The sequence below is a fragment of the Scyliorhinus torazame genome, chromosome 18, assembly GCF_047496885.1.
Source record: "Scyliorhinus torazame isolate Kashiwa2021f chromosome 18, sScyTor2.1, whole genome shotgun sequence".
Lineage (NCBI taxonomy): Eukaryota > Metazoa > Chordata > Chondrichthyes > Carcharhiniformes > Scyliorhinidae > Scyliorhinus > Scyliorhinus torazame.
Genome location: NC_092724.1, coordinates 169,730,420 through 170,142,515, shown reverse-complemented (window position 1 = coordinate 170,142,515; position 412,096 = coordinate 169,730,420). Strand labels below are relative to the sequence as shown.

Genomic DNA, 412,096 nt, shown 5'->3' with positions numbered 1-412,096 from the left:
GAACGTGGCGAAAGGTGGTTACCGAGTATTCTCAGCAAATTCCAACACAGCCTGCACTGAATTAGCCAAACGCATCACTGAGTAAGTGGCAACTTCATTTTGTGGCTCTTTTTGTAAATAAAACTGCGAGGAATAAGCCTTCATTTAATCAGAAGCTGGGGTCTTTCTGACGCTGTGTTCCACTTGCCTGTGCGGCACATGTTGTGTGTCTGGCTATTTACGCTGTCCACTGGCTATTTGACCTGTCATAAAGCTGTCAATCCTCAAACAGGCACCCACTTTCCGTAATAGGTTCCCAGCCACTCGGTATAAATGTTCTCTCCTAACTCCTACCTCTGATCTTTGAGATGTTGGATGTCGCTGACTAGGCCAGCATTTATTGATCATCCCTAAATGCCCTTGGAAGATGTGGCGATGAGCTATCTTTTTGAACCACTGCAGCCCACGTGCTGTAGGTACACCCACCGTGCTGTCAGGGAGGTAGTCCATGATGTTACCCCAGCAACAGTGATGGAACGGCCGATGTATTTCCAAGTCAGGATGGTGAGTGGCTTGGAGGGGAACTTGCAGGTGCTGGTGTTCCCATGTGTCTGCTGCCCTTGTCCTTCTGGGCCTAGCTCGATGCTGCGTGTTCCATCCGGTTTCCATCTTGATCGGCCTTTTAGTGGTTTGACACAACTGAGTGGCTGGCGAGGACATTTCAGCGGGGGGCAGTTACAAATCAACCAAATTGCTCTGAATCTGCAGCCAGGTGTCCATAAGACATAGGAGCAGAATTAGGCCACTCGGCCCATCAAGTCTGCTCCGCCATTCAATCATGGCTGATATGTTTCTCATCCCCTTTTCCCCATAACCCCATGACCCCTGATCGCCTAATTAATCAAGAGCCTATCTATCTCTGTCTTAAACATCGTGGGCCGAAGGGCCTGTTCTGTGCTGTATTTTCTATGTTCTAAAGACACTCAGGGGTTTTTCCTCCACAGCCTTCCGCAGCAAAGAGTTCCACAGATTCACCACCCTCTGGCTGAAGAAATTCCTCCTCATCTCTGTTTTAAAGGATTGTCCCTTCAGTCTGAGATGGTGTCCTCTGGTTCTAGTTTTTCCTACAAGTGGAAACATCTCCACGTCCACTCTATCCAGGCCTCGCGGTATCCTGTAAGTTTCAATAAGATCCCCCCCTCATCCTTCTAAACTCCAATGAGTACAGACCCAGGGTCCTCAAACGTTCCTCATATGACAAACTCTTCATTTCAGGGATCATTCTTGTGAACCTCCTCTGGACCCTTTCCAAGACCAGTACATCCTTCCTTAGATACGGGGCCCAAAACTGCTCACAATGCTCCAAATGGGGTCTGACCAGAGCCTTATACAGCCTCAGAAGTACATCCCTGGTCTTGTATTCTAGCCCTCTCGACATGAATGCTCACATTGCATTTGCATTCTTAACTACCGACTGAACCTGCACATTAACCTTGAGAATCGTGAACAAGGACTCCCAAATCCCTTTGTGCTCCTGGTTTCCGAAGCATTTCCCCATTTAGAAAATAGTCTCTGCCTCCATTCCTCCTTCCAAAGTGCAGAACCTCACGCTTTTCACATTGTGGATAGAAAACTGGTTGGCAGAGAGGAAACAAAGAGTAGGAATTAATGGGTCCTTTACAAATTGGCAGACAGTAACCAATGGGGTACCACCGGGATCGGTGCTGGGACCTGGGTGTCCTTGTGCACCAGTCGCTGAAGGTAAGCATGCAGGTGCAGCAGGCGGTAAAGAAGGCTAATGGTATGTTGGCCTTCATTGCGAGAGGGTTCGAGTACAGGAGCAGGGATGTGTTGCTGCAATTGTACAGGGCTTTTGTGAGGCCACACCTGGAGTATTGTGTGCAGTTTTGATCTCCTTCGCTGAGGAAGGATGTTCTTGCTCTCGAGGGAGCGCAGCGAAGGTTTACCAGACTGATTCCAGGGATGGTGGGACTGTCATATGAGGAGAGATTGACTAGGTTGGGATTGTTCTCGCTGGAGTTCAGCAGAATGAGGGGGGACCTGATAGAGACTTATAAAATTCTAACAGGACTAGACAGGGTCGATGCAGGGACGATGTTACCAATGATGGGTGTGTCCAGAACCAGGGGTCACAGCCTGAGGATTCAGGGTAAACCATTTTGGACAGAGATAAGGAGACATTTCTTCACCCAAAGAGTGGTGAGCCTGTGGAATTCATTACCACAGGAAGTAGTTGATGCTAAAACTTTGAATATATTCAAGAGGCGGCTGGATATAGCACTTGGGGAGAATGGGATCAAAGGCTATGGGGAGACAGCAGGATTAGCCCATTGAGTTGGGTGATCAGCCATGATGGTGATGAATGGCGGAGCAGGCTCGAAGGGCCAAAAGGCCGCCTCCTGCTCCTACATAGAAATGTATCTATGTATTCCATCTGCCACTTCATTGCCCACTCTCCTAGCCTGTCCAAGTCCTTCTGCAGCCCCCCTGCTTCCTCAATGCTACCTGTCCCTCTACAGATCTTTGTATCATCTGCAAACTTAGCAACAGTACCTTCAGTTCCTTCTTCCAGATGATTAATGTATATTGTGAAAAGTTGTGGTCCCAGCACAGACCCCTGAGGCACACCACTAGTCACCGGCTGCCATCCTGAAAAAGACCCCTTTATCCCCACTCTCTGCCTTCTGCCAGTCAGCCAATCCTCTATCCATGCCAGGATCTTACCCTTAACACCACGGGCTCTGAACCTATTTAACTGTCTCCTCTGCGGCACCTTGTCAAAGGCCTTCTGGAAATCTAAATAAATCACATCCACTGGTTCTCCTTTGTCCAACTTCCTTCTTACTTCCTCGGCCAAACAGGATAAGGACGGCAGATTTCATTCCCCAAAGGACATTGATGAGATGGGTTTTTACAATGGTCTCATTCAAAGTTCGCCACCTGCTGTCTAAAGTCTGACCATCAAAAGCCTGATAACTGGTAAAGTCTCTATCAGATCTCCTAACCTCCTTTTGGAATGAGGCAATCCTCGCTTCCCTTCTTGCTCCTCATCAATAGGTGTTAATTCCTGGTACCAACTGAATTAGTCCCAATAGCCTGTTCCAGCCTTCATTGAGGTCATAATGAGGTCATTGAGTTAGTTCCAGTTACGTTGATCAATTGGAGAGGTTGGGGCTATTTTCTTTGGCGAGGATATGGTTGAGAAGAGGTTTGACAGAGGTATTCGAAATTATGAGGGGTCTGGATAGAGAACATGGGCAGAAACTGTTCCCATTGGTGTCAGTGTCGAGAACGAGACAGCACCCATTTGAAGAAACTGGTAAGAGGAGCAGAAGCGGCTTGAGAGGTTTTCACACAGCGAGGACTGAAGGTCTGGAATGTGCTGCCTGAGAGCGAGCGTGGTGGAGGCCGGTTCAATGCTGCCTGAGAGCGAGCATGGTGGAGGCCGGTTCAATGCTGCCTGAGAGCGAGCATGGTGGAGGCCGGTTCAATGCTACCTGAGAGCGAGCGTGGTGGAGGCCTGTTCAATGCTGCCTGAGAGCGAGCGTGGTGGAGGCCGGTTCAATGCTGAGAGCGAGCGTGGTGGAGGCAGGTTCAATGCTGCCTGAGAGCGAGCGTGGTGGAGGCCGGTTCAATGCTGAGAGCGAGCGTGGTGGAGGCCGGTTCAATGCTGAGAGCGAGCGTGGTGGAGGCCGGTTCAATGCTGAGAGCGAGCGTGGTGGAGGCCGGTTCAATGCTGAGAGCGAGCGTGGTGGAGGCAGGTTCAATGCTGCCTGAGAGCGAGCGTGGTGGAGGCCGGTTCAATGCTGAGAGCGAGCGTGGTGGAGGCCGGTTCAATGCTGAGAGCGAGCGTGGTGGAGGCAGGTTCAATGCTGCCTGAGAGCGAGCGTGGTGGAGGCCGGTTCAATGCTGAGAGCGAGCGTGGTGGAGGCCGGTTCAATGCTACCTGAGAGCGAGCGAGGTGGAGGCCGGTTCAATGCTACCTGAGAGCGAGCGAGGTGGAGGCCGGTTCAATGCTGCCTGAGAGCGAGCGTGGTGGAGGCCGGTTCAATGCTGAGAGCGAGCGTGGTGGAGGCCGGTTCAATGCTACCTGAGAGCGAGCGTGGTGGAGGCCGGTTCAATGCTACCTGAGAGCGAGCGTGGTGGAGGCCGGTTCAATGTTCTGCCTGAGAGCGAGCGTGGTGGAGGCCGGTTCAATGTTCTGCCTGAGAGCGAGCGTGGTGGAGGCCGGTTCAATGCTACCTGAGAGCGAGCGTGGTGGAGGCCGGTTCAATGTTCTGCCTGAGAGCGAGCGTGGTGGAGGCCGGTTCAATGTTCTGCCTGAGAGCGAGCGTGGTGGAGGCCGGTTCAATGCTACCTGAGAGCGAGCGTGGTGGAGGCCGGTTCAATGCTACCTGAGAGCGAGCGTGATGGAGGCCGGTTCAATGTGCTACCTGAGAGCGAGCGTGGTGGAGGCCGGTTCAATGCTACCTGAGAGCGAGCGTGGTGGAGGCCGGTTCAATGTTCTGCCTGAGAGCGAGCGTGGTGGAGGCCGGTTCAATGCTACCTGAGAGCGAGCGTGGTGGAGGCCGGTTCAATGTTCTGCCTGAGAGCGAGCGTGGTGGAGGCCGGTTCAATGCTGCCTGAGAGCGAGCGTGGTGGAGGCCGGTTCAATGCTGAGAGCGAGCGTGGTGGAGGCCGGTTCAATGCTGAGAGCGAGCGTGGTGGAGGCCGGTTCAATGCTACCTGAGAGCGAGCGTGGTGGAGGCCGGTTCAATGCTACCTGAGAGCGAGCGTGGTGGAGGCCGGTTCAATGTTCTGCCTGAGAGCGAGCGTGGTGGAGGCCGGTTCAATGCTACCTGAGAGCGAGCGTGGTGGAGGCCGGTTCAATGCTGCCTGAGAGCGAGCGTGGTGGAGGCCGGTTCAATGCTGCCTGAGAGCGAGCGTGGTGGAGGCCGGTTCAATGCTGAGAGCGAGCGTGGTGGAGGCCGGTTCAATGCTGCCTGAGAGCGAGCGTGGTGGAGGCCGGTTCAATGCTGCCTGAGAGCGAGCGTGGTGGAGGCCGGTTCAATGCTGCCTGAGAGCGAGCGTGGTGGAGGCCGGTTCAATGCTACCTGAGAGCGAGCGTGGTGGAGGCCGGTTCAATGTGCTGCCTGAGAGCGAGCGTGGTGGAGGCCGGTTCAATGCTGAGAGCGAGCGTGGTGGAGGCCGGTTCAATGCTGCCTGAGAGCGAGCGTGGTGGAGGCCGGTTCAATGCTGCCTGAGAGCGAGCGTGGTGGAGGCCGGTTCAATGCTGAGAGCGAGCGTGGTGGAGGCCGGTTCAATGCTACCTGAGAGCGAGCGTGGTGGAGGCCGGTTCAACGTTCTGCCTGAGAGCGAGCGTGGTGGAGGCCGGTTCAATGCTACCTGAGAGCGAGCGTGGTGGAGGCCGGTTCAATGCTACCTGAGAGCGAGCGTGGTGGAGGCCGGTTCAATGCTACCTGAGAGCGAGCGTGGTGGAGGCCGGTTCAATGCTACCTGAGAGCGAGCGTGGTGGAGGCCGGTTCAATGTTCTGCCTGAGAGCGAGCGTGGTGGAGGCCGGTTCAATGCTACCTGAGAGCGAGCGTGGTGGAGGCCGGTTCAATGTTCTGCCTGAGAGCGAGCGTGGTGGAGGCCGGTTCAATGCTACCTGAGAGCGAGCGTGGTGGAGGCCGGTTCAATGCTACCTGAGAGCGAGCGTGGTGGAGGCCGGTTCAATGCTACCTGAGAGCGAGCGTGGTGGAGGCAGGTTCAATGTTCTGCCTGAGAGCGAGCGTGGTGGAGGCCGGTTCAATGCTACCTGAGAGCGAGCGAGGTGGAGGCCGGTTCAATGCTACCTGAGAGCGAGCGTGGTGGAGGCCGGTTCAATGCTACCTGAGAGCGAGCGTGGTGGAGGCCGGTTCAATGCTACCTGAGAGCGAGCGTGGTGGAGGCCGGTTCAATGCTACCTGAGAGCGAGCGTGGTGGAGGCCGGTTCAATGCTGCCTGAGAGCGAGCGTGGTGGAGGCCGGTTCAATGCTGCCTGAGAGCGAGCGTGGTGGAGGCCGGTTCAATGCTACCTGAGAGCGAGCGTGGTGGAGGCCGGTTCAATGCTGCCGGAGAGCGAGCGTGGTGGAGGCCGGTTCAATGCTACCTGAGAGCGAGCGTGGTGGAGGCCGGTTCAATGCTACCTGAGAGCGAGCGTGGTGGAGGCCGGTTCAATGCTACCTGAGAGCGAGCGTGGTGGAGGCCGGTTCAATGCTACCTGAGAGCGAGCGTGGTGGAGGCCGGTTCAATGCTACCTGAGAGCGAGCGTGGTGGAGGCCGGTTCAATGCTACCTGAGAGCGAGCGTGGTGGAATCTACCTATCATACAAACTAGGATCAGGATGAGGCCACTCGGCCCCTCGAGCCTGCTCCAACATTCACTCAGATCATGGCTGAATGGATGTAACCTCAATCCCACAGTCCTGCCTGACCCTGATTACACTTTCTCACCCTTGCTTCTCAAGTATCTAACTGGTTCTGTTTTAAAGATGATCAATGATTCTGTTTCCACTGTCTTGTGAGGAAGAGAGTTCGAGAGACTCTCAACCCTGCGAGAAAACAATTCTCATCTCCATCTTAAATGAGTGACCCTTTATTTTTAAACAGTGAACCCCTTGTCCTAGTTCCTATTTTAGATTCTCGCACAAGAGGAAACGGGACAAATCCAGACTGATCTCAAAGGTTTGGCTTCATTCTTTTCTGGATGTCTGCATGAGAAGACATGCATTTATTGTCTCAAGAAGCCGCTACCTTGAACTGCTGCAGTCCTTGTGATGTAGGTACACCTTCTATGCTGTTAGAGAGGGAGTTCAGGATTTTGACCCAGAGATAATCGAAAAACAGCAAGATGATTTTCGACTTGGAGGTGATAATGTGCTACTGCCTTTGTCTCAAAAGATGGCAGAAGTTACAAATTTCACAGGCCGGTTTAGCTCAGTGGGCTAGGCAGCTGGCTTGTAATGCAGAACAAGGCCAGCAGCGTGGGTTCAATTCCCGTACCGGCCTCCCCGAACAGGCGCCGGAATGTGGCGACTAGGGGCTTTTCACAGTAACTTCATTTGAAACCTACTTGTGACGAGCGATTTTCATTTTTCAAATTTGGAAAGTTCTGTTGAAGAAATATTGGTGAGTTGCTAAAATGATGTGAATACTCCACGCCAACAACAGGGTACCAATGGTGGAGGGAGTGAAAACATTTACTCCAGCACTGGACATTGTCCATAAATGCTGAGCTTGCATCACCTATCTGATACACCTGAAACTTCAATATTTGCTGCAGAGGTGCCTTTCTGACATTGTGATGAGTAAAAATGACTTTGTTAAATAATAATATAATCTTTATTAGTGTCACAAGTAGGCTTACATTACCACTGCAATGAGGTTACTGTGAAAATCCCCTAGTCGCCACATTCCGGCGCCTGTTCGGGTACACAGAGGGAGAATTCAGAATGTCCAATTCACCTAACAAGCTCGTCTTTCGGGACTTGTGGGAGGAAACCGGAGCACCCGGAGGAAACTCATGAAGACATGGGGAGAAGATGCAGACTCCACACAGACAGCGACCCAAGCCTGGAATCTAACCTGGGACCCTGGCGCTGTGAAGCAACAGTGCTAACCACTGCTACCCATTTTAGTTGGATTGAAGCCCTTATCTTTGAACCTCTATACCATTGCCTTTGCTCCTTCTCCATTGTCCCCATCAAACACTCCCAGGACAGGTACAGCACGGGGTTAGATACAGAGTAAAGCTCCCTCTACACTGTCCCCATCAAACACTCCCAGGACAGGCACAGCACGGGGTTAGATACAGAGTAAAGCTCCCTCTACACTGTCCCCATCAAACACTCCCAGGACAGGCACAGCACGGGGTTAGATACAGAGTAAAGCTCCCTCTACACTGTCCCCATCAAACACTCCCAGGACAGGTACAGCACGGGGTTAGATACAGAGCAAAGCTCCCTCTACACTGTCCCCATCAAACACTCCCAGGTCAGGTACAGCACAGGGTTAGATACAGAGCAAAGCTCCCTCTACACTGTCCCCATCAAACACTCCCAGGACAGGTACAGCACGGGGTTAGATACAGAGCAAAGCTCCCTCTACACTGTCCCCATCAAACACTCCCAGGACAGGTACAGCACGGGGTTAGATACAGAGCAAAGCTCCCTCTACACTGTCCCCATCAAACACTCCCAGGACAGGTACAGCACGGGGTTAGATACAGAGTAAAGCTCCCTCTACACTGTCCCCATCAAACACTCCCAGGACAGGTACAGCACGGGGTTAGACACAGAGTAAAGCTCCCTCTACACTGTCCCCATCAAACACTCCCAGGACAGGTACAGCACGGGGTTAGATACAGAGTAAAGCTCCCTCTACACTGTCCCCATCAAACACACCCAGGACAGGTACAGCACGGGGTGAGATACAGAGTAAAGCTCCCTCTACACTGTCCCCATCAAACACTCCCAGGACAGGTACAGCACGGGGTTAGATACAGAGTAAAGCTCCCTCTACACTGTCCCCATCAAACACTCCCAGGACAGGTACAGCACGGGGTTAGATACAGAGTAAAGCTCCCTCTACACTGTCCCCATCAAACACTCCCAGGACAGGTACAGCACGGGGTTAGATACAGAGTAAAGCCCCCTCTACACTGTCCCCATCAAACACTCCCAGGACAGGTACAGCACGGGGTTAGATACAGAGTAAAGCTCCCTCTACACTGTCCCCATCAAACACTCCCGGGACAGGCACAGCACGGGGTTAGATACAGAGTAAAGCTCCCTCTACACTGTCCCCATCAAACACTCCCGGGACAGGCACAGCACGGGGTTAGATACAGAGTAAAGCTCCCTCTACACTGTCCCCATCAAACACTCCCGGGACAGGCACAGCACGGGGTTAGATACAGAGTAAAGCCCCCTCTACACTGTCCCCATCAAACACTCCCAGGACAGGTACAGCACGGGGTTAGATACAGAGTAAAGCTCCCTCTACACTGTCCCCATCAAACACTCCCAGGACAGGCACAGCACGGGGCTAGATACAGAGTAAAGCTCCCTCTACACTGTCCCCATCAAACACTCCCAGGACAGGCACAGCACGGGGTTAGATACAGAGTAAAGCTCCCTCTACACTGTCCCCATCAAACACTCCCAGGACAGGTACAGCACGGGGTTAGACACAGAGTAAAGCTCCCTCTACACTGTCCCCATCAAACAGTCCCAGGACAGGTACAGCACGGGGTTAGATACAGAGTAAAGCTCCCTCTACACTGTCCCCATCAAACACTCCCAGGACAGGTACAGCACGGGGTTAGACACAGAGTAAAGCTCCCTCTACACTGTCCCCATCAAACACTCCCAGGACAGGTACAGCACGGGGTTAGATACAGAGAAAAGCTCCCTCTACACTGTCCCCATCAAACACTCCCAGGACAGGTACAGCACGGGGTTAGACACAGAGTAAAGCTCCCTCTACACTGTCCCCACCAAACACTCCCAGGACAGGTACAGCACGGGGTTAGATACAGAGTAAAGCTCCCTCTACACTGTCCCCATCAAACACTCCCAGGACAGGTACAGCACGGGGTTAGATACAGAGTAAAGCTCCCTCTACACTGTCCCCATCAAACACTCCCAGGACAGGTACAGCACGGGGTTAGATACAGAGTAAAGCTCCCTCTACACTGTCCCCATCAAACACTCCCAGGACAGGTACAGCACTGGGTTAGATACAGAGTAAAGCTCCCTCTGCAGTGTCCCCATCAAACACTCCCAGGACAGGTACAGCACGAGGTTAGATACAGAGTAAAGCTCCCTCTACACTGTCCCCATCAAACACTCCCAGGACAGGTACAGCACGGGGTTAGATACAGAGTAAAGCTCCCTCTACACTGTCCCCATCAAACACTCCCAGCACAGGTACAGCACGGGGTTAGATACAGAGTAAAGCTCCCTCTGCAGTGTCCCCATCAAACACTCCCAGGACAGGTACATCACGGGGTTAGATACAGAGTAAAGCTCCCTCTGCAGTGTCCCCATCAAACACTCCCAGGACAGGTACAGCACGGGGTTAGATACAGAGTAAAGCTCCCTCTGCAGTGTCCCCATCAAACACTCCCAGGACAGGTACAGCACGGGGTTAGATACAGAGTAAAGCTCCCTCTACACTGTCCCCATCAAACACTCCCAGGACAGGTACAGCACGGGGTTAGATACAGAGTAAAGCTCCCTCTGCAGTGTCCCCATCAAACACTCCCAGGACAGGTACAGCACGGGGTTAGATACAGAGTAAAGCTCCCTCTACACTGTCCCCATCAAACACTCCCAGGACAGGTACAGCACGGGGTTAGATACAGAGTAAAGCTCCCTCTACACTGTCCCCATCAAACACTCCCAGGACAGGTACAGCATGGGGTTAGATACAGAGTAAAGCTCCCTCTACACTGTCCCCATCAAACACTCCCAGGACAGGTACAGCACGGGGTTAGATACAGAGTAAAGCTCCCTCTACACTGTCCCCATCAAACACTCCCAGGACAGGTACAGCACGGGGTTAGATACACAGTAAAGCTCCCTCTACACTGTCCCCATCAAACACTCCCAGGACAGGTACAGCATGGGGTTAGATACAGAATAAAGCTCCCTCCACACTGTCCCCATCAAACACTCCCAGGACAGGTACAGCACGGGGTTAGATACAGAGTAAAGCTCCCTCTACACTGTCCCCATCAAACACTCCCAGGACAGGTACAGCATGGGGTTAGATACAGAATAAAGCTCCCTCCACACTGTCCCCATCAAACACTCCCAGGACAGGTACAGCACGGGGTTAGATACAGAGTAAAGCTCCCTCTACACTGTCCCCATCAAACACTCCCAGGACAGGTACAGCACGGGGTTAGATACACAGTAAAGCTCCCTCTACACTGTCCCCATCAAACACTCCCAGGACAGGTACAGCATGGGGTTAGATACAGAATAAAGCTCCCTCCACACTGTCCCCATCAAACACTCCCAGGACAGGTACAGCACGGGGTTACAGAGTAAAGCTCCCTCCATCTGAGAAATCCTCAAATAGGTTGCGGAATGAGTGGGTTAACACCCTGAGTTAATAAATGTTTCCGAGATTGCTATCAACAAAGAATAAGGCCATGAAGCAATTCTAACCCTGGTTGTACTGTGATCCCCATACGTCATGTATTAATCACTCCTCTGTTTCATAAAAATGGTAACCTTGCAGCAACTCACAGCTCTTTCACTTTTCCACTCCTGATTTTATTCCTTTGTATACAGTTCATTTGAGAAATCTATCCTGTGTGGTGGTTATGGTACTGGGTTAGAGATAGTTGACACACCAGTGGAATAATTTCTGATTTCCACACTTGTTAGTGTCGGACTTGAGTATTACTGAAAAAAAGAGAGGTGCTGTCAAAGCTTTTCATCTTGCACTCATCACGGCAGCTACCAGAATATCTAATTTTAAAGGAAAAAACAATATATACTGCACGACAAAAAGGTGCTGGTTGTTTAAGGCATTGCCATGGAGAATGCACCTGGGAGTTATTGTCCCCCTTTGTTAAATTCAAAAAATGGGCAGTGTCTGCACATATTCCTTTTCCCTGCAGAGGATCAGTCCCTGCAGGAAGTATGTGTAACTTCTAGCAAGTTGCGAATCTGACCGATTATCTTAAATTGAATGTTAGTGTAATGCTTAGTACACTGAGGATTGTTCAGCAAATGCTGTCCAATCACAGAATTGCATCTAATGTTAGACTTTGTATTCTGTGTTTTGGGCTGGTTGAGTGCAGTCTGTACTCTGCTTGTTGCGAACAATCGAAGGGATAAGTGGTTTGATGCGATCTGCCAGGCACTGGGACATATGGCCTATGCATCTGGCATCACACGACACTAAAATTGATTTATTAGTTTACTCATTTGTGTGGGGGGAAGATCATTTTTGGTTGGACAGCAGCATCCTGTTACAGTAAAACACCAATTTGTGTTACAGCTATATAGTAGTAGCGCGGAGCTTCACTTGTTGCTCAAATTTGTGCGATACGTTTGAGGTAGACTGACACCATTCATGTCCAAACATGGCAGCCTTTGACCCATTGGTGAGTGTGCACAAGACACGATGCGCCAGTGCAGCTAAAGGAATCATAAGAACATAAGAACATAAGAACTAGGAGCAGGAGTAGGCCATCTGGCCCCTCGAGCCTGCTCCGCCATTCAATGATATCATGGCTGATCTTTTGTGGACTCAGCTCCACTTTCCGGCCCGAACACCATAACCCTTAATCCCTTTATTCTTCAAAAAACTATCTATCTTTATCTTAAAAACATTTAATGAAGGAGCCTCTACTGCTTCACTGGGCAAGGAATTCCATAGATTCACAACCCTTTGGGTGAAGAAGTTCCTCCTAAACTCAGTCCTAAATCTACTTCCCCTTATTTTGAGGCTATGCCCCCTAGTTCTGCTTTCACCCGCCAGTGGAAACAACCTGCCCGCATCTATCCTATCTATTCCCTTCATAATCTTATATGTTTCTATAAGACCCCCCCTCATCCTTCTAAATTCCAACGAGTACAGTCCCAGTCTACTCAACCTCTCTTCGTAATCCAACCCCTTCAGATCTGGGATTAACCTAGTGAATCTCCTCTGCACACCCTCCAGTGCCAGTACGTCCTTTCTCAAGTAAGGAGACCAAAACTGAACACACTACTCCAGGTGTGGCCTCACTAACACCTTATACAATTGCAGCAGAACCTCCCTAGTCTTAAACTCCATCCCTCTAGCAATGAAGGACAAAATTCCATTTGCCTTCTTAATCACCTGTTGCACCTGAAAACCAACTTTTTGCGACTCATGCACTAGCACACCCAGGTCTCTCTGCACAGCAGCATGTTTTAATATTTTATCATTTAAATAATAATCCCTTTTGCTGTTATTCCTACCAAAATGGATAACCTCACATTTGTCAACATTGTATTCCATCTGCCAGACCCTAGCCCATTCACTTAGCCTATCCAAATCCCTCTGCAGACTTCCAGTATCCTCTGCACTTTTTCCTTTACCACTTACCTTAGTGTCGTCTGCAAACGTGGACACATTGCCCTTGGTCCCCAACTCCAAATCATCTATGTAAATTGTGAACAGTTGTGGGCCCAACACTGATCCCAATGTGTATATTGATCAGTGAAGGTAGACAGTCAGAGAACGCATAGTGGATTTCTCAACGTCAAGGACAGGGAGCTCAATCGACTGCCCCATTAGAAAGGTGAATTTTAACATTGGGCTGGAGCCCATTCTGGTGTGTTACATTGCAACTGCACGTTCAAATATAGCAAACTTATTATGTACGTATAAAAGATTTGGAAGGGGTAGAAAGGGCAGCAGGGTAGCACAGTGGTTAGCACAGTTGCTTCACAGCTCCAGGGTCCCAGGTTCGATTCCCGGCTTGGGTCACTGTCTGTGGAGTCTGCACGTTTTCCCCGTGTGTGCGTGGGTTTCCTCCGGGTGCTCCGGTTTCCTCCCACAGTCCAAAGATGTGCAGGTAGTGGATTGGCGACGCTAAATTGCCTCAATGTCCAAAATGGTTAGGTTAGGTTGGGTTACGGGGATAGGGTGGAGGTGTGGGCTTGGGTGGAGTGCCCTTTCTAAGGGCTGGTGCAGACTCAATGGGCCGATTGGCTTCCTTCTGAACTGTAAATTTTATTTTTACAAAACGTTAGGTGTCATCCTATCAAAAACATGTTTCTCATGGAAACCAATAAAAAAGTTGGAGAGCTGTGCCTAACGTTGATCCTGTAGCAAAACCATTTCTCTGGGCATGCTTGGTGTCATTAAAGCTGAATTCAACCGTGTGAGTTTCCAAATTCATAAGTTCAATGAATACAGATTCAGAAAATAGTTGGGCTCGCAATGTGGCTCTCTTACGTTTGCTCGAAGCTACATGTATTCATTCAGGGACCTGTCCTCAGCAGGCAAAAGGAATATGTCCAGCTTTTGCATCTCTTTTGAATTAAACTAAAGCTTGGGAAACAATAATCCCCTAGATTCTCCATGGCAACTCTGGTTCTTTCTCCACAGATGCTGCTGGTTTAGATAGATCTGGATCGGAGCAGGCTGGGAGGGCCAAAGGGCCTGTTCCTGTGCTGTAATTTTCTTTGTTCTTTTGTTCTTTGTCTTGCTGAGTTCATCCAGCGTTTTGTTTTTTATGTAAAGGAAATTTTAGATTTTTATGTAATTAAGTTCATCATCTGATACTTAAATGCAATTGAACCTGAGTAAACTAATTCTGCATATTTTCAAATGGAAATTGTACAATTTGTCTGATCTTCCATAAACCAGTGAATACTTAAAAGGTTAAACCATTACCCAAAAGTTAATTGGAACGAAATCAACAGTAATTGTCCTTGTGCTCGTCACGCTTCTCCTTGCCTTTGGGCTCCAACTGCTGTTGGTTACTTTGAATTAGTACCCGGTCTGTAATTATAATATTGCTCACATTGAGAAGACTGAGACTGCAGTTATAAACTTTTAATCACTTTTTGTTTTTCTTTAGACGTCTTGGAGTTGAACTTGGCAAAGCTGTGGTTTACCAGGAACCCAACCGGGGTAAGTGGCTACATTCCCTTGTGTGGAGTGACGATAACAGTGTATCATAGAATCCCTACAGAAGGAGGCTATTAGGCCCATTGAGTCTACACCGACCCTCTGAGAGAGCACCGTACCAAGGCCCACTACCCCATCCTATCCCTGTAACACCATAACCCCACCTAACCTTTGGACACTAAGGGCAATTTAGCTTGACCAATCCACCTAACCTGCACATCTTTGCACTGTGGGAGGAAACGGGAGCACCCGGAGGAAACCCACGCAGACACTGGGAGAACGTGCAGACTCCGCACAGTGACCCAGCGGGGATTGGACCCGGATCCCTGGCACCATGAGGCAGCAGTGCTAACCACTGTGTCACCGTGTCGCCCTGTACTGCTGTAATGTTCAGTTCTCGGTCCAGGAAACATGTGACATTTGTGCATAAACTCTAATTATCCTGATTCCTCGGTTCTTCCCCTGCCCTCCCATCACAAACATGTGAAAAGTGGTTACATTTCTGAAGATTGCTGGCTGGATATGCAACCGCATTCTGCCACTGAAGGTTTAGCTGCCTGTGTGGGGGGGTGGGGCCTTGTTGGCAGTACGCAGTAATCATTGACCTTGAATTCCATTTTATATTTGCTGTGGCATCTGGGAGTGTGGCTGCAGATTCAACAATTTCCTTTCAGTAAACGTGGCGTTTGTGCATCTCTTGATATTTGTGTACACCGCTCTCTATGAAAGGAGTTTCTTTGCTGGAACGCTGATACAAAGCAAATACTGTAGATGCTGGACATCTGAAATACTAACAGAAAATGCTGAATGTTCAGTAGGTGAAGCAGCATCTGTGGAGAGGAACAGTTAAGATTCAGTTTGATGGCTTTGCAGCAGAACGGAGGATTTCTGACGACAGATCTGATACATGAACTCTTTCTTTTTCTTTCCAATTAAGGGGCAATTTAGCGCAGCCAATCCACCTACCCTGCACATCTTTGTGTTGTGGGGGCGAAACCCACGCAAACACGGGGAGAATGTGCAAACTCCACACGGACAGTGACCCAGAGCCGGGATCGAACCCGTCACAGGTCCGGCAGCGGGACCGCCGTGAGTCCGGCCGCGTGTCCGCCGAGGGTCCGGCCGCCTGCCCCCCCGCCGGTCCGGCCGCCTGCCCCCCCGCCGGTCCGGCCGCCTGCCCCCCCGCCGGTCCGGCCGCCTGCCCCCCGCCGGTCCGGCCGCCTGCCCCCCCGCCGGTCCGGCCGCCTGCCCCCCGGGGATGGGGGTTCTGTGTTTCTGGAGTCTGTTGTTGGTATCAGATTACCAACATAGCTGTCAGGTGTCCGTGTTGTCCCGTCTGGTCCCTACTCCACTTGTCCTTTATGGACCACAGTGGAGAACAGGACTGTATCACCCCCACGTAGTTGCACCCACAAATTACTGACTAGCGGTTTGGGACAGAGCTGCTGGCTGATGTTCTCCTTTGTTGAGTTATCGTTACAAATTTCCCAAATTGGGATGTAATCTCTGAAACCTGTTTATTGGCTAAAACAGAGTCTAACTTCAGTTACAAAGCATAACTCATGGTGTCTTATTTCTCAGCATGTTGCATTCTGTCTTAACAGAAACCCGGGTGGAGATAAAAGAATCCGTTCGTGGCCAGGATATTTTCATCATCCAAACCATCTCGAGGTAAATGTCACCAAGCTGCTGCCTCAGTAATCACTGTCCTTCTCTGCAGCATGCAGTGTCGCTGGAGCAAGTATAGGTGGAAAGGGGTCCGGAGGGGCGGGGGGGAGGGTGGAGGCTAGTTTTCATCCTCGTGCCTTTTTGCAGAATATTAACTTTCTGGATGCACAGTGCAAAATTAGGAAGAGGGCTGGATGTCGTTGCTCAGGAAACCAAGTCCAGTGTCCAGTTGAATGCACAAATTCAGGTAATTATGATTTCATTGCCATTACAAAGACGTGGCTACAGGGTGACCAAAATTGGGAACTATATATTCATGGATATTCAGCACTTGGAGGGGCAACACAGTGGTTAGTACTGTTGCTCCACAGCGCCAGGGACCCGGGTTCGATTCCCGACTTGGGTCACTGTCTGTGCGGAGTCTGCACGTTCTGCCTGTGTCTGCGTGGGTTTCCTCCGGGTGCTCCGGTTTCCTCCCACAGTCCCGAAAGACGTGCTGTTAGGTGAATTGGACATTCTGAATTCTCCCTCTGTGTACCCGAACAGGCGACGGAATGTGGCGATGAGGGGATTTTCACAGTAACGTCATTGCAGTGTTAATGTAAGCCTACTTGTGACAATAAAGATTATTATTAATATATGGGGGTTGTCAACGAGCATCCAGCACCAGCAGGTGCAGTTGGAGGAGTCCACCGCGTGCGGGAGCAGGGTGTGGTGCCCACCATGCGTGCCACGCAGGTCAACATCACACGGGTGGCGTCTGCGATGGAGGCCTTGGGGGCGAAGGTTTCAACCATGGATCTCCATGTCCGAGGCCAGGAATACTCGGGAATCGAACCCGGGTCCCTGGTGCTGTGAAGCTACAGTGCTAACCACTGTGCTACCATGCTGCCTGTAGTCCCTGGCTCTGCGACTGCATCTCCACAATTGATGGGACCGTACGTTCCTGAAGCCGAAACCCACCTGGATGGCAGCTAATCCCTGGGGCCGGCCCGTCCTCCAACCGCCAGCCCGCTCGGGACTACCTACCTCCACCTTCTGTACAGGAGCATGTGTGTGGTGCGCACCAGATAGCGCCCCAGGAACCTCTTCAGTAAAGTGCCCAACCGAGGTGAGTGTCTGTGGGATGGTGGAGAATGTTGGAGACAACTGTGACGGCAAGTCCCCAGACTAGAGGGGTGTGTTGGAGGGGGGAGGGTGGTGTGGGGTGAGGTGGCACAATGCCACGGGGAACCACAATGTAGTGGGGCTCTCACTTCCTCGCCCGATGCCCACTGATGACGCCCAGTGCCGCCTTCTGCTGCGGTGAGGGGCCCCAGGTCCGTGGGGGTTCCTCCAGCCTTCCCCGCACCCGGCGGTTCCGATTGGGCGGGTGCTGGGTTATGGGTGTGTGGGAGGGGGGTTAGTGCCAGTATTCACCCTGAGGAGGTTGTGCAGTTTTTTCCTGCACTGCTGGTCGGTTCGTACAGTTGCCCACGGCGCTGACCACCTCTGCCACCTTTGTCCAGCCCCAGCGAATGGCGGCAACTGGCAGCAATCTTCCCACCCTGGGGCACAGGATTTGTCTGTCTCTCCAAAGCATCCAGTGAGGTCTCCAGATCCACGTTGGTGAACCTCGGGGCCACGGGTCTTGCTGCCATCTCGCTGGCTGGGATGGTGTGTGTGGGGAGTGTAATGTGTCTCTGCGGCTGCAGCTTGTCAGCCTCCCGAGTGCCAATCACGGACCCGGCAAATCCGGCCCCGTTTCTCACTGGAATCGGTTGTGTTCCACGTGGAGCCGGTCGGTGCGAGACCCTCCGCACTCGCTGAATCGATCCCGGTGCGGCGCCAGTTTTGCTGTGGTGGAAACTCCACTAATCCTGTCCCGGCGTCAACACTTAGTCTCAGGAACGGAGAATCCGGCTTCAGCACTTTAAATTTCCCGGCCGTTGCACACTGGGAAACTTGAACCTGCATCTCCGAATCCACCCAGCAATCGGGGATTGGCCCACTGCTCCCGGGTTATACTCCGTGTTGTTCTGAAAGAAAGCAGCGGGTTCAGAGGCTGCATCACAGCAGCTTCCTCGCCGTGGCCGAGTTGTTTATAATTCACCAAACTGATGTGGGCAGCGTATAAACTCGGAAAAGAGAGATATATTCTATGTGAGTAATATAGTAATTTACGATTGTATGATGGGGTTTGTAAGCTCCCGTAGGGGCTTGGGCTCAATAACCTCATTCATCTCCGTGTACCTTAGCCTTCGGAGATAAGATAAGCAAAATGTTAATGGCTGAGCTGGTAAGTACATGTGTTCGAGATGAGTGAAGTTGCGTTATTGCTGAGATGTTGTGACCAGGCTAAACGTTTGCTCTTTTGCAGGGATGTTAACACCGCTGTAATGGAATTACTGGTCATGGCCTATGCCTGCAAAACCTCGTGTGCCCGGAACATCATTGGTGTCATTCCCTACTTCCCCTACAGCAAGCAATGTAAGATGAGAAAGAGGGGCTCCATTGTGTGTAAGCTACTTGCGTGCATGCTGGCCAAAGCAGGTGAGTTTACGGTCCAGCTGGGGTTCTCTGAGATTTGTCTGTTTTCTCCAAGGCAGCTCGTTGAGACGAGTTTGTTGAAACCGTTACTGTTTATTTCCAGCTGGATATACATCGCAGGAGCTCTGCCTGAGGGAACACTTCCCCATCCTCTGCATCTCTGCTATTGTGTGACCCCCCCCCCCCCCCCCCCCACCGAGCACCGAGCCCGCTCCACCGTTCAATATGATCATGGCTGAGTCTCTATCGCACGGCCATATTCCCGCCCCATCCCCATACCCCTTGATGCCATTAAAATCTAAAAATTATTTAACTCTTTAACACATTCAGTGACTTGCCCTCCACAGCCTTCTGTGGTAGAGAATGGAGTTAAGAAATGTTTCTTCATCTCAGTCCTAAATGGTCTCCCCTGTATCCTGAGAGTGTGACCCTGGTTCTAGATTCCCCAACCAAGGAAACATGCTCCCTGCATCTAGTCTGTCAGCCCTGTTAGAATTTTCTACGTTTCAATCCAATCTCCTCTCATTCTTCTCAACTCCAGTGAACACAGGCCCAGTCAATCCAATCTCTCTTCATAGGACAGTCACGCCAAGCCCAGTATCAGCCTAATGAACCTCCATTGCACTCCCTCTGTGGAAAATCCATCCTTTCTTAGATAAGGAGCCAATATTGTGCACACTACTCCAGGTGTGGCCTCACCAAGGTCTTGTATAACTGCAGTAAGATATCTCAACTTCTGAACTCAAATCCTCTTGCAATGAAGGCTCACATAGTATTGGCCTTCAGAATTGCTCATTGCACCTGCCTCTCCACTTTCATTGGCTGGCGTACAAGATCCCTTTGTACATCCGCACTTATAATAATAATATTTTATTGTCATAAGTAGGTTTACATTAACACTGCAACAAAGTTACTGTGAAAAGCCCCGGGTCGCCACATTCCGGCGCCTGTTCGGGTACACTGAGGGAGAATTCAGAATGTCCAGTTCACCTAACAGCGCGTCTTTCGGGACTTGTGGGGGGGAACCGGAGCACACGGAGGAAACCCACGCAGACACGGGGAGAACGTGCAGACTCCGCACAGACAGCGACCCAAGCCGGGAATCGAACCTGGGATACTGGCGCTGTGAAGCAATAGTACTAACCACTGTGCTACCGTGTTTGTCCAGTCGCTCAACTTGTCTCAATCACCTTGAAGGCTCCTTGCATCCGCCTCACAACCCTCAATGCTGTTCAGTTTTGTGTTATCAGCAAACATGGAAATGTCACATTTGGTTCCCTCATCCAGGTCATTTATTTATATTGTGAACAGCTGGGGCCCAAGAACTGATCCCTGGGGTGCCTCACTCATCACTGCCCGTCACTCAGAAAAAGACTCCTTTATTCCCACTCTCTGTTTCCTGGCTGTTAACTAATTCTCGATCTGTGCCCCCTATCCCATGAGCTTTAATTTTGCCCACTAACCTCTGATGAGGGATCTTATTAAAAGCCTTCTGAAAGCCCAAATACACCACATCTACTGACTCGCCCTTATCTATTCGACCAGTTCCAACCTCAAAAAACGCAAGCCCATGCTGCCTTCGTCCAATCCCGTTAATGCTTTCCAAATGTTCTGTTATGACATCTTTTACAACAGAATCTAGCATCTTCCCCAATCCTGTCAGGGTAACTGGTCTGTAATTCTCCCTTTTCCCCCTCTCCCTAAGGGGTGTTACGTTTGCCACCCTCTAATCTGTGGGAACTGCTCCAGAGTCCACAGAATTTGAGAAGGCGACCACCGGAGCACCCAATATTTCCAGGGCCACTTCCTTTACTGCTCGGTGATGGAGATTATCGGGCCCGGGAGATTTGTCAGCCTTTAACTCCATTAATTTCCCCAGTGTGATTTTCTTAATAATACTGTACAGGTATTGGGGAAGAGCAGAGTTTGTGTGATACATGTTATTTCTGAGAGTGCATGTTGGCTCTGTTTACTCTGCACAATCAGAAATTCCTAGAAGTAATAATTAAACTAGAGATGGCAATTGGTAGCAACTGCAGGAAATGTTTCCTCTCTTTCCTCGGTTGTGTTGACATCCTTACTGAGCACTGCAGGACAGCAGCCTGGAATTGATGATATAGGAGTGGTGTTACGCTGAAGAAGATTCATTGTTAGAGACTTCTGGCCTCCGTCTAACAGCTGTTTGTTGAATGCTTGGTGAAATCAGTGTGTTTGTGTGCTGTGTCCTCAGGTTTAACCCACATTATCACAATGGACTTGCACCAGAAAGAGATCCAGGGCTTCTTCAACATTCCAGTTGACAATCTTCGAGCATCGCCATTTCTCCTGCAGTATATCCAGGATGAGGTGAGACTGTGAGACACTGTGCCAGCTGGTGGGAGTGAGTGAGATTCGAAATGAGTTTCCGCATCTATAATCAGAACCTGCTCATGAACTGTTTTCAGTTCAAATTAAACATGGAAGGTTTTGAAATTTACAACTCCGCCTTTTTCCCAATTGTCTCTGCCTTTTTCTGGTGAGAGGAATTCCAAACTAATCCCACCGTCCTCATAACCCTGTACAATCTTTTGATTCAAATGTTGTTCTTGTTTTCCTTTTAAAAGATGCAGTAGTTTTTATCTAAAACCCTGTTTCTAATCCGTATCGTCAGATGTTTGGAAAAGCAGTAAAATAAATTTCTTCCAACCTTTTCTTTTTTGTTGTTTTTAATTAATGGGTGCTCATCATTAATTTTCCCAACCAGGAAAAGCAAATTCTTCCTATTTCACACAAAACAAGTCCATTTTAAAACCGAGATTAAATGTCCTCTTGGCTTCTGTGTTACAAGGAAGCAATCTTATTTTGCCGAATAGCCATCGTTCCCATTCTTTGATCGGTGCACACTATTACTTCAATGTTGTGTCCAAAGTGAGCCATCTATAATTACACACAGTATGCTTTAGTCTAGTCGCAACCTTGTGCAAATTAATCATTACTTCATTACCGCTGCATTCTAGCTTCTCTAAACACTAAACTACACAAGACCATAAGAGATAGGAGCAGAATTAGGCCACTCGGCCCATCGAGTCTGCTCCGCCATTCAACCATGGCTGATATTTCCTCATCCCCATTCTCCTGCCTTTCCCCCCCCCCCCCCCCCATAACCCCTGATCTCCTTATTAATCAAGAACCTATCTATCTCTGTCTTAAAGACACTCAGTGAATTGGCCTCCACAGCCTTCTGCGGCAAAGAGTTCCACAGATTCACCACCCTCTGGCTGGAGAAATTCCTCCTCATCTCTGTTTTAAAGGATCGTCCCTTTAGTCTGAGATGGTGTCCTCTGGTTCTAGTTTTCCTAGTTTTTCCTACAAGTGGAAACATCTTCACGTCCACTCTATCCAGGCCTCGCAGTATCCTGTAAGTTTCAATAAGATCCCCCCTCATCCTTCTAAACTCCAAAGAGTACAGACCCAGAGTCCTCAAACATTCCCCATACGACAAGTTCTTCGTTCCAGGGATCATTCTTGTGAACCTCTGGACCCTTTACAAGGCCAGCACATCCTTCCTTAGATCCGGGGCCCAAAACTGCTCACAATACTCCAAATGGGGTCTGACCAGAGCCTTATACAGCCTCAGAAGTACATCCCTGCTCTTGTATTCTAGCCCGCTCGACATGAATGCTAACATTGCATTTGCCTTCCTAACTGCCGACTGAACCTGCACGTTAACCTTAAGAGAATCGTGAACTAGGACTCCCAAGTCCCTTTGTGCTTCTGATTTCCGAAGCCTTTCCCCATTGAGAAGATAGTCTGTGCCTAAATTCCTCCTTCCAAAGTGCACAACCTCACACTTTTCCACATTGTATTCCATCTGCCACTTCTTTATCCACTCTCTCAGCTTGTCCAGGTCATTCTGCAGCCTCTCTGCTTCTTCAATACTATCTAATAATAATAATCACTTATTGTCACAAGTCGGCTTCAATGAAGTTACTGTGAAAAGCCCCTAGTCGCCACATTCCGGCGCCTGTTCGGGGAGGCTGGTACGAGAATTGAACCCGCGATGGTGGCCTTGTTCTGCATTACAAGCCAACTGTTTAGCCCACTGTGCTAAACGAGCCCCTATCATAGAATCATAGAATTTACAGTGCAGAAGGAGGCCATTCGGCCCATCGAGTCTGCACCTTGCAAAGAGCACCTCACTTAAGCTCACACCTCTACCCTATCTGTAACCCAGTAACCCCACCTAACCTTATTGGACACTAAGGGCAATTTAGCATGCCCAATTCACCTAACCTGCACATCTTTGGACTGTGGGAGGAAACCGGAGCACCCGGAGGAAACCCACGCAGACACGGGAAGAACGTGCAGACTCCGCACAGTGACCCAAGACGGGAATCGAACCTGAGACCCTGTAGCTGTGAAGCAACTGTGATAACCACTGTGCTACCGTGCTGTCCAATATCTTTGTGTCATCTGCAAATTTAGCAACAGTGCCTTCAGTTCCTTCTTCCAGATCATTTATGTATATTGTGAAAAGTTGTGGTCCCAGCACAGACCCCTGAGGCAGACCACTAGTCACCGGCTGCCATCCTGAAAAAGACCCCTTTATCCCCACACTCTGCCTTCCACCAGTCAGCCAATCCTCTATCCTGGGCAGCACGGTAGCACAAGTGGCTAGCACTGTGGCTTCACAGCGCCAGGGTCCCGGGTTCGATTCCCCACTGGGTCACTGTCTGTGCGGAGTCTGCACGTTCTCTCCGTGTGTGCGTGGGTTTCCTCCGGGTGCTCCGGTTTTCTCCCACAGTCCAAAGACGTGCAGGTTAGGTGGATTGGTCGTGATAAGTTGCCCTTCGTGACCAAAAAGGTCAGGAGGGGTTATTGGGTTACAGGGATAGGGGGGAAGTGAGGGCTTAAATGGTTCGGTGCAGACTCGATGGGCCGAATGGCCTCCTTCTGCACTGTATGTTCTATGTACTATGTACACACCAGGATCTTGCCCTTAACACCATGGGCTCATAACTTATTTAATTAACTTATTTAACAGTCTCCTATGCGGCACCTTGTCAAAGGCCTTCTGGAAATCTAAATAAATCGCGTCCACTGGTTCTCCTTTGTTTAACTTCCTTGTTACCTCCTCAAAGAACTCTAACAGATTTGTCAGACATGAATCCGTGCTGTCAGTCCTATTGCTGTAGATTCTGGCATATAAATCAAACCAGAATATAAGACTATCCCATTTTTCTTGGCATACAAATCAATCCCCCGTTTTTAAAAATGCTGTGCTTTCACTCGGAGTTGGCCTTAATTTTTCACCTTAGAAATGCATGTTTTAGTTAGGTTGTGTGGGGGTTTAAGACTAGCCCTGAGAGAGCAGACTGCGTGTGGCCAGAAATCTGTCTACTGACAAAGAAATGAAGTATGAAACTGGTTTCCAGCTAAAAGTCCGAACATTTGTTAACTCATCAAAGAACTGTGATCAAGGGCATCGAGGGAATTCAGTATGAGTGAAAAACTGTTGTGAGAATGGAAACAGAAGTAACTCCTGAAGAAGATGCCTAGACCAAATGTGCCATGGGGACAGGGACCATATAACTGGATGGATCTTTGACGTTCTTCAGAATGGTCACTATGTATATATGCATTTAATTGTCCAAATCAAATCCTGAGTCCAGCAAAGATTTCAGATGTCCAGTGGTGCTGCAAGCCCAAAATCGCTCCGAGACCACCAAAGATCTCAATGGCAAAATTATTAGTTTCCGTTGATTTGGTTCAAAATGGTTCTCGTGACAACCCCAGGCCACGAGGAGACGCAGTGGTCCTAACCTGCCTGGCCGATGGAACAAATTTAAAGTCGTTTTCAAATGTCAAACCATCCCAAAGTCGAGTTCACTGCAGGAGCTTTTGTTTCGTGACAGCAGTTGGATTGAGGAAGGTGGAGCGACGTTGCAGATCGATAATGTGTGGAATATGCATTCCGATGGCCTACTCAAAGAACGAGGCTTATTAGTGTGGGACATGTTCAGGTGCCATATAACCAATGAGATAAAGGAATATGTGAAGAAATGCCACCCAAGCTGCAGTTACAGAAGAGAGTCTAACATTCGCAGTTTCACCTTTGCACCTGAACATCAACAGCCATTCGCACTGAATGGAAAGGTGGATGATTGATGGAGGGGGAACCTTCACCAAGAGTGGAAATATGTCTGCTGTCCAGCTTGATGTTTCCTGTGGGGATGCTAATTATGCACAAACTTTCATCAGATGGTTCAGAAAACGTGGACTATCTAATTTGTCGAGGAAGATGATTTGTTGTGGAGGGAGAAACCGGAAGCACCGTGTCTGATCCGGAGTGAGCTCCTTACGGGGGTGCTGCAGCTAAAACCACTCACTATTAACTTGATCAACTCTGTCAGATAAATGTGATGGTTTTAGAATATTTTGATTATGGTTAACAGTATCCTTGCAGACTTAATCCATTCTATAAAACATGTCACGTTGATTTAATTTGAATCACAATTTGTTTCTTTTTATATTTCAAAATGTTGACCACCAACCCCGGCGCATCACAGTTTATACTCGTATAGATCGGCTGCTAATTTTGGGAGGACTTTTCAAGGTTTCAAAGGTTGACTAATATTCTCTGATGTAGAAAATGCAACAGTGGTTCCATCGCTGACCTTCACGTTAAACCACCTTCAAACCTTCTCCAACGCTAACTGTTAAGCTAACCCTTTATATCAAGCAACATCCTATCCATTCTGTCCCACTTCTATTGCAATTTTAAAAAATCAGTCTGATAAGACTATTTCTGACAATCCACATACACCCCCCATCTCCTGTGTTCCCTCGATTGATATGCTCCCATCTACTGCATCACCTTTAAGAAATTGTTTCTTCATAAAAATATTTAATATGAATAATTCGTCCTTCTCTTTCCCTCTGAAAATAAAAGACTAAGAATTGGGGTAAGTGCAAAGTGTTACTGAGGCAGAGAAGCGTAATTTTGAACATATGCTAACTTATATTTTTTTGTGTGGGCTCAGGCGATTGTAAGAATGTAACATTTGTTTTTATGCCCTCTTGGAAATGGATGTCAAGAATTTTTGAAACACAGAATCTTTGACAAAATGGCACAGTGGGTAGTGCTGCTGCCTCACAGCTCCAGGGTCTCAGGTTTAATTCCGACCTCGGGTCACTGTCAGTGTGGAGTTTGCACTTTCTCCCCGTGTCTGCGTGGGTTTCCTCCGGGTGCCCCCACAGTCCAAAGATGTGCAGGTTAGGTGGATTGGCCATGCTAAATTACCCAAAGATTAGGTGGGGTTACAGGGATGGGCCTGGGTTTGGGCCTGGGTAGGGGGCTCTTTCAGAAGGTCAGTGAAGACTCGATGGGCTGAATGGCCTCCTTCTGCACTGTAGGGACTCTGTGCTTCATTTTGAATGTCTTCTGCAACCTTTCCCAAACGGATTCAACCTGTGACCTAATTAGTTGTTTCTGTAGTGGAGCATTATCTATTCAATGATCCTACTGCTCAACCATGTAATTTCTCTGCAGTAAACTCACTGCTACTGCTGTCTGTAATGGCAAATGTCTGGGTCGGCCCTTTAACCAGAAATGCTTTGAGAGTTGCAATCCAGTGTAAAGATCAGGTCTGATCTGTGAGCACTCCATGCATTTCTGTCACAACCTTTGCACCTGGCCCAGATTGTGTGGATTAAAGAACAGATACTGGAGCAAGTTCAATTTCCAGAAGTTTTTTTAACACTGTATATTCTTCCTTACAGATTCATGATTACAGAAATGCTATAATTGTGGCAAAGTCACCGGCTGCAGCCAAGAGGTAAGGGTGTTGCTGATGGATTGGATTGTAAACTCATGGGAGAATAGGGAGTACACTAAAGCCTCTTTAGAACATACAGTGCAGAGCAAGGCCATTCGGCCAATCGAGTCTGCACCGATCCACTTAAACCCTCACCTCCACCCTATCCCTGTAACCCAGTAACCCCTCCCAACCTTTTTGGAGACGAAGGGCAATCCACCTAACCTGCACGTCTTTGGACTGTGGGAGGAAACCGGAGCCCCCGGAGGAAACCCACGCAGACACTGGGAGAACGTACAGACTCCGCACGCACTGACCCAGCGGGGAATCGAACCTGGGACCCTGGCGCTGTGAAGCCACAGTGCTAACCACTTGTGCTTTAAATGCCTCTGGACTCATGACTCTCCCAAAATATATGCAATCCTCTAATTCTGACCTCCTGAACATCTTTGGTTTTAATTAATCCACTGTTATGGCTGTGTCTTCAATTATCTACGTTTTAAACTCTGGAATTCGCTCCCTAAACCTCTCTGCCTCACGGAAGACTGGTACAGAAGCTGAAGTCACATGGGACAGCGGTGAGGTGGTAAGATGGATACAGAACTGGCTCGGTCACAGAAGGCAAAGGGTAGCAGTAGAAGGGTGTTTTTCTGAATGGAAGGTTGTGACTCGTGTTCCACGGGGATCGGTGCTGGGGCCTCTGTTGTTTGTGGTGTACACAAACGATTTGGAGGAAAATGTAGCCGGTCTGATTAGTAAGTTTGCGGATGACACCAAGGGTGGTGGAGAGGCCGATAGTGTTGAGGATTGTCAGAGGATACAGCAGGACATCGATAGGTTGGAGACTTGGGCAGAGAAATGGCAAATGGAGTTTAATCCGGTCAAATGTCAGGCAATGCATTTTGGTAGGTCTAACATAGAGGGGAAATTTACCGTAAATGGTGAAACTCTTCGGAATATAGAATGTCACAGAGATCTGGGCGTGCAGGTCCACAGATCTTAGAAGGTGGCAACACAAGTGGACAAGGTAGTCAAGAAGGGATATGGAATGCTTGCCCTCATTGGACGGGGCATCGAGTATAAAAACTGGCAAGTCAGGCTGCAGTTGTATAGAACCTTGGTAAGGCCGCACTTGGAATATTGCACACAATTCTGGTCGCCGCACTGCCAGAAGGATGTGGAGGCTTTGGAGAGGGTGCAGAGGAGGTTTACCAGGATGTTGCCTGGTCTGGAGGGTGTTAGCTATGTGGAGAGGCTGAATAGACTCTGACTGTTTTCATTAGAAAGACGGAGGTTTAGGGGTGACCTGGTCAAGGCCTACAAGATTGAGGGGCATGGATAGAGTGGATGGGCAGGCACTCTTTCCCAGGGTGGAGGGGTCAGTCACCAGGGGGCATAGGTTTAAGGTCCAGGGGGCAATGTTTAGAGGAGATGTGCGAGGCAGGTTTTTTACACAGAGGATGGCTGGAACGCGTTGCCAGGGGAGGTTGTGGAAGCAGATACATTAACGGCGTTCAAAAGGCATCTTGACAAACACATGGTATAGGATGGGTATAGAGGGAGATGGCACAAGGATTAACCCTAACTTATTTATTTAAAAATGAAGAGTGCCCTGTGGAACACTCCGCCTCGCCCGACCCCCGCCTCGCCCGACCCCCGCCTCGCCCGACCCATCTGAATAACTTTCTTTAAGTCTTACTCTCTTTTTAATTTTGTTACTAATTGGTATCCATCTGCTACTTGTCCTTTGACTCCACATTGTCCCTTTTCACAGAATCACAGAATACTACAGCGCAGAAGAGGCCCTTCGGCCCATCGAGTCTGCACCGACGCATGAAGGGCCCTGAGCCCACCTAATCCCATTTTCCAGCATTGGGCCCATAGCCTGGAATGTTATGAGGTGCCGAGCGCTCATCCAGGTACTTATTAAAGGATGTGAGGCAACCCGCCTCTACCCCCCTCCCAGGCCGTGCGTTCCAGACCCTCACCACCCTCTGGGTAAAAAACTTTTTCCTCAAATCCCCCCAAAACCTCCAACCCCTCACCTTGAACATGTGTCCCCCTTGTAACCGACCCTCCAACTAAGGGGAACAGCTGCTCCCTCTCCACCCTGTCCGTGCCCCTCAGAATCTTGTCCACCTCGATCAGGTCGCCCCTCAGTCTTCTCTGCTCCAGAGAAAACAATCCAAGCTCATCCAACCTCTCTTCATAACTGACATGTTCCATCCCAGGCACCACCCTGGTGAATCTCCTCTGCACCCCCTCCAGTGCAATCACATCCTTCCTGTAATGTGGTGACCAGAATTGCACACAGTACTCCAGCTGTGGCCTCACCAAAGTTCTCCAACTCCAACATGACCTCCCTGCTTTTGTAATCGATGCCCTGATTGATAAAGGTGAGTGCCCCATTTGCCTTTTTCACCTCCCTATTAACCTGCCCTTCTGCCTTCAGAGATCTATGAACAAACACGCCAAGGCCCCTTTTGTTCTTTGAAATTTTCCAGTGTCAGACCTTTCATTGAATACTTCCTTGTTAAATTACACCTTCCAAAGTGTAACACCTCACACTTTTCAGGGTTAAATTCCGTCTGCCACTTTTCTGCCCATTTTACCATCGCGCCTATAATCTTCCTGTAACCCGGGACACTCACTCTCACTGTTAACCACCCGGCCAATCTTTGTGTCATCCACAAACTTACTGATCCTATCCTCCGCAAGGCATCTATGTCAATTATATAAATAATGAATAATAGGAGACCCAGCACAGATCCCTGCGGTACGCCACTGGGCAGCGACTTCCAGTCACTAAAGCAGCCGTCTGTCATCACCCTCTGTCTCCTACAGCTCAGCCAATTATGAATCCACCTTATCAAATCCCCCTGTATCCCGTGTGCATTTATCATCTTAATAAATCTCCCATGTGGGACCTTGTCAAAGGCTTTGCTGAAATCCAGCTACATCAACCGCACTACCCTCATCTACACACCTGGTCACATGCTCAAAATTCAATCAAATTTGTTAGGCATGACCTCCCTCTGACAAAGCTATGCTGACTATTCCTGATCAAACCTTCCCTCTCCAAGTGGAGATAGATTCTCTCCTTCAGAATCTTCTTTAATAGTTCCCCCACCACTGACGTGAGGCTCACTGGTCTGTAATTCCCTGGCTTATCCCTACAGCCTTTCTCAAATATCGGAACCAGATCAGCTGTTCTCCAGTCCTACTGGCACCTCCCCTGTGGCCAGAGAGGAATTAAAGATTTGGGTCCGAGCCCCTGCAATCTCCTCCCTCACCTCCCACTGCAGCCTGGGACACAATTCATCCGGACCTGGAGATTTCTCCACTTTTAAGCCTCCAATACCCCTTGTCCCTCCCTATGACAATTTTGACCAGTTGGTTTTGCAAACACAAATTCAGAAATGATTTCCAGCAAAAACTAAGCATATGGGTTTGCATCCAAACGGAGTGGCTGTGACCTCTGAAAGCAACACTCGTTCTGAAAGTAACTGGCCTGATTACCCTCAGAGCCAGATTCAAATAACAGAGAACCACACCTGGATCTGTTTTGGAGAAAACAAATAAGGTTCTCTGTTAAATCCGTCGCTGATTATGTAAGATGCACGTTGCATTTGAAGACTGGTGCCTTAAAATTGCCCAGGGGTTAGAGGCATTAGCTTGGCTGCATCTTGCATGCTGCTGATTTTCACACACCACTCTCTTTGTGATCTGTTGGTGAGTGGTCAGGAGTTCATTATGCACAAGATACCACTTTGATTTTAACATAATTGCTTCCTTACTTCTCAACATAGGTCGCTGTGCCAGTTCAGAATGATTTCCATTTTCAGAATCAGCAAGCATGCACTTCAAGCCAGATACATGTTATAACAGAAAAGCTTAACTTTGACATGCTTCTGTCTGTTTGACACCCTGTGTTTCAGAGCGCAGTCTTATGCAGAGAGGTTACGGCTGGGACTGGCAGTGATACACGGAGAGGCCCAGTATGCAGAATACGATATGGTGGATGGTCGTCACTCACCACCAGCTGTGAAGAACACATCAATACATTCTGGTCTGGAATTACCATGTAAGAAATATACTCGGCTGCAGTTTCTCAGGATTGTGCCTGTTTCAGATGCTCATGAAGCTTCAGACATCAAGGACCGCACGGTGGAGCAGTGGGTTAGCACTGCTGCCTCACGGCGCCGAGGCCCCAGGTTCGATCCCGGCTCTGGGTCACTGTCCGTGTGGAGTTTGCACATTCTCCCCGTGTCTGTGTGGGTTTCACCCCCACAACCCAAAAATGTGCCGGCTGGGTGGATTGGCCACGCTAAATTGCCCTTAATTGGAAAAAATGAATTGGGTACTCTAAATTTATAAAACAACAAATAATAATAAAATAAAGCTTCAGACATCAAAAGTAGAAAGACTGAATCTGACATCTTTCCTGGTGGCTGTGTCTAAGCTGTGGGAGGGATCGATAAACTCACCATATCAGCAGCTGGCACTTGCATTAGAGTTGCAGTCGTTTCAATTTTGTTCATTAACTTTGATAACAAATACTTGGAAACTGGGCACAGTCAGAATGTTTTTCTTTTGAAAACTAAACTTAACAATAGCTGCTGCTTAGAGATGTTTTGTGCTAGGAGGTGCTGCACCAACACCTATTGCTTATGATTTGTTTTACTGCCACTAAAACTAGTTCCAGTTTCTTTATGGTCCATCAGCTGCTCCCAAATACGGTCCTGTTCACAGTTTCTTTTGTTATGGGCGAGGCGTTTTCACAACCCCAAAATGTATCATGGAGTTCAACCAACCTCTCCCTTTAATGTATTTGTTGCTTTTCCGAGCACACGGCTTGTTCCCTAGGTGTGGGATTACAATTATGGACACGTGGGTTTTTAAACACAAAACACTGTTTATTTCATGAACTCAACTTAACATTTTAAATAAACATGGATCTCTTAACACCCCTCACTTCAAAGATAACTCAGAAAATATTGCAACAGTAAATACTTCCTTAAAATGTTCCTTCAAACTTCCAAGAGACTTAACACCTTTAAACAAAATCACATCAGGTTAAAGGCTTCACTATCATAAGTTTAAATCACCCAAATGATCCAGAGATAGTCTTTTATGGCAGACATCACAGCAAATCCAGCTCACTGCAAAACACAGACACTCACAAGCTCTTTTCAAACTGCAAAACTAAACTGCAAAATGGCTGACCTGAGCTGAGCACCACCCACTCTATGACATCACTGTTTTCATAAAGGTACATTGCTTAAACATTCGGTTCTTAAAGGCACTCTCGCACGACACTTTCCTTCTCAAACTTTCTTCCCAGAAAGGTTTCAAACCTTCCCTTCCCTGAATGCACTAACGCTTGTGCCATTGTTTTGTACTGTTGTTTGTGCAAGAGAGCAAGTAGAAAATCACACCTTTTATAGTTACACACCGTCTCTCTCTCTCGCACACTTCATCATTCATTCAAACATACCCGCTCTCTGCACCCCCCCCAGCCCCGCTCTCTGCACCCCCCCCAGCCCCGCTCTCTGCACCCCCCCAGCCCTGCTCTCTGCACATCGCCCGCCCCCAGCCCCGCTCTCGCCCGCCCCCAGCCCCGCTCTCGCCCGCCCCCAGCCCCGCTCTCGCCCGCCCCCAGCCCCGCTCTCGCCCGCCCCCAGCCCCGCTCTCGCCCGCCCCCAGCCCCGCTCTCGCCCGCCCCCAGCCCCGCTCTCGCCCGCCCCCAGCCCCGCTCTCGCCCGCCCCCAGCCCCGCTCTCGCCCGCCCCCAGCCCCGCTCTCGCCCGCCCCCAGCCCCGCTCTCGCCCGCCCCCAGCCCCGCTCTCGCCAGCCCCGCTCTCGCCCGCCCCCAGCCCCGCTCTCGCCAGCCCCACTCTCGCCCGCTTTCGCCCAGCCCCGCTCTCGCCCGCCCCCGCTCTAGCCCGCCCCCGGCCCCGCTCTCGCCCGCCCCCGGCCCCGCTCTCGCCCGCCCCGCTCTCGCCCGCCCCCGGCTCTGCTCTCATAGAACATAGAACATAGAACATAGAAAATACAGCACAGAACAGGCCCTTCAGCCCACGATGTTGTGCCGAACCTTTGTCCTAGATTAATCATAGATTATCATTGAATTTACAGTGCAGAAGGAGGCCATTCGGCCCTTTGAGTCTGCACCGGCTCTTGGAAAGAGCACCATACCCAAACTCAACACCTCCACCCAACACCAAGGGCAATTTGGACATTAAGGGCAATTTATCATTGGCCAATTCACCTAACCCGCACATCTTTGGACTGTGGGAGGAAACCGGAGCACCCGGAGGAAACCCACGCAGACACGGGGAGGACGTGCAGACTCCGCACAGACAATGACCCAAGCCGGAATCGAACCTGGGACCATGGAGCTGTGAAGCAATTGTGCTATCCACAATGCTACCGTACTGCCCTTAAGAACAAATAAATCTACATTATATCATTTTACCGTCATCCATGTACCTATCCAATAGCTGCTTGAAGGTCCCTAATGTTTCCGACTCAACTACTTCCACAGGCAGTGCATTCCATGCCCCCACTACTCTCTGGGTAAAGAACCTACCTCTGATATCCCTCCTATATCTTCCACCTTTCACCTTAAATTTATGTCCCCTTGTAATGGTTTGTTCCACCCGGGGAAAAAGTCTCTGACTGTCTATCTATTCCCCTGATCATCTTATAAACCTCTATCAAGTCGCCCCTCATCCTTCTCCGCTCTAATGAGAAAAGGCCTAGCACCCTCAACCTTTCCTCGTAAGACCTACTCTCCATTCCAGGTAACATCCTGGTAAATCTTCTTTGCACCTTTTCCAGAGCTTCCACATCCTTCCTAAAATGAGGCGACCAGAACTGTACACAGTACTCCAAATGTGGCCGTACCAAAGTTTTGTACAGCTGCATCATCACCTCACGGCTCTTAAATTCAATCCCTCTGTTAATGAACGCGAGCACACCATAGGCCTTCTTCACAGCTCTGTCCACTTGAGTGGCAACTTTCAAAGATGTATGAACATAGACCCCAAGATCTCTCTGCTCCTCCACATTGCCAAGAACTCTACCGTTAACCCTATATTCCGCATTCATATTTGTCCTTCCAAAATGGACAACCTCACACTTTTCAGGGTTAAACTCCATCTGCCACTTCTCAGCCCAGCTCTGCATCCTATCTATGTCTCTTTGCAGCCGACAACAGCCCTCCTTACTATCCACAACTCCACCAATCTTTGTATCGTCTGCAAATTTACTGACCCACCCTTCAACTCCCTCATCCAAGTCATTAATGAAAATCACAAACAGCAGAGGACCCAGAACTGATCCCTGCGGTACGCCACTGGTAACTGGGATCCAGGCTGAATATTTGCCATCCACCACCACTCTCTGACTTCTATCGGTTAGCCAGTTCGTTATCCAACTGGCCAAATTTCCCACTATCCCATGCCTCCTTACTTTCTGCATAAGCCTACCATGGGGAACTTTATCAAATGCCTTACTAAAATCCATGTACACTACATCCACTGCTTTACCTTCATCCACATGCTTGGTCACCTCCTCAAAGAATTCAATAAGATTTGTAAGGCAAGACCTACCCCTCACAAATCCGTGCTGACTATCCCGAATCAAGCAGTGTCTTTCCAGATGCTCAGAAATCCTATCCTTCAGTACCCTTTCCATTACTTTGCCTACCACCGAAGGCAATTACTTTGCCTACCACTCTCGCCCGCCCCCGGCCCTGCTCTCGCCCGCCCCCGGCCTCGCTCTCGCCCGCCCCCGCTCTCGCCCGCCCCCGGCCCCGCTCTCGCCCGCCCCCGGCCCCGCTCTTGCCCGCCCCCGGCCCCGCTCTTGCCCGCCCCTGGCCCCGCTCTCGCCCGGCTCCGCTCTCGCCCGCCCCTGGCCCCGCTCTCGCCCGGCCCCGCTCTCGCCCGCCCCAGCCCCGCTCTCGCCCGCCCCCCCCAGCCCCGCTCTCGCCCGCCCCCCCCCCCCCCCAGCCCCGCTCTCGCCCCCCCCCCAGCCCCGCTCTCGCCCCCCCCCAGCCCCGCTCTCGCCCCCCCCCAGCCCCGCTCTTGCCCGCCCCCCCCAGCCCCGCTCTTGCCCGCCCCCCCCAGCCCCGCTCTTGCCCCCCCCAGCCCCGCTCTTGCCCCCCCCCAGCCCCGCTCTCGCCCCCCCCCCAGCCCCGCTCTCGCCCCCCCCCCAGCCCCGCTCTCGCCCCCCCCCAGCCCCGCTCTCGCCCCCCCCAGCCCCGCTCTCGCCCCCCCCCAGCCCCGCTCTCGCCCCCCCCCAGCCCCGCTCTCGCCCCCCCCCAGCCCCGCTCTCGCCCCCCCCCAGCCCCGCTCTCGCCCCCCCCCAGCCCCGCTCTCACCCCCCCCAGCCCCGCTCTCGCCCGCCCCCTGCTCTCGCCCGCCCCCTGCTCTCGCCCGCCCCCGGCCCCGCTCTCGCCCGCCCCCGGCCCCGCTCTCGCCCGCCCCCGGCCCCGCTCTCGCCCGCCCCCGGCCCCGCTCTCGCCCGCCCCCGGCCCCACTCTCGCCCGCCCCCGGCCCCGCTCTCGCCCGCCCCCGGCCCCGCTCTCGCCCGGCCCCGCTCTCGCCCGGCCCCGCTCTCGCCCGCCCCCGGCCCCGCTCTCGCCCGCCCCCGGCCCCGCTCTCGCCCGCCCCCGCCCGGCCCCCGCTCTCGCCCGCCCCCGCCCGGCCCCCGCTCTCGCCTGCCCCCGGCCCCGCTCTCGCCTGCCCCCGGCCCCGCTCTCGCCTGCCCCCGGCCCCGCTCTCGCCTGCCCCCGGCCCCGCTCTCGCCTGCCCCCGGCCCCGCTCTCGCCTGCCCCCGGCCCCGCTCTCGCCTGCCCCCGGCCCCGCTCTCGCCTGCCCCCGGCCCCGCTCTCGCCTGCCCCCGGCCCCGCTCTCGCCTGCCCCCGGCCCCGCTCTCGCCTGCCCCCGGCCCCGCTCTCGCCTGCCCCCGGCCCCGCTCTCGCCTGCCCCCGGCCCCGCTCTCGCCTGCCCCCGGCCCCGCTCTCGCCTGCCCCCGGCCCCGCTCTCGCCTGCCCCCGGCCCCGCTCTCGCCCGCCCCTGGCCCCACTCTCGCCCGGCCCCGCTCTCGCCCGCCCCCGGCCCCGCTCTCGCCTGCCCCCCCCCAGCCCCGCTCTCGCCCGCCCAGCCCCGCTCTCGCCCCCCCCCCGCTCTCGCCCGCCCCCCCCAGCCCCGCTCTCGCCCGCCCGCCCCCCCCCAGCCCCGCTCTCGCCCGCCCCCCCCCAGCCCCGCTCTCGCCCGCCCCCCCCCCCCCAGCCCCGCTCTCGCCCGCCCCCCCCCCCCCCAGCTCCGCCCTCGCCCGGCCCTGCTCTCGCCCGCTCCCGGCCCCGCTCTCGCCCGCCACCCCCCCCAAACCCCGCTCTCGCCCGCCCCCCCCCAGCCCAGCTCTCGCCCGCCCGCCCCCCCCCAGCCCCGCTCTCGCCCGCCCCCCCCAGCCCCGCTCTCGCCCGCCCCCCCCCACAGCTCCGCTCTCGCCCCCCCCCAGCCCCGCTCTCGCCCCCCGCTCTCGCCCCCCCCGCCCCCAGCCCCGCTCTCGCCCGCCCCCGGCCCCGCTCTCTCTCTCACCCGCCCCCGCTCTCGCTCTCGCCCGCCCCCTGCCCCGCTCTCGCCCGCCCCCGGCCCCGCTCTCGCCCGCCCCCGCTCTCGCTCGCCCCCGGCCCCCATGCCACCAGCCCCGTTCTCGCCCGCCCCCGGCCCCGCTCTCGCCCGCCCCGGCCCCGCTCTCGCCCGCCCCCGGCCCCGCTCTCGCCCGCCCCCGGCCCCGCTCTCGCCCGCCCCCGGCCCCGCTCTCGCCCGCCCCCGGCCCCGCTCTCGCCCGCCCCCGGCCCCGCTCTCGCCCGCCCCCGGCCCCGCTCTCGCCCGCCCCCGGCCCCGCTCTCGCCCGCCCCCGGCCCCGCTCTCGCCCGCCCCCGGCCCCGCTCTCGCCCGCCCCCGGCCCCGCTCTCGCCCGCCCCCGGCCCCGCTCTCGCCCGCCCCCGGCCCCGCTCTCGCCCGCCCCCGGCCCCGCTCTCGCCCGCCCCCGGCCCCGCTCTCGCCCGCCCCCGGCCCCGCTCTCGCCCGCCCCCGGCCCCGCTCTCGCCCGCCCCCGGCCCCGCTCTCGCCCGCCCCCGGCCCCGCTCTCGCCCGCCCCCGGCCCCGCTCTCGCCCGCCCCCGGCCCCGCTCTCGCCCGCCCCCGGCCCCGCTCTCGCCCGCTCCCGGCCCCGCTCTCGCCCGCCCCCGGCCCCGCTCTCGCCCGCCCCCGGCCCCGCTCTCGCCCGCCCCCGGCCCCGCTCTCGCCCGCCCCCGGCCCCGCTCTCGCCCGCCCCCGGCCCCGCTCTCGCCCGCCCCCGCCCCCCCCCCAGCCCCGCCCTCGCCCGCCCCCCAGCCCCGCCCTCGCCCGCCCCCCCCCCCCAGCCCCACTCTCGCCCGCCCCCCCCCCCCCCCAGCCCCACTCTCGCCCGCCCCCCCCCCCCCCAGCCCCACTCTCGCCCGCCCCCCCCCCCCCCCAGCCCCGCTCTCGCCCGCCCCCCCCCCCAGCCCCGCTCTCGCCCGCCCCCCCGCTCTCGGCCGCCCCCGGCCCCGTTCTCTCTCTCGCCCGCTCCCGCTCTCGCCCGCCCCCGGCCCCGCTCTCGCCCGCCCCCTGCCCCGCTCTCGCCCGCCCTCGCCCGCCCCCGCCCCCGCTCTCGCCCGCCCCCGCTCTCGCCCGCCCCCGCTCTCGCCCGCCCCCGGCCCCGCTCTCGCCCGCCCCCGCTCTCGCCCGCCCCCGGCCCCGCTCTCCCCCGCCCCCGCTCTCGCCCGCCCCCGCTCTCGCCCGCCCCCGCTCTCGCCCGCCCCCGCTCTCGCCCGCCCCCGCTCTCGCCCGCCCCCGCTCTCGCCCGCCCCCGCTCTCGCCCGCCCCCGCTCTCGCCCGCCCCCGCTCTCGCCCGCCCCCGCTCTCGCCCGCCCCCGCTCTCGCCCGCCCCCGCTCTCGCCCGCCCCCGCTCTCGCCCGCCCCCGCTCTCGCCCGCCCCCGCTCTCGCCCGCCCCCGCTCTCGCCCGCCCCCGCTCTCGCCCGCCCCCGCTCTCGCCCGCCCCCGCTCTCGCCCGCCCCCGCTCTCGCCCGCCCCCGCTCTCGCCCGCCCCCGCTCTCGCCCGCCCCCGCTCTCGCCCGCCCCCGCTCTCGCCCGCCCCCGCTCTCGCCCGCCCCCGCTCTCGCCCGCCCCCGCTCTCGCCCGCCCCCGCTCTCGCCCGCCCCCGCTCTCGCCCGCCCCCGCTCTCGCCCGCCCCCGCTCTCGCCCGCCCCCGCTCTCGCCCGCCCCCGCTCTCGCCCGCCCCCGCTCTCGCCCGCCCCCGCTCTCGCCCGCCCCCGCTCTCGCCCGCCCCCGCTCTCGCCCGCCCCCGCTCTCGCCCGCCCCCGCTCTCGCCCGCCCCCGCTCTCGCCCGCCCCCGCTCTCGCCCGCCCCCGCTCTCGCCCGCCCCCGCTCTCGCCCGGCCCCGCTCTCGCCCGCCCCCGGCCCCGCTCTCGCCCGCCCCCGGCCCCGCTCTCGCCCGCCCCCGGCCCCGCTCTCGCCCGCCCCCGGCCCCGCTCTCGCCCGCTCACGCCCGCCGCCCCCCCCCCCCCCCGGCCCCGCTCTCGCCCGCCGCGCCCCCAGCCCCGCTCTCGCCCGCCCCCCCCCCTCAGCCCCGCTCTCGCCCGCCCCCCCTCCCTCAGCCCCGCTCTCGCCCGCCCCCCCCCAGCCCCGCTCTCGCCTGGCCCCTCTCTCGCCCGCCCCCGGCCCTGCTCTCGCCTGGCCCCGCTCTCGCCCGCCGCCCCCCCCCCCCCCAGCCCCGCTCTCGCCCGGCCCCGCTCTCGCCCGCCCCCCCCCCCCAGCCCCGCTCTCGCACGGCCCCGCTCTCGCCCCCCCCCCCAGCCCCGCTCTCGCCCGGCCCCGCTCTCGCCCGCCCCCCCCCCCCCAGCCCCGCTCTCGCACGGCCCCGCTCTCGCCCGCCGCCCCCCCAGCCCCGCTCTCGCCCGCCCCCCCAGCCCCGTTCTCGCCCGCCCCCCCCAGCCCCGTTCTCGCCCGCCCCCCCCCCCAGCCCTGCTCTCGCCCGCCCCAGCCCCGCTCTCGCCAGCCCCAGCCCCGCTCTCACCCCCCCCCCCCCCCCAGCCCCGCTCTCGCCCGCCCCCCCGCTCTTGCCCGCCCCCGCTCTCTCTCGCCCGGCCCCGCTCTCGCCCGGCCCCCCCCAGCCCCGCTCTCGCCCGCCCCCCCCCCAGCCCCGCTCTCGCCTGGCCCCGCTCTCGCCCGCCCCCGGCCCCGCTCTCGCCCGCCCCCGCTCTCGCCCGCCCCCGGCCCCGCTCTCGCCCGCCCCCGGCCCCGCTCTCGCCCGCCCCCGCTCTCGCCCGCCCCCGGCCCCGCTCTCGCCCGCCCCCGCTCTCGCCCGCCCCCGGCCCCGCTCTCCCCCGCCCCCGCTCTCGCCCGCCCCCGCTCTCGCCCGCCCCCGGCCCCGCTCTCGCCCGCCGCCCCCCCCCCCCCCCAGCCCTGCTCTCGCCCGCCGCGCCCCCAGCCCCGCTCTCGCCCGCCCCCCCCCCCTCAGCCCCGCTCTCGCCCGCCCCCCCCCCCTCAGCCCCGCTCTCGCCCGCCCCCCCCCAGCCCCGCTCTCGCCTGGCCCCTCTCTCGCCCGCCCCCGGCCCTGCTCTCGCCTGGCCCCGCTCTCGCCCGCCGCCCCCCCAGCCCCGCTCTCGCCCGGCCCCGCTCTCGCCCGCCCCCCCCCCCCCCAGCCCCGCTCTCGCACGGCCCCGCTCTCGCCCCCCCCCCCCCCAGCCCCGCTCTCGCCCGGCCCCGCTCTCGCTCGCCCCCCCCCCCCAGCCCCGCTCTCGCACGGCCCCGCTCTCGCCCGCCGCCCCCCCAGCCCCGCTCTCGCCCGCCCCCCCAGCCCCGTTCTCGCCCGCCCCCCCCAGCCCCGTTCTCGCCCCGCCCCCCCCCCCCAGCCCTGCTCTCGCCCGCCCCCGCTCTCGCCCGCCCCAGCCCCGCTCTCGCCAGCCCCAGCCCCGCTCTCACCCCCCCCCCCCCCCAGCCCCGCTCTCGCCCGCCCCCCCGCTCTTGCCCGCCCCCGGCCCCGCTCTCTCTCGCCCGGCCCCGCTCTCGCCCGGCCCCCCCCCAGCCCCGCTCTCGCCCGCCCCCCCCCCCAGCCCCGCTCTCGCCTGGCCCCGCTCTCGCCCGCCCCCGGCCCCGCTCTCGCCCGCCCCCGGCCCCGCTCTCGCCCGCCCCCGCTCTCGCCCGCCCCCGGCCCCGCTCTCGCCCGCCCCCCGAGGCAGTGAATCCAGTTACAATGCTGTAATTGCTGTGCCGTGAAATGAAATTACATCCAAGGAATGAAAGCTGGAACCGTGACTCTCAACCAGCGAAGCCATTGGAGATGCTCATACATCTGGTCACTCAGTTGATGATCTAATTTCACCTGAAATTGCTTTGTGGTCTGGGATGGTTGGCAGCTGACAGCCTCTGCTGCCGACTTCACTTTCACCATAGCTATGGTTTACATTCCAGGAAATTGATTGCATCTCCTTCAGATGATGCTTGCGAACCTGCCAGGTTCTAATGTCAGTTTGGTTGCTTGAAATTACAAAGTGTGTTAGATGGGAGTGGAATTTAATAGCCCTCTCACCAGCTGATATACAGAAGGTCTGTGTGTGTTTGACTCCATTGCTTTTACTCCTTCACATTATGTTGTATTGTAACTTTGTTTTGTTTTATTAATTTATGTTCTGCCTTTGTGCGTTTGTGCTTTTAGCTGTACATAGGCTGCAAGTTCCGTTTCCTGGCATTGAGCTTCCAAGTACGAGAGTATAATTCTTCCATTTAAATTTGTGCGAGGTCTGGTTCTGGGTTAAGCAGGGCTGTTTGTGATTTGCAGCTTTTTATCTGCATGTTTGAATGGACAGTTGACCATGGAGGGGCCTTGAGTGTCAGACTGAATAACCAGTGAAGCAGAATTTCTCACATTTTTCCTAAATGTATGGAAGGACCATAGTGTCAGTGTCCTGTTAATCAAATAGAAATTCTCTTTTTTTAAAACGAGCATATCCTTCAGCAGTATTGGCATGTTTGTAGAGATTTTAAAAATGCAAATACAGAAGGAATAAAACTTGGGGGTGCTGTTCTGAGAACGTCAGTAAAGGTGAAAAAAAGCAAGCTCCTGCTTTGTGTCATTAGTATCAGCTGATAAACTGCCCAAGACAAACAATCCGATTTGTCTGAAAGGAACTGGGTATGAGATTTATGTTTCACATGTCGATGAGGAACCAGTAATAAACCTCTTGTCCTTCAAACCCTTCAAGTTTTCAGTCTGGACTTGGGCTGATTTGTTATCAATGAACCCCAAGTGCATTGACAGTATTCTGATGTTATCTGAGACCGTTGTAATTTGTATATTGATTTAATTCTCATGTTGTTGTCGCAGTGACTGGAGAAAGGTTTTCATCCCCACCTCCATGTCCTCCTGCAGGCACCAAGCCTGAGGGAGGTGCTGGTGACCCTGGACTCCTATGGGATTGGTCCATGATTGTGCTTGGTGAAGTAGGGCAGTGGTTTGCAGTTGCCTTCTGCAGTTTGGCTGAAAAGGAAGCTCTCCTCCTGACATCAGGCCCTTTGGAGGATTTGCAGGCTGGATATTAAACCTGTTTGGCCATGTTCCAAACACACCTTCCACAGCCATCAAACCCTGAAGTGGTATTTGAATGCGGAGCTTCTGGTCCAGAGGGAGGGACACCCGTGGGCTTAAACTTACTTCTCAAGGGTATTGTTTCCCTGGGAAGCAGGATCCAGTGCAGCCAAGGCTTTTGGTGGTAAATTTTCAAAACTGGTTGGAATTTGTACCTTTTGCATTGTGCAAAGTTAAAATCCCTGACAATACTGACCCCTTAACTACAACAGTTTGCTCTTACATTTTCCGTTCTGTACGTGGTAGTACATCTATTAGACTTGTAATAGTGTGCTTGATATTGCAGTATGGGGACTCTGTAATACTTGATTTGCAAACACTGGGTGGGGTGGGTGGGGGAGAGAGGGGGTGTCAGGTTTTGTATTTGTTTTTTGATTCAATGGGTTGATGTTTCTGGTGGGGTTAGGGTTAGGGTCTGTTTTGTTTGGTCAGCTGTTGCCAGTTAGGATGGGGGTGCCCAGCAGTGTGCTAATGGTCGTGGTCTCCCTGAAATGGGAGCATTTGAAAACCTCTGCAGTAAAGGCTGAGAGTTTACTCTGAGCTGTGGTCTTTTACACACATTTTGTTCTGCTTTCCTGATGCTGTGATTAGCCATGTATTGCATGTTTCAAATACTGTGCCGGACTGGACCATTCATTCTTCCTCCACAGCTGTTATCTGTGGGTAATACCCAAGTAATCACCAGTAATACCCAAGGAGAAGGAAAATTTATGTTAAGTGTCTTGAGAAGCGCAGGACACCAGGTTTGAGCTTTGGAAAAGGATGGGGAATAGCACAGGGAGCCCATGTCCATCAAACTTTCCAGTTCCGCACAGTTTCAAAACTCATTCATACAAACCTGCCATGTTCTGGTGAAGCATTGATGAGCTTTGATCTACCGGTTGTGCTTGGGTTTGTAGTAATGACGTTTGACTATTGCGTACACCACACACAGCAACCACTGGAGCATTCCTTCAGACTGATTGCTGGGTGTTGTATGTTTGGCTTTTGTTAGGTGGTGAGAGCTTTTGGGATATTGGAACTGGTTTCTTTGCACTTGTGCCATATAAACAATGAATGAGGCGGCTGAAGAGTAACCAGGCTCAACCCAAACCTTCAGTTATCAGTGTTTGAAAAGCTTGGGTGGTGTTGGAATAAAGGAACCTTCATTCTGCCATTTGTGAATGCATGCTATGAATTAGTTCTCTCATGATACAGGAGATGAATAAAATGCACATTCTGCAACAGGAAGCTCATTGTGAAGCACTCTGGGTCGCACACTACTGCTGTCAGACCTTGCACCTTTTCTGATCGTGTTTAGATTTTGTTTCCAGACTGGGTATATCACTTCAACATTTATTGAGAGTATGAATCAATTGGGAATTATTGGAGCCCTCACCACTGTTGACCCTGGTTTGCCCTGCTCATCAGCAGCAACAAAGTTCTGAAGTTTGGACCTGGCGACACATTAGATGTCCCTTCTGTATCTGCTGCTCAATTTATAGCTTTGTCTCTGTGTTTTTCCTTGTGAAATTGAACATTTTACTACAATGATGGTGTGTGCAGACCATACACTAATGTGTAACACCAGAAAGAAAAGACACACAAATCTTAGAAAGTGATGATTCAGTGCAAAGTCTTGCTGTGCCCAGCCCTACAGTTCTGCTGATCGCAGTGCAGCAAAGATGTGGAGGTATTAGAGGCAGCGCACAAGCCCAGCTCGTAACTACAAGGAGAGGTTGGAGAGCTTGGAATTGTTTCCAGTGGGGAAAGGAGATCTGGGGTATTCAAGATTCTTAAGGCAATGGAAAAATGGACCCCTAACATGTTTTGGGTTAAAGTACAACTGCAAAGCAACCAATCCCTTTAATTGACAAACTATAACCTAAACCCTCTTCCCTCTCCAGCTCCACTGTCGGCACAGCCTCTTCTCTAAGCTGCATTGTGCATGATCTTCTAAGAGAATTGATAAAATGGTGTCTATAACATGCTGCCTGTGTGGAATGTGCCTTTTGTTTTACTCCCAGAGAGGCGGTTAGAAGGAACTTTTTTGGCCACAGCGTGCTTGATACAAGTAACCTGTCTCTTTTCATTGTGCAGTGATGATGCCGAAAGAGAAGCCACCCATCACTGTAGTTGGAGATGTTGGTGGAAGAATAGCCATCATTGTGGTAAGAATTAAATTGTATACGGTCATTGTTTATCACTGGCATTTTGAGGCAGGCTATTATTGATTGATGGTGGTATCATTGCCTGATTAGTGAGTGAAACAGGGTGATGTGATTTCCCTATTAGGCTGTATTTGCGCAAGAACAAAGAAAAAGGAGCGGGAGTCGGCCGGGCGGTCTGATCTGCCAGTCAATACGATCCTGCCTGATCTTGGGCCTCATTCCATTCCCCATATTCCCCGTTTCCCTGAGAAACCAAAAATCTACCAATCTCGGCCTTCAATGTATTAAGCGGTGGAGCACCCACAATCCTCTGGGGTGGAGAATTCCAAAGATTCACAGTCCTCTGATTGAAGTCATTTCTCCTCATCTCGGTCCTCAATGCCCAGCCCCCTTATCCTGAGATTGTGCCCAGTGTTCTAGGTTCTCTAACCAGCAGGAACAATCTGAGTGTTTATCCTATCAAACCCCTTCACAATCTTGTAGGTTTCTATGAGATCACCTCTTGTTCTTACCAACTCCAGAGAAAATCGATCTAATTTACTCAGCCTTCCATCATAGGACACGCCCCTCACCCCAGGACCAATTTAGTGAACCTTTGCTGCACCACCTCCAATACTAGTATATTTTTTCTATTCATGAAAGGCCCACCTTCTCAATCTTTCCTCACGCCTGAGGTGTGGTGACCCTCAGGTTAATCAGCACCAGTCAGCTCTCCCCCCTCAAAGGGGGAAGCAGCCTCTGGTCATCTGGGACTATGGCGACTTTCCCTTATCTTTACCTTATTTTTTCATAAATGTAGAGAGCAAAGTGTTAAGCACCCCGCTGATGTTAAAAGTGAGAGTATCCCAAAACCCAGAAGGGTAACTTGGGACACTGGTTCTTAATGGTGTATATTTTCAATTTGGTGTACTGTGAGACAAGATATGCAAACCGGGGAGGAATAGTCCAGTCATTTTGTGGTCAATTAAGAAAGAATCCCTTTACAATAAAGGCAAAACATTCATTTGACTTTTTAATTGCTTGCTGCGTCCGTGTGTTAACATTTCGTCCTCTCCGAAGGAGCACACCCAAATCTCAGTGAGTATCAATTCTTAGTAGTTTCTCACCTTGGAAAGATATTCAGCTATTCTATTTTTTTTAACCAAAGTAAATAACCTCCCTCCATCAGCCATCTTGTTTCCCATTCGCTAAACCTCGGTCGATATCTTTTTGTAGTTCCTTTGTGTCCTCCCCACAGCTTACCTTTACACCTAGCTTTGTACCATCAGCAAACTTTGGTACTTACCTCTTTGTCTCCTCATCTAAGTCATTAATATAGAGGCTCCAGCACTGTCTCTTACCGTACTCCACTATTCACAGATTGCCAACTTGAAAAAGTCCCATTTATGCCCACCCTCTGCTTCCTAACCGTTAACCAATCCTCTCCATGCCAATATATTACCTCCAACTCCATGTGCAATTATTAGCCTGTGTGGCACCTTATCGAAAGCCTTTTGGAAATCCCGGCCCAGTACACTGGTTTCTACCTTACCAGTTACATCTTCAGAAAAGTCCAGTAAGCAGGACTTCCCTTTAGTAAAACTATGTTGACTCTAATCATACTATTCTTTTCTAGCTTCATTGATAACACTTCCTTAGTGATGGATTCCAACATTTTCTCAACAACTGATTTGGGTTTAAGTGGTCCATAGTTTCCTGCTTTCTCCCTCCCACCTTTCTTGAAAATCAGAGTAACATTTTCCGATTTCCACACTGTTGGCACAGTTCCCAAATCCAATGCATTCTGGAAAATCACAGCCAGCGCACCCACTATTTCTGTAGCTATCTCCTTTACAACCCTGGGTGTAGGCCATCAGTCACTGAGATTTGTCACATTTGTTGGAGGTCAATCATCTCAGCTCCAGACATCACTGCAGGGGTTCCTCGGAGTACCCTTGGCCTAACCATCTTCAGCTGCTTCATCAATGACCTTCACTCCATCGTAGGTTCAAAGTGGGGATATTCGCTGCCAGTCGCACAATGTTTACCATTTGTGGCTCCTCAGATAATGAAGCAGTCCCTGTCCAAACGCAGCGAGACCTGGACAATATCCAGGCCTGGACTGACAAGTGGCAAGTTACATTCTTGCTACACAAGTGCCAGACAATGACTTTCTCCTCCAAGAAACGATCTAACCACCGCTCCTTGACATTCAATGGCATTTCCATCACTGAATCCCCCACAATCAACATCGTGAGACTACCATTGTTCAGAAACTGAACTGGACCCAGCCACATTAATACTGTGGCTACCAGGGCAGGTCAAAGGCTGGGAATCCTGCGGAGAGTAACTCACCTCCTGACCCCCCAAAGCCTGTCCACCATCTACAAGGCACATGTCAGGAGTGTGATGGAATACTGTCCACTTGCCTGGATGAGCGCGGCTCCAACAACACTCAAGAAGCTCAACACCATCCAGGACAAAGCAGCCCCGCTTGATTGCACCTCACCCAGAAACATCGATACCCTCAACCACTGACACACAGATGTAGCCGTGTGTACAATCTGCAAGATGCACAGTAGGAACTCACCAAAGCAGGCAGCATGATGTCGCAATGGTTAGCACTGCTGCCTACGGCGCTGAGGACCCGGGTTCGATCCCGGCCCCGGGTCACTGTCTGTGCGGAGTTTGCACATTCTCCCCGTGTCTGCGTGGGTTTCACCCCCACAGCCCAAAGATGTGCAGGGTGGGTGGATTGAACACGCTAAAATGCCCCTTAATTGGAAAGAAATAATTGGGTACTCTAAAATTTATTTTAGAAAAGGCTTCTGAGCACCTTCCAAACCCACAACCACGACCGTCATGAAGGACAAGGCAGCAGACACCTGGGGAAGTCACCACCTGGAGGTTCCCCTCCAACTCACTCACCACTTGGAAATATATCACCGTTCCTTCACTGTCGCTGGGACAACATCCTAGAACTCCCTCCCTAACAGCACTGTGGGTGTACCTACACCTCAGGGACTGCAGCGGTTTGAGAAGGCAGCTCACCACCACCTTCTAAAGGGCAACTAGGGATGGGAAATAAATTCTGGCCTAACCAGTGACGCCCACATCCTGTAAAAAAAAATTTGTTTTAATTGACTTTTAATTCCAGATATTTAAAAAAAAAAAAACATTTTATTGAGGCATTTATAGTTTTATAACAATAAACGATACAAATACAAATGTCAACATAATTAAGTGCGTAACACATCCCTCCATCCATTGCTGTTCCCTCCAGCCTAACGCCCCCCCCACCCTTATTGAATCTGCTGACAGTTTAGTTTTCTCCCAAGAAGTCGATAAACGGCTGCCACCTCCGGACGAACCCTAACGTTGATCCTCTCAGGGCCAACTTCGTTTTTTCCAGTCTGAGAAACCCGGCCATGTCGCTAACCCACACCCCTGATTTTGTCCGAGTCCCTCCCTGCGAGCAATATCCGTCTCTGGGCTACCAAAGGTCAAAATGTCACCCGCAAATCCCTGCCAGAATCCCCTAAGCTTCGGACATGCCCAAAATATGTGGACATGATTCGCTGGCCCTCCTGCACACCTCACACGCCTGTCTTCCACCCCAAAAGACCTGCTTATCCGGGCCACCATCATGTGTGCCCGGTGAACCACCTTGAATTGTATCAGGCTGAGCCTGGCACATGATGGGGACGTGTTGACTCTGCTCAGAGCCTCCTCCCAAAGACCCGCCTCTACCTCCCCTCCCAGCTCATCTTCCCATTTACGCTTTAGCTCACCTTTCTGGGTTTCCTCCCACTCTATAAGTTCTTTATAGATGTACAATACCTTCCCTTTCCCCACCCCATTCTAAAAACTACCCTGTCCTGTCTCCCCTGTGGCGGTAGAAGCGGAAAGGTCGCAACCTGCCTTCGCACAAAGTCCCTCACCTGCAGATATCGAAACCCATTCCCTCCCGGCAATTCAAACTCCTCCTCCAAACAGGGAAAGCTCCCATCAATAAACATCCCCCAGCCTCTCAATCCCTGCTCTCTGCTACCTCCGAAACTCCCCATCCATCCTCCCCGGGACAAACCGGTGATTACCACAAATTGGAGTCCACACTGACACTCCCTCCACTCCCATATGCTTCCGCCACTGTCCCCAAACTCTTAGGTCAGCCACTACCACTGGGCTTGTGGAGTATCGGGCCGGTGAGAATGGCAGAGGAGCTGTTACCAATGCTCCCAAACCTGTGCCCTTACATGATGCCGTCTCTCACACCGACCCATCCCCCACTACCCACTTTCTACTCATGGCTATATTTGCCACCCAGTAACAGTTGCTAAAGTCCGGCGCACCAGCCGCCCCCCCCCCCCCCCCCCCCCCCCCCAAGCTCCGCTCCAGCAGTACTTTCTTCACTCACGGGGTTTTACCCCCCACACAAACCCAGAGATCACTGCATTCACCCGCTTAAAAAAGGCCTCTGGGATAAAAATAGGGAGGCACTGGAAAACAAACAGAAATCTTGGGAGGACCGTCATTTTTACGATCTGTACCTTCCCCGCCAGTGACAACGGGAGCTGTTCCACCCTCCCCGCCAGTGACAACGGGAGCTGTCCCACCCTCCCCGCCAGTGACAGCGGGAGCTGTCCCACCCTCCCTGCCAGTGACAATGGGAGCGTATCCCACCCTCCCAGCCAGTGACAATGGGAGCTGTCCCACCCTCCCCGCCAGTGACAACGGGAGCGTGTCCCACCCTCCCCGCCAGTGACAACGGGAGCTGTCCCACCCTCCCAGCCAGTGACAATGGGAGCTGTCCCACCCTCCCAGCCAGTGACAACGGGAGCTGTCCCACCCTCCCCGCCAGTGACAACGGGAGCGTGTCCCACCTCGAAAGCCCTCCTTCATTTGTTCAACTAACCGGGCCAGATTTAATTTATGTAACTGCTCCCATCCCCGTGCCACCTGTATTCCCAAATAACGGACACTCCCTCCCACCACTGTAAATGGCAACCCCCCCCCCCCAGTCTCCTCTCCTGTCCCCTCGCCTGGATCACAAAAACCTCACTTTTACTGAGGTTTCAATTTAGACCATTCAATCTCCCCCATCCCCCCAAACGGGTCAGAAATATATAGGAGTAGGTCGTCTGCATATAACGAGACCCTGTGTAATTCCAGATTTTTATTAATTGATGCAACTGACGTGGGGAGATTCAAAGCCTGGTCCCCAGAGCATTATCCTGGTCTGCAGATTACTGATCCAATGAAAATACCATCTCCCTTCTGTTTGCTTTTTCCCACATTGCTACACTAGAAGCCTTGACCTTTCTCTTTGGACTTTTAGCCAAACCCTCACCACTACACCCACCTTTATTTAAAGTCCTGTCCACAGCCTTAGTTATGCAATTGGCCAGGACACTGGTCCCAGCCTGTATCAAGTATAGCCCATTCCAACGAATAGCTCACTCTTTCCTGAGCACTGATGCCAGGGAATTAAGATTTTGTTTCTGCTCAGCAATGAAACACAGCAGAATAACTGCTCATTGTTTTGAGATATGAGATTGTCTGCAGCACCTGGACACATCGTCCTTTATGTGTTCTTGTGATGTGGGTGGTGCTGGCAACACCACCACCGAGTGTTCTTTTCTGATGAGGAATGTGGGGTGAGCTGCCTTCTGCAATGTGCCACACCTTGAGCATTGTGGCAGTTTTGGTCTCCTAGTTTGAGGAAGGACATTCCTGCTATTGAGGGTGTCCAGCGAAGGTTCACCAGACTAATTCCCGGGGTGGCAGGACTGACAGATGAAGAAAGACTGGATCGACTGGGCTTGTACTCACTGGAGTTCAGAAGAATGAGAGGGGATCTCATAGAAACATATAAAATCCGGATGGGACTGGACAGGCTGGATGCGGGAAGAATGTTCCCGATGTTGGGAACGTCCAGAACTCGGGGTCACAGCCGAAGAATAAGGGGTCAGCCATTCAGGACTGAGATGAGGAAGAACTTCTTCAGTTGCCTTCAGGGTCCTCAGTTGTGAACTTTTGGCGATCTCTCCCACAGAAAGCCGTTGGGTCCAGTTTGTTGGATATATTCCAGAGGGAGCTGGACGTGACCCTTGCGGCTAAAGGGATCGAGGGGTATGGAGAGAAAGCGGGAGTGGGATACTGAATTTGCAGATCAGCCATGATCACATTGAATGGTGGTGCAGGCTCGAAGGGCCGAATGGCCTCCTGCACCTATTTTCTATGTTTCTACTTAAACTCTCCCTCAAGGCTACCCAGGCCAATTTGATTAATCCAATCTATAACTATGACTGAACCTGTCAATATCTCTAAACTATTTCTTATTTTTTTAATAAAAATTTTATTGAGGTATTTTTGGTATAGTTACAACAACAAAATAAACAATATACATGAAACTATAAACATAGTGCAAAAGCTATTTACCTCCCTTACAGGTCCCACCTTTATTACCCCCCTAGTCTAATCTAAACTACCCCCCGTCTGCTGACGATTAATTTTCCGCAAAGACGTCGACGAACGGTTGCCACCTCCGGGTGAACCCTAACAGTGACCCTCTCAAGGCGAACTTGATTTTCTCCAGACAGAGATAGCTGGCCATGTCCAATAGCCAGGTCTCCGACTTCGGGGGCTTTGAGTCCCTCCAAGCTAATAGTATTCGTCTCCGGGCTACCAGGGAGGCAAAGGCCAGAACATCTGCCTCTTTCTCCTCCTGGATTCCCGGGTCTTCCGACACCACGAAAATCGCCACCTCGGGACTCAGCGCCATCCTTGTTTTTAACACCGTGGACATGACATCCGCAAACCCCTGCCAAAATCCCCTAAGCTTCGGACATGTCCAGAACATGTGGACATGGTTCGCCGGCCCTCCCGCACACTTTGCACACCTGTCTTCCACCCCAAAGAACCTGCTCATCCGGGCCACTGTCATGTGAGCCCGGTGAATGACCTTGAATTATATCAGGCTGAGCCTGGCACAGGTTGTGGACGCGTTGACTCTACTCAACGCGTCTGCCCATAGACCATCCTCGATCTCTCCTCCCAGCTCCTCCTCCCACTTGCGCTTCAGCTCCTCGGTCTGCGTCTCCTCTGACCCCATAAGCTCCTTATAAATGTCCGAGGCGCTCCCTTCTCCCACCCACCCTCTGGAAACTACCCTGTCCTGAATCCCCCTTGGTGGTAGGAGCGGGAAGGTTGACACCTGTTTACGTAGGAAGTCCCGCGCCTGCAGATACCTGAATTTGTTTCCCCTCGCCAACCGAAACTTCTCCTCCAGCGCCCTCATACTCGGAAAGCTCCCCTCTATAAACATATCCCCCATCCTCTCAATCCCTGCTCTCCGCCATATCCGGAACCCCCCGTCCATACTCCCCGGGGCAAACCGGTGATTATCACAGATTGGGGACCAGACCGATGCTCCCACATGCCGCCTCCACTGGCCCTAAACTCTCAGGGCCACCACCACCACGGGGCTGGTGGAGTACCGTGCCGGCGGGAACAGCAGAGGCGCAGTTACCATCGCCCCCAGACTGGTGCCCTTACATGAAGCCGCCTCCATACCCACCCATGCCGACCCCTCCCTCACCACCCACTTCCTGATCATGGCTACATTAGCCGCCCAGTAATAGTTGCTAAAATTTGGCAGCGCCAGCCCTCCCCGACTCGGCTCGAGCATTTCTTGCCCACACAGATGAAGCCCGTGATCACTCTATTTACCCGCTTAAAAAAGGACCACGTAATAAAGATGGGGAGACACTGAAATATAAATAGGAATCTCGGGAGGACCGTCATCTTCACCGTTTGAACCCTCCCAGCCAGAGACAACGGAAGCGCGTCCCATCTCCGAAAATCATCCTTCATTTGGTCCACCAGCTGGGCCAGATTCAATTTATGCAGCCGGTCCCATTCCCGCGCCACGTGGGATGCCCAGGTACTAACGTAAATGGCAGCTCTCCCAGTCGCCTCTCCTGTCCCTTCGCCTGGACCACAAACATCTCACTCTTTCCCCATGTTTAGCTTGTACCCCGAAAACTGGCCAAATTCCCCTCGAGCCCTCATGATTTCTTCCATCCCCTCTATTGGGTCCGAAACGTACAGAAACAGGTCAACCGCATAGAGCGAAACCCTGTACTCCACCCCCCCCCCCTCCCACCACCACACCCCCACCTGACCAGTCCTCTCCAGCCCCTCGAGGCTCTCCGAGCAATTGGCAATGGCTCTATAGCTAGCGCAAACAAAAGTGGGGAGAGGGGGCATCCCTGTCTCGTCCCCCGGTGCAGTCTAAAATAGTCCGATGTTGTCCTATTCGTCCTCACACTTGCCACAGGAGCCTGATACAGCCACCTGACCCAGTCAATAAAGCCCCGCCCGAATCCGAACCGTCCCAGTACCTCCCACAGATATTCCCATTCTACCCGATCAAAAGCCTTCTCTGCATCCATTGCGATCACTACCTCCACCTCCCTACCTTCCGAGGGCATCATGATCACATTTAACAGCCTTCTTACATTGACCACCAACTGCCTGCCCTTAACAAATCCCGTCTGGTCCTCCCCAATAACTTCCGGAACACAATCCTCAATCCTGGATGACAAGATTTTGGCCAGCAACTTGGCATCTACATTCAACAGGGAGATCGGCCTGTAGGACCCACACAGCTCCGGGTTCTTGTCCCGCTTAAGAATCAGCAAAATCGTTGCCTGTGACATCGTCGGGGGCAGCACCCCTCTTTCCCTTGCCTCATTGAACATCCTCAACAACACCGGCCCCAATATCCCAGAGAACGTTTTATAAAACTCCACTGGGTACCCGTCCAGACCCGGGGCCTTACCCGCCTGCATGGCCTTCAAGCCCTCCACCGTCTCCTCCAGCCCGTTTGGGGCCCCCAAACCTTCTACCAGCTCCCCGTCCACCTTTGGGAAATTCAGCCCCTCCAAGAAGTGCCTCATCCCCTCCGGCCCCGTAGGGGGTTCCGACCTGTACAGCCTGCTGTAGAAATCCCTAAACGCCTTATTCACCCCTGCTGAATCACCAACCAGGTTCCCATCTCCGTCCTTTACTATCTCTAAACTATTTCTAACCTCCTAACAACCTGCTGTCCCTCCCACCTTCGTATCATCAGCAAATTTGGCCACTCTGTTTCTTCCTCCACATCATTAATATATATTGTGAAGAGCTGTGCCCAGCACTGATCCCTGTGGCCCTCCACTGGTTACTGCCCTCCAACCTGAGGGAGACCCCCTTATCACGACTCGCTGCTTCCTGTTAGTTAGCCAATCCACTGTGCAAGCCAGAATATCACCTCCAACACCATGAGCTCCTATCTTCTCCAGTAGCCTTTTGTGTGGCACCTTATCAAATGCCTTTTGAAAATCCAAATATACAACATCTGACACCCCTCAAAGTATTTTAGTAAATTGGTCAGACATAGGGTGGCAGAGTGGTTAGCACTGCTGTCTCATGGTGCTGAGGACCCTGGTTTGATCCCGGCTCCGGGTCCCTGTCCGTGTGGAGTTTGCACAGAGTAGGTGGATTGGCCACGCTAAATTGCCCCTTAATTGGGGAAAAAAGAATTGGGTACTCTAAATTAATTTATTAAAAATTGGTCAGACAGGATTTCCCCTTCGTGAAACCTGCTGACTCTGCTTGATCAGATTATAACTTCCCAAATGCACTGCTATTCTCGCCTTAATAATTAATTCCAATATTTTCCCAATAACTGAAGTTGGACTAACTGATCTGTAGATTCCTGCTTCATCCTTCCCGGCTTGAACAAGGTAATAATAATAATCACTTATTGTCACAATGCGGCTTCAATGAAGTTACTGTGAAAAGCCCCTAGTCGCCACATTCCGGCGCCTGTTCGGGGAGGCCGGTACAGGAATTGAACCTGCGCTGCTGGCCTTGTTCTACATTACAAGCAAGCTGTTTAGCCCACTGTGCTAAACCACATTGGCAGTTTTCCAACCCTTTGGCACAGCACAAGAATCCAAGGATTTGGGGACAATGACTACCAATGCATGCACAATCTCTGTCCCTACCTCCTCCAAGGTCCAGGGATATAAACCATCAGGTCCAGGGGACTTGTCAGCCTTTAACCCATTAGTTTGCCTAAAACTGATTACCTGATGATGGTGACTGTGTTTAACTCCTCCCCCTCTACTTTGTATTATTTTTGGAGTGCTTGCAGTATTCGCTCCAGGAAAGACTGATGCAAAATATCGATTAACTTCTCTGCCATTTCCTTGTTCTCCATAGTTATTTTTCCACTTTTATTCTCTGAGCCCTGGGGAATTAGTGAATACAGATGAAAACAAATTAATCCTCGAGACAAGATTAATTTCAGGGGGAAAAAGAAACCCCCTGAATTTATATTATGCTTGTTTTACAGTGGTTACAACATGCCAGAACAGATTTTTCATTCATGTGAGGGTCAGCATTTATTATCCATCACTTATTGCCCTGGAACAGTGCTTTCCTCGGCCATTGCAGAGGACATTTACAAGTCAACCACATTGTTGTGGTCTGGAGTCATATGTAGGCCAGACCGGGTAAGGACGGCAGACTTCCTTCCCGAAAGGACATTAGTGAACCAGATGACTTTTTACGACAATTGGCAATGGTTTCATGGTCTTCATTAGACTTTTCATTCCAGATTTTTATTGAATTCAAATTTTACTATCTGCCCTGGTGGGGATTGAACTCAGGTCCACAGAGCATCACCTTGGTCTTTGAATTACCAGCCGGTGAAAACACCGCCATACCACCACCTCCCCAGCCAATTGTTTCAGAGCAAGATTCCATTGATAGTAATGGAATAAATGGGTATTTAAAGTGATCTGTGTGATGTTGGCTGTAAATACTGTTCTAGAAAGTGAGGCTGTGGGAATGTATATCTGGCACAAAGTAGCTAAACTTTACTGAAGCTGTGCTGATTCAAGTTGTTTCTCCTCTTCTTCCTTCTACACCCTCCCTTTCCCCAACAGGACGACATTATTGATGATGTTGATGGTTTTGTCGCAGCTGCTGAGATTCTAAAGGAGCGAGGAGCATATAAAATATATGTCATGGCTACCCATGGTCTTCTTTCTGCTGATGCCCCCTGTTTGATCGAGGAGTCAGCTATTAATGAGGTATTAACTTAGTTGTCTCTGTTTAGTCTGACTGAAGAAAAAGTTTATTTTAGGTAGCGAGTGAGTAATTAGAAAGCTTTGACAAAGAGTCAACCAGACTCGAAACGTGAGCTCCCTTCTCTCCAGATCCTGTCAGACCTGCTCAGATGGTCCAGTATTTTTCTGTTTTTGTTCAAGTTAGAACGTTTCTCCGTTTTAATTGGTGTTGGTTTTCAGATGTGAGCTGGTTGGGGTGGTTTGTGTTTGGCTGGTTTCAAGGAGCGTGAAGTTTGCTGGGAGCTTCAGCAATGGGATTCCTTTTTAATGTCAAAATGTTCAAGACACTTCCCTGAAATATAACCTGAAAGAAACGGACAGTGAACAAGGCCAAACAATGTGACCATTGTGAATGCCCCCGAGCGGAGTGAAACGCCCTTTCACAGAACCAGGCTGGCATTCCCGGCACATTGATGCTGGCTTTGTTTTTACCCCATACCCCCACTCTCCTCACCCCCCCCCCCCGCCCCCCGCCCGCTCCCCCCCCGCCCGCCTGCTCCCCCATACCCCCACTCTCCTCACCCCCCCCCCCCCCCGCCCCCCGCCTGCTCCCCCCCCCGCCCGCCTGCTCCCCCATACCCCCACTCTCCTCACCCCCCCCCCCCCCGCCCGCCTGCTCCCCCATACCCCCACTCTCCTCACCCCATCTAACCCGCCCGCCCGCTCTCCCCCCCCCCGCCCGCTCCCCCCGCCCGCCTCCTCCCCCCCGCCCGCCTGCCCGCTCCCCCCCCCGCCCGCTCTCCTCACCCCATCTAACCCGCCCGCTCCCCCCGCCCGCCTGCTCCCCCCCCCCCCCGCTCCCCCGCCCCCCGCCCCCCCGCCCCCCGCCTGCTCCCCGCCCGCCTGCTCCCCCATACCCCCACTCTCCTCACCCCCCCCCCCCCCCCGCCCGCCTGCTCCCCCCCGCCCGCCTGCTCCCCCATACCCCCACTCTCCTCACCCCCCCCCCCCCGCCCGCCTGCTCCCCCCCGCCCGCCTGCTCCCCCATACCCCCACTCTCCTCACCCCATCTAACCCGCCCACCCGCTCCCCCGCCCCCCGCCTGCTCCCCCCCCCGCCCCCCGCCCGCTCCCCCCCCGCCCCCCGCCTGCTCCCCCCCCCCCGCCCGCCTGCTCCCCCATACCCCCACTCTCCTCACCCCATCTAACCCGCCCGCCCGCTCCCCCCGCCCACCCGCTCCCCCCCGCCCGCCCGCCTGCTCCCCCCCGCCCGCCCGCCTGCTCCCCCCCCCCCGCCCGCTCCCCCATACCCCCACTCTCCTCACCCCATCTAACCCGCCCGCTCCCCCCCGCCCACCCGCTCTCCCCCCCCCGCCCGCCCGCCTGCTCCCCCCCGCCCGCCCGCTCTCCCCCCCCCCCCCCCGCCCGCCTGCTCCCCCCGCTCCCCCCCCCCCGCCCGCCCGCTCCCCCCACACCAACCCCCCTACCCTGACCATATCTGTTTGTCAGATTTTATGCATTGATTTCTTCCTTTCAGTTTCCTCCGAAGTCGCGAATATAAATATAATTTAACTCTTCTTTCGCTTGAAGGTGGTTGTAACAAACACCATTCCTCATGAGGTGCAAAAACTACAATGCCCCAAGATCAAAACTGTGGATGTCAGCATGATCCTGTCCGAAGCCATCCGCCGCATCCACAATGGTGAATCCATGTCCTATCTGTTCCGCAACATCACAGTCGATGACTAACCGCTTCGGAGATTCCCCTCTGAAGCTGTGAAGTGTGTTATGCAAGTGCATTATAGTAATGCCTGGCACCGCTGTAATTACTGAGAGCACTGTGCCTCGAATGACTGGGTGCTGACTGTCTCTCTCTGTTTAAAAAAAAATCATTGTGTGACAAGAAATGCCCTGCTTTCCAATCAACATTTTAAATAGTTGCTACATTGTCATTTCATTCTGTAAATAAAGACTGTCCAGTCTGTTGAAAATCGCTGCTCACGGCTGTTGTATATTAATAAACTTCATGCAGTTTGTTAACTCACACTTCCTGTACAGACTGAACAAGCCACAACAGAGATGTGGAATTAAATGTTGGTGGAAAATATGCTGACTTCCTGCTCAAAGATTTTTATTTATTATTCTGGTGTAAATTTTGTGTTGGCATCATCTAGGATTCAGGATGGTGATGGGTTGGGTATCATGTTATTAACTAAAGGTCGGCACAGTGGTTAGCACCGCTGCCTCACAGCGTCAGGGACCCGGGTTCCATTCCAGGCTCGGGTGACTGTCTGTGTGGAGTCTGCACACAATATAATAATATACTAATCTTTATTGTCACAGGTAGGCTTACATTAACACTGCAATAAGACATAGGAGCAGAATTAGGCCACTCGGCCCATCGAGTCTGCTCCGCCATTCAATCATGGCTGATATTTTCTCATCCCCATTCTCCTGCCTTCTCCCCATAACCCCTGATCCCCTTATTAATCAAATACCTATCTATCTCGGTCTTAAAGACACTCATTGATTTGGCCTCCACAGCCTTCTGCGGCAAAGAGTTCCACAGATTCACCACCCTCTGGCTGAAGAAATTCCTCCTCATAAAGGATTGTCCCTTTAGTCTGAGATGGTGCCTCTGGTTCTAGTTTTTCCTACAAGTGGAAACATCCTCTCCACGTCCACTCTATCCAGGCGTCGCAGTATCCTGTAAGTTTCAATAAGATCCCCCCTCATCCTTCTAAACTCCAACGAGTACAGACCCAGAGTCCTCAACCGCTTCCTCATACGACAAGTTCTTCATTCCAGGGATCATTCTTGTGAACCTCCCCTGGACCCTTTCCAAGACCAGCACATCCTTCCTTAGATACGGGGCCCAAAACTGCTCTCAATACTCCAAATGGGGTCTGACCAGAGCCTTATACAGCCTCAGAAGTACATCCCTGGTCTTGTATTCTAGCCCTCTCGACATGAACGCTAACATTGCATTTGCCTTCCTAACTGCCGACTGAACCTGCACGTTAACCTTAAGAGAATCGTGAACAAGGACTCCCAAGTCCCTTTGTGCTTCTGATTTCCGAAGCATTTCCCCATTTAGAAAATAGTCTATGCCTCCATTCCTCCTTCCAAAGTGCACAACCTCACACTTTTCCACATTGTATACCATCTGCCACTTCATTGCCCACTCTCCTAGCCTGTCCAAGTCCTTAAGCAGCCCCCTTGCTTCCTCGATACGACCTGTCCCTCTACAGATCTTTGATTCATCTGCAAACTTAGCAACAGTGCCTTCAGTTCCTTCTTCCAGATCATTATGTATATTGTGAACAGTTGTGGTCCCAGCACAGACCCCTGAGGGTCACTCTCCCCTCACTCTCTCCCCTCGCTCTCTCCCCCCCCACACACGCTTCCCCCACACTCTCTCTCCCCTCACTCTCTTCCCCCCCCAACACTCTCTCCCACCCCACACACACTCTTCCCCCCACACTCTCTCCCCCCACACACTCTTCCCCCACACTCTCTCTCCCCTCACTCTCTCCCCCCCCCCCCCACACTCTCGCCCCACACTCTCTCCCCCCACACTCTCTCCCCCCACACTCTCTCCCCCCACACACTCTCTCCCCTCACACACTCTTCCCCCACACTCTCCCCTCACTTTCTCCCCCCCACACACTCTCTCCCCCCCCACACACTCTCTCCCCCCCCACACACACTCTCCCCCCACACTCTCTCTCCCCTCACACTGTCTCCCCTCACACTCTCTCCCCCCACACTCCCCCCACACACTCTCTCCCCCCACACACTCTCTCCCCTCACACTCTCTCCCCCACACACTCACTCTCCCCACACACTCCCCTCACACTCTCTCCCCCCACACACTCTCTCCCCCCACACACTCCCCCCACACTCTCTCCCCCACACACTCTCCCCCACACACTCTCCCCTCACACTCCCCCCACACACTCTCCCCCCCACACACTCTCCCCCCACACACTCTCCCCCCACACACTCTCTCCCCTCACACTCTCTCCCCTCACACTCTCTCCCCTCACACTCTCTCCCCCCCATACTCTCTACCCCCACACACTCTCTCCCCCCACACGCTCTCCCCTCACACTCTCTCCCCCACACACTCCCCCACACACACTCCCCCCACACTCTCTCTCCCCTCACACTCTCTCCCCCTACACTCTCCCCCACATTCTCTCTCCCCCACACTCTCTCCCCCCACACACTCCCCCACACACTCCCCCACACACTCTCCCCCACACACTCTCCCCCACACACTCTCCCCCACACACTCTCCCCCACACACTCTCCCCCCACACTCTCTTCCCCCCCACACTCTCTTCCCCCCCACACTCTCTTCCCCCCCACACTCTCTTCCCCCCCCACACTCTCTTCCCCCCCACACTCTCTTCCCCCCCACACTCTCTTCCCCCCCACACTCTCTTCCCCCCCACACTCTCTTCCCCCCCACACTCTCTTCCCCCCCACACTCTCTTCCCCCCCACACTCTCTTCCCCCCCACACTCTCTTCCCCCCCACACTCTCTTCCCCCCCACACTCTCTTCCCCCCCACACTCTCTTCCCCCCCACACTCTCTTCCCCCCCACACTCTCTTCCCCCCCACACTCTCTTCCCCCCCACACTCTCTTCCCCCCCCCACACTCTCTTCCCCCCCCACACTCTCTTCCCCCCCCCACACTCTCTTCCCCCCCCACACTCTCTTCCCCCCCACACTCTCTTCCCCCCCACACTCTCTTCCCCCCCACACTCTCTTCCCCCCCACACTCTCTTCCCCCCCACACTCTCTTCCCCCCCACACTCTCTTCCCCCCCACACTCTCTTCCCCCCCACACTCTCTTCCCCCCCACACTCTCTTCCCCCCCACACTCTCTTCCCCCCCACACTCTCTTCCCCCCCACACTCTCTTCCCCCCCACACTCTCTTCCCCCCCACACTCTCTTCCCCCCCACACTCTCTTCCCCCCCACACTCTCTTCCCCCCCACACTCTCTTCCCCCCCACACTCTCTTCCCCCCCACACTCTCTTCCCCCCCACACTCTCTTCCCCCCCACACTCTCTTCCCCCCCACACTCTCTTCCCCCCCACACTCTCTTCCCCCCCACACTCTCTTCCCCCCCACACTCTCTTCCCCCCCACACTCTCTTCCCCCCCACACTCTCTTCCCCCCCACACTCTCTTCCCCCCCACACTCTCTTCCCCCCACACTCTCTTCCCCCCCACACTCTCTTCCCCCCCACACTCTCTTCCCCCCACACTCTCTTCCCCCCCACACTCTCTTCCCCCCCCACACTCTCTCTCCCCTCACACTCTCTTTCCCCTCACACACTCTCTCCCCTCACACACTCTCTCCCCTCACACACTCTCTCCCCTCACACACTCTCTCCCCTCACACACTCTCTCCCCTCACACACACTCTCCCCTCACACACTCTCTCCCCTCACACACTCTCTCCCCTCACACACTCTCTCCCCTCACACACTCTCTCCCCTCACACACTCTCTCCCCTCACACACTCTCTCCCCTCACACACTCTCTCCTCCCCCCCCCACTCTCTCCTCCCCCCCCCACTCTCTCCTCCCCCCCACTCTCTCCTCCCCCCCACTCTCTCTCCCCCCCCACTCTCTCTCCCCCCCCACTCTCTCTCCCCCCCCACTCTCTCTCCCCCCCACTCTCTCTCCCCCCCACTCTCTCTCCCCCCCACTCTCTCTCCCCCCCACTCTCTCTCCCCCCCACTCTCTCTCCCCCCCACTCTCTCTCCCCCCCACTCTCTCTCCCCCCCACTCTCTCTCCCCCCACACTCTCTCTCCCTCCACACTCTCTCTCCCTCCACACTCTCTCTCCCTCCACACTCTCTCTCCCTCCACACTCTCTCTCCCTCCACACTCTCTCTCCCTCCACACTCTCTCTCCCTCACACACTCTCTCTCCCTCACACACTCTCTCCCCTCACACACTCTCTCCCCTCACACACTCTCTCTCCCCTCACACACTCTCTCCTCCCCTCACACACTCTCTCCTCCCCCCCACTCTCTCTCCCCCCACTCTCTATCCCCCCCCACTCTCTCTCCCCCCCCCACTCTCTCTCCCCCCCCACTCTCTCTCCCCCCCCCACTCTCTCTCCCCCCCCACTCTCTCTCCCCCCCCACTCTCTCTCCCCCCCCACTCTCTCTCCCCCCCCACTCTCTCTCCCCCCCCACTCTCTCTCCCCCCCCACTCTCTCTCCCCCCCCACTCTCTCTCCCCCCCCACTCTCTCTCCCCCCCCACTCTCTCTCCCCCCCCACTCTCTCTCCCCCCCCCACTCTCTCTCCCCCCCCCACTCTCTCTCCCCCCCCCACTCTCTCTCCCCCCCCACTCTCTCTCCCCCCCCACTCTCTCTCCCCCCCCACTCTCTCTCCCCCCCCACTCTCTCTCCCCCCCCACTCTCTCTCCCCCCCCACTCTCTCCCCCTCACACACTCTCTCCCCCCACACTCTCTCCCCTCACACACTCTCTCTCTCCCCCCCCCCACTCTCTCTCTCCCCCCCCCCACTCTCTCTCTCCCCCCACTCTCTCTCTCCCCCCCCACTCTCTCTCCCCCCCCACTCTCTCTCCCCCCCCACTCTCTCTCCCCCCCCACTCTCTCTCCCCCCCCACTCTCTCTCCCCCCCCACTCTCTCTCCCCCCCCACTCTCTCTCCCCCCCCACTCTCTTCCCCCCCCCACTCTCTCTCCCCCCCCACTCTCTCTCCCCCCCCTCTCTCCCCCTCGCACACTCTCTCCCCCTCGCACACTCTCTCCCCCTCGCACACTCTCTCCCCCTCGCACACTCTCTCCCCCTCGCACACTCTCTCCCCCTCGCACACTCTCTCCCCTCACACACTCTCTCTCCCCCTCGCACACTCTCTCCCCCTCGCACACTCTCTCCCCTCACACACTCTCCCCTCACACACTCTCCCCTCACACACTCTCTCTCCCCCTCGCACACTCTCTCCCCCCACACTCTCCCCTCACACACTCTCTCTCCCTCACACACTCTCTCCCCCCACACACTCTCTCCCCTCACACACTCTCTCCCCTCACACACTCTCTCCCTCACACACTCTCCCTCACACACTCTCCCTCACACACTCTCTCCCCCCACACTCTCTCTCCCTCACACACTCTCTCCCCCTCACACACACTCTCCCCCTCACACACTCTCTCCCTCACACACTCTCTCCCTCACACACTCTCTCCCTCACACACTCTCTCCCCCTCACACACTCTTTCCCCCCACACTCTCTCTCCCTCACACACTCTCCCCTCACACTCTCTCTCCCTCACACACTCTCTCTCCCCCTCGCACACTCTCTCCCCCCACACTCTCCCCTCACACACTCTCTCTCCCTCACACACTCTCTCTCCCTCACACACTCTCTCCCCCACACACTCTCTCCCCCACACACTCTCTCCCCCACACACTCTCTCCCCTCACACACTCTCTCCCCTCACACACTCTCTCCCTCACACACTCTCCCTCACACACTCTCCCTCACACACTCTCTCCCCCCACACTCTCTCTCCCTCACACACTCTCTCCCTCACACACTCTCTCCCCCTCACACACTCTCTCCCTCACACACACTCTCTCCCTCACACACACTCTCTCCCTCACACACACTCTCCCCCTCACACACTCTTTCCCCCCACACTCTCTCTTCCTCACACACTCTCTCCCCCCACACACTCTCCCCCTCACACACTCTCTCCCCCCACACTCTCTCTCCCTCACACACTCTCCCCTCACACTCTCTCTCCCTCACACACTCTCTCTCCCCCTCGCACACTCTCTCCCCCCACACTCTCCCCTCACACACTCTCTCTCCCTCACACACTCTCTCTCCCTCACACACTCTCTCTCCCTCACACACTCTCTCCCCCACACACTCTCTCCCCTCACACACTCTCTCTCCCTCACACACTCTCTCCCTCACACACTCTCCCTCACACACTCTCCCTCACACACTCTCTCCCCCCCACACTCTCTCTCCCTCACACACTCTCTCCCTCACACACTCTCTCCCCCTCACACACTCTCTCCCCCTCACACACTCTCTCCCTCACACACACTCTCTCCCTCACACACACTCTCTCCCTCACACACACTCTCCCCCTCACACACTCTTTCCCCCCACACTCTCTCTTCCTCACACACTCTCTCCCCCCACACACTCTCCCCCTCACACACTCTCTCCCCCCACACTCTCTCTCCCTCACACACTCTCTCTTCCTCACACACTCTCTCCCCCCACACACTCTCTCCCTCACACACACTCTCTCCCTCACACACTCTTTCCCCCCACACTCTCTCTCCCTCACACACTCTCCCTCACACACTCTCTCCCCCTCACACACTCTTTCCCCCCACACTCTCTCTCCCTCACACACTCTCCCCTCACACTCTCTCTCCCTCACACACTCTCTCTTCCTCACACACTCTCTCCCCCCACACACTCTCTCCCTCACACACTCTCTCCCCCTCACACACTCTCTCCCCCCACACTCTCTCTCCCTCACACACTCTCTCTTCCTCACACACTCTCTCCCCCCACACACTCTCTCCCCCTCACACACTCTTTCCCCCCACATTCTCTCTCCCCTCACATACTCTCTCTCCCTCACACACTCTCTCTCCCTCACACACTCTCTCTCCCTCACACACTCTCTCTCCCTCACACACTCTCTCTCCCTCACACACTCTCTCTCCCTCACACACTCGCTCCCCCCACACACTCTCTCTCCCTCACACACTCTCTCTCCCCCTCACACTCTCTCCCCCTCACACTCTCTCCCCCTCACACTCTCTCTCCCTCACACACTCTCTCTCCCTCACACACTCTCTCCCCCCACACACTCTCTCCCTCACACACTCTCTCTCCCTCACACACTCTCTCTCCCTCACACACTCTCTCTCCCTCACACACTCTCTCTCCCTCACACACTCTCTCTCCCTCACACACTCTCTCTCCCTCACACACTCTCTCTCCCTCACACACTCTCTCTCCCTCACACACTCTCTCTCCCTCACACACTCTCTCCCCCTCACACACTCTCTCTCCCCCCACACACTCTCTCTCCCTCCCACACTCTCTCTCCCTCCCACACACTCTCTCCCCCCACACACTCTCTCCCTCACACACTCTCTCTCCCTCACACACTCTCTCTCCCTCACACACTCTTTCCCCCCACACACTCTCTCCCTCCACACTCTCTCTCCCCCCCTCACACTCTCTCTCCCTCACACACTCTCTCTCCCTCACACTCTCTCCCTCACACACTCTCTCTCCCTCACACACTCTCTCCCCCCACACACTCTCTCTCCCTCACACTCTCTCTCCCTCACACACTCTCTCCCTCCACACTCTCTCTCCCCCCCTCACACTCTCTCTCCCTCACACACTCTCTCTCCCTCACACACTCTCTCTCCCTCACACTCTCTCCCTCACACACTCTCTCTCCCTCACACACTCTCTCCCCCCACACACTCTCTCTCCCTCACACACTCTCTCTCCCTCACACACTCTTTCCCCCCACACACTCTCTCCCTCCACACTCTCTCTCCCCCCCCCCCACACACTCTCTCTCCCTCACACACTCTCTCTCCCTCACACACTCTCTCTCCCTCACACTCTCTCCCTCACACTCTCTCCCTCACACACTCTCTCCCCCCACACTCTCTCTCCCTCACACTCTCTCCCTCACACACTCTCTCTCCCTCACACACTCTCTCTCCCTCACACACTCTCTCTCCCTCACACACTCTTTCCCCCCACACACTCTCTCCCTCACACACTCTCTCCCCCTCACACACTCTCTCCCTCCACACTCTTTCCCCCCACACACTCTCTCCCTCCACACTCTCTCTCCCCCCCCCCACACACTCTCTCTCCCTCACACACTCTCTCTCCCTCACACACTCTCTCTCCCTCACACACTCTCTCTCCCTCACACACTCTCTCTCCCTCACACACTCTCTCCCCCCACACACTCTCTCCCCCCACACTCTCTCTCCCTCACACTCTCTCCCTCACACACTCTCTCTCCCTCACACTCTCTCCCTCACACACTCTCTCTCCCTCACACACTCTCTCTCCCTCACACACTCTTTCCCCCCACACACTCTCTCCCTCCACACTCTCTCTCCCCCCCCACACACTCTCTCCCCCCCCACACACTCTCTCCCCCCCACACACTCTCTCCCCCTCACACACTCTCTCCCCCTCCCACACACTCTCTCCCCCCACACACTCTCTCCCTCCACACTCTCTCTCCCCCCTCACACTCTCTCTCCCTCCCACACACTCTCTCCCCCCACACACTCTTTCCCCCCACACACTCTCTCCCTCCACACACTCTCTCCCCCCCACACACTCTCTCCCCCCCCACACACTCTCTCCCCCTCCCACACTCTCTCTCCCTCCCACACACTCTTTCCCCCCACACACTCTCTCCCTCCACACACTCTCTCCCCCCCACACACTCTCTCCCCCCCACACACTCTCTCCCCCCCACACACTCTCTCCCCCCCCACACACTCTCTCCCCCTCCCACACTCTCTCTCCCTCCCACACACTCTTTCCCCCCACACACTCTCTCCCTCCACACACTCTCTCCCCCCCACACACTTTCTCTCCCCCTCACACACTCTCTCCCCCTCACACACTCTCTCTCCCTTACACACTCCTGTTTTTTCGCTTGTTGCTAGGTTACAGACGGCGCTTCGCTGCCATTGGGTAGCGAGTTGTGACTGCTGTCAGTCTCGACCAATGGCTTTTGGCTGTGGGTGTGGGCTGTGTGCTGATTGGCTGGCTGTAACAATGGGCCGTGGTGACGGTTGCTATGGGGGGCGGGGCTTGGGGGCAGTGGGAACTTCTGCGGATCAGCGGCGCTCAGTCTGAGATCGGAGCGGACACCGAGAGGCGCCCGGACCCTCCACTGGACCCCGGCCACTGACCCGGCCACTGGACCCCGGCCCCTGACCCCGGACACTGGACCCCGGACTCCAGCCCCTGACCCCGGACACTGGACCCCGGACTCCGGCCCCTGACCCCGGACACTGGACCCCGGACTCCGCCCCTGACCCCGGACACTGGACCCCGGACTCCGGCCCTGGACCCCGGCCCCTGGACTCCGGCCCCTGGACCCCGGGCTCCGGCCCCTGGACCCCGGCCACTGGACCCCGGACTCCGGTCCCTGACCCCGGACACTGGACCCCGGACTCCGGCCCCTGACCCCGGACTCTGGACCCCGGACTCCGGCCCCTGGACTCCGGCCCCTGGATCCCGGCCCCTGGACTCCGGCCCCTGGACCCCGGGCTCCGGCCCCTGGATCCCGGCCACTGGACCCCGGACTCCGGCCCCTGACCCCCGGCCACTGGACCCCGACCCCTGACCCCGGCCACTGACCCGGCCACTGGACCCCGGACTCCGGCCCCTGACCCCGGACACTGGACCCCGGACTCCGACCCCTGACCCCGGACACTGGACCCAGGACTCCGGCCCCTGACCCCGGACACTGGACCCCGGACGCCGGCCCCTGACCCCGGACACTGGACCCTGGACTCCGGCCCCTGACCCCGGACACTGGACTCCGGCCCCTGACCCCGGCCCCTGGACTCCGGCCCTTGGACCCCGGGCTCCGGCCCCTGGACCCCGGCTACTGGGCCCCGGACTCCGGCCCCTGACCCCCGGCCACTGGACCCCGGACTCCGACCCCTGACCCTCAACTGGACCCCGGACTCCGGCCCCTGACCCCGGCCACTGGACCCCGGACTCCGACCCCTGACCCCGGACCCTCAACTGGACCCCGGACCCCGGCCCCTGACTCCGGACTCCGGCCTCTGGACCCCGGCCAACTCCGGCCCCTGGACCCCGGCCACTGGACCCCGGACTCCGGCCCCTCAACTGGACTCCGGCCACTGGACTCCGGACTCCGACCCCTGACCCCGGACCCTCAACTGTACCCCGGACTCCGGCCCCTGACTCCGGCCCCTGGACCCCGGACTCCGGCCCCTGACACTGGACCCCGGACTCCGGCCACTGGCCCACGGACTCCGGACCCTGACTCCGGCCCCTCAACTGGACTCCGGCCCCTGACTCCGGACCCTGACTCCGGCCCCTGGACCCCAGACTCCGGCCCCTGACCCCGCCCCCTGGACTCCGGCCCCTGACCCCTGGACTCCGGCCCATGACCCCTGGGCCCCGGCCCCTGACCCGGCGCCATGTCGGTCACTATCAGTCTCTTCGATCTGGTCAATGTGTCGATCAGCCACCCGGAGCCCGGGATGGTCAACTTCCCGGCGCTGCAGAGTTTGCTCCACGCCATCCTGCGGACACTGGGCATCCAGGATGTGCGGACAGAGGAGCGGCCGGAGCTGCTGCAGCGGCTGGACAGCGAGGCGGGGCCGGACAGGCGGGGCTGGATCCCGGGAGCCCGGTCCGGAGAGGCCGCCGGCCGCCCTCCCGCAGCCCTGGCTCAGCTGGAGCAGAAAGTGCGGGAGGTGGAGGTCCGGCTGCAGCAACTCAGCCGCCTGCCCACCGGCACCGAGCTGCTGAGCCGCAGCAAAGTGGACAAGGGCTGTGTGCACGACATGTGGAACCTGCTGCAACTGCGCAAAAACACCGAGACCAACCGGGAAGGAGTGGACAAGGTAAAAAAACACAGGACAACACGGGACAGGAAAACACAGCACAGGAAAACACAGGGCAGGAAAACACAGCACAGGAAAACACAGGGCAGGAAAACACAGGGCAGGAAAACACAGCACGGGACAGGACAACACAGCACAGGAAAACACACCACAGGAAAACGCACCACAGGAACACACACCACAGGAAAACACAGGGTAGGAAAACACACCACAGGAAAACACAGCACGGGACAGGACAACACAGCACAGGACAGGACAACACAGCACAGGAAAACACAGCACGGGACAGGACAACACAGCACAGGACAGGACAACACAGCACAGGAAAACACAGAACAGGAAGGAAAACACAGCACAGGACAGGACAACACAGGACAGGACAACACAGCACAGGATAACACACCACAGGACGGAAAACACAGCACAGGAAAACACACCACAGGACAGGAAAACACACCACAGGAAAACACAAGGACAGGAAAACACAGTACAGGAAAACACAGCACAGGAAAGGACAACACAGAACAGCAGAGAAGAACACAGGACAGCAAGGGAAAACACAGCACAGGACAACACAGCACAGGACAGGACAACACAGAACAGGAAAACACAGGACAACACAGCACAGGACAACACAGCACAGGAAAACAGCACTGGAAAACACAGGGCAGGAAAACACAGCACAGGAAAACACAGCACGGGACAGGACAACACAGGACAGGACAACACAGCACAGGAAGGAAAACACAGCACAGGACAGGAAAACACAGGACAACACAGTACAGGACAGGAAAACACAGCACAGGACAACACACCACAGGACAGGAAAACACAGCACAGGACAGGAAAACACAGCACAGGACAACACACCACAGGACAAGAAAACACAGCACAGGAAGGAAAACACAGCACAGCACGGCAGGAAAACACAGCACAGGAAAACACAGCACAGGACAGGAAAACACAGGACAACACAGCACAACACAGCACAGGAAAACACAGCACAGGAAGGAAAACACAGGACAACACAGCACAGGAAAACACAGGACAGGACAACACAGCACAGGAAAACACACCACAGGACAGGAAAACACAGCACAGGAAAACACAGCACAACACAGGACAGGAAAACACAGCACAGGAAAACACAGCACAGGACAGGACAACACAGAACAGCACAGGAGAACACAGGACAGCACAGGACAGGAAAACACAGCACAGGACAACACCACACAGGAAAACACAGCACAGGAAAACACAGCACAGGAAAACATAGGACAGGACAACATAGAACAGGAAAACACAGGACAACACAGCACAGGACAGGACAACACAGGACAGGACAACACAGCACAGGACAGGACAACACAGAACAGGACAGGACAACACAGCACAGGAAAACACAGCACAGGAAAACACAGCACAGGAAGGAAAACACAGTACAGGGCAGGAAAACACAGGAAAACACAGGACAACACAGCACAGGAAAACACAGGACAGGACAACACAGCACAGGAAAACACAGCACAGCACAGGACAGGAAAACGCAGCACAGGAAAACACAGCACAGGACAGGACAATGCAGCACAGGAAAACACAGCACAACACAGCACAGGAAAACACGGGACAGGAAACACAGCACAGGACAACACAGCACAGGACAACACAGCACAGGAAGGGAAACACAGCACAGGACAGGACAACGCAGCATAGGAAAACACAGCACAACACAGCACAGGAAAACACGGGACAGGAAACACAGCACAGGACAACACAGCACAGGAAAACACAGGACAGGGCAACACAGGACAGGACAACACAGAACAGGACAGGAAAACACAGCACAGGACAAGAAAACACAGCACAGGACAACACAGCACAGGAAAACACAGGGCAACACAGCACAGCACAGGAAAACACAGCACAGGAAGGAAAACACAGCACAGGACAGGAAAACACAGGACAACACAGCACAGGAAAACACCACAGGACAGGGCAACACAGCACAGGAAAACACAGCACAGGACAGGACAACACTGCACAGGAAAACAGCACAGGAAAACACAGCACAGGAAGGAAATCACAGCACAGGACAGGACAACAGAGCACAGGACAGGAAAACACAGCACAGGAAAACAGCACAGGACAGGAAAACACAGCACAGGACAGGAAAACACAGCACAGGACAGGAAAACACAGCACAGGACAACACACCACAGGACAAGAAAACACAGCACAGGACAACACACCACAGGACAGGACAGGACAGAACAGCACAGGAGAACACAGGACAGCAAGGGAAAACAGGACAAGAAAACACAGGAGAGGAAAACACGGGACAGGAAAACACAGCACAGGAAAACACAGCACAGCACAGGAAAACAGAGGACAGGAAAACATAGCACAGCACAGGAAAACACAGGACAGGCAAACACAGGACAGGACAATACAGGACAGGACAACACAGACAGCACTGCCAGGCTGCACAACACAGGACACGACAGCCAGGCTGCACAACACAATACAGAACAGGAAAACACAGGACAGGCCGACACAGGATAGCCAGGCTGCACAACACAGCACAATACAGGACAATACAGGACAGGAAAACACATGACAGGACAACACAGCCAGGTTGCACGCTACCTCTTCCTCTGTCCTTGGTGCTGAATCTAGGTTTGGGGATGTCGTTTAGATAAGACCATAAGACATAGAAGCAGAATTAGGCCACTCGGCCCATCGAGTCTGCTCCGCCATTCAATCATGGCTGATATTTTCCATCCCCATTCTCCTGCCTTCTCCCCATAACCCCTGATCCCCTTATTAATCAAGAACCTATCTCTGTCTTAAAGACACTCAGTGATTTGGCCTCCACAGCCTTCTGCGGCAAAGAGTTCCACAGATTCACCACCCTCTGGCTGAAGAAATTCCTCCTCATCTCTGTTTTAAAGGATCGTCCCTTTAGTCTGAGATGGTGTCCTCTGCTTCTAGTTGTTCCTACAAGTGGAAACATCCTCTCCACGTCCACTCTATCCAGGCCTCGCAGTATCCTGTAAGTTTCAATAAGATCCCCCCTCATCCTTCTAAACTCCAAAGAGTACAGACCCAGAATCCTCAACCGTTCCTCATACAACAAGTTCTTCATTCCAGGGATCATTCTTGTGAAGCTCCTCTGGACCCTTTCCAAGGCCAGCACATCCTTCCTTAGATACGGGGCCCAAAACTGCTCTCAATACTCCAAATGGGGTCTGACCAGAGCCTTATACAGCCTCAGAAGTACATCCCTGGTCTTGTATTCTAGCCCTCTCGACATGAACGCTAACATTGCATTTGCCTCCTTAACTGCCGACTGAACCTGCACGTTAACCTTAAGAGAATCATGAACAAGGACTCCCAAGTCCTTTTGTGCTTCTGATTTCCAAACCATTCCCCCATTTAGAAAATAATCTATGCCTAAATTCCTCCTTCCAAAGTGCATAACCTCACACTTTCCCACATTGTATTTCATCTGTCACTTCATTGCCCACTCTCCTAGCCTGTCCAAGTCCTTCTGCAGCCCCCTTGCTTCCTCAATACTACCTGTCCCTCTACAGATCTTTGTGTCATCTGTAAACTTAGCAACAGTGCCTTCAGTTCCTTCCTCCAGATCTCCCCACTACCTTATTATTGAGTAAAGAAGGAAGTGCAATTGAGCAGGAAAAAAACAAAGTAGGGTCTGAGTAAACAAATTATCAGACAGTGGGTACGGAATCTTGGCCACAAAGGTTTCATGAAGTTGGTACAGAGAAATGATTTGATTAAAGCACATTTCAGAAGCACAGCTAATCTCCGACATCTTCACTCTCAATCCGTGAATTCTTCCTCTGCTGTGTAGACAGAGTGCTTCTAGGACCAGTTCATTGGTTTTGCTAAGTTTGTTGAGGGGGAAATATTGACCAGTCCTCACCAACCAGGAGATTCCAGTATTTATTTGAACAGCACCATGGGGTAATCAGTAAGGTCCAGCTCCAGGGTCAGGCAGAGACTTGGTTTAATCTTAAGTGATTGCTGGGAGAGGCAGTGGCATTGTCGCTGGACTAGTAAATAGCGACTCAGAGTCATGGTGTGGGTAGCAGGGTTCAAATCCCGTCATGGCAGATTGTGACATATGAAGTCTAAAGATGACCATGAAACCATTGGTGATTGTCGTAAAAAGCCATCTGGGGCAGCACGGTGCCGCAGTGGGTTAGCACTGCTGCCTCACGGCGACGAGGTCCCAGGTTCGATCCCGGCTCTGGGTCACTGTTTGCACATTCTCCCCATGTTTGCGTGGGTTTCGCCCCCACAACCCAAAGATGTGCAGGGTAGGTGGATTGGCCACGCTAAATTGCCCCTTAATTGGAAAAAATGAATTGGGTACTCTAAATTTATTTTAAAAACATCTGGTTCACTAATGTCCTTCAGAGAAGGAAATCTGCCATCCTCACCTGGTCTGGCCTACACATGACTCCAGATCCACAGCAATGTGGTTGACTCTGAAACACCCTTGGGGATGGCCCAGCCAGCCACGCCCACATCCCATAATGAATAAAGAAAAAACCCTCCAGACTGCAGCATTTTCTTGGCTCCACTGGATGCTCACTCTACATTATATGCGCAACTTGGGGGGCTTAACCCACAAAATCTCGACATAGAGTAAGTGTGTTCCCAGAAAGCTAGCTTAAGAGGTAGTTTTGAAGTCCTCAAACAATAAATTGGAGACTGCATAAGGTTTGACTTTAACTCGTAATGTAGCATGAAGAAAGGTAAAGAAGGCTCCCACCGAAAGTTGATGGTTGATGAGGATGTGCTTTTTGTTTTATTCTGTGAGAAGTTTGTGAGGAATTTGAAAAGTCTTTTCAGACTTGGAGGCTGTATTCCAGTCTTAGACCATAAGACAAAGGAGTAGAACAAAGCCATTTGGCCCATTGAGTCTGCTTCACCGTTCAATGAGATCGTGGCTGATCTGATATAATCCTCACTCCACTTTACCACTTTATCCCCATAACCCCCGATTTCCTCCCTGATTAAAAATCTGTCTGTCTCAGCCTTGAACATGCTTAACGACCCAGCCTCTACAGCTCTCTGATTCACTCCCCTCTGAGAGAAGAAATTCCTCCTCTTCTCTGTCTCAAATGTCGACCCTTTACTCTGGTCCTAGACTCTCCCACGAGGGGAAACAACCTCTCAGCATCGACCCCGTTAAACCCTCTGAGAATCCGAGATGTCTCAATAAGGACACCTCTCATTCTTCTAAACTCCAATGAGCACTCGCCCAACCTCGCCCTCTCCTCATAAGAAAATCCCTCCCTACCCGGATCAACCGAGTCAACCTTCTCTGGACAGCCTCCAATGCCGGTATATCTTTCCTTGGATAAGGGGATCAAAACTGTTCACAGTATTCCAGGTGTGGCCATACTAGTATCTTGTATAGTTTTAGCACGACTCCCCTATTTTAAACTCCATTCCATTTGGAATAAAGGCCAACATTCAATTTGCCTTCCCTATACCTATACCCTATACCTATACCCTATACCTATACCCTATACCTATACCCTATACCCTATACATATACCCTATACCCTATACCCTATACCTATACCCTATACCTATACCCTATACCTATACCCTATACCTATACCGTATACCTATACCCTATACCCTATACCTATACCCTATACCTATACCCTATACCTATACCCTATACCTATACCCTATACCTATACCCTATAACCTATACCCTATACCTACACCCTATACCTATACCCTATACCTATACCCTATACCTATACCCTATACCTAGACCCTATACCCTATACCTATACCTATACCCTATACCTATACCCTATACCTATACCCTATACCTATACCTATACCCTATACCTATACCTATACCCTATACCTATACCTATACCCTATTCCCTATACCTATACCCTATAACCTATACCTATACCCTATACCTATACCCTATACCTGCTGAACCAGCAGGCTAGCTTTTTGTGATTTATGCACAAGGACCCCCATATTGCAGCTTTCTGCCGTCTCTCTCCATTTAAATAACATTCAGCTCCTTTATTCTTCCTACCAAAGTGCAGAACTTCACATTTTCCTACATTATATTCCAGCTGCCAAGTTTTTGCCCACTCACCTAACCTGTCTCTATCCTTCTGTAGCCTTTCATCTTCACCACTTACCTTTCCACTTATTTTGTGTCATTCACAAACTTGGCAATAGTGCATTCACTTCCCTTGTCCAATTCATTACATAGATTGGGTGGAATTTTCCCCAAATTGCACCGTGCTGGATGAGAAAAGCTGTGTGTCACTCACTGGTGAGCTGCCATTGCCAAATCAAACGACATTGTACAATTTCAAAGCCAGCTGGGGGCAGGGTGATGATGGGGGTGGGATTGGGGGGGGAGGGGGGAGTTAAATTTGCCAGCAAAGCTGGGATTTGGAGAGTGGGGCATTGTTTTAAAGGGCACCCCGACCTGAAGCCACCCCGGAATTTCATGGTAACCAGGGGTCACGCCAGGAAAGGACGCGATCCTGATTACGTTGCTGGCGGGGGTCAGGGAAGATCTCAAACTCTCTCGAGAGTTGTGGGCAGCACGGTAGCACAGTGGGTAACACTGTTGCTTCACAGCTCCAGGGTTCCAGGTTCAATTACACAGAGGGTAGTGGGTGCCTGGAACTCGCTGCCGGAGGAGGTGGTGGAAGCAGGGACGATAGTGACATTTAAGGGGCATCTTGACAAATACATGAATAGGATGGGAATAGAGGGATACGGACCCCGGAAGTGTAGAAGATTTTAGTTAGACGGGCAGCATGGTCGGCACGGGCTTGGAGGGCCGAAGGGCCTGTTCCTGTGCTGTACTTTTCTTTGTTCTTTGTTCTCTTTGTTCTTTGTATACCCGCTTGGGTCACTGTCTGTGCGGAGTCTGCACGTTCTCCTTGTGTCTGCGTGGGTTTCCTCCGGGTGCTCCGGTTTCTTCCCACAAGTTCCAAAAGACATGCTGTTAGGTGAATTGGACATTCTGAATTCTCCCTCTGTGTACCCGAACAGGCGCTGGAATGTGGCGACGATGGGCTTTTCACAGTAACTTCATTGCAGTGTTAATGTAAGCCCACTTGTGACACTAATAAAGATTATTATTATTAGTAGTAGTAAACAGCCATAAGGGGATTTGTGCCCGCGGTGAATGGGACCTGGGAATCTCGTCCAATGTAAATAATCGTGGCCCCAACACTGACCCCTTTTGCACTGCACAGTTACAGGTTTCCAACCTGGAAATGTCTCTCTTATCCCAACTCTCTGCCTTCTATCAGTTAGCCAATCCTCTATCTGTGCTAATACACTATCCCCCAACACCATGGGCTCTTATCTTATTAAGTAGCCTTTTGTACTGTACCTTTTTGAACGTATAGTACATCTACTGGTTCTCCTTTGTCCTGCTCCATACCACCTCAAATAATTCTAATCAATTTGTTAGGCATAATTTCCGTTCATGAAGCCATGCTGATTCTGTGTGGTGATATTATACATCTCTAAATACTCTGCTAGTACCTCCTTCATAAACGACTATAATGTTTTCTTAATGACAGAGGTTAAGCTAACTGGCCTATAGTTACCTGTTGTTTTGCCTCTCCCCCTTTCTGAATAGAAGAAGAAGTCTTACAACACTAGGTAAGACTTCTTACTGTGCTCACCCCAGTCCAATGCAGGCATCTCCACATCATTTCTGAATAAAGGCATTACATTGGCAGTTTTTCAACCCTCTTGCACTTTTCCAGAATTTAAGGATTCTTGGAAGATTACTACCAGTGCATCCATTATCCCTGGAACTACTTCCTTTAATATTTTGGGATGCAGCTCAACGGGCCAAGGGGACAGATTGGCCTTTTGCCCAACTAGTGTCTCTATTGAGAGTTACTGTGTTAATTGACAGTTACTGTGTTAATTGAGTTACTGTGTTAATTGACAGTTACTGTGTTAATTGAGTTACTGTGTTAATTGACAGTTACTGTGTTAATTGACAGTTACTGTGTTAATTGAGAGTTACTGTGTTAATTGAGTCACTGTGTTAATTGAGAGTTACTGTGTCAATTGAGAGTTACTGTGTTAATTGACAGTTACTGTGTTAATTGAGAGTTACTGTGTTAATTGAGAGTTACTGTGTTAATTGAGTTACTGTGTTAATTGACAGTTACTGTGTTAATTGAGTTACTGTGTTAATTGACAGTTACTGTGTTAATTGACAGTTACTGTGTTAATTGAGAGTTACTGTGTTAATTGAGTCACTGTGTTAATTGAGAGTTACTGCGTTAATTGACAGTTACTGTGTTAATTGAGTCACTGTGTTAATTGAGAGTTACTGCGTTAATTGAGAGTTACTGTGTTAATTGAGTCACTGTGTTAATTGAGAGTTACTGCGTTAATTGAGAGTTACTGTGTTAATTGAGAGTTACTGTGTTAATTGAGTCACTGTGTTAATTGAGAGTTACTGCGTTAATTGAGAGTTACTGTGTTAATTGAGAGTTAGTGTTAATTGACAGGTGCTGTGTTAATTGAGAGTTACTGTGATAATTGAGTTACTGTGTTAATTGACAGTTACTGTATTAATTGACAGTTACTGTGTTAATTGACAGTTACTGCGTTAATTGAGTTACTGTGTTAATTGACAGTTACTGTATTAATTGACAGTTACTGTATTAATTGAGAGTTACTGTGTTAATTGAGTTACTGTATTAATTGACAGTTACTGTGTTAATTGACAGTTACTGTGTTAATTGACAGTTACTGCGTTAATTGAGAGTTACTGTATTAATTGACAGTTACTGCGTTAATTGAGTTACTGTGTTAATTGACAGTTACTGTATTAATTGACAGTTACTGTGTTAATTGAGAGTTACTGTGTTAATTGACAGTTACTGTATTAATTGACAGTTACTGTGTTAATTGACAGTTACTGCGTTAATTGAGAGTTACTGTATTAATTGACAGTTACTGCGTTAATTGAGTTACTGTGTTAATTGAGAGTTACTGCGTTAATTGAGAGTTACTGTGTTAATTGAGAGTTACTGTGTTAATTGAGTCACTGTGTTAATTGAGAGTTACTGCGTTAATTGAGAGTTACTGTGTTAATTGAGAGTTAGTGTTAATTGACAGGTGCTGTGTTAATTGAGAGTTACTGTGATAATTGAGTTACTGTGTTAATTGACAGTTACTGTATTAATTGACAGTTACTGTGTTAATTGACAGTTACTGCGTTAATTGAGTTACTGTGTTAATTGACAGTTACTGTATTAATTGACAGTTACTGTATTAATTGAGAGTTACTGTGTTAATTGAGTTACTGTATTAATTGACAGTTACTGTGTTAATTGACAGTTACTGTGTTAATTGACAGTTACTGCGTTAATTGAGAGTTACTGTATTAATTGACAGTTACTGCGTTAATTGAGTTACTGTGTTAATTGACAGTTACTGTATTAATTGACAGTTACTGTGTTAATTGAGAGTTACTGTGTTAATTGACAGTTACTGTATTAATTGACAGTTACTGTGTTAATTGACAGTTACTGCGTTAATTGAGAGTTACTGTATTAATTGACAGTTACTGCGTTAATTGAGTTACTGTGTTAATTGACAGTTACTGTGTTAATTGAGTTACTGTGTTAATTGACAGTTACTGTATTAATTGACAGTTACTGTATTAATTGAGAGTTACTGTGTTAATTGAGTTACTGTATTAATTGACAGTTACTGTGTTAATTGACAGTTACTGTGTTAATTGACAGTTACTGCGTTAATTGAGAGTTACTGTATTAATTGACAGTTACTGCGTTAATTGAGTTACTGTGTTAATTGACAGTTACTGTATTAATTGACAGTTACTGTGTTAATTGAGAGTTACTGTGTTAATTGACAGTTACTGTATTAATTGACAGTTACTGTGTTAATTGAGAGTTACTGTGTTAATTGACAGTTACTGTGTTAATTGACAGTTACTGTGTTAATTGACAGTTACTGTGTTAATTGAGAGTTACTGTGTTAATTGAGAGTTACTGTGTTAATTGACAGTTACTGTGTTAATTGAGAGTTACTGTGTTAATTGAGAGTTACTGTGTTAATTGACAGTTACTGTGTTAATTGACAGTTACTGTGTTAATTGAGAGTTACTGTGTTAATTGAGAGTTACTGTGTTAATTGACAGTTACTGTGTTAATTGACAGTTACTGTGTTAATTGAGAGTTACTGTGTTGAGAGTTACTGTGTTAATTGACAGTTACTGTATTAATTGACAGTTCCTGTGTTAATTGAGTTACTGTGTTAATCGACAGTTACTGTGTTAATTGACAGGTGCTGTGTTAATTGAGAGTTACTGTGTTAATTGACAGTTACTGCGTTAATTGACAGTTACTGTGTTAATTGACAGTTACTGTGTTAATTGAGAGTTACTGTGTTAATTGAGTTACTGTGTTAATTGACAGTTACTCTGTTAATTGACAGTTACTGTGTTGAGAGTTACTGTGTTAATTGAGAGTTACTGTGTTAATTGACAGTTACTGTGTTAATTGAGTTACTGTGTTAATCGACAGTTACTGTGTTAATTGACAGGTGCTGTGTTAATTGAGAGTTACTGTGTTAATTGACAGTTACTGCGTTAATTGACAGTTACTGTGTTAATTGACAGTTACTGTGTTAATTGAGAGTTACTGTGTTAATTGAGAGTTACTGTGTTAATTGACAGTTACTCTGTTAATTGACAGTTACTGTGTTGAGAGTTACTGTGTTAATTGAGAGTTACTGTGTTAATTGACAGTTACTGTGTTAATTGAGTTACTGTGTTAATCGACAGTTACTGTGTTAATTGACAGGTGCTGTGTTAATTGAGAGTTACTGTGTTAATTGACAGTTACTGCGTTAATTGACAGTTACTGTGTTAATTGACAGTTACTGTGTTAATTGAGAGTTACTGTGTTAATTGAGTTACTGTGTTAATTGAGAGTTACTGTGTTAATTGAGTTACTGTGTTAATTGACAGGTGCTGTGTTAATTGACAGTTACTGTGTTAATTGACAGTTACTGTGTTAATTGACAGTTACTGTGTTAATTGAGAGTTACTGTGTTAATTGACAGTTACTGCGTTAATTGACAGTTACTGTGTTAATTGAGTTACTGTGTTAATTGACAGTTACTGTGTTAATTGACAGTTACTGTATTAATTGACAGTTACTGTATTAATTGAGTTACTGTGTTAATTGACAGTTACTGTGTTAATTGAGAGTTACTGTGTTAATTGAGAGTTACTGTGTTAATTGAGTTACTGTGTTAATTGACAGTTACTGTATTAATTGACAGTTACTGTGTTAATTGAGAGTTGCTGCGTTAATTGACAGTTACTGTGTTAATTGACAGTTACTGTGTTAATTGAGTTACTGTGTTAATTGAGAGTTACTGTGTTAATTGAGTTACTGTGTTAATTGACAGTTACTGTATTAATTGACAGTTACTGTGTTAATTGACAGGTGCTGTGTTAATTGACAGTTACTGTGTTAATTGAGAGTTACTGTGTTAATTGACAGTTACTGTATTAATTGACAGTTACTGTGTTAATTGACAGTTACTGTGTTAATTGACAGTTACTGTGTTAATTGAGTTACTGTGTTAATCGACAGTTACTGCGTTAATTGACAGTTACTGTGTTAATTGAGAGTTACTGTGTTAATTGACAGTTATTGTGTTAATTGAGTTACTGTGTTAATTGACAGTTACTGTGTTAATTGACAGGTGCTGTGTTAATTGAGAGTTACTGTGTTAATTGACAGTTACTGTGTTAATTGACAGTTACTGTATTAATTGACAGTTACTGTGTTAATTGAGTTACTGTGTTAATTGACAGTTACTGTGTTAATTGAGTTACTGTGTTAATTGACAGTTACTGTGTTAATTGAGAGTTACTGTATTAATTGACAGTTACTGTGTTAATTGACAGTTACTGTATTAATTGACAGTTACTGTGTTAATTGAGTTACTGTGTTAATCGACAGTTACTGCGTTAATTGACAGTTACTGTGTTAATTGAGAGTTACTGTGTTAATTGACAGTTACGGTATTAATTGAGAGTTACTGCGTTAATTGACAGTTACTGTGTTAATTGAGTTACTGTGTTAATCGACAGTTACTGCGTTAATTGACAGTTACTGTGTTAATTGAGTTACTCTGTTAATTGACAGTTACTGTGTTAATTGAGAGTTACTGTGTTAATTGAGAGTTACTGCGTTAATTGACAGTTACTGTGTTAATTGAGTTACTCTGTTAATTGAGAGTTAGTGTTAATTGACAGTTACGGTATTAATTGACAGTTACTGTGTTAATTGACAGTTACTGTGTTAATTGAGAGTTACTGCGTTTATTGACAGTTACTGCGTTAATTGACACTGTCAATTGAGAGTTACTGCGTTAATTGAGTTACTGTGTTAATTGAGAGTTACTGTGTTAATTGAGAGTTGCTGTGTCAATTGAGAGTTACTGCGTTAATTGACAGTTATTGTGTTAATTGAGAGTTACTGTGTTGACAGTTACTGTGTTAATTGAGAGTTACTGTGTTAATTGAGTTACTGTGTTAATTGAATGTTACTGTGTTAATTGAGAGTTACTGTATTACTTGAGAGTTACTGTGTTAATTGAGAGTTACTGTGTTAATTGAGTTACTGTGTTAATTGAGAGTTACTGTGTTAATTGAGTTACTGTGTTAATTGAGAGTTACCGTGTTAATTGAGAGTTACTGTGTTAATTGAGTTACTCTGTTAATTGACAGTTACTGTATTAATTGACAGTTACTGCGTTAATTGAGAGTTACTGTGTTAATTGAGTTACTCTGTTAATTGACAGTTACTGTATTAATTGACAGTTACTGCGTTAATTGAGAGTTACTGTGTTAATTGACAGTTACTGTGTTAATTGCGTTACTGTGTTAATTGAGAGTTACTGTGTTAATTGAGTTACTGTGTTAATTGAGAGTTACTGTGTTAATTGAGTTACTGTGTTAATCGACAGTTACTGTGTTAATTGACAGTTACTGTGTTAATTGACAGTTACTGTGTTAATTGACAGTTACTGTGTCAATTGAGAGTTACTGTGTTAATTGAGTTACTGTGTTAATCGACAGTTACTGTGTTAATTGACAGTTACTGTGTTAATTGAGAGTTACTGTGTTAATTGAGTTACTGTGTTAATCGACAGTTACTGTGTTAATTGACAGTTACTGTGTTAATTGACAGTTACTGTGTTAATTGACAGTTACTGTGTCAATTGAGAGTTGCTGCGTTAATTGACAGTTACTGTGTTAATTGAGAGTTACTGCGTTAATTGACAGTTACTGTGTTAATTGAGAGTTACTGCGTTAATTGAGTTACTGTGTTAATTGACAGTTACTGTGTCAATTGAGAGTTGCTGCGTTAATTGACAGTTACTGTGTTAATTGAGAGTTACTGCGTTAATTGAGAGTTACTGTGTTAATTGACAGTTACTGTGTTAATTGACAGTTACTGCGTTAATTGAGTTACTCTGTTAATTGACAGTTACTGCGTTAATTGACAGTTACTGCGTTAATTGAGAGTTACTGTGTTAATTAACAGTTACTGTATTAATTGAGAGTTACTGTGTTAATTGAGAGTTACTGTGTTAATTGAGTTACTGTGTTAATTGACATGTGCTGTGTTAATTGACAGTTACTGCGTTAATTGACAGTTACTGCGTTAATTGAGTTACTGTGTTGAGAGTTACTGTGTTAATTGAGAGTTGCTGTGTTAATTGACAGTTACTGCGTTAATTGACAGTTACTGCGTTAATTGAGTTACTGTGTTAATTGACAGTTACTGTGTTAATTGAGAGTTACTGTGTCAATTGAGAGTTACTGTGTTAATTGACAGTTACTGCGTTAATTGACAGTTACTGTGTTAATTGACAGTTACTGCGTTAATTGAGTTACTCTGTTAATTGACAGTTACTGCGTTAATTGACAGTTACTGCGTTAATTGAGAGTTACTGTGTTAATTAACAGTTACTGTATTAATTGAGAGTTACTGTGTTAATTGAGAGTTACTGTGTTAATTGAGTTACTGTGTTAATTGACATGTGCTGTGTTAATTGACAGTTACTGCGTTAATTGACAGTTACTGCGTTAATTGAGTTACTGTGTTGAGAGTTACTGTGTTAATTGAGAGTTGCTGTGTTAATTGACAGTTACTGCGTTAATTGACAGTTACTGCGTTAATTGAGTTACTGTGTTAATTGACAGTTACTGTGTTAATTGAGAGTTACTGTGTCAATTGAGAGTTACTGTGTTAATTGACAGTTACTGCGTTAATTGACAGTTACTGTGTTAATTGACAGTTACTGTGTTAATTTCCTTCTCACCTTCATTTTGTCCCTTGATTTTTAAAATATTTTGAGAATGTTATTTGTGTCTGCCACTGTGAAGACACATCCAAAGTATTTATTTAACTCCTCTGCCCTTTCCTGTTTCCCCATTATTATTTCCCCAATCTCATTTTCGAAGGGGGCTTCCCTTTTTATATATTTACAGAAGCTCTTATTGTCCATTTTTATATTACTTGCTAGTTTACCCTTATAGTTTATCTTGTCCCTCTTTTTCTGGTCATCTTTTGTTGGCTTTTAAAACTTTCCCAATCCTCTGGCTTACCTCTCATCTTTGCCACATGCTATATTTTTTTTCTTTCAGTTTAATGCTATCCTTGACTTCCATGTTTAACCATGGTTGATTTACCCCCTTTCTAGAATCCTTTTCCCCACTGGGATATGAAGAATCCATGGAATACCTACAATGCAGAAGGAGGCCATTTGGTCCATTGAGTCTGCACCAACCCTCCAGAAGAGCACCTCACCCAGGCCCATTCCCCACCCTATCCCCGTAATCCTAGTTAATCTGCACATCTTTGGACACTAAGGGGAAATTTATCATGGCCAATCCACCTAACTTGCACCTCTTTGGACTGTGGGAGGAAACCGGAGCACCCGGAGGAAACCCACACAGACACGGGGAGAACGTGCAGACTCCGCATAGGCAGTCACCCGAGGTCAGAATGAAACCCGGTCCCTGGTGGTGTGAGGCAGCGGTGCTAACCACTGTGCCACCCTTAGTTGTGAGTCATAAACTATTTTAAGAAGTGCCTGCCATTGCTGATCAAATGTCTATTTTGTTAAACTCCTTTCCCATTCCACTCCAACTAACTCTGCCCTCATGAAAAAATGAAATGAAAATCGCTTATTGTCACAAGTAGGTTTCAAATGAAGTTACTGTGAAAAGCCCCTAGTCACCACATTCTGGCACCTGTTCGGGGAGGCTGGTACGGGAATCGACTATGCTGCTGACCTGCCCTGGTCTGCTTTAAAAGCCAGCGATTTAGCCCTGTGCTAAACCAGCCCCCTCATTCCTTTATAATTACCTTTATTTAGGTTTAGCAGAGTTGTTCCTGACCCACGTTTATCACTCTCAGTCTCAGGCAAAGTTGAATTTCATGAGAAGAGTCATCAAACAAATGGGGTTGGTAGCTGCTGACTAGACTTGCAGGAGACATGAAGGAATTGTATGGTAAATTCACCAATTTTCCCAGGAAGGTTGTGCCCAAAGGGAGCAGGGGGAATAGATGTGCTGACAATATTAATCTTGTTTTTTTTTTCCATTTATTTATTAAATAGAATGTGGGCATGGCTGGCAAGGCTAGCATCTGTTGCCCATCCCGAATTTCTGGGCCATTTCAGAGGCAGTTATGAGTCACCACATTACTGTGGGCCACGGGTCAGATACAGATCAGACCAGGGAAGGATGCCAGCTTCTTCCCTTACAAAACCCGTGGTTTCTGGGATCCATTTTTCCACTGTGTGAATGTGAGGATTATCCATGCCAAGGTTAGGCCAGCATTTATTGCCCATCCCTAGTTGCCCTTCAGAAGGTGGTGGTGAGCTGCCGTCTTGAACCGCTGCAGGTGTAGGTGTACCCACAGTGCTGTTAGAGAGGGAGTTCCAGGGTTTTGACCCAACTGAAGGAAACCAGATTTCATTGGTTAATATTGTCTCAGATATTGTGAAGAAAATGTTGACATAATTTAAAATCCTATCTATAGAAGTTTTAGCAGCAGCACACTGGTATTATATTAGAATGAGCTGGTATCCTACAACACTCTGTATAACCTGTGGTACAGACTGAATAAAGGCACCAACAAAGCTCTCGTTACAGAGAGCTGGCAATGCTGGTGGAGCCGATATACTTTAGCGGTTTATAACAATGGCCTTTGTTACTTTCTCAGCATCAACAAGAGCTGATTCAGACAGAAAACAGCAACGGTGCAATGTATTTATAAACATAACATAACATTAATCTCCATTGTGCTTTGTCCTCTGAGACACGCAAACAAGTCTTTGGTCACAAACCCCAGAACTTGACCTAGAATTAGACTTGTGCATTGTTCAGAGTGCTGTCATCGGGATGAGCGTTGAATTGAGACTGTCTGCTCACCCGAATGGTCACAAAACAGCCGGTACTTTTTAAAGAACTGCAATGGCTCTGTGTTATGTCCAAAATTTATCCTCCAACATCAAAATAAATTAATTGGCCCTTCATCTCTCAGCTGTTTAGTGACCTTACCACACAATAACTGACGGATACGTTTACTGATAAAACCATGACTCTGTACTTCTTTAGCTGCACTTTTACTCTATCCTTCACTCCCTCACATTCCCCTCTCTCACAGTAATTAATCATGTGGTATCTTAGCCATGTCCTCTGCCCCCACCAGAAGATTTCCTTCTTGGCCCCTTTGATTTCCTCACTGCCCTGACCCTTTGTTTAACAGCACGTTTACTGTTTATACACTTTAAAAATACTTCAATGTCTCCTTTTATATTACAGTAAGAAGTCTTACACCAGGTTAAAGTCCAACAGGTTTGTTTCGATGTCACTAGCTTTCAGAGCGCAGCTCCTTCCTCAGGTGAATGAAGAGGTATGTTCCAGAAACACATATATAGACAAATTCAAAGATGCCAGACAATGCTTGGAATGCGAGCATTAGCAGGTGATTAAATCTTTACAGATCCAGAGATGGGTTAGCCCCAGGTTAAAGAGGTGTGAATTGTGTCAAGCCAGGACAGTTGGTAGGATTTCGCAGGCCAGATGGTGGGGGATGAATGTAATGCGACATTCCCGGTTGAGGCCTTACTCATGTGTGCGGAACTTGGCTATAAGCTTCTGCTCAGCGATTCTGCGTTGTCGCGCGTCCTGAAGGCCGCCTTGGAGAACGCTTACCCGGAGATCAGAGGCTGAATGCCCTTGACTGCTGAAGTGTTCCCCGACTGGAAGGGAACATTCCTGCCTGGTGATTGTCGCACGATGTCCGTTCATTCGTTGTTGCAGCGTCTGCATGGTCTCGCCAATGTACCACGCTTTGGGACATCCTTTCCTGCAGCGTATGAGGTAGACAACGTTGGCCGAGTCGCACGAGTATGTACCGCGTACCTGGTGGGTGGTGTTCTCACGTGTAATGGTGGTATCCATGTCGATGATCTGGCACGTCTTGCAGAGATTGCCATGGCAGGGTTGTGTGGTGTCGTGGTCACTGTTCTGAAGGCTGGGTAGTTTTCTGCAAACAGTAGTTTGTTTGAGGTTGCGGGGTTGTTTGAAGGCAAGTAGTGGGGATGACCTTGGCAAGATGTTCATCTTCATCGATGACGTGTTGAAGGCTGTGAAGAAGATGTCGTAGTTTCTCCGCTCCGGGAAGTACTGGACGACGAAGGGTATTCTGTCGGTTGTGTCCCATGTTTGTCTTCTGAGGAGGTCGGTGCGGTTTTTTGCTGTGGCGCGTTGGAACTGTCGATCGATGAGTCGAGCGCCATATCCCGTTCGTACGAGGGCATCTTTCAACGTCTGTAGGTGTCTGTTACGCTCCTCTTCGTCTGAGCAGATCCTGTGTATACGGAGCGCTTGTCCATATGGGATGGCTTCTTTAATGTGTTTAGGGTGGAAGCTGGAGAAGTGGAGCATCATGAGGTTATCCGTGGGTTTGCGGTAAAGCGAAGTGCTGAGGTGACCGTCCTTGATGGAGACGAGTGTGTCCAAGAATGCAACTGATTTGGGAGAGAAGTCCATGGTGAGTCTGGTGGTTGGATGGAACTTATTGATGTCATCGTGTAGTCGTTTCAGTGATTCTTCGCCGTGGGTCCAAAGGAAAAAAATGTCATCGATGTATCTGGTGTATAACATCGGACGCGCGACAACGCAGAATCGCCGAGCAGAAGCTTATAGCCAAGTTCTGCACACATGAGTGCGGCCTCAACTGGGACCTGGGATTCATGTCGCATTACATTCATCCCCCACCATCTGGCCTGTGAAATCCTACCAACTGTCCTGGCTTGACACGATTCACACCTCTTTAACCTGGGGTTACCCCATCTCTGGATCTGTAAAGATTTAATCACCTGCTAATGCTCGCATTCCAAGCATTGTTTGGCATCTTTGAATCTGTCTATATATATGTTTCTGGAACATACCTCTTCATTCACCTGAGGAAGGAGCAGCGCTCTGAAAGCTAGTGACATCGAAACAAACCTGTTGGACTTTAACCTGGTGTTGTAAGACTTCGTACTGTGCTCACCCCAGTCCAACGCCGGCATCTCCACATCCTTTTATATTAATCACGAATGTCTTCACCCAGTCTCTGTGTTTCTTATTCCTCTTTCTCAGTTCTGTATTCAGCCTTGTGTTAAGCTTAGTTCTGTCCTGTTTTATCTCTACCCTTAAACATCCAGGGAATTCTAAACGTGGGTGCTGTTCTTTTCTCTCTCTAGTCTATCTCCCTGAAATTAGTTCTCCGACAGTTGAGAATTTTCATATTAAACCTTTAGTATTTTCATTTTTGCAAAGATCGATGTAAGGCAGAGTACAAGAAATGCTTCGTTGATGTGGTCAGAGGGTCAGGACTGAGGGATTGCCACGCTGTCAGAGGGTCAGTACTGAGGGAGTGCCGCACTGTCAGAGGGTCAGTACTGAGGGAGTGCCGCAGTGTCAGAGGGTCAGTACTGAGGGAGTGCTCTTTGTAGTATATATAAATGATTTGGAGGAAAATGTAACTGGTCTGATTAGTAAGTTTGCAGACGACACAAAGGTTGGTGGAATTGCGGATAGCGATGAGGACTGTCTGAGGATACAGCAGGATTTAGATTGTCTGGAGACTTGGGCGGAGAGATGGCAGATGGAGTTTAATCCGGACAAATGTGAGGTAATGCATTTTGGAAGGTCTAATGCAGGTAGGGAATATACAGTGAATGGTAGAACCCTCAAGAGTATTGAAAGTCAAAGAGATCTAGGAGTACAGGTCCACAGGTCATTGAAAGGGGCAACACAGGTGGAGAAGGTAGTCAAGAAGGCATACGGCATGCTTGCCTTCATTGGCCGGGGCATTGAGTATAAGAATTGGCAAGTCATGTTGCAGCTGTATAGAACCTTAGTTAGGCCACACTTGGGAGTATAGTGTTCAATTCTGGTCGCCACACTACCAGAAGGATGTGGAGGCTTTAGAGAGGGTGCAGAAGAGATTTACCAGAATGTTGCCTGGTATGGAGGGCATAAGCTATGAGGAGCGGTTGAATAAACTCGGTTTGTTCTCACTGGAACGAAGGAGGTTGAGGGGCGACCTGATAGAGGTATACAAAATTATGAGGGGCATAGACAGAGTGGATAGTCAGAGGCTTTTCCCCAGGGTAGAGGGGTCAATTACTAGGGGGCATAGGTTTAAGGTGAGAGGGGCAAGGTTTAGAGTAGATGTACGAGGCAAGTTTTTTACGCAGAGGGTAGTGGGTACCTGGAACTCGCTACCGGAGGAGGTAGTGGAAGCAGGGACGATAGGGACATTTAAGGGGCATCTTGACAAATATATGAATAGGATGGGAATAGAAGGATACGGACCCAGGAAGTGTAGAAGATTGTAGTTTAGGCGGGCAGTATGGTCGGCACGGGCTTGGAGGGCCGAAGGGCCTGTTCCTGTGCTGTACATTTCTTTGATATTTGTTCTTTGTTTGCAGAGGGTCAGTACTGAGGGAGTGCCGCACTGTCAGAGGGTCAGTACTGAGGGAGCGCCGCACTGTCAGAGGGTCAGTACTGACGGAGTGCTGCACTGTCAGAGGGTCATAGAACATAGAACAATACAGCGCAGTACAGGCCCTTCGGCCCACGATGTTGCACCGAAACAAAAGCCATCTAACCTACACTATGCCATTATCATCCATATGTTTATCCAATAAACTTTTAAATGCCCTCAATGTTGGCGAGTTCGCTACTGTAGCAGGTAGGGCATTCCACGGCCTCACTACTCTTTGCGTAAAGAACCTACCTCTGACCTCTGTCCTATATCTATTACCCCTCAGTTTAAAGTTATGTCCCCTCGTGCCAGCCATATCCATCCGCGGGAGAAGGCTCTCACTGTCCACCCTATCCAACCCCCTGATCATTTTGTATGCCTCTATTAAGTCTCCTCTTAACCTTCTTCTCTCCAACGAAAACAACCTCAAGTCCATCAGCCTTTCCTCATAAGATTTTCCCTCCATACCAGGCAACATCCTGGTAAATCTCCTCTGCACCCGCTCCAAAGCCTCCACGTCCTTCCTATAATGCGGTGACCAGAATTGTACGCAATACTCCAAATGCGGCCGTACCAGAGTTCTGTACAGCTGCAACATGACCTCCCGACTCCGGAACTCAATCCCTCTACCAATAAAGGCCAACACTCCATAGGCCTTCTTCACAACCTTATCAACCTGGGTGGCAACTTTCAGGGATCTATGTACATGGACACCTAGATCCCTCTGCTCATCCACACTTTCAAGAACTTTACCATTAGCCAAATATTCCGCATTCCTGTTATTCCTTCCAAAGTGAATCACCTCACACTTCTCTACATTAAACTCCATTTGCCACCTCTCAGCCCAGCTCTGCAGCTTATGTATGTCCCTCTGTAACCTGCAACATCCTTCCACACTATCGACAACACCACCGACTTTAGTATCGTCTGCAAATTTACTCACCCACCCTTCTGCGCCTTCCTCTAGGTCATTGATAAAAATGACAAACAGCAACGGCCCCAGAACAGATCCTTGTGGTACTCCACTTGTGACTGTACTCCATTCTGAACATTTCCCATCAACCACCACCCTCTGTCTTCTTTCAGCTAGCCAATTTCTGATCCACATCTCTAAATCACCCTCAATCCCCAGCCTCCGTATTTTTTGCAATAGCCTACCGTGGGGAACCTTATCAAACGCTTTGCTGAAATCCATATACACCACATCAACTGCTCTACCCTTGTCTACCTGTTCAGTCACCTTCTCAAAGAACTCAATAAGGTTTGTGAGGCATGACCTACCCTTCACAAAGCCATGCTGACTATCCCTGATCATATTATTCCTGTCTAGATGATTATAAATCTTGTCTCTTATAATCCCCTCCAAGACTTTACCCACTACAGACGTGAGGCTCACCGGTCTATAGTTGCCGGGGTTGTCTCTGCTCCCCTTTTTGAACAAAGGGACCACATTTGCTGTCCTCCAGTCCTCTGGCACTATTCCTGTAGCCAATGATGACATAAAAATCAAAGCCAAAGGTCCAGCAATCTCTTCCCTGGCCTCCCATAGAATCCTAGGATAAATCCCATCAGGTCCCGGGGACTTATCTATTTTTAGCCTGTCCAGAATTGCCAACACCTCTTCCCTACGTACCTCAATGCCATCTATTCTATTAGCCTGGGGCTCAGCATTCTCCTCCACAACATTATCTTTTTCCTGAGTGAATACTGACGAAAAATATTCATTTAGTATCTCGCCTATCTCTTCAGACTCCACACACAATTTCCCATCCCTGTCCTTGACTGGTCCTACTCTTTCCCTAGTCATTCGCTTATTCCTGACATATCTATAGAAAGCTTTGGGGTTTTCCTTGATCCTTCCTGCCAAATACTTCTCATGTCCCCTCCTTGCTCGTCTTAGCTCTCTCTTTAGATCCTTCCTCGCTACCTTGTAACTATCCATCGCCCCAACCGAAACTTCACACCTCATCTTCACATAGGCCTCCTTCTTCCTCTTAACAAGAGATTCCACTTCCTTGGTAAACCACGGTTCCCTCGCTCGACGCCTTCCTCCCTGTCTGACCGGTACATACTTATCAAGAACACGCAGTAGCTGATCCTTGAACAAGCCCCACTTATCCAGTGTGCCCAACACTTGCAGCCTACTTCTCCACCTTATCCCCCCCAAGTCACGTCTAATGGCATCATAATTTCCCTTCCCCCAGCTATAACTCTTGCCCTGCGGTGTATACTTATCCCTTTCCATCATTAACGTAAACGTCACCGAATTGTGGTCACTGTCCCCAAAGTGCTCTCCTACCTCCAAATCCAACACCTGGCCTGGTTCATTACCCAAAACCAAATCCAACGTGGCCTCGCCTCTTGTTGGCCTGTCAACATATTGTTTCAGGAAACCCTCCTGCACACACTGTACAAAAAACGACCCATCTATTGTACTCGAACTATATCTTTTCCAGTCAATATTTGGAAAGTTAAAGTCTCCCATAATAACTACCCTGTTACTTTCGCTCATATCCAGAATCATCTTCGCCATCCTTTCCTCTACATCCCTAGAACTATTAGGAGGCCTATAAAAAACTCCCAACAGGGTGACCTCTCCTTTCCTGTTTCTAACTTCAGCCCATACTACCTCGGAAGAAGAGTCCCCATCTAGCATCCTCTCCGCCACCGTAATACTGCTCTTGACTAGCAGCGCCACACCTCCCTCTCTTTTGCCTCCTTCTCTGAGCTTACTAAAACACCTAAACCCCGGAACCTGCAACATCCATTCCTGTCCCTGCTCTATCCATGTCTCCGAAATGGTCACAACATCGAAGTCCCAGGTACCAACCCACGCTGCCAGTTCCGGTCAGTATTGAGGGAGTGCCGCGCTGTCAGAGGGTCAGTACTGAGGGAGCGCCGCACTGTCAGAGGGTCAGTACTGAGGGAGTGCTGCACAGTCAGAGAGTCAGTGCTGAGGGAGCGCCGCACTGTCAGAGGGTCAGTACTGAGGGAGTGCCGCACAGTCAGAGGGTCAGTACTGAGGGAGTGCTGCACTGTCAGAGGGTCAGTACTGAGGGAGTACTGCACTGTCAGAAGGTCAGTACTGAGGGAGTGCCGCACTGTCAGAGGGTCAGTACTGAGGGAGTGCCGCACTGTCAGAGGGTCAGTACTGAGGGAGTGCTGCACTGTCAGAGGGTCAGTACTGAGGGAGTGCTGCGCTGTCAGAGGGTCAGTACTGAGGGAGTGCCGCACTGTCAGAGCGTCAGTACTGAGTGAGTGCCGCACTGTCAGAGGGTCAGTACTGAGGGAGTGCCGCACTGTCAGAGGGTCAGTACTGAGGGAGTGCCGCACTGTCAGAGGCTCAGTACTGAGGGAGTGTTGCACTGTCAGAGGATCTGCACTGAGGGAGTGCCGCACTGTCAGAGGGTCAGTACTGAGGGAGTGTCGCACTGTCAGAGGCTCAGTACTGAGGGAGTGCCGCCCTGTCAGAGGTTCAGTACTGAGGGAGTGCCGCACTGTCAGAGGGTCAGTACTGAGGGAGTGCCGCACTGTCAGAGGGTCAGTACTGAGGGAGTGCCGCATTATCAGAGGGTCAGTACTGAGGGAGCGCCGCACTGTCAGAGGGTCAGTACTGAGGGAGTGCCGCACTGTCAGAGAGTCAGTACTGAGGGAGTGCTGCACTGTCAGAGGGTCAGTACTGAGGGAGTGCAGCACTGTCAGAGGGTCAGTACTGAGCGAGTGCCGCACTGTCAGAGGGTCAGTACTGAGGGAGTGCTGCATTGTCAGTGGGTCAGTACTGAGGGAGTGCCGCACTGTCAGTGGGTCAGTACTGAGGGAGTGCTGCTCTGTCAGAGGGTCAGTACTGAGGGAGTGCCGCACTGTCAGAGGGTCACTGCTGAGGGAGTGTTGCACTGTCAGAGGGTCAGTACTGAGGGAGTGCTGCACTGTCAGAGGGTCAGTACTGAGGGAGTGCTGCCCTGTCAGAGGGTCAGTACTGAGGGAGTGCCGCACTGTCAGAGGGTCAGTACTGAGGGAGTGCTGCCCTGTCAGAGGGTCAGTACTGAGGGAGTGCTGCTCTGTCAGAGGGTCAGTACTGAGGGAGTGCCGCACTGTCAGAGGGTCAGTACTGAGGGAGTGCTGCACTGTCGCAGGGTCAGTACTGAGGGAGTGCCGCACTGCTGGAGGTGCTATCTTTTTAATGAGTGTTTAAACAGAGGACTTGTCCTTGTGATGGACGTAAAACCTCTTTTTTGGAAAAGGGCAGAATTCTCACTGACCAATACTTATCCCTCAAGCAAACCTAAAAATGATATGGTCACTCTCTCGTTGCTGTTTGTATCGCACGGTTTTCTGTGAGCACGGTAGCACAGTGGTTAGCACAATTGCTTCACAGCTCCAGGGTCCCAGGTTCGATCCCCCGCTGGGTCACTGTCTGTGCGGAGTCTGCACGTTCTCCCCGTGTCTGCGTGGGTTTCCTCCGGGTGCTCCGGTTTCCTCCCACAAGTCCCGAAAGATGTGCTGTTAGGTTATTTGGACATTCTGAATTCTCCTTCGGTGTACCTGAACAGGTGCCGGAATGTGGCGACTAGGGGATTTTCACAGTAGCCACATTGCAGTGTTAATGTAAACCTACTTGTGACAATAAAGGTTATTATTAAAATGAGATGCTGCAGTTTTCTACTTATCAACAGTGATTATGTTTCAAAGACAGACAGCTAGACCTGAATTGGTCCATCATCTTACATTACCCCATCATCAGAAAGTGCTTTCTAGTCAATGAAGCACTTTTGAAGGATAGTCGCTGATCGAAGGCAAATACTCCTTCAGTATGCTGGACTGAACATTGGGTCACCCTCAGGTGGTGAAAGGCACCATAAATACATCACTTAGTCATCCCTTGATGCAAAAGAACCTTGTTGTTATTCTTTCGCCCCATTTGGCTGAAACAAATCATCTAACATTGTGTGCAGAGAACGGATAGTGTTTCCTGTCAGTTTTGCATTAAAAGCCCTTCAGCTAATTCTGGTGACTGGTGCACAGGAACGTTCTCCTTGCGCATGAAGATTCAGCTTGAAATTAGATGTAGCTTCGGACAGAGATAAGGAGACATTTCTTCACAAAGAGTGGTGAGCCTGTGGAATTCATTGCCACAGGAAGTAGTTGATGGTAAAACATTGAATATATTCAAGAGGCGGCTGGATATAGCACTTGGGGAGAATGGGATCAAAGGCTATGGGGAGAAAGCAGGATTAGGCTATTGAGTTGGGTGATCAGCCATGATCGTGATGAATGGCGGAGCAGGCTTGAAGGGCCAAAAGGCCGCCTCCTGCTCCCATCTTCTATGTATCTATGTATCTATGTTCAATCTTCACCTGCCTCTTCCCAGTGATAAAGTCCAAAGTCTACACCCTGCATTATCTTCCACTCAATCATTCTTCAACACCTCGACACGATGGAATTCTTCACTTCAATCCTTTTCTCTCGTAGTTAAAACCAAATCTTATTGGATCTACTCCAGCTTCTCTTCTCTATTGGTTGTCTGTTGTTAATACCCTTGATATACAAAACAAACAGTGGGTGATGATGGTGGGATTGCTCTGTGCCCCCTCCTCTCCGCCATCCTGCCTTCCTGCGATTTGTAACAGTGCAAGGTGATGAACTTTAAGATTCTCTCACTGAATAATTTCCCCTTTAACATGTCTCATTTCATCCAAAACAAAGGTGTTGCTATGGGGACCCGCATGGGTCCCAGTTTCCCCTGTCTCTTTATGGGGTATGTCCATCCCACAACTCTTTTATCGGGACATTGACTGTTTCTGTGTCGCTTCATGTCTGCAGCTGGAAAAATGTATTAATTTTGCTTTCGATTTCCACGCCTCTGTCACCTTCATATGGTCCATCTGCAACACTTCCCTTCCTTGACCTTTCTATTTCAATTTCAGGGGATAGACTGTTTACTAATGTTCATTACAAACCCACCAACTCCCACAGCTACCTTGACTCCAGCTCTTCATGCCCCACATCCTGTACGGACTCCATCCCATTCTCCCAGTTCCCTCACCTCCGTCACATCAGTTCCGATGATGCACTTTCCAAAACGGTGCTGCTGACAGTCTTCATTCTTCCTTAATCATGGTTTCCCACCCACCGAGGTTGACAGGGCTTTCAACCATGTCTGATCCATCTCCCGCACCTCTGCTCTCACCCCCTCTCCTCCCTCCCAGAACCAGGAAAGGACCCCCCTGGTCCTCACGTTTCACCCCACTAGCCTCCGCATTCAGAGGATCATCCTCCACCAGTTCCACCAACTCCAGCGTGGTGACACCACTAAACACCTCTTCCCCTCATTCCTCCGTCTGTATTTCGCAATGACCGTTCCCTCCAGGGGATCCTGATCCACTCCTCCATCACCCCCAATACCTCACCCTTGTTCCACAGCACCTTCCCACGCAATTGCAGACGGTGTAACACCTGCCCTTTGCCTCCTCCCTGCTCACCGTCCCAGGGTATAAACACTCTTTCCAAGTGAGGCAGCTTCACGTGCACCTCCTTCGATCTGCTCTATTGCATTCACTGCTCCCGGTGCGGTCTACTCTACATTGGAGAGACTAAACGCAGACTGGGTGACCGCTTTGCAGAACACCTCCAGTCCGTCCACAAGCAGGACCTAGACCTTCCTGTCCCTTGCTATGTCCCCGTCCTGCCCTCACACCCACATGCCTGTCCTTGGCCTGCTGCAATGTTCCAGTCAAGCCCAGCGCAATCTGGAGGAACAACATCTCATCTTCAGATTGGGGGCGTTACAGCCTTCCGGACTTAACATTGAGTTCAAAAACTTCAGACTCTCTCCTCCACCTTAACCCCATTTTTATGTCTATCAATTTATTTTTATTTCTTCCATTGGTCTGTTTTCCCCTCACCGTTGTCCTCCCTCCCCCACTTGGGCCATCTGTTCCAAGTTGCCCTTTTCACACTGCTCAAATTTGTACTCACACATTCTAATCTCTTTATGTGCCGCTATCAGCCCCCTCTTAGTCTTAATCACCCCATTTACATTCCGTGTGTCTTTCTGTCCTCGACATCTTTGTCAAGCTCCCCCTCTCACTGGCCCCTATCCAGACCCCCCCCCCCCCCCCCGTTTCCAGTTCCCTCTAGCTTTCACAAAGCAGAACTTTCTTACACTTAAATATTGAGACGAGTGAAGCAATTGTCTTTGGACCACACGGGCAGCACGGTAGCACAGTGGTTAGCACTGGTTCTTCACAGCTCCAGGGTCCCAGGTTCGATCCCGGCTCTGGGTCACTGTCCGTGTGGAGTTTGCACATTCTCCCCGTGTTTGTGTGGGTTTCACCCCCACAACCCAAAGACGTGCAGGGTAGGTGGATTGGCCACACTAAATTGCCCCTTAATTGGAAAAAATGAATTGGGTACTCTAAATTTTTTTTTTTTAAAGCAATACCCTCTTCCCCATTGTCCAACCTTCTCCCCTATTTTCCCTGCCCCCTTCCCCATTGCCCTCACCCTCTTCCCCATTCCCGCCCCCTTCCCAATTGCCCACACCCTCTTCCCCATTCCCACCCTTTCCCCATTCCCTGCCCTCTTCCCCATTTCCCCCCACTCTCTCTCCGGCTCTGCCCCACTCTCTCTCTCTCCGGCCCTGTCCCACTCTCTCTCTCTCTCTGGCTCTGCCCCACTCTCTCTCTCTCTCCCCGGCTCTGTACCACTCTCTCTCTCTCTGGCTCTGCCCCACTCTCTCTCTCTCCGGCCCTGCCCCACTCTCTCTCTCCGGCCCTGTCCCACTCTCTCTCTCTCTCTGCCTCTGCCCCACTCTCTCTCTCTCTCTCCGGCTCTGCCCCACTCTCTCTCTCACCAACTCTGTCCCACTCTCTCTCTCTCCGGCTCTGCCCCACTCTCTCTCTCTCCGGCTCCGTCCCACTCTCTCTCTCTCTCTCCGGCTCTGTCCCACTCTCTCTCTCTCTCCGGCTCTGCCCCACTCTCTCTCTCTGGCTCCCCCCACTCTCTCTCTCTCTCCGGCTCTGCCACACTCTCTCTCTCTGGCTCCCCCCACTCTCTCTCTCTCTCCGGCTCTGCCCCACTCTCTCTCTCTCTCCGGCACTGCCCCACTCTCTCTCGCTCCGGCACTGCCCCACTCTCTCTCTCTCCGGCTCTGTCCCACTCTCTCTCTCTCTCTGGTTCTGTCCCACTCTCTCTCTCTCTATCCGGCTCTGCCCCACTCTCTCTCTCTCCGGCTCCCACCACTCTCTCTCTCTCCGGCTCTGCCCCACTCTCTCTCTCTCCGGCTCCCCCACTCTCTCTCTCTCTCTCCGGCTCTGCCCCACTCTCTCTCTCTGTCTCCCCCCACTCTCTCTCTCTCTCCGGCTCTGCCCCACTCTCTCTCTCTCTCCGGCACTGCCCCACTCTCTCTCTCTCCGGCACTGCCCCACTCTCTCTCTCTCTCCGGCTCTGCCCCACTCTCTCTCTCTCCGGCTCTGTCCCACTCTCTCTCTCTCTCCGGCTCTGCCCCACTCTCTCTCTCCGGTTCTGCCCCACTCTCTCTCTCTCTCCGGCTCTGTCCCACTCTCTCTCTCTCTCTCTGTCCGGCTCTGCCCCATTCTCTCTCTCTAGCTCCCCCCACTCTCTCTCTCCGGCTCTATCCCACTCTCTCTCTCTCCGGCTCTGCCCCACTCTCTCTCTCTCCGGCTCGGTCCCACTCTCTCTCTCTCTCTCTCCGGCTCTGCCCCATTCTCTCTCTCAAGCTCCCCCCACTCTCTCTCTCTCCGGGTCTACCCCACTCTCTCTCTCCGGCTCTGCCCCACTCTCTCTCCGGCTCTGTCCCACTCTCTCTCTCTCCGGCTCTGCCCCACTCTCTCTCTCTCTCCGGCTCTGCCCCACTCTCTCTCTCTCTCCGGCCCTGTCCCACTCTCTCTCTCTCCGGCTCTGCCCCACTCTCTCTCTCTCTCCGGCTCTGCCCCACTCTCTCTCTCTCTCCGGCTCTGTCCCACTCTCTCTCTCTCCGGCTCTGCCCCACTCTCTCTCTCTCTGGCTCTGCCCCACTCTCTCTCTCTCTCCGGCTCTGTCCCACTCTCTCTCTCTCCGGCTCTGTCCCACTCTCTCTCTCTCCGGCTCTGCCCCACTCTCTCTCTCTCTCCGGCTCTGTCCCACTCTCTCTCTCTCTGGCTCTGCCCCACTCTCTCTCTCTCTCCGGCTCTGTCCCACTCTCTCTCTCTCCGGCTCTGCCCCACTCTCTCTCTCTCTCCGGCCCTGTCCCACTCTCTCTCTCTCTCTCCGGCTCTGCCCCACTCTCTCTCTCCGGCCCTGTCCCACTCTCTCTCTCTCTCTCCGGCTCTGCCCCACTCTCTCTCTCCGGCTCTGCCCCACTCTCGCTCTCTCTCTCCGGCTCTGTCCCACTCTCTCTCTCTCCGGCTCTGTCCCACTCTCTCTCTCTCTCTCCGGCTCTGCCCCACTCTCTCTCTCTCCGGCTCTGTACCACTCTCTCTCTCTCCGGCTCTGCCCCACTCTCTCTCTCTCCGGCTCTGCCCCACTCTCTCTCTCTCCGGCTCTGTCCCACTCTCTCTCTCTCCGGCTCTGTCCCACTCTCTCTTTCTCTCCGGCTCTGTACCACTCTCTCTCTCTCCGGCTCTGTCCCACTCTCTCTCTCTCTGGCTCTGCCCCACTCTCTCTCTCTCTCCGGCTCTGTCCCACTCTCTCTCTCTCCGGCTCTGCCCCACTCTCTCTCTCTCTCCGGCCCTGTCCCACTCTCTCTCTCTCTCCGGCTCTGCCCCACTCTCTCTCTCCGGCTCTGTCCCACTCTCGCTCTCTCTCTCCGGCTCTGTCCCATTCTCTCTCTCTCCGGCTCTGCCCCACTCTCTCTCTCTCCGGCTCTGCCCCACTCTCTCTCTCTCCGGCTCTGCCCCACTCTCTCTCTCTCCGGCCCTGTCCCACTCTCTCTCTCTCTCTCCGGCTCTGCCCCACTCTCTCTCTCTCCGGCCCTGTCCCACTCTCTCTCTCTCTCTCCGGCTCTGCCCCACTCTCTCTCTCTCTCTCTCCGGCTCTCTCCCACTGTCTCTCTCTCTCCGGCTCTGCCCCACTCTCTCTCTCTCTCCGGCTCTGCCCCACTCTCTCTCTCTCCGGCCCTGTCCCACTCTCTCTCTCTCCGGCCATGTCCCACTCTCTCTCTCTCTCTCTCCGGCTCTGCCCCACTCTCTCTCTCCGGCTCTGCCCCACTCTCTCTCTCTCTCCGGCTCTGTCCCACTCTCTCTCTCTCCGGCTCTGCCCCACTCTCTCTCTCTCCGGCTCTGTCCCACTCTCTCTCCGACTCTGTCCCACTCTCTCTCTCTCTCCGGCTCTGCCCCACTCTCTCTCTCTCTCCGGCCCTGTCCCACTCTCTCTCTCTCTCTCCGGCTCTGTGCCACTCTCTCTCTCTCTCTACAGCTCTGCCCCACTTTCTCTCTCTCCGGCTCTGTCCCACTCTCTCTCTCTCTCTCTCTCCGGCACTGCCCCACTCTCTCTCTCTCTCCCCGGCTCTGTCCCACTCTCTCTCTCTCTGGCTCTGTACCACTCTCTCTCCGGCTCTGCCCCACTCTCTCTCTCTCCGGCTCTGCCCCACTCTCTCTCTCTCCGTCTCTGTACCACTCTCTCTCTCTCCGGCTCTGCCCCACTCTCTCTCTCTCTGGCTCTGCCCCACTCTCTCTCTCCAGCTCTGTACCACTCTCTCTCTCTCCGGCTCTGCCCCACTCTCTCTCTCTCTCCGACTCTGTCCCACTCTCTCTCTCTCCGGCTCTGCCCCACTCTCTCTCTCTCCGGCTCTGTCCCACTCTCTCTCTCTCCGGCTCTGTCCCACTCTCTCTTTCTCTCCGGCTCTGTCCCACTCTCTCTCTCTCCAGCTCTGTACCACTCTCTCTCTCTCCGGCTCTGCCCCACTCTCTCTCTTTCCGGCTCTGTACCACTCTCTCTTTCTCTCCGGCCCTCTCCCACTCTCTCTCTCTCTCTCCGGCTCTGTCCCACTCTCTCTCTCTCTCTACAGCTCTGTGCCACTCTCTCTCTCTCTCCGGCTCTGTCCCACTCTCTCTCTCTCTCTCCGGCACTGCCCCACTCTCTCTCTCTCTCCCCGGCTCTGTCCCACTCTCTCTCTCTCTGGCTCTGTACCACTCTCTCTCCGGCTCTGCCCCACTCTCTCTCTCTCCGGCTCTGCCCCACTCTCTCTCTCTCCGGCTCTGTACCACTCTCTCTCTCTCCGGCTCTGCCCCACTCTCTCTCTCTCCGGCTCTGCCCCACTCTCTCTCTCTCCGGCTCTGTCCCACTCTCTCTCTCTCCGGCTCTGTCCCACTCTCTCTTTCTCTCCGGCTCTGTACCACTCTCTCTCTCTCCGGCTCTGTCCCACTCTCTCTCTCTCCGGCTCTGCCCCACTCTCTCTCTCTCTCCGGCCCTGTCCCACTCTCTCTCTCTCTCCGGCTCTGCCCCACTCTCTCTCTCCGGCTCTGTCCCACTCTCGCTCTCTCTCTCCGGCTCTGTCCCATTCTCTCTCTCTCCGGCTCTGCCCCACTCTCTCTCTCTCCGGCTCTGTACCACTCTCTCTCTCTCCGGCTCTGTCCCACTCTCTCTCTCTCCGGCTCTGTCCCACTCTCTCTCTCTCCGGCTCTGCCCCACTCTCTCTCTCTCCGGCCCTGTCCCACTCTCTCTCTCTCTCTCCGGCTCTGCCCCACTCTCTCTCTCCGGCTCTGCCCCACTCTCTCTCTCTCTCTCTCCGGCTCTCTCCCACTGTCTCTCTCTCTCCGGCTCTGCCCCACTCTCTCTCTCTCTCCGGCTCTGCCCCACTCTCTCTCTCTCCGGCCCTGTCCCACTCTCTCTCTCTCCGGCCATGTCCCACTCTCTCTCTCTCTCTCTCCGGCTCTGCCCCACTCTATCTCTCCGGCTCTGCCCCACTCTCTCTCTCTCTCCGGCTCTGTCCCACTCTCTCTCTCTCCGGCTCTGCCCCACTCTCTCTCTCTCCGGCTCTGTCCCACTCTCTCTCCGACTCTGTCCCACTCTCTCTCTCTCCGGCTCTGTCCCACTCTCTCTCCGGCTCTGCCCCACTCTCTCTCTCTCTCTCTCCGGCTCTCTCCCACTGTCTCTCTCTCTCCGGCTCTGCCCCACTCTCTCTCTCTCTCCGGCTCTGTCCCACTCTCTCTCTCTCCGGCTCTGCCCCACTCTCTCTCTCTCTCCGGCCCTGTCCCACTCTCTCTCTCTCTCTCCGGCTCTGTGCCACTCTCTCTCTCTCTCTACAGCTCTGCCCCACTTTCTCTCTCTCCGGCTCTGTCCCACTCTCTCTCTCTCTCTCTCTCCGGCACTGCCCCACTCTCTCTCTCTCTCCCCGGCTCTGTCCCACTCTCTCTCTCTCTGGCTCTGTACCACTCTCTCTCCGGCTCTGCCCCACTCTCTCTCTCTCCGGCTCTGCCCCACTCTCTCTCTCTCCGTCTCTGTACCACTCTCTCTCTCTCCGGCTCTGCCCCACTCTCTCTCTCTCTGGCTCTGCCCCACTCTCTCTCTCCAGCTCTGTACCACTCTCTCTCTCTCCGGCTCTGCCCCACTCTCTCTCTCTCTCCGGCTCTGTACCACTCTCTCTCTCTCCGGCTCTGCCCCACTCTCTCTCTCTCCGGCTCTGTCCCACTCTCTCTCTCTCCGGCTCTGTCCCACTCTCTCTTTCTCTCCGGCTCTGTCCCACTCTCTCTCTCTCCAGCTCTGTCCCACTCTCTCTCTCTCCGGCTCTGCCCCACTCTCTCTCTTTCCGGCTCTGTACCACTCTCTCTTTCTCTCCGGCTCTGCCCCACTCTCTCTCTCTCCCCGGCTCTGCCCCACTCTCTCTCTCTCTCCGGCCCTGTCCCACTCTCTCTCTCTCTCTCCGGCTCTGTCCCACTCTCTCTCTCTCTCTACAGCTCTGCCCCACTTTCTGTCTCTCCGGCTCTGTCCCACTCTCTCTCTCTCTCTCTCTCCGGCACTGCCCCACTCTCTCTCTCTCTCCCCGGCTCTGTCCCACTCTCTCTCTCTCTGGCTCTGTACCACTCTCTCTCCGGCTCTGTCCCACTCTCTCTCTCCCCGGCTCTGTCCCACTCTCTCTCTCTCCGGCTCTGCCCCACTCTCTCTCTCTCCGGCTCTGTACCACTCTCTCTCTCTCCGGCTCTGCCCCACTCTCTCTCTCTCCGGCTCTGCCCCACTCTCTCTCTCTCCGGCTCTGTACCACTCTCTCTCTCTCCGGCTCTGCCCCACTCTCTCTCTCTCTGGCTCTGCCCCACTCTCTCTCTCCAGCTCTGTACCACTCTCTCTCTCTCCGGCTCTGCCCCACTCTCTCTCTCTCTCCGGCTCTGTACCACTCTCTCTTTCTCTCCGGCTCTGTCCCACTCTCTCTCTCTCCAGCTCTGCCCCACTCTCTCTCTCTCCGGCTCTGTCCCACTCTCTCTCTCTCCGGCTCTGTCCCACTCTCTCTCTCTCTCTCTCCGGCTCTGCCCCACTCTCTCTCTCTCCGGCTCTGTACCACTCTCTCTCTCTCCGGCTCTGCCCCACTCTCTCTCTCTCCCCGGCTCTGCCCCACTCTCTCTCTCTCCGGCTCTGTCCCACACTCTCTCTCTCTCCGGCTCTGTCCCACTCTCTCTCTCGCCGGCTCTGTCCCACTCTCTCTCTCTCCGGCTCTGTCCCACTCTCTCTCTCTCCGGCTCTGCCCCACTCTCTCTCTCTCCGGCTCTGTCCCACACTCTCTCTCTCTCCGGCTCTGTCCCACTCTCTCTCTCGCCGGCTCTGTCCCACTCTCTCTCTCTCCGGCTCTGTCCCACTCTCTCTCTCTCCGGCTCTGCCCCACTCTCTCTCTCTCTCTCTCCGGCTCTGCCCCACTCTCTCTCTCTCCGGCTCTGTACCACTCTCTCTCTCTCCGGCTCTGCCCCACTCTCTCTCTCTCCCCGGCTCTGCCCCACTCTCTCTCTCTCCGGCACTGCCCCACTCTCTCTCTCTCTCTCCGGCTCTGCCCCACTCTCTCTCTCTCCCCGGCTCTGTCCCACTCTCTCTCTCGCCGGCTCTGTCCCACTCTCTCTCTCTCCAGCTCTGCCCCACTCTCTCTCTCTCCGGCTCTGCTTCACACACTCTCTCTCTCCGGCTCTGCCCCACTCTCTCTCTCTCCGGCTCTGTCCCACTCTCTCTCTCTCCAGCTCTGTACCACTCTCTCTCTCTCCAGCTCTGCCCCACTCTCTCTCTCTCTCTCCGGCTCTGTCCCACTCTCTCTCTCTCCGGCTCTGCCCCACTCTCTCTCTCTCTCTCCGGCTCTGCCCCACTCTCTCTCTCTCTCCGGCTCTGCCCCACTCTCTCTCTCTCCGGCTCTGCCCCACTCTCTCTCTCCGGCTCTGCCCCACTCTCTCTCTCTCTCCGGCTCTGCCCCACTCTCTCTCTCTCTCCGGCTCTGTCCCACTCTCTCTCTCTCCGGCTCTGCCCCACTCTCTCTCTCTCTCCGGCCCTGTCCCACTCTCTCTCTCTCTCTCCGGCTCTGCCCCACTCTCTCTCTCTCCGGCTCTGCCCCACTCTCTCTCTCCGGCTCTGCCCCACTCTCTCTCTCTCTCCGGCTCTGCCCCACTCTCTCTCTCTCTCCGGCTCTGTCCCACTCTCTCTCTCTCTCCGGCCCTGTCCCACTCTCTCTCTCTCTCTCCGGCTCTGCCCCACTCTCTCTCTCTCTCCGGCTCTGTCCCACTCTCTCTCTCTCCGGCTCTGTCCCACTCTCTCTCTCTCCGGCTCTGCCCCACTCTCTCTCTCTCTCCGGCTCTGTCCCACTCTCTCTCTCTCCGGCTCTGTCCCACTCTCTCTCTCTCCGGCTCTGCCCCACTCTCTCTCTCCGGCTCTGCCCCACTCTCTCTCTCTCTCCGGCTCTGCCCCACTCTCTCTCTCTCTCCGGCTCTGTCCCACTCTCTCTCTCTCTCCGGCCCTGTCCCACTCTCTCTCTCTCTCTCCGGCTCTGCCCCACTCTCTCTCTCTCTCCGGCTCTGTCCCACTCCCTCTCTCTCCGGCTCTGTCCCACTCTCTCTCTCTCCGGCTCTGCCCCACTCTCTCTCCAGCTCTGTACCACTCTCTCTTTCTCCGGCTCTGTCCCACTCTCTCTCTCTCCGGCTCTGTCCCACTCTCTCTCTCTCCGGCTCTGTCCCACTCTCTCTCTCTCTCCGGCTCTGCCCCACTCTCTCTCTCTCTCCGGCTCTGCCCCACTCTCTCTCTCTCTCCGGCCCTGTCCCACTCTCTCTCTCTCTCTCCGGCTCTGTCCCACTCTCTCTCTCTCCGGCTCTGTCCCACTCTCTCTCTCTCTCCGGCTCTGTCCCACTCTCTCTCTCTCTCCGGCTCTGCCCCACTTTCTCTCTCTCCGGCTCTGTCCCACTCTCTCTCTCTCTCTCTCTCCGGCGCTGCCCCACTCTCTCTCTCTCTCTCCGGCTCTGTCCCACTCTCTCTCTCTCCGGCTCTGCCCCACTCTCTCTCTCCGGCTCTGCCCCACTCTCTCTCTCTCTCCGGCTCTGCCCCACTCTCTCTCTCTCTCCGGCTCTGTCCCACTCTCTCTCTCTCCGGCTCTGCCCCACTCTCTCTCTCTCTCCGGCCCTGTCCCACTCTCTCTCTCTCTCTCCGGCTCTGTCCCACTCTCTCTCTCTCCGGCTCTGCCCCACTCTCTCTCTCTCTCCGGCTCTGTCCCACTCTCTCTCTCTCCGGCTCTGTCCCACTCTCTCTCTCTCCGGCTCTGCCCCACTCTCTCTCTCTCTCTCCGGCTCTGTCCCACTCCCTCTCTCTCCGGCTCTGTCCCACTCTCTCTCTCTCCGGCTCTGCCCCACTCTCTCTCTCTCTCCGGCTCTGCCCCACTCTCTCTCTCTCTCCGGCCCTGTCCCACTCTCTCTCTCTCTCCGGCCCTGCCCCACTCTCTCTCTCTCTCCGGCTCTGTCCCACTCTCTCTCTCTCCGGCTCTGTCCCACTCTCTCTCTCTCTCCGGCTCTGCCCCACTCTCTCTCTCTCTCCGGCCCTGCCCCACTCTCTCTCTCTCTCCGGCCCTGTCCCACTCTCTCTCTCTCTCCGGCCCTGCCCCACTCTCTCTCTCTCTCCGGCTCTGTCCCACTCTCTCTCTCTCCGGCTCTGTCCCACTCTCTCTCTCTCTCCGGCTCTGCCCCACTCTCTCTCTCTCTCCGGCCCTGCCCCACTCTCTCTCTCTCTCCGGCCCTGTCCCACTCTCTCTCTCTCTCCGGCCCTGCCCCACTCTCTCTCTCTCTCCGGCTCTGTCCCACTCTCTCTCTCTCCGGCTCTGTCCCACTCTCTCTCTCTCTCCGGCTCTGCCCCACTCTCTCTCTCTCTCCGGCTCTGCCCCACTCTCTCTCTCTCTCCGGCCCTGCCCCACTCTCTCTCTCTCTCCGGCTCTGTCCCACTCTCTCTCTCTCCGGCTCTGTCCCACTCTCTCTCTCTCTCCGGCTCTGTCCCACTCTCTCTCTCTCTCTACAGCTCTGCCCCACTTTCTCTCTCTCCGGCTCTGTCCCACTCTCTCTCTCTCTCTCTCTCCGGCGCTGCCCCACTCTCTCTCTCTCTCCCCGGCTCTGTCCCACTCTCTCTCTCTCTGGCTCTGTACCACTCTCTCTCCGGCTCTGCCCCACTCTCTCTCTCTCCGGCTCTGCCCCACTCTCTCTCTCTCCGGCTCTGCCCCACTCTCTCTCTCTCCGGCTCTGTCCCACTCTCTCTCCGACTCTGTCCCACTCTCTCTCTCTCCGGCTCTGTCCCACTCTCTCTCTCTCCGGCTCTGTCCCACTCTCTCTCTCTCCGGCTCTGTCCCACTCTCTCTCTCTCTCCGGCTCTGTCCCACTCTCTCTCCAGCTCTGTACCACTCTCTCTCTCTCCGGCTCTGCCCCACTCTCTCTCCAGCTCTGTCCCACTCTCTCTCTCTCCAGCTCTGTACCACTCTCTCTCTCTCCGGCTCTGCCCCACTCTCTCTCTCTCTCCGGCTCTGCCCCACTCTCTCTCTCTCTCCGGCTCTGTCCCACTCTCTCTCTCTCCGGCTCTGTCCCACTCTCTCTCTCTCCGGCTCTGCCCCACTCTCTCTCTCTCCGGCTCTGCCCCACTCTCTCTCTCTCTCCGGCTCTGCCCCACTCTCTCTCTCTCTCCGGCCCTGTCCCACTCTCTCTCTCTCTCTCCGGCTCTGTCCCACTCTCTTTCTCTTCGGCTCTGTCCCACTCTCTCTCTCTCCGGCTCTGTCCCACTCTCTCTCTCTCTCTACAGCTCTGCCCCACTTTCTCTCTCTCCGGCACTGCCCCACTCTCTCTCTCTCTCCCCGGCTCTGTCCCACTCTCTCTCTCCGGCTCTGTCCCACTCTCTCTCTCCGGCTCTGTACCACTCTCTCTCCGGCTCTGCCCCACTCTCTCTCTGGCTCTGCCCCACTCTCTCTCTCCAGCTCTGTACCACTCTCTCTCTCTCCGGCTCTGCCCCACTCTCTCTCTCTCCGGCTCTGCCCCACTCTCTCTCCGGCTCTGCCCCACTCTCTCTCCGGCTCTGTCCCACTCTCTCTCTCTCCGGCTCTGTCCCACTCTCTCTCTCTCTCCGACTCTGTCCCACTCTCTCTCTCTCTCTACAGCTCTGCCCCACTTTCTCTCTCTCCGGCTCTGTCCCGCTCTCTCTCTCTCTCTCTCTCCGGCACTGCCCCACTCTCTCTCTCTCTCCCCGGCTCTGCCCCACTCTCTCTCTCTCTGGCTCTGCCCCACTCTCTCTCTCCAGCTCTGTCCCACTCTCTCTCTCACCGACTCTGTCCCACTCTCTCTCTCTCCGGCTCTGCCCCACTCTCTCTCTCTCTCCGGCTCTGCCCCACTCTCTCTCTCCAGCTCTGTCCCACTCTCTCTCTCACCGACTCTGTCCCACTCTCTCTCTCTCCGGCTCTGCCCCACTCTCTCTCTCTCTCTGGCTCTGCCCCACTCTCTCTCTCTCTCCCCGGCTCTGTACCACTCTCTCTCTCTCTCTGGCTCTGCCCCACTCTCTCTCTCTCTCTCCGGCTCTGCCCCACTCTCTCTCTCACCAACTCTGTCCCACTCTCTCTCTCTCCGGCTCTGTCCCACTCTCTCTCTCTCTCTGGCTCTGCCCCACTCTCTCTCTCTCTCCCCGGCTCTGTACCACTCTCTCTCTCTCTCTGGCTCTGCCCCACTCTCTCGCTCTCTCTCCGGCTCTGTCCCACTCTCTCTCTCTCCGGCTCTGCCCCACTCTCTCTCTCTCTGGCTCCCCCCACTCTCTCTCTCTCTCCGGCTCTGCCCCACTCTCTCTCTCTGGCTCTGCCCCACTCTCTCGCTCTCTCTCCGGCTCTGTCCCACTCTCTCTCTCTCTCCGGCTCTGTCCCACTCTCTCTCTCTCTCCGGCACTGCCGCACTCGCTCTCTCTCCGGCATTGCCCCACTCTCTCTCTCTCTCCGGCTCTGCCCCACTCTCTCTCTCTCTCCGGCACTGCCCCACTCTCTCTCTCTCTCCGGCTCTGACCCACTCTCTCTCTCTCCGGCACTGCCCCACTCCCTCTCTCTCCGGCACTGCCCCACTCTCTCTCTCTCCCCGGCTCTGCCCCACTCTCTCTCTCTCCGGCTCTGTCCCACTCTCTCTCTCTCTGGCCCTGCCCCACTCTCTCTCTCTACGGATCTGCTTCACACTCTCTCTCTCTCCGGCTCTGTCCCACTCTCTCTCTCTCGCCGGCTCTGCCCCACTCTCTCTCTCTCCGGCTCTGCCCCACTCTCTCTCTCTCCGGCTCTGTCCCACTCTCTCTCTCGCCGGCTCTGTCCCACTCTCTCTCTCTCCGGCTCTGCCCCACTCTCTCTCCGGCTCTGCCCCACTCTCTCTCTCTCTCCGGCTCTGCCCCACTCTCTCTCTCTCTCCGGCCCTGTCCCACTCTCTCTCTCTCTCTCCGGCTCTGTCCCACTCTCTTTCTCTCCGGCTCTGTCCCACTCTCTCTCTCTCTCTACAGCTCTGCCCCACTTTCTCTCTCTCCGGCACTGCCCCACTCTCTCTCTCCGGCTCTGTACCACTCTCTCTCTCTGCGGCTCTGCCCCACTCTCTCTCTCCCCGGCTCTGTCCCACTCTCTCTCTCCCCGGCTCTGCCCCACTCTCTCTCTACGGATCTGCTTCACACTCTCTCTCTCTCCGGCTCTGCCCCACTCTCTCTCCGGCTCTGTCCCACTCTCTCTCTCTCCGGCTCTGCCCCACTCTCTCTCTACGGATCTGCTTCACACTCTCTCTCTCTCCGGCTCTGCCCCACTCTCTCTCCGGCTCTGTCCCACTCTCTCTCTCGCCGGCTCTGTCCCACTCTCTCTCCGGCTCTGTCCCACTCTCTCTCTCTCCGGCTCTGCCCCACTCTCTCTCTACGGATCTGCTTCACACTCTCTCTCTCTCCGGCTCTGCCCCACTCTCTCTCCGGCTCTGTCCCACTCTCTCTCTCGCCGGCTCTGTCCCACTCTCTCTCCGGCTCTGTCCCACTCTCTCTCTCCGGCTCTGCCCCACTCTCTCTCTCTCCGGCACTGCCCCACTCTCTCTCTCTCCGGCTCTGCCCCACTCTCTCTCTCTCTCTCCGGCTCTGCCCCACTCTCTCTCCGGCTCTGTCCCACTCTCTCTCTCTCTCCGGCTCTGCCCCACTCTCTCTCTCTCCGGCACTGCCCCACTCTCTCTCTCTCGCCGGCTCTGTCCCACTCTCTCTCTCTCCGGCTCTGCCCCACTCTCTCTCTCTCGCCGACTCTGTCCCACTCTCTCTCTCTCCGGCTCTGCCCCACTCTCTCTCTCTCCGGCACTGCCCCACTCTCTCTCTCTCCGGCTCTGCCCCACTCTCTCTCTCTCCGGCTCTGTCCCACTCTCTCTCTCTCCGGCTCTGTCCCACTCTCTCACTCTCCGGCTCTGCCCCACTCTCTCTCTCTCCAGCTCTGCCCCACTCTCTCTCTCTCCGGCTCTGCCCCACTCTCTCTCTCTCTCCGGCTCTGTCCCACTCCCTCTCTCTCCGGTTCTGCCCCACTCTCTCTCTCTCCGGGTCTACCCCACTCTCTCTCTCCGGCTCTGCCCCACTCTCTCTCTCTCTGGCTCTGTCCCACTCTCTCTCTCTCGCCGGCTCTGTCCCACTCTCTCTCTCTCCGGCTCTGCCCCACTCTCTCTCTCTCTCCGGCTCTGCCCCACTCTCTCTCTCTCTCCGGCCCTGTCCCACTCTCTCTCTCTCCGGCTTTGCCCCACTCTCTCTCTCTCCGGCTCTCTCCCACTGTCTCTCTCTCCGGCTCTGCCCCACTCTCTCTCTCTCTCCGGCTCTGTCTTACTCTCTCTCTCTCTCTGGCTATGCCCCACTCTCTCTCCGACTCTGTCCCACTCTCTCTCTCTCTCCGACTCTGTCCCACTCTCTCTCTCTCTCTCCGACTCTGTCCCACTCTCTCTCTCTCCGGCTCTGCCCCATTCTCTCTCTCCGGCTCTGTCCCACTCTCTCTCTCTCCGGCTCTGCCCCACTCTCTCTCTCTCTCCGGCTCTCTCCCACTGTCTCTCTCTCTCCGGCTCTGTCCCACTCTCTCTCTCTCCGGTTCTGCCCCACTCTCTCTCTCTCTCTCTCTCTCTCTCTCTCCGGTTCTGTCCCACTCTCTCTCTCTCTCTCTCTCTCTCTCTCTCTCCGGCTCTGCCCCACTCTCTCTCCGACTCTGTCCCACTCTCTCTCTCTCTCCGACTCTGTCCCACTCTCTCTCTCTCTCCGACTCTGTCCCACTCTCTCTCTCTCTCCGGTTCTGCCCCACTCTCTCTGTCTCTCTCCTACTAATTCCTTTCTCATTAATTATCTCTCATCTTCCACCATATCATAGACCTTCTCATTTGTTATTTTTACCCCCACCCCCTCACCTGTTTAAATTTAATCTTTCCCCAGTTCTGTGAGAGATTTGACCTGAAACATTGCACAGAGTCCTGTCTCAGGCAGGGTGAAGCACAGCCGGCTTTGCTCACCATATTTTCTAATACTTCAATTGAAAGGCTGCTGGAAGAATGGTCATGTATTAAAATGAGGTTCTCCATCTTCCTGGGCATGAACCGCGTTCCGTCCCCGGGGGGGGGGGGGGGGGGGGGGGGGGTTGCGTCACGAGAGCTCATCGGCGACATTCTCGGTCTTTGGCCTCTTGTGACATTTTGCTCCCATGTCTGCCCATGGGCATAATCTGCCGGCCGTTTCCTCTGTTCCTGTGTCCACACACACTGCCACACTGCCCTCACACTGCCCTCACACACTGCCACACTGCCCTCACACTGTCCACACACACTGCCACACTGCCCTCACACTGCCCTCACACTGCCACACTGCCCTCACACTGCCCTCACACTGCCCTCACACACTGCCACACTGCCCTCACACTGCCCTCACACACTGCCACACTGCCCTCACACTGCCCTCACACACTGCCACACTGCCCTCACACTGCCCACACACACTGCCACACTGCCCTCATTTCCTGTTTTTATTTCAGATTTCCAGTATCTGCAATATTTTGCTTTTGCTTTACTTGAAGAGTCTTGTTAGGAAATTATGTGAATCACAATTACTGTAACTATTTGAATTCCAAGAGTTTTAAACAGTGACTACATTCTGGGATGGCGAAGTTTGTGAATAAAAATGCAATGCAGCAGGTGACGATTGGGTCTGTGAGTATTCAAGGATTGGGTGGAGGTGGAGCTAGTCTCTCAGTGACATCAATGGGACGGTGAAAGGGTCAGGACGATGCATGAATTAAAAAGATAGACACATTTAGGGTGTGTGTCTGCTGATTGGATGCCATCTCCTTGAACCACTGCAGTCCACATGGTGGGAGGAGTGAATGTTTAAGGTATTAGATGGACCATTGGTCAACTGGAGCGATTGGTGTGGCACTTGTGTGTTGTCAGAATGTCGCTCATTCAGGTATATGGAGCCTATTGCATTACATTTCTGCCATGGGCCTTCTAGGCAGTGGACAGGCTTTGGAGAGTAAAGAGCTGAGTTATGTACTACAGAATTCCCAGCCTCTGATTTGCTTGAATAACCATGTAATTCATCCAACACCAGGTTAAAGTCCAACAGGTTTGTTTCAAATCACTAGCTTTCGGAGCCCTGCTCCTGAGGACTCACCTGAGGAAGGAGCTACGCTCCGAAAGCTAGTGATTCGAAACAAACCTGTTGGACTTTAACCTGGTGTTGGATGAATTACATGGTTATTCAAGCAAATCAGAGGCTGGGAATTCTGTAGTACATAACCTGGCGATGTAAGACTTCTGACTGTGCTCACCCCAGTCCAACGCCGGCATCTCCACATCATGTAATTCATGTGGTTGGTCCAGTTAGGTTTCTGGTGATGCCCAACATGTTGATGGCATTGAATGTAGTTGAGAGATAGTTAGACACCCTCTAGCTGGAGCTGCTCACTGTCTGGTGCTTTTGTGTGGTTTGAATAGATTTAATTCACCTCCACCGAATAATTATTTACCCTAATTTATGACTGGACTTTGAAGGACTACAGAACTTTGACCTATCATAGAACATAGAACATAGAACAATACAGCGCAGTACAGGCCCTTCGGCCCACGATGTTGCACCGAAACAAAAGCCATCCAACCTACACTATGCCATTATCATCCATATGTTTATCCAATAAACTTTTAAATGCCCTCAATGTTGGCGAGTTCACTACTGTAGCAGGTAGGGCATTCCACGGCCTCACTACTCTTTGCGTAAAGAACCTACCTCTGACCTCTGTCCTATATCTATTACCCCTCAGTTTAAGGCTATGTCCCCTCGTGCTAGCCATTTCCATCCGCGGGAGAAGGCTCTCACTGTCCACCCTATCTAACCCTCTGATCATTTTGTATGCCTCTATTAAGTCTCCTCTTAACCTTCTCTCTAACGAAAACAACCTCAAGTCCATCAGCCTTTCCTCATAAGATTTTCCCTCCATACCAGGCAACATCCTGGTAAATCTCCTCTGCACCCGTTCCAAAGCCTCCACGTCCTTCCTATAATGCGGTGACCAGAACTGTACGCAATACTCCAAATGCGGCCATACCAGAGTTCTGTTCAGCTGCAACATGACCTCCTGACTCCGGAACTCAATCCCTCTACCAATAAAGGCCTTCTTCACCACCCTATCAACTTGGGTGGCAACTTTCAGGGATCTATGTACATGGACACCCAGATCCCTCTGCTCATCCACACTTTCAAGAACTTTTCCATTAGCCAAATATTCCACATTCCTGTTATTCCTTCCAAAGTGAATCACCTCACACTTCTCTACATTAAACTCCATTTGCCACCTCTCAGCCCAGCTCTGCAGCTTATCTATATCCCTCTGTAACCTGCTACTTCCTTCCACACTATCGACAACACCACCGACTTTAGTATCGTCTGCAAATTTACTCACCCACCCTTCTGCGCCTTCCTCTAGGTCATTGATAAAAATGACAAACAGCAACGGCCCCAGAACAGATCCTTGTGGTACTCCACTTGTGACTGAACTCCATTCTGAACATTTCCCATCAACCACCACCCTCTGTCTTCTTTCAGCTAGCCAATTTCTGATCCACATCTCTAAATCACCCTCAATCCCCAGCCTCCGTATTTTTTGCAATAGCCTACCGTGGGGAACCTTATCAAACGCTTTGCTGAAATCCATATACACCACATCAACTGCTCTACCCTCGTCTACCTGTTCAGTCACCTTCTCAAAGAACTCAATAAGGTTTGTGATGCATGACCTACCCTTCACAAAGCCATGCTGACTATCCCTGATCATATTATTCCTATCTAGATGATTATAAATCTTGTCTCTTATAATCCCCTCCAAGACTTTACCCACTACAGACGTGAGGCTCACCGGTCTATAGTTGCCGGGGTTGTCTCTGCTCCCCTTTTTGAACAAAGGGACCACATTTGCTATCCTCCAGTCCTCTGGCACTATTCCTGTAGCCAATGATGACATAAAAATCAAAGCCAATGGTACAGCAATCTCTTCCCTGGCCTCCCAGAGAATCCAAGGATAAATCCCATCAGGTCCCGGGGACTTATCTATTTTCAGCCTGTCCAGAATTGCCAACACCTCTTCCCTACGTACCTCAATGCCATCTAATCTATTTACCTGGAGCTCAGCATTCTCCTCCACAACATTATCTTTTTCCTGAGTGAATACTGACGAAAAATATTAATTTAGTATCTCGCCTATCTCTTCAGACTCTACACACAACTTCCCATCCCTGTCCTTGACTGGTCCTACTCTTTCCCTAGTCATTCGCTTATTCCTGACATACCTATAGAAAGCTTTTGGGTTTTCCTTGATCCTTCCTGCCAAATACTTCTCATGTCCCCTCCTTGCTCGCCTTAGCTCTCTCTTTAGATCCTTCCTCGCTACCTTGTAACTATCCATCGCCCCAACTGAAACTTCGCACCTCATCTTCACATAGGCCTCCTTCTTCCTCTTAACAAGAGATTCCACTTCTTTGGTAAACCACGGTTCCCTCGCTCGGCACCTTCCTCCCTGCCTGACCGGTACATACTTATCAAGAACACGCAGTAGCTGATCCTTGAACAAGCTCCACTTATCCAGTGTGTCCAACACTTGCAGCCTACTTCTCCACCTTATCCCCCCCAAGTCACGTCTAATGGCATCATAATTTCCCTTCCCCCAGCTATAACTCTTGCCCTGCGGTGTATACTTATCCCTTTCCATCCTTAACGTAAACGTCACCGAATTGTGGTCACTGTCCCCAAAGTGCTCTCCTACCTCCAAATCCAACACCTGGCCTGGTTCATTACCCAAAACCAAATCCAATGTGGCCTCGCCTCTTGTTGGCCTGTCAACAAACTGTGTCAGGAAACCCTCCTGCACACACTGTACAAAAAACGACCCATCTAATGTACTCAAACTATATCTTTTCCAGTCAATATTTGGAAAGTTAAAGTCTCCCATAATAACTACCCTGTTACTTTCGCTCTTAACCAGGATCATCCTCGCCATCCTTTCCTCTACATCCCTAGAACTATTTGGAGGCCTATAGAAGACTCCCAACAGTGTGACCTCTCTTTTCATGTTTCTAACCTCAGCCCATACTACCTCGGAAGATGAGTCCCCATCTAGCATCCTCTCCGCCACCGTAATACTGCTCTTGACTAGCAGCGCCACACCTCCCCCTCTTTTGCCTCCTTCTCTGAGCTTACTAAAACACCTAAACCCCGGAACCTGCAACATCCATTCCTGTCCCTGCTCTATCCATGTCTCCGAAATGGCCACAACATCGAAGTCCCAGGTACCAACCCATGCTGCCAGTTCCCCTACCTTATTTCGTATACTCCTGGCATTGAAGTAGACACACTTCAAACCACCTACCTGAACACTGGCCCCCTCCTGCGACGTCAAATCTGAGCTCCTGACCTCTATACTCTCATTCTCCCTTACCCTAAAACTACAATCCAGGTTCCCATGCCCCTGCTGCATTAGTTTAAACCCCTCCAAAGAGCACTAACAAATCTCCCCCCCAGGATATTTGTGCCCCGCAGGTTCAGATGTAGACCATCCTGTCTGTAGAGGTCCCACCTTCCCCAGAAAGAGCCCCAGTTATCCAGAAATCTGAATCCCTCCCGCCTGCACCATCCCTGTAGCCACGTGTTTAATTGCTCTCTCTCCCTATTCCTCATCTCACTATCACGTGGCACGGGCAACAACCCAGAGATAACAACTCTGTTTGTTCTAGTTCTGAGCTTCCATCCTAGCTCCCTGAAAGCCTGCCTGACATCCTTATCCCCTTTCCTACCTATGTCGTTAGTGCCAATGTGGACCACGACTTGGGGCTGCTCCCCCTCCCCCTTAAGGACCCGGAAAACACGATCCGAGACATCACGTACCCTTGCACCTGGGAGGCAACATACCAAACGTGAGTCTCTTACGCTCCCACAAAATCTCCTATCTGTGCCCCTGACTATCGAGTCCCCAATTACTAATGCTCTGCTCCTCTCCCCCCTTCCCTTCTGAGCAACAGGGACAGACTCCGTGCCAGAGGCCCGTACCCCATGGCTTACCCCTGGTAAGTCCCCCCCCCACAAGTATCCAAAGCGGTATACTTGTTTCTCAGGGGAACGACCGCAGGGGATCCCTGCACTGACTGTTTTTTCCCAGTCCCTCTTACAGTTACCCATCTATCTCCAATCTTTGGTGTAACTAATTCCCTGAAGCTGCTATCTATGACCCCCTCTGCCTCCCGAATGATCCGAAGTTCTTCCAACTCCAGCTCCAGTTCCCTAACTCAGTCTTGGAGGAGCTGGAGATGGCAGCACTTCCTGCAGGTAAAATCAGCAGGGACACTAACTGCATCCCTCACCTCAAACATCCTGCAGGAGGAACATTGCACTCCCTTCCCTGCCATTCCTCTAACTTTCTACCAAGATCTGGCTAACAACTAAATTAAATTTTTTTATATAAAATAATAATAATAATATGATAAAATATGGTACTTACCTCAGACCAATGGGTTTTATTATTAGGTTAGAGGAGGAGGGCGGGTGGGAGACACTACACGTGTAGTGTCTCGGGTTTCCTCGCCACCAGAATTTATTGGTGAGGGTCTTCCCAGGAGTCCGCGGGTCGACTTCCTGTTCCCGCCTAAAACACTAGAATTTTTAAAAAAAAATTTAAAGGAGAAACTTACCTCCCAGAAATCACTTCCGCACTGCCCCCGCTGAAATGGACTAGCCTGCTCCGCTCCTGCTGAAATCGACTTGGCCTGCAAGGTAAGTAAGTTAATCAGTTGGTTGTAGGATTGTTTAGCTATGTCTCGACCATATCACTTCTGCAATTCAGCAAGGTATGATCCTGTAGATGGGCTGGATGTAGTCCTGTATTGTCGGGTTACCAATTTGATGCTCTTGGCACGATCTCCTAGACAGCTCATTGAACCAGGCTTGACCTCGGCTTTTGATGGTATTTGTGGCATGAAGAATGGGCCAAGCCTCAATATTACAGTTTGACATTGTAGACAATACTGTTGCTGCCATTGGTCGACAGTGCCTCATGGATACCAAGTTTTGCGTTGCTAGATTGTTTTTTATTTTATTTGTACCATTTAGATGGTACAAATACCATACAACACGATGGAGGATGCACCCAGCGTGAAGGTGGGACTTTATCTCCACAAGAACTGTGTCGTGGTCACTCCTATCACTGTTAAGTAATGGGTTAAGAGACATTGCAATTAGTTGTCTCATTTATGTTAAGTATCCAATGATTGACACTGATATGTAAAGGGGCCTCAGGTGGCCCTTGTGTCAGGTGGTGTGTTGTTAGAGTTTTGTGCAGAGGCAGTGGAAGTGAAATAACTGGTGTTTGGGGAAAAGGAACAGGACTTTTGATTCTTCATACATGGGTAACTAAAACGTCTAACAATGGTGGCCGAGGATGGTTGCTGTGCAAATGTGAAGGTTTGAAAGATACAATTTTTCCTGATCAAACCAAGGAGTGAGTGAGAAGGGGAGAAAAGATACATGGCTGAACCCAGGATAAAGATGGCTGGATATGACTATCCTCCCTTATTTTCTGAAAGGGAATCGTACGACCAATGGAGAAGTGCAGTAGTTATGTGGACTAAGGTAACTGCTTTGGGAAAGAGAAAACAAGGTATGGCATTGGCTCTCTCTCTACCATATGGCAGTAAAATCCGAAACAAAGTGCTTTCTGAGCTGGAATTGGAAGAGTTAGACTCAGAAGAAGGTCTGGAGACTTTATTACATTATATGGATAAGATTTACAAGAAAGATGACTTGTTAAGTGCGTATGAAGCATGGTCGGAATTTGATAAGTTCCGGAAAATAGAGGAATTCTCCACGAAAGACTATATAATGGAATTTGGCAGACTATATAAAAGGCTGCAGAAACACAACCTGGAATTTCCACAGTCTGTGTTAGCCTCTAAATTACTTGACTGCTAGAGTGAGCAACATGGATAGGCTCCTGGTTTTGACAGGAGTTCAGTTTACGGATGAGGATACCTTATTTGATCAGATGACAAAAGCTTTACAAATGTTTCTGGGGAAACATTCGATTCCGATGGCTCTGATGACCCAAATAGGTCAGCCTGCAATAAGGCAGAATATGGAAGATACACTACTAACAGGATGGCGAAATTGTACGGCTACGAACAGGGCCCAAGACTATAGAAAGTGATCGAGACAAGGAAATTATGAAGGGGGCGAGGTTGAGCAGATTCTTTGGGGTAGAGGACAGATGTGGAAGGTGCTCAGGGAGCCCGGCGAACCATGTCCATATGTTTTGGTCATGACCGGCACTGGAGGGGTTCTGGAGAGGAGTGGTGGGACCTCAGGTGGTGAAAGTCCGGGTCAAGCCAAGCTGGGTTCATAAAGTTGGAGAGGATTAAGTTCGCCTTGAGAGGGTCTGCACAGGGGTTCTACAGGCGGTGGCAACCGTTCCTAGACTATCTCGCGGAGCGTTAGAGGAAGATCGGTCAGCAGCAGCAGCAACCTAGGGGGGGGACGTCCTGGGAGGGGGGAGGGAAGGGGGGACTGCCTGGGAGGGTGGATGAGCAAGAGGTAACATGAAGGGTTGGGGAAACTGGCACGTGCGGGTGAGGGCCGGTGTACAAAGCTATGTATACATATCATTTTGCGATGTATATATCTTGCTCTGCGCGATTTCTCGTTATTTTGTTACGGGGGGCGGGGGGGGGGGGGGCGGTTATTGTTTGTAAGGGAGAAAAATTGTGTTAAAAAACTTTAATAAATATATATTTTTTAAAACAAGCAGTTTTACGCCGGTAATGAGGGTGTTGGTTGCAGAATCCTTCAATTGTGCTGTATTGGACAGTGGCTGCACATCTACTGTGTGTGGAATTGACTGGTTAAAATGTTACCTGGACTCCTTGAATGCTAAAAGTCGTAACAAGGTTAAGGAATTTGAAAGTTCCACAAGTTTCAGGTTTGGGGATGATAATACTCTGAAGTCGCTGAAAAGAGTAGTGATCCCTTGCAATATTGCCGGAGTGAATCATTTCATTTGCACGGATGTTGTATCAAGTGAGATACCTTTGCTTCGTCGATGAAGAAAGCACACATGAAACTGGATATGGAACAGGATAAGGCAACAGATTTTGGAAAGACGGTGGACTTACAATTTACAGTCGGGACACTATTGCATTCCATTACTGAAAAATAATATTTCAAGTAGAGTGGTTAAGGATGTGTTAATGACAGTTGAAAATGGGACTTTCGTTGATAAAAAGTTTGTTGTATTAAAACTGCATAGGCAATTTGCACACCCGTCTCCTCGGAGGCTGAAAAATGTATTAAAGGATGCATGGGTAAGGGATGAAGACTATACTAAACTGATAGAACAGGTTAGTGATTGCTGTGAAGTTTGTAGGAAGTACAGAAGGACACTAGTACGACCGATAGTAACCCTACCTTTGGCCAGGGATTTTAACAACATTGTGGCCATGGACCTTAAGATCTGGGATAAGGCCATTTTTCCGAAAGGACAACAACCAAAAGTTGGTACAAAGGTGCCATACTTACCTGAAGGGTCTAGTCAATGGAAGGGTGCAACTGTTATTAGAGCAGGGAAGGCCACTGGAAAGTATAAACATTGGTTGAATGTACAGCATTCAGGGGAGGGAGTTAAGACAATGGATTGGGAACACAAAGTTCAAAAATGGAGGTCACAGAAACGCAGTGCCAGTTCAGATAGTACATTGGATAGTGAACAGATTTGCAGGAAAAAGTCGAGAAGTTTGAGAGGACATTCCACAGCAGATAGGAAAGATCAAGCAGTAGCAGTACAGAACGAGATACCAGGCAGGAGAAAGGACGTAGTTTATCAAAGTCTCGGAACATTTTTAAAGATCTTCTTTTAGCCACAAAGGCATGGGAATGCAAATCTATAGATATGAAATCTGCCTTCTTGCAGGGACATCAGCTCCAGAGAGACATTTTTCTCCGCCCTCCTAAAGAAGCAGCTAACACAGAAGGGGTACTCTGGAAGTTGAACAAATGTGTATGTGGTTTAAATGTTGCAGCTGGAGTCTGGTATTTTTCGGTAAGGTCAGTTTTGTTAAAGTTAGGCTGTTGCCAGTTGAAAGTAGATCCGGTAATGTTTTACTGGCACTATAAAGGAAATCTTTCTGGCATTTTTATGATGCATGTCAAATAATTTTTGTGGGGTGGGACTACTGATTTCGAAGCTATTGTAATCTCTGGTTTGAGGAAAGAATTCAGGGTTGGAAGTCAGGCTTCCGGTGCATTTAAATATATTGGACTGGAAATGGGACAGACTAAGTTAGGGGCAACTTTACGTCAGCAAACTTATTTGGGAAAGCATCAGCCCAATAGCAATTAGTCGTGGCCGGGTTTTCACAAAAAGATGCAAGGTTTCAAAGATGGAAAAGAGTAACTGCAAAGTTTAATTGGGCAACTGACCTGGTTAGGTAGACAGACTAGACCGGACGTGAGTTTTGATGTCTTAGAGTTGAGTACAAAAATGAATGATGCCAAAGAGCAAATAAAGCGTTTGGCCAAACTAAAAATGCAGGAGTGTGTTTTGAGGTTCCCGGTTTTAGGTGACCTTAGGCACTTGAAATTCATATTTATAGTGATGCGTCCGATGCAAATCAAGCACAGGTTTTATAATTTTCCTCTTGGGGAACAATGGTAAATGTCCTCTTGTGTGGGAAACAAAAAAAATAAGGAAAGTGGTCGAAAGCACTTTGGCTGCTGAGTCGTTAAGCTTTGTCGAGGCGCTGGATATGGCCTTTTATATATCTCAGATATTGACAGAAATTTAACTTTTGGATATTGTTAATGAAGGGCGCCTGTTTCTGTGACTTTTTTTTCCCCAACAAAAAAATTGAAAAAAAAAAGAAGGGGGGAAATTGCGTGTGTGTTTTTGAGTTTCTTTAAATTTTGTTTTCACCTAATTATTTTTTTCTCCAAGGAAGTGGAGACTTAAGTAATGGGTTAAGAGTTAAGTAATGCATTAAGAGACATTGCAATTAGTTGTCTCATTTATGTTAAGTATCCAATGATTGACACTGATATGTAAAGGGGCCTCAGGTGGCCCTTGTGTCAGGTTGTTGGAGTTTTGTGCAGAGGCTGTGGAAGTGAAATAAATGGTGTTTGGTGAAAAGGAACAGAACTTTTGATTCTTCATACAACGGTAACTAAAACGTATAACAATCACTACTGTTATGGACAGATGCATCTTCCATAGGTAGATTTTTCCCTTGTGTTGGTTCCCTCATCACCTAATAAAGGCCGGGCCTGGCAGATACTCTCTTCAGAACACTGCCAGCTTCGGTCTGTGGTGGTGCTCCCGAGACACTCCTGGTGATGGGCATTGATGTCTCCTACCCAGAGTACATTCTGAGTGCTTGCACACAGTGGAGGATTGGTTCATCAGCTAAGGAGGGGTGGGTGGTACGCGGTAATCAGCAGGAGATTTCCCTGCCCATGTTTGACCTGAAGCCATGAGACTTGATTGGATCTGAAGTCAATGCTGAAGACTTCCAGGGCAACTCCCTCCTGACTGGGACAGGACATGGTGATGTCTGGGACATTATAAGGTATGACTATGTTAAAACTGTTACTTGACTAATCTGTGGGAAGCTCTCCCAATTTTGGCACAAGCCCCCAAATTGACAAAGAGGACTTTACTGGATCCATTGGGCTGGTGTGCTTGAGTCATGTCCGAATCTAAAGCCTGGAATACTCCAGACTTTAGGGGAGCTGGAACTCTGAATACCTTGTGGTGGTGTGCTGTGGTTATTTCCCAGCTGTGCGGCGGCCCAGCCCATTGTATTAATTATTGTTGATGGATCCGTGTTATTGAAGCGAGGAGTCTAATGTTGGTACAAAATGAGGAGGGACTGAGGAATTTAGTAGCACAGGAAACCGTTTCTCTCCTTTTACAAGTTTGTGCTTGTTGAGTTTCTGAGCCAGAGATAACAATGAATGCTGGAGGCTTACCGTGGGCTCTGATGTGAACATAATGCACTCGTTTAATTGTTTGTCAGTCAATCTGTTTTGGTGACTGGCTCTTGCACAAACCAATTTGAGGAGTTGAGACTTGTTTTATTGTTCTGACTAACTGGAACTTTGGGTCAATGGGAGCTGAGTAATTGATGTTTGATGTAATTCCACAACCTGGCCCATTGCTTTCCCATATCTCCCACCCATAGAGGAGATATTAAATCAGCAGGAGTGAGTGAAGCAAGTACTAACACGAACAGAGTTCCTGCTCCAGCTCACTGACGTTAACATTCCACACATGGTCATTAACCTTTCAGCCCTAATGTTGTTCCTGAGCTGGTGTGATGATCACGGAGACATGAGACGGAAAGTTAACATAGTTTATTTATAACATCAAAGTGAAGCTGCTCTCGAAGTGTGCAGCAATATACCCCTGACCCGGGACAACCAGCCCGGTCAGGGCCAGCAAAGTCCTCCGTTAGCCAATCCCAGGTGGTGGGCCCCCGCCTGTTACCAGGGAAACGTGTAGCCCACGAGCCCCATGGGAGATCTGTTACCAATTGCCCATGGTCCTCGTGTTATCACACATGCAATCACTCTTTCTCTTTTCATTATTTACGGGATGTGCGCGTCCCTGGTTAGGCCAGCATTTATTGTCCCTCCCTAATTGCCGTTGAGAAGGTGGTACTGAGCTGCCTTCCTGAACCGCTGCAGTTTGTGTGGTGTAGGTATCTCCGTTTGGGATACTAAATGTTCCCACTAGAACGGAATAGTGTGTGATTTGAGTTTCTATTGGGGGCGCTATTTGTTCAGAGATTCAGGACATGCAAATGCTCCAGCCTCTGCCCAAGGACAACTTTCAAAATCAGCTTCTTTCCCGCAGACTCCTGAATTACCCTCTTATGGACTGAACTGATCTATCCGCACATCTTCGCTACTGAGTAGTGCTACACTCCGTCTGCTTCACCCGATGCCGGTGTCTATGTATTTACATTGTGTATTTCTGTGTGTTTTTCATGTATGGAACGATCTGTCTGGACTGGACGCAGAACAATAATTTTCACTGTACCTTGGTACACGTGACAATAAACAAATCCCAATCCATCCCACCTGGCTGCATCTCCCTTACATCCCACCCTCCATCCAAACACCGGTATTGTCCTCTTTGACCAGGAGCCTTGCACACACAAGCCCCCAGCTCCAATACTCACCTCTCAGCCTCACACTATGTCCTTTCTGTGTCCCCTAGGATAAGGCAGCCCATAATAGGCGCAAGCACCAAAAGACTGGAGGGGCCATTCTTGAAATGCGGGTCCACACCCTAGCCAAGGAGAGGGACATACAGCTCGCGGGCGAGGCCGAGGAATGGGCTGGCATGGAGGTCAGCATGCCAAATGCCACACTGATGTTTCTTTGGAAAGTGAATCACTCCTCTCCCACAGACCAGTCCTTCCCAAGGTCTCGTGGCTCTCGTCTTTCAGGACCACCTTGAGCTGAGGCTACCCCCCCCCCACCACATCCCCAGCACACTCCGGAGCACCAGTCCGGGGAAGACACTGACGTCTCGTCACAGCTGTCACCTGCACCATCCACCATCAGAGAGATTATCACCTCGGGGGGGGGCATTTGAGTGAAGAGGCCCCTGGGTCATACACATGCTGCAGCACATCAGGTGGAGGCAGAGACCCCTAAAGGAGTGGGTGGTCGGAGGGCAGCCTAATCCCAGGGAATAGCTGAAATCTGAGCAGGTGTAACGCTTCTCAAAACAATGATCCCATCACTGGTGGAGATGCAGGATTTACAGCCGGGGGCCTCAGCAACATTCTAGCGCCTGCAGGTACAGCTGGGGGCGCCCAACTGCCTTCAGAGGCTGGAGATGGTGCTGACAATGTGCGGTACCCACGGCAACTCTGAACGGGTGGCGTCTGCAGTGTAAGGCCTGGGGCAAGAAGTCAGAGCCATGGGTCAGGATGTCCAAGGCTAGAGACACACTGTATGGTTGATGGCCGAGGCTCAGTCCAGTCAAAAACAGCCATGTCTCAGCCCCACATGGACATTGCTGCGGCACTCGAGAGCTTGGAGTCACTAAGGTTCATGGCTGAGGGCATCGAGACCCTGGTTGAGATGAGGCCGAGCCTCCAGGATTGGTGGAGCCTCCAGAGCTCACTCCGCCCTCGCCTCCATCCCATGGTGTAGCCTCGGGGTCATCGAGCACCCCGAGGGAGGAGGAAGTGAAGGGGCCATGCCAATGCCCCCCGCAGGGGAGGTGCAAGGAGGCCTCAGCCCTTCTGAATCCCCCCCCGCCCCCAACCTGGCACTGGTGCATCTGATGGGCAGCGGGCAGAATGGGGTAGCACATCATCACCTGTAACACCCAAAGGTCAGCTTGACCCATCCGGGTCCAGGTGTTCGAGAGGACGGCCACCAAAGGCCACAGGGAAAGAGACGCAGCAGGCCTCCTCCACGTCTGATGTGCCGTCTGGGGTCACATCGAGAAAGAGCGGCCGGCCACATAAGAAAAAGTTAGATACCAGTTAAGTTGGCACGGGTGTAGCACAGAGGTAGGTGAGAGTTAGGGGTCAGGGCACAATAATGTATATAGTCACTATTAAACACCTTGTCACCAACATTCTGACCTGCCTCACTCCTCAGTCTGAAGGGTGCAGAGGATGTGCCGGGCGGGGATAGGGTTGAGGATGGTTAGGGCCCCCACATGAACATTTCACATAGTGTCACCCTCGACGAGAAATGGCAGGGCACAGTGCCAGAGGTGAGTCTGCCTCGTATGACAGCTTACCCAGTGAGTTCGCACTAACTGCTCACCATCTCACAGAACCCCCCCCCCCCCCCCCCCCCCCACTCCCAAATGGGCCAGTGTGATGGATTAGCCAGCAGACATGCAGGGATCAGCCAGGCGGAAAGTGGACGGTGATCCTAAAGGCAGGAATCCGACTTTGCCAAACTATGTGGAGCACCAGATCTCATCACTCAGTGAGACTCACTGATACGGCCAAACCCTGTGGTGATGCTGGTGAGGCCCTCGGAGGGGGAGGGGAGCTCTGGTAGTGGGAAGGAGTAGAAGGTGGAGTGAAGGACTGAGGGAGAGGGAAGGGGTGAGTGATTATTTGCAAGGGGGTTTCATTTTGGAGTAGTGGCGGCGGAGGGGCATGTTGAGGTGGGATAGCGCGGCAAAGCAGCCGGTGGCCAGGCCTCATAGCTGAATAATTGGGAGTTGATGAGGTTGCCCCATGTGTGGTGGCCCTGGATCACACTGGCGACCTGCCCTACCAGCCCTGGCTCTACACCTGGGACGTCCTGGATATGCAGGGTCCTCCCCGAGCAGGCCTCGTGCCTCCAACCTCTGTACGTCTGCAACAGCAGTTACGGCCAGGTAGTAGCGAGCATAGCAGGCAGTACTCCGAAATTCATTCTCGGGAGGGGGGAGGGGGGTGGGAGACAGAAATGTTAACAAAATGAGTTATCAATCTGGTCCTTCTTTGCTGAATTCTAAATTGCTCCCAATCCTACGATCTGTTGTTTTACTTGGGCCAATCTGTCTGCATCTTCCTTGGATCGAATACTGTCTCCAATTTCCCTTTCCCATTTTATTTTTGTGCCGGACAGGAATAAACAATTGTTGCAGTTCCCCATGTGTTCCTTGAATGTTTGCTTATTCTGATCCACTGTCATTCCTTTCAGTAATGTTCCCCAATCAATCACAGACAACTCACAGCTGATATCATCATGCTGAAATTCAGTAAGCGTCCAGGTACAACAGGAATAAAGAAGGCAAAGGGATTTTGGCCTTCATAGCGAGAGGATTTGAGTATAGGAACAGGGATGTTTTACTGCAATTGTATAGGGCATTGGTGAGGCCACACCTGGAGTATTGTGGGCAGTTTTGGTGACCTTCTCTGGGGAAGGATGTTCTTGCTGTGGAGGGAGAGCAGCGAAGGTTAACCAGGCTGATTCCTGGGATGGCGGGACTGTCATATGAGGAGAGACTAAGTCGGTTAGGATTATATTCATTGGAGTTTAGAGAATGAGCGGGTCTCATAGAAACGTACACAATTCTAACAGGATTAGACAGGGTAGATTCAGAAAGAATGTTCCCAATGGTTGGGGGGGGGGGTCCAGAACTAGGGGTCATAGTTTGAGGATAAGGGATAAACCTTTTAGGACTGAGGTGAGGAGAAATTTCTTCACCCAGAGAGCGGTGAATCTGTGGAATTCACTCCCACAGAAAGTAGTTGAGGCCAAAACATTGTGTAATTTCAAGCAGGAATTCGATACAGCTGTTGGGGCTCAAGGGATCGAGGGATATGGGGGGCGGGATCAGGGTATTCAGTTGGATAGTCAGACGATGGTGTGAGCGAGCACTCAGCAGACAGGCAGGGGTCAGACTATGGCGCTGATTGAGGAACACCAGCGCTCAGCTCTCTGCGGTTTATCATCACCCCCCCCCCCCCCCCCCCCCCCCCCCCCCCTGCCCTCGATAGTGACCCTGGAGCAGAGTTCTTCAAACTTTTTTTCCGGGGACCCATTTTTAACAACCGGCCGACCTTCGTGACCCACGCCGGCCGACCCTCGTGACCCACGCCGGCCGACCTTCGTGACCCAACCCGGCCGACCCTCGTGACCCAACCCGGCCGACCTTCGTGACCCACGCCGGCCGACCTTCGTGACCCAACCCGGCCGACCTTCGTGACCCACGCCGGCCGACCTTCGTGACCCAACCCGGCCGACCTTCGTGACCCAACCCGGCCGACCTTCGTGACCCACGCCGGCCGACCTTCGTGACCCACGCCGGCCGACCTTCGTGACCCACGCCGGCCGACCTTCGTGACCCACGCCGGCCGACCTTCGTGACCCAACCTAGCCGACCTTCGTGACCCACGCCGGCCGACCTTCGTGACCCAACCTAGCCGACCTTCGTGACCCACGCCGGCCGACCTTCGTGACCCACGCCGGCCGACCTTCGTGACCCACGCTGGCCGACCTTCGTGACCCACGCCGGCCGACCTTCGTGACCCACGCCGGCCGACCTGAGTGACCCACGCCGGCCGACCTGAGTGACCCACGCCGGCCGACCTGAGTGACCCACGCCGGCCGACCTTCGTGACCCACGCCGGCCGACCTTCGTGACCCACGCCGGCCGACCTTCGTGACCCACGCCGGCCGACCCTCGTGACCCACGCCGGCCGACCTTCGTGACCCAACCCAGCCGACCTTCGTGACCCACGCCGGCCAACCTTCGTGACCCACGCCGGCCGACCCTCGTGACCCACGCCGGCCGACCCTCGTGACCCACGCCGGCCGACCTTCGTGACCCACGCCGGCCGACCTTCGTGACCCACGCCGGCCGACCTTCGTGACCCACGCCGGCCGACCTGAGTGACCCAACCCAGCCGACCTGAGTGACCCACGCCGGCCGACCTTCGTGACCCACGCCGGCCGACCTTCGTGACCCACCATTTTCTCCTACCTTGTTTGCTGCTGACAAAAATGGAGGAAATGGTTTTGGGTCCCTTTGGCCCTCGTACTCCCTCCTCCAATGGAACCTGTTGGATGAAGGTGAAGCCTTCCGGTGTCGGAAAGTATGGAGTCTCCCTCTGTCCAAAGTTCTGCATTTTTTTCATGTCAAATTTTATCAAATAAACCCCCCCCCCCCCGAACTTGTAAACATTTTTAAAAAATAAAATGAGAAAAATAAATGAAAAAATTGAATAAAACCCCCCCGAACTTGTAAAAAAAAATGAATAAAATAAATGAAAAAAATAAAAATTAAATGAATAAAATAAATGAATAAAAACCACTACAGAACTTGTAAAACAAAAAGCTGCAACCGTTTAAAAAAAATAGCGGCCGCACTGCGCATGCGTGCCTGATCATCGTGCGTGCCTGATCATCGTGCGTGCCTGATCATCGTGCGTGCCTGATCATCGTGCGTGCCTGATCATCGTGCGTGCCTGATCATCGTGCGTGCATACGCAGTGCGGCTGAATGTTTTTTTTAACATGTTCGCGGCCGCTTGCAGCCGGCGTTATGAAAAGCCAGCTGCTGCGCGGGGATTTGTGCCATCGGGAGCGCCGCGGACACCGGCTCCGCGACCCTCCCGACACCTGCCCCCGACCCATCCGCAGGTCGTGCCCCCGACTTTGAAGAACACTGCCCTGGAGTGATGTGACACAGACCCTGGGAGGGGGGGAATGGAGGGGAAGGGGGTTGTGAGGTATTGAATTTACCAATTATTTAGGGGTCCTTTAAGAAATCGACTAAACATATATTGGAGAATAAAATGATTCTTGGAAAATACTGAGTCTGCAAAAGTAGAATCAACTTATAAAAAATGAGTGAACTATTGAATCGTCACCATATGTATAGATACTGACTATGTTTCAAAAGCTGTACTGTATAAACCTCACCTAAATAAGCAATACGAAGGAACATTCAGCAGAATTGCACCAATCTGGTAACATAGTAAGACTAGACTAGACATGGCGTAAAGACTTTGACCGTGAGAAAGAGTACATGGGAAACTGCTGTGTCAGGGAAATAATAATTAATTTGGAGAAAGTGATTAATGTCTAATTAACCAATCACCTGTTAAGTGATTGACACCTTTCTGAACGAATCGGAGGGTCTCAGCTGAGAATTAGAGCTACTGAGAGTAAATAATGGGCTAAACCATAGACAAGGATTTCTTTAAGAATATGATCGTATGATTGATTATTAGAAGAATTATTAGAAGAATTATTATTAGAAGAATTATTAGAAGAATTAGAGCTACTGAGAGTAAATAATGGGCTAAACCATAGACAAGGATTTCTTTAAGAATATGATCGTATGATTGATTATTAGAAGAATTCTAGCCTTTCCGAATTCTTGAAGTATCTGTAGAAATTATTTAAAAATATTTCCTTTACCTTTTTCTTATGTTAATGTTTCAATGATTTTTCGCTGTAGTCTGAAAAGTTTATGTATTATTTTGATCTAAGTTTTTCATCCAATTCTTATGCAAGTTTATTAAGTAAATTCTTAAAAATAAAGAGTGTTTTGGACACCTCTTCAACTGGACTGAGTACCTTATTTTTGGAAGAAAAATAAGACCTTACAGGGAGTGGGGAGGGTAGTGATGACAGATCAGGCCATGGCCTATGTGAAGTAGGCGGGTATGAGGGCCTCCCTTACTCTACCTTCGCCGCTGCCACCTGTCCTGCAGACTCTGGCTCCGGTTCCTCCCTGGGATCGTCCTCCAGCCTCTGCTTGTGCGGCGCAGCCTCCTCCCCGGAGGTGGCTACATGTTCCTCATCCCCCACCTCCTCCAGCACATCGCTCTGCTGCTGTGCCAGGTTGTGGACGGCACAGTAGACCACCACAAAGCGGGCGACCCTCCAGGGGTTGTACTGTAGGGCACCACCGGAGCGGTCAAGGCATCAGAACTGCATTGTGAGCAGTCTGATGTACCGCTCATTGATAGCCCGGGTGGTCACATCGGCCTCCGTACTGGCGTCATTAACCAGGTGCTCAGCAGGCACCCCTTATTCCCCAAGAGCCTTCCGCCCACCTGGGGTGCTCCTCAAAGAGGCAAGATATCTCTGACTGCCCGAGGATGTAGCTGTCGTGGATGCCCCGCGGGAAGAGTGCACACAGGTGCATAATCTTCATCTGGAAGGTCAGGGAGTGGAACCCCTTCCTGTTAACACAGGGCACTCCCAGATGGCCCGGTGAGTGCAGGACGCCATGCGTTCCATCCACTACCCCCTGGACCTGGGACACCCGGTGGGCAATCCTGCTGTCCGGCCATCGTGTTAGGCTTGGTCTGTGTCAAAGTTGATATAGTTTTCCGCTCGGGCAAACAGGGCATCCGTGACCTGCCAGATGCACCTGTGGGCTGTGAGATACCACGCAGGTGTCCGCTTGACCCCTGGGCTGCAGTGACCCTGACGCCCACCAGGAGCGGCTGTCCTCCTCCTCCTTCATGTGTTCGCAAGTCCGCGAGGACATGGAGCAGGTGTCGCACCGTCTCCTTGTTGAGGCGGAGCCTCCTGCGGCAGATGCTGTCCGTCATCTGCTCGGACAGCCAGCGATGCTGGTGCACTCTGGGCCGTTACTGGCCTCCCCCTCTGGGTCTCACCCTGGCCTGATGGGCAGCCAGGTCCTCAGGCTCTGCAGGTGCTGCTGCCGCCGCCGTCTCTTGTGTCTGGCCGCCCGGCCTAGCAGCAGCACCACAAGGGCCTGTTCTGCGGGGTCCAAAATACCGTCCGTATTGTTCAGTATCTGTAAGACAATGTTTTTGAAACTTTTTTTTCCCAGGACCCACTTTTACCAACCGTCCGATCGTGCTAAATTGCCCCTTAATTGGAAAAAAATAATTGGGTACTCTAAATTTATTTTAAAAAACTTACCCTGGATGTTTTAAAAAGCAAAGTTTCACTGACTTGTCTCAGAAAAACCACCACACACACAAAGTTTACTTACAGATTAAGGTAAAACAATATGGTTACAACTTATAATACAAGGTCTGTAGTTTCTTAGATGAGTTGATACATCAGTTGAATTGAATGTTTTGTAAAGCAGAGGATCCTCTGTAAGCGGCGAGGCTCCTTGTGGCTGAATTTCCAGGAGTTTTGTTCTCAATTGAAACTGAAGTTGAAACAGATTGAGAGTGTGGGGGGGGTGTGTGTGTGTGTGTGTGTGTGTGTCGGGGGGGGGGGGGGTGCTTCTCCCACTTTAAGGGTATTGATCTTTATTACCTGGGCTGTCTGGATTACTTTCAGTGAGTTTCATGGTTCTCGGCAGACCATTTCCTGTTGCAATTTTAAAATGCCATCAACAAATTGGCGTTTGGCTTTCTCATCACATGACTTTCTAGAAGTCCAAAGTCCTTTTCCAAATCATAAGAACATAAGAACCAGGAGCAGGAGTAGGCCATCTGGCCCCTCGAGCCTGCTCCACCATTCAATGAGATCATGGCTGATCTTTTGTGGACTCAGCTCCACTTTCCGGCCCGAACACCATAACCCTTAATCCCTTTATTCTTCAAAAAACTATCCATCTTTATATTAAAAACATTTAATGAAGGAGCCTCTACTGCTTCACTGGGCAAGGAATTCCATAGATTCACAACCCTTTGGGTGAAGAAGTTTCTCCTAAACTAAGTCCTAAATCTACTTCCCCTTATTTTGAGGCTATGCCCCCTAGTTCTGCTTTCACCCGCCAGTGGAAACAACCTGCCCGCATCTATCCTGTCTATTCCCTTCATAATCTTATATGTTTCTATAAGATGCCCCCTCATCCTTCTAAATTCCAACGAGTACAGTCCCAGTCTACTCAACCTCTCCTTGTAATCCAACCCCTTCAGCTCTGGGATTAACCTAGTGAATCTCCTCTGCACACCCTCCAGTGCCAGTACATCCTTTCTCAAGTAAGGCGACCAAAACTGAACACAATACTCCAGGTGTGGCCTCACTAACACCTTATACAATTGCAGCAGAACCTCCCTAGTCTTAAACTCCATCCCTCTAGCAATGAAGGTCAAAATTCCATTTGTCTTCTTAATCACCTGTTGCACCTGAAAACCAACTTTTTGCGACTCATGCACTAGCACACCCAGGTCTCTCTGCACAGCAGCATGTTTTAATATTTTATCATTTAAATAATAATCCCTTTTGCTGTTATTCCTACCAAAATGGATAACCTCACATTTGTCAACATTGCATTCCATCTGCCAGACCATAGCCCATTCACTTAGCCTATCCAAATCCCTCTGCAGACTTCCAGTATCCCCTGCACTTTTTGCTTTACCACTTATCTTAGTGTCGTCTGCAAACGTGGACACATTGCCCTTGGTCCCCAACTCCAAATCATCTATGTAAATTGTGAACAGTTGTGGGCCCGACACTGATCCCTGAGGGACACCACTAGCTACTGATTGCCAACCAGAGAAACACCCATTAATCCCCACTCTTTGCTTTCTATTAATTAACCAATCCTCTATCCATGCTACTACTTTCCCCTTAATGCCATGCATCTTTATCTTATGCAGCAACCTTTTGTGTGGCGCCTTGTCAAAGGCTTTCTGGAAATCCAGATATACCACATCCATTGGCTCCCCGTTATCTACCGCACTGTTAATGTCCTCAAAAAATTCCACTAAATTAGTTAGGCATGACCTGCCCTTTATGAACCCATGCTGAGTCTGCCCAATGGGACAATTTCTATCCAGATGCCTCGCTATTTCTTCCTTGATGATAGATTCCAGCATCTTCCCTACTACCGAAGTTAAGCTCACTGGCCTATAATTACCCGCTTTCTGCCTACCTCCTTTTTTAAACAGTGGTGTCACGTTTGCTAATTTCCAATCCGCCGGGACCACCCCAGAGTCTAGTGAATTTTGGTAAATTATCACTAGTGCATTTGCAATTTCCCTAGCCATCTCTTTTAGCACTCAGGGATGCATTCCATCAGGTCCAGGAGACTTGTCTACCTTTAGCCCCATTAGCTTGCCCATCACTACCTCCTTGGTGATAACAATCCTCTCAAGGTCCTCACCTGTCATAGCCTCATTTCCATCAGTCACTGGCATGTTATTTGTGTCTTCCACTGTGAAGACCGACCCAAAAAACCTGTTCAGTTCCTCAGTCATTTAGAACATAGAACATAGAACAATACAGCGCAGTACAGGCCCTTCGGCCCACGATGTTGCACCGAAACAAAAGCCATCTAACCTACACTATGCCATTATCATCCATATGTTTATCCAATAAACTTTTAAATGCCCTCAATGTTGGCGAGTTCACTACTGTAGCAGGTAGGGCATTCCACGGCCTCACTACTCTTTGCGTAAAGAACCTACCTCTGACCTATATCTATTATCCCTCAGTTTAAAGTTATGTCCCCTCGTGCCAGCCATTTCCATCCGCGGGAGAAGGCTCTCACTGTCCACCCTATCCAACCCCCTGATCATTTTGTATGCCTCTATTAAGTCTCCTCTTAACCTTCCTCTCTCCAACGAAAACAACCTCAAGTCCATCAGCCTTTCCTCATAAGATTTTCCCTCCATACCAGGCAACATCCTGGTAAATCTCCTCTGCACCCGCTCCAAAGCCTCCACATCCTTCTTATAATGCGGTGACCAGAACTGTACGCAATACTCCAAATGCAGCCGTACCAGAGTTCTGTACAGCTGCAACATGACATCCCGACTCCGGAACTCAATCCCTCTACCAATAAAGGCCAACACTCCATAGGCCTTCTTCACAACCCTATCAACCTGGGTGGCAACTTTCAGGGATCTATGTACATGGACACCTAGATCCCTCTGCTCATCCACACTTTCAAGAACTTTACCATTAGCCAAATATTCCGCATTCCTGTTATTCCTTCCAAAGTGAATCACCTCACACTTCTCTACATTAAACTCCATTTGCCACCTCTCAGCCCAGCTCTGCAGCTTATCTATATCCCTCTGTAACCTGCTACATCCTTCCACACTATCGACAACACCACCGACTTTAGTATCGTCTGCAAATTTACTCACCCACCCTTCTGCGCCTTCCTCTAGGTCATTGATAAAAATGACAAACAGCAACGGCCCCAGAACAGATCCTTGTGGTACTCCACTTGTGACTGTACTCCATTCTGAACATTTCCCATCAACCACCACCCTCTGTCTTTCAGCTAGCCAATTTCTGATCCACATCTCTAAATCACCCTCAATCCCCAGCCTCCGTATTTTCTGCAATAGCCTACCGTGGGGAACCTTATCAAACGCTTTGCTGAAATCCATATACACCACATCAACTGCTCTACCCTCATCTACCTGTTCAGTCACCTTCTCAAAGAACTCAATAAGGTTTGTGAGGCATGACCTACCCTTCACAAAGCCATGCTGACTATCCCTGATCATATTATTCCTATCTAGATGATTATAAATCTTGTCTCTTATAATCCCCTCCAAGACTTTACCCACTACAAACGTGAGGCTCACAGGTCTATAGTTGCCGGGGTTGTCTTTGCTCCCCTTTTTGAACAAAGGGACCACATTTGCTGTCCTCCAGTCCTCTGGCACTATTCCTGTAGCCAATGATGACATAAAAATCAAAGCCAAAGGTCCAGCAATCTCTTCCCTGGCCTCCCAGAGAATCCTAGGATAAATCCCATCAGGTCCCGGGGACTTATCTATTTTCAGCCTGTCCAGAATTGCCAACACCTCTTCCCTACGTACCTCAATGCCATCTATTCTATTAGCCTGGGGCTCAGCATTCTCCTCCACAACATTATCTTTTTCCTGAGTGAATACTGACGAAAAATATTCATTTAGTATCTCGCCTATCTCTTCAGACTCCACACACAATTTCCCATCCCTGTCCTTGACTGGTCCTACTCTTACCTTAGTCATTCGCTTATTCCTGACATACCTATAGAAAGCTTTTGGGTTTTCCTTGATCCTTCCTGCCAAATACTTCTCATGTCCCCTCCTTGCTCGTCTTAGCTCTCTCTTTAGATCCTTCCTCGCTACCTTGTAACTCTCCATCGCCCCAACCGAAACTTCACACCTCATCTTCACATAGGCCTCCTTCTTCCTCTTAACAAGAGATTCCACTTCCTTGGTAAACCACGGTTCCCTCGCTCGACGCCTTCCTCCCTGCCTGACTGGTACATACTTATCAAGAACACGCAGTAGCTGATCCTTGAACAAGCCCCACTTGTGCCCAACACTTGCAGCCTACTTCTCCACCTTATCCCCCCCAAGTCACGTCTAATGGCATCATAATTTCCCTTCCCCCAGCTATAACTCTTGCCCTGCGGTGTATACTTATCCCTTTCCATCATTAACGTAAACATCACCGAATTGTGGTCACTGTTCCCAAAGTGCTCTCCTACCTCCAAATCCAACACCTGGCCTGGTTCATTACCCAAAACCAAATCCAACGTGGCCTCGCCTCTTGTTGGCCTGTCAACATATTGTTTCAGGAAACCCTCCTGCACACACTGTACAAAAAACGACCCATCTATTGTACTCGAACTATATCTTTTCCAGTCAATATTTGGAAAGTTAAAGTCTCCCATAATAACTACCCTGTTACTTTCGCTCTTATCCAGAATCATCTTTGCCATCCTTTCCTCTACATCCCGAGAACTATTAGGAGGCCTATAAAAAACTCCCAACAGGGTGACCTCTCCTTTCCTGTTTCTAACTTCAGCCCATACTACCTCGGAAGAAGAGTCCCCATCTAGCATCCTCTCCGCCACCGTAATACTGCTCTTGACTAGCAGCGCCACACCTCCCCCTCTTTTGCCTCCTTCTCTGAGCTTACTAAAACACCTAAACCCCGGAACCTGCAACATCCATTCCTGTCCCTGCTCTATCCATGTCTCCGAAATGGCCACAACATCGAAGTCCCAGGTACCAACCCATGCTGCCAGTTCCCCTACCTTGTTTCGTATACTCCTGGCATTGAAGTAGACACACTTCAAACCACCTACCTGAACACTGGCCCCCTCCTGCGACGTCAAATCTGTGCTCCTGACCTCTATACTCTCATTCTCACTTACCCTAAAACTACAATCCAGGTTCCCATGCCCCTGCTGCATTAGTTTAAACCCCCCCAAAGAGCACTAACAAATCTCCCCCCCCCCAGGATATTTGTGCCCCTCAGGTTCAGATGTAGACCATCCTGTCTGTACCTTCCCCAGAAAGAGCCCCAGTTATCCAGAAATCTGAATCCCTCCCGCCTGCACCATCCCTGTAGCCACGTGTTTAAATGCTCTCTCTCCCTATTCCTCATCTCACTATCACGTGGCACGGGCAACAACCCAGAGATAACAACTCTGTTTGTTCTAGTTCTGAGCTTCCATCCTAGCTCCCTGAAAGCCTGCCTGACACCCTTGTCCCCTTTCCTACCTCTGTCGTTAGTGCCAATGTGGACCACGACTTGGGGCTGCTCCCCCTCCCCCCTAAGGACCCGGAAAACACGATCCGAGACATCACGTACCCTTGCACCTGGGAGGCAACATACCAAACGTGAGTCTCTCACGCTCCCACAAAATCTCCTATCTGTGCCCCTGACTATAAAGTCCCCAATTACTAATGCTCTGCTCCTCTCCCCCCTTCCCTTCTGAGCAACAGGGACAGACTCCGTGCCAGAGGCCCGTACCCCATGGCTTACCCCTGGTAAGTCGTCCCCCCCACAAGTATCCAAAGCGGTATACTTGTTTCTCAGGGGAACGACCGCAGGGGATCCCTGCACTGACTGCTTTTTCCCAGTCCCTCTTACAGTTACCCACCTATCTCCAATCTTTGGTGTAACTAATTCCCTGAAGCTGCTATCTATGACCCCTTCCGCCTCCCGAATGATCCAAAGTTCTTCCAACTCCAGCTCCAGTTCCCTAACTCGGTCTTGGAGGAGCTGGAGATGGCAGCACTTCCTGCAGGTAAAATCAGCAGGGACACTAACTGCATCCCTCACCTCAAACATCCTGCAGGAGGAACATTGCACTCCCTTCCCTGCCATTCCTCTAACTTTCTACCAAGAACTGGCTAACAACTAAATTAATTTTTTAATAAAAAATAATAATAATATAATAAAATATGGTACTTACCTCAGACCAATGGGTTTTATTATTAGGTTAGAGGAGGAGGGCGGGTGGGAGACACTACACGTGTAGTGTCTCGGGTTTCCTCTCCACCAGAATTTATTGGTGAGGGTCTTCCCAGACGTCCGCGGGTCGACTTCCTGTTCCCGCCTAAAACACTAATTTAAAAAAAAGAAAAATTCTCAGCTCCTGCTGAAATTGACTAACCAGCCAGCTCCACTCCCGCCGAACTCGACTGGCCTGCCCCTGCAAAGACAAGTGCTTTTAAAGGACAGACTTACCTCCCAGCAGCCACTTCCGCACTGCTCCCGCTGAAACTGACTCACCAGTTGTTCTCCCGCCGAAATCGACTGGCCTGCCCCTGCAAAGACAAGTGCTTTTAAAGGACAGACTTACCTCCGAGCAGCCACTTCCGCACTGCTCCCGCTGAAACTGACTCACCAGCTGTTCTCCCGCCGAAATCGACTGGCCTGCCCCTGCAAAGACAAGTGCTTTTAAAGGACAGACTTACCTCCCAGCAGCCACCTCTGCACTGCTCCCGCTGAAACTGACTCACCAGCTGTTCTCCCGCCGAAATCGACTGGCCTGCCCCTGAAAAGACAAGTGCTTTTAAAGGACAGACTTACCTCCCAGCAGCCACTTCCGCACTGCTCCCGCTGAAACTGACTCACCAGCTGTTCTCCCGCCGAAATCGACTGGCCTGCCCCTGCAAAGACAAGTGCTTTTAAAGGACAGACTTACCTCCTAGCAGCCACTTCCGCACTGCTCCCGCTGAAACTGACTCACCAGCTGTTCTCCCGCCGAACTCGACTGGCCTGCCCCTGAAAAGACAAGTGCTTCTAAAGGACAGACTTACCTCCCAGCAGCCACTTCCGCACTGCTCCCGCTGAAACTGACTCACCAGCTGTTCTCCCGCCGAAATCGACTGGCCTGCCCCTGCAAAGACAAGTGCTTTTAAAGGACAGACTTACCTCCCAGCAGCCACTTCCTCATCTCCCATTATTAAATCTCCCCTCTCATCCTCTAAAGGACCAATATTTACCTTAGCCACTCTTTTTTGTTTTATGTATTTGTAGAAACTTTTACGATCTGTTTTTATACTCTGAGCAAGTTTACTCTCATAATCTATCTTACTCTTCTTTATAGCTTTTTTAGTAGCTTTCTGTTGCCCCCTAAAGATTTCCCAGTCCTCTAGTCTCCCACTGATCTTTGCTACTTTGTATGTTTTTGCCTTCAATGTGATACTCTCCCTTATTTCCTTAGATATCCATGGTTGATTTTCCCTCTTTTTACCGTCCTTCCTGTTTGTTGGTATAAACCTTTGCTGAGAACTGTGAAAAATCACTTGGAAGGTTCTCCACTGTTCCTCAACTGTTTCACCATAAAGTCTTTGCTCCCAGTCTACCTGAGCTAGTTCTTCTCTCATCCCATTGTAATCTCCTTTGTTTAAGCACAAAACACTAGCGCTTGATTTTACCTTCTCACCCTCCATCTGTATTTTAAATTCCACCATATTGTGATCGCTCCTTCCGAGAGGATCCCTAACTATGAGATCCTGAATCAATTCTGTCTCATTACACAGGACCAGATCTAGGACCACTTGTTCCCTTGTAGGTTCCATTACATACTGTTCTCGGAAACTATCGCGGATACATTATATAAACTGCTCCTCAAGGCTGCCTTGACCAACCTGGTTAAACCAATCGACATGTAGATTAAAATCCCCCATGATAACTGCTGTACCATTTCTACATGTATCATAGAACATAGAAAATACAGCACAGAACAGGCCCTTCGGCCCATGATGTTGTGCCGAACCTTTGTCCTAGATTAATCATAGATTATCATTGAATTTACAGTGCAGAAGGAGGCCGTTCGGCCCCCTGAGTCTGCACCGGCTCTTGGAAAGAGCACCCTACCCAAACTCAACACTTCCACCCAACACCAAGGGAAATTTTGGACACTAAGGGCAATTTATCATGGCCAATCCACCTACCCTGCACATCTTTGGACTGTGGGAGGAAACCGGAGCACCCGGAGGAAACCCACGCAGACACGGGGAGGACGTGCAGACTCCGCACAGACAGTGACCCAAGCCGGAATCGAACCTGGGACCCTGGAGCTGTGAAGCAATTGTGCTATCCACAATGCTACCATGCTGCCCTTGAGAACAAATAAATCGACACTATATCATTTTACCGTAATCCATGTACCTATCCAATAGCTGCTTGAAGGTCCCTAATGTTTCCGACTCAACTACTTCCACAGGCAGTGCATTCCATGCCCCCACTACTCACTGGGTAAAGAACCTACCTCTGATATCCCTCCTATATCTTCCACCTTTCACCTTAAATTTATGTCCCCTTGTAATGGTTTGTTCCACCCGGGGACAAAGTCTCTGACTGTCTACTCTATCCATTCCCCTGATCATCTTATAAACCTCTATCAAGTCGCCCCTCATCCTTCTCCATTCTAATGAGAAAAGGCCTAGCACCCTCAACCTTTCCTCGTAAGACCTACTCTCCATTCCAGGTAACATCCTGGTAAATCTTCTTTGCACCTTTTCCAAAGCTTCCACATCCTTCCTAAAATGAGGTGACCAGAACTGTACACAGTACTCCAAATGTGACCTTACCAAAGTTTTGTACAGCTGCATCATCACCTCACGGCTCTTAAATTCAATCCCTCTGTTAATGAATGCGAGCACACCATAGGCCTTCTTCACAGCTCTATCCACTTGAGTGGCAACTTTCAAAGATGTATGAACGTAGACCCCAAGATCTCTCTACTCCTCCACATTGCCAAGAACTCTACCGTTAACCCTGTATTCCGCATTCATATTTGTCCTTCCAAAATGGACATCCTCACACTTTTCAGGGTTAAACTCCATCTGCCACTTCTCAGCCCAGCTCTGCATCCTATCTATGTCTCTTTGCAGCCGACAACAGCCCTCCTTACTATCCACAACTCCACCAATCTTCGTATCGTCTGCAAATTTACTGACCCACCCTTCAACTCCCTCATCCAAGTCATTAATGAAAATCACAAACAGCAGAGGACCCAGAACTGATCCCTGCGGTACACCACTGGTAACTGGGATCCAGGCTGAATATTTGCCATCCACCACCACTCTCTGACTTCTATCAGTTAGCCAGATCGTTATCCAACTGGCCAAATTTCCCACTATCCCATGCCTCCCGACTTTCTGCATAAGCCTACCATGGGGAACCTTATCAAATGCCTTACTAAAATCCATGTACACTACATCCACTGCTTTACCTTCATCCACATGCTTGGTCACCTCCTCAAAGAATTCAATAAGATTTGTAAGGCAAGACCTACCCCATACAAATCCGTGCTGACTATCCCTAATCAAGCAGTGTCTTTCCAGATGCTCAGAAATCCTATCCTTCAGTACCCTTTCCATTACTTTGTCTACCACCGAAGTAAGACTAACTGGCCTGTAATTCCCAGGGTTATCCCTCGTCCCTTTTTTGAACAGGGGCACGACATTCGCCACTCTCCAATCCCCTGGTACCACCCCTGTTGACAGTGAGGACGAAAAGATCATTGCCAGCGGCTCTGCAATTTCATCTCTTGCTTCCCATAGAATCCTTGGATATATCCCGTCAGGCCCGGGGGACTTGTCTATCCTCAAGTTTTTCAAAATGCCCAACACATCTTCCTTCCTAACAAGTATTTCCTCGAGCTTACCAGTCTGTTTCACACTGTCCTCTCCAACAATATCGCCCCTCTCATTTGTAAATACAGAAGAAAAGTACTCATTCAAGACCTCTCCTATCTCTTCAGACTCAATACACAATCTCCCGCTACTGTCCTTGATCGGACGTACCCTCGCTCTAGTCATTCTCATATTTCTCACATATGTGTAAAAGGCCTTGGGGTTTTCCTTGATCCTACCCGCCAAAGATTGTTCATGCCCTCTCTTAGCTCTCCTAATCCCTTTCTTCAGTTCCCTCCTGGCTATCTTGTATCCCTCCAATGCCCTGTCAGAACCTTGTTTCCTCAGCCTTACATAAGTCTCCTTTTTCCTCTTAACAAGACATTCAACCTCTCTTGTCAACCATGGTTCCCTCACTCGACCATCTCTTCCCTGCCTGACAGGGACATACATATCAAGGACACGTAGTACCTGTTCCTTGAACAAGTTCCACATTTCACTTGTGTCCTTCCCTGCCAGCCTATGTTCCCAACTTATGCACTTCAATTCTTGTCTGACAACATCGTATTTACCCTTCCCCCAATTGTAAACCTTGCCCTGTTGCACGCACCTATCCCTCTCCATTACTAAAGTGAAAGTCACAGAATTGTGGTCACTATCTCCAAAATGCTCCCCCACTAACAAATCTATCACTTTCCCTGGTTCATTACCAAGTACTAAATCCAATATTGCCCCTCCTCTGGTCGGACAATCTACATAATGTGTTAGAAAAGCTTCCTGGACACACTGCACAAACACCACCCCATCCAAACTATTTGATCTAAAGAGTTTCCACTCAATATTTGGGAAGTTAAAGTCACCCATGACTACCACCCTGTGACGTCTGCACCTTTCCAAAATCTGTTTCCCAATCTGTTCCTCCACATCTCTGCTGCTATTGGGGGGCCTATAGAAAACTCCTAACAAGGTGACTGCTCCTTTCCTATTTCTGACTTCAACCCATACTACCTCAGTAGGCTGATACTCCTCGAACTGCCTTTCTGCAGCTGTTATACTATCTCTAATTAACAATGCCACGCCCCCACCTCTTTTACCACCCTCCCTAATCTTATTGAAACATCTATAACCAGGGACCTCCAACAACCATTTCTGCCCCTCTTCTATCCAAGTTTCCGTGATGGCCACCACATCGTAGTCCCAAGTACCGATTCATGCCTTAAGTTCACCCACCTTATTCCTGATGCTTCTTGCGTTGAAGTATACACACTTCAACCCATCTCCGTGCCTGCAAGTACTCTCCTTTGTCAGTGTTCCCTTCCCCACTGCCTCACTACACGCTTTGGCGTCCTGAATATCGGCTACCTTAGTTGCTGGACTACAAATCCGGTTCCCATTCCCCTGCCAAATTAGTTTAAACCCTCCCGAAGAGTACTAGAAAACCTCCCTCCCAGGATATTGGTGCCCCTCTGGTTCGGATGCAACCCGTCCTGCTTGTACAGGTCCCACCTTCCCCAGAATGCGCTCCAATTATCCAAATACCTGAAGCCCTCCCTCCTACACCATTCCTGCAGCCACGTGTTCAACTGCACTCTCTCCCTATTCCTAGCCTCGCTATCACGTGGCACCGGCAACAAACCAGAGATGACAACTCTGTCTGTCCTGGCTTTTAACTTCCAGCCTAACTCCCTAAACTTGTTTATTACCTCCACACCCCTTTTCCTACCTATATCGTTGGTACCAATGTGCACCACGACTTCTGGCTGCTCCCCCTCCCCCTTAAGGATCCTGAAGACACGATCCGAGACATCCCTGACCCTGGCACCCGGGAGGCAACATACCTTCCGGGAGTCTCGCTCGCGACCACAGAATCTCCTATCTATTCCCCTAACCATTTAATCTCCTACAACTATTGCTTTTCTATTCTCCCCCCTTCCCTTCTGAGCCCAGAGCCAGACTCAGTGCCAGAGACCTGGCCGCTAGGGCCTTCCCCCGGTAGGTCATCCCCCCCAACAGCATCCAAAACGGTATACTTGTTTTGAAGGGGAATGGCCACGAGGGATCCCTGCACTGTCTGCCTGTTTGTTTTTTTCCCCCTGACGGTAACCCAGCTATTCTTGTCCTGTACCTTGGGTGTGGTTACCTCCCTGTAACTCTTCTCAATCACCCCCTCTGCCTCCCGGATGATCCGAAGTTCATCCATCTTCAGCTCCAGTTCCCTAACACGGTCTTTGAGGAGCTGAAGTTGGGTGCACTTCCCGCAGGTATAGTCAGCGGGGACACCGGTGGTATCCCTCACCACCCACATCCTACAGGAGGAGCATGCAACTGGCCTAGCCTCCATCCCCTCTTACCTGACAGAATATAGCTGCCCTGTGGACTAACTAGATCTCCGCCCTCCGACTCTGCTCCCAGTCAGCTACACTTTCTGTAAACTCCTGGCTCTCTTCTCACTCTTTGCGGAAATGTCGGAAACAAAATGAAAGGAGCACCTTACTCCCTCCTCACCTAACTCCCTCGGTCACCAAACTCTTACTATAGCACTCAAAATGCACCAAATTCAGCACTCCCTCGGTCACCAAACTCTTACTATAGCACTCAAAATGCACCAAATTCAGCACTCCCTCGGTCACCAAACTCTCACTATAGCACTCAAAATGCACCAAATTCAGCACTCCCTCAGTCACCAAACTCTCACTATAGCACTCAAAATGCACCAAATTCAGCACTCAGTGCAAACAAAGTCTGCACTGTAGGGAATCACTTTTATACTGTGAATCTAGCCTCTGAAAACTGGCCTAATCCAATTAACTAATTAACAAGCTCCAGCTGCAAGTGCCTACAAGTAGAAGCCTGTTTAAGGCTGATTGAAAATTCACCTTCTTCTAAACCAAACAGCAACTTTTAAGTTAATTAACTAAATAAAAGAAAGACTAAACTTTAGATAAAAATGAAGCCTTATACTCCCTCGGTCACCAAACTCTTACTATCGCACTCAAAATGCACCAAATTCAGCACTCAGTGCAAATATCAGTTATTTCTTTGTTTATTGCCTGCTCAACTATAATGTTACTATTTGGTGGCCTATAGATTACTCCTATCAGTGACTTTTTCGCCTTACTATTCCTGATTCCCACTCAAATGGATTCAACCTTATCCTCCATAGTACCGATGTCATCCCTTACTGTTGCCCGGATGTCATCCTTAAATAACAGAGCTACACCACCTCCCTTACCATCCACTCTGTCCTTCTGAAAAGTTTGATACCCTCGGATATTTAACTCCCAGTCGTGACCATCCTTTAACCATGTTTCAGTAATGGCCACTAAATCATAGTCATTCACGATGATTTGCGCCATCAACTCATTTACCTTATTCCGAATACTACGAGCATTCAGGTAAAGTACACTTATGTTGGCTTTTTTACCTCTGTTCTGAATCTTAACACCTCGATCAGTAACGTCTCCTAAGTTATATTTCCTCTTAACCTTTCTCCTAATTTTCCTTGTCGTTGAACCCATATCTTCCTGTAACAACCTGCCGCGTCGCTTACCATTAATGTTTTCACTTCCCATTTTATTTCTTTTAGTATTCCTGGTCCTATTCACTGAGCTCCCCTCAGTCACTGTACCTTGTACTGTTGCCCTTTTTGATTTTTGACTATGGCTTCTCCCCCTTACACTTTCCCCCTTACTGCCTTTTATTTCTGTCCCTGTTTTACTACCTTCTAACGTCCTGCATCGGTTCCCATCCCCCTGCCACATTAGTTTAAACTCTCCCCAACAGCTCTAACAAACCCCCCCCCCCCAAGGACATCGGTTCCAGTCCTGCCCAGGTGCAGACCGTCCGGTTTGTACTGGTCCCACCTCCCCCAGAACCGGTTCCAATGTCCCAGGAATTTGAATCCCTCCCTCTTGCACCATCTCTTGAGTCACGCAGTCATCCTCTCTATCCTGACATTCCTACTCTGACTAGCTCGTGGCACTGGTAGCAATCCTGAGATTACTACCTTTGAGGTCCTACTTTTTAGTTTAACTCCTAGCTCCCTAAATTCAGCTTAGAACATAGAACATAGAACATAGAAAATACAGCACAGAACAGGCCCTTCGGCCCACGATGTTGTGCCGAACCTTTGTCCTAGATTAATCATAGATTATCATTGAATTTACAGTGCAGAAGGAGGCCATTCGGCCCTTTGAGTCTGCACCAGCTCTTGGAAAGAGCACCCTACCCAAACTCAACACCTCCACCCAACACCAAGGGCAATTTGGACATTAAGGGCAATTTATCATTAGCCAATTCACCTAACCCGCACATCTTTGGACTGTGGGAGGAAACCGGAGCACCCGGAGGAAACCCACGCAGACACGGGGAGGACGTGCAGACTCCGCACAGACAATGGCCCAAGCCGGAATCGAACCTGGGACCATGGAGCTGTGAAGCAATTGTGCTATCCACAATGCTACCGTGCTGCCCTTCAGAACAAATAAATCTACACTATATCATTTTCCCGTAATCCATGTACCTATCCAACAGCTGCTTCAAGGTCCCTAATGTTTCCGACTCAACTACTTCCACAGGCAGTGCATTCCATGCCCCCACTACTCTCTGGGTAAAGAACCTACCTCTGATATCCCTCCTATATCTTCCACCTTTCACCTTAAATTTATGTCCCCTTGTAATGGTATGTTCCACCTGGGGAAAAAGTCTCTGACTGTCTACTCTATCTATTCCCCTGATCATCTTATAAACCTCTATCAAGTCGCCCCTCATCCTTCTCCGCTCTAATGAGAAAAGGCCTAGCACCCTCAACCTTTCCTCGTAAGACCTACTCTCCATTCCAGGCAACATCCTGGTAAATCTTCTTTGCACCTTTTCCAGAGCTTCCACATCCTTCCTAAAATGAGGCGACCAGAACTGTACACAGTACTCCAAATGTGGCCTTACCAAAGTTTTGTACAGCTGCATCATCACCTCACGGCTCTTAAATTCAATCCCTCTGTTAATGAACGCGAGCACACCATAGGCCTTCTTCACAGCTCTATCCACTTGAGTGGCAACTTTCAAAGATGTATGAACATAGACCCCAAGATCTCTCTGCTCCTCCACAATGCCAAGAACTCTACCGTTAACCCTGTATTCCGCATTCATATTTGTCCTTCCAAAATGGACAACCTCACACTTTTCAGGGTTAAACTCCATCTGCCACTTCTCAGCCCAGCTCTGCATCCTATCTATGTCTCTTTGCAGCCGACAACAGCCCTCCTTACTATCCACAACTCCACCAATCTTCGTATCGTCTGCAAATTTACTGACCCACCCTTCAACTCCCTTATCCAAGTCATTAATGAAAATCACAAACAGCAGAGGACCCAGAACTGATCCCTGCGGTACACCACTGGTAACTGGGATCCAGGCTGAATATTTGCCATCCACCACCACTCTCTGACTTCTATCGGTTAGCCAGTTCGTTATCCAACTGGCCAAATTTCCCACTATCCCATGCCTCCTTACTTTGTGCAGAAGCCTACCATGGGGAACTTTATCAAATGCCTTACTAAAATCCATGTACACTACATCCACTGTTTTACCTTCATCCACATGCTTGGTCACCTCCTCAAAGAATTCAATAAGATTTGTAAGGCAAGACCTACCCCTCACAAATCCGTGCTGACTATCCCTAATCAAGCAGTGTCTTTCCAGATGCTCAGAAATCCTATCCTTCAGTACCCTTTCCATTACTTTGCCTACCACCGAAGTAAGACTAACTGGCCTGTAATTCCCAGGGTTATCCCTAGTTCCTTTTTTGAACAGGGGCACGACATTCGCCACTCTCCAATCCCCTGGTACCACCCCTGTTGACAGTGAGGACGAAAAGATAATTGCCAACGGCTGTGCAATTTCATCTCTTGCTTCCCATAGAATCCTTGGATATATCCCGTCAGGCCCGGGGGACTTGTCTATCCTCAAGTTTTTCAAAATGCCCAACACATCTTCCTTCCTAACAAGTATTTCCTCGAGCTTACCAATCTGTTTCACACTGTCCTCTCCAACAATATCGCCCCTCTCATTTGTAAATACAGAAGAAAAGTACTCATTCAAGACCTCTCCTATCTCTTCAGACTCAATACACAATCTCCCGCGACTGTCCTTGATCGGACCTACCCTCGCTCTAGTCATTCTCATATTTCTCACATGTGTGTAAAAGGCCTTGGGGTTTTCCTTGATCCTACCCTCCAAATATTGTTCATGCCCTCTCTTAGCTCTCCTAATCCCTTTCTTCAGTTCCCTCCTGGCTATCTTGTATCCCTCCAATGCCCTGTCTGAACCTTGTTTCCTCAGCCTTACATAAGTCACCTTTTTCCTCTTAACAAGACATTCAACCTCTCTTGTCAACCATGGTTCCCTCACTCGACCATCTCTTCCCTGCCTGACAGGGACATACATATCAAGGACACGTAGCACCTGTTCCTTGAACAAGTTCCACATTTCACTTGTGTCCTTCCCTGCCAGCCTATGTTCCCAACTTATGCACTTCAATTCTTGTCTGACAACATCGTATTTACCCTTCCCCCAATTGTAAACCTTGCCCTGTTGCACGTACCTATCCCTCTCCATTACTAAAGTGAAAGTCACAGAATTGTGGTCACTATCTCCAAAATGCTCCCCCACTAACAAATCTACCACTTGCCCTGGTTCATTACCCAGTACTAATTCCAATATTGCCCCTCCTCTGGTCGGACAATCTACATACTGTGTTAGAAAAGCTTCCTGGACACACTGCACAAACACCACCCCATCCAAACTATTTGATCTAAAGAGTTTCCACTCAATATTTGGGAAGTTGAAGTCGCCCTTGACTACTACCCTATGACTTCTGCACCTTTCCAAAATCTGTTTCCCAATCTGTTCCTCCACATCTCTGCTACTATTGGGGGGCCTATAGAAAACTCCTAACAAGGTGACTGCTCCTTTCCTATTTCTGACTTCAACCCATACTACCTCAATAGGGTGATACTCCTCGAACTGCCTTTCTGCAGCTGTTATACTATCTCTAATTAATAATGCCACCCCCCCCCACCTCTTTTACCACCCTCCCTAATCTTATTGAAACATCTATAACCAGGGACCTCCAACAACCATTTCTGCCCCTCTTCTATCCACGTTTCCGTGATGGCCACCACATCGTAGTCCCAAGTACCGATCCATGCCTTAAGTTCACCCACCTTATTCCTGATGCTTCTTGCGTTGAAGTATACACACTTCAACCCATCTCCGTGCCTGCAAATACTCTCCTTTGTCAGTGTTCCCTTCCCCACTGCCTCATTACATGCTTTGGCGTCCTGAATATCGGCTACCTTAGTTGCTGGACTACAAATCCGGTTCCCATTCCCCTGCCAAATTAGTTTAAACCCTCCCGAAGAGTACTAGCAAACCTCCCTCCCAGGATATTGGTGCCCCTCTGGTTCAGATGCAACCCGTCCTGCTTGTACAGGTCCCACCTTCCCCAGAATGCGCTGAATTATCCAAATACCTGAAGCCCTCCCTCCTACAGCATTCCTGCAGCCACGTGTTCAACTGCACTCTCTCCCTATTCCTAGCCTCGCTATCACGTGGCACCGGCAACAAACCAGAGATGACAACTCTGTCTGTCCTGGCTTTCAACTTCCAGCCTAACTCCCTAAACTTGTTTATTACCTCCACACCCCTTTTCCTACCTATGTCGTTGGTACCAATGTGCACCACGACTTCTGGCTGCTCCCCCTCCCCCTTAAGGATCCTGAAGACACGATCCGAGACATCCCTGGCCCTGGCACCCGGGAGGCAACATACCTTCCGGGAGTCTCGCTCGCGACCACAGAATCTCCTATCTATTCCCCTAACCATTGAATCTCCTACAACTATTGCTTTTCTATTCACCCCCCTTCCCTTCTGAGCCCCAGAGCCAGACTCAGTGCCAGAGACCTGGCCGCTAGGGCCTTCCCCCGGTAGGTCATCCCCCCCAACAGCATCCAAAACGGTATACTTGTTTTGAAGGGGAACGGCCACGAGGGATCCCTGCACTTTCTGCCTGTTTGTTTTTTTCCCCCTTACTGTAACCCAGCTATTCTTGTCCTGTACCTTGGGTGTGGTTACCTCCTTGTAACTCTTCTCAATCACCCCCTCTGCCTCCCGGATGATCCGAAGTTCATCCAGCTTCAGCTCCAGTTCCCTAACACGGTCTTTGAGGAGCTGAAGTTGGGTGCACTTCCCGCAGGTATAGTCAGCGGGGACACCGGTGGTATCCCTCACCACCCACATCCTACAGGAGGAGCATGTAACTGGCCTAGCCTCCATCCCCTCTTACCTTACAGAATATAGCTGCTGTGTGGACTAACTAGATCTCCGCCCTCCGACTCTGCTCCCAGTCAGCTACACTTCCTGTAAACTCCTGGCTCTCTTCGCACTCTTTGCGGAAATGTCGGAAACAAAATGAAAGGAGCACCTTACTCCCTCCTCACCTAACTCCCTCGGTCACCAAACTCTCACTATCGCACTCAAATGCACCAAATTCAGCACTCCCTCGGTCACCAAACTCTCACTATCGCACTCAAATGCACCAAATTCAGCACTCCCTCGGTCACCAAACTCTCACTATCGCACTCAAATAGCACCAAATTCAGCACTCAGTGCTTGTAGGACCTCGTCCCGTTTTTGTACCTATATTGTTGGTGCCTATGTGCACCGCGACAGCTGGCTGTTCACCCTCCCCCCCCCCCCAGAGTGTCCTGCAGCCGCTCCGAGACATCCTTGACCCTTGCACCAGGGAGGCAACATACCATCCTGGAGTCTCGATTGCGTCCGCAGAACCGCCTGTCTATTCCCCTTACAGTTGAGTCCCCTATCACTATAGCCCTGCCATTCTTCTTCCTGCCCAGCTGCGCAGCAGAGCCAGCCACGGTGCCATGAACCTGGCTGCTGCTGCCTTCCCCTGGTGAGCCATCTCCCTCAACAGTATCCAAAGCGGTATATCTGTTTTGCAGGGAGATGACCGCAGAGGACACCTGCACTGCCTTCCTACTCTTGCTCTGTCTTTTGGTCACCCATTTTCTATCTTCCTCAGTACCTTTCACCTGCGGTGTGACCAACTCGCTAAACGTGCTATCCACGACGTCCTCAGCATCGCAGGATGCTCCAAAGTGAGTCCATCCGCAGCTCCAGAGCCGTCAAGCGGTCTAACAGGAGCTGCAACTGGACACAATTCTTGCACGTGAAGGAGCCAGGGACAGTGGACGTGTCCCTGAGCTCCCACATCGCATACGAGGAGCATGACACGGGTCTGAGATCTCCTGCCATGTCTTAAACCTTCGGTTAACTTCAACAACTACAATTTCAACAAAAAAAACAACAAAGAAAAAATAAATAAATATACCAATGAAAAGAAACAGAAAAGCAGAAAGACTACTTACCAGTCACTTACCAGGGATAAAAAGCACTTCGTCCCCACCCAGCTTCGAATTCCCACCTAGATTCAAATTCCCAAACTCACTCTTAGCTGTGTCTCACTCCTGGCTCTGTCTTCTCTGGCTCACTGGGAGAACTCAAATCAGGTGGTTGGTTGGATAAATTTGTTAGATCAAGTCCCAGGGCAGCACAGTAGCACAGTGGTTAGCACTGCTGCCTTACAGCGTCCGGCATCTGTGTTTGATTCCCTGCTGGGTCACTGACTGAGCGGAGGCTGCATGTTCTCCCCGTGACTGCGTGGGTCTCCTCCGGGTGCTCCGGTTTCATCCCACAGTCCAAAGATGTGCAGGTCAGTGGATTGGCCAATGATAAATTGCCCTTTAAGTGTCCAAAAGGTTAGGTGGGGTTACGGGGATAGGGTGGAGGTGTGGGCTTCTGTAAGGTGATGTTTCTAATGGCTGGTGCTGACTCGATGGGCCGAATGGCCTCCTTCTGCACTGTAAATTCCATGTTTCTATTCACACCTTGAGTGTTTATAAAGGCTAATGTTTTTGTATCTGAATGACCCATTCAATTTGAAATTACCCTTTTATATTCATTTCAGAAAACAGCATTGAGTCAACATTAATCTGGGATGTTCCCTTTTTTCCTCTGGAGACAGGACTAGTTTCAATCCAAGAACAGTCAGGTGATCCTCATCCTTCTGTCGCCTTTTATGGTCAGATTTTTTAAAATATAAAAATTACTCTGAAGTTCAGAATACACGGGGCCATGACGGCCATCAGGAGTATTGAACTGTGGATGCAGGCGCACTGAGCCTTTCCGTGCTCACTGTGCTCGTGGAGATTCCTGTAGGGGTCGGGATAGAGCTGGAAGTATACGTGACAGCATGCCGGGGATCTCAGACTCTGCCCAGGATGGAGGTCACGTCTGGAGTTTGCACTCTGATGCACGATCAATGACCACTAAAGTGAGGTTGTAGTCCAACTGAAGGCTTTAATAAGCTAGATGTTTCCCTCAGCAGCTCGGGTACAGAATGAAGGCTGCTGAGGCGGCACGGGCTCTTATACCCCGCCTAGCAGAGTGAAGCTACCATACAGCTTGACCAATAGGAAGCATACAATATCTACCAATGGTGCTCCAGCCTATTAGGTACAGTAATACCTCTAATACCACATTCACCCCCTGTTAAAAAAGAGTCTGGAGGGTGTGGTGGCCTGATACTACAAACATGGCAACGTGGTAGAATTAGTTATGGAGGTACCGCAATACCTCCGTACAACGTTTTGTAACTATTTACAATTCTGATAGCTATTTACAATTGATGATTTAAATTTACAGTTTACAATTTAAAATGAAGCAATCAGTCGATCGGGGCCCTGGTCGTCCTCTGTGATCGTCGGAGCTTCGGTGGTGACTCCGGTGGAGGCTCGGGCGTCTGTGACTCCGGGAGCGTGGCTTCAATCTCTCTGGCAGCTTCGGCACCCCGAGACGGTGCTGGTGGGGAAAACGATTGAACTGAGAAGGGAGCGCCTGCGGGGGGCGTCGGTGGGTGGGGGGGCCTAGACGGGGCCGGCGGAAGGACCGATCCTCCTGTAAGGTGCTGCGGTGGAGGGGAGGGTGGGACTGGTGGCTGGGGTGTGCGTGGGGTTCCGGCGGGCGCCAGGTCCCGTAGGGAGACCGTATCTTGTCTGCCGTCAGGGTACGCCACAGGCGTACTGGGGGTTAGCATGGAGCAGAGGGACCCTCTCGACCAACGGGTCCGACTTGTGCGCCCGCACGTGTTTTCGGAGCAGGATGGGTCCGGGAGCTGCCAGCCAGGTCGGGAGCGAAGTCCCAGAGGAGGACATCCTGGGGAAGACAAGGAGACGTTCGTGAGGTGTTTGGTTGGTCGTGGTACACAGCAGTGACCGGATGGAGTGGAGGGCATCGGGAGGACTTCCTGCCAGCGGGAGACTGGGAGGTTCCTGGACCGGAGGGCCAGTAGGACGGTCTTCCAGACCGTTCCGTTCTCCCTCTCTACCTGCCCGTTACCCCGTGGGTTGTAACTGGTTGTCCTGCTCGAGGCGATGCCTTTGCTGAGCAGGAATTGGCGCAGTTCGTCGCTCATAAAGGAGGACCCCCTATCGCTATGTATGTAAGCGGGAAACCTGAACAGTGCAAAGATACTATGGAGGGCCTTGATGACGGTGGTTGCGGCCATGTCGGGGCAGGAGATGGCGAATGGGAACCGGGAGTACTCATCAGTCAGGTTCAGGAAGTACGTGTTGCGGTCGGTGGAGGGGAGGGGGCCTTTGAAGTCCATGCTGAGGCGTTCAAAGGGACGGGAAGCCTTTATCAGGTGCGCCCTCTCTGGCCGGTAGAAGTGCAGTTTGCATTCCGCGCAGATTTGGCAGTCCCTGGTGGCTGTCCTGACGTCCTCGATGGAGTCGGGCAGGTTGCAGGTCTTGACAAAATGGAAAAAGCGAGTGACCCCCGGGTGGCAGAGGTCCTCGTGGAGGGCTCGGAGGCGGTCCACTTGTGCGGTGGCACATGTGCCACGGGACAGGGCATCAGGAGGCTCGTTTAGCTTCCCGGGACGATACAAGATCTCGTAGTTGTAGGTGGAGAGTTCGATCTTATCGTTTTTTATTTTGCCCCGCTGTGCATTATCGAACATGAAAGCAACCGACCATTGGTCAGTGAGGAGAGTGAATCTCCTGCCGGCCAGGTAATGCCTCCAATGTCGCACAGCTTCTACTATGGCCTGGGCCTCTTTTTCGACCGAGGAATGGTGAATTTCGGAAGCATGGAGGGTACGGGAGAAGAAAGCCACGGGCCTGCCCGCTTGGTTGAGGGTGGCCGCCAGAGCTACGTCGGACGCGTCGCTCTCGACCTGGAAGGGGCGGGACTCGTCGATGGCGCGCATCGTGGCCTTTGCAATGTCTGCTTTGATGCGGCTGAAGGTCTGGCGGGCCTCTATCGACAGGGGGAAAGCTGTGGATTGGATCAGGGGACGGGCCTTGTCCGCATAGTTGGGACCCACTGGGCGTAGTCGCTAAAAAACCCGAGGCAGCGCTTCTGGGCCTTGGAGCAGTGAGGGAGGGGGAACTCCATTTCGCACTACGTAGCCGAGGATGGCTAGGCGGTCGGTGCTAAACACGCATTTATCCTTGTTGTATGTAAGGTTAAGGATTTTTGCGGTCTGGAGGAATTTTCGGAGGTTGGTGTCGTGGTCCTGCTGGTTGTAAGCCGCAGACGGTGACTTTATCGAGATACGGGAATGTTGCCCGTAAACCCTACCGGTCAACCATTCGGTCCATCTCACGCTGGAAGACCGAGACCCCGTTGGTGACACCGAAGGGAACCCTTAAGAAGTGATCGAGCCGCCCATCTGCCTCGAAGGCAGTGTACTTGCGGTCACTAGTGCGGATGGGGAGCTGGTAGTAGGCGGACTTGAGATCCACCGTGGAGAAGACCATGTAATGCGCAATCCTGTTTACCAGGTTGGATGTGCGGGGGAGAGGGTACGCGTCCAGCTGCGTAAACCTGTTGATGGTCTGACTGTAGTCGATGACCATCCTATGCTTCTCCCCGGTCTTTACCACCACTACTTGAGCTCTCCAGGGGCTGTTACTGGCTTCAATGACACCTTCCCTCAGTAGCCTTTGGACCTCTGACCTAATAAAGATCCGGTCCTGGGCACTGTACCGTCTGCTCCTGGTGGCGACGGGTTTGCAATCCGGGGTGAGGTTCGCAAACAGGGAAGGCGGGTCGACCTTAATGGTTGTGAGGCTGCAGACAGTAAGGGGGGGTATAGGGCCGCCGAATTTGAAAGTTAGACTTTGGAGATTACACTGGAAGCCTAAACCTAGGAGTGTGGCCGCGTAGGGGTGGGGGAGGACGTAGAGCCGTTAATTTCTAAACTCCCTTCCCTGGACTGTGAGGTTTGCTACACAAAACCCTTTATCTCTACTGAGTGGGAACCGGAGGCCAGGGAGATTTTTTGATTAACGGGGTGGATGAGGAGAGAACAGCGCCTTACCGTGTCGGGGTGTGTGAAGCTCTCCGTGCTCCCAGAGTCGATTAGGCAGGACGTCTCGTGCCCGTTGATGAATACGGTCGTTGTAGCAGTTTAGAGTGTTCGAGGCCGGGACTGATCCAGGGTCACCGAGGCTAATTGCAGCAGTTGAGAATTCTCTTTGGGTGGTGCGTGGTCAGCCGAGCTGGGGTCCTGGGGGTTCATTCAAGATGGCGTCTCCCATTGGTCGCACATGGCTGGGGGTGCACAAAATGGCGGCGCCCATCCCTCTAGCGTGACGTCCGTGGGACAAGATGGCGGCGCCCGGTGTCCGCATGTGGCCCTGGAATAGGAAGATGGCGGCGACCGCTGGCTGCACGGGGACCATGGAGAAGTTTGTGGTGGCGGTCCGCATTCGCCGCCGGAGACCGCGGCCATCGCTCGGGCCTGGCATACCCCCACGAAATGGCCCTTTTTGCCGCATCCCTTGCAGGTGGATGCGCGGGCGGGGCAGCGCTGGCGGGGGTGCTTGGCCTGTCCGCAAAGGTAGCAGTGGGGCCCCCCGGGGTTGCCAGGCCGCCTTGCAGCGCAGGCTTGTGGGGGGATGGGGGATGTCTCGGGGTCGGCTGCGGAGGGGTTCCACGCTGCCCAGAGGGCTGCCGCGCGGTCGGGAACGTAAGCGCGGGTGTACCTGGAGGCCACGTCCAGGGAGCCTGCAAGGGCCCGTGCCTCCTTGAGACCCAGAGTGTCTTTTTCCAGCAGTTGCTGGCGGATTTGTGAGGATAGCATACCTGCCACGAAAGCGTCCCGGATCAAGAGTTCAGTGTGGTCGCTCGCCGAAACTTGCGGGCAGCTGCAGTTTCTCCCCAACACCAGGAGCGCACGGTAGAATTCTTCCAGCGATTTCCATGGGGTTTGTCGCCTTGTTGCAAGCAGGTGCCGGGTGTAGACCTTGTTTTTACCGGATAATTATTGTGTCATTTTAGCAGCTCTATTGCTGCATCAAAGTCTTCAGCTTCCTCGATGAGGGTGTAAATTTCCGGGCTCACCCTCGAGTGCAGGACTTGCATTTTCTGTTCTCCCGTGGGTGTGTTTTCGGCCGTCCCGAGATATCCTTTAAAACACGCCAGCCAGTGCTTGAAGATTGCCGCTGAGTTCGCCGCGTGGGGGCTGAGTTGCAGACACTCCGGCTTGATTCGGAGCTCCCTCCTTTTAAATCTAGCTTATTAAATTGATGCACGATCAATGACCACTAAAGCGAGGTTGAAGTCCAACTGAAGGCTTTAATAAGCTAAATGTTTCCCCCAGCAGCTCAGGTACAGAATGAAGGCTGCTGGGGCGGCACGGGCTCTTATACCCCGCCTAGCAGGGCGGAGCTACCATACATCCTAACCAATAGAAAGCATACAATTTCCACCAATGGTGCTCCAGCCTATCAGGTACCGTAATACCTATAATACCACACACTATCTGACTGGGAAATTGCTTCAGAAACCAAAATGATTTATTCCGCTGATTGACTGTGTTACAGGTTATGTCTTTGATGGAGGAGATGGTGCAAGAAATAAATAATTTGAAGAACTTCCAAAGTACAGTTGAAGATCGCATCAGTGACATTGACAAAAACATAAACATGGTAAGATGAAAGTGGGAGTAAAGGGAAGTGGCGGAGGGTAAAGGGGGAAGAGGGATGAAGCAGGAAGGGGGTGGGACAGAGGGGAGGATGGTGAAGGAGGAGGGGGAGATTTCTGTCTGAAGGCTGAATGACCCCCACACCTGAGGCGAGTGGGGAAGTGTGAAAGCGGCTGGTTGTAACCCAGCCCCTTCTCCCTCGGTTATACCAGCAACTGCACTGCCTCATTTACAGCCTGACAGCCAATGGCAGCATTGCCACATTGCTGAGCCGAGTGTGGGCACTGCCAGGTGATAGATCTCTGCTAATAAAAGTGCAGCAACTCATAATCCCTCCCAGCAGGAATCAGAGAGGGAGCACGAGAGAGATAGAGACAGAGAGAGAGAGAGCAAGAGAGAGAGAGAGAGAACACGAGAGAAAGAGCGTGAGAGAGAGAGAGCGCGAGAGAGAGAGCGCGAGAGAGAATGTGAGAGAGAGCACAGGAGAGAGCACGTGAGAGAGAGCACGCGAGAGAGATCATGCGAGAGAGGGAGCGAGAGAGAGCACGAGAAAGAGAGAGCACGAGAGAAAACGCGAGAGAGCACACGAGAGACAGAGAGATAGCGAGCACGAGAGAGAGCGCGAGAGAGAACGTGGGAGAGAGAGCGCGAGAGAGAGAGAGAGAGAGCGCGAGAGAAAAGAGTGCGAGAGGGAGAGAACACGAGAGAGAGCGTGGGAGAGAGCGCGCGAGAGAGACTGCGAGAGAGCACAGGAGAGAGCACGTGAGAGAGAGCACGTGAGAGAGAGCACGTGAGAGAGAGCACAGGAGAGAGCGAGCACGAGAAAGAGAGAGCACGAGAGAGAGCGCGAGAGAAAACGTGAGATAGAGCACGTGAGAGAGAGCACAGGAGAGAGAGAGCACGAGAGAGAGCGCGAGAGAAAACGTGAGAGAGAGCACGTGAGAGAGAGCACGTGAGAGAGAGCACAGGAGAGAGAGAGAGCACGAGAGAGAGCGCAAGAGAAAGCGTGAGTGAGAGCCCGAGAGAGTGTGAGAGAGAGAGCATGAGAGAGAAAGAGCATGAGAGAGAAAGAGTGCGAGAGAGAGAGCGCGAGAGAGAGAGAGCACGAGGGAGAGAGAGCACGAGAGAGAGAGCATGAAGGAGAGAGAGCGAGAGAGAGAGCGAAAGAGAGAGAGAGCGCGAGAGAGAGGGAGCGAGAGAGAGAGTGGGAGAGAGAGAGCACGAGAGAGAGGGAGAGAGAGAGAGCGAAAGAGAGAGAGAGCGTGAGAGAGAACGCGTGAGAGAGAGCGAGAGAGAGAGAGCGAAAGAGAGAGAGAGCGCGAGAGAGAGGGAACGAGAGAGAGAGCGTGAGAGAGAATGAGAGAGAGAGTGGGAGAGAGAGCGCGAGAGAGAGAGCGCGAGAGAGAGCGCGAGAGAGAGAGCGTGAGGGAGAGAGAGCACGAGGGAGAGAGCCCGCAAGAGGGAGAGAGCGCGAGAAGGAGAGTGCGAGAGAGAGAGCGCGAGAGAGAGAGAGCACTAGAAGGAGAGTGCGAGAGAGAGAGTGATAGCGTGAGAGAGAGAGAGCACGAGAGAGAGAGAGAGCGCGAGAGAGAGAGCGCGAGGGAGAGAGAGCACGAGGGAGAGAGAGCGCGAGAGAGAGGGAGCGAGAGAGAGAGTGGGAGAGAGAGAGCACGAGAGAGAGGGAGAGAGAGAGAGCGAAAGAGAGAGAGAGCGTGAGAGAGAACGCGTGAGAGAGAGCGAGAGAGAGAGAGCGAAAGAGAGAGAGAGCGCGAGAGAGAGGGAACGAGAGAGAGAGCGTGAGAGAGAATGAGAGAGAGAGTGGGAGAGAGAGCGCGAGAGAGAGAGCGCGAGAGAGAGCGCGAGAGAGAGAGCGTGAGGGAGAGAGAGCACGAGGGAGAGAGCCCGCAAGAGGGAGAGAGCGCGAGAAGGAGAGTGCGAGAGAGAGAGCGCGAGAGAGAGAGAGCACTAGAAGGAGAGTGCGAGAGAGAGAGTGATAGCGTGAGAGAGAGAGAGCACGAGAGAGAGAGAGAGCGCGAGAGAGAGAGCGCGAGGGAGAGAGAGCACGAGGGAGAGAGAGCACGAGAGAGAGAGCGCGAGGGACAGAGCACGAGGGAGAGAGAGCACGAGAGAGAGTGAGCGCGAGAGAGAGAGCGCGAGAGAGAGAGCACGAGGGAGAGAGAGCATGAGGGAGAGAGAGCGCGAGAGGGAGAGAGCGAGAGAGAGAGAGCGCGAGAAGGAGAGTGCGAGAGAGAGAGTGCGCGAGAGAGAGAGAGATAGCGCAAGAGAGAGAGAGCACTAGAGGGAGAGCGTGAGAGAGAGAGAGATAGCGTGAGTGAGAGAGAGCATGAGAGAGAGAGAGAGCAAGAGAGAGAGAGCACTAGAGGGAGCGCGCGAGAGAGAGATGGCGTGAGTGAGGGAGACCATGAGAGAGAGAGTGTGAGAGAGAGAATGCGAGAGAGAGAGAGCGCGAGAGAGAGAGCGCGAGAGAGAGAGCACTAGAGGGAGAGAGAGCACGAGGGAGAGAGCCCGCGAGAGGGAGAGAGCGCGAGAAGGAGAGTGCGAGAGAGAGAGAGCACTAGAGGGAGAGAGAGCACGAGGGAGAGAGCCCGCGAGAGGGAGAGAGCGCGAGAGAGAGAGCACTAGAGGGAGAGCGCGAGAGAGAGAGAGCACTAGAAGGAGAGCGCGAGAGAGAGAGAGATAGCGTGAGTGAGAGAGAGCATGAGCGAGAGAGAGCGCGAGAGAGAACGAGAGTGTTATCTCAGTCATCATCATGTTTGAAGGCCGAGCAAGGTCAAGAGCTGTAATTTCAACCCTGATCCTCTTTTGCTGACGACACTATCGGGCTGCAGATTCAGTTCCAGATTTACGCTCTTTACTGAAAGCCCCAAATGGAAATAACATCAATACTCAGAATACTGTCAATACTCAGAATACAGTCAACACTCAGAATACCTTCAATACTCAGAATACCGTCAATACTCAGAATACCGTCAATACTCAGAATAATGTCAATACTCAGAATACTGTCAATACTGAGAATACCGTCAATACTCAGAATACTGTCAATACTCAGAATACTGTCAATACTGAGAATACCGTCAATACTCAGAATACTGTCAATACTCAGAATACCGTCAATACTCAGAATACCGTCAATACTCAGAATACCGTCAATACTCAGAATACCGTCAATACTCAGAATACTGTCAATACTCAGAATACTGTCAATACTGAGAATACCGTCAATACTCAGAATACTGTCAATACTCAGAATACCGTCAATACTCAGAATACCGGCAATACTCAGAATACCGTCAATACTCAGAATACTGTCAATACTCAGAATACCTTCAATACTCAGAATACCGTCAATACTCAGAATACCGTCAATACCCAGAATACCGTCAATACCCAGAATACCGTCAATACTCAGAATACCGTCAATACTCAGAATACCGTCAATACTCAGAATACCGTCAATACTCAGAATACCGTCAATACTCAGAATACAGTCAATACTCAGAATACCGTCAATACTCAGAATACCGTCAATACTCAGAATACCGTCAATACTCAGAATGCCGTCAAGACTCAGAATACCGTCAATACTCAGAATACCGTCAATACTCAGAATACCTTCAATACTCAGAATACCGTCAATACTCAGAATACCGTCAATACTCAGAATACTGTCAATACTCAGAATACTGTCAATACTCAGAATACCATCAATACTCAGAATTCCTTCAAGACTCAGAATACCGTCAATACTCAGAATACCGTCAATACTCAGAATACTGTCAATACTCAGAATACCGTCAATACTCTGAATACCGTCAATACTCAGAATTCCTTCAAGACTCAGAATACCGTCAAGACTCAGAATACCGTCAATACTCAGAATACCGTCAATACTCAGAATTCCTTCAAGACTCAGAATACTGTCAATACTCAGAATACCGTCAATACTCAGAATACCGTCAAGTCTCAGAATACTGTCAATACTCAGAATACCGTCAATACTCAGAATACCGTCAATACTCAGAATACTGTCAATACTCAGAATACTGTCAATACTCAGAATACCGTCAAGACTCAGAATACTGTCAATACTCAGAATACCGTCAATACTCAGAATACCGTCAAGACTCAGAATACCGTCAAGACTCAGAATACTGTCAATACTCAGAATACCGTCAATACCCAGAATACTGTCAGAATACCGTCAATACTCAGAATACTGTCAATATCCAGAATACTGTCAATACTCAGAATACCGTCAATACTCAGAATACCGTCAATACTCAGAATACCGTCAATACTCAGAATACTGTCAATACTCAGAATACTGTCAATACTCAGAATACCGTCAATACTCAGAATACTGTCAATACCCAGAATACTGTCAATACTCAGAATACCGTCAATACTCAGAATACCGTCAAGACTCAGAATACCGTCAAGACTCAGAATACCGTCGATACTCAGAATACCGTCGATACTCAGAATACAGTCGATACTCAGAATACCGTCAATACTCAGAATACCGTCAATACTCAGAATACTGTCAATACTCAGAATACCGTCAATACTCAGAATACCGTCAATACTCAGAATACCGTCAATACTCAGAATACCGTCAAGACTCAGAATACTGTCAATACTCAGAATACCGTCAATACCCAGAATACTGTCAGAATACCGTCAATACTCAGAATACTGTCAATACCCAGAATACTGTCAATACTCAGAATACCGTCAATACTCAGAATACCTTCAATACTCAGAATACCGTCAATACTCAGATTACCGTCAATACTCAGAATACCGTCAATACTCAGAATACCGTCAATACTCAGAATACTGTCAATACCCAGAATACCGTCAATACTCAAGTGACATTTAAGGGGCATCTTGACAAATACATGAATAGGATGGGAATAGAGGGATACGGACCCCGGAAGTGTAGAAGATTTTAGTCTCGTCGGGCAGCATGGTCGGTGAAGGCTTGGAGGGCCGAAGGGCCATTTCCGGTGCTGTACATTTCTTTGTTCTTTGATCTATCCAAGAATATGGGAGCCATTCTAACTGCTGATGTTTTTGAGGCTGTTCCTGTGTCACTTTGACCAATGCTATTTTCTGCTCACAAGAAACCCGACTTCCCCTGGAAGTTGCTGCAGTTTTTAACACTGAATTTCTGCTCCCCCCAGCTTCAATGAGCTTATCGAGCAGTAATATTCCTCCCAATTGCCTTGCTATAAAATGAGGACAGCCAGTTGCTGCTGGTTAATGTCAGTCTCATGCAGAGCAGCAGCACAGCACCTAAACTACCCGTCTGCAGCAGGAGAATGGGCACAATCGTCACCCTTTATCAGAACAAGATTGAAAGTGTTCCCATCCCACCCAACATTACCCCCCTTGAAACGACTCTGATCCGACTGAACGCAGTGCTAAGCATTCGCAAGGCATCGCTCTCTAGGTTGTCAGGTATCATGGGCAGTGTTAGATACATCTTAAAATATATTGTAACAAGAGAATTAAATTCAAATTGAAAGTTTAAATCTTCTGAGTAAAGCTTGTCAGCGTGTTATTGCAATAGTGAATCCTGTTTCACAGACACATGTTTATTCACTCTCTCTTGTGTGTTCCAGGTGTCCACTGATATAAATTTGATAAATGATCTACTGGTGAGGACAGCATTCACACTTAAAGTTTATTTCACATTTCATGTTGTTCTTCGTTCTTTTTACAATTGGTGCTGCTTTTAGATTTACGTAGGAATGGCTGGATAAATACCAACCAATGTGCTTTTGTTTCATTCTTGCATTTCAATAGCATTGCTCATTTGAAGGTGGTGTATATAGAACATAGAAAAATACAGCACAGAACAGACCCTTCGGCGCGCGATGTTGTGCCGAACTTTTGTCCTAGATTAAGAACAAATGAATCTACACCTCATCATTCCACTGTAATCCATGTACCTATCCATAGCCGCATGAAGGTCCCTAATGTTTCCAACTCAACTACTTCCACAGGCAGTGCATTCCATGCCCCCACTACTCTCTGGGTAAAGAACCTACCTCTGATATCCCTCCTATATCTTCCACCTTTCACCTTAAATTTATGTCCCCTTGTAATGGTTTGTTCCACCCGGGGAAAAAGTCTCTGACTGTCTACTCTATTCCCCTGATCATCTTATAAACCTCTATCAAGTCACCCCTCGTCCTTCTCCATTCTAATGAGAAAAGGCCTAGCACCCTCAACCTTTCCTCGTAAGACCTACTCTCCATTCCAGGCAACATCCTGGTAAATCTCCTTTGCACCTTTTCCAAAGCTCCCACATCCTTCCTAAAATGAGGCGACCAGAACTGTACACAGTACTCCAAATGTGGCCTTACCAAGGTTTTGTACAGCTGCATCATCACCTCACGGCTCTTAAATTCAATCCCTCTGTCAATGAACGCTAGCACACCATAGGCCTTCTTCACAGCTCTGTCCACTTGAATGGCAACTTTCAAAGATCTATAAACATAGATCCCAAGATCTCTCTGCTCCTCCACATTGCCAAGAACTCTACCGTTAACCCTGTATTCCGCATTCATATTTGTCCTTCCAAAATGGACAACCTCACACTTTTCAGGGTTAAACTCAATCTGCCACTTCTCAGCCCAGCTCTGCATCCTATCTATGTCTCTTTGCAGCCGACAACAGCCCTCCTCACTATCCACAACTCCACCAATCTTGGTATCGTCTGCAAATTTACTGACCCACCCTTCACTCCCTCATCCAAGTCATTCATGAAAATCACAAACAGCAGAGATCCCAGAACCGATCCCTGCGGTACGCCACTGGTAACTGAGCTCCAGGCTGAATATTTGCCATCCACCACCACTCTCTGACTTCTATCAGTTAGCCAGTTCGTTATCCAACTGGCCAAATTTCCCACTATCCCATGCCTCCTTACTTTCTGCATAAGCCTACCGTGGGGAACCTTATCAAATGCCTTACTAAAATCCATGTACACTACATCCACTGCTTTACCTTCATCCACGTGCTTGGTCACCTCCTCAAAGAATTCAATAAGACTTGTGAGGCAAGACCTACCCCTCACAAATCCGTGCTGACTATCCCTAATCAAGCAGTGTCTTTCCAGATGCTCAGAAATCCTATCCCTCAGTACCCTTTCCATTACTTTAACTACCACCGAAGTAAGACTAACTGGCCTGTAATTCCCAGGGTTATCCCTATTCCCTTTTTTGAACAGGGGCACGACATTTGCCACTCTCCAATCCCCTGGTACCACCCCTGTTGACAGTGAGGACGAAAAGATCATTGCCAACGGCTCTGCAATTTCATCTCTTGCTTCCCATAGAATCCTTGGATATATCCCGTCAGGCCCGGGGGATTTGTCTATCCACAAGTTTTTCAAAATGCCCAACACATCTTCCTTCCTAACAAGTATCTCCTCGAGCATACCAGTCTGTTTCACACTGTCGTCTCCAACAATATGGCCCCTCTCATTCGTAATTGCACTTCAGTTCTTGTCTGACAGCATCGTATTTACCCTTCCCCCAATTGTAAACCTTGCCCTGTTGCACGCACCTATCCCTCTTCATTACTAAAGTGAAAGTCACAGAATTGTGGTCACTATCTCCAAAATGCTCCCCCACTAACAAATCTATCACTTGCCCTGGTTCATTACCAAGTACCAAATCCAATATGGCCTCCCCTCTGGTCGGACAATCTACATACTGTGTTAGAAAAGCTTCCTGGACACACTGCACAAACACCATCCCATCCAAACTATTTGATCGAAAGAGTTTCCACTCAATATTTGGGAAGTTGAAGTCACCCATTGGGAAGTTGAAGTCACCCATGCCTACTACCCTGTGACTTCTGCACCTTTCCAAAATCTGTTTCCCAATCTGTTCCTCCACATCTCTGCTGCTATTGGGGGGCCTATAGAAAACTCCCAACAAGGTGACTGCTCCTTTCCTATTTCTGACTTCAACCCATACTACCTCAGTAGGCAGATCCTCCTCGAACTGCCCTTCTGCAGTTGTTATACTATCTCTAATTAACAATGCCACCCCCCCCCCCCACCTCTTTTACGACCCTCCCTAATCTTTTTGAAACATCTATATGACAGAAATCTTTGGATCCTCACTGTCTTCAGGTGATATCCCGGAGGACTGGAGAATAGCCAATGTTGTTCCTCTGTTTAAGAAGGGTAGCAAGGATAATCCAGGCAACTACAGGCCGGTGAGCCTTATGTCAGTGGTAGGGAAATTACTGGAGAGAATTCTTCGAGACATGATCTACTCCCATTTGGAAGCAAATGGACATATTAGTGAGAGGCAGCATGGTTTTGTGAAGGGGAGGTCGTGTCTCACTAACTTGATAGAGTTTTTCGAAGAGGTCACAAAGATGATTGATGCAGGTAGGGCAGTGGATGTTGTCTATATGGACATCAGTATGGCCTTTGACAAGGTCCCTCATGGTAGACTGGTACAAAAGGTGAAGTCACATGGGATCAGGGGTGAGCTGGCAAGGTGGATACAGAACTGGCTATAGAAGGCAGAGAGTAGCAATGGAAGGGTGCTTTTCTAATTGGAGGGCTGCAACTAGTGGTGTTCCGCAGGGATCAGTGCTGGGACCTTTGCTGTTCGTGGTATATATAAATGATTTGGAGGAAACTGTAACTGGTCCGATTAGTAAGTTTGCAGACAACGCAAAGGTTGGTGGAATTGCGGATAGCGATGAGGACTGTCAGAGGATACAGCAGGATTTAGATTGTTTGGAGACTTGGGCGGAGAGATGGCAGATGGAGTTTAATCCGGACAAATGTGAGGTAATGCATTTTGGAAGATCTAATGCAGGTAGGGAATATACAGTGAATGGTAGAACCCTCAAGAGTATTGAAAGTCAGAGAGATCTAGGTGTACAGGTCCACAGGTCACTGAAAGGGGCAACACAGTTGGAGAAGGTAGTCAAGAAGGCATACGGCATGCTTGCCTTCATTGGCCGGGGCATTGAGTATAAGAATTGGCAAGTCATGTTGCAGCTGTATAGAACCTTAGTTAGGCCATACTTGGAGTATAGTGTTCAATTCTGGTCACCACACGACCAGAAGGATGTGGAGGCTTTAGAGAGGGTGCAGAAGAGATTGACCAGAATGTTGCCTGGTATGGAGGGCATTAGCTATGAGGAGCGGTTGAATAAACTCGGTTTGTTCTCACTGGAACAAAGGAGGTTGAGGGGTGACCTGATAGAGGTCTACAAAATTATGAGGGGCATAGACAGAGTGGATAGTCAGAGACTTTTTCCCAGGGTAGAGGGGTCAATTACTAGGGGGCATAGGTTTAAGGTGAGAGGGGCAAGGTTTAGAGTAGATGTACGAGGCAAGTTTTTTACGCAGAGGGTAGTGGGTGCCTGGAACTCGCTACCGGAGGAGGTGGTGGAAGCAGGGACGAGTGACATTTAAGGGGCATCTTGACAAATACATGAATAGGATGGGAATAGAGGGATACGGACCCAGGAAGTGTAGAATACTTTAGTTTAGACGGGCAGCATGGTCGGCACGGGCTTGGAGGGCCGAAGGGCCTGTTCCTGTGCTGTACTTTTCTTTGTTCTTTGTTCTTATAACCAGGAACCTCCAATAACCATTTCTGCCCCTCTTCTATCCAAGTTTCTATGTTATAGAATCATAGAATCATAGAATTTACAGTGCAGAAGGAAGCCATTCGGCCCATCGAGTCTGCACCGGCTCTTGTAAAGAGCACCCTACCCAAGCACACGCCTCCTCCACCCTATCCCCTTAACCCAGTAACCCCACCCGACACTAAGGGCAATTTAGCGTAACCAATCCACCAAACCTGCACATCTTTGGACTGTGGGAGGAAACCGGAGCACCCGGAGGAAACCCACGCAGACACGGGGAGAACGTGCAGACTCCGCACAGACAGTGACCCAAACCGGGAATCGAACTTGGGTCCCTGGAGCTGTGAAGCAACGGTGCTAACCACTGTGCTGCCGTGCTGCCCCTCGGTATTATTGCAGAGGACAATGAACAAGAGGAAACTGGAAGCTTGTGATGTTTCCAGACATTAATGATGGAATATTACAACATTCATGAAGTCAATGACAGGAAAATATAGACTCACAGATGCCGCAGCAGCACAAAGGGGGTCCATTTGGCCCATCATATGGATGGTGATTCTGTGCAATAGCTATTCAATGAATCACACTCCTCTGCTGCTTCCTCATCGTCCTGCACATTTCTCCTTCAAAAATGGTTCCAGTTCCCTTTTGGAGCTTATTATTGGTTTTGCCTACAGCTGCTGATCTTGAACCATCCCACCACCAACACCTGATCTCTCAGTTTGCATTTATATAGCACCTTTCATGTAAAACATTCCGAGGTGCTTCACAGGAATATAAACAAGACAAATAAATTCACACAACGTCACGAATGGAGATATTTGGACATGTCTTTGGTCTGCGGGGCACAATTTCAAAGTTTGCAGATGATACAAAACCTGGAAGCAACTGTGAGGAGGACAGTGCAGAACTTCAAAAGGACAGAGACAAGTTGGTTCAGTGGGCAGATTGGTTACACAAAGTTCAATGGAGTGCAGTGTGAGGTGATATTTTGGTTGGAAGAACCTGGAGAGACAATCTAAAATAAAGGTAAAATTGTGAAAGGGGGGCAGGAGCAGAGGGGCCTGGGTGTCAATGTGCACAGGTCATTGAAGGTGGCAGCTGGAGAGAGCAGTTAATAAAACAGGAGGAGCCAAACTGTGACTTGCATGTGGTCCTTTGGCATTCAGAGCGTGTGTCAAATCGCAACTTCACAGAGGGGGAGAAATGGAGAGCACTGAGCAAATCTGGGGGCAGACACGAGGAGAGTTAATATCAAGGAATCGTTCCAGCAACTTTGCAAAATTTATTTTGTAATTTCCCACCAACTGAAAAGCTACAGACGGCTGGTGAATGGGTAAGGTGGTGGGTACAGTAAGGGGGTGGGGTCAGTATGGTAAGGGTTAGGGTGACTATGGGCATAAGGTGGGTGAGTGGGTTGGTGCATTTCCGGTACTCGGGTCAGGTCAGGATGTGCTGTCAGGTTGTCAGGGCAGCACGGTAGCACAGTGGTTAGCACTGTTGCTTCACAGCTCCAGGGTCCCAGCTTGAGTCACTGTCTGTGTGGAGTCTGCACATTCTCCCCATGTCTGCGTGAGTTTCCTCCGGGTGCTCCGGTTTCCTCCCACAAGTCCCAAAAGACACGCTGTTAGGTAATTTGGACATTCTGAATTCTCCCTCTGTGTACCCGAACAGGCGTCGGAATGTGGCGACTAGGGGAATTTCACAGTAACTTCATTGCAGTATTAATGTAAGCCTACTTGTGACAATAAAGATTATTATTATTAGATTGACTCAGGACAAGTTGGTTGATGGGGTCTAGTTAGGTTGGGTACGGGGGTGGGGGGCGGCAGTTGTGGTCTTCAGACGCTGGGGGGGGGGGGGGGGGGGGGGGGGAGGTCAGTGTGATAGGGTAATTTCCTTGATAAGTGCCCAGGTAAGCAAGATGGGACTGTCCAAAGTTTCAACTCTAACTCAGACTTAGTCCCATTTGGGAGTTCAAATTTCCTCAGTCATTCCCACCAAGTCAGGTGCAATGGGACTTCCGAGGGCCGTGTAGCAACTTTGAAAGAATGTCTGATCTCCAACCATCTGGAGATCTGAGGTGAGCCAGGATTTGCTAATTGACTCTGCCCTGTACGTCATTCCTGCAAATTTCACACCTTGGACACATGTACAATTCATGGTAATTAATGAGATGCAGATGACTGGAGATCATTTAGAATGTGCTCAAATTTTTAGTTAAGATAAAATGGCAACAGTAGAAAGAATGGATATTGACTGTCACAAGTATATAACTGAACAATTACTCTGTCTTCAGAATGATACTCAAAAATCTCAGCAGTTTGTCAGCTGGAATACTCTACAGAATACACTCCTGGATTCGTCTGATGATGACGTAAAACAATATTTCAAATTGTTTTTTAAAGTTCTCTATGCTGATTAAAGGTGGCTCATTTCTGAAAGATTTTTGTTCTTTTAATTTTGAACAGTTTTCTCGAAGGATTGAACGTTCTGCCAATATTGTCCAGGCGCCAGGTTCCGAAGCTAAAGTTTCAGGAGGTCCCCAAGAGGAGGCCAGCGAAACCCTCCCCAAGAAAAAGAAGCCTGTTCCTGCTCCAGTCAAAGTTTCAGAGGAAGCACCTCCACTCCTAAAATACAAGCCTTTTGAAAAATCTGAAATTGAAATGCCGGATCTCACCTCATTTCTGGCCACTGATCCTGGAGCTCAGCTTCATCCAGAGGTTATACACATTCTTCAACACATCCGACACATGGCCAACAGCCAACCTGCTTTGGTTCAACGGGTATCTGTCCTTGAAAAAGCCTTATCAGATTTAGGTGAGTTTTAGAGCAGGTCACAATATTTTGTTAGAAAATCAGACCAGACCCCAACCCATACCCACCGTCACAGCTTCCGAAGTCAGATCGGCCTTCCTGAAAGTGAACCCTCGGAAGGCGACGGGCCCAGACGGGATCCCTGGTCGTGCACTCAGAGCCATAAGACCATAAGACATAGGAGCGGAAGTAAGGCCATTCGGCCCATCGAGTCCACTCCACCATTCAATCATGGCTGATTTCAACTCCATTTACCCGCTCTCTCTCCATAGCCCTTAATTCCTCGAGAAATCAAGAATTTATCAACTTCTGTCTTAAAGACACTCAACGTCCCGGCCTCCACCGCCCTCTGTGGCAATGAATTCCACAGGCCCACCACTCTCTGGCTGAAGAAATTTCTCCTCATCTCTGTTCTAAAGTGACTCCCTTTTATTCTAAGGCTGTGCCCCCGGATCCTAGTCTCCCCTGCTAATGGAAACAACTTCCCTACATGCACCCTATCTAAGCCATTCATTATCTTGTAAGTTTCTATTAGATCTCCCCTCAACCTCCTAAACTCCAATGAATATAATCCCAGGATCCTCAGACGTTCATCGTATGTTAGGCCTACCATTCCTGGGATCATCCGTGTGAATCTCCGCTGGACCTGTCTGCGCGGACCAGCTGGCAGATGTGTTTCGGGGACATCTTTAACCTGTCCCTACTCCACTCCGAGGTCCCCACCTGCTTCAAGAAGACCACCATCATATCGGTACCAAAGAAGAACCAGGCAACGTGCCTCAATGACTACCGTCTGGTGGCCCTGACTTCAGTCGTAATGAAGTGCTTCGAGAGGTTGATCATGAAGCGCATCACCTCCATACTCCCAGAACGTCTTGATCCACTGCAATTCGCATACTGTCGCAACCGGTCCACAGCAGACGCCATCTCCCTGGCCCTACACTCATCCCTAGAGCATCTCGAAAACAAGGACTCCTACATCAGACTCCTATTTATTGACTACAGCTCCGCCTTCAACACCATAATCCCAGCCAAGCTCATATAAAAGCTCCAAAACCTAGGACTTGGCTCCCCACTCTGCAACTGGATCCTCGACTTTCTGACCAATAGACCACAATCAGTAGGAATGAACAACAACCCCTCCTCCACAATAGTCCTCAATACGGCTGCATACTTAGCCCCCTACTCTACTCCCTGTACACACACGACTGCGTGGCAAAATTTGGTTCCAACTCCATCTGCAGGTTTGCTGACGATACGACCATAGTGGGTCGGATCTCGAATAACGAGTCAGAATACAGGAGGGAGATAGAGAACCTAGTGGAGTGGTGTAGCGACATCAATCTCTCCCTCAATGCCAGCAAAACTAAAGAGCTGGTCATTGACTTCAGGAAGCAAAGTACTGTACACACCCCTGTCAGCATCAACGGGGCCGAGGTGGAGATGGTTTGCAGTTTCAAATTCCTAGGGGTGCACATCTCCAAAAATCTGTCCTGGTCCACCCACGTCGACGCTACCACCAAGAAAGCACAACAGCTGCAGTCAGTGAATAGGAGTCTGATGTAGGCGTCCTTGTTGTTGAGATGCTCCAGGGATGAGTGTAGGGCCAGGGAGATGGCGTCTGCTGGTGTTGATGTGTCTCATGACCAACCTCTCGAAGCACTTCATAATGATCGATGTCAAGGCCACCGGACGGTAATCATTGACGCACGTTGCCCGGCTGTGATTGTGGTCTTCTTGAGGCAGATGGGAATTTTGGAATGGAGTAGGAAGAGGTTGAAGATGTTCACGAACACACCCGCCGTTTGGCCTGTGCAAGATCTGAGTGCATGACCAGGGACTCCGTCAGGACCCATTGCTTTCCGAGGGTTCACTTTCAAGAAGGCCAATCTGACTTTGGTAGTTGTGACAGTGGGTACGGGTGTGTCCAGGGCTGCTGGGGCAGTTGACAACAGGTCTACTCGGCTTTGCTTTGTAACCTGTTATGCTATCTAAGCCTTACCAGAACTGACGAGAGTCCGTGACGTTAGTCTGTGACTCTAGCTTAGTCTGGCATCCCAGATGGCTTTGCAGAGGTCGTAACTGGATTTGTTGCATAGGTCAGAGTCGCCTGACTTGAATGCCTCAGACCAGGCATTAGCTATAAGGAGCGGTTGAATAAACTCAGTTTGTTCTCACTGGAACGACGGAGGTTGAGGGGCGACCTGATAGAGGTCTACAAAATTATGAGGGGCATAGACTGAGTGGATAGTCAGAGACTTTTCCCCAGGGTAGAGGGGTCAATTACTAGGGGGCATAGGTTTAAGGTGAGAGGGGCAAGGTTTAGAGTAGATGTACGAGGCAAGTTTTTTACGCAGAGGGTAGTGGGTGCCTGGAACTCACTACCGGAGGAGGTGGTGGAAGCAGGGACGATAGTGACATTTAAGGGGCATCTTGACAAATACATGAATAGGATGGGAATAGAGGGATACGGACCCAGGAAGTGTAGAAGATTGTAGTTTAGTCGGGAAGCATGGTCGGCGCGGGCTTGGAGGGCCGAAGGGCCTGTTCCTGTGCTGTACTTTTCTTTGTTCTTTGGTCTTTGTCCTTCAGTAGGGAGTGAGTTTCCCATTTAAATCATGGTTTCCGGTTGGGGAAGATACGTACTATCGCACGCAATCTTCAACACACTTGCTGATGAAGTCTGTGACGGTGGCGGCACGCTCGTTTAGGTTGGCCACCGAGTTCTTGAATATGGGCCAGTCCACTGGCTCTAAGCAGTCATGTAAGAGCTCTTCTGTCTCCTCGGACCAGCACTGCACAACCTTCTTAACTGCATTCTCCCGCTTAAGTTTCTGCTTGTATGCCGGGAGAAGGAGCACTGTCTTATGGTCCGATTTTCCGAAGTGTGGTTGGGGGATGGATTGGGAGGCGCCCTTGATTTTTGAGTAGCAGTGGTCAAGAGTGTTGTCGCCCCTGGTGGGACAGGAGATGTGCTGGTGGAATTTTGGAAATACACTCTTGAGGTTGGCCTTGTTGAAGTCTCCGGCCACAATGACAAGACCTCCGGGTGTTCTGTTTCGTAGTTGTTTATAACTGTGTACAGTTCATCCTGCGCCTTCCTCACCTCTGCCTGGGGTGGGATGTAGGTCGCTGTGATGGACGCTGTGATAATGGCTGAAGTGAACTCACGTAGTACGAGTGGCACTTCACGGTCAGGTATTCTAGGTCCGGGGAGCAGTAGGTCGCCAGGGTCGCCACATCCAAGCACCAGGAGGGGTTGATGAGGAGGCAAACCCCTCCACCCTTCGCTTTGCCTGATGATGCCGTGCGGTCCACCCGGTGAATTGAGAACAATATGGCACAGTGCAGTGAGGCAGGGATGAGCCATGTCTCCATGAAACAGAGCACACAGCACTCCACTCTCCACACCAGGAAACTATCCAAAACATTAACAATGTTCCATTAGCCCTTTATCTATAACCAAGTAAGTGGTTGGAATGAATTATTACCTCACTCTTTTGTGACTCTAATTATATTTTTAGCGGGCATACTGTCCGTATTTATTTTACTGTGGGTGGCATGGTAGCACAGTGGTTAGCACGGTTGCTTCACAGCGCCAGGGTCCCAGGTTCGATTCCCAGCTTGGGTCACTGTCTGTGCGGAGTCTGCATGTTCTCCCCGGGTCTGCGTGGGTTTCCTCCGGGGGCTCCGGTTTCTTACCACAAGTCCCGAAAGACACGCTGTTAGGTGAAAAAAGACACGCTGTTAGGTGAATTGGACATTCTGAATTCTCCCTCCGTGTACCCAAACAGGTGCCGGAGTGTGGCGACTAGGAGCTTTTCACAGTAACTTCATTGCAGTGTTAATGTAAGCCTACTTGTGACAACGAATAAAGATTAAAGCAGAGCTTTTAATAAAATTTCTGCCATAAATATGGACAATAACATATAACAATTTCTATGTTCATCACACAACAGGCCCTCTGTCCTCTGCTCCTGGAAATAGGACACGGGATAATTATGAGTTCAGTGTATTTCTTCAAATGCTGGAATTCAACCTGTTTTTGTTCAACCTCGGCCGTTCCTCATTCCCTCTCCTACCTCGGCCGTCCCTCATTCCCTCTCCTACCTCGGCCGCCCCTCATTCCCTCTCCTACCTCGGCTGTCCCTCATTCCCTCTCCTACCTCGGCCGTCCCTCATTCCCTCTCCTACCTCGGCTGTCCCTCATTCACTCTGCAACCCCGGCCGTCCCTCATTCCCTCTCCTACCTCGGTCATCCCTCATTCCCTCTCCTACCTCAGCCGTCCCTCATTCCCTCTCCTACCTCGGCCGTCCCTCATTCCCTCTCCTACCTCGGTCATCCCTCATTCCCTCTCCTACCTCGGCCGTCCCTCATTCCCTCTCCTACCTCGGCCGTCCCTCATTCCCTCTCCTACCTCGGCCGTCCCTCATTCCCTCTCCTACCCCGGCTGTCCCTCATTCCCTCTCCTACCTCGGTCATCCCTCATTCCCTCTCCTACCTCAGCCGTCCCTCATTCCCTCTCCTACCTCGGCCGTCCCTCATTCCCTCTCCTACCTCGGTCATCCCTCATTCCCTCTCCTACCTCGGCCGTCCCTCATTCCCTCTCCTACCTCGGCCGTCCCTCATTCCCTCTCCTACCTCGGCCGTCCCTCATTCCCTCTCCTACCTTGGCCGTCCCTCATTCCCTCTCCTACCTCGGCTGTCCCTCATTCCCTCTCCTACCTCGGCCGTCCCTCATTCCCTCTCCTACCTCGGCCATCCCTCATTCACTCTCCTATCTCGGCCGTCCCTCATTCCCTCTCCTACCTCGGCCGTCCCTCATTCCCTCTCCTACCTCGGCTGTCCCTCATTCCCTCTCCTACCTCGGCCGTCCCTCATTCCCTCTCCTACCTCGGCCATCCCTCATTCACTCTCCTATCTCGGCCGTCCCCCATTCACTCTGCAACCCCAGCCATCCTTCATTCCCTCTCCTACTTCGGCTGTCCCTCATTCACTCTCCTACCTCGGCCGTCCCTCATTCAGTCTGCAACCCCGGCCATCCCTCATTCCCTCTCCTACCCCGGCCAACCCTAAATCACCCTGCAACCTCGGCCGTCCCTCATTCCCTCTCCCAGTTCGGTCGTCCCTCATTCCCTCTGCAACCCCGGCTGTCCCTCATTCCCTCTCCTACCCCGGCTGTCCCTCATTCCCTCTCCTACCTCGGCCGTCCCTCATTCACTCTGCAACCTCGGCCGTCCCTCATTCACTCTGCAACCTCGGCCGGCCCTCATTCCCTCTCCTACCTAGATAATAAACCCAATGTGACTAAGGGGAAGAGTAGACAGGGAAGAGATGATGAACACAAAGGGACACGTGGTCTGAGGTGCATTTGTTTCAATGCGAGAAGTGTAGCAGGTAAGGCAGATGAATTTAGGGCTTGGATTAGTACCTGGGAATATGATGTTATTGGTATTACTGAGACTTGGTTGAGGATAGGGCAAGATTGGCAACTAAATATCCCAGGGCATAGATGCTTCAGGAGGGATAGAGAGGGAGGTAAAAGGGGTGGAGGAGTTGGATTACTGGTCAGAGATGATATCACAGCTGTGATTAAGGAGGGCACGATGGAGGATTCGAGCACTGAGTCAATATGGGTAGAGCTAAGAAATAGGAAGGGTGCAGTAACATTGTTGGGACTTTACTACAGGCCTCCCAAAAGCGAGCGTGAAGTAGAGGTACAAATATGTAGACAGATTACAGAAAAATGTGGGAGCAATATGGTGGTTGTGATGGGAGATTTTAACTTCCCCAACATTGAATGGGACTCATGTAGTGTTGGAGGCGTAGATGGAGCGGAATTTGTAAGGAGCATCCAGGAGAGTTTTTTAGAGCAGTATGTAAATAGTCCAACTCGGGAAGGGGCCGTACTGGACCTGGTATTGGGGAATGATCCCGGCCAGGTGGTTGAAGTTTCAGTCGGTGATTACTTTGGGAATAGCGATCACAATTCCGTAAGTTTTAGAATACTCATGGACAAAGACGAGAGTGGTCCTAAATGAAGAGTGCTAAATTGGGGAAAGGCCAAGTATAACAAAATTCATCAGGAGCTAGGGAATGTGGATTGGGAGCAGTTGTTTCAGGGTAAATCCACATTTGAAATGTGGGAGTCTTTAAAGGAAAGGTTGATTAGAGAGCAGGACAGACATGTTCCTGTGAAAATGAGGGATAGAAATGGCAAGATTAGGGAACCATGGATGACGGGTGGAATTGTGAGACTAGCTAAGATGAAAAAGGAAGCATACATAAGATCTAGGCGACTTAAAACTGATGAAGCTTTGGAGGAATATCGGGAAAGTAGGACAAATCTCAAACGCGCAATAAAGAGGGCTAAAAGGGGTCATGAAATATCTTTGGCTAACAGGGTTAAGGAAAATCCCAAAGCCTTTTATTCGTATATAAGGAACAAGAGGGTAACTAGAGAAAGGATTGGCCCACTCAAAGACAAAAGAGGGAATTTATGCGTGGTGTCAGAGGAAATGGGTGAGATTCTTTTTTTTTTAAATATGTTTTATTGAAATTTTTTTCCCAAACAACAATTTTTCCCCTCTTACAAAGCAAACGCAACAATAACAATACAGAAATTTTAAACAATACACAAGTAACAAAACCCCTTTATCTTTGACCTAAACTAAACTAAACCCCCCCCCCTCCCCCCCCCCTCCCCCTGGGTTGCTGCTGCTGGTCATCTGTCTTCCCTCTAACGTTCCCCTAGGTAGTCGAGAAATGGCTGCCACCGCCTGGTGAACCCTTGAGCCGATCCTCTCAGGGCAAACTTTATCTGCTCCAGTTTAATGAACCCCGCCATATCATTTACCCAGGCCTCCAGTCCGGGGTGTTTCGCCTCCTTCCACATGAGTAGGATCCTGCGCCGGGCAACTAGGGACGCAAAGGACACAACGTTGGCCTCTTTCGCCTCCTGCACTCCCGGCTCTTCCGCAACTCCAAATAGAGCTAGCCCCCAGCCTGGTTTGACCCGGGCCTTCACCACCCGCGAAATCACTCCCGTCACTCCCTTCCAGTGCCGGGCACGCCCAAAGCATATGTGCGTGGTTTGCCGGGCTCCCGCCACACCTCCCACATTTGTCCTCCACTCCAAAGAACCTGCTCAATCTTGCTCCCGTTATGTGTGCTCTATGTAGCACCTTAAATTGAATCAGACTAAGCCTGGCGCATGAGGAAGAGGAATTTACCCTGCTTAGGGCATCAGCCCACATACCCTCCTCTATCTCCTCCCCTAGTTCTTCTTCCCACTTTCCTTTTAATTCGCCCACTGACTCCTCCCCCTCTTCCCTCATCTCTCGGTAAATCTCTGACACCTTGCCCTCTCCGACCCACACCCCTGAAAGCACCCTGTCCTGTATCCCCTGTGTCGGGAGCAACGGAAATTCCCTCACCTGTTGTCTAGTAAACGCCCTCACCTGCATATATCTCAAGAAATTTCCCCGGGGCAACTTATACTTTTCCTCCAATGCCCCCAAGCTCGCAAAAGTCCCATCTATAAATAAATCTCCCACCCTCCTAATTCCCAACTGGTACCAGCTCTGAAATCCTCCATCCATTCTTCCTGGGGCGAACCTATGGTTGTTCCTGATTGGGGACCCCACCAGGGCTCCCCGCACCCCTCTCTGTCGCCTCCACTGTCCCCAGATATTCAATGTTGCCGCCACCACCGGGTTCATGGTAAACCTTTTAGGTGAGATCGGTAGCGGCGCCGTCACCAGCGCCTCTAAACTCGTCCCTTTACAGGACTTTCTCTCCAGTCTTTTCCAGGCCGCTCCCTCACCCTCCATCATCCATTTACGTATCATTGCCACATTGGCGGCCCAATAGTAATCGCCCAAGTTCGGTAGTGCCAATCCTCCTCTGTCCCTGCTACGCTGAAGGAACTCCCTCCTTACTCTCGGAACTTTCCCTGCCCACACGAAGCTCGTGATGCTCCTGTCTATTTTATTGAAAAAGGTCTTGGTGATTAGTATAGGGAGACATTGAAATACAAATAAGAACCTCGGGAGGACCATCATCTTAATTGCCTGCACCCTGCCCGCCAGCGATAGAGGCTGCATGTCCCACCTCTTGAAGTCCTCCTCCATTTGTTCTACCAATCGTGTCAGATTAAGTCTGTGCAAGGTTCCCCAGCTCCTCGCGATCTGAATCCCCAGGTATCGGAAGTTTCTTTCCACTTTCCTTAGAGGCAAGCCTTCTATCTCTCTACTCTGGTCCCCTGGATGTATCACAAATAATTCACTCTTCCCCATGTTTAGCCTATACCCCGAGAAATCCCCGAACCCCCTCAAAATTCGCATAACCTCCATCATCCCCCCCGCTGGGTCCGACACGTATAACAATAGGTCATCCGCGTATAACGAGACTCGGTGTTCTTCTCCCCCTCTAATCACCCCTCTCCATTTCCTGGAGTCTCTCAACGCCATGGCCAGAGGTTCAATTGCCAACGCGAACAACAATGGAGACAGCGGGCATCCCTGTCTTGTTCCCCTATATAGTCGGAAATACTCCGATCTATGTCGACCTGTAACTACGCTTGCCGTTGGAGCCCCATAAAGAAGTCTAACCCAGCTAATAAACCCGTTCCCAAACCCAAACCTCCTTAACACTTCCCATAAATACTCCCACTCCACCCTATCAAATGCCTTCTCTGCGTCCATTGCCGCCACTATCTCTGCCTCCCCCTCCACTGGGGGCATCATTATCACCCCTAATAGTCGTCGCACGTTAACATTCAGTTGTCTCCCTTTTACGAACCCTGTCTGGTCTTCGTGCACTACCCCCGGGACACAGTCCTCTATCCTCGATGCCAGTACCTTTGCCAACAATTTGGTGTCCACGTTCAATAATGAAATGGGTCTATAGGACCCGCACTGCAACGGATCTTTATCCCTCTTCAAAATTAACGATATCGTCGCCTCCGACATCGTTGGGGGTAGAGTCCCCCCTTTCCTGGCCTCATTGAACGTCCTCACCATCAACGGGGCCAACAAGTCCACATATTTTCTGTAATACTCCACCGGGAACCCGTCTGGTCCTGGGGCCTTCCCTGCTTGCATGCTTCCCAGTCCCTTAATAACCTCGTCCACCCCAATCGCTGCCCCCAGGCCTACCACCCCCCGCTCCTCCACTTTCGGGAACCTCAATTGGTCCAGGAACTGCCGCATCCCCTCCTCTCCCTCTGGGGGTTGAGACCTATACAGTTCCTCATAGAAGGTCTTGAACACCTCATTTATCTTTCCTGCCCTTCGCACCGTGTCTCCCCTTTCGTCTCTAATTCCTCCTATCTCCCTCGCTGCTGCCCTCTTTCACAATTGATGAGTCAACAGGTGACTAGCCTTTTCCCCATATTCATACCTCCTCCCCTGTGCCTTCCTCCACAGTACCTCCGCCTTTCTGGTGGTCAGAAGGTCAAATTCCGTCTGGAGTCGTCTCCTCTCCCTGTACAATTCCTCCTCCGGGGTCTCTGCAAATTCCCTATCCACCCTTAATCTCCCCCAGTAATCTTTCCCTTTCCTTGGCCTCGGTTTTCCTTTTGTGGGCCCCAATGGAGATCAGCTCTCCTCTGACCACCGCTTTTAGTGCTTCCCATACCACTCCCACAGGGACCTCGCCGTCGTCATTGACCTCCAGGTATCTCTCAATACACCCCCGCACTCTTGCACACACTCCCTCATCCGCCATCAGTCCCACATCTAATCGCCAGAGTGTTCTCTGCTCCCTTTCCTCTCCTAATTCCAGGTCCACCCAATGTGGGGCATGATCCGAAACCGCTATGGCTGAGTACTCAGCTTCTTCCACCCTAGAGATCAACGACATAGAACATAGAACAATACAGCGCAGTACAGGCCCTTCGGCCCACGATGTTGCACCGAAACAAAAGCCATCTAACCTACACTATACCATTATCATCCATATGTTTATCCAATAAACTTTTAAATGCCCTTAATGTTGGCGAGTTCACTACTGTAGCAGGTAGGGCATTCCACGGCCTCACTACTCTTTGCGTAAAGAACCTACCCCTGACCTCTGTCCTATATCTATTACCCCTCAGTTTAAGGCTATGTCCCCTCGTGCTAGCCATTTCCATCCACGGGAGAAGGCTCTCACTGTCCACCCTATCTAACCCTCTGATCATTTTGTATGCCTCTATTAAGTCTCCTCTTAACCTTCTTCTCTCTAACGAAAACAACCTCAAGTCCATCAGCCTTTCCTCATAAGATTTTCCCTCCATACCAGGCAACATCCTGGTAAATCTCCTCTGCACCCGTTCCAAAGCCTCCACGTCCTTCCTATAATGCGGTGACCAGAACTGTACGCAATACTCCAAATGCGGCCGTACCAGAGTTCTGTACAGCTGCAACATGACCTCCTGACTCCGGAACTCAATCCCTCTACCAATAAAGGCCAACACTCCATAGGCCTTCTTCACCACCCTATCTACCTGGGTGGCAACTTTCAGGGATCTATGTACATGGACACCTAGATCCCTCTGCTCATCCACACTTTCAAGAACTTTTCCATTAGCCAAATATTCCACATTCCTGTTTTTCCTTCCAAAGTGAATCACCTCACACTTCTCTACATTAAACTCCATTTGCCACCTCTCAGCCCAGCACTGCAGCTTATCTATATCCCTCTGTAACCTGCTACATCCTTCCACACTATCGACAACACCACCGACTTTAGTATCGTCTGCAAATTTACTCACCCACCCTTCTGCGCCTTCCTCTAGGTCATTGATAAAAATGACAAACAGCAACGGCCCCAGAACAGATCCTTGTGGTACTCCACTTGTGACAGAACTCCATTCTGAACATTTCCCATCAACCACCACCCTCTGCCTTCTTTCAGCTAGCCAATTTCTGATCCACATCTCTAAATCACCCTCAATCCCCAGCCTCCGTATTTTCTGCAATAGCCTACCGTGGGGAACCTTATCAAACGCTTTGCTGAAATCCATATACACCACATCAACTGCTCTACCCTCGTCTACCTGTTCAGTCACCTTCTCAAAGAACTCGATAAGGTTTGTGAGGCATGACCTACCCTTCACAAAGCCATGCTGACTATCCCTGATCATATTATTCCTATCTAGATGATTATAAATCTTGTCTCTTATAATCCCCTCCAAGACTTTACCCACTACAGACGTGAGGCTCACCGGTCTATAGTTGCCGGGGTTGTCTCTGCTCCCCTTTTTGAACAAAGGGACCACATTTGCTATCCTCCAGTCCTCTGGCACTATTCCTGTATCCAATGATGACATAAAAATCAAAGCCAATGGTCCAGCAATCTCTTCCCTGGCCTCCCAGAGAATCCTAGGATAAATCCCATCAGGTCCCGGGGACTTATCTATTTTCAGCCTGTCCAGAATTGCCAACACCTCTTCCCTACGTACCTCAATGCCATCTAATCTATTTACCTGGAGCTCAGCATTCTCCTCCACAACATTATCTTTTTCCTGAGTGAATACTGACGAAAAATATTCATTTAGTATCTCGCCTATCTCTTCAGACTCTACACACAACTTCCCATCCCTGTCCTTGACTGGTCCTACTCTGTCCCTAGTCATTCGCTTATTCCTGACATACCTATAGAAAACTTTTGGGTTTTCCTTGATCCTTCCTGCCAAATACTTCTCATGTCCCCTCCTTGCTCGTCTTAGCTCTCTCTTTAGATCCTTCCTTGCTACCTTGTAACTATCCACCGCCCCAACTGAAACTTCACACCTCATCTTCACATAGGCCTCCTTCTTCCTCTTAACAAGAGATTCCACTTCTTTGGTAAACCACGGTTCCCTCGCTCGGCACCTTCCTCCCTGCCTGACCGGTACATACTTATCAAGAACACGCAGTAGCTGATCCTTGAACAAGCTCCACTTATCCAGTGTGTCCAAAACTTGCAGCCTACTTCTCCACCTTATCCCCCCCAAGTCACGTCTAATGGCATCATAATTTCCCTTCCCCCAGCTATAACTCTTGCCCTGCGGTGTATACTTATCCCTTTCCATCCTTAACGTAAACGTCACCGAATTGTGGTCACTGTCCCCAAAGTGCTCACCTACCTCCAAATCCAACACCTGGCCTGATTCATTACCCAAAACCAAATCCAATGTGGCCTCTTGTTGGCCTGTCAACAAACTGTGTCAGGAAACCCTCCTGCACACACTGAACAAAAAACGACCCATCTAATGTACTCGAACTATATCTTTTCCAGTCAATATTTGGAAAGTTAAAGTCTCCCATAATAACTACCCTATTACTTTTGCTCTTATCCAGGATCATCCTCGCCATCCTTTCCTCTACATCCCTAGAACTATTTGGAGGCCTATAGAAAACTCCCAACAGGGTGACCTCTCCTTTCCTGTTTCTAACCTCAGCCCATACTACCTCGGAAGATGAGTCCCCATCTAGCATCCTCTCCGCCACCATAATACTGCTCTTGACTAGCAGCGCCACACCTCCCCCTCTTTTGCCTCCTTCTCTGAGCTTACTAAAACACCTAAACCCCGGAACCTGCAACATCCATTCCTGTCCCTGCTCTAACCACGTCTCCGAAATGGCCACAACATCGAAGTCCCAGGTACCAACCCATGCTGCCAGTTCCCCTACCTTATTTCGTATACTCCTGGCATTGAAGTAGACACACTTCAAACCACCTACCTGAACACTGGCCCCCTCCTGCGACGTCAAATCTGAGCTCCTGACCTCTATACTCTCATTCTCCCTTACCCTAAAACTACAATCCAGGTTCCCATGCCCCTGCTGCATTAGTTTAAACCCCCCCAAAGAGCACTAACAAATCTCCCCCCCAGGATATTTGTGCCCCTCAGGTTCAGATGTAGACCATCCTGTCTGTAGAGGTCCCACCTTCCCCAGAACGACCTTCCCAAAACAAAAAAATCTATCCGGGAGTACACTTTATGGACATGGGAGAAGAAGGAAAACTCCCGAGCCCTATGTCTAAGAAATCGCCATGGATCCACTCCCCCCATTTGGTCCATAAACCCCTTAAGCACCTTGGCCGCTGCCGGCCTTCTTCCGGTCCTTGAGCTGGATCTATCTAGCCCCGGGTCCAGCACCGTATTAAAGTCCCCTCCTAAAATCAAGTTTCCTACCTCCAGGTCCGGTATACGCCCCAGCATCCGTCTCATAAATCCCGCATCGTCCCAGTTTGGGGCATACACATTAACCAACACGACCTCCATTCCCTCCAGCCTGCCACTCACCATTACATATCTACCTCCGCTATCTGCTACGATGTTCTTTGCTTCAAATGCTACCCGTTTCCCCACCAAAATGGCCACCCCTCTATTCTTTGCATCCAGCCCTGAGTGGAACACCTGTCCCACCCATCCTTTCCTTAGCCTAACTTGGTCCGCCACCTTTAGGTGCGTCTCTTGGAGCATAACCACGTCTGCCCTTAGTCCTTTCAAATGCGCGAGCACTCTGGCCCTTTTTATCGGTCCGTTCAGGCCTCTCACGTTCCACGTGATCAGCCTCACTAGGGGGCTACCTGCCCCCCTCCCGTGTCGACTAGCCATTACCTTCTCTAGGCCAGTCCCATATCCCGCCTCCGCGCTCCCGCTCGCTCCCCCAGCGTCGCACACCATCCCCGCCCACCCACTCTTTAGCCATTTCCTTTTGGATTTCCGCAGCAGCAACCCAGTTGTCCCCCCCCCTCCCCCTCCCCGCTAGATCTCTTTCTAGCATGATTGCTCCCCCCATATTACTTCCGTAAGTCAACTGACTTCAACTGACCCCGGCTACTCCTGCTCACTCCTCGACCCCCCCCGTGTGGGGAACTCCCATCCGCCTTGCGCCTGTCTTCCCGCCTTATTCTTTCTGGCGCGGGAACATCCCTTTACCTGACCCGCCTCTTATGGCGCAGCTCCCTTTCCCCTCCCCCTCCCCTTCCCCATTCTCCAACTATGTCCCGTCTTTCCCCCCTCACCGGCGCCCACATTTCCCCAATGTCTCCCCCCTTCCCAATTTACTTCTCAATTAACTTCAACCATAACATTAACAATAACATTTCCTGCAGCATCAGTCCCTCAGTTCCGATCCAATTTCTCTTCTTTGATGAAGGTCCATGCTTCCTCCGCCGTCTCGAAATAATGGTGTCTCTCCTGATACGTGACCCATAGTCTTGCCGGCTGCAGCATCCCGAACTTCACCTTCCTTTTATGCAACACCTCTTTGGCTCGGTTGAAGCTCGCCCTCCTTCTCGCCACCTCCGCACTCCAATCCTGGTATACCCGTACCACTGCATTCTCCCATCTGCTACTCCGCACCTTTTTAGCCCATCTCAGGACCTCTTCTCTCTCCTTAAGGCGGTAAAATCGCACGATTATCGCCCTGGGTGGTTCTCCCACTTTTGGTCTTCTCGCCGGAATCCGATTTGCCCACTCCACCTCCAAGGGGCCCGTAGGGGCCTCAGCACCCATCAGTGAGCTCAGCATCGTACTTGCGTACGCTCCACAGTCCACTCCTTCCACACCCTCAGGGAGACCCTGTATCCGAAGGTTCTTCCTTCGCGCTCCGTTTTCTAGGGCTTCGATCCTATCAGTACACTTTTTATGAAGTGCCTCGTGCGTCTGTGTCTTAACCGCCAGGCCCAGGATCTCGTCCTCAATATCTGTCACCTTCTGCTCCACCACGCGGAGCTCTGTCTCCTGGGTCTTTAATGTCTCCTTGAGCCCCTCAATTGGCTGTAGCAACGGGGTCAGCACCTCCCTCTTCAGCAGCTCCACGCACCTTCTCACAATTTCATCCTGCTCAGGCCCCCATGTCGCCTGCGCTTTCTCTGCCGCCATCTTGTACTTCTCTCTTTCTGACCCTTTGGTCGACGATTCCTCGCGCTGCAGCCGCCGCCGCCGGTTTTTTCCTCCTTCGTTTGGGGGGGACTCCCTTCTCACACGCCCCACACCGGGTTGCGTCGTCGAAAAATTCCCCGTTGGGGCTCTTAAAAGAGCCCGAAGGTCCGTCGGAGCTGGAGCCGCCAAAGCGTGCGGCTAGCTAGGCATCACCGCAACCGGAAGTCCCTTCAGTGGCCTTGATGAGGTCTTTTCACAGTTGTTCCCTCTGCTGCTAGAATTCACCTTTGATACAGGCCCTCAGGTCAGATTGCAGCTTTAAGCTTGCCCTTCCCCCGCCTGCATGCTGGAAGCGGCCCTGTTTATCCTGCAGTTGCAGCCAAATCTTTTACTGTTTCTGCCGTGTCTGGCAACCCAGAGACATACCCTTCCTGGGGGACACTGTCGGGGGAATATTGCAGCCTTCTTCCCACACCGGGAAATGTCAAACAAATGCCGTGGGGGCCCTGTAAAAGAGCCCAAAAGTCCGTTCCAAGCGGGAGCTGCCGAATATGCGACCTAGCTCTGCATAGCCGCACCCGGAAGTCGAAATGGGTGAGATTCTTAATGAGTACTTTGCATCGGTATTCACCAAGGAGAGGGACATGACGGATGTTGAGGCTAGGGATGGATGTTTAAATACTCTAGGTCAAGTCATCCTAAGGAAGGGGGAAGTTTTGGGTATTCGAAAAGGCATTAAGGTGGACAAGTCCCCAGGTCCGGATGGGATCTATCCCAGGTTACTGAGGGAAGCGAGGGATGAAATAGCTGGGGCCTTAACAGATATCTTTCCAGCATCCTTGAGCACGGGTGAGGTCCCGGAGGACTGGAGAATTGCTAATGTCCCTTTGTTTAAGAAGGGTAGCAGGGATAATCCAGGGAATTATAGACCTGTGAGCTTGACGTCAGTTGGAGGCAAACTGTTGGAGAAGATACTGAGGGATAGGATCTATTCACATTTGGAAGAAAATAGACTTATCAGTGATAGGCAGCATGGTTTTGTGCAGGGAAGGTCATGTCTTACAAACCTAATAGAATTCTTTGAGGAAAGACAAAGTTAATTGATGAGGGAAGGGCTGTAGATGTCATATTAATGGACTTCAGTAAGGCGTTTGATAAAGTTTCCAATGGCAGGTTGATGGAAAAAGTCAAGTCGTATGGGGTTCAGGGTGTACCAGCTAGATGGATAAAGAACTGGCTGGGCAACAGGAGACGGAGTAGTGGTGGAAGGGAGTGTCTCAAAATGGAGAAAGGTGACTAGTGGTGTTCCACAGGGATCCGTGCTCGGACCACTGTTGTTTGTGATATACATAAATGATCAGGACGAAGGTATAGGTGGTCTGATTAGCAAGTTTGCAGATGATACTAAGATTGGTGGAGTTGCAGATAGCGAGGAGGACTGTCAGAGAATACAGCAAAATATAGATAGATTAGAGAGTTGGGCAGAGAAATGGCAGATGGAGTTCAATCCAGGCAAATGCGAGGTGATGCATTTTGGAAGATCTAATTCAAGAGCGGACTATACGGTCAATGGAAGAGTCCTGGGGAAAATTGATGTACAGAGAGATCTGGGAGTTCAGGTCCATTGTACCCTGAAGGTGGCAACGCAGGTCGATAGAGTGGTCAAGAAGGCATACAGCATGCTTGCCTTCATCGGACGGGGTATTGAGTACAAGAGTCAGCAGGTCATGTTACAGTTGTGTAGGACTTTGGTTAGGCCACATTTGGAATACTGCGTGCAGTTCTGGTCGCCACATTACCAGAAGGATGTGGATGCTTTGGAGAGGGTGCAGAGGAGGTTCACCAGGATGTTGCCTGGTATGGAGGGTGCTAGCTATGAAGAAAGATTGAGTAGATTAAGATTGTTTTCGCTGGAAAGATGGAGGTTGAGGGGGGACCTGATTGAGGTCTACAAAATTATGAGAGGTATGGACAGGGTGGATAGCAACAAGCTTTTTCCAAGAGTGGGGGTGTCAATTACAAGGGGTCACGATTTTAAGGTGAGAGGAGGAAAGTTTAAGGGAGATGTGCGTGGAAAGTTTTTTACGCAGAGGGTGGTGGGTGCCTGGAATGCTTTGCCAGTGGAGGTGGTAGAGGCGGGCACGATAGCATCATTTAAGATGCATCTAGACAGATATATGAAGGGCGGGGAACAGAGGGGAGTAGATCCTTGGAAAATACGTGACAGGTTTAGATAAAGGATCTGGATTGGCACAGGCTGGGAGGGCCGAAGGGCCTGTTCCTGTGCTGAAATTTTCTTTGATGTGGAGATGCCGGCGTTGGACTGGGGTGAGCCCAGTACGAAGTCTTACAAAACCAGGTTAAAGTCCAACAGGTTTGTTTCAAACACTAGCTTTCGGAGCGCTGCTCCTTCCTCCGGTGAATGAAGAGGTATGTTCCAGAAACACATATATAGACAAATTCAAAGATGCCAAACAATGCTTGGAATGCGACCATTAGCAGGTGATTAAATCTTTACAGACCCAGGGATGGGGTAACCACAGGTTAAAGAGGTGTGAATTGTGTCAAGCCAGGACAGTTGGTAGGATTTTGCAGGCCAGATGGTGGGGGATGAATGTAATGCGACATGAATCCCAGGTCCCGGTTGAGGCCGCACTCATGTGTGTGGAACTTGGCTATAAGCTTCTGCTCGGCGATTCTGCGTTGTCGCGCGTCCTGAAGGCCGCCTTGGAGAACGCTTACCCGGAGATCAGAGGCTGAATGCCCTTGATTGCTGAAGTGTTCCCCGACTGGAAGGGAACATTCCTGTCTGGTGATTGTCGCGCGATGTCCGTTCATTCGTTGTCGCAGCGTCTGCATGGTCTCGCCAATGTACCATGCCTCGGGACATCCTTTCCTTCCAGTGTGGGAAATAAGTTCCATCCCACCATCAGACTCACCATGGACTACTCTCCAAAATCAGTTGCATTCTTTGGCGCACTCATCTCCATCAAGGACGGTCACCTCAGCACTTCGCTTTACCGCAAGCCCACGGATAACCTCACGATGCTCCACTTCTCCAGCTTCCACCCTAAACACATTAAAGAAGTCATCCCCTATGGACAAGCGCTCCGTATACACAGGATCTGCTCAGACGAGGAGGTGCGTAACAGACATCTACAGACACTGAAAGATGCCCTCGTACGAATGGGATATGACACTCGACTCATCGATCGACAGTTCCAACGCGCCACAGCAAAAGACTGCACCGACCTCCTCAGAAGACAAACATGGGACACAACCGACAGAATACCCTTCGTCGTCCAGTACTTTCCCGGAGCAGAGAAACTACGACATCTTCACAGCCTTCAACACGTCATCGATGAAGATGAACATCTTGCCAAGGTCATCCCCACACCCCCACTACTTGCCTTCAAACAACCCCGCAACCTCAAACAAACCATTGTTTGCAGCAAACTACCCAGTCTTCAGAACAGTGACCACGACACCACACAACCCTGTCATGGCAATCTCTGCAAGACGTGCCAGATCATCGACATGGATACCACCATTACACGTGAGAACACCACCCACCAGGTACGCGGTACATACTCGTGCGACTCGGCCAACGTTGTCCACCTCATACACTGCAGGAAAGGATGTCCCGGAGCGTGGTACATTGGCGAGACCATGCAGACGCTGCGACAACGAATGAAAGGACATCGCGCGACAATCACCAGGCAGGAATGCTCCCTTCCAGTCGGGGAACACTTCAGCAGTCAAGGGCATTCAGCCTCTGATCTCCGGGTAAGCGTTCTCCAAGGCGGCCTTCAGAATCGCCGAGCAGAAACCTATCGCCAAGCTCCGCACACATGAGTGCGGCCTCAACCGGGACCTGGGATTCATGTCGCATTACATTCATCCCCCACCATCTGGCCTGCGAAATCCTACCAACTGTCCTGGCTTGAGACAATTCACACCTCTTTAACCTGGGGTTACCCCATCTCTGGATCTGTAAAGACTTAATTAACTGCAAATGCTCGCATTCTAAGCATTGTCTGGCATCTTTGAATTTGTCTATATATATGTTTCTGGAACATACCTCTTCATTCACCTGAGGAAGGAGCAGCGCTCCGAAAGCTAGTGACATCGAAACAAACCTGTTGGACTTTAACCTGGTGTAAGACTTCTTACTGTAACTTTCTTTGTTCTTTGTTCTCTGCAAGCACTGTCTGCATCTACAGAGGAAACATCTTTAGCTGTACAATCACCTTTACTGATTTCCACATCACAGAATTGTTACAGCTCAGAACAAAGCCATTCAGCCCCTCCTGTCTAGTGGCTCTGCGAATGAGTAATTAACTGAAAGCTATTCTCCCACCTTCTCCCCAAACCCTGCACATTCTTCCTTTTCAGAAAACACTCCAATTCCCCTTTGAATGCTTCAATTGGACCAGTCCCAACACAATGCATTGCAGACCCAAACCACTCGTTGTGTGAAAAAGATTTTTCTCGTATCACTTTTGCTTTTTCAAATAACTTTAAATCTGTGCCCTCTGATTCCCAACCCATTCATGAGCGGAAACAATTTCTCCCATCTCGAAATAATCTCTCAGCCTTCTCTCCAAGGAGAACTATTAGACTCAAAAAATTAGACAAGGATCAAGCGTTGAATTCAGTCCATATGATTTATTAAACATTGTAAAATGGCCGGGAGAGTTCCGCCTTAGCCTCCGCCTTAGCCTCCAATTAGGGAGATAAAACTCAGCGGCTTACAGACACGAGGGCACAAGTTATATACATTTTTAGACAGTCTTTATCACTCCTCTTTGCCACTCCCACTATTCTGTAGCCTAGGTCTTCCCTAACAAGTAAAGTTTATTCAAGACCCTCAAGATCTCCATGGTGACGCTATTCTCCTTAATATCCAAGGAGTCTCCCGTGACCTTTAGAATTGGTAACAAGTCCCACTTCTGGATATTTGCTGGCTGGAGACGCCTTCACCCAGGAGGGGAGGAATTTATGGCTTCCAATTCCTTTCCTATGATAACGGCTATTGCCAACAGCTTGCATTCTTATGAAAATAAAGAGGAAGTCTCTTATCAACTATTGGCCATGAGGCCCCAAAAAACTTCTTACTGTGAACCTAAAAGCTGCCTTGAACCATTTTACTTTTAATACAAAGGATGATATGGTCACCATTCCTAATTCACTGAATATTTTATAATGCTTGTTGTATTCAATCATAATTCAAATTATACTTAAGGTTACACAAGGTATGTCCTTAACATAAGTGTGTATTCATGATCATAGTCCTCCACTAATTATTGTTTCTGCTGATTGCAAAAGTAGAACAGTCCAGTTGCCTTGATGGATTAACACTCCTGTGATAATTGTCGGTCCTTCGTTTGTCTGGCCTCCAGTCCTTGAGTCAATGGGTGCCATAAATACTTTTTGGTTTATTGAAAGCCTCATTCAGCTAGGCCATTCAGATAACACGTAGTCTGCAAACACCCGACCAGTTCTGTTATCGCAAGCCGAGGACCCTGTCTGCTGCCTCTAGGTTATCTCCACTGGACAACCGGACAGATGTAGCTGGGCAAAAGTTAAGTTTCTGCCAGAAAGCCATAAGTTATTTCTGAAGACAAATAAAACAACAGCTTACTGAGCTGGAACTAATGTCATTTGTGGCCATGAGCGACTCCTGGGAGTGAGCATAGCAGATAGGAGGGACCAGCCTCCTCAGGTTATGTCTCGTTTGCATGTTTTGTCCAAAATTATGTTCAGCGGAATTAACAGACAATTTGTTCTGACCAATACAAAATGGAGGAACAATCCAAAATAATATTAATCTTTATTATTGTCACAAGTAGGCTCACATTGACACTGCAATGAAGTTACTGTGAAAATCCCCTAGTTGCCACACACTGGCCATGATTCTCCGCTCCCGCGCCGGTTGGGAGAATTGGCTGGCGCGCCATTTTTCCCCGCGACGCCGGTCCGACGCCCTCCCGCGATTCACCCAAGCTGCGGGAATGGCCCCGTCGGGTTCTGCGCGGCGCAGGCCGGAGAATCGCTCGGGACACCCAAAATGGCGATTCTCCGCTCTCCCCGCTATTCTCCGGCCCGGATGGGCCGAGCGGCCTGCCCAAAACGACGGCTTCCCGCCGGCGCCGTCCACACCTGGCCGCTGCCGACGGGAACAGCGCGGGAACGCTGGGGGGGCGGCCTGTGGGGGGGCGAGGGGGGGTTCTTTCACCGGGGTTGCACTCAAAAGGGGTCTGGCCCGCGATCGGTGCCCACCGATCGGCGGGCCGGCCTCTCTGAAGGAGAACCTCCTTTCCTCCGCGCCCCGCAAGATCCATCCGACATCTTCTTGCGGGGCGGCCTCGGGGAGGACGGCAACCTGCGCATGCACGGGTGACGCCAGGTATGCGGCGCCGCTTTCATGCGGTGCCAATGCCCGGCACGCGCTGACAACGCTGCTTTAGCGACACGCCCCCCGAGTTTCTCGCGGCCCCGATCCTAGCCCATTTTCGGGCCCTGAATCGGTCGAGATCGGGGCCGTTTCGCGCCGTCGTGAACCTCGACGGCCTTCACTACGGCATGGGCACTTAATCGCGGGAGCGGAGAATCGCGCCCACTGTTCAAATACACTGAGGGAGAATTCAGAATGTCCAATGCACCTAAAAAGAACGAAAATGGAGAAATACCTAAATTCAGAATTCTTTAGAACAGTCCCAACCTCTCCAATGTATCCTCATTACTGAAGTTTCTCATCACTGAACCATTCTTGTAAACCTCTCCTGCTCTCTCCAGTGTGTTCACATCCTTCCTATAGTGTGATGCCCAGAACTGTGCACAATATTCCAGCTGAGGTCTAACTTGTGTCTTGTATAAATTCAGTGCAACCTCCTTGCTCTTGTACTCAATGTCCCAAATAATAAAACCCAGAATACTCTCTGCTTCAGTACCTGCTCTCTCACCGGTCCTTCACCTTCAATGATCTGTGCACGTCGACACCCAGGCCCCTAGGTTCCTGCCCCCTGATTAGAATTGTACCCTTTATTTTATATTGTCTCTCCATGTTCTTCCCATCAAAATTCATCACCTCACACTTCTCCACATTGAACTTCATCTGTCACCTGTCCACCCACTCCATCAACTTGTCTATATCTTTGAAATTCTACACTGTCCTCAATACTTCAGATTTTCACGTCATCTGCAAATTTTAAAACACGGTTCCATTGTAAGGACTGTGGAATTATTTATTACCCTTAGGGTGCCTGCCACATGTTCAGCTGGGACCAGGAATGGAGGCGAGGAAAGACAACGATTGTAAAAATATTCTTTTATATTTTCTGCATTTTGTTTGTAAATTTCAGTAGAATAGATTTTTAAACATGGCCATTATTCAGCTTAAAAAAGTAAATTAATTCATATTTTAAGGTCTTTTGTAGATTAGTGGTAATTTCCCATTCGATTGCTCCCATTCCAAGGAATGAAAGAGTCCTCCATTCATTTGTAACGCTGTCATTTATTTTAAACTGGATTTTGTTCTCCAGCTGATGCCGAGTCCAGAGGTGTTCAACGCATCAAAATATCCGGAGCCGGATTCTCCGTTTCAGGGACTATGTCCCAACGCCGTCGTAAGAACTGTGGCCTTTCACAACAGAAAAACTGGCGTGAAAAGGCCCCATATTCACAGCCCTGCAAGGGGCTGGCACTAAATCGCACACCTTTTGCTGCAGATACGGGCCCCGCACTTCTGGGTCAGAGGCTGCACATGCGCACGGCGGCGGCCTCCAACGGCCGCACCGTGCTCCATGGCGGACTCAGACCACGGAGCTGAACCTCCTAAATAGTGCTCCCGATCGGCAGCGGGCCGTCCCTGACCGCCCGGCCAAAAATAGCCCGGTCCCTTATGAGGCCCCCCTGCCCTCGGATCAGCCCGCCCTTCACCAGGGCGGCCGCGGACTGAGTCCACAGCCGCCACGCGAGTATCCCGACTGGCAGAAGCACATTAGATCCACGCCATTGGGACTTTGGCGGGTCAGGGGCGAAGAATGACGGGGCGGACCCCCAGCAATGGCCGCAGGTAGGAGATATGCGGCCTCAATATGCCGCTTTTCAGGGCCGGAGAATCGGAGAACCGCTTTCGGGCCCGATTCCATGCACGGAAGTGGACTCTCCGCCCCGGCGCCGGACGCGATTTCGACGTCGGGATGCGGAGAATCCAGCCCCCTTTCTCCTGGATGTTGCACTCTACAAGGTTGAAGTCCTCTCTCTGTCTAATCTTACCAATATTGGGATAGTCGGGAGTGGAGCTTGAGTAAAGTTTTTGCCATTGGACCCAACAATCATCAACCACATCACAAGAGACAAGTTGTAAAGTTCACAACATTTAAGAGTTTGAGCAAAAGGGCTCTTTACACAATGATGAATGAGGATTGTCCATTCTCCAAGACATAGAAAAATGTATCTTATCCCAGTGGAAACAAATCCCAGCGTCACATGGGCCACCTCGTAATGACAGAAAGATAAAAATATAAAGTACATCATTTCCACTCATTTAAACATTCCCCACGTGAGGAGTTTGAGATTGATGTTTAAGGATAGTTCAACTCATCTCTAACTTATTTTCACCATGTTCTTCCTCTTCACACCCAGTCATATATCTATGTCCATGGCTCCTCGGCCATTCTGTGTATGGTTTTTTTGTAAATTTGTCTTTTTAAAATTCATTTATGGGATGTGGGCGTCGCTGGTTAGGCCCAGCATTTATTGCCCATCCCTAATTGCCCTTCAGAAGGTGGTAGTTAGCTGCCTTCTCGAACCGCTGCAGTCCCTGAGGTGTAGGTACACCATCTGTGCTGTTAGGTTCCAGGATGTTGCCCCAACGATAGTGAAGGAACGACGATATATTTCCAAGTCGGGGTTGTGCATGAATTGGAGGGGAACCTCTAGGTGGTGGGGTTTCCCAGGTATCTGCTGCTCTTGTCCTTCTAGATGGGAGTGGTCGTGGGTTTGAAAGGTGCTGTCTAAGGAATCTTGGTGAGTTCCTGCAGTGCATCTTGTAGATGGTACACACGGCTGCCACTGTGCGTCGATGGTGGAGGGTTTGAATGTTTGTGGAAGGGGAGCAATCAAGCGGGGCTGCTTTGTCCTGGATGGTGTTGAGCTTCTTGAGTGTTGTTGGAGCTGCTCATCCAGGCAAGTGGGGAGTATTCCATCACACTCCTGACTTGTGCCTTGTAGATGGTGGACAAGCTTTGGGAGGGTCAGGAGGTGAGTTACCCACCGTAGGATTCCCAGCCTCTGACCCGTTCTTGTAGCCACAGTATTAATGTGGCTGGGTCCAGTTCAGTTCCTGATCAATGGTAACAGCCAGGATGTTGATTGTGGGGATTCAGCGATGGTAATGCCATTGAATGTCAAGGGGCGATGGTCAGATCCTCTCTTGTAGGAGATGGTCATTGCCTGGCACTTGTGTGGTGTGAATGTAACTTGCCCCTTGTCAGCCCCGAGCCTGGATATTGTCCGGGTCTTGCTGCATTTGGACAGGGACTGCTTAAGACTACCCAATATGTCACACTCATTAGACTTTGCCAGTGTCTGCTGCATCACTAACTCTGTGTAATTGTTTATTTCTCTTTAATCCCCATCAATTGCAATCTCAGAGAGTGGACAGACGGATCAGCATGGTGTTCAGGTAAGTGAAGATTATGTCTTATGTTTGAACATGATTCCAGTTCGGTTTTACAGGGCAATTGGAAAGATTATTCTACCATTATGTGGGTATCTGAAATGTTTTGTTTAAGAATGGTTTGTTTAACTATTTATAGAGAAACAGCAGCAGGAGGTGAGAAAGTGAACAATATAGAGAGACTATCCGACAGTGTAACAGTGATCTGCATCTTACGCCAAATCCTTACAATACTCACCCACCCACCTGACCATTCACGTGTGTCACTGGCATGGCCGCTGACTATTCACGTGTGTCACTGGCATGGCCGCTGACTATTCACGTGTGTCACTGGCATGGCTGCTAACCATTCACGTGTGTCATGGCTGTGGATATTGCCAATCTCGAGTTGCTTTGAGAAGATGGTGACAACTTTTCTCCAGGTGTAACTCCACCCTCCCACAGAGAAGATCACAGCCGAAACTAACCAATTAAGAAACAGCTCTCAGCAAACAGCTGCCAATAAAACAAGCAGCAAGTTTGGAAAGGGGGTCAATGACTTTACATCAATAGTGGAGGAGTAGGCCAGCGATCCCACTTTCCGGCTTGACGCACATAATCTGGACTCCCTTGTAAATTAAAAATCTGTCTCACTCAGTCTTGAATATAATCAACGAGCCGGATTCCCACCGCTCTCTGGGAACAGAATTCCGAGCCAGAGTTCCCACCGCTCTCTGGGAACAGCATTCCGAGCCACAGTTCCCACCGCCCTCTGGGAACAGAATTCCGAGCCGTATTCCCACCGCTCTCTGGGAACAGAATTCCGAGCCACAGTTCCCAACGCCCTCTGGGAACAGAATTCCGAGCCGGAGTTCCCACCGCTCTCTGGGAACCGATTTCCGAGCGGAGCTCCCACCGCTGTCTGGGAAGAGAATTCCGAGCCAGAGTTCCCACCGCCCTCTGGGAACAGAATTCCGAGCCGGAGTTCCCACTGCTCTCTGGGAACCGATTTCCGAGCGGAGCTCCCACCGCTGCCTGGGAAGAGAATTCCGAGCCGGAGTTCCCACCGCTCTCTGGGAAGAGAATTCCGAGCCGGATCTCCCACCGCTCTCTGGGATCCCATTTCTGGGCCGGAGCTCCCACCGCCCTCTGGGAAGAGAATTCCGAGCCGGAGTTCCCACCGCTCTCTGGGAACCGATTTCCGAGCCGGAGCTCCCACCACTCTCTGGGAAGAGAATTCCGAGCCGGAGCTCCCACTGCTCTCTGGGAAGAGAATTCCGAGCCGGATCTCCCACCGCTCTCTGGGATCCCATTTCCGGGCCAGAGCTCCCACCGCCCTCTGGGAAGAGAATTTCGAGCCGGAGCTCCCACCGCTCTGTGGGAACAGAATTCCACACTAACCACCCTCAGAGAAGACATTCCTCCTCATGTCCATCTTAAATTCCAAACTCTTATTCTAAAATTGGTCGCCCTATATTCCCATACAAGAGGAAACATCTTTTCTATTTGTCCATGGGGGATGTGGGCATCGCTGGGCCAGCATTTATTGCCCATCGCTGAAAGCAGTGAAGAGTGAACCACATTGCTGTGGGTCTGGAGATACGTGTAGGCCAGACCGGGTAAGGACGGCAGATTTCCTTCCCTAAAGGCCATTAGGGAGCCAGGTAGATTTTTACAACAATCGACAATGGTTTCATGGTCATCAGTAGACTTTTAATTCCAGGTTTTTATTGAATTCAAATTCACCATCTGCCCTGGTGATATTTGAACCTGGGTCCCAGAGCTTTACCTGGTCCAGTGACAATTCAGTACGGCACTGCCTCTCCTCTTCCCAGCATCTACCTTGTCAAGCCCTCTCAAAATCTTATGTTTTCTTAAGATCACGTCTCTTCTAAACTCCAGTGAGTACAGGTACTTCCTCATTAGACAAACCCCCTCACCCCAGGGACCAGCCTAATGAATCTTCTCTGAACTTCCTCCAATGCAAATATAATCACCCCTAAATTAGGGAGACCAACCTGCACCAATACCCGAGGTGTGGCCTTCTAAACTCCAATGAGTACAGACCCAGAGTCCTCAACCGTTCCTCATACGACAAGCTCTTCATTCCAGGGATCATTCTTGTGAACCTCCTCTGGACCCTTTCCAAGGCCAGCACATCCTTCCTTAGATACGGGGCCCAAAACTGCTCACAATACTCCAAATGGGGTCTGACCAGAGCCTTATACAGCCTCAGAAATACATCCCTGCTCTTGTATTCTGGCCCTCTTGACATGAATGCTAACATTGCATTTGCCTTCCTAACTGCCGACTGAACCTGCACGTTAACCTTAAGAGAATCGTGAACAAGGACTCCCAAGTCCCTTTGTGCTTCTGCTTTCCGAAGCATTCCCCATTTAGAAAATAGTCTGTGCCTAAATTCCTCCTTCCAAAGTGCACAACCTCACACTTTTCCACATTGTATTCCATCTGCCACTTCATTGCCCGCTCTCCTAGCCTGTCCACGTCCTTCTGCAGCCCCCTTGCTTCCTCAATACTACCTGTCCCTCTACAGATCTTTGTATCATCTGCAAACCAGCAACAGTGCCTTCAGTTCCTTCTTCCAGATCATTATGTATATTGTGAAAAGTTGTGGTCCCAGCACAGACCCCTGAGGCACATTAGTCACTGGCTGCCATCCTGAAAAAGACCCCTTTATCCCCACTCTCTGCCTTCTGCCAGTCAGCCAATCCCAGTCAGCCAATCCTCTATCCATGCCAGGATCTTACCCTGAACACCACGGGCTCTGAACCTATTTAACTGTCTCCTCTGCGGCACCTTGTCAAAGGCCTTCTGGAAATCTATCGGAACGCTCCCGCTCTGGGAATGCTCCCGCTCTGGGAATGCTGCCGCTCTGGGAATGCTCCCGCTCTGGGAACGCTCCCGCTCTGGGAATGCGCCAGCTCTCGGAACACTCCCGCTCTGGGAACGCTTCCGTTCTCGGAACGCTCCCGCTCTGGGAACGCACCCGCTATCGGAATGCTCCCGCTCTGGGAACGCTCCCCCTCTGGGAACGCTCACGCTCGGGGAACGCTCCCGCTATCGGAACGCTCCCGCTCTCGGAACGTTCACGCTCTGGGAGCGCTTCCGCTCTGGGAACGCTCCCGCTCACGGAACGCTCCCGCTCTGGGGATGCTCCCTCTCTGGGAACGCTCCCGCTATCAGAACGCTCCCGCTCTGGGAACGCTCCCGCTATCAGAGCGCTCTCGCTCTGGGAACGCTCCCGCTCTGGGAACGCTCCGGATTAAAAAAATAAAAGTTCAGATTTCAGGTATTTGGGATTTAAGGGGGACTCGAAAGGTTTGCACTCGTTAGAAGATAAAGTGAAAGCGGTGAAAGAGGTCCTTGCGCTGAGGAATGGCACGGAACTGTAATAGTTTCTGGGCCTGGTCAGTTACTGTGGCCGGTTCAGCCCTCATTTGGCAACTGTATTTGAGTCACTGCAATTCCTTGTCATAAAGCAGCAGCACTGGCTTTGGACAGACGCACAAGAACAAGTTTTCCATCAAGTCAAACAGGCTTTACGGTTGTCCCGTTTGTTGGTCCATTTTGACCCAGGCAAACAGATCCTTCTGACCTGCGATGCCTCACCTTGTGGGTTGTGGGCCTGGTCCACAGAATGGAGGACGGCACTGACAGGCCCACCGGCCCACCGCCTTCACCTTGCACACATCACCCACGCACAATAACAGTTTTGACAATTTGAAAAAGACGGCCTCACTGTGATGTATGGTGATAAACAATTCCAACTGTACATGTACGGCCATCGTTTCAACATCGTAACTGACCACAAGCTGTTACTGGGGTTACTCTGCAAAGATAAACCTGTTGCTTCCTCCAGGGTGCACGGTTGTTTTGCTATTGGCTATTTATAGCTGTGTCTCAGCATTGACTGGGACGCATCTCCAACACCGGAGCCCCGCTTCCCCAAAGCTCGGCAACGCACCTGTGCCACGAGATATTGTCATGATACATTTTTGAGTTGCCCTGCCGGTCGCCTCGAGCCAGATCAAGAACTAGACTCAATGTGACGCGGTCATCTCAAAGGTCAAACAAATGGTTCTAAGTGGATGGCACCACGACAAGTCAGATCGGATCAGGCGACCAACTGAGGAAAGATCAAACTCAGTGGCAAAGACAGACTGTTGCTTTGGGGTTTGCGAGTGGGGCACTTCTACGGGAGTTGCACAGTGCGCACTCTGGCCAGACTCAGATGAAAATGTTGGCCAGAAGATATGGTGGGAGGTGTTACGATATCCAGACCAGGCCCCAATTTATATTAGGAAACCAAACAATTTTTCAGTTTGTAAACTGTAAGGAAAGTATTCTTCACACCTAGCAGTGATTCCACTGCCATATAGGGATATTCTTTATTCAAACAAATGACATCATTACACAGGATTAATCCCATTAACATTCAAGGAAAAAAGAGCTTTTCAATTAACAGTTAAACCTTTCTTAGAAAAATTAGAAAAGGTCTTTGAGCTGACTTTCCCATTTATTTCTAAACTTTCAATGATGCAAAATCCACACACACCAGCCAAATGCCCCTTATTAATCCAGTTAACACTCAGCGGCTTACAGATTTATTCACAAAGTCCTTGGGAGAGAAGCTTTCAGAAGTCAGTCTGAGAAACACATCTCCTTTCCTCAGAAACCAGAGCAAAACTTTAAAAATGAAACTAAAACAACCCACAGGGCAGGGCTGAAAACAAAACTAAAAACCAGACCCAACCCCTCCCCTTGAGTGACATCACAGCCTGCCGTGCTGTTAACCCCTTCATCACAGTTTCAGCAGACAGATAATCTGGATAATTTAACCTCAGTTCTTTCAATAACATTACTGCAACAGACACATAATACAAAATATATATATAAAATATTCCGACATTCATCAAACCGACCATTGACAAAGATATTGAGAATCTGCTTCATCAGTGTGACTTCTTTCAGTTCTGATGAATGGAGAAATTGTGATGTATTATATTTCGTATTTGTGGCAGATGTTAAAATCCTTGGTTTAAAATACATACAGGCAGTGTGTCTACTAAAGCTGCAATGAAGAAGTCATAAAAGAGAAGGTAAAATCAAACACTAGTGTTTTGTGCTTAAACAAAGGAGATTACAATGGGATAGAGAAGAACTAGCTAAGGTAGACTGGGAGCAAAGACTTTATGGTGAAACAGTTGAGGAACAGTGGAGAACCTTCCAAGCGATTTTTCACAGTGCTCAGCAGAGGTTTATACCAACAAAAAGGAAGGGCGGTAAAAAGAGGGAAAATCAACCGTGGATATCTAAGGAAATAAGGGAGAGTATTAAATTGAAGGAAAAAGCATACAAAGTGGCAAAGATTAGTGGGAGACTAAAGGACTGGGAAATCTTTAGGGGGCAACAGAAAGCTACTAAAAAAGCTATAAAGAAGAGTAAGATAGAATTTGAGAGTAAACTTGCTCAGAATATAAAAACAGATAGTAAACGGTGCTACAAATATATAAAACAAAAAAGAGTGGCTAAGGTAAATATTGGACCTTTAGAGGATGAGAAGGGAGATTTAATAATGGGAGATGAGGAAATGGCTGAGGAACTGAACAGGTTTTTTGGGTCGGTCTTCACAGTGGAAGACACAAATAACATGCCAGTGACTGATGGAAATGAGGCTACGACAGGTGAGGACCTTGAGAGGATTGTTATCACCAAGGAGGTAGTGATGGGCAAGCTAATGGGGCTAAAGGTAGACAAGTCTCCTGGACCTGATGGAATGCATCCCAGAGTGCTAAAAGAGATGGCTAGGGAAATTGCAAATGCACTAGTGATAATTTACCAAAATTCACTAGACTCTGGGGTGGTCCCGGCGGATTGGAAATTAGCAAACGTGACACCACTGTTTAAAAAAGGAGGTAGGCAGAAAGCGGGTAATTATAGGCCAGTGAGCTTAACTTTGGTAGTAGGGAAGATGCTGGAATCTATCATCAAGGAAGAAATAGCAAGTGTCATGTGAGAGTACCTTTAAGACACGGATGTTTAAGCAATGTACCTTTAAGAAAACAGTGATGTCAGAGAGTGGGTGGAGCTGAGGTCAGGTCAGCCATTTTGCAGTTTAGTTTGGAGGAAAAGAGCTTGGGGAGTGTCTGTGTTTTGCAGTGAGCTGGATCTCTGCCATGAAAGACTATCCCTGGATCATTTGGGTGATTTAAACTTATAATAGTGAAGCCTTTAACCTGATGTGATTTTGTTTAAAGGTGTTAAGTCTCTTGGAAGTTTGAAGGAACATTTTAAGGAATTATTTACTGTTGCAATATTTTCGGAGTTATCTTTGAAGTAAGGGGTGTTAAGAGATCCGATGTTTATTTAAGATGTTAAGTTGAGTTCATGGAATAAACATTGTTTTGTGTTTAAAAACCCATGTGTCCATAATTGTAATCCCACACCTAGGGAACAAGCCGTGTGCTAGGAAAAGCAACAAATACATTAAAGGGAGAGGTTGGTTGAACTCCATGATCAATTTTGGGGTTCTGAAAACACCTCACCCATAACAATTGGGGGCTCGAGGGGGATAAAAGTCTATCTATTGGATTGGCTTTTGTGAACTTAAAGACAGTGGAGGATTGTTGCTTTTCCGGTGTGGTATTTTAGTTTAAGTGGGGCGAGTGTTGTGAACAATGGCTCTTTCAGAGGCACAGACGTTTTTGGGGGTGGAGAATATTACACGTAGTACCTTACGGACAGAAATGAAAAGCAGACTGTTAGATTTGGCAAGAACATTGCAGTTAACATTACCTGACAAAATGCGAAAAGATGAGGTAATTATAGCGGTGGTTAAGCATTTAAAGTTGCCTGAGATACAGTTTGACTCATTGGAAATGGCAAAAATTCAGTTGCAAATTAAACAAATGGAACATGAGAAAGAATTAAAGCGGCTGGAATATGAGAGTGAGAGAGAGGAAAGAAAGAGAGAGAGAGGAAAAAGAAAGAGAAAGAGAGAGAGAGGAAAAAGAAAAGGAGAGAGAAGAAAGGAAAAGAAAGAATAGCCCTAGCAGAACAAAAAAGAAAAGAAAGGGAGATACAGATCAGGGAAAAAGATAAAGAGAGGGAGTTTGAACTTCAGAAAATGGCCATGAAACATGACAATCAGTTAAAATTGGCAGACGTAAAGGGAAACGTACAGTTGGATGATCGTGATGAGGATAGTGAGAAAGAGCGTCATAGTCGAAGGCTTGGTGGAAATCTATTTAAATATGTCCAAGCATTGCCAAGGTTTGACGAGAAGGAAGTGGAAGCCTTTTTCATTTCATTTGAGAAGGTAGCTAAACAAATGAAATGGCCACAGGACATGTGGGTATTACTGATTCAAACAAAGCTGGTAGGTAGAGCTAGTGAAGTGTTTGCATCCCTACCGGAGGAGGTATCTGGGACGTATGAGGAGGTGAAGAAATCCATCTTAAGTGCATCTGAGCTAGTGCCTGAAGCTTACAGACAAAGGTTTAGAAATTTAAGGAAATAATTTGGTCAAACATACATGGAGTTTGAAAGGCTCAAACAGAGTAATTTTGATAGGTGGATAAGGGCTTTGAAAATAGACCAAACGTATGAAGCTCTCATAGAAATTATACTTTTGGAGGAGTTTAGAAATTCCTGATGTAGTGAGAACTCATGTGGAAGAACAGAGGGTTAAAACTGCGAGATTAGCAGCGGAAATGGCAGATGATTATGAATTAGTTCGTAAATCAAAGATTGGTTTCCGACATCAGTTTCAGCCGGTGAGGGATAGAAACTGGGGACATGAGAAATACTCAAGTGGTAAAGGTAAAGGTGATCTGATGGGAGACAATAAAGAGAGTGTACCTCAGATTAAAAAAGAAATCCAGGAAGGTGGAAAAGAAATGAAAAGTTTCAAATGTTTTTACTGTAATAAACTAGGCCATGTAAAGTCAGTGTTGGTGGTAGAAGAAAAGCACTGGGAAGGCTGATGTGGTAAAACAGGATAAGACAGTGGGGTTTGTTAGAGTGGTAAAGGAAAGCCCAAGGGAAGTGAAGGAGGTGCAAATGATTGTACAGCCTGTTCAAGAAGTAATTGTTAAGAAGGTGCCAGATGTCTTTAAAGAATTTACTTGTGTGGGTAAAGTTTACTCATGTGTATCAGGAGGTGAAGGTAAAGAAGTCACAATTTTAAGAGATACGGGAGCTAGTCAATCTTTAATGGTAAGAGATGAGGAGTTATGTAGTTTTGGAAGAATGTTGCCAGAAAAGGTGGTGATATGTGGAATTCAGGGTGAGAGGAGTAGCGTTCCATTATATAAGGTAAGGTTGGAAAGTCCAGTGAAGAGTGGTGAAGTGGTAGTAGGAGTAATAGAGAAACTATCTTGTTCAGGAATACAGTTTATCTTAGGTAATGATATAGCTGGATCGCAGGTGGGAGTGATGCCTACTGTGGATGATAAGCCAGTGGAAAATCAGTCAACTGAAGTGTTGAAGGACGAATATCCTGGGATTTTTCCAGATCGTGTAGTAACAAGGTCGCAAAGTCACAGGCTAAGACAAGAGGAGAAATCAAAGAGTGAAGATGAAGTTGAAGTGCAATTATCAGAAACGATTTTTGATCAGATGGTTGAAAAAGAACAAGAACACGTGGAGGATGAGGCGGATAATTTTAGTTCAGGAAAATTGACGGAGTTACAACAGAAAGATGAAGAAATAAAACGGATATATCAGAAAGCATATACGGAAGAGGAATCTGAGAGTATACCAGAGTGTTATTACCGTTAAAATGATGAGAAAATGGAGACCTGTACATATGCAGGCGGATGAAAAGTGGGCAGAAGTTCATCAAGTAGTATTGCCGGTAGGGTATAGAAAGGAGGTCTTGCGAGTTGCACATGAGGTACCAGTGGGAGTCATTTGGGAATAAGGAAAACTGAAGCTAAAATCCAGAAACATTTTTATTGGCCTGGACAACATAAAGATGTATTTACATTTTGTCAATCATGTCACACATGTCAAGTGATAGGGAAACCTCAAGCAGTGATAAAACCAGCGCCCTTAATACCCATTCCAGCATTTGAGGAACCTTTTACAAGGGTCCTAATCGATTGTGTAAGACCGCTTCCTAAAACAAAAAGTGGGAATCAATATCTTTTGACTATAATGGATGTGTCTACTAGGTTTCCAGAGGCCATTCCAGTATGTAATATTACAGCTAAAAGGATTGTGGAGGAGTTACTTAAATTCTTTACTAGATATGGACTACCCACAGAAATACAATCAGATGAGAGACTTCCGGTAGTCGCACGTTCGGCAGCTCCCGCTTGGAACGGACGTTTGGGCTCTTTTCAGGGCCCCCAACGGAATTTTTTCGACATTTCCCGGTGTGGGAAGAACACTGCAACATTCCCCCGACCGTGTATGGCTTGGACCAGGAGCGGGGCGACTAAAAAAGTGGTGGTGAAGCCAAAGAAAGTGCGAGGGAAGAAGAGCAAGATGGCGGCGGGTGGAGACCAGGCAGCGTGGAGGCAGTGGGCGCAGGAGCAGCAGGAGAGTATCCAGCGCTGCTTCAGGGAGATTAAAGCGGACCTGCTGGAGCCGATGAAGGCTTCTATTGATAAGCTGCTGGAGACACAGACGGCCCAGGGGGTGGCGATCCGCGAGGTCCGACAAAAGATCTCAGATAACGAGGACGAGATCTTGGGCCTGGCGGTGAAGGTGGAGGTGCACGAGGCGCTCCAGAAGAAATGGCAGGAGCGGTTCGAGGAGATGGAGAATCGGTCGAGGCAGAAGAATCTGCGGATTCTGGGCCTCCCGGAGGGGCTGAAGAGGTTGGACGTGGGGGCCTATGTGGTCATCATGTTAAAATCGCTGATGGGAGCGGGGTCCTTCCAGGGGCCCCTGGAGCTGGAAGGGGCCCATAGAGTGCTGGCGAGGAGGCCCAAGGCTAACGAGCCGCCGCGGGCGGTGCTGGTGCGGTTCCATCGGTTCGCTGATCGGGAGTGTGTGCTCAGGTGGGCCAAGAAAGAGAGGAGCAGCAGGTGGGAGAACGCGGAGGTTCGAATATACCAGGACTGGAGTGTGGAGGTGGTGAAGAGGAGGGCCGGGTACAATCGAGCGAAGGTGGTGCTGCACAGGAAGGGGGTGAAGTTTGGCATGTTGCATGTGGGTTACCTACAAGGACCGGCACCATTATTTTGAGACCCCGGAGGAGGCGTGGGCCTTTGTTCAGGCCGAGAAGCTGGACACAAACTGAGGGTCAGGAGGGGGGGTCAGGTGTGGGGATGGTTGGGGATTGTTGTTGTTTTACATTTTGAGGGAGGGTTCTTTGTTCTTGTTTATTTTTGGTTCGGTTAGGGTGGGTTGGGCACTGTTTTGGTCGGGTCTGTCGGGTGGGCTCTTGGAGGGGGGCAAGTACACGGAGTGGGGGGGGGATGGCCGGTAGGGGGGATGGGGCCCCGCGGGGGAGGATGAGGCCCGAGTCGGGGGTGAGGGGACTGGGCCTGTCAAAGGAGCTGCGTCAGAGGAGGCGGGGCCGGGGTGGGGAAGCGCGGGCTTTTCCCCGCGCTTGGGATGGAAGGGGGAGGCGGAGAACCTGTGGATGGGTAATGGAGGGGGAGGGGAAGTCCCAAAATGGGAGGAGTCGAAGGAGAGGCGGGAGCGGCCGGGGTCAGCAGGAGTCAGCTGACTTGCGGGAGTGTAATGGGGGGAGCAATGCAGCTAGGAGGGGTCCTAGCTGGGGGTGGGGGGGGGGGGGGGGGGGGGGACCGGGTTGCTGCTGGTATGGTCAAAGGGGAGCTAGAGCGAGTAGAGGGGGTTGGGACGGGGGGTCTGCCGCCGTGGGGAACGGGCCGGGCGTGGGGTGCAGGCGCGTGGCTGGCCGAGGAGGGGTCATGGCTAGTCGGCGGGGGAGGGGGGTGGGTAGCCCCCTGATCCGGCTGATAACCTGGAATGTAAGGGGACTGAACGGGCCGTTTAAGCGGGCCCGGGTGTTCGCACACCTGAAGGGGCTGAAGGCAGATGTGGTCATGCTCCAGGAGACACACCTGAAGGTGGCAGACCAGGTAAGATTGAGGAAGGGGTGGGTAGGCCAGGTGTTTCATTCAGGGCTGGATGTCAAAAATCGGGGGGTGGCGATCTTGGTGGGAAAGAGGGTGTCGTTCGAGGCGTTGAGCATTGTGACAGACAATGGCGGCAGGTACGTAATGGTAAGTGGTAAGCTGCAAGGGGAGAGGGTGGTGCTGGTCAACGTGTACGCCCCAAACTGGGACGATGCGGGTTTTATGCGGCGCATGTTGGGTCGGATCCCGGACTTGGGAGTGGGGGCCCTGATAATGGGGGGGGGGGGGCGGACTTTAACACGGTGTTGGATCCGGCACTGGATCGCTCCAGGTCTAGGATGGGTAGGAGGCCGGCGGCGGCTAAAGTGCTGAGGGGGTTTATGGACCAGATGGGAGGGGTGGACCCTTGATGATTTGCAAGGCCGGGGGCGAGGGAATTTTCATTCTTCTCGCACGTTCATAAGGCCTACTCCCGGATCGACTTTTTTGTTCTGAGCAGGGCGCTTATAGCGAGAGTAGAGGATACCGAGTACTCGGCGATAGCCATTTCGGATCACGCCCCGCATTGGGTAGACCTAGAGCTGGGGGAGGAGAGGGACCAGCGCCCGTTGTGGCGCTTGGAAGTGGGGCTGTTGGCGGACGAGGAGGTGAGCGAGCGGGTCCAAGGAAGCATAGAGAGATACCTGGAGGCCAACGACAATGGGGAGGTCCGAGTAGGGATGGTCTGGGAGGCGCTGAAGGTGGTGGTTAGAATCATAGAATCATAGAATTTACAGTGCAGAAGGAGGCCATTCGGCCCATCGAGTCTGCACCGGCTCTTGGAAAGAGCACCCTACCCAAGCCCACACCTCCACCCTATCCCCATAACCCAGTTACCCCACCCAACACTAAGTTATTTTGGACACTAAGGGCTATTTAGCACGGCCAATCCACCTAACCTGCACATCTTTGGACTGTGGGAGGAATCCGGAGCACCCGGAGGAAACCCACGCACACACGGGGAGAACGTGCAGACTCCTCACAGACAGTGACCCAAGCCGGAATCGAACCTGGGACCCTGGAGCTGTGAAGCAATTGTGCTAACCACCATGCTACCGTGCTGCCCACGGGGAGAGCTGTTCTCCATTAGGGCCCACAAGGAGAGGAGAGAGCAGAGGGAGAGGGAGAGGCTGGTGGGGAAGATGGTGAGGGTAGACAGGAGGTATGCAGAGGTGCCGGAGGAGGGACTGTTGAGGGAGAGGCGTAGCCTCCAGGCCGGATTCGACCTGTTGACCACCAGGAAGGCGGAGGTGCAGTGGAGGAAGGCCCAGGGGGCGATTTATGAATATGGGGAAAAGACAAGTCGGATGCTGGTGCATCAGCTTCGGAAGCGGGACGCAGCTAGGGAGATCGGGGGAGTTAAGGATAGGGGAGGGAGTGTGGTGCGGAGTGGGGTTGGCATCAATGGGGTCTTCAGGGACTACTATTCCTGTAGACAAACATGACTTAAAGATCAAAGCCAAAGGCTCAACAATCTCCTCCTTAGCTTCCCAGAGAATACTAGGATAAATCCCATCCGATCCAGGGGACTTATCTATTTTCACACTTTCCAGAATTGCTAACACCTCCTCCTTCTGAACCTCAAGCCCTTCTCGTCTGGTAGCCTGAATCTCAGTATTCTCCTCGACATCATTGTCTTTTTCCTGTGTGAATACTGATGAAAAATATTCATTTAGCACCTCTCCTATCTCCTCGGACTCCAAGCACAACTTCCCACTACTTTCCTTGACTGGCCCTACTCTTACCCTAGTCATTTGTTTATTCCTGACATATCTATAGAAAGCTTTTGGGTTATCCTTGATCCTACCTGCCAAAGACTTCTCATGTCCCCTCCTAGCTCTTAGCTCTCTCTTCAGGTCCTTCCTAGCTAACTTGTAACTCTCGAGCGCCCTAACTGAACCTTCATGTCTCATCTTTACATAAGCCTCCTTCTTCGTCTTGACAAGTGTTTCGACTGCTTTAGTAAACCACGGTTCCCTTGCTCGACCACTTCCTCCCTGCTTGACAGGTACATACTTATCAAGGACATGCAGTAGCTGTTCCTTGAACAAGCTCCACATTTCCATTGTGCCCATCCCCTGCAGTTTTCCTCTCCATCCAATGCATCCTAAGTCTTGCCTCATCGCATCATAATTGCCTTTCCCCCAGATATAACTCTTGCCCTGCGGTATATACCTATCCCTTTCCATCACTAAAGTAAACGTAATCGAATTGTGATCACTATCACCAAAGTACTCACCTACCTCCAAATCTAACACCTGTCCTGGTTCATTACCCAGTACCAAATCCAATATGGCCTCGCCTCTCTTTGGCCTATCTACATACTGTGTCAGGAAACCCTCCTGCACACATTGGACAAAAACGGACCCATCTAATGTACTCTAACTATAGCGTTTCCAGTCAATATTTGGAAAGTTAAAGTCCCCCATAACAACTACCCTGTTGCTTTCGCTCCTATCCAGAATCATCTTTGCAATCCTCTCCTCTACATCTCTGGAACTTTTCGGAGGCCTACAGAAAACCCCTAACAGGGTGACCTCTCCTTTCCTGTTTCTAACCTCAGCCCATACTACCTCAGTAGACGAGTCCTCATCAAACGTCCTTTCTGCCACCGTAATATTGTCCTTGACTAACAATGCCACCCCTCCCCCTCTTTTACCACCTTCCCTGAGCTTACTGAAATATCTAAACCCCGGCACCTGCAACAACCATTCCTGTCCCTGCTCTATCCATGTTTCCGAAATGGCCACAACATCGAAGCCCCAGGTACCAACCCATGCCGCAAGTTCACCCACCTTATTCTGGATGCTCCTGGCATTGAAGAAGACACACTTTAAACCACCTTCCTGCCTGCCGGTACACTCCTGCAACTTTGAATCCTTTCTCATGACCTCACTACTCTCAGCCTCCTGTATACTGGAGCTACAATTCAGGTTCCCAAGCCCCAGCTGAACTAGTTTAAACCCTCCCGAAGAGCATTAGCAAAGTTCCCCCCCAGGATATTGGTACCCCTCTGGTCCAGGTGTAGACCATCCCGTTTGTAGAGGTCCCACCGACCCCAGAATGAGCCCCAATTATCCAGAAATCTGAAACCCCCCCTCCTGCACCATCCCTTTAGCCACGTGTTCAATTCCTCTCTCTCCCTATTCCTCGTCTCGCTATCACGTGGCAGGGGTAACAACCCAGAGATAATAACTCTGTTTGTCCTAGATCTAAGTTTCCACCCTAACTCCCTGAATTCCTGCCTTACATCCCTATCCCTTTTCCTACCTATGTCGTTGGTACCTATGTGGACCACGACTTGGGGCTGCTCCCCCTCCCCCTTAAGGATCCCGAAAACACGATCCCGAAAACACGATCATGCACCCTGGCACCTGGGAGGCAACACACCAACCGTGAGTCTCTCTCGCTCCCACAGAATCTCCTATTTATCCCCCTAACTATGGAGTCTCCAATGACTAATGCTCTACTCCTCTCCCCCCTTCCCTTCTAAGCAACAGAGACAGACTCTGTGCCAGAGACCTGTACCCCATGGCTTACCCCTGGTAAGTCCCCCCCCCCCCCCAACAGTATCCAAAGCGGTATACTTGTTACTAAGGGGAACGACCACAGGGGATCCCTGTACTGACTGTTTCCTCCCAGCTCCTCTCACTGTCACCCATCTATCTTTATTCTTCGGAGTAACTACATCTCTGAAGCTTCTATCTATGATCACCTCTGCCTCCCGAATGATCCGAAGTTCATCCAGCTCCAGCTCCAGTTCCCTAACGCGGTTTCGGAGGAGCTGGAGATGGGTGCACTTCCCACAGATGAAATCAGCAGGAACACTGACACCGTCCCTCACCTCAAACATTCTGCAGGAGGAAAATTGCACTGCCTTCCCTGACAATAGGGACACTGACGGCGTCCCTCACCTCATGACACATCTTAGTGGGATACAGGTGATGTAATGAAAGGGGGGGCAGGGGAGTCAGGTCCGTCTGAGTCTTGCAGTCTGCGATAATATTTTAAGTTGAACAGTAGTTTGCCATAGGATTTGAGTCTGAGACAGAAAGATTTTCAGAGTATTCCTGATAGGACTGTACAGAAAGGCAAGTAAACCTGATTGCTAACATTATTTATAAGTGGCATTTGAAATGTATTTGATTGCTTAATTGGAATTAATGGGAGATGTAGTTAGTGAGTTCATGTTTTTAGTTTTATTTAAAAACTGTTTATCTGTTAATTGTAAAGTTATTTTGATTTTAATGTGGTTAAATCTGTGTTTAATTAACGTTGGTTTGAACATAAAAGCTAACCCACTGGGCAGAGTCAGAACTCCCCTCCTCACAGTTTTACAAATGGAAAAATGTTTGGGGATCTTGTCCAGAGTCCGAACAAATGAGATTAGAATAAGTTAGTTGGTTGTTTTTGACTGCTACAGGCACCAAGAGCCTTTTCTGTGCTGTATGACTCTTATAACCACAATACTGACCCTCTGACAGTGCGGCACTCCCTCAGTACTGACCCTCTGACAGTGCAACACTCCCTCAGTACTGACCCTCTGACAGTGCGGCGCTCCCTCAGTACTGACCCTCTGACAGTGCAGCACTCCCTCAGTACTGACCCTCTGACAGTGCGGCACTCCCTCAGTGCTGACCCTCTGACAGTGCGGCACTCCCTCAGTACTGACCCGCTGACCGTGCAGCACTCCCTCAGTACTGACCCTCTGACAGTGCAGCACTCCCTCAGCACTGACCCTCTGACAGTGCAGCACTCCCTCAGTACTGACCCTCTGACAGTGCGGCACTCCCACAGTACTGACCCTCTGACAGTGCGGCACTCCCTCAGTACTGACCCTCTGACAGTGCGGCACTCCCTCAGTGCTGACCCTCTGACAGTGCGGCACTCCCTCAGTACTGACCCTCTGACAGTGCGGCGCTCCCTCAGCACTGACCCTCTGACAGTGCAGCACTCCCTCAGTACTGACCCTCTGACAGTGCAGCACTCCCTCAGTACTGACCCTCTGACAGTGCAGCACTCCCTCAGCACTGACCCTCTGACAGTGCAGCACTCCCTCAGTACTGACCCTTTGACAGTGCGGCACTCCCACAGTACTGACCCTCTGACAGTGCGGCACTCCCTCAGTACTGACCCTCTGACCTGACAGTGCGGCACTCCCTCAGTACTGACCCTCTGACAGTGCGGCACTCCCTCAGTACTGACCCTCTGACAGTGCGGCACTCCCACAGTACTGACCCTCTGACAGTGCGGCACTCCCTCAGTACTGACCCTCTGACCTGACAGTGCGGCACTCCCTCAGTACTGACCCTCTGACAGTGTGGCACTCCCTCAGTACTGACCCTCTGACAGTGCGGCACTCCCTCAGTACTGACCCTCTGACAGTAAAGCACTCCCTCAATACTGACCCTCTGACAGTGCAGCACTCCCTCAGTACTGACCCTCTGACAGTGCGGCGCTCCCTCAGTACTGACCCTTTGACAGTGCAGCACTCCCTCAGTACTGACCCTCTGACAGTGCAGCACTCCCTCAGTACTGACCCTCTGACGGTGCGGCACTCCCTCAGTACTGACCCTCTGACAGTGCGGCACTCCCTCAGTACTGACCCTCTGACAGTGCGGGGCTCCCTCAGTACTGACCCTCTGACAGTGCAGCTCTCTCAGTACTGACCCTCTGACAGTGCGGCACTCCCTCAGCACTGACCCTCTGACAGTGCAGCACTCCCTCTGTACTGACCCTCTGACAGTGCAGCACTCCCTCAGCACTGACCCTCTGACAGTGCAGCACTCCCTCAGTACTGACCCTCTGACAGTGCGGCACTCCCTCAGTACTGACCCTCTAACAGTGCGGCACTCCCTCAGTACTGACCCTCTGACAGTGCGGCACTCCCTCAGTACTGACCCTCTGACAGTGCGGCACTCCCTCAGTACTGACCCTCTGACAGTGCAGCACTCCCTCAGTACTGACCCTCTGTCAGTGCGGCACTCCCTCAGTACTGACCCTCTGACAGTGCGGCACTCCTTCAGCACTGACCCACTGACAGTGCGGCACTCCCTCAGTACTTACCCTCTGACAGTGCAGCACTCCCTCAGTACTGACCCTCTGACAGTACGGCACTGCCTCAGTACTGACCCTCTGACAGTGCGGCACTCCCTCAGTACTGACCGTCTGACAGTGCGGCACTCCCTCAGTACTGACTCTCTGACAGTGCGGCACTCCCTCAGTACTGACCCTCTGACAGTGCAGCACTCCCTCAGTACTGACCCTCTGACAGTGCGGCACTCCCTCAGTTTTGACCCTCTGACAGTGCGGCACTCCCTCAGTACTGACCCTCTGACAGTGCGGCATTCCCTCAGTACTGACCCTCTGACAGTGCAGCACTCGCTCAGTACTGACCCTCTGACAGTACGGCACTCCCTCAGTACTGACCCTCTGACAGTGCGGCACTCCCTCAGTACTGACCCTCTGACAGTAAAGCACTCCCTCAATACTGACCCTCAGACAGTGCAGCACTCCCTCAGTACTGACCTTCTGACAGTGCAGCGCTCCCTCAGTACTGACCCTCTGACAATGCGGCACTCCCTCACTACTGACCCTCTGACAGTGCAGCACTCCCTCAGTACTGACCCTCTGACAGTGCAGCGCTCCCTCAGTGCTGACCCTCTGACAATGCGGCACTCCCTCACTACTGACCCTCTGACAGTGCAGCACTGCCTCAGTACTGACCCTCTGACAGTGCGGCACTCCCTCAGTACTGACCCTCTGACAGTGCAGCACTCCCTCAGTACTGACCCTCTGACAGTGAAGCACTCCCTCAGTACTGACCCTCTGACTGTGCGGCACTCTTTCGGTACTGACCCTCTGACAGTGCAGCACTCCCTCAGTACCAAGCCTCTGACAGTGCAGCACTCCCTCAGTACTGACCCTCTGACAGTGCAGCACTCCCTCAGTACTGACCCTCTGACAGTGCAGCACCGCCTCAGTACTGACCCTCTGACAGTGCGGCACTCCCTCAGTCCTGACCCTCTGACAGTGCAGCACTCCCTCAGTACTGACCCTCTGACAGTGCAGCACTCCCTCAGTACTGACCCTCTGACAGTGCGGCACTCCCTCAGTACTGACCCTCTGACAGTGCAGCACTCCCTCAGTACTGACCCTCTGACAGTGAAGCACTCCCTCAGTACTGACCCTCTGACTGTGCGGCACTCCTTCGGTACTGACCCTCTGACAGTGCGGCACTCCCTCAGTACTGACCCTCTGACAGTGCGGCACTCCCTCAGTACTGACCCTCTGACAGTGCGGCACTCCCTCAGGACTGACCCTCTGACAGTGCAGCACTCCCTCAGTACTGACCCTCTGACAGTGCAGCACCGCCTCAGTACTGACCCTCTGACAGTGCGGCACTCCCTCAGTCCTGACCCTCTGACAGTGCAGCACTCCCTCAGTACTGACCCTCTGACAGTGCGGCACTCCCTCAGTACTGACCCTCTGACAGTGCAGCACTCCCTCAGTACTGACCCTCTGACAGTGCGTCACTCCCTCAGTACTGACCCTCTGACAGTGCAGCACTCCCTCAGTACTGACCCTCTGACAGTGCAGCACTCCCTCAGTACTGACCCTCTGACAGTGTGGCACTCCCTCTGTTCAGTAATTGTAATTTCAGCCTTGCGTACCAGATTGAATTACTAGCGTGATGCTTGAAGCTAATACCATCGGAGTTTGAAGTGTGGAGGAAATGTTTGGGAGCATGGCGAGGTGTTGAATTATGGAGGGGAGGGTGGAGCGTGAAGGGTCATTGCCCGACAGGGAGGCAAAATAATTTTGGTGTCGTGGGGAGGGTGGTTTTCGACTGTATTGTTATTATCATCTGTATTTACAAATACTTATTTTTATTCCTGGTGATGGATGAGGACAGTGTTGCTGGTCATCGCATCCACGTGTTCTGCTCCGTCTGTGACACCTTCAACCTTTGTCTTTGTCTTTAGACCCCAGACGATGCTGATGACCTGAAGTCAGGGGATATGAAAGAACAGGTATCATCTCTCAGGTAAGGACATGGTGTGGGAGACCAAGGATATAGAGAAGATGGATCATGTGATAAGAGTATTGGCCACATGGCAGGATAATCTGTATTAATCATATAGATAAGCAGGTTAATGTTGGAGTTTTGATTAATGGGGATTTTATTGATATGGAGTGAAGATTGACAAATGGAATTAAGGTGTGGGTGTGTCGAATAGATGTGGGCATTGCAGGTTGGACCACAGTTATATATAATAGGGACAAAGAAATGGCTGAGCAACGAAACACAGACTTTGGTTCTGTCTCCACAAACAACGTACCAGAAAGTTTGGGGAATGCCGGGTTTAGTGAGAGGGAGGAACTGAAGGAGATCAATATTAGTAGAGAAATGGTGTTGGGGAAATTGATGGGATTGAAGGCTGATAAATCCCCAGAGCCTGAGAATCTACATCCCAGGGTACTTCAGGAAGTAACTCTAGAAATAGTGGATACATTGGTGGTCATCTTCCAGGATTCTATAGATTCTGGAACAGTTCCTGCAGATTGGAGGGTGGCGAATGTAACTCCACTATTTAAAAAGGGAGGTAGAGAGAAAACAGGGAATTATAGACCAGTCAGCCTGATGTTGGTAGTGGGGAAAATTCTAGAATCAATTATCAAAGGTTTTATAGCCGAGCACTGAGAAAGCAGTGGCAGGATCGGACAGAGTCAGGCTGGATTTATGATGGGAAATCATGCTCGACAAATCTACTGGAATTCTTCGAGGATGTAACTAGCAGAGTTGATGAGGGGATGTGGTATATTTGAATGCTTTTGACAAAGTCCCAAATGAGAGATTAGTGTATAAAATTAAAGCGCATGAGATTAGCAGCAGTGTATTGAGATGGATAGAAAACTGGTTGGCAGACAGGAAACAACAAGTAGGAATAAATGGGTCTAAATGTCAGCCAGTGACCAGTGGGGTACCGCAGGGATCGGTGCTGGGACCCCAGTGACAGGCAGGCAGTGACCAGTGGGGTATCGCAGGGATCGGTGCTGGGACCCCAGTGACAGGCAGGCAGTGACCAGTGGGGTATCGCAGGGATCGGTGCTGGGACCCCAGTGACAGGCAGGCAGTGACCAGTGGGGTATCGCAGGGATCGGTGCTGGGACCCCAGCTATTCACAATATATATCAATGATTTAGATGAGGGAACTAAATGTAATATCTCCAAATTTTCAGATTGCACCAGGTTGGGTGGGAGGGTGAGCTGTGAGGAGGATGCAGAGATCCTTCAGTGTGATTTGGTAAGGTACGGTAAAGTCGCCATAGTCCCAGATGACCCTAGGCTGCTTTTCTCCTTCGAGGGGGAGAGCTGACTGTTGGTGATTTAACCTGAGGGTCGCCACACCCCCGGCGAGGAGCAAGGTTGAGAAGGCGGAGCCTTCATTAATAACCTCAGTTGGTACGGGAACTGAACCCGTGCTACTGGCCTCGCTTCGCATCATAAAGTGTGATCTGGGCAAGTTGAGTGAGTGGTAAATGAATGGCGGTATAATGTGGATAAATGTGAGGTTATCCACTTTGGGAGCAAAAACGAGAAGGCAGATTATTATCTGAATGAGCATGAATTAGGAGAGGGGAATAGGCACCGAGACCTGGGTGTCCTCGTCCACCAGTCACTGAAGGTGCAGCAGGTACAGCCGGCGGTGAAGAAGGCAAACGGTATGTTGGCCTTCATTGCGAGACAGGGATTCGAGTCCAGGAGCAGGGATTCGAGTACAGGACAGGGATTCGAGTCCAGGAGCAGGGATTCGAGTACAGGACAGGGATTCGAGTCCAGGAGCAGGGATTCGAGTACAGGACAGGGATTCGAGTCCAGGAGCAGGGATTCGAGTACAGGACAGGGATTCGAGTCCAGGAGCAGGGATTCGAGTACAGGACAGGGATTCGAGTCCAGGAGCAGGGATTCGAGTACAGGACAGGGATTCGAGTCCAGGAGCAGGGATTCGAGTACAGGACAGGGATTCGAGTCCAGGAGCAGGGATTCGAGTACAGGACAGGGATTCGAGTCCAGGAGCAGGGATTCGAGTACAGGACAGGGATTCGAGTACAGGACAGGGATTCGAATACAGGACAGGGATTCGAGTCCAGGACAGGGATTCGATTCCAGGAGCAGGAATTCGATTCCAGGACAGGAATTTGAGTCCAGGAGCAGGGATTCGAGTACAGGACAGGGATTCGAGTACAGGACAGGGATTCGAGTCCAGGACAGGGATTCGAATCCAGGAGCAGGGATTCGAGTCCAGGACAAGTATTCGAGTCCAGGAGCAGGGATTCGAGTCCAGGACAGGGATTCGAATCCAGGACAGGGATTCGAGTACAGGAGCAGGGATTCGAGTCCAGGACAGAGATTTGAGTACAGGAGCAGGGATTCGAGTCCAGGACAGGGATTCGAGTACAGGACAGGGATTCGAGTACAGGACAGGGATTCGAGTCCAGGATAGGGATTCGAATACAGGACAGAGATTCGAGTACAGGACAGGGATTCGAGTCCAGGAGCATGGATTCGAGTACAGGACAGGGATTCAAGTCCAGGACAGGGATTCGAGTACAGGACAGGGATTCGACTACAGGATAGGGATTCGAGTCCAGGATAGGGATTCGAATACAGGACAGGGATTCGAGTACAGAACAGGGATTCGAGTCCAGGAGCAGGGATTCGAGTACAGGACAGGGATTCAAGTCCAGGACAGGGATTCGAGTACAGGACAGGGATTCGACTACAGGATAGGGATTCGAGTCCAGGACAGGGATTTGAGTCCAGGACAGGGACTCGAGTACAGGACAGGGATTCGAGTACAGGACAGGGATTCGAGTACAGGACAGGGATTCGACTACAGGACAGGGATTCTACTACAGGACAGGGATTCAACTACAGGAGCAGGGATTCAAGTCCAGGAGCAGGGACTCGAGTACAGGACAGGGATTCGAGTACAGGACAGGGATTTGAGTACTGGACAGGGATTCAACTACAGGAGCAGGGATTCAAGTCCAGGAGCAGGGACTCGAGTACAGGACAGGGATTCGAGTACAGGACAGGGATTTGAGTACAGGACAGGGATTCGAGTCCAGGAGCAGGGATTCGAGTCCAGGACAGGGATTTGAGTACAGGACAGGGATTCGAGTACAGGACAGGGATTCGAGTCCAGGAGCAGGGATTCGAGTACAGGACAGGGATTCGAGTACAGGACAGGGATTCGAGTACAGGACAGGGATTCAAGTACAGGACAGGGTTTCAACTACAGGAGCAGGGATTCAAGTCTAGGAGCAGGGACTCGAGTACAGGACAGGGATTCGAGTACAGGACAGGGATTCGAGTACAGGACAGGGATTCGAGTCCAGGAGCAGGGATTCGAGTCCAGGACAGGGATTCGAGTACAGGACAGGGATTCGACTACAGGACAGGGATTTTAGTACAGGACAGGGATTCGTGTACAGGACAGGGACTCGAGTACAGGACAGGGACTCGAGTACAGGACAGGGATTCGACTACAGGATAGGGATTCGAGTCCAGGACAGAGATTCGAGTACTGGAGCAGGGATTCGAGCACAGGACAGGGATTCGAGTACAGGACAGGGATTCGAGTCCAGGAGCAGGGATTCGAGTACAGGAGCAGGGATTCGAGTCCAGGACAGGGATTCGAGTACAGGACAGGGATTCGAGTCCAGGAGCAGGGATTCGACTACAGGTTAGGGATTCGAGTACAGGACAGGGATTCGAGTACAGGACAGGGATTCGAGTACAGGGCAGGGATTCGAGTACAGGACAGGGATTCGAGTCCAGGAGCAGGGATTCGAGTCCAGGAGCAGGGATTCGAGTACAGGAGCAGGGATTCGAGTCCAGGATAGGGATTCGAGTACAGGACAGGGATTCGAGTACAGGAGCAGGGATTCGAGCACAGGACAGGGATTCGAGTACAGGATAGGGATTCGAGTACAGGACAGGGATTCGAGTCCAGGACAGGGATTCGAGCACAGGACAGGGATTCGAGTACAGGACAGGGATTCGAGTCCAGGACAGGGATTCGAGTACAGGAGCAGGGATTCGAGTCCAGGAGCAGGGATTCGAGTACAGGACAGGGATTCGAGTCCAGGAGCAGGGATTCGAGTACAGGACAGGGATTCGAGTCCAGGACAGGGATTCGAGTCCAGGACAGGGATTCGAGTACAGGAGCAGGGATTCGAGTACATGATAGGGATTCGAGTCCAGGACAGGGATTCGAGTCCAGGACAGGGATTCGAGTACAGGAGCAGGGATTCGAGTCCAAGAGCAGGGATTCGAGTACAGGATAGGGATTCGACTACAGGACAGGGATTCGAGTCCAGAAGCAGGGATTCGAGTCCAGGACAGGGATTCGAGTACAGGACAGGGATTCGACTACAGGACAGGGATTTTAGTACAGGACAGGGATTCGAGTCCAGGACAGGGATTCGAGTACAGGACAGGGATTCGAGTATAGGAGCAGGGATTCGAGTCCAGGACAGAGATTCGAGTACTGGAGCAGGGATTCGAGCACAGGACAGGGATTCGAGTACAGGACAGGGATTCGAGTACAGGACAGGGATTCGAGTCCAGGAGCAGGGATTCGAGTACAGGACAGGGATTCAAGTCCAGGATAGGGATTCGAGTACAGGACAGGGATTCGAGTACAGGACAGGGATTCGAGTACAGGACAGGGATTCGAGTCCAGGACAGGGATTCGACTACAGGAGCAGGGATTCGAGTCCAGGACAGGGATTCGAGTACAGGACAGGGATTCGAGTACAGGAGCAGGGATTCGAGTACAGGAGCAGGGATTCGAGTACAGGACAGGGATTCGAGTACAGGACAGGGATTCGAGTCCAGGAGCAGGGATTCGACTACAGGAGCAGGGAGTCGAGTACTGGACAGGGATTCGAGTCCAGGACAGGGATTCGACTACAGGAGCAGGGATTCGAGTCCAGGAGCAGGGATTCGAGTCCAGGAGCAGGGATTCGAGTACAGGACAGGGATTCGAGTCCAGGAGCAGGGATTCGAGTCCAGGATCGGGATTCGAGTACAGGAGCAGGGATTCGAGTACAGGACAGGGATTCGAGTGCAGGAGCAGGGATTCGAGTCCAGGAGCAGGGATTCGAGTCCAGGACAGGGATTCGACTACAGGAGCAGGGATTCGAGTACAGGACAGGGATTCGAGTACAGGACAGGGATTCGACTACAGGAGCAGGGATTCGAGTACAGGACAGGGATTTGAGTCCAGGACAGGGACTCGAGTACAGGACAGGGGTTCGAGTACAGGACAGGGATTCGAGTACAGGACAGGGATTCGACTACAGGACAGGGATTCTACTACAGGACAGGGATTCGAGTACAGGACAGGGATTCAAGTACAGGACAGGGATTCGACTACAGGAGCAGGGATTCGAGTACAGGACAGGGATTTGAGTCCAGGACAGGGACTCGAGTACAGGACAGGGATTCGAGTACAGGACAGGGATTCGAGTACAGGACAGGGATTCGACTACAGGACAGGGATTCTACTACAGGACAGGGATTCGAGTACAGGACAGGGATTCAAGTACAGGACAGGGATTCAAGTCCAGGAGCAGGGACTCGAGTACAGGAGCAGGGACTCGAGTACAGGACAGGGATTCGAGTACAGGACAGGGATTCGAGTACAGGACAGGGATTCGAGTGCAGGAGCAGGGATTCGAGTCCAGGAGCAGGGATTCGAGTCCAGGACAGGGATTCGAGTACAGGACAGGGATTCGAGTCCAGGAGCAGGGATTCGAGTCCAGGAGCAGGGATTCGAGTACAGGACAGGGATTCAAGTACAGGACAGGGATTCAACTACAGGAGCAGGGATTCAAGTCCAGGAGCAGGGACTCGAGTACAGGACAGGGATTCGAGTACAGGACAGGGATTCGAGTACAGGACTGGGATTTGAGTCCAGGAGCAGGGATTCGAGTACAGGACAGGGATTCGAGTACAGGACAGGGATTCGAGTACAGGACAGGGATTCGAGTCCAGGAGCAGGGATTCGAGTCCAGGACAGGGATTCGAGTACAGGACAGGGATTCGACTACAGGACAGGGATTTTAGTACAGGACAGGGATTCGTGTACAGGACAGGGACTCGAGTACAGGACAGGGACTCGAGTACAGGACAGGGATTCGACTACAGGATAGGGATTCGAGTCCAGGACAGAGATTCGAGTACTGGAGCAGGGATTCGAGCACAGGACAGGGATTCGAGTACAGGACAGGGATTCGAGTCCAGGAGCAGGGATTCGAGTACAGGAGCAGGGATTCGAGTCCAGGACAGGGATTCGAGTACAGGACAGGGATTCGAGTCCAGGAGCAGGGATTCGACTACAGGTTAGGGATTCGAGTACAGGACAGGGATTCGAGTACAGGACAGGGATTCGAGTACAGGGCAGGGATTCGAGTACAGGACAGGGATTCGAGTCCAGGAGCAGGGATTCGAGTCCAGGAGCAGGGATTCGAGTACAGGAGCAGGGATTCGAGTCCAGGATAGGGATTCGAGTACAGGACAGGGATTCGAGTACAGGAGCAGGGATTCGAGCACAGGACAGGGATTCGAGTACAGGATAGGGATTCGAGTACAGGACAGGGATTCGAGTCCAGGACAGGGATTCGAGCACAGGACAGGGATTCGAGTACAGGACAGGGATTCGAGTCCAGGACAGGGATTCGAGTACAGGAGCAGGGATTCGAGTCCAGGAGCAGGGATTCGAGTACAGGACAGGGATTCGAGTCCAGGAGCAGGGATTCGAGTACAGGACAGGGATTCGAGTCCAGGACAGGGATTCGAGTCCAGGACAGGGATTCGAGTACAGGAGCAGGGATTCGAGTACATGATAGGGATTCGAGTCCAGGACAGGGATTCGAGTCCAGGACAGGGATTCGAGTACAGGAGCAGGGATTCGAGTCCAAGAGCAGGGATTCGAGTACAGGATAGGGATTCGACTACAGGACAGGGATTCGAGTCCAGAAGCAGGGATTCGAGTCCAGGACAGGGATTCGAGTCCAGGAGCAGGGATTTGAGCACAGGACAGGGATTCGAGTACAGGACAGGGATTCGAGTCCAGGACAGGGATTCGAGTACAGGACAGGGATTCGAGTATAGGAGCAGGGATTCGAGTCCAGGAGCAGGGATTCGAGTACAGGACAGGGATTCGAGTCCAGGAGCAGGGATTCGAGTACAGGACAGGGATTCGAGTACAGGACAGGGATTCGAGTACAGGACAGGGATTCGAGTCCAGGAGCAGGGATTCGAGTACAGGACAGGGATTCGAGTCCAGGATAGGGATTCGAGTACAGGACAGGGATTCGAGTACAGGACAGGGATTCGAGTACAGGACAGGGATTCGAGTCCAGGACAGGGATTCGACTACAGGAGCAGGGATTCGAGTCCAGGACAGGGATTCGAGTACAGGACAGGGATTCGAGTACAGGAGCAGGGATTCGAGTACAGGAGCAGGGATTCGAGTACAGGACAGGGATTCGAGTACAGGACAGGGATTCGAGTCCAGGAGCAGGGATTCGACTACAGGAGCAGGGAGTCGAGTACTGGACAGGGATTCGAGTCCAGGACAGGGATTCGACTACAGGAGCAGGGATTCGAGTCCAGGAGCAGGGATTCGAGTCCAGGAGCAGGGATTCGAGTACAGGACAGGGATTCGAGTCCAGGAGCAGGGATTCGAGTCCAGGATCGGGATTCGAGTACAGGAGCAGGGATTCGAGTACAGGACAGGGATTCGAGTGCAGGAGCAGGGATTCGAGTCCAGGAGCAGGGATTCGAGTCCAGGACAGGGATTCGACTACAGGAGCAGGGATTCGAGTACAGGACAGGGATTCGAGTACAGGACAGGGATTCGACTACAGGAGCAGGGATTCGAGTACAGGACAGGGATTTGAGTCCAGGACAGGGACTCGAGTACAGGACAGGGGTTCGAGTACAGGACAGGGATTCGAGTACAGGACAGGGATTCGACTACAGGACAGGGATTCTACTACAGGACAGGGATTCGAGTACAGGACAGGGATTCAAGTACAGGACAGGGATTCGACTACAGGAGCAGGGATTCGAGTACAGGACAGGGATTTGAGTCCAGGACAGGGACTCGAGTACAGGACAGGGATTCGAGTACAGGACAGGGATTCGAGTACAGGACAGGGATTCTACTACAGGACAGGGATTCGAGTACAGGACAGGGATTCAAGTACAGGACAGGGATTCAAGTCCAGGAGCAGGGACTCGAGTACAGGAGCAGGGACTCGAGTACAGGACAGGGATTCGAGTACAGGACAGGGATTCGAGTCCAGGAGCAGGGATTCGAGTCCAGGACAGGGATTCGAGTCCAGGAGCAGGGATTCGAGTCCAGGAGCAGGGATTCGAGTCCAGGACAGGGATTCGAGTACAGGACAGGGATTCGAGTCCAGGAGCAGGGATTCGAGTACAGGACAGGGATTCGAGTACAGGACAGGGATTCGAGTCCAGGAGCAGAGATTCGAGTGCAGGAGCAGGGATTCGAGTCCAGGAGCAGGGATTCGAGTCCAGGACAGGGATTCGAGTACAGGACAGGGATTCGAGTCCAGGAGCAGGGATTCGAGTCCAGGAGCAGGGATTCGAGTACAGGACAGGGATTCAAGTACAGGACAGGGATTCAACTACAGGAGCAGGGATTCAAGTCCAGGAGCAGGGACTCGAGTACAGGACAGGGATTCGAGTACAGGACAGGGATTCGAGTACAGGACTGGGATTTGAGTCCAGGAGCAGGGATTCGAGTACAGGACAGGGATTCGAGTACAGGACAGGGATTCGAGTACAGGACAGGGATTCGAGTACAGGAGCAGGGATTCGAGTCCAGGACAGGGATTCGAGTACAGGACAGGGATTCGACTACAGGACAGGGATTCGAGTACAGGACCGGGATTTCAGTACAGGAGAGGGATTTGTGTACAGGACAGGGATTCAAGTACAGGACAGGGACTCAACTACAGGAGCAGGGATTCAAGTCCAGGAGCAGGGACTCGAGTACAGGACAGGGATTCGAGTACAGGACAGGGATTTGAGTACAGGACAGGGATTCAACTACAGGAGCAGGGATTCAGGTCCAGGAGCAGGGACTCGAGTACAGGACAGGGATTCGAGTACAGGACAGGGATTTGAGTACAGGACAGGGATTCGAGTCCAGGAGCAGGGATTCGAGTCCAGGACAGGGATTTGAGTACAGGACAGGGATTTGAGTACAGGACAGGGATTCGAGTACAGGACAGGGATTTGAGTCCAGGAGCAGGGATTCGAGTCCAGGACAGGGATTCGACTACAGGACAGGGATTCGAGTCCAGGACAGGGATTCGAGTACAGGAGCAGGGATTCGACTACAGGATAGGGATTCGAGTCCAGGACAGGGATTCGAGTACAGGAGCAGGGATTCGAGCACAGGACAGGGATTCGAGTACAGGACAGGGATTCGAGTACAGGACAGGGATTCGCGTACAGGACAGGGATTCGAGTCCAGGATAGGGATTCGAGTACAGGAGCAGGGATTCGAGTCCAGGAGCAGGGATTCGAGTACAGGAGCAGGGATTCGAGTACAGGACAGGGATTCGAGTCCAGGAGCAGGGATTCGAGTCCAGGACAGGGATTCGAGTACAGGACAGGGATTCGAGTACAGGACAGGGATTCGACTACAGGACAGGGATTCTACTACAGGACAGGGATTCGAGTACAGGACAGGGATTCAAGTACAGGACAGGGATTTAAGTCTAGGAGCAGGGACTCGAGTACAGGACAGGGATTCGAGTACAGGACAGGGATTCGAGTGCAGGAGCAGGGATTCGAGTCCAGGAGCAGGGATTCGAGTCCAGGACAGGGATTCGAGTACAGGACAGGGATTCGAGTCCAGGAGCAGGGATTCGAGTCCAGGAGCAGGGATTCGAGTACAGGACAGGGATTCAAGTACAGGACAGGGATTCAACTACAGGAGCAGGGATTCAAGTCCAGGGGCAGGAACTCGAGTACAGGACAGGGATTCGAGTACAGGACAGAGATTTGAGTCCAGGAGCAGGGATTCGAGTACAGGACAGGGATTCGAGTACAGGACAGGGATTCGAGTACAGGACAGGGATTTGAGTCCAGGAGCAGGGATTCGAGTCCAGGACAGGGATTCGAGTACAGGACAGGGATTCGAGTACAGGACAGGGATTCGAGTACAGGAGCAGGGATTCGAGCCCAGGACAGGGATTCGAGTACAGGACAGGGATTCGACTACAGGACAGGGATTCGAGTACAGGACAGGGATTTCAGTACAGGACAGGGATTCGTGTACAGGACAGGGATTCAAGTACAGGACAGGGATTCAACTACAGGAGCAGGGATTCAAGTCCAGGAGCAGGGACTCGAGTACAGGACAGGGATTCGAGTACAGGACAGGGATTTGAGTACTGGACAGGGATTCAACTACAGGAGCAGGGATTCAAGTCCAGGAGCAGGGACTCGAGTACAGGACAGGGATTCGAGTACAGGACAGGGATTCGAGTACAGGACAGGGATTCGAGTCCAGGAGCAGGGATTCGAGTCCAGGACAGGGATTTGAGTACAGAACCGGGATTCGAGTACAGGACAGGGATTCGAGTCCAGGAGCAGGGATTCGAGTACAGGACAGGGATTCGAGTACAGGACAGGGATTCGAGTACAGGACAGGGATTCAAGTACAGGACAGGGTTTCAACTACAGGAGCAGGGATTCAAGTCCAGGAGCAGGGACTCGAGTACAGGACAGGGATTCGAGTACAGGACAGGGATTCGAGTACAGGACAGGGATTCGAGTCCAGGAGCAGGGATTCGAGTCCAGGACAGGGATTCGAGTACAGGACAGGGATTCGACTACAGGACAGGGATTTTAGTACAGGACAGGGATTCGTGTACAGGACAGGGACTCGAGTACAGGACAGGGACTCGAGTACAGGACAGGGATTCGACTACAGGATAGGGATTCGAGTCCAGGACAGAGATTCGAGTACAGGAGCAGGGATTCGAGCACAGGACAGGGATTCGAGTACAGGACAGGGATTCGAGTCCAGGAGCAGGGATTCGAGTACAGGAGCAGGGATTCGAGTCCAGGACAGGGATTCGAGTACAGGACAGGGATTCGAGTCCAGGAGCAGGGATTCAACGACAGGTTAGGGATTCGAGTACAGGACAGGGATTCGAGTACAGGACAGGGATTCGAGTACAGGACAGGGATTCGAGTCCAGGAGCAGGGATTCGAGTCCAGGAGCAGGGATTCGAGTACAGGAGCAGGGATTCGAGTCCAGGATAGGGATTCGAGTACAGGACAGGGATTCGAGTACAGGAGCAGGGATTCGAGCACAGGACAGGGATTCGAGTACAGGACAGGGATTCGAGTACAGGACAGGGATTCGAGTCCAGGACAGGGATTCGAGCACAGGACAGGGATTCGAGTACAGGACAGGGATTCGAGTCCAGGACAGGGATTCGAGTACAGGAGCAGGGATTCGAGTCCAGGAGCAGGGATTCGAGTACAGGACAGGGATTCGAGTCCAGGAGCAGGGATTCGAGTACAGGACAGGGATTCGAGTCCAGGACAGGGATTCGAGTCCAGGACAGGGATTCGAGTCCAGGACAGGGATTCGAGTACAGGAGCAGGGATTCGAGTACATGATAGGGATTCGAGTCCAGGACAGGGATTCGAGTCCAGGACAGGGATTCGAGTACAGGAGCAGGGATTCGAGTCCAAGAGCAGGGATTCGAGTACAGGATAGGGATTCGACTACAGGACAGGGATTCGAGTCTAGAAGCAGGGATTCGAGTCCAGGACAGGGATTCGAGTCCAGGAGCAGGGATTTGAGCACAGGACAGGGATTCGAGTACAGGACAGGGATTCGAGTCCAGGACAGGGATTCGAGTACAGGACAAGGATTCGAGTACAGGACAAGGATTCGAGGATAGGAGCAGGGATTCGAGTCCACGAGCAGGGATTCGAGTACAGGACAGGGATTCGAGTCCAGGAGCAGGGATTCGAGTACAGGACACGGATTCGAGTCCAGGATAGGGATTCGAGTACAGGACAGGGATTCGAGTACAGGACAGGGATTCGAGTACAGGACACGGATTCGAGTCCAGGATAGGGATTCGAGTACAGGACAGGGATTCGAGTACAGGACAGGGATTCGAGTACAGGACAGGGATTCGAGTCCACGACAGGGATTCGACTACAGGAGCAGGGATTCGAGTCCAGGACAGGGATTCGAGTACAGGACAGGGATTCGAGTCCAGGACAGGGATTCGAGTCCAGGAGCAGGGATTCGAGTCCAGGACAGGGATTTGAGTACAGGACAGGGATTCGAGTACAGGACAGGGATTCGAGTCCAGGAGCAGGGATTCGAGTACAGGACAGGGATTCGAGTACAGGACAGGGATTCGAGTACAGGACAGGGATTCAAGTACAGGACAGGGTTTCAACTACAGGAGCAGGGATTCAAGTCCAGGAGCAGGGACTCGAGTACAGGACAGGGATTCGAGTACAGGACAGGGATTCGAGTACAGGACAGGGATTCGAGTCCAGGAGCAGGGATTCGAGTCCAGGACAGGGATTCGAGTACAGGACAGGGATTCGACTACAGGACAGGGATTTTAGTACAGGACAGGGATTCGTGTACAGGACAGGGACTCGAGTACAGGACAGGGACTCGAGTACAGGACAGGGATTCGACTACAGGATAGGGATTCGAGTCCAGGACAGAGATTCGAGTACTGGAGCAGGGATTCGAGCACAGGACAGGGATTCGAGTACAGGACAGGGATTCGAGTCCAGGAGCAGGGATTCGAGTACAGGAGCAGGGATTCGAGTCCAGGACAGGGATTCGACTACAGGACAGGGATTCGAGTCCAGGAGCAGGGATTCGACTACAGGTTAGGGATTCGAGTACAGGACAGGGATTCGAGTACAGGACAGGGATTCGAGTACAGGGCAGGGATTCGAGTACAGGACAGGGATTCGAGTCCAGGAGCAGGGATTCGAGTCCAGGAGCAGGGATTCGAGTACAGGAGCAGGGATTCGAGTCCAGGATAGGGATTCGAGTACAGGACAGGGATTCGAGTACAGGAGCAGGGATTCGAGCACAGGACAGGGATTCGAGTACAGGACAGGGATTCGAGTCCAGGACAGGGATTCGAGCACAGGACAGGGATTCGAGTACAGGACAGGGATTCGAGTCCAGGACAGGGATTCGAGTACAGGATCAGGGATTCGAGTCCAGGACTGGGATTCGAGTCCAGGAGCAGGGATTCGAGTACAGGACAGGGATTCGAGTCCAGGACAGGGATTCGAGTCCAGGACAGGGATTCGAGTACAGGAGCAGGGATTCGAGTACAGGACAGGGATTCGAGTACAGGATAGGGATTCGACTACAGGACAGGGATTCGAGTCCAGAAGCAGGGATTCGAGTCCAGGACAGGGATTCGAGTCCAGGAGCAGGGATTTGAGCACAGGACAGGGATTCGAGTACAGGACAGGGATTCGAGTCCAGGACAGGGATTCGAGTACAGGACAGGGATTCGAGTATAGGAGCAGGGATTCGAGTCCAGGAGCAGGGATTCGAGTACAGGACAGGGATTCGAGTCCAGGAGCAGGGATTCGAGTACAGGACAGGGATTCGAGTACAGGACAGGGATTCGAGTACAGGACAGGGATTCGGGTCCAGGAGCAGGGATTCGAGTACAGGACAGGGATTCGAGTCCAGGATAGGAATTCGAGTACAGGACAGGGATTCGAGTATAGGACAGGGATTCGAGTACAGGACAGGGATTCAAGTCCAGGACAGGGATTCGACTACAGGAGCAGGGATTCGAGTCCAGGACAGGGATTCGAGTACAGGACAGGGATTCAAGTACAGGAGCAGGGATTCGAGTACAGGAGCAGGGATTCGAGTACAGGACAGGGATTCGAGTACAGGACAGGGATTTGAGTCCAGGAGCAGTGATTCGACTACAGGAGCAGGGAGTCGAGTACTGGACAGGGATTCGAGTCCAGGACAGGGATTCGACTACAGGAGCAGGGATTCGAGTCCAGGAGCAGGGATTTGAGTCCAGGAGCAGGGATTCGAGTACAGGACAGGGATTCGAGTCCAGGAGCAGGGATTCGAGTCCAGGATCGGGATTCGAGTACAGGAGCAGGGATTCGAGTCCAGGAGCAGGGATTCGAGTACAGGACAGGGATTCGAGTCCAGGAGCAGGGATTAGAGTCCAGGACAGGGATTCGAGCACAGGACAGGGATTCGAGTACAGGACAGGGATTCGAGTACAGGACAGGGATTCGAGTCCAGGATAGGGATTCGAGTACAGGAGCAGGGATTCGAGTCCAGGAGCAGGGATTCGAGTACAGGAGCAGGGATTCGAGTACAGGACAGGGGTTCGACTACAGGACAGGGATTCTACTACAGGACAGGGATTCGAGTACAGGACAGGGATTCGACTACAGGAGCAGGGATTCGAGTACAGGACAGGGATTTGAGTCCAGGACAGGGACTCGAGTACAGGACAGGGATTCGAGTACAGGACAGGGATTCGAGTACAGGACAGGGATTCGACTACAGGACAGGGATTCTACTACAGGACAGGGATTCGAGTACAGGACAGGGATTCAAGTACAGGACAGGGATTCAAGTCCAGGAGCAGGGACTCGAGTACAGGAGCAGGGACTCGAGTACAGGACAGGGATTCGAGTACAGGACAGGGATTCGAGTACAAGACAGGGATTCGAGTGCAGGAGCAGGGATTCGAGTCCAGGAGCAGGGATTCGAGTCCAGGACAGGGATTCGAGTACAGGACAGGGATTCGAGTACAGGAGCAGGGATTCGAGTCCAGGAGCAGGGATTCGAGTACAGGACAGGGATTCAAGTACAGGACAGGGATTCAACTACAGGAGCAGGGATTCAAGTCCAGGAGCAGGGACTCGAGTACAGGACAGGGATTCGAGTACAGGACAGATATTTGAGTCCAGGAGCAGGGATTCGAGTACAGGACAGGGATTCGAGTACAGGACAGGGATTCGAGTACAGGACAGGGATTCGAGTACAGGACTGGGATTTGAGTCCAGGAGCAGGGATTTGAGTACAGGACAGGGATTCGAGTACAGGACAGGGATTCGAGTACAGGACAGGGATTCGAGTACAGGAGCAGGGATTCGAGTCCAGGACAGGGATTCGAGTACAGGACAGGGATTCGACTACAGGACAGGGATTCGAGTACAGGACAGGGACTCAACTACAGGAGCAGGGATTCAAGTCCAGGAGCAGGGACTCGAGTACAGGACAGGGATTCGAGTACAGGACAGGGATTTGAGTACAGGACAGGGATTCGAGTACAGGACAGGGATTCAACTACAGGAGCAGGGATTCAACTACAGGAGCAGGGATTCAAGTCCAGGAGCAGGGACTCGAGTACAGGACAGGGATTCGAGTACAGGACAGGGATTTGAGTACAGGACAGGGATTTGAGTACAGGACAGGGATTCAACTACAGGAGCAGGGATTCAAGTCCAGGAGCAGGGACTCGAGTACAGGACAGGGATTTGAGTACAGGACAGGGATTTGAGTACAGGACAGGGATTCGAGTCCAGGAGCAGGGATTCGAGTCCAGGACAGGGATTTGAGTACAGGACAGGGATTCGAGTACAGGACAGGGATTCGAGTCCAGGAGCAGGGATTCGAGTCCAGGACAGGGATTCGACTACAGGACAGGGATTCGAGTCCAGGACAGGGATTCGAGTACAGGAGCAGGGATTCGACTACAGGATAGGGATTCGAGTCCACGACAGGGATTCGAGTACAGGAGCAGGGATTCGAGCACAGGACAGGGATTCGAGTACAGGACAGGGATTCGAGTACAGGACAGGGATTCGCGTACAGGACAGGGATTCGAGTCCAGGATAGGGATTCGAGTACAGGAGCAGGGATTCGAGTCCAGGAGCAGGGATTCGAGTACAGGAGCAGGGATTCGAGTACAGGACAGGGATTCGAGTCCAGGAGCAGGGATTCGAGTCCAGGACAGGGATTCGAGTACAGGACAGGGATTCGACTACAGGACAGGGATTCTACTACAGGACTGGGATTCGAGAACAGGACAGGGATTCAAGTACAGGACAGGGATTCAAGTCCAGGAGCAGGGACTCGAGTACAGGACAGGGATTCGAGTACAGGACAGGGATTCGAGTACAGGACAGGGATTCGAGTGCAGGAGCAGGGATTCGAGTCCAGGAGCAGGGATTCGAGTCCAGGACAGGGATTCGAGTACAGGACAGGGATTCGAGTCCAGGAGCAGGGATTCGAGTCCAGGAGCAGGGATTCGAGTACAGGACAGGGATTCAAGTACAGGACAGGGGTTCAACTACAGAAGCAGGGATTCAAGTCCAGGGGCAGGGACTCGAGTACAGGACAGGGATTCGAGTACAGGACAGAGATTTGAGTCCAGGAGCAGGGATTCGAGTACAGGACAGGGATTCGAGTACAGGACAGGGATTCGAGTACAGGACAGGGATTTGAGTCCAGGAGCAGGGATTCGAGTCCAGGACAGGGATTCGAGTACAGGACAGGGATTCGAGTACAGGACAGGGATTCGAGTACAGGAGCAGGGATTCGATCCCAGGACAGGGATTCGAGTACAGGACAGGGATTCGACTACAGGACAGGGATTCGAGTACAGGACAGGGATTTCAGTACAGGACAGGGATTCGTGTACAGGACAGGGATTCAAGTACAGGACAGGGATTCAACTACAGGAGCAGGGATTCAAGTCCAGGAGCAGGGACTCGAGTACAGGACAGGGATTCGAGTACAGGACAGGGATTTGAGTACTGGACAGGGATTCAACTACAGGAGCAGGGATTCAAGTCCAGGAGCAGGGACTCGAGTACAGGACAGGGATTCGAGTACAGGACAGGGATTTGAGTACAGGACAGGGATTCGAGTCCAGGAGCAGGGATTCGAGTCCAGGACAGGGATTTGAGTACAGAGCAGGGATTCGAGTACAGGACAGGGATTCGAGTCCAGGAGCAGGGATTCGAGTACAGGACAGGGATTCGAGTACAGGACAGGGATTCGAGTACAGGACAGGGATTCAATTACAGGACTGGGTTTCAACTACAGGAGCAGGGATTCAAGTCCAGGAGCAGGGACTCGAGTACAGGACAGGGATTCGAGTACAGGACAGGGATTCGAGTACAGGACAGGGATTCGAGTCCAGGAGCAGGGATTCGAGTCCAGGACAGGGATTCGAGTACAGGACAGGGATTCGACTACAGGACAGGGATTTTAGTACAGGACAGGGATTCGTGTACAGGACAGGGACTCGAGTACAGGACAGGGACTCGAGTACAGGACAGGGATTCGACTACAGGATAGGGATTCGAGTCCAGGACAGAGATTCGAGTACAGGAGCAGGGATTCGAGCACAGGACAGGGATTCGAGTACAGGACAGGGATTCGAGTCCAGGAGCAGGGATTCGAGTACAGGAGCAGGGACTCGAGTCCAGGACAGGGATTCGAGTACAGGACAGGGATTCGAGTCCAGGAGCAGGGATTCGACTACAGGTTAGGGATTCGAGTACAGGACAGGGATTCGAGTACAGGACAGGGATTCTACTACAGGACAGGGATTCGAGTACAGGACAGGGATTTGAGTCCAGGAGCAGGGATTCGAGTCCAGGAGCAGGGATTCGAGTACAGGAGCAGGGATTCGAGTCCAGGATAGGGATTCGAGTACAGGACAGGGATTCGAGTACAGGAGCAGGGATTCGAGCACAGGACAGGGATTCGAGTACAGGACAGGGATTCGAGTACAGGACAGGGATTCGAGTCCAGGACAGGGATTCGAGCACAGGACAGGGATTCGAGTACAGGACAGTGATTCGAGTCCAGGACAGGGATTCGAGTACAGGAGCAGGGATTCGAGTCCAGGAGCATGGATTCGAGTACAGGACAGGGATTCGAGTCCAGGAGCAGGGATTCGAGTACAGGACAGGGATTCGAGTCCAGGACAGGGATTCGAGTCCAGGACAGGGATTCGAGTACAGGAGCAGGGATTCGAGTACATGATAGGGATTCGAGTCCAGGACAGGGATTCGAGTCCAGGACAGGGATTCGAGTACAGGAGCAGGGATTCGAGTCCAAGAGCAGGGATTCGAGTACAGGATCGGGATTCGACTACAGGACAGGGATTCGAGTCCAGAAGCAGGGATTCGAGTCCAGGACAGGGATTCGAGTCCAGGAGCAGGGATTTGAGCACAGGACAGGGATTCGAGTACAGGACAGGGATTCGAGTCCAGGACAGGGATTCGAGTACAGGACAGGGATTCGAGTATAGGAGCAGGGATTCGAGTCCAGGAGCAGGGATTCGAGTACAGGACAGGGATTCGAGTCCAGGAGCAGGGATTCGAGTACAGGACAGGGATTCGAGTACAGGACAGGGATTCGAGTCCAGGAGCAGGGATTCGAGTACAGGACAGGGATTCGAGTCCAGGATAGGGATTCGAGTACAGGACAGGGATTCGAGTACAGGACAGGGATTCGAGTACAGGACAGGGATTCGAGTCCAGGACAGGGATTCGACTACAGGAGCAGGGATTCGAGTCCAGGACAGGGATTCGAGTACAGGACAGGGATTCGAGTCCAGGCCAGGGATTCGAGTACAGGAGCAGGGATTCGAGTACAGGAGCAGGGATTCGAGTACAGGACAGGGATTCGAGTACAGGACAGGGATTCGAGTCCAGGAGCAGGGATTCGACTACAGGAGCAGGGAGTCGAGTACTGGACAGGGATTCGAGTCCAGGACAGGGATTCGACTACAGGAGCAGGGATTCGAGTCCAGGAGCAGGGATTCGAGTCCAGGAGCAGGGATTCGAGTACAGGACAGGGATTCGAGTCCAGGAGCAGGGATTCGAGTCCAGGATCGGGATTCGAGTACATGAGCAGGGATTCGAGTCCAGGAGCAGGGATTCGAGTACAGGACAGGGATTCGAGTCCAGGAGCAGGGATTCGAGTCCACGACAGGGATTCCGGCACAGGACAGGGATTCGAGTACAGGACAGGGATTCAAGTACAGGACAGGGACTCGAGTACAGGACAGGGATTCGACTACAGGATAGGGATTCGAGTCCAGGACAGAGATTCGAGTACAGGAGCAGGGATTCGAGCACAGGACAGGGATTCGAGTACAGGACAGGGATTCGAGTCCAGGAGCAGGGATTCGAGTACAGCTGCAGGGACTCGAGTCCAGGACAGGGATTCGAGTACAGGACAGGGATTCGAGTCCAGGAGCAGGGATTCGACTACAGGTTAGGGATTCGAGTACAGGACAGGGATTCGAGTACAGGACAGGGATTCGAGTACAGGGCAGGGATTCGAGTACAGGACAGGGATTTGAGTCCAGGAGCAGGGATTCGAGTCCAGGAGCAGGGATTCGAGTACAGGAGCAGGGATTCGAGTCCAGGATAGGGATTCGAGTACAGGACAGGGATTCGAGTACAGGAGCAGGGATTCGAGCACAGGACAGGGATTCGAGTACAGGACAGGGATTCGAGTACAGGACAGGGATTCGAGTCCAGGACAGGGATTCGAGCACAGGACAGGGATTCGAGTACAGGACAGGGATTCGAGTCCAGGACAGGGATTCGAGTACAGGAGCAGGGATTCGAGTCCAGGAGCAGGGATTCGAGTACAGGACAGGGATTCGAGTCCAGGAGCAGGGATTCGAGTACAGGACAGGGATTCGAGTCCAGGACCGGGATTCGAGTCCAGGACAGGGATTCGAGTACAGGAGCAGGGATTCGAGTACATGATAGGGATTCGAGTCCAGGACAGGGATTCGAGTCCAGGACAGGGATTCGAGTACAGGAGCAGGGATTCGAGTCCAAGAGCAGGGATTCGAGTACAGGATCCGGATTCGACTACAGGACAGGGATTCGAGTCCAGAAGCAGGGATTCGAGTCCAGGACAGGGATTCGAGTCCAGGAGCAGGGATTTGAGCACAGGACAGGGATTCGAGTACAGGACAGGGATTCGAGTCCAGGACAGGGATTCGAGTACAGGACAGGGATTCGAGTATAGGAGCAGGGATTCGAGTCCAGGAGCAGGGATTCGAGTACAGGACAGGGATTCGAGTCCAGGAGCAGGGATTCGAGTACAGGACAGGGATTCGAGTACAGGACAGGGATTCGAGTCCAGGAGCAGGGATTCGAGTACAGGACAGGGATTCGAGTACAGGACAGGGATTCGAGTCCAGGATCGGGATTCGAGTACAGGACAGGGATTCGAGTACAGGACAGGGATTCGAGTACAGGACAGGGATTCGAGTCCAGGACAGGGATTCGACTACAGGAGCAGGGATTCGAGTCCAGGACAGGGATTCGAGTACAGGACAGGGATTCGAGTACAGGAGCAGGGATTCGAGTCCAGGAGCAGGGATTCGAGTCCAGGAGCAGGGATTCGAGTCCAGGAGCAGGGATTCGAGTCCAGGAGCAGGGATTCGAGTCCAGGATCGGGATTCGAGTACAGGAGCAGGGATTCGAGTCCAGGAGCAGGGATTCGAGTACAGGACAGGGATTCGAGTCCAGGAGCAGGGATTCGAGTCCAGGACAGGGATTCGAGCACAGGACAGGGATTCGAGTACAGGACAGGGTTTCGAGTCCAGGATAGGGATTCGAGTACAGGAGCAGGGATTCGAGTCCAGGAGCAGGGATTCGAGTACAGGAGCAGGGATTCGAGTACAGGACAGGGATTCGACTACAGGACAGGGATTCTACTACAGGACAGGGATTCGAGTACAGGACAGGGATTCAAGTACAGGAGCAGGGACTCGAGTACAGGAGCAGGGACTCGAGTACAGGACAGGGATTCGAGTACAGGACAGGGATTCGAGTACAGGACAGGGATACGAGTGCAGGAGCAGGGATTCGAGTCCAGGAGCAGGGATTCGAGTCCAGGACAGGGATTCGAGTACAGGACAGGGATTCGAGTCCAGGAGCAGGGATTCGAGTCCAGGAGCAGGGATTCGAGTACAGGAGCAGGGATTCGAGTACAGGACAGGGATTCGAGTCCAGGAGCAGGGATTCGAGTACAGGACAGGGATTCGAGTACAGGACAGGGATTCGAGTACAGGACAGGGATTCGACTACAGGACAGGGATTCTACTACAGGACAGGGATTCGAGTACAGGACAGGGATTCAAGTACAGGACAGGGATTCAAGTCCAGGAGCAGGGACTCGAGTACAGGAGCAGGGACTCGAGTACAGGACAGGGATTCGAGTACAGGACAGGGATTCGAGTACAGGACAGGGATTCGAGTGCAGGAGCAGGGATTCCAGTACAGGACAGGGATTCGAGTGCAGGAGCAGGGATTCCAGTACAGGAGCAGGGACTCGAGTACAGGACAGGGATTCGAGTACAGGACAGGGATTCCAGTACAGGACAGGGATTCGAGTGCAGGAGCAGGGATTCGAGTCCAGGAGCAGGGATTCGAGTCCAGGACAGGGATTCGAGTACAGGACAGGGATTCGAGTCCAGGAGCAGGGATTCGAGTCCAGGAGCAGGGATTCGAGTACAGGACAGGGATTCAAGTACAGGACAGGGATTCAACTACAGGAGCAGGGATTCAAGTCCAGGAGCAGGGACTCGAGTACAGGACAGGGATTCGAGTACAGGACAGAGATTTGAGTCCAGGAGCAGGGATTCGAGTACAGGACAGGGATTCGAGTACAGGACAGGGATTCGAGTACAGGACAGGGATTTGAGTCCAGGAGCAGGGATTCGAGTACAGGACAGGGATTCGAGTACAGGACAGGGATTCGAGTACAGGACAGGGATTCGAGTACAGGAGCAGGGATTCGAGTCCAGGACAGGGATTCGAGTACAGGACAGGGATTCGACTACAGGACAGGGATTTGAGTACAGGACAGGGATTCGAGTCCAGGAGCAGGGATTCGAGTCCAGGACAGGGATTTGAGTACAGGACAGGGACTCGAGTACAGGACAGGGATTCGAGTCCAGGAGCAGGGATTCGAGTACAGGACAGGGATTCGAGTACAGGACAGGGATTCGAGTACAGGACAGGGATTCAACTACAGGAGCAGGGATTCAAGTCCAGGAGCAGGGACTCGAGTACAGGACAGGGATTCGAGTCCAGGAGCAGGGATTCGAGTCCAGGACAGGGATTCGAGTACAGGACAGGGATTCGAGTACAGGACAGGGATTCGAGTACAGGACAGGGATTCGAGTACAGGACAGGGATTTTAGTACAGGACAGGGATTTTAGTACAGGACAGGGACTCGAGTACAGGATACGGATTCAAGTACAGGACAGGGATTCGAGTACAGGATAGGGATTTGAGTACAGGACAGGGATTCGAGTCCAGGAGCATGGATTCGAGTCCAGGAGCATGGATTCGAGTCCAGGACAGGGATTCGAGTACAGGAGCAGGGATTCGAGTACAGGACAGGGATTTGAGTACAGGACAGGGATTCGAGTACAGGACAGGGATTCGATTCCAGGACAGGGATTCGAGTCCAGGACAGGGATTCGACTACAGGAGCAGGGATTCGAGTACAGGACAGGGATTCGAGTACAGGACAGGGATTCGACTACAGGAACAGGGATTCGTGTACAGGACAGGGACTCGAGTACAGGACAGGGATTCGACTACAGGAGCAGGGATTCGAGTACAGGACAGGGATTCGAGTACAGGACAGGGATTCGACTACAGGACAGGGATTCGAGTACAGGACAGGGATTCCAGTACAGGACAGGGATTCGAGTCCAGGACAGGGATTCGACTACAGGAGCAGGGATTCGAGTCCAGGACAGGGATTCGAGTACAGGACAGGGATTCGAGTCCAGGACAGGGATTTGAGTACAGGAGCAGGGATTCGAGTACAGGACAGGGATTCGAGTACAGGACAGGGATTCGAGTCCAGGAGCAGGGATTCGACTACAGGAGCAGGGAGTCGAGTACAGGACAGGGATTCGAGTCCAGGACAGGGATTCGACTACAGGAGCAGGGATTCGAGTCCAGGAGCAGGGATTCGAGTCCAGGAGCAGGGATTCGAGTACAGGACAGGGATTCGAGTCCAGGAGCAGGGATTCGAGTCCAGGATCGGGATTCGAGTACAGGAGCAGGGATTCGAGTCCAGGAGCAGGGATTCGAGTACAGGACAGGGATTCGAGTCCAGGAGCAGGGATTCGAGTCCAGGACAGGGATTCGAGCACAGGACAGGGATTCGAGTACAGGACAGGGATTCGAGTACAGGACAGGGATTCGAGTCCAGGATAGGGATTCGAGTACAGGAGCAGGGATTCGAGTCCAGGAGCAGTGATTCGAGTACAGGAGCAGGGATTCGAGTACAGGAGCAGGGACTCGAGTACAGGACAGGGATTCGAGTCCAGGAGCAGGGATTCGAGTCCAGGACAGGGATTCGAGTACAGGACAGGGATTCGAGTCCAGGAGCAGGGATTCGAGTCCAGGAGCAGGGATTCGAGTACAGGACAGGGATTCAAGTACAGGACAGGGATTCAACTACAGGAGCATGGATTCAAGTCCAGGAGCAGGGACTCGAGTACAGGACAGGGATTCGAGTACAGGACAGAGATTTGAGTCCAGGAGCAGGGATTCGAGTACAGGACAGGGATTCGAGTACAGGACAGGGATTCGAGTACAGGACAGGGATTTGAGTCCAGGAGCAGGGATTCGAGTACAGGACAGGGATTCGAGTACAGGACAGGGATTCGAGTACAGGACAGGGATTCGAGTACAGGAGCAGGGATTCGAGTCCAGGACAGGGATTCGAGTACAGGACAGGGATTCGACTACAGGACAGGGATTCGAGTACAGGACCGGGATTTCAGTACAGGACAGGGATTCGTGTACAGGACAGGGATTCAAGTACAGGACAGGGATTCAACTACAGGAGCAGGGATTCAAGTCCAGGAGCAGGGACTCGAGTACAGGACAGGGATTCGAGTACAGGACAGGGATTTGAGTACAGGACAGGGATTCGAGTCCAGGAGCAGGGATTCGAGTCCAGGACAGGGATTTGAGTACAGGACAGGGATTCGAGTACAGGACAGGGATTCGAGTCCAGGAGCAGGGATTCGAGTACAGGACAGGGATTCGAGTACAGGACAGGGATTCGAGTACAGGACAGGGATTCAACTACAGGAGCAGGGATTCAAGTCCAGGAGCAGGGACTCGAGTACAGGACAGGGATTCGAGTCCAGGAGCAGGGATTCGAGTCCAGGACAGGGATTCGAGTACAGGACAGGGATTCGAGTACAGGACAGGGATTCGAGTACAGGACAGGGATTCGAGTACAGGACAGGGATTTTAGTACAGGACAGGGATTTTAGTACAGGACAGGGACTCGAGTACAGGATACGGATTCAAGTACAGGACAGGGATTCGAGTACAGGATAGGGATTTGAGTACAGGACAGGGATTCGAGTCCAGGAGCAGGGATTCGAGTCCAGGACAGGGATTCGAGTACAGGAGCAGGGATTCGAGTACAGGACAGGGATTTGAGTACAGGACAGGGATTCGAGTACAGGACAGGGATTCGATTCCAGGACAGGGATTCGAGTCCAGGACCGGGATTCGACTACAGGAGCAGGGATTCGAGTACAGGACAGGGATTCGAGTACAGGACAGGGATTCGACTACAGGAACAGGGATTCGTGTACAGGACAGGGACTCGAGTACAGGACAGGGATTCGACTACAGGAGCAGGGATTCGAGTACAGGCAGGGATTCGAGTACAGGACAGGGATTCGACTACAGGACAGGGATTCGAGTACAGGACAGGGATTCCAGTACAGGACAGGGATTCGAGTCCAGGACAGGGATTCGACTACAGGAGCAGGGATTCGAGTCCAGGACAGGGATTCGAGTACAGGACAGGGATTCGAGTCCAGGACAGGGATTTGAGTACAGGAGCAGGGATTCGAGTACAGGACAGGGATTCGAGTCCAGGAGCAGGGATTCGACTACAGGAGCAGGGAGTCGAGTACAGAACAGGGATTCGAGTCCAGGACAGGGATTCGACTACAGGAGCAGGGATTCGAGTCCAGGAGCAGGGATTCGAGTCCAGGAGCAGGGATTCGAGTACAGGACAGGGATTCGAGTCCAGGAGCAGGGATTCGAGTCCAGGATCGGGATTCGAGTACAGGAGCAGGGATTCGAGTCCAGGAGCAGGGATTCGAGTACAGGACAGGGATTCGAGTCCAGGAGCAGGGATTCGAGTCCAGGACAGGGATTCGAGCACAGGACAGGGATTCGAGTACAGGACAGGGATTCGAGTACAGGACAGGGATTCGAGTCCAGGATAGGGATTCGAGTACAGGAGCAGGGATTCGAGTCCAGGAGCAGTGATTCGAGTACAGGAGCAGGGATTCGAGTACAGGAGCAGTGATTCGAGTACAGGAGCAGGGATTCGAGTCCAGGAGCAGTGATTCGAGTACAGGAGCAGGGATTCGAGTACAGGACAGGGATTCGAGTACAGGACAGGGATTCAAGTACAGGACAGGGATTCAAGTCCAGGAGCAGGGACTCGAGTACAGGAGCAGGGACTCGAGTACAGGACAGGGATTCGAGTACAGGACAGGGATTCGAGTGCAGGAGCAGGGATTCGAGTCCAGGAGCAGGGATTCGAGTCCAGGACAGGGATTCGAGTACAGGACAGGGATTCGAGTCCAGGAGCAGGGATTCGAGTCCAGGAGCACGGATTCGAGTACAGGAGCAGGGATTCGAGTACAGGACAGGGATTCGAGTCCAGGAGCAGGGATTCGAGTACAGGACAGGGATTCGAGTACAGGACAGGGATTCGAGTACAGGACAGTGATTCTACTACAGGACAGGGATTCGAGTACAGGACAGGGATTCAAGTACAGGACAGGGATTCAAGTCCAGGAGCAGGGACTCGAGTACAGGAGCAGGGACTCGAGTACAGGACAGGGATTCGAGTACAGGACAGGGATTCGAGTACAGGACAGGGATTCGAGTGCAGGAGCAGGGATTCGAGTCCAGGAGCAGGGATTCGAGTCCAGGACAGGGATTCGAGTACAGGACAGGGATTCGAGTCCAGGAGCAGGGATTCGAGTCCAGGAGCAGGGATTCGAGTACAGGACAGGGATTCAAGTACAGGACAGGGATTCAACTACAGGAGCAGGGATTCAAGTCCAGGAGCAGGGACTCGAGTACAGGACAGGGATTCGAGTACAGGACAGAGATTTGAGTCCAGGAGCAGGGATTCGAGTACAGGACAGGGATTCGAGTACAGGACAGGGATTCGAGTACAGGACAGGGATTTGAGTCCAGGAGCAGGGATTCGAGTACAGGACAGGGATTCGAGTACAGGACAGGGATTCGAGGACAGGACAGGGATTCGAGTACAGGAGCAGGGATTCGAGTCCAGGACAGGGATTCGAGTACAGGACAGGGATTCGACTACAGGACAGGGATTCGAGTACAGGACCGGGATTTCAGTACAGGACAGGGATTCGTGTACAGGACAGGGATTCAAGTACAGGACAGGGATTCAACTACAGGAGCAGGGATTCAAGTCCAGGAGCAGGGACTCGAGTACAGGACAGGGATTCGAGTACAGGACAGAGATTTGAGTACAGGACAGGGATTCAACTACAGGAGCAGGGATTCAAGTCCAGGAGCAGGGACTCGAGTACAGGACAGGGATTCGAGTACAGGACAGGGATTTGAGTACAGGACAGGGATTCGAGTCCAGGAGCAGGGATTCGAGTCCAGGACAGGGATTTGAGTACAGGACAGGGATTCGAGTACAGGACAGGGATTTGAGTCCAGGAGCAGGGATTCGAGTACAGGAGCAGGGATTCGAGTACAGGACAGGGATTCGAGTACAGGACAGGGATTCAACTACAGGAGCAGGGATTCAAGTCCAGGAGCAGGGACTCGAGTACAGGACAGGGATTCGAGTACAGGACAGAGATTCGAGTCCAGGAGCAGTGATTCGAGTCCAGGACAGGGATTCGAGTACAGGACAGGGATTCGACTACAGGACAGGGATTTTAGTACAGGACAGGGATTCGTGTACAGGACAGGGACTCGAGTACAGGACAGGGATTCGAGTCCAGGACAGGGATTCGTGTACAGGACAGGGACTCGAGTACAGGATAGGGATTCGAGTACAGGACAGGGATTCGAGCACAGGATAGGGATTTGAGTACAGGACAGGGATTCGAGTCCAGGAGCAGGGATTCGAGTCCAGGACAGGGATTCGAGTACAGGACAGGGATTCGAGTACAGGACAGGGATTCGAGTCCAGGATAGGGATTCGAGTACAGGAGCAGGGATTCGAGTCCAGGAGCAGGGATTCGAGTACAGGAGCAGGGATTCGAGCACAGGACAGGGATTCGACTACAGGACAGGGATTCTACTACAGGACAGGGATTCGAGTACAGGACAGGGATTCAAGTACAGGACAGGGATTCAAGTCCAGGAGCAGGGACTCGAGTACAGGAGCAGGGACTCGAGTACAGGACAGGGATTCGAGTACAGGACAGGGATTCGAGTACAGGACAGGGATTCGAGTGCAGGAGCAGAGATTCGAGTCCAGGAGCAGGGATTCGAGTCCAGGACAGGGATTCGAGTACAGGACAGGGATTCGAGTCCAGGAGCAGGGATTCGAGTCCAGGAGCAGGGATTCGAGTACAGGAGCAGGGATTCGAGTACAGGACAGGGATTCGAGTCCAGGAGCAGGGATTCGAGTCCAGGACCAGGGATTCGAGTCCAGGACAGGTATTCGAGTCCAGGACAGGGATTCGAGTCCAGGAGCAGGGATTCGAGTCCAGGAGCAGGGATTCAAGTCCAGGAGCAGGGATTCGAGTACAGGACAGGGATTCGAGTCCAGGAGCAGGGATTCGAGTCCAGGATCGGGATTCGAGTACAGGAGCAGGGATTCGAGTCCAGGAGCCGGGATTCGAGTACAGGACAGGGATTCGAGTCCAGGAGCAGGGATTCGAGTCCAGGACAGGGATTCGAGCACAGGACAGGGATTCGAGTACAGGACAGGGATTCGAGTACAGGACAGGGATTCGAGTCCAGGATAGGGATTCGAGTACAGGAGCAGGGATTCGAGTCCAGGAGCAGGGATTCGAGTACAGGAGCAGGGATTCGAGTACAGGACAGGGATTCGACTACAGGACAGGGATTGTACTACAGGACAGGGATTCGAGTACAGGACAGGGATTCAAGTACAGGACAGGGATTCAAGTCCAGGAGCAGGGACTCGAATACAGGACAGGGATTCGAGTACAGGACAGGGATTCGAGTGCAGGAGCAGGGATTCGAGTCCAGGAGCAGGGATTCGAGTCCAGGACAGGGATTCGAGTACAGGACAGGGATTCGAGTCCAGGAGCAGGGATTCGAGTCCAGGAGCAGGGATTCGAGTACAGGAGCAGGGATTCGAGTACAGGACAGGGATTCGAGTCCAGGAGCAGGGATTCGAGTACAGGACAGGGATTCGAGTACAGGACAGGGATTCGAGTACAGGACAGGGATTCGACTACAGGACAGGGATTCTACTACAGGACAGGGATTCGAGTACAGGACAGGGATTCAAGTACAGGACAGGGATTCAAGTCCAGGAGCAGGGACTCGAGTACAGGAGCAGGGACTCGAGTACAGGACAGGGATTCGAGTACAGGACAGGGATTCGAGTACAGGACAGGGATTCGAGTGCAGGAGCAGGGATTCAACTACAGGAGCAGGGATTCAAGTCCAGGAGCAGGGACTCGAGTACAGGACAGGGATTCGAGTACAGGACAGAGATTTGAGTCCAGGAGCAGGGATTCGAGTACAGGACAGGGATTCGAGTACAGGACAGGGATTCGAGTACAGGACAGGGATTCGAGTACAGGACAGGGATTCGACTACAGGACAGGGATTCTACTACAGGACAGGGATTCGAGTACAGGACAGGGATTCAAGTACAGGACAGGGATTCAAGTCCAGGAGCAGGGACTCGAGTACAGGAGCAGGGACTCGAGTACAGGACAGGGATTCGAGTACAGGACAGGGATTCGAGTACAGGACAGGGATTCGAGTGCAGGAGCAGGGATTCAACTACAGGAGCAGGGATTCAAGTCCAGGAGCAGGGACTCGAGTACAGGACAGGGATTCGAGTACAGGACAGAGATTTGAGTCCAGGAGAAGGGATTCGAGTACAGGACAGGGATTCGAGTACAGGACAGGGATTCGAGTACAGGACAGGGATTTGAGTCCAGGAGCAGGGATTCGAGTACAGGACAGGGATTCGAGTACAGGACAGGGATTCGAGGACAGGACAGGGATTCGAGTACAGGAGCAGGGATTCGAGTCCAGGACAGGGATTCGAGTACAGGACAGGGATTCGACTACAGGACAGGGATTCGAGTACAGGACCGGGATTTCAGTACAGGACAGGGATTCGTGTACAGGACAGGGATTCAAGTACAGGACAGGGATTCAACTACAGGAGCAGGGATTCAAGTCCAGGAGCAGGGACTCGAGTACAGGACAGGGATTCGAGTACAGGACAGGGATTTGAGTACAGGACAGGGATTCAACTACAGGAGCAGGGATTCAAGTCCAGGAGCAGGGACTCAAGTACAGGACAGGGATTCGAGTACAGGACAGGGATTTGAGTACAGGACAGGGATTCGAGTCCAGGAGCAGGGATTCGACTACAGGACAGGGATTCGAGTACAGGACCGGGATTTCAGTACAGGACAGGGATTCGTGTACAGGACAGGGATTCAAGTACAGGACAGGGATTCAACTACAGGAGCAGGGATTCAAGTCCAGGAGCAGGGACTCGAGTACAGGACAGGGATTCGAGTACAGGACAGGGATTTGAGTACAGGACAGGGATTCGAGTACAGGACAGGGATTCGAGTCCAGGAGCAGGGATTCGAGTACAGGAGCAGGGATTCGAGTACAGGACAGGGATTCGAGTACAGGACAGGGATTCAACTACAGGAGCAGGGATTCAAGTCCAGGAGCAGGGACTCGAGTACAGGACAGGGATTCGAGTACAGGACAGAGATTCGAGTCCAGGAGCAGGGATTCGAGTCCAGGAGCAGGGATTCGAGTCCAGGACAGGGATTCGAGTACAGGACAGGGATTCGACTACAGGACAGGGATTTTAGTACAGGACAGGGATTCGTGTACAGGACAGGGATTCGAGTACAGGAGCAGGGATTCGAGTACAGGACAGGGACTCGAGTACAGGACAGGGATTCGAGTACAGGACAGGGATTCTAGTACAGGACAGGGATTTTAGTACAGGACAGGGATTCGTGTACAGGACAGGGACTCGAGTACAGGATAGGGATTCGAGTACAGGACAGGGATTCGAGCACAGGATAGGGATTTGAGTACAGGACAGGGATTCGAGTCCAGGAGCAGGGATTCGAGTCCAGGACAGGGATTCAAGTACAGGACAGGGATTCAAGTCCAGGAGCAGGGACTCGAGTACAGGAGCAGGGACTCGAGTACAGGACAGGGATTCGAGTACAGGACAGGGATTCGAGTACAGGACAGGGATTCGAGTGCAGGAGCAGAGATTCGAGTCCAGGAGCAGGGATTCGAGTCCAGGACAGGGATTCGAGTACAGGACAGGGATTCGAGTCCAGGAGCAGGGATTCGAGTCCAGGAGCAGGGATTCGAGTACAGGAGCAGGGATTCGAGTACAGGACAGGGATTCGAGTCCAGGAGCAGGGATTCGAGTCCAGGACCAGGGATTCGAGTCCAGGACAGGTATTCGAGTCCAGGACAGGGATTCGAGTCCAGGAGCAGGGATTCGAGTCCAGGAGCAGGGATTCGAGTCCAGGAGCAGGGATTCGAGTACAGGACAGGGATTCGAGTCCAGGAGCAGGGATTCGAGTCCAGGATCGGGATTCGAGTACAGGAGCAGGGATTCGAGTCCAGGAGCCGGGATTCGAGTACAGGACAGGGATTCGAGTCCAGGAGCAGGGATTCGAGTCCAGGACAGGGATTCGAGCACAGGACAGGGATTCGAGTACAGGACAGGGATTCGAGTACAGGACAGGGATTCGAGTCCAGGATAGGGATTCGAGTACAGGAGCAGGGATTCGAGTCCAGGAGCAGGGATTCGAGTACAGGAGCAGGGATTCGAGTACAGGACAGGGATTCGACTACAGGACAGGGATTGTACTACAGGACAGGGATTCGAGTACAGGACAGGGATTCAAGTACAGGACAGGGATTCAAGTCCAGGAGCAGGGACTCGAGTACAGGACAGGGATTCGAGTACAGGACAGGGGTTCGAGTGCAGGAGCAGGGATTCGAGTCCAGGAGCAGGGATTCGAGTCCAGGACAGGGATTCGAGTACAGGACAGGGATTCGAGTCCAGGAGCAGGGATTCGAGTCCAGGAGCAGGGATTCGAGTACAGGAGCAGGGATTCGAGTACAGGACAGGGATTCGAGTCCAGGAGCAGGGATTCGAGTACAGGACAGGGATTCGAGTACAGGACAGGGATTCGAGTACAGGACAGGGATTCGACTACAGGACAGGGATTCTACTACAGGACAGGGATTCGAGTACAGGACAGGGATTCAAGTACAGGACAGGGATTCAAGTCCAGGAGCAGGGACTCGAGTACAGGAGCAGGGACTCGAGTACAGGACAGGGATTCGAGTACAGGACAGGGATTCGAGTACAGGACAGGGATTCGAGTGCAGGAGCAGGGATTCAACTACAGGAGCAGGGATTCAAGTCCAGGAGCAGGGACTCGAGTACAGGACAGGGATTCGAGTACAGGACAGAGATTTGAGTCCAGGAGCAGGGATTCGAGTACAGGACAGGGATTCGAGTACAGGACAGGGATTCGAGTACAGGACAGGGATTTGAGTCCAGGAGCAGGGATTCGAGTACAGGACAGGGATTCGAGTACAGGACAGGGATTCGAGGACAGGACAGGGATTCGAGTACAGGAGCAGGGATTCGAGTCCAGGACAGGGATTCGAGTACAGGACAGGGATTCGACTACAGGACAGGGATTCGAGTACAGGACCGGGATTTCAGTACAGGACAGGGATTCGTGTACAGGACAGGGATTCAAGTACAGGACAGGGATTCAACTACAGGAGCAGGGATTCAAGTCCAGGAGCAGGGACTCGAGTACAGGACAGGGATTCGAGTACAGGACAGGGATTTGAGTACAGGACAGGGATTCAACTACAGGAGCAGGGATTCAAGTCCAGGAGCAGGGACTCAAGTACAGGACAGGGATTCGAGTACAGGACAGGGATTTGAGTACAGGACAGGGATTCGAGTCCAGGAGCAGGGATTCGACTACAGGACAGGGATTCGAGTACAGGACCGGGATTTCAGTACAGGACAGGGATTCGTGTACAGGACAGGGATTCAAGTACAGGACAGGGATTCAACTACAGGAGCAGGGATTCAAGTCCAGGAGCAGGGACTCGAGTACAGGACAGGGATTCGAGTCCAGGAGCAGGGATTCGAGTACAGGAGCAGGGATTCGAGTACAGGACAGGGGTTCGACTACAGGACAGGGATTCTACTACAGGACAGGGATTCGAGTACAGGACAGGGATTCGACTACAGGAGCAGGGATTCGAGTACAGGACAGGGATTTGAGTCCAGGACAGGGACTCGAGTACAGGACAGGGATTCGAGTACAGGACAGGGATTCGAGTACAGGACAGGGATTCGACTACAGGACAGGGATTCTACTACAGGACAGGGATTCGAGTACAGGACAGGGATTCAAGTACAGGACAGGGATTCAAGTCCAGGAGCAGGGACTCGAGTACAGGAGCAGGGACTCGAGTACAGGACAGGGATTCGAGTACAGGACAGGGATTCGAGTACAAGACAGGGATTCGAGTGCAGGAGCAGGGATTCGAGTCCAGGAGCAGGGATTCGAGTCCAGGACAGGGATTCGAGTACAGGACAGGGATTCGAGTACAGGAGCAGGGATTCGAGTCCAGGAGCAGGGATTCGAGTACAGGACAGGGATTCAAGTACAGGACAGGGATTCAACTACAGGAGCAGGGATTCAAGTCCAGGAGCAGGGACTCGAGTACAGGACAGGGATTCGAGTACAGGACAGATATTTGAGTCCAGGAGCAGGGATTCGAGTACAGGACAGGGATTCGAGTACAGGACAGGGATTCGAGTACAGGACAGGGATTCGAGTACAGGACTGGGATTTGAGTCCAGGAGCAGGGATTTGAGTACAGGACAGGGATTCGAGTACAGGACAGGGATTCGAGTACAGGACAGGGATTCGAGTACAGGAGCAGGGATTCGAGTCCAGGACAGGGATTCGAGTACAGGACAGGGATTCGACTACAGGACAGGGATTCGAGTACAGGACAGGGACTCAACTACAGGAGCAGGGATTCAAGTCCAGGAGCAGGGACTCGAGTACAGGACAGGGATTCGAGTACAGGACAGGGATTTGAGTACAGGACAGGGATTCAACTACAGGAGCAGGGATTCAAGTCCAGGAGCAGGGACTCGAGTACAGGACAGGGATTCGAGTACAGGACAGGGATTTGAGTACAGGACAGGGATTTGAGTACAGGACAGGGATTCAACTACAGGAGCAGGGATTCAAGTCCAGGAGCAGGGACTCGAGTACAGGACAGGGATTTGAGTACAGGACAGGGATTTGAGTACAGGACAGGGATTCGAGTCCAGGAGCAGGGATTCGAGTCCAGGACAGGGATTTGAGTACAGGACAGGGATTCGAGTACAGGACAGGGATTCGAGTCCAGGAGCAGGGATTCGAGTCCAGGACAGGGATTCGACTACAGGACAGGGATTCGAGTCCAGGACAGGGATTCGAGTACAGGAGCAGGGATTCGACTACAGGATAGGGATTCGAGTCCACGACAGGGATTCGAGTACAGGAGCAGGGATTCGAGCACAGGAAAGGGATTCGAGTACAGGACAGGGATTCGAGTACAGGACAGGGATTCGCGTACAGGACAGGGATTCGAGTCCAGGATAGGGATTCGAGTACAGGAGCAGGGATTCGAGTCCAGGAGCAGGGATTCGAGTACAGGAGCAGGGATTCGAGTACAGGACAGGGATTCGAGTCCAGGAGCAGGGATTCGAGTCCAGGACAGGGATTCGAGTACAGGACAGGGATTCGACTACAGGACAGGGATTCTACTACAGGACTGGGATTCGAGTACAGGACAGGGATTCAAGTACATGACAGGGATTCAAGTCCAGGAGCAGGGACTCGAGTACAGGACAGGGATTCGAGTACAGGACAGGGATTCGAGTACAGGACAGGGATTCGAGTGCAGGAGCAGGGATTCGAGTCCAGGAGCAGGGATTCGAGTCCAGGACAGGGATTCGAGTACAGGACAGGGATTCGAGTCCAGGAGCAGGGATTCGAGTCCAGGAGCAGGGATTCGAGTACAGGACAGGGATTCAAGTACAGGACAGGGATTCAACTACAGGAGCAGGGATTCAAGTCCAGGGGCAGGGACTCGAGTACAGGACAGGGATTCGAGTACAGGACAGAGATTTGAGTCCAGGAGCAGGGATTCGAGTACAGGACAGGGATTCGAGTACAGGACAGGGATTCGAGTACAGGACAGGGATTTGAGTCCAGGAGCAGGGATTCGAGTCCAGGACAGGGATTCGAGTACAGGACAGGGATTCGAGTACAGGACAGGGATTCGAGTACAGGAGCAGGGATTCGATCCCAGGACAGGGATTCGAGTACAGGACAGGGATTCGACTACAGGACAGGGATTCGAGTACAGGACAGGGATTTCAGTACAGGACAGGGATTCGTGTACAGGACAGGGATTCAAGTACAGGACAGGGATTCAACTACAGGAGCAGGGATTCAAGTCCAGGAGCAGGGACTCGAGTACAGGACAGGGATTCGAGTACAGGACAGGGATTTGAGTACTGGACAGGGATTCAACTACAGGAGCAGGGATTCAAGTCCAGGAGCAGGGACTCGAGTACAGGACAGGGATTCGAGTACAGGACAGGGATTTGAGTACAGGACAGGGATTCGAGTCCAGGAGCAGGGATTCGAGTCCAGGACAGGGATTTGAGTACAGAGCAGGGATTCGAGTACAGGACAGGGATTCGAGTCCAGGAGCAGGGATTCGAGTACAGGACAGGGATTCGAGTACAGGACAGGGATTCGAGTACAGGACAGGGATTCAATTACAGGACTGGGTTTCAACTACAGGAGCAGGGATTCAAGTCCAGGAGCAGGGACTCGAGTACAGGACAGGGATTCGAGTCCAGGAGCAGGGATTCGAGTACAGGACAGGGATTCGAGTACAGGACAGGGATTCGAGTCCAGGAGCAGGGATTCGAGTCCAGGACAGGGATTCGAGTACAGGACAGGGATTCGACTACAGGACAGGGATTATAGTACAGGACAGGGATTCGTGTACAGGACAGGGACTCGAGTACAGGACAGGGACTCGAGTACAGGACAGGGATTCGACTACAGGATAGGGATTCGAGTCCAGGACAGAGATTCGAGTACAGGAGCAGGGATTCGAGCACAGGACAGGGATTCGAGTACAGGACAGGGATTCGAGTCCAGGAGCAGGGATTCGAGTACAGGAGCAGGGACTCGAGTCCAGGACAGGGATTCGAGTACAGGACAGGGATTCGAGTCCAGGAGCAGGGATTCGACTACAGGTTAGGGATTCGAGTACAGGACAGGGATTCGAGTACAGGACAGGGATTCTACTACAGGACAGGGATTCGAGTACAGGACAGGGATTTGAGTCCAGGAGCAGGGATTCGAGTCCAGGAGCAGGGATTCGAGTACAGGAGCAGGGATTCGAGTCCAGGATAGGGATTCGAGTACAGGACAGGGATTCGAGTACAGGAGCAGGGATTCGAGCACAGGACAGGGATTCGAGTACAGGACAGGGATTCGAGTACAGGACAGGGATTCGAGTCCAGGACAGGGATTCGAGCACAGGACAGGGATTCGAGTACAGGACAGTGATTCGAGTCCAGGACAGGGATTCGAGTACAGGAGCAGGGATTCGAGTCCAGGAGCATGGATTCGAGTACAGGACAGGGATTCGAGTCCAGGAGCAGGGATTCGAGTACAGGACAGGGATTCGAGTCCAGGACAGGGATTCGAGTCCAGGACAGGGATTCGAGTACAGGAGCAGGGATTCGAGTACATGATAGGGATTCGAGTCCAGGACAGGGATTCGAGTCCAGGACAGGGATTCGAGTACAGGAGCAGGGATTCGAGTCCAAGAGCAGGGATTCGAGTACAGGATCGGGATTCGACTACAGGACAGGGATTCGAGTCCAGAAGCAGGGATTCGAGTCCAGGACAGGGATTCGAGTCCAGGAGCAGGGATTTGAGCACAGGACAGGGATTCGAGTACAGGACAGGGATTCGAGTCCAGGACAGGGATTCGAGTACAGGACAGGGATTCGAGTATAGGAGCAGGGATTCGAGTCCAGGAGCAGGGATTCGAGTACAGGACAGGGATTCGAGTCCAGGAGCAGGGATTCGAGTACAGGACAGGGATTCGAGTACAGGACAGGGATTCGAGTCCAGGAGCAGGGATTCGAGTACAGGACAGGGATTCGAGTCCAGGATAGGGATTCGAGTACAGGACAGGGATTCGAGTACAGGACAGGGATTCGAGTACAGGACAGGGATTCGAGTCCAGGACAGGGATTCGACTACAGGAGCAGGGATTCGAGTCCAGGACAGGGATTCGAGTACAGGACAGGGATTCGAGTCCAGGCCAGGGATTCGAGTACAGGAGCAGGGATTCGAGTACAGGAGCAGGGATTCGAGTACAGGACAGGGATTCGAGTACAGGACAGGGATTCGAGTCCAGGAGCAGGGATTCGACTACAGGAGCAGGGAGTCGAGTACTGGACAGGGATTCGAGTCCAGGACAGGGATTCGACTACAGGAGCAGGGATTCGAGTCCAGGAGCAGGGATTCGAGTCCAGGAGCAGGGATTCGAGTACAGGACAGGGATTCGAGTCCAGGAGCAGGGATTCGAGTCCAGGATCGGGATTCGAGTACATGAGCAGGGATTCGAGTCCAGGAGCAGGGATTCGAGTACAGGACAGGGATTCGAGTCCAGGAGCAGGGATTCGAGTCCACGACAGGGATTCCGGCACAGGACAGGGATTCGAGTACAGGACAGGGATTCAAGTACAGGACAGGGACTCGAGTACAGGACAGGGACTCGAGTACAGGACAGGGATTCGACTACAGGATAGGGATTCGAGTCCAGGACAGAGATTCGAGTACAGGAGCAGGGATTCGAGCACAGGACAGGGATTCGAGTACAGGACAGGGATTCGAGTCCAGGAGCAGGGATTCGAGTACAGGAGCAGGGACTCGAGTCCAGGACAGGGATTCGAGTACAGGACAGGGATTCGAGTCCAGGAGCAGGGATTCGACTACAGGTTAGGGATTCGAGTACAGGACAGGGATTCGAGTACAGGACAGGGATTCGAGTACAGGGCAGGGATTCGAGTACAGGACAGGGATTTGAGTCCAGGAGCAGGGATTCGAGTCCAGGAGCAGGGATTCGAGTACAGGAGCAGGGATTCGAGTCCAGGATAAGGATTCGAGTACAGGACAGGGATTCGAGTACAGGAGCAGGGATTCGAGCACAGGACAGGGATTCGAGTACAGGACAGGGATTCGAGTACAGGACAGGGATTCGAGTCCAGGACAGGGATTCGAGCACAGGACAGGGATTCGAGTACAGGACAGGGATTCGAGTCCAGGACAGGGATTCGAGTACAGGAGCAGGGATTCGAGTCCAGGAGCAGGGATTCGAGTACAGGACAGGGATTCGAGTCCAGGAGCAGGGATTCGAGTACAGGACAGGGATTCGAGTCCAGGACAGGGATTCGAGTCCAGGACAGGGATTCGAGTACAGGAGCAGGGATTCGAGTACATGATAGGGATTCGAGTCCAGGACAGGAATTCGAGTCCAGGACAGGGATTCGAGTACAGGAGCAGGGATTCGAGTCCAAGAGCAGGGATTCGAGTACAGGATCCGGATTCGACTACAGGACAGGGATTCGAGTCCAGAAGCAGGGATTCGAGTCCAGGACAGGGATTCGAGTCCAGGAGCAGGGATTTGAGCACAGGACAGGGATTCGAGTACAGGACAGGGATTCGAGTCCAGGACAGGGATTCGAGTACAGGACAGGGATTCGAGTATAGGAGCAGGGATTCGAGTCCAGGAGCAGGGATTCGAGTACAGGACAGGGATTCGAGTCCAGGAGCAGGGATTCGAGTACAGGACAGGGATTCGAGTACAGGACAGGGATTCGAGTCCAGGAGCAGGGATTCGAGTACAGGACAGGGATTCGAGTACAGGACAGGGATTCGAGTCCAGGATCGGGATTCGAGTACAGGACAGGGATTCGAGTACAGGACAGGGATTCGAGTACAGGACAGGGATTCGAGTCCAGGACAGGGATTCGACTACAGGAGCAGGGATTCGTGTCCAGGACAGGGATTCGAGTACAGGACAGGGATTCGAGTACAGGAGCAGGGATTCGAGTACAGGAGCAGGGATTCGAGTCCAGGAGCAGGGATTCGAGTCCAGGAGCAGGGATTCGAGTCCAGGAGCAGGGATTCGAGTCCAGGAGCAGGGATTCGAGTCCAGGATCGGGATTCGAGTACAGGAGCAGGGATTCGAGTCCAGGAGCAGGGATTCGAGTACAGGACAGGGATTCGAGTCCAGGAGCAGGGATTCGAGTCCAGGACAGGGATTCGAGCACAGGACAGGTATTCGAGTACAGGACAGGGATTCGAGTCCAGGAAAGGGATTCGAGTACAGGAGCAGAGATTCGAGTCCAGGAGCAGGGATTCGAGTACAGGAGCAGGGATTCGAGTACAGGACAGGGATTCGAGTACAGGACAGGGATTCGACTACAGGACAGGGATTCTACTACAGGACAGGGATTCGAGTACAGGACAGGGATTCAAGTACAGGACAGGGATTCAAGTCCAGGAGCAGGGACTCGAGTACAGGAGCAGGGACTCGAGTACAGGACAGGGATTCGAGTACAGGACAGGGATTCGAGTACAGGACAGGGATTCGAGTGCAGGAGCAGGGATTCGAGTCCAGGAGCAGGGATTCGAGTCCAGGACAGGGATTCGAGTACAGGACAGGGATTCGAGTCCAGGAGCAGGGATTCGAGTCCAGGAGCAGGGATTCGAGTACAGGAGCAGGGATTCGAGTACAGGACAGGGATTCGAGTCCAGGAGCAGGGATTCGAGTACAGGACAGGGATTCGAGTACAGGACAGGGATTCTACTACAGGACAGGGATTCGAGTACAGGACAGGGATTCAAGTACAGGACAGGGATTCAAGTCCAGGAGCAGGGACTCGAGTACAGGAGCAGGGACTCGAGTACAGGACAGGGATTCGAGTACAGGACAGGGATTCGAGTACAGGACAGGGATTCGAGTGCAGGAGCAGGGATTCCAGTACAGGACAGGGATTCGAGTGCAGGAGCAGGGATTCCAGTACAGGAGCAGGGACTCGAGTACAGGACAGGGATTCGAGTACAGGACAGGGATTCCAGTACAGGACAGGGATTCGAGTGCAGGAGCAGGGATTCGAGTCCAGGAGCAGGGATTCGAGTCCAGGACAGGGATTCGAGTACAGGACAGGGATTCGAGTCCAGGAGCAGGGATTCGAGTCCAGGAGCAGGGATTCGAGTACAGGACAGGGATTCAAGTACAGGACAGGGATCCAACTACAGGAGCAGGGATTCAAGTCCAGGAGCAGGGACTCGAGTACAGGACAGGGATTCGAGTACAGGACAGAGATTTGAGTCCAGGAGCAGGGATTCGAGTACAGGACAGGGATTCGAGTACAGGACAGGGATTCGAGTACAGGACAGGGATTTGAGTCCAGGAGCAGGGATTCGAGTACAGGACAGGGATTCGAGTACAGGACAGGGATTCGAGTACAGGACAGGGATTCGAGTACAGGAGCAGGGATTCGAGTCCAGGACAGGGATTCGAGTACAGGACAGGGATTCGACTACAGGACAGGGATTCGAGTACAGGACCGGGATTTCAGTACAGGACAGGGATTCGTGTACAGGACAGGGATTCAAGTACAGGACAGGGATTCAACTACAGGAGCAGGGATTCAAGTCCAGGAGCAGGGACTCGAGTACAGGACAGTGATTCGAGTACAGGACAGGGATTTGAGTACAGGACAGGGATTCGAGTCCAGGAGCAGGGATTCGAGTCCAGGACACGGATTTGAGTACAGGACAGGGATTCGAGTACAGGACAGGGATTCGAGTCCAGGAGCAGGGATTCGAGTACAGGACAGGGATTCGAGTACAGGACAGGGATTCGAGTACAGGACAGGGATTCAACTACAGGAGCAGGGATTCAAGTCCAGGAGCAGGGACTCGAGTACAGGACAGGGATTCGAGTCCAGGAGCAGGGATTCGAGTCCAGGACAGGGATTCGAGTACAGGACAGGGATTCGAGTACAGGACAGGGATTCGAGTACAGGACAGGGATTCGAGTACAGGACAGGGATTTTAGTACAGGACAGGGATTTTAGTACAGGACAGGGACTCGAGTACAGGATACGGATTCAAGTACAGGACAGGGATTCGAGTACAGGATAGGGATTTGAGTACAGGACAGGGATTCGAGTCCAGGAGCAGGGATTCGAGTCCAGGACAGGGATTCGAGTACAGGAGCAGGGATTCGAGTACAGGACAGGGATTTGAGTACAGGACAGGGATTCGAGTACAGGACAGGGATTCGATTCCAGGACAGGGATTCGAGTCCAGGACAGGGATTCGACTACAGGAGCAGGGATTCGAGTACAGGACAGGGATTCGAGTACAGGACAGGGATTCGACTACAGGAACAGGGATTCGTGTACAGGACAGGGACTCGAGTACAGGACAGGGATTCGACTACAGGAGCAGGGATTCGAGTACAGGACAGGGATTCGAGTACAGGACAGGGATTCGACTACAGGACAGGGATTCGAGTACAGGACAGGGATTCCAGTACAGGACAGGGATTCGAGTCCAGGACAGGGATTCGACTACAGGAGCAGGGATTCGAGTCCAGGACAGGGATTCGAGTACAGGACAGGGATTCGAGTCCAGGACAGGGATTTGAGTACAGGAGCAGGGATTCGAGTACAGGACAGGGATTCGAGTCCAGGAGCAGGGATTCGACTACAGGAGCAGGGAGTCGAGTACAGGACAGGGATTCGAGTCCAGGACAGGGATTCGACTACAGGAGCAGGGATTCGAGTCCAGGAGCAGGGATTCGAGTCCAGGAGCAGGGATTCGAGTACAGGACAGGGATTCGAGTCCAGGAGCAGGGATTCGAGTCCAGGATCGGGATTCGAGTACAGGAGCAGGGATTCGAGTCCAGGAGCAGGGATTCGAGTACAGGACAGGGATTCGACTCCAGGAGCAGGGATTCGAGTCCAGGACAGGGATTCGAGCACAGGACAGGGATTCGAGTACAGGACAGGGATTCGAGTACAGGACAGGGATTCGAGTACAGGAGCAGGGATTCGAGTCCAGGAGCAGTGATTCGAGTACAGGAGCAGGGATTCGAGTACAGGATAGGGATTCGAGTACAGGACAGGGATTCGAGTACAGGACAGGGATTCGAGTCCAGGAGCAGTGATTCGAGTACAGGAGCAGGGATTCGAGTACAGGACAGGGATTCGAGTACAGGACAGGGATTCAAGTACAGGACAGGGATTCAAGTCCAGGAGCAGGGACTCGAGTACAGGAGCAGGGACTCGAGTACAGGACAGGGATTCGAGTACAGGACAGGGATTCGAGTGCAGGAGCAGGGATTCGAGTCCAGGAGCAGGGATTCGAGTCCAGGACAGGGATTCGAGTACAGGACAGGGATTCGAGTCCAGGAGCAGGGATTCGAGTCCAGGAGCACGGATTCGAGTACAGGAGCAGGGATTCGAGTACAGGACAGGGATTCGAGTCCAGGAGCAGGGATTCGAGTACAGGACAGGGATTCGAGTACAGGACAGGGATTCGAGTACAGGACAGGGATTCGACTACAGGACAGTGATTCTACTACAGGACAGGGATTCGAGTACAGGACAGGGATTCAAGTACAGGACAGGGATTCAAGTCCAGGAGCAGGGACTCGAGTACAGGAGCAGGGACTCGAGTACAGGACAGGGATTCGAGTACAGGACAGGGATTCGAGTACAGGACAGGGATTCGAGTGCAGGAGCAGGGATTCGAGTCCAGGAGCAGGGATTCGAGTCCAGGACAGGGATTCGAGTACAGGACAGGGATTCGAGTCCAGGAGCAGGGATTCGAGTCCAGGAGCAGGGATTCGAGTACAGGACAGGGATTCAAGTACAGGACAGGGATTCAACTACAGGAGCAGGGATTCAAGTCCAGGAGCAGGGACTCGAGTACAGGACAGGGATTCGAGTACAGGACAGAGATTTGAGTCCAGGAGCAGGGATTCGAGTACAGGACAGGGATTCGAGTACAGGACAGGGATTCGAGTACAGGACAGGGATTTGAGTCCAGGAGCAGGGATTCGAGTACAGGACAGGGATTCGAGTACAGGACAGGGATTCGAGGACAGGACAGGGATTCGAGTACAGGAGCAGGGATTCGAGTCCAGGACAGGGATTCGAGTACAGGACAGGGATTCGACTACAGGACAGGGATTCGAGTACAGGACCGGGATTTCAGTACAGGACAGGGATTCGTGTACAGGACAGGGATTCAAGTACAGGACAGGGATTCAACTACAGGAGCAGGGATTCAAGTCCAGGAGCAGGGACTCGAGTACAGGACAGGGATTCGAGTACAGGACAGAGATTTGAGTACAGGACAGGGATTCAACTACAGGAGCAGGGATTCAAGTCCAGGAGCAGGGACTCGAGTACAGGACAGGGATTCGAGTACAGGACAGGGATTTGAGTACAGGACAGGGATTCGAGTCCAGGAGCAGGGATTCGAGTCCAGGACAGGGATTTGAGTACAGGACAGGGATTCGAGTACAGGACAGGGATTTGAGTCCAGGAGCAGGGATTCGAGTACAGGAGCAGGGATTCGAGTACAGGACAGGGATTCGAGTACAGGACAGGGATTCAACTACAGGAGCAGGGATTCAAGTCCAGGAGCAGGGACTCGAGTACAGGACAGGGATTCGAGTACAGGACAGAGATTCGAGTCCAGGAGCAGGGATTCGAGTCCAGGACAGGGATTCGAGTACAGGACAGGGATTCGACTACAGGACAGGGATTTTAGTACAGGACAGGGATTCGTGTACAGGACAGGGACTCGAGTACAGGACAGGGATTCGAGTCCAGGACAGGGATTCGTGTACAGGACAGGGACTCGAGTACAGGATAGGGATTCGAGTACAGGACAGGGATTCGAGCACAGGATAGGGATTTGAGTACAGGACAGGGATTCGAGTCCAGGAGCAGGGATTCGAGTCCAGGACAGGGATTCGAGTACAGGACAGGGATTCGAGTACAGGACAGGGATTCGAGTCCAGGATAGGGATTCGAGTACAGGAGCAGGGATTCGAGTCCAGGAGCAGGGATTCGAGTACAGGAGCAGGGATTCGAGCACAGGACAGGGATTCGACTACAGGACAGGGATTCTACTACAGGACAGGGATTCGAGTACAGGACAGGGATTCAAGTACAGGACAGGGATTCAAGTCCAGGAGCAGGGACTCGAGTACAGGAGCAGGGACTCGAGTACAGGACAGGGATTCGAGTACAGGACAGGGATTCGAGTACAGGACAGGGATTCGAGTGCAGGAGCAGAGATTCGAGTCCAGGAGCAGGGATTCGAGTCCAGGACAGGGATTCGAGTACAGGACAGGGATTCGAGTCCAGGAGCAGGGATTCGAATCCAGGAGCAGGGATTCGAGTACAGGAGCAGGGATTCGAGTACAGGACAGGGATTCGAGTCCAGGAGCAGGGATTCGAGTCCAGGACCAGGGATTCGAGTCCAGGACAGGTATTCGAGTCCAGGACAGGGATTCGAGTACAGGACAGGGATTTGAGTCCAGGAGCAGGGATTCGAGTACAGGACAGGGATTCGAGTACAGGACAGGGATTCGAGTACAGGACAGGGATTCGAGTACAGGAGCAGGGATTCGAGTCCAGGACAGGGATTCGAGTACAGGACAGGGATTCGACTACAGGACAGGGATTCGAGTACAGGACCGGGATTTCAGTACAGGACAGGGATTCGTGTACAGGACAGGGATTCAAGTACAGGACAGGGATTCAACTACAGGAGCAGGGATTCAAGTCCAGGAGCAGGGACTCGAGTACAGGACAGGGATTTGAGTACAGGACAGGGATTTGAGTACAGGACAGGGATTCGAGTCCAGGAGCAGGGATTCGAGTCCAGGACACGGATTTGAGTACAGGACAGGGATTCGAGTACAGGACAGGGATTCGAGTCCAGGAGCAGGGATTCGAGTACAGGACAGGGATTCGAGTACAGGACAGGGATTCGAGTACAGGACAGGGATTCAACTACAGGAGCAGGGATTCAAGTCCAGGAGCAGGGACTCGAGTACAGGACAGGGATTCGAGTCCAGGAGCAGGGATTCGAGTCCAGGACAGGGATTCGAGTACAGGACAGGGATTCGAGTACAGGACAGGGATTCGAGTACAGGACAGGGATTCGAGTACAGGACAGGGATTTTAGTACAGGACAGGGATTTTAGTACAGGACAGGGACTCGAGTACAGGATACGGATTCAAGTACAGGACAGGGATTCGAGTACAGGATAGGGATTTGAGTACAGGACAGGGATTCGAGTCCAGGAGCAGGGATTCGAGTCCAGGACAGGGATTCGAGTACAGGAGCAGGGATTCGAGTACAGGACAGGGATTTGAGTACAGGACAGGGATTCGAGTACAGGACAGGGATTCGATTCCAGGACAGGGATTCGAGTCCAGGACAGGGATTCGACTACAGGAGCAGGGATTCGAGTACAGGACAGGGATTCGAGTACAGGACAGGGATTCGACTACAGGAACAGGGATTCGTGTACAGGACAGGGACTCGAGTACAGGACAGGGATTCGACTACAGGAGCAGGGATTCGAGTACAGGACAGGGATTCGAGTACAGGACAGGGATTCGACTACAGGACAGGGATTCGAGTACAGGACAGGGATTCCAGTACAGGACAGGGATTCGAGTCCAGGACAGGGATTCGACTACAGGAGCAGGGATTCGAGTCCAGGACAGGGATTCGAGTACAGGACAGGGATTCGAGTCCAGGACAGGGATTTGAGTACAGGAGCAGGGATTCGAGTACAGGACAGGGATTCGAGTCCAGGAGCAGGGATTCGACTACAGGAGCAGGGAGTCGAGTACAGGACAGGGATTCGAGTCCAGGACAGGGATTCGACTACAGGAGCAGGGATTCGAGTCCAGGAGCAGGGATTCGAGTCCAGGAGCAGGGATTCGAGTACAGGACAGGGATTCGAGTCCAGGAGCAGGGATTCGAGTCCAGGATCGGGATTCGAGTACAGGAGCAGGGATTCGAGTCCAGGAGCAGGGATTCGAGTACAGGACAGGGATTCGACTCCAGGAGCAGGGATTCGAGTCCAGGACAGGGATTCGAGCACAGGACAGGGATTCGAGTACAGGACAGGGATTCGAGTACAGGACAGGGATTCGAGTCCAGGATAGGGATTCGAGTACAGGAGCAGGGATTCGAGTCCAGGAGCAGTGATTCGAGTACAGGAGCAGGGATTCGAGTACAGGATAGGGATTCGAGTACAGGACAGGGATTCGAGTACAGGACAGGGATTCGAGTCCAGGAGCAGTGATTCGAGTACAGGAGCAGGGATTCGAGTACAGGACAGGGATTCGAGTACAGGACAGGGATTCAAGTACAGGACAGGGATTCAAGTCCAGGAGCAGGGACTCGAGTACAGGAGCAGGGACTCGAGTACAGGACAGGGATTCGAGTACAGGACAGGGATTCGAGTGCAGGAGCAGGGATTCGAGTCCAGGAGCAGGGATTCGAGTCCAGGACAGGGATTCGAGTACAGGACAGGGATTCGAGTCCAGGAGCAGGGATTCGAGTCCAGGAGCACGGATTCGAGTACAGGAGCAGGGATTCGAGTACAGGACAGGGATTCGAGTCCAGGAGCAGGGATTCGAGTACAGGACAGGGATTCGAGTACAGGACAGGGATTCGAGTACAGGACAGGGATTCGACTACAGGACAGTGATTCTACTACAGGACAGGGATTCGAGTACAGGACAGGGATTCAAGTACAGGACAGGGATTCAAGTCCAGGAGCAGGGACTCGAGTACAGGAGCAGGGACTCGAGTACAGGACAGGGATTCGAGTACAGGACAGGGATTCGAGTACAGGACAGGGATTCGAGTGCAGGAGCAGGGATTCGAGTCCAGGAGCAGGGATTCGAGTCCAGGACAGGGATTCGAGTACAGGACAGGGATTCGAGTCCAGGAGCAGGGATTCGAGTCCAGGAGCAGGGATTCGAGTACAGGACAGGGATTCAAGTACAGGACAGGGATTCAACTACAGGAGCAGGGATTCAAGTCCAGGAGCAGGGACTCGAGTACAGGACAGGGATTCGAGTACAGGACAGAGATTTGAGTCCAGGAGCAGGGATTCGAGTACAGGACAGGGATTCGAGTACAGGACAGGGATTCGAGTACAGGACAGGGATTTGAGTCCAGGAGCAGGGATTCGAGTACAGGACAGGGATTCGAGTACAGGACAGGGATTCGAGGACAGGACAGGGATTCGAGTACAGGAGCAGGGATTCGAGTCCAGGACAGGGATTCGAGTACAGGACAGGGATTCGACTACAGGACAGGGATTCGAGTACAGGACCGGGATTTCAGTACAGGACAGGGATTCGTGTACAGGACAGGGATTCAAGTACAGGACAGGGATTCAACTACAGGAGCAGGGATTCAAGTCCAGGAGCAGGGACTCGAGTACAGGACAGGGATTCGAGTACAGGACAGAGATTTGAGTACAGGACAGGGATTCAACTACAGGAGCAGGGATTCAAGTCCAGGAGCAGGGACTCGAGTACAGGACAGGGATTCGAGTACAGGACAGGGATTTGAGTACAGGACAGGGATTCGAGTCCAGGAGCAGGGATTCGAGTCCAGGACAGGGATTTGAGTACAGGACAGGGATTTGAGTACAGGACAGGGATTTGAGTACAGGACAGGGATTCGAGTCCAGGAGCAGGGATTCGAGTCCAGGACAGGGATTTGAGTACAGGACAGGGATTCGAGTACAGGACAGGGATTTGAGTCCAGGAGCAGGGATTCGAGTACAGGAGCAGGGATTCGAGTACAGGACAGGGATTCGAGTACAGGACAGGGATTCAACTACAGGAGCAGGGATTCAAGTCCAGGAGCAGGGACTCGAGTACAGGACAGGGATTCGAGTACAGGACAGAGATTCGAGTCCAGGAGCAGGGATTCGAGTCCAGGACAGGGATTCGAGTACAGGACAGGGATTCGACTACAGGACAGGGATTTTAGTACAGGACAGGGATTCGTGTACAGGACAGGGACTCGAGTACAGGACAGGGATTCGAGTCCAGGACAGGGATTCGTGTACAGGACAGGGACTCGAGTACAGGATAGGGATTCGAGTACAGGACAGGGATTCGAGCACAGGATAGGGATTTGAGTACAGGACAGGGATTCGAGTCCAGGAGCAGGGATTCGAGTCCAGGACAGGGATTCGAGTACAGGACAGGGATTCGAGTACAGGACAGGGATTCGAGTCCAGGATAGGGATTCGAGTACAGGAGCAGGGATTCGAGTCCAGGAGCAGGGATTCGAGTACAGGAGCAGGGATTCGAGCACAGGACAGGGATTCGACTACAGGACAGGGATTCTACTACAGGACAGGGATTCGAGTACAGGACAGGGATTCAAGTACAGGACAGGGATTCAAGTCCAGGAGCAGGGACTCGAGTACAGGAGCAGGGACTCGAGTACAGGACAGGGATTCGAGTACAGGACAGGGATTCGAGTACAGGACAGGGATTCGAGTGCAGGAGCAGAGATTCGAGTCCAGGAGCAGGGATTCGAGTCCAGGACAGGGATTCGAGTACAGGACAGGGATTCGAGTCCAGGAGCAGGGATTCGAGTCCAGGAGCAGGGATTCGAGTACAGGAGCAGGGATTCGAGTACAGGACAGGGATTCGAGTCCAGGAGCAGGGATTCGAGTCCAGGACCAGGGATTCGAGTCCAGGACAGGTATTCGAGTCCAGGACAGGGATTCGAGTCCAGGAGCAGGGATTCGAGTCCAGGAGCAGGGATTCGAGTCCAGGAGCAGGGATTCGAGTACAGGACAGGGATTCGAGTCCAGGAGCAGGGATTCGAGTCCAGGATCGGGATTCGAGTACAGGAGCAGGGATTCGAGTCCAGGAGCCGGGATTCGAGTACAGGACAGGGATTCGAGTCCAGGAGCAGGGATTCGAGTCCAGGACAGGGATTCGAGCACAGGACAGGGATTCGAGTACAGGACAGGGATTCGAGTACAGGACAGGGATTCGAGTCCAGGATAGGGATTCGAGTACAGGAGCAGGGATTCGAGTCCAGGAGCAGGGATTCGAGTACAGGAGCAGGGATTCGAGTACAGGACAGGGATTCGACTACAGGACAGGGATTGTACTACAGGACAGGGATTCGAGTACAGGACAGGGATTCAAGTACAGGACAGGGATTCAAGTCCAGGAGCAGGGACTCGAGTACAGGACAGGGATTCGAGTACAGGACAGGGATTCGAGTGCAGGAGCAGGGATTCGAGTCCAGGAGCAGGGATTCGAGTCCAGGACAGGGATTCGAGTACAGGACAGGGATTCGAGTCCAGGAGCAGGGATTCGAGTCCAGGAGCAGGGATTCGAGTACAGGAGCAGGGATTCGAGTACAGGAGCAGGGATTCGAGTCCAGGACAGGGATTCGAGTACAGGACAGGGATTCGACTACAGGACAGGGATTCGAGTACAGGACCGGGATTTCAGTACAGGACAGGGATTCGTGTACAGGACAGGGATTCAAGTACAGGACAGGGATTCAACTACAGGAGCAGGGATTCAAGTCCAGGAGCAGGGACTCGAGTACAGGACAGGGATTCGAGTACAGGACAGAGATTTGAGTACAGGACAGGGATTCAACTACAGGAGCAGGGATTCAAGTCCAGGAGCAGGGACTCGAGTACAGGACAGGGATTCGAGTACAGGACAGGGATTTGAGTACAGGACAGGGATTCGAGTCCAGGAGCAGGGATTCGAGTCCAGGACAGGGATTTGAGTACAGGACAGGGATTCGAGTACAGGACAGGGATTTGAGTCCAGGAGCAGGGATTCGAGTACAGGAGCAGGGATTCGAGTACAGGACAGGGATTCGAGTACAGGACAGGGATTCAACTACAGGAGCAGGGATTCAAGTCCAGGAGCAGGGACTCGAGTACAGGACAGGGATTCGAGTACAGGACAGAGATTCGAGTCCAGGAGCAGGGATTCGAGTCCAGGACAGGGATTCGAGTACAGGACAGGGATTCGACTACAGGACAGGGATTTTAGTACAGGACAGGGATTCGTGTACAGGACAGGGATTCGAGTACAGGACAGGGATTTGAGTCCAGGAGCAGGGATTCGAGTACAGGAGCAGGGATTCGAGTACAGGACAGGGATTCGAGTACAGGACAGGGATTCAACTACAGGAGCAGGGATTCAAGTCCAGGAGCAGGGACTCGAGTACAGGACAGGGATTCGAGTACAGGACAGAGATTCGAGTCCAGGAGCAGGGATTCGAGTCCAGGACAGGGATTCGAGTACAGGACAGGGATTCGACTACAGGACAGGGATTTTAGTACAGGACAGGGATTCGTGTACAGGACAGGGACTCGAGTACAGGACAGGGATTCGAGTCCAGGACAGGGATTCGTGTACAGGACAGGGACTCGAGTACAGGATAGGGATTCGAGTACAGGACAGGGATTCGAGCACAGGATAGGGATTTGAGTACAGGACAGGGATTCGAGTCCAGGAGCAGGGATTCGAGTCCAGGACAGGGATTCGAGTACAGGACAGGGATTCGAGTACAGGACAGGGATTCGAGTCCAGGATAGGGATTCGAGTACAGGAGCAGGGATTCGAGTCCAGGAGCAGGGATTCGAGTACAGGAGCAGGGATTCGAGCACAGGACAGGGATTCGACTACAGGACAGGGATTCTACTACAGGACAGGGATTCGAGTACAGGACAGGGATTCAAGTACAGGACAGGGATTCAAGTCCAGGAGCAGGGACTCGAGTACAGGAGCAGGGACTCGAGTACAGGACAGGGATTCGAGTACAGGACAGGGATTCGAGTACAGGACAGGGATTCGAGTGCAGGAGCAGAGATTCGAGTCCAGGAGCAGGGATTCGAGTCCAGGACAGGGATTCGAGTACAGGACAGGGATTCGAGTCCAGGAGCAGGGATTCGAGTCCAGGAGCAGGGATTCGAGTACAGGAGCAGGGATTCGAGTACAGGACAGGGATTCGAGTCCAGGAGCAGGGATTCGAGTCCAGGACCAGGGATTCGAGTCCAGGACAGGTATTCGAGTCCAGGACAGGGATTCGAGTCCAGGAGCAGGGATTCGAGTCCAGGAGCAGGGATTCGAGTCCAGGAGCAGGGATTCGAGTACAGGACAGGGATTCGAGTCCAGGAGCAGGGATTCGAGTCCAGGATCGGGATTCGAGTACAGGAGCAGGGATTCGGGTCCAGGAGCCGGGATTCGAGTACAGGACAGGGATTCGAGTCCAGGAGCAGGGATTCGAGTCCAGGACAGGGATTCGAGCACAGGACAGGGATTCGAGTACAGGACAGGGATTCGAGTACAGGACAGGGATTCGAGTCCAGGATAGGGATTCGAGTACAGGAGCAGGGATTCGAGTCCAGGAGCAGGGATTCGAGTACAGGAGCAGGGATTCGAGTACAGGACAGGGATTCGACTACAGGACAGGGATTGTACTACAGGACAGGGATTCGAGTACAGGACAGGGATTCAAGTACAGGACAGGGATTCAAGTCCAGGAGCAGGGACTCGAGTACAGGACAGGGATTCGAGTACAGGACAGGGATTCGAGTGCAGGAGCAGGGATTCGAGTCCAGGAGCAGGGATTCGAGTCCAGGACAGGGATTCGAGTACAGGACAGGGATTCGAGTCCAGGAGCAGGGATTCGAGTCCAGGAGCAGGTATTCGAGTACAGGAGCAGGGATTCGAGTACAGGACAGGGATTCGAGTCCAGGAGCAGGGATTCGAGTACAGGACAGGGATTCGAGTACAGGACAGGGATTCGAGTACAGGACAGGGATTCGACTACAGGACAGGGATTCTACTACAGGACAGGGATTCGAGTACAGGACAGGGATTCAAGTACAGGACAGGGATTCAAGTCCAGGAACAGGGACTCGAGTACAGGAGCAGGGACTCGAGTACAGGACAGGGATTCGAGTACAGGACAGGGATTCGAGTACAGGACAGGGATTCGAGTGCAGGAGCAGGGATTCAACTACAGGAGCAGGGATTCAAGTCCAGGAGCAGGGACTCGAGTACAGGACAGGGATTCGAGTACAGGACAGAGATTTGAGTCCAGGAGCAGGGATTCGAGTACAGGACAGGGATTCGAGTACAGGACAGGGATTCGAGTACAGGACAGGGATTCGAGTACAGGACAGGGATTCGACTACAGGACAGGGATTCTACTACAGGACAGGGATTCGAGTACAGGACAGGGATTCAAGTACAGGACAGGGATTCAAGTCCAGGAGCAGGGACTCGAGTACAGGAGCAGGGACTCGAGTACAGGACAGGGATTCGAGTACAGGACAGGGATTCGAGTACAGGACAGGGATTCGAGTGCAGGAGCAGGGATTCAACTACAGGAGCAGGGATTCAAGTCCAGGAGCAGGGACTCGAGTACAGGACAGGGATTCGAGTACAGGACAGAGATTTGAGTCCAGGAGCAGGGATTCGAGTACAGGACAGGGATTCGAGTACAGGACAGGGATTCGAGTACAGGACAGGGATTTGAGTCCAGGAGCAGGGATTCGAGTACAGGACAGGGATTCGAGTACAGGACAGGGATTCGAGGACAGGACAGGGATTCGAGTACAGGAGCAGGGATTCGAGTCCAGGACAGGGATTCGAGTACAGGACAGGGATTCGACTACAGGACAGGGATTCGAGTACAGGACCGGGATTTCAGTACAGGACAGGGATTCGTGTACAGGACAGGGATTCAAGTACAGGACAGGGATTCAACTACAGGAGCAGGGATTCAAGTCCAGGAGCAGGGACTCGAGTACAGGACAGGGATTCGAGTACAGGACAGGGATTTGAGTACAGGACAGGGATTCAACTACAGGAGCAGGGATTCAAGTCCAGGAGCAGGGACTCAAGTACAGGACAGGGATTCGAGTACAGGACAGGGATTTGAGTACAGGACAGGGATTCGAGTCCAGGAGCAGGGATTCGACTACAGGACAGGGATTCGAGTACAGGACCGGGATTTCAGTACAGGACAGGGATTCGTGTACAGGACAGGGATTCAAGTACAGGACAGGGATTCAACTACAGGAGCAGGGATTCAAGTCCAGGAGCAGGGACTCGAGTACAGGACAGGGATTCGAGTACAGGACAGGGATTTGAGTACAGGACAGGGATTCGAGTACAGGACAGGGATTCGAGTCCAGGAGCAGGGATTCGAGTACAGGAGCAGGGATTCGAGTACAGGACAGGGATTCGAGTACAGGACAGGGATTCAACTACAGGAGCAGGGATTCAAGTCCAGGAGCAGGGACTCGAGTACAGGACAGGGATTCGAGTACAGGACAGAGATTCGAGTCCAGGAGCAGGGATTCGAGTCCAGGAGCAGGGATTCGAGTCCAGGACAGGGATTCGAGTACAGGACAGGGATTCGACTACAGGACAGGGATTTTAGTACAGGACAGGGATTCGTGTACAGGACAGGGATTCGAGTACAGGAGCAGGGATTCGAGTACAGGACAGGGACTCGAGTACAGGACAGGGATTCGAGTACAGGACAGGGATTCTAGTACAGGACAGGGATTTTAGTACAGGACAGGGATTCGTGTACAGGACAGGGACTCGAGTACAGGATAGGGATTCGAGTACAGGACAGGGATTCGAGCACAGGATAGGGATTTGAGTACAGGACAGGGATTCGAGTCCAGGAGCAGGGATTCGAGTCCAGGACAGGGATTCAAGTACAGGACAGGGATTCAAGTCCAGGAGCAGGGACTCGAGTACAGGAGCAGGGACTCGAGTACAGGACAGGGATTCGAGTACAGGACAGGGATTCGAGTACAGGACAGGGATTCGAGTGCAGGAGCAGAGATTCGAGTCCAGGAGCAGGGATTCGAGTCCAGGACAGGGATTCGAGTACAGGACAGGGATTCGAGTCCAGGAGCAGGGATTCGAGTCCAGGAGCAGGGATTCGAGTACAGGAGCAGGGATTCGAGTACAGGACAGGGATTCGAGTCCAGGAGCAGGGATTCGAGTCCAGGACCAGGGATTCGAGTCCAGGACAGGTATTCGAGTCCAGGACAGGGATTCGAGTCCAGGAGCAGGGATTCGAGTCCAGGAGCAGGGATTCGAGTCCAGGAGCAGGGATTCGAGTACAGGACAGGGATTCGAGTCCAGGAGCAGGGATTCGAGTCCAGGATCGGGATTCGAGTACAGGAGCAGGGATTCGAGTCCAGGAGCCGGGATTCGAGTACAGGACAGGGATTCGAGTCCAGGAGCAGGGATTCGAGTCCAGGACAGGGATTCGAGCACAGGACAGGGATTCGAGTACAGGACAGGGATTTGAGTACAGGACAGGGATTCGAGTCCAGGATAGGGATTCGAGTACAGGAGCAGGGATTCGAGTCCAGGAGCAGGGATTCGAGTACAGGAGCAGGGATTCGAGTACAGGACAGGGATTCGACTACAGGACAGGGATTGTACTACAGGACAGGGATTCGAGTACAGGACAGGGATTCAAGTACAGGACAGGGATTCAAGTCCAGGAGCAGGGACTCGAGTACAGGACAGGGATTCGAGTACAGGACAGGGATTCGAGTGCAGGAGCAGGGATTCGAGTCCAGGAGCAGGGATTCGAGTCCAGGACAGGGATTCGAGTACAGGACAGGGATTCGAGTCCAGGAGCAGGGATTCGTGTCCAGGAGCAGGGATTCGAGTACAGGAGCAGGGATTCGAGTACAGGACAGGGATTCGAGTCCAGGAGCAGGGATTCGAGTACAGGACAGGGATTCGAGTACAGGACAGGGATTCGAGTACAGGACAGGGATTCGACTACAGGACAGGGATTCTACTACAGGACAGGGATTCGAGTACAGGACAGGGATTCAAGTACAGGACAGGGATTCAAGTCCAGGAGCAGGGACTCGAGTACAGGAGCAGGGACTCGAGTACAGGACAGGGATTCGAGTACAGGACAGGGTTTCGAGTACAGGACAGGGATTCGAGTGCAGGAGCAGGGATTCAACTACAGGAGCAGGGATTCAAGTCCAGGAGCAGGGACTCGAGTACAGGACAGGGATTCGAGTACAGGACAGAGATTTGAGTCCAGGAGCAGGGATTCGAGTACAGGACAGGGATTCGAGTACAGGACAGGGATTCGAGTACAGGACAGGGATTTGAGTCCAGGAGCAGGGATTCGAGTACAGGACAGGGATTCGAGTACAGGACAGGGATTCGAGGACAGGACAGGGATTCGAGTACAGGAGCAGGGATTCGAGTCCAGGACAGGGATTCGAGTACAGGACAGGGATTCGACTACAGGACAGGGATTCGAGTACAGGACCGGGATTTCAGTACAGGACAGGGATTCGTGTACAGGACAGGGATTCAAGTACAGGACAGGGATTCAACTACAGGAGCAGGGATTCAAGTCCAGGAGCAGGGACTCGAGTACAGGACAGGGATTCGAGTACAGGACAGGGATTTGAGTACAGGACAGGGATTCAACTACAGGAGCAGGGATTCAAGTCCAGGAGCAGGGACTCAAGTACAGGACAGGGATTCGAGTACAGGACAGGGATTTGAGTACAGGACAGGGATTCGAGTCCAGGAGCAGGGATTCGACTACAGGACAGGGATTCGAGTACAGGACCGGGATTTCAGTACAGGACAGGGATTCGTGTACAGGACAGGGATTCAAGTACAGGACAGGGATTCAACTACAGGAGCAGGGATTCAAGTCCAGGAGCAGGGACTCGAGTACAGGACAGGGATTCGAGTACAGGACAGGGATTTGAGTACAGGACAGGGATTCGAGTACAGGACAGGGATTCGAGTCCAGGAGCAGGGATTCGAGTACAGGAGCAGGGATTCGAGTACAGGACAGGGATTCGAGTACAGGACAGGGATTCAACTACAGGAGCAGGGATTCAAGTCCAGGAGCAGGGACTCGAGTACAGGACAGGGATTCGAGTACAGGACAGAGATTCGAGTCCAGGAGCAGGGATTCGAGTCCAGGACAGGGATTCGAGTACAGGACAGGGATTCGACTACAGGACAGGGATTTTAGTACAGGACAGGGATTCGTGTACAGGACAGGGATTCGAGTACAGGAGCAGGGATTCGAGTACAGGACAGGGACTCGAGTACAGGACAGGGATTCGAGTACAGGACAGGGATTCTAGTACAGGACAGGGATTTTAGTACAGGACAGGGATTCGTGTACAGGACAGGGACTCGAGTACAGGATAGGGATTCGAGTACAGGACAGGGATTCGAGCACAGGATAGGGATTTGAGTACAGGACAGGGATTCGAGTCCAGGAGCAGGGATTCGAGTCCAGGACAGGGATTCGAGTACAGGACAGGGATTCGAGTACAGGACAGGGATTCGAGTCCAGGATAGGGATTCGAGTACAGGAGCAGGGATTCGAGTCCAGGAGCAGGGATTCGAGTACAGGAGCAGGGATTCGAGTACAGGACAGGGATTCGACTACAGGACAGGGATTCTACTACAGGACAGGGATTCGAGTACAGGACAGGGATTCAAGTACAGGACAGGGATTCAAGTCCAGGAGCAGGGACTCGAGTACAGGAGCAGGGACTCGAGTACAGGACAGGGATTCGAGTACAGGACAGGGATTCGAGTGCAGGAGCAGAGATTCGAGTCCAGGAGCAGGGATTCGAGTCCAGGACAGGGATTCGAGTACAGGACAGGGATTCGAGTCCAGGAGCAGGGATTCGAGTCCAGGAGCAGGGATTCGAGTACAGGAGCAGGGATTCGAGTACAGGACAGGGATTCGAGTACAGGAGCAGGGATTCGAGTCCAGGACCAGGGGTTCGAGTCCAGGACAGGTATTCGAGTCCAGGACAGGGATTCGAGTCCAGGAGCAGGGATTCGAGTCCAGGAGCAGGGATTCGAGTACAGGAGCAGGGATTCGAGTACAGGACAGGGATTCGAGTCCAGGAGCAGGGATTCGAGTACAGGACAGGGATTCGAGTACAGGACAGGGATTCGAGTACAGGACAGGGATTCGACTACAGGACAGGGATTCGAGTACAGGACAGGGATTCGAGTACAGGACAGGGATTCGAGTGCAGGAGCAGGGATTCGAGTCCAGGAGCAGGGATTCGAGTCCAGGACAGGGATTCGAGTCCAGGAGCAGGGATTCGAGTCCAGGAGCAGGGATTCGATTACAGGAGCAGGGATTCGAGTACAGGACAGGGATTCGACTACAGGACAGGGATTCTACTACAGGACAGGGATTCGAGTACAGGACAGGGATTCAAGTACAGGACAGGGATTCAAGTCCAGGAGCAGGGACTCGAGTACAGGAGCAGGGACTCGAGTACAGGACAGGGATTCGAGTACAGGACAGGGATTCGAGTACAGGACAGGGATTCGAGTGCAGGAGCAGGGATTCGAGTACAGGAGCAGGGATTCGAGTACAGGACAGGGATTCGAGTACAGGACTGGGATTTGAGTCCAGGAGCAGGGATTCGAGTACAGGACAGGGATTCGAGTACAGGACAGGGATTCGAGTACAGGACAGGGATTCGAGTACAGGAGCAGGGATTCGAGTCCAGGACAGGGATTCGAGTACAGGACAGGGATTCGACTACAGGACAGGGATTCGAGTACAGGACCGGGATTTCAGTACAGGACAGGGATTCGTGTACAGGACAGGGATTCAAGTACAGGACAGGGACTCAACTACAGGAGCAGGGATTCAAGTCCAGGAGCAGGGACTCGAGTACAGGACAGGGATTCGAGTACAGGACAGGGATTTGAGTACAGGACAGGGATTCAACTACAGGAGCAGGGATTCAAGTCCAGGAGCAGGGACTCGAGTACAGGACAGGGATTCGAGTACAGGACAGGGATTTGAGTACAGGACAGGGATTCTAGTCCAGGAGCAGGGATTCGAGTCCAGGACAGGGATTTGAGTACAGGACAGGGATTCGAGTCCAGGACAGGGATTCGAGTCCAGGAGCAGGGATTCGAGTACAGGACAGGGATTCGAGTACAGGACAGGGATTCGAGTACAGGAGCAGGGATTCAAGTCCAGGAGCAGGGACTCGAGTATAGGACAGGGATTCGAGTACAGGACAGGGATTCGAGTACAGGACAGGGATTCGAGTCCAGGAGCAGGGATTCGAGTCCAGGACAGGGATTCGAGTACAGGACAGGGATTCGACTACAGGACAGGGATTTTAGTACAGGACAGGGATTCGTGTACAGGACAGGGACTCGAGTACAGGACAGGGATTCGACTACAGGACAGGGATTCGAGTACAGGACAGGGATTTTAGTACAGGACAGGGATTCGTGTACAGGACAGGGACTCGAGTACAGGATAGGGATTCGAGTACAGGACAGGGATTCGAGTACAGGATAGGGATTTGAGTACAGGACAGGGATTCGAGTCCAGGAGCAGGGATTCGAGTCCAGGACGGGGATTCGAGTACAGGACAGGGATTCGAGTACAGGACAGGGATTCGAGTACAGGACAGGGATTCGAGTACAGGAGCAGGGATTCGAGTACAGGACAGGGATTTGAGTACAGGACAGGGATTCGAGTACAGGACAGGGATTCGATTCCAGGACAGGGATTCGAGTCCAGGACAGGGATTCGACTACAGGAGCAGGGATTCGAGTACAGGACAGGGATACGAGTACAGGACAGGGATTCGACTACAGGAACAGGGATTCGTGTACAGGACAGGGACTCGAGTACAGGACAGGGATTCGACTACAGGAGCAGGGATTCGAGTACAGGACAGGGATTCGAGTACAGGACAGGGATTCGACTACAGGAGCAGGGATTCGAGTACAGGACAGGGATTTGAGTCCAGGACAGGGACTCGAGTACAGGACAGGGATGTCTTGCTGCAGATTGTCGTTCTAATAGCGGATTTATGGGGAGGTAGGAAAATGAGGCCAAGATCGATTCAGGTTCAAGGGGCGAATGGTTGCCTCTTGTTTCTGTTTATTACGATCTCACGATCATTGAGACCCTGGTCCAGCGTGACCCCCATGGTCCATGTGTTTAAATATTGCCTGCATCACTAATCCAGGGGAAATTTCATCAGCTGCTGGTGGCATCTTTGCACAGATTAATTTTAGCCCTTGTTGAGATTTTGACCAATGGACAGTTTAGTTTAAGCTGTATTGACCAGTAGTTTGTTTCAGACAGAGGCAGAAGTCAGCTCCTCAGCACAGTCCAGGGTCAGAGTTGGACGGAGGGAGGAACCCACTCACTATAGAAAATTGTGTGAGGTGTTATGGGTTGGGGGGTTACAGAACCCCAAAGTGTTTCATGGAGTGAAACCGACCCACAAACATTTACTAGATTGTGGTGTGGGAAGCACACGGCGTACTCTCCAGGTGTGGTACAGCAGAAATGGACAAACGGTTTTTAAAACAAAACAATGTTTATTCTATGAACTCAAGTTAAACCTTTTAAAAACAAACATTGAATATCTTAACACCCATTACTTCAAAGATAACCACAAAAGACTACAACACTAAATAATCCTTCAAACTCTTCCTTTAAACATCCAAAAGACTTCAAACCTTCAAAAATACGAGATCCTTAGGTTACATTCAATATTTTAATAATCTTTGGATTACAGAAATCAACAGACCAGCTCTTTTTCTTCCTGCAGCTCACAGCAAAACACACAGACACTCCCAGCTGCCTTCTCAAACTGAAACTCAAAAAACAGAAGTGAGCTCAGCTCCCCCAACCCTCTGACATCACTTCAGTAATATGATCAGCTCCATTTCTTAAAGGTACTCTCACATGACAGAGGGAAGTTTAAAAGGATAGTGTCAATTAAAGCAAAGCATTAATGGGATGGTTGCAGTTAAAGGGGCGGAGGTGGGGTCCCACCCAGCCCCAGTGCCGGCGATTGGATGGGCCGTTGCTTCCACATTCAGACAAGGATGCCCTTTAGAAAGGGAACCCTGATCTCTGTGGAGACATGTAAGAGATTAATCGCTGGTATGGTGCAATTGTTTCCTGAGGAGATATTGAGGAGACTGGGTCTGTATTCCAGAATTTCGAAGAATGTTGGCTGATGAATCTAAAAGGATGATAACCTCAGGATAGGGGATCGGCCGTTGAAAACTGAGATGAGGAGGAATTTCTTCACTCAGATGGTGGTGAATCTTTGGAATTCTCGACCCTAGAGGCTGTGGGAGCTCAACCAATGATTGTGTTCAAGACAGAAATTGGCAGATTTCTGGAGATCAGTGACATTGAGATAGTGGAGGAGAGTGACTTTGAAATCAGTCATCAGCCAATCATCGAATTGAATTCTGGAGCAGGCTGAGCCGGTCGCATGGCCGACTCTGGTCGGTGCTATTCTGAGATCGTCAACACCAAAAGCCTGTTCAATAACTGCCAAAGAGAAAACCAGTTCCCAGTGTTCGGAATTATCAAAAATGAAACAAAGACTGAAACCCACTTCAAGTTGCTTCCTTTGACCCTTGATGCTCGATCAATAACTCCAGAAGCGGGATTGGATGACAATTGAAGGCTTTATTGGACTCGATGTTTCCCCAGCAGCGCAGGGACAGAATGCAGCTGCTAGGGAGACACAGACTCTTATACTCCACCTTACTGGGCGGAACCAGCAGGCAGGCTTCACCAATGATCTTCCTGTCTCAGGTACCTCCCACACCAATGATCTTACAGCATCAACCTGGGTACCGTAATACCCCTAATACCGACTAGCACAACCCTTTGACCCTGTGACCCTTTGTTTGATCAGTTCTCGAAGATTCCGAAACAATCAGAAAACCCGTCAAATTTTCAACATGATTCCAGCCCACTGAACAAAAATAAATGTCGGTTTTCGTAGATACCTGTCTGTGCAGCTCCCTGTCTGTGCAGCTACCTGTCTCCGCAGCCCCCTGTCTCCGCAGCTACCTGTCTGTGCAGCTCCCTGTCTCCGCAGCTCCCTGTCTGCGCAGCTCCCTGTCTCCGCAGCTACCTGTCTCCACAGCTCCCTGTCTCCGCAGCTCCCTGTCTCCGCAGCTCCCTGTCTGCGCAGCTCCCTGTCTGTGCAGCTACCTGTCTCCGCAGCTCCCTGTCTGTGCAGCTCCCTGTCTGTGCAGCTACCTGTCTGTGTATCTACCTGTCTGTACAGCTACCGGTCTGAGTAGCTACCTGTCTGCGCATCTTCTGTCTGCACAACTCCCTGTCAGTGCAGCTCCCTGTATGCGCAGCTCCCTGTCTGCGAAGCTCCCTCTCTGTGCAGATACCTGTCTGTGCAGATACCTGTCTGTGCAGCTCTCTGTCTGCGCAGCTCCCTGTCTGTGCAGATACCTCTCTGTGCAGATACCTGTCTGTGTAGATACCTGTCTCCACAGCTCCCTTTCTGCACAGCTCCCTGTCTGTGCAGATACCTGTCTGAGCAGCTCCCTGTCTGTGCAGCTACATGTCTCCGCATCTACCTGTCTGTGCAGCTACCTGTCTGTGCAGATGCCTGTCTCCGCAGATACCTGTCTGTGCAGATACCTGTCTGTGCAAATACCTGTCTCCGCAGATACCTGTCTGTGCAGCTACCTGTCTCCGCAGCTCCCTGTCTGCGCAGCTACCTGTCTGTGCAGCTACCTGTCTGCGCAGCTACCTGTCTCCACAGGTACCTGCCTCCCCAGCAACCTGTCTCCACAGATACCTGTCTCCGCAGCTCCCCGTCTGTGCAGCTCCCTGCCTGTGCAACTCCCTGTCTGAGCAGCTAGTTGTCTCCGCAGCTCCCTGTCCGCGCAGCGCCCTGTCTGCACAGCTACCTGTCTCCGCAGCTCCCTGTCTGCGCAGATACCTGTCTGTACTGATACCTGTCTGCGCAGATACCTGTCTCCGCAACTTCCTGCCTCCGCAGCTCCCTGTCTCCGCAGATACCTGTCTGTGCAGATACCTGTCTGCACAGCTACCTGTCTCCGCAGCTCCCTGTCTGCGCAGGTACCTGTCTGTGCAGCTCCCTGTCTGCGCAGGTACCTGTCTGTGCAGATACCTGTCTGCGCAGATACCTGTCTCCGCAGCTCCCTGTCTGCGCAGGTACCTGTCTGTGCAGATACCTGTCTGCGCAGATACCTGTCTGCGCAGCTCCCTGTCTCCGCAGCTCCCTGTCTCCGCAGCTCCCTGTCTGTGCAGATACCTGTCTGTGCAGCTCCCTGTCTGTGCAGATACCTGTCTGAGATGCTACCTGTCTGTGCAGCTCCCTGTCTGTGCAGCTCCCTGTCTGAGATGCTACCTGTCTGCGCAGCTACCTGTCTATGTAGATACCTGTCCCCGCAGATACCTGTCTGCGCAGCTACCTGTCTGTGTAGATACCTGTCTCCGCAATTACCTGTCTGTGCAGGTACCTGCACCGCAGCTACCTGTCTCCACAGCTACCTGTCTCCGCAGATACCTGTCTCCACAGCAACCTGACTGCGCAACACCCTGTCTCCGCAGCTCACTGTCTGTGCAGCTACCTGTCTGTGCAGCTACTTGTCTGTGCAGCAACCTGTCTCCACAGATACCTGCCTCCGCAGCAACCTGTCTGTGCAGCTCCCCGTCTCCGCAGCTCCCTGTCTCCCCAGCTCCCTGTCTTTGCAGCTCCCTGTCTGTGTAGATACCTTTCTGCGCAGATACCTGTCTCCGCAGCTCCCTGTCTGTGCAGATACCTGTCTGCGCAGATACCTGTCTCCGCAGCTCCCTGTCTCCGCAGCTACCTGTCTCCGCAGATGCCTGTCTGCACAGATACCTGTCTGCACAGATACCTGACTGCGCAGATACCTGTCTGTGCAGCTCCCTGTCTCCGCTCCTCCCTGTCTGCGCAGATGCCTGTCTGCGCAGATGCCTGTCTGCGCAGATACCTGTCTGTGCAGCTCCCTGTCTCCGCAGCTCCCTGTCTCCGCTACTGCCTGTCTGTCCAGCTCCCTGTCTGTGCAGCTCCCTGTCTGTGCAGATACCTGTCTGCGCAGCTCCCTGTCTGTGCAGATACCTGTCTCAGCAGCTCAGTATCTCCGCAGCTACCTGTCTCCGCAGCTCCCTGTCTGCGCAGCTCCCTGTCTGCGAAGTTCCCTCTCTGTGCAGATACCTGTCTGTGTAGATACCTGTCTGTGCAGATACCTGTCTGTGTAGATACCTGTCTGTGCAGATACCTGTCTGTGTAGATACCTGTCTGCGCAGTTCCTGTGTCTGGAGCTCCCTGTCTGTGCAGCTCCCTGTCTCCGCAGCTCCCTGTCTGCGCACCTCCCTGTCTGCACTGCTCCCTGTCTGCACTGCTCCCTGTCTGCGCGGCTCCCTGTCTCCGCAGCTCCCTGTCTCCGCAGATACCTGTCTGTGCAGCTACCTGTCTGCGCAGCCCCCTGTCTGCGAAGCTCCCTCTCTGTGCAGATACCTGTCTGTGCAGATACCTGTCTGCGCAGATACCTGTCTGCGCAGCTCCCTGTCTGCGCAGCTCCCTGTCTGCGCAGCTACCTGTCTGCGCAGCTCCCTGTCTGTGCAGCAACCTGTCTGAGCAGCTACCTGTCTGCGCAGCTCCCTGTCTGTGCAGCAACCTGTCTGAGCAGCTACCTGTCTGCGCAGCTCCCAGTCTGTGCAGCTCCCTGTCTGAGATGCTACCTGTCTGCGCAGCTACATGTCTGTGCAGATACCTGTCTCCGCAGATACCTGTCTGTGCAGCTACCTGTCTGTGCAGATACCTGTCCCCGCAGATACCTGTCTGTGCAGATACCTGTCTGTTCTGCTACCTGTCTCCGCAATTACCTGTCTGTGCAGATACCTGCACCGCAGCTACCTGTCTCCACAGCTACCTGTCTCCGCAGCTCCCTGTCTCCGCAGATACCTGTCTGTGCAGATACCTCTCTGCACAGCTACCTGTCTCCGCAGCTCCCTGTCTGCGTAGATACCTGTCTGTGCAGATACATGTCTGCGCAGATACCTGTCTCCGCAGCTCCCTGTCTCCGCAGCTCCCTGTCTGTGCAGCTACCTGTCTCCGCAGCTCCCTGTCTCCGCAGATACCTGTCTGTGCAGCTACCTATCTCCGCAGATACCTGTCTGCTCAGCTCCCTGTCTACGCAGCTTACAGTCTCCACAGCTCCCTGTCTACGCAGCTTACAGGGCGGGATTCTCCACCCCCGCGCCGAAGTGGCTGCGTTGTCGTGAACGTCGTCGAGGTTCACGACGGCGCGAAACGGACCCGGTCCCGACCGATTCAGGCCCTGACAATGGGCCAGGATCGGGGCCGCGTCATCTACCCGCGCCAGGCCTTGTCGCCCGCGTAAAAGTGGCGCCGCATTGTTGACGTGGCGTCATCCGCGCATGCGCGGTTGCACCGGTGGGCACCGATTGCGAGCGACCCCACATTCCAGGTAAAGCTCGGTGCAGGATCCCCCCCCCGCAGGCCGCCCCCCCAGCGTTCACGCACCGTTCACGACGGCAGTGACCAGGTGTGGACGGCGCCGGAGGGAACCCGCCGTTTTGGCCTGGCCGCTCGGCCCATCCGGGCCTCACAATAGCGGGGGTGCCGGAGAATCACCATTTTGGGTGTCTCCGGTTGCGGCCCGCGAAACTCGACCGGGCCGTTCTCGCCGCTTGGCCGAATCGCGGGAGGGCGTCGGACCGGCGACACGGGAAATTTTGGCGGCCCAGGCGATTCTCCCAACCGGCGCGGGAGAGGAGAATCACGCCCATTGTCTCCGCAGCTCCCTGTCTGTGCAACACCCTGTCTGCACAGCTCCCTGTCTGCACAGCTCCCTGTCTGTGCAACTCCCTGTCTGTGCAACTCCCTGTCTGTGCAGCTGACTGTCTCCGCAGATACCTGTCTGTGCAGCTCCCTGTCTGTGCAACTCCCTGTCTGTGCAGCTGACTGTCTCCGCAGATACCTGTCTGTGCAGATACCTATCTCCGCAAATACCTGTCTGTGCAGCTACCTGTCTGTGCAGATACCTGTCTCCACAGCTCCCTGTCTGTGCAGCCCCCTGTCTGTGCAACTCCCTGTCTGCACAGCTCCCTGTCTGCACAGCTCCCTGTCTGTGCAACTCCCTGTCTGCACAGCTCCCTGTCTGCACAGCTCCCTGTCTCCGCAGCTCCCTGTCTGCAACTCCCTGTCTGCACAGCTCCCTGTCTCCACAGCTCGCTGTCTGTGCAGCTCCCTGTCTGTGCAACTCCCTGTCTGCGCAGCTACCTGTCTGCGCAGCTCCCTGTCTGTGCAGCAACCTGTCTGAGCAGCTACCAGTCTGCGCAGCTCCCTGTCTGTGCAGCAACCTGTCTGAACAGCTACCTGTCTGCGCAGCTCCCAGTCTGTGCAGCTCCCTGTCTGAGATGCTACCTGTCTGCGCAGCTACATGTCTGTGCAGATACCTGTCTCCGCAGATACCTGTCTGTGCAGCTACCTGTCTGTGCAGATACCTGTCCCCGCAGATACCTGTCTGTTCTGCTACCTGTCTCCGCAATTACCTGTCTGTGCAGATACCTGCACCGCAGCTACCTGTCTCCACAGCTACCTGTCTCCGCAGCTCCCTGTCTCCGCAGATACCTGTCTGTGCAGATACCTCTCTGCACAGCTACCTGTCTCCGCAGCTCCCTGTCTGCGTAGATACCTGTCTGTGCAGATACATGTCTGCGCAGATACCTGTCTCCGCAGCTCCCTGTCTCCGCAGCTCCCTGTCTGTGCAACTCCCTGTCTGTGCAACTCCCTGTCTGTGCAACTCCCTGTCTGTGCAACTCCCTGTCTGTGCAGCTGACTGTCTCCGCAGATACCTGTCTGTGCAGATACCTATCTCCGCAAATACCTGTCTGTGCAGCTACCTGTCTGTGCAGATACCTGTCTCCACAGCTCCCTGTCTGTGCAGCCCCCTGTCTGTGCAACTCCCTGTCTGCACAGCTCCCTGTCTGCACAGCTCCCTGTCTGTGCAACTCCCTGTCTGCACAGCTCCCTGTCTGCACAGCTCCCTGTCTCCGCAGCTCCCTGTCTGCAACTCCCTGTCTGCACAGCTCCCTGTCTCCACAGCTCGCTGTCTGTGCAGCTCCCTGTCTGTGCAACTCCCTGTCTGCGCAGCTACCTGTCTGCGCAGCTCCCTGTCTGTGCAGCAACCTGTCTGAGCAGCTACCAGTCTGCGCAGCTCCCTGTCTGTGCAGCAACCTGTCTGAACAGCTACCTGTCTGCGCAGCTCCCAGTCTGTGCAGCTCCCTGTCTGAGATGCTACCTGTCTGCGCAGCTACATGTCTGTGCAGATACCTGTCTCCGCAGATACCTGTCTGTGCAGCTACCTGTCTGTGCAGATACCTGTCCCCGCAGATACCTGTCTGTTCTGCTACCTGTCTCCGCAATTACCTGTCTGTGCAGATACCTGCACCGCAGCTACCTGTCTCCACAGCTACCTGTCTCCGCAGCTCCCTGTCTCCGCAGATACCTGTCTGTGCAGATACCTCTCTGCACAGCTACCTGTCTCCGCAGCTCCCTGTCTGCGTAGATACCTGTCTGTGCAGATACATGTCTGCGCAGATACCTGTCTCCGCAGCTCCCTGTCTCCGCAGCTCCCTGTCTGTGCAGCTACCTGTCTGTGCAGATACCTCTCTGCACAGCTACCTGTCTGTGCAGCTCCCTGTCTGCGCAGCTCCCTGTCTGCGAAGTTCCCTCTCTGTGCAGATACCTGTCTGTGCAGATACCTGTCTGTGTAGATACCTGTCTGCACAGCTCCCTGTCTGTGCAGCTACCTGTCTCCGCAGCTCCCTGTCTGCGAAGTTCCCTCTCTGTGCAGATACCTGTCTGTGCAGATACCTGTCTGTGCAGATACCAGTCTGTGTAGATACCTGTCTGTGCAGATACCTGTCTGTGTAGATACCTGTCTGCGCAGTTCCTGTGTCTGGAGCTCCCTGTCTGTGCAGATACCAGTCTGTGTAGATACCTGTCTGTGCAGATACCTGTCTGTGTAGATACCTGTCTGTGCAGATACCAGTCTGTGTAGATACCTGTCTGTGCAGATACCTGTCTGTGTAGATACCTGTCTGGGCAGCTCCCTGTCTCCGCAGCTCCCTGTCTGCGCAGCTCCCTGTCTGCACAGCTCCCTGTCTGCGCAGCTCCCTGTCTGCGCAGCTCCCCGTCTCCGCAGCTCCCTGTCTGAGCAGCTCCCTGTCTGCACAGCTCCCTGTCTGCACAGCTCCCCGTCTCCGCAGCTCCCTGTCTGAGCAGCTCCCCGTCTCCGCAGCTCTCTGTCTCCGCAGCTCCCTGTCTGCGCAGCTACCTGTCTGTGCAGCAACCTGTCTGTGCAGCTACCTGTCTGCGCAGCTCCCTGTCTCCGCAGCTCCCTGTCTGCGCAGCTCCCTGTCTGCGCAGCTCCCAGTCTGTGCAGCTCCCTGTCTGAGATGCTACCTGTCTGCGCAGCTACCTGTCTGTGCAGATCCCTGTCCCCGCAGATACCTGACGGTCCAGCTACCTGTCTCCGCAATTACCTCTCTGTGCAGATACCTGCACCGCAGCTACCTGTCTCCACAGCTACCTGTCTCCGCAGATACCTGTCTCCACAGCAACCTGACTGCGCAACACCCTGTCTCCGCAGCACACTGTCTGTGCAGCTACCTGTCTGTGCAGCTACTTGTCTGAGCAGCTACCTGTCTGAGATGCTACCTGTCTGCGCAGCTACCTGTCTGTGCAGATACCTGTCTGTGCAGCAACCTGTCTCCACAGATACCTGCCTCCGCAGCAACCTGTCTCCACAGATACCTGTCTCCGCAGTTCCCTGTCTGTGCAGCTACTTGTCTCCGCAGCTACCTGTCTCCGCAGCTCCCTGTCTGTGCAGATACCTGTCTGTGCAGCTCCCTGTCTGCACAACTCCCTGTCTGCGCAGCTACCTCTCTGTGCAGCTACCTGTCTGTGCAGCTCCCTCTCTGTGCAGCCCCCTGTCTGCGAAGCTCCCTCTCTGTGCAGATACCTGTCTGTGCAGATATCTGTCTCCGCAGATCCCTGTCTGTGCAGCTCTCTGTCTGTGCAGATACCTGTCTGTGCAGCTACCTGTCTGTGCAGCTACCTGTCTGCACAACTCCCTGTCTGTGCAGCTCCCTCTCTGTGCAGCCCCCTGTCTGCGAAGCTCCCTCTCTGTGCAGATACCTGTCTGTGCAGATATCTGTCTCCGCAGCTCCCTGTCTGCGCAGCTCCCTGTCTGTGCAGCTCCCTGTCTGTGCAGCTCCCTGTCTGTGCAGCTACCTGTCTGTGCAGATACCTGTCTCCGCAGATACCTGTCTGTGCAGCTACCTGTCTGTGCAGATACCTGTCTCCGCAGATACCTGTCTGTGCAGCTACCTGTCTCCACAATTACTAGTCTGTGCAGATACCTGCACCGCAGCTACCTGTCTCCATAGCTACCTGTCTCCGCAGGTACCTGTCTCCACAGCAACCTGACTGCGCAACACCCTGTCTCCGCAGCTCCCTGTCTGAGATGCTACCTGTCTGTGCAGATACCTGTCTGTGCAGCTACCTGTCTGTGCAGCTACCTGTCTGTGCAGATACCTGTCTGTGCAGATACCTGCACCGCAGCTACCTGTCTCCATAGCTACCTGTCTCCGCAGGTACCTGTCTCCACAGCAACCTGACTGCGCAACACCCTGTCTCCGCAGCTACCTGTCTGCGCAGCTACCTGTCTGTGCAGATACCTGTCTGTGCAGCTACCTGTCTGTGCAGCTACCTGTCTGTGCAGATACCTGTCTGTGCAGATATCTGTCTCCGCAGATACCTGTCTGTGCAGATATCTGTCTCCGCAGCTACCTGTCTGTGCAGATACCTGTCTCCGCAGATACCTGTCTGTGCAGCTACCTGTCTCCACAATTACTAGTCTGTGCAGATACCTGCACCGCAGGTACCTGTCTCCACAGCAACCTGACTGCGCAACACCCTGTCTCCGCAGCTCCCCGTCTGTGCAGCTACCTGTCTGTGCAGCTCCCTGTCTGAGCAGCTACCTGTCTCCGCAGATACCTGTCTGTGCAGCTACCTGTCTGTGCAGCTACCTGTCTGTGCAGATACCTGTCTCCACAGCTACCTGTCTGTGCAGATATCTGTCTCCGCAGATACCTGTCTGTGCAGATATCTGTCTCCACAGCAACCTGACTGCGCAACACCCTGTCTCCGCAGCTCCCCGTCTGTGCAGCTACCTGTCTGTGCAGCTCCCTGTCTGAGCAGCTACCTGTCTGAGAAGCTCCCTGTCTGCGCAGCTACCTGTCTGTGCAGCTTCTTGTCTCCGCAGCTACCTGTCTCCGCAGATACCTGTCTCCACAGCAACCTGACTGCGCAACACCCTGTCTCCGCAGCTCCCTGTCTGTGCAGCTCCCTGTCTGTGCAGCTACCTGTCTGCGCAGCTACCTGTCTGAGCAGCTCCCTATCGGTGCAGCTCCCTGTCTGTGCATCTACCTGTCTCCGCAGCTCCCCGTCTCCGCAGCTACCTGTCTCCGCAGCTCCCTGTCTGTGCAGCTCCCTGTCTGTGCAGCTCCCTTTCTGCGCAGCTCCCTGTCTACGCAGCTGACTCTCTCCGCAGATACCTGTCTGTGCAGCTACCTATCTCCGCAGATACCTGTCTGCTCAGCTCCCTGTCTACGCAGCTTACAGTCTCCACAGCTCCCTGTCTACGCAGCTTACAGGGCGGGATTCTCCACCCCCGCGCCGAAGTGGCTGCGTTGTCGTGAACGTCGTCGAGGTTCACGACGGCGCGAAACGGACCCGGTCCCGACCGATTCAGGCCCTGACAATGGGCCAGGATCGGGGCCGCGTCATCTACCCGCGCCAGGCCTTGTCGCCCGCGTAAAAGTGGCGCCGCATTGTTGACGTGGCGTCATCCGCGCATGCGCGGTTGCACCGGTGGGCACCGATTGCGAGCGACCCCACATTCCAGGTAAAGCTCGGTGCAGGATCCCCCCCCCGCAGGCCGCCCCCCCAGCGTTCACGCACCGTTCACGACGGCAGTGACCAGGTGTGGACGGCGCCGGAGGGAACCCGCCGTTTTGGCCTGGCCGCTCGGCCCATCCGGGCCTCACAATAGCGGGGGTGCCGGAGAATCACCATTTTGGGTGTCTCCGGCTTGCGGCCCGCGAAACTCGACCGGGCCGTTCTCGCCGCTTGGCCGAATCGCGGGAGGGCGTCGGACCGGCGACACGGGAAATTTTGGCGGCCCAGGCGATTCTCCCAACCGGCGCGGGAGAGGAGAATCACGCCCATTGTCTCCGCAGCTCCCTGTCTGTGCAACACCCTGTCTGCACAGCTCCCTGTCTGTGCAACTCCCTGTCTGTGCAACTCCCTGTCTGTGCAACTCCCTGTCTGTGCAACTCCCTGTCTGTGCAACTCCCTGTCTGTGCAACTCCCTGTCTGTGCAACTCCCTGTCTGCACAGCTACCTGTCTGTGCAACTCCCTGTCTGTGCAACTCCCTGTCTGTGCAACTCCCTGTCTGCACAGCTACCTGTCTGTGCAACTCCCTGTCTGTGCAACTCCCTGTCTGTGCAACTCCCTGTCTGTGCAACTCCCTGTCTGTGCAACTCCCTGTCTGTGCAACTCCCTGTCTGTGCAGCTCCCTGTCTGCACAGCTCCCTGTCTGTGCAACTCCCTGTCTGTGCAACTCCCTGTCTGTGCAGCTGACTGTCTCCGCAGATACCTGTCTGCACAGCTCCCTGTCTGTGCAACTCCCTGTCTGTGCAGCTCCCTGTCTGCACAGCTCCCTGTCTGTGCAACTCCCTGTCTGTGCAACTCCCTGTCTGTGCAACTCCCTGTCTGTGCAACTCCCTGTCTGTGCAGCTGACTGTCTCCGCAGATACCTGTCTGTGCAGATACCTATCTCCGCAAATACCTGTCTGTGCAGCTCCCTGTCTGTGCAGCTCCCTGTCTGCACAGCTCCCTGTCTGTGCAACTCCCTGTCTGTGCAACTCCCTGTCTGTGCAACTCCCTGTCTGTGCAACTCCCTGTCTGTGCAGCTGACTGTCTCCGCAGCTACCTGTCTGTGCAGCTGACTGTCTCCGCAGATACCTGTCTGTGCAACTCCCTGTCTGTGCAACTCCCTGTCTGTGCAGCTGACTGTCTCCGCAGATACCTGTCTGTGCAGCTCCCTGTCTGTGCAACTCCCTGTCTGTGCAGCTGACTGTCTCCGCAGATACCTGTCTGTGCAGATACCTATCTCCGCAAATACCTGTCTGTGCAGCTCCCTGTCTGCACAGCTCCCTGTCTGTGCAGCTGACTGTCTCCGCAGATACCTGTCTGTGCAGATACCTATCTCCGCAAATACCTGTCTGTGCAGCTCCCTGTCTGTGCAACTCCCTGTCTGTGCAACTCCCTGTCTGTGCAGCTGACTGTCTCCGCAGATACCTGTCTGTGCAGATACCTATCTCCGCAAATACCTGTCTGTGCAGCTACCTGTCTGTGCAGATACCTGTCTCCACAGCTCCCTGTCTGTGCAGCCCCCTGTCTGTGCAACTCCCTGTCTGCACAGCTCCCTGTCTGCACAGCTCCCTGTCTGTGCAACTCCCTGTCTGCACAGCTCCCTGTCTGCACAGCTCCCTGTCTCCGCAGCTCCCTGTCTGCAACTCCCTGTCTGCACAGCTCCCTGTCTCCACAGCTCGCTGTCTGTGCAGCTCCCTGTCTGCGCAGCTACCTGTCTGCGCAGCTCCCTGTCTGTGCAGCAACCTGTCTGAGCAGCTACCAGTCTGCGCAGCTCCCTGTCTGTGCAGCAACCTGTCTGAACAGCTACCTGTCTGCGCAGCTCCCAGTCTGTGCAGCTCCCTGTCTGAGATGCTACCTGTCTGCGCAGCTACATGTCTGTGCAGATACCTGTCTGTGCAGCTACCTGTCTGTGCAGCTACCTGTCTGTGCAGATACCTGTCTGTGCAGATACCTGCACCGCAGCTACCTGTCTCCATAGCTACCTGTCTCCGCAGGAACCTGTCTCCACAGCAACCTGACTGCGCAACACCCTGTCTCCGCAGCTACCTGTCTGCGCAGCTACCTGTCTGTGCAGATACCTGTCTGTGCAGCTACCTGTCTGTGCAGATACCTGTCTGTGCAGATATCTGTCTCCGCAGATACCTGTCTGTGCAGATACCTGTCTCCGCAGATACCTGTCTGTGCAGCTACCTGTCTCCGCAGATACCTGTCTGTGCAGCTACCTGTCTCCACAATTACTAGTCTGTGCAGATACCTGCATCGCAGGTACCTGTCTCCACAGCAACCTGACTGCGCAACACCCTGTCTCCGCAGCTCCCCGTCTTTGCAGCTCCCTGTCTGAGCAGCTACCTGTCTGTGCAGCTTCTTGTCTCCGCAGCTACCTGTCTCCGCAGATACCTGTCTCCACAGCAACCTGACTGCGCAACACCCTGTCTCCGCAGCTCCCTGTCTGTGCAGCTCCCTGTCTGTGCAGCTACCTGTCTGAGCAGCTACCTGTCTGAGAAGCTCCCTGTCTGCGCAGCTACCTGTCTCCGCAGCTCCCTATCGGTGCAGCTCCCTGTCTGTGCATCTACCTGTCTCCGCAGCTCCCCGTCTCCGCAGCTCCCTGTCTCCGCAGCTCCCTGTCTGTGCAGCTCCCTGTCTGCGCAGCTCCCCGTCTCCGCAGCTCCCTGTCTCCGCAGCTCCCTGTCTGTGCAGCTCCCTGTCTGTGCAGCTCCCTTTCTGCGCAGATACCTGTCTGTGCAGCTACCTATCTCCGCAGATACCTGTCTGCTCAGCTCCCTGTCTACGCAGCTTACAGTCTCCACAGCTCCCTGTCTACGCAGCTTACAGTCTCCACAGCTCCCTGTCTACGCAGCTTACAGGGCGGGATTCTCCACCCCCGCGCCGAAGTGGCTGCGTTGTCGTGAACGTCGTCGAGGTTCACGATGGCGCGGAACGGCCCCGGTCCCGACCGATTCAGGCCCTGACAATGGGCCAGGATCGGGGCCGCGTCATCTACCCGCGCCAGGCCTTGTCGCCCGCGTAAAAGTGGCGCCGCATTGTTGACGTGGCGTCATCCGCGCATGCGCGGTTGCACCGGTGGGCACCGATTGCGAGCGACCCCACATTCCAGGTAAAGCTCGGTGCAGGATCCCCCCCCCGCAGGCCGCCCCCCCAGCGTTCACGCACCGTTCACGACGGCAGCGACCAGGTGTGGACGGCGCCGGAGGGAACCCGCCGTTTTGGCCTGGCCGCTCGGCCCATCCGGGCCTCACAATAGCGGGGGTGCCGGAGAATCACCATTTTGGGTGTCTCCGGCTTGCGGCCCGCGAAACTCGACCGGGCCGTTCTCGCCGCTTGGCCGAATCGCGGGAGGGCGTCGGACCGGCGACACGGGAAATTTTGGCGGCCCAGGCGATTCTCCCAACCGGCGCGGGAGAGGAGAATCACGCCCATTGTCTCCGCAGCTCCCTGTCTGTGCAACACCCTGTCTGCACAGCTCCCTGTCTGCACAGCTCCCTGTCTGTGCAACTCCCTGTCTGTGCAACTCCCTGTCTGTGCAGCTGACTGTCTCCGCAGATACCTGTCTGCGCAGCTCCCTGTCTGTGCAACTCCCTGTCTGTGCAGCTCCCTGTCTGTGCAACTCCCTGTCTGTGCAGCTGACTGTCTCCGCAGATACCTGTCTGTGCAGATACCTATCTCCGCAAATACCTGTCTGTGCAGCTACCTGTCTGTGCAGATACCTGTCTCCACAGCTCCCTGTCTGTGCAGCCCCCTGTCTGTGCAACTCCCTGTCTGCACAGCTCCCTGTCTGCACAGCTCCCTGTCTGTGCAACTCCCTGTCTGCACAGCTCCCTGTCTGCACAGCTCCCTGTCTCCGCAGCTCCCTGTCTGCAACTCCCTGTCTGCACAGCTCCCTGTCTCCACAGCTCGCTGTCTGTGCAGCTCCCTGTCTGCAACTCCCTGTCTGCACAGCTCCCTGTCTCCACAGCTCCCTGTCTGTGCAACTCCCTGTCTGTGCAGCTGACTGTCTCCGCAGATACCTGTCTGTGCAGATACCTATCTCCGCAAATACCTGTCTGTGCAGCTACCTGTCTGTGCAGATACCTGTCTCCACAGCTCCCTGTCTGTGCAGCTCCCTGTCTGTGCAACTCCCTGTCTGCACAGCTCCCTGTCTGCACAGCTCCCTGTCTGTGCAACTCCCTGTCTGCACAGCTCCCTGTCTGCACAGCTCCCTGTCTGTGCAACTCCCTGTCTCCACAGCTCCCTGTCTGTTCAGCTCCCTGTCTGTGCAGCTCCCTGTCTGTGCAGCTCCCTGTCTGTGCAACTCCCTGTCTGTGCAGCTGACTGTCTCCGCAGATACCTGTCTGTGCAGATACCTATCTCCGCAAATACCTGTCTGTGCAGCTACCTGTCTGTGCAGATACCTGTCTCCACAGCTCCCTGTCTGTGCAGCCTGTCTGTGCAACTCCCTGTCTGCACAGCTCCCTGTCTCCACAGCTCCCTGTCTGTGCAACTCCCTGTCTGCACAGCTCCCTCTCTCCACAGCTCCCTGTCTGTGCAGCTCCCTGTCTGCACAGCTCCCTGTCTGCACAGCTCCCTGTCTCCGCAGCTCCCTGTCTGTGCAACTCCCTGTCTGCACAGCTCCCTGTCTGCACAGCTCCCTGTCTCCGCAGCTCCCTGTCTCCGCAGCTCCCTGTCTGTGCAACTCCCTGTCTGCACAGCTCCCTGTCTCCACAGCTCCCTGTCTGTGCAGCTCCCTGTCTGTGCAGATACCTGTCTGTGCAACTCCCTGTCTGTGCAGCTCCCTGTCTACGCAGATACCTATCTCCGCAGATACCTGTCTGTGCAGCTACCTGTCTCCGAGCTCCCTGGCTGTGCAGCTACCTGTCTCCGCAGATACCTGTCTGCGCAGCACCCTGTCTACGCAGCCTACTGTCTCCACAGATACCTGTCTGTGCAGATACCTATCTCCGCAGATACCTATCTGCGCCGCTCACTGTCTCCGCAGATACCTCTCTCCACTGCTCCCTGTCTGCACAGCTCCCTGTCTCCGCAGCTCCCTGTCTCCGCTGCTCCCTGTCTACACAGCTCCCTGTCTGCGCAGCTCCCTGTCTGCACAGCTCCCTGTCTGTGCAGCTCCCTGTCTGTGTAGCTCCCTGTCTGTGTAGCTCCCTGTCTACGCAGCTTACTGTCTACGCAGCTTACTGTCTCAGCAGTTCCCTGTCTGCACAGCTCCCTGTCTGCACAGCTCCCTGTCTGCGCAGCTCCCTGTCTGCACAGCTCCTTGTCTATGCAGCTCCCTGTCTGCGCAGCTCCCTGTCTGCACAGCTCCTTGTCTACACAGCTCCCTGTCTGTGCAGCTCCCTGTCTGTGCAGCTCCCTGTCTGTGCAGCTCCCTGTCTGCGCAGCTCCCTGTCTCCGCAGCTCCCTGTCTCCGCAGCTCCCTGTCTGTGCAGCTATCTGTCTGTGCAGCTCCCTCTCTGTGCAGCTCCCTGTCTGTGCACCTACCTGTCTGTGCAGATACCTGTCTGTGCTGCTACCTGTCTGTGCAGATACCTGTCTGTGCAGATACCTGTCTGTGCAGATACCTGTCTCTGCAGCTACCTGTCTGTCCAGCTACCTGTCTGTGCAGATACCTGTCTGTCCAGCTCCCTGTCTACGCAGCTTACTGTCTCCACAGCTACCTCTCTGCGCAGCTCCCTGTCTGTGCAGCTACCTGTCTCCGCAGCTACCTGTCTGTGCAGCTACCTGTCTGTGCAGCTACCTGTCTGTGCAGATACCTGTCTCTGCAGCTACCTGTCTGTCCAGCTACCTGTCTGTGCAGATACCTGTCTGTCCAGCTCCCTGTCTGTGCAGATACCTGTCTGTGCAGATACCTGTCTGTCCAGCTCCCTGTCTGTGCAGATACCTGTCTCTGCAGCTACCTGTCTGTCCAGCTACCTGTCTCTGCAGCTACCTGTCTGTGCAGATACCTGTCTGTGCAGCTACCTGTCTCCGCAGCGACCTGTCTGTGCAGATACCTGTCTGTCCAGCTCCCTGTCTGTGCAGATACCTGTCTGTGCAGATACCTGTCTGTGCAGCTACCTGTCTCCGCAGCGACCTGTCTGAGCAGCTCCGTGACTGTGCAGATATCTGTCTGTGCAGCTCCCTGTCTCCCCAGCTCCCTGTCTGCGCAGCTCCCTGTCTACGCAGCTCCCTGTCTCCCCAGCTCCCTGTCTGCGCAGCTCCCTGTCTACGCAGCTGACTGTCTCCGCAGATACCTGTCTGCGCAGCTCCCTGTCTGTGCAGCTACCTGTCTGCGCAGCTCCCTGTCTGTGCAGCTCCCTGTCTGCGTAGCCCCCTGTCTACGCAGCTCCCTGTCTCCGCAGCTACCTGTCTGTGCAGCTACCTGTCTGTGCAGATACCTGTCTGTGCAGATACCTGTCTCCGAGCTCCCTGGCTGTGCAGCTACCTGTCTCCGCAGATACCTGTCTGCGCAGCGCCCTGTCTACGCAGCCTACTGTCTCCACAGATACCTGTCTGTGTAGATACCTATCTCCGCAGATACCTATCTGCGCCGCTCACTGTCTCCGCAGATACCTCTCTCCACTGCTCCCTGTCTGCACAGCTCCCTGTCTACGCAGCTTACTGTCTCCGCAGTTACCTGTCTCCGCTGCTCCCTGTCTGCACAGCTCCCTGTCTGCGCAGCTCCCTGTCTGCACAGCTCCCTGTCTGTGCAGCTCCCTGTCTGCACAGCTCCCTGTCTGCGTGGCTCCCTGTCTGTGCAGCTACCTGTCTACGCAGCGTACTGTCTACGCAGCTTACTGTCTCCGCAGTTACCTGTCTCCGCTGCTCCCTGTCTGCACAGCTCCCTGTCTGCGCAGCTCCCTGTCTGCACAGCTCCCTGTCTGTGCAGCTCCCTGTCTGCACAGCTCCCTGTCTGCGTGGCTCCCTGTCTGTGCAGCTACCTGTCTACGCAGCGTACTGTCTACGCAGCTTACTGTCTCAGCAGTTACCTGTCTCCGCAGCTCCCTGTCTGCACAGCTCCTTGTCTATGCAGCTTACTGTCTGCGCAGATACATGTCTGAGCAGCTACGTGACAGTGCAGATAGCTGTCTGTGCAGATACCTGACTGTGCTGCTACCAATCTCCACAGCTACCTGTCTGACCAGCTCCCTGTCTGTGCAGCTACCTGTCTGTGCAGCTCCCTGTCTGTGCAGCTCCCTGTCTGTGCAGCTCCCTGTCTGCACAGCTCCCTGTCTGTGCAGATACCTGTCTGTGCAGCTCCCTGTCTGTGCAGCAACCTGTCTGTGCAGCTACCTGTCTGTGCAGCTATCTGTCTGTGCAGCAACCTGTCTGTGCAGCTACCTGTCTCCGCAGCTACCTGTCTGTGCAGCTACCTGTCTGTGCAGCTACCTGTCTGTGCAGCTCTCTGTCTCCGCAGCTACCTGTCTGCGCAGCTCCCTTTCTCCGCAGCTACCTGTCTCCGCAGCTACCTGTCTGTGCAGCTCCCTGTCTGCGCAGCTCCCTGTCTGCGCAGCTCCCTGTCTGTGCAGCTACCTGTCTGCACAGCTCCCTGTCTGTGCAGCTCCCTGTCTGTGCAGCTATCTGTCTGTGCAGCAACCTGTCTGTGCAGCTCCCTGTCTGCGCAGCTCCCTGTCTGTGCAGCTCCCTGTCTGTGCAGCTCCCTGTCTGTGCAGCTCCCTGTCTGTGCAGCTCCCTGTCTGCGCAGCTCCCTGTCTGTGCAGCTCCCTGTCTGTGCAGATACCTGTCTGTGCAGCTCCCTGTCTGTGCAGCTCCCTGTCTGTGCAGCTCCCTGTCTGTGCAGCCATCTGTCTGTGCAGCTCCCTGTCTGCGCAGCTCCCTGTCTGCGCAGCTCCCTGTCTGTGCAGCTACCTGTCTGTGCTGCTACCTATCTCCGCAGCTACCTGTCTGACCAGCTACCTGGTCTGTGCAATTACCTGTCTGTGCAGAAACCTGACTGTGCAGATGCCTGTCTGTGCAGCTCCCTATCTACGCAGCTTACTGTCTCCACAGTTACCTGTCTGTGCAGCTACCTGTCTGTGCAGCTACCTGTCTGAGCAGCTCCCTGTCTGTCCAGCTACCTGTCTGAGCAGATACCTACCTCCGCAGCTACCTGTCTGACCAGCTACCTATCTCTGCAGCTACCTGTCTGTCCAGCTACCTGTCTGTGCAGATACCTGTCTGTGCAGCTACCTGTCTGAGCAGATACCTACCTCCGCAGCTACCTGTCTGACCAGCTACCTATCTCTGCAGCTACCTGTCTGTCCAGCTACCTGTCTGTGCAGATACCTGTCTGTGCAGCTACCTGTCTGTCCAGCTACCTGTCTGAGCAGATACCTACCTCCGCAGCTACCTGTCTGACCAGCTACCTATCTCTGCAGATACCTGTCTGTGCAGCTCCCTGTCTGTGCAGCTCTCTGTCTCCGCAGCTCTCTGTCTCCGCAGCTACCTGTCTGTGCAGCTACCTGTCTGTGCAGCTCCCTGTCTCCGCAGCTACCTGTCTGTGCAGCTACCTGTCTGTGCAGCTCCCTGTCTCCGCAGCTACCTGTCTGTGCAGCTACCTGTCTGTGCAGCTACCTGTCTGTGCAGCTCCCTTTCTCCGCAGCTACCTGTCTGTGCAGCTACCTGTCTGTGCAGCTCCCTGTCTCCGCAGCTACCTGTCTGTGCAGCTACCTGTCTGTGCAGCTACCTGTCTGTGCAGCTCTCTGTCTCCGCAGCTCCCTTTCTCCGCAGCTACCTGTCTCCGCAGCTACCTGTCTGTGCAGCTCCCTGTCTGCGCAGCTCCCTGTCTGCGCAGCTACCTGTCTGTGCAGCTACCTGTCTGTGCAGCTACCTGTCTGTGCAGCTACCTGTCTGTGCAGCTCCCTTTCTCCGCAGCTCCCTGTCTGCGCAGCTCCCTTTCTCCGCAGCTACCTGTCTCCGCAGCTACCTGTCTGTGCAGCTACCTGTCTCCGCAGCTACCTGTCTGTGCAGCTACCTGTCTGTGCAGCTACCTGTCTGTGCAGCTCTCTGTCTCCGCAGCTACCTGTCTGCGCAGCTCCCTTTCTCCGCAGCTACCTGTCTCCGCAGCTACCTGTCTGTGCAGCTACCTGTCTCCGCAGCTACCTGTCTGTGCAGCTACCTGTCTGTGCAGCTACCTGTCTGTGCAGCTACCTGTCTGCGCAGCTCCCTGTCTCCGCAGCTACCTGTCTCCACAGCTCCCTGTCTGTGCAGCTCCCTATCTCCGCAGCTACCTGTCTCCACAGCTCCCTGTCTGCGCAGCTCCCTGTCTGTGCAGCTCCCTATCTCCGCAGCTCCCTGTCTCCGCAGCTCCCTGTCTGTGCAGCTACCTGTCTGTGCAGCTCCCTATCTCCGCAGCTCCCTGTCTCCGCAGCTCCCTGTCTGTGCAGCTACCTGTCTGTGCAGCTCTCTGTCTCCGCAGCTACCTGTATGTGCAGCTCCCTGTCTCCGCAGCTACCTGTCTCCGCAGCTACCTGTCTGTGCAGCTACCTGTCTGTGCAGCTCTCTGTCTCCGCAGCTCCCTGTCTGTGCAGCTACCTGTCTGTGCAGCTCCCTGTCTCCGCAGCTACCTGTCTGTGCAGCTCCCTGTCTCCGCAGCTACCTGTCTCCGCAGCTACCTGTCTGTGCAGCTACCTGTCTGTGCAGCTCCCTGTCTCCGCAGCTACCTGTCTCCACAGCTCCCTGTCTGTGCAGCTACCTGTCTGCGCAGCTACCTGTCTGTGCAGCTACCTATCTGTGCAGACACCTGTCTCCGCAGCTCCCTGTCTGTGCAGCTCCCTGTCTGTGCAGCTACCTGTCTGCGCAGCTCCCTGTCTCCGCAGCTCCCTGTCTGTGCAGCTACCTGTCTGTGCAGCTACCTATCTGTGCAGACACCTGTCTGCAGCTCCCTGTCTCCGCAGTTACCTGTCTGTGCAGTTGTTCCGAGTGAGGTGTAACGGTAGCAGCACGGTAGCATTGTTGGTAGCACAATTGCTTCACAGCTCCCGGGCCCCAGGTTCGATTCCAGCTTGGGTCGCTGTCTGTGCGGAGTCTGCACATCCTCCCCGAGTCTGTGTGGGTTTTCTCCGGGTGCTCCGGTTTCATCCCACGGTCCAAAGATGTGCAGGTTAGGTGGATTGGCCATGATAAATTGCCCTTAGTGTCCAAAATTGCCCTTAGTGTTGGGTGGGGTTACTGGGTTGTGGGGATAGGGTGGAGGTGTTGACCTTGGGTAGGGTGCTCTTTCCAAGAGCCGGTGCAGACCCGTTGGGCCAAATGGCCTCCTTCTGCACTGTAAATTCTATGATAAAACTGTCAGTGATGTGAGTCTGACCAGTCACTGTCCGTGGTGCCTGATATTTCCTGTCATATCCCTGAGAATGATGGACCATTGTAGCTGCTTCAACTTTCCTGAAAAATCCCCCCCTAACAGCACAGTGGATGTACCTACACCACATGAGCTGTAGCGGTTCGAGAAAGCAGCTCCCACCTCCTGAGGGGTAATTTGGGAAGGGCAATAAATGCTGCCCTGGCCTGCATCGCACACTTCCCATGAAAGAATATATTTTTTAAACTCTAACGAGTCGCTTGCACACGTTGGGCATAATCTACCAGCTAATCGTGCCGGGCACGAAAACGAGCGGGTCGATTAGAGAGCGGGATGCAGACCAGGCGCAGATTGGTTCTGATCGAGCCGGCCCTGTGGTGAGATCGGGACCGGGAGCTGTGTGACGAGAAACAATCACCGATTAAAGCCAATCTCCACCCCATTAATGGGAGGGACCCCGGATGGGGCAGCCTCCTGCAATGTGGCCACGTCCCGAGCGAGCGGTCAGCTGGGGCTGTTTAGGAAACCTATTTCAAAACGTGAAACTGGTGGAGTAGCTGCGGAGGTGAGGAGCCATTTGCAAAATAGGCCGTCAGCCCGGGCAGGGGAGGCGGGGGGGGCATTGGGGTGCTGCCCCTGGGCTCGGTGGGGGGGGCTCGGGGGCGCAGCGCCCACGGATACACCATGCCATACGCCATTCCTCGCAGAGGCACTCCAGCTGCTGCCTGTGTCCCACCGAACAGCCACGGACGGAGCCCGTCACTGGTAATATGGTGAAGGTCACTTTAACCCCCACTGATCGTGGTGACCGTTGGCTGTACAGCTGAACACTTTCGCTAATGGTGAATTGGCAATTGTAGTAACGCAAGCATTTCACAGCCGGGAAGGGGCTGTGTCGAGTGTGCTGTTCTGTAAGCTCCTGCCTGTGGATTACAAAATCTGTTTTCTCCAGGCAGGGATTTGCTGCTGCCTGTTCTTTGAAGCTGAGAATGAGAGAGACCCCCAGAGAGACAGAGACAGAGACCCCCAGAGAGAGAGAGACAGAGGCCCCCAGAGAGACAGAGATAGAAAGAGAGAGATAGAGACCCCCAGAGAGAGAGACAGAGCGAGATAGAGACCCCCAGAGAGAGAGAGAGAGAGAGAGACCCCCCAGAGAGAGAGAGATAGACAGAGAGAGATAGAGACCCCCAGAGAGAGAGAGAGAGAGAGAGAGAGACAGAGACCCCCAGAGAGAGATAGAGAACCCCAGAGAGAGAGAGAGAGAGAGAGACCCCCAGAGAGAGAGAGAGAGAGACAGAGAGAGACAGAGACCCCCAGAGAGAGAGAGAGAGACAGAGACCACCAGAGAGAGAGAGACCCCCAGAGAGAGATAGAGACCCCCAGAGAGAGAGCGAGAGAGAGAGACCCCCAGAGAGAGAGCGAGAGAGAGAGACCCCCAGAGAGAGAGCGAGAGAGAGAGACCCCCAGAGAGAGAGCGAGAGAGACAGAGAGAGATAGAGACCCCCAGAGAGAGAGAGAGAGACAGAGAGAGACAGAGAGAGATAGAGACCCCAGAGAGAGAGAGAGAGAGAGACCCCCAGAGAGAGAGAGAGGCCTCCAGAGAGATAGACAGAGACCCCCAGAGAGAGAAATAGACAGAGAGAGATAGACAAAGAAAGATAGACAGAGAACCCAGAGAGAGATGGAGAGAGAGAGAGAGGCAGAGAGAGAGACCCCCAGAGAGATATAGACAGAGTGAGAGATAGACAGAGAGAGACCCCCAGAGAGAGAGATAGACAGAGAGAGATAGACAAAGAAAGATAGACAGAGAACCCAGAGAGAGATGGAGAGAGAGAGAGAGGCAGAGAGAGAGACCCCCAGAGAGATATAGACAGAGTGAGAGATAGACAGAGAGAGACCCCCAGAGAGAGAGATAGACAGAGAGAGATAGACAAAGAAAGATAGACAGAGAACCCAGAGAGAGATGGAGAGAGAGAGAGAGGCAGAGAGAGAGACCCCCAGAGAGATATAGACAGAGTGAGAGATAGACAGAGAGAGACCCCCAGAGAGAGCGAGAGACAGAGAGGGAGAGAGAGAGACACACACAAAGAGAGAGAGAGGATGTTCTGCAGGTAAGGGTTTGGCCTGGGCTGCAGCCTGGGACTGGATTTAAAACCTGCCTGCCTCCCTGCATTCCTACAGCCTGCAACACAGGGAGGGGAGGAGGGACTGGGACTGTTTGCTGCCTGTTCATCTGCAGGGCCCGAAGGCCTGAGGACTCCCAGCCATGATGTGGAGATGCCGGCGTTGGACTGGGGTGGGCACAGTAAGAGGTCTGACACCGGGTTAAAGCCCAACAGGTTGGTTTGGAATCACTAGCTTTCGGTGCAATGTGAGTCTTTGCAGGTAATTAAGTCTTTACAGGTCCAGACGAAGCAACTGGAGCGAGGGATAATCACAGGTTAAAGAGGTGTGAATTGTCTCAAGTGTGAGAAGCACCGCTCACTTGATAATAATTTGCACTTAGTCAAATTCTGAAGAAGTATTTTATTCAATCGATCTTGCAAGAACGGGTGCCGCTTGTCACAGTAGCAGACACACAAAATTAACACAGCATGGCTTTTTATATACAATCGCTGAGAAACACGCCCCACTCTCTGCCCCGATGCCAGTTTCCTTATCAGTGATTCCTTATTTGGTCTTGTTATGTTCACTTTGTCTTCCCTCTTGCTTCGCCGAGCGGTGGTTTCAGTTAGCTCCTGGTACACCCTTGAACCGTCAGTTAAAATGATGCAGGATGAGGCCCCCGTCTGCACCTGGACCCTGTTATTGTAAATCCTGTTCATTCCCGAAGGTCAATCACGTTCACAGCTACAACAACTTGGGCACTGCAGCTTACACAAAACTCCACTTGACATCTTATTTCCCATCAAGCACTATTGTTGACATCTTCATTGTGAACCAGAGTTTATTCATGTAAAAACAACATAAAATGCTCATTTCTCATACAAGCCAGGACAGTTGGTAGGATTTCGCAGGCCAGATGGTGGGGGATGAATGTAATGTGACATGAATCCCAGGTCCCGGTTGAGGCCGCACTCATGTGTGCGGAACTTGGCTATAAGTTTCTGCTCGGCGATTCTGCGTTGTCGCGGGTCCTGAAGGCCGCCTTGGAGAACGCTTACCCGGAGATCAGAGGCTGAATGCCCTTGACTGCTGAAGTGTTCCCCGACTGGAAGGGAACATTCCTGCCTGGTGATTGTCGCGCGATGTCCGTTCATTCGTTGTCGCAGCGTCTGCATGGTCTCGCCAATGTACCACGCTTCGGGACATCCTTTCCTGCAGCGTATGAGGTAGACAACGTTGGCCGAGTCGCACGAGTATGTACCGCGTACCTGGTGGGTGGTGTTCTCACGTGTAATGGTGGTATCCATGTCGATGATCTGGCACGTCTTGCAGAGATTGCCAGGGCAGGGTTGTGTGGTGTCGTGGTCACTGTTCTGAAGACTGGGTAGTTTGCTGCAAACAATGGTTTGTTTGAGGTTGCGCGGTTGTTTGAAGGCAAGTAGTGGGGGTGTGGGGATGACCTTGGCAAGATGTTCATCTTCATTGGTGACGTGGTGAAGGCTGCGAAGCAGCCATTAACAGAGGGAGAAACAGGAGGCGAGTACAACATCTGGAAGGGGAGGAAGAGGCGAGAAATGTTTGTGTGTTTGGATTATAATTTTCCTCTGCCATTTGTGCTGAGACGGGTGGAAGTGGGACCCACGGGATTGTGTGAATCCTTTGCTGGACCCCTGCCAGGCTGAAGACCCTGTCCCCCACCCACCTGCCGCTGAACAGGAGACTGAGGTCAGCCCGCTAGCCTTTTCTCCATCGTACTTGGGGCACCAGCCCACCCCCCTGTCCCACCCTCCTGTCCCACCCTCCTGTCCCACCCTCCTGTCTCTCACCCTCCTGTGCCTCACCCTCCTGTGCCTCACCCTCCTGTCTCTCACCCTCCTGTGCCTCACCCTCCTGTGCCTCACCCTCCTGTGCCTCACCCTCCTGTGCCTCACCCTCCTGTCTCTCACCCTCCTGTCCCTCACCCTCCTGTGCCTCACCCTCCTGTCCCTACCTCCTGTCCCTCACCCTCCTGTCCCTACCTCCTGTCCCTCACCCTCCTGTCCCTACCTCCTGTCCCTCACCCTCCTGTCCCTACCTCCTGTCCGTCACCCTCCTGTGCCTCACTCTCCTGTCCCTACCTCCTGTGCCTCACCCCTGTCCCTCACCCTCTTGTCCCTCACCCTCCTGTCCCTCACCCTCCTGTCCCTCACCCTCCTGTCCCTCACCCTCCTGTCCCTACCTCCTGTCCCTCACCCTCCTGTTCCTCACCCTCCTGTCCCTCACCCTCCTGTCCCTCACCCTCCTGTCCCTCACCCTCCTGCCCCTCACCCTCCTGTCCCTACCTCCTGTCCCTCACCCTCCTGTGCCTCACCCTCCTGTCCCTCACCCTCCTGTGCCTCACCCTCCTGTCCCTACCTCCTGTCCCTCACCCTCCTGTCCCTACCTCCTGTCCCTCACCCTCCTGTCCCTACCTCCTGTCCCTCACCATCCTGTCCCTACCTCCTGTCCCTCACCCTCCTGTCCCTCACCCTCTTGTCTCTCACCCTCCTGTGCCTCACCCTCCTGTGCCTCACCCTCTTGTCCCTCACACTCCTGTGCCTCACCCCTGTCCCTCACCCTCCTGTCCCTCACCCTCTTGTCCCTCACCGTCCTGTGCCTCACCCCTGTGCCTCACCCTCTTGTCCCTCACCCTCTTGTCCCTCACCCTCCTGTCCCTCACCCTCCTGTCCCTCACCCTCCTGTCCCTCACCCTCCTGTGCCTCAACCTCTTGTGCCTCACCCTCCTGTCCCTCACCCTCCTGTCCCTCACCTTCCTGTCCCTCACCTTCCTGTCCCTCACCCTCCTGTTCCTCAACCCCCTGTCCCTCACCCTCCTGTCCCTCACCTTCCTGTCCCTCACCTTCCTGTCCCTCACCTTCCTGTCCCTCACCCTCCTGTCCCTCACCCTCCTGTCACTCACCCTCCTGTCCCTACCTCCTCTCTCCTCCCTCAGATACTCTTTCCCTCTCCCTTTTTCCCAATCCCCCACCCCTTAAGATTACCACAATGGTGGCAGGGGGGAGCTCCACTAACCCCTCGCTCTCCCCTTATCATCCACCAATCACCCAACTCCCATCAAGTGGGTGTAGCACTGACCAGAATGGCGGCAATGCTGCCGATGGTGGGGGCCGGAACCTCTAACGCCACCTACCTAGGAGTGGCCTCCAAGACCCACACTGCTCCCATGGCCCTGCCACCATTTTGGTTACTGAGGCACAGACTTGGCTGAAGTGCTACGCCCACCCCAACATGTCGATCGAGGCCTGTGTCCATGTAACGGCCGAAGTGGTTGCCCCCTCGAAGGTGTACGGCAAAGCCATCTTCTCCCTGAGAGCTGAGTGGCCAGTCCCCCTCGCCCTGGAAAAGGTGCTCCCTGTGGGCAGGACCTACCTGCCAGTGGACACACTGGAGGCCACCGCAGAGAGATTTACTTCTCCAATATCCCGCCCTTCATCCCCAAGGAGATTCTCCTCCCCCACCTCCACCTCCTGGGGGCAGTATGGTCCTGGGTGCTGCCGCTCCCGCTCGGCCTCAGAGACCCCACTCTCAAACATATCTTCTCCTTCCAGCACCATGCCTTTGTTAGCCTGGCCTGGGAGGAGGTTCTAGACTTTGTGTTCCCTTCAGGGGTACCACCTACCTTGTCTTCTGGTCCGTGGGAGGCGTGCCAAGGTCCCCACAGCTAGTGCCTCCCCCTCTCCCTCCACTGGCCTTGTAACTGACCCCCTGTGGGGGGGCAGGTGGGGGGGGGGCAGGCCAGTACCTACACACACCTCTGCTGGTGGCGTTACCCCTAACCCGCACCCCGGAAATACCGCCTCGCGTGCTGCCGTTACCCCTGACCCACGCCCCGGAATACCGCCTCGCGTGCTGCCGTTACCCCTGACCCACGCCCCGGAATACCGCCTCGCGTGCTGCCGTTACCCCTGATCCACGCCCCGGAATACCGCCTCGCGTGCTGCCGTTACCCCTGATCCACGCCCCGGAATACCGCCTCGCGTGCTGCTGTTACCCTTGACACAACGCCCCGGAATATCGCCTCGCGTGCTGCCGCCACGCCTGACCCACGCCCCGGAATACCGCCTCGCGTGCTGCCGCCACGCCTGACCCATGCCCCGGAATATCGCCTCGCGTGCTGCCGCCATGCCTGACCCACGCCCCGGAATACCACCTCGCGTGCTGCCGTTACCCCTGACCCAACGCCCCGGAATACCGCCTCGCGTGCTGCCGTCACGCCTGACCCACGCCCCGGAATACCGCCTCGCGTGCTGCCGTCACGTGTCGCCCCGCCCCGGAATACCGCCTCGCGTGCTGCCGTCACGTGTCGCCCCGCCATTACCCAGCAGCGCCCCAGGCTGTTTATGTCTCGTTCTCGGATGTCGGACCTGGCGACATTTCTGCGCTGACCCTGAAGGTGGCGCTGGTGAGGTGACGAACCCCAAACCGGAGGGTGCTTTTTCCCAGCCGCAAATTCTGGAGCGGAGCAACGCGAGCGAGGAAACAGCCCGGGTGGCGGGGGGGAGGGAAACAACGGTCTCCCCATGTGGGGAAGAGCAGCAGCTCCCTGCTCCTTGGGTTCTTGCCAGGTAGTGGTTGGGAAAGCCCCCTTCCTCCTTTGTCCAAACCGCTGTCTTGAGGCCACAATCCCGGAGCTGTTGCTGGAGTTTTTTCTGGAATCTGCCCCACCGCCTCCCTCTGGCCCGGGACCCGGGAGGAGCTCGCGAGGAACCCGCATTATAACTCGAGTGTTTCTTTTTAATGCACCCCCTGAAAGTGACCTTGGTGACTTGACCTTCCTCAGGATCCTGCAGATCCCTGAGGAAGTCTCTCAGCAAAGAAAGTGAGAGCAAGGAGAGAGAAAGAGCTCCCTTTCCCCTTGTTCAGAAACAGACAGCAGCAAAGTCTCCTTTCTTCCCCGTCTATTTTCCAGGCTGTAGAAAACAGCAGCTCGCAATGTTTGCAAAGTTTCACAAAGAAAACCATATCGGTGTTGGACAGGAAACAGGCAGCAACGACACGAAGCCAGAGCAGCAGAGCAATATTCCTGCAACACCCTCATCAAGGACTCCACTCAGCCTCGTTCTCTCCCCCCAACCCCCGCAGTTCCCAGTCACAAGATGCAGGGTGCACTGGAGGAAAGGCCGGATCCCCTCGTCTCTGACCCAACGTCAGGGCAACACATCACACAGCCTCCATCTTTTCTCGGTCCAGGTCACAGAAGCAGGAGAAGAGGCAACAAACAAATCCTCAACCTTCAGGCCGATGACTTCGGAGAGGCAACAGCAGCACTCGGCAAAACCATTCCTCCAACACCCTGCAGTTGTATCAGTCCGCCCCATCGCCCACATCGGGACAGAGCGCCCCATCGCCCACATCGGGACAGAGCGCCCCATCGGCGAGACCAGGACAGAGCGCCCCATCGCCCACATCGGGACAGAGCGCCCCATCGCCCACATCGGGACAGAGCGCCCCATCGCCCACATCGGGACAGAGCGCCCCATCGCCCACATCGGGACAGAGCGCCCCATCGCCCACATCGGGACAGAGCGCCCCATCGCCCACATCGGGACAGAGCGCCCCATCGCCCACATCGGGACAGAGCGCCCCATCGCCCACATCGGGACAGAGCGCCCCATCGCCCACATCGGGACAGAGCGCCCCATCGCCAACATCGGGACAGAGGATCCCATCGCCCACATCGGGACAGAGGATCCCATCGCCCACATCGGGACAGAGCGTCCCATCGGCGAGACCGGGACAGAACGCCCCATCGCCCACATCGGGAGATAGCGCCCCATCGCCCACATCGGGACAGAGCGTCCCATCGGCGAGACCGGGACAGAACGCCCCATCGGCGAGACCGGGACAGAACGCCCCATCGGCGAGACCGGGACAGAACGCCCCATCGCCCACATTGGGACAGAGCGCCCCATCGCCCACATCGGGACAGAGCGCCCCATCGGCGAGACCGGGACAGAACGCCCCATCGCCCACATTGGGACAGAGCGCCCCATCGCCCACATCGGGACAGAGCGCCCCATCGCCCACATCGGGACAGAGCGTCCCATTGCCCTCATCGGGACAGAGCGCCCCATCGGCGAGACCGGGACAGAGCGCCCCATCGCCCACATTGGGACAGAGCGCCCCATCGCCCACATCGGGACAGAGCGCCCCATCGCCCACATCGGGACAGAGCGCCCCATCGCCCACATCGCGACAGAGCGCCCCATCGCCGAGACCGGGACAGAGCGCCCCATCGCCCACATCGGGACAGAGCGCCCCATCGCCCACATCGGGACAGAGCGCCCCATCGCCCACATCGGGACAGAGGATCCCATCGCCCACATCGGGACAGAGCGCCCCATCGCCCACATTGGGACAGAGCGTCCCATCGCCCACATCGGGACAGAGCGCCCCATCGCCCACATCGGGACAGAGCGCCCCATCGCCCACATCGGGACAGAGCGCCCCATCGCCCACATCGGGACAGAGCGCCCCATCGCCCACATCGGGACAGAGCGCCCCATCGCCCACATCGGGACAGAGCGCCCCATCGCCCACATCGGGACAGAGCGCCCCATCGCCCACATCGGAACAGAGCGCCCCATCGCCCACATCGGGACAGAGCGCCCCATCGCCCACATCGGGACAGAGCGCCCCATCGCCCACATCGGGACAGAGCGCCCCATCGCCCACATCGGGACAGAGCGCCCCATCGCCCACATCGGGACAGAGCGCCCCATCGCCCACATCGGGACAGAGCGCCCCATCGCCCACATCGGGACAGAGCGCCCCATCGCCCACATCGGGACAGAGCGCCCCATCGCCCACATCGGGACAGAGCGCCCCATCGCCCACATCGGGACAGAGGATCCCATCGCCCACATCGGGACAGAGTACCCCATCGCCCACATCGGGACAGAGCGCCCCATCACCCACATCGGGACAGAGCGCCCCATCGCCCACATCGGGACAGAGGATCCCATCGCCCACATCGGGACAGAGCGCCCCATCGCCCACATCGGGACAGAGCGCCCCATCGCCCACATCGGGACAGAGGATCCCATCGCCCACATCGGGACAGAGCGCCCCATCGCCCACATCGGGACAGAGCGCCCCATCACCCACATCGGGACAGAGCGCCCCATCGCCCACATCGGGACAGAGGATCCCATCGCCCACATCGGGACAGAGCGCCCCATCGCCCACATCGGGACAGAGCGCCCCATCACCCACATCGGGACAGAGCGCCCCATCGCCCACATCGGGACAGAGCGTCCCATCGCCCACATCGGGACAGAGCGTCCCATCGCCCACATCGGGACAGAGCGCCCCATCGCCCACATCGGAACAGAGCGCCCCATCGCCCACATCGGGACAGAGCGCCCCATCGCCCACATCGGGACAGAGCGCCCCATCGCCCACATCGGGACAGAGCGCCCCATCGCCCACATCGGGACAGAGCGCCCCATCGCCCACATCGGGACAGAGCGCCCCATCGCCCACATCGGGACAGAGCGCCCCATCGCCCACATCGGGACAGAGGATCCCATCGCCCACATCGGGACAGAGCGCCCCATCGCCCACATCGGGACAGAGCGCCCCATCACCCACATCGGGACAGAGCGCCCCATCACCCACATCGCGACAGAGCGCCCCATCGCCCACATCGGGACAGAGCGCCCCATCGCCCACATCGGGACAGAGGATCCCATCGCCCACATCGGGACAGAGCGCCCCATCGCGCACATCGGGACAGAGCGCCCCATCGCCCACATCGGGACAGAGCGCCCCATCGCCCACATCGGGACAGAGCGCCCCATCGCCCACATCGGGACAGAGCGCCCCATCGCCCACATCGGGACAGAGCGCCCCATCGCCCACATCGGGACAGAGCGCCCCATCGCCCACATCGGGACAGAGCGCCCCATCGCCCACATCGGGACAGAGCGCCCCATCACCCACATCGGGACAGAGCGCCCCATCGCCCACATCGGGACAGAGCGTCCCATCACCCACATCGGGACAGAGCGCCCCATCGCCCACATCGGGACAGAGCGCCCCATCGCCCACATCGGGACAGAGCGCCCCATCGCCGAGACCGGGACAGAGCGCCCCATCGCCCACATCGGGACAGAGCGCCCCATCGCCCACAACGGGACAGGGCGTCTCATCGCCCACACCGGGACAGAGCGCCCCATCGCCCACATCGGGACAGAGCGCCCCATCGCCCACATCGGGACAGAGCGTCCCATCGCCCACATCGGGACAGAGCGCCCCATCGCCCACATCGGGACAGAGGATCCCATCGCCCACATCGGGACAGAGCGCCCCATCGCCCACATCGGGACAGAGCGCCCCATCACCCACATCGGGACAGAGCGCCCCATCACCCACATCGCGACAGAGGATCCCATCGCCCACATCGGGACAGAGCGCCCCATCGCCCACATCGGGACAGAGCGCCCCATCGCCCACATCGGGACAGAGCGCCCCATCGCCCACATCGGGACAGAGCGCCCCATCGCCCACATCGGGACAGAGCGCCCCATCGCCCACATCGGGACAGAGCGCCCCATCGCCCACATCGGGACAGAGCGCCCCATCACCCACATCGGGACAGAGCGTCTCATCGCCCACACCGGGACAGAGCGCCCCATCGCCCACATCGGGACAGAGCGCCCCATCGCCCACATCGGGACAGAGCGTCTCATCGCCCACACCGGGACAGAGCGCCCCATCGCCCACATCGGGACAGAGCGTCTCATCGCCCACACCGGGACAGAGCGCCCCATCGCCCACATCGGGACAGAGCGCCCCATCGCCCACATCGGGACAGAGCGTCTCATCGCCCACACCGGCACAGAGCGCCCCATCGCCCACATCGGGACAGAGCGCCCCATCGCCCACATCGGGACAGAGCGCCCCATCGCCCACATCGGGACAGAGCGCCCCATCGCCCACAACGGGACAGGGCGTCTCATCGCCCACACCGGGACAGAGCGCCCCATCGCCCACATCGGGACAGAGCGCCCCATCACCCACATCGGGACAGAGCGCCCCATCGCCCACATCGGGACAGAGCGTCCCATCACCCACATCGGGACAGAGCGCCCCATCGCCCACATCGGGACAGAGCGCCCCATCGCCGAGACCGGGACAGAGCGCCCCATCGCCCACATCGGGACAGAGCGCCCCATCGCCCACATCGGGACAGAGCGCCCCATCGCCCACAACGGGACAGGGCGTCTCATCGCCCACACCGGGACAGAGCGCCCATCACCCACATCGGGACAGAGCGCCCAATCGCCCACATCGGGACAGAGCGCCCCATCGGCCACATCGGGACAGAGCGCCCCTTCGCCCACATCGGGACAGAGCGTCCCATCGGCGAGACCGGGACAGAACGCCCCATCGCCCACATCGGGAGATAGCGCCCCATCGCCCACATCGGGACAGAGCGTCCCATCGGCGAGACCGGGACAGAACGCCCCATCGGCGAGACCGGGACAGAGCGCCCCATCGCCCACATCGGGACAGAGCGCCCCATCGGCGAGACCAGGACAGAGCGCCCCATCGGCGAGACCGGGACAGAACGCCCCATCGCCCACATTGGGACAGAGCGCCCCATCGCCCACATCGGGACAGAGCGCCCCATCGGCGAGACCGGGACAGAACGCCCCATCGCCCACATTGGGACAGAGCGCCCCATCGCCCACATCGGGACAGAGCGCCCCATCGCCCACATCGGGACAGAGCGTCCCATTGCCCTCATCGGGACAGAGCGCCCCATCGGCGAGACCGGGACAGAGCGCCCCATCACCCACATCGGGACAGAGGATCCCATCGCCCACATCGGGACAGAGAGCCCCATCACCCACATCAGGACAGAGCGCCCCATCGCCCACATCGGGACAGAGAGCCCCTTCGCCCACATCGGGACAGAGCGCCCCATCGCCCACATCGGGACAGAGCGTCCCATCGCCCACATCGGGACAGAGCGCCCCATCGCCCACATCGGGACAGAGGATCCCATCGCCCACATCGGGACAGAGCGCCCCATCGCCCACATCATGACAGAGCGCCCCATCGCCCACATCGGGACAGAGCGCCCCATCGCCCACATCGGGACAGAGCGCCCCATCGCCCACATCGGGACAGAGGATCCCATCGCCCACATCGGGACAGAGCGCCCCATCGCCCACATCATGACAGAGCGCCCCATCGCCCACATCGGGACAGAGCGCCCCATCGCCCACATCGGGACAGAGCGCCCCATCACCCACATCGGGACAGAGGATCCCATCGCCCACATCGGGACAGAGCGCCCCATCGCCCACATCGGGACAGAGCGCCCCATCGCCGAGACCGGGACAGAGCGCCCCATCGCCCACATCGGGACAGAGCGTCCCATCGGCCACATCGGGACAGAGCGCCCCATCGCCCACATCGGGACAGAGCGTCCCATCACCCACATCGGGACAGAGCGCCCCATCGCCCACATCGGGACAGAGCGCCCCATCGCCCACATCGGGACAGAGCGCCCCATCGCCCACAACGGGACAGAGCGCCCCATCGCCCACATCGGGACAGAGCGTCCCATCACCCACATCGGGACAGAGCGCCCCATCGCTTACATCAGGACAGAGCGCCCCATCGCCCACATCGGGACAGAGCACCCCATTGGCGAGACCGGGACAGAGCGCCCCAACGCCCACATCGGGACAGAGCGCCCCAACGCCCACATCGGGACAGAGCACCCCATCGCCCACATCGGGACAGAGAGCCCCATCGCCCACATCGGGACAGAGCGCCCCATCGCCCACATCGGGACAGAGCGCCCCATCGCCCACATCGGGACAGAGCGCCCCATCGCCCACATCGGGACAGAGCGCCCCATCGCCCACATCGGGACAGAGCGCCCCATCACCCACATCGGGACAGAGCGCCCCATCACCCACATCGGGACAGAGCGCCCATCACCCACATCGGGACAGAGCGCCCCATCACCCACATCGGGACAGAGCGCCCCATCACCCACATCGGGACAGAGCGCCCATCACCCACATCGGGACAGAGCGCCCCATCGCCCACATCGGGACAGAGCGCCCCATCGCCCACATCGGGACAGAGTGCCCCATCGTCCACATCGGGACAGAGCGCCCCATCGCCCACATCGGGACAGAGCGCCCCATCGCCCACATCGGGACAGAGCGCCCCATCGCCCACATCGGGACAGAGCGCCCCATCGCCCACATCGGGACAGAGCGTCCCATCGCCCACATCGGGACAGAGCGCCCCATCGCCAACATCGGGACAGAGCGCCCCATCGGGACAGAGCGCCCCATCGCCCACATCGGGACAGAGCGCCCCATCGGGACAGAGCGCCCCATCGCCCACATCGGGACAGAGGATCCCATCGCCCACATCGGGACAGAGCGCCCCATCGCCCACATCGGGACAGAGCGCCCCATCACCCACATCGGGACAGAGCGCCCCATCACCCACATCGCGACAGAGGATCCCATCGCCCACATCGGGACAGAGCGCCCCATCGCCCACATCGGGACAGAGCGCCCCATCGCCCACATCGGGACAGAGCGCCCCATCGCCCACATCGGGACAGAGCGCCCCATCGCCCACATCGGGACAGAGCGCCCCATCGCCCACATCGGGACAGAGCGCCCCATCGCCCACATCGGGACAGAGCGCCCCATCGCCCACATCGGGACAGAGCGCCCCATCACCCACATCGGGACAGAGCGTCTCATCGCCCACACCGGGACAGAGCGCCCCATCGCCCACATCGGGACAGAGCGCCCCATCGCCCACATCGGGACAGAGCGTCTCATCGCCCACACCGGGACAGAGCGCCCCATCGCCCACATCGGGACAGAGCGTCTCATCGCCCACACCGGGACAGAGCGCCCCATCGCCCACATCGGGACAGAGCGCCCCATCGCCCACATCGGGACAGAGCGTCTCATCGCCCACACCGGGACAGAGCGCCCCATCGCCCACATCGGGACAGAGCGCCCCATCGCCCACATCGGGACAGAGCGCCCCATCGCCCACATCGGGACAGAGCGCCCCATCGCCCACAACGGGACAGGGCGTCTCATCGCCCACACCGGGACAGAGCGCCCCATCGCCCACATCGGGACAGAGCGCCCCATCACCCACATCGGGACAGAGCGCCCCATCGCCCACATCGGGACAGAGCGTCCCATCACCCACATCGGGACAGAGCGCCCCATCGCCCACATCGGGACAGAGCGCCCCATCGCCGAGACCGGGACAGAGCGCCCCATCGCCCACATCGGGACAGAGCGCCCCATCGCCCACATCGGGACAGAGCGCCCCATCGCCCACAACGGGACAGGGCGTCTCATCGCCCACACCGGGACAGAGCGCCCATCACCCACATCGGGACAGAGCGCCCAATCGCCCACATCGGGACAGAGCGCCCCATCGGCCACATCGGGACAGAGCGCCCCTTCGCCCACATCGGGACAGAGCGTCCCATCAGCGAGACCGGGACAGAACGCCCCATCGCCCACATCGGGAGATAGCGCCCCATCGCCCACATCGGGACAGAGCGTCCCATCGGCGAGACCGGGACAGAACGCCCCATCGGCGAGACCGGGACAGAGCGCCCCATCGCCCACATCGGGACAGAGCGCCCCATCGGCGAGACCGGGACAGAGCGCCCCATCGGCGAGACCGGGACAGAACGCCCCATCGCCCACATTGGGACAGAGCGCCCCATCGCCCACATCGGGACAGAGCGCCCCATCGGCGAGACCGGGACAGAACGCCCCATCGCCCACATTGGGACAGAGCGCCCCATCGCCCACATCGGGACAGAGCGCCCCATCGCCCACATCGGGACAGAGCGTCCCATTGCCCTCATCGGGACAGAGCGCCCCATCGGCGAGACCGGGACAGAGCGCCCCATCACCCACATCGGGACAGAGGATCCCATCGCCCACATCGGGACAGAGAGCCCCATCACCCACATCAGGACAGAGCGCCCCATCGCCCACATCGGGACAGAGAGCCCCTTCGCCCACATCGGGACAGAGCGCCCCATCGCCCACATCGGGACAGAGCGTCCCATCGCCCACATCGGGACAGAGCGCCCCATCGCCCACATCGGGACAGAGGATCCCATCGCCCACATCGGGACAGAGCGCCCCATCGCCCACATCATGACAGAGCGCCCCATCGCCCACATCGGGACAGAGCGCCCCATCGCCCACATCGGGACAGAGCGCCCCATCGCCCACATCGGGACAGAGGATCCCATCGCCCACATCGGGACAGAGCGCCCCATCGCCCACATCATGACAGAGCGCCCCATCGCCCACATCGGGACAGAGCGCCCCATCGCCCACATCGGGACAGAGCGCCCCATCACCCACATCGGGACAGAGGATCCCATCGCCCACATCGGGACAGAGCGCCCCATCGCCCACATCGGGACAGAGCGCCCCATCGCCGAGACCGGGACAGAGCGCCCCATCGCCCACATCGGGACAGAGCGTCCCATCGGCCACATCGGGACAGAGCGCCCCATCGCCCACATCGGGACAGAGCGTCCCATCACCCACATCGGGACAGAGCGCCCCATCGCCCACATCGGGACAGAGCGCCCCATCGCCCACATCGGGACAGAGCGCCCCATCGCCCACAACGGGACAGAGCGCCCCATCGCCCACATCGGGACAGAGCGTCCCATCACCCACATCGGGACAGAGCGCCCCATCGCTTACATCAGGACAGAGCGCCCCATCGCCCACATCGGGACAGAGCACCCCATTGGCGAGACCGGGACAGAGCGCCCCAACGCCCACATCGGGACAGAGCGCCCCAACGCCCACATCGGGACAGAGCGCCCCATCGCCCACATCGGGACAGAGAGCCCCATCGCCCACATCGGGACAGAGCGCCCCATCGCCCACATCGGGACAGAGCGCCCCATCGCCCACATCGGGACAGAGCGCCCCATCGCCCACATCGGGACAGAGCGCCCCATCGCCCACATCGGGACAGAGCGCCCCATCACCCACATCGGGACAGAGCGCCCCATCACCCACATCGGGACAGAGCGCCCATCACCCACATCGGGACAGAGCGCCCCATCACCCACATCGGGACAGAGCGCCCCATCACCCACATCGGGACAGAGCGCCCATCACCCACATCGGGACAGAGCGCCCCATCGCCCACATCGGGACAGAGCGCCCCATCGCCCACATCGGGACAGAGTGCCCCATCGTCCACATCGGGACAGAGCGCCCCATCGCCCACATCGGGACAGAGCGCCCCATCGCCCACATCGGGACAGAGCGCCCCATCGCCCACATCGGGACAGAGCGCCCCATCGCCCACATCGGGACAGAGCGTCCCATCGCCCACATCGGGACAGAGCGCCCCATCGCCAACATCGGGACAGAGCGCCCCATCGGGACAGAGCGCCCCATCGCCCACATCGGGACAGAGCGCCCCATCGGGACAGAGCGCCCCATCGCCCACATCGGGACAGAGCGCCCCATCGCCCACATCGGGACAGAGCGCCCCATCGCCCACATCGGGACAGAGCGCCCCATCGGGACAGAGCGCCCCATCGCCCACATCGGGACAGAGCGCCCCATCGGGACAGAGCGCCCCATCGCCCACATCGGGACAGAGCGCCCCATCGGGACAGAGCGCCCCATCGCCCACATCGGGACAGAGCGTCCCATCGCCCACATCGGGACAGAGCGCCCCATCGCCCACATCGGGACAGAGCGTGCCATCGCCCACATCGGGACAGAGCGCCCCATCGCCCACATCGGGACAGAGCGTCCCATCGCCCACATCGGGACAGAGCGCCCCATCGCCCACATCGGGACAGAGCTCCCAATCGGGACAGAGCGCCCCATCGCCCACATTGGGACAGAGCGCCCCATCGGCCACATCGGGACAGAGCGCCCCATCACCCACATCGGGACAGAGCGTCCCATCACCCACATCGGGACAGAGCGCCCCATCGCCCACATCGGGACAGAGCGCCCAATCGCCCGCATCGGGACAGAGCGCCCCATCGCCCACATCGGGACAGAGCGCCCAATCGCCCGCATCGGGACAAAGCGCCCCATCACCCACATCGGGACAGAGCGCCCCATCGCCCACATCGGGACAGAGCGCCCCATCGCCCACATCGGGACAGAGCGCCCCATCGCCCACATCGGGACAGTGCGCCCCATTGCCCACATCGGGACAGAGCGCCCCATCACCCACATCCGGACAGAGCGCCCCATCGGCCACATCGGGACAGAGAGCCCCTTCGCCCACATCGGGACAGAGCGCCCAATCGCCCACATCAGGACAGAGCGTCCCATCGCCCACATCGGGACAGAGCGCCCCATCGCCCACATCGGGACAGAACGCCCCATCGCCCACATCGGGACAGAGCGCCCCATCGCCCACATCGGGACAGAGCGGCCCATCGCCCACATCGGGACAGAGCGCCCCATCGCCCACATCGCGACAGAGCGCCCACATCGGGGCAGAGCGCCCCATCACCCACATCGGGACAGAGCGCCCCATCGCCCACATCGGGACAGAGCGCCCCATCGCCCACATCGGGACAGAGCGCCCCATCGCCCACATCGGGACAGTGCGCCCCATCGCCCACATCGGGACAGAGCGCCCCATCGCCCACATCGGGACAGTGCGCCCCATTGCCCACATCGGGACAGAGCGCCCCATCACCCACATCCGGACAGAGCGCCCCATCGGCCACATCGGGACAGAGCGCCCCATCGCCCACATCGGGACAGAGCGCCCAATCGCCCACATCAGGACAGAGCGTCCCATCGCCCACATCGGGACAGAGCGCCCCATCGCCCACATCGGGACAGAGCGCCCCATCGCCCACATCGGGACAGAGAGCCCCTTCGCCCATATCGGGACAGAGCGCCCCATCGCCCACATCGGGACAGAACGCCCCATCGCCCACATCGGCACAGAGCGCCCCATCGCCCACATCGGGACAGAGAGCCCCTTCGCCCACATCGGGACAGAGCGCCCCATCGCCCACATCGGGACAGAACGCCCCATCGCCCACATCGGGACAGAGCGCCCCATCGCCCACATCGGGACAGAGCGCCCCATCGCCCACATCGGGACAGAGCGCCCCATCGGGACAGAGCGCCCCATCGCCCACATCGGGACAGAGCGCCCCATCGCCCCCATCGGGACAGAGCGCCCCATCGGCGACAACGGGACAGAGAGCCCCATCACCCACATCGGGACAGAGCGCCCCATCGCCCACATCGGTACAGAGCGCCCCATCGCCCACATCGGGACAGAGCGCCCCATCGCCCACATCGGGACAGAGCGCCCCATCGCCCACATCGGGACAGAGCGCCCCATCGCCCACATGGGGGCAGAGCGCCCCATCGCCCACATCGGGACAGAGCGCCCCATCACCCACATGGGGACAGAGCGCCCCATCGCCCACATCGGGACAGAGCGCACCATCGCCCACATCGGGACAGAGCGCCCCATCACCCACATCGGGACAGAGCGTCCCATCGCCCACATTGGGACAGAGCGCCCCATCGCCCACATCGGGACAGAGCGCCCCATCGCCCACATCGGGACAGAGCGCCCCATCGCCCACATTGGGACAGAGCGCCCCATCGCCCACATCGGGACAGAGCGTCCCATCGCCCACATCGGGACAGAGCGCCCCATCGGGACAGAGCGCCCCATCGCCCGCATCGGGACAAAGCGCCCCATCACCCACATCGGGACAGAGCGCCCCATCGCCCACATCGGGACAGAGCGTCCCATCGCCCACATCGCGACAGAGCGCCCACATCGGGACAGAGCGCCCCATCGCCCGCATCGGGACAAAGCGCCCCATCACCCACATCGGGACAGAGCGCCCCATCGGCCACATCGGGACAGAGCGCCCCATCGCCCACATCGGGACAGAGCGCCCCATCGCCCACATCGGGACAGTGCGCCCCATTGCCCACATCGGGACAGAGCGCCCCATCACCCACATCCGGACAGAGCGCCCCATCGGCCACATCGGGACAGAGAGCCCCTTCGCCCACATCGGGACAGAGCGCCCAATCGCCACATCAGGACAGAGCGTCCCATCGCCCACATCGGGACAGAACGCCCCATCGCCCACATCGGGACAGAGCGCCCCATCGCCCACATCGGGACAGAACGCCCCATCGCCCACATCGGGACAGAACGCCCCATCGCCCACATCGGGACAGAGCGCCCCATCGCCCACATCGGGACAGAACGCCCCATCGCCCACATCGGGACAGAGAGCCCCATCGCCCACATCGGGACAGAACGCCCCATCGCCCACATCGGGACAGAACGCCCCATCGCCCACATCGGGACAGAGCGCCCCAACGCCCACATCGGGACAGAGCGCCCCATCGCCCACATCGGGACAGAGAGCCCCATCGCCCACATCGGGACAGAGCGCCCCATCGCCCACATCGGGACAGAGCGCCCCATCGCCCACATCGGGACAGAGCGCCCCATCGCCCACATCGGGACAGAGCGCCCCATCGCCCACATCGGGACAGAGCGCCCCATCACCCACATCGGGACAGAGCGCCCCATCACCCACATCGGGACAGAGCGCCCATCACGCACATCGGGACAGAGCGCCCCATCACCCACATCGGGACAGAGCGCCCCATCACCCACATCGGGACAGAGCGCCCATCACCCACATCGGGACAGAGCGCCCCATCGCCCACATCGGGACAGAGCGCCCCATCGCCCACATCGGGACAGAGTGCCCCATCGTCCACATCGGGACAGAGCGCCCCATCGCCCACATCGGGACAGAGCGCCCCATCGCCCACATCGGGACAGAGCGCCCCATCGCCCACATCGGGACAGAGCGCCCCATCGCCCACATCGGGACAGAGCGTCCCATCGCCCACATCGGGACAGAGCGCCCCATCGCCAACATCGGGACAGAGCGCCCCATCGGGACAGAGCGCCCCATCGCCCACATCGGGACAGAGCGCCCCATCGGGACAGAGCGCCCCATCGCCCACATCGGGACAGAGCGCCCCATCGCCCACATCGGGACAGAGCGCCCCATCGGGACAGAGCGCCCCATCGCCCACATCGGGACAGAGCGCCCCATCGGGACAGAGCGCCCCATCGCCCACATCGGGACAGAGCGCCCCATCGCCCACATCGGGACAGAGCGTCCCATCGCCCACATCGGGACAGAGCGCCCCATCGCCCACATCGGGACAGAGCGTGCCATCGCCCACATCGGGACAGAGCGCCCCATCGCCCACATCGGGACAGAGCGTCCCATCGCCCACATCGGGACAGAGCGCCCCATCGCCCACATCGGGACAGAGCTCCCAATCGGGACAGAGCGCCCCATCGCCCACATTGGGACAGAGCGCCCCATCGGCCACATCGGGACAGAGCGCCCCATCACCCACATCGGGACAGAGCGTCCCATCACCCACATCGGGACAGAGCGCCCCATCGCCCACATCGGGACAGAGCGCCCAATCGCCCGCATCGGGACAGAGCGCCCCATCGCCCACATCGGGACAGAGCGCCCAATCGCCCGCATCGGGACAAAGCGCCCCATCACCCACATCGGGACAGAGCGCCCCATCGCCCACATCGGGACAGAGCGCCCCATCGCCCACATCGGGACAGAGCGCCCCATCGCCCACATCGGGACAGTGCGCCCCATTGCCCACATCGGGACAGAGCGCCCCATCACCCACATCCGGACAGAGCGCCCCATCGGCCACATCGGGACAGAGAGCCCCTTCGCCCACATCGGGACAGAGCGCCCAATCGCCCACATCAGGACAGAGCGTCCCATCGCCCACATCGGGACAGAGCGCCCCATCGCCCACATCGGGACAGAACGCCCCATCGCCCACATCGGGACAGAGCGCCCCATCGCCCACATCGGGACAGAGCGCCCCATCGCCCACATCGGGACAGAGCGCCCCATCGCCCACATCGCGACAGAGCGCCCACATCGGGGCAGAGCGCCCCATCACCCACATCGGGACAGAGCGCCCCATCGCCCACATCGGGACAGAGCGCCCCATCGCCCACATCGGGACAGAGCGCCCCATCGCCCACATCGGGACAGTGCGCCCCATCGCCCACATCGGGACAGAGCGCCCCATCGCCCACATCGGGACAGTGCGCCCCATTGCCCACATCGGGACAGAGCGCCCCATCACCCACATCCGGACAGAGCGCCCCATCGGCCACATCGGGACAGAGCGCCCCATCGCCCACATCGGGACAGAGCGCCCAATCGCCCACATCAGGACAGAGCGTCCCATCGCCCACATCGGGACAGAGCGCCCCATCGCCCACATCGGGACAGAGCGCCCCATCGCCCACATCGGGACAGAGAGCCCCTTCGCCCATATCGGGACAGAGCGCCCCATCGCCCACATCGGGACAGAACGCCCCATCGCCCACATCGGCACAGAGCGCCCCATCGCCCACATCGGGACAGAGAGCCCCTTCGCCCACATCGGGACAGAGCGCCCCATCGCCCACATCGGGACAGAACGCCCCATCGCCCACATCGGGACAGAGCGCCCCATCGCCCACATCGGGACAGAGCGCCCCATCGCCCACATCGGGACAGAGCGCCCCATCGGGACAGAGCGCCCCATCGCCCACATCGGGACAGAGCGCCCCATCGCCCCCATCGGGACAGAGCGCCCCATCGGCGACAACGGGACAGAGAGCCCCATCACCCACATCGGGACAGAGCGCCCCATCGCCCACATCGGTACAGAGCGCCCCATCGCCCACATCGGGACAGAGCGCCCCATCGCCCACATCGGGACAGAGCGCCCCATCGCCCACATCGGGACAGAGCGCCCCATCGCCCACATGGGGGCAGAGCGCCCCATCGCCCACATCGGGACAGAGCGCCCCATCACCCACATGGGGACAGAGCGCCCCATCGCCCACATCGGGACAGAGCGCACCATCGCCCACATCGGGACAGAGCGCCCCATCACCCACATCGGGACAGAGCGTCCCATCGCCCACATTGGGACAGAGCGCCCCATCGCCCACATCGGGACAGAGCGCCCCATCGCCCACATCGGGACAGAGCGCCCCATCGCCCACATTGGGACAGAGCGCCCCATCGCCCACATCAGGACAGAGCGTCCCATCGCCCACATCGGGACAGAGCGCCCCATCGGGACAGAGCGCCCCATCGCCCGCATCGGGACAAAGCGCCCCATCACCCACATCGGGACAGAGCGCCCCATCGCCCACATCGGGACAGAGCGTCCCATCGCCCACATCGCGACAGAGCGCCCACATCGGGACAGAGCGCCCCATCGCCCGCATCGGGACAAAGCGCCCCATCACCCACATCGGGACAGAGCGCCCCATCGGCCACATCGGGACAGAGCGCCCCATCGCCCACATCGGGACAGAGCGCCCCATCGCCCACATCGGGACAGTGCGCCCCATTGCCCACATCGGGACAGAGCGCCCCATCACCCACATCCGGACAGAGCGCCCCATCGGCCACATCGGGACAGAGAGCCCCTTCGCCCACATCGGGACAGAGCGCCCAATCGCCACATCAGGACAGAGCGTCCCATCGCCCACATCGGGACAGAACGCCCCATCGCCCACATCGGGACAGAGCGCCCCATCGCCCACATCGGGACAGAACGCCCCATCGCCCACATCGGGACAGAACGCCCCATCGCCCACATCGGGACAGAGCGCCCCATCGCCCACATCGGGACAGAACGCCCCATCGCCCACATCGGGACAGAGAGCCCCATCGCCCACATCGGGACAGAACGCCCCATCGCCCACATCGGGACAGAACGCCCCATCGCCCACATCGGGACAGAGCGCCCCATCGCCCACATCGGGACAGAACGCCCCATCGCCCACATCGGGACAGAGCGCCCCATCGCCCACATCGGGACAGAGAGCCCCATCGCCCACATTGGGACAGAGAGCCCCATCGCCCACATCGGGACAGAGCGCCCCATCGCCCACATCGGGACAGAGAGCCCCATCGCCCACATCGGGACAGAACGCCCCATCGCCCACATCGGGACAGAGCGCCCCATCGCCCACATCGGGACAGAGAGCCCCATCGCCCACATCGGGACAGAGCGCCCCATCGCCCACATCGGGACAGAGAGCCCCATCGCCCACATTGGGACAGAGAGCCCCATCGCCCACATCGGGACAGAGCGCCCCATCACCCACATCGGGACAGAGCGCCCCATCGCCCACATCGGGACAGAACGCCCCATCACCCACATCGGGACAAAGCGCCCCATCGCCCACATCGGGACAGAACGCCCCATCACCCACATCGGGACAGAGCGCCCCATCGCCCACATCGGGACAGAGCGCCCCATCGCCCACATCGGGACAGAGCGCCCCATCGCCCACATCGGGACAGAACGCCCCATCACCCACATCGGGACAGAGCGCCCCATCGCCCACATCGGGACAGAGCGTCTCATCGCCCACACCAGGACAGAGCGCCCCATCGCCCACATCGGGACAGAGCGCCCCATCGCCCACATCGGGACAGAACGCCCCATCGCCCACATCGGGACAGAACGCCCCATCGCCCACATCGGGACAGAGCGCCCCATCGCCGAGACCGGGACAGAGCGCCCCATCGCCAACATCGGGACAGAGCGCCCCATCGCCCACATCGGGACAGAGCGCCCCATCGCCCACAACGGGACAGGGCGTCTCATCGCCCACATCGGGACAGAGCGCCCCATCGCCCACATCGGGACAGAACGCCCCATCGCCCACATCGGGACAGAACGCCCCATCGCCCACATCGGGACAGAGCGCCCCATCGCCGAGACCGGGACAGAGCGCCCCATCGCCCACATCGGGACAGAGCGCCCCATCGCCCACATCGGGACAGAGCGCCCCATCGCCGAGACCGGGACAGAGCGCCCCATCGCCCACATCGGGACAGAGCGCCCCATCACCCACATCGGGACAGAGCGCCCATCACCCACATCGGGACAGAGCGCCCCATCGCCCACATCGGGACAGAGCGCCCCATCGCCCACATCGGGACAGAGCGCCCCATCACCCACATCGGGACAGAGCGCCCCATCGCCCACATCGGGACAGAGCGCCCCATCGCCGAGACCGGGACAGAGCGCCCCATCGCCCACATCGGGACAGAGCGCCCCATCGCCCACATCGGGACAGAGCGCCCCATCGCCCACAACGGGACAGGGCGTCTCATCGCCCACACCGGGACAGAGCGCCCATCACCCACATCGGGACAGAGCGCCCCATCGCCCACATCGGGACAGAGCGTCCCATCGCCCACATCGGGACAGAGCGCCCAATCGCCCACATCGGGACAGAGCGCCCAATCGCCCACATCGGGACAGAGCGCCCCATCGCCCACACCGGGACAGAGCGCCCCATCGCCCACATTGGGACAGAGCGCCCAATCGCCCACATCGGGACAGAGCGCCCCATCGCCCACATCGGGACAGAGCGCCCCATCGCCCACATCGGGACAGAGCGTCCCATCGGCGAGACCGGGACAGAACGCCCCATCGCCCACATCGGGAGATAGCGCCCCATCGCCCACATCGGGACAGAGCGTCCCATCGGCGAGACCGGGACAGAACGCCCCATCGGCGAGACCGGGACAGAGCGCCCCATCGGCGAGACCGGGACAGAACGCCCCATCGCCCACATTGGGACAGAGCGCCCCTTCGCCCACATCGGGACAGAGCGCCCCATCGGGGAGACCGGGACAGAACGCCCCATCGCCCACATTGGGACAGAGCGCCCCATCGCCCACATCGGGACAGAGCGCCCCATCGCCCACATCGGGACAGAGCGTCCCATTGCCCTCATCGGGACAGAGCGCCCCATCGGCGAGACCGGGACAGAGCGCCCCATCGCCCACATTGGGACAGAGCGCCCCATCGCCCACATCGGGACAGAGTGCCCCATCACCCACATCGGGACAGAGGATCCCATCGCCCACATCGGGACAGAGAGCCCCATCACCCACATCAGGACAGAGCGCCCCATCGCCCACATCGGGACAGAGAGCCCCTTCGCCCACATCGGGACAGAGCGCCCCATCGCCCACATCGGGACAGAGCGCCCCATCGCCCACATCGGGACAGAGCGCCCCATCGCCCACATCGGGACAGAGGATCCCATCGCCCACATCGGGACAGAGCGCCCCATCGCCCACATCATGACAGAGCGCCCCATCGCCCACATCGGGACAGAGCGCCCCATCGCCCACATCGGGACAGAGCGCCCCATCACCCACATCGGGACAGAGGATCCCATCGCCCACATCGGGACAGAGCGCCCCATCGCCCACATCGGGACAGAGCGCCCCATCGCCGAGACCGGGACAGAGCGCCCCATCGCCCACATCGGGACAGAGCGTCCCATCGGCCACATCGGGACAGAGCGCCCCATCGCCCACATCGGGACAGAGCGTCCCATCACCCACATCGGGACAGAGTGCCCCATCGCCGAGACCGGGACAGAGCGCCCCATCGCCCACAACGGGACAGAGCGCCCCATCGCCCACATCGGGACAGAGCGCCCCATCGCCCACATCGGGACAGAGCGCCCCATCACCCACATCGGGACAGGGCGTCCCATCGCCCACATCGGGACAGAGCGCCCCATCGCCCACATCGGGACAGAGCGCCCCATCGGCGAGACCGGGTCAGAGCGCCCCATCGCCCACACCGGGACAGAGCGCCCCATCGCCCACAACGGGACAGAGCGTCCCATCACCCACATCGGGACAGAGCGTCCCATCATCCACATCGGGACAGAGCGCCCCATCGGCGAGACCGGGACAGAGCGTCCCATCACCCACATCGGGACAGAGCGCCCCATCGCCCACATCGGGACAGAGCGTCCCATCACCCACATCGGGACAGAGCGCCCCATCGCTTACATCAGGACAGAGCGCCCCATCGCCCACATCGGGACAGAGCACCCCATTGGCGAGACCGGGACAGAGCGCCCCAACGCCCACATCGGGACAGAGCGCCCCATCGCCCACATCGGGACAGAGAGCCCCATCGCCCACATCGGGACAGAGCGCCCCATCGCCCACATCGGGACAGAGTACCCCATCGGCCACATCGGGACAGAGCGTCCCATCGGCCACATCGGGAGAGAGCGCCCCATCGCCCACATCGGGACAGAGCGCCCCATCGCCCACATCGGGACAGAGCGCCCCATCACCCACATCGGGACAGAGCGCCCATCACCCACATCGGGACAGAGCGCCCCATCACCCACATCGGGACAGAGCGCCCCATCGCCCACATCGGGACAGAGCGCCCCATCACCCACATCGGGACAGAGCGCCCATCACCCACATCGGGAGAGAGCGCCCCATCGCCCACATCGGGACAGAGTGCCCCATCGCCCACATCGGGACAGAGCGCCCCATCGCCCACATCGGGACAGAGCGCCCCATCGCCCACATCGGGACAGAGCGCCCCATCGCCCACATCGGGACAGAGCGCCCCATCGCCCACATCGGGACAGAGCGCCCCTTCGCCCACATCGGGACAGAGCGCCCCATCGGGACAGAGCGCCCCATCGCCCACATCGGGACAGAGCGTCCCATCGCCCACATCGGGACAGAGCGCCCCATCGCCCACATCGGGACAGAGCGCCCCATCGGGACAGAGCGCCCCATCGCCCACATCGGGACAGAGCGCCCCATCGCCCACATCGGGACAGAGCGTCCCATCGCCCACATCGGGACAGAGCGCCCCATCGCCCACATCGGGACAGAGCGTCCCATCGCCCACATCGGGACAGAGCGCCCCATCGCCCACATCGGGACAGAGCGTCCCATCGCCCACATCGGGACAGAGCGTCCCATCGCCCACATCGGGACAGAGCGCCCCATCGCCCACATCGGGACAGAGCGCCCCATCGCCCACATCGGGACAGAGCTCCCCATCGGGACAGAGCGCCCCATCGGCGACACCGGGATAGAACGCCCCATCGCCCACATCGGGACAGAGCGCCCCATCGGCCACATTGGGACAGAGCGCCCCATCGCCCACATCGGGACAGAGCGCCCCATCGCCCACATCGGGACAGAGCGCCCCATCGCCCACATCGGGACAGAGCGCCCACATCGGGACAGAGCGCCCCATCGCCCACATCGGGACAGAGCGCCCCATCGCCCACATCGGGACAGAGCACCCCATCGCCCACATCGGGACAGAGCGCCCCATCGCCCACATCGGGACAGAGCGCCCCATCGCCCACATCGGGACAGAGCGCCCCATCGCCCACATCGGGACAGAGCGCCCCATCGCCCACATCGGGACAGAGCGTCCCATCGCCCACATCGGGACAGAGCGCCCCATCGCCCACATCGGGACAGAGCGCCCCATCGCCCACATCGGGACAGAGAGCCCCATCGGGACAGAGCGCCCCATCGCCCACATCGGGACAGAGCGCCCCATCGCCCACATCGGGACAGAGCGCCCCATCACCCACATCGGGACAGAGCGCCCCATCGCCCACATCGGGACAGAACGCCCCATCGCCCACATCGGGACAGAGCGCCCCATCGGCGAGACCAGGACAGAGCGCCCCATCGCCCACATCGGGACAGAGCACCCCATCGCCCACATCGGGACAGAGCGCCCCATCACCCACATCGGGACAGAGCGCCCCATCGCCCACATCGGGACAGAGCGCCCCATCACCCACATCGGGACAGAGCGCCCCATCGCCCACATCGGGACAGAGCGCCCCATCGCCCACATCGGGACAGAGCGCCCCATCACCCACATCGGGACAGAGCGCCCCATCGCCCACATCGGGACAGAGCGCCCCATCGCCCACATCGGGACAGAGCGCCCCATCGCCCACATCGGGACAGAGCGCCGCATCGCCCACATCGGGACAGAGCGTCCCATCGGGACAGAGCGCCCCATCACCCACATCGGGACAGAGAGCCCCATCGGGACAGAGCGTCCCATCGGCCACATCGGGACAGAGCGCCCCATCGCCCACATCGGGACAGAGCGCCCCATCGCCCACATCGGGACAGAGCGCCCCATCGCCCACATCGGGACAGAGCGCCCCATCGCCCACATCGGGACAGAGAGCCCCATCGGGACAGAGCGCCCCATCGCCCACATCGGGACAGAGCGCCCCATCGCCCACATCGGGACAGAGCGCCCCATCACCCACATCGGGACAGAGCGCCCCATCGCCCACATCGGGACAGAACGCCCCATCACCCACATCGGGACAGAGCGCCCCATCGGCGAGACCAGGACAGAGCGCCCCATCGCCCACATCGGGACAGAGCACCCCATCGCCCACATCGGGACAGAGCACCCCATCGCCCACATCGGGACAGAACGCCCCATCACCCACATCGGGACAGAGCGCCCCATCGGCGAGACCAGGACAGAGCGCCCCATCGCCCACACCGGGACAGAGCGCCCCATCGCCCACATCGGGACAGAGCGCCCCATCGGCGAGACCAGGACAGAGCGCCCCATCGCCCACATCGGGACAGAGCGCCCCATCGCCCACATCGGGACAGAGCGCCCCATCGCCCACATCGGGACAGAGCACCCCATCGCCCACATCGGGACAGAGCGCCCCATCGCCCACATCGGGACAGAGCGCCCCATCGCCCACATCGGGACAGAGCGCCCCATCGCCCACATCGGGACAGAGCGCCCCATCGCCCACATCGGGACAGAGCGTCCCATCGCCCACATCGGGACAGAACGCCCCATCGCCCACATCGGGACAGAGCGCCCCATCGCCCACATCGGGACAGAGCGCCCCATCGGCGAGACCGGGACAGAGCGCCCCATCGCCCACATCGGGACAGAGCGCCCCATCGCCCACATCGGGACAGAGAGCCCCATCGGGACAGAGCGCCCCATCGCCCACATCGGGACAGAGCGCCCCATCACCCACATCGGGACAGAGCGCCCCATCGCCCACATTGGGACAGAGCGCCCCATCGCCCACATCGGGACAGAGCACCCCATCGCCCACATCGGGACAGAGCGCCCCATCGCCCACATCGGGACAGAGCACCCCATCACCCACATCGGGACAGAGAGCCCCATCGGGACAGAGCGCCCCATCGCCCACATCGGGACAGAGCGCCCCATCGCCCACATCGGGACAGAGCGCCCCATCGCCCACATCGGGACAGAGCGTCCCAACGCCCACATCGGGACAGAGCGTCCCAACGCCCACACCGGGACAGAGCGCCCCATCGCCCACATCGGGACAGAGCGCCCCATCGCCCACATCGGGACAGAGCGCCCCATCGGCGAGACCGGGACAGAGCGTCCCATCGCCCACATTGGGACAGAGAGCCCCATCACCCACATCGGGACAGAGCGCCCCATCGGCGAGACCAGGACAGAGCGCCCCATCGGCGAGACCGGGACAGAGCGCCCCATCGCCCACATTGGGACAGAGCGCCCCATCGCCCACATCGGGACAGAGCGTCCCATCGGGACAGAGCGCCCCATCACCCACATCGGGACAGAGCGCCCCATCGCCCACATCGGGACAGAGCGCCCCATCGGCGAGACCGGGACAGAGCGTCCCATCACCCACATCGGGACAGAGCGCCCCATCGCCCACATTGGGACAGAGCGCCCCATCGCCCCCATCGGGACAGAGCGCCCCATCGCCCCCATCGGGACAGAGCGCCCCATCGCCCACATTGGGACAGAGCGCCCCATCGCCCACATCGGGACAGAGCGCCCCATCGCCCACATCGGGACAGAGCGCCCCATCGCCCACATCGGGACAGAGCGTCCCATCGCCCACATCGGGACAGAGCGCCCCATCGCCCACATCGGGACAGAGCGCCCCATCGCCCACATCGGGACAGAGCGCCCCATCGCCCACATCGGGACAGAGCGCCCCATCGCCCACATCGGGACAGAGCGTCCCAACGCCCACATCGGGACAGAGCGTCCCAACGCCCACACCGGGACAGAGCGCCCCATCGCCCACATCGGGACAGAGCGCCCCATCGCCCACATCGGGACAGAGCGCCCCATCGGCGAGACCGGGACAGAGCGTCCCATCGCCCACATTGGGACAGAGAGCCCCATCACCCACATCGGGACAGAGCGCCCCATCGGCGAGACCAGGACAGAGCGCCCCATCGGCGAGACCGGGACAGAGCGCCCCATCGCCCACATTGGGACAGAGCGCCCCATCGCCCACATCGGGACAGAGCGTCCCATCGGGACAGAGCGCCCCATCACCCACATCGGGACAGAGCGCCCCATCGCCCACATCGGGACAGAGCGCCCCATCGGCGAGACCGGGACAGAGCGTCCCATCACCCACATCGGGACAGAGCGCCCCATCGCCCACATTGGGACAGAGCGCCCCATCGCCCCCATCGGGACAGAGCGCCCCATCGCCCCCATCGGGACAGAGCGCCCCATCGCCCACATTGGGACAGAGCGCCCCATCGCCCACATCGGGACAGAGCGCCCCATCGCCCACATCGGGACAGAGCGCCCCATCGCCCACATCGGGACAGAGCGTCCCATCGCCCACATCGGGACAGAGCGCCCCATCGCCCACATCGGGACAGAGCGCCCCATCGCCCACATCGGGACAGAGCGCCCCATCGGCGAGACCGGGACAGAGCGCCCCATCGCCCACATCGGGACAGAGCGCCCCATCGCCCACATCGGGACAGAGCGCCCCATCGGGACAGAGCGCCCCATCACCCACATCGGGACAGTGCGTCCCATCACCCACATCGGGACAGAGAGCCCCATCGGGACAGAGCGCCCCATCGCCCACATCGGGACAGAGCGCCCCATCGCCCACATCGGGACAGAGCGCCCCATCGCCCACATCGGGACAGAGCGCCCCATCGCCCACATCGGGACAGAGCGTCCCATCACCCACATCGGGACAGAGCGCCCCATCACCCACATCGGGACAGAGAGCCCCATCGGGACAGAGCGCCCCATCGCCCACATCGGGACAGAGCGCCCCATCGCCCACATCGGGACAGAGCGCCCCATCGCCCACATCGGGACAGAGCGCCCCATCGCCCACATCGGGACAGAGCGCCCCATCGGGACAGAGCGCCCCATCGCCCACATCGGGACAGAGCGCCCCATCGCCCACATCGGGACAGAGCGCCCCATCGCCCACACCGGGACAGAGCGCCCCATCGCCCACATCGGGACAGAGCGCCCCATCGCCCACATCGGGACAGAGCGCCCCATCGCCCACATCGGGACAGAGCGCCCCATCGCCCACATCGGGACAGAGCGCCCCATCGCCCACATCGGGACAGAGCGCCCCATCGCCCACATCGGGACAGAGCGCCCCATCAGCCGCATCGGGACAGAGCGCCCCAACGCCCACATCGGGACAGAGCGCCCCATCACCCACACCGGGACAGAGCGCCCCATCGTGACAGAGCGCCCCATCGGGACAGAGCGTTCCATCGCCCACATCTGGACAGAGCACCCCATCGCAAAGATCATCGGGAGAGAGAGAAAGAGATATGCATGTGGAGCCCATTGGTTTGTCAGCCGCAGTCTCTTTGTCTGTGCGGGAGTCTGGAATTTGAGTGCTCTCCCTGTCTTCCGCCGGGCTGTGTGTCAGTGTGACATTGACTGTGTGTCAGTGACTGTGTCTGTGTGTCAGTGTGACAGTGTCTGTGTCAGTGTGACAGTGACTGTGTCTGTGTCTGTGTGTCAGTGTGATAGTGACTGTGTCTGTGTCAGTGTGACAGTGACTGTGTCTGTGTGTCAGTGTGACAGTGACTGTGTCTGTGTCTGTGTGTCAGTGTGCTGTGTCAGTGTGACAGTGACTGTGTCTGTGTGTCAGTGTGCAGTGTCTGTGTGTCAGTGACTGTGTCTGTGTCAGTGTGACAGTGACTGTGTCTGTGTGACAGTGACTGTGTCTGTGTCAGTGTGACAGTGACTGTGTCTGTCTCTGTGTGTCAGTGTGACAGTGACTGTGTCTGTGTCAGTGTGACAGTGACTGTGTCTGTGTGTCAGTGTGACAGTGACTGTGTCTGTGTGACAGTGACTGTGTCTGTCTCTGTGTGTCAGTGTGACAGTGACTGTGTCTGTGTGTCAGTGTGACAGTGACTGTGTCTGTGTCAGTGTGACAGTGACTGTGCCTGTGTGTCAGTGTGACAGTGACTGTGTCTGTGTCAGTGTGACAGTGACTGTGTCTGTGTCTGTGTGTCAGTGTGATAGTGACTGTGTCTGTGTGTCAGCGTGACAGTGACTGTGTCTGTGTGTCAGCGTGACAGTGACTGTGTCTGTGTGACAGTGACTGTGTCTGTGTGTCAGTGTGACAGTGACTGTGTCTGTGTGACAGTGACTGTGTCTGTGTGTCCGTGTGACAGTGACTGTGGCTGTGTCAGTGTGACAGTGACTATGTCTGTGTGTCAGTGTGACAGTGTCTGTGTCAGTGTGACAGTGACTGTGTCTGTCTCTGTGTGTCAGTGTGACAGTGACTGTGTCTGTGTGTCAGTGACTGTGTCTGTGTCAGTGTGACAGTGACTGTGTCTGTGTGTCAGTGTGACAGTGACTGTGTCTGTCTCTGTGTGTCAGTGACTGTGTCTGTCTCTGTGTGTCAGTGACTGTGTCTGTGTGTCAGTGTGACAGTGACTGTGTCTGTGTCAGTGTGACAGTGACTGTGTCTGTGTGTCAGTGTGACAGTGACTGTGTCTGTCTCTGTGTGTCAGTGTGACAGTGACTGTGTCTGTCTCTGTGTGTCAGTGACTGTGTCTGTGTGTCAGTGTGACAGTGACTGTGTCTGTGTCAGTGTGACAGTGACTGTGTCTGTGTGTCAGTGTGACAGTGACTGTGTCAGTGTGACAGTGACTGTGTCTGTTTCAGTGTGACAGTGACTGTGTCAGTGTGTCAGTGTGACAGTGACTGTGTCTGTCTCTGTGTGTCAGTGTGACAGTGACTGTGTCAGTGTGTCAGTGTGACAGTGACTGTGTCAGTGTGACAGTGACTGTGTCTGTTTCAGTGTGACAGTGACTGTGTCAGTGTGTCAGTGTGACAGTGACTGTGTCTGTCTCTGTGTGTCAGTGACTGTGTCTGTGTGTCAGTGTGACAGTGACTGTGTCTGTGTCAGTGTGACAGTGACTGTGTCTGTGTGTCAGTGTGACAGTGACTGTGTCTGTCTCTGTGTGTCAGTGACTGTGTCTGTCTCTGTGTGTCAGTGACTGTGTCTGTGTGTCAGTGTGACAGTGACTGTGTCTGTGTCAGTGTGACAGTGACTGTGTCTGTGTGTCAGTGTGACAGTGACTGTGTCAGTGTGACAGTGACTGTGTCTGTTTCAGTGTGACAGTGACTGTGTCAGTGTGTCAGTGTGACAGTGACTGTGTCTGTCTCTGTGTGTCAGTGTGACAGTGACTGTGTCAGTGTGTCAGTGTGACAGTGACTGTGTCAGTGTGACAGTGACTGTGTCTGTTTCAGTGTGACAGTGACTGTGTCAGTGTGTCAGTGTGACAGTGACTGTGTCTGTCTCTGTGTGTCAGTGACTGTGTCTGTGTGTCAGTGTGACAGTGACTGTGTCTGTGTCAGTGTGACAGTGACTGTGTCTGTGTGTCAGTGTGACAGTGACTGTGTCTGTCTCTGTGTGTCAGTGACTGTGTCTGTCTCTGTGTGTCAGTGACTGTGTCTGTGTGTCAGTGTGACAGTGACTGTGTCTGTGTCAGTGTGACAGTGACTGTGTCTGTGTCAGTGTGACAGTGTGACTTTCTGGCTGCTGGGAATTCGGGGGGGGGGGAGCAGCGGATTGATTTGGAAGCTGGAACTTTCTTTGTTGTTTGGTTCTAGTTTAATGTTTTATTTGTTTATTTTTTGTAATTTTCCTGTTACAGTTTTGCGTTTGTGCTGATGGTTTGGTGCTTGGGTGTGTGTGTACAGAACAGTGCCGTTCCCTTGTATGTTAATGGTTATTGTGATATGTGAACCGATATTAAACTAAAAACATTCCCAAGTGGCTGCAGGCTGTGTGTGTTCTGGGCTCCTGCTGTTTGGCTGCTTGAAGACAGAATGTTTTTTGTGTTGCCGCCTTTTCTACTCCTCAAGCCTGGAATTGAGACAAAGGAAAGCTGTGAACAAGCAAGGGGAAGAGGTGCTTTCTCATTCCTCTGCTCTTGAGTTACTGTGGCTCAATACTAACTGTTCCTGTTTTGAGTTTCTGCTACTGGAAACTGCCAGAGGGGGAGAGACAGGAGGAAGCCTGTCTGTAACTGCAATGCCTGGGACTGTGTTTCTGCTTGTAGCTGCCCTTCTGCTTTTTTTGACTTGGGTACAACGCCCACATTGGGATAGAGTGCCCTGAATGATTCACCTGAGGAAGGAGCAGTGCTCCGAAAGCTAGTGATTTGAAACAAACCTATTGGACTTTAACCTGGTGTTGTAAGATTTCGTACTGTGCTCACCCCAGTCCAACGCCGGCATCTCCACATCATTCTTTGACTTGGTGAGGCAAGGGACGGGTTTTGGCTGGCCTACTACCGGTGGCTGAAGATAAAGGAAGGTTTGCTCTTGCAGTTTGTTGATATCTTCGCTGGAATATTTTGTTTATTGACTTATGTATGGAACTGTATGTTTCTTGTTAAGAGACTGTCATGTTCTGTAGACTGGTCAAAGTAAATGATAAACTACAGAACATCTAATTTATTATTTAACAATTATGTGATTAAGATAACTAAGATAAATAAAATAATGAACTACCAACACTAACTATTGTAGAGCTACTGCAAAATACGCCTGACTTCTAGCACGACTTACTCCCAACTCCCAGAACCAGTCACATGGTGGGTTAACACTGCCACCTAGTGGTTGGAGGTTGTGCATAACATTATGTATATAACTGCTTTAAGCATGTCATCACATCCCCTTTCCTTCAGAGAATGAAATTATTTACATACATTGGAGTGTTCTTTACATCATCATTACCTATTTACATGGTCAGGCTGCTTTTTACAGTCTGTCTTTCTGGGTTGTGCCTGATTCTTTCGACCTTCGCAGAGTCTGCTGAACTTGCAACTGTTCTTCATTTTCTGTAGGTTGAGTTTGATGTTCCTCGTGTGTAGATATGTCATCCTCTTGTTATGTTTGTTCCATGTGTCCTTCAGATGTTTTAGAAATGTTATGTGTTTCCTCTGATGGCTGCGTCACAAACGCTTGTCATACTTTCAGTAAAGCTTGTGTATTCCTTCTCAATATAACACCTTCTGCAGTTAGAATAAGGTACCAGTTGGGACCTGCTTGAAGCAGCACTTTTCCTGTTGAGACCACCCATGTCCTTTATAATCTTCGACTCTCACCGTATCTTCTGGCTGCAGAGGTTGGAGACTTTTGGCAGATCTGTCATAGAATCCCTTCTGCCTCCTTTTCTGAGAGGTCACTTGTCAGCCAACGCGTGTTCCGCGGGCTGATGAGGAAAGCGAGGCAGAGTCGCTCGCAGCTGCCTGTTCATTACCATTTGAGCAGCTGAGAGGCCATTGACCAGCGGTGTCGAACGATAGCCGAGGAGCGCGAGATATTATCATTGCGACTGTCCAGTGCTTTCTTTAGAAACTGCTTGACGATACGCACTCCCTTTTCAGCCTTGCTATTCGCCTGGGGACAGTGCGGACTGGAGGTAACATGTTGAAAGTCACACTTCCGGGAAAATTCTGTCCACCTGTAGTAATCGAAACACGGACCATTCCCGCTCATCACCACATTCGCCGTGTCATGCAAACATTTCTTTGACCTTATTAACACTTCTTGGTGTTGAATTCCACACACGTGCTACCTCCGGGAAGTTAGAGAAATAGTTTATGATCAGAAGGTTCTCCTCACCATTTAAGTGGAAAAGATCCAGACCGACCTTCCGCCAGGGAATTGTGACTGTCTCGTCCATCGGCATCAGTTCCTTGCTCTGCCTGCGCTGGAATCTTTGGCATGTTTTACAATTGACCATGACCTCAATGTCCCGGTTGACCCCAGGACAATAGGCTGCCTCCCTGGCTCTCCTCTTGCATGTTTCCATCCCCAAGTGTCCTTCCTGCAACCTCACGAGGATGGTGGATCCTGCTGCCTGTGGAATCACAATCTGCTGATTCCACAACAGCCTGTTAACATCACTTTAATTCTGCTCGAATGTTGTAGCAGCCTGAACAGGATCCTTTGGGCCATCCTTCATGAAGATACTTTCTAACATTCTGCAAGACAGCGACCATGGAGCTTCCTATTTCATTATTTTTGACTTGTGTCGGAGACTGGAAGAGACTCTGTCGCCATATTTCCGTGGACCTGTCCGTCCTCATCCACCTGGAGTGGTTCCTCATTGCTGGTAGCTCTGGAAAGCGTGTCAGCAACAATAATGGGCGGGATTCTCCCAACGGGCTGCTAAGTGCTGACGCCGGAGTATAACTGCGAGTGTTTTACTCAGGCGTGGGCGCCCGTTCCGGTACCCCATTCTGCGGCCCACGGGGGGCTGGCATGGCGCTGGAGCGGCCTCCACCGTCCCAGCTGCCGATCCCGGTGCCGCGGGGTCCATGCATGTGCAGTGGCCTCCAGCGCGGCGACCCCGATGCAGGGCTACAGGAGCCAGCGCGGAGGAAAGCAGGCCGGAGAGCAGAGTGGCCGGCCTGCCGATCAGTGGACCCCGATCGCGGGCCAGGCCACTACGGAGGCCCCCCCGGGGTCGGACCCCCCACCCCACCCACAGGCCACACCCGGACCCTCCTTCGCCGAGTCCCGCCGGCTCAGAGGATGTTAGAACGCCGCCGGCGGGACTCGGCTTTTTGTTGACGGCCGCTTGGCGCATCCGGCCGGGAGAATCGGCGCGCCGGCCCGTGCCAGCACAGGACAGAGAGTCGGCGCATACCCCGACCGGCACCATGCCAACCACGCCAGCGCCCATGGCACCGATTCTCCGCGTCCTGGCGTCGGGGCGGCACGATCTGCGCGGCGCCGAGTCTCTGACCTGGTGGGGAGTCGGAGAATTCCGAGGTGTTTACCTGGGGCATTCACCAACTCAAAGTGGTAATTGTTTGGATTCGCAGCGACATCGCGCTAAGATTCTTTCTGATGGTGCCGCCAGCGGCCTGTGATCAAACACCACAATGAAATTTGGAATGAAACACGTAATCATGGAACTTTGTTCACCCATCAATGAGACCGAGCAGCTGGGTGTGTGTTGGTGGCCACCTGCTGCTCCCAGTTTGGGAGCCGGGCAGGTTGCTGGTGGGTTTTGTTTGCCTTTGGTTGTTGGTTTCTGTTTAACTGGTGGGGATTGTAAGTTTGATGTTGTGTTATTGTTGTTTCTTGTTTCTCGCCTAGCGGCTGTGTGCTTACCAGTTGCAGCCTCTCCTGCTTCTACGGCCCGGGGTTTGCGGAGTTACATGTGCTGGTGAAGAGGAAGCTCTTTCTGTCTCTCTGGCTCTCTTTCTGTCTCTCTCACTCCATTGCACCGGTAGCCGCCTGTCCAGCACTGTGGGCCTGCTCAGGGGGGGCGGGATCCGCAGCTGGTGGCTTTGTTTTCTGATTGGTTATTTATGTATTTTCATTGTACAGTTGCCTGGTTTGTGGTTTGTGTGTTTGTGCATTTTGCCTCGACTTTTGTACAAATGATCCTCTTCTTGGACTGAATGTGCCACCTCTAGGGAGGGGGAGGTCTCCCTCTCGCTGTGCCGGTGGGGGGGGTCTCCCTCTCGCTGTGCCGGTGGGGGGGGTCTCTCTCCCTCTCGCTGTACCGGGGGGGGGGTTCTCCCTCTCGCTGTGTCGGGGGTGGGGAGGGTCTCCCTCTCGCTGTGCCGGGGGGGGTCTCTGTCCCTCTCACTGTGCCGGGGGGGGGGGGGGGGTCTCCCTCTTGCTGTGCCCGGGGGGGGGGTCTCCCTCTCGCTGTGCCGGGGGGGGGGGGGTTCTCCCTCTCGCTGTGCCGGGGGGGGGGGTCTCTCTCCCTCTCGCTGTGCCAGGGGGGGGTCTCCCTCTCGCTGTGTCGGGGGCGGGGTCTCCCTCTCGCTGTGCCGGAGGGGGGGGTCTCCGTCCCTCTCGCTGTGCCCGGGGGGGAGGGTCTCCCTCTCACTGTGCTGTGGGGGGGGGGTCTCTCTCCCTCTCGCTGTGCCGGGGGTGGGGGGGTGCACTGGCTTAGATGATGGTGGTTTCGCTTGTAGTTGATTGGTTATTGGTTTGGTCTGTGGTGTATGCTGGGTAATTTCAGGGTCTCGCTGTTTGTCTGTAATTGACCGGCGAGGGAACCAGCTCTGGGTTCAGGTAATGTTTCCCGCAGCGTCTGGGGTACAGTCCAAGGGTCCAGACTGCGGTTGGGGGGGTGCGTCTGCAGGGTATGTTTTGGGCCCTGTATCTAAGGAAGGATGTGCTGGCCTTGGAAAGGGTCCAGAGGAGGTTCACAAGAATGATCCCTGGAATGAAGAGCTTGTCGTATGAGAAACGGTTGAGGACTCTGGGTCTGTACTCGTTGGAGTTTAGAAGGATGAGGGGGGATCTTATTGAAACTTACAGGATACTGCGAGGCCTGGATAGAGTGGACGTGGAGAGGATGTTTCCACTAGTAGGAAAAACTAGAACCAGAGGACACCATCTCAGACTAAAGGGACGATCCTTTAGAACAGAGGTGAGGAATTTCTCCAGCCAGAGGATGGTGAATCTGTGGAACTCTTTGCCGCAGAAGGCTGTGGAGGCCAAATCACTGAGTGTCTTTAAGACAGAGATAGATAGGTATTTGATTAATAAGGGGATCAGGGGTTATGGGGAGAACGCAGGAGAATGGAAATGAAATGAAATAAAAATCGCTTATTGTCACAAGTAGGTCAAATGACGTTACTGTGAAAAGCCCCTAGTCGCCACATTCCAGCGCCTGTTCGGGGAGGCTGGTCCGAGAATTGAACTGTGCTGCGGGCTTGGTCTTGGTCTGCTTTAAAAGCCAACTATTTAGCCCTGTGCTAAACCAACCAGAATGGAGATGAGAAAATATCAGCCATGATTGAATGGCGGAGCAGACTCGATGGGCCGAGTGGCCTAATTCTGCTTCTACGTCCTATGGTCTTGTGTGGGATGGCACCCCTCGGGAAGGCAGGGGACGGCACCCCTCGGGAAGGCAGGGGATGGCTGCCCTCGGGAAGGCAGGGGATGGCTGCCCTCGGGAAGGCAGGGGATGGCACCCCTCGGGAAGGCAGGGGATGGCTGCCCTCGGGAAGGCAGGGGATGGCACCCCTCGGGAAGGCAGGGGATGGCACCCCTCGGGAAGGCAGGGGATGGCACCCCTCGGGAAGGCAGGGGATGGCACCCCTCGGGAAGGCAGGGGATGGCACCCCTCGGGAAGGCAGGGGATGGCACCCCTCGGGAAGGCAGAGGATGTCAGCCCTCGGGAAGGCAGGGGATGGCTGCCCTCGGGAAGGCAGGGGATGGCTGCCCTCGGGAAGGCAGGGGATGGCACCCCTCGGGAAGGCAGGGGATGGCACCCCTCGGGAAGGCAGAGGATGTCAGCCCTCGGGAAGGCAGGGGATGGCACCCCTCGGGAAGGCAGAGGATGTCAGGGTGAGGGAGTGGAAGCCACAGATGATTGTCTGTCTCGCACCCTCTCTAATTCCTTGCAGATGTAGCATTCTGGACGGTCCCTTGGACCCGGCGGACGCTGCCTCGCGGTGGTGTTGGCAGGCCAGGCGGCCAGAATCCGGAGACGGCAGCGGCAGCAACATCGACAGTAGCTCGAGGCAGCGGCCCATGTGCAGGGCCCCACCCCCACCCTGAGGACACAGCCACCCATCAGGCCAGGGAGGGACCCAGAGGAGGGGGTCAGGCCCAGGGTATACAGGCGTCGCCGGCCCTTCAGACAGATGTCGGACAACGTGAGTCGCAGGAGGCTCCGCCTCAACATGGAGAGGGTGCGACACCTGTGCCAAGTCCTCGCAGAGCTGGCCCCATGTGGAGGAAGACACCCGCTCCCGGTCACCACCTCATGAGAAAACAATCACTGATCTCCCAACGGTGGTCATTAAATATGAGTTCCCACAGGTAGGGGGCAGCAACCCATCACCTGGGGCTCATTAAACCAGAGGATAAAAGCAGGCCCCAGTCAGGGCCTGGTGAGACCCAGGTCTGCATTGAAATGGATGTGTTGAGCTGGGTATACAGGGAATCCGTGACGGCGCAGATGCACTTGTGCACAGAGGCCCGTGAGATCCTGGACAGGTCCCCACTCGGCACCTGGAAGGATCCCGTGGGGTGAAGGTTCAGGTTGACTGTCCCCTGACGGCCACAGGAGTGGCTGCCAGCTTCACCATGATCTCACAATGTCCCTCAGCTCAGCCGGAGTCTCCGACGACATGCCCGGTCTAGCAGGTCAGCGCCTCCTTTACACCTCCTCGGCCTGTTGGGCGGCCGGCCCTCCATCCTGGGCGTCTGCCTCCTGTTCCCCTGCTGCCCGCTCCGCTGCTGCCCGCTCCACTGCTGCCCCCTCCGCTGCTGCCCCCTCCGCTGCTGCCCGCTCCACTGCTGCCCGCTCCGCTGCTGCCCGCTCCACTGCTGCCCCCTCCGCTGCTGCCCCCTCCGCTGCTGCCCGCTCCACTGCTGCCCCCTCCGCTGCTGCCCGCTCCGCTGCTGCCCGCTCCGCTGCTGCAACTTTGTTGTTAAGAAGGCGTACGGCGTGTTAGCTTTTATTGGTAGAGGGATTGAGTTTCGGAGCCATGAGGTCATGTTGCAGCTGTACAAAACTCTGGTGCAGCCGGAGTATTGCGTGCAATTCTGGTCACCGCATTATAGGAAGGACGTGGGAGGCTTTGGAGCGGGTACAGAGGAGATTTACCAGGATGGTGCCTGGTATGGAGGGAAGATCTTATGAGGAAAGGCTGAGGGACTTGAGGCTGTTTTCGTTAGAGAGAAGAAGGTTAAGAGGTGACTTAATTGAGGCATACAAGATGCTCAGAGGATTGGATAGGGTGGACAGTGAGAGCCTTTTTCCTCGGATGGTGATGTCTAGCACGAGGGGACATAGCTTTAAATTGAGGGGAGATAGATATAAGACAGATGTCAGAGGTAGGTTCTTTACTCAGAGAGTAGTAAGGGCGTGGAATGCCCTGCCTGCAACAGTAGTGGACTCGCCAACACTAAGGACATTCAAATGGTCATTGGATAGACATATGGGCGATAAGGGAATAGTGTAGATGGGCTTTAGAGTGGTTTCACAGGTCGGCGCAACATCGAGGGCCAAAGGGCCTGTACTGCGCTGTAATGTTCTATGTTCTAACTTCCTCCTCCTCAAGCAGCTCCAGCTCGTACAGACACAGGGCACCCCCAGGGCTGCGGCGACCAGCAGGAAGGCAGCATTGCTGGCTGTATTCCAATATCTACTGTCTGCTGGGTGTGAAATACCATGGTTGGCACTGTGGACCTCGCCCCTGCATGTCTCCCATCGCCACATCTCTGGCCTATCGATGCCCAAACCTTGGGGCCTCCCGTCCTGGCACCCAGCCCTGTTGCCAGGGGTACAGTCAGATGGTGGTTCCAATGCCAGCTGTATGCTCCAGGCCCTTTTCCGGCGCACCTCTGGAAGGGCTACTCTGTACGGTTGGGGGGGGATGTTGGTTGGGGGGGGGTGAGGTTGGTGGGGGTGGGGGGGGGGGGGGGGGGGGGGAGGTGGGGGGGGGGGTGTGGGTTCCCATACAGCCAGTGGTACGGTGCACCACCAGGTGGCACTGTGGGTAGTGCACATCAAAATGGCTGCCTTCAGGTCCCAGAGTCTCACCCAGACCCCACGGCCCAGCCCCTGGTCACCCCCCTGCCCCCGGCCAGTGTCAGGACCAGCAGCCCACGGTCAGCTCTCCGTGTCCGACCTCCTCTCCCTCCCTCAGCAGCCAGGGCGCCTGTTTTCCGATTTTTAAATGTACAAGTGAACCTCGCCATGAGGAATGTGCCCAGCGGAGGTGGAGAATGGCGGAGGCCCCGGAGAATCAGGCGCACTGACGATATACAAGCGGTGTTTACTGTACGTGTGCAGTGGAACGCATTGACGCCGTGTCGAGGCGACGGAGAATTGCAATTTGAACCTGACGCCCGCCACGATTTCGCCGTCAAGACCAATTCTCCACCCAATCGCATTTCACCATTCTGCCGACGGAGATTTCCGCCCAGGACCTCTGAGACTCGGGAACATTCTGACAGTCGTCTCTATGTTAAAGGTGTTATATATGTGTCAATTGTTCTGCCTGTTTGTATATTGGATTATAGACCTGTCTTTATTCAGTTATCTGGGGCGAGATTCACCGACCCCCTGCCAGGTCGGAGAATCGCCGGGGGCTGGCGTGAATCCCGCCCCCGCCGGTTGCCAAATTCTCCACCACCGGATATTCGGCGGGGGCGGGAATCGCGCCGCGCCGGTTGGCGGGAACCCCCCCCCCCCCCCGCGATTCTCCGTCCCGGATGGGCCGAAGTCCCGCCGCTAAAATGCCTGTCCCGCCAGCGTAGATTAAACCACCTACCTTACCGGCGGGACAAGGCGGGGCGCGGGGCGATCTGACCCCGGGGGGTGCCCCAGAGTGGCCTGGTCCGCGATCGGGGCCCACCGATCCGCGGGCGGGCCTGTGCCGTGGGGGCACTCTTTTCCTTCCGCCTTCGCCATGGTCTCCACCATGGCGGAGGCGGAAGAGACTCCCTCCACTGCGCATGCGCGGGAAACTGTCAGCGGCCGCTGACGCTCCCGCGCATGCGCCGCCCGGAGATGTCATTTCCGCGCCAGCTGGCGGGGCACCAAAGGCCTTTTCCGCCAGCTGGCGGGGCGGAAATTCGTCCGGCGCCGGCCTATCCCCTTAAGGTTGGGGCTCAGCCCCCAAAGATTTGGGGCGGCGCGATGCCCGACTGATTTGCGCCGTTTTGGGTGCCAGTCAGCGGACATCGCGCCGATACTGGAGAATTTTGCCCCATCTGTTTATTTGAAAAAGTATTTGGGGCAAGCATTGTTTAATTGTTTAATCTCCATGTTCTTGATCAGGAATATGGTGAAGAAAATTGATGAAGAATTGAAAGAAATGCGCTCGTTCCAGGACACTTGCGGCAAGGGTGGAGGCCGGATTCAGCAACAGGTCAGCAACTGGAGCGAGGGTACGGAGCGGATATCGGGAAGTGTGGGATATGGAGCGGATATCGGGAAGTGTGGGGTACGGAGGGGATATCGGGAAGTGTGGGGTACGGAGGGGATATCGGGAAGTGTGGGGTATGGAGGGGATATCGGGAAGTGTGGGATATGGAGGGGATATCGGGAAGTGTGGGATATGGAGGGGATATCGGGAAGTGTGGGATATGGAGGGGATATCGGGAAGTGTGGGATATGGAGCGGATATCGGGAAGTGTGGGGTACGGAGGGGATATCGGGAAGTGTGGGGTATGGAGGGGATATCGGGAAGTGTGGGATATGGAGGGGATATCGGGAAGTGTGGGATATGGAGGGGATATCGGGAAGTGTGGGATATGGAGGGGATATCGGGAAGTGTGGGATATGGAGGGGATATCGGGAAGTGTGGGATACGGAGGGGATATCGGGAAGTGTGGGATACGGAGCGGATATCGGGAAGTGTGGGATATGGAGGGGATATCGGGAAGTGTGGGATACGGAGGGGATATCGGGAAGTGTGGGATACGGAGGGGATATCGGGAAGTGTGGGATATGGAGGGGATATCGGGAAGTGTGGGGTATGGAGGGGATATCGGGAAGTGTGGGATATGGAGGGGATATCGGGAAGTGTGGGATACGGAGGGGATATCGGGAAGTGTGGGATACGGAGGGGATATCGGGAAGTGTGGGATATGGAGCGGATATCGGGAAGTGTGGGATACAGAGGGGATATCGGGAAGTGTGGGATACGGAGGGGATATCGGGAAGTGTGGGATATGGAGGGGATATCGGGAAGTGTGGGATATGGAGGGGATATCGGGAAGTGTGGGATATGGAGGGGATATCGGGAAGTGTGGGATATGGAGGGGAATGTGGATAGTGCGGGTTATCCTTTGAAGATGTAACTAGTGGAGTTGACCAGGGAGACCTGGTGGATGTGGTTTATTTAGACTTTCAGAAGGCTTTCGACAATGTGATGTAACGCGATTTGGAAGGTCTAATACAGGCAGGGAATATACAGTAAATACGCAGAAACCTGAAGAGTATTGACAGTCGGAGAGATCTAGGAGTACAGGTCCACAGGTCACTGAAAGGGGCAACACAGGTGGAGAAGGTAGTCAAGAAGGCATACGGCATGCTTGCCTTCATTGGCCGGGGCATTGAGTATAAGAATTGGCAAGTCATGTTGCAGCTGTATAGAACCTTAGTTAGGCCACACTTGGAGTATAGTGTTCAATTCTGGTCGCCACACTACCAGAAGGATGTGGAGGCTTTAGAGAGGGTGCAGAAGAGATTTACCAGGATGTATGTCCGTGTAAAAAGCCTTGGGATTTTCCTTAACCCTATTTGCTAATGACTTTTCGTGACCTTTCTTAGCCCTCCTGACTCCTTGCTTAAGTTCCTTCCTACTTTCCTTATATTCCACACAGGCTTCGTCTGTTCCCAGCCTTCTAGCCCTGACAAATGCCTCCTTTTTTTTTTGGACGAGGCCTACAATATCTCTCGTTATCCAAGGTCCCGAAAATTGCCGTATTTATCCTTCTTCCTCACAGGAACATGCCTGTCCTGTATTCCTTTCAACTGACATTTGAAAGCCTCCCACATGTCAGATGTTGATTTACCCTCAAACATCCGCCCCCAATCTAGGTTCTTCAGTTCCTGCCTAATATTGTTATAATTAGCCTTCCCCCAATTTAGCACATTCATCCTCGGACCACTCTTATCCTTGTCCACCAGCACTTTAAAACTTACTGAATTGTGGTCACTGTTCCCGAAATGCTCCCCTACTGAAACTTCTACCACCTGGCCGGGCTCATTCCCCAATACCAGGTCCAGTACCGCCCCTTCCCCAGTTGGACTGTCTACATATTGTTTGAAGAAGCCCTCCTGGATGCTCCTTACAAACTCCGCCCCGTCTAAGCCCCTGGCACTAAGTGAGTCCCAGTCAATATTGGGGAAGTTGAAGTCTCCCATCACCACAACCCTGTTGTTTTCACTCTTTTCCAAAATCTGTCTCCCTATCTGCTCCTCTATCTCCCACTGGCTGTTGGGTAGCCTGTAGTAAACCCCCAACGTTGTGACTGCACCCTTCTTATTCCTGATCTCTACCCATATAGCCTCACTGCCCTCTGAGGTGTCCTCCTGCAGTACAGCTGTGATATCCTCCCTAACCAGTAGCACAACTCCGCCACCCTTTTTACATCCCTCTCTATCCCGCCTGAAACACCTAAATCCTGGAACGTTTAGCTGCCAATCCTGCCCTTCCCTCAACCAGGTCTCTGTAATGGCAGCAACATCATAGTTCCAAGTACTAATCCAAGCTCTAAGTTCATCTGCCTTACCCGTAATACTTCTTGCATTAAAACATATGCACTTCAGGCCACCAATCCTGCTGTTTTCAGCAACATCTCCCTGTCTGCTCTGCCTCAGAGCCACACTGTCCCTATTCCCGAGTTCTCCCTCAATGCTCTCACCTTCTGACCTATTGCTCCCGTGCCCACCCCCCTGCCATACTAGTTTAAACCCTCCCGTGTGACACTAGCAAACCTCGCGGCCAGGATATTTATGTCTCTCCTGTTTAGATGCAACCCGTCCTTCTTATACAGGTCCCACCTGCCGCGGAAGAGCTCCCAGTGGTCCAGATAATGGAAACCCTCCCTCCTACACCAGCTGTTTAGCCACGTGTTTATCTGCTCTATCTTCCTATTTCTAGCCTCACTGGCACGTGGCACATGGAGTAATCCCGAGATTACAACCCTAGAGGTCCTCCTGTCTTTTAACTTTCTGCCTAGCTGCCTGAACTCCTGCTGCAGGTCCTCATGCCCCTTCCTGCCTATGTCGTTAGTACCGATATACAAAGAACAAGAACAAAGAAATGTACAGCACAGGAACAGGCCCTTCGGCCCTCCAAGCCCGTGCCGTCCATGCTGCCCGACTAAACTACAATCTTCTACACTTCCTGGGTCCGTATCCCTCTATTCCCATCCTATTCATGTATTTGTCAAGATGCCCCTTAAATGTCACTATCGTCCCTGCTTCCACCACCTCCTCCGGTAGCGAGTTCCAGGCTCCCACTACCCTCTGTGTAAAAAACTTGCCTCGTACATCTACTCTAAACCTTGCCCCTCTCACCTTAAACCTATGCCCCCTAGTAATTGACTCCTCTAGCCTGGGGAAAAGTCTCTGACTATCCACTCTGTCTATGCCCCTCATAATTTTGTAGACCTCTATCAGGTCGTCCCTCAACCTCCGTCGTTCCAGTGAGAACAAACCGAGTTTATTCAACCGCTCCTCATAGCTTATGCCCTCCATACCAGGCAACATTCTGGTAAATCTCTTCTGCACCCTCTAAAGCCTCCACATCCTCCTGGTAGTGTGGCGACCAGAATTGAACACTATACTCCAAGTGTGGCCTAACTAAGGTTCTATACAGCTGCAACATGACTTGCCAATTCTTATACTCAATGCCCCGGCCAATGAAGGCAAGCATGCTGTATGCCTTCTTGACTACCTTCTCCACCTGTGTTGCCCCTTTCAGTGACCTGTGGACCCGTACTCCTAGATCTCTCGGACTTTCAATACTCTTGAGGGTTCTACCATTCACTGTATATTCCCTACCTGCATTAGACCTTCCAAAATGCATTACCTCACATTTGTCTGGATTAAACTCCATCTGCCATCTCTCCGCCCAAGTCTCCAAACAATCTAAATCCTGCTGTATTCTCTGACAGTCCTCAGCACTATCCGCAATTCCACCAACCTTTGTGTCGTCTACAAACTTACTAATCAGACCAGTTACATTTTCCTCCAAATCATTTATATATACTACAAACAGCAAAGGTCCCAGCACTGATCCCTGCGGAACACCACTGGTCATAGCCCTCCAATTAGAAAAGCATCCTTCCATATGTACCACGACCTCTGCCTGTTTGCCCTCCCCCTCAGGATAGCCGCTACCCGTTCAGAGACATCCTGGACCCTGGCATCAGGAAGGCAACATACCATCCTGGAGTCTCTTTCACGTCCACAGAAGCGCCTATCTGTGTCCCTGACTATAGAGTCTCCTATGACTATTGCTCTTCTGCGCTTTGACCCTCCCTGCTGAACATCAGAGCCAGCCGTGGTGCCACTGCTCTGGCTGCTGCTGTTTTCCCCTGATAGGCTATCCCCCCCGACAGTATCCAAAGGGGTATACCTGTTTAAGAGGGGGACAACCACAGGGGATTCCTGCACTGACTGCCTCACCCATCTGTCTGCCTGCACCTTGGATGTGACCACATCTCTATAACTCCTATCTATGACGCTTTGTCGTAGTCGAATAATTGTGCCTGGGTCCCGACCATCTCTTGCTCTAAGTCAGTGACATAACTATCTGTATAACTCCTTCTGGGTCAGACTAGGAGCAGCTGGACATGATTGAGGATCAGTGGAATTTGCCTGTCCACTGGGCACTATCCATTCTGGTGTGCACAGGTACCATCCTAGTTTTAAAAAAATATATATATTTATTAAAGTTTTTTAACAGAATTTTTCTCCCTTACAAACAATAACCCCCCCCCCCCCCACCCCCCGTAACAAAAAAAAACGAGAAATCGCACAGAGCAAGATATATACATGGCAAAATGATATATTTACACAGCTTTGTACACTGGCCCTCACCCGTACGTGCCAGTTTCCCCAACCCTTCATGTTATCTCTTGCTCATCCACCCTCCCAGGCTGTCCCCCCTCCCCCTCGCCCCCCCCCCCTCCCAGGACGTCCCCTCCACCCCCCCCCCCCCCCCCCAAGGTTGCTGCTGCTGCTGACCGACCTTCCTCTAACGCTCCGCGAGGTAGTCTAGGAACGGTTGCCACCGCCTGTAGAACCCCTGCGCAGACCCTCTCAAGGCGAACTTAATCCTCTCCAACTTTATGAACCCAGCCATATCATTTATCCAGGCCTCCAGGCTGGGGGGCTTCGCCTCCTTCCACATTAGCAAGATCCTTCGCCGGGCTACTAGGGACGCAAAGGCCAGAATGCCGGCCTCTTTCGCCTCCTGCACTCCCGGCTCGTCCACTACTCCAAATATTGCTAGCCCCCAGCTTGGCTTGACCCGGACTTTCACCACCTGAGATATTGCTCCCGCCACTCCTCTCCAGAACCCCTCCAGTGCCGGGCATGACCAAAACATATGGACATGGTTCGCCGGGCTCCCTGAGCACCTTCCACATCTGTCCTCTACCCCAAAGAACCTACTCAACCTCGCCCCCGTCAAGTGCGCTCTGTGGACCACCTTAAATTGTATCAGGCTGAGCCTGGCACACGAGGAGGAGGAATTAACCCTACCCAGGGCATCAGCCCACAGACCTTCCTCGATCTCCTCCTCCAGCTCCTCCTCCCATTTACCCTTCAACTCTTCTACCAGCGCTTCCCCCTCTTCTTTCAACTCCTGGTGTATTTCCGACACCTTGCCCTCCCCGACCCATTACCATCCTAGTTTTAATCGTTGCTCTGTTGCAGGATGGGATTACTGATTCTGTGCTTCTTCCACAGTTAAACAAGTTAGGGCCAGTCCTGGAGAAAATCATGAGTTCTTCCTGTGCTCTGCTGGGTATGAGCCTGGGCCTGGAGGTGGAGGCTACCTGTCCTGTCTGCAGTTTGGATGTCAGTCAAGATGCCAGCAATCTGTGTCAGAGATTTCAGAAACTGCAGGGCACAGTGAACACCCTGGTCGACTCAACGGGAGACATTGCGAAGGTATATGGCAGCAGCTCAGCTGAGCAGGATTATTCAACAAATCCGCTTCGGACGACAGACATCACCTCTGCTGTTAGTTCTCCTCCAGCCAAACAGAAACGTTATTGGTGACAGGAACCTTGTTGTAGGCCTGTTGGGATATTAATAGGCAGTTAATGTGGAATATTGCTGACTGTGATGAAATTGTGCTGGAGATGTGAACCTCTCACTGTGTAGTCAGCTGTACTGGAACAAAGCCAACAGACATCCCACACACATCTGAAGAATCATAGAATGTGTTAAACCCCCACGGGATCGACGGGGCCGACCCGATTAACCTCCCCGTGAGCCTCGAGTACGAGCTCCCCGTCAGCGGGCTGCTGATCTCAGGACCATCAACACCAGCCCAGGTCGGGGTCGGGGTGCAGAGTCCTCCCGACTGCGACTGTTATTTATAACCTTCTTCCAGTAAATAAACCTTGTTTTTGACTCTCCTTTCCAAATTCCTTCATGTTTACTAATGAATTATGGCGCACAGACGCCAGACATTCAACCGCATTGTACATTTTGGACTCCTGGAGAAAGTTGTGTAATCAGTCCCACTTTGTCCTGCTCTGTCCCCGGTGTAAGCTTCCCGCTTGATCAGTACCATCTGACAATTATTACTGATCTGCTTCCACCGCCCTTGCAGCCAGTGCCTTCCGATCAGAATTCAATTGTCGGATGAGAGATCCCCTCACCTCCCCCTCTGGGCTTATATTTAAAATCTGTCTGATAATTGATCCTCCTGCCAATATAACCGTTGCTCCTTATTTATTTGACGGCAGGTATTGAGTATTGGAACATCTCTATCAAATCTTTACTTCATCTTTTCTGTTTCAAGGAGAAAATTCTCAGCTCCTCCTGTCTCTCCATGTTTGACAAAGTTCGGCTCACTCTATTAATAAAGCCAATGACCTGAACGTTTTTCTATCATCTGCCCCATTTTTCATGCCAAATTTAAAGGTTTCTATACCTGCATTCCCATCACTCTCTCTGCCTCGACACCTTTTTAAAATTGTACCGTTTAATTTATATTGTCTCTCCTTAATGTTCAGAACAGAATACATCACTGTGTTAATTTTCATCTGTTGTGTGTTTGCTCATTCCGCCCACCTGCCTATGCCCTCCTGATATTCTTTTTCTATCCTCCTCGTCTCCATGTCATCTAAAATCTCTGCCACGTGCCCCCAAGTTCAGGTTCTTACAGCCAGAAGAGTAGGTGTCCTAACACAGTTCCATCCAGTCAGATAAAAAACTGTTCAATACTTTCTGTCACTGAGTCCATTTCCTACCATTGCCGACACTTTCCATTCAATCCCCTGGGTAGCATTTTTCATGATAAATAAATTGAGCAGCATTTTATCACCTGCTAAGGAAGCATTTCAACACGATTGTTGGCACCATCTCTCCACAGACAACCAGATCCAGGCCAGAGCAGAATGCGATCAGGGGGATAATAAACGAGCACCGGGGAGGAGTATGCACACAGTCCATTACCATCCAGCTTCCTGTCCCCCATCCACACACCCCTCACTCCCAAATTTACACCCTCCTCTCGGGCCATCTCCCTTCTCCTCGCCCCCTTCTCTGCACAATGCTGCCGTGTCTTCAGCTCCAGTTCTTTCCATTGTTGCAGGATTTGGAACTGCAGAGCCAGCTCCAGGATAACATTTTGCAGCTACAGGGAGAATGCGAGCGGCTCAATCAAACTACCAGCCAACTGTTACAGGGCGATCAACTGCACCAGAAAAATATTGAGGTGGGTGACTCAGAGAATCAACTGAATGCTTCCATCATCTTGTGTGTTGAGGTCTACAAAATTATGAGGGGCATAGACAGAGTGGATAGTCAGAGACTTTTCCCCAGGGTAGAGGAGTCAATTACTAGGGGGCATAGGTTTAAGGTGAGAGGGGCAAGGTTTAGAGTAGATGTACGAGGCAAGTTTTTTTACGCAGAGGGTCGTGGGTGCCTGGAACTCGCTACCGGAGGAGGTGGTGGAAGCAGGGACGATAGTGACATTTAAGGGGCATCTTGACAAATACATGAATAGGATGGGAATAGAGGGATACGGACCCAGGAAGTGTAGAAGATTGTAGTTTAGTCAGGCAGCATGGTCGGCACGGGCTTGGAGGGCCGAAGGGCCTGTTCCTGTGCTGTACTTTTCTTTGTTGTTCTTTGTTCACAGAAAGAGTTGGATTGGGTTCCATGGGGGTCTGAGGGTGAAATGTTGTTGCTTCCTGTGCACCAGTACAGAGTGCTTCCGATAAACAGCAGGCATTATCTGGATTTATAGAATGGAGTTTATGATGAGGACTCCAGGTTGTTCTGCGAACAGAACGTTGCCTGAGGTTTGTCATCAGTTTGTACAGCTATCACACAATTAAGATTCACACCTGCCACAAACTGGGGCTCTGGATTTGCAAACCCAGTGCTGAGTATTATTCTCAGTAATTGCTGAGTATTATTCTCAGTGGCTGCTGAGTATTATTCTCAGTGACTGCTGAGTCTTATTCTCAGTAATTGCTGAGTATTATTCTCAGTGGCTGCTGAGTATTATTCTCAGTGAGTGCTGAGCATTATTCCCAGTGAGTGCTGAGTATTATTCTCAGTGAGTGCTGAGCATTATTCCCAGTGAGTGCTGAGCATTATTCCCAGTGAGTGTTGAGCATTATTCCCAGTGAGTGTTGAGCATTATTCCCAGTGAGTGTTGAGCATTATTCCCAGTGAGTGCTGAGTATTATTCTCAGTGAGTGCTGAGTATTATTCTCAGTGAGTTCTGAGCATTATTCTCAGTGGGTGCTGAGTATTCTCAGTGGGTGCTGAGTATTCTCAGTGGGTGCTGAGTATTATTCTCAGTGGGTGCTGAGTATTCTCAGTGGGCGCTGAGTATTATTCTCAGTGGGTGCTGAGTATTATTCTCAGTGAGTTCTGAGCATTATTCTCAGTGGGTGCTGAGTATTCTCAGTGGGTGCTGAGTATTCTCAGTGGGTGCTGAGTATTCTCAGTGGGTGCTGAGTATTATTCTCAGTGGGTGCTGGGTATTCTCAGTGGGTGCTGAGTATTATTCTCAGTGAGTGCTGAGTATTATTCCCAGTGAGTGCTGAGCATTATTCTCAGTGAGTTCTGAGCATTATTCTCAGTGGGTGCTGAGTATTATTCTCAGTGGGTGCTGAGTATTATTCTCAGTGGGTGCTGAGTATTATTCTCAGTGAGTGCTGAGTATTATTCCCAGTGAGTGCTGAGCATTATTCTCAGTGAGTTCTGAGTATTATTCTCAGTGAGTGCTGAGCATTATTCCCAGTGAGTGCTGAGTATTATTCCCAGTGAGTGCTGAGTATTATTCCCAGTGGGTGCTGAGTATTATTCTCAGTGGGTGCTGAGTATTCTCAGTGAGTGCTGAGTATTATTCTCAGTGGGTGCTGAGTATTCTCAGTGGGTGCTGAGTATTATTTTTGATGGGTGCTGTCATCTGAATTTAATTTAATTTTCGCTAATTTGTCTTCTCCATTTTCAGGCTCTGACGGATTCTATAAGTCGTTTGGAGAGGAAGTGTATTGAAGAGGTGAGTTTTGACCAGATGCTGATGTTCCTGGGGTTTGTTTTGGGACCAGAGGTTTGCTGCTGTGAGGCTCTGAGATCGGGAACGGGATCAGGAACGTGAGCATTGTCGAAAGCAGACATTAGAGCAGCATTGTTGTGGCTGAGTGTGTGACGGTCATGGTTGGTCAGTACTCAGGTTGGGTATAAACTGTCTGTGAATAACTGTCCAATCCAGCTCACTTCCTTCCCCAAAACCTCTCCTGTACGTATTTACCCATTCCCTTCCTCAATGTTACTGATCACAGGCCCATTCCACATCCCAACAACTCTGTGTTTAACAGAAAACATTGTTCCAACTCTGGCCTGCTGTGACTGGTCAGTGACTGGGATGTTTACCCCCAGCTGCTGTACCGAAATCTCTCAGAATCTTGATCATAGCGATCAAATTTCCTCCCAATATTCTCTGCTCCAACAAAGGCAGATTTTACATTCTCTCATATAGAACACAGAACAATACAGCGCAGTACAGGCCCTTCGGCCCACGATGTTGCACCGAAACAAAAGCCATCTAACCTACACTATGCCATTATCATCCATATGTTTATCCAATAAACTTTTAAATGCCCTCAATGTTGGCGAGTTCACTACTGTAGCAGGTAGGGCATTCCACGGCCTCACTACTCTTTGCGTAAAGAACCTACCTCTGACCTCTGTCCTATATCTATTACCCCTCAGTTTAAAGCTATGTCCCCTCATGCCAGCCATTTCCATCCGCGGGAGAAGGCTCTCACTGTCCACCCTATCCAACCCCCTGATCATTTTGTATGCCTCTATTAAGTCTCCTCTTAACCTTCTTCTCTCCAACGAAAACAACCTCAAGTCCATCAGCCTTTCCTCATAAGATTTTCCCTCCATACCAGGCAACATCCTGGTAAATCTCCTCTGCACCCGCTCCAAAGCCTCCACGTCCTTCCTATAATGCGGTGACCAGAACTGTACGCAATACTCCAAATGCGTCCGTACCAGAGTTCTGTACAGCTGCAACATGACCTCCCGACTCCGGAACTCAATCCCTCTACCAATAAAGGCCAACACTCCATAGGCCTTCTTCACAACCCTATCAACCTGGGTGGCAACTTTCAGGGATCTATGTACATGGACACCTAGATCCCTCTGCTCATCCACACTTTCAAGAACTTTACCATTAGCCAAATATTCCGCATTCCTGTTATTCCTTCCAAAGTGAATCACCTCACACTTCTCTACATTAAACTCCATTTGCCACCTCTCAGCCCAGCTCTGCAGCTTATCTATATCCCTCTGTAACCTGCTACATCCTTCCACACTATCGACAACACCACCGACTTTAGTATCGTCTGCAAATTTACTCACCCACCCTTCTGCGCCTTCCTCTAGGTCATTGATAAAAATGACAAACAGCAACGGCCCCAGAACAGATCCTTGTGGTACTCCACTTGTGACTGTACTCCATTCTGAACATTTCCCATCAACCACCACCCTCTGTCTTCTTTCAGCTAGCCAATTTCTGATCCACATCTCTAAATCACCCTCAATCCCCAGCCTCCGTATTTTCTGCAATAGCCTACCGTGGGGAACCTTATCAAACGCTTTGCTGAAATCCATATACACCACATCAACTGCTCTACCCTCATCTACCTGTTCAGTCACCTTCTCAAAGAACTCAATAAGGTTTGTGAGGCATGACCTACCCTTCACAAAGCCATGCTGACTATCCCTGATCATATTATTCCTATATAGATGATTATAAATCTTGTCTCTTATAATCCCCTCCAAGACTTTACCCACTACAGACGTGAGGCTCACCGGTCTATAGTTGCCGGGGTTGTCTCTGCTCCCCTTTTTGAACAAAGGGACCACATTTGCTGTCCTCTGGCACTATTCCTGTAGCCAATGATGACATAAAAATCAAAGCCAAAGGTCCAGCAATCTCTTCCCTGGCCTCCCAGAGAATCCTAGGATAAATCCCATCAGGTCCCGGGGACTTATCTATTTTAAGCCTGTCCAGAATTGCCAACACCTCTTCCCTACGTACCTCAATGCCATATATTCTAATAGCCTGGGTCTCAGCATTCTCCTCCACAACATTATCTTTTTCCTGAGTGAATACTGACGAAAAATATTCATTTAGTAACTCGCCGATCTCTTCAGACACCACACACAACTTCCCATCCCTGTCCTTGACTGGTCCTACTCTTTCTCTAGTCATTCGCTTATTCCTGACATACCTATAGAAAGCTTTTGGGTTTTCCTTGATCCTACCTGCCAAATACTTCTCATGTCCCCTCCTTGCTCGTCTTAGCTCTCTCTTTAGATCCTTCCTCGCTACCTTGTAACTATCCATCACCCCAACTGAAACTTCACACCTCATCTTCACATAGGCCTCCTTCTTCCTCTTAACAAGAGATTCCACTTCCTTGGTAAACCACGGTTCCCTCACTCGACGCCTTCCTCCCTGCCTGACCGGTACATACTTATCAAGAACACGCAGTAGCTGATCCTTGAACAAGCCCCACTTATCCAGTGTGCCCAACACTTGCAGCCTACTTCTCCACCTTATCCCCCCCAAGTCACGTCTAATGGCATCATAATTGCCCTTCCCCCAGCTATAACTCTTGCCCTGCGGTGTATACTTATCCCTTTCCATCCTTAACGTAAACGTCACCGAATTGTGGTCACTGTCCCCAAAGTGCTCTCCTACCTCCAAATCCAACACCTGGCCTGGTTCATTACCCAAAACCAAATCCAACGTGGCCTCGCCTCTTGTTGGCCTGTCAACATATTGTTTCAGGAAACCCTCCTGCACACACTGTACAAAAAACGACCCATCTATTGTACTCGAACTATATCTTTTCCAGTCAATATTTGGAAAGTTAAAGTCTCCCATAATAACTACCCTGTTACTTTCGCTCTTATCCAGAATCATCTTTGCCATCCTTTCCTCTACATCCCTAGAACTATTAGGAGGCCTATAAAAAACTCCCAACAGGGTGACCTCTCCTTTCCTGTTTCTAACTTCAGCCCATACTACCTCGGAAGAAGAGTCCCCATCTAGCATCCTCTCCGCCACCGTAATACTGCTCTTGACTAGCAGTGCCACACCTCCCCCTCTTTTGCCTCCTTCTCTGAGCTTACTAAAACACCTAAACCCCGGAACCTGCAACATCCATTCCTGTCCCTGCTCTATCCATGTCTCCGAAATGGCCACAACATCGAAGTCCCAGGTATCAACCCTGCTGCCAGTTCCCCTACCTTGTTTCGTATACTCCTGGCATTGAAGTAGACACACTTCAAACCACCTACCTGAACACTGGCCCCCTCCTGCGACGTCAAATCTGTGCTCCTGACCTCTATACTCTCATTCTCCCTTACCCTAAAACTACAATCCAGGTTCCCATGCCCCTGCTGCATTAGTTTAAACCCCCCCAAAGAGCACTAACAAATCTCCCCCCCAGGATATTTGTGCCCCTCAGGTTCAGATGTAGACCATCCTGTCTGTAGAGGTCCCACCTTCCCCAGAAAGAGCCCCAGTTATCCAGAAATCTGAATCCCTTCCGCCTTCACCATCCCTGTAGCCATGTGTTTAAAAGCTCTCTCTCCCTATTCCTCATCTCACTATCACGTGGCACGGGCAACAACCCAGAGATAACAACTCTGTTTGTTCTAGTTCTGAGCTTCCATCCTAGCTCCCTGAAAGCCTGCCTGACATCCTTGTCCCCTTTCCTACCTATGTCGTTAGTGCCAATGTGGACCACGACTTGGGGCTGCTTCCCCTCCCCCCTAAGGACCCGGAAAACACGATCCGAGACATCACGTACCCTTGCACCTGGGAGGCAACATACCAAACGTGAGTCTCTCACGCTCCCACAAAATCTCCTATCTGTGCCCCTGACTATAGAGTCCCCAATTACTAATGCTCTGCTCCTCTCCCCCCTTCCCTTCTGAGCAACAGGGACAGACTCCGTGCCAGAGGCCCGTACCCCATGGCTTACCCCTGGTAAGTCCCCCCCCCCACAAGTATCCAAAGCGGTATACTTGTTTCTCAGGGGAACGACCGCAGGGGATCCCTGAACTGACTGCTTCTTCCCAGTCCCTCTTACAGTTACCCACCTATCTCCAATCTTTGGTGTAACTAATTCCCTGAAGCTGCTATCTATGACCCCTTCTGCCTCCCGAATGATCCAAAGTTCTTCCAACTCCAGCTCCAGTTCCCGAACTCGGTCTTGGAGGAGCTGGAGATGGCAGCACTTCCTGCAGGTAAAATCAGCAGGGACACTAACTGCATCCCTCACCTCAAACATCCTGCAGGAGGAACATTGCAATCCCTTCCCTGCCATTCCTCTAACTTTCTACCAAGATCTGGCTAACAACTAAATTAAATTTTTTATAAAAAATAATAATAATATAATAAAATATGGTACTTACCTCACACCAATGGGTTTTATTATTAGGTTAGAGGAGGAGGGCGGGTGGGAGACACTACACGTGTAGTGTCTCGGGTTTCCTCTCCACCAGAATTTATTGGTGAGGGTCTTCCCAGACGTCCGCGGGTCGACTTCCTGTTCCCGCCTAAAACACTAATTTTAAAAAAAAAATTCTCAGCTCCTGCTGAAATTGACTAACCAGCCAGCTCCACTCCCGCCGAACTCGACTGGCCTGCCCCTGCAAAGACAAGTGGACACGACAAGGACAGACTTACCTCCCAGCAGCCACTTCCGCACTGCTCCCGCTGAAACTGACTCACCAGCTGTTCTCCCGCCGAAATCGTCTGGCCTGCCCCTGCAAAGACAAGTGCTTTTAAAGGACAGACTCTCTGTTAGCTGTTTGATTGGCTCCCTCCGCTCCAGCTGTGGATAGAACCATTTGGAGGCTTTGAAAAGCCAGGCGCCCTTTTCCACTGGTCCTATTGGCTGCACAGGTCAGCCAATCCGCTCTCACCCAACATCTTTTCAAAGATTTTATTGGAGGCATTTTCAGAAATATAAATAACGAAAACCAACTGCGGACCCAGCAACGAGCCACAACATCCTTACCCCCCCCCCACCCCCAGAAATCCCCCTACGCCCACTCTACCCACTGCCACTCTCCTGCGCTCGCCCACCCTCCAACCCCACCCCCTTCCCCCATCCATTTAACTTTCAACCCAGACCCAGTGGATGGGGGGGGGTCAGGGTGGCCGTGGGTGGGTGGATCAGGGGGGCCGGGTGGGAGTGAGCGGGGGGCAGTGGGGGAGGGGAGGGTGTAGTGGGGGGATAGGGGGCAGTGGGGGGAATAGGGGGGGCAGTGGGTGGGGGGGTCGGAGAGCCGTCTGTGAGGGGGCCTGGTGGGGGTGTGTGGGGGGCAGTGGGGGTTGGGGGTAGTGGGGGGGGGCTAGGGGGCAGTGGGGGGGATAGTGTGGCAGTGCGGGGGATAGGGGTGGAAGTGGGGGGGTGGGGTCGGGGGGCAGTGGGTGGGGGGGTTAGGGGGCAGTGGGTGGGGGGGGTTGGGGGCAGTGGGTGGGGGGGGTTGGGGGGCAGTGGGTGGGGGGGTTAGGGGGAAGTGGGTGGGGGGGGTTGGGGGGCAGTGGGTGGGGGGGGTTGGGGGGCAGTGGGTGGGGGGGGTTGGGGGGGCAGTGGGTGGGGGGGGGTTGGGGGGCAGTGGGGGGGGGGGTTGGGGGGCAGTGGGTGGGGGGGTTGGGGGGCAGTGGGTGGGGGGGTTAGGGGGCAGTGGGTGGGGGGGTTGGGGGGGCAGTGGGTGGGGGGGGGTTGGGGGGCAGTGGGGGGGGGGTTTTGGGGGTCAGTAGGTTTCGGGTCAGCGTAACAGATGCCTGTTTGTGTCAGACTGTCAGCCGCTGTCAGTTTGATGCCGTGACCGAGCAGATCAACAAAATGATTCAAGGTTTGATGAAGAAGATCTGCATCCAGGAGAAGGACTGGGGCTGCATCCTGGAGAGACTGTCCGAGGGAATGGACCACAAGGTGATGCTAATCATTTCACAGATTCTATCTCCTAACCGTGTTGGGTTTGGTTCAGCGGGGGCAGTGGGTGGGGGAGGGTCGGGGGGCAGTGGGTGGGGGGGGGGGGGTCAGGGGGCAGTGGGTGGGGGGTTCGGGGGGCAGTGGGTGGGGGTGTCGGGGGGAAGTGGGTGTGGGGGCGGTGGGGCAGTGGGTGGGGGGGTCGGGGGGCAGTGGGTGGGGGGGCGGGGGGCAGTGGGGGGGGGTTCGGGGGGCAGTGGGTGGGGGGGCGTGGGGGCAGTGGGGGGGGTTCGGGGGGCAGTGGGTGGGGGGGGTCAGGGGGCAGTGGGTGGGGGGGTCGGGGCAGCGGGTGGGGGGGTCGGGGCAGCGGGTGGGGGGGTCGGGGGGCAGTGGGTGGGGGGGTCGGGGGGCAGTGGGTAGGAGGGTCGGGGGGCAGTGGGTGGGGGGGTCGGGGGCAGTGGGTGGGGGGGTCGGGGGGCAGTGGGTGGGGGGGTTGGGGGGGCAGTGGGTGGGGGGGTCGGGGGGCAGTGGGTGGGGGGGTCGGGGGGCAGTGGGTGGGGGGGTCGGGGGCAGTGGGTGGGGGGGTCGAGGGGCAGTGGGTGGGGGGGTCGGGGGGCAGTGGGTGGGGGGTTGGGGGGGCAGTGGGTGGGGGGGGTCGGGGGGCAGTGGGTGGGGGGGGTCGGGGGGCAGTGGGTGGGGGGGTCGGGGGCAGTGGGTGGGGGGGTCGGGGGGGCAGTGGGTGGGGGGGCGGTGTAGGTGTGATTTAGACTAGCGGGGGGTGATATTCTGCTGTGTTTTCCCAGCTGGACCGTGTTGAGTTGGAACCTCTGAAGAAGCAGCTGGAGGAGCGATGGAGGGCGATTCGCAAACAGCTGATGAAGAACAAAGACATCGGACAGGAAGGAGCCGCAGCCCTGAAAAAGTGAGTTCATCAGAGCGATGGTACACAATCCCTCACACACTCCCTCACACACACCCTCACACACCCCCACACACACACCCTCACACACACACCCTCACACACACCCCCTCACACACACCCTCACTCACACACACACCCTCACACACACACCCTCACACACCCCCACACACACACCCTCACACACACACCCTCACACACATACCCTCACACACTCCCTCACACACTCCCTCACACACACCCTCACACACTCCCTCACACACACCCTCACACACCCCCTCACACCCCCCCACACACACACCCTCACGCACACACCCTCACACACACACCCTCACACACACCATCACTCACTCCCTCACACACACCCTCACACACCCCCTCACACACACACCCTCACACACACCCTCACACACACCCTCACACACACCCTCACACACTCCCTCACACACACCCTCACACACTCCCTCACAAACACCCTCACACACTCCCTCACACACTCCCTCACACACACCCTCACACACTCCCTCACACACACCCTCACACACACCCTCACACACACCCTCACACACACTGACTCTCTGTCCAATGTAAAGTCTGTTTTTTTTTCCAGTTTTGTTTTGATTTTCAGAGAATCGCAGAAATATTTTAAGTAACAATTACCGGGCCGGGATCTCCGGGCTGTCCGGGCCGGGATCTCCAGGCTGTCCGGGCCAGGATCTCCGGGATCTCCGGGCTGTCCGGGCCGGGATCTCCGGGCTGTCCGGGCAGTCCGGGCCGGGATCGCCGGGCTGTCCGAACCGGGATCTCCGGGATCTCCGGGCTGTTGCTGCTCCCACCCCGGGTCTGATTCACCCTCCGCCCTCTCTCCACAGGCAGCTCATCAGCCATTTCCACTGCCTCTCCTGTGACCGACCGATGGACATCAAGCTGCCCTCTGGCCCGTAAGTAACAACTCATTCTCCACTGCTGATTGGCCAAACTATGGCTCAGCTCCTGATTGGCCAAACTGTGGCTCAGCTCCTGATTGGCCAAACTGTGGCTCAGCTCCTGATTGGCCAAACTGTGGCTCAGCTCCTGATTGGCCAAACTGTGGCTCAGCTCCTGATTGGCCAAACTGTGGCTCAGCTCCTGATTGGCCAAACTGTGGCTCAGCTCCTGATTGGCCAAACTGTGGCTCAGCTCCTGATTGGCCAAACTGTGGCTCAGCTCCTGATTGGCCAAACTGTGGCTCAGCTCCTGATTGGCCAAACTGTGGCTCAGCTCCTGATTGGCCAAACTGTGGCTCAGCTCCTGATTGGCCAAACTGTGGCTCAGATTAATTCCAAAATATGACTGTTAATTATATGGTAACTGCATGTTAATTAGATGTTAATTGTATGTTAATTAGATGTTAATTGTACGGTACACAAAAGATATCAGACAAAAATCAAAACCACATAGATTTATAAAGCACAAGTTAGCCCCACCACCCTCAGTGCCATCCGCACGGTGCTGAGGGTGGGGGCTATCACGGTGCTGAGGGTGGGGGCTCTCACGGTGCTGAGGGTGGGGGCTATCACGGTGCTGAGGGTGGGGGCTCGCACGGTGCTGAGGGTGGGGGCTATCACGGTGCTGAGGGTGGGGGCTCTCACGGTGCCGAGGGTGGGGGCTCTCACGATGCTGAGGGTGGGGGCTCTCACGGTGCCGAGGGTGGGGGCTATCACGGTGCTGAGGGTGGGGGCTCTCACGGTGCCGAGGGTGGGGGCTCTCATGATGCTGAGGGTGGGGGCTCTCACGGTGCTGAGGGTGGGGGCTATCACGGTGCTGAGGGTGGGGGCTCTCACGGTGCTGAGGGTGGGGGCTATCCGCACGGTGCTGAGGGTGGGGGCTATCACGGTGCTGAGGGTGGGGGCTCTCACGGTGCTGAGGGTGGGGGCTATCACGGTGCTGAGGGTGGGGGCTCTCACGGTGCTGAGGGTGGGGGCTATCCGCACGGTGCTGAGGGTGGGGGCTATCACGGTGCTGAGGGTGGGGGCTCTCACGGTGCTGAGGGTGGGGGCTATCACGGTGCTGAGGGTGGGGGCTCTCACGGTGCTGAGGGTGGGGGCTATCACGATGCTGAGGGTGGGGGGTCATTCTCGCCTCTACCCTCCTCCCTCCCCCCGTCCTTGACAATCTTAACTGACGAGAGAATCTTCATAGTTGAGGATGACAAATATTCTACCAGCCCGCCTCCACTCTCGCTGGGAAAGGGAGACACAGAATAACAATCCTCTGAGAAAAACTCTTCCTATCTCCATGTTCGATTGGAGATGCCGACAGCGGGATTCTCCGTACGGCAGACTGGTTTTCCGTCACGGCGCTCCCTCGCCGACAGCGGGATTCTCCGTACGGCAGACTGGTTTTCCGTCACGGCGCTCCCTCGCCGACAGCGGGATTCTCCGTACGGCAGACTGGTTTTCCGTCACGGCGCTCCCTCGCCGACAGCGGGATTCTCCGTACGGCAGACTGGTTTTCCGTCACGGCGCTCCCTCGCCGACAGCGGGATTCTCCGTACGGCCGACTGGTTTTCCGTCACGGCGCTCCCTCGCCGACAGCGGGATTCTCCGTACGGCAGACCGGTCAATGGCGTTTCCCATTGTGGCCACCCCCACGCCGTCAGGAATGTTGGGAAACCCTGGGGGGGGTTGCTGCCGGCGGACTGGAGGATCCCGGCGATGGAGAATTCCGCTATTCCCTCGAGGTGAAACGTTATCCCAGCATCCACCCTGTCGAGCCCCCGGGTGGTCCTTTACATTTCATTAGGATCAAACCCAACAGTCGAACCGTTCCTGACGACATTAACCCTTCATCGCAGCAATTTGTTGCTGAACTGGATTATGGATGTGACCATTTCAGGATGTGAGTCTATTTCTGGTTCTGTCTTTCCACTTGTCCCTCCTCTTTAGGAATGTGCTGTCATTCGCAATCCCGAGCACTCCCGCCCCGGGGTATCGCTCCAATCGCTATGATGCTGATGACTCTCGCCGAAGGAGTAAAGGGTAAGTGACTGACAGCCTCTGACACAGCCTCGCAGGGAACCCCCGTCTGTTACAGAGTTTGTTCCCATCAGGTTACAGGAAGGCGCAGTTCAATCAGGGGTAATGTTACTCTGTGAGAACCCCTCATGGTGCAAACTGGGTGAACCATGGCCAGTTTTACCCTCAGGTTCCAAACATGTCACTCGCACTGGCCTGTCTGTGGGAGAGAGGACTGACTGTTCGCTGCTGGGGGAAGCTGAGCTCAGTTAAAGGCTGTTTAACCTAGAGTTCAACACCACTCAGATCGAATGGGCCAGATGTGGGCCAGATGTGGTGTTTTTCCTCAAGCTGCCGAGCTGGATTTCTCACTTCCCCAAACCCGGCAGGAAAGTTCACAGAAGTCAGGACAAGCAGGTCTCAGCTGACGTTTCTTGACAAAATCTGTCTTGATGAATTTTGACCAGAGTACTTAAGGAATAATGAGAATCACCCCATGTCTGGGTATCAGGCCCTGTGTGTTGAGGGGGGAAACTCAGATACCGGACGGCCCATTCCAGCTAAACTCATTGGTATTCACCTCTGTTAAACATCTGACAGAGTATGCTGAGTGGCTGAGGCTCCCAGGACGCGGCTCACTGACTGTGTTTTAATGCATTAGAATAAGTTTTTAATAGATTGAGATATTTTTAATATGGTCCCCTCACACTGCCTCTCGTGCTGTTTGATCAATCCCGAGAATGTTAACACCGTCTTTCCCTATTAACAGCCAGAGAACAAGCAGAGCCAGAATGGAAAAGAACATTACGTGTATGCAACGTCTGCACATTAACCTTTGCAGGCAGATAGCGAGGGTTCAGAGCCATTTTAAGGGTTCAATCAAGGCAGTGAGTCCGTTTATGAGGCCCCTTCTTCATATAGGCTGTCCAGCATCATCCCCTCCTCGCAGAGTGTTTGAGAGAATCATCAAATCGTGAGTATGAGGAGACCGGTCACTTACACACAAAACACCTACTGCACAGGCACAAGACCTGAGTCATGCAGTGAATGTGCCCCCGGCCCCCTCCCCACAACACCCCCCCACCACCACCACACTCACCCCCCCACCCCCCCACCACACTCACCCCCCCTCCCCGCACACAACCGCCCCCCCACACTCACACGCCCCACACCCAGCCCCCTCTCCCCAGCCACTCCCCTCTCTCCCCCTCCGCCTCCCCACACCCAGCCCCGCTCCCCACAGCCCACCCCTCTCCACACACCCCCACTTCCAACCCCCCTCCCCACACTCGACCCCCTCTCCCCACACCCAGCCCCACTCCCCCACCAACACCCAACCCCCCCTCCCAACACCCAACCCCACACCCCCTCCCCGCACTCGACCCCCCTCCCCACACCCCCCCACACCTGCCCCACACCCACACCCAGCCCCCTCTCCCCACCCACTCCCCTCTCTCCCCCTCCCCCTCCCCACACCCAGCCCCCCTCCCCACAGCCCACCCCGCTCCACACCCCCCACTTCCAACCCCCCCTCCCCACACTCGACCCCCCCCTCCCCACACCCAGCCCCACACCCCCTGCCCGCACTTGACCCCCCTCCCCACACCCAGCCCCACCCCCCTCCCAACAACCACCCCCCCACACTCGCCCTCCCCACACCCGCAGCCCCCCACACCCAGCCCCCTCTCCCCACCCACTCCCCCCTCTCCCCCTCCCTCTCCCCCTCCCACACCCAGCTCCCCCTCCCCACAGCCTCCCCTCCCCACAGCCTCCCCTCCCCACAGCCTCCCCTCCCCACACGCAGCCCTCTCTCCCCACCCACTCCCCCCTCTCCCCCTCCCCACACCCAGCCCCCTCTCCCCACCCACTCCCCCTCCCCCTCCCACACCCAGCTCCCCCTCCCCACAGCCTCCCCTCCCCACACCCAGCCCCCTCTCCCCACCCACTCCCCCCTCTCCCCCTCCCCCTCCCACACCCAGCCCCCTCTCCCCACCCACTCCCCCTCCCCCTCCCACACCCAGCTCCCCCTCCCCACAGCCTCACCTCCCCACACCCAGCCCTCTCTCCCCACCCACTCCCCCCTCTCCCCCTCCCCCTCCCCACACCCAGCCCCCTCTCCCCACCCACTCCCCCTCCACCTCCCCCTCCCCCTCCCCAAACCCAGCCCCCTCTCCCCACCCACTCCCCCCTCTCCCACTCACCCTCCCCCTCCCCACACCCAGCCCCCTCTCCCCACCCCCTCCCCCTCCCCCTCCCCACACCCACCCAACCCCCGTCTCAACACCTGGCCTGAACCAGGATCAGTCCCCGAGTGAGATTCCGGCTCCTGAGCTGTTTCACTTTATCGCAGGTGGACTTCAGTCAATGTCGCAAATTCCCGACATAATTGACCCACACCTGACCTGGTAAAAGGAAGTGATTTAAATTATTTGACTGTCAGCTTTCAGAAAACAGACAAATTCAGCCAGATCCGGATTAATCTGGAATATTCAGCAATGGCCACATGTTGGAGTCAGAATTCCAAACGGAGTTCCTGCGATTCCTTTAATTCACTTGGGCCCCTGAATATGGATGTCTGGAGGATGTGGGGGTCCCTGGTTGAATATTGGGGTCCACGGGAAATGAGGGTCTGGGCGAAACGATTGTCCGGGCGGTTATCTGGGTGATATGGGCTCCGGGCGGTTATCTGGGTGATATGGGCTCCGGGCGGTTATCTGGGTGATATGGGGATCACTGGAGAATGGATTGTGGCTTCTTCATCCAAAGATCTGATTTTCTGGTAATATTCCATTGTCGGGGTTCCTCAATGTTGCATCTCTCAGGGTAGCACAGTGGTCAGCACAATTGCTTCACAGCTCCAGGGTCCCAGGTTCGATTCCCCGCTGGGTCACTGTCTGCGCGGAGTCTGCACGTTCTCCCCGTGTCTGCGTGGGTTTCCTCCGGGTGCTCCGGTTTCCTCCCACAAGTCCCGAAAGATGTGCTGTTGGATAATTTGGACATTCTCAATTCTCCCTCAGTGACCCGAACAGGCGGCGGATTGTGGAGACTAGGGGTTTTTCACAGTAACTTCATTGCCGTGTTAATGTAAGCCTACTTGTGACAATAAAGATTATTATTATTATTATCCTGCACTCACCGCCCTGGCTAATTCCAAGTTAGGAAGTTGAATTTTCACCTTCATGCTGAAAGCTCAGTTACTGAGAGCACGTGTTGTTTGTGTTCTGAGTGTGCAGTGACTGCGCTGAATGCAAACGTACATTAGTTCCTAATGTACCAATGCAGTGGCTGCTTGCATTAGTGTTTCTGTACGCAGATGAGTAAGCATGTTAACTGCTCGCAAAATGAGTACAGACATTTAATAATAATAATAATAATCTTTATTGTCACAAATAGGCTCACATTAACACGGCACTGAAGTTACTGTGAAAAGCCCCTAGTCGCCACATTCCGGCGCCTGTTCGGGGAGGCTGGTACAGAAATTGAACCCGCGCTGCTGGCCTTGTTCTGCATCACAAATCACCTGCCTATCCCAAGTATGAGTATACACATTTACTGCTCACATACTGAGTATACACATTTACTGCTCACATATTGAGTGTACACATTTACTGCTCACATACTGAGTATACACATTTACTGCTCACATACTGAGTATACACATTTACTGCTCACATATTGAGTGTACACATTTACTGCTCACATACTGAGTATACACATTTACTGCTCACATACTGAGTATACACATTTACTGCTCACATACTGAGTATACACATTTACTGCACACACACTGAGTACACACATTTACTGCTCATATACTGAGTACGCGCATTTACTGCTCACATACTGAGTATACACATTTACTGCACACACACTGAGTACACACATTTACTGCTCATATACTGAGTACGCGCATTTACTGCTCACATACTGAGTATACACATTTACTGCACACATACTGAGTATACACATTTACTGCTCACATACTGAGTATACACATTTACTGCACACATACTGAGTATACATATTTACTGCTCACATACTGAGTATACACATTTACTGCTCACATACTGAGTACACACATTTACTGCACACATACTGAGTACACACATTTACTGCTCACATACTGAGTATACACATTTACTGCACACATACTGAGTATACACATTTACTGCTCACATACTGAGTACGTGCATTTACTGCTCACATACTGAGTATACATATTTACTGCACACATACTGAGTATACACATTTACTGCTCACATACTGAGTATACATATTTACTGCTCACATACTGAGTATGCACATTTACTGCACACACACTGAGTACGCGCATTTACTGCTCACATACTGAGTATACACATTTACTGCTCACATACTGAGTATATACATTTACTGCTCACATACTGAGTATACACATTTACTGCTCAGATAATGAGTATATACATTTGCTGCTCACATTCTGAGTATACACATTTGCTGCCCACACTGAGTATACACATTTACTGCACACATACTGAGCATACACATTTACTGCTCACATACTGAGTATACACATTTACTGCTCACAAACTGAGTATACACATTTACTGCACACACTGAGTATATACATTTACTGCTCACATACTGAGTACACACATTTACTGCACACATACAGAGTATATACATTTACTGCTCACATACTGAGTATACATATTTACTGCACACATACTGAGTATACACATTTACTGCACACATACAGAGTATATACATTTACTGCTCACATACTGAGTATACACATTTACTGCTCACATACAGAGTATACACATTTACTGCTCACATACAGAGTATATACATTTACTGCTCACATACTGAGTATATACATTTACTGCTCACATACTGAGTATTCACATTTACTGCTCACATACTGAGTATACACATTTACTGCTCACATACTGAGTACACACATTTACTGCACACACTGAGTACACACATTTACTGCTCACATACTGAGTATACACATTTCCTGCTCACATACTGAGTATACACATTAACTGCTCACATACTGAGTACACGCATTTACTGCTCACATACTGAGTATACACATTTACTGCTCACACACTGAGTACACATATTTACTGCTCACATACTGAGCACACACATTTACTGCTCACATACTGAGTATACACATTTACTGCTCACATACTGAATATACACATTTACTGCTCACATACTGAGTATACACATTTACTGCTCACATACTGAGTATACGCATTTACTGCTCACATACTGAGTATACACATTTACTGCACACATACTGAGTACACACATTTACTGCGCACATACTGAGTACACACATTTACTGCTCACATACTGAGTATACACATACTGCACACATACTGAGTATACACATTTACTGCACACATACTGAGTACGCGCATTTACTGCTCACATACTGAGTATACACATTTACTGCTCACATACTGATTACATGCATTTACTGCTCACATACAGAGTATACACATTTACTGCACACATACTGAGTATGCACATTTACTGCACACATACTGAGTACACACATTTACTGCACACACACTGAGTATACACATTTACTGCGCACATACTGAGTACACACAATTACTGCTCACATACTGAGTATACACATTTACTGCTCACATACTGAGTATACACATTTACTGCACACATACTGAGTATGCACATTTACTGCTCACATTCTGAGTATACACATTTACTGCTCACATACTGATTACATGCATTTACTGCTCACATACAGAGTATACACATTTACTGCACACATACTGTGTATGCACATTTACTGCACACATACTGAGTACGCACATTTACTGCACACACACTGAGTACACACATTTACTGCTCACATACTGAGTATACACATTTACTGCTCACCTACTGAGTATACACATTTACTGCTCACATACTGAGTATACACATTTACTGCTCACATACTGAGTACACACATTTACTGCACACATACTGAGTATACACATTTACTGCACACATACTGAGTATACACATTTACTGCTCACATACTGAGTATACACATTTACTGCGTACATACTGAGTATACACGTTTATTGCACACATACTGAGTACACGCATTTACTGCACACATACTGAGTGTACACATTTACTGCTCACATACTGAGTATACACATTTATTGCTCACATACTGAGTATACACATTTACTGCTCACATACTGAGTATACACATTTACTGCTCACATACTGAGTACACACATTTACTGCTCACATACTGAGTATACACATTTACTGCACACTCACTGAGTACACACATTTACTGTTCACACACTGAGTACGCGCATTTACTGCTCACATACTGAGTATACACATTTACTGCTCACATACTGAGTATACACATTTACTGCTCACATACTGAGTATATACATTTACTGCTCACATACTGAGTATACACATTTACTGCACACATACTGAGTATACACATTTACTGCTCACATACTGAGTACACACATTTACTGCTCACATACTGAGTATACACATTTACTGCTCACATACTGAGTATACACATTTACTGCTCACATACTGAGTATACACATTTACTGATCACATACTGAGTATAAACATTTACTGCACACTCACTAAGTATACACATTTACTGCTCACATACTGAGTATACACATTTACTGCTCACAAACTGAGTATACACATTTACTGCACACACTGAGTAAATACATTTACTGCTCACATACTGAGTATACACATTTACTGCTCACATACTGAGTATACACATTTACTGCTCACATACTGAGTATACACATTTACTGCACACATACTGAGTATACACATTTACTGCTCACATACTGAGTATACACATTTACTGCTCACAAACTGAGTATACACATTTACTGCACACATACTGAGTATAAACATTTACTGCACACATACTGAGTATACACATTTACTGCTCACATACTGAGTATACACATTTACTGCTCACAAACTGAGTATACACATTTACTGCACACACTGAGTATATACATTTACTGCTCACATACTGCGTATACACATTTACTGCTCACATACTGAGTATACACATTTACTGCTCACATACTGAGCATACACATTTACTACTCACATACTGAGTATACACATTTACTGCTCACATACTGAGTACACACATTTACTGCACACATACTGAGTATACACATTTACTGCTCACATACTGATTATACACATTTACTGCTCACATACTGAGTATACACATTTACTGCTCACATACTGAGTATAAACATTTACTGCTCACATACTGAGTATACACATTTACTGCTCACATACTGAGTATACACATTTACTGCTCACAAACTGAGTATACACATTTACTGCACACACTGAGTATATACATTTACTGCTCACATACTGAGTACACACATTTACTGCTCACATACTGAGTATTCACATTTACTGCTCACATACTGAGTATACACATTTACTGCTCACATACTGAGTATACTCATTTACTGCCCACATACTGAGTATACACATTTACTGCTCACATACTGAGTATACACATTTACTGCTCACATACTGAGTATACACATTTACTGCTCACATCCTGAGTATATACATTTACTGCTCACATACTGAGTATTCACATTTACTGCTCACATCCTGAGTATATACATTTACTGCTCACATACTGAGTATTCACATTTACTGCTCACATACTGAGTATACACATTTACTGCTCACATACTGAGTATACACATTTACTGCTCACATACTGAGTATACACATTTACTGCACACTCTGAGTATATACATTTACTGCACACACTGAGTACACACATTTACTGCTCACATACTGAGTATACACATTTACTGCACACATACTGAGTATACACATTTACTGCTCACATTCTGTGTATACACATTTACTGCACACATACTGAGTACACACATTTACTGCTCACATACTGAGTATACACATTTATTGCACACATACTGAGTATACACTTTTACTGCTCACATACTGAGTACACACATTTACTGCTCACATACTGAGTATACACATCTACTGCTCACATTTACTGCTCACATTTACTGCTCACATACTGAGTATATACATTTACTGCTCACAAAATGAGTATACACATTTACTGCTTACATACTGAGTATACTCCTTTACTGCTCACATATTGAGTATACACATTTACTGCTCACATACTGAGTATACACATTTACTGCTCACATACTGAGCATACGCATTTACTACTCACATACTGAGTATACACATTTACTGCTCACATACTGAGTATACACATTTACTGCACACATACTGAGTACACACATTTACTGCTCACATACTGAGTACACACATTTACAAAGAACAAAGAACAAAGAAATGTACAGCACAGGAACAGGCCCTTCGGCCCTCCAAGCCCGTGCCGACCATACTGCCCGACTAAACTACAATCTTCTACACTTCCTGGGTCCGTATCCTTCTATTCCCATCCTATTCATATATTTGTCAAGATGCCCCTTAAATGTCCCTATCGTCCCTGCCTCCACTACCTCCTCCGGTAGTGAGTTCCAGGCACCCACTACCCTCTGCGTAAAAAACTTGCCTCGTACATCTACTCTAAACTTTGCCCCTCTCACCTTAAACCTATGCCCCCTAGTAATTGACCCCTCTACCCTGGGGAAAAGCCTCTGACTATCCACTCTGTCTATGCCCCTCATAATTTTGTATACCTCTATCAGGTCGCCCCTCAACCTCCTTCGTTCCAGTGAGAACAAACCGAGTTTATTCAATCGCTCCTCATAGCTTATGCCCTCCATACCAGGCAACATTCTGGTAAATCTCTTCTGCACCCTCTCTAAAGCCTCCACATCCTTCTGGTAGTGTGGCGACCAGAATTGAACACTATACTCCAAGTGTGGCCTAACTAAGGTTCTATACAGCTGCAACATGACTTGCCAATTCTTATACTCAATGCCCCGGCCAATGAAGGCAAGCATGCCGTATGCCTTCTTGACTACCTTCTCCACCTGTGTAGCCCCTTTCAGTGATCTGTGGACCAGTACTCCTAGATCTCTTTGACTTTCAATACTCTTGAGGGTTCTACCATTCACCGTATATTCCCTACCTGCATTAGCCCTTCCAAAATGCATTACCTCACATTTGTCCAGGTTAAACTCCATCTGCCATCTCTCCGCCCAAGTCTCCAGACAATCTAAATCCTGCTGTATCCTCAGACAGTCCTCATCGCTATCCGCAATTCCACCAACCTTTGTGTCGTCTGCAAACTTACTAATCAGACCAGTTACATTTTCCTCCAAATCATTTATATATACTACAAAGAGCAAAGGTCCCAGCACTGATCCCTGTGGAACACCACTGGTCACAGCCCTCCAATTAGAAAAGCATCCCTCCATTGCTACCCTCTGCCTTCTATGGCCTAGCCAGTTCTGTATCCACCTTGCTGCACACATACTGAGTATACACATTTACTGCTCACATACTGAGTATACACATTTACTGCTCACATACTGAGTATACACATTTACTGCTCACATACTGAGTACACACATTTACTGCTCACATACTGAGTATACACATTTACTGCTCACATACTGAGTATAAACATTTACTGCTCACATACTGAGTATACACATTCACTGCTCACATACTGAGTATACACATTCACTGCTCACATACTGAGTATACACATTTACTGCTCACATACTGAGTACACACATTTACTGCTCACATACTGAGTATACACATTCACTGCTCACATACTGAGTACACACATTTACTGCTCACATACTGAGTATACACATTCACTGCTCACATACTGAGTATACACATTTACTGCTCACATACTGAGTACACACATTTACTGCTCACATACTGAGTATACACATTCACTGCTCACATACTGAGTACACACATTTACTGCTCACATACTGAGTATACACATTCACTGCTCACATACTGAGTATACACATTTACTGCTCACATACTGAGTATACACATTTACTGCTCACATACTGAGTATACACATTCACTGCTCACATACTGAGTATACACATTTACTGCTCACATACTGAGTATACACATTCACTGCTCACATACTGAGTATACACATTTACTGCTCACATACTGAGTACACACATTTACTGCTCACATACTGAGTATACACATTCACTGCTCACATACTGAGTATACACATTCACTGCTCACATACTGAGTATACACATTCACTGCTCACATACTGAGTATACACATTTACTGCTCACATACTGAGTACACACATTTACTGCTCACATACTGAGTATACACATTCACTGCTCACATACTGAGTACACACATTTACTGCTCACATCTACACGTGAGCTTGTGGATCATCATCCCCCACCCATGGGCAATGTCACCCCCACACACATGGGCAATGTCACCCCCACACCCATGGGCAATGTCACTCCCACACACATGGGCAATGTCACCCCCACACACATGGGCAATGTCACCCCCCACACACATGGGGACTGCCCACACACCCCAAGTGAGGACACCCCCACTATGGGGTCACTGGGGGGCCGCCCTCTTCAGGCACCCCCAAGCCCCCTTACAGCAGCCTCTCCCTTCCAGGACCCCCACCTGTCACCCTCCAACCTCCCGGAAGCCCCTACTTACCACCACCCTTCAAACGCCCCTCCACACTCCTTTCATGGACATGACCCCCTCGCCCCCTGACCCTTGCACTGGCACCCAGGCAGTGCTCCTGCTGGCTTGGCAGTGCCAAGGTGCCCATGTTCCCAGAGGAGGGCCAGGGGGCCACCCTGCACTGGTGACCCGGGAGACCCTCCGGGTTCCGTTCCACCTGGTCCATGTTTGAGCCTCCCTGTGGAGTCCGGAGATTCGAAGGAGGTATACGACCTACATCCACGAGCATCATCTGGTCCCGCCCATTTGGGGTGGGTTCCCGACTCCGCCGTCTCGCAGGACTCCGGCGAATCCCGGGAGACATGGAGTCTGTCAGGAAGCTTGCTGGTGGCCTCTCCCGAAACTCTCCGGCTGCACAGTCCTCTCCCTTGAGCGCAACGTGGGCGGAGAATTGCATCCTGGGTTTCAGTTTCCGGGGCATTGGGACCGATTCTGGGAGAGGAGGGACCTGCACAAACTGGACGGGTTACACCTGGGCACGACCGGGACTGATGTCCCAGGGGGAGTATTTGCTCGAGTGGCTGGTGAGGGTTTAAACTAATCTGGCAGAGAATGGGAACCTATTCAAGGAGTCAGAGGAGGAGGAAACATGGACAAAAATGAAAGACAAAAAGGAGAATAAGAAAAGTGATAGGCAGACAAACCAAGATTCCAACAGGGCCCCAGTGAAAAATATTGGGAATGAGACAAGTGATGGTAAAAAGACAAGTTTAAAAGATTTGTGCCTTAACACGTGGAGCATTCGCCGTGACGTGGATGATCTAATTGCAGAAATAGACGTAAATGGATATAATTGGGATTACGGAGACATGGCTGCAGGGTGACCAGGGATGGGGACTGAATATCCAAAGGTATTTAGTATTTAGGAAGGACAGACAAAAAGGAAAAGGTGGTGAAGTGGCATTGCTGGTTAAAGAGGAAATTAACAGAATAGTGAGGGAGGATATTGGCTCTGACTATGTGGAGTCTGGGGAGAGCTGAGAAATACCAAGGGGCAAAAAACATTAGTGGGCATCGGATACAGACCCCCAAACTGCAGTGCTGATGTTGGGAATGGCATTAAACAGGAAATTAGAGACGCGTGCAATAAAGGAACATCTGTAATTATGGGTGACTTTAATCTGCATATAGATTGGGCAAATCAAATTAACCATAATACCGTAGAGGAGGAATTCCTGGAGTGTACACGGGATGGTTTTCTGGACCAATATGTTGAGGAACCAACGAGAGAGCAGGCCATCTTAGACTGGGTGCTGTGTAATGAGAGGGGAATCATTGACAATCTGGCTGTGCGAGACCCCTTGGGGATGAGCGACCATAACATGATGGAATGTTTCATCCAGATGGAGAGTGAAGTAGTTGATTTTGAGACTAGAATCCTGAATCTTAATAAAGGGAACTACGATGATATCAGGCATGAGTTGGCTTTGATCAATAGGGGAATGTTGCTGAAAGGGATGACAGGGGATAGACAGCGGCAAACATTCAAGCACCGCATGGAGGAACTGCAACAACTGTTCATTCCTGTCTGACACAAAAGTAAAACGGGAAAGTTGGCCAATCCATGGCTTACAAGGAAATTAGGGATAGTATTCAATCCAAGGAGCATACAAATTGGCCAAGACAAACAACAGGTCTGAGGATCGGGAGCAGTTTAGAATTCAGCAAAGAAGGACCAGGGGATTGATTAAGAAGGGGAAAGTACAGTACGAGAGTAAGCTGGCAGGGAATATAGAAACTGACTGTAAAAGTTTCTATAGGTACATAAAGAGAAAAAGATTGGTGAAGACAAATGTAGGTCCCTTACAGTCAGAAACAGGAGACTGTATTATAGGGGACAAAGAAATGGCTGAGTAACGAAACACATACTTTGATTCTGTCTTCACAAATGAGGGCACAAATCAGATACCAGAAATGTTGGGGAAAGCAGTGTTTAGTGAGAGGGAGGAACTGAAGGAGATCAATATTAGGGGGAAATTGGGATTGAAGGCTGATAAATCCCCAGGGCCTGGTCATCTTCATCCCAGAGCGCTTAAGGAACAGGCTCTAGAAATAGTGGATACATTGGTGGTCATCTTCCAGGATTCTATGGACTCTGGGACAGTTCCTGCAGATTGGAGGGTGGCGAATGTAACTCCACTGTTTAAAAAGGGAGGTAGAGAGAAAACAGGGAATTATAGACCAGTCAGCCTGATGTTGGTAGTGGGGAAAATTCTAGAATCAATTATCAAAGGTTTTATAGCCGAGCACTGAGAAAGCAGTGGCAGGATCGGACAGAGTCAGGCTGGATTTATGATGGGAAATCATGCTCGACAAATCTACTGGAATTCTTCGAGGCTGTAACTAGCAGAGTTGACAAGGATGTGGTTTATTTGGAATTTCAGAAAGCTTTTGACAAAGTCCCGCATAAAAGATTAGCGTGTGAAATTAAGCGCATAGGATTAGGGGCAGTGTATTGAGGTGGATAGAAAGCTGGTTGGCAGACAGGAGACAAAGACTAGAAATTAACGGGCCTTTTTCAAATTGGCAGCCAGTGACCAGTGGGGTATCGCAGGGATCGGTGCTGGGACCCCAGTGACAGGCAGGCAGTGACCAGTGGGGTATCGCAGGGATCGGTGCTGGGACCCCAGCTATTCACAATATATATCAATGATTTAGATGAGGGAACAAAATGTAATGTCTCCAAATTTGCAGCTGACACCAAGTTGGGTGGGAGGGTGAGCTGTGAGGGGGATACAGAGATCCTTCAGTGTGATTTGGACAAGTTGAGTGAGTGGGAAAATGAATGGCAGATGCGGTATAATGTGGAGAATTATGAGGGGCGGGATTCACGGAGTGTCCACAGCACCATAAACGCTGTCGCATTTTACGACGGTGTGAACGGGCCAACCCCATGACTAATTCTGGCCCCTACAGGGGGCTAGCACAGCGCTGGACTAGTTCGCACCTCTCCAGCTGCTGAACGCGGCGCGAACTGCGCACCGCGGGATCCACGCAGTGGCCTTCAGTGGCCCCCCCTCAGGGTCACCCCCCCCCCCCCCCCCCCACAGGCTGCCATCCGACCCCTCAACGTCGAGGTCCCGCCGGTCCAGAGCAGGTTAGAACGGCGCCGGCGGGACGCGGTTCTTTTCTTACGGCCGCTCGGCCCATCCGTGCCGGAGAATCGGCGTGCTGGCCGCGTAGAGCGGCTCGCGACCGGGGCAGCACCAACCACACCGACATCGGGGCAGCGTGGCCCGTTCGCGGGGATTCTCCGGCCCGTCCCAGGGCTGGGGGAATCTCGCCCGAGATTATTCACTTTGGGAGCAAAAACAGGGAGGCAGATGATTATCTGAATGGCCATAAATTAGGAGAGGGGAGTGTGCAGCGGGACCTGGGTGTCCTTGTGCACCAGTCGCTGAAGGTAAGCATGCAGGTGCAGCAGGCGGTAAAGAAGGCTAATGGTATGTTGGCCTTCATTGCGAGAGGTTTCGAGTATAGAAGCAGGGATGTGTTGCTGCAATTATACAGGGCCTTGGTGAGGCCACACCTGGAGTATTGTGTGCAGTTTTGGTCTCCTTCTCTGAGGAAGGATGTTCTTGCTGTGGAGGGAGCGCAGCGAAGGTTTACCAGACTGATTCCAGGGATGGTGGGACTGTCATATGAGGAGAGATTGACTAGGTTGGGATTGTTCTCGCTGGAGTTCAGAAGAATAAGGGGGGATCTCATAGAGACATATAAAATTCTAACAGGACTATTCAGGGTAGATGCAGGAAGGATGTTCCCGATGGTGGGGGTGTCCAGAACCAGGGGGCACAGTCTGAGGATATGGGGGAGACCGTTATATCGGCCGTTCCTTCACTGTCGCTGGGACAAAATCCTGGAACTCCCTCCCCAACAGCACAGTGGGTGTGCCTACACCTCATGGACCGCAGCGGTTCAAGAAGGCAGCTCACCCCCACCGTCTGAAGGGCAACTAGGGATTGGCAAAAAATGCTGGTCTAACCAGCGACGCCCCCATCTAGTAAAGGAATTAAAAAATATATAAATGTCTTCACCCAGAGAGTGGTGAACATGTGAAACTCAGAGAATCCTAGAATTTACAGTGCAGAAGGAGGCCATTCGGCTCATCGAATCTGAACCGGCTCTTGGAACGAGCACTCCACTTAAGCCCACGCCTCCCTGTTCCTGTAAACCAGTAACCCCACCTTAGCTGAGGGCAAGTTAACATGGCCAATCCACCTAACCTGCACATCTTTGGACTGTGGGAGGAAACCGGAGCACCCGGAGGAAACCCACGCACACACAGGGAGAACGTGCAGACTCCGCACAGTGACCCAAGCCAGGAATCGAACCTGGGACCCTGGAGCTGTGAAGCAATTGTGCTATTGTGTTGCCCTATTACTACTGTGTTGCCCTATTACTACTGTGTTGCCCTATTACTACCGTGTTGCCCTATTACTACCGTGTTGCCCTATTACTACCGTGTTGCCCTATTACTACCGTGTTGCCCTATTACTACCGTGTTGCCCTATTACTACCGTGTTGCCCTATTACTACTGTGTTGCCCTATTACTACCGTGTTGCCCTATTACTACTGTGTTGCCCTATTACTACCGTGTTGCCCTATTACTACCATGTTGCCCTATTACTACCATGTTGCCCTATTACTACTGTGTTGCCCTATTACTACCGTGTTGCCCTATTACTACCGTGTTGCCCTATTACTACCGTGTTGCCCTATTACTACCGTGTTGCCCTATTACTACTGTGTTGCCCTATTACTACTGTGTTGCCCTATTACTACCGTGTTGCTCTATTACTACCGTGTTGCCCTATTACTACCGTGTTGCCCTATTACTACCGGGTTGCCCTATTACTACCGGGTTGCCCTATTACTACTGTGTTGCCCTATTACTACTGTGTTGCCCTATTACTACCGTGTTGCTCTATTACTACCGTGTTGCCCTATTACTACCGTGTTGCCCTATTACTACCGGGTTGCCCTATTACTACCGGGTTGCCCTATTACTACTGTGTTGCCCTATTAAGATAATAACGATGTTCCCAATAACTCGTTACCACAGGAAGTAGTTGAGGCCAAAACATTATGTTTCCAAGAAGCAGTTGGATATGGCACTTGGAGGAGGGGATCAAAGGATATGGGAAAAGCGAGATCAGACTATTGAATTGGATGATCAGCCATGGCTCGAAGGGCAGAATGGCCTCCTGCTCCTATTTTCCATGTTCCATGTTTCTATGAGTGATGTTTATTTCTTGCATATTGAGGGCATGTGTTTGCTTGTGTAGTGAGGTTAATGCTGGCAGTTGGATTAAAGGGAATTAGTGGCAGGAATACTCTTTCAGAGGGAAGAACATTGTTTGCTCTGAGGTTTCTCTGTCATTTCAACAGTAAAACCAACACTGTGTTCATAGCGCATCAGCATCATGGTGGAGTTTCGCAGGAGCCTGTGCAAAACAATCGGCTTACAGCTAAAATCGGCCGGGGGTGGGGGGGGGGGGGGGGGGCGGTATAACAGTTGTGGAGAGATAGAGGATTTTAAAAATGGAACTTAGTGCAGAGCCTAAATGGTTAAAGGCACAGCCCCTCGCATTATCATAGAATCATAGAAGTTTACAGCATGGAAACAGGCCCTTCGGCCCAACCAGTCCATGCCGCCCAGTTTTTACCATTAAGCTAGTCCCAGTTGCCCGCACTTGGCCCATAACCCTCTATACCCATCTTACCCATGTAACTATCTAAATGCTTTTTGAAAGACACAATTGTACCCGCCTCTACTGCTACCTCTGGCAGCACATTCCAGACACTCACTACCCTCTGAGTGAAGAAATTGCCCCTCTGGGCCCTTCTGAATCTCTCCCCTCTCACCTTAAACCTATGCCCTCTAGTTTTAGACTCCCCTACCTTTGGGAAAAGATGTTGACTATCTACCTTATCTATGCCCCTCATTATTTTATAGACCTCTATAAGATCACCCCTAAGCCTCCTACGCTCCAGGGAAAAAAGTCCCAGTCTCTCCAGCCTTTCCTTATAACTCAAACCATCAAGTCCCGGCAACATCCTAGTAAATCTTTTCTGCACTCTTTCCAGTTTAATAATATCCTTTCTGTAATAGGGTGACCAGAACTGCACACAGTATTCCAAGTGTGGCCCTACCAATGTCTTGTACAACTTCAACAAGACGTCCCAACTCCTGTATTCAATGTTCTGACCAATGAAACCAAGCATGCCGAATGCCTTCTTCACCACCCTGTCCACCTGCGACTCCACCTTCAAGGAGCTATGAACCTGTACTCCTAGATCTCTTTGTTAAATGAGAATTTGCATTAATGAGAAGCGGTAGGAAAATGTACCAAGCCTATGCAGGAGCAAGGGGAGCTTGGTTGGAGAGTTGTGGTCTGGGGTATCGGGGTGTCGGAGTGTCAGGGTATTGGAGTGTCGAGGTATCGGGGTGTCGGGGTATCGGACAAAGAACAAAGAACAAAGAAATGTACAGCACAGGAACAGGCCCTTCGGCCCTCCAAGCCCGCGCCGACCATACTGCCCGACTAAACTACAATCTTCTACACTTCCTGGGTCCGTATCCTTCTATTCCCATCCTATTCATATATTTGTCAAGATGCCCCTTAAATGTCCCTATCGTCCCTGCTTCCACTACCTCCTCCGGTAGCGAGTTCCAGGCACCCACTACCCTCTGCGTAAAAAACTTGCCTCATACATCTACTCTAAACCTTGCCCCTCTCACCTTAAACCTATGCCCCCTAGTAATTGACCCCTCTACCCTGGGGAAAAGCCTCTGACTATCCACTCTGTCTATGCCCCTCATAATTTTGTATACCTCTATCAGGTCGCCCCTCAACCTCCTTCGTTCCAGAGAGAACAAACCGAGTTTATTCAATCGCTCCTCATAGCTTATGCCCTCCATACCAGGCAACATTCTGGTAAATCTCTTCTGCACCCTCTCTAAAGCCTCCACATCCTTCTGGTAGTGTGGCGACCAGAATTGAGTGTCGGGGTGTCGGGGTATCGGGGTGTCGGAGTGTCGGGGTGTCGGGGTATTGGAGTATCGGGGTATCGGGGTGTCGGGGTATCGGAGTATCAGAGTGTCAGGGTATCGGGGTGTCGGGGTATCGGGGTGTCGGGGTATCGGAGTGTCGGGGTGTCGGAGTGTCGGGGTATCGGGGTATTGGGGTGTCGGGGTATCGGGGTGTCGGGGTACCGGGGTGTCTGAGTGTCGGGGTATCGGGGTATTGGGGTGTCGGGGTATCGGAGTGTCGGGGTATCGGAGTGTCGGGGTATCGGGGTATCGGAGTGTCGGGGTATCGGAGTGTCGGGGTATCGGAGTGTCGGGGTATCGGGGTATCGGAGTGTCGGGGTATCGGAGTGTCGGGGTATCGGGGTATCGGAGTGTCGGAGTGTCGGGGTATCGGGGTGTCGGGGTATCGGGGTGTCGGGGTATCGGAGTGTCGGGGTATCGGGGTATCGGGGTATCGGAGTGTCGGGGTATCGGGGTATCGGGGTGTCGGGGTATCGGGGTATCGGAGTGTCGGGGTATCGGGGTATCGGGGTGTCGGGGTATCGGAGTGTCGGGGTATCGGGGTGTCGGGGTATCGGAGTGTCGGGGTATCGGGGTGTCGGGGTGTCGGAGTGTCGGGGTGTCGGGGTATCGGAGTGTCGGGGTATCGGAGTGTCGGGGTATCGGAGTGTCGGGGTATCGGAGTGTCGGGGTGTCGGGGTATCGGAGTGTCGGGGTATCGGGGTATCGGGGTGTCGGGGTATCGGAGTGTCGGGGTATCGGGGTGTCGGGGTATCGGAATGTCGGGGTATCGGGGTGTCGGGGTATCGGAGTGTCGGGGTATCGGGGTACCGGGGTATCGGGGTATCGGGGTGTCGGGGTATCGGAGTGTCGGGGTGTCGGGGTATCGGAGTGTCGGGGTATCGGGGTGTCGGGGTATCGGAGTGTCGGGGTATCGGGGTGTCGGGGTATCGGAGTGTCGGGGTATCAGGGTACCGGGGTGTCGGGGTATCGGGGTGTCGGGGTATCGGAGTGTCGGGGTATCGGGGTATCGGAGTGTCGGGGTATCACCGGACCCTCACCGCCACCAGCTGTCCTCCAGCAGCTCCTGCGGGTCCTTCCCGGACCCATCCTGCAGCACCTCTGGGTCCGGCCCCACCTCCTCCTCCTCAGGCAAGGCCGCTTGTCCCTCCTCCTCCACCTCGGCCCCACTGACGTGCAAGGTTGTGGAGGTCACAGCAGACCACCAGCGACCCGCTCTGGGCCCCTCCCTGGCCTGATGGGCGGCTGTGTCCTCAGGGTGGGGGTGGGGCTCCGCACAGGGCAGCTGCCTCGAGCTTCTGTTGATGTTGCTGCCGTCTGCGGGATCCGGCCACCAGCACCGTGAGAGCAGCTGCCGTGGGGTCCACAATGTGAAACCTGTGAGGGATTAGAGAGTGTGAGAGATCGATAATCCGTTTTGGCTTCTACGCTGGGAGAATCCACCAAACCCCCACCATCCTTCTCCGCCTTCCCTCAGGATTCCATGCCAGCAGCAGGACTCGCTCTGCACACACGGCCTGTCCACAGCAGGGCCCCAGACCCCAGACTCCTTGGACCGATCCATGCACTCCTCTGGCCGCAGTGCTGAGGCCTAGCTCGAGGCTGCTTGATTGTTGGCTGCTGCCTCTGTCGTGTTGACCCCTGCAGTGTCCAGGCCTCCCAGTCTGATTGGGTTGCTAGACAGTAACACTCGCCCGAGACGTCTGCCCAGAGGAATCCACTTGAGAATATTTTGTTTATTAAACGGTCAATAGTAACAAAGATTTGAAAATCAACTACAAAACATTCCACATTTCACACTAACCATTAGTCAACAAGGAAATGTCACGGTTCCAAATTGTTGCCAATGGAAAGATATATCAGCTCAATGTCACAAAAATAGCCAAACACACGGGGCTGGATTCTCCGATATTGAGACTAAGCGGTGCCGCTGGTGTGGGAATCGGCTCCAGTTGCTGATACGGCCAGAGAATTGCCGGGTCCATGGCCGCCTGCAGCAGGCATGCTGAGCAACCAGCCGAGCACGGACCCGGCCTGCTAAATACTGACCCCCTTTTGCCAGGCTCGCCACCCCCTACTAGTACCGCCAGCCCCCGCCAAAGCCCCCCCTGCCCGCGGATCAGCGCTGGACTCAGTCTGCAGCCGCCAAATAAAAATATCACACGTGACCGACCCCATCGGGAACTCAGCCCATCGGGGGGAGGGGTAACGTCCTGCGAGCGTTCCGATGGCGGGCAGTGTGCTCAGCGAAGAAGCCGTTTTGGACGGGGTGGAGCATCGCAAAAGGAGCGCCGTCCCCCATACCGACGGCAACGGGGATTCTCCGGCCGATCGACGAACGCGATTTCGGAGACCGGAGAGTCCCGCCCATGTATCACCCTCACAGGTTCCTTGACAAAACGGAGGATAAACCGAGATTGTGTTATCATGTCCAGAACTTTGCCGTAGAAATGATCAATGCGTGACTTGTTCCACGTATCAGTGCCATTCTCCGTCCAGGAACCGCAGCTGTGCAGGCCCCTCCCACACGGCCCAATCTTACCAGAACCAAATCCTGCCATCCACATATTCCACTGGTGCTCAAGGTACAGTTGAACATCCTTGACTTCCAGCATGTTTAACCCGAGGTGACGTGCCAGTTACACACAGCACTCACCACACCAGCAAGAAAAGCATCAGCAATCTGCAGAAGCATTTCTTCAACAGCGTCATCAGGTGGCCATTTGGTTCCACAGCATCTTCTTGCTTCAAACCAGATTGCCTTCTGGACTCGTATGTCCCCAGATCCTGGTGTTCCAGGACCCAGGTATCTTAGAAATATTGTCCTTCTTTCCGGCTACAGAAAAGGAAGGAACAGCAACAGCAGCCTCCAGGCATCTGCAGCCACCAGCAGGAGCGAGCAGCAAACACAACCTGTAGCTGGGAAGTGTCCATGTCACTAATATTGCCCATTCCCTATTAGCGATAGCTTTCAGCTGTGCAGCCAGAGACCAGCACTGTCAGTGGGAGTTAGACCGTCACCATATTACCACGAGCAGGGCTCTGTCCTGAGGGTGTTCAGTAAGACGGGCAGGCAGCAGGCCCTTGGTGTAGGTCCACACAATCCGGTGGGTGTTCTGTTGGACCCGCAGGAGCCCATCACCCCACACCCACCCTCCGCACTGATGGCGCCCATTCACCCCAACAGGACCCGTCCCCCTTGGAGGCTCTCCCACCCCCCCTCCCCCCCCTCTCCCGAGTGCTGGGGCAGCATCTCCACAGTCCCCCGGCTGAATGCTCGATTTCAAAGATGTCTACTCCCCTCCTCCAGTCCCCGCTGGCTTCACATTTTGAAATAGGTGCTGAAGAACGCCATGTGACCGCTCGCTGGGCAGGGGTTAGATCACCAGAGGCCGTTAGATAGTCCATCCTGTCAACGACACCTCAGCACAGCAAGATCCAGAACCCACCAACAGGAGCGAGCCGCTTAGATCGGAAACCAGATGGGGTCCCCGTTTTGGCCTCTCCCGCGATCTAACCGGCTCGCACGCCGGACACAACCCGGCCGTTAGATCGCGGCCTGGAATTGTCGTTGTAAGTGATCTGAGAGGCGTTTCCAAGGAGTGGGTCTGAGGGAGTGTGATTGGGAAAGGGTTGGGGATACAAGTGAGATTGACCACTTGAGGTCAAGGTTGAGAATGTAGATGGGAATCAGGTCAGGAATACCAGCTCTGCTCATTTTCTTTCAGGATTTCTTTATCATCGGACCCTCATTATCACCTTCTTTCCCTTTTGCCCAGGGAGCGAATTTCAGAGCTGATAGAGAACTTCCCGGTGAATGTCCGGAGCTGCGGTGGAAGTCACACGCTGACCTATGGTTACCATCGGCGTGGCACAAAGGGATACGACCACCATCCAACCCAGATGATGGATGAAAACCTGGGCACAAAGGTCTGAACAGAGAGGGGGTTTGGTCAAGGTAGACAGATGTAAAGGTCAAGAATTAGATAAGAATCAATGTGATGTCCCACCTCCTCTCAGATGACATTTGCTGCAGTGGCTTCTGTGGCACAAAGGCCAGTGATCAGCTGAATCTGGTCCGTGATCAGCTGAATCTGGTCCGTGATCAGCTGAATCTGGTCCGTGATCAGCTGAATCTGGTCCGTGATCAGCTGAATCTGGTCCGTGATCAGCTGAATCTGGTCCGTGATCAGCTGAATCTGGTCAGTGATCAGCTGAATCTGGTCCGTGATCAGCTGAATCTGGTCCGTGATCAGCTGAATCTGGTCCGTGATCAGCTGAATCTGGTCTGTGATCAGCTGAATCTGGTCTGTGATCAGCTGAATCTGGTCCGTGATCAGCTGAATCTGGTCTGTGATCAGCTGAATCTGGTCCGTGATCAGCTGAATCTGGTCCGTGATCAGCTGAATCTGGTCCGTGATCAGCTGAACCTGGTCCGTGATCAGCTGAATCTGGTCTGTGATCAGCTGAATCTGGTCTGTGATCAGCTGAATCTGGTCCGTGATCAGCTGAATCTGGTCCGTGATCAGCTGAATCACTGAGAGCTGCTGGACAAGAAACAATTTCCTGAACTGGATTCCAGTTACAAAAAATATATAGATCCATTGGTGGTCATTTTTCAAAATTCTTTAGACACTGGAATGGTTCCCACAGACTGGAGGGTAGTGAATGTAACCCCGCGATTCAAAAAGGGAGAGAGAGAGCGAAAACAGGGAACTATAGACCAGTGAGCCGAACGTCGGTAGTGGGGAAGTTGCTGGAGTCCATTATCAAGGATTTCATAGCTCAGCATTTTGGAAAGCAGAGGAGTAATCAGACAGTCAGCATGGATTTACGAAAGGGAAATCATGCTTGAAAAATCTACTAGAATTCTTTGAAGATGTAACTTGTGGAGTGCACCAGGAGAACCAGTGGATGTGGTTTATTTAGACTTTCAGAAGGCTTTCGACAAGGCCTCACAGAGCAGATTAATCTGTAAAGTTAAAGCACCTGGGATTACCAATAGTGTCTTGAGGTGCATCGAATGGGCGGCACAGTAGCACAGTGGTTAGCACAATTGCTTCACAGCTCCAGGGTCCCAGGTTCGATTCCCAGCTTGGGTCACTATCTGTGCGGAGTCTGCACATCCTCCCCGTGTCTGCGTGGGTTTCCTCCGGGTGCTCCGGTTTCCTCCCACAGTCCAAAGACGTGCAGGTTAGGTGGATTGGCCGTGATAAATTGGCCTTAGTGTCCAAGAAAAGGTTAGGTGGGGTTACAGGGATAGGGTGGAGGCATGGGCTTAAGTAGGGTGCTGTTTCCGAGGGCTGGTGGAGACTCGATGGGCCGAATGGCATCCTTCTGCACTGTAAATTCTATGATTCTGTGAAAGCTGGTTCGCAGACAGGAAGCAAAAAATTGGAATAAATGGATATTTTTCCGATTGGCAGGCAGTGACTAGTGGGGTACCGCAGGGATCTGTGCGAGGACCCCAACTGTTCACATTATATATTAATGATTTGAACGAAGAACTAAATGTATTATCTCCAAATTGGCTGATGATACAAAGTTGGGTGGGAGGGTGAGCTGTGAGGAGGATGCAGAGATGCTTCAGCGGGATTTGGACAGGCTGAGTGAGTGGGCACATGCATGGCAGATGCAGTGTAACGCAGATAAATATGAGATTATCCACTTTGGTAGTAAAAATAGGAAGGCAGATTATTATTTGAATGGGTGTAAATTGAGAGAGGCGGATACTCAGCGAGACCTTGGTGTCCTCGTGCATCAGTCGCTGAAAGTGAGCGGCAGGTACAGCCGGCAGGGAAGAAGGCAAATGGTATATTGCCCTTCATAGCGAGAGGGTTTGAGTACAGGAATAGACATATTTTACTGCAACTGTATAGGGTATTGGTGAGGCCACACCTGGAGTATTGTGGGCAGTTCTGGTGTCCTTACCTGAGGAAGGATGTTCTTGCTGTGGAGGGAGAGCAGCGAAGGTTTACCAGACTGATTCCTGGGATGGCGAGACTGACGTACGAGGAGAGATTGACAAGGTTAGGATTGTGTTCGCTGGAGTTCAGAAGAATGAGGGGGGATCTCATAGAAACCTATAAAATTCTAACAGGACTGGACCGGGTAGATGAAGGAAGGGTGTTCCCGATGGTGGGGTGTCCAGGACCAGGGGTCACGGGGTAGAGATGAGGGGAAATCACTTCGCCCAGAGAGTGGTGAATCTGTGGAATTTACTATCACAGAAAGTAGTTGAGGTGAAAACATTGTGTAATTTCACGAAGGAATTAGATATCGCTCTTGGGGCTAAAGGGATCGAGGGATATGGGGGAAGGTGGGATCAGGGTGTTGAACTTAATGATCAGCCAGGATCAGAATGAATGGAGCAGGCTCGAGGTGCCGAATGGTGGAGCGGGCTCGAGGGGCCGAATGGTGGAGCGGGCTCGAGGGGCCGAATGGTGGAGCGGGCTCGAGGGGCCGAATGGTGGAGCGGGCTCGAGGGGCCGAATGGTGGAGCGGGCTCGAGGGGCCGAATGGCCTCCTCCTGCTTCTATTTTTATGGATGTTTCTACACAATGTCCAGTGTGACAGGGCCAGCAAGCAGGAGAGAAAAAATACAGAACGTAAAGATGATTGACTCAAACACAAAGATATGGCAGCAATCTGGTGATAATCTCTCTTTGCTCTCCAGCAATGGGGAGACACGGTTGTGACCAGAACTGACACGCAGCCACCGAAAGGGAGGGTGAACTGCAAGCTGCCGTCGATTGGTGGGAAGGACGGTATGTGAGAGCTCTAGAGTTTGAAACTACTGACTCCCGAGATATTGGTGTGTCTTTTGACTTTTACAGTGTGGTGGACCCCATTTCCCTGCGTTATTGAGCAGGAGAGCAACAGCCTTTTGCTGTGTAAGACATGGGAAAAGAGTCAAACATGACTATCGCTCTATAGAGTCAGACACTGGACTATCTCACTATAGAGTCAGACACTGGACTATCTCACTATAGAGTCAGACACTGGACTATCTCACTATAGAGTCAGACACTGGACTATCGCACTATAGAGTCAGACACTGCACTATCGCTCTATAGAGTCAGACACTGGACTATCGCACTATAGAGTCAGACACTGGACTATCTCACTATAGAGTCAGACACCGGACTATCGCACTATAGAGTCAGACACTGGACTATCGCACTATAGAGTCAGACACTGGACTATCGCACTATAGAGTCAGACACCGGACTATCGCACTATAGAGTCAGACACTGGACTATCGCACTATAGAGTCAGACACTGGACTATCGCTCTATAGAGTCAGACACTGGACTATCTCACTATAGAGTCAGACACTGGACTATCGCACTATAGAGTCAGACACTGGACTATCGCACTATAGAGTCAGACACCGGACTATCGCACTATAGAGTCAGACACTGGACTATCGCACTATAGAGTCAGACACTGGACTATCGCTCTATAGAGTCAGACACTGGACTATCTCACTATAGAGTCAGACACTGGACTATCGCACTATAGAGTCAGACACCGGACTATCGCACTATAGAGTCAGACACTGGACTATCGCACTATAGAGTCAGACACTGGACTATCGCACTATAGAGTCAGACACTGGACTATCGCTCTATAGAGTCAGACACTGGACTATCTCACTATAGAGTCAGACACTGGACTATCGCACTATGGAGTCAGACACCGGACTATCGCACTATAGAGTCAGACACTGGACTATCGCACTATAGAGTCAGACACTGGACTATCGCTCTATAGAGTCAGACACTGGACTATCGCACTATAGAGTCAGACACCGGACTATCGCACTATAGAGTCAGACACTGGACTATCGCACTATAGAGTCAGACACCGGACTATCGCACTATAGAGTCAGACACCGGACTATCGCACTATAGAGTCAGACACTGGGCTATCGCACTGTAGAGTCAGACACCGGACTATCGCACTATAGAGTCAGACACTGGGCTATCGCACTATAGAGTCAGACACCGGACTATCGCACTATAGAGTCAGACACCGGACTATCGCACTATAGAGTCAGACACCGGACTATCGCACTATAGAGTCAGACACTGGACTATCGCACTATAGAGTCAGACACTGGACTATCGCACTATAGAGTCAGACACCGGACTATCGCACTATAGAGTCAGACACTGGACGATCGCACTATAGAGTCAGACACTGGACTATCGCACTATAGAGTCAGACACTGGACCATCTCTCTATAGAGTCAGACACTGTACTATCGCACCTTAGAGTCAGACACTGGACTATCGCAATATAGAGTCAGACACTGGACTATCGCAATATAGAGTCAGACACTGGACCATCGCTCTACAGAGTCAGACACTGGACTATCGCACTATAGAGTCAGACACTGGACTATCGCACTATAGAGGCAGACACTGGACTATCTCACTATAGAGTCAGACTCTGGACTATCGCACTATAGAGTCAGACACTGGACTATCGCACTATAGAGTCAGACACTGGACTATCGCACTATAGAGGCAGACACTGGACTACCTTACTATCGAGTCAGACACTGCACTATCGCACTATAGAGTCAGACACTGGACTATCGCACTATAGAGTCAGACATTGGAATATCTCACTATAGAGTCAGACACTGGACTATCGCACTATAGAGTCAGACACTGGACTATCGCACTATAGAGTCAGACACTGGACTATCGCACTATAGAGTCAGACACTGGACTATCGCACTATAGAGTCAGACACTGGACTATCGCACTATAGAGTCAGACACTGGACTAACTCACTTTCGAGTCAGACACTGGACTATCGCACTATAGAGTCAGACACTGGACTATCGCACTATAGAGTCAGACACTGGACTATCTCACCTTAGAGTCAGACACTGGACTATCGCACTATAGAGTCAGACACTGGACTATCGCACTATAGAGTCAGACACTGGACTATCTCACTATAGAGTCAGACACTGGGCTATCGCACTATAGAGTCAAACACTTGACTATCGCACTATACAGACGGACACTGGACTATCGCACTATAGAGACAGGCACTGGACTATCTCACTATAGAGTCAGACACTGGACTATCTCACTATAGAGTCAGACACAGGACTATCGCACTGTAGAGTCAGACACTGGCCTATCGCACTATAGAGTCAGACACTGGACTATCTCACTATAGAGTCAGACACAGGACTATCGCACTGTAGAGTCAGACACTGGGCTATCGCACTATAGAGTCAGACACTGGACTATCGCACTATAGAGTCAGACACTGGACTATCGCACTATAGAGTCAGACACTGGACTATCGCACTATAGAGTCAGACACTTGGACTATCGCACTATAGAGTCAGACACTGGACTATCGCACTATAGAGTCAGACACTGGACTATCGCACTATAGAGTCAGACACTGGACTGACGCACTATAGAGTCAGACACTGGACTATCTCACTATAGAGTCAGACACTTGGACTATCGCACCTTAGAGTCAGACACTGGACTATCGCTCTATAGAGTCAGACACTGGACTATCTCACTATAGAGTCAGACACTGGACTATCTCACTAGAGAGTCAGACACTTGGACTATCGCACTATAGAGTCAGACACTGGACTATCGCACTATAGAGTCAGATACTGGACTATCGCACTATAGAGTCAGACACTGAACTATCTCACTATAGAGTCAGACACTGGACTATCGCACTATAGAGTCAGACACTGGGCTATCGCACTATAGAGTCAGACACTGGGCTATCGCACTATAGAGTCAGACACTGGACTATCTCACTATAGAGTCAGACACTGGACTATCGCACTATAGTGTCAGACACTGGACTATCGCACTATAGAGTCAGACACTGGGCTATCTCACTATAGAGTCAGACACTGGACTATCGCACTATATATTAAGACACTGGACTATCGCACTATAGAGTCAGACACTGGACTATCGCACTGTAGAGTCAGACACTGGACTATCGCACGATAAAGTCAGACACTGGACTATCGCACTCTAGCGTCAGACACTGGACTATCGCACTATAGAGTCAGACACTGGACTATCGCACTATACAGTCAGACACTGGACTATCGCACTATAGAGTCAGACACTGGACTATCGCACTATCGAGTCAGACACTGGACTATCGCACTATAGAGTCAGACACTGGACTATCGCACTATAGAGTCAGACACTGGGCTATCGCACTATAGAGTCAGACACCGGACTATCGCACCATAGAGTCAGACACCGGACTATCGCACTATAGAGTCAGGCACCGGACTATCGCACTATAGAGTCAGACACTGGACTATCGCACTATAGAGTCAGACACTGGACTATCGCACTATAGAGTCAGGCACCGGACTATCGCACTATAGAGTCAGGCACCGGACTATCGCACTATAGAGTCAGACACTGGACTATCGCACTATAGAGTCAGACACTGGACTATCTCACTATAGAGTCAGACACTGGGCTATCGCACTATAGAGTCAGACACTGGACTATCGCACTATAGAGTCAGACACTGGACTATCGCACTATAGAGTCAGACACTGGGCTATCGCACTATAGAGTCAGACACCGGACTATCGCACTATAGAGTCAGACACTGGACTATCGCACTAAAGAGTCAGACACTGGACTATCGCACTATAGAGTCAGACACCGGGCTATCGCACTATAGAGTCAGACACTGGACTATCGCACTATACAGACAGACACCGGACTATCGCACTATAGAGTCAGACACCGGACTATCGCACTATAGAGTCAGACACTGGACTATCGCACTATAGAGTCAGACACTGGGCTATCGCACTATAGAGTCAGACACCGGACTATCGCACTATAGAGTCAGACACTGGACTATCGCACTATAGAGTCAGACACTGGACTATCGCACTATAGAGTCAGACACTGGACTATCGCACTGTAGAGTCAGACACTGGACTATCGCACTATAGAGTCAGACACTGGACTATCGCACTATAGAGTCAGACACCGGACTATCGCACTATAGAGTCAGACACTGGACTATCGCACTATAGAGTCAGACACTGGACTATCGCACTGTAGAGTCAGACACTGGACTATCGCACTATAGAGTCAGACACTGGACTATCGCACTATAGAGTCAGACACCGGACTATCGCACTATAGAGTCAGACACTGGACTATCGCACTATAGAGTCAGACACTGGGCTATCGCACTATAGAGTCAGACACCGGACTATCGCACTATAGAGTCAGACACTGGACTATCGCACTATAGAGTCAGACACTGGACTATCGCACTATAGAGTCAGACACTGGACTATCGCACTGTAGAGTCAGACACTGGACTATCGCACTATAGAGTCAGACACTGGACTATCGCACTATAGAGTCAGACACCGGACTATCGCACTATAGAGTCAGACACTGGACTATCGCACTATAGAGTCAGACACTGGACTATCGCACTATAGAGTCAGACACTGGACTATCGCACTATAGAGTCAGACACTGGACTATCGCACTATCGAGTCAGACACTGGACTATCTCACTATAGAGTCAGACACTGGACTATCTCACTATAGAGTCAGACACTGGACTATCGCACTATAGAGTCAGACACTGGACTATCGCACTATAGAGTCAGACACTGGACTATCGCACTATAGAGTCAGACACTGGACTATCGCACTATAGAGTCAGACACTGGACTATCGCACTATAGAGTCAGACACTGGACTATCGCACTATCGAGTCAGACACTGGACTATCTCACTATAGAGTCAGACACTGGACTATCTCACTATAGAGTCAGACACTGGACTATCGCACTATAGAGTCAGACACTGGACTATCGCACTATAGAGTCAGACACTGGACTATCGCACTATAGAGTCAGACACTGGACTATCGCACTATAGAGTCAGACACTGGACTATCGCACTGTAGAGTCAGACACTGGACTATCGCACTATAGAGTCAGACACTGGACTATCGCACTATAGAGTCAGACACCGGACTATCGCACTATAGAGTCAGACACTGGACTATCGCACTATAGAGTCAGACACTGGACTATCGCACTATAGAGTCAGACACTGGACTATCGCACTATAGAGTCAGACACTGGACTATCGCACTATAGAGTCAGACACTGGACTATCGCACTATAGAGTCAGACACTGGACTATCGCACTGTAGAGTCAGACACTGGACTATCGCACTATAGAGTCAGACACTGGACTATCGCACTATAGAGTCAGACACCGGACTATCGCACTATAGAGTCAGACACTGGACTATCGCACTATAGAGTCAGACACTGGACTATCGCACTATAGAGTCAGACACTGGACTATCGCACTATAGAGTCAGACACTGGACTATCGCACTATCGAGTCAGACACTGGACTATCTCACTATAGAGTCAGACACTGGACTATCTCACTATAGAGTCAGACACTGGACTATCGCACTATAGAGTCAGACACTGGACTATCGCACTATAGAGTCAGACACTGGACTATCGCACTATAGAGTCAGACACTGGACTATCGCACTATAGAGTCAGACACTGGACTATCGCACTATAGAGTCAGACACTGGACTATCGCACTATAGAGTCAGACACTGGACTATCGCACTATCGAGTCAGACACTGGACTATCTCACTATAGAGTCAGACACTGGACTATCTCACTATAGAGTCAGACACTGGACTATCGCACTATAGAGTCAGACACTGGACTATCGCACTATAGAGTCAGACACTGGACTATCGCACTATAGAGTCAGACACAGGACTATCGCACTATAGAGTCAGACACTGGACTATCGCACTATAGAGTCAGACACTGGACTATCTCACTATAGAGTCAGACACTGGACTATCGCACTATAGAGTCAGACACTGGACTATCGCACTATAGAGTCAGACACTGGACTATCGCACTATAGAGTCAGACACTGGACTATCTCACTATAGAGTCAGACACTGGACTAACGCACTATAGAGTCAGACACTGGACTATCGCACTATAGAGTCAGACACTGGACTACCGCACTATAGAGTCAGACACTGGACTATCTCACTATAGAGTCAGAGACCGGACTATCTCACTATAGAGTCAGACACTGGACTAACGCACTATAGAGTCAGACACTGGACTATCTCACTATAGAGTCAGACACTGGACTATCTCACTATAGAGTCAGACACTGGACTATCTCACTATAGAGTCAGACACTGGACTATCTCACTATAGAGTCAGACACCGGACTATCTCACTATAGAGTCAGACACTGGGCTATCGCACGAAAGAGTCAGACACTGGACTATCTCACTATAGAGTCAGACATTGGACTTTCTCACTATAGAGTCAGACACTGGACTATCGCACTATAGAGTCAGACACTGGACTATCTCACTATAGAGTCAGACACTGGGCTATCGCACTATAGAGTCAGACACTGGACTATCTCACTATAGAGTCAGACACTGGACTATCTCACTATAGAGTCAGACACTGGAGTATCGCACTATAGAGTCAGACACTGGACTATCTCACTATAGAGTCAGACACTGGACTATCGCACTATAGAGTCAGACACTGGACTATCGCACTATAGAGTCAGACACTGGACTATCGCACTATAGAGTCAGACACTGGACTATCGCACTATAGAGTCGGACACTGGAATATCTCACTACAGAGTCAGATACTGGACTATCGCACTATAGAGTCAGACACTGGACTATCTCACTATAGAGTCAGACACTGGACTATCTCACTATAGAGACAGGCACTGGACTATCGCACTATAGAGTCAGACACTGGACTATCTAACTATAGAGTCAGACACTGGAATATCTCACTACAGAGTCAGACACTGGAATATCTCACTATAGAGTCAGACACTGGACTATCTCACTATAGAGTCAGACACTGGACTATCTCACTATAGAGTCAGACACTGGACTATCTCACTATAGAGTCAGACACTGGACTATTGCACTATACAGACAGACACTGGGCTATCGCACTATACAGACAGACACTGGACTATCGCACTATAGAGTCAGACACAGGACTATCTCACCATAGAGTCAGACACTGGACTATCTCACTATAGAGTCAGACACTGGACTATCTCACTATAGAGTCAGACACTGGACTATCGCACTATAGAGTCAGACACTGGACTATTGCACTATACAGACAGACACTGGACTATCGCACTATAGAGTCAGACACTGGACTATCGCACTATAGAGTCAGACACTGGACTATCGCGCTATTGAGTCAGACACTGGACTATCGCACCTTAGAGTCAGACACTGGACTATCGCACTATAGAGTCAGACACTGGACTATCGCACTATAGAGTCAGACACTGGACTATCGCACTATAGAGTCAGACACTGGAATATCTCACTATAGAGTCAGACACTGGACTATCGCACTATACAGACAGACACTGGGCTATCGCACTATAGAGTCAGACACTGGACTATCGCACTATAGAGTCAGATTCTGGACTATCGCGCGATAGAGTCAGACACTGGACTATCTCACTATAGAGTCAGACACTGGACTATCGCACTATAGAGTCAGATACTGGACTATCGCGCGATAGAGTCAGACACTGGAATATCTCACTATAGAGTCAGACACTGGACTATCGCACTATAGAGTCAGACACTGGACTATCGCACTATAGAGTCAGATACTGGACTATCGCGCGATAGAGTCAGACACTGGAATATCTCACTATAGAGTCAGACACTGGACTATCGCACTATACAGACAGACACTGGGCTATCGCACTATAGAGTCAGACACTGGACTATCGCACTATAGAGTCAGACACTGGACTATCGCGCGATAGAGTCAGACACTGGACTATCTCACTATAGAGTCAGACACTGGACTATCGCACTACAGAGTCAGACACTGGGCTATCGCACTATAGAGTCAGACACTGGACTATCTCACTATAGAGTCAGACACTGGACTATCTCACTATAGAGTCAGACACTGGACTATCTCACTATAGAGTCAGACACTGGACTATCGCACTATAGAGTCAGACACTGGACTATCGCGCGATACAGTCAGACACTGGACTATCTCACTATAGAGTCAGACACTGGACTATCGCACTATAGAGTCAGACACTGGACTATCTCACTATAGAGTCAGACACTGGGCTATCGCACTATAGAGTCAGACACTGGACTATCGCACTATAGAGTCAGACACTGGACTATCGCACTATAGAGTCAGACACTGGGCTATCGCACTATAGAGTCAGACACCGGACTATCGCACTATAGAGTCAGACACTGGACTATCGCACTAAAGAGTCAGACACTGGACTATCGCACTATAGAGTCAGACACCGGGCTATCGCACTATAGAGTCAGACACTGGACTATCGCACTATACAGACAGACACCGGACTATCGCACTATAGAGTCAGACACCGGACTATCGCACTATAGAGTCAGACACTGGACTATCGCACTGTAGAGTCAGACACTGGGCTATCGCACTATAGAGTCAGACACCGGACTATCGCACTATAGAGTCAGACACTGGACTATCGCACTATAGAGTCAGACACTGGACTATCGCACTATAGAGTCAGACACTGGACTATCGCACTGTAGAGTCAGACACTGGACTATCGCACTATAGAGTCAGACACTGGACTATCGCACTATAGAGTCAGACACCGGACTATCGCACTATAGAGTCAGACACTGGACTATCGCACTATAGAGTCAGACACTGGACTATCGCACTATAGAGTCAGACACTGGACTATCGCACTGTAGAGTCAGACACTGGACTATCGCACTATAGAGTCAGACACTGGACTATCGCACTATAGAGTCAGACACCGGACTATCGCACTATAGAGTCAGACACTGGACTATCGCACTATAGAGTCAGACACTGGGCTATCGCACTATAGAGTCAGACACCGGACTATCGCACTATAGAGTCAGACACTGGACTATCGCACTATAGAGTCAGACACTGGACTATCGCACTATAGAGTCAGACACTGGACTATCGCACTGTAGAGTCAGACACTGGACTATCGCACTATAGAGTCAGACACTGGACTATCGCACTATAGAGTCAGACACCGGACTATCGCACTATAGAGTCAGACACTGGACTATCGCACTATAGAGTCAGACACTGGACTATCGCACTATAGAGTCAGACACTGGACTATCGCACTATAGAGTCAGACACTGGACTATCGCACTATCGAGTCAGACACTGGACTATCTCACTATAGAGTCAGACACTGGACTATCTCACTATAGAGTCAGACACTGGACTATCGCACTATAGAGTCAGACACTGGACTATCGCACTATAGAGTCAGACACTGGACTATCGCACTATAGAGTCAGACACTGGACTATCGCACTATAGAGTCAGACACTGGACTATCGCACTATAGAGTCAGACACTGGACTATCGCACTATAGAGTCAGACACTGGACTATCGCACTATCGAGTCAGACACTGGACTATCTCACTATAGAGTCAGACACTGGACTATCTCACTATAGAGTCAGACACTGGACTATCGCACTATAGAGTCAGACACTGGACTATCGCACTATAGAGTCAGACACTGGACTATCGCACTATAGAGTCAGACACTGGACTATCGCACTATAGAGTCAGACACTGGACTATCGCACTGTAGAGTCAGACACTGGACTATCGCACTATAGAGTCAGACACTGGACTATCGCACTATAGAGTCAGACACCGGACTATCGCACTATAGAGTCAGACACTGGACTATCGCACTATAGAGTCAGACACTGGACTATCGCACTATAGAGTCAGACACTGGACTATCGCACTATAGAGTCAGACACTGGACTATCGCACTATAGAGTCAGACACTGGACTATCGCACTATAGAGTCAGACACTGGACTATCGCACTGTAGAGTCAGACACTGGACTATCGCACTATAGAGTCAGACACTGGACTATCGCACTATAGAGTCAGACACCGGACTATCGCACTATAGAGTCAGACACTGGACTATCGCACTATAGAGTCAGACACTGGACTATCGCACTATAGAGTCAGACACTGGACTATCGCACTATAGAGTCAGACACTGGACTATCGCACTATCGAGTCAGACACTGGACTATCTCACTATAGAGTCAGACACTGGACTATCTCACTATAGAGTCAGACACTGGACTATCGCACTATAGAGTCAGACACTGGACTATCGCACTATAGAGTCAGACACTGGACTATCGCACTATAGAGTCAGACACTGGACTATCGCACTATAGAGTCAGACACTGGACTATCGCACTATAGAGTCAGACACTGGACTATCGCACTATAGAGTCAGACACTGGACTATCGCACTATCGAGTCAGACACTGGACTATCTCACTATAGAGTCAGACACTGGACTATCTCACTATAGAGTCAGACACTGGACTATCGCACTATAGAGTCAGACACTGGACTATCGCACTATAGAGTCAGACACTGGACTATCGCACTATAGAGTCAGACACAGGACTATCGCACTATAGAGTCAGACACTGGACTATCGCACTATAGAGTCAGACACTGGACTATCTCACTATAGAGTCAGACACTGGACTATCGCACTATAGAGTCAGACACTGGACTATCGCACTATAGAGTCAGACACTGGACTATCGCACTATAGAGTCAGACACTGGACTATCTCACTATAGAGTCAGACACTGGACTAACGCACTATAGAGTCAGACACTGGACTATCGCACTATAGAGTCAGACACTGGACTACCGCACTATAGAGTCAGACACTGGACTATCTCACTATAGAGTCAGAGACCGGACTATCTCACTATAGAGTCAGACACTGGACTAACGCACTATAGAGTCAGACACTGGACTATCTCACTATAGAGTCAGACACTGGACTATCTCACTATAGAGTCAGACACTGGACTATCTCACTATAGAGTCAGACACTGGACTATCTCACTATAGAGTCAGACACCGGACTATCTCACTATAGAGTCAGACACTGGGCTATCGCACGAAAGAGTCAGACACTGGACTATCTCACTATAGAGTCAGACATTGGACTTTCTCACTATAGAGTCAGACACTGGACTATCGCACTATAGAGTCAGACACTGGACTATCTCACTATAGAGTCAGACACTGGGCTATCGCACTATAGAGTCAGACATTGGACTATCTCACTATAGAGTCAGACACTGGACTATCGCACTATAGAGTCAGACACTGGACTAATGCACTATAGAGTCAGACACTGGACTATCGCACGATAGAGTCAGACACTGGACTATCGCACTATAGAGTCAGACACTGGACTATCTCACTATAGAGTCAGACACTGGACTATCTCACTATAGAGTCAGACACTGGAGTATCGCACTATAGAGTCAGACACTGGACTATCTCACTATAGAGTCAGACACTGGACTATCGCACTATAGAGTCAGACACTGGACTATCGCACTATAGAGTCAGACACTGGACTATCGCACTATAGAGTCAGACACTGGACTATCGCACTATAGAGTCGGACACTGGAATATCTCACTACAGAGTCAGATACTGGACTATCGCACTATAGAGTCAGACACTGGACTATCTCACTATAGAGTCAGACACTGGACTATCTCACTATAGAGACAGGCACTGGACTATCGCACTATAGAGTCAGACACTGGACTATCTAACTATAGAGTCAGACACTGGAATATCTCACTACAGAGTCAGACACTGGAATATCTCACTATAGAGTCAGACACTGGACTATCTCACTATAGAGTCAGACACTGGACTATCTCACTATAGAGTCAGACACTGGACTATCTCACTATAGAGTCAGACACTGGACTATTGCACTATACAGACAGACACTGGGCTATCGCACTATACAGACAGACACTGGACTATCGCACTATAGAGTCAGACACAGGACTATCTCACTATAGAGTCAGACACTGGACTATCTCACTATAGAGTCAGACACTGGACTATCTCACTATAGAGTCAGACACTGGACTATCGCACTATAGAGTCAGACACTGGACTATTGCACTATACAGACAGACACTGGACTATCGCACTATAGAGTCAGACACTGGACTATCGCACTATAGAGTCAGACACTGGACTATCGCGCTATTGAGTCAGACACTGGACTATCGCACCTTAGAGTCAGACACTGGACTATCGCACTATAGAGTCAGACACTGGACTATCGCACTATAGAGTCAGACACTGGACTATCGCACTATAGAGTCAGACACTGGAATATCTCACTATAGAGTCAGACACTGGACTATCGCACTATACAGACAGACACTGGGCTATCGCACTATAGAGTCAGACACTGGACTATCGCACTATAGAGTCAGATTCTGGACTATCGCGCGATAGAGTCAGACACTGGACTATCTCACTATAGAGTCAGACACTGGACTATCGCACTATAGAGTCAGATACTGGACTATCGCGCGATAGAGTCAGACACTGGAATATCTCACTATAGAGTCAGACACTGGACTATCGCACTATAGAGTCAGACACTGGACTATCGCACTATAGAGTCAGATACTGGACTATCGCGCGATAGAGTCAGACACTGGAATATCTCACTATAGAGTCAGACACTGGACTATCGCACTATACAGACAGACACTGGGCTATCGCACTATAGAGTCAGACACTGGACTATCGCACTATAGAGTCAGACACTGGACTATCGCGCGATAGAGTCAGACACTGGACTATCTCACTATAGAGTCAGACACTGGACTATCGCACTACAGAGTCAGACACTGGGCTATCGCACTATAGAGTCAGACACTGGACTATCTCACTATAGAGTCAGACACTGGACTATCTCACTATAGAGTCAGACACTGGACTATCTCACTATAGAGTCAGACACTGGACTATCGCACTATAGAGTCAGACACTGGACTATCGCGCGATACAGTCAGACACTGGACTATCTCACTATAGAGTCAGACACTGGACTATCTCACTATAGAGTCAGACACTGGACTATCTCACTATAGAGTCAGACACTGGACTATCGCACTATAGAGTCAGACACTGGACTATCGCGCGATAGAGTCAGACACTGGACTATCTCACTATAGAGTCAGACACTGGACTATCGCACTATAGAGTCAGATACTGGACTATCGCGCGATAGAGTCAGACACTGGAATATCTCACTATAGAGTCAGACACTGGACTATCGCACTATACAGACAGACACTGGGCTATCGCACTATAGAGTCAGACACTGGACTATCGCACTATAGAGTCAGATACTGGACTATCGCGCGATAGAGTCAGACACTGGACTATCTCACTATAGAGTCAGACACTGGACTATCGCACTATAGAGTCAGACACTGGGCTATCGCACCTTCGAGTCAGACACTGGACTATCTCACTATAGAGTCAGACACTGGACTATCTCACTATAGAGTCAGACACTGGACTATCGCACTTTCGAGTCAGACACTGGACTATCGCACTATAGCGTCAGACACTGGGCTATCGCACTATAGAGTCAGACACTGGACTATCTCACTATAGAGTCAGACACCGGACTATCTCACTATAGAGTCAGACACTGGACTATCTCACTATAGAGTCAGACACAGGACTATCGCACTGTAGAGTCAGACACTGGGCTATCGCACTATAGAGTCAGACACTGGACTATCTCACTATAGAGTCAGACACAGGACTATCGCACTGTAGAGTCAGACACTGGGCTATCGCACTATAGAGTCAGACACTGGACTATCGCACTATAGAGTCAGACACCGGACTATCGCACTATAGAGTCAGACACCGGACTATCGCACTATAGAGTCAGACACTGGACTATCTCACTATTGAGTCAGATACTGGGCTATCGCACTATAGAGTCAGACACTGGACTATCGCACTATAGAGTCAGACACTGGACTATCTCACTATAGAGTCAGACACTGGACTATCGCACTACAGAGTCAGACACTGGACTATCGCACTACAGAGTCAGACACTGGACTATCGCACTATAGAGTCAGACACTGGACTATCGCTCTATAGAGTCAGACACTGGACTATCGCACTATAGAGTCAGACACTGGACTATCTCACTATAGAGTCAGACACTGGACTATCGCACTATAGAGTCAGACACTGGACTATCGCTCTATAGAGTCAGACACTGGACTATCGCTCTATAGAGTCAGACACTGGACTATCGCACTATAGTGTCAGACACTGGACTATCGCACTATAGAGTCAGACACTGGGCTATCTCACTATAGAGTCAGACACTGGACTATCGCTCTATAGAGTCAGACACTGGACTATCTCACTATAGAGTCAGACACTGGACTATCCCACTATAGAGTCAGACACTGGACTATCGCACTATAGAGTCAGACACTGGGCTATCGCACTATAGAGTCAGACACTGGACTATCTCTCTCTCTCTCACACTCACCTCTCACTCTCTCTCACACTCCCCTCTCCCTCTCTCTCACACTCACCACTCTCACTCTCACACTCACCTCTCTCTCACACACTTCCCTCTCCCTCTCTCTCACACTTACCTCTCCCTCTCTCTCACAATCACCTCTCCCTCTCTCTCACACTCACCTCTCCCTCTCTCTCAACTCCCCTCTTCCGCTCTCTCACACTCACCACTCTCTCTCTCACACTCTCCACTCTCACTCTCACACTCACCTCTCCCTCTCACACTTACCTCTCCCTATCTCTCACACTCCCTTCTCCCTCTCTCTCACACTCACCTCTCACTCACTCTCACACTCCCCTCTTCCCCTCTCGCACTCACCTCTCCCTCTCACTCTCACCTCTCCCTCTCTCTCACACTCCCTTCTCCCTCTCTCTCACACTCACCACGACAGTCCCCTCCCGCACTGTGTGTTTTACACGGACAGTCCCCTCCCGCACTGTGTGTTTTACACGGACAGTCCCCTCCCGCTTTACATTCTGAGCTGTCTTTCTTGTTGATCTGACCAATTGGATTCAATGACCCACTTTCAACATCTGCTTTTTACTCCTTTTTTCTGCTATTTCCAGATGTTGCTCGATGCATTGAAATTGCTTCTTGCCCTGTCTGTTGTCAATAATTTTGGTCTGAATGAATGGACTATCAATCGCCCAGATTTATGTCTGAGTTTGTGTTAGATTCTATGGTGTTTCACAGGCTGGTGAATCAACAGCGGAAAGTTCCTGTAAATGTAGAATCACTAAAATGGTTTTTTTGTCAATTTTATTGTCTCAACTGATCATTTCTTTCAGATTTGTCGTTGTTCAATAGATCAGTAATCGTAACACATCGATGATTTATGATCAAAAAGAAAATGCTGAAAAATGATTTATAATGTTCCACTCAATAATAAATCATTAAAACTTAATTTTGTACAATATTAAAAGGAATAAATAACAGCAAAAATCATCAGTCTCGAGCCCCAGACAGAATGAGCTGTTTCTGAGGTTCCTGTTCCACATTCTGCACAGGTGGAGGTCTTCAAAGAGGGAATATGGCTCTGTGTCCACATCTCTCCCATTGAGACTGAAAACACAGTAACATAAAATTAGATGAGTTAAGAATGAAAGGAAGTGAGGGCAGGTTAATAGGGTGGTGAAAAAGGCACATGGTCCATATGCCTTTCTTAATCGTGGCATAGATTACAAAACAGGGAGGACATGTTGGAGTTGGAGAACTTTGGTGAGGCCACAGCTGGAGCACTGTGTGCAATTCTGGTCACCACATTACAGGAAGGATGTGATTGCACAGGAGGGGGTACTGAGGAGATTCACCAGGATGTTGCCTGGGATGGAACATGTCAGTTATGAAGAGAGGTTGGATGAGCTTGGATTGTTTTCTCTGGAGCAGAGAAGACTGAGGGGCGACCTGATCGAGGTGGACAAGATTCTGAGGGGCACGGACAGGGTGGAGAGGGAGCAGCTGTTCCCCTGAGTTGGAGGGTCGGTTACGAGGGGGACACATGTTCAAGGTGAGGGGCGGGAAGTTCAGGGTGATTTGAGGAAAAACTTTTTTACCCAGAGGGTGGTGAGGGTCTGGAAGGCGCTGCCTGGGAGGGTGGGAGAGGCGGGTCTGGAATGCGCTGCCTGGGAGGGTGGGAGAGGCGGGTCTGGAACGCACGGCCTGGGAGGGTGGGAGAGGCGGGTCTGGAATGCGCTGCCTGGGAGGGTGGGAGAGGCGGGTCTGGAACGCGCTGCCTGGGAGGGTGGGAGAGGCGGGTCTGGAACGCGCTGCCTGGGAGGGTGGGAGAGGCGGGTCTGGAACGCACGGCCTGGGAGGGTGGGAGAGGCGGGTCTGGAATGCGCTGCCTGGGAGGGTGGGAGAGGCGGGTCTGGAACGCGCTGCCTGGGAGGGTGGGAGAGGCGGGTCTGGAATGCGCTGCCTGGGAGGGTGGGAGAGGCGGGTCTGGAACGCACGGCCTGGGAGGGTGGGAGAGGCGGGTCTGGAATGCGCTGCCTGGGAGGGTGGGAGAGGCGGGTCTGGAACGCACGGCCTGGGAGGGTGGGAGAGGCGGGTCTGGAATGCGCTGCCTGGGAGGGTGGGAGAGGCGGGTCTGGAACGCGCTGCCTGGGAGGGTGGGAGAGGCGGGTCTGGAATGCGCTGCCTGGGAGGGTGGGAGAGGCGGGTCTGGAACGCACGGCCTGGGAGGGTGGGAGAGGCGGGTCTGGAATTCGCTGCCTGGGAGGGTGGGAGAGGCGGGTCTGGAACGCACGGCCTGGGAGGGTGGGAGAGGCGGGTCTGGAACGCACGGCCTGGGAGGGTGGTGAGGATCTGGAACGCGCTGCCTGGGAGGGTGGGAGAGGCGGGTCTGGAACGCACGGCCTGGGAGGGTGGTGAGGGTCTGGAATGCGCTGCCTGGGAGGGTGGGAGAGGCGGGTCTGGAACGCACGGCCTGGGAGGGTGGGAGAGGCGGGTCTGGAATGCGCTGCCTGGGAGGGTGGGAGAGGCGGGTCTGGAACGCACGGCCTGGGAGGGTGGGAGAGGCGGGTCTGGAATGCGCTGCCTGGGAGGGTGGGAGAGGCGGGTCTGGAACGCACGGCCTGGGAGGGTGGGAGAGGCGGGTCTGGAACGCGCTGCCTGGGAGGGTGGGAGAGGCGGGTCTGGAACGCACGGCCTGGGAGGGTGGTGAGGATCTGGAACGCGCTGCCTGGGAGGGTGGGAGAGGCGGGTCTGGAACGCACGGCCTGGGAGGGTGGTGAGGGTCTGGAAGGCGCTGCCTGGGAGGGTGGGAGAGGCGGGTCTGGAACGCACGGCCTGGGAGGGTGGTGAGGGTCTGGAACGCACGGCCTGGGAGGGGGGGAGAGGCGGGTCTGGAACGCACGGCCTGGGAGGGTGGGAGAGGCGGGTCTGGAACGCACGGCCTGGGAGGGTGGGAGAGGCGGGTCTGGAACGCACGGCCTGGGAGGGTGGGAGAGGCGGGTTGCCTCACATCCTTTAAAAAGTACCTGGATGAGCGCTGGGGATGTCACAACATTCCAGGCTATGGGCCCAATGCTGGAAAATGGGATTAGGTGGCCAGCTCAGGGGTTTCTCATGCAGCGGGGCAGACTCGATGGGCCGAAGGGCCTTTACTGCTCTGTATTATTCTGTGATTTATATTTTCAGAAACACTCATTAGGTTTTTGAGGTTGTGGCTCACAGGCAGCTGGGACCTTCTCTGTCACACTGATCTCACTCACACCCCTTCTTCTGTTACAGTAACAAAATGCAAACCGATAACTAATTCATCACGGAAAAGCTCTTCATCAAAACTCTCCTCCTGTCAGTCATACTGTGCATTTCTGCCCTCCCTCGCACAGCCAGGTAAGGACTGTCAATTCTGAGTGGAATCTCGAACTTGGGCACCAGCCAGCAAACGTCTCACAGCTGCCTGAGATTAACCAGCCGGCGGACAGTGCGTCAGGGCCCTGGTCCAGAGAGGTGTTAACAAGGGGTTTCTCACTGGCTGCTGACGGTTTTCCCATACTACCAAACTCTGAATGGTCAAGTCTCAGCACAGAATCTGCTGCCGCCCTGTGTAAGCCTCAGGGAGGAAGAGATTCGAAAGTGTCTCTGCCTCAAACATCCACAATATTTGGTGCACTGTCAGACGGTCAGTACTGAGGGAGTGCCGCACTGTCAGAGGGTCAGTACTGAGGGAGTGCTGCACTGTCAGAGGGTCAGTACTGAGGGAGTGCCGCACTGTCAGAGGGTCAGTACTGAGGGAGTGCTGCACTGTCAGAGGGTCAGTACTGAGGGAGTGCCGCACTGTCAGAGGGTCAGTACTGAGGGAGTGCTGCACTGTCAGAGGGTCAGTACTGAGGGAGTGCCGCACTGTCAGAGGGTCAGTACTGAGGGAGTGCTGCACTGTCAGAGGGTCAGTACTGAGGGAGTGCCGCACTGTCAGAGGGTCAGTACTGAGGGAGTGCTGCACTGTCAGAGGGTCAGTACTGAGGGAGTGCTGCACTGTCAGAGGGTCAGTACTGAGGGAGTGCTGCACTGTCAGAGGGTCAGTACTGAGGGAATGCCGCACTGTCAGAGGGTCAGTACTGAGGGAGTGCCGCACTGTCAGAGGGTCAGTACTGAGGGAGTGCTGCACTGTCAGAGGGTCAGTACTGAGGGAGTGCTGCACTGTCAGAGGGTCAGTACTGAGGGAGTGCTGCACTGTCAGAGGGTCAGTACTGAGGGAGTGCTGCACTGTCATAGCGTCAGTACTGAGGGAGTGCTGCACTGTCAGAGGATCAGTACTGAGGGAGTGCCGCATTGTCAGAGGGTCAGTACTGAGGGAGTGCTGCACTGTCAGAGGGTCAGTACTGAGGGAGTGCCGCATTGTCAGAGGGTCAGTACTGAGGGAGTGCCGCACTGTCAGAGGGTCAGTACTGAGGGAGTGCTGCACTGTCAGAGGGTCAGTACTGAGGGAGTGCCGCACTGTCAGAGGGTCAGTACTGAGGGAGTGCTGCACTGTCAGAGGGTCAGTACTGAGGGAGTGCCGCACTGTCAGAGGGTCAGTACTGAGGGAGTGCTGCACTGTCAGAGGGTCAGTACTGAGGGAGTGCCGCACTGTCAGAGGGTCAGTACTGAGGGAGTGCCGCACTGTCAGAGGGTCAGTGCTGAGGGAGTGCCGCACTGTCAGAGGGTCAGTACTGAGGGAGTGCTGCACTGTCAGAGGGTCAGAACTGAGGGAGTGCCGCACTGTCAGAGGGTCAGTACTGAGGGAGTGCTGCACTGTAAGAGGGTCAGTACTGAGGGAGTGCTGCACTGTCAGAGGGTCAGTACTGAGGGAGTGCTGCACTGTCAGAGGGTCAGTACTGAGGGAGCGCCGCACTGTCAGAGGGTCAGTGCTGAGGGAGCGCTGCACTGTCAGAGGGTCAGTACTGAGGGAGTGCCGCACTGTCAGAGGGTCAGTACTGAGGGAGCGCCGCACTGTCAGTGGGTCAGTACTGAGGGAGCGCCGCACTGTCAGAGGGTCAGTACTGAGGGAGTGCTGCACCGTCAGAGGGTCAGTACTGAGGGAGTGCTGCACCGTCAGAGGGTCAGTACTGAGGGAGTGCTGCACTGTCAGAGGGTCAGTACTGAGGGAGCGCCGCACTGTCAGTGGGTCAGTACTGAGGGAGCGCCGCACTGTCAGAGGGTCAGTACTGAGGGAGTGCTGCACCGTCAGAGGGTCAGTACTGAGGGAGTGCTGCACCGTCAGAGGGTCAGTACTGAGGGAGTGCTGCACTGTCAGAGGGTCAGTGCTGAGGGAGCGCCGCACTGTCAGTGGGTCAGTGCTGAGGGAGTGCCGCACTGTCTGATCCTATGATTATGCATTGACGTTAACCATCCTATGTTCCTGCTCCAGGTGGGCTAACCCATGTAGTAGGTGTTCCTGTGAGAGGCTGCACAATGTCTTCAGGGAGCGATGTAAGTCAGGGGAGAACCTCTCACAGAGGGTAACTGCACTCTGCAGAGTGCCTCATCCTCTAATGGCTCCTCACTTTCACCCAACTCTCACTTATGGCTGCAAGTGGTTGTTATCGTGAGGCAGCAAGTACACCTCGTAAAGCAGTTATACCTGAGCCAAACCAGGAGGAGGCTGCTGTTACGTCTCCTACTCGCCAATTTCGGGATTCGGTTTTCCTGCCAAACAAAACCTGAATCCCATAGGCTGGGCGGAATGAGACTAATCTGCGGTCCGACATTGTTGAAGGTGGATCAGTCTGGGTTGTGCAATCTGCAGAGTTCAACAAAATACCCATGTCCAGGTCATCCACTGCCTCCTGATTTCCTGGCCGGGTCTCGGCTCCTCCTGATTTCCTGGCCGGGTCTCGGCTCCTCCAGAAGGTGGGGGATGGGCGGCCGCCTCATGTTTACTTTGGTGAAAGTTCAAATGGAGATTCAGGGTGACTGGACATGGGGGTGAGAAATTGGGGGTGGGGGGGGGGGGGGGGCGGTGAGTTGCAGCCATTGCCAATCCGGGCGGCACCTTCACACAATTATAATGAGAAACACTTTCATCAGAAAGAAAGAATTGGACTGAAGTCAAAAATGTGAAGGGCTTTGGGGGAGAGAGCGAGAGAGTGGGAATGGGTGGTTACTGTGGTGATGGATACTGGGATTGTTATTTTGTTATGGGGTGGGGAGCAGAGGGAGGGGGGGTTAGAAGACCGCTGAGAGGGGAGAGGTTGTTGGAAGGTGACATGGTGAGGGACGAGTTCATGAGGCGAGCATCAGCTGATTATGGGAGGGACTTTAACACGGTCACAGATGCAAGGCTGGATCGGTCCAGTTCGAGGACAGGGAGGTTGTCAGCGGCTGAGAAGGAACTAAAGGGATTTATGGGAGGGGTGGATTGGTGAAGGCTTGGGTTGCCGAGAGCGAAAGAGCACTCATTCTTTTCCCATGTACATGAAGCCGACTCCCGGATTGACTTTTTCGTTATGGATAGCACATTGCGGGCGGCATGTGGCGCAGTGGTTAGCACTGGGACTGCGGCGCTGAGGACCCGGGTTCGAATACCGGCCCTGGGTCACTGTCCGTGTGGAGTTTGCACATTCTCCCCGTGTCTGCGTGTGTTTCACCTCCACAACCCAAAGATGTGCAGGGTAGGTGGATTGGCTGCGCTAAATTGCCCCTTACTTGGAAAAAAAATAATAATTGGGTACACTAAATTTATATTTTTAAAAATGGATAGGACGTTGCTGGCGGTGGTGGTGGATGCTGACTACTGAGTGATAGTGGTGTCAGATCATGCCCCGCACTGGGTGGACTTACCGGTGAGTAAGGGGAGGGCCAGCGCCCGCACTGGAGGTGAGATGTAGGAGTATTAGCGGAGGAGGAGGAGGTGTGTGTGTAGGTGAGGGAGGCCATTCGGAGATATGTAGAGATAAATGATAAGGGGGAGATTTCAGCAGCTACGATATGGGAGGTGTTGAAGGCAGTGGTGAGAGGGAAGTTTATCTCAATACCGGCTCATAGGGAGAAGGCGGAGCGGATGGAGATGGATAGATTAGTGGGGGACATCCTCCAGGTGGTCAGGAGGTACAAGGAAACCCTGGAGGCAGGGTCGTTGATGGAGCGGCAGAAGCTGCAGATGGAGTTTGGGCTGATATCTATGAGGAAGGTGGTGGGGCGGTTGAGGACGGCGAGAGGGGCGGTGTATGAATATGGGCAGAAGGCCAGTAGGATGCTGGCACACCAGCCAAGGAAACGGGAGACGGCTAAGGAGATAGGGAAAGTGAAGGATAGAGAGGGGAACACGATCTTGGACCCGGCTGGGGTTTCCGAGGGTGGAGGAAGAGCTGGTGGAGGGCCTAGGGGCCCCAATTGGGCTGATTGAAGTGTGGTGGGGCTGCAGGCAGTGCAGTCGGGCAAGGCCCCAGGGCTGGATGGGTACCCAGTGGAGTTTTATAAATCGTTTTCAGGAGTGCTGGGGCCCTTGCTGGTAAGGGCATTTAATGAGGCTAGAGAGCGAGGGGTAACCCCCCCCCCCCCCCAAACAATGTCGCAGGCCTCAATTTCTCTTATCCTGAAGCGGGATAAGGACCCAGAACAATGTGGGTCGTACAGGCCAATCTCCCTTCTAAATTAGATTCCTGGCCAAGATCCTGGCCTCGAGGATTACGTGCCAGGGGTGATAGGGGAGGACCAGACGGGGTTTGTGAAAGGGAAGCATTTAGTGGTGAACATTAGAAGGCTGTTAAATGTGATCATGATGCCCTCTGTGGGAATGGAGGTGGTGGCCGCCATTGTTAGACATTTAGCTGCTGTTGTATAAAGAGTCAAAGGTTCTGCTCCTTTTACAAACACTTTTATTCCACTTTAACATACTCTGTACAAAACTCTATCTTCACATCACCTGACACAAAGGCCACCTGAATCCCCTTTACATATCAGTGTCAATTATTGGATACTTAACATAAATGAGACAACTAATTGGAATGTCTCTTAACCCATTACTTAATAGTCTCCCCTTCCTTGGGGAAAAAAAATAATTAGGCGAAATCAAAATTACAAGAAACTCAAAAACACACACATAATTTCCCCCCTTCTTTTTTTTCATTTTTTTTCAGGAAGATAAAAAAACAGTCACAGAAACGGGCGCCCTTCATTCACAAGATCCAAAAGTTTCTGTGAACTAGCCCCTCTATTTGTAAAACAGTCTGACAATTGATAGCTACTGTCGACCCATTTAATTTTTGCTATTTCCCATCTGTCCAATATCTGCTTCAAACTTGCGATGTCTATCCTTAACCTTATTTCATTGACACTTTTTGTAGAGTGCACATTTTCCCACAGGGATTTATTGTCAACATGACAGTCAATAGGTATATTTCCCAAATCCCCTAATCCCAACATTTCTGTCAATATCTGAGATATATAAAGGCCATATCCACCGCCTCTACAAGGCTTAATGTCGCAGCAGCCAAAGTGCTTTTGACCACTCTCTTTATTTTCTTTGTTTCCCACACAAGAGGACAACATATACCATTGTTCTCCAAAAGGAAAATTATAAAACCTCCTGCGCTTGAAACCCCATCACATAAATTTGCTTAGGGTGCGTAAGAACATAAGAACTAGGAACAGGAGTAGGCCAACTGGCCCCTCGAGCCTGCTCCGCCATTTAATGAGATCATGGCTGATCTTTGTGGACTCAGCTCCACTCTCCGGCCCGTACACCATATCCCCGAATCCCTTTATTCTTTAGAAAGGCATCTATCTTTTTCTTAAAAACGTTTAAAGAAGCCTCAACTGCTTCACTGGGCAAGGAATTCCAGAGATTCACAACCCTTTGGGTGAAGAAGTTCCTCCTACACTCCATCCTAAATCTACTTCCCCTTATTTTGAGGCTATGCCCCCTAGTTCTGCTTTCCCCGACCAGTGGAAACAACCTGCCCGCATCTATCCTGTCTATTCCCTTCATAATCTTATATGTTTCAATAAGATCCCCCCGCATCCTTCTAAACTCCAATGAGTACAGTCCCAGTCTACTCAACCTCTCGTCATAATCTAATCCCCTCAACTCTGGGATCAACCTAGTGAATCTCCTCTGCACTCCCTCCAGTGCCAATATGTCCTTTCTCAGGTAAGGAGACCAAAACTGAACACAATACTCCAGATGCGGCCTCACCAACACCCGATACAATTGCAGCATAACCTCCCTAGTCTTAAATTCCATCCCTCTTGCAATGAAAGACAAAACTCGATTAGCCTTCTTAATCACCTGTTGCACCTGCACATCAACTTTTTGCGACTTGTGCACCAGCACACCCAGGTCCCTCTGCACAGCAGCATGTTTTAACATCTTACCGTTTAAATAATAATCCATTCTGATAATAATAATTATCAGATTAATTCTGATTAAATAATGATCCATCACGATAATCGATGTTCCTACGGTCACCTAAAACCGGGAATCTCAAAACACACTCCTGCATTTTTAGTTTGGCCAACGCTTTATTTGCTCTTATTATGTCTTCCACTTTGGGATCATTCATTTTTGTACTCAACTCTAAGACATCAAAACTCACGTCCGGTCTAGTCTGTCTACCTAACCAATTCAGTTGCTCTTTTTCCATCTTTGAAACCATTGCGTCTTTTTGTGAAAACCCGGCCACGACTAATTGCTATTGGGCTGATGCTTTCCAAATATGATTGCTGACGTAAAGTTGCCCCTAACTTAGTCTGTCCGATTTCCAGTCCAATATATTTAAATGCACCGGAAGCCTGACTTCCGACCCTGAATTCTTTCCTCAAACCAGAGATTACAATAGCTTCGAAATCAGTAGTCCCACTCCACAAAAAATCATCGACATGCATCATAAAGATGCCAGAAAGAATTCCTTTATAGTGCCAGTAAAACATTGCAGGATCTGCTTTCAACTGGCAACAGCCTAACTTTAACAAAACTGACCTTACCGAAAAATACCAGACTCTAGGCGCATCATTTAATCCATATACACATTTGTTCAACTTCCAGAGTACCCCTTCTGTGTTAGCTGCTTCTTTAGGAGGACGGAGAAAAATGTCTCTCTGGAGCTGATGCCCCTGCAAAAAGGCAGCTTTTATATCTATAGATTTGCATTCCCATGCCTTTGTGGCTAATGGAGCCAAGAAGATCTTTAAAATAACCTTTCCTGCCGTAGGCAACTCAATCCTTAAATCCTGATCTTCTAAGTTTTCTTCAAATCCCCTTGCCACAAGCCTGGCCTTTGCCTTGTAAGTTCCATCTGGAAGAACCTTTTCCATGCAAATCCGTCGGTGGGATAGAGCTCTTTGTCCCCTATTCGGTACTTCCATGTATACCCTAAAATCACTCCAACTATACAGTTCTTGCTGTTTGGCATCTTTGATAACTTTTTCATCTAATTTATTGGAAGCCACCAAAATCTCACGTGCATGTGGGCTTCTACTCCTATTAGTATTCGTAGTCTTACTCGTGTTCCAAGACCTTGACAAACTACGTCCCCTCTCCCGCCTGGTCTCTCGTTCTGTACTGCTACTGCTTGATCTTTCCCTTCTGCTGTGGGATGTCCTTTCAATAGTTCTCGACCTTTTCCTGCGGACCTGTTCACTATCCGATGTACTATCTGAACTGGCACTGCGTTTCTGTGCCCTCCATTTTTGAACTTCATGGTCCCAATCCATTGTCTTGACTCCTTCCCCTGAATGCTGTACATTCAACCAATGTTTATACTTTCCAGTGGCCTTCCCTGCTCTACTAATAACAGTTGCATCCTTCCATTGACTAGACCCTTCAGGCAAGTATGTCACTTTTGTTCCAACTTTTGGCAGTTGTCCTTTTGTAAAAATGGCCTGTTCTAATTCATCAGAAGTGTTGTGTTCCTCCACAGAAACCCTGTCTATATCAGTTAATTGGTCCTCATAGTTCTGTAACACATGCGGACCAGATGATTCTGGTTCCTTGTCATGTCTGTCTGCTCTGTCTTAATTTGAAAATTTGTAATCTGTACCCATTATCCTTGATGAATGGACCCTAACAGTTTGATTACCATGGTGCAAAATAATTGTTTTGCCATCTATGCCTATGATCTTCCCTGGGCCTGTCCATTCATTAAAACTGCCTCTCTTATAGTATACCATGCCTCCTTGCTGAAAAACGGCATCTGATGGCCGTACGTTATGTCTTAAAGCTCTGTGAATTCTTTCAGAGACTTCTGCTTCCAAAAAAGCTTTTCTACTGCTATGTAATGCATTTAAATGTTCAGCAAAGGCAGAGCTAATTGTAGTCCCCTCCCAAGCTGGAGGCTGGTCATCCAAAATGGACGGAAGTTTAGGATTTCTACCAAACACTAATTGATAGGGACTATAGCCCCCAACCATCTGCAATGAATTCTTTGCATGTACTGTCCATGCTAAAGCTGAATTTAACTTGCAGTTTGGTCTATCTGCCTAAATTATCCGGAGCATGTCATCTATTACTGCATGGTTTCTTTCACACACACCATTACTAAATGGGCTTTCTGCAGCCGTATTCATAACTGTGATATTCACGTTTTCACACATATTCCTAAACTCATCATTAGCAAATTCTCCCCCATTGTCCATAAGGAATTTTGCCGGTGGACCCATTCCTGTCCCTATCCATTTTTCCACGATTTGATCCAGAATTACTCTCTTTTCTTTACTTCGTACAATCGTTGATTGACTAAATCTAGTTGCTAAATCTACAAAATGCAAAATAAATATATTATTGGCTTTATCCCAGATCTTAAGGTCCATGGCCACAATGTCGTTAAAATCCCTGGCCAAAGGTAGGGTTACTATTGGTCGTGCTGGTGTCCTTCTGTACTTCCTACAAACTTCACAGCATCACTAACCTGTTCTATCAGTTTAGTATAGTCTTCATCCCTTACCCCTGCATCCTTTAATACATTTTTCAGCCTCCAAGGTGACGGATGCGCAAATTGCCTATGCAGTTTTAATACCACAAGCTTTTGATCAGCTAAAGTCCCATTTTCAACTGCCATTAACACATCCTTAACCACTCTACTTGAAAAATTATTTGCCAGTAATGGAATACAATAGTGTCCCAACTGTGTAAATTGTAAGTCCACCGTCTTTCCAAAAACTGTTGCCTTATCCTGTTCCACATCCAGTTTCATGTGTGCTTTCTTCATTGACGAAGCAAAGGTATCTCACTTGATACAACATCCGTGCTAATGAAATGATTCACTCCGGCAATATTGCAAGGGATCACCACTCTTTTCAGCGACTTCAGAGTATTATCATCCCCAAACCTGAAACTTGTGGAACTTTCAAATTCCTTAACCTTGTTACGATTTTCAGCATTCAAGGAGTCCACGTAACATTTTAACCAGTCAATTCCACACATAGTAGATGTGCAGCCACTGTCCAATACAGCACAGTTGAAGGATTCTGCAACCAACACCCTCATTACCGGCGTAAAACTGCTTGTTAATAGGACAATGCCTTCTTTCTGGTCACTATCTTTTTCCTCTTCTGACTCTTCCGTGTCATGTGTCGCTTCAAACACTCTATCATAACGAGTTGGACAGTTGAAAGCACAATGGTATTGAGAGTCACACCGAAAACATCGATTTATCAAACCCCGGGCTTTTCTGGGGTTCATCTTCCTATTGTAGATTCTAACTGGGTTTCTGTCTTCATAATTTCCAGGTCCCGATCTCCCTCTATAGTCTTGGAACCTGTTTGAAGCCATACGATTTCGCCATCCTGTTAGTAGCGTATCTTCCATATTCTGCCTTATTGCAGGCTGACCTATCTGTGTCATCAGAGCCATCGGAATCGAATGTTTCCCCAGAAACTTTTTTAAAGCTTTTGTCATCTGATCGAATAAGGTATCCTCATCCGTAAACTGAACTCCTGTCAAAACCAGGAGCCTATCCATGTTGCTCACTCTAGCACAGTCAAGTAATTTAAATGCCAACACAGACTGTGGCAATTCCAGGTTGTATTTCTGCAGCTTTTATATAGTCTGCCAAATTCCATTATATAGTCTTCCATGGAGATATCCTCCATTTTCCGGAACTTATCAAAATCCGACCATGCTTCATACGCACTTAACAAGTCATCTTTCTGATAAATCTTATCCATATAATGTAATAAAGTCTCCAGACCTTCTTCTGAGTCTAACTCTTCCAATTCCAGCTCAGAAAGCTCTTTGTTTCGGATTTTACTGCCATATGGTAGAGAAAGAGCCAATGCCATACCTTGTTTTCTCTTTCCCAAAGCAGTTACCTTAGTCCACATAACTACTGCACTTCTCCATTGGTCGTACGATTCCCTTTCAGAAAATAAGGTAGGATAGTCATATCCAGCCATCTTTATCCTGGGTTCAGCCATGTATCTTCTTTTTTTTCCTCACTCACTCCTTGGTTTGATCTGGAATATTCCTTGGGGGGGGGGGGGGGGGGGGGGGGGGGGGGGGTCGCTATTTGTGGAGGACCTACTTTTGTATATTTCTGACCCGCTGGGGGGATTGGAGAGATTATGGGGATTCTTGGGGAATTCAGCCGGTTTTCAGCGTATATATTGAATATGGGTAGGAGCAAAGTCTTTGCGATCCAGGCGAGGGGGAAGGAGAGGTGATTGGGGGAGATGCCGTTGAAGGTGGTGGAAGGGAGTTTTCGGTATTTGGGTATCCAGGTGGCGCAGGTGTAGGGCCTGCTACACAAGCTGAATCTGGCTCGGTTAGTGGAGCAGATGAAGGAGGGCTTTGGAAGGTGGGATGTGCTCCCGTTGTCACTGGCGGGGAGGGTGGGATATGCTCCCGTTGTCACTAGCGGGGAGGGTGGGATGTGCTCCCGTTGTCACTGGCGGGGAGGGTGGGATATGCTCCTGTTGTCACTGGCGGGGAGGGTGGGATGTGCTCCCGTTGTCACTGGCGGGGAGGGTGGGATATGCTCCCGTTGTCACTGGCGGGGAGGGTGGGATGTGCTCCCGTTGTCACTGGCGGGGAGGGTGGGATGTGCTCCCATTGTCACTGGCGGGGAGGGTGGGATACGCTCCCGTTGTCACTGGCGGGGAGGGTGGAATGTGCTCCCGTTGTCACTGGCGGGGAGGGTGGGATATGCTCCCGTTGTCACTGGCGGGGAGGGTGGGATATGCTCCCGTTGTCACTGGCGGGGAGGGTGGGATGTGCTCCCGTTGTCACTGGCGGGGAGGGTGGGATATGCTCCCGTTGTCACTGGCGGGGAGGTTGGGATATGCTCCCGTTGTCACTGGCAGGGAGGGTGCAGACGGTAAAGATGAAGGTTCACCCAAGGTTTTTGTTTGTATCTCAGTGCCTGCCTATTTTTATCCCAAAGACTTTTTTTTAATAGGGTGAACTCGGTGATGTCTGGGTTTGTGTGGGTGAGTAAGACCCCGCGGGTAAATCAGGTGCTGGGGTCGAGAGGGGGTGTTGCTGGCACTACCGAATTTCAGGAACTACTACTGGGCGGTGAACATAGTAATGCTGGTCAGGAAGTGGGTCGTGGGGGAGGGTTCGGTATGGGAGCGGGGCGGAGGTAGCCTCATGTCGGGGCACAAGTTTAGGGGCCCTGTTAACGGCACCTCTGCCATTCTCGCCGGCTCGGTACTCAACAAGCCCGGTGGTAGTGACGGCCTTGAGGGTGTGACCAGTGGCGGAAGCATATGGGAGTGGAGGGGGCATCGGTGTGTGCACCTATATGTGGCAACCACCAGTTTGCACCGGGGGGGGGGGAGGGGTTTGGAAGGGTGGCAGTGAGCTGGGATTGAGCAGTTTGGGGATCCGTGCTTGGAGGAGGGAGTTTGCGCTCCCCGGGGTGGGGTGTCGCTATCTGCAGGTGAGGGACTTTACACGGAGGCAGGTTTCGACCTTCCCGCTCCTACCGCCCCAGGGGGATGCAGGACAAGGTGGTGTCAAAAATGGAGTCGGGGAGGGGAAGGTCTCAGAAATTTATAAAGAGTTGATGTAATGGGAGGGGGCCCCGATAGGGGAGGTGAAGCAATAGAGGGAGGAAGAATTGGGCAAGGTATTAGAGGCGGGATTATGGGACGAGGCCCTGAATAGGGTTAACGCGTCCTCGTCGTGTGCGAGGCTCAGCCTGATATAGTTCAAGGTGGTCCACAAGGGTGGACATGATTGTGGCCCGTATGAGCAGGTTCTTCAGGGGTGGAGGATAGGTGTGGGCGGTGTGTAGGAGGACCCGCAAATCATGTCCACATGTTTTGGGTATGTCCGAGGCTTAGAGGATTTTGGCAATGATTTGCCGATGTCACGTCCACGGTATTGAAGGTACGGGTGTTTCCGAGTCCAGAGGTGGCGTTTTTGGGTGTGTGTCAGAAGACCCAGGAGTCCAGGGGGTGAGAGAGGCCAGATGTTTTGGCCTTTGCCTCCCTGGTAGCCCGGAGACGGATCTTATTGGTGTGGAGGGATTGGGGGCATGGGTCAGTGACAGGCCGGGTTTCTCAGCCTCCAGAAGATCAAGTTCGCTCTGAGGGGATCGATGCTAGGGTTCATCCGGAAGGTAGCAGCCGTTTATTGACTTCTTTGGAGAAAATCAAGCTGTCAGCAGATGGAACGGGGGGGGCGGGGGGTAAAGGGAAAGAGGGAGGCAGAGGGGGGCTGGTCAGGTGGGAAATAGTTAATGACAAAGGGGGATTGGGGACCTGTGTATGTGAGCCACATTGGCTGGGCCTGGGTTTTGGTTGGGGGGTGTTATTTGTTTTGTTGCTTTTTTTATCTTGAAAATTGTTTAAATTATTATATACGCCTTAATGAGATATTTTCAAAAAAAATCTAGATATTCAAAGCTGAGGTACATTGACATTTGATCAGCGAAGCAGTCCAGGGTTATGGCGATGGGCAGGATAATGGGGCTGAATAGTAGAGCCGGCTCGAAGGGCCCGAATGACCTCCTGCTCCTAGTTCTTATTGAAACCCAGCCTGAGTAGCGGCCCCTCTTCATCCTTCACTCATTCCCAGGCAGGGTCACAGGCTCCACTCTGCCCTCCATCTCCAGCCTCCTCCATGGCTTCAGATGGGACATGTTTAAACTCCGCAGGCAGGACCCACATCCACACAGCTCCAAGTTTAAACAGTACACCAGACCAGGCTTCCTCTTTCACCACCCAGTGCTCTGGGATCTCTCTCTTTCAGCACCCAGTGCTCTGGGAACTCCCTCTTTCAGCACCCAGTGCTCTGGAACCTCCCTCTTTCAGCACCCAGTGCTCTGGGACCTCCCTCTTTCAGCACCCAGTGCTCTGGAACCTCCCTCTTTCAGCACCCAGTTCTCTGGGATCTCCCTCTTTCACCACCCAGTGCTCTGGGATCTCTCTCTTTCAGCACCCAGTGCTCTGGAAACTCCCTCTTTCAGCACCCAGTGCTCTGGAACCTCCCTCTTTCAGCACCCAGTGCTCTGGGACCTCCCTCTTTCAGCACCCAGTGCTCTGGGAACTCCCTTTTTCAGCACCCAGTGCTCTGGGATCTCCTTCTTTCAGCACCCAGTGCTCTGGGACCTCCCTCTTTCAGCACCCAGTGCTCTGGGACCACCCTCTTTCAGCACCCAGTGCTCTGGGATCTCCCTTTTTCAGCACCCAGTGCTCTGGGATCTCCTTCTTTCAGCACCCAGTGCTCTGGGACCTCCCTCTTTCAGCACCCAGTGCTCTGGGACCTCCCTCTTTCAGCACCCAGTGCTCTGGGACCACCCTCTTTCAGCACCCAGTGCTCTGGGATCTCCCTTTTTCAGCACCCAGTGCTCTGGGAACTCCCTCTATCAGCACCCAGTGCTCTGGGAACTCCCTCTATCAGCACCCAGTGCTCTGGGAACTCCCTCTTTCAGCACCCAGTGCTCTGGGAACTCCCTCTTTCGAGTAGTTAGTGTCACAGGAAATGGAGGGAAAATCTAATTGTTTTTTATGACCCTTTTCAGGTTCTGTAATGCCGAATGGAAGTTTGTCTTCGGAGCTTGACTGTCAGTGTTTTACTAATCTAACACCGCTGTGCCCTTGCATTGACAACCAGATGTCAGCAGAGGAACCTTCACTCTCATGTCCGCTGGGCAAAGCGGCCACTGGAAACTCTGCACAGCCGGAGGAATCACTCGGGATTTGAAATGTCAGCCCCAATCAAGCCCTGTTAATAGTTAAAACTCATCTCTGAATGTATGTGGAAATGTTTGTTTAAAGAATCCATTTTGTGTGTTTTTGACTGTTGTGTCCAGAGGGAGCAGTTAGTGTGGATGTTAAAGGGACCGAGATTTAGCTGTAATTGAAGGCGTTTCGAGTCTGCTTGGCCACAATGTGAATAAAATGGAAAATTCGCCCATTTACTCCATGCTCTGCTTTCTGATGTTGGTTTGTGTCATCGCTGAGAGATCACCACTTGTACACCCTCCCTCTGAGCACAATGACCACATGGTCAAGATTATTCATCAATGGTCCATTTCCCCATCTCTGCCTGGAGAATGGACCCGTGATAGCAGCAAAGCCCAAACTGAGAGGAATCTGGCGAGACCCAGGTCCCGAGTCGGCTCCAGCTGCTTCGTGCCCGGTGCGATTAGCGGGAATTAAGTTGCTTCCAGTTTATTGTGTTAGTGCTTCAGGTGCCAGGGCCACGCGGTTCAGTCCCGATGCATCAACTCCTCTTTCCAAGATGCACAGCTCAAAGCGACACCGGAGACAATCCCTGGCCAGGGAGGAGGGGCGGGTGGGATTTCCAAATCCTCGTCCTCTCTCCCATCCAGAAGGGTGAGGGGCAGCAGACTGATCCAAACACCAACACAGGCAAGTGCCCATCCAACCCATTCCCGTACCAGCCTCCCCGAACAGGCGCCGGAATGTGGTGACTAGGGGCTTTTCACAGTAACTTCATTTGAAGCCCACTTGTCACAATAAGCGATTTTCATTCCCCACCCTGACTTGGAAATATATCACCTCCCTTCGATGTAATAGACCGGCATTCTCCAGCTGTTCCAGCCAGCAGCAGCCAGCCAATGGGGTTCCGGCAGGGATGGGGTGGGTGTGTCAGGGTGTGGGTCAGAGTGTGGGGGTCAGAGTGTGGGGGTCAGAGTGTGGGGGTCAGAGTGTGGGGGTCAGAGTGTGTGGGTCAGGGTGTGGGGGTCAGGGTGTGTGGGTCAGGGTGAGTGGGTCAGTGTGGGGGTCAGGGTGTGTGGGTCAGGGTGTGTGGGTCAGAGTGTGTGGGTCAGGGTGTGTGGGTCAGGGTGTGGGGGTCAGGGTGTGGGGGTCAGGGTGTGGGGGTCAGGGTGTGGGTCAGGGTGTGTGGGTCAGGGTGTGTGGGTCAGGGTGTGTGGGTCAGGGTGTGTGGGTGGGTGAGTGGGTCAGTGTGTGGGTCAGGGTGTGTGGGTCAGGGTGTGTGGGTCAGAGTGGGTGGGTCAGGGTGTGGGGGTCAGGGTGTGTGGGTCAGGGTGAGTGGGTCAGTGTGGGGGTCAGGGTGTGTGGGTCAGGGTGTGTGGGTCAGAGTGTGTGGGTCAGGGTGTGTGGGTCAGGGTGTGGGGGTCAGGGTGTGGGGGTCAGGGTGTGGGTCAGGGTGTGTGGGTCAGGGTGTGTGGGTCAGGGTGTGTGGGTCAGGGTGTGTGGGTCAGGGTGAGTGGGTCAGTGTGTGGGTCAGGGTGTGTGGGTCAGGGTGTGTGGGTCAGAGTGTGTGGGTCAGTGTGTGTGGGTCAGGGTGTGTGGGTCAGAGTGTGTGGGTCAGGTTGTGGGGGTCAGGGTGTGTGGGTCAGGGTGTGTGGGTCAGAGTGTGTGGGTCAGGGTGTGTGGGTCAGGGTGTGTGGGTCAGGGTGTGTGGGGTCAGAGTGTGTGGGTCAGTGTGTGGGTCAGGGTGTGTGGGTCAGAGTGTGTGGGTCAGGGTTTGTGGGTCAGGGTGTGTGGGTCAGGGCGTGTGTGGGTCAGGGTGTGTGGGTCAGGGTGAGTGGGTCAGTGTGTGGGTCAGGGTGTGTGGGTCAGGGTGTGTGGGTCAGAGTGTGTGGGTCAGGTTGTGGGGGTCAGGGTTGTGTGGGTCAGGGTGTGTGGGTCAGAGTGTGTGGGTCAGGGTGTGGTGGGTCAGGTGTGTGGGTCAGAGTGTGTGGGTCAGTGTGTGGGTCAGAGTGTGGTGGGTCAGGGTGTGTGGGTCAGGGTGTGTGGGTCAGGGTGTGTGGGTCAGGGTGTGTGGGTCAGGGTGAGTGGGTCAGTGTGTGGGTCAGGGTGTGTGGGTCAGGGGTGTGTGGGTCAGGGTGTGTGGGGCAGAGTGTGTGGGGCAGAGTGTGTGGGTCAGGGTGTGTGGGTCAGGGTGAGTGGGTCAGTGTGGTCTGTGGTGTCAGTGTGTGGGGTCAGAGTGTGGGGGTCAGAGTGTGTGTGGGTCAGAGTGTGTGGGTCAGAGTGTGTGGGTCAGAGGTGTGTGGGTCAGAGTGTGTGGGTCAGTGTGAGTGGGTCAGTGTGGTGGGTCAGTGTGTGGGTCAGGGTGTGTGGGTCAGAGTGTGTGGGTCAGGGTGTGTGGGTCAGAGTGTGTGGGTCAGGGTGTGTGGTGTCAGTGTGTGGGTCAGGGGTGTGTGGGTCAGGGTGTGTGGGTCAGGGTGTGTGGGTCAGGGTGTGTGGGTCAGTGTGTGGGTCAGGGTGTGTGGGTCAGGGTGTGTGGGTCAGGGTGTGTGGGGCAGGGTGTGTGGGGCAGGGTGTGTGGGGCAGGATTGAGGTGCTTATCTAAATGCTTCCTGAATGTTCTGAGGGTCTCTGCCTCCACCCCCCCTCCAGGCAGCGAGTCCCAGACTCCCACCCCCTCTGGGTAAAAAGCATTTTCCTCCCCGTCCCCTCTAACCCTCCCTGCCCCTCACTGGAATAAATGCCCCCTTGGTACTGACTTCTCCGCTCAGTTGCTCCCTATCCCCCCTCTCCATCCCCCTCACAATCCTGTTCCTCAGCCAGGTCCCCCCTCGGCCTCTTCTCCGGGGAAAACAACCCCTCCCTAACCAGCCTCTCTTCACCGCGGACACGCTCCATCCCGGACAACATCCCGGTGAATCTCCGCTGCACCCTCTCCACGTCCTTCCTGTCGTGTGTGTGACCAGAACCGTACACAATACTCCAGCTGTGGACTCACCAAAGTCCTGTACAGCTCCAGCATAAAATTCCCTGCACTTATCTATGCCAAGGCTGATAAAGGCAATGCCTCATATACATTATTCACCTGTTCTGCCACCCTTCAGGGATCTGTGGCCAAACACCCCAAGGTCCCTTTGTCCTCTGACCTTCCCAGTGTCCTGCCATTCATTGAGTTCTCCCTTGTTGCGTTGCTCCTTCCAATGAGCGTCACCTCTCAATTTTGAGGGTTAAATTCCATCTGCCACTGATCTGACCAACCCGTCGATATCTTCCTGTAACCAAGATCTTCTTCGCTGTCAACCACCCGTTCAATCTTCATCTCATCCAAAAACGTACTTATCATGCCCCCGACATTCTCATCTCCATTGTTTATATGACAAACAATACGGTCCCCAGCACAGATCCCGGCCCCCAGTCACACTAACAGCCTCTACCACCCGCTGTCTCCTGTCACAAAGCACATTTAGATCCAATTTGCCACGTTCCCCTGTATACCGTGTGCATTTATCTTCTTAATAAATCTCCCATGTGGGACCTTGTCAAAGGCTTTGCTGAAATCCAGCTACATCAACCGCACAACCCTCATCTACACACCTGGTCACATGCTCAAAATTCAGTCAAATTTGTTAGGCATGACCTCCCTCTGACAAAGCCATGCTGACTATTCCTGATCAAACCTTCCCTCTCCAAGTGGAGATAGATTCTCTCCTTCAGAATCTTCTTTAATAGTTCCCCCACCACTGACGTGAGGCTCACTGGTCTGTAATTCCCTGGCTTATCCCTACAGCCTTTCTCAAATATCGGAACCCGATCAGCTGTTCTCCAGTCCTACTGGCACCTCTCCCTGTGGCCAGAGAGGAATTAAAGATTTGGGTCCGAGCCCCTGCAATCTCCTCCCTCACCTCCCACTGCAGCCTGGGACACAATTCATCCGGACCTGGAGATTTGTCCACTTTTAAGCCTCCAATACCCCTTGTTCCTCCCAATGATCATTTGCTCAAGAACCTAGTCCCCTCTCCCCCTAAGTCTGTACCTATATCCTCCTTCTCTGAGTGAAGACATTTGTGAAGTATTCATTTAACAACCGGAAACCAATTCTCCCGAGCTCCTGAATGAACTCGAGTCTTTCCCTGGTTAGCCTCTTCCCCTTATTATACGATGAAATATTTTTGGATTTTTCCCTAATTTTATCCAGCAGTGTTTTTTCATCACCTCCCCCTTTGCTCTCCGAATTGCTTTGTT

At 52.9% G+C, this 412,096-nt stretch overlaps 3 protein-coding genes across 8 annotated transcripts; all 3 read left to right on the top strand.

The window, feature by feature from the left end:
* Positions 1–6: 6 nt before the first annotated feature.
* Positions 7–56,699, top strand: LOC140395747 (phosphoribosyl pyrophosphate synthase-associated protein 1). Of its 4 annotated transcripts, XM_072483903.1 has the most exons (11): positions 7–81; positions 14,597–14,649; positions 16,251–16,317; positions 18,674–18,846; positions 21,074–21,189; positions 26,605–26,660; positions 30,578–30,723; positions 40,412–40,456; positions 43,421–43,491; positions 54,471–54,617; positions 56,183–56,699. In XM_072483903.1, exons 4-11 carry the CDS (start codon positions 18,693–18,695, stop codon positions 56,339–56,341), a joined length of 894 nt encoding a protein of 297 aa, XP_072340004.1. In that variant the 5' UTR covers positions 7–81; positions 14,597–14,649; positions 16,251–16,317; positions 18,674–18,692; the 3' UTR covers positions 56,342–56,699. The 4 variants fall into 4 exon arrangements, with proteins under 4 accessions (XP_072340004.1, XP_072340001.1, XP_072340002.1 ...); XM_072483900.1 differs by lacking the exon at positions 40,412–40,456 and having other exon boundaries at positions 53–81; XM_072483901.1 differs by lacking the exons at positions 7–81; positions 14,597–14,649 and adding an exon at positions 15,382–15,491.
* Positions 56,700–65,546: 8,847 nt separating this feature from the next.
* Positions 65,547–408,098, top strand: LOC140395746 (glutamine-rich protein 2-like). Of its 3 annotated transcripts, none has more exons than XM_072483896.1 (20): positions 65,547–67,285; positions 152,681–152,785; positions 158,433–158,468; positions 164,741–164,818; positions 164,913–165,261; positions 189,782–189,813; positions 208,889–208,950; positions 332,065–332,155; positions 337,717–337,920; positions 339,578–339,700; positions 341,456–341,503; positions 347,340–347,477; positions 348,278–348,396; positions 349,266–349,334; positions 351,321–351,413; positions 352,159–352,362; positions 372,952–373,102; positions 375,849–375,939; positions 394,034–394,138; positions 407,695–408,098. In XM_072483896.1, exons 1-20 carry the CDS (start codon positions 66,857–66,859, stop codon positions 407,874–407,876), a joined length of 2,709 nt encoding a protein of 902 aa, XP_072339997.1. In that variant the 5' UTR covers positions 65,547–66,856; the 3' UTR covers positions 407,877–408,098. The 3 variants fall into 3 exon arrangements, with proteins under 3 accessions (XP_072339997.1, XP_072339998.1, XP_072339999.1); XM_072483898.1 differs by lacking the exon at positions 65,547–67,285 and adding an exon at positions 147,813–147,837; XM_072483897.1 differs by lacking the exon at positions 352,159–352,362 and having other exon boundaries at positions 65,550–67,285.
* Positions 292,407–324,160, top strand: LOC140395760 (uncharacterized). The gene is made up of 11 exons (XM_072483915.1): positions 292,407–292,568; positions 296,771–297,016; positions 298,202–298,231; positions 300,280–300,552; positions 302,249–302,323; positions 303,203–303,286; positions 303,418–303,690; positions 303,877–303,906; positions 305,387–305,749; positions 305,828–305,956; positions 324,134–324,160. Exons 1-11 carry the CDS (start codon positions 292,407–292,409, stop codon positions 324,158–324,160), a joined length of 1,692 nt encoding a protein of 563 aa, XP_072340016.1.
* Positions 408,099–412,096: the final 3,998 nt, after the last annotated feature.

Excerpts from the sequence above, each read along its gene's own strand:
- LOC140395747 (XM_072483903.1), top strand. The coding sequence starts at position 18,693 with ATGGAATTACTGGTCATGGCCTATGCCTGCAAAACCTCGTGTGCCCGG. Across the intron at positions 30,724-40,411 it reads TTCTGGTCTGGAATTACCAT|CTGTACATAGGCTGCAAGTT; the intron begins GTAAGAAATATA and ends TTGTGCTTTTAG. Across the intron at positions 40,457-43,420 it reads TCCTGGCATTGAGCTTCCAA|TGATGATGCCGAAAGAGAAG; the intron begins GTACGAGAGTAT and ends TTCATTGTGCAG.
- LOC140395746 (XM_072483896.1), top strand. The coding sequence starts at position 66,857 with ATGTCGGTCACTATCAGTCTCTTCGATCTGGTCAATGTGTCGATCAGC. Across the intron at positions 347,478-348,277 it reads CCGAGGGAATGGACCACAAG|CTGGACCGTGTTGAGTTGGA; the intron begins GTGATGCTAATC and ends GTGTTTTCCCAG. Across the intron at positions 375,940-394,033 it reads GTCGATTGGTGGGAAGGACG|TAACAAAATGCAAACCGATA; the intron begins GTATGTGAGAGC and ends CTTCTGTTACAG.
- LOC140395760 (XM_072483915.1), top strand. The coding sequence starts at position 292,407 with ATGTTCATCTTCATTGGTGACGTGGTGAAGGCTGCGAAGCAGCCATTA. Across the intron at positions 300,553-302,248 it reads CGGCGAGACCGGGACAGAAC|AGCGCCCCATCGCCAACATC; the intron begins GCCCCATCGCCC and ends ACATCGGGACAG. Across the intron at positions 305,750-305,827 it reads CGCCCACATCGGGACAGAGC|AGCGCCCCATCGCCCACATC; the intron begins GTGCCATCGCCC and ends ACATCGGGACAG.